The following is a 488,976-nucleotide window of genomic DNA, read 5'->3' as shown; positions in this document are numbered from 1 at the left end:
TTTTAAAAAGTAAAAAAATAAAAGTAAAATTAAGTTTAATACTGTATTTTATTTATTATATTTTAAATCTTATTGATTTTATATTTTCTATAATATTTTATATTTATATAAATGAATATCTTGTTTATACAAAATTAGCCAAAAACATCCAAAATATTATCAATGTGCAATGATTATAAAAAGTATTAGTGTGGGGCGCCTGGATGGCTCAGTGGGTTAAAGCCTCTGCTTTCAGCTCAGGTCACGATCTCAGGGTCCTGGGATTGAGCCCCACATGAGGCTCTCTGCTCAGCAGGGAGCCTGCTTCCCTTCCTGCCTCTCTGCCTCTCTGCCAACTTGTGATCTCTCTCTGTCAAATAAATAAATAAATCTTAAAAAAAAAAAAAGTAGCACTGATTTAGGCAAATGTGAAAGAGAAGCAAAAACTACCTCTTGATGGTAAAGAGTTGTTCCTGTTAAACTATTCTTTAAAAAACACAATATAAGAATAAGGGAGACTGTAACTCTCCATTTAGGTATAAGGCATAATAGTTTTATAGGGATTCAGCCAAAGATTACAGTAAAAGAACATAATATAAACATGAGGGCTATTGAGTGTTGAGTTTTATCTCCTCCAAATTCATACATTGAATCAATGAGGGATCAATAGTGAGCAAATGTCTTTTTCTCCATGCTTTTCCAAAAAGCTCACCGAAACAGTTTGCTTTCATTTGGCAAGTTCCGCAATATACTTTCACTGTTTTACATCAGGGCATAACTTAGACTATAAGCATCTTTATCACAGACCAAGGACTTTTCCCTTTTCTAAGATAATATATTGGTCTATTACACTGACAGTTAATATGCTGATTGGACCTAGTGAAGAAAGAGTAGCAACTACTCTGGACTTATTGGTAGGTCATTTGCCTTCATCTCTAAAATTTCCAGGAGTCCAGTGATGTGGGACATGTTGAGATTTCCTTCCCAGGTGAAGTGAAGATTTTGCATTCGGCCCTATCTACAACCAAAAAAGAGGCACAATGCCTACTGGGCCTCTTTGGACTTTGGAGGCAACATATTTGTCATTTTGGTGTGTTACTCTGACCCATTTACGGAATAACCTGAAAAGATGCTAGTTTTAAGTGGGCTCTAGAACGAGAAAAGGTTCTGCAACAGGTCCAGGCTGCCATGCAAACTTATGACTTATGACTTAGGCTATATGATAAAGCAGATCCAATGTTGCTTGAGGTGCCAGTAGCAAATAGGGAGCAGTTTTGAACCTCTGAAATAAAGAAATCATTTTATTGAGGTGGATGAGAAGCAGGTATTAAAGCTTTTCTCAAATTCTTCCATACCTTCATTTTTCCTGGTGCACACTTCACCTAATGTGATAGTTCATTTTAGGTGTCAAATTTCCTGGGCCACAGTGCCTAGGTATGTGCTTAAACAGTATTCTGGATTTTTCTGTAAGGGTGTTTTTGAGTGAGGTTAACATTTATATTGGCAGACTTTGAAAAAAGCAGATTGCTCTCCATAATGTGGGTGGGCCTCATCCAATCAGTTGAGGGCCCAAGTAGAATAGATGAATGACCTCCTCCAAGCAGAAGGAAATTCTGCAATAGTCAGCCTTTGGATTTTAATTGCCACATCAGATCTCTTCTGGGTCTCAAGCTTGCCAGGGCTCCTTGCAGATTTAGACCTGCTAGCCTCCATGGCATCAGCCAATTCCTTAAAATAAATGTTTCTATATAGAACTTCCTTGACGATAGAGTTCCATCCTGATAAACCCATTGTCAACTGAAAATATCATAAGTCAAAAATGCATTTAGTACATCTAACTTCCAAATATCATAGCTCAGCCTAGCCTATTTTAAATGTGTTCAGAACACTGACATTTGGGTGCCTGGGTGGCTCAGCAGGTTAAAGCCTCTGCCTTCAGCTTAGGTCATGATCCCAGGGTCCTGGGATCGAGCCCCGCATCAGGCGCTCTGCTCAGCGGGGGAGCCTGTTTCCACCTCTTTCTTTCTCTGCCTGCCTCTCTGCCTACTTGTGATCTCTGCCTGTCAAATAAATAAATAAATAATCTTTAAAAAAAAAGAAAGAAAGAAAGAAAGAACACTGACATTAGCCTAAAGTTGAGGAAAATGAAGTAACAGATTTTTTATAATAAAGTACTAAATTTCTTATGTAATTTTTTGAGTACTGTACTGGAGGTGAAAAAGAGAATGGTCGTATAGGCACAGAATGGTTGTCTAAGTGTATTGGTTGCCGACCCTCATGATCCCATGGTTGCCTGGGAGCTGCTGCTTGCTGTCCTGTTCAGCAACACAAGAGAGTACTGAACTACATATCACCAGCCCAGGAAAAGAGCCACATTCAGTACTCAAAGTACAGTTTCTACTGAATGCACATTGCCTCACACCATTGTAAAGTTGAAAATTTTAAGTCAAACCATCATAAGTTGGGGAACCATCTGTATATTAACACGTCTCACTTCTGTTTCGCTGGAAAATAATACACCAGATTTCTCCATGCTGTTGAGTAAATTCCAGTTTCCCTGCAAAGCAACCTTGAAAAGCAGTCCCAAAGCTCTGTAAAAAGTTAGTCTGTGATCTCAGCCTCTATCTCCCACCCCTAGAATCTCTAAAATACTTGTTCTGTGTTGAAAAGCACTGGCTGAATTTGGTCTCGGGCTACCACACTGGTTTAAAGAAGATCAATGCTGAGAATAAATTGAATAGGTCCAGAGAGCAGAGTGAAGGTAAATGACTAAGTTAGCTTCATCAGTGATGTCTATATATTTTCTGATTTTGGTCAATTACAGTTAGGATGAAACACTGTTGATTAGCTGTCTTCACTGGGAAGATTATCAGATAATTGCCAATTTTTGCTTTCACTGCTCCACATCGATCATCTTACCTGACTTAGTATTATTGAGATATGAATAGTGTTGTAATACATTTAAGTTTAATGCATGTATTGGATATTAGGGTTGTTATTCAATTTTTTTTTAAGAATCGAAATACTTTAAAATATTAAAATATCCCCAGCATTTATTTTTCTGTGTCAGAAGAAAAAGATCAATCCAAAAACTTTGGTCAAACTCTACTTTTCCCACTAGATGGCGCCAGCTAACCATCTCTTGCTTTGTGGTCCTCAGCCTCAATGCTTTCTATTGTCAGCTGGCAAATTGAAGAGAGGAAAAATATAAAGGCTATTTACTGAGGATGTTGAACAAGATAGAGGTTTTATTAATAGAGAACTGAACACATTTTGTAATTCAATTGCGAACAAAATTATTTTCTTTATTGTCATATATTTGCACGGTTAAAAGCAGGAAATAGGATCATCATTGAAACATGTACAAAGAATATGATTGGGCTAAATGCAATCAGCATTGACTAGGAATGTTTATCTTAACCAAATAATAAGTGGAGGGGAATGAGGATAACATAATGCATCTGCTGAGCTGCTTTGAAAAATTGTTTTTGACCACGTATAATAGACCATTTGTATTTTTATGCTTCCTGCTCCCAAGAACACGAGCAGAGCTTACAGATATCAAGAGAGATTTTTTTCTGCTAAAGACTTTTACCTCAGAGTAAAGAAAAATGGTCCATCTAAGAAAAATTTGCTTGGGGGCCCAGAATTTAAATTTTAGCACCGTTTGGTTTTTTGGATTATATTTAACACTAGCCTGTTCTAACCTGTATAAAACCTTCAGTGTGGTCCCTGAAGGTCTTTCAGGGATGCCCTGCTTCTAAGGTAGAGTTACAGTTAGGAATCATGCCAGACATGGATGATATTATGCTACTTTTTGAGACCTTTCAGGGGTAAAATTCTGAATTTAAAATGCATCAGGATCTGTGATAACACAAGTGGAGAAGACCTTGGGACTATCTATAATGAAGCAATCTAAAGAACTCTATAGGCCTTCTTCCCTAAAAGCCTAGACTAAGAAATATTAAAAACCACAAATGTTGAGCAAGGTATTCGCGGGCCTTAAAATGGTGCGTAAACAACAGGGGAAGAGAAGATTAGTGTTCAATAGAGTGCTTCTCCAAAGAGAAGAGGGAAGATACATGGGTAAATTTAGCAGCATCTGACGTATTTGTTGGTATTTTTGGAGATGAGCTAAGGAAGACCACTTCTAACAAACAGGGCTCTCATAATAGGCTTGTCGAAGCAGCCCCCTGCCCACGCCTCAGCCCCTTGGCTTTCTCCCTGCCCTTTTCAGCGGGGTGGTCAACACTCAGGATATCCAAGGAGCCAAACTTTCCAAGTATGTTGGGAAACTCTAACCACCCCCCGCCCACAACCCCATCCTATTCTTATTTATGAATAAGAATCTCTGAGGCTTCTTTTTTTTGGAATGATGAACTTATGCCCTTCTTTGGGATAACAATGAAGGAAACAAATGTATACATATTGCTTGCTATTCTCCAGATGCCAAGTCTCTCTCCAGGTGGTAATTAGGAAAGAGGTTTATGGAACATTTAGCCATGGTGCCCTGGGAGTATGAAAGAGTTAATTCCTCTCTTTAGACAATTACTACCGAAAGGTTACTTCTGGGAGGAAAGTCTGTTTTATTCTGTTCATACAAAAAGATGAAACTGGAGGCTGAAGTAAGTGGGGGCAGAAGTGTATTGTTAATATCTTTAAAAATAGAAAATAATAGGATTCAAGAGGTCTCAATAAATCAAGGAAAAGACCATTTAAAAATTGTGATAAGTACCAGATGGCACACATAGAAATCAATATTCTAAGTCCTTTAGGCACTGGGTTTAATTCTTTGGGGTCCCATGTAGCATCTGACACAAAGATTGGCACTTAGTGGGTGTCTAGCTAATATTTACGGAATGAGATTGAATTGGCCACAGATAACCCCCCACCCCCACCCCCACATCAGTAGAACATGGGCTGCAAAAAATGCCACCATCTTATCAGGTATAGTCCAGTAATATTTCAGCTCTATTGCTTAATTTCCATGATGACATTTGTGTTCCATTTTAAATTTAGCAGTTAAAAACTTGAGGTCGGCATCAAATGAAGTAATTCAGAAAAAAATGGCAATAGGATTATGTTAAAGGCATCATTTCATTCATTCATTCATTCATTCATTCACCTAACAAACATTTTGTGATAATATGAGATAGATAAGCAGGCTGCTTCTGCCTTGAAGAAGTTTATAAAATGTGGATGATTCTTCTGGAGTCTATCCATACACAGATAAAAATGACCAAGACATTCTCTGAAGCAAGCTAGGGTAGGCTCCAAAGAACTCCTATATAAAATAGTAGCCTCCCTACCCTGGTTCTGAGGCTCCATCTCTCACTTCAATCTCCCTTCCATACTCCCCTTTGCAAAGCTGGGGCTCCCCTCTGTGGGTTGGCTCCCCGTATAACGTCATCATTAGCAGGTGCTGGAGGGAGGCCACAAGGCAGCTGAGGTGGGGAGGCCACCGGCCCATTTTTTCTGACTTGCTGTTCCTGTCTGCATTGGGCTAGCATTTTGTGTGACCTCTGTGTCCTCATTCCACATCTACAACCCACGTCATCCTCCAGGACCTTGTGAATCCATCCCTCATATGCCATCCTCGCCATTAAAATGGCTGCTGAATTTTCTGTTTTCCCTGACCAGACCCTGACGATGCAGGTCACAGTTTCCTGCACAACTTCTCATCCTTGCATTTGTTAACACCAGATACATTAGCTGTCTTCTTATCCAGTGTCCTCCACACTCCCTTTGCATACAAGCTCCACGAGAGCAGAGACTCTGTTGTGGCTTCTCTACTGAACGCCCAGCCATTGGGACAGCAAGTGTGCTCTATTTCTACTTAGCACACTCTCAGTACAGATTTGTTGAATGAACGAATGAATGAGTGAGGACGGATGAATGAATGAATGAAGAAAATAGCTAGGGCTATTACCAGTGTACAGCACCTGCCCTTCTACTCTCCACTACCCCCATTGTCTTCCCTCCTTCCTGTGGTTCTATCACAATCCCTAGACTCGACTTGATTGCCAGTCCCCAGGCTAGGTGGTACAGGCCTCAAATGATCACTATGGGGTAGTTTAGGCCAGTAGTTCTCAACTGTCCTCCCTGGGGGGAAATCTGGCAATGTCTGGAGAACTTCTGGGCTGTCAGGACCAGGAGCATCTACCCAAGCATCCTGGGTAGATGCCAAGATGCTGCTAAATGCTGAACAATGCTCTGAATACCCCCCAAGCAAAGAATTCTCTGGTCTAAAATGTCCCTAGCACTGCTATTTAGAAATCTTAATTTAGGCATTAACCAGTTCAGAAGCAAGGGATTCCTCTGATAAGTTTTTAAGCACCTTTGGTCCTGTGAATTTATTTCTTTGTCTTTAGGAAGCCAGATATTCTTAATGAAAAAAGATGCAACTCACTTCATTGTGGCCAAAAACCCAGATGTTAAAAAAAAAAAAAAAAAAACCAATGTGTGGAATCCTGTCAACAGAATATCCAGATGACTGGCTAAGTATTTGGCTCCTTGGCTGGCCTCTTCCCAGTTCTGCAGGGCCAGCTTATGGTTAAAAGTAGAGCGGTGATTGATAGCTAGGGGATAGGAGTGGAGGTTGCCTATGAAGGTGCAAAAGAAATGTTTACAAGAAAAGTGTCTTCTCTTTATCAATTCAAATCCCATAATAATAATTACAAGAGCCAGCTGTTTTCTCCCCAAATAATGTAGAGAAGAAGCCAATAATGGGAGATATAGAGTTTAAAAATGACATAAATCCCTTGATATTTGTATTTTGAAGGTCATTTTGGATGAACCAGGTGGTTTCCTCCTGGACTTCAATTATCAAAATCTATTTTCCTAAAACAAAACAAAACAAAACAAAAAAAGGATTTGACCCACTTGGGTAATTGCTATTCTGATGAACTCCAACCCTATGCCGCTGTTTCTCCCCCCACACTTCCTCAAACAAGTTCACTCGATCATCTTAGCTACCAAAATATCCAAGAGGTGTATTTTTCTTCTCAGTGGATGGCAGTAATCCCGTCTAATTTATCAAACGGAATACAAAGTACTACATGCCTGTCATAAATTTTTCCACACAATTCCCAGAGTCATTACTTAGTGTCATCGTCTTTCCAAACTCTACTTAACTAACTTTTCAGTAAACACATGTGAACCTTCATCCGTATTTATTCTCCTTTAAATTATAACTCCACTAATCAGATAATTAAAGATGGTCATTAAAAGAACATTTAGTTGGGTTCACATACTTCCTGCTAAGATTACAGTTAAAAATATTAAAGAGTATGTTCTAGAGGGTACTTGAAAAGTTGACCAGATAAAAGAGAGAAGTCCGGTTAAATTTAAATAGCAGATAAAGCACACATTTTTTTTTCACCATCGGTAAGTCTCATGTAATATATGGGACACACTGCTACCCCCCCCAAAAAAAAACGTTTATCTGGAATTGAAGTTTAGCAAGGTGCTCTGCACTTCTATTTGCTATGCTAGGCAAGGTCTTCTTTAAGACAAAATACATTTTAAGTGATATTAATAAGAATGGTTCCTTTCTAGGTAATTCATGGATGCTTCTTCTTAATGAAGAGTTGCTTGTAAAATAATTAAATAAAATACATGCTTCTAAAAAAAAGTAAATCCACAGGAATGTTTGCATCACTGAAAATAAAGCAGGCATGAACTCTCCAAGACTGACACACTACCTACTGCGCTCAAAGGTATCTTATGAACTCTAGCTTCAAATTAGGACCCACAATATCCTGAAAACAAGCTCCGTGATATCGACCATTTGCAAAGTGCATAGTTGCTGATTCCTTTATGCTCTAATGCAGCTAAAACTCAGTCTCTTCTCCCTCCTTAATCACAGTTCCATGGGGAAAACCTAATAATTCCCCTTCTGGTTGATGATCAGTGGACATGGCATGTGAAGAAAATAACTCCTTAGCCATGTCACATATGGTCATTGAACCAGACTCAGGCTCAGCTGATCTGATTACCTGAGTTTTCTCCTGATTAATTCTGAATGACACAGAGAAATCAATCATGAGGACAGCCAAAATAATCATCGAGTCAGGTGATTCACTTATATAAACTTGACCTTAACCTCCTCCTCTCAACCTGTGCTTATTTCAGAGACATTTTAACAGAAATAAGAGACCTTATAGAGGTAATGTTTTTCTCAGAATCTGCTCTTACCAATAATTCTGACTCCATTAAACACAATTTCCTAGCTTTAGAAATCCTTTTGCTTTTCCTTTTACTTTCCTTTTTATTAAACCAAAGCACACAAGATAAAATCTTAATCACAGAAAACATCTAGTCTGTATTAAATACCATACTCTAAGCAAAGCAACCACAACTTTACAACTAAAAACACTTAAACAAAATTTTTTCTAACAATATACTGATGATTTGCATTAGTGAAAAAATATATACACTATTAAAAAATAAGATGAAATGTCTTTTCTTTCCATTTCAAGGCATTATAGTATAAGAGGGTTTTTTTTTTCATCCTATGTGAAAATTATGTCTGCTCTTCCTTATATAAATGTAAATATCATCTTGCTTTAAAATCCCAAAGATTAGATTCCTAAATACCATTTATTTATTAACTTATTACATGGTGATTGAAAGCCTGCTGAGTAAAAGATATTGCTACTGAACATAAGATTGTAGACATTAACATGACGGGGAAGGAAAGGAGAAAGCCAAGTTATACAGTGAGTCCCAAATCATCAAGACCACAGTAAGGAAGTTTAAAAGTAGAGCCAATAGGAAGATTTGAATACTATATCTAAGAAATCAAAGAAGTCTTCTGGATGCATTGAATGATTTGAAGGACAAATATGAGTTTGTGACCTGAACCAATGAACCAAGAGAATAAGGTTATATACATCACGAAAGCAAAACAAAACTGAATTACCTCTTCACCCTCTGATCCCCACCAAAAAACCAACATATGTGTCACAGAGGTATGAAACAAATGGCGTGTTTGGAAACCCCAGGCATCTTAGGAGTGTTGAATACCAAGTGTGAAGTGCAGAGTAACAGTGAGGCTCCAGAGGTGAGAACAGCATTGACACTTCCCTTTCAATAGGTCAGGGCTCCTGGGTGGCTCAGTCTGTGAAGCCTCCTGCTCTGGATTTCGGCTCAGGTCATGATCTCAGGGTTGTGAGATGGAGCCCCGTTGGGCATAGAGCCTGACTGGGATTCTCTCTCCTTCTCTGCCCCGCTCCTACCCAACTAAATAAAATAAAGTAAGGATGGGTCATTGAAGAAATCTGGGCAGGGACTGAGCAGTCAGAGGGAAGGGACTGGCTGATGGGGCTCAGGGCATAGTAGGCAATCCCTGGACAAGGGAAAGGAGAGCTAGAAGCACGTACAGAGAACACCTAAGAAAGAGCTCCAGGAGCAGAGTCTCTGAGAGAGAGAGGGAGAGGAAGTTTGCTCTGTGACATTTGGACACCATCCATTCATTCATTCATTCACCAAACATTCACTAAGTAGCTGCCAGGTGCCAGCACTGGGATGGGTGTTAGAAGTGGAAGACAATAAAAACATTGTCTCCTTTCATTAGTTTCCATTGCTCCCTTAAAAAGTTTAAAGCAAACAGTGACTTAAAACAATACCAATTTATTATCTCACAGTTCTGAGGGTCAGAAGTCCAAATGTGTCTCTCTGGGCTTCAATCAAGGTGTTGGCAGGGCTGTTTTCCATTCTGAGGGCTTGAGGGAAAATCCATTTTCTTGCCTTTTCCAACTTCTGGAGGTTGCCCACTTCCCTTGGCTTTTGGCTGCACTGTCCGCCCATCTTTAAAGCCAGCAATGGCCCATCAGATCTTTCTCATCTCCCATCACTCGAAACAAATCTCCCTCTTCTACTTTTAAGGACCCCTGTGATTATAATAAACTCACTTGGATATTCCAAGATACTCTTCCCATCTTAAGGTCAGCTGATTAGCAAACTTAATTGTTTCTGAAATCTTAACTATCCCTTGCCAATTACCATAACATGTTCACAGGTCCCAGGGATTAGGACATGGACATCTTTGAGACATTATTTTGCCTGCCATACTTGTCTTAAAAGTTTATGGTCTAATTTCAAAAGATTGTGATGAGATGTACCACCCACAGAAAGGATATGAATCTTACAAGATAGGCTTGAGAAGAGAAAAATGCCTGTTCCATGAGCTGCACTGTGGACAGGGTAGAAGGCAAAACCCAGTTCATTCAAGGTCAAATGAGGTCAAAGCTGAGAGTTGACAGATATCTTGTGGATTTATTGGAAGAGAGAAGTAGGCTTTTTTGCTTTATTTAAGTCATTCCGTGATAGAGATGGAATAGTCTGCTGAAACTATGGGAGAAAATTCATCATTAGATAGAGTAAGAATAAAAGACCATGCAAGCTTGATGATCTTTTCCAGGTGGGATGAACAGTAAAGTCTCAGTGGGCAATGTTTTCCTGTTGCTAGGCTGACTAGCTGTGGTGGCTGAGTTGTTTATCTTTAAGAAAACATACCTATATCTTTCTACTTGACAACTACAATATAATCTGTCTGGGAGTTGTTCATCATTTAAGAAAGGGTGAAAAAAGTCCTCTCCCAGAAAGTGTTCGAATCCGTGAGCCGAAATGATGATAACATCATGAGAGGCATCATAATTTATCTGGAGCATGTAAATCACCAGGGGCCCCCTCTGAGGATGCTCACTAAAATGATGGATAGCTCTGTGAGCTGTAAGATCAACCCCCAGGAATTCACCAGCGAGCCTCTGACAGCAGAGCTGCCTCTCTGTCTCCGGGTTGGGAAGAGGCAATGACTTCACAGATTTGAAAACTCAGTTTTTTAACCACTTGTTAAAATATTTAGTTGAAGACTTTACCCGCAAAGGCAAAGCCTGGAAAGAGGTGAACAGTAATCCTAGGACACTGATCAAAATAGAGGCTAGTATGGGTCGCACTAGCTTGCCAAATTTTTTTTTTTTTTAACTTGGTATGTTCTGCGACGTCCAACTTGCTGTCTCTTCATCAGTGTAACTAGTCTTACAGCCAAATAATTCTATATTTTCCAAGAAAATAGGTCTCTACTGTGTGTGCATATCTCTGCTGCCTCCTGCACAAAGTTGGACTAAAAATGGGAAATGTTTTGTGTGTTCAATTTTAGAAAATTGAACATTTATAGTAAAAGATTAATAGATAATAGTGTATCAAGTTTTTCATTGTATTTTTTTGCATAGGTATGAATTTTATAAATATATACAATTTTATATATTTTATAAATATACATATTTATAAAATCATAAATTTTAATTATTTAATTATTTATTTTAATAAAAATAATTATAAATTTTATAAAATTATAAATATATAATATGTATATATATGTGTGTGTGTGTATATATATATAGATATATATATATTTATATTTTAGTTTTATTGACTGTTGTAGGCTGAATGTTTGTGTCTCCCCAAATCCCTGTGTTGAAGCGCTACCCCTCAATGTGATGGTATTTGAGATGGGGCCTTTGGGAGGTGTTAGGATCAGATGAGGTCATGAAGATGCGGCTGGTATGATGGGATTAGTGCCCTTAGAAGCAGAGGAAAACAGAGACCTCTCTCTCCTCAGTCTCTCTCTCCACATGCATGCACAGAAAAAAGCCCATATGAGCACACAGTGAGGAAGCAAGCCAAGAACAAAGTCCTCACCAGGGACCAGATCTGCTGGCACCTTGGCCTTGGACTTTCCAGGCACTAGAACTCTGAGAAATAAATGTCTGGGTGGCTTAGATAGTTAAGTGTCTGCCTTCGGCTCAGGTCATGATCCCAGGTTGTGGGATCAAGTTCCACATCGGGGCTCCCTGCTCAGCAAGGAGCCTGCTACTCCCTCTCCCTTTCCCACTCCCTCTGCTTATATTCTCTTTCTCACTGCCTCTATCTCTGTCAAATAAATAAATAAAAATCTTTTTAAATAAAGACTTTATTTTATAAGTCAATAAATAAAAGTCTTCTGTTTAATCTACTCAGTTTATGGTATTTTGTTGTAGCTTCCTGAGCAGACAGGAATTCAAGAGTAAGAAATATATTAAAAGTACTAATTTTTACATTCATCCATCATAGTACTTTGAATATTGGAGTCACTCAGTATGATATTATTATTTGAACAATTAATGGCAATGATAAAATAATAAAAATAGTGAATGATCCTAAGACTCGTGCATTTAGTGCTCATTGTGTCAGGTGTTTTGTTCAATGTGGACATATTTTAACTTAATTCTCACAGAAACCACATGTGATAGGTGTTATTATTTATCCATATTATGTTTAGGGGATTAACATCTGAAGAATTAAAATTGATGTGTTTGAAGACTCCCAGCTAGGAAGCCCCAAAGCTATGATGTGACCCCAGGTGTCTTGACTCCAGAGTGAGAATCTTAATCTGCGCTGACCTATTGTATTAACTTCCTGGGGTCACCATAATAAATTACCACAAACTTGTGGCTTAAAAAGGGAAATTTATTCTGTCACAGTTTTGGAGGCTAGATTCAAGGTGTCAGAGGAACGGGCTCCTTCTGCAGGCTCGAAAGAAGAATTTTTTCTTTGCCTCTTCACAGATTCTGGTGGGTTCGGCTGTCCTTGGTCTTTCTTGCCTCATAGACTGTCACTTAATCACTTCCCCATCTTCACATGGCCTACTTTCCTGTGTCTATGTGTCCTTACCTCTCCATATAAAGATACTTGCTGGATTGAGGGTACATCCCAGTCCAGTATGACCTAATCTTAACTAATTTTATCCACAAAGGCTCTATTTCCAAATAAGGTCACATTCTAAGGTGCAGATAGACATGAACTGCAGGAGGACAGGGAGGATACTACTCAACTCACTGAGTGAAGAATCTTACCTTCCTCCATTCCCTGATCTGAGCATCCTCCTTTCTTGACAGGAATAGCTCTTACTGATTTTCCTTATACATGATGCACATTCCTCCTTCTACTCTTTATTCACATTATTGCTTCTGAAAAAAATACATATGTCCTTTCTGCTGATCCATACCAACATACCCTCAAGGAGCAGCTTCAAACCTACCCCAGGATGAAATGTTTGTTTCATATCTTATCTGTGTCACTTACTTGGTACAAAATCCCAAGTTCCTCTAGAGACTTACATTTCTGTTATTTTATTAGTTGAACCCTTGCATTGTCTGTTAGAATTTCAAGTATTTACCCCTGATTTGTTTGTTACTTGGGATCTGGATCTTTTGAACTGAACTCCTTGTTGTCTACCTTGTTGCTTAATGTGGTGCCCCACAGAGACAACAGAGCACACGCACAGTGGATATTTACTGGTTGGCTAGATGATGAGATGGGTGGATGGTACATGTACTCACAAGTCAATAGTATATCATCTCCAAGTTGCCTTAATAGTAATGAAAAAGAATGAGCCATGTGCATTGGGTCAGAACCAGCAGGCGAAAGGCACTGCAACCCTGTGCGGTCCCTCCATAGGAGGAACTATAAAGCAAAGAAAACACTGACTGCCATTGGGTGGGGACAGTTCTGGATTGGTTCACAGAGGGAAGGAGAGAAAGAACAGGGTGTGAGAAGTTATATCATAATCTCACCCATATATTTAGTGACCATAAATCTGCCAATAGCCCTTGGTAAGCTAACACCTCCATTCCTTCCTAAGATAGCCATTCAGAACTTATGATTCTAAACTTTAGGACTCATATAAAAAAAAAAAAAAGGGTCCACCCGAATTAAGACAAAACACATGAATCTAGTTTTCAGTACAATGGAACAGGTTAGGTTGTATTTGTTGGAAAAGCAAGCCCAGTCTTACAGTTTTAGTCATTCTCCATAAGGAGAGCTCTGCTTTTTGTAGAGAACTTTCAACTTGACATCAACACTGCTCCTGTCCTTGGCTTATCTTAGCACAAGTGAAAAAGGCTGGCTTTTCAACACTGTAGTCACTAAATTCGGAGGGAGGTAAGGAAAATGAAACTTTGAGGACAAGAGAGAAGGAGGAGGAAAGGCAGAAGGAGGGCAGGAGGAAAGAAGAAAAGGGGAAGGAAAGAGACAAGATATGGGAGACCTGTTGAAAAGTGTCTGAAGCCACAGTGCTTTGGAAGCAAAACGGCATGGTGGGCACTGTACAAAATTTGGGGTCAGGCCTGTGGGGATGTGGGGCTCTGCTCAGCCCTCTCCACCACACCCTGCCCACTCTGGACGAGCACCTTTGGCAGAACCTTGCCTGAATTTCTCCCTTTAAGCCCCCTTTCCTCCCACATATCGTGGGGGACATCTTCTCTCCTACTCTCTCAGAGTCAAATACTGAGATCAGCATTTCTTCTAGCAAGCTCAAATGGCCACGGGCTCTTTCATTTTTGAACCTGGGTCTTTGTTTCTGTCTCTGTCCCTAACCTGGAGCCTCACCTGGAGCTACCTGGCAGGATGATGGTAACTGCTAAGGTTATGATGGTGGCCGTTGGTCTCATTCAAGCATGTCTGTCTGTCTGTCTTCATTGATCCACTCTAGTATCCTGAATGAAGACTTTAGCTTGGTCCTAGGAACACAAAGGTTAATAAGATAAAATCAGGATCTCAAGGTATTTCGAGTATAGGATGCAGAGAGTTAAATGATTAATTGTAGGAACAGGCACTAATTTCTAAGAAGGAGGTGTGCACCAGATCTTCAGGTACTAAAAAAAGAGATTCATCTAAATTATTCTGGAGTTGTAGGGTTATGGAAAGTTTCTCAAAGGATGTAAAATTCTCACCCAATATGTCCCATACTATGATCTGGCCTTCCCCATACAAGAGCCAAAGTTGTTTCAGCAGGAAATATACTCAAGTACCTTAAAATAAACAACTCTTTGATAACTTCATTGTGCATGTCTTACACAAAGCAAGTAGGAGGGGTCATGTCTCTAGCACCTGTCTCTCTGGAGTTTTCCTGTGAGAAACCAGAGTCTAGGAGTACATATTAGTTGGCTGGACCCCCATTACAAAGTGCCACAGACTGGGTGCCTTAAACAGCCCATATTTGTTTTATCATATTTCTACAGGAGGCTGGAAGTCCAAGATCAGAGTGTCAGCAGGACTAGTTTCTTCTGGGTCCTCCCTTCCTGGCTGGTGGATGGCCCTCTTCTCCTTGTGCCTTCACATGGTCTTTCTTCCAAAATTCTCCTTTATATGAGGACCAGTCATATCAGGTTAGGACCCCGCCCAAACAACTCCATTTTCACTTATGTACCTTTTTAAAGAGCCTATCCTCAAATAAATCACATTCTGAAATCCTGGGGTTAGGACTTCAACATATGAATCTTTGGTGGACCTCAGCCCGCCCAGGGTGACACTGAGGAGCCGTGGGCCTTGGAGCCAGACCAACCCAGGTTTAAATCTCAGCAACCGTGTGACCTCAAGAGAGCCACCTCCACACCCAGCATCAATTCTATCTACTGTGAAGGAGGACAGACGAGTCTTTTCCAGGGCTCTGCATACCTAGAGCTGTTGCTGCACACAGGAGCCACTTGATAAATGAGGGCCGTGACTCCATGGCTTCTGCTCAGTGGCCCCAAAGACTGTGTGCAACTCTTCTGGCTGGCAGGTCCTCTCCCATGGCTTCTTCCTTCTGGGCTGCATTTCCTATAACCAGAGGACCTTTACACAAAAGTTTGCCCAGCAGATTCCCACCCTTCTTATCAGGACAGCTGGGACAATGGAAAGTTTTCTGGTCTCTCTTTTGTCTCCATGCCAGGCACTGACCGTGCACTTCGTGAACCTTTCCTTGACTCTTACTGGAAATAAGAAAAAAAGAGAGAGAAGACTGTGGTCTTTGCCTTCCAGTAACATAATGGAGTCTGTTTCCTTGGGGTTTGGCAGAAAGAGGTGCTGGTGGCAACATGACAGGGTCATGCCCTCCCGCCCATGGATGCTGTTCCAGATGAGGCCCCCTCCAAACACAGACCGGGGGCCGTGGGGAGCCCACAATGCAACCTGTCACCAGGCAGCCCTGGGAAACACAAATCGTGTTTTGGAATAAAACAAACAAACATCAGCCTTCGAATACTCTCACGCCCAAGGTCATTGGTGTCACCCACACAGCCTGTGGGACCCCAGAGAAATATAAAACCAGAGAGTGGCCCTTTGATCTTGCACCTTCTTTGGAACGTTTTATTTAATCAATTAACCATGAAGTCCCTCTACTTCACTTATGCAGGCCTATATATAAAATGACTTTGGTCTGGCTGACACTTTCCTGCATCCGAGATCAAAGATTGGAGCAAATACCAAATTCAGCCAGGATAATTCTGAGGCTTTCCCCCAGCACTCTCCCCCTCCCCCTCTCCCCCCACTCCAGCTCTCAGAAGCACTTTTCTCTCAAGGACAGAAAGGGGAGATGGTGGATGCTGATGGACACAAAAAAAAGCTTCATCAGGATTTAAGAAGCCCATTAGGACGAGAGGCGGTGGCGGTCAGTGGAAGATGCCGGGATCAACTCAGCTAACGAAGTCCATTTTAAAAGTTACAAATGTGGGGGGGGAGAATAAAATGAAATGCAGTTTCTGGAGGAATTTTGAGAGTGGCCTCCTATTTAGGAAATCAGGACAGCGCAGTGAGATTAATTAGATCTATGAGAGCCGGCACTGACTCTTCTGAACCCAGGCTTGAGGTCTAACCTAATCACCTGCTATTAATGATATATGATGCTGTCATTCTCAGGAAGAAAACTCCTTCCCAGGCATGTGTGCATTCGTGAGAGGATGCAGGGTGAGAACGCTGGTTCCCACCATTTTGCCACAAAGGGGGAACTGGAAACCGATCATTTGTGGAGAGCCTGCTGTGTCTTGGGCCGGAGCTAGGAACTTTACATATTATCTCACTGTTCTCCATCACAATAACCCTGGGGAAGGCACGATATATTAGCAACATTCTCAGATGATGAATTCAAATCTCTGAGCAGTTCAAAGGCTTGCTGGTGGTCGGACAGAGATTCTAAAACTCCAACACCCACTTGTCACTGCTCACTTGTATAATTTTTTCACTTATGGGTTTCATCATGTGAAAGATTCACTCCAGTGTGCACCCCAAACAATTTATTTTCTTGATTTCAAGAACAGACATCTATAACTGTTGATCATAGCTTTTGGTCAGCATGAGCTAACCAGTGTCAGGACACTGAGCTCATAAATTCCCAATCAAAGGGGGAGAAAGTACAGACTCATGGCAAGAAAATAAATTATACTGTCTTGAATGATTGAAAATAATCATAACTCTTTATCAAGCACATTTTCTATGCCAGCTGTGGTTCTGGGCACATTACTCATCCTCTCATTAATCCTTCCCAGTTCTTGTGACATAGACACTTCCATCCCCATTCTACAGATACAGAACTAAGGCTCAGTAAGGGGAAAACCTTTCTCAGCCTTTCTCAGATAGTACCTGGGATTTGAATCTCAAGTCTCAATCTCACATGGCTTCTTTTTTTTTTTTTTAATTTCTTCTGAAACTTATTGTTTTTCCTTTTTTATAAAAAAGTTTTTAAGATTTTATTTATTTAACTGACAGACAGAGATCATAAGTAGGCAGAGAGGCAGAGAGAGAGAGAGGAGGAAGCAGGCTCCCTGCTGAGCAGAGAACCCGATGCGGGGCTCAATCCCAGGACCCTGGGATCATGACCTGAGCCGAAGGCAGAGGATTTAACCTACTGAACCACCCAGGCACCCCTCTCACATAGCTTCTTAATCTTTATTAATGATCTAATTAGAATATTGGGGTTTGAGAATCTAAACTGGGAAGGCTTTGATAGAAACTAGTATTATGTTATTAAAGAAAATATAATAGTCTCTCTCTTTTTCTTTTTTCTTTTTTTTTTTAGAGAGAGGGAGGGAGAAAGAAAGAGATAGTGTGTGAGCAGGTACAGGGGCATAAGAAGAAAGAGAATTTAAGCAGGCTCCATGCCCAGCACAGAGCCTGACGTGGGGCTCGATCTCACAACCCTGAGATCCTGACCTGAGCTGAAATTAAGACTTGGATGCTCAACCAACTGAGCCACAGAGGCACCCAAGAAAATGTGACATTCTTAAAAGTTTCCTCCAAAATTTGCAGAGTTCTAGAAGATGAAGTGTCTTGACCAGTCACTGTGGTCCAGCCCTTGACCTGGATGTGAATGCCCAGTGGATTTCCAACATGTGGGGCTTCATGAAGGCAGTACCAAGACATATATTTGGTCATTAAAGGTAATTCTTATTTCATGTTCAAAATATGTCCCAATGCTGGTCCCAGTAGAAAAAGACAGAGGGTTACTTAGAAGCCTTTTGAAATAACTGCCTCTAAATACTGTCAAACTAAGCAAAAGAAAAATCACAAAGAGTGAAATAAATGAGGCTTTTGACGTAATTTCAAGAAGAATATAGAAGCAGGAGAAATTATACAGAGTCCAGATGGGCAGAGCTAAGCCCCCATCATTACATGAAGCAAAGTGGAAAGTTTGGGGTGAGGTTTGGGAAGGAAGAGAGCATGCCTGTGTGGTGTGGGGATTGTGGTCCAAAGGACTGGACAGAGAAAGGGGCCGCTGCTTCATGTCATTCTTAACAACACATGTGGTGGGGATGAAGATTAGAAGCAACGAATGCACTAGAGGCAACAGATGTCTTTATGGTCAGTACAGCAACTTCGCTGACCAGAAATTCTGAAAAATAGGAAAGTGGTTTAGGTTCATGATCCAGGAGGAAACCGATGAGGGGAAATGGCTCCAATGTAGCCACAAAAGCCCTGGATGAAGATGCGCTCACATGTTCGCATCGGGATTGAAATCTCCCTTCTGAGGAAAGAGCAACATTCTCAAAAAAAAAAAAAAAATTATAAAAAAATCCATTTTCAGCATAACACTCTACATATGGAAAAAGGCAGAATCACTGATCATAACAGCTAATATTTGTTGACTGTTTAGTAAGCACTTATTATAAGTATAAAAATACTTATACATCAGCAGCCCTATAGGGTGAGTGCTATTTCTGGATGAGGAAACTGAGGCACAGAGGGATAAATTGACCTAAAGTTACACAGTGGGTGTAAGCTGGAGCTGAGGGTTGAAAATCAGACCCTGGACCTCAGAGACAACCCACTAGCTGTCATATTATAATGGCAGACCCTGCCTATTAGAGCAGTTGGTATTTTCACTCAGCTTCTGTTCTCTCAGCACTGTTTACAGTGAACTAGGGAACTTCCCTCCAGGGGGAGCAAGAGAACTGAGAGGCAACCTTACCACAGTGTAGTTTTTACCTGATAGGAACTCTGCTTTCTAAAACATTGACTTCAGAGATCTTAGCCTAGTCCAGATACCATGATTAGATCATCACCTTAACGGAATCATGTTCTCCAAATTTGGCCAAATATTTCTTCAGGGAGAAGCTGCCCCATGGGTGAGTAAACTGGAGGCTCCATGGCAGAGGCAAAGCAGCTGAAGTCTTTGTGTCTTTGTGTCTCTAAAGACACTTCTAAGTGTCTTTAAGGACACTTAAGAAGATCCAAGTGACCTACCCTGAGCACCTGCCATGCATTGAGCACTTACTTTATGGCACCACCCTCATTAACATAAATGTCACTCCCCCCATCTATGCACTGAGGAACGTGCAGTGGGGGTGGTGACATCATTCCCTATAGCTCAGGGACACTCACCTATATTTGCCTGTGGTGGTATTTGAGCACGACCACTGTATTTTACTCAATTATTAGTGCCTTTTCCACTTATAGTGCCTCCCCAAAGAAGGGGAAACTCAAAAAAATGAAAACCTTATAGGCTCTGGTCAAGGTACATAGCCTTAGTGGTCTGTTCTGCAATTTCATTAAAAGATGAAATGAGACAAAAATGAAATTCAGTATATATGATGATTAACTGAAACAGAGGCACACAATGCATTTTGATCATAAAAGTTAAAAAGAAACACTTTTGAGCATATTTGACCAATGCTTGTACATTCATTTATTAATAGATTATATAGCTGGAGTACTGGGAAAGTGCTTATGTTGTGAAACAAAGAGAAACAGAGTAGGATTGGATAAAAATAAATGCAGCTGAAAGTTCCAGTATTTTCTCTTCTTGCCCTCTGGATTGTTTCTGCACATGTTCTGGGGCATTTGTACCCCCTTTGAGGGGAGCAAAGGCATAAAGGATGTGTTCATTCATTTTTGTGGATGTTCGAATGTTGTCTTTGGGTCAAGTGAAATAATCAGAATGCTACTTGGAGTTCATGTTGTTCATCCTTATAGAATTGGCGGTTGGGGTTTTTTTCTTCCCAAATTTGGTTTTGGTAGTACACCCATGAGAGAAATTATGACAATAAGAGATGGTTCTAGAACATTTGTTACTCATTTGAGGGTTTTGGTTGAGAAAGTGACCCACTTCCCAAACCATTGTCTGTATCCTAAAATTTCTCTCAAGTTTTAGTGTCAGGAATTCTGGGTTTTTCAGACAACTGATATGTTTTCATGTCCTGTACATGGGCTCTGATGATGTTTCCCACTGCTTTGGCTTCAAGGTTTCTCAGGATTTAAGTTCAACCTCTTTACCATTTTTCAAAGTTTTAAGGCAGTCATGTGTTTAATACTTCCACTCTCTGCTGTTAATTAAACCTCATTTCACCTTATTCTTAGTTAATCTAATTAGGACAATCACATTAGAAGAGCAACTATTTACTGAGCTTGTACTATGTACCAGATATATTTTGAGGGACGTTATGTATATTATGAGTTGTAACAATTACCCAGTAAAGCAAATACTTCTCTCTACAGTTTGTCAATGAAGAAAACCAGACTTATTGGCTCCAACACTAATGTTGTCTTTCTACTTTTTGTTATAAATATGATTTGGTAAACTACCTGAAGTCCAGTTTAGAAACAGAGGCTTATAAGTCAACAAATCAATGAGGATAAACCAAACAGCCCCAAACTTTAAGCTTATGTGTACAAGGAGCATCATGTGGACTCTAGAGAAATAAAAGATCTCATTTTAAATTCTTCCTCTGAAATTTCTAAATCAACTACAAAAAAAAAAAATTGCCTGATATGGGAGACAATAGATATCCATGTCCCCTACTTATTTCCTATTTTTCTGAGGAAACAGCTAGTGTTCCTTTCCTAGCCCCATGAAGTTAGGTCTAGCCATGAGACTGTCTTCTGGCCAATTGTTGTCATCAGAAACTACAGGCAATGCTTCCAGAACAGGTCCATAAAACCCTGTCTGGACAATGTGCACCTCCCTTCCTCCAGGGACATGTGGTATATCAATGCAATCTCACTGATAATGGCAGAGCCACAAGGTGGAAGGAGTCTGGGTCCTTGCCAGCCATAGGAAGAGGACTCCATGCTCATGAAGAATACACTTTTCATTTTGCTTGGGTGAGAAATTGACTTTTATTTCAGAAAGCTTCTGGGGTTTGGGCTTATTTCTTATCATGGTTAATTTCCTTTTCTATGAATTGGAGTATCCACTCTATGGGATTATTGTGGAGACTAATGAGACAATGCACATAAATATGGCATCTGGGGTACAGGAGCTGTTCCATTTATTATGGTGATTACTTTAATGATTACTATGTAACTCAAGTGGAGATTAAATGAGACAGCGCACGTAAATATGGCTTCTGGGATATAGGAGGTATTCTACTCATTATGGTAATTACTGTAATGATCACTGTGTAACTCAAGTATCATTGAGTTGTAGAGACTCTGAGTAATCCTCCATCTTGCAGAAATTCTAGCCTCCTGTCAAGACTACTGAGTACCCCTAGGAGAATTACCTTTTCCTGATGACTGTCTGTCCTAGATTTCTTCCTGATTATCCCCGGTCACATCCTTACTTCATCCCCTGGTGTTTTAGCCTTCCTTAGGTTGTCCTAACCACACTTTATTCAAAAGTCAGTGTTAGCAAAGACTTGCTTCTAGGTATCGCTAAAGACTTTAAAATAGAGTAAGTAAGGGAATTACAACACAGGAAGAAAACATTTAAGTTGCATGTTGGACTTCATATCTCTGAAACTTTGTCAAGTAGTTTCCATCTTGCAGATTTCTTTTGGGCCATTCCTATGTCTAGAGCCCTATCAGCGGCCCTTTTCAAATTAGAGTCCCCTCTCCCTCCAGTTCCTTCCCAGGACAATGCCCTCAAATCCCTGTGCCAGACCTCCAGAGAAAAATCTAGAAAACCTGAATAATCCTAATGTCTCAGAATAGAAAAAAACCCATGCTAACCAGAACCGCTCCTGCCCTGGGCTGCCCACCCTCTCTTTCATATGATTTTGACATTCTTATGGGCAGTGTTGGCATTAAGAATTTATCATCAAAATGCAAGGCTACAATAAAATGAAAGAATAGATCCCTGACGTAAGAGCATGACAGCAAGGTTTACCAAAGTGAACCCTTATAGAAAGAAGGAAAGAAAAACTTGGCTCCTGCTTTAGAGTCACAAGCAAATTCCATGCACTTATAGAATCTTCCTTTTGTCCCTCTGTCCAGCCTTCCTTCTATTTCTCCTGCTCTCTTGTTCTTGACTCAAAGCTTTGACACAGACTCTCACGCTAAACAGCCCTTCATTATGTTTGAACAGAGCTCTCTGGCAGTCAACCCAAATGTCACTTCCTCCCATAAGAAACCACACACACCTCCTTCAATCTGCCCAGGTATGAGGCATCCTTCAGCAGCTAGTTATCCATAGAACTTACCATGATCCAGAGCAATGATTGCCAGTAGAATTTTCTGTGGTGAGGGAAATATTCTTTATCTGCACTGTCTGGTAGGATTGTTAGAAGCCACACATAGCTATGGGGCACATGAAATGTGCTGGTTTTACTACGTTGTACACCTGAGACTAATATAACATTGTGTGTCCACTATACTTCAGTTAAATAAGTAAACAAACAAACATTTAAATAAATTAACTAAAAGAAATGTGCTGATCTTGATATCTTATAGTTTCCTTCATTTCTAACATGTTAAATAAAACCTGTGTTCATTTTATACAAGAGACTTGCATTTACCTTTTTGAAAATCACCCTGCAACAGTAATGAAAAGTCTACAGTTAATTCATCAGAAACGTTTCTCCTTGGAAACACACGTCGCCCTTAATTCCAGACCATTATAATAAATGCTTACTACATTCTCAAGTCAACACAGGCAGCAATGGGGACTTGAGGCGAATCCCAAGGATTATATTATCTAATGGAGCCAGCACTCAACTAGGTATGAAGTGATAATGATCATTCTTCTATGTTTGTAAAGTGGAAGACTCCTATGCACATATGAAGCCCTATAAAGGGAGATAGAAGAAAATAAAAGTGATATTATCTTCACTAAGGTGGGAAGGCTGGGAGCGGTGTGCTGGAAGTCAGTCTCTTCCTCATTCCACCTCCACCCCCTGGGTTGCCTTAAGGATTCTACCCTCCAATTCCAGTGTGTGGGTTGGGGGCAGGGTATAGGGGGAAGGGCCCTACACCACCCAGCAATTCTCTGGATACCATCTGGGTATCCTACAATTCAACTCAACTCTGGCACTGTCTACCTGGAGCTAGTTTCAGATCACACAGGTTAAGGGCTCAGTCCCACAAGGCTGCCCCCCAGGCTCATCAGGTGCCAGTCACAAGTCCATGTTGCCACCCGTGCTTCTGACTGAGGGAGATCCCACAACGCTCCTCACCTTGGAGTCGGTTTCTTTGAAGGAGCAGCTCATAGAACTCAGCAAACCAATTTACTTACTAGATGACTAGTTTATTACAAAGAATATTAATGGATATGAATTGGTTATATAAAGATAGGCATAGAACAAAGGATGGGGAAGGGACAGGGAACTTCTGTGCCCTCTCAGAGTATGCCTCCCCCTTACTCACAGAATCCAGTCCTTTTGGCTTTTTAAGGAGGCTTTATTATATAGTTGTGATTGATTAAATCATTAGCCATTGGTGATTAATTCAACCTCCAGCCTCTTTCGTCTCCCAGGAGGTCAGGGGGTGGGACTGAAAGTTCCAACGTTTGAATCAGCACATGGGTTCCCCTGGCAACCAGTCTCCCCTCCTCAGGTGGGGTCCTGCTGTCACCTCATTAACATAACAAAAGATACTGTGCCATTCTCATCACCTAGGTGTTCTAAGGGTTTTAGAATGTCTGTGCTAGGAACAAAGGAGGAAGGCTAAATGTCTGCTATTATAAATCACAGTATCATAGCTCCCCATGTCCTCAGTGTAAAAACTATTAACCTGCATCACTTTATGGGTGCCCACCCATATCTCAGTATCTCTTACCCACATTCCTAAACTACTTCTACTTTTTCTTTGGTTCTCAAATCATCCTCATTATTACTACTTCCCACATTTATTTTTATTTGTTTTCTCAAATATTTAATTTATTTATTTTTGCAAGGAAGAATGAGAGAGTATGTACAAGTGAAGGGGAGGGGGCGGAGAGCCCTATGTAGGACTGGGCCAGGAGCCCTATGTAGAACTTGATTCCAGAACCCTGGGATGACCTGAGCCAAAAGCAGATGCTTCACAGACAGCCACACAGGCTCCCACTATTTCCCCCATTTATCACATAGTCTTGAAATTCTACAATGTGTGAAGGACTGAGCTAAATGTTTCTGGCAATACGAACAGAAATCAAATGTAAAACCTGCCTCCACCACATTGATCCTTTGGTATGGGGGACAATGTCATACATTAGCAAGAGCAATGGAAAGTAGAAAGTGGTTGAAGCTGCTGGGGAGTAGCATATTAGTACTGATTTTCGTTTCCAGGAAGACTTCTATGCTAGAAACAGAAAGGAAATGGCAGGGTATGTTGGAACCTCTGTGTCACTGATCTGAGAAAGTACTACAATCTTCTATATAACCGTAAAATAAAAACTACCATATAATGAAGACTTATTTGGGTTCCAGGAACTGTTTTAAGCATTTGGGGTATTTTAATAATGTCACAGTGACCTGGATGGTAGCTGATGTCCTTATCTTCAGTTTACCAATGAGAAAATGGGTGTGGGGAGCTTGAATGACTTGCCCAAGGCCACAATTACATTATGGGTGGGGCTGGGATTTGAACCCTGGGCAGTTAGTTTCTGGCCTGCTCCACAATCCCATTTCTTACCAAGGAAATGATTCTCAGTTTAAATTCCCATTTTTCATCAAATATGTTAATTCTTTGATTTGACAAATATTTTGAACAGCTACCCCATGCCAGGTCTTAAGGATATCACAAAGAAGACAATACACTTGGTGCTCATGGAACTTGTAGTGTGTAACAGAAGAAAGACGAGTAAACTTTCCGTTCTAATTCAACCAATACAGCATAATAAGGATTTTAATGAAAGTAACCAAGAATGTTGAGAAATGGCTAATTTTTACTTCCATAATGTTTTGCAGTTTATAAAGTGCTTTCACATGCTATAGCCCTTTTCATATTCACACCTGAAAAAAAAAATAGCGATGAGGTAGGGAGGGCATGGATTAATATTCTGGTATAATGGGATGGACAGAAGTGTATTCAACAGGATTCATGTCTGGAAGGGCACTGTATGTTGGGAAAGAAGCAGTCTGGTTTAGAAGACGAGCCAGAGGAAGGGCCTGGGTGTAAGGGAAAGAGTTTTGCTTCAGACAAAGGAACAATTGCCTTCTCTTTGGAGACCAGCAAGAGGGAGCTGGAGGGGTGGGGGAGGCGAGGAGAGGGTGGAGGGCTGGGAGGTGTGGGAGATGAGGAAGGCCAGTTCTGAAGGGCAACCTCTTCTTTTAAGCCCTAGTATCCGTAGCCCCTCAAACAGGGTTTCCAACCACAGCCTCCAATTCACATACTTTTAGTCCTTATTTTTCCTCCTGAGAGTATAAATCTTCAATGAACAGAATATAGAAAATGTGTGCTAGTACAAAATAGGCTCATTAGCCACAGAATCACTTTTTAAATTTGAATATTTTTCTTTCCTACCTTGATCTTCTCATTGTCTAGTTCAAAATTAGGATAATACTATTTATGCCATTTCTTTGCCTACTTTATTCACTTAAAGGTTGTGAGCATTTCCCCAAATGTCTCCATAGCATCTGAATATATGCTTTTCTCCATAGGAAATACCACAGCTTCCCTTTAAATACATTTACCTTTCCCAAAGCATCCTCACTTGGTTTCTTCACTGAGCCTCAGGACCAGCTCTCTGACTTGGGAAGGGCAATTCCTCTTACCTACCCTAACCAAAGAGGAAATCCAGGCCAGTGGTTGAGAGTTTAGTAAGCTACTCCATGGTACTGCTGCCTTGGCATCCATTCTGCGTGTCCAAGCTTCTTGCAGGGGCCTTTAGCTGACACAAGCCCCTCATGCGGACTCCTGCCCTAGAGAGCAGCCCACAGAGTCACAAGCAAATGTAGGTTCTTTTTTTTTTTTTTAAGATTTTATTTATTTATTTGACAGAGAGAGATCACAAGTAGGCAGAGAGGCAGGCAGAGAGAGAGAGAGGAGGAAGCAGGCTCCCTGCTGAGCAGAGAGCCCAATGTGGGACTCGATCCCAGGACCCTGAGATCATGACCTGAGCCGAAGGCAGCGGCTTAACCCACTGAGCCACCCAGGCGCCCGCAAATGTAGGTTCTTGTCATGACTTTCCCAACAGCCCTGTGAGCAAATCTTCCCTCTCCCCACAGGGCCTTCTCCTGTGCTTCCCCTGTGACCCTGTAATCATGCTGTGTACTTCCTGTGAGTAATAAACTTCTCCATGGCAACATCTCTTGTGGTTTCTTGTGGAATGCCACTCAACATCCGCCACCCTGTGCTCCACTTAATAGCTGTTAAATGAAAAAGTCGTAACACTTGCCCAGGCTGAACAACTTGCCTGAGGGTAACAGAAGGTCAATACGAGAGAAGAAAACTCAGGTAATTTCTTCAAAGTGTTTAAAAATCTGGCTCTGACCCCGTCCATCCAGGATACATATCTAGATAGTTTACGCAAAATCCATAGGCCATTATAGTCCCACAGAATAGAGATATTTCCAATTCTATTTTCCAAGGGTGTAAAAGAAAAGATTTTCCTGGACACTTATTGAATAGGTCAAGAGAGCTTTCATTCAAGACTCTTGCCTCTGGGGAAAGAGATTGAACTCAACTCTGAATACAACAGGAGTCAATGGGCAGGATGAGGGGTTGGCTGGGAAATTTCTAGGAGGGGTTTTTTTAGATACTACAGGTGGTGGGGTGGTAGGAGAGCAAGGGTTTGAGATGAGCCACTGAACTGAGTATCAAGGATAGGGGACATTTTTGATAAACGGGTTTAGTGGGATTCTTTGCTAAAACTGGGATTTGTAGGCACAGAACAAGGCTGAGCTGAGAAGAGGACTCAACGGAGCCTGACTGAAGTTTTCTCAAGGAAGGAATCCTTGTCATGGCCACTGCCAGGAGGTCCTAGGGGCCCCTGGACTCCCCCGGTTTCTTTCCAGCCAAGACTGCGAATTTTCCCTTTTCTCTCCCGTTTTGAGACTGCGAAATCTGCAACCTGGAGAGATCACTTCCTTTGGCAGCTGCTCCATTTGTCCTGGGCTGGTCCAAGGCCAGGGAGAAGAGGATTAGAGGAAAGAGAGTGGGGGTGGGAATGCTTGATGGCTGCCCTGGAGAGGGGAGTCTTAGCTGGGGATTTATCCTTGTGGTGGGAAAAAAAAAAAAAAAAAAAAAAAAATCTGGGAAAATACTTCCTGAATTCTAAATATCAGAGAATTTACTCCACAGAGTTGAGAGCTGCCTTCGTTCTCCCAGGGTATCTCTTAATGAAAATACAGAGTCCGTGCAGTGATTCTGCAAGACTTTCTCCCTGTAAAGTCCTATTATGTTTGCATGCATATTTATACATAGTCATAACCTGGGAGAGAAAAATGCTACTGTCCTGTAGGACTCGATTTGTTGATTGTGTGGATAATGGTAAAAATCAGTACTCTGGCCTCATTTGGGGACCATTACTATGACTTTAAAATTCAAGATATATCACTTTCCCAGAGAAGGCAACCTGAGCGTAGACATGAAGTCTTTGGGTGATTAATGATTAGACTCCCTGAAGAGTGAGCTGTGGAGGAGCCAGACAAAATGGAATTAAAATGTTGCATGTTACCTAACATTCCCTCAGATGCCTCAGAAACTCCCCGCACATTTGTCATTTCTTGTATCCTCTTAAAAGTCAGCTACGTTTCCAAAATTCTAAAAGTTTAGTGAGAATCTTGATTGGGGTAGGGTTTCTTTTCTTTCTTTTTCCCAGATGATAATAGACTTCCAGACTAATGCTCCCTGATTTCCATGTGTTTGTTTCTCACCAGTAAATGAATTCTTATCCCTGTAAGAGAGCTACAAGAATGAATAAAATAACATAGATGAGCCTCCTGGTGCTGAACCTGGCACATAGTGGGTCCTCAATAATGATAGGCATTGTCAGAATTATTACATGTGACAGACATTGGGATTTGTTCTCTACAGAATCTAATTCCTATAGTTCTTATGGCAACACCTCTAACTTTCTTTGTGGTCCCATTCCTCCCCCACTGAGTTTAAGTGGTTCTTTTTGTGATAGAAGATCATATCTTAGATATGCAAACAGAAATAATAATAACAGGCAATTATTTACCAGAACTTTACCAGGTACCAGGCACAGTTCTAAGCACCCTACGTTCATGGATTATCCCATTTATCATCCAAAACCCCCTCATGAAGGAATCCACTGGTGAAGATAAGGAAAGGTACTGTCATGCAGGACCCCAGAATATCATAGCTTCAAAACACAGAAGCTGGAGTGCCTGGGTGGCTCAGTTGTTAAGCTTCTGCCTTCAACTGAAGTTGTGATCTCAGAGTCCTGGGATCCTGCCCTGTATCAGGCTCCCTGCTCAACTGGAAGCCTGCTTGTCCCTCTCCCTCTGCACACCTTCCTCATTCCCTCTCTCTCAAAGTAAATAATTAAAATATTAAAACACCACACACACACACACACACACACACACACACACACACACACACACAAATTTATTTCTCTCTCCTGTAATAACTCTGACTGAAGGGATCTAGATAGACTGGCTCAGCTGTGCTCTACTTGACCTTTCAGAAGTTCAGGTCCTTCCATCTGGGTCTCTCAGGGCATCATCCTCATCTGCATAGGTAGAGCTGGATCTCTGTCATGTTTGCATTTCAGCTGCCTAGACGGGGAATAAAGAGCTTGTGGGGACAAAATACACCTGATCCCTGAATTCCCAGATCTGAAAGAGGCATCTATCCCTCACACTGTATTCCATTGGTCAGAACGTCATCACAAGGACACACTCAACCCCAAGGGAGTCTGGGAAATGTAGTCTCACTGGGCACAAGTCCTTTCTGGGGGTGAAGAAGAGAATAGAGTTCAGGGGGCACTTGGTATTACAAGTATTATGGGAAATATAAGTAACACAAGTAAAACATTATTCACTCAGTTTTATGAAGTGGGGAAACAGGCTTAGTGAGATTAAGTCATCATAGGGGATTCTGTCTATAACCCATCCACATACCACACCCTAGCAGACAGTTCCTGTACCACTTTCCTGGAATCTTTGTCTGAGTGTTAGTTCCAGCCATGGGAGCAGGGTTGGCCAGCTTGATTAATGGTCCCAGAGTAAGCCTCAGTCAATAAGGGGACAGGAGTCAATGGATAAATTACCCAATATTCTCTGTCCCCATGCCACAGTTCTGAGATGTGGCCCACAAGGTCAGAGTGACCACAGCATGACTCTCAGTTGTCCAGCAGTAACATACTCATAAAGCATTATTTATTAACTTTCTTTAATTTTCCCCTCACTCTCTCACTTCCCTCTTCCCTCATATGCTTCATGGGATTACCTCCAAAATAAACTATTTGCCTCTAAATATCTGTATCAACTTCCGTATTTGGGCATTAAAACTAATAAGTGCACACAGTTAGCAAATTCTGGGGGAAAGAGAACTTGAATTTGGCTCACTTTATCCAGACCTGCCTTCTTAACCACGTGGCACAGCTTTCCCAAGTCCCGAGCAGGAGAACCATTTCTCATATATCACTTCATCTATGATGATGGGTATAATGCCCGGCACACAGGACAAGGGAAAGGAAGGAATGATGGCTCAGCCTGGAACGTGAGCCTTCTGTGTGCTAGGCATGGTGCTAGTTACCCTATGTCCTTATTCCATTGCTTCCTACCCTCAGCCCCAAGGCTGTCAACTCACCTAATCATCTTTGGATCTCCAGAACCCAGCACAGGGCTTGGCACAAAAGAAGTCCATGCTTAACAAATGAGTGTTGAATAGTTAAAGTGAACATTAATGATTCTTACAAAGTAGGTGCTATTGTTAATTTTTGTCAGACGAAGACACTTAAATTCAGAGAAATTAATACCACTTCAGGATGACAGCTAAAGAGGAGGGAGTGGAGGTAGGAAATGTGATGGTGACTGAGTTCTGTTGTAAGCCTGACACTGTACTGAGAGCTTTATTTAACTACCTTAGTTAGTCATGACACCAATACTATGATGTAGGATGCAAGTATCATTTTTTGAATGAGAAACTGGGGATCAGGGACCCTAAATAACAAATATGAAATCATTCAGTTAATGGGAGACAGGGATTCTCTTTGGAGCCAAATCTCTTCATCTCTGATTTCTAAGTTTTTTTTACTATAATACATAATCATAATTAATAATGATAAACACTTAAGTATTTATAATAATTATAAAATTAAATTACTTCTCTAGGCTAAGTGCTTTTTCATATGTAACTTATTAAGTGCTTGTAGCAATCCTATGAGGTTGGTACTATAATTACCCCCAATTTTCACTGGGCCAACGCTCTAACTTTAGTTTATTCACGTTGAATTGAACTATCTCACTTCATGGAACATTCATTGCCACTGTCTTCTAAATTCCATTATTGTCATTAAGAAAAATGCCTTCAGTGAGACTGAATAATTGTGTACCTTGCAAGTAGTCTTTTTTTCTGTCTGGCTGGGTTTAGGATCTTCTTATTGCCTTTGATATTTAACAATTTGATTATAATTCCAAAGTTTATTTCCCTTTTTTTTTTTTTTTAATCTTGGTTGGGAATCATTGTGTTTCCTGAGTCGAAGGAATCATATTTTGGACCCATTCTGGGAAATTCTTAACCATTATCTCTTTTAATATTTGCTTTTTTTCAATTCCCTCTTTCTGTTTCTCCCCAAAACTTAAGTAGATATGCTAGATGTGAATAGACATGTTAGAATTTCTCATACTATCAACCATTTATCATGACACATCCCTCATATTTCTTTCTTTCTTTGTCTCTTTATATTGGTTATTTCTTCAAATGTATTTTCTGATTCATTAATTTTCTATGAAGTTGTATCTTTTATGTTGTTTAACTCATACCGTTGCTTTATTGCAACAGTTTTTTTTAATTTCACTTAAATGTATAATCTAAAAAACAAAAAACAGAAACATAAAATATAGAAAACAAACTGGTGATTCCCAGAGCACTGGGGTGGGGAGATGGGTGACACAGGTAAAGGGGATTAAGAAGTACAAACTTCCAGTTATAAAATAAATAAGTAACAAGGAAAGAAAAGTACAGCATGGAGAAGGTAGTTAATAATACTGTAATAATGTTGTATAGTGACAGATGGTAACTTTCCTTATCATGGTGAGCATAGAATAATGTATGGAATTGTAATGTATGAATCACTATGTTGTATACTTGAAACTAATATAACATTGTATGTCAATTATACTTTGGTAAAAAAAAAAGAAGGCAAATTCTTTTACATAATAATTTGTTTCTGTGATGCTTTTAAACACTCTTGCAGTGGGTTGAATGAGTGGTCCCTCAAAAGATATGTCTACCTAGAAGCTGTAATTGTACCCTTATTTGGAAAAAGAGTCTTTGTAGACATAATTAAGTTCAACATTTCAAGAGGAGATCATCCTGGATTAGGGTGGACTCTGAATCCAATGACGAATATCTTTGTTAAGAAAAGGGTAAGGCAGAAGACACACGAAGGAGGAAGCCGTGTGAAGACAGAGTCAGAGCCTGGGGTGATGTGGCCTCAAGCCAAAGAACATGGAGTCACCAGAAACTGGAAAAAGCAAGGAAGGATTTGCCCCTTGAACATCCAAGAGGAACCAAACTTGCACACAACTAGGTTCTGAATGGGATCCAACTATGTTGCTCCAAAATAATACCACTTTGGCATACAAACTATTTTGAACTGGAGGTAATTGAGAAACCACAGATGCAGAAAAAGCTCTCCGCTCTCCCCCATTTTCTGCATAGAAGAACGGTGTAACTTTCCCTTCTCTGGAGGTGTGCTCCTTCCTTTCCCCTGTACCAAGAATAGGAGAGAACTCTTATCACTGAAGATGGCACCAACTTGAATCTTCACACAGACACTGTGAGTCCTTATTTTCCATTACTATCCTTCCATATATTTACTTTTCTTGAAAATCTGAAACACTTGGCCTTTGTCCTGTCATTTCTCCACAAACTTATCATTCTTTGTCAAAACAGCATACAAGCTTTCTGATCCCACCCACTTCTTTTTTTTTTAATTTTTATTTTTTATAAACATATAATATATTTTTATCCCCAGGGGTACAGGTTGGTGAATCACCAGGTTTACACACTTCACAGCACTCACCATAGCACATACCGTCCCCAGTGTCCATAACCCAACCCCTTCTCTCAACCTCTCTCCCCCCAGCAACCCTCAGTTTGTTTTGTGAGATTAAGAGTCACTTATGATTTGTCTCCCTCCCAATCCTATCTTGTTTCATTTATTCTTCTCCTACCCCTTAAACCCCATGTTGCATCTCCACTTCCTCATATCAGGGAGATCATATGATAGTTGTCTTTCTCCGATTGACTTATTTCACTAAGCATGATACCCTCTAGTTCCATCCACGTCATTGCAAATGGCAAGATTTCATTTCTTTTGATGGCTGCATAGTATTCCATTGTGTATATATACCACATCTTCTTGATCCATTCATCTGTTGATGGACATCTAGGTTCTTTCCATAGTTTGGCTATTGTAGACATTGCTGCTATAAACATTCGGGTGCATGTGCCCCTTCAGATCACTACGTTTGTATCTTTAGGGTAAATACCCAGTAGTGCAATTGTTGGGTCATACAGTAGTTCTATTTTCAACATTTTGAGGAACCTCGATGCTGTTTTCCAGAGTGGTTGCACCAGCTTGCATTCCCACCAACAGTGTAGGAGGGTTCCCCTTTCTCCACATCCTCACGAGCATCTGTCATTTCCTGACTTGTTAATTTTAGCCATTCTTACAGCTGTGAGGTAATATTTCACTGTGGTTTTGATTTGTATTTCCCTGATGCCGAGTGATATGGAGCACTTTTTCATGTGTCTGTTGGCCATCAGGATGTCTTGTTTGCAGAAATGTCTGTTCATGTCTTCTGCCCATTTCTTGATTGGATTATTTGTTCTTTGGGTGTTGAGTTTGCTAAGTTCTTTATAGATTTTGGACACTAGCCCTTTATCTGATATGTCGTTTGCAAATATCTTCTCCCATTCTGTCAGTTGTCTTTTGGTTTTGTTAACTGTTTCCTTTGCTGTGCAAAAGCTTTTGATCTTGATGAAATCCCAATAGTTCATTTTTGCCCTTGCTTCCCTTGCCTTTGGTGATGTTCCTAGGAAGATGTTGCTGCAACTGAGGTCGAAGAGCTTGCTGCCTGTGTTCTCCTCAAGGATTTTGATGGATTCCTTTCTCACATTGAGGTCCTTCATCCATTTTGAGTCTATTTTCATGTGTGGTGTAAGGAAATGGTCCAATTTCATTTTTCTGCATGTGACTGTCCAGTTTTTCCCACACCATTTATTGAAGAAACTGTCTTTTTCCATTGGACATTCTTTCCTGCTTTGTCGAAGATTATTTGACCATAGAGTTGAGGGTCTATTTCTGGGCTCTGTATTCTGTTCCATTGATCTATGTGTCTGCTTTTGTGCCAGTACCATGCTGTCCTGATGATGACAGGTTTGTAATAGAGCTTGAAGTCTGGAATTGTGATGCCACCAACTTTGGCTTTTTTTTTCAATATTTCTTTGGCTATTCGAAGTCTTTTCTGGTTCCATATAAATTTCAGGATTATCTGTTCCATTTCTTTGAAAAAAATGGATGGTATTTTGATAGGAATTGCATTAAATGGGTAGATTGCTTTAGGTAGCATAGACATTTTCACAATTTTCGTTCTTCCAATCCAGGAGCATGGAACATTTTTCCATTTCTTTGTGTCTTCCTCAATTTCTTTCATGAGTACTTTATAGTTTTCTGAGTATAGATTCTTAGCCTCTTTGGTTAGGTTTATTCCTAGGTATCTTATAGTTTGGGGTGCAATTGTAAATGGGATTGACTCCTTAATTTCTCTTTCTTCTGTCTTGTTGTTGGTGTAGAGAAATGCAACTGATTTCTGTGCATTGATTTTATATCCTGACACTTGACTGAATTCCTGTACAAGTTCTAGCAGTTTTGGAGTGGAGTCTTTTGGGTTTTCCACATATAGTATCATATCATCTGCGAAGAGTGATAGTTTGACTTCTTCTTTGCCAATTCGGATAGTTTTCATTTCCTTTTGTTGTCTGATTGCTGAGGCTAGCACTTCTAGTACTATGTTGAATAGCAGTGGTGATAATGAACATCCCTGCCATGTTCCTGACTTTAGCAGAAAAGCTTTCAGTTTTTCTCCATTGAGAATGATATTTGCAGTGGGTTTCTTCATAGATGGCTTTGATAATATTGAGGTATGGGCCCTCTATCCCTACACTTTGAAGAGTTTTGATCAGGAAGGGATGCTGTATTTTGTCAAATGCTTTTTCAGCATCTATTGAGAGTATCATATGGTTCTTGTTCTTTCTTTTATTAATGTATTGTATCACATTGATTGATTTGCGGATGTTGAACCAAACTTGCAGCCCTGGAATAAATCCCACTTGGTCGTGGTGAATGATCCTTTTAATGTACTGTTGAATCCTATTGGCTAGTATTTTGGTGAGAATTTTCACATCTGTGTTCATCAAAGATATTGGTCTGTAGTTCTTTTTTTTTGATGGGATCCTTGTCTGGTTTTGGGATCAAGGTGATGCTGGCCTCATAAAATGAGTTTGGAAGTTTTCCTTCCATTTCTATTTTTTGGAACAGTTTCAGGAGAATAGGAGTTAGTTCTTCTTTAAATGTTGGTAGAATTCCCCTGGGAAGCCATCTGGCCCTGGGCTTTTGTTTGTTTGGATATTTTTGATGACTGTTTCAATCTCCTTACTGGTTATGGGTCTGTTCAGGTTTTCTATTTCTTCCTGGTTCAGTTGTGGTAATTTATATGTCTCTATGAATGCATCCATTTCTTCCAGATTGTCAAATTTGTTGGCATAGAGTTGCTCATAGAATGTTCTTATAATTGTCTGTATTTCTTTGGTGTTAGTTGTGATCTCTCCTCTTTCCTTCATGATTTTATTTATATGGGTCCTTTCTCTTTTCTTTTTGATAAGTCTGGCCAGGGGTTTATCAGTCTTATTAATTCTTTCAAAGAACCAGCTCCTAGTTTCATTGATTTGTTCTATTCATTTTTTGGTTTCTATTTCATTGATTTCTGCTCTGATCTTTATGATTTCTCTTCTCCTGCTGGGTTTAGGCTTTCTTTCTTGTTCTTTCTCCAGCTCCTTTAGGTGTAGAGTTAGGTTGTGTACTTGAGACCTTTCTTGTTTCTTTTCTTTTTTTTTTTTTTATATATTTTTTTAAAGATTTTTATTTATTTATTTGACAGAGAGAGATCACAAGTAGGCAGAGAGGCAGGCAGAGAGAGAGGAGGAAGCAGGCTCCCTGCTGAGCAGAGAGCCAGATGCGGGACTCGATCCCAGGACCCTGAGATCATGACTTGAGCCGAAGGCAGCGGCTTAACCCACTGAGCCACCCAGGCGCCCCCTTTCTTGTTTCTTGAGAAAGGCTTGTACTGCTATATATTTCCTCTTAAGACTGCCTTTGTTGTGTCCCACAGATTTTGAACCATTGTGTTTTCATTATCATTTGTTTCCATGATTTTTTTCAATTCTTCTCTAATTTCCTGGTTGACCCATTCATTCTTTCGAAGGATGCTGTTTAGTCTCCATGTATTTGGGTTCTTTCCAAATTTCCTCTTGTGATTGAGTTCTAGCTTCAGAGTATTGGGGTCTGAAAATATGCAGGGAATGATCCCAATCTTTTGATAACAGTTGAGACCTGATTTAGAACCGAGGATGTGATCTATTCTGGAGAATGTTCCATGTGCACTAGAGAAGAATGTGTATTCTGTTGCTTTGGGATGAAATGTTCTGAATATATCTGTGATGTCGATCTGGTCCAGTGTGTCATTTAAGGCCTTTATTTCCTTGTTAATCTTTTGCTTGGAATATCTGTCCATTTCAGTGAGGGGAGTGTTAACGTCCCCTACTATTATTGTATTATTGTTGATGTGTTTCTTTGATTTTGTTATTAATTGGTTTATATAGTTGGCTGCTCCCATGTTAGGGGCATAGATATTTAAAATTGTTAGATCTTCTTGTTGGACAGATCCTTTGAGTATGATATAGTGTCCTTCCTCAGCTCTTATTATAGTCTTTGGCTTAAAATCTAATTGATCTGCTATAAGGATTGCCACTCCTGCTTTCTTCTGATGTCCATTAGCATGGTAAATTGTTTTCTACCCCCTCACTTTAAATCTGGAGGTGTCTTCGGTTCTAAAATGAGTTTTTGTAGGCAACATATAGATGGGTTTTGTTTTTTTATTCATTCTGATACCCTGTGTCTTTTGATTGGGGCATTTAGCCCATTAACATTCAGGGTAACTATTGAGAGATATGAATTTAGTGCCATTGCATTGCCTGTAAGGTGACTGTTACTGTATATTGTCTCTGTTCCTTTCTGATCTACTACTTTTAGGCTCTCTCTTTGCTTAGAGGACCGCTTTCAATATTTCCAGTAGAGCTGGTTTGGTGTTTTCCATTCTTTTAGTTTTTGTTTGTCCTGGAAGCTTTTTATCTCTCCTATTTTCAATGATAGCCTAGATGGATATAGTATTCTTGGCTGCATGTTTTTCTCATTTAGTGCTCTGATTATTTCATGCCAGCTCTTTCTGGCCTGCCAGGTCTCTGTGGATAAGTCTGATGACAATCTAATATTTTCACCACTGTATGTTACAGACTTCTTTTCCCGGGCTGCTTTCAGGATTTTCTCTTTGTCACTAAGATTTGTAAATTTTACTATTAGGTGATGGGGTGTGGACCTATTCTTATTGATTTTGAGGAGGGTTCTCTGCACCTCCTGGATCTTGATGCTTGTTCCCTTTGCCATATTGGGGAAATTCTCTCCAATAATTCTCTCCAATATTCCTTCTGCTCCCTTCTCTCTTTTTTCTTCTTCTGGAATCCCAATTATTCTAATGTTGTTTCATCTTACGGTGTCACTTATCTCTCAAATTCTCCCCTTGTGGTCCAGTAGCTGTTTGTCCCTCTTTTGCTCAGCTTCTTTATTCTCTGTTATTTGGTCTTCTATATCACTAATTCTTTCTTCTGCCTCACTTATCCTAGCAGTGAGAGCCTCCATTTTTTATTGCACCTCATTAATAGCTTTTTTGATTTCAACTTGGTTAGATTTTGGTTTTTTTATTTCTCCAGAAAGGGCTTTTATATCTCCCGAGAGGGTTTCTCTAATATCTTCCATGCCTTTTTCGAGCCCAGCTAGAACATTGAGAATCGTCATTCTGAACTCTAGATCTGACATATTACCAATATCTGTATTGATTAGGTCCCTAGCCTTTGGTACTGCCTCTTGTTCTTTTTTATGTTGTGAATTTTTCTGCTTTGTCATTTTGTCCAGATAAGAGTATATGAAGGAACAAGTAAAATACTAAAAGGGTGGCAAAGACCCCAGGAAAATATGCTTTAACTAAATCAGAAGAGATCCCAAATCGTGGGGGGATAAAGGGGATAAAAAGAGGTTCAGAAAAAAAAAAAAGGAACAATTTAAGAAAAAATGAATAAGAAAAAAATATATAAAAGAAAAAAATATATATTAGATAAACTAGTTTAAAAAACGTTAAAAAAGAAAAGGGTAAAAGTTAATAAAATTAGCAGAAGAAAAAAAATTGAAATACAAAAAAAAAAAATTAAATTAACCGCAAGACTAAAGAATCATGGGGAGAAAGCCATGAGTTCTGTGCTTTGCTTTCTTTTCCTCTGAAATTTCGCTGCTCTCCTTGGTATTGAAACTGTACTCCTTGGTAGGTGAACTTGGTCATAGCTGGATTTCTTGTTGATCTTCTGGGGGAGGGGGGAGGTGTTGTAGTGATTCTCAAGTGTTTTTGCCCCAGGCGGAATTGTCTGGAGGACGGGAATGAAAATGGCGGCCTCCCGGTCTCCGGCCCAGAGATGCCGAGAGCTGGGGCCCCACTCCTCATTGCGCCCTCAGAGAACAGCGTCCAATTACTCCCGTCTCCCTGGCCTCTGGCCACGCTCCGAGCTCACCTAGTCTGCGACCGGTTCAAGGTAACCCCGAGCTGTGAGCTTACTGTCGGCTCTGTCTCTGTAGCCGGCTTCCCCGTTCCAATAATCGCAAGCTCTGCGACACTCAGACACCCCCAATCCTTCTGTGACCCTGCGGGACCTGGGGCCACGCAGACCCCACGTGGGCTTCACCCCGGTTTAGCCTCTCGAGTGATGTCCCTCAGCGGAACAGACTTTTAAAAGTCCTGATTTTGTGCTCCATTGTTCCACCACTTGCCAGGAGCCAAACCCTCCCCCCCAGGGTCTATCTTCCCGTCACTTTGGATTCACTTCTCCACCAGTCCTGCCGCTCAGAAAGTGATTGATTTTCTGTTTCTAGAATTGCTGTTCTTCTTCTCTTTGATCTCCTGTTGGATTTGTAGATGTTTGCAATCTTTAGATAAGCTACCTAGCTGATCTCCTGCTACCTGAAGTAGTCTCAGCCTGCTACTTCTCCGCCATCTTGACTCTTCTGCAAAAGTTATTTTTTTAACATTCCTTCAGTTCTTTCTAAAACAAGACCTACCTGGTCTTGTTCCTCGTGCATATTTTAATTTCTTCAATATTTTAGATACACTTTTCCCACACTTATATCTGATAGTTCAAATATATGAATGCTAAAATGGATTTAATTTGGTTGATTCTTATTCCTTTTAACTCTACTGGTTGGCCTACTTTGTCTAGTGTTTTATGCTGTATAATTTTGATTTTCAGCTAATGTTTAAATTTCTGGGATTCCTCCTATAGAGGGTATTTGTGTTTGTTTCTGCCAAGTTTCCTGAAAGCTAGCAATTTAAGACCACTCTGATGTAATTTATTGAGAAGTAATACAAATTTAAAACTCAGCCGTCATGAAGGCAGGCCTGTGGTTACAGCTTTTCTCAGCTGCCTCTTTGGTTTGGCTCTTGGTGCTTTCTCTACTTTCTTACATACTTAGCTATATATTTAAAAGGATAATTGTGTATTTTTCTGTTACACTGGGTATTTTGTTACAAAGGGCATTTAAAAGATATTTTTTCTGACATATTGCTGGAAATATACCTTAATTAACATCCATCTTCCAAGTATCAATTTCCTACCCTTTTATAAAGGCACGGAATATATTTACTAACTCTTTCAGGCTGCATTTCTAGGCCCCAACTTGGCAACAGTGACCAGGCATAATGTTAAGAGCTTGGGGTAGGATGAGGTCATTATAAAGACAAACACCCTCTTACTTATTGGTTAGTTTTTCTTGGTAAATGTGACTCCCAATTAGCCCTAGAAGCACAATCTGGGTCTTGCCCAGCTATTGTTGCATTTGGCATCCCCAGGTGAACAACCTTTGCAGTTGCCCCACAGTGGACCTCCATCTTCACTGTTAATCCCAATCCCAAGGACTTCCCTTCATCTCAGTGCCAATATGGAAGGAAAAATGATGTCTATCCTCCTTTCCCCTTTATTTCTACCAGATTGAATATCACTTCTTCCAGGAAGCCTCTCTCTCTCTCATTCTCTCTCTCTCTCTCTTTTTTTAAGTTGTTTGTTTTATGATTAATTTATTTATTGGGGTGCCTGGGTGGGTCAGTAGGTTAAGTGTCTGCCTTCAGCTCAGCTCCTGATCCCCGGGTTACAGTAGGCTCCATGTTCAGCTCAGCAGGGAGTCTGCTTCCCCTCTCCCTTGCCACTCCCCCTGCTTGTGCTCTCGTGATCCTGTTCCCTCTCTCAAATGTAGAAAGCCTCTTTTAACTCTCTTTGACCCAGTTGACTATCACTCACTCCCTTGTCTCTGCTACTGTTAATTATTTTACTTATACCCATGAAGGAATTCAGAATATAGCAGTTTAAAATAGGTCTCTTTGATATAAACATTATTTTTAGCTGAAGGCAATTAAGATGCAGCAAATGTGGGAAAAGCTCTCTCTACCCTCTCCCTTTCTGCCCACAGGCAGGGTATACATTCTTCTTTTATTGGAGACACCCTAGAGATAGCCTTAGAAGAAGCCACAAACACACCTTACTCTATCAGGCTCCTCCCATTTATTTACCTTCCCACAGTCTGCTGCCCTTGGGAGCACAACACTGCTTTGCATGGTCCTGTCATTTCTCTACAAATATACTCTTCTCTGTGAAGATGTCATAGAAGCTGAAATTCTAGGCATGGCTTTGAGTTACATTTCCTTGAGATTTCTCTTGCATGATGTATGTTCTACCTACTAATAAACTGTTCATTTTTCTCTTGTTAATTTGTCTTCTTATTAAATAGCCCCAGTGAAAAACCCAAGATGGGTATAGGTGAAATTTTGCCTCCCCTACACCTATTACACAGGGCTGTTCTTTATTTCCTAAATACCCATCTTCCTTACCAAAGAAGAAATTGCTTAATGACTCTTGTCCTGGAGTATTCACTTCTGCTTCCTTGACCTCAGGAAGCTCCCCTGAGACATTTTCTCATTAGCTCATCTCCTTATTCAGTTAATATTTATTGAGCATTATCACTGTACCAGACACCACGCTCTTCCAGGGTGACAACAGAGAAGAGGAACCAGGGCAGGAATAGACTACTGAATTGAAGAGAATTCTCTCTCGAGTCTTCTACGCCTCTTTGGCCAAATTGCAGTTATGGTACTTACATACCCCTTTATGGGGCAGTGATTTCATCATGTGTCGTGTTTCCAATGTGACTATTAGTTCTTCCAAGACAGAGAACAACCGCTTATTTATTTTATATTCCAATTATCCAGTATAGGGGTGAGCAAACTCTGGTCTATGGGCCAAATATCACCTCCCGCCTATTTTTCATCTGGCTTGTGAGCTACAAGCAGTGTTAATAGTATTTCATATTTGAAAAAAATCAAAAGAATATTTCACAACACATGAAAATGAAAATTATATGAAATATAAATTTCAGTGCCCATAAAGAAGGTCTTATTGGAATGTAGCCTCTTGTTATTTACATATTGCCTGTGACTACTGCTTACATATTAAAAATGGCAGAGCTGACTGGTTGTAAAAGAGACCTTTTGGCTACAGGCTAAAAATATTTTCTGTCTTGTTATTTACTGAAAAATAAAACTACAGGCTCTCATCTAGCATGTTAACCTTTTGTGAGGAAAAAGGGCTGATGTTAACTCCAGGAGCAGGTAAGGTCTGGGCTAGGATAAGAGAGGAGGAGGAAATCCCTCCAGTGTAGTGGGGCACCTTTGGATGCCTTGAAGCTGGTGGTGCTCACGGGAATTTATACAAAATCTCTCTCTCAAGGAACAAGCAACACTGTGCTAAGACCTGAGTCTGGCTCCTTTTTGTCACCAGAAAGAAAGGTAAGCTTTATTCTGCTACTGACTCCATTTCATTCCAGAAAAGCAGTAAGAACATATGACATCATCACAGAATACTTATGCCAAGGGGAGGAGATTTGGCTTGACTGGGTACAAGGAAAGGAAGGGCAGTGTTCCTGAAGGGAAGGAAGTAGATGTTCCTGAAGGGAAGGAAGTAGATGTCCTCCGTAGCTTCTCTTAAAATGGGAATATTTGGGGGAGTGATTATACTTTCACTTAATATCCAATCTCTCTTTTTAAAAGTATTCAATGACTTTATGTTTGGTTTTGAATAAAATTTCAAATTCTGCTCCTTACAAAGCCCATCACCATCAAGCAGGCCAGCCCTAGCTTCCCTCTGCTATCCTGGTTGGCGCCGCTTGTCCCCTCTCTGTACCTTAGCTTCATGCGTCCTTTCTGTTCCTCAAATATACTTTTCTCACCACAGGGCTCCGCAGGCTGATTCTCCTTCTTCCTGGAATGCGCTTCCTTCTTGGTCAAGCTCATCATCTTCTATCAGGTGTCAGCTCAAACATCGCCTCCACACTGAAACCTTTTCTAACCCAGTTACCTAAAAGAGGCTTCTTCCGATTACTTTTTTCCATTCCACTATCCCTCACAGAACTGATGACAGTTTTGAATTATGCAAATATTTGGTGGTTGACTTGATTTGTTGGCTTCCCCACTAGAATGTATGTTCTATAAAGGTAGAGGCTACTTAACACATTTGGGGTTAGGGCTTCACCATAGGTGTGGGGGACACAAAAATTCCATCCAAACATCTCTCATTGAGGCTGAGACTGGAATCAAGTTCTCTTTGGCCTGGTGAGGCCTAGGATCATTTGTGGTTTGTGTTGGCAGCAAGAAATGAGGCCAATGCTATATGCTCACTGCTCTGATACTCACATGATGGAGACGTTTTAGTCAACAATTGTCTATCAAATCACCCCAGAACTTAGTAGCTAAAAAAGTGAATAATGGGGGGCACCTGGGTGGCTCAGTTGGTTAAAATCTCTGCCTCTGGCTCAGGTTGTGATCCCGGGGTCCTGGGATTGAGGCTGCTTCCCTTCTTCTCTCTCTGCCTGCCTCTCTGCCTACTTGTGATCTCTATCTGTCAAATAAATAAATAAAATCTTAAAAAAAAAGTGAATAATCATTTTCATCTTTCACAGCTTCTACTGTACAGAATTTGGGAAGGGCTAGACTGTTGGTCCTGTGGGCTGCCATCATCCGAAGGCTGGAAGGGAACTAGCCGAGGGTCCGAGGAATAAGCTTTCCATATGTTGAATCCCTAACCCCCAGTGTGATAATATTTGGAGGTTTGAGGAGAATTAGTGTTAGCTTGGGTCATAAGGGTGGGGCCATCAACGAAGGTTAGAGGTCTTATAGGGAGATGAAGGCAGAGAGAGAGAAAAAAAAATGGTCATCTGCAATTTCAGTTCCTCTTTAAGCTACCCAGTCTATCATCTTCCTCTATTGCAGTCCTGAGCTAAGAGACCAGATGACTTCTTTCTTGCTCTTGGAAGAATGAGACAGCCTGAGTCATAGGAGACTTTGGGTTGCCAAGCTCGGGACCTTTGGGGGATGAAGCTCTGTTCTCCAGTGAGGGGGTGGTAATTATTTCTCTTTATGTTTGGGAGGCTGAATGAGGACGCTGCCGGATCTCGCAAGAAGACCAGGAAAGGGAAAATACTGGGATTCTGACTCCCTTATTGAGGGGTATGCAAGCCCTGTGGCCAAGGTAAAGGACAGCTGTGAAGGGATCTTCTTCCAGCTTCTAGACCACTAGCGACATAGGGACTTAAGCAGTAATGACTGACTCCTTCAAGCAACCTGCCACTCTTATCAGATCTCAGTATAGAAATGCCACCCACTACCTCCCTGATTTGCCTGAGGTGGAAGTTTGTCACTTTCTTGTCCTCCAAGGGCCAACTCATTGCTCCACTGCAGTCTCCTGCTCACTCCCTAGTGCAGACAGGAGCATCCCAGGCTGTGTTCTCCAGGAAGCCGACACTGCATGCATAATGTTTATGAAGAGTGCTCTTACAGTTGCCACCCACGGAAAGGAAGGGAAGGAAGCAGGCTTGGGAAAAGGGGAGATGTTGCACTGTGATGCAACCTTCAAGAAAGTTTCAGCTGATCCTTGGGGGGCTGTGCAACTGGAGTGGTCCTTCACACATGTTCCAAACTGGAGAGAAGGGATCAGGCATTTAACTGCCTGTGACCTCTAGTCATTGCATGGAGACCACCCTGGAGAGAGTGTGTGACCTTTGAAAATATGTTTCTCTTAGGCAAGGCAAATCTAACAGGATCTGAGAGCTGAGGGCTGTCCATGGACAGAGGGTCCAGTTGCTGATAGGGTCAGTCCTTTGGGTCTAAAGTATTTCCAGCAGGTATATCAAGGCATGTCCACAAGAGATTGGCTGGGATGTGCTAGTATACCCTGAGGACTGGGGTTGGATTCATACTTCCCTTAAATTATAATGTGAAAGAATGAGATCCAAGTGAGGTGAGGAAAGGGAGCCTAGAAAAGGAAACCCTTGATTTTCATAAATGAAGGATATGTCTCCAGATGTGGCATTTTTTCTATCACAGACCAACTGGTCGGATTTCACACTGTGTCATGACAGCCATTCCTGAAATTGCTCTCTTGTGTATGAAGATTCTACTTTTAAAAAGAAAACTATTCAAATAAAGAAAATGGGAGCATGCAAAGCTACAACCATTATTCCTTTAGATTTGGACCTCACAGCCAATTCCTAGAGGAATTTAATTTTTCCTTTATTCCTGCGTGAGAGAGGATGAGATTTCTTGGGGTCCTGGTTGTCTCCCTCAGCTCAGGAGCTGACGTGTCTTCCAGTCTGTGAGTTGGACCCTTCAAGTGATCTGCAAATGTAGGTTCTTTAGCTGGGTGGGGCAAAAAGCTCAGGTGACAAGATATCATAGGGCTTTCCTTAATTGATTTCTGACTTTGGAATTAGTGAGTGTGTAAGTGAAGTTTTGTTCTAGGAGATTGCATGCTGTGTGTGTGTGTCTCTGTGTGTCTGTGTATGCATCAATGCTCAGAGGAACAGCTTCAGGTCTGACTGAATTAACTGACTGGTCCTCTTGCCTCATGCGTGTGCTGGGCTTGTGAGTGTCCTACATTTTGATCGCAGCTATGATGTGAATCGCTACACTCCCAACTCTATTCTCAGACTCACTTTCCTCTTGGGACAATCCCGTGTTAATATTCTAAAATACAAAAGCATTTAGAAGAAAGGGCAGAAAAGGAAAAGAAGGTTAAATGAGAAGACAGAGATACAGGGATTTTCACTTCCTTTCCTGAGCTATGAGACCACCATTCTTTTGTTTGCCAAATGATAAAAGATCTATTTCCTAATCAAAGTATTGTGTGCACCATTCAGAAATGTGTTACTGCTCCCTTCACAGCTCCAAAAGGGAGCTGACAGGCATCAGAAGAGAAGAATTGTAGTGATCGTAGGAATAATAGGAATGAAAAAAATCAATGTGGAGATGTAATTGAAAGTAAGAACTGATGGTCAGGGTAATTGAATGGTAATATTGCGAGCAGAAACCAAGTAGGATCAGGTAACTGTGAGATTAGGCAATTCAGAGATGTGCATCTCTCTCCTTTCTGGAATAATGCGGGCCTCTGAGATGGTGGACAGAGATGTTATCAGACGCGCTCATTCAAAGAGGAGTTCTCTAGTTTTTTTCCAAGTCTTTTTTTTTTTTTTTTTTTTTTTTTAATTTCCTTACAAAGAATGCCTGGAGACCTGGAATGAGTCCAAGGCTGTGACTTTGCAACTGGACTCGGGCATGTTCGATCCTGTCCTTGTGACTATCTTCACAACAGAATTCAATTGTTCCCTGTCAGCCCACTCCATCAAGGCACACCTGACCAAAACGATGACCAGAAATACTTAAGCAGCCACACAAAACTCGTTCTGTCTGACCAGTCTCAGCTCCTGGAAGAAAACTGCAGTTAAAAGTATTATTTATTTTCCTTTACCCAAGGAGAGATATAATGAAGAAGATTTTATAGTGTTTTTATTGGGAAAGTGAGTGCTATTCATGGGCATTAAAAAAAAATAACTCCTCTTGATACATACACATTCATCTAACATTACCTCATGAGGTTGTCCCATGACTTTGCCTATCAATTTCCGTGAAATCAATATTGCATTATGGTTGGAGTCAGATCTGGATTGTGTGACCTTGGGCAAGTCACTTAATCTCTCTGCCACGATCTATGTGAACACACTGAAAATAATTCTGGCCACTTGGAGGAGGGAAGGAAGATTAATGATGGCACGCTTTTTTAGATGACTGTCTCTGTGGCCGTTTCTCCCACTCCTTCATTTTGTGTGTGTGCTTTTTTATGTCTGATTTTCTTTGGAATCCAAATTCAGCCACCCACACGCTGACACAAAGACAAAGCTAGCTCCAAGCGCAGGATGGCAATGCCTCCACTCTGCTGAATTTTGTACCTGCAGACACAGTTATCATTTGTAAGTGTCCTTTGTTTCTCCTTTGTGAGAGGAAGAGGAGGGAGGCAGAGACATTCTTTTGGAAAATAATTGTTGCATATACTATATTGTTCTCTTCCTTCTGGATGAATTTGCGGTTTCTTGCTCTTGGGCATCCTGCTTCCTCAACCCCAGTGTAGCTGGGCCCCACTTTTACCTCCCATCGTTCCACCAGCTCGTGTAACTGACGACCCCCGTTTGCTCTTCCAGCTCCAGCTCAGTATCCCTCCAGGATACATCGGAGTGTTTGTCCCACACTGTCACAAGCTGTGACTGCAGGGGATAAACTGATATTTACTGACCCATTGAATGCAAACCTTGGGGCCTCACCAACTCTTCCAGTTGCTGTCTTTTTCCTTTTTTAAGATTTTATTTACTTATTTGACAGAGAGAGAGACATAGCGAGAGAGGGAACAGAAGCAGGGGGAGGAGGAGAGGGAGAAGCGAGCAGGGACCCGGATGCAGGACTCAATCCCAGGACCCTGAGATCATGACCTCAGCCGAAGGCGGAGGCTTGACGGTTGAGCCACCCAGGCGCCCTCCCAATTGCTACCTTGACTCTCCTATTCTTCTGCTATCAGATTTAGTGAAAGGGCATTGTATTAGCTCATAAATTCCATTCCTAACCCCTGACTATCCAGTTACTACCTCATCACTCTGTTATTAAAATTGCTCTTTCTTCATCTCCATTCTGGGACCAATGTGTCATAGAGACGTCAGCATTGTCAAAAGATGTGTCTTACTCCTGTGAACAACTTCATTTCTATTGGGTCTAAATACACTCATTTGTTGTCTTGGCTTCAGCTACCACTTCCATGTGGATAAATCCTACATCTATGGTTTTACACATCTCAGTCCACAATTTGTTTTAAAATATCCTTTCCTACCATTTGTCCGTCTCACAGCATATATTGCAGGCTTGCAAAGATCCTTTTGTGGGACAGTTGGAACACCATAGTGAAAATATTGGATTTTATCCTATAGACAGAGTTGATTGAACGTACCTAAGATATTTAGAGATATTAAAGACACCGTCTGGAGACATGTATTGTTTTCATTCAACAGACAGGAAGTTGGGTTGAGGGTGGAAACCTGGGCCTTCCCAAGCAGCCACTTTCTAGCCTTATGCAGGCACTCAAACTCTGCTGCAAATACACCCAGATTTCAATTATTCTGCTTTAGAAATAGCAGAAATAAACACACAAGCTCAAAACAAGGAGGTATACTCAACTTCCCCTTTTTCCTTGCCAAACCTGCCCGATGTCATCGTGAATTATTAATTCTTCCACTGTAACAATAAGTCTGTTCTGTCTTTCCTGATTCATTTCCATTTTTTTTTTCCCCTTTCTTATTCCTAGCTCTTACCTTCTTTTTGGACTTAAGAAATAGCCACCTGAACAATTTACTTTATAACATGCTATCAGCTAAAATTCCTATAATATATGTATAAACAATTCTCCTACTGAGATCATCTTCATAGACTTCCATTGCCCACTGTAGGTTTCTGAACTTCCTAGATTTCATCCCCAAATATGGCCTGTATATTTTCACCATTTTATTAGCTTATTAGTGACTCAAGATAATATGACTTTTCTATGGTCTTCTGAATCAGTAAGGTATTTTCCCTCTTTCCATACATTCTTTTTCTTTCTTTTTTTTTTTTTCTTTTTTAAGATTTATTTATTTTAGAGAGAGAGAGAGAAAGCAAGCATGAACAGGAAGGAGAGAGCATCTTGAGCAGACTCTGTCTTACATAGGTCTCAATCTCATGACCCTGAGATCACGACCTGAGCCAAAACAAAGAGCTGGACACTTAACTGACTGATGACTTAACAAGTGTCCCTCCATACCGTTCTAAGCAAGCATTACTACAGTGGCATTTCCAGGTTCAGTCCATATCTACAATAATCTATTTACAGAAACTATATCTTTCAATATTTGGTACAGCACAATTGGTCTTCTCTAGTATTTCTTGCACTGTTTTTTTTTTTGATGAGAACTGGAGCATTCTAGTAGTCAAATGAAGATTCTACCTCCTTGGTTGGAGGCACAGCCCTCTAACATACTCACCAAGTGACACGTAAATGCACAGATATTTTTTGATGATTTTCCAGTTGACTCATTTCCCGAGTCTCTGATCTTGGTGTGCAAAGAAAGGAACTCATGTGAGTCTCCAAGTATAGGTTGGCCAGCAGTTGTTTCTTTCAATCTAGACTCATCCACTTTTGAATTCATGAAAATTCCTTGGAGATTCCAGAAATATTATTCTTAATTTTCAATAGGATTTTAAGTATTTATATTTCCTGTATCTTCAAAGGATTTCATTTGGAAGTTGAGGACACGGATTATACAAAACTACCTACTTGCTGTTTTAAAATGGGAATCCATTTTTGTTGTGATTTTGAAAGATCACTGCAAACAGATGATCAAAAGAAAAATATAGACAATTTAAGGTGAGTTAATGAAGACAGAAAATGGCCTGTGTTGTTACACAGAAGAGAAACTTATGCCTCGCTCTTGCCACACAAACTTTTTTGATTTCCTTGACCACACAGGAGTTCCTTCCCTCTTCAGGCTTAGGCACAGACTGAGATCTTTGTGTTGACCCCTAGCTTTGATGCCCTCACATATTTCCAACAGTCTCTGTCCTGGATCTTACTTTATCCTTCATGACTTGGCTTAAATGTCACTTCCTCACAGAGTCATTCACTGACCTCCCAATATGTAATTGATTGGATTTCTCTGCTCTGCTTTTTTTCTAGTACCTCATAATTTCCATCAGAGAACTAAACTACAATCTAATATTATATGTCCTTTGGTCCTTTGTATAATAATATTTGTTTTTCACTTTAACCTGAACTCTAAGTGCACAGAGCCATGAGCTCTAAGATGGCAGAAATAATGCCAGGTTTACCAAACTATATATTGAAAGTTTAGCATAATTTCTTGCACATGATAGGAGATAAAAAATAAAAATTTGCTGTTAAATGACTTTTAAGTATATAGAGAGGATTAAGAATGAAAATGCTTATGTATTTTATGTAGTTTTATTTGCTTTATAAAAAGCTTTATATGAAGCTATACATACTTTTTATAGCTTATATCCTTTTACAAATGTTAGTTTTGATGTAATGGTCAGTCTCTGGGGTAGAGGACTTAATGCTCAAGGTCTGTAAGTCCTGAATCAATTTCAACAATTTTTCCCTCAATCACTTCTCTAGAAGGAGCTGTTGCTAACAAAGCAAGACATCAAAAAAATAAAACAAAACAAAAAACAAAAAACAACCCAGAATGCTCAGAGCAATTCTAAAACTGAGGCTAGTGTAACATTGTTTAGAAATAATTTCAGAGGGTCGCCTGGGTGGCTCAGTGCGTTAAAGCCTCTGCCTTCAGCTCGGGTCGTGTTCCCAGGGTCCTGGGATCAAGCCCCACGTTGGACTCTCTGCTCAGTGGGGAGCCTGTTTCCCCCTCTCTCTCTCTGCCTGCCTCTCTGCCTACTTGTGATCTCTGTCAAATAAATGAATAAGATCTTAAAACAAAACAAAACAAAACAAAGAAATAATTTCAGGAAAGGTATGGTGAGCACAAATTCCAAAGATTGAGATAGTTATTATTCAAGGAACACATCTGAAAATGAAGACCTGTCAAATCCCCTGATGATGCCTCAACTCCTGTGAGAATTTAAAGTAAACACATGAGGGATGTTTAATCACTTTATCTTTTTAGATTACAAACTTCCATTGTTGTGTGTAATAGCTTTGATTTCAAAATGGGCAAAATGTTTTTCATTATAACCTATTGAATTCTGTTGGAAATGTTCTAGATTAGTTTCTTATTTAAAGGAATCCTATGGTCAAGGCCTTATAAGTGAGGAGCTTTTTATAACATGAGTAAGTGCCTTTAATTCATCTCATTTGCTGGTAATTATTTGGCTATTGGATTTTCTCAAAGAAGGGCTCCTATACAGAATGCAGTCTCATCACAAGGCAAACGATCCCCTAAGAAACTTGCTAACTCAGCCCAAATCCCAGGCCACTGTAGTTCTATTTTATGCCTTTAGAAGCAGGAAGGAGAAAGGATATAGTCAAGAACCTACTAAGACTTTACTATTTTTTCCTTAAAAAAACAAAAACAAAAAAAATGAAACATCTCTAATCTCGACCACTTTAATCGACATGATTGGTAGAATAATTGTGCTGTGGAAATATGAATCCAGAGTCTAAAAGTCCCCTTGGTAGAGGACATTCCTTTGGTAGAGGACACCCCCTTTATCCCCTGAAGCTGGACCCTGTGGTCTCAGAGGCCTGGGTGGAATTCACCTCTTCTGTCTTCAAGCTCTTTGTCTGCGTCAGAGAGAAGCCCAATAATCCCATACGTTTATAGTGAGAGAAGAGTGAGATATTACATATAAAGCCGTTGTCCTAGTGCCTGGCATATAAAAAGCCCTGGAAAATAGTGGTCACTGAGATAACACATACCTATAAACACAGATCTAACTCCTGTTATCTTTGCAGATGTTTCTTTGTTTAATGAGTGATTCCCAGTCCTTGAAAAAAATGAAACAGTGGGAATCAATAAATGTTTTACAAAGACCATATAATATTTATACAATAAAAATATAGACATCTTAAGCAGAAATGAATAAATGATTGGACATCTGTGCCTATGTCTATGTGCACACGTATGTGTGCACATGTGCAAGATTTTCTTATAAGCAAATGAAGACATTCCAGCATGGTGCTTAACTAATAATATTCCATGTAGCCCATGCTGTTTCCCTGTTCCAAGCCTTGCCTACGATGCCTGTGGAGAAAGGCACTTTTTGTCTTTCACTGTTTTCCATCTGGTTCTAATTGAGGGGAAAGAAGAACAAAAACAAAAATACCATTTGTAGTTAGTTAGACTTCACCTTGTAATTTTTGTGGAAGAAATTAGTTGACTATGTACTTTTTCCATAGCAAAGGATGTGTTCTTCTATCCATCCCTTTCCTGTGGCCATTCCAAAGTCCCTGATCTGATAATATGCTAATCATAAAACAGTTTATGTCCACAACAGAATACAGGTTTTCTTCCCTATCCATTCTGTATCACTTTAAGAGAGTCTTAAGGAGTAGGCTATAAATATATTGTAATTTCTAAGAAAATCACCAAGCTGTTAGTGAAGTAAATATCTGTTTAATTTACAAACATCAGTAGTATAACTGATATTAGTCTGGAGAAAGACAAAGCACACTGAATTATACATGTACATCTAATTTTCTGTGTAAAAAAAAAAGTTTTTGGAAAGGAACATCTGCATCTTCACAGGGTACCCTGGGATTTTAATAAGGGACGAGCACAGTCCACTATAAGTCATTATCAATTCTACATTGTAATTTAGCAGCAAACATGTTAACATAGGAACATTAAGGTAATAAAGGAGCTTTATTGTTTGGGAAAAAAAAATCACAGTTCTTGACATTACAGTCTTTTCTCTCCCCACCCCGCCCCCAATAAAAGGGCAAAAAATGTCAAGGAAATATTAATTTGTAAAATACCTACTTTTCTAGTGTCGATTGCTACACACCATTTCTGTTCTGGGAGGACATGTTGCAGAGGGGCTGGACCCTTCTTTCTATACAATAAATGTCTCACACACAAACTTTACATACTCTCTGCAGGTGTCCTGAATGAGGCCAGTAGGTCAGTGACACCAGTGGTCAGATGTCAAGGTAAACAAACCGATCAACACATATTTATCCCAAGATAACACCCTATGTTAGTACTATTGCCAAAAACAAAACAAAACAAAACAAAAAAAACAAAAAAACAAACAAACAAAAAACCCAAACCCCCTCCCCCAAATCCTGATTTTTAAGTTTGAAAAATATACAAAAATATCAGGACAATTATAAATTAATATATATTAAAGCATTGAGAAACAGTAAAAGAATGGCCTAAAATGTTAAGTACAATGTCCTTTGATACAATAAATATTTCTCATTGGAACTGAATACTGTATAGGGCTGTTTAGAACTCATAGAAACAAAAATTCATATTATTACTAATTTATTTATCAATAATCTATTGGTTCTTTATCATCTCCTTTATCATTTATATTACAAAAAATTAATACTGGAAAACGGTAGATAAACACTTTTGTGTGCTTCTTCTGTTAACATGCTGAAGTTTAAAAAGAAGATACACGTTACGTTATCTTTCCCATCACTCTCATGACTAGAATCCAGGTCTTCAAGACACTGTTTTGCACCAAATATGCCTCAACTGTGTTTTCTGTGAATTCTCGCGTTCCACTCCTCCGCCTCACATCCTCAACCACACACAGGTGCCTGGTGTGTCCTCGGGAACCGGGAACCGAAGAGATGGGAATGAGGGCACAGGGGTGGAGAGGTGGGGGGAGTGTGGGGATGGGGGTCAGGGGCTGGGTGATGATGTCACGGCAGCACACAGTAGCTTGGCTCTCCCTCGTCTCTGTGCTTCTGCTTGTCTTCAGCATGTTGCAAAGATGAATTTGAGTCGCAGCACTTCCCCTCTGTGTGCCGAGGCCTCCGGGTATCTCTTCCTACTTCTCTCGCATCTGGGAAGCGTTAGTATGAAGCATTTTTTTTTTTTTCCCGAATGCAGAAAAAAAAGTCTTTATTCTCATAATAAAAATAAGTCTGTTTTGTATTTTACAATATATTTCAAATATTTCCACTATGAAGCATTAATGAGTCCACCGTGGTCGAGAAGTAGACAACACTCCCGAAGACACAAGCCGCCAGGGACGCATTTAGGAGGCGCACCTGGAACAGCCACACTTCACCACCTTCTCGACCTCGTCCACAAACGAAGACCCATCAGTGCATTCGAAAGAGTATTTCCGTCGCTTGCTCCTCAGAGGTCCGCAGCACTGCCCTCCCACACACCCGCCTCTGCATTCCAACCTGGACACCTTCTTGGTCGTCTGGCAAGCGGCATAGCCCTGCTGCTTTTGGTAATAATCTCGTATCCGCTCCCCTCGGCAAGAGATTTCTAGAAAAGAACAGAAGCACAAGCATTTTCAGGGCATTCCCTGTGAGTCCTGCAAAGGGACCATGGATCCACAACTCAGTCCAAGAGGTGCTGCCTTTGTCTGCCATGGGTAACCACGGTTGTCATGGCCCCACTCAAATTCCATATAATGGGCTGGTGGTACAGCTTGCTGTTCCTTGAAAGATACTTTTTTTTTTTTTTTGGCCTTTATTTTCTGCAAAGTGGATGCTATATATGTGGACTATAAATACTATGCTATTGGACTGACAAGAAAATTGGATTCCTAAATCTTTTCCTTTATTGCAAAAATACACATCTTCTGTTTTTACACTACTAACAGCTGGTTTTGTTTACCACAGGGAGCCGTTTCAGAGAGTATGCAATTTAATTTATTAGACCTGGGGTTTAATATCATTCAATCTGTGACTTAATACAAGTAACATTCCACTAACTTCATAAATTACCCTAGTATGAACTGGTTCAAAAAGAGACATCTGCTGAACGCTTCCATGGGCACGTTCCTCTTGTCTCGTCCCTCCGATACACACAACAAAATGCCTGCCAGCTGGAGGCGAGGCGCAGTCTGGTCACGCAGAGAAGGAGAAAGGTGGGCCAGCAGGTCGGCACGTTTCCATCCCTCTCACCTGCAAGCTGTGCTGTGATAAATCAGTTGATTCTAAGGTCAAAGGTGACATTATCCTAAACCTAGAGCAGAGTTACGAGCTGCCTCTTCTGTGTCAGATATGAAATAATACAAATGGATGAGGACGGCAGGTAAAAGTAAGAAGGGAAGAAAGTTAATGTGCTGCACCAGCAAGTAAAAAGGAGTATTTTTCACAGCGTGCCAAGCAGCGAGAAGACGGCTGAAGGCCACGTTGGGTTCCTGCCATGGAGGCTGAGGACACTTCACATCTGGTGCCTTCCTATCGCTGGGGAATCAATCAACAGCAGCAGCTACAGGCAATGCAGAGGTTGGTATTCCTCATATCACTCCTCTGTGTGTGTGTGTGTGTGTGTGTGTGTGTGTGTATGTGTGCCCGTGTGTGTGTGTGTCTCCCTTTTTCTCTCTTTTCAAAGATGGCAGGGAGTTCTTGCTTCAAGGGGTGGTGCCCAGGGGTCGGCTTACCTCGATCGCAGCTGTCTCCAGTGTATCCACTGCTGCATTCACAGTAGGGCTGCCCCAGTCCCGAGAGCCTGCATTTCCCATGCTTGCACTTGATCGCCTGGCAGGGGTTAAACAGATCCTCCTCTTCATCACAGAGGACGCCCCCATGGCCCTCCAGACACTTACAGCTGTAGGAGAACGCATTGATGGGCAAGCAGGTGCCGTGCACACATCTGCAGCGCAGGAGGAAGGCAGGAACGGACATGAGTTAGCTGGAGGGGATAAGAATGCTGGAAGGGTGATGGAAAGAATAGGAAGGAGATGGGCCAATGGGCTGACTTCCGTCTCTCTTCCCCCCACGCCCTCGTCTCCTTCCCTTCTTCCTTTCTTCCTCCTTCCCTCCCTTCCCGGGTTTTGCTTTGAGGGCTGGGGTATTTGTGTGCAACCCCCAAGCAGCTCGAACTTACTTATTTCCAAGACAGGGGTCATTGGTCCTCTGGTCACACAGGGGCCCAGTCCAGCCTTCCTCACATTCACAGGTGAAGCCTGACTGGCTGCTGGGCTGGCATGTACCGTGGGCGCACACCTTCTTGTGGCATGGCTCACAGCCGGGCAGAATGCCAGTCTGCATGGGCACCTTGCGGAAGTCCTGCAGCTCGCTGTTGATGTAAAGGTTGCGGAGGCAGCCATGGAAGCTGGTGCCGTTCTGCCCGGGGGCCTGGCGCAGGGCCGCAGCCACGTTGTTCTTGCCGGGCATGCCTGCGGAGGGATACGGGGTCAGTGGGTGGGCTTTTTGTGGGGGATCCTCAGCAATTTGCCCCCACCCTCACCCTCAACCCTTTGAGCTCTTCCAGCAAGGTGGCAGTCAGGGTGAGGGTCGTTGAGGACAACCACAGATCATCAGCATCCAGGCCTGGTTCTCCACCTGGCTGCACGTTAGAATCACCTGAAATCTTTGGAGAACAACTGATGCTTGGAACCTCCGCCCAGACCTACCTCATCAGGTTATCTGGGCAGCATGGGGCTAGGGAGAAGGGAGAAGAGTTGGGTGGTTCTTTGTTTTGACTTAATTTTTGGGAGATGCTCCAGGCAATTCTAATGCAAAGCTAACATAAAGAACTAAGTTCATTGGCAGCCTGTCTCTTAATTTTTAACATCTGTTTCAAATAAAACCTTACACGGAGGCATCCATATAAAACCTCAAAGCAGACCTATTGTAGCCAAAGGCAAGATCAGCAATTGGGGAGAAATCTGGACTCCCCTCTCTCTCCACCCACCTCTTCAACCCAGACACACGCCCAGGAAGCCCAGAGCTCCAGGAAGCACAGTGACAGGTGGGGTCACATGCTCAGTGTCACCCCGTAAGACCATGCTGTAGATCAGCTGATGAGTGAACCTCGCAATCTCTGGATCACATTTCCATCCATCCAGCCTTAGGGGTGAGAGCTGGGCTCACAGTGACCTTTCACCCCAGCCTTGCCAACTTCTAAGTTGGCAACCAACCCGGCTCATCTCCGCCAACATCCTGAGCCCAGTGGTGCTGGTCCGCATCTGGGAAACTCACTCCTGCTTCCTATCACATCAGCACTTCATCCGCATTGTTTTTATTTTCTTGCTAATTGAGAGTGAAGGCTTCATATGCCAAGAAATCAGAAATACAAAAGAAATTCCTCCAAAACCAGAATTTGCAGGCTTTGCATATATATGTTCCACTGGTGACAGTCATCTGGTAACCTTCATTTGGCAAAACTAAGGAATCTTTCCACAGCCTAAGCCAGACCTTGAAATAGTTCCTGGATGGGATCCTACCTGAGGCAGCCGTCCAGATTGCAGTGGGGTAAGGGGAGGGAGCCAGAGGCCTTCAGGGTGGCTGATGATCCCCCTGGCACTCACACTCTCACTCTGCCTGGGCTCTGAGCTACTGGCTGGAGGGTACAGGCTGGGGAAGACTTCCTTCTCACTCTCCAGAGGGCTGGTTGGTTTCTAAAGACCTGGATCCTCAGCACTGGCTGGGACCTGCCTTGTAGCAGCATCATCTTCTCTATGCAAAGAAGTTCTGTTTGGGTTCTAGCCAATGTCACCAACATCACCAATGTCAGACAGATAAATGTACAAAACCAGCAGGCAGGCTCAAGGTCAAAGTCTTTATTGTTGGTCTGTGTACACATGAGCCAGTTATTTCCAACCATTGTGGGGCCGAGTCTTCTCATCTGCGACATGAGGGGATGGACAGGAACTGCAGTTTCCAAGTCAGTCACACATAAGGTCCACCAAAGGTCCATGTTTAGAAGGTGGCTCTCCAGGCCCCATTCTATTCCCACCTCGACATTCTAACTGGTAAGAAGTGGGGTGCAGGACTCTAAATGTTAACACACAGCTAGGTTGATTTTGATTCAAGTGCTCCCGTGTAACACGTCGGCAAGTACTGAATTGTGGGTCTTGGCTTTGAACTTCCATGACCTTAGACTTTTAGTCTATGTCCGTTTGGCATTGGGAATGGAGTTGCTCTCTAGAGTGGGTTAAAAAAACCTGAAATGTACCATTTCCAGGAAAGCCCAAGTGAAAGAAAATTCCTTGTTCTGGGATTAGTTTTAATTTAATCATCTCCATTCATCATAAATGTGTGAACTTGAAGTCCACACAGGGATGGTCTTTTTTTTTCCAGACATGCCTGATTTCAGACTTGGAGAAAAAGATGAGCTTAGTTACCTCCCTCTCCTTTGCTAAGTCAGGTTCTCCTGCCTTTGCCACATCCATATCAGGGTTGGGGTCTTTTGACTACATTGTATTTTTTTTTTTTTTTTAATTTGAATTACCCTTGAGACTGCACTCTGATTTGGAGATTTGGATGGAAATGGGCCCACTATTGTTCTCTGGCAGTGAGGTTTCCTTCAGGAAGTGGCTTCCTTCAGGCCTGGATGGACAGAGGTACTATCTGGATTCTTCCAGACCCTATATGCTTAGAAAGACTGGCATTTTTCAATTTTAACCTTTTGTGAGAAATGTTCTGACCTAAGCACTCCCATTTCATAGGGTCCCCTCACTCCCCTCACCCCCCTCACTGCATCAGAAAGGGGTTTTAAAAGGTTCAGTGAAATGGTTTCTGATGAAAGCACAATAAATCAAGTGAAGGACAAGTCCAGAAATAAACAAAAAGCCACAAAACCTAGATCGCTTCCCTTTCTGCTCTATGTTAAAAAGTGAATGGTGGTGCAGATCAATGGTTCTGGGGTCAGAGGGCCAAGACCCGGACTCAAATGAGGTCTCCATTATTTCATGGCTCTGTGAACTTGCACACGTTTTGTAAAGTCCTTGCGTTTTGTAAAGTTCCTATGGATCATGAATCAAAAAATCATACCTACTACCTAGGTCTCTAAGGATTAAGACTACAAAGAAGCATTGTGTTGGACACATTGCATTTGCTCAGTGAGTATAATTTCTTTTTTCTCAAACCACAGTTATATCTATCTGTGACTTGCTTTACCCAACCTGATGTAATGGTTGATAACAGTAGTGCAGGCAAGAAATGGAGGCTTCTGTTTTTTAGTGCATCTCATAGTTGTGATTCCATGAAGCAATAAGATCATTTAACTTGCGGGGCAGACTTGGTATGCAATATTTTTATTCCAATGCACTATGTATGGTTCCTTGAAGACATGCCAGGTTTTCCTACTCCCCTGGGCAAAGAAGGGATATTTCATTTTCAATGTTGTAACCTTTGTACCTATGTTAACCTTGTTCCCAGCACATGGTGGGTATTAAGTAAGTTTTTATGGAACTGAACCAAGATTTTTAATGGTTTCTAAAAAATCCAAAATTCTTTCAAAATGTTAAGATCTTCTAATGCTGAAAATTATAAAAAAAAAGAAGTGCTCTGGACTTTCAGGAAATTCCAAAAATGCTTTCAAGGAAGTTTTTAAAAGGATAATAAATATGGAGAATCCCAACGTTACTATTTTGCAGGAAATTAATGCAAACACTGTGAAAATGCTTGTCCTGCTAAGCGAATCAGTTACACTGATCTGCATAGGAACTTTAGTTCACTTCTCTATAAAATGAGTTAATTTTATCAGTCAATCACCTCCATCCAATGTGATTTAATTCAATGTAACTCAATTCAACATCACATACTTTCTTGCTCCTTGGCCTGAAAACTGAAATTCTGTATCTCCAGTTTCTATTTCCCCTCCCCACCCCCAACAGAGGAAAGCTCTCTCCTTTGTGGGTCCTCTCCTCTGGGCTCCTTCAGAACTTGGCCCACACCTCTGTTCTTTACCTGTTCCTCATCTGCCTTCTGGCTAGTTACAAATGAAGTCCAGAATCTTCACTCTATCATCCCAAACCCTAGTCCACCTTCCCAGCCCTCTGTCTTGTTCATTCACCTTAAGGTCTTAGCAAACCAGAAGTACTTCCTGTTACCCCAGCACAAGTTGTACAGTTAATTCATTTGTTTGTTCATTCATCATTTGATTTTGTTGATAATTATCCAACCATCTACAGTTGGCAACTGGTAGCACAGACAATCTGGAATGGTAAGATTTGACAGAACCTTTTTTCTTTTTCTTTCTAGCATGACACAATAAAAGCAGCAAGCTGGGCCCATGTGTTCTTGCTCTCACACATGCACTCTTCTGACTCTCTCTCTTTTTCCCTAAGATCTTGCTATGTGACCATAGGTGTGCTGTGTAATTTTCAGGTCTTCTAAGTAAGAAACTTCTAATTTTTCTTCAAAATTTCCTGATGCCTGTTGCTGATGAGCACTTTGCAATCATCAATAAGAACCACAAGAACCTGTCCAACCATGACATTGGTTATTGACAGGCTGAGACAGACATAAAAGGTCACTTAACACACATCCAGGGCTGTTTTTTGTGTATCCTTGTTGTCCATCTTTCAATGACTGATCACTACATGGGTTGATGGCCATGACACCAGGGATCAACAATTTCAGCATTGGTCTATGATGAGAATCAGGGTTTTGGGAACTTACTGGATTTGGAACAAAGCTTACCTCCTACATAGAGGGGAGAGTCAAAATTCAGAGTGGACTGCTTTGATAAGTTGGTGATGATTTTGGGACTCCCTCCATCCACGGAGAGGGACAGACTCTGATCCAGGGCAAGTAGCTCCACAATGTGAAAGTTTCCATCATTGATCGTCTCCACACTGTAAAGAAAAAGTAGCTTAGCTGATGCATCAATTTTTTTTATTAACCCAAAGAAGTGAAAATATAAATTCCAATAAGCACTTCTAAGGAAAAGATATGCCTACCTAACTTTAATAAAAATCAAGGCCAATAACTGATTTAAAAATAGAAGATATATCAAGGAATACAATCAGTTTCCACTTCTTAGGAATGTATACAAATTAAGTATGTTTTCAGTGGAGATGCAACATGGGGGGTCAAGGGGGTAGGAGAAGAATAAATGAAACAAGATGGGATTGAGAGGGAGACAAACCATAAGTGACTCTTAATCTCAGAAAACAAACTGAGAGTTGCTGGGGGGAGGGGGGTTGGGAGAAGGCGGGTGGGGTTATAGACACTGGGGAGGGTATGTGCTTTGGTGAGTGCTGTGAAGTGTGTAAACCTGGCGATTCACAGACCTGTACCCCTGGGGATAAAAATATATGTTTATAAAAAAAATTTTTTTTAAATAAAAAAATTAAGTATGTTTTTTCACAGAGAGAAATGGAAATGGGTACATTTAATCCCTACCCAATCATATTCTTCCAACACCAGGTCTAACAGTCATTCTAAAACTTGAGAGAGCATATAGAGATTCATAAAATGGATAAAAACAAAAAGATTAAGAAACTGAGGTAAATGAAAAATGGGGATTAAAAATAAGATGAAGTTGGGTGCAATTAGCAGGAAGGTGCTATATAGTTTTGAAGTGTGGTTGAAAACCTAACAGGAGTGTTAACAGCAGGCAAAGATGAGCATCGAGCCAACGCAAGAAAAAGGATCCATATACCACAATGTCAGGGATATACTTACTTCTCACGATGGAGGCAAAAATACGGTAAAATGGAAGTTGGGGTCAAGAGCTAATATACTGGGATGTTGACTAGGAAGAATGAAACAAAGGCTCAAACTTGGAAATATGGAAGCACGTGATAGAGAAACTGTGAATACCTAGTGTTCCCTACATAAAATGATGACTTAAATTTCTGGGTGCTGATACTTAAATTTGCAAATAGGAGAAGCCTGAAAATAATAGAAAAGTGTATTAACATTTCTGTATGGTTCTCAGTACAGGTGTCTAACAATATTCCTTTGTTTGCCAACATAGATTAAAAAGGTTTTTGTGATTTGACCACAGTATAAAGCATTCTTCAGAACTGTGAAAATATCTGAAGTTCTTCCAGTCTTAAGTGGTTGTAAGAGTCCACATGTCCAAAGATCTTTGATAACCTACCTCAGATATCATCTTTTTTAAATGATAAATATGAGATATGCCAATCAATATTTTCACCTTGTACAAATTTAATTATCCCAACATTTGATACCAGTAAAACCAACAGAAGAAACAATATACATGAAAATCATTTACTAAATAAAGTTGTGTACCTACTATTCGTGGTCTTATATAGGGTTGTCTTCTAAGGGAAGATACTGGATGGGGTTATCAATGAATGGCCAAGCATACAGATTTTGGAGTCAGATAAACCTGGATTTGAACCCTGGTCTTGTATTTATGAAATGTTTGACCTTAGACCATTTAGGAAATGTTTGACCAAACTGAGTTGCTTACAGACTTCAGTCTTCTCTTCAGTTAATGCTAATAAATATTTCTTCCTCTGATGATTAATTTGAGGTCCGCATGATATGATTTTTTAAAAAGTGCAGGGTGAAACATCCAGATATAGAAAGTCCAAAGTTAAGTGTGAGATGTCAACATCACCCTTACTACCACTCACTGTCATCATATAAATAATCTAATACTATTTCAGTATCTTCAGGAAGATATTAGTTAGCTTTATTTTTGGTACAAATTATAAAATAATGCTAAAGACTGGCAGAAATAAAATAACTTCTTTGGGAGCATATCTTGTTGAAGTTACTTAAGTTTTAAGTAAAATATTAAAATGAAGATATGTCTAGAGTGGTGACCAATTACTTTCTCCTTTGTGAATATAAACAGCATGTCAGTGGTTTTACAGGACTGCTCCGTGAACACGGACCTTGACTAAATTGTAAATATTAATAATGGGACTTCTTTTTTTCTTTTACATTGGCAAGAAAAGGCCATTTGTGCTGGAAAGTGGGTTCTTGGTCACACATCGGTCTTAGGCAATCGATCCTGGTATATCATCACTAATGACAGTGGTTTGATGCAGTAAAACTGAGCAAGCTATATTAAAACAGGAAGGATGTATTCTTTCTGTATTCCTTAATGTATCCTTAATGTATCATTATCCAATGATAAGTAGAAGATGCTCAGTATATATACTAAGTAAGTGAAATATAAGGGTGATTTGTTAAGAATAACATATAGGTTTTTTTTAAAGATTTTTATGAATTTATTAGAAAGAGAGAGGGAGAGGAGAGGGGAGAGAGAGAGAGAGCACCAGCATGGGTTGGGGGAGGGAAGGTCAGAGAGAGAGGGAGAAGCAGACTACCCACTGAGCAGGGAAGCCAGAGGCAGGGCTCCATCTCAGGACCCCAAGATCATGACCTGAGCCCAAGGCAGATGCTTCACCGACTGAGCCACCCAGGTACCCCAAGAATAACATGTAGCTTTTTTTTTTGTAATACTTGGGGTGCCTGGGTGGCTCAGTGGGTTAAAGCCTCTGCCTTTGGCTCGGGTCATGATCCCAGCATCCTGGGATCGAGCCCCCCATCAGGCTCTCTGCTCGGTGAGGACCCTGCTTCCCTTCCTCACTCTCTGTCTGCCTCTCTGCTTATACTTGTGATCTCTGTCAAATAAATAAATAAAATATATATTTTTTAAAAAAGTAATTATAACTGGTTTACAGTTATAGAGTCAAGAGGCTTCAAGCATACTTAGGGATGGACATCTAAAATATGTATTTTTATTTAAAAATTTGGATTTTTTCAGTAGCCATATCCTGAAGGAACTGCTAGGAGGTAAATCTTGTTCAGCCTGTCCTAGGTCTCATTAGATCTGTGACATTGGATTAATGTGACATTGGATTAATATGACCTCAGGTCATTTTTCTCCATTTTATTTTCCTTATCAGGGAAATGAAAAAACTAAGACCAAAGAATTACAAAGCACACACTATAGACCAGGTAGTGTTCTAAGAACTTCATGTGTCTTAACTCATTAAGAATCACAACAGCCCTAACAGTTGGGCACTTATGGTACTCAACATGTAACAGCCAGTGGCTAATGAGATTTGAATCTTCTTCTAGATTACATATTTTTAACTATTATGCATCACTTTTGCAAAAAAAAACCTGAAAAGTAGTAAGGTGTGTTCTCACCACTAACAAGTCTTTAATAAGTGATTTTTCTCCCAAATAACCCAAGAATAAAGTTCTACAAAAAATAACCTTATATAATCGTTGCACAAATTGGTATTTTTACCAGAAATCAGAGAACTGTAAAAAAAAGTAATAATTTTATAATAAGAGTTTGAAGGTTATGAGAATGCATATAAGGTATACAGACTTCAAAGGTGGATTTAGATCCTATTTTCCCAATTATAAATTTAGACTGATTAAATGTTTTTCCTTCCCAAAGTTTTATTTTTCTTATTTCTTAAGAATTTATTTGACAGAGAGAGAGAGATCACTAGTAGGCAGAGCAGTAGGCAGAGAGAGGGGGAAGCAGGCTCTCTGCTGAGCAGAAAACCCGATGCCAGCCAGACTTAATCCCAGGAGCCTGAGATCAGAGGCAGAGGCAGGGGCTTAACCCACTGAGTCACCCAGGTGCCTCCCTTCCCAAAGTTTTAAATGTCTAAGCCTGAACTTGACCAGAGTTATCACTAAGTTTGATTCCATTTATATTTCCCTGCAATTAAATGAGAACTCACCATGCTCTTCCGACAGATAAGTATTGCAACTATTAATTTAGATTCCTTGCTTTTTAAGATGACAGTGTGTGTACTGTCCTGAGGACAGTATTTCAGAACTAAGAATATCTGAAATCGGTGTTTCATGCTGCTTTCTAAAACATGAGATTAACCGGGGATGTCCAGAAATCCTTTGGCTACATAGCTTTTAAAATAAAAGCAGCGGCTGACATACCAGTTGTTACTTGATACAACCGAGCCATGATCAATTTTCCAGTCTATCATGGTCATTCCTACCTATCCACTCACTATGCATAACATCCTTTCGGTTTCTGAGAAATATTGGTAAACTTTCTTTCACTACTCCCCCAGCGAACTATGTATTGGATGACTCATGAGAGTTGCGAGTGAACCATCTAACAATGAGCCTTTCCCCTGGGAATGTACATTGAATTTATTACCACTATTATGTATTTAGTTTTACTACACTTATCTATTAGCAGAGATTTGGGTTTCTTGCATTTCTAAGTAGATGTATGAAAACAAAGCAGTTACTCAACTAGGTCTTGTGGTTGGCTACAGAGAAAGGTTAAAAACTCAGGGCTTAGAAGAAGAGGGGCTCTAACTTGCCCCTGATTTTCTTTCTTTCTGCAGGACATATCAACAGTGGCATTTTCATCATTCTGTCTCAGGCATAAATCTTAAGGTAATTCAGTGATTCAGTATAGATCAACAGTTCACTTGGCTTATGTGAGCTCTAGCTTTTCGCCTTAAAAATTCAAAGTATCTGTTGGCATATTCTGTGCAATGGAATAGGAGTCAGACACCAGACAAATTCAACTGGTGTTCTCATTTTGATTACCTCTTGGATAGGGATACTTCACCATGAAGTGGGGATGGTAATACGGTATTTCCCTGCCTACCTATTCAAATCAAAAGGAATGGAGGCCAAAGGGGATTAAAGGTATTAATTGCACATGCATAAAGTTTTCAAAAGGATGTTTTACAACATGATTGATGGGTCAAGTCAAGTTGCCTTTTAATAAATGCTTTTGAGGCAAATTACCTCATTTAAATAAAAATGCACTACATAAAAAGGGACTTGTAGGCTTGAACATACAGTAAGAGTCCCATGGAAGGCAATAACATCTGCATTTATTCTTCATTATCTGGATTTCTAGCATCAAGAATAGCCATAAAGCAGCAGTATCACCAATTACTGGGAGCCAACTCTATGCCTAGCATGAACACAGGGGCTCTATGTTTGTTACTTCCAATTCTCCCAGCCACCTGTGAAAAACAGGTATGATTCCAATGGCTTAGGGGAAGAAATGGAAGTGGTAAAGAGATAAAGTAACTTGTTCAAAGTTCCAAAGCTGTAAACAGTGCTGTCTTCCCATAGAGTACCAAGAATGGCTGAGCGTGTGTGTTGGATATGAGACCAAGGAGATTCTATTGTCCGTCTCTCCAATGAGACTCAATTCTCTTTCCCATCCCTCTTCTTCTTTTTAATGTAAACCTGTAAATCACGTAACCCAGAGGCTATATAGCCAACCAAACTTAACAACTGTCTGGGAAAAGTTCCCTGATGTTGTACTATTCCCCAGATAATGAATCTGTTCAACGCATGGTATAGTCCTCCTGTCCCTTTGTAAGATGGTTCACCTCACCTCCACATTTAAAAGCATTAATTAATTTCTAAAAATCAAAGCCTAGTTGACATAATGTTACCTTAGTGTCAGGTGTACAAAATAGCATAAATTCCAAGACGGGGGATTTCATAGGTCAAGGAGTAAATGTATTTATAGCCTGGATAGTTATTTTCAACAACCCTCTACAGACGTTGTAAACAATCTCTACTTCTAGTGTTATGGTATAAGGATAGAAGATAGGGAGGGACTGTGGACCCCAGGAAACAAACTGAGAGTTTTAGAGTGGAAGGGAGTGGGGGGATGGGTGAGCCTGGTGGTGGGTATTAAGGGGGGCACATACTGCACGGAGCACTGGGTGTCAAACGTAAACAATGAATCTTGGAACACTACATCAAAAATTAATGATGTACTGTATGGTGACTAACATAACACAATTTAAAAAGGGGGGGGGAATAGAAGATACACTTTCAAGTCCTCTGCTATACTCCATAAGGAGATATCAGGAAAATTTCCCTGTCTTGCTACAAGGTAGATGAGAATGAAGACAATGTGAGCAGAGGAGTGAGGACAGAGCTGAGTTTGGAATTTCATCCTCAGAGGAATCTCACTGGGTTTGTGTTGTATCATTATTTATAGATAGGATTTCTGAGACACAGAAATATTGTGTCTGTTCCAAGTTTACCCACTAGTAACTGGCCAAGCCTAGATCAGAACAGACTTCTCAGTCACTATATTTTTTTATGTGTCAAATATTAAATCTCCTAGTGTGCTGAAATAATTTGTCCACTGTAGTTTCTACTTTACAGAAGCATTTTTTCTATTCCATAATGGTGTATGAATATATTCATATATATCTAATGTGTTCATATTATATACATAATCCATTATCAATCATCTCTCTACCTGAATCCTGTGTAATTACTGCTTTTATTTTACTTAAAAATAATGCGATGACTTTTCTTGGTTTTCATGCCATAAACCAAAAAGCAAGAGTTAAATGAAAACTGTTTTTCTTGGACCTCACAATAAGTGTCTCCATTACATGATCTACAAGCAGAGAAGTGGACTTCTGGTTCACAATGAAAAGTGTACCATGTGAAATTATTCTTTTTTTGGTAAATGTCCCAGGGTATGCTCTACTGTTTGTTAGGCAAAAATAGTAAGAACATAAACTCAAAGTTCTTTATGGTAAAATTCTCATTATGATATAATCACATGGGTTTCTACAACATATCTAGAAACATTTTAAATATATTTTAAGTGAACACTAACTTTAATAAGCCAATCTCAAGAAACTTCACTATTGCTTCTGAGAGTTCTATGCTATTTCGTAGCATACGCTAGAACAAAAGAGAAAATTAAAAAAAAAAAAATGAAGCACAGAAACAATATTCTGAAACTTTCTGATGGGCTGAAACAAACTGAGGCTACATAATTTAAGGCCTAACAATATCTAAAATGTTGGCATTAATTTATTGCCATTTGGAGATGAAATTCGTATTCCCTTTAAAAACCAGTAATTATGCATTTGTTTGCATACTCTAAATATTCCCAAGTGGGTTAGCTCACCACCAGAAAGATTCACTGAATTCCATTCCTGGCTACAATTGGCATCTACTTTCCAGGAATTGTTATGAAGGTTCAAATAGGATATGAAGGCTTTTGAAGCTCATCAAAACATATGTCAAAAATATAGAGGCCAGTTTCTCCAACTTAATGTCCCAATCAATGCCCCCAAATTTGTTGCCAATCATGGTTGGCTTACAGATGCATTTGTTCACCACATATGGTATTTAAAAAAAAAAAAGAAAGAAAGAAAGAAAGAAAAAAAGTGAATCAATACTTTAAGGATGGGATACTTTATATTAAAAAAAAAATCCCTGGGGCGCCTGGGTGGCTCAGTGGGTTAAAGCCTCTGCCTTCGGCTCAGGTCATGATCCCAGGGTCCTGGGATCGAGCCCCGCGTCGGACTCTCTGCTCAGCGGAGAGCCTGCTTCTTCCTCTCTTTCTCTCTGCCTGCCTCTCTGCCTACTTGTGATCTCTGTCTGTCAAATAAATAAAATAAAATCTTTAAAAAAAAAAAAAAAAGAAATGCTTTAAAAAAAAAATCCAGATTTATGCCTTTCCTTGAAAAACAAGAGTTCTAGTAAAACTGAGGCCCACATTTTCCCATGGCAACACTCAGGGAGAACTGGGTGGATGAAGTCTGGCCCTGTTTTGACAAAAGTTTGCTTTTAGTTCACTCCAGACACAAACACTATTATGTTACCAACCTCAAGGCTGTTTATAATAGAAGTTATAATGTAACTTTAAAAAGTTAGACCTTTTCCAGAGTCAAATGATGAGAACATGTTTTTCTCTGGTAACTGCCCTGATTAGTTCATTTAAGCTACCTGCCTGAGAAGAAACTGTGTATGACTTTGTGACCTTGTTTTAACTGGTGGCATTTAATTTCTACATGTGGATAAGAAGACTAGGTAACTTGTCTGTAAGACTATAGTGAATCGGTGTTGAGATCCAACAGAGGCCTTGGAAGATAAATCTTATGCAAAAAGCACATTTCCAGCAAGACTTATGCCCCATGAATACCAATTCTTTCATAACTACAAAATATCATCAATCTCATTACATTATTAGAACACATACGAATTAAATAACATTACCAATCTCTTATTGTATGTGTACATTGGTATCTTCTGTGTAATCTCCCTAAGAGAAAGGGCTTTGTTCTTTAAAGCTTGGATCCGAGCCTGGCACATAGTTAGTGCTCAGTAAATATTAAATATGCCTTGCATGAAAGGTAATGTTAAATGGCCTATTGTGTTGAGTATCTTGCCTTTTCTTCTCTAGAGCTACTCTTCACCTGTCTTCACCCTGCTCTCAGCCCTGGGAGGCTCACGAACAAACTATATTATTGTCATCAGTAGATTTCTTCTTTCCTGGAATCCGATTTGGTCAAAGGGGGAGCCAGGGGTGGGGATTGTCGGGCAGAAGAAGAGCAAGGTTGGATATTTAAAACCCTGGTGCTTTCTCTGAGGACTGACTTCATCCTTTCATTGAAGGTCACAGCTGCTGCCAGGCAGTCTGAGCTACCAGTCCAATTCTGAGCATGGATTTCCATAACTGCTGTCCCCACTCACCCCTTCAAGCATAGGGGGGAGTAGCTATATCCCTCTTTACTGGCCCCCAGTTACTGTGTGCTCTCTAACAATCTTTATAAAGAAGTCCCCTTGAGAATCTCTCCTCCATCATCCAATTTGAGCATGACATCTGTTCCTGCCAGGCTCCTAAGTAATGCACTTATCATAACGGCTGCTGTGGCCCAATTATTCCCTCCGCTCACCATTACAGAATAATAGAGAAGTAACAGCTTTTCACCGAACCACTGTTTTCACCTTTACCAGTAACTGAGAGACCTTCACCTGTAAATGGCAGAAGCCGGGTGTGAGCCGGTGTCGTAGCTGGCACGGACCCGTCCCCGGTACAGTTCAACGGCAATATGGTCCTTGTCACCCTTATACAGGAGGATCCCGCTGTCTTCATCTGTGGCAATCTGGTAGGAAGTAACCCTGACATTAGTAGGAGGCATAGTCATCCGCACGTACGTCACCAAAAAGAAGCAACACTGCTCAGTGTAATTTTTACTCCAGCTTATTTTTTCCTTATGGCTGTGAGAAAGTAATAGTGCAAGGCACATGGAAGTGATGACTTGGAAGGTCACCTGTTCCTAAATTACTATGATGCAAATAAATTTGTAAAAAAATAATTAAAACCAGTAACACTTAAGTCAACACCATGGGACATACTTAAAACTTTCTCTGCTGGAGGTTTTCATTCACTTGGTCTTTTTGCTCCTATTCTTCACAGGGCACAAATGGGAAAAAAATCTGTTTTTTTTTTCTCCTGCTTTTTGGCCTTTTTGTGCTTTTAAAGAACCAATTTGGTAAAAATTAGGTCTTACGCCTGAACCCCACTAGGTACTTCTTGTAACAGTCCAGTAAGGAAAACGCTGGAACAGAGGGAGGAGGGCTTTTTAAAGAAGGCGTGCTTGACTTCCTCAGGGCTGGAAGGGCTCCTGCCCTCACTGGAGTGTCAGGATAAGCCAAACAAGGAGCGGCATCTTTTGGAAATCAGCTAAAGTCATTTGCATTCAAAATACGTTAAAATATTTTCCTTATCAGATAAACACACAGCCCCAGTGTGCCCCATGTGTCCTCAATTCATAAACCCTCATCTAGTCTCACCTGTTCCGCGAGGGTCTGACTGACTTGCTCAAAGGGACAAGGTGATGTTGTTAAAAGTCTTACGATAACATTTGAATTTGTTCATTTCATGTCACTTTTTTTTTAATTTATTTTTTATTGATTTGAGAAAGAGAATGAACCAGAGAAAGAACAAAAGCTGGACAGAGGGAGAAGCAGGGTCCCTGCTGAGGAGGAAGCCCGATGTAGGGCTCCATCCCAGAACCCTAGGATCATGACCTGAGCCAAAGGCAGACACTTAACCAACTTAGCCACTAGGCACTCTGATGTTGCCTCTTAAAGGTTTTGAGGTAAGAAATTAAAAGGCACTCGCTGAATATTTTATCAAAATGTGTGATGTTACCCATGCTCTCCTCACCTGCAGCTTTCCTAAGAAAAGACCCTGAACTTGGAGTCCTAAAAATAAATATAATGCTTTCACTAGAGCACAAAACATGTTTTGTTGTTCTCTCTCTCCTTTTTCTGTTTCATAATCAAGTAGTGAATAAAAATACCTGGTTCCCATTTAGTTTAAAAAATACAAATGTTGGAGAGAATGACTAAAGATTTTCACAAAGAGAGCATTTTCTGTCTTTGTGTTATGAGGACGGTAACCATCTCTTTAAGAAAGAGAATCACTCATGAACTACCATGGATGTTGAAGATTTGAAGTTGAAGGTGGCTTAGGATGAAATCAGCTCTCACTCCCTGGACACGGGATATGGCTTACCTGTAGGGTGATGTTCGTTTGAGGCCGGACCTTGGCTGAAGGAATTTGAAGATAAGACTCTTTGTTGACAAAATTCACGCTGACCAGCTTTTCACACTTCTCTCCCTGGTAACCCGGCAAACACTGGCAGATGGGCTCGTTTATCCTGATGATGCACTGAGCTCCATTCTGACAATCAAAGTTATCACAGGGGCTGGTTCGTGGGAGGACCATGGGTGGAGAAAATTCACAGAACAAGCCGCTAAAGAAAATAGCAACAATACATTGTTTTCACTTAGTTGCCGAGATGAGTTGAAGCCTTTCTGCACGACAGAACTCCAAACATGAAACTCTGTTTCTACGTTTACCTGTAACCTTCAGGGCAAATGCATGTGTAGCCGTTCACTGCATCTGTGCAGTGGGCCCCGTTTTTACACTTGTGATCTTGGCAGTCGTCAAAGTCAATGTCGCAGTGTTCGCCCACGTACCCTGGTGTGCAGTCGCACCTGTTCAGTGAAGTACATACGAAGTACATATGAAGCACATAAACAGTTTCACACCCAACTGAGCCTAAGTAAGGACAATGGTTGCATTTCACCTAGAAAAAAGGCACTGTCTTTGCAAACGTATTGAGTACACCTAAAACCACTGTAGCATTGTGTGTCAACTACACTTCAAGAGAAGGAAGTGACAACGGAAGCAAAAAGCACAAAACTCATATGGAACAGGCTCATGGAGCTCCCAAATTAATGGAGGCGTAGAAAACAGTTATTCCATGATTTCTCAACATGATCTGTCCGAGGGATGGTAAGGACTCTGATGATCGTGAGCCTCCACAATCCCAGTGAGCACGGAACTATACCCTCATTCCTCCTTCTCACCCATCCTTCCTTCTTTTCTTCTCCTTACCATGTTTGACTTCCTACTTCCTTCCTCCCTCTTCCCTTCTTCCTTCCCCCCTTCTCCATCTTCCTTTGCTTCCTCTCCTTTCCCTCCTCTATCGTCTCTCCCCTCCCTCCCTCGGTCCCCACTATTTTTGCCTAGAGTGTCCTCTCTTTTCGTTGTTCTGATTCCTTTCAACAGACCAAAAAAATTGCTATGTTGTAAAATTTACCAAGAATATGAAACACATTTTAAAAATAATTTACATTTTTGTTTTCTCATAGGAAAGGGATATATTGGAATAAAATAGAATTTTATGAAAAAAAAATTGATGTCAACATTGGAAACTCTAATTCATAATGAATCCAGAGAATCATGATGGCAGAGCGGGGCGGACCTAATGGAGTAGGACAGGGAAACTGATTAAAAAAGAAAAAAGAAGGGCGCCTGGGTGGCTCCGTTGTTGAGCATCTGCCTTCAGCTCAGGTCATGATCCTGGGGTCCTAGGATCGAGCCCCGCATCGGGCTCCTTGCTCAGCAGGAAGCCTGCTTCCCCTTCTCTCTCCCCCTCTCTCCCTGCTTATGCCCACTCTCTCACTGTCTCCTTCTGTGAAATAAATTAAAAAATCTAAAAAAAAAAAAAAAGTTTGTTCACTGTGGTGGCACAAGGTAAGATAGGGTCTCTGCCGCACTGACGGTGAAGAACCAGATGTCATATACACATGGCATTCTTGGAGCATGTCCTCCTTGCCATGCCCTCTCTGACTACTGGGCATATATAGATTCACTGACTCCTTCTCCAGAGTCTACTACTTCACTGAACAGGTCAGGGAGCTGAAGGACAAACTGGTTAAGGACCTTATCCAAGGGCATTCAAATAGTAAGTGCCACAGCCAGGCAGGAAACCTAAGCAATCTGAAAAGAGGGTCCAGATTTCTGACCACTGAAGGATGAAGGACTCAAAAGCTGCCAGAGGAAAAAGCAGTGTGGCAGGTGCAGTGGTTTTCAAAGCATGCTCTGAAGAGCGATCAGGGACCAGAGAAGCAAAGGAGGCTTTTGGCAGCTTCCTGCTTCCCTCCTTTCTCCTGCAACACTCTCTGGTTGTGATCATTAATTTTACACACTGGGCTTCCATGAGCATTTCTGTTTGGGGTTTAAGAGAGGGCTCACTGAGTTAGAAAGACAAACAAACCAGGAACCTACAGTTTATTTAGCTTTATAGAATTTGGACTTTGCAGTTACACAGAACTGCGTTTGCATCCCAGCTTCATCTCTACATGTATGCAATCTTGACTAATTTACTTAAACTTCCTAGGTGTTTGTGTCTTAATCACAGTACAAAATAATTTCCATCTCATGGGTTTGTTAAAAGACTAAATAAAAACACTAGCTGTAAAAGACTCAGTATAGTGGCTTGATATATAATGCATGATCCATAAATGGTAAGGATTTAAACAATAATTCTATTAAGCCTTCATAACTCTATAAAAGTCTTTGTGGTTTAGTCTTGACTAATTTTCCAGTTTTCTATTTCAAAGCCATGAGAATTTAAATGAATGAGGGTAATTAAAAATGCCCAAGTGAATGTGGACATTACTGAATACCAAGGGTTTTCTCTGAAAAATGTAAAATCAGGATTTAAGAGTTACTGAAGGGTTGATGAATTAAAATAAATGGGGGTACAGAACCTCTACAGGGAACAGACTTTCAGCTCTGTGTGTATGTATTAGGAAATAAAATGAGATCACTGCAGAAGCATGCTTGCTCTAGAGCCAGTGGTTTTAATATGAAATCATAACAAAGCAAAGTAAACAACACATCTGAAGTTAAATGGATCTTAAGTGGCCATATACATCCTCAAATAGATGGACAAAGTCTGGGGAGAGAGCTTGCATCAATGTTCATGTGAGCAGAACCGCTGAAATGCGAGGCATTAAAAGAAAGAAGAAATGCTTTGAAACACTCTGAATTATTTATCTGAGAAAAGAAATCAAAGTAAAGGGTAAGAGAACCACACACTCACCACCAGTGGCTAGGAGCTATTTTATATTCTTTTCTCTACAAATTCTATTTTTCAAGCCCATTAGTACTTGTTATGACAAACCTTTTTTTTTTTTGTTCTTTCCTTGCTCCTCAGATCAAATTACAAAACTGAAGAAAAAATTTAATTAAGGATTTCTTAAGGTTTGTATTATCAATAAAACCTATTCCACTCCCTCAACTCTATTATCTCCCAAGGAGTGAGGAAGAAAGCAAAGACTATAAAATATTTGGCGGAGAATCCCAACAGCTGACTAAGGAAGACACATGCTTGAAAATACTGCCTATGGCATATCATGGTCTAAAAATATCTCAAAGCAATTTAGGAGATTTATGAGGTATATAATAAAGCAAGAAAAGTAAAACCAGCTCTATTAGCTTAGTAATAAGAAAATGAAGTCGAAGAAACAATAGGGTCTGTCCAAACAACATCTGTCAGAAGAGGTTTTCTTTAGTAGTTTTATATAGTTTGGGTTTTTAAGTCCATTTTCTTTTTGCAACTCCCTCCAACTCCCTTATATCTCACAATGTGCAATTGTTTATAATATTAGAGGAACGGCATACACCATGACTTCCCCGGCTTTCTGCTAAACTACATACAGCCATAAAACAAGTTCATGAATTACGGCAGAAAACAATGGGTGCCCAAATCAGCGAGCCCATGAGCCAGGAAGATGCACTTCTCTGTGTGTAATTTAATTGACGGTAAGAGAAGATACTGAATGTAGGAGTAGTCTTTTTGAAGACCAACCCCCTCATTTTTTAATGGTTTCCATTAAGTCTTACAAATTCTTTATCTTAGAATCACAATATGCAAAGTCCTGTGAAACATGCCAGGCAGATAAGCAGTTCTGGAAAACCATCACTTTCCTGATAAATTTCTTTGAGAAATGATATTTGTTACATATGTCAATGGTGGCTTTTCTTTCTTTCTTTTTTTTTAAATGGTGGATTTTTATTTTGCTAAATTCAATGTGGGCAGATCAAAGTTATTAGGAGTTAAAATAATTCATGTACAGTGCTTGCATGAACAGGATGCAATGCAGAATCTTGTGTAAATGAAGATTTCAATAAGACCTCTGGTTTTTGCATTGGATTGTAAACAAAAATATAACAAATTCTACAAAAGTAGAATCAAGGAATATTCTTTTCTTTTTCAATAAGGTATCAAATGGAATCAGTGGGTACTGAACTGTATTTGTATATTCTTCTTTTTAAAGATTTTATTTATTTATTTAAGAGAGAGATAGCAGGAGGGGTAGGGGGAGGGAGAGAGAATCTGAAGCAGACTCTGTGCTGAGTGCAGAGCCTGATGCGGGGCTCGATCCTACCACTGGGAGACCATGACCTGAGCTGAAACCAAGGAGTACTTAACTGACCGAGCTCCCCAGATGCCCCTGTATTTTTATATCCTAAAACTGTGTTTGCATATTCTAAAATTTTAAGCCACAGTGAATACAAATATTATGTAAATAAGACTGATTTTTTGGAAGGCAGTTCTGGAGATACTGACCCTACCTCCCTTTCAAATTAGAGTATCTGTTATCTGTGGACAGCTAACAAAATGTTAGAGTTCCAGCTCAATTCCCATATTATAAAACTGTTCCCCACTTCAGCAATTTTTAATTCTTTGAATCCTATGGCAATTATGCCTAAGTCATTTCTGAGATGATAATGTATGTGAATGTGAGTAGTTATAAAACACTACAAAATAGTGTGTTCTGACCTATGGCAGGTGCTCAGTCAATAACTGGGTAAAAGAACAAATCATTCTATTTGCTACTTGCCTGATACAAGCACAGCCCTGCTCTTGAACCCAACGGTGTCATTCCTGAGAATCCAACTTACCTTCTGTAACAAACCAACTGTAATGTTAATAAACTACAAGACGTCTTAGAAGTAACCTGTATTTGAAAAATCACTCAACTGGGAAATAGGAAACCCAGCTCCCACCTCTGCCAATGAATAACCTTGAGATCTTTGGACAGCCACCAACCTGTCTGGGTCCTGTTTTCCTCATGTTTAAAATGAAGAATTTGGACTAGATGATCTCTAAACTACTGGCCATTCTAAGAAGAGAAGTTGCTGTTTATGGACCCTCAAACTATTTCAAGACTGTGGCAATGGAATAATTTAATTTGATACCAAACATATTTCAGGAAGATTACTGAGGAAGAAAAGAAGTAATTTTAAAGTTCTGGGTTCACATGAGGGAACCCTCTATCTAGAATGACTGCTTTGTCATCCCACAAAAGACAAACATACGGTGAAAGGAGCACTATTAATAACAATGCTGAGACAACGGGCAGAAACTGGGACTGTCCCCAGGCCTTCTGGGACATACGGTCACTCCATCTTCCTCACCTTGGATAGTTAATAATTGGTGCAGACCAAAATAAGAAAAAAAAAAAAAAGAAAAGAAAAAGAAAAAGAAAAAAAAATCTCAGTTACATTCAATTAACTCCCTAGTTACCACAAACTTATATTCAGATAATAAAGCACCTAGCAGATATTAGAAAATTATTTGGCCTGCAAATACATTTAAGTAAATTTAGTCAAAGTCTACTTTATTTCATGCATGACTTCCCAGGAAGAGCCAGGAAACAAACGGAAATGTCATCTTTTATTTTCTTTCCTGAACTAAAAAAGTCCATGCTGCATAGAAATATTTATAAAAATGCCACTGACAATGGAGGGCATCCCTTTCATCCTGAGCAAAAGTGTGAAGTGAGGGCTTGAAAGGAAGGTGAGGAAGACAGGCGCCCACCCCCATCCCCTACCCCCTCATTGCAAGCCCCAGGACAACTCTGACTTACTTGAATCCCTTTGGCATCAGGATGCACTTGGAGTCGTGCTGGCAGGGGTTTAGGTCCTGGGCACAGAAGTCCAGCTTCTCCTCACACAACTCGCCTGTTAACATGGCAAACAATGTTAGTACACAGAGAAAGGTTAACAGGCTTCCTACCATCGAGCTGTCAGGGGCCTCAGAGGTTAGCACAGCTTGTGACTGGGGAAAAAATAAATCACAAGATACGGAAGCAGACGATCCAAAATGCTGGTTATGCTGCTAAACAGGCTTATGATTTGGGACAACACAACTATTGTGGTTTGTATCTAATATGAGCCCCTTTAGAATATACTTAGAATATACTATTGGAACGAGGAAAAGGAAATCTGAATGCTTTTTGTTCCTGTTGTTTTATTTATGCTAAGTTGGGCTTTTTATTAAGTTATAGCATATACCCTAAGGATAAATAAATAGCTAGTGAATATTTACAAACAGAACCCATTCATGTAACCAGCATCCACATCCAGAAACACACCATTTACCAGTATCCCAGAAGCCTGACCCCAAGGGTAAGTAACCACTATCTTTTTGTTTTTTTTTTTAAGATTTTATTTATTTGACGGACAGAGATCAGAAGTAAGCAGAGAGGCAGGCAGAGAGAGGAGGAAGCAGGTACCCTGCTGAGCAGAGAGCCCAATGCTGGGCTAGATCCCAGGGTCCTGGGATCATGACCTGAGCCTAAGGCAGAGGTTTTAACCCACTGAGCCACCCAGGCGCCCCAAGTAACCACTATCTTAACAGGACCAAACATTAGTTGTGTCTGCTTCTGAATGTGACATAAATAAAATCATTTGTTATGTACCCCTTTATGTCTGGCCTATCCTGTTGTTTTATATTTGGAAAAATAATCCTCATCTCTTCATAGTCTCCAAGGTCTTATAAAGTCTGGAAGAGAAAGACTTTGTTTCTCTCTTATGACTTAATTGCAACAGCTCAACAGAATAGTCCTCAGTTATATCCACGGAGATAGAAAAAAGCTAAAGGAGAATCAACCAGAATCAATCAGGACATACACTTCTCCCCCGCCACCCCTCGAGTATTAGCTACCACATAGAGAATAAATTTTATCAATACATGAGAGCTAAAAGCATAACCATGCAGATTCCAGACACTCTATGTTGAATTACATATCTGAAAATCCCTTAAGAAATGCCTTCAGTTGTAGGTAATATGTTTTATTTTGTCTTCAGCCAAATGTGATTTTCAGTGAGACTTTCCCAATCATTGTGTGAGATAATAAGTAACTAGAAAGATATAAAATTTGAAAGTTCTCACCTTTGCTACCTTACCTCTAAACCACTTTTTAATTGTGTTATATACAGTAAGTGAATGAATAAAATGACACAGCTACATGGACCTGTTCATTTACCAGAAACTATTAGAACTTTCATTCGTTCAAAGTGTGTGGATTTAAATAGCATTGGTTAAAAATCAGGAGTTTGCAGCGCATTCCTTTATTGTAAGACTGTCCTTTTAAGGTAAAACTTTGCTGCCTGATAGAAAGAGTTGTTTAATAACTCAATGTGGCATATTATTTACATTTCGAGATCTGTATCCTTGATGTAAATATGTAAATGTACCCAGTTATTCTATCATTTTGATGTATGGAAGTTAGGGTTTTTCCTGTCTCTTAAAGTGAACTAATTACATGGAAAGTCTCATTTATTTCTTCTACAAGAAGGCTATCTGTGTCATTAGATTTGTGATACAACAAGATTTAAACAACATTTACATGATGAGCTATCTTTAAACAGGGTTTATTTAAAGCTTTTCACTTTCAATTAGTTTTACTTTAAGTAATACCTCTTGATGGGATTCATTCATTATAATTTATCAGCCTACCATGATGAATTCATTTTTAGTTTTCTAATCAAATCTATTCGGTTGGATGCAGGCTGTTTACAGTAGTCTACAGAAAAAGAAGTTTGTAATAACCGATGATAGAGAGGAACCATTTAAGATATATAATAAATAAAAACATGTATTTTCACTCTATATCCAAATAATAAATTGTTTTAAAAATTATAAGAAAAAGATAAATGTTTAACTTCTTATTCACTTGGATCCAATCCAATCAAGCCAACCCAAACCACAGTTCATTAAGGATTTACTGTATGATGCTGGGCTAGATTCTGCAGCCACAAGGACAGATGTTAATGGACTCTGCCCTCAGTCAGTTCCCAATCAACTAGTAGAGAAAGTCAGAGCTGGAGATAGGACATAGGGAAATTCATCTCTAAGAGAAGAAATTAGAGTTGACCCTTTATTCTCCATCACATGTTTCTTCATAAACTTGATGTGGAAAGGAGTGAGAGAGGAGATGGTTCTAAGACACTGTTGGCTAAACAGATTTGCCATTCTGTAGTCCACAGCTTTAAGACTAAACATGCTAATTTAAATGCAAAAAAAGAAAAAAAAAGATTGATAGCTGTTTCTTATAAAATAAGCATATAATATTTCTTATAAAATAAATATTCCTTATTTTATAAGGACTCTATCTTATAAGAATAGCACGGCAGCAATATTAACCATTGCTAAAGTCATGTATAAAAGTTCTCTGTGACCAATACACAGCTACACATTTGACTCTGGTTAAGACTGGCTGATTACTTCCAAAAGGATTTATCTCCCTTTAAGTGTCACCAAATATTACAACACTAACAAATATTACAAAAGTTTCCTCTACATCCTATTACTGCCTAACTCACTTCTAAAGCCAAATTTTGCAAGCTATATTCGTCTCCTGTGTCTATGTATGATTTTACAAATTTATCTCAAGTTCATGTCTGGGTTCATGGTGTTTCCTTTTGTTTTAGTAACTTTACTAAGTTCTGCTGTCAGTTTTCCATCCCTTATATATCTCTTCTTTATGAAATCTTCCTGGATCTTTTCATCCACTTGGTATTAATCTACAATTTGTGTATGTCATGTTTGCCTGTTCCTATCTTACGGCACACATACTATATGTCTTTATTTACTGACTTAAATTAATAAGTATTTGTATAGTGTTTACCACTCTGTATCCGACAGTTATTTATTTTTTTTATTTAACAGACAGAGGTCACAAGTAGGCAGAGTAACAGAGAGAGAGGGGGAAGCATGTTCCCTGCTGAGCAGAGAGCCTAATGTGGGGCTCGATCCCAGGACCCCGGGACCATGACCTGAGCTGAAGGCAGAGGCTTTATTTAACCCACTGAGCCACCCAGATGCCCCTATCAGGCAGTTTTAAACATTGTACCAATTTAGAGTCACCTAAGCTCATGACAGCCATTTAGTAAGGAAAGGTAAGAGTGCTGCACTCTTTTAGATGTCATGGATATTATGCTGTTTACCTTGTTTCCTGTCTTTGACTGAAAGATCACTGAGAGCAGTATCCTTGGCATATTTGCCTTCATAACTTTATAAAGTATGATAAGACAGACTAAAATAATAGTTACTGAAAAAAGATACAAGAGCTCTATCTTACTGACCTATATTCAACTTGGATCTCATTTTATCCTTTACATATTTTTCTGTTTAATTTTTGCCTAATAATGAACCACCCATCTTTGATAATAAATAGTTTACGACTTTCCTTTAAATATTACTTTAAATTTTCTCTGGTCAATTATCAAAACAAATGTTTGCTTTGGACTATTTCTCTTTCATGTTTTTGAATTATATTGGATTCTGCTCTATTTGGGGGAAGGGAGCTTGTAAAGTTCCAGTACTGTCCCACAGTGGGGAAACTTGAAGGGCTCAATATAAGATGGGAATTGTAAAAAAAAAAAAAAAAGGAATTGTGGAGAGCTGCACAGACAAATGCAGAACTTTATATATGTCTACTTCTCAACCAGTAAAGAAAGCTTGGGTATTTGAAAGTTGCATTGCTTTTCCATGAAGAACAGAAATAACATTCACTAATAGTTGGTCATTGACTCATATTCTTTTCATTACTATTGAAAAATTTTCTCCTAAAAGTCACAATATTAAGTGAACGTTATGCCATCTTTCTTCCTTCCTCTCTCTCTCCCTCCCTTCCTTTTCTTTCCTTTTCTTCTTTTTTTCTTTCTGATATCCGCGTGGTTATAGCTAGTACCAAATTAGTGGAAAAAAAAAAATCAGGGAGAATAATAGAAAATAAAGCAACTGTATTTGCTCTTTTGATGGTCCAAGGCCAGCTAAGACAGTATCACGTATGTCTAGCTTCCTTCCTGAGATGGTAAAGTATGAACTGATAGAAAGGACAGGTAGAAATGTTCTTTATTCTATTACACATTGTTAGGGTTGTAATCCATTATCAGGTCTTTATATTTGAAGAGGGCAGCAGGAAAGATAAGTCAGCTCACTGGAGTGGTTGAAGGCAACCCAGGAACTCCATAACTTATTCCAACCCACCAGGGTAAATCCCAGGAAATCAAATTATTATTATTATTTTTTTAATTTGCTTTAAGCTCTATACCCTTAGAAGTCCCCAGTGGGATTTCACTTTTAATTCGTCTTATGCTTGGAGTTTTCAGCTTTTTCTTTTCTTTCTTTCTTTCTTCTTCTTTTTTTTTTTTTTGTGAGAATTAAAAAAAAAGGGGGGGTGTGTGAAAGAAAGAGAGAGAGAGAGAGAGAGAGAGAAATACCACTGTTTTGGAGAAGAAATGTAAAGTGGTCCAAAAGGAAGTATACAATTATTTCTTCAGATTAACAGAGGTTAGTGATTGATCTGTTATAACTTGTGAAGAAAAGGTATCACATCTTCTAAACAGGTGTCTTTTTTTTTTTTTTTATAAGAAAGTGACATCTAGTTCTTGGATCACTTCTTCCTGTTTGTATCTCTCATGTAAGTATGGCAGAGAGTGGGACTAGAAATGGTCAAGTTCCACAGTAATACTAGCATGAGCAGGGAGGGAGCAAGGCAAGAGTGATGCCCACTCCCTGAAAAGGGACTGACTTCTCCAAGCCTTCTCTTGAGCAGGAAATATGATTGCTACTTACTGAACACCTGTAAATGTAGTTTTTCTGAAGAATTTGATATGGTGGAAACGTGACCACATATCCTGGCTTGCTCAGAACTGCCCTGGTTTACACCTGTTGTCTCAAGGTAATTATCAGTAGTGTCCCCGTGCACGCATACAGATCCCTGACTTGAATATCAATGTCCCACGGTCATTTTATAATGGAATAGTAGAAGCAAGACCATCAGAATTAATGTTCTGTTTGGAGTGAGGAGTGTGTCAGCATAGAGAGATCCTAGGGAGTAAGTATTCTTAATGGGTGAGAGGATATTTGGGTTGTTGAGTTATTGCTTAAAATGGCCTTTCTGACTTATTCAGTATAAAAGAGTGGCTTGGTTGCAGGAAAGTGAACTCTTTTGTTTTGTTGTTGTTTTTTGGGGCCCCGATTCTTTATTGGTAAAATGATCTTCAGGAATAAAGTTGTGCAAGGTCAAATGTGACTCTAAAAAATCTTAACAAAAAAAAAAAATAAGGAAGAAGCTTCTACAAAGATGGATAATGTAGGCTTCAAGTTAGCAGAGTGAGCGTCACCCTGAGCTGTACAAGACATTATTGCACTCATCAGGAGTATGAACAAAGAGTTCGCATGTGCTCAGAACCTTCTGAAGTTATGACACTGTGATATTATTAAGATGAAGCAGACTTATTTCGCTAAGCATGAGCGAAATAAGTCAAGCAGAGAAAGACAACTATCATATGATCTCCCTGATATGAGGAAGTGGTGATGCAACATGGGGGCTTAAGTGGGTAGGAGAAGAATAAATGAAACAAGATGGGATTGGGAGGGAGACAAACCATAAGTGACTCTTAATCTCAAAAAACAAACTGAGGGTTGCTGGGGGGAGGGGGGTTGGGAGAAGGGGGTGGGATTATGGACATTGGGGAGGGTATGTGCTTTGGTGAGTGCTGTGAAGTGTGTAAACCTGGTGATTCACAGACCTGTACCCCTGGGGATAAAAATATATGTTTATAAAAAATAAAAAATTAAAAAAAAAAAAAGATGAAGCAGAAATCCCAATGCATTTCGATGGTTGCTGTGGGAAAGGCTACCTGCAGTTGGCCTTGCCTCCTGCTTCATTTCACATCTATGAATCTAGCTGATTAGAATGTTCCTTCCTTCTTGGACATAGAGGGACCCTTCCTTTTATCTGTATTTATATTTCTGGCATCTTAACTTATCCTTTTCTTTACATTTCTTATTTACCAAACATACTGAAATAGTTTCAGAACTGTTCTACAAACTTCTTCCATGATACCATAGGGAGTGATCTCCCTATAGCCTTTTCTAATGATGATAACTCAGACTTTTAACATCACCATGCGCTGTGAGTTTCAACTCTATATGAGGACCTGTGCCAATGTTAGGAGTAAAATGGTGAACTGTAACTACAACAATGACAAAATGATAGTCCTATTCTCAGGGAGCTCACACATAAAAGGGAGAGGAGAGAGATAGTATTCAATAATTTCAAAAGTAACCATAAAATCGTTTGTGGGATAAAGGCTAAGCAGATGTTCTTGTGCTCTAGAAGGGAGACAGACCATGCTAGGGGTGTTTAGGAAGATGTGAGACTGGGATGTGAAGGTTCTGAAGCAGGGGGTGGGAGGTGGGCAGTGCAGAGCAGTAGCAGCTGTTCTATGCAGGAGGCTGTATGCATGGAAAATCTTAGCTCTGACAGACTGGACATGAGCCTGGGAAAACAAAGTAGCTGAGAAGGCCACAGAGGTTGGCAGGGGCCTTGTGGTAGAATGTCTTCACTCCATGAGCAACAGGTACCACAGAAGGGTTTTAGGTTAGGAGTGATCAGATGATATTGGCACTTTGAAAAGAACATTCTGGCTCCGTTGAAGGATGGACTGCAGAAGGGCAGATAAAAATGGACACAACACATGATTCAGCTTGTACTTACGTAGTGGTAGATAAGATGGATGGCCTGGAGAGATGATTAGGAAATAAAATTCGTGAATTTGTGATGGGGTGGATGAGAGCAGGGGAGAGAGAAGGAGCTGTCTCAGACTTCTAGGTTTCTGGTATGTATATTTGGATATACCTTTTAGTGACATTGAAAACACTGAAATAACCAGATTTTCTGAGGCAAAATCAAGAGTTTAAAATGTAGTGTTGTAGTGTTATGGGTTGAATTGTTTTCCTCTCTCTGTCCCCTAAAAAGGATATGCTGGAGTCTTCCAGTAGCTCAGAATGTGGCCTTATTTGGAGATGGCCTCTTTGCAGAAATAAAAGTCATCAGGGTGGGCCCTCATCCATTATGCCTGATTTTCTTATAAGAAGGGGAAATATGGCACAGAGAAAAGACTGACGGGACACAGGGAGAAGATGACCACCCACAGTCCAAGGAGAGAAACCTACAAGAGCTTCCCTCAAGACTCTCAAAAGGAATCAATCCTGCTGACACCTTGATTTCAGACTTCCAACCTCCAGAACTGTGAGAGGTGAAATTTATGTTGTTTTACCCACAAAGTACCTATTGTGGTACTTTGTTATAGTAACACTAGAAAACTAATATAGGTGGTAAATGCTAAATTATTGGAGAATTATAGTTGGGAACAAAACTTTCAATTTATACCATAATTTCTTTGCTTTCTTTTTGGCCCTTACATATTATTTCTTATTTCATTTCATGTGGTTGTCCTCTCCTTGGCCTAAAATTTTCCCTTCAGTCTCTGAGATTCTCTAACAGAGTTTGCAATAAGTGATGCACAAGAACAGGAAGTACCCCATGACCATGACCTCTGCAGTGCAGCAGAGCCAAGGTCCAACAGAGCACAGTTGAGTAGGTGGGCTTTACATTTGTTGTGGGGGCTAAAAGTCTCTCTGCAAAGCACTAAATCTGTGTAGACATGGACCAAACCCTTCCGCTCCTCTCCAACGGGAACTGGTGTTAACCATTAGGGTTTGCAGGGTAGATGGCCCTGGACTGTAATGAAGATTCTCTTCCCCTTAGGGAATTAAAACGTAAGAAAGGCCAAAAGAACCACAAGCATCTATGTCTTGTAAAGAGGGAGAAGAGTGAGTCCAGTGTCTTGTTTCATCAACTTTACAATGAATACGGAGATTGGCTTAAATTTGCACAGAGCTACATTTAACAACCACAAGATATCTACATTATTAATTTAAAAATAATAATATGTTTTACTAGTTTATATTACTTCTAAGACATCAAAAGCTCATGATACCTGTAGGATATCTGAGCTGAATCTTGTCACTAATAATAATTAACATTTCCTTCACATATTCAAATTTCTTAACCATGTTTTTTCTTAAAAAATATTGGTTCAACTCCTGACATCATTGAAAAGTTTTAGCTATAGTGATTCTTTGGCAAATCAATGAATAATGAATATATGCAGTACAGGGAAGTTGACATTAAATGTTTTCTGAAACTAGTAAGTATAGTGTAAAAGGAAATCAACCATTAATACTAGGATTAATTCACAGGTACTCTGGGTGATAATTTCTTATTTGATCAAAAATACAAAGCTGCTTTAGTTTAATAATTTTCATAATAAAATATTGGGAAGAAATATTTTGAGATAGACCCAGCCAATGGTTAAAAAACATGCATGACGATGCATGATGAAGTCCTTACTCTGGAGAAGAAGAAAAAAGGATGCCAAATTTTCCAGTGTTCCTTGGGTTTCATTTAGTGACTGAAATATGTACAGAATCCTGGCTTAGAGACTGGTTGAATGGTTATTATATTTTTATTTGTTATCAAAAACTATATGACCAAATTCATTATTACCCCTAAAGGGATTCCTCTTGCTAAGGTAAATTATGCTTTCAGGAAGAAGGTATTTACAAAGAGCTAGCAGATGGACAACTAGTTGATATCTATCTGCCAAGAAATCTGAGCAACAGCAAGTCTCACCTGGCCTATGCAGTCCTCAAAGCCTGCTGAGCAGGAAAGAGGTTGGTTATTGGGTCTCTGGATTAGGATTTCTGAAACTAGTCCACTTCAAATTACTCCATTTAAAATATTCACTTCTTTTATACTGATAAAGCAACAGGAAAAAGTACATTTGACTTAATTAATATCTCATTTTAATTTTTCCAAAAGTTAAGTTATAAGTTATGAATTCAGGTTGAGGATGTCTACAACAACATGATGTTAGATATGGGCACACAGCATTGCTGGAACACTCAACCATTGCTATTTCTTGCTAATGTAACCAGATTTAATTTTTTTTTTCTCTCAGAAACAAAACAAAACAAAACAAAAGTCTCAGAGTGCATTTTGGGAATCGTGGATGTATGAAGGGTGAGAGGAAGGTTCTAGGGCTGACACTGCAGGCTGTTCTTGTTCTTATTTATAAGTTCTTATTGAATTTTTTTTTAATACTAAAGGATCATTAATATTGATAATAATAGAAAGGGAACTTATGACAGTAATCCGAATAAGTGAACCAGAATTCTAATGTTAAGCTTAATCTGTTTTAACATTTTCAAATATATTTGTAACAGGGGAGGAAATCTGTTCACTCCCCATAGAATTTTGGAGGGTCAAATGTGTCATTCTTCAAATACCTGCATTTTGAGTTCTTGCTTGGCTCAGGAAAATCCTGAATAAATGGTACTAATTTTACCTTACTTGAAGTGGTACCGCAAGGGAAGTTGTCAAAAACAGTAACATAAAAAAAATAAATAAAATAAAACAAAAACAGTAACCTATTGGACAAAATAAATGAGATTTAATTTCTTACCAGTACACTACTTCAGGTCAAAGGATACTTTGATCTATATTTTTACATCTCTTTATTCCCATTCCATTGACTAGCAAATTGCCTGGCACAAACTAGATACTCGATGGCTGCTGAATAATGTGAAAGACAGCACTTACTTGATTGTTTCACAAAGGAGAAAAAAAAACCACAACTTTTTAGAAACATTAATGACGGAGACCCAGGCGGTATAAAGAACACAAGGAAGAAGAGAGAATAAGGAACAGCAGTAGCAGAACTGTGTTCTGAGACCCCAGCCCGAGGTGCGCCCTTGCAGGCGGGACTAGATGCCCAGACTGCAGACTCTCTGATATCCCCATAATCTCGTCTGACAATGAATGACTGTTCCAACTGGAAATGGAGAGTGTGAATTCAGAAATGACTGAAGTCCACATGTTGGCACTCAAGTGCCACGGTTGAAAAGGTAAGATAAATGTACCTAAATGTTTCTCATGACCAACATTTTAAAATTCCATCCAATTCCTGTAAACAAAACAAAACAAAATGCAACTGTGCATTTCCCATTTGTTCTTCATTTGTATATAAAAAAAAGCACTTCTCTTTCCTCCCAACGATCTTTCAGTGTAATAAGGAGGTAGACGAACTGAGCAGAGGGAGGGATGGGTTGCCGGGAGTCATCCCAGAACTGTTCATTGAACTACACTGGGAAGAAGAGAATTTCTATTTTCTCCTTTTTTGATGAACCAGTCCAGCCCTGTTTGTTACATTTTCTGCTCAAGATGATAATCCAGGAACCAGAGCACATTAACACGAACAGATGTCTTGTCTCCAATCTGAATATTCAGTATCCTTACCAATGATGATGGTAATAATTGACTTTATTCATCACTAAGAGTGTATTGTTTTCTTTCTTTCTCTTCCTTCCTTCCTTCTTCTCTCTCTCCTTCCCTCCGTCCCTTCCTCCCTCCCTTCCTTCCTTCCTTCCTTCCTTTCTCTCTCTTTCTTTCCCTCCCCCCTCTCTTTCTCTCTTTTTCTCTTTCTTGTCTTTTCTCTTCCTTCCTTCCTTCCTTCCTTTTTTCCTTCCTTCCTTTTTAAAGAGCCAACTCTTCCTGAGGATCCTTTTTAAAAATATTATGCTTTTTTTAAAAAAAAGATTTTATTTATTTATGACAGAGAGAGATAGCGAGAGAGGGAACACAAGCAGAGGGAGAAGCAGGCTCCCTGTTGAGCAGGAAATCCACTAAGGGGCTTGATCCCAGGACGCTGGGATCATGACCCGAGCCAGAGGCAGATGCTTAATGACTGAGCCACCCAGATGCCCCAATATGATGTTTTCTTATTTGCATTTACTATACTGATATTCATCAATTAAACAGAAAGTTCAGTGACTTCCAAAATATCCTCAATAAACTACCCAGGTATTTCCCACTTTTCTACACTTAATTCCACTGTTTGTATTTCTATATAAGGAAATGATCTTGAGAGCCCATGAGTTCTTGAAGATCCAACTGCCAACTGATAAATGTCCTCTGGATGTAAAAGGTGTGCACAATGGGCCACGTGCAGAAGGGTACATGGCCACAAAGTAACCTCATGATAAATAGTTAATCATAATTTGAAATAAGAAGGCTCAAGAAAATATCCAATACATGTAAATAATAACATGTTCTGAACAAGGAAAATAATTTTATGTTCTCAGTTTTGTTCTAAGTAAGATGAAATGGGTTGCTCCATAATGCTTTGTTAGACAGAAAGTTTGATTAGCTTTCATTCAGAAAAGTCTTTTTTCACTTATCACATAATGAAGTAAGTATATTATGCTGCTAACTTTCTTGGGATATGAGAGAAAATGGCATTGTATGGGTAAAATAACTGACCCAAATTGAACTCGAAGTGAAGAAGCAAAGCCAAACAGTTTGCCTGGTAGGCAAGTTAATGTTTTATGCATTTGACAAAATCATGTTTGATGTTTGATGTCCTGCATAAGGTATTTTCTCAATAAATATCTTTTGAATTTTTAAAAGGAAAAACTTACCTCTCCCTAAACTAAACAAAAAAGGAGGTGTTTTTCAGCGCTTCCTCATTGGAACACCAGCCTAAATAATGTGGCCAATTCCAACCACTACTGAAACTGTAGAAATATTTAACTCTGTTTTCAAAATAAATAAATCCAAATGAGTTTGAATGAAGCCTGGTTCAGCTAAACTGTCATTCTGGCCTCAGTGGGCGCTGCCTAAGAACTAAAGAGCAAATAGGACCTTTAAGATGTTTTCAGAGATTCAAATTTAAGAAGGCTTTGAAAGGTAGGAAGTTGAAGGCAAACCACATTATCTTGTTAGGCTCCCATAATATTCTCTCTAGTTAAAATAGATTGCAAGCATGATGGTAGCTATATTGAATTTGACATAAAGTGTTATACATTTTGAGGCAGATTTAATAGCAGAAAGTGTCACTGTTATTAAGAGATCATAACACTTTGAAAATATGAACAAAGCCTAAAAAGAAAAAAACAGTGAGATCCAAGAGGTCTTCAGCATTTAATATTTCCTTATACCTCAAAGTCAAATTAGGGGGTAAAGAGAACAAAAGACATTTCTAAAGTCTTTCTATTTGACATGTGCATAGAAAACAGAATTACAAAATAATAATTTAGAGAAAGATGTACTGAAAAATATGGGAAGAGAAATTTCCTTCACACATACAATTTACTTTAGGTAGGAGTTTTTTCTATCAAAGTTCTCTTAAGAATTCTTATGCTGTTAGAATGGCAGTCCCTGGTATTTCTGAAGTATAGAAATTTAATATTGTAAGGTGTTTTCCCATACATGTTCCCATATTGTTCTCAAACACCTATGTGAAGGGGGACAGATGTCACTCACCCTGTTTTTCAAACCAAAAAAAAAAAAAAAAAAAAAAAGATGCAAGGAGTTCCAGAGTTGATAATATTAGTGCCAGGATGAGGAATCTGAGCTTTTCCCATTAGCTATACCAATTCATCAGTACCCCACTGCCCCACATGATGGAAGGTAGCTTAATCAACAGGGAAATAATTAATTAATCATGCTGGCACTGATTGGGCACTTTCTTTTTCCTTTTTTTTTTTTTCCCACTTGTAGATAAAATAGGTTGTGTGCACCTGAATTTCATGGCTACACCTTTAACTTTTCTCAAATGTACATAAAAGACAATTATATACAGCAAGTTGAAGAGAGAGCCGAAGAGCTTGTTTACCATAAACGATCAGGCAAAGCCACTAGAGAATGTGAAAAGATCCCAAATGGAAGACAGCAGCCCATAAGAAGGGACTGATTCCAGTGGAAGGCCCCCCGAAATCACAGGGCATGCCTTGGGGTCAGTTAGACATTAGTTTGCATTTGGACCCCTACTTAAAAGGTATATATCCTTGGGTTAATGTTTTCACATTTTATATGAGTTATTGCTTAAATCCTTATTGTTCACATCTACAGTGTTCTTTTAAGTTGACAATATGTCACTTAATTATGGAGTTTCTTTTATCTAAGAAAGCTACTCTCTGCTACAAAGAAGTGGACATTTAATTTCTAGTTAAGGTTCAGATTAAAAAATAGAGAATAATTTGACTGCTTTTCAAACAAAGTCAGTCAGCAGCAGGTTCTTGGAAATAGAAGGCGCCTTTTATAAACATAAGCATCAAATTTAGTCAACATATGAAACCACATGGTGATTTAAAACACTATTACACTGCCAAGCTTGTTCCTGAGAGTACATATAACTATTTAAGGGCATAGTCCTATAAGAGAACAATTGCTACTGTGTTTCTGAGATACAATCAAACCTTAAACATCCCTGTCCCAGACCACCAATTGCTTTACTTGTAAAAAGAAAAGAGGACATTTCCCCAAGAATAGTATTGGATTCATTAATCCTCTGAGGACCGCACAGGCTATATTTTAACATTCTAAAGTACAAAGCCATTTTTTTTTTCATGTTTTTCAACTTAGCTCTGTACATAGTAAATGACCAAACACAGCATATCACCTGAATAATGCAACAGGAAAAAAAATGAAGTCCTTAGTAAGCAGAGACAAAGAGAACTGCTGTATAATGGACTCTATGTTAGCCCTAGCATCCTACACAAATGCTTCGCATACAACGGGAAATGTCAAGACAAGCACATATAGTGCTCCTGCAAGAATGCTGTGCCTGCCTGTAACACATGAAGACATCGGTCAGCTAGATAAGTAAAAACCAATGCTATTAGTAATAATTCTGAATCTTTAAGATGGAATTTTCAAAGAATTCATGATAATTCCCGAGAAATGCCTATTGCTGTAATTATTCTAGGACTTCCTTTCCTGGGCCCTGATGCTTTTGGGGAGCTATATGGACCATGCTGATGTCAATGATTAGATATGGCTCTTTTTATAATTTGAAAATACTGCCTAATATGACATTCTGACAGTGTGATTCTAAAAATCAACCTCTTGGGGTTTGTAATATTTATTTTATAAAATATTTTAATAAATATACACATCTTCTAATATTTTCCATATATCAAATTACTAAAGATGTTAGTTTAAAGTTATGGGAAAATTCTCACTATTTAAACATTTTTCTATCAATACCCTATACTATACTGAATGACCTGTTTTTCATTGTAAAAACAATTCCTGTTTGTGATATCTTTAAAAAGTAAAAGCATACCAACAAGTCAAAAGTAGAAAATATTAGTCTTTCTTTTCAGTCACCCCTTCTTCCCACTCAGAGAATTTCTTTCATAGCTTCCTAGAAATTGATAAAGTGCACTTCAGATGCCCTTTTTATGGACTTTGGCATTGCTATCCATATGTCAAGGATCCAAATGACTGATTTGACATATTAATTTCAGATTTTGCCAACATTCCTTTTACCACGTACACACAATGAAATCTATGTAGCTTTAAAAGAAAGAGGGAAACTCACATGAAAATCATAATAGACTTAAAAGGCAACTAACCTTTTTCCACCTCATTCAGATTAGCAGCTGGCAGCGACAAAGACAGAAGAGACAAAAGACTTTTTACATTGCAGTACAACAGCAGAGCACACGAAGCCAATGCGTAGCAGTAACAACAGAGAAGCCAAGGGTGAGAGCAAACTGAAGCAAGGCTTAGATTTCTTACCTACAGCCGGGCCAGACGCACAAACATGGAGTAAATGAAGCAAAAGGCAAACGCCATCACAGGGAGCGAGAGGTTCTGTGTCTAAACCGGTTCCTTTAACAACAAGCAGCTCTACTTTTTAAGATGTGAACTTTATGATTTGTGTGTGGGCATTGGTGATTTGGAAAACAAAGGAATAGTGGTACAAAATGGAAAAACTAAAACGGTCTGGATATTTTTGACAAAATACATTCTAAGTCTTTACATGCCCAATTTGTACGGAAGCTTTCGTTCACTAAATTTATATAACCTCATTAATGCTATTGTGGTTTACACTGTGATCAAGGTTGTGTCTTCTCTGTATACAGTCCCATGAGAACAGTGTTAAGAAACATCACCTTAACAGAGTTGATCCAGGGTTCTGACTCTCAGAAAACTTGCAAAAACATATTTTTCGATTCAACACCTGAAGTTCATACCAGAGCATCAGAACAGGTGTCAAGTTTGTCAATATTTCAGGGATGCCATATCTACAATTTTCACTTTCATAGGTTTTGAGCTTATATAATTTGAGGGATTCCTTGAAAATTAGCTGCAAGTTATGTGCTGTTTTTAAGAAGGATATAGTAATGATTAAAAACAAAAAATCTTGCAAGCTAAAATTAAAACCTGAGAGTGAATTTTTAAATTATTTGTTTACTAATTCCAGAGTTTTACTTTCTGAATCCTTAGCATAGTAATGTTCATTTAAAATTAAAATTACAGTGAATAACTTTCCAAAAATTAATCTTATCTGAAAAATACTAGCAAGTAACCGTCATGTTATACAACCAGAAGGACAGATAATGTGTTGGGTTACGTAGAAAAGAATAGTTTTGATAGTTCGGGTGGGAAAGGCATAGCAAGGATTAGATAATAAAAAACAATATTGACCCTTAAAAATTTATGTTGTCAATCCCTGCAGCAGGAAAGAGCAGTGAGTTTTTTCCTTTAATAAATCAATAACTATTACTGTGATGTTTTGGTCACAAGGGTTTAGATAAATTTAATTTCCCAATGGTGGTTCATTTTGTTTTGGATATTTTTAGCTCTGTTTTATAGCCTGCCCATCACATCATGAGTTCTCTGTCGGTCTGCTTTCAAATCTCTGAATTTTCTCTGTTAACAATATTATGTCCATTTCTGACTCTTGACACAGGTGCCAAAAATAAAACCTTTCACCCTAATAATTTACAACCTTTTCCCATGAAGTTTTATTTGTTCCTGCTAAACAGTTCTCTTTCTCATTGTTTGCCTTTGGCGGTATAGAGTAAAACATCTCCAAACAGAAAAGCAACTTATGACTTGAGTGATTTTTAAGCAATGACAACATGATTATATTCCCCGAGCACAGCAGGGGTTTCTTTTCCCAGGTCTCCTACTCATTAATCAGATTCCAATCTTAAATCTAAAACAATACAGCCACATTATTAAAAAAAAATTCCTTCCTCATTACATACTTGGATGAAGCATGATATGAAACTCTAGAGTCCAATTTATGCTTTCCTATAATTAAAGGCCACTTATGTGCCACTGATTTCAAAATTTGCAGATGGTTACTTGATATTTTGTAAATGAGCTAATTTCACATATGAACAAAAATACTATAGCTAATGGATGGGTTACAAATGTTCCTCATATAGATATCTGCTCCAATGCCAAACTGTCAAACTCTTTGTTGCCCCCAAGACCCAGCCCAGCTACAGCGGTAATACCTTTATGTATAGTAGGCTGTGAGCTTTCTACTGAGTTCAGTGTTTTTGTTTATCCTTTACCTAAATTAAGGAAAACCAGTATTTGCAATTGCTATGACTAAAAATGTGTCAGTCTTAGTTCTTGTTGAGAGGCAGATGACTCTGGAGAGATAGTTATGGCAGATTCCCACATAATGGCTTTTAGAGATGTCACATTTTGGTTAAAAAGTGGTTTTGTTAAGCCTTAGGAATTTTTTGATATGTTTTAAGGATCTGACAGGGGGAAATGCAGCTTCATGATACTTCTCAGAGGAAGCGGCACTGAACTGAATCACTTAGGATGGAGAAAATGCATTTGAGAGGAGCAGGTGTAGGAAGGAAGCTTGGAAAATGAAGGGAGAGAAGGTAAGATAAGACTCAAAAGAAATGGATTAGGAATAAGATACAGCAAATCTAAAGCCAAAGCAGGTGGACCCCTCTAAACCAACCAAGAAGAGTCTGCCATCTGATGTAAATTATCATAAAAAAAGGTGGGTGGGAACTGAGTACACAATGCTTTCAAGCCTAGGGTATCATGGTGGGGGTACAGAGAAATTCTTGGTTTCTGTGCTCAGGAGCACATTGGCTAACCCAAGCATGTTTGAAATGCTTGGGTCCAATTTGTCCAGATCAAACTAAGCCCTTTTGATAATGATTAGGGCAATGCTAGGAAAACAGGATTTTTCTGTCCTAGGAAGGTACAAGGTAACAGATGTTAGTGCAAACACTGGGGTTCTATACAAGTCTAACTTAGCTCAACCAATAAAACTCAGATTCTCAGTGGCTCCAGGGGCTCCAGAATCTGTGCATGGAGGTCAATGGCATGTCTCTGAGGCATGACACAAGTAGTATTACTGTGAATGTGAAAGCTGTGTAGCACCTACACTTCCCAACCATCTCAGGATGGGTATTTGCTATCCTTTATTAATGTACAATATCAAGGAATTCAAACTAAGCACTAAGGGCCCCAAGGGCTGCATTTATGTGATAGAACAAATACAATCCAAACATGTTCACATTTCTACTGGAAACTTTATATATTACATTGCATGCTTCACTGGCGTTAAAGAAAAAAAAAAAACACATATCATGGAAGAGAGAGGTTGGAAGGCACTCAGACAGATCTGGGATGTCAAAACAGAACACTTCTCTTTTACCTAACATTTTCCCACCAAGAAAAGTACTTATTAAAATGCAAAGTTTGAGTATTCCATAAAAGCTTAAATTTCAATGCTATTCTGACAAATCCCTGGGAAAGTGGATCATGCAGATGTGCTCTCATCTTTTCGTGTTTAGAGATGTTAACCCCAGTCATCTACATAGTTATTTTACCCTCTGATATTCTTAACTATGCATTAAAATTGTAAGGAAATAAATGATTAAGGAAAAATACCCATCAAAATGAAAATGGTAATTTTGAATAGAGTGACAGAATCTACTTTCCCACCTTTTCTTACAAATAAAGGGCGTAATATTCTCCTTTTCTCTATCAACTGTAAAATGCAGTGGTTTATTACAGAAACAAGAATCTAACTATTCTGCTTCTTATTCACAGTCCCCCAAAATCGATCAAAACAGATATTCTGACATAACCGGTGGGTCTAAACTTGACGTTGGCTTTATAATAAATTGGTTTGTGCAGGGAAGTTTACCAGTTCACAAAGACAGGAAATTTGTCACCCCTGGATACAAAATATCGGGAAAAAAGTTGATAATTATGAGATTAACCAGAGTGCTCAATATCTTCTTGGTTATATTTTATTTTGAAGGACATGATGGACACAAGTAATTTCAAATGCTTTGTTATGTTTTGCCTATGTGAAAAAAATGTCCCCCCTTTTCACCTATGTATTATTGGTGGGTTGGTTTGTACAAGAGAAATGCTTTGCATGAAAAATGTTATCCAACCGTGGGACTAAAAGCTTCAGAATGAGAACTTTTTCTGCTCGATAGAATGACTTTATGTAGATGCCTGTGTTCCGAGCCTGACGGGTCTTTCATTTGGTTGGCCGAAACCCTCTTAACTGTCCGTTATTCACATTATATCTAATTTTCAAAACACCTACCAGTTACTGAAAAATACAATGTCTTACTACACATATACAGCACATTGGCAGTGATGCTTTCAAACAGACACACTATTGATGGCACATAATTTCCTACTCTTCCTACCTGTGTATTCAGGTGGACAAAGGCACGTGTAGTTATTAATTCCATCGACACACGTAGAGTTATTTTCACAGTCATTATCTTCACAGTCGTCAACATTGACTTCGCAATTTTCTCCTTCAAATCCATCAGCACAAATACACCTGAACACCAGGGGGAGAAAAGGCAAAAAAAGAAAAAAAAAAAAAAAAAGAAAAGAAAAAAAGAAAAGAAAAGAAAACCATGTTCGTGCTGCCTTTTAAAACCATATGGTCCAAAAATTGAAAAAAAAAAAACTAAACACACTCATCAATTACAGACATTTTAACTGTAAGAAACTGAGTTTTAAGATACTTTTAAATGACATGTAGTAAGCATGAATTTAAGGTAGTATCTGCCAAATCAGAAACAATTTGAAAAAGAAAATTTATGCTGGCTGCAAGATGGCAAATAATCCATACGTCAATACATCCAGTATTTTCACAGGTCTAAAACACAAGCAAAGTTTATAGCCCTAAATATCTTAATCTCAACTTTTGCCCTAATAAAATGATTCACGCTTCTCTGCTCATAAATGAGGAGGAACTGGTTCTGACTTTAAAAATTACACCACCTCCTATCCTAGCTATTTTGTTCCTCATGTCTCAAAACAAAAAAGAAATATGATATTAAAATTACATCTTCCTTGCCATTATAAAATGTAAATGTTCTCGTTAAGTCTCAATGAATACAGTATTTCAATGACAATAAAACATTGTACACTTGTTCTTGATAGGAATCAGAATAATCTTTTAAGGGACCATTTCATAACAGAATGTAGAAATGAAGAATACTTATTATAAAAAGTGATATTTCTAACAAGCTTTGTAGTAGATTAACATTCTATATGAAATTATTACTGCCATTATAAGAACTCTATTTCATAATTCATGAAGTACATCTGAAGTAATTGTAATATATGATTAAATAATTCCAGATTAAAAATGTTCACAGCATGTTTGTCTACTCATTTTGTGGTCTGGAAATGAATCATTAATTTTCTGTTTCAGTGGGACCCACATCTTATCTTTACACACTGTCTGTTAAAGCAATACACAAAGCAACAGATGAATATACGACTTGAAGTAGGAGACTATTGCCTATTAATTAGCATAACAGAGTCACTGCTTTGTCTTGACCTAATCTGAGTGTATGAATCATACCACATGCACATGCATGTTTTAAAAAATGTCTTAATTTTATAGCATCATGAGCTGAGAATACTGTAATGTCTCCACTTGTTTTTCATATTACAGTATCTCTGTGAAGGACTAATACATATTGTCCTGATGAATACATATTTGGTATTCTTTTAAAAATAACACTCTTTAATTTGAAAAGGAACATGAATATTTGCTTAATTATTCCTGCCCCAATGCTTCAGACAGAATAGTATAGACTAATGACATACCAGAATCCATCTTTTTCCCCTTCCTTTAAGTGGCAAGTTCCTCCGTGTTGACATGGGTTACTGATGCATGCATGAATTGGGACATCACAGTCCTGCCCCTAGAGAAAGAATGACCAAGCAAAGTCAAGTGTGAATAAAGGAAATCTCTCTCTCTCTTTCTTTCATTCTGTATATATACATATATATATATAACAATAGAATAATGAGGACCCACCAAAGAAAGCTATGTTTTCAGATCAGAGTTCCCTCAAAACCTTCTACTGACCTTGAAGCCATAGGGACAAGTACAGCGATAAAAGTCAACTGGATCATTGTTACAGGTGCCATCGTTTTTACATGGGTTTGATAAGCAGGGATTACATTTAGCTAGAATACTGACATCCACAGGACCTGAAAATTAATTAAAAAATATAAGAAACCCATGCTTTGTATTTTTAGTTCTCTTAAATTATTTAAATGCCTTAATGTAACAGTAGATTTCATATAAAAATATTGGTCACATATCTGTATGTATTTCTCTTCCATGAATAGAACAGAAGTCAACATCATTGTACAATGTTCAAGAATTCAACAGGAGACCATCTCATTGACAGGCATGGTGAGAGTGCCCAATGTCAGAGCGGGACTATGGGCTGTGAGCTTAAGTGGTTAGGGTCTGCTGTTAGTGATGCCAGTGTCATGGGATCAGTCCCCTCGCAGACCAAATAGCCTGTGTGGATGCATTCCAAGGCCACTGCCTGCACTTTAACTTCAGCCAGCTGTCATGGAAATGCATACCTTTGATCCCAAAGAGGACTCTGTGTGTGTGTGGGTGGGGGTGGGGGGTATTGGGGGATGTGTGGGTGAGTTTAATGCATAAATAGAAATACATCAGTGCAATAAAAAATACAAGAGTATGCACCTGCCCAGATATCATTAGTCCAGTACTTTACTTTCACACACAGGAGATAGAAAACAGTGTCACTTTCATGCATCTGGAAATAAACCAAAAATGTAATTTCCACTATATTCTCCCTCATAGCCTTTTGGTTCAGTATGTTAACACATTAGCACAGGCATGTGGAGGGTGAGATTTCTGCTTTTTTCCCTCCAAGAAGAAAATACTGTCAGAAAAAATCTTCATTTGCAATCTCACCTTTGGGAGACACACTTTAAAAATCTCCTGATCCATGAAAGGTTTCGAATAAAGGCAGATTCATTTGCAGCCATTTTCCTTTGCTTGCACATATTCATTCCATAAATGGCTAACAATGTGGAAACTGTACTGTCTTTGATAAAATTATGTTCCACTGAGGCTACTTTTGGCCATATTTCTGAGAGCTCATTAGACCGCCTCTTGGCAACCGATGAGGACAGTATCAGGGTGACATATTCATCTATATAAAATGCACATATTTTATAACATAAACATTAATTATGTTTCTGCCATCAGCAATATCTCTGTAGTTCTTTATCCTCACTGGAACAAGCGGGATAATTCCAGCTGTAAGCTCATCCCACGTAACTTCCAGCAAAGCTATCTGAGTCGACGGTTCAGCATACCCCTTTTCCCACTATTGCTGACCTAACCTTCTAAGATCGCTGCACCCGACAATTGTAGGATTTCTGCTCATATAAACTACCATTCATCAAACTTTTCTAAAGATTGGAGTTTATGTTTGTGAATTATTGGTTTGCTCACAGAAACAGAAATACCGTGTGAATTATCATGGTAGGCATAAGAACTCTGCATAACTGTATTCCTTTACCCAAGAAAATACAAGTCCAAGTTCATGTAATGGTTATGGAGTGAAATCCAAAAGAGGATACTGTTCTGTATTTGTCGGTTTTTCTATTAGCAAAAACCCTGAAATCTTTCTATGAAGAGATTCCTGTTTCTTTTTTAACCATCTGGAAATGGATGGCAATTCTGGGAATGACTGCATTAATGGAAAGGGGTGGTGTTTACTTCCAAGGACACCTCAGTCACCAGAGAGGCCCTGCCAGTGTCTCCTTCACTTTGTCTTGGTGACCAGAGTAACTAATGCAGTTTTATATCAAATCACAGCTGGAAAATTGCTGGAATGAAGAACAAAGTGATGCTCAGGGACATTTAACTTCTCACCCCCTCCCCGACGTGTTTATTAAGGAAATTAAGCTATTCAGCACACTGAAGAAATAAATGCTGGCATTTGTGTTAAATTAAGATAATACCCCAGTATAAATAGCCTTGTGTCTGCTAACCTCTTAATGCTTGGGAATCTGCAGTAGAAAAGCAAGTAGTGTGTACCTTAGCTAGGGCAGAAGAGAGAATCTAACTTGGAAAAAAGGTGCAGGGGGAAACAGCTATGAAGGTATGCAAGCAAAACAGAACATCAGCAAATGTGTGGACTGTTAACACTCATCTGGCCACTCCGCAAGAAGACCTTGAGGACAATTGTCTCTTGGTCTATTTCTGTGCTTTCGACCTTGTAAAACTGCAGTTTGAATAGAGGAGTTCAGGGTTGGCAGTTTCTATGTTTATGCTGTGGAATGTGATATTTTTCAAAAATTATGTTTAATTGGTTAGATGAGAAGCCAGAGATTGTTTCAAGAAAACCAATTAAATACATCCTGAAGACTGTAATAGAGTACGTGGATATCAAAATTGCCAGCCTGGAGTATTCCAGCTTAGCACAGAGCCAAGATTTATTTAATAAATATTCACAAAACTATATCTACTATATTAATCAATAAGCACTAATTTCTCCACTTTTTTTTCCAGGACCAAATTTGGTTTCCTATATAATTATTCCTGCTCAACTATTTTCATTACCTGGAATTTCTTATGGGTAAACCACATGAGATCATTGCCCCCTCATCTATATTCAGTTTAGCTGAAGGAATCAAAATATCACCTTTTCCCACTTGCACAGGTGTTTCCTAATCTCTTTCTTACACCTGTAAACTGCCTCGGTGGCATCAAAATTAGGATTATAGTTCTAAAATACTGAGTTCTAACTTCTTCATGATCCTAGAGTTGACTACTACAGATACCCTTCTACTCGCTTTTTCTTTTACAAACCCTTCTTTTAAAGTCAATACTTCATAGATAATTTCTTATTTCTAGTTCCTGAGGTTGAATGCAGGGTAATTCAAAAAGTGTTTGTGAGTTATCAATTCCAAACAGTCTTTAATATCCTCAAGTACCATAAAAAGATGTAATTCATATTTGTTTTATTTTTATTACTTACTTTATTTTCTCATTTAGATTATGATTCTTCCTAACTAAGCATCCTTCCTATAATGTGATACCACCCGTTTATCTAAATCTGCTCATTTCTATAATCTAAACCCTCAGAATTTATATCCCTTGTATCTGGCTCTCTCCTTTAATTCCTCTTCCCACCAATATATTGTTCCTCTTCTAAGTCTACCTTCTATTTTCTCTTTGTCTTCAATTTGTGATTTATTTTCTAGCCAGGATGCTTTCTCTGAGACCCTTTCCTGCAAAGTTCTTATGCAAGGGGAAATGACATCTTTAATCCATTTCAATAACAAGGAGATGATATCACAGCAGAAGAGTGATCCTAAAGTCATAGCAAAATTGTAAAAGAATTAGCACAGCTCATTAGAAAAAAAAAAAAAAACCACAGGTACAGTTTTGAACACTTGATTATTCCCAGATGAAGGATGTGCAGAGATAAGAGTTAGCCATGTCTCTTTTCATAATGCAAGTAATCTTGGAACAGAGAATCTGAGGTCCATCACACTAAGTTAGCAACCCAGATTTGTTGGTAAGTGCGTGGAGCTAGAGTAATGGTAGCCAACTCAACAGGTTGCTTTAAGCATTAAATGAAATGGTAGTGAGTTTTGAGTACAAAATACAACGAGAGCAAACACAGAAGCCACAGAAAGTTCTGACAGTCTTCCTTAGACTTCCAAAGAAGGTGGGTAGCTGAGAGGAACATGAGTGGCTCACCCAGGAAGAGAGAGGAAGTCGTCCTCTGCTTGTTAGCTTCCATTTTAGCACAAAGGCAAACTAGAGGTTTTTATTTATTCATTCATTATAGGTTTCACTGGGTACCTTCTGTCTATGCCAGGAGATGCTGAAATGTGGAAAAACTGTGGGGACTATTATCATCAGAATCATGGGGGAATGGTAGGGAGCACTGCGAAATAATTATTCACCGGGTAACAACACCTAGAGTTAATGATTTTATGTGTTTAAGGACTAACTGCGATTTGTACATTTAGCGTGGACAACAACCAGAAACATTACAACATTGGAAGGGAACTTTAGTTCTTAAACTGCTGCCTGGCAAAGAAATATAGCTTCCTTGCTGATACAACCTCACCAATCTTCAATCTTTCCACCTGCCCAAAGTTAACTAGTCTCAAGAAATTTTAAATGATTGTTAACACATTAGCCCTTGTAAGATGTGTGCCACAGAGAAGAAAAAAAAAATCCTGCTTCAGAAATACAGATGTTTACTAATGTCACTGAAATGAAGGAGGGCATTCTAGGATAACTAGGTTGATTTAAGATTCGGTCTTGACTTCAGAGAGCCCTCTAGCATCAGTGGTATGGATTGGAAGTGTGTTTAGCTTAATAATTCAAAGGGAAAATGAGCCAAAAGTTTGGTTAACAATTTGTCTTTGCCAGCTACTTTAATCTTTAACAGACAAACTGCTGGACCTCAAATCCATTAAAGCTTGTAGGCAGACTTGCTTACTTGACTGAAATCACTAGCTATGCACCTGACACCAATATCACCACCCACTGAGAATTGCATTCTCACTTTGATTTATTACTAAAAGCTCCAGACACAAATTTCTAACTATATCTCAGAGTCCGCCTTCATTCTGGCATCCCTTGGAAACCTAACTCAAATAAGAGAATGCTCTAGCAATGCCCTTGTATAAAGTCAAAGGTACATCAAAGACAACCCAGGGAAAATGTAGGGGGTATTTGATGTTGGGCATAATTAACTAAAACGAGGTTTTTATTTAAAACCCCAAAACTCTAAGCTCTGCTTGCTATTACATTGCTGCATTTCTTAAGCGTTAATATCAAATGCGTATTTCTTAACAACATTCCATCATTAAGTCATTCATTTATCAAATATTTATTGAGGATCTACTTTATTGAGGAGCCAGTCAGTAAGCTAAGTTTTGGGAGTTCAAAGGTAAGTGAAATGTTGAAATTTCCGAAAAACTTACAGTTCAGCAGTAGAGACATGTATATACGTCAATTATAGAATGCACTTGCAAGAGGATGTGGGAAATGAAAATGCGTGTTTTGGAAAACGTGTTATAAGTTTCTGCAAGCCTGCGCAGGGGAGGAATTCACTAGGTGCACGGAAATATTAAATCCATAGTTTGTTAGAAAAATCATGGCTGACATTTGAAGCTATGGGATTGAAATCAGTTAATTAATAGGGGTAGAGAGAGCATCTTCTATATGTCAGTATTAAAGAATGTAAGAAAAAGGTGTCAGCAAAGGAATGAAGAAAGAGCAAAGAGAATGTACAAGAAGGACCAGTTAGCTACCAATGTCTAAGACGACAAACAAAGAGGACTAAAAAGAAGCCGGTGAAATTGGCAAGATGGAAACCGCTGGACTCCCTGTAGTTCTACTGTAGGATTGGGGATGGTCGACAGATAATAGGGGGTTAAAAATCTTACAAATCTGAATTACATAAATGATTTAACAAAAACATGAAGGCTGCATATTACACCTCTGGGATCACTAGGCTTGGCTATTTCCTATATATACATGTGACCTCAGGCCAATAAAAGAACTTCTTGAGTCACAGCTGAATGGAAAAGGACAATAATTATTTCATGAAATTTTATCACAAGATTGAATATCGATGTACAATAGTTAAGAGCAGAATATGAATTGCTGGTTCTCATCACTTATTAATATTAATGTCTGTTAAAATTTTCCCAGTGTTTTAAGTTTCCAAAAGTATAATGAAAAATAGTCCTTGTTAAAAAAAAAAAAAAAAGAAAGAAAGAAAAAGAAAAATAATCCTTGTTTGTTTTTTAAAGATGGTGCTTTTGGCAACTAACTATGTACAAACCTGAATCAAACCTGAATATTTTCTTTGGCCAGTGAACAATTCATAATCCCAGAAAAGCTAAGTTTACTTCAAAATTATAGTTATGTACTGGTGCTAATAAATTTGAAAATGTAAAAAGAGAATCCCAAGCAGACCCCCACTGAGGGTTGAGTCCAACACAGGGCTCAATCCAATGACCCTGAGATCATGATCTGAGCCAAAATCAAGTCAGAAGCTTAACTGAGTGAGCCACCCAGGCACCCCGGGCTATATTATTTAATTGCCTAAGTGACTAAGGACAATATTAACTAGTAATTCTGAGACACAAAACAAAGACCTCAAGATTTTCAAGAACTTCTCTAAAAGGAAGATGCCGATCTTGCTAAAGAAAAAAAAAATGCCAGTATTACTATATTACTGCTGAGAAATGTGGAATTTTCCCCAGGAATCCCAGAATTTAGAGGAATCTTAATATATAAAATTAGTGGGAGAGATTCTTGTGGTGGTGAAATGTTGATAATCTTGAGATATATAAAGGTCCCGGGTTTTCTGACCCTTTATCTGACATTTGTAAATGAAATAATGAAGTATGTTGAGAACCATATTCCTGCTTCTTTATCTGAGCTCATGGCTACCAGACACCTATCCATTTGGGGCTTCTCATCTCTACTTGACTCACTGTGAGAATCTCCTGAAGCCCAATGGACCTGGTGGTATCAGTTACAATTCCATGATTGTTTGATTTGGATATATGGTATTAATATATTTTTTAAAATGTTAAATAAACAAATTTATTTATTTTTGAGAGAGAGAAAGAGAGAGCATGAGCGCACGCAAGTGAGGGGAGGCGCAGAGGGAGAGGCAGACTCCCTGTTGAGCACTGGGCTGGATTTCAGGACCCTGAGATCATGACCTGGGCGAAGGCAGGCACTGAACCGACTGAGCCACCCAGGTGCCTGTGTTATTAGTATCTTACATATATTTCCATTGCCAAACCTTTATTTTGTTTTGAAATTATCTGTTTAAATGTATTTATCAGTATACTATAAACTCCATGAAGACAAGCATCTTTCTATGTCTTGTTTACAACATACACTAGATTCTTAATACCTTGGAACTCTGCCTGGTGTGTAACAGGAACTCACATAATATTTGGTGAAGGAAAGAAGGAATATATCATTCATTTCCACCAGACTTTTCGCTCTTTGGCACATTTAAGTGTTTAATAAATGTCTATCAAATTAAAGGTGAACAACTTTAGTTGTCTATAGAGCTAAATCTTTTTGAACCAAGAGCAATAAAAAGAATATCAGAAATTAACAATATTTTGCATTCCATGGGGAGGGCAAAAATCTCTGTTTCCCTACAGACTGCTTGATTATTCTAACATCACGTGATAGTTAAAAGATGGACTGGAAATTTGGGTTGTCGAGAGAAGTCGTGACCATTTACTACCCACTCAAGAGTGTTCTAATCTGGGTATTAATTAAATATTCTCTGATAATCTACTTCATCCAGTTAATTTATTTCTGTTGTGCCCTGAATCTATGATATTTAACACAAAGAAAATACTCTGAAAAATGTAGGATAAAAATCGTTAACTGAATATATTACTCAAAATAATGGCCTAGCCTTTCCTAGCAGAGAAAACATTTAAATTATATTTATACATAGCTATATAAACATGGGTTCAATTAAAGGATATTTATCTTCCTGTGGTAATTTGAAATTACATATTTACAAATATTAATATTAGGAACATGTACTTACATGCTTTTCATGATTAAAATAAAACATATTAAACTGGCATAACTATGGGAAAAGTTAAAATATTAAAAACTCAAATTATAAAATATTTAAAGAAGTGTCATTTTACTGCTTTCAAGCTCATAAGGCCTGTTAGCTCAAAAACTCAGTACTCAGTAGATTTCTTAGAGTGAATTATTTTAATTAGCAGATTAGAGTATTTTGACTTTTACTAACCCACCTATTATGAATAAATACTTTTAGCAAAGCATATGAAAGTGATTCAAATTTTTCATTTTCTAAGTATGTTCTAATAGAAAAATGGCACTCTTCTTTATTTTGATTTGTATTGAGAATATTCTTACTGAAAACTATAAAGTAAAGTTCAGTGGTAAACACCGGAGTCAGTGAGTCTAAAACTCTGGCTCCTTGTCTTAGCAGCTGAGTGATGCTGAACAAATGACTTAATCTCTCCGAATTATATTTTCATCTCCAAAATTTTTTGGAGTATTTGCTTTAGGAATGATACAAAGATTACAAAAGATAAGTAAAATCTTCAGCATAATGCAAACCCTCGATATAAGCTGTTGTTAGTAATTATTTACTATTATCAGCAGTAGTAGTGGCAAAGATGCGATCTGAACTGTCAAAAATCGTCAACTAACAGAGTCTTAAGACAATGAAGCTTCACAATAGTTTGACAAATACCAAGAAATGCTGGCAAAGGGCATTATGAGTTTCAATATTTGCTATCACTCTAAAAGTATATTAAAGTATATATTAAGTATAGAAAAACTGAGCAAAGTTAGTCTACCAAATGCAATTAGACTCTATTTGGTGAGTTCTGCATGTCTGCGTGTCTTGTCACCTGCCCTACGTCCAAGTGGTCTGCTACCCAGTTTATGGTATGGCTTGAAATAGAGACAACCTGTTGACATGAGAACTTCATGGATACTAAACTGAATCACAGTTCCAGCATTCTCCTGCAACACAGCTCTGCTTCTGTGGCATACTCCTCATGCTTGACAGCCTGCCCCAATGATTGGCTTAGATACACCTGCACTCAGCTTTTCACCACCACTCTCCTCTGACACCATTTCTTCCTCTGAGCTTTTGTAGAACCACACTATCCAACATGGGAGCCAGGAGCTGTGCCTGACACTTCCAGGTTAAATCTAAATTAAATACAATTAAAAATCTGCTTCCTCTGTTGCATTAGCTACCTTTCAGCAACTGTACATGGCCAGTGACTATCGTGTCTGATTGTGCAGATACAGAACATTTTTATCACTGCAGGAAGTTTTATCATGCATCCCTGATCCAGATTAATATTCCCTCAAGCATATTTCCATTCACGCCACACTAAGAACTAAACAAGATGCTATTAAAGGAAAAAAAAAATGTCAGAGCACCGAGATGGCTTAGTCAGTTAAGCATCTGTCTTCAGCTCAGGTCATGATCTCAAGGTCATGGGATCTAGCCCTGCATCGGGCTCCCTGCTAAGCGGGGACTCTGCTTCTCCCTCTCCCTCTGTTCCTCCCCTCAACTCATGCTCAATCACTCTTTCTGAAATAAATAAATTAATTTAAAGGAAAAGGTCAGATCATTTAACTATATCTTGAGTTAAAGTCATTTATGTATGTGTGTATATATTGGACTTGTGAGAATGTGTAATAAAAGACTGTGAACAATGTCTGTCAGAGAATCGAATGCAAGTATGTAGCTTTTCTCAAATTTGTATTATCATGAAATATTGTTTAAAGAAATATCTCCAGGGAACTCTAAACTTTGAGAAAAATACATAAGCACCAGCATTTTTTTCAGAAAGGAGAAAACAAGTTTCCCTGGGTACAGAGAAATATAACAAAATCAGTTTACAGTTTGTCAATACAGATTGTATTTGCCCATACAATCTTTCTAAAACACACCTGCCTGATGAAGATGCCCAAGAGAAAGTTTTAATGTCAGATTCTCTTTCCCTGCCTCTCATCTGACAATCTCCTGCACTTTCCAAAACAATGATATGCCTTAACAACACACTAGAAACTTCGGGGCACTGCCCCAAAGAAACAACTGCAGTTACAAAAGAATATCACAAAATGTCAGTTATCTGCAAAACCTCTTGCAATCAATGCACATAATCCCAGAGAGGCATTTCCAGTGAAGTTTTACTTTCAGTTTTTTTAAAAGGTCTTATCTATCTATTTATTTATTTATTTATTTGTCAGAGAGAGAAAGAGAGAATGAGCACAAGCAGGAGAAGTGGCAGGCAGAGGGAGATGCAGGATCCCTGTTGAGCGACAAGCTGGATTTGAAGCTCGCAACCAGGACCCTGGGATCATAACCCGAGCCCAATGTAAGTGCTTACTCACTGAGCCACCCAGGCATCCCTCAATTTTTAAAAAAACATTAACATGCTGATAAATAATCATGATGTCCCAAGCAGTGGTGCATGGGTATTAACAGCAATTCAATTTTAAGAAAAATTTCAAAACTCAAAGATTTTTGGACATTTTAAAAATTCAAATTTTATATATATATACATATATACATACACACACACACCCCTTTGGAGCAAAAAAATGAGATGATTCTCCAAGGTACTGGAAACAGAAACTCAAGAAAAAAAACAGAAGTTCAAGTAAAAGAACAGTGTGAAATCTACAGAGAATCTTGTTTTTGTCTCTGTTAAATTAGCTGTGATATTTAGATTCCATCTAATACATTTAGAAGAATAACAAGAGTTTTTTGTTTTTTGTTGTATTTGTTTTTGTTTTTGTTTTTTTTAGGGGTAGGGCGGTGAGGGGTAGAGGCAGAGTTGGAAAGAGAATCCTAAAGAGGCTCCTTACCCAGTAGGGCGCCTGACCTGGGGCTTGACCTCACAACCCTGAGTTCATGACCCTGAGATCATGACCTGAGCCAAAATCAACAGCTGGGTGCATAACTGACTGTGCCACACAGATGCCCCTGGAAAAGTGTTGTTTCAAAATGTCAGTACTTAAAACGCGCTGCAAACTACATCTTCTGCAGCCATTTACGGCTATGAAAAAGCCTCAGATGCTATTAAAAAAAAAAAATGCTTGGAGGGAATATGGTTTTTGGAAATTCTTTCTTTGGTCAGTAAAACATTGCTTGTCCTACATCACAGTGTTGCTGGTGTTCTGAAGTGCTATGATAATAAAATTGTCACTAAGTGCTTACTGTGTGCAAGGCAAGGTGTTTTACACATATTAATTCCATTGATCTTTTCCCCCAGCTGTACTGAGGAGTAATTGACAGTAACTGTATACACTTAAAGGGTACGCGATGTGGTGATTTGATACACACATACTCTAAGGAATGATTAATAAGATCAAGGTATTTGGCATATCTAGCTCCTCATATAGTTAACCTCTGTGTGCTTGTGGTGAGAACCCTTCACATCTATCCTCAGCAACTTGCCAGCATAATACCATGTAATTAACTCCACTCACGATGTTGAACATTAGATCCTTGGAACTTATCCTTATCACAAAGACTGTGCCCTTTAACCTATATCTCTCTCCCCATTTCCCCCTTCCCTCCACCCCTGCAATCTACCATTGTCTTGTTTCTGTGACATCAGCATCTTCTTTACCATTTTTTTTAAAATTTCACGTGTAGTAACTTATCTAATCTTAAAAATAACATTTTCACATAAGTACTACCATTATCTCTGCATACACATGAGGAAACAGAGGTACAGGCTGACTAAGCTATTAAACTCAGGTTATATAACTATTGTAATGGGAAGCTGGAAACTCACACCATGACCCAGCGCACATTATGACCTACTTAGACGGTTTCCTACCTCAAATGTTTAAGTGTGGGAAGTTTTTCTTCAGCTAGGTTTGCAAGCCTTAGGAAGCAAGAACGTACTGTATACTTCTCAACCTCCACAATACTGGGATTTAGTTTTATACATAAAACATTTAATAAAATCAAGTTCAATAGGGGTTATCTCTAGGTATTGTAACTGATACATAATTTTAGTTCTTGAAGGCATATACTGTTATTGTTAACATCTTCCTATTTTGATTTTCTATGTAAAGCATAGATGACTCTTGTAATAAGAGAAGAGAAAGTATTTGTTACTAAGGCACTATTTAGAATCCACAGATACATAAAACAAAGGGAAAAGAAAGGGATACAAACAAGCAATAGACACTCACACATCAACATAGGAGGCGAGTCAGAGGGTTTGGCCTGAACACTCGGGAGGGCTTGCTTCTCCTTACCTGGCATCAGGAAGCCACAGGACCCTGGCAGCCCTGGGAGCAGGGCACACGTTCAGACAAGCCAAAAGCAAAATATTGTACTTGTTAGAGGCTATGAGAGAAATTTCCAGAAATTGTGTACTCTTCATTTCGCCATATATTTTAATGAAATCTTAGACATTTCAACTAATTACTTCTGCAGTTTATTTGAAAAGCCTGGTTCTTTACTTGGGCTCCTCTGGTAACTGCTCAGTCCTGTGCAAGCAGTCATTAGTCATTATTTATTAAAGGCTTTTCAGTTGTGCCTTTGAGGTCTAGCAGCCATGTCTTTCCTTTAAAATTAATACAGGGAATTTTTCTTTAAATGGTTAAAAGTCATACCTTGACATGTAAATTTTTTGGAAGGAGTCGTGAGTAGCAATTTATCTGCCATTTCTCCAGGACCGGCACAGCGAGCAATTCCGGGTTCTTTGTATTCTGACTTTACCCAGTCCGATAACCACTGCATGTTACAATCACAGTAAAGAGGATTGGCTCCAATTGCTCTGGAAAACAACACCACAGAAGCACACACACACACACAGCATGGATGTATTGTTATTTCCTAAAGGAGCATAACTCAAAGTGACGCTCAGGAGAAAATCCCTATAGATTTATGGATAACAATTTAGAAGAAAATAGGGACATCAGGGATTCCCCATTTTCCTGAATTATGTGCAGCTGGGACTTAGGGGTTAGTCACTAGCCTTAGAATTGACCTGGGCTCTATAAGCTGTTCCTGTATTTGCAGAGACAGGTTTATTTTTGGTACAAGCATACCCAACACACAGATTAATACTGCCTTCATTCACTAATGATTTACTGAGGACCCGATCACTATGCCAGGTTTGGGGGCCGCAAATATAAATAATACATTATTTTTAACACCAAAGAACTGCTTCTGGGAAGGTGATTAACACATTCTCAAACATGCAAATAATTTGCATTAGAGGTGCTACAGTAAAAATTTATGTGAGGTGACTGTGAAGAGAGGGTAACTTTTCTGGGAGACTGGTGGTTAAAAAGTCTGAGCTTTTTCATCCTCAGGTTCAAGGAGGTGGAAAAGGTTGGGAAGGATGTTTCGTGGTAAAGGACCAGTTACGTGTGAAGGCACCGAGATAAGAAAGGGCATGAAATAATAAAGACGCACAGAGCTAGTTCACCATTGTGGATCTGGACCTTCACCAGATGTCTGTCCCTTTATAAAGTCCTTTATTTTCGAACTTGGCTTCCCACTCCCATAAGCAGTAGCCATGATAGAAAAAGTCATCAAGATGATAGCTGGTATTTATTGCACCAAAATGCAGGTACTGTGCTGAGCCACTTGATATGAATTACCTCACTTTACCCTAAACAACAACTCTACGAGGTCAACAGTATTAATAATCCATTACAGAGACTGAAAAACTGAGGCCAGAGAAGTCAACCTGTGGCTTTTGTAAACTTACCAAGCTTGGCGCAAGTAGCGATGCATAACGTGGCATTTCAAATGGATTAATTCTACTATGCTTAGCGAAATAAGTCAATCGGAGAAAGACAGCTATCATATGATCTCCCTGATATGAGGAAGTGGAGATGCAACGTGAGGGGTTTGGCAGGTAGGAGAAGAATAAATGAAACAAGATGGGATCAGGAGGGAGACAAACCATAAGAGACTCTTACTCTCAGAAAACAAACTGAAGGTTGCCAGGGGGAGAGGGGTAGGGAGAGGGTGGTGGGGTTATGGACATTGGGGAGGGTATGTGCTATGGTGAGTGCTATGAAGTGTGTAAACCTGGCGATTCACAGACCTATATCCCGGGGCTAATAATACATTATATGTTTATAAAAAATTAAAAAATAAAATAAAATAAAATACATATAAATGCTAAAAAATAAAATGGATTAATTCTGATTTATAATTAACTTGAGATTAGCAATGCTTCTAGGTCTATAGTCCAAGCAAAATTCATCCTGTTCTGTCATGAGGAAAGTCCCAAAATATACTTGTAAAACATTAATACCTTATATTATTAACAGTTTTCACCTCCAACTCTAATCAAGAATTGGAGTGTAGTAAATGTTATGCTCAGACTCAAACTTTTCTTCTAAATTGAAAATGAGCAAAAGGATATTTTGGAGTCATTTAATGTCATCTCTACTGACATTTGCTAAGTCCTTCCTATATGAAGGGACACAGTGGAAAAGTGAATGGAGCAGAGCTCTTTATGATCTAGAGAATCAAAGACAAATGCACAAAAGAAATACAGGACAGAAAGACACATGGCAGGGATGGTTCAAACTGCTCCTATTGTTGGGGGGATGCTCACTGGAGGAAATGTTCAGCTTGGCTCAGGGAACACCTTCCTTCAGCTGCATTTTCTGATAAATCACCTGAACACGAGCAGAATGACTACTTTCTTCTTAATATTGCAAATCACTCTCCCAGTGAGAGATATATTAACAGTAGGCATTAAGAAGTCTGATAGACAGATGTACACAAAACCTACAGTGATTGACAGAGCCCCATAAAGCATGTTCAGATATAGCATAATTGACCACTGGCTCCTATCCTCTGCCCATACCCAATTCTCAATTGTCTAAATGTATCTTCTTGGGATTTGGTAGGTTTTGGAGGAGAGGACAAAGCCAAGGGAGAATCTGGCAGGAGATTTCTGGGGAGCTGGTAGGCAACTGATAGCATCTGCTCTTTAATCTGAAGCACACTTGCCACCAGGGGGCACCAAACCGGCCCTGAGCTAAGGCTGTCTTAGGGAGGGGTGTTACAGGCAAACAATGAATCAGGGAACACTGCATCACAAGCTCATGAAGTCCTGTATGGGGACTAACATAACATAATAAGAAAAAATTTTTTTAAAAAAGAAAGTTTTATATCCTAAATCTGTTCCTGGATCTTCCTTCCAGGTTTGCCATGGTCTCAACTTTAGCCCTATAAATAATGGAATAACAATATTTGACCCAAAAGAGTGTATGATACATTTTTATGTTTTTTTTTATGTTGTTTTATTGTACTTTCCAAAAATAAGGAGATATAAACAGGCTACTATAACACAGAGCACAAAGTAAAGAAAAAAATATTTCACCCAGTATGACTATATGGCCGTTTCCCCACTATCATACTATAAAGTTCTTAAGCCATCTCTAATTTATTTTTCCATGGTGCCATAGCCAGTGATGAATAATATTTGCTAAATAAATAAATCCAGTTTGAGAAACTCAAGATAAGCTTCATAAAGGGCATAAGAATGTCACCTGGAAAATACAAGGTTTGGACAGACAGACAGCATTGAAAGGGAGCTGGTATTCTAGAATCTGAGAACATTAAGAGAAAAGGCATAGCTAGGAAGTTGGAGAGCCGTGTTTGTAAGAAGTCACTTTTAGCTAAGCAAAGAGAATTCAACTCCATTATAGCTAACGGAGAGTAAGGGCCAAAAGGATAAACGAAGGCTATCTTGCAGAAGGTCCTGTATCAGGATTGAAAATCTTCACATTTTCTATCAAAATGGAGTCAACCACATCTCATGTTGTGACAATAGGAGAGGTGGCAGAGGAGTGTGTGAGTTTGATCTTAAACCACATTCATGAACTAGGTACTCACAGGTGTGATAATGCAGAAAGATCATTGAAAGCACCTTCAGGCACAACAGAAATGTCATTTCCATGCAATGAACTAAAAGCAAAAAAAAAAAAAGGCAGTATTAAATTTCTTATATGTTAGAGAGTCCAGGAAATTCTCACATGTGTAAGACTTTAGTTTACAATAAGCATTTTAAATCAGTACAGAAAATATCTATTTAATACACAGTCTTGGTGTAACTGGGTACTATTTGGGAAAACCAAAGATTTGTTCCTACTTCACATCATTAGCATAAAGTCAATTCTAGATTGAAAAGTTAAATGTAAAAACAAAACAAAAACATATGAAAAGAAAATAGAGAAGAGGTCCATTTTGTAAATATAGGATAGGAAAGGCTTTCTTTTCTTTTCTTTTTTTTTTTTTTAAGATTTTATTTGTTTATTTGAGGGAGAGAGAGGGAGATCAGAAGTAGAGGGTAGGGGCAGAGGGAGAAGCAGACTTTCCACTGAGCAGAGCCCCCTCCCGCCCCATGTGCAACTTGATCCCAAGACCTTGGGATCATGACCTGAGCTTAAGGCAGATGCTTAACAAACTGAGTCACCCAGGCACCCTGGGAAAGGCTTTCAAAGTACCATATAAAACTCAGAACCCATAAAGGAAAAGAGTGGTACATTTTTGACAACACCAAATATATCCATAAAATGAAAGATAACATATAAGGAACAGATTGGAAAATATTTATAAGACATATGAGATACAAGGATTAACTCCTTTGTAAAAAGACCTGAAAGAGTCAAGTTGTAGACGCATAAAGATATGTATAAGGAAAAGACAAGATACTCATTAGAAAACTGGAAATGATATGATGAGGCCATGGAATAAAAAACACAAGTGATCAATAAAAAAATAAAATAAACACAAATGCTCCAGTTATTAGAATTTCAAATTAAAACAGGAATGGAAAATAATGTTCAATCTGTCACAGAACTGTTAATATTCCATATTTGCCAGAGTGGTTTGAAACAGGTACTCCACTAAAATAGGTACTCTGTCATACAACAAAAATGAAAGAATTAATACCATTCAACATTTGCCAGAGTGATTTGTAATCATGCTCTATTAAAACAAAGTTCATGGAAAATAAGTTTGTAAGCTGACAAATTCTTGTTTTGGGGGGACAACTTGACAGTTACTTTTGGTATCCTCACAACACACTGGGCAGTAAGAAGAATGTGTAGGATGTTCATTCCAGCACTGTATGGAATAGGGAAAATCTGTGGACTCAAACCACATGACCTTTGGGATGCACGGGTGGCTCAGTCAAGTGTCTCACTCTTGATTGCAACTCAGGTGGTTGTGAGAGCCAGCCTGTTCAGGCTCGGCGATGGGCGCAGAACCTGCGTAAGAGTCAATCTCTGCCTCTGCCTTTCCCCCTCTCTAAAATACACAACAATAAAACCAAACAACTAAAAAAAAAAAAACCCAAATACCAAAAAACAAAACCCATCACATGATAGTTAAAGGTAGGGATGATTATATAAGCTATGGTTCCTTCACCCTATAGAATAGTCTAGTACGAGTTGAACAGCTAAGGACTATTCTTATATGATGGAATGGAAATACTGTAAAGCATATTGTTAAATAAAAATTAGCTGATGAGAGAACAAGCACAAATCCTATTTATGCTTATTAGAAGGTATATAGCTGTGGGCATACATATATCAGCATCTAAAAACAAATGCATATAAAAAAAGACCAGAAGACAACATAAAACTGTTTATTAATTCTGGGGTAGGGGACTGTGATTGGGGATCATGTTTCACTGCATATATTTAAAATATATTTTAACAGTAAAAGCATATTCATTGATTACGTAACTTTTAAAGAAATTAAATTTCCTGTATTTTGTTCAAAATTAACTGAATCTCTATAAGACATATATCTTACTATTATCTATTACCAAATAAATAACCACTACAAAAACCTAGTGTTGCCCAGATAAAGGCTGTTGAGCCTTTATCAGAAAAAGATGCAATTTGTACAAATTTACTACAAATTTGTAGTAAATCATAAAATGTCTGAAATTACCTAAATCAGTAAAAAAGCCAAACCAAAACTCAGATGCCTGAGATAAGAGATACTTTGTTGACCATAAGATGCTTACAGTAATCGGAGAGACTTCAATCCATCGAAGGTTCGAGGAGGAATACACCTCAAACGGTTGTAACTGAGAATTCTGAAAGCATACACAGCAGATTTGTTTTACTCAGATATCCCCAAATGGCCAAATGTCATTTTAAAAATAAAGCAGTTAAGAAAACGGTTGCTTTAGCATTTTATAAACTGGGAATATTGATGTACAGTATTTTGTTACTGTTTGTGTTTTCAGTAATACAACATATTTCTTTCTAAATGTAGTCTAGAATGCTTCCTGCCCTGCGGATGCCAGTGCCTCAGCTATTCCCTCCCTCAGCTGATGGACTTCTTAAAGATCTCTCCCAAGCCCACCACAAACATAAATTATTCTTTGTTTCTTTTCTGGAACCTATAGTTGTTTGTTTAAGGTTTGTTTCTGTTTTTTTTTTTTTGTCCATATCTCCCAATAGTATTTATATTTTTGAGGGCAGGTTCTATTTGCTTTGTTAACGGAGAAAGTCCAAGTGCCTAGAAAATGCATTTTGTCCAGTGAATTAATAAATACTCAGGACCACATTTTCATACTCACAAGGTAAGGAGCTGGGTCATGTTGCTGAAGCTCTGATTAGAAAGGGTGCTTATTCGGTTGTTACTTAAGTCTCTACGAGAGAAAAAAAGAAACAAATGGAGTGTTCTGTTACCAGAGAAAGTGAAATATTAGTGATTCTTAGAGAAGGCTCTTCTCACTCAGCCATAGTGGCACTGTTATATAGCACACAGCTTTTACCTGAGAATAACCAAACCCTGGATGATGCCCTAAGATAGATTAGAGGAGTCGTCATTATTCATGCCCCCGCCTGTTGAACTTAGAAGTGATGGTGTTTTGCTCTGGCCAGTGAAGGAAGTGTGGGCACCATTGCAGGCTTCACTTAACAGAAGGTTAGAGTGAGTTCCCTCTTCCTTCATCTCCCTCTGCTCGCTCCTCTGCAGGACTTGTGACGGTCCACAGTCAGCGTTGGTGTCCTGGTCCCAGGACAAAGACATGGGAGGCAGTCACGACCGACACGTTTTATATGTGAGAAATGAACCTTTGTTCTCGAACCTTCCATTGGTTGCATATCCTTTAGCTTCCCAGATACACATGCTCCCTGGTACACATAGCCAAACGTGGTAACTAAGGGCATCCATTTGATTACATTTGCAAAGACATAATGAAAAATGTTGCCCTTGGCAAAGTCACTGACACACAGTAGGCGGGTCCTCAATAAATATCTGTTTAATTAATAAATAAGTAAGAGAGATGTGGGTTTTTTAACCAATGCTATGTGGCTGTTTATAGCTAAGTGTAACTGGTACTATTAGCTGTAATTTATATTCAGTGAACTTGATCTTCTTTATATTATATATAATATACCTGTAACTATATATAATGTAATACATAATACATAATGTAACTGTAATAAAATGGAATATTGTAATATATACTAATATATATGCTATTAGTATATATATATATGATATATGATATATATTTATCTGGCAACAACGCAAAAATGAGTATATAAATACACAGTCATAGAGTGATATGTATATATTCACTGATTTTTCTCTGCTGCTAAATGCTAAATACATAAATAAAAGGAAGATTTATGAATAAGTGAAAAATTATAGGTCATAGTTGATGATCACTGTATATATGTATATTCACTACTTTTTTTCTAAAGCAAAATGTATAAATGCATAAATAAATAAATAAACGTAAGATGCAGAAACGCCAAAGATTATATATTCCTTTATGAAAATGACCAAAATATCAGTAAAATGAACCTATACAACATAGGAGCCTCATGATCCATCTTCTCAGCTGCTGAAGTACTATCTCTGGATTTAAAAAATAAATAAGTGTATCTATATTAGCAGCAGTTACTTGTCTAGAGTAGCATAAAGAGTCATTGGTAAAGCCATTTCTGGATCTACAAATGCTCATTTTTCATTTCCAAACTGGTCTTAAATAATCGCATACTGTCCCACAAATGACCCAATTCTGCTGAAGTGACCCTCTGGAAATTGCAGCAATTTAATGGTTTATTTAACAGAACAAAATGTATGTAATCAGTTCCTGCTGCTAGTAAGTATGTAATGAGAGGCAGAACAAGACATCTTAGGGGATATTCTTTCTTAATTTAATCATTTTTCATTTAAACAGTCCTACATACTTTGTACAAAGTGATTTTCTTATATGTTTAAGAGAAACTGAAAATGATTAACAGTGTTTTAACTAACCACAACCTTCCTAGGGCCAAGTTTACATTGAGAAATGTAACATTTTCTGTGACTTACATTTCTAGAACTCACTAATTAGGGATCAGCCTCCTTATTCTATGAACTCTAGAAATTGGTCTCCTCAGCCAGCCATATTTACTCTAAAATCAGATAAGACTTAAACTAAAAATAAAGTATTTCCCTTTACATTTACTCCTGTTGCTTATTTTTGTTTGTGTGGCTTTTGAGAAGCTTTACCAATTATTAGCAAGGCTACTCTAAGTGTGACATTATATACAGTAAGATTGTATCTGTATAAATATTGTGTATATAACTAGATCAAAATGTTGGCATATTTAAAGATAATCTTGTATTACCACGTAAAAAATCATTTACAAAGATGAAAAAGAGAGATGTTATTTTAAAAGGGCATCAAAGCAAAGCAAAAAAAAGTCAATGTCTGAAATTTATGTTCAGAATGTCAGCATCTTTGTCAAGTTTACTTAAATACTGTGTAACTAAAAATGAATTTTATAAGATTAAATTTGAATACTGGAAGTCCATATCTTAGAGAATATCATATAGGAAAATCAGACCTAATAAAGTACATTTTCAGTAAATTTATTACCATCCACAACCTTTTTCTTAAAGTCAAGAAAAATAAAGGTATTTTTTTCTGTCTTTCTTTTCCTGGCTTGTCATCAAATAGCCCATGTTCATTATAAGTAGAAGTATCTGGATTCACCACATTTCTGTAGTTCTCTGATACTTAGACTTTACCATATTTGTACATTGAATTGAGGAGGTCCTTTCTCTAAGATGTGCCACTGCCTGACTGATATTCACTGAAGGTGAAGCTAGTGATCCAGAACCACAATAAGGAAGGAGGGAAGCATCTAACTGTAAATGATTTATATTATCTGAAAGGTGCACTCAATCTTCTGCCCCTTGCTACCCCGACTTTGGTGAACCAGAGTAAGTCAAAGATGAAATAAATGCAATACGTTACTTACATAAGTGTTAAATGTTTGTAGTTATAGAGCTCCTTAGGCACTAATGTAAATTGGTTCCCATCCAGATACCTAAAAACGAGGAAAAAAAATGTTATCTTTTTTAAAAGGAACAATGGTGTGGCACAAAACAGTTGACACAATGTCACCCTTAACTGAGGCAAGGGAAGCACTCTGAATTCTGGCTCTAAGACATCATCAGGCTTTCTCTGCCTGGGATTGGTATTTAAAAGAAGTAAAGGAGAAAAAGCTCAGTGGTCCAATCCAGGAGAATTATCTGAGAGTGGAATCTCTTAGTGTAAATTATAAAACCAAAGAGAGATTGGGGAGTCCAGTTCTTTGTGGTTTATGTAATGAGGCGAGTCATGTATCCAACCAGTTGTGAGTCAAGAAGTTTCATTCAACCGACCATATTTTCAGTCAGTCTTCAGTCTGCTTGAATTTACGGGGGGACAATACCATGAAATGCATTTACTACTGACAGAATCTTACTACTGAGGGCAAGACCACTCTTCGCCACATTAATGTGTATTCATACACTTAGTAAGGACCAATCGATGCCTTAAAAGAGATGTTTAGGAATGAGAATTAGATTTCAGTTAAAAATGACCTAAACATAGTTCTTAACCATTGTGTTTCTGGTTTGTGATAATAATTTTGCATGATTTTATAGAAAATCACAACCTTTATCAAGGGCACAAATACAACATATACATGTAAAAGTACTAATCACATAACCACATATATGTGAAGTTTTCTTTTGTGATTAAAGTCAGCACGATAATCTGAGAATAGATAGACACTGGGCTAATTGGCAAGACATAAAAATAAATGAATAGTTTAGTTTCTGTCCATAATGTCACAAAAAGAAAAATAAACTCCATCTCAAACAAGGCTGTATTTTCCCAGAATATAGATAATGAAGGGTAAGATGTCTTTCAACAATGTGGGCTATCTGGCTACAGATGTGCCCACAAACAATTCTGGTCCAGTGGGCAGAGGGCGCCTGCTCCCCAGTGTCATGGCCCATCTTGAGATCTAAGGTTGAGGTGATTAGTATTTTTGCTGGATATAGAAGTAGCTGAGAAATTGCCTCAGGTAAAATCTATCTCAAATAGTTCAAAATAAAAAAAGTTATATAAAAGGTACAATTCATCAAAATATGTAGTAAATATGGGACTAAGAAGCGGATATATGTTATGACTTCTAATTTATGCCTGCTCAGATTTTCTGCCTTTGTATTTCTTCTTTGACTCCTTTCTTACCTCCCCCTACGTATTTCTTGGTACCACTAGAGGGAAGCATAATCCCATAGACTTCAGTATTCTTCCTTTATTCTGGAAAATGTAACAGAAAGCTAAAAGGATTCAGAATGTGCACTATGGATGTTTACGTAAAACAATCTAAGAGGGAAATTATATGGAACTGATTAAAAATAATAGATACCACTTGTTCAAAATTGTCCACTAATATGTCCTCATTTTTGCCAAATTCTTTAATAATTTAATATAATACGCAATGAAATTTTTCTAGTACACACATATACGTGATTGTAGAGAAGGATCTTGCTGACTTGGTATGATTCTAAGAATAAGCTCTGGGGGAGGTAAAACTAGAATTCACAAGAGATGAGTTAATCTTTTCCTCATCTCTGTAACATGTTTCTTTAGAAAAGTATTACTTTGTAAATACTTTGTAAAGAAATAGATTGAAGATTCAACTGTCTGACAGAAGAGACATATGGATGGCATAAACAGGATATGAATCAAGCAGGTTCTCAGATATAGTTTAATAAGGAAATTAAAGAAGGTTTAAAATTATTGGATAGGCATCGGGGAGAAGCACTAAGGTATGGGCCAGTTAGAAAGAAGGGGTTCTGCATGAAAGATGATCTGGTTACGCTGAGTGCTATGTTCTTGGATGGGGTGTTCCCAGAATCAATGCTTTGCCTATGGAATACTCTGAAGGCATCTAGCAGGGTGGAGAGTAATCTTTCAAAATAAATACTTATTAAAATAAGAATTAAGTATTTAATTACACACACACAAAGCAGTGCTTTGTCAGTTAACAGCTGTGACTGGCAGCAGAAGCTGAACACTTCAGAGCAGTCCAATCCAAGAGGGACCTTCTGTGTACGAGTGCTAAGATCACACGATCACACCTTCTTTTCCCCTCAATGTTCAATGCAGGACTAAATTAGGATTCCCAGAACTGCACATGTTAGGCATATAAGCTCTCTGACAACGGAAGTGACGTCTTCTTGCAACTCATTACCTACGCTCCATGTTGCCAAAAGTTTATCAGAGCTGCTTATTTAGAATGCTTGCACACATGGGCATGAATTATAGGGACACATCTGCACAAATTACATTGGAACTTAAATCATTTCTGATACATAGTTCCACACAGAAAAAAATAAACAGAGGCAAAATGACTCAACTGCACTCATACCAAGCATTTGTTCCTGGTACATTAGTATGCAGATTATGTAATGGAAGGGAGCATGCATGTATCATATTATGCAAGCAGCTTGTTCTTGGATTTATTCCAGTCCACATATATAACATGAGGCAGCTAAGAAAGTGTGCATGGTGCTTGGTATCTAGAGGAGTACATACTGACCATGTAATCTGTGGTCATATATCAGATAAGAACATATTAGGGACAATTGGCTCCACACCCTTCATGGTCGGAGGGATTCTAATTCAAGTCCAAAGGGCAGTGCCTCTTTTTTAAGGATAAAGATCAGGCCAGTTTCTTCTACATCCTAGATATTTATGTATCCCATGTGGGAAGTTATTCTCCCAGGGGACACAGCGGTAAAGAATAATTAACCATATGGAATATCCTAGATACTGTGGATGGACTAAATATACATCTTTTTCCAAGGTGTATCTGATGGAACATGAGTCTTGCAAGATGGTCCATGAGAAAAGGGCTATAGGGACAAACAAGCATGGGAGCTATCTTATATTTTACTACCCTCTCTTGGAGCTTCAGAGTGTACCTTAGCATAATACAGATGCTGAGAAATCCTACAGTGAGTAAGAGAGAAACAGACACAACCAGCATTTCCCAGATGTATCTAAAGGCTTTTATATGATCTATTTAGGGTTTTACATGATGCTATTTATTGGCTTATAGAATTTGGAAATGGGACTCTGGAGATTTTTATTGGGTTTCCACTATTAATATTAATTGTTAAATTATATTTAATATTAATTAATTAAATATTAATTGTTAAGGAAACAGAAAGGCAAGCTCTACTTACAGTTCAGTGACGTCTCTGGGAATTCCTTTGGGCAAGACCTTCAAGGCCTTGTTACTACATCGGACGACTGTATCCAAGCACGAGCATTCCGTGGGGCAGCGGGAGAGTGGGGAACAGCTGCTGTCATCATTGCCTAATTTGCCAAAAGAAATAGAGGAAAACCCAGAGGCATGGCTTTGAGAATGCAAGGAGGGATGTTATGCTTTTTTAGCTTAACCAACACAAGAGTCTTGAGCCACGAGATCACTTTGGTACATACAGTACATGGGGTGTTTATAAATGGATGCTATCCATTTGATAGAGCACCAATTTCAGATTGCCTAGGGCTGAATTCCAGAAAATAACTCACAATTTATATCATCCCTCCAATCATAACAGTAATTTTCTTTGTTCAGTTATTTATACAAATTACACTTGTAGTGAGAATATGTAAATCTACACTGAATTATGGAGAAATTATAAGGACACAGACATGTAGAGGCCTAAAGGGGTAGATTAATTTAAAATGTTTAGCAGAAAATGTTCAGGCCACTCATTTTAAAACATAAGGCTTAAAGGGGGTCTCCATTCCCTGGCAGCTACCTTACGAGGCTATTACGAGAAATCAAATATGGTGATCTATGCAGAGCATTAAAAAGCGAAAGCTGTTATTTTTGTTAGGTTTCCTAGAATTCCTATATTTTTTAGGTCAATTGCTTTTCTCCTTTGAAAATGGCAGTTCCTGAAAGAGATGCTTAGAATAATAAAGTTAAAATGAAGCCATATAAACAGCAGCCACCACAATCTGGAAACTGGAAAATTTAAATAAAACATTCAGAAACACAAATCAAGCGGACGCGGATGGGAAAGCAAGACTGAAGAAGTATGTGTCCTGTTTCTAAAACAAAACAAAACAAAGGCAAAAAAATACACGAAACTCTCTGTCGCCTGAAGTAGGACACACTGTTCTAGCTGGTCCCACAGCAGGGGACTGGTCACGTGAACCCCTGGTGCCCGAAGATTTAGCAAGACTTTCTTACCATCGTCACACGTGAAGTCTTGGATGGCGACATCCTGGATGGGGATCTCTTTGAGGAAGTACGGCTTCTGACAGCGAGGATTTCCGGTTACGATTCTTTTCTTCCTGAGCCATTCACCCAGCCAAGCCAGGTAGCAGTTGCAGTTAAAAGGATTTGCCAACAGGTTTCTAAGAGTCCCATGCAAGCAAGACAGGGTTGAGTTTGGAGTTTTACTTTCTTACCTCTCAAAACCCCAGGCTACCTTCCCCCCCAACCCCAACACTATTACTGCTGGAATGATTTCTTCTTAATCTTTGTATTCCCTGCCACCTCCATGCCTTTCCCCCATTCATACTCACTCACACCCAACCCATGGGATACATTTTGGGGGGGGGGGCTCAACTATGTATGTTTGGAACTTAAAAAAAATATCAATATTTTTATGTGAGAATTCGTCAAAAAAATTCATGAGGAAAAGAAAGCAAAGGCAGCAATTTGGGGGTTTATGCAGTGGATCCTGATAGAGATCTCATTTGGAAATAATTTAAACTCGTCAGCGATCTGACTTGCTGTCAAACTTCCCTCCACTGATAATGCAGTAATTTAATAAAAAGATGAAGGCTGATTACCTTATATTATTGAGTTTAACCTGACAACAGATATTTCATTAATTTGTCATTTCAGGATTTCCATCTCTTATTTGCTCCAGAGAATAGGCTTCCCATCTAAACTGACAGCTGAGCTGATTAAATGCCAGTTATAAAAATGAATTTACTTCTACAAATCTCAATACTTTTGGCATCTCACCACTTCAGCACAAACCTATTGACAACCTTATTATTTATAAACATGCCATCTTTAATATGCACAAATTAGTCACTCGATGTAAAGTGTCACACTTTATGTGGAAAGAGGATTAAGTACTTTACTGATGGATGCATGCTTCCCTCAAATTATTTCTGCAGTGACTTGAGCTACATTGGAGATTTCTTTTCCTTTCTAACTACCTTCTGATTTAGATTAGTATATTTAGATGCCATTGTTACTAGGAAATCAAATACATTGTAAGATTTATCATTTCAAACCTTGCTTTTTTAGATACTGACAGATAAAAGAACTGAAACACATTGTTCAGGGGGGTTAAAAAAAAAACCCACAACACCTTCTGAGTGTCTACAGACCTACAAATATTCTTTATTTTCTAACTTTCTACATAAAATGTCCTCTTGGACAGGCTCAACCTTTTTCTTCAATATTTTCCTAATAGCATAGTAAATGCCCTCTAGTGCACAGTTTTTGTTGTTGGTCTGGTCATCCTAATGTAGGTCCTGTCACTGTGAATGAGCCTTTTGAGCACAGTTTGTTGGCCATAACCCTATCAGCTCTGTTTTTATGATACTTATGCTGAAAATACTCCAATGTGAGAACACTGGGGAAAATATACAACATTTCTGTGATGTACAGTGCAGTCAAGTTATAATAAAGTGAAAATTTATAAATGAAGTCATATCACCTTATTCCAAAAAAAGAGTCGATGGAAAAAATATTTAAATTTTTGTTATATTTTAATATAAGAGTATAGGTAGCATTTTTAGAAAGAATTAAAGTAAGTTTAATATGAACACATTTGGTTGATCTGTAAACACTTGATCACATTTTTGTGAAATGCCTAATCATGCATTAAAATGCTATCAATAAAAGTAAGAAATATAAATACACGGGGTCAGTCGTACATAAACGAACATCAGCCTTCATACTTACAGAGTAGATAAAGAATGGAGAGTGTCAAATGCCCCTGGCGCGATGGTAGTAATTTGATTATCATACAAAGAAAGCAAACGCACAGAACTCAGTCCTATGAAACTGTCATTGCCAACACAGCTTATGCGATTACTTCTCAACATCCTGAGGGAAAAGAGACCATGGTTGGAGAGAAAGCACCAAACAATCAGTTTTGCCTATCTGAGGACCCAAATAACCCCTCTTTGCAAATGTGCAACATTCATTTACTGTTTTCTGAATGATCTCTTGTCCTTAGGAATAGCTAGCTGCCCATATACACCAACAGCTGTGTGAGAATAAAATAAACGCTTAGCTTACAATGACCACACTCAGTTACAGAAAAGCCCGGTGAGCCTCGCCTGGACTCCCGGCCCCATCTGAGAAGGGTAGAATGTTTTTTCCTCTGATGCTAATTATGTTTGCCTGATTACATAATGTCCCAATTCACCTACAGCTCTCTGAGCCCTTGAAGCCCCGTGATTTGTGTGTTCACTGTGGCATTACATCGGGAGCAGACAAGAATGAATAGTCACGGCAGATGGAGAACTGAGGGCACCTCAAGGATATCCATGCCAAGTTATTGTCAGCATGGGCTGGGGAGCCCAAACTAGACAGAGCACCCAGAAATCTTGCACAAATTATTGTACTTATGAAAATTATTTTATTATTTTAAAGTTTGGAACTTAAAAAGAAGTAATCGTTAACAGATTCCAGTTGTTCACAATGAAGTTTATGTAAGCTTCTCTTGAAAGAATTCTGATTCTTTTTTTTTTTTTTAAGTCAGTGCCATTAATAGGATTAACATAGTTGTCATTTCCTCATCACTGCTAAAGTTTTGGGTCCCTTTGCAATTCTTCGTTGAACTGTTTATTTGTGGGGCTTAGAAAAATTCCTTAAAACCCCCATGCAATGGGCTCAGTGGGTTAAAAACCCCATGTAAAAATGAAGAGCTGCCATGAGTCTTATCCAGAAATAAGGCTGAAAAGTTATTTCCCTGAATTTTTCTAGACATGTGTGGACCACCCTACCCTACTAGAAGATTGCAGTATATAAAATAGAGAGGCAAAAATAAATTAACAGCAGAGTGTTACTTTAAAATTCTAGATGGCTCTACAGAAATAAATAGAAATATCAATTTTTGCATTCTGCTATGTCACAGATAGGAAGAAAAAATGATGCTGTCCCTATCAAGGCATCACTTTATGTTCAGAGGGAAATGCACAACAGAAGGTCATTTCTATCAGCACTATCATTTGCTGTAAGTAACAAAGAACACTTGGTTTTAATCTTGGTGAAGTCATGGACACCTGGGAGAAGCTGAAAAAAGCTTTACTTTCTGTTGCTAGAAAAATCCATAAGCACACATAGGTATGACATTTTGTCTGCAGTCTCAAATATTCAGACTCACTGAAATCTGTGCACATAATACTAAGAGCATTACTAGTCCTACGGAGTTAAGAAGTCTAGGGATAGTGGGGTGCTGTGTCAAAATCTTCACAGTTCCAAACTGAAAGATACCACTTGGAGAAATACATATGTCCAGATAAACCTACTTTCATCCTCTGAAAACTCTGAGCTTGTTCTAAAATGCTCTATTATTCTTGTGTAGCAGAGTGGCTGAAGGAGACAGCCAGTGGCATCTGTCTTAGGTGCCAAATACAAGAGGCACAAAAACATCGCTAAAACTGTAATGAAGGAGGACATGAATTTAGAGGACTTGTCTCAGGGAGAGTCCTGTGAGTGGAACCAGTCAGGAAAAAACAAAAACAAAAACAAAAAAACAAAACAAAAAAACCCCCCACAAAAACACTTTAATAAGCTGCTTGAGTTGGTGTTATGAACTCGACTATATGCCCTTAAATTCATATGTTGAAACCCCAACCCACAATGTGACTATATTTGGAGAGAGGGCCTTGGGGAGGTGATTAAGGTTAAACGTGGGACCCTAATGTGTTAGGACAGTCTTTATAAGAAGAGGAAGGGACACCAAGAGCTCTCTCTCTCTCTCTCTCTGCACACAGAGGAAAGGCCATTAAGAACAGAGTGAGAAGTTGCCATCTACAAGCCAAGAAGAAATCTTGCCAGAAACCAACCCTCTCAGCCCTTTGATCTTGGACTGGTAGCCTCAAGAGCTGTGAGAAAACAAATTTCTGTTGTTGAAGTCATCAGTCTGTGGCATCGTGTTATGGCAGCCCAAGGCAGACTAATGTAGGTGGGATATGGACTCCTTCCTCACCTCCTTACCCTCCACTCCCCATCCCTCATGCTGCCCCTTCCAAAGAGAAGGTTCCCCTAACAAGTAGTCCTTCGACTAGTATGCAACAAACAGGCTTCTGCTTGCAGGATTCATGTTTTGTTGTTGCCTGAGGCACCCTCAGGGAGGGGACCAGGGGTAGGAGTAGATGGAGCCACCTGGGGTATATTTTCTCTGCTCTCCCCTCCCCTTTCCTCAGTATCTCCTCCATAAAAAAGGCTAAAGGAATATTTGCACAACATTTTGAAAGCACTCAAGTTAGTCTGTGGGAGGGCTACAGACTGGTTCTACCGGAAGTGACGTGCCATATTCTCCCCGTGAAGCTCAAGGAGCACACATCTACGTTCACGAGCAGAGATTTTTCAGTACGATTTGAATTTAGGATGCTATGAAGGCATCCACATGGGCAAGGGAAATGGTCTTCTCCTTCTGCATCTGACAGAGCGCAGGCAGGGGACTTCTCGGCTATCAGATCCCCTGGCTGTGGCTCTGATGGTTAGGAGACACGAGGGAGATTGGACCTTTCTCCACTGCAATCATTATCAGTGGCTTCTTGGTTACAAGTAGTTTCCTTCGCGTCTTCCAAAGCTTCCAAGTTTTGGGTTGTGTCTCTTCCAATTTTCAGGTTGCCACTTTTGTCAAACATAATGCATACCTTAGAGATCATAAAAACTAAACATAAGTATTGTAGAAAATTCAAGTAACATAAAGTGTTGTTTTTGTTATTCAATGCAATCCCTGTCCTCTTTGGCCAAGAAATTTTTTAAGAAACATATATAATTTATTTTTCCTAACCTCCCTACTCCTGAGCAAGTAGACATACCTCTTAGCATGTTTCTTTGAAATAGATAGTACAAGATCTATCATGAATCAGTCTCTCTTTTTCACTAAGACCTTATGGAAGCGAAAGAAAGTGGTTTCCAGAAAAACTTGGTTATTCTGCCACAGGGTTTGGATTGGATTCTGAAGTTTGAGCCTGGGGGCCAAAAGCAAACATTAGATGGAGGTTGAGGAACGGGCAAGAGGATGAACATTTTGAAGCAGAATGGGGACAGGGAACATACCCCTACAAACATTGGAAAAAGGGCAATCTGTTTGTTGAGGAATCAGCAGCCAGGAGACAGTCTTGATCTTTGGCAAGCAACATACTGAAGTCAAGGGTGTTTGAGTAAGGCACTGTCTGGATGCACAAAATGTGTGTGTGTGTGCATGTGTTTTGTGCTTGCGTGTTTGTGAGAGACAGAGAAAGAGATGGGAGGGTCAAAGGAAGTCTGCACAATTCCCCAGCCTGGAATTATAACGACCAGTGAACTACAACGCTATGGTAAAAGAGTCACTATGCAGATTAGAATACTTACAAAGTTTTCAGGCTTTCTAATCCCTTGAACATCTTATGCTGAACATTTTCCAAACGATTACTTGTGAGGAGTATTTCATTGACACCAGATGCTCCTTCAAATGCTCCTTCTTCAATGTCTGTAATCTTATTGTTGCTAAAGTTTCTAAATAAGAAAAAAATTGTTGAAACAAGACTTTAAGCTATTTCTTTTTTCTTTTAAGATTTTATTTATTTATTTGACAGACAGAGATCACAAGTAGGCAGAGAGGCAGGCAGAGAGAGAGGGGGAAGCAGGCTCCCTGCTGAGCAGAGAGCCTGATGTGGGGCTCAATCCCAGGACCCCAGGATCATGACCTAAGCTAAAGGCAGAGGCTTTAACCCACTGAGCCACCCAGGCACCCCAAAGCTATTTCTTTCTAACAAAGAGGGCAATGAGGCAACATGCTTGATTATTTTCTTCTAGTGAACAAGGTTTTTCATGATTTCCAAGCTGTTGGCTGCTCACCACACCTACAGCTCTGAAAAGACACCCCTTCCTATTCCATCAAGTCAAACTGATGATAGTTCTGAGGGACAATGTCAGCGGTAAAAAATACCAGCCCAGTCAATGTCAGATTGTCTGCAAGGGTCCCCAGGAGTATAAAATTCTTGAGGTCAGATATTGAGTTGTTGAAACTTTAATGTTCAACATGAAGTTTAATAAGGAACTTTTAAAGTAAGTGTCCCTGATAAAAACTATTAAATTAATTAATGACTAAAAGAAGGCTGTTGTGTAGAGAGAAGATGGATGGGTTAAATGTGTGAGGATTTAGCTTGCATCAGAAATGTATCTGAATATGGGTTTGTTCCCAGTCACTGTGTCCAAACAACCCGTATTTTGGATGATACAAAACACAACATTGCTTGCCCAGAGGGCAAAAATATCCAGGTGCAGTAACACCTTCCTATAGGTTCTATCTTTCTCTTTCTCACTGTTCACTCCAAGATAAGGAATGACCCCAGAACCAGGGTCATTTTTATTTATCCTTTTATTCCTCCATAAACATGTGCTCAGAGTAGTTCCTCCATAAATATGTGCTGAATTGAAAGGTATGAATAAAACGAAAGAGCAATCAATGTCAGTGAAAAAGAGAACAATCAAACAGCAAGAAACTCTTTGGGAGGCAGTATGATATGGGGGTCAAGTGCACAGGATGTAGTTTGCTCTGCTGTGTGCAATCAATGTGACCGAGGGTCATTTACACATAGACAAGAACAGATATTACAGAGCAACCCTCCTTTTCTTCTTTTGGTATTTCCTCTTGTATGAAGGTTGTTCCGTTGGCCTGATACTCCTGACCTCTGTTCTGACCCTCCCTCCTCTTCAGGGAACAGGAATACTGCGTGACTGCTGTTGGAACTGCTGAGTTTATAAACTTATTTTAAAATATGAGTTGTGGATATGTAGTAATACAGATGAGCTATCAAGTCAGTTTACCAATCATTAATTTTGACTATCTTCTAATGAAAGTTTAATGAAGCAAAAAGTCAAATAGTTGACATGAATGTGCTGAAAGAGATATAACAGTGTGGTTTAGGGAACAGTAAAGGAAGTTACAAAACACTACCAAGCCCATTTCTAATGAGCTTAGATTGCCGAATCCCTGCTGTGGCCACGTAACAAACCAGCTGTCTGAATTAAAGTAAGACACCCGGGCTCTGCTACAAAAAAATGTGGTTGGCCTCCTAGAATACATATAAAAGAGGTGGTTACTCAGGCTCCTCTCAGAAATAACCCTAAATTCACGTCACAGGTATTCACTATAGGGAAATTTCTCCAGATCTTTTATAGTTTCCAATTTCCAAAGAAATCTGAATAAGACTGCACAGGGCTTTGAAAAACACAGCAAACACCAAAGAGATTTAAAAAAGTGGCTAATGCACGGCTTACATTTTACGTAACTGTGGAAGTTTCTTGAAGATTCCTGTAGCTTCCAACACCGTGAATTCATTATTATTGAGACGCCTCAGAAAAAAAAGAAAAACAAAAGTTTCAATCACCAACAGCCAGGAAGGATTAAGTTTAATTTCTTTTACAGAAATATAAGGTCATTTCATGATTATTCTAAAGTAAAACCTAGAATACATGTCACAGAAAGTCTGTGGAAGTATTGATTTTTCCCCATTTCACTAAAAAAAAAATTTTTAAGATATTATTTATTTTATTTGACAGACAGAGATCACAAGTAGGCAGAGAGGCAGACAGAGAGAGTGAGGAGGAAGCAGGCTCCCTGCTGAGCAGAGAGCCCGATTTGAGGCTCCATCCCAGGACCCTGGGATCATGACCTGAGCTGAAGGCAGAGGCTTTAACCCACTGAGCCACCCAGGCACCCCATTTCACTCAAATTTTAATGAGCAAAATATTAAGAAGCTCACAGTAAAGAAAACCAGCAACCAAAATTCAAGGCCAGCTCTCTCATTCAGAAATCTGTAGAACGAAGTTTCTCAAACCTTGCCCAAAACTATTTTTACCCCAGAAAGCATTTTGGACCATTTTTTCCTAATCACTTGCTCCATACATTTTTTACTAACAGCTTTTATGATATGCAATTTATATGCCATAAAATTCACCCTTTTACAGAGTGCAATCTAGTGGTTTTAGCTTATTCACAAAATTGTGCAACTATCTTTGCTACCCAATTTTAGGACATATTCATCACCCAAAAGAAAGATCTCATATCCATCAGAAATCATTGTCAATTTGTTTCCCTCCCTGCTTCAGTCCTTGGCAACCACTAATTTACTTTCTGTCTCTATGGATTTTTCTATTCTGGACATTTCATATAAGTGAAGTAATAAAAAATGTGTCTTTGTGTGCCTAGATTTTTTCACTTTACTTAATGTTTACAGGACCTATCCATGTTTAGCATACATCAGTACCTCATTCCTTTTTATGGCCAAGGAATATTCCATAGTATGGATATAACAATTTGGTTCATTTATCTATCAGGGGATAGGTATTTGAGTTTGATTATCATGAACAATGCTGCTGCCAACACTGGTGTACATACAAGTTTTTGTGTGGATATATGTTTTCAATTCCTTTAGATATTTATACTGGTATAAAATTGCTGGGTTACAGGGTAAAATTATACTTAACAATTTGAAGAATAAGCAAACTGTTTTCCAAAGGTGTGTCATTGTTATATTCCCCCAGCAATGTATGAAGGGTCCAATTATTGTTTTGTTTTTATGGCCCTTCTAGGGAATGTGTTACCTCACTGTAGTTTTGATTTAGGGTTCCCTAATGCTTGATGATACTAACCATTTTTTAGCTTGATGATAATGAGTGCATTTGCTTATTGGTCATTTGTATATCTTCTTTGGAGAAATGTACATGCAAATAATTTGCACACTTTTTGACTAGGTAACGAACACCTTTATTGCTGAGTTGTAATAACTCTTTATATATTCTGGATATAAGTACCCTATTAGATATTGATACATAAATATTTTCTTCCCAGTATTAATTTTTAAATGTATAATTTACAAAATTCTTAATTTCTTAAAAAGCACAGAAACTTTCCTAATTACTAAATTAGATGCTAGTGCTGTAATTCTTAAATGTCAGATAAGCCTACTTAAGCTGTTATCTGCTAGAAGATATAAATTGCAATATTATTTGTGATAGTATTAGAAATATATACAACTCCTTACATGACCATTGCAATAGAGTTCAGGCCTTTTACTGTCTGAATGGTCTCCACACATTTCAAAAAATCCTAAAGCTTTGAAATAGATTCAAAAACTAACAGAAATAATAATAATAAGTATCACTATAGCCACAGGGTAGTTTCTGTCATCTCTTTGAAAGCATTACATTATTTTTTTTATTTTTTTATTTTATTATTATTTTTTAAAAGATTTTATTTGTTTATTTGACAGAGAAAGATCACAAGAAGGCAGAGAAGCAGGCAGAGAGAAAGAGGGAAGCAGGCTCCCTGCTGAGTAGAGAACCCGATGTGGGGCTCGATTCCAGGACCCTGAGATCATTACCTGAGCTGAAGGCAGAGGCCTAACCCACTGAGCCACCCACGTGCCCTAGTATTACATTATTTTAAATTATTTAAATTGTTTAAGATGCATTAAGTGACAGGCATGAGTTTAGGCACAGTGGGAGCTAAACTATAGAACACAATCCCTGACATCAAGGAGTTACAAGCTAGTTGAAGACAAAAGGATTATACAAGCATAAAAGGACAACCAACTTTGCAAAGCAGTTAATAGCAAATACCAGATGGTGCTATATATAAACGTTGCTAAGATGTTCACAAAACAATGAGATTTCACCAAATTTCTTTTGAATTTTTAGAACACTAGCATGACTTTTATAAATAAAGTCACTAAAGGCAAACCATACTTGGCATAGAATCTACAGATGATTCAACAAACATATTTTAGCACCTAGTATGTCCTAGGCTTGAGGTAGGGTTATAAATAGAAACCTGATCTTGTTGTTCCAGCTCTTCCTATGCTATCCATTGTTCAGGGAAAAACTATCCTCTGCACTTTAATACTCCATAATCACAGAATCCTTCCACCTTCGAGTCAGTGAGAAAATAAAGCCAATAAAGTCTCTCTGACTGAATTCATAATTAAGAGAGATTCAAAATGGTGACTCTCCAACTACTTTTTTGTAGTTGCTGCAAAAGACTGTATATCTTAGAAATCCATTACATGTTTAGAAATGGGTGCAGGCATAAATAACACCCAAGAAACAAATATCAAAGGAATGCTCTTATTATTAGCATTATTAAGAACTAACTGACTTTTTGAGAGGTAAATTAATTTCTGTAGTCATGTCTTGGACCAGAAAGATGAAGTAAGATAGCCTCTAATATATCTTTGTACAAAGAAGAGTTATGGCCATGTGCGTTAATTAAAATCAATGTAATTCTTGAAAATAAAAGGGAAAGAAAAAAATTGCAATGCTATGCTGTTTTCATTCCCTCCCTCCCAACCCAGATTTTGTTGGGAGATGAACTCACAGCTCTGCAGTATACTGGGGAATGTGGTCGGGGATTTTGATGAGTTTTTGATTGGAGCAATCTACTGTGGTTCCTTCACAGCGGCACTTTTCAGGGCAAGCCAAATCTGCAAAGCAGTCCCCACTTAATTTTGATCGATAATCTTCTGTGCCTATTGAGGATTCAAGGGGAAAAAAAAAAAAAAAAAGATACTGAGTCTAAAGGTTAGAACAGTTGTTAATTTGTAGGAAGAAAAATAGTAAGATAACTATAGATTATGCAGCAGGGAGACAACTTGGGGAATTTTTGGTCAATGGATGTCAGGAGAGGGTTAAAACAAGGGCTTGGAATTTGCTGGAAAAAAGAGTAACCAGATTCACAGGACAGGAAAACATTAATAGAGATGAGCTTTTCACAGCTGTACTTTCTGCTGATCCAGTTATGAGCCATTCTAGCCTAGTTGACAGCTAATCATACAATGGCTATTAATTGTTACAAAGTTTATTTTTTTCTCTGAGTCAGGAATTTAAAATGTATCCAGTAAGAAACATATTCCTATATATCATTTTAAATTAGGGCTTTCAAGGCAAATAGATGTACTCAGGTTTTTAATTTTTCTATGGTCTTATATTATTCTCTCCCTCTCACATAATCTTCGGAAATGCCTAAAAAAGCCCTCTTTTTTCATTTTGATTTTATAAAAGGAGACAAGTAAATCCTGATTTAAGCCTCAGCAGCTTGTCATGCTGTAGAAAGCTGCGTGACGTTCCATGGTGCTTGACGGAACCATGTTTTACTCATACCTGGCAACCACATGGTTAGATCAAGCACAACAGAAAATCTCGCGACATAATCACTACACCATCCACTAGGCCAAGGGTGAGACCGAGAGGAAAGATGAAGGGAAGCAGGAGAAAAAGCTACAGACGTTCTGGAAACGTAATACTGTTTACATGACATGCATTCTTCCCGCAGAATGTTTATGACCATAGTAAGAGTATTACTACCGAAGATTTCCTGGAAACACAAAGAAGGGGCTACACTGAAAGGTGCTTCCACTGTTCCTCAGAACTGCAGAATGGAAACAACAGCTTTCGGGAACAACATCCAGGAAGAAGTTGAAGGTGAGCTACAAGGACAACAGAGAAGCTCAAAAGATCTGTAGTTTCTTCTTGGAAAAAAAAAAAAAAAAAAGGCGCAAAAGACCGAGACTAGAAGAAGGTACATCAGGATTGAAAAGGGAGGACATTATGTTTCAGATCAGACACTTTTACTTACAGCCAAAATGGTGAATTCCTGCAAAAGTAAAAATCACCAAGGAGGAAAGAAAGAGTAATCCCAATTAAGATTATTCAACATATATAAAACTACCGAAGGTCTCTTCCTTCTTTCCTTACTATGGCAATTACAGGGGAATGGCATGGTATGATAGCCATCATCATGCTTTGCAAACGTTTGTGGTACTTTTTTGAAGCACAGTGCTCTTACAGGAAAAGCAATGGCATATGAGATGCACAGCACAAATTAAGTTCTTGTCGATTCCTTTAAAGTGATGAGCTCTCTGCAAGATAGATTTTCTGTTGAGTTATTACTATAATATCTAGAATGCCATATAGAATGGTAGTAGGCAAGTAAACATGCAAACGTAAGTGAAAAACAAATCACGGAGATCTTCAAAAACAAATACATCTGGATTAAGCCTTATGTGGTGGCTTACATGCTTTTTAATGACCTTTCCAACTTATACATAGTGTCACTTAGTGGAAATGAAATCAGAACCTCATACAATTGCAAAGCTGAGTATGATCGTTTCATTAGATTCGGCAATTAATGCCAGGGCATTTACTAAGGAACTGTTTTCCTGTACTTTTCATTTTAAAAGTGAAATGACAAAATACTGGGAACAGAGGGCTAAATGACAAGTACATTAGGTATCTTATATTTAAAATAGTCTGCATTCAATGAAATGACAAATGAATCTTCTCTTATGGAGACTCAATAGATAAGCTAGAGAATTTAATATAATCTAGGGGAAAAAAGGAGAGAAGACCAAAGAATTCTTCCAAGTCCTGACTTCTGTTGCTATTGCTTTAATGTAAACTGAATGATCATAAATTATTGACAATTAAGCCATGATATCACATATACAATGTATTTCCAAAAAAACCTATTTTGACTGCTGTCAATAAATAGGCAAAACTGTATCAGAATTTATGAAAACATTTGGACATTGGATTTTTAATTTATGAATCAGAAATATTAATTTATAAATTACTAATAAAGTATATTTAAGTGTAATAGATTGAATAATTTGGTAACAGTTCTATTAACTGCCACAATTTGAAAATTTTACTAATATTCAAGTTTTATCCTACAGGTGTTGTGGTGTTTAGAATATGGCTTTTTTCTGGGTTAAGTAATGGCTATCAGATGACTTTCTGCTTAATAGTGAGGTAAAGATAATGAATTTTAAAGATTCCCTATGAAGGCCAATCAACTGTTCTATTCAACATGTTACTTCCTATGCATCCTGTGTAATATATAAATATTATTGATCATTCAAGCTCAAAATAAGAAGTAAAACAAAATCTGTTTTACACATAAAATTATTCAAATTATAATTCAATAATGGCGAATAACACATATCTCCTTAAAATAAAGACCGAACCCAGAACTCTTCTTTAAAAAACCAGTAAGGTTTTTGCAAACTAACACCGTATAGAATATCTTCTTATTGGTAGCTGTTAAAATATATGATAGTCTAGGATATCCCCAGGAGATGGTAAATGTAGCCAATCAATTACTAACATATACTTTTATATAATGGTTTACAACAAACAAGTCAAGAGGCATTTTACACAATTGGCAGGCAAGGAAAAAATAAATAAACATATTTCAAAGAGCTAGTTCCAGAATCATCAGCCTTGACAGTGTTAAGATTGTAGTGGTAAAACATTTCAATTACTTTTCTAAAAAACATTTTATTCATCTGCTTAAATTATTCAAGACATTTAGTGCCCTGGAACATCTGAGGCTTTCAGGATGTCTGTCAGTATTGTTTCGGTGGAGTTACTCTGTCACTCCAGGTCTGTAACAACATTGACTCACAATGTATAATTGCAAGTCAACAAGCAGGAAGTTGCTTTTTTATGTGAAAAGTGAAACAACAGTAAAGCAAAATAAAGTGAAAAGAGGGCACTTTTTTAGTACAAAGAATTATGTTAAAAAAGTAAATTTCATGGTCGACAAAAGAATTCTATGTGTTTTTAACTGATTTCATATAGAACTAGCTCTTTGACAACAAGAAAGGTCTCTGTCTTTAAAACCAGCTCAATAAGCTATATTTTAAAAACAGGTTGAAAGATCAGATATACAACATAAGGAGAGAAAATGATTTAAGTAGAAGGCTATAGGTTCAGATATTTTAGCTACTGTGAGAAATTTTAGATAATGTGCCAAAGTGAGAGAGGAAAAAAAAGATGGGGGTTTAATAATACATATGTCTAACATCAGAAGCTGCATGCAAAGGTCAGGTTTTCAGGAAACAGCTACAAGTGATCTATGCAGAAGTCAATCTATCTACAGAGTATCCACTGTACTTTCAAACACATGCATATCAAAGTTTCAGAAGCTATATTTTATAAGGTGAGGAAAGGGTGTCTGCCATTAGTCCTACTACCGAGCAAAACCTACCTGGAATGAAATACTGTTCTTTAGCTAAATAAAAAAAAAAGAGAAAAAAAAATAGAAGATGCACCTGAATGTCAGCAAGCAGAGATATGAGTTATATTAGATTAAGAAGGGACTAGAGGTACTATAGATAATTAAGTGAATTATATTCACAGCAGTGGCTGAAGTATAATAATGTACAGTGAGTAGTAAATGTCTCTAGGACCATGGACAATAAACAGCTTTGTTTTGATATTAGCTTTTTAGTATGAATTAACTGCCGAATGTGAAATACCCTGGAAATGGTTAGACGGCATACTACTCAAAACATACAGAATATATTTTAGCATAAGAACATAGAAGAGATGAGACCAAAGCAAATAGTAAACTTCAATAAGGTAAGCCTTTTATATAATAGTAACTCAATGGATCTATATTTGGCTTTTTATATACACTACTCCCAAAATGCTAAAAGATGGCCTTTTGGTAGAAAAAAAAAATTATCCTCACATCCCTATTTAAAATAAGAGGGTGAAAAGTAAGTAAACACATTTAGTGTGCGAAGCAAGGGAGCAAGGGATCGGGAAAAAATCCCCCCCGCTACTTCCGAGCCAGAGCAAATCACAGTACCAAGTCTCAGTTCACTTTCTGAAGAAATGAGAACAGGATTTATTACCTTAAGTTTCTCAATGGAGAATAATACAACAGACATGAGACTTAACAGACATAAAAAGGATTCTGAGCTTGCTAAAAGGCCCCTGTTTAGGTTGAACCCTAAAAATACAGTATGAAGTATCCAGGCATCTTGTTCTGGTGGCTGGTAGCCTATTTGTTATGTTGGATATAGTGTTAAAAATATTACATATACGAGTGGTATATGAATGGTATCTACGGCTCTCTTTATTTTGTAACTAGACAGAAGAAAAAGAAGTATATTCTACAATGTTTGGTAATTCATCTGAAGACCAGCTGTCTCTAGGTTTCCATAACCACTGTTTTGGTAACACAGGCGAAGTATCTCACATGAAGTAAGAAATTACCTGAACAACGGAATTTCTTGCTTTTGATTTGTCCGATTCTTTTGTTTGCCAGACGCCGGGGGCTGGTGCAGCGGGCACCACTGGTCTCAATGGGGTTGGTATGGAGATAATCCGCCAGCCACTTGAGATGGCAATCACAAATAAAGGGGTTCTGGGCCAAATGCCTTTCAGAAACACAGACAGAATACTTTTATACATGACTTGCTATGAACTCAACTCTCAAATTCACAGTGAAGACAGCAGTCATCGTATTGGATCCAAGCCATATATACATACATGGTTTGAATGGCCCGGAGAGGTGAAAAAGTCCCCTTGGCAATGGTCTGAAGCTTGTTGTCGTACAAGGAGAGAAGGTTCAAGTTGTGCAGATCCTGAAAAGCATCTACCCGAAGGCAGTTTATCTTGTTGGCATTCAATAATCTGTTTGATCAAATAGTTGTAGAATTAAAGTGTAGCATCTCGTTAACCTTACACCTTCAAGATTCTGTCCTTCTTGAGAAATACAAGAAACCAAGAAAACATTTCTCTGAACCTCAGTACTAACATTTTAACTGGAATAATTTAGGTATCACAGGTGGAAGATATGCCAGATAAAGCAAGGGCCATGTGGTTTAATGAATGTCTACATCTAGTGGTACTTACACATTTATTCAATAAAAATTATTCAACATATTCTCTGGAAGATGAAGAGGTAAGGCAGTGGACAAAGGTGGGTGAGACCTGACATCTGTCAAGGACACCATAAAAAAATGTCATAGAGCATTAGTCTCTCTAGCTGCTCTGAGAAGCAGTTCAGGTAATTTTCAAAACTGAAGCCAGAGTGAGCCTTTTAAAACACAGATCACTTTCTCTCAAAGCCAGGCAGTAACTCTCAAATCGTTCTGAGTGAAGTCAACATCCTGACAAATTGCCTCAACACACAGTAGGACCATTAGCACCCCTTTCTGAACTCCATGACCTCCAAGTTCTCTCCCCTGGATGCTTCAGCTTCAGTCTCCTTTTTGGGGATCTCTTCGTAGAATGTTTTCTTCCCTGCTGTCTGACTCTTCTTCTTTGAGTCTGTTGCCATCTTATCTTCTCAGTTCAGCCTACCCTGACCTCTCTCTTCAATACAGTTGCCTGTGGTTGCCTCACCTCACCCTCTAGCACACTCAATTTCTTTGTTATGATCTGTTTATTTCTTCTATTTTCTTAAATACATATTTCTCTCTGTTGCCTATGGCTTATTTATTACGTTATTGCTGTCATTTCTGTTTCCTCAAGACAGGCATTCTCGCTTGTGCCTAGCACATACAAGGAGCTCCATAAATATGTTGTTGAATGAATGCTTTAGGATCCTCTTGGAGAGTGACACAGTGCATAACCCTATTAAAGGCCCTGGTCCTGCATTATAGATACTCATTTAACTTTGCTTAACAAAATATGCCAGAAACCCATTTTTTTTTCCCCCAACATGCTATCAATAATCCATTTCAATATTCTATGGAACTGTGGTTTACAGATCATACTTTGGCAAATGCCATTCTCGTAGGTTATATGGGACCATGTCTGAGCTTTTATGCATGTTGGACTCCCTTTGGGAATACACTTGCCCTGCCCTCCACCTTCTTTAATGCTCTGTCCCATCATGGCTGCACGGGAAGCTCACCTTTTCCAGAAGCTTCCACCCAAGTCAAGTATTTCTTCCTCTAGGTCCCCAAGGAAGTTATTCAGGGCTACTTAATCTTCACACCTCCTTTCTATAAGCCTACATGTTTGCCCAAAGGTGGATTAGTGCTCTCCGTGGGCAGAGAACATTTTCTGATACTTTCTTCTCTATTAGCATTTGCTTTACTGCTTTGATACTTAAGGCTTGAACAAATAGTACCTCAAAAAATACGTGCTCTGTTTAGGTTTGTATGCCTTCTTATTCAACATACTGAAAAATGATTTCCTTTTTGGCCACCAAGAATCTCTACTTTTAATTAATGTAGGATATTTCTTCTGCCTTGCTGTTTTTTTTTTTTTTAAGGTATCCACACACATGCAAAGCTGTGACTTCCTCGAGGTAATTCTTTTCTCTTTTTCTTTAACCTCCCTTTAGGACTTGATTTTTTGGCCTTCTCTGTGGTCCTCAAAATAGTTTCTTAAAAGCTTAGGAATGGGTTTCAAGTATAGACTGGTAATCCCATTTCTCCATTCTGTGCCACAACACAGATCACACTGACGATGTTCCCTAATCTGTCAGCTAACTGACGGAGGCAGAGAGCAGAAATAAGGAGAAGGAAAAAGCGGGGAGCACTGAAGACAATTGAAGAAGGTGCTGTTTTGAGGATTTTGTACTTACTTTAAATGATGTGGTCTGCAAAGTAGGAGAAAAAGTGTTGCACGCTCTACTTTCCTTTGCTTCTTGCATGAACCTACTTCTCTTCCCCAGTACCTCATCTGTTCAAGTAAATCTAAGATGCTTAGCCAAGTTCTCAGCTAGCCAGAAAGAGAAAATTGTGTTGCTTTAGCCCTGACAGGTTTAGGAATAGGCCTTAATCTAGAGATAAAATATTAGGCTGAGGGACAAAGATAGCTTTTTAAGGAAGATTCACCTGCATACAGATCCCATGGTTTATTAACCTGGTTGTTACACCAGTCACCAGTAAGTATGTGTGGAAGGAAAAAAGAAGGTGCTACTTAAATGTTAGTACTAGACAGGCCAGTGATAGCAAGAGATTGCAAGTAAATGGCAAGGATAATAGTGCTAGGAGAATGTAGAAGAATGACAGAGAAGCAAATAAAACACAGGCCTTCCTGGCCTACAGCATCTGGCTATACCTATAATGTGTATAATGTATAGTCATTCTATTAAAGATCAGAAACAATATTTGCTGAGCTCACCTCAAGAGTTAAAAAATAATTTGAAACCCAAATAAAGACATTAGGTCCTAAAGATCAGTATTTTTCATAACTTCTGGGTCTGTTGTAAAATCAATTTATTGGGTTGTACAATACTGAAGATATAGAAAGAGAGAGATCAGAGAGAGACAGAGAATGCAATAAAATGAAGAGTATTATACATAGTAAGGGTAAATATCGTCTTGTTAGCAATTTGCTTCATTTGTGTGCATCTGTGTGTGTTGTGTATGAAAACTGGGTTGGGATTTAAATACATTTCTGGATAATGATGAAAATTTAAAACATGAATACTAGGATATAATTATAACATACATTTATCCAGTAAGGAAAAAGATATACATTTGGGAAATCTGTGGGATTAGGAGTAAGTTTTTGCCAAATCGATGATAGAAACCCCAACACCAAGAAATGTATACACCAAAAGAGAAAATAACATTTTAAACTTGAGGATTTTAAGGTAAACTGACTATGAACTAGTTGAGAGAAGACAGTGTATCACACTCATCTTTGTATCCACAGCAACCCCAAATGAAGAACTCTGTGTATGTTTGGTGATGTGAAGAGAATTTGATGATCTAAGACTAGCATTTTTTTTTTTCAATTCCCTTTTCATATGAGCATTCACTAAAATACTTGTGGTCAGGTTCTGTTTTTATACATATGTGTATAGTACATTCTTCTTTTGAGACAAAGGAGTGGTAGCTACTGTCTAAGCAGAATGGTTTTTAGAAGACACAGGCCAGGCATTGACAGATTAGTTTCTGAGTGGATACCAGTTGAAGTGCTCCTGCTGTGTTCTGGCCCTCGGCAACCACCTCTGGATTCGGGGCACAGCATCCCAGCCTTGTCCCTCCTGTGGCTGCTTTCGACAAACACGGATAAACCTATCAGTACGTCACTCTCCTTCCCAACTATTGTTAAATCAAAACAGAGGGTTTCACAAAGGGCAGGGACAGCACGAGCTTTTAATGACAGAGTAGCCAGGAAGCCTACATTTGTGACAGGGTGGACAGAAAGGTTTTGAAACAACTTCAAAGTGCTGTGTCTTCAAATAAATAACAGTCGTCAGTATTAGCTGCAACAGACTAATCTTTTCCATCTCATTAAACTATGTCATTTGGGGTTGAGTCTTTTTGAAGTCTCCATGAAACCATGAGAGGTACACTGACTAAAATACAATGCTTGGTTCAACGGATCAGAAACCACCAAATACTTACAGTAACTGTAAGGAAAACAGTCCTTCGAATAAACTTTTTGGGAGTTCTGTGATTTTATTTCCATAGAGAACACTGAAAAAACATGATTTAAATGAAAAAAATTAGACATCAAGTCAGCATAACAAATTGATCTATCACATACGTATCCAGGCATACAGGAGGTTAGTAAGCACTCCATACATCATAAAAGTTACAGCTGAGTAAACAAACTTCAATTTGCAAATGCATTTTTTCCTGATTATAGATCATATATACATTCATAGCAGAAAGTTTAAAAATCACTAAAAACCAGGGGCGCTTGGGTCACTCAGTCAGTTAAGCATCCAACTCTTGATTTCAGCTCAGGTCATGACCTCAGGGGCATAAGATCAAGCCCTGGGTTGGGCTCTGCCCTCAGTGGGGAGTCTGCTTAAGATTTCCTGTCTCCCCCTCCCTCCGCTCCTCCGCCCGTCCACGTTCTCTCTCTAAAATAAATAAATCTTTTAAGAAAGAAAGCACTAAAAAATTTAAAAAAATAACAAAAATGAACACAATTCATAATTTTATTGTCCTTTCTTAGAAGTGTCCACTGTTCAATTGCCATGTTTTGCCACACACACACACACACACACACACACACACACACACACACACGGTTCATACATAATGAGGGCATATTACAGTAACAAAAGAGAACACTAGGTGTGGAATTCATTGCTCACTAAAGTAATGAGTTTTAGGCTTATCATACTGGTAAAAGGTGAAAGGACTCTAGATAAAGGTAAGGTTTCTGCTACATAATGTGTACGCCTGGGAAATGTAAGATCTGTAATGTAAGAAGATGATCACTAATATTATAGAAATATTTTTGAAATGTACTTTTATCCAAAAATATGAACAGGAATGCATCCTTATGGTACCCACCTCTGATCAGCCACTAAGGGTAGCCACCAAGGGTAAGGACATGGCTTAGTGCCTTCAGTACCACTGGCACCTAGCACTGATTTGAGAATGTAGTGACACTGTAACATTGGATTGATGAGTGATCACTGTTGGATGAGTGAGATGAAGAAATAAATTATCAAGGGGACAAATTATGGAATAATTAACAAACTGGGTGAAATGAATAGCAGTGTCTTGGCTCATCATATTGGCTATTAACAATAAGCTTGAAATGATGCCTATCTACTTTTAACCCCCCAAAGGAGGGAACTACAATTATGAATAGGAAAAGATAGAAATTATAGTCCTTAGGGGGATAATATGGCAATATATATCAAATTTATAAATATATAAATTATATTTATATAAATATAAATATATATCAAATTTATTAAATGTTATACTTAGTTTCACTCTTAGGTGCTTAAGAAAATAATCAGAGACAGACAATATTTTATGCACAAATGTTAGTACTGATATAATGTATAACAATGAAAAGATAGACACAAATAAAATGTCTCCAAATTCCAAAAAAGATATTAGTTAAAGGCATATTTCACACTTAAAAAAATCATATTTTGAAGAGTATTTAACATCATGAAAGTGTTGATATTATAACATTAAATTTGAAAAAAATAATAAAGTAGTATATTATAGTATGTATATTATAGTATGATCTTAACTTTGTTTAGAAAAATATATACATGCATACATAGGAAAAAGTAGAAAATTTCTGGATGGCAGGCAATATGATATTCAGAGTTGATTTTAATTTGCATCTATATATTTTTCTTTATTTTTTATATTGTCTGTAATGATCTTATTTCTTCTAAATATGAGAAAAATAATTTTTTGGTAAGGACATGAAAGATGTCATAATATATAAAAGAAAAAGTTGAAATAAGAATCTGAATAATATGTTTGGCAGCAGTACATGATTTTTGTTTGGAAAGGGAGAAAATAACAATACAAGAGAAATGAATATGAGTGAGGGAAAAGCTGTTGTTTCCTTTTAAGATGTCAGTGAGAGGTGGGATGTATTACAATATAGGAAAGAAATCCTCACGTGAATAAACAAATGAAGCTGGACACTATATTGTATAAGGAGACATTCCATTTGTATAGATCCCAGAGGTATAGTTACATAGTATAACAAAAAATTCACTTGTGCAGAATACAGATGTTTTGAAAAAGGAAAATCAATTAGAGAAGAAACCATTTTAAGAAATCAAAGAATAAAAGCAAATTCCATATTGTCAGGGTCAAAGAGGTAAGGGAATTAAAAAAAAGATAAGCAACAATAATTGTATTATTTAAGGTCAGGAATAAGAGAAAAGAGGCCTTTTGGAAACACACATGAGCAGATCAAGGCAGCCATTTTTCAGGATATTCAATGCAATACCATTCAACCGATTAATTTAACAATAGATATCATATACTTATTATGTGCCAGCAGCTTTACTAGGTTCTAAGCTTGGTGTCCAATTAAGCTGAATCCAACTGTTACTTGTTGAATGATCATCATTTGCCCTGTGCCACCAGACTAATAAAAGTGAGGTGAATGAAGTATTATTTCAAAGAGCAACCCAAAATAGCAATTTTGAATACCTAAGGAGTTTTATATTTTGAGCCCACTAAAATGCAAAAAGGAAGTAGGATGCGTAGAAATTGTGGAGGGCCCATAAAAGAATTAAGGAGCAAGTTTGAAACTAGAAATAAACTATAAGAAAAAATGTGGAAAGAACACAAATACATAGTAACATGCTACTAAATGATGAATGAATCAACCAAGAAATCAAAGAGGAAATAAAAAAATACATGGAGACAAATGAAAATGAAAACTTGAGGTCCAAAATCTTCAGGTCAGAGCAAAAGCTATCCTAAGAGGGAAGTTTATAGCAATGCAGGTCTTCCTCAAAAAGCAAGGGAAAATCTCAAATGAATAATCTAACCTAACACCAAAAAGAGCTAGAAAAAGAAAAAAAAAACAAATAAAACTCCAAACCAAAGAAAGAAGGAATAAAGGAATAAAGATTAGAGGAGAAAAAAATGAAATAGAAACTAAACAATGATAGAACAGATCAATGAAATAAGGAGTTCCTTCTTGGAAAATCTATAAAATTGATAAACCTTTAGTGAAACTTATCAGAGGAAAAAAGAGAGAGACAGAGGACCCAAACAAAATCAGAAACAGAAAAGAAATAACAACTGATATCACAGAAATAAAAAGGATTATAAGAAAATATGATGTAAAACTATATACCAATAAATTGGAAAACTTGGAAGAAATGAATAAATTCCTAGAAATATACAACCTCCCAAATGGAATCAGGAAGAAATAGAAAATTTGAACAGACCGATTGCGAGCAATTAAATTGAATCAGAAATTAAAAAACAAAAAACAAAAAAAAACAAAAAATAACAATAACAAAAACTCCCAACAAACAAGTCCACAACCAGTTGGGTTCACAGGTATATTCTACCAAACATTTAAGGAAGCGTTAATACCTATCCTTCTCAAACTATTTTAGAAAATAGAAGAGGGAGGGAAATTTCCAGATTTGTTCTGAGGTCAGCATTACCCTGATACCAAAACAAGATTAAGACAGTAAAAAAAACAGAGCTACAAGACAATACCTCTGATAAACATGGATGCAAAAACCCTCAACAAAATGTTAGCAAACTGAATCCACTAAAAAAGTCATTCACCAAGATCAAGTGGGATTTATCCTTGGGATGCAAAGATGCTCAATATTTGCATAGCAATCAGCATGATACATCACATCAACAAAAGAAAGGGTAAAAACCATATGACCATTTCAATAGATGCAGAAAAAAGCTACTGACAAATTACAACATCCATTCATGATGAAAACCCTCAACAAAGTTGGTTTAGAGGGAGCACACCTCAACATAAAAAAGGGTAACCAAGAAAAACCCACAGCTAACTTCATTTTCAATGGTGAAAAACTGAGATCCTTTCCCGTAAGGTCAGGAGCAAGATAAGGATGTCCATTCTCACCACTTTCATTCAGCGTAGTACTGAAAGCCCTAAACCATAGTAATCAGAAAAGAGAAAGAAATAAAAGGTATTCAAATTGGTAAGGAAAAAGTAAAATTTTCACTATTTTCAGATGACATGATATCATATATAAAAAAACCCTAAAGATACCACCAAAAAACCATTAAAACTGATAAATGAATTCCATAAGGTTGCAGGATACAAAATCAATATACAGATATCTGTTGGTTCCTACACGCTAAATAATGAAGTAGAAGAAAGAGAAATTAAGAAAACAATCCTATGTGCAACTGCAGCAAAGAGAATAAAATATCTAGGAAAAACTTAACTGAAGAGGTGAAAACCTGTACTCTGAAAACTACAAAACACTGATGAAAGAAACTGAAGACAACATAAATGAAAAGATAGTCTAGGCTCATGAATTAAAGAGTAAATATTGTGAAAATGGCCATGTTACCCCAAGCAATCTACAGATTTAATGTAATCCTTACTATCAAAAAACCAGCAGCATTTTTCACAGAACTAGAACAGATAATCTTAAAATGTGTTTGGAACCACAAAAGACCCCAAATAGTGAAGAAATCTTGAAAAGGAAGAAGAAAACTGGAGGTATCAAAATTCCAGATTTCAAGCTAGACTACAAAGCTACAGTAATCAAAACAGTATGGTACCAGCACAAAGACAGACACACAGATCGACGGAACAGAATAAAGAGCGCAGAAACAAACCCACGATTATATGATCCATTCATCTTTTACAAAGGAGAAAATAATATGCAAAGAGAAAAAGAGAGTCTCTTTGGCAAATGATACTGGAAAATCTGGACAGCTACATGCCAAAGAATCAAATTGGACCACTCTCTTACACCATACACAAAAATACACTCAAAATGGATAAAGGACCTAAATGTGAGACCCGAAACCATAAAATTACAATTACTCTGACAACAGTTACAGCAACATTTTTCTAGGTATGTCTCCTGAGGCAAGGGAAACAAGAGCAAATATAAGCTATTGGGACTATATAAAAATAAAATGTTTCCTTTATCAACAAAACTAAAGGCAACTTACTGTATGGGAGAAGATATTTGCAAATGACATATCAGATAAAGGGCTAGTATCCAAAATACAAAACAAAACAAAAAACAAACAACAAACCAAACGAAACAACCAAAAATCAAAACAAAACAAACAAAAAAACCTATACAACTCAACACCAAAAACCCCCAAATAATCCAGTTAAAAAATGGACTGAAGACAGGAACAGACATTTCTCCAAGAAGATGTACAGGTGGCCAACAGACACATGAAAAGATGCTCAACATCACTCATCATCAGGGAAATGCAAATTAAAACCACAATAAAATATCACCTCATACCTATTAGAATGGCTAGGATTAAAAAGACAAGAAACAACAAATACTGACAAGGATGTGGAGAAAAAGGAACTCTTATGAACTGTTCCTGGGAATGCAAAATGATGTAGCCACTGTGAAAAACAATATGGAATTTCCTCAAGAAGTTAAAAATAGAACTACCATATGATCCAATATTCTACTACTGGTTATTTACCCAAAGAACACGAAGACACTAATTCAAAATGATATATGTGCCCCAATGGTTATTAGCATTATTTACAATAGCCTTGCTATGGATGAAAGCAGCACAGGTGTTCATCGGTAAAGGAATGGATAAAGAAGAGACGGTTATATGTGCAATGGAATACTTCTCAGCTATTACAAAGAACGAAATCTTGCCATTTGCAATAACGCGGATGGATCTAGAGAGTATAATGCTAAGTGAGATAAACCAGTCAGAGAAACACAGATATCATGTGATTTCACTGATACATGGAATTTATGAAACAAAGCAAATGAACAAATAGAGGCAAACCGAAGAACAGACTCTTAACTACAGACAGCAAACTGATAGTTGCCAGAGAGGAGGTGGGTGGAGGAATGGGGGGATACGTAAAGGCATCAAAAGCATACTTACGATGAGCACCAAGTAGTGGACAGAACTGTGGAATCACTGTATTATTAACAACTGTATTGTTAGCTATACTGGAATTAAAATTTAAAAAATAAAAAGGAAAAAAAAGGATTAAGAGGCAAATAATTTAATAGGTTGTTCATTTGGGACTTTTGCTTTAAAGCTTGGCTTGAATAGCTTGAAGGGACGTCAAGTTAGGAGGTGTATCTTATTTACAATGTGAAACTATTATTTTCCCAACAAATCATTGTTTTCTTTAGGATCATATTAAAAAAAATAGATGTTTGTTGTTCATGAGACAATTGGAGTACTGTCAATCATAAAAATATTATAGTAAATATTAAATGTGATGGGAATGAGATTTCTGTACAAAAAGGTATAGAAATACTAGAGCTGGTATAGTTTTCTTACACACAGTGAGATCAAAATGGTAACAAGGAAAAAGGAGTGAGAAATATAAAAAACCCAAAGACCAGAACAGAGAAGCTGGATGAGAGTCTAAAACATTGGGCCCAAATCCATAAAAACGGGGAAAAGACATGTCATCACATAAAGATATAAAGTGCAAGAAGGCCAGTGAGTATTTGGGCTACATTCCTATGAGGCAAAGAAAATTTTAAAAGAAATTGAAAGATGAAAATGAATTTAGCTGAAAAGAAAATAAATACCTAAGGGATATGGATAATATCATCCAGCTACCAACAGTGACAAATTGGGTAGCTTTTCTTAGACATAAGTTATATTCAGCATACTGTATACAGTGTACAAGTGTGCTGATCAAGAATTATTTTATAGCCCATTGGGCCAACAGGGAAATCTTAAGGAAATCTTAAGCAGCTCTTGTACCTGATACCAGAAGGAAGGCTAAGAATTCCTTTTTTTTCCTTTAAAGTTTTTTTTCCTGCCTTCTAAGTTTATTTTATTTATTTCTTTTTTAAAAGATTTTATTTATTTAGCAAAGAGAGACACACTGAGAGAGGGAACACAAAAAGGGAGAGTGGGAGAGGGAGAAGCAGGCTTCCTGCCTGGCAGAGAGCCCAATGCAGGGTTTGATCTCAGGACCCTGGGATCATGGTCTGAGCCAAAGGCAGACGTTTAACAGACTGAGCCACCCAGACACCCCAAGGCTAAGAATTTTAAGTCAAGTTTCATCCCTGTAAGTTTCAATGTTAAAACAGTGGAGATACCAACAGCTGGTGGCCAATCTTTGAATTCTCCTTTGCTGTTGAAAACTGGCAAAAGACAAATCTACTACTAAGAGAAAAAAAAAATTCAAAACAGAAACCTATAAGAAGGTTATCATGAAAAGGTGTTACGGGCAGACTTCATTATTCAAATAAATGTCAGAAAGCTATACTTACAACATTCAAAACAATGTATATCTGAGAAATAAAACACTAAGCAATTTTAAAGAGAATATGATAAAGAGAAAAAAGAGGTTGTTACATTTTCATTGAAAACTAGTAGTTAAAATGTAAGGTACTTAGCAGTTAACACCACTTAAGGAAAAGACTGCATGGATTGTTAATACAGCAATCAAATTAAAATACAGCCATCTTTCCTTGTAGACCTCAGCAGAATTTGGGAGCTAGTGAAAAGAGAAATTATAATAAACACTACAACGGTTTCCAAGGGGTTAATGAAAGAAAAGTAAGAAAAGACCAAAACTATGTGTTGAAGATCTTGGACATAAACATTTTCTGGGATAATCAAAATTGAGAAATGCACAAATTTACTTAGGAGAAGAGTTTGCCAAAGCCCTTTCTTTTGTTTCTGGAATGTTTCCTCAGTGCTTTAACAAGGCCAGTAGGGGAGTCATCTTATCCCTATTTTAGAAATGAGATAACTGAGGCACAAGGAAATTAGTAACAACTTCATCCATGTGCCTAGTGAAGTGAGTTGGCATTTGAACACAACCCACTTAGTGTCCTAAAGGCTATCTTGCTTAGCCTTATTATAAAATTATGTTTCTAATCAGTCAGTGGAAAACAATAAAAGATGTTTGATGTTTACAGACAATGCCTAATATACTAATATATTGAATCCCTAATAAATTGTTATTAAATATTATAGAAATACTGTTGATGTCACAGTAAGGGCAATAAAAAGCACCGAGGATAAAAGCATCCAATTGGTCCACGTATTCTGAATGACATTTTCTCATTAATATGTAATAAATTAAGTGAATAATAAAATATATTAACATTTCAATAATATAACAATATACAGTAATAATATGTAATAAAATGAATTTTAATGTTACTAAAAATAAATAAATGTTAATGCAATTATTTAATAGGAGAGACCTTTATTTATGTAAGTAATCTCTACACCCAAAGTTGGGCTTGAACTCAGGATCCTGAGATCAAGAGTCACATGCTCTACCGACGGAGCCAGCCAGGCACACTTAATAGGAGAGACCATTAAAACCTTCAATAAATCAATCACTTACTATTCTAAGGTAATTAAGTAACAATTTAAAATAGTCCTTTTTATTTAATAAAATGCATTAGAAGTATTTGGCATCATATCACCTTTAATTATTGTTTCTTTAGCAAATGCAGTGACTAAATTAAACTGGGTATGTATGATAGTGCAGTTCCAGAAAGACACTGAGAGAAACCTGTACATGCAAACACCTGATTTTAAAAAGGAGAGTGTTGCCAATTTGCATGGCTATCGCAGTTAGCCAGACCCCCCACCCCAAGTCACTCCACTTCTTTCGAAAGATGAAGATGGCTCACTATTACATTATGCTCTCCAACCCTACTCTTTTCCTGCAAACCTATAATCTATCTGTTAACATCTTTGTCCTTTTGTCCTTGCGGTCATGTCTTAGATCTTGCCTCTAGCAACAACTGCAACCTCTGCATAATTTCAGTTTCAACCTTCTGCCTCCCTGCAGTCACATTTTTCTTGCACTTTCTTAAAACATGCAGGACACTCTTGTCTTGGGGCCTTAGTAGCTAGCTGTTCTCTCTGTCTTGAATGTTCTTTCTCCATGGATCTGCAGAGCTCACTCCTACAACTGGAGTCCTCAGGTCTTTTCCCAGTATCACCTTCTTAGAAGGCCTTTGCTGACAATCTTGTTTGAAATTTCAGCTCTCTTCCCACTGGCATTCCTCTTCCTTCTGCTTGCTTTATTTTCCTTCACAGATTTTTTTTTTTTTTTTAAGGTTCCACCCCCAGCGTGCATCCCAGTGTAGAACTTGAACTCAGGATGCTGAGATAATGACCTGAGCTCAGATCAAGATTTGGACGCTTAACCAAGTAGCTGCTCCACAGCATTTTAAAATAATCAGATATAATATATCTTCTGACTGATGTATAGTTTATCATTGGTAATCTCCATGGGGGGGGGATTTCTGTATTTTGTTCACTCATGCATCCCCAGAGCCCTGAGTAGGGCTAGGACAAACAGGGTCCCAACTCAACTCTGTGGGATGTACAATTTTGGTGAAATGAAGAGAAAGGCTATTGCAAGGCTGGAGAGTTGTACACTTTATGAAGGGGTAAATAAATTAATCTTTGGAAGGTCAATTCAAAAGGTGAACACAATCAGGAAAATGATACCAGTTGTAGCACATGGACTCTCCCTCATATAGCTGTTTGATGTTCTTCATGTAACATCTGTTTTCTGATGTTACACGGCTGTATGTGGGTATCTCACTTCTGAAAAACAGTTCCTACTCTTCGGCATACTACTAGGTTTCAAACTAGAAATTCCCCAGTGACTTAATGCTCTGACTAAAAGTCAGTTCTATAAGGAAAGATAATGCTTTGTTACAGCTTTCTGAAAAAAAACTGTGAACGTGAAGCTCTGGTCATGAAAATTAAGATTTCATTTCAGCAGGCATGTTCTTCTACATGTGTTATTTCTCTTCCTATTTGTTCTGAGTCTATTATATTTATATGGGTAGGCATGTAATAATTTATAATAGAATCATTAGTTGTAACCATGTGTTTATTTATAAATATAATATTAAATAACACATTACATTAATAGAGTGTAATATGTAATAGAATAAAACACATAACATAGTAGTTAATAAATATGTGTTATTATAGATATTAAATATAATCTATAATATAATATAGAAATAAGAAATTATATGTTTTATTTATTACTTATTTTATCTTATCATATCTTTTTATCATACAACCAGAAAGAGTCTATTAAGATTAAGGCAATAGCTTAATAGTAAACTATAAACAAACAGATCTATGTAAGAATTCTCCAACCATTTCTCTCTCTTTTAACATTTACTGGCTTTCTTTGAGGCAAAGATACTTGAAGGACCAGGCATTGGAACAGTGACTAGACTTGTGTCCTGTTCTTTTGTGTGGCTGGAATGTGGTCTGTATTTACTTTGGACAATATTACTGTCCAGACAATTTGAGTAATTTAATGGAGTTTTACATTAAACTTTGTTATTGTAGAATCTGCCAGCCCATCCTAAGAGCGGTTTGCACTCTACATTTTCTGCCAACAATTCTTCCATTGATCTTGGACTTCCTCTAGTTAAATCAGCATCAACAAGAGGGGTGCCTGGGTAGCTCAATTAAGCTTTCACCTCTTGATTTTCGGGGTTGTGAGATCAAGCCCCCCGTGGGGCTCCATGCTCAGCGAGGAGTCTACTTGAGATCTTCCCTCTTTTCCTCCCTTCCCCCATTCTCTCTCTCTCTTAACAAACAAACAAACAAACAAACAAACATCAACAGCAAACAGAAACGGACCTAAGCAGATACTTCAGGTGAAAGGTGAAGTGATAGATTTTCTTTCTTTCTTCAGAGGAAACTAGTTTTCTGAGCAGACCAGCATAGCAACCTCAAGAGCCCCACGCCCAGATGACTGCTACTAAGCCCCAGGTGTTTATCTGAGCCTCACGCATGCGTCTGGCAGAACTCGGAATTCTGCCATCCTTTCCCATGAGGAGAACCCTTCTCCGAACCCACACTCTTAGACAAATACACGCCATCCTCCGTGTTCAAACTCTAAAGTTAAAATCTGAAAGAAAGTTTATCTTACTTGGTGGCCTTCTGAAGATTTTTTACTAATTTGAAAAAATAACAGCCTTTATCCATTTATTTGACACTTTCATTTATGTAGTTATCTGCCTGAAAATCCTTTTGAGATTAAAAAGCTGTCATACTTTGTTATCTTTGTTCTTTGAGAGAGTAAAGCTGGTCCTTTCAGGGAAGTCTTAAGGAGAGGAAGCAGGGAGTCGAAGAAGCCCCTCACTGGGCATCTTCAACTGTTCTCTGTAAGACTTCACTGGACATCATTCCAAAGGGGACTTTGTCCCTAGAGAGTGGCTACTGGCTTAAGGAATATAAATACAACAATGACCAGAGTGCTCCAAAATAAACATTTCCCCTTTATTTCAGAACCAGAAAAACTACCAATAATATCAATGTACAATAATAAAGAGGCTCTTACTCTAGCTCTCTAAATAGCAAAACTATGAAATCCTAACATATACACCTTCAAAAATGGGCTGGTTTTAGTGACGGGTGGCCGTCTTCCACAAAAATGATGAAATTCATTAAAATCGATAGTAATATTATTAATAGTTCATAAGAAAAAGTAAAGATAATTTTTCTTAAATTTGGATTTTTAAAGAAATGGAGCCATTATTAGTTGTGTATTCTGCTTTCCTTCTGTGATGTGGTCAATACTTACAGGGAATTCAGAGAGCGTAGTCCTTGGAAAGCATCTGGTGCTAGTTCAGAGATCTGATTATTGCTCAGGTCACTAAGATTAGAAATAGGGTTAGATTAAATGAAATAGAATGTCAGGGAGGATTTATAGCAGGAGAAAGCTATTTACTGCCTTTACATGTCGATTTTGCACCTATCAATACATGTATAAAATTTGCAACATAAAACATCTGAAGCATTTTAAATTAAAAAAAAAAAGTCAGACTTTTAAATCAATTATTGGCTCTTTGCTGAAATCATTATAAGAGATGCCATGTCCTATTTTTGAAAATAGAATATCTAAGATTTGACTGCATACTATACTGATCACGTACATTCACATGGGTGTGAATCATTATGTTAAATTTCAGATAACTTAAAAATATCACATGGTTTAGATTTTAACATTATAGTATTATACAACGAGCAATCAGATAGTCACATCACTTAATATTTAAGCTGTCAAACACTCAAATATTCATACGCAAGTAAATGCCTGCATGGTCATGACCTGTATAATTTTTAAAATTACATATATTCCATAATATTATTCACTCACATTCTTCTAAGCTTTTTATATGGTGAGAAAGCTCCAGGAGGGATGACCTTGATTGAGTTCTGTTCCAAACGTCTGCAATGAAAAAATTCAATTTTTAAAAGGAAACGTGAGCTCTCAGGGATGTTTAATTCAAGCCCAGGATTCATGTCAAGAAGCAAAGTTGATAAGTTGATACTCTTCATGAGCAATTCCTTTTTTTCCCCCCCTCAAAAATGACTACTAAAATTAATAATGCCATGCCCTAAATGTGGAGCAAGATTGGGAATAAAAACAAGGCAATTATATAATGAATAAAAACCTTCTGATTTTTAGACATTACAGGAACATTAATATTTAAGTTTGGACTTTCTATAAAAAAGAAAGCCCCTATAAGAAACCATGAGAGACTATGGACTCTGAAAAACAATCTGAGGGTTTTGAAGGGACGGGGGGTGGGAGGTTGGGGTACCAGGTGGTGGGTATTATAGAGGGCACGGATTGCATGGAGCACGGGGTGTGGTGCAAAAATAATGAATACTGTTATGCTGGAAATAAAAAAATAAAATAAAATAAAAAACAAAAAACAAAAATAAAAATAAAATAAATAAATAAATAAATAAAACCTTAAAAAAAAAAAAAAAGAAACTAACTTCGGAGTACATTTTAATAACCTTTATATCAGAAAGAGAAATATGTAGTAACACTGAATAGATGTACAAAATGTTTAAGAGATAATTATAACTCTTTCACAAAAGAAATTACTGTTGGAATATTAAATTTTATAAACCTTTTATTTCCTCCACAGAAAACAAATTATAGGTTCAAAAAAGCTGTTATAGTCAGAAAATTAATTTTGCAGCTTCTTATGAGGCAAATCTTAAATTCCCAAACTATTAAGTATCGTAGGTATTTTCAGTAAGACTGGCTGGACTCTAAATACTTCGTATGAAAACCACTGTAGCAAAGTGTATTTAAATACAAGTGTTTTTATCATGCACTGAAATCAGAGTTGCCAATAATTCTACCCTCTGGTTCTGTTATCGAGAAATATACAATTTTTCCCACTTAGTTATGAAAGACACAAAGAAACACCTTTCATTAAGTGTTTTGGTAAGTTTTTTATCCATCAAACAATGTTGCCTCTCAGCTTCATTTCTATCCATGTGAACATGGTAATAAATGTTTCCATCCCCTTCTCCTCTTCTCTTTGTATCCCAGAGGCTGACTCTCGGGAACCATCTATCCCAGGCTCACTTTGGCATTGGTGGGATTTGGCCAATGAGAGGCACTAGAGACGGAAGGGAGGTTGAGACAAGAAGCCAGGATATCCTCCCCTGCTCTGCATCAGGGGATGTTCCCAGCAGGGGTCCCCAGATCTCCTTCTTAAGTTTAGCTCCTCCTGGGGCCACCTCCTAACTTTGTACATCATCCTTTTCTTCTTAGGTTTTTATAGTCCCAGAGGGAGAGGCACCTTTCTGTTCTGTGTATCATTTTCACAACTGCTGAGTTTATTCCTTATATTAAATCCCTCTGTTAAAATACATGGTAAGAGCTTCACTTTCCTGCATGGATTAAAATACACACACACACACACACACACACACACACACAAAATATAGACAGGTATAAATATTTATATTGGCATTTTTATATATTTATGCATAAATACAATAACTACATATATGTATATTGACGATACTGTGTCATATACATTGGTTCATTTTTACTGAATATTAGTAATACTGGAACATGTAACTATTACCAAACTTAATGAGCTGCAAATCAAAACAAAGAAAATACCCCACCCCTGGGGATAAAAATATATGTTTATAAAAAATAAAAAATTAAAAAAAAATTCCTGGATTAAAAATTCCTATATGAGTGGATAAATTAAAGGTAAAATTCTATAATGTTAATTCTTTTATGATCAGAAATTGCAAAACATCTTTTCATTTTATGTTATATTCTTTCCTGTTCATTAGGAAGGAAATGGTGGCTATTATAGGCAAGAATGCTTTAAAATGATACTATCCTCTTATCAATTCTTAAAAATCAGAAATTTTTAAAATATCCAGGGAACCAAGAGAATTGTGATGAGTGTTGGAAAATTTGGGGTAATTACATGTGCAAAGTATTCCTCGCCAACCTACTGTGATTGGAGTTACAGGCTACATAAGGGTTTTGTTTGTTTGTTCTTTTGTGTTTTGTTTTCTTTTTCTGAAGCTATTTTTTAAATTCTATTTACCTAAAGCTTCTCTTTTTTGGCACTGTAAATAATTAGAATTAGACCAATCCAATATGCAGAAAAAATGTTAATTATATTGTTGACACAAATAAGCATATAAAATAAACTGTCACTATTTAAAAAAAAAAAAAAAGAAAAAAGAAAATACCCCAGATGGTTAAATAGAAATGCATACATTTTGGTCTTATCCAATTCCAAAGTCCTCCTCACAGTGCCAGGCTTTCTTCAACAGGTTCGGGTTTCACCCTGACCGCCTTATCTCTATATGCAATGGGTTTCCTCGACAATATTGCTCCTGAACTCATTGTAGCACTTAACATTGCAAACAATACTTCTTCCACGGATCACTGTATGCCTCTGGTTCTCTACTTTTCTTTTTTTCTTGATTTCTGGATTTGTTTTCTAATCCTCTAAATCCTGTTGTTCCCCAGGTTACTATCCCTTCCTCTCTGATACAAAAGGTAAACTCTTTTCTCTATTATCAGCATCACTAGTTATGATTCTCCTCCTTCAAAAAGCAGAAATTATTTTGTTCACACTCAAGATAAATTCAAGTTTATTTACAAAATATGTGAGGAAGAAAATACAAACTGCTCATAGTGTACCAGTCAGATCAGTGTTTTAGGGGCCTTTTTGGTATGCACATTTATTTTATCTCATTAAAGTATTCCTGCATAAAGAATTCAGATTGTACACTTTATGTCAAATATGGTATCCTACATATTTTCCTAATATCATTAAATATTTTGGAAGATGCTATTTTTAATGTCTTTATAATATCTCATTATCAAAATGGACCACATTCCTTAACCATTCCTTATTATTAGCCCATTTATGTTAGTAGTAATTTTACATTATTATGAATTATATTGTTTAGTTATTTTAAGATGACTGAAGCATGGCCTCCTCTTAAAGCCCGCCTTGATTTTCTCGGGTGTGGTTACTTGTATCTTTCTCTATATACTCAAGGGCATCCTCTTCTGTGTCTCTGCTCTGTCTCACTGTATTCTAGTCATTTTTCACATATCCTTTCTCCTCCAGGTTCATTGGCTCCTAGGGGGCAGATCTGCCCCAGAAGAAAAGAAATAAATTGTATGAAGAAAATATGGATTTGGCATCTTGATTATTTATCTAGGTCTCGAGAAAGGGTACTTTCTTCAAAAGCTCTAAATATAACAAAGGGCATTTAAATCATTTCACTGTTACATTATTGATTAGTATGTTATAAATTGATGGTTTAGAGACACTTTTTTTTTTTTTTTTTTGCTGAGATCCATTCTTAGAGTTAGATCTTAAGAAGTTTAAAATGTAATCAATGAAAATACTGTGAAGGCAAGCTATAGACACAACACTATTAACGAGGGCTTTCTTCAAATCCAGAGCAATGAAACATCATTTCATTCTATTAAAGATTTGCTCAAAATAATATAAAGCTATGATGAGAAAAAATCAAAATTCTTAGTGCCTAGTAGATTTCTTTCAATGAAACACTAATGCAAAATTAGTTTATATGATCGCTTTTCATAAATATCATTTCAAGTTCCTGAGAACAGAAAACTGGTATTCATTCATTTATTCACTCTCTGTATTCTACCTATGCAAAATACACTATATGAATGGAATTCATCGGTGATCAGAAGCAAACATGTTTATACCCTCATGGACGTTTTACTGATAAAGTGTCTAATTTTGCAGTTACAGTTCTGATTAATTTGTTCAATAAAAAGTTCTTAAAAATAATATATTCAGCATTGAAATATCAATAACATTAATTCACAAATGTGGCCAAACTAATTGTCATCTAAATGAAGAATTTTGTTAGAAATTTTTAAACTCAGTTATTACTTTAAACTCTCTGAATCCAGAACACTTAAAATAATCACTAATTGTTCTAATGGCACTCAAATACATTTAAGTAAAACAACTAAATTTATGTGTCTAATCTACAGTTCGTGTTATTGATAAATATTCCTAGTCAAGTAGACAAATGATATGTAAGTGAAGGTATATACTTTTTAGAAAATGCATGCAAAGAAAGTTATAAAACAAGGACAACTCATGACCAAATAGTGTCAAATTTTTACATAAAAATAATAATTCCAACATAATATAGTGATGTTGTACATATCAGTCATTCTTGCAATATACCATGACTTAACCTTCACATTAAAACTATTTCATTTACAACATATGCAACAGAAAGCTGAACAATCACATGTAAAATGGATTTGCTTGCTTTTCTTTATCTATTTGCTTATAACCTTTGTTCAAAAAAAAAAAAGTATTTGAAACAGAGCTTATATGGTTATTTACACTGACTCAGCAGCTAATTGGTTTTTATGGCATTCTACCAGCAGTCCATTGAGGCAAAACATAATTGCTTCCTTCATTCAAACATATTCTCAAGCAAGAAAATATTCTACCACTGACAGATGTCAACCAATAAATTTTAAAATGTTTCAAAATGTCCATTTCCTCCTCTTTACTGGGCAAACAATAAACTAATGTCTACTTCCTTTAAATTCAGATGTCTAGGACCATACTTTTCATTATAAGAACTTTAGGATATATATATATATTTTCTTTTTAATTTTTTATTTTTTGAAAACTACAAGCAACACACATCTTAAATGGTCTTCATACTCCTATAGAAAAGATGGGAAGATATTTCAACAAGATTATAAAATATAAGGAAGAAATATATTAGAGCATTTGGGTGAAGGTTAAAAAAAGAAAATGAGATGTACATTTTCTATCTTTCCTATCCTCTAATCTTCTATTTTAATAGCATAAAATCTGCTGAATTTTATAGAGTGCAAATTTGAATCCATTGTTCCATGAAGAATCTAATTAGAACATTCTAGGGTTACAAAAACAGATAGTGTCATCACTAAGATATATTGGCATGCTGTGGGTAAAATCCACCATAATTAAGAGCCTTCCAAATGTTAGTCCTTCATAAAAATAAGATTCAATATTTTGAGTTTCAAAGTAAAAATATATTTAAAAAACTGAATAAGGGAGGGAGAATGCTCCATTAACCACATACTATATGGAAATCTTTTTCATGTAAAAGTAGCCAGAACCTTTTCCTCCACAGAATGTAATGTGAACAATTCCAAAACATTTTATCATTCTAGATGTGTGTGTGTGTCTGTGTGTGTGTGTGTGTCTGTGTGTGCGTGTCTGTGTCTGTGTGTGTGTAGTTTATACAAAAGCAAACTACTGTTACCATTGCATCAAAATCACAAGGAACTTTTAGTTAGAAGTCCAATTAGATAAGAAATGGAAGCCATTTTCTAACTACCCCATCAAAAATTTCAGAGGTACAATATGTTTAGCCAATAAAAACCTTTCTCCTCACTCACATGCATCTTTTTCTCTTATTCTTTAATTACTGCTTTAAAAAAAATAATAAATCATGCATGTCTTCACACTTACAGGGTTCCTAGGGAATGAACTGCAGCCAATATATACCACTTTCTGGTGCCTATTTTAAAGATTGTAGAAAATGGAAAATTATCAAGAAATCTCTCTGCTCTCATACTATATAGACTCTTAGAACATGGAAATGATGTACCAGTACATCTGAGCTCTGTGACATAAAATACTCTACAATGGTTATCAGCGAGCAGATATTACATCAGTAGAGTATACAACACAGTCCAACCTGGGAATTAAAAACTCCAACTAGTTCTGAAGCCATTTACAAGACAGTAAACAATATTAGTTTATTTTAAAAGACACTTCCAGCTCACTAGTTTTCAATTCTCAGGAATTATTTTCAATATTTTTCAAACTAAATTATGTTGACAAACCATACAAAATAGCATCCACATGCCAAAGCTAAAATAGCTCTCTCCAAGAGGTATTATGTTTTGTATATGTGTATGCATAAAGACAAAAAGGTATGGTTTAGTGATTAAAAATAAAAAGGTATGGTTAAGTGATTAAAAGTATGAGATTTACAACCACTGATAAACTCTGTATCCTTTGCAAAAATTAATTTGCTTCTTTGTCTCAGTTTCTCTTTCCAAAAAATGAGGAAAATAAAACCTACTATAAAACATGTTTTTGTAAAAATTATGAGATGGAGAAAAAAATGGGTTTTTTTCTTGCTTAAAAAGGGGGAAAGAATAAACATATGGGGATATACATGTGTATATATGTAATCACACATAATAAGCAGCATCATATAATAAAACATCTACAACATGCTAGTTTCACACACACAGATTATATAGAGAAATAAATCTGATACATTATTTAAAATAAATATATGTGATTCCAAAACACAGTTTTAAGCAAATTAGCAGTACAGATTTGCAGATAACCCAGCAATTATATATTAAACACGTACACACATACATCATTCACATGAAGGCTGAAAAAATACATAAAATGTTGTAATTTCCATGATTGACATGATTAAAATATATAACATTGTCTCAAATTTGGAAACTGTCTTAGGAACTCAAAAAGGTTTTACTACATCAGTGAAGTATGAGTTTGGATTGATTGTATCTGTAACATACAGCCCAGATGTTGATTATACATGGCAATAAAACTGACAGTTCTTTGCATTTTCCCCATCTGCTTTTAACATAAATGGCAAAAACAGCTGCCAGAGAATAGACCATAGATTTAATGGGGTGTGTTTGTGTGTGGGGAGGGGGTTGTGGAATGACCCTAGCTTCTGAATCTTAGACTGCTCAGTGTAGCCAAAGAGTCTCATCGTAGGTAACATTAATCCAACATTTGAAAAGGAGGAAGCAGCTATATTCCATTGACATTAGGGATTCTCTTGCCTAGTACATAATAATTCTAAAGTAAATACTTTATATTTCTGAATTATTACTACTAGTTTTAGCAGTAAATGTATGCCCTGAAATCTTTCATATGTCTATATAAAATGACGGAAGATATTTTAGACTGAAATACTTTCCAAGTTTAATAAGTAGCTTCAGCAGCTGAGTGAATATTTGCCTCTGGAGGGACATATTATGCATACAGAAATATGCAAATGTGCATACTTCTGCCTTAGGATTGTGTCCATACTGAGTATCAGCCATCCCTGTCTTAGGTGACTTGTTCCTGAATATTGTCCATTTCTGTAATCTTATTTTATTTTATTTTTTTGTAATGTCATTCTAGGGTACATGCCCCTTAGGGTAAATCCAGCTGATGTTTTCATGGTAGAAATAACTCTTCTTCCATTTGGCCTTTCAGTGTTTAAAGCAAGACACAAATGTGTGTGTGTGCAAGGGTGATTGTTCTTCCTGAATTCATATTCAGGTGGTGAACTAAATGAATGTTAACATTTTAATTTGTGTACTCATATGGATATATATTCAAATGCAAAGATACAGTCAAAATGCACAATCACATGCTTTAGATTTACAGGGGGAAATGGGCTTACGTATAAGGCTCACTGATTTCAGGGGAAGAGAGTATAGATTCATAATGTCAATAATAGCAAGATTTCATATATAATTTTTCTTTAGCAATTCAAGAAAGAAAAATAGATAATTGTTCTGCTGCTTTGTTTTTCATTATTGATGAAAATCTTTTGGACACTAACTTTGAGTCAGGCACTGAGCTAAGTTGCCCATTTGGTAATAATTTTAGTTTTATAAACATTATGCAAATTGTCTTTTCACATTACTTTTTAACAGTATTACTCAATGAGTAGATAGCTATTGACCTTCTTCCTCTGCACCGATTTATTGTCCAAATTATCCATCATCTTTTTCCTCAAGTTTAGGTAACATTGTGGCCACTAGTAGTATTTGAACTGCATGAATTCTCAATTTAATCTTTCCAGGTGATTATAGAACCATAAATCTATGACTTAATCCCTAAAAAACACATGCTGGTGATTTGTCTGTTAATAAGGAACGTTTTAACCATGCACCAGCTGTCTTCATTTTTATGTTAAAGTCTACACACGTCTTATTTGACCTCTGATGGATCTCCATTTACTTTTCTGTAGAAGCTTTAAGTGGATCGACCAATTCTTGGGATCTCCTTCCATTCCTATCTGCTGCTATGCCCACCTTTACCACACCCTAAGGACTGTTGCTATCACCTCCTTAGTGTACTCCGTTTCCTTTCATACTACTGTTACTAGGAGAGGTGATTCTTCAACATCAGGCTCCCACTTTATGTCCTAGCAACCAAAAACTGCTTTAATTTCTCAAACATATACCACATCTAACATTTCTGGGACTTTGCCCATGCTTTTTCCTCTGTCTTTAGTGACCCCAGTTTCTCCGCCTGCCAGACACATTCTCATACCTGGAGATGCCTTTATTTTCCCACACAAATCAAGGTATGCATTTCTCTGTATTCTCTGTGTGTGTATTTTATTACTTATCACATAGTTTTCAGATTTTCTCTTTGTGTGGTTTCAATTCTCTATACTGTAAACATATTGAAGGCTGGGAATGTGTCCTTTCACCCATAATGTCTGAGGCAGAATAGGCACTCAAAAATATTTGTTGAGTATGTAGTGCATGAAAATACATGCTATTTTCCCACATGTTCTTCTTCTGTTGCATAATACTCATCAGACTCCTTGGATTTTTTAAAAGAGAAACCAGTTGGAGTTTCTTTCTTGCCTTACCACCTTAATCTCCACTCTGGTCATTTCAGTATTTCTTTCTTGCCCATCTGTTTTTAATTTTGCCATACTTCTTTTCACTTCTTAACTAATATTATAGAATTTTGATTGAGTCTTCTATGTCTTTCTCCTAGGCAAGCCATTATAGCTTTTTGCTTTAATGATCATACATCTCAACAAAAAATCACATAAAGTATGTGCGTATATATACACCTAACATATGTTACATATACAGCTCTTTGGGGAAAGTTAGGCACAAATAAAAAAGAAGTAAGAAAATAAATTCAAAAGACAACCAACAGAATGGGAGAAGCTATTTGCAATACATATATTTGATATATTTGGTAAGTCGTTAATATCCAAACGAAATAAAGAATTAATAAAACTCAGTAGCAAAAAAGAAAAATCCAATTTAAAATGGAAAAAGGTCTTTAAATAGACATTTTTCCAAAGAAGACATGCAAATGGCCAATACATACATGAAAAGGTACTCAAAATTGCTAGTCTTCAAGGAAATGCAAATCAAAACCACAATAAGATATCACCCCAGAACTTTAGGCTGGCTATTACCAAAAGACAAGAGATATCAAATGTTGGCAAAGATGTAGAGAAAAGAAAATCTTTGTGCATTGTTGGTGGGAATGTATATTGGCACAGCCCCTTTGGAAAACAGTATGGAAGTTCTTAAAAAAATTAAAAACAGAACTACCACTTGACCTAGTAATTTCACTCTTGGGTGTATATTTGAAGAAAATGAAATGAGTATCTTGAAGAGATGTGTGTACCCTCATGTTCATTGTAGCTTTATGCACAGTGGCCAACACAGAGGAACAACTTAAATGTCCTCTAACTGATGAATGGATAAGGAAAATGTGATATAAGTATACGTGTGGGTGATATTTATATATACACACATATATACATATATATAATTCACATGCATACGCACATTATACAGCCATAAAAAGAAAATCCCGTCATTTGCAACAACACGGCAAACCTAGAGGGTATTATGCTAAATGAAATAAGTTAGTGAAAGACAAATATTGCATGCTATCAATTGTATGTGGAAGTTTGGAAAAAAATGCTGATTTCATTGAAACAGAGAATAGAATGGGTTGTCAGGGGCTGTGGAGATGGGGAAAGGGGAAGATGTAGTCAAAGGCTATACATGTTCAGTTATAAAGGGAGTAAGTTCTGAGGACCTAATATGCAGCATAGTGATTATAACTAATAACACAACACTGAGAGTAGATCTTAAGTATTCTCACCATATACACACAAAAGAGTTAACTGTGTTAACTATTTGAGGTGACGGACATGTTAATTATCTTGTTCTTGACAATCGCTCCACAATATACACATTTATCAAGTCATCACATTGTACACTTTTGATATATACAATTGTATTTGTCAGTAATTCCTCAATAAAATTGGGGAGGGGAGGAAAGAAGTTGGGAGAAATAGTAATAATTTTCTTATCATGAACATATATTCTTAAAAACTGACTGTGTATATAATGGATAGATGTAGCTTTTTAAAGATAATTTAGTGTTTCATTAATAGCAATTAAAGATTTTCAAGATACACATATGAAATTGAAAATTCTGCCAAAATAAGTATGAGAACACTCTAATATTAGTGAACTCAATAATGGCTTACAGAACTACAAGTAGAGCTGAATCTATAAATCTATTTTACATAATTTATCTTCACTATTTTGCTGTGGAACCATTTGAGCTGCTGTAGGCATCACACTAAGCATGGCTACTGATAACTAAGAAAATGAGATGTTTGTTCTGACAGAACATGATAGAGATCTTTGTTTGGTACACTGAACAATGAATTAACTCTCTACATTCTGTAGGAAGGTGAATTAGGATGTCTTCTTCTGGGTGCTTACTTCATGATGGGATGGTAATATGAAAACTGAAGAAAATACCATCCAAAAACCCGAGGAAATAAAAATAAGGATGACCAACATTTGAAGGAACAATTTCTTTTATATCAAATGACTACGCATCTTATAAAATATATTGTCAGAAATCCTACCATTTTGTTTTTCTAATCGTTAACTATGTTAGTACATAATCAGAACTGAATTACTGATTTATGTATATATTTTAATGATAGCTTTATTTTGATGATGAGATTATTTAATGACATTTCTAGATGAAAATTCTATTACTTGGTAGAAGAAAAGCTAGTTTTTTAAAATGAGATTTGGCGAATACATACCAAATTTCTGCTATTGGAAGAATCTCAGAACCAAAGAGATAAATGTACTTCGAATTATCTTCATCAAAGTAGTATGTAGAGTAATAGATCCATATTTGAAATTAGGTTTGTGTAAAAACTTACAAAATTATTTTCTACATTACAAAAGTATAAAAGTTTTCTGCTAAACTTTAGAGACTATATAGCTCCCTACATTCTGTGTCAGTAGGTCTGAAGCAAGCTTCTTTATAATAAAAAAGGTCTTAACCACAATGCAAGATGATTTTTTTTAAAGGTACTAGGTCATAAATGTTTCTACTAGACATACACTAGAAGAGTGCTGTCACATCAGTTAGCCTGCAAAGCACAAAACTGTAAATATATACAATTTAAAGCCAACAGTCATCCTATATGCTAGCTAATTCTGTTAGTGGGTCTGAAGTAAGAAAAACACCGGGATGTGTAAAACAGCAAAATGCTAATGAGTGCTTCAGTCATTAATAACTGCCCTAGTAAAACTATCAGTTAAAGTAGAACTGCTTGAATTTTCACTCTTATAATACTTTCTTAACTCTATTTTCTCTTGCACTTAAGAACCCTTAAGTTGGATGTATCTCTAAATTTTTAAGTATTTTCATAATAAATGCATGCATAGTGAAAACAATGTTACTTTAAAATTAATCTACTTTTAATTTAGCATGGCAAACTCAGACTAGGGACTATTTCTTTCTTCCACACCACATTACATTAAAAATGGTATCATTTGCTTTATTTAGATAGTTTATGTTGCCTAGATAGTATAGTCAAGGTAATTTATAAAATTACTATAATAATTACTATTACTATAAAATTACTATAATTTTATAATTACTATAAAATTAGTTGAGTTGTATGCTGCATTTATTTTTAAAATTTATTTTCAAAATTTTGACATATGAGAAGAAAATCAACCAGTTACACAACATGATAGCTGTCCTACTAGCTGAGACATTACTAAGTGCATGATAAATAATTAAAAGGTCACACTTAAGTTCACAACTCTCATAATAATTTAGTATAGAATGCGTGACTTAAAAACATATTAATCAAATTTCACTTTAGTTTCCCTACCTATAGAAAGTCAGATGACTTTGACCTACAGTACGTGGATTCAGTTTGGCAAGAATTATTCATTAGAATTAAGTATTCAAAAATTTGGAAGGGGCAAATATAGGAATAGTCTGCAAAATGGTTAAATGTATTTGGGAAGAGTGTCCAAACAGAAATGGAGGAAAAACAAGCACTTTAGAAGTTATATTCAACATCATAAATGTAGGTTGTAATAAGATAATAACATCCAAGAGCCCCTCTTTTCTTCCACTTCTTTATGCATGCAAGTGATCCAGAGGAAACAAAAGAAGCAAAAATATTCCCAAACCTCACATCTAGCCTCCATTATTTGAACCTCTTTGAAAGAAACTTCTTATTGCTGGCAGAGAAAAAGCAGACCAGTAGTTTACACAACGATGAGCTTCCTTTCCGTTTTACCTATTTGAATAGGATGCCTAAGAAAATGTATTACAGCTCCCAAGAATTTCCAATCCATCTCAGAAAACATTGAAACAACCCTCAGAAGACCTGGGCTAAGAACTTTGCTACCATCTTTTCCCTTCCCATAATCTGAACTTCTCCCTGACCACCTTCTCTAAATAAATAAAAGAATTGCATGGTTTCCAACTTCTGAGCCCTAAACAAGGCAACCAAGAGTGAAGGCAGGAAGACATTAAGAATAAACAAGATAGGGGCGCCTAGGTGGCTCAGTGGTTTAAGCCTCTGCCTTCAGCTCAGATCATGGTCTGGGGTCCTGGGATCGAGCCCCACATCACGCTCTCTGCTCAGCAGGGAGCCTGCTTCCCCCTCTCACTCTGCCTGCCTCTCTGCTTACTTGTGATCTCTCTCTCTCTGTCAAGTAAATTAAAAAAAAAAAAAGAAAAAGAATAAACAAGGTATACTAAATGGTTACAACCCACATTCTTACTATTTTCCATGATTTATGGAACGTCTGCATAATGGCTGGAACAGGTGATCTGCCACGGAAAATCTATAACTAGATTGAAGAGAACTAAATGTCTATTTTACAACAATCCATCATCTCATATTCAAAATTTTATATCCAGAAGTGATTTAAGAAATTAATTCTGAGGATGTGATATACAGAGAATCAATTTGCTATTAATAATTCTGTTGCCATGGGCCAGATCCTGAAGACTTGCCTCAAGCATTCCATCTGTAGGAAAAGAAGGTTTTAACCAGCAGAGTTCAAAACAGCAAAGTGCTGGAAAGATCTCAGGTGGGCAATAGCCTCCTTCTTCTATACTTTTTCTACCTTATACTATGCATGTTCTATTTTTCCCTCTTTATTGCCATTAGTTTGTGTTCCTTTGTCACATGTTCTGTTTACCATGAAGAATGGAGGCTTGGAGGCTCTCCAGAATGTGCGCACTGGACCCCTGTACTTGTCCCCAACACTGTCCTTTTTTGCATCCCCACTGTGCAGTTTCGGTGCAAAAATGTCAAGGAAAACAGACCTTCCCTGAGTTTGCAGTCTATTCAGGGTAGTCTGACGTTAATCAGAATTTCAAATTACGCCGTGACAAGTTCTATGCGGATGAAGTCCAGGGAGGATGAGAATATGTGACAGAGGACAGGAGAGATGACACTATGGTAGTTGTAGGCAGAAGGTAATATGAAACAGGTCTCAGTTTTGTACACATCCTTATCCTTCAATGCCTGTCTTTTTGATACTCCTTCTGTGTTTTCTTCATATATAAGCTTCCCAAAGCTTCTCTTGTCCTGTTTTCCTGAGTATCAGCTCTTCTGGTTTTTTTCAATTCTATCTTCTACAATATCCCAAGAAGCCCATACCCTGTTAACCTTTTTTTTTTTTCTTCTTTAGTTAGATCAATGAAAAAACATGAACTCTAGAATCAAATAAATCTCAGACTGAGGTCAGTTGAGCCACTTCATGATTGAAACACTTTAAACAAGATTTCTTAACATTTTTTGACCTCATTAAGAAAATAAAAACACAAAAAAATCAGCGGACTGAAATTGTCAGTCTTTGAGGGATTTGAGCAATGCCTATAGGCTTCATTACTAAAGAAATAATGGCCTTAGAGAAAGAAGTCATCTAAGACCTATCTGTAGGATGACTGAATCAATTAATGTATCTAAAGAAGGAGGCTACCCATTAGATACTGGCTGGATTAGCCCAGAACAGAGAAAAAAGGGGCTCTCAGACACCTGTCGAGAGTAGAATCCAAGGCAGTATGGGGAATAGGCAAACTTAACGACTGAATTTTAAGTATTTATAGTCCATTTTAGCTCTTTCCATGAACTATCCTACTAACGAACTTTTCTCTTACTTACTGTGTGCTTAAAAAGCACCATTATTTTTTTTCCTCCTGGGAGAGAAAGGGTTGTTCCTTCAATTTTTATTTTTAATTTTGTTTACTATAGATCCTTTTATTATTTTTATAAAATTTTTTATTTGTATTTTAATTAGGCTCTATGTCCAACGTGGGCCTTGAACTCACAGCCCTACTCAATAAAAACTTATTTTATATTTATCATCTGCTTATTATGTGCCGCATAATAGATTTGTTGCTGGGTATTCAGTGGTGATCAGAACAGAACTAGTTCCTGCCTCTGTCTTCAGTAGAAGCTTCATGGCACATACATGGCACATATATGTCAAGCTTATATATATAAACATATATAAACAAAATGTAATAGGTGCAATCATAATAAGATTCCTAGCCTGCAAATGAGATGACAGATCCTGGAGCATTGTACAATCCCCTCAGGGTGATGAGACCTCTTAGAGAAATCCACCAACATTTATCTAGCTTATGTTCCTGCATTAGTTTTCTTGTTGTATTTTACTTCCATAAATACCTACATCAAAAATCAATGAGAAGGTCACATGATATGAGTACAGCATCCAACACTCTTAGATAAATGTCAGTCTCTTCCTATCCATTTTTTCAATTCTAACTTAAAAAAAACATTTCCCGTCTATCTTAACAATACTGTTTCAGCAAGTACCAGAAGTGTGAAATTATGGTTGTAAGCACAACGTAGAAGGAAAGGAAAGGATCAGTCAAATTTCTCTACCTAGAATAACAGGCAGTAGATCACTCCTACTTGTAGTACTTTCTTTTTGTTAGATTATATTATGAGACGGTGGCAGGAATAAAGGCATGCCACGTACAGAAGGAAATCAACTCAATAGCACTGAATGAAATGTCTGCTAAATTGCAGTAAAGAAATTCTACTTATAATTTATGGTAAAATTCTGATTCAAACTTATTTGAAAAATATGGAGGGAGCTTGTAATTTTCAGTTCATTATGTATTAAAAATACTGGAATCTATAAATATGAAAAAAGAAGATGTTGTATAGCTTTACTTCCACATTTTATGAATCTGATGTTCTTTATACTAATAAAAATAAAAGAGTAATAAAAGAAATGAGTTACTAAGCTAGTCTGTTATGCCACTATAATGAATGGTAATGGGGTATTTTGTTGGAGCTGAAGATCAATATGATTTATTACCAGATGCTCTACTGATAAAGCTGATAATGTAATAATCAGAGAAGTGAAATTCACCTAGAGCTTCACATATGTTGTCATCTCTACTTATAAATTTAATTTATTGTAGCTTTATCTGATACACCACCTCCTCAATACAGGCAAACCCAATGGGACATTATTATTTAGTATAACTTTTATGTTACTAAATTTCAAGATAATACAAAATCTATAGAGCATACAAAATAGAAGAAACATTTTGTAAAAAATGAAATAGACTACATGAGATAAACTACTTTAAATGTCACACATTGCCTTCAGTCTGTTATATCTACAACTCACTGTTCTTTTGTCAGCCGACAGCAGTGTTTTGTTCTTTCTTATAATCAGGATTTAATCTACCCACTCCTGGGTCCAGGACGATGGTACTCCCACGGAGATCTTACTAACTCTCTCTATTCTCATCTCTCTCTAAACCCACTGTCTCTGACTTCCTAATGATGGCAGTTTTCTGTATCTTCAAATCAATCCAGGTCTGTCCTTTAGAGTGACAACTGTCTTTTTTCAAAACACTCTTTCTCAGCCAAACTAAGCCTCCCCTCTCACACTAGCCCTTTGCTCCTCTTATTTCTGTCGTCTTTCTCTTCTATCACCTCCTTTCTATTCACTATTTCATGGATTTAACCACCAACTTTTATTTTACAATATTAATTTCTCCAAAATCTTTGCCTCAAGTCTTTGTCTTGCTTCAAGTTACTATAGTCTGTATTATCTGATCACCTCTAAAAATCCCACTGGCACCTCAGGATTTCACACATTTTGTTCACTACCATCTCCTTTCCCAGGTTTTGTCCTGTCCTTCAGCTTCTTACATGAAATGATACAACCACCACCAGTTCCCCATCCCTCATACTTGAAATTCTGGCATTATCTTGGGTTCATTTTTTTCTCCATTAGTCCCTCGTTTCACCAAATGCCCAAACCCATGAATTCTGCTCCTGTATTAACTACCATTCTTGCTTCCACACCATCATCCCCACTGCTACTTAGCTCCTGCTTTTATGACCTCTTTCCTCTATCAACATGATAGCCACCTAAGGAGGCCTCATGCCTGGCAGTCTGTCCTTTTGCCAATCACTGGCACACAGCTATCAGATGAATTCTTTGAAGATTCAGATGAAAACTCCAGATGAAACTTATATTCAAATGCATTCCAAATAAAGACTTAGGTCTTTATTAGGCCCTCCATGAACTGGTTCCAAACTAACTTTCCACTCTCTTGGCTTCCAAAAGATATACCGAGCTCCTGTTTGGTTGTGTCTTATATTTCCATTCTTATTGCCAATGTTTCTGATGTTCTATTCATTTTGAAAGCCCCTTCTTCATTTTGGCATTTCCATTCCCTACCCATCCTTCAAGGCCTACCTCAAATGTTACGTCTTATACAAAGGCTTCAATGATGGAGGTATCTCCACTTACTGAATGACTATTTATTAAGCATGTAAAGCTCTCCGTGTGTTATTTCATCACAGATTAACAACAACCCTTAGTTTCTGAAGAGAAGAGAAGCTCACAGCGGATACACAACTTGCCTACAATCTCACAGATAGTGAGTGTATAGCTACCTTGAACTTCATTTGTTTCTCTCTTACACATGCATTAATTTGTACCTCATTTCATAATTTTTAAATTGCATTAAAATTTGCCAGTCACTTGATGGGAAAATCTCTGAAAAATTCATGCTGCCTTTCTTATATTAAGTGTTTACTTAATAAATGCTCTTTGGAGAGAAGAATATACTATTACCCTATTTGAAATCTTTCTATATCTTCCTACTACTTAATTTATCATATATTACATATATTACATCTTCTGACTAAGACAAAAGTCTTTCATTAATCTGTGGCTCTAAAATTATACAGAGATGTCTTTTCTGAAGCATTATTTTCCATGATGCCCCAACATGCACCTGTTACTCTAATTAGGTTCAACTATGCAATCTCTAAAACATCATGCTCCCTACCACCTTTGTATCTCATTCCTGATGTTTCTCTTCTGTGGACTGCCACCTACCTCTTCCAAAACCATATATTATTCTTTTTCCAAAGGTCAGCTTAAAGATACTTATAAATGCCTTTGATGAACAAAACTAAATTTTGCTAATAATATTATTATGTGCATACATTATTTCATGTCTGTGTCAAACCTCCATAGATTCTAGACTCTTTACAGATGATCATGTTTTATACTACAAAGTTCTAAGCATATTTTTAAACACCTATTAAATACTTTAAATGATGTTAGTGGTCTTGTGGATTAAAGTTAGTCTCATATAAATAAAATTAAAGCAGCCAATGGGCAAAAAATTAATAGTTTTTGATAATAACTTAATTTTTGTGCCTACTACATAGACTTATAAAAAGTTAGGCTTATTTTATCATTTCAACCTAAAATGTCCAAAACTATGTATTTAAACTTTAAGAATTGGCCTCTAAAACAATAACATGATAGGCTGAGCAGTTAAGGATTGCTGTCTTAGCTAACGGATATTTGAAGTAAAGATTTTTCCCTAATGCTTACTTCTCAAGGTGGGAAAAGCAGTTTATTTTACATCTTACATGACCTTGTTTTACCTACATGACTTACATTTGGCAAGAACAAATGCACACAGCCGTTCCATACAAAATGAAGTACTTCGTCAAGACAACAACTTTTGATAGAGATAGCCACTGCTTACATAGGTTAACATGCTCACTAATTTAAAACTCTTGTATTTTCTGACTTTATAATTTTACTCTTTTTATACTTTCTGGCAGACTATACAATAGTTCAAACGAAATAATGAAACTGCATTTTAAAACCCGAGGTCTTGAGGAGGCAGAACATCATCTCATTATCTTGATTCTATAATTTGTTTCCCCAGTTTGGTCCTCCTAATATCTCCTCCCTTCAAGGTAAACTTGGACAGGAGGGGCAGATCTACAGACCCCAATGGTCAGACTATGTACAACCACACTCTTATTTTTCCTAAATACCCTAATAACACCTTCCCAAGAAAAGGACAAGTAGGATTTATCCTTTCAAATACATTCCTCTTCATTCTACTTATGTTAAGAAAAAGAAAAACGCTAGCACCTTCGGCACAGTATTTCATTAAGCAGAGTCAGGCTCAATGTAATTCTGGAAAGAATATTCGTCTAAACTAATTGATCCCATTGGCCTTCAAGAAACCCAGAATCTCTAAAGAAATTCACGGTTTGGGTCACCGTGGAGGTGGAGAGATGAGAGGAAATTTCAGGGCACATACATTTCTGTGATGGTCTCTGGCAGATTCGTGGGAATCTCCGTGAGACCTTTCCCACGACAGTCTACGATATTGTTGCTACACGTACAAGCAGCTGGACAGTGCAGAACACTGCAAGAAGGAGCCATGAAGGACTGCTGACCTGCAAGAGAAACAAACAGCAAGGTTTTCCCTCCTGAAACTGTGAATAGTGAAACACATGAGCTTATCTCAAACAACAGAGCACGTTCTTTAACAGAAATACATGTCTCTAAATATCTCAGCATAAAATTGGTCCTCGAGTTCTAAGACATATTTTAGGCAGCATGCATTTATAGTTCTAGGTCAACACTCAGATGAAGCAAATGAGATTCTTAAAACTAATTATGAAAATGATCATTTTTCAGACTTGAAATAATTGTTAAGAAAGGCTAACCTCAGACCTGAAACTGGAATTTGATTCAAAACTATTCTGAGTTCCAAAAAAAGCAGCAGTTTCAGACTAACCTAGATTTCATTTCTGATAAACTTAAATAGAGTTTGGTCTTTATTAAACTTAGATAGCGTAACTTACTCTACCTTCAAAAAAAAAAAAAAGGAAAACAGTAACATTTTCCTCTTGTAAGGTGTAACTGTTGATTCTAAAAAAGTAATCGTGCACCAATAAATGTGGGGAAAATCAGATCTTTCTAACTTAGATGTCTTGAGAGGTTCAACATTTGTGCTTTCTTTGAAGTTATTATGATAATTTGTAACATGCCATTCTGTAATTATTAATCTAGACAGTTCTTTTATTTGGCTTGGCCTGGTCTACAATGTTAGCATTAACTGGTTACCTGCAGGCATATATTTTTACTACTCAGTATTTAAAAACAAAACTGTTTGGAAATGAGCTTTGGCTGTTGGAAAGACGAACAACAGAATGTCGGTCGTATTGTAGTAATGGGCATCTGCATACACTTGGCTACTGGAACAAGGGGACAGCCCTCTCTGATCTGCAGCGAGAGGGCCTGAGCGGTCCTGGATGCCAGGAAGATGCTGCAAACTCTTTACTAACCCAAGCCCTCTGAACAAGCTCTCAAACTTTACAAAAAATAGTCTCAGTCTAAAAAAGAAACGTGAACTTGCCTTCTTCCTCATCTAGAAAACAGGAAGGGAAAAGTGAAGAGAGAAAAAAAGTGGTTAGTAATGAACTGTTAGTCATTGCATTATTTAATTTTTTAAAAAGCAATCAGACCTGAAGAGAACATTCCCATTCCATGACATTATAAGAAAATTTTGTCTGGGTTGTAAAAAGTCTGGAAAAGTACATAAAAAGTTCTAAAAGACAACACTAAATCAGAATCTTCTGCTAGTACTTCTTGTGCCTCCTTTTAAGAACTATTTGTGACGCATTATATATATTTCAAAATTTTGTGTTATTGTATTTTGAACAGGTACTTCTGAAGAAGAACCAGCCCTGTATTTATAAAATAAGATATATGTCAATATGTATCAGATACTATTAACATATTGTTTTATAAATAAATATAAATATAAACATAAATATCTATATATATATGCATTGGTAATCTGCCTAGGTTGAGATGCCTGGACTCAGCTGTGTGATCTTGGATAAGGCTACTTAACATCTTTTTCTCAGCGTTTTCATCTCTTGTAGAAAGATAATATTACATTTCACTAGAGTCGTGATGAGGGAGGTGAAATGAGATACATATATGAGAAATACCTAGACTGGAGCTCGAACGTATAGAAAGAACTAAGTGAATGTGACTTCCTGAAATTTTCATATAGGCTGTGCCTTATTTTCGTTTCCAGATTTTCATCCACTAAATCTAGTCGTTTATCTCTTAGAGTACACGTGAACCACTAGTATTCATGAAAAGTATGTTGTCAATCTGCAACTACAGTCGAGCTACTTTTTAAAATTTCCCAGCAGGTATCCAGGATTAACCATATTTCCAATCATTCGCAGAAAAGCAGACATACATTATTACTTAACAGAAAAATAAGCAGCACACAGAATTAAAGTCTAGGAATTTCCTAGAGGTCCCCAGGAGTGAAAATTGAGAAATCCTCCATCCTCACTTCAGAGGAAACTGTCCTTGCCAATCACACACATCCTAGAACCTATTCTCAACAGCGCTAAAACAGAGGACGTCCATGGAGTGATTAGTGCACGACGGCACGCGTTAGTGAGCAACACGGAAACTCTGAGAGCATGCATTCTCCACAGTTCTCCGACACGGCAGCGTAAAATCAGACGACAATGTAAAGGTTCTTTCTCCCTTACCACTGCAGACAAATTCGCGTTTTTGCACCTCAGCTACGTTATGGCCCCGCAGGTGGGAGGGTCCCATACACTGAGTGTAGAGACCCACCCGGGGCCTCTGGCGCAGCCAGTCAGACAGCCAGGCCAGGTGGCAGTCGCAGTAGAGATTGTTTGAGTGCAGTCGACTAAAGAAAGAGACAAGTTTAAAGCAAGAAAAACAGAAAACGGTTACTTTGAAAATTGAAAAAAAGAGTCTTCATAATAACCTACAGCTTTATTTCTTAAAATATCAGTAGACAAAGCTAAGGAAGTCCCAACCTAATTCGTTTTCTCAACATTAAACTGGTGTACAACTGCAGAATGGAGTTTCTCTTCATTTACCTCTAAGCCAACATCCAGAAGCTTGAACATGACCATAAAGATGATTTCACTATGTTCACTCAAAAGAGTAAAAAGAAACAGAGATGTCCAAGGCAAATTGCTTTGCAGTCCCAACATACTGACAGCAAGTTGGGGTGGGGGGGGTGGGGAAGGGGAGATCAAGGGTGGGGCAGGGGTGGGGGTATGTTCATAAAAGTCACGGCTTCCAGTATGAAAGATGCCTTAGTCCTGCTGTTGTTAGTTTCTGGAGGAACTGCTGGCAAAATCTTTTTAGCAGGTCACTTTCGTTTTTTGCTGAACAAGATAGAATAATAATTCAATATAAAACACTTCTTTCATGTCCCTATTCTGATTTCCTTCTTTTTGTTTAATAGCAGAAAAAGGGATTAGCTGCTTTTGGCTCTTGGGACCCTATCCTCAAAGAGCAGGAACTGAAATGAAAAGACATACATGGCTGGGAGTGAAGGAATTAAGTGAGCCCCCCTCTCTGTGTTGGCAGGAATCCACACCAGACCATGGATCCATTCCAAGTGGCAAATAGCACTTTTCCATTAATAAAATATCAGACAAATGTATCCACTAAATTAGGTAAATGACTTCAAATTGGCTTTTATGTTTTCTCAAACTAAAGAAAAGGACATCCAAAGCTATAAATCAAAGCATCATTTCCAGAATCATCTATGACACAGTAATACCATTTTAGTCCTTTTTAGCTGATGTGCTCAATTCTAACCCAATAACAGTAATGGATATTAAAACATGGAACTCGGTCCAGAAAGATAATTGGACCATAAAAATGGAATTTTTAAGTAGCAGTGATAATATAGAATAATGAAACAACCAAAGCAAGGGAATTTTCAAGTTAGATGACTGTTTTACATTCTCCTTGAGCCTGTAAGATATGGAACAGACTGTCTCGCATCAAAACTTAGACGGCCTGCCCAGAACAAAAAGCTACATTTTGCGAAAGCTGGGTGACCTCCAGCTCAGTTTGCTTGGAAGTCAGAGTGGCATCCTTTGGAAACCACGAAGCACACTCTACCTCATTGTTCTAGAAACATTTTCATCTGAATCAAGCACGTTACAACGATTCAATTCCGTGTGCACAAATTTGAAGTGAGAAAAGAACATAAAACTTTAAAACCCTGATTAGCAAAACAAACTATGATGGATTTCTATAGGAAAATAAAGCACACTATCAAAAAGGCAGATGACAGATGTTTCCACATTCTCAGTGGCCTCATTTTTGCCATTTAGGAGCCTGTTCACTTCGCATTTTAAAAAATTAGCTAAAGTCAATGGTTAAGCAACGAATTTCATCAAATATAGTCTTGGGTGAACTGGTCTATTCACTTGGTCAGGTTAGGCACATCAAGAAAACGGAATTTATGTTATATCTGCATACTTTCAGAATTGCTTTATTTTGTTAAATCATATTCCAAAGAAATGATAATGATGTCTTGTATCATACACAGAGCACCATATTTTAGTGACCAAAAAAAGGACATTCAGATTGGTACTATCCAAATCATTAAAAAGCTGGCAATTCAAATGATTTTTCATTAAAGAGAAAAAAATAAATACAATATATTTCCAGTTATCAACTATTGTAAACTGCAAATTATTTTGAAAACCCAATCAACATACATATATCCCCCACTCAAAAACACATTTGTTTTTTTCAAGAAGTTCAATGCTTTACTTATATTTCCCACTATTTCTCACATGTTGTATAAATAGTATTTTTGAGGCCAGGGTGATCCCTAATCTGAGTTCCAATGAGATTTATCTCTGAAAATGCTTTAACTAACTATCCCACTTTAAGGATTAATTTTCCTCCAAGAGGAAAAAAAAAATAGCTGCAGCAAATACATTATGAGAGAACAAGTTTTTATCCACCTAAAATATTTTAATGTTCATCTTCTGAAAAGATATTTTTAAATACAAATGCTGCCACAACCTTAGTTACAAAAAGACTGGAGAGCTATGCTGTAATTTTACATTACAAAGAATGTAGGAGATCCAGTTCAGCTTTATTAGGTCTGCTTGTTGTACAGTAATAAAATCATAAAGATTTACCATTTATCATTTCTGACAGCCAATCAAGGAGTCTTACATTTCTTAATGAAATGTGACCTCCACAAGAGCTCTAAGTAAACGTCTCCCTCTCCCCCAACTTCCCACGATGCATATCATTGAAAAGAAAGCTTTCATGTTTTTAGAGTGATAGTTCATGTTTTTAGAGTGATAGTTCGTTTATTCAAATATCACATCTAGCACTTTTTAAAAATGTGGTGTTTTCCTTCTCTACCTCGCAATGAACTCATGATTCTGTTCTTTGTTTACAAAAAAACAGTACTTTAGGGGAACCCTTAATTGATTAAATTGACCTTTAGATATATATTGTGGCTACTTACAAAGTCCTAAGTTTAGGCATGTGGTTGAAACTTGCGACAGAAAGTCTAGTAATGTTGTTATTGTTGAGAGTGCTGTAGAATAATTAAAAAAAAAAAAGTTAGACATTTCAGGTAATGCAAATTCATTGGTCATTCTATATATTAGTTGAGAGACCATGCAATTATGTTTATGCAGGACAACTACATGGTAGAAAGGTAATAATATAAGGAATGCCCTATATGTTAAACAAGACAATAAATAAATGTTATACATCAACATATTTCTATGCTTTCAGCTTTATCAAATATTTGTGAGAGATTTGTCTTATATTTTTGGCTAGTCACATGTTGCCCTTTGCACCATGTGCATGAATAAGTATGTATTTATGACACTGCTTAAGGAACTAACATGAGATATTCAACAGTCAGTAAAATCGGGCAGCTGGATTTCCTTAGAGGGGCACTGTGTGTAATTAGTATCCGTAAATAAAGATATTTGAAATCTCCCAAAGAGTCCTGCTAAGTATTCTTTACTGTGGACATTGGCCATGCCGCTGTTTAAATTTGAGTAGCAAGAATGATATCTGCACTTGGGATTTGCATTGGATAGGGATAAAATGTCAGGCTGTAGCAGTTTATTGATACATTCTAACAGTTCTACCTGGCAGGCACGTATCTTGTCCTTTGCTTACTGTGGTGTGATAGTGATCACGGTTTCTTGATGCTAGAGTCAGGAAGATGGGTGGTCAAGGCAGAGATGGTGAAATAGCCTACTTCTTGCTTGGTTTAAGTTGTTCCTACTTTTCCCCTAACACAGGCATTGTTTGTTATTATTTTGACTATTTCTACAATCACCAGTAACAGTTCATTCATCTAGTATTTCCTAAAGGGTTTTTAACGTTAGGGCAACATGGAATGGTATAAAAATAAATCAGGCATAAAACCTGTCTTAAAGTAGCATATAGCTCAACTGGGGAAATGAAATACACAAATTATAAAAACTTAGAGTTAATAAGGTTAAGAAGAGTCCCCCCCCCCGCCCCCCGCCCTTCAGAGAAGTCTGTCTATGACAAGAAATGGACAAGACAACTACCCCAGGGCTGTGATTGTGCAATGCAAAGATGGAAAACAATTCTCGTATAGAGAAAACAGCATGTGGGGTAAGGAAAGCATGCAAGCCGCTGACGGAGGCAAGAGGAAGGGCTCAATGGTCAGTGGATACCATTTGATAATGGAGACAGGTCTGAAGTAGACTTGGTGAATTCTCTTGCCAGTGTAAGCCAGGCAAGGAACATAAATGGAGAGAAACAGGTTGTATATACAGTAACAGGACATAGAATGAGGACAAGAGATGGAGAGGAGCAGGCAGAGAGCGGGGGATGAGGAAGACTTTGGTAAGACAGCAATGATACTCTGTGCTATAGCAGCTAAAACTCAGCTCTGATGCGTTGCTGCTCTGATGTAATGGAAGGCTGCCAAACAATTGGATTTTCTCAGGAGAAGCCAGAAATGGGAAATTTAGTCTTTATCCCCGCAATTTTTAAATACTGGCAACAAATTCAGATATTTCAAAGAGTCCGTGGACTGAGTCTGTTTGGACTGAGCGAGATAGGTTTGTGAGGCTACTTCTGGCCAGCTGGAGGATGCAGTTGTTAATGGTATGATTTGGGGTATTCAGGGGGCACTTAGACTTCTAGGCAAAGTAGGGCACAGTAGCTACAGATCTACAACAGGCAGACTTTCTTTCCTACCCAGCTTTGCAATGTATTGAATGATAGAAGAATTAATCCAAGTGATTTGAATTAAGTTGCATAAGAAAAAGAAAAAATAAAACACTTTATGAAGGACCTACAAAGCATTGAATTGGTTGGTTCATGTTATCTAAAAGCCTGTAGCATTTTTCTGTGCTCAAGTGAAATGAGATTTTTTTTCAAACGCCATTAAAATATATCCTGATGTTTGAACTAAAAGGTTTCACTTCTCAAAGGGATTTGCTTTCAAATAACCCCTTTTCCCACCCTCAAAATTTATGCTGACTTTATATGGCTAAAATCTTTAGAGTACATAACATACCAAAATGTGACTTCAGGGATAAAATTTTTTTTTTTAAAGTAATTCACTTGCAGCAGACATGCATTAATTTTGAACTATAATTTCTTACGATTCCATACAAAAGAGAGTTTTCATTGAATGCTGAAACTGCTGCCAAGTTTGGAGTCTTTTATCAAAATGTTACTTTGCATAACACAACTGAAGAAATGTTACCTTTCTTAGCATTTTTTATTCAGTATTGATGTTGGCAAAACAATATTGATATTGATGCCTGGTAATGGAGCAGTATGTGGAACCAATGAAATTATTTTAAACTTAGTAATTAGTATGTGTTAATTATGTATGGTGTAATGTATTTTTTATGGTCATGATCAATTCCTACAGTGAAACAACGCAAATTTGTCTATTATACTTCTTTATTTGTGAACACTTTCTCCTATATGAGAGTGTATTTCTATCTTCAACTTCAAGATTTTCTCTTTGCAATGAGAATATATTCTTGTACAAAGGATAGCTTTATGTGTAAGCACATAAATGTGCTTTATGTGTAAGCGCATAAATGTGAGTCTTGGTAGTCACATAGGTCTTCTCAGACTTAGCTCTTGATTTATTCTTTTCTTATTCCCTTCATGCTCAGGGTAGTATTTGGCAGAGAGTCTGGTATTTTATGGATATGAACCTCTACATCTCAATTAAATAAAAATTTGCCTATTTTATGGAAAAAGAACAAAAAAATATAAAACTAGCAACCTAAGGATTATATTTCATTTCTGAATCTGCTGTCCAAAGAAAGAGAAAACACCAAAATAGAAAACAAAATAGTTCCAATGTTAAATTTTTTTAAAAATAAATATTTCTGAATTGTGTCAATCAGAATTCCATAATTTGCTAAGGTTTTATGAACATACATGTGATAAACTGCCTACCCTTGCTTTCATTTACCTGGACTTTCCCTTCTTAAACTTTATTTACTCTCCAATACCTAATAAATATCTTAACAAATTTTCATCAGTGGCCCAGGATGATTACTTCCGTCTTTTCCTGTTTTGCCTCAATGTAATCCATATACTCACAAATGGCTCATGGAACCAAAATTTAAAAACATAACAAAACAAAACAAAAAACCCCTGAAGCATTGGGACTCTAAATTTAAGGTGATTTGCAAATTAATTAATGCTTCTTTAGTTCCACTCAAGAAGATATATTGTAAAGAGTCCTACATGGTAAAAATAGGCAAAACAGAAAACATTCTTTCTGGAACCTTCTACTAAAAAAGCCCCCAACCAAATTTTTACAACAGAAGAACTTTTTTGATTTACTCGACAAGAGACTTGGGCTTGATAAATCCCAGTCTTTTGAGTGCTTTCTCCAGTTAGCCTTAAATTTTTCATCAATTAATTTCTTTAAAGGTTGTATGAACTATGAGGATTTTAAAAATTAATACATATTAAAAGAATGTCTGCTTGACTATCAAATTTTAATATAAAATATTTAAGGCATTTCAAAAGGCACATTTTCTTGTATCACGTACTAATTTTAATTATTAATTTTTAGAAAACTCTGACCATTATGTATCTCTTTGAAACCTATATACTAGGGTCCTCAAAAGTGTTTCCAAACTTGTGGATTTTGATTTTAACTCCATGAATCATAAGACATTTTTCACTCTTTGGTGTGTTTCAAGATAGTAGTTTAAAGTCACCTTTTTAACATGACAAACACAATATATGCGGTGATTTTGTTTTCATGAGCTTACTAAATCTAAAAACAGTGATATTACTTTATAACAAATAAGCAGATGAACCAAATGAATAGTTATTGTATTTGTGGGTAAAGAGTTTTCAGTATCCAGCATGGTGTTTGGCACAGAGCAGGTGCTCTGTGTGTATGTATCTCTCTCTCTCTCTTCCTCTCTCTCTCTCTCTCTCTCTATATATATATATATATATATATACACACACACACACATATATACTCGATATATTAGGTATATGCATTATTTCATATCTAATAAGCTCATTTAATTAATAACAAAGTACTTTATGGGATTTTAGTCCATGCAAAGTATTCAGCAAACTTTCTATAAAATTTTTGGTGTTGCTCCTATTCCTAGTTAGAAGTATTGACATGGTAATACATTTTTGGCTTGATAAGATCCGTTCAATTAAATAACACCCATGGTAGTCTCTTCATATACCAAGTTTACAACATTGACTATGGTTTTGACATCAGACTACTATCATGAAACCGTAGTTGTATCCTCATTATTCTGACTCTGAAATAGCAAAGTGAGCTTTGTATATGAATAAAAATAAAAAGTGGCCTTGTAACTACAATGTTTAGGACAAGCACTCTGAATGTTTTCCCTAGAGAAAAAGTTAGACTGTTACCAACAGAAATAAAGGTGACTTGTCACGTGGATAGATAGTGATATATGTTCTTATAACAGTTTATCCCAATCAACTAGTTCTTATGTTAAGTCCTTAAAAATAATCAGAAATGTTTTGTCAAAACATCAAACTTTTTCTAGCATTACATTCTGTTCCTCAAACTCAATTTTTAAAGTACTGGAATCTTTTTTTTTTTTTTTTCAGGAGGATTTCATGATTCCTGGATAATTTTTACCACATGGACTAAAAATTCAAAACCTCTTCATATTTAATTCAATTTCGGATTCTGAATAAATTTAGTCAGGGATGAATTATAGCAGAGAGAAATAATTTTATTTGGGACAGAAATCTGCAAATTTATTTTAAAAGCTAGACTGGTGAATCTCTGGCAGGAAGAAAAAAAAAAATCCCACAAATGTATAGGCGATTTCAAACACTTTAGTAACTCCAGTTTACATTAAAATTATTTTTCATTAGAATAACTTCATTAAAATTATTTTACCAAGTCAGAGATCTGTAGAGATTACTCAGTTGCCTCTAACCCATTTTTGTCAGCCATACCTACCCAGCAAGGAAAGAGAGGATGCCAGTTACAATTCAGAGCTGAGGGCTGTGCTTTACTGAGTCAGTAGTGAAGACTTTAAAATGGACCCAGTGGGCAGCTTATTAAAATTAGAAAACAGATCTCAAAATCATCTTTCAAAAATGATGTTATCCAGTTACAAGTGACATCTCAAAACGAGAAAACGTTTTCCCATTGCATGGCAACTACACAATATTCCAACTTGTCAGCAACTAAAGAGGTTTTATTTTTTTGTTGTCTTTTTATTGACACAATCTTAATATTTAGCAATTCTGGGCATTCTCACAAATCCTATGACTGAAAATATTTTGTTATAAGGAGAAACACGTACCGGACAGTAGTGTGAATATCTGAATATTCTCCCTCAAGAGACATTTTTACCTAAACATGCAGAAATGATGCCCACGGTTATGTGCACACACATTTCAAGTTCTCTGTATATTCCCCAGGAGTGACTTAAGGTATCTTCCTAAGAGACTGTCCTGACACAAGGTTTTGAGCTAGCGGATAAGCTCCCCCATCAGCACTCCCCAGACACAAAGCTCCCGTTTTCAAAAGAGTCAGAGAGAAGCAACACTTACAGCACTTCCAGGTCCCGCAGAGCCCTAAATGCCCCATCTTCAATACAGCTGATCTGGTTGTAATCCAGTTGCCTGTAAACAGATTAGAAGAATATATGTAAAAGGCTGAAGACTATCTGGGTTGGGTGAAAGGAAGTCCCCTGATGGGTCTAGGAAGCCCTGGCTGCAGGAACTGAAATGCTGTCACAAATACACTCATCTGCTTAAGAATGTCACAAGCCATTCTGGCCTCCGTACTGCGACTGAGATCTCTTTTTGTTCTGAACTGTCTGTGCAAATAGCAGCCCTTGGAAAGCTCCAGTAAATAATAACTGTGCCTTATATTAAATGCCATAGGAATGCAATTTCATTACATCAAGAAAAGCTATCCATTAAGAGCTTTCAGCGTCATCTTGCTGAAACAATTTCATTAAGGTAAAGGACTGTAAATCACTTAATGTCACATGCACCCCCTCAGTGACCTAACAGAATCCATTTATCAGAGACGCCCAGCTGCATGTTAATTTCACCATCCTTGGCAAGAAAGAGCAAGACTACTTTTAGGTTTTCTTCTTTTAAAAGCAGTTTTCCTTAGAGAACTCCCAATCGCAAGAGAGAAATGAAGTCCCACGTACCTCCCTGCTATTCCCAACCAGGAAAACACTTTAGAAAGCGAGCCCTTGTTCTGCATTACGCTTTGCTTAATATCCATGATTTGCACTGTGTGTCCTTACATGTGATTTCCCTGCACTGTAAATATGCATACTTCCAGCTAAGAAACTCCCCAAATTTCCAGAAAATAAGTTATAAAGTATTAAGAAATTAATCTTTTTGCTTTCCTCAAAGATGTTAATTTTAGCTGCAAACGCAAGAACGCATACTGCAGCAACATCATTAAAACACTACACCAATCTACGCTAAAGAGTGTAAAAGCTTTATCAGTTCCTTCTAAATAGTACAAAATGCCAACAAATGAATCTTCTCTTGTAGTTGAGCACTCATTTGTTATAATTCAAAGATGAAAAGACAAAGTTACTCCAAACTTGGTTAAATCAGTTTGTTCCTGCCGCTTGTTTTTGGAATTACAATTTTCTTTATCCAGGCTGACCTATTTATTTGGTTGAAATAAACAGCTAAGTACTAAATCCTACCTGTTCTATCTTTATATTATTTTAAATTCTTTTTTTAAACACATAAGCAGTTGTTGTTTAAGTCTAGTAGCTTGATGCTTAGCGATATTATTATTCCAGTAAAGAAAAGTATTTTAAGGCTTCACTTGAGACAGAAACAAAATGTTTGATGAAATAGTCAGGTGAATTGTCAGTTCTCCATGCATTGGGAGGGAATCAGATGTACAGGGCTCAGACTATGGTCATAATACAAATGAATCCTGTCCTCGTTTCAAGTGTGAAATTCACCAAAAAGGCTAATTCACGTTTGAGGTGTATTCTTAAAGTACTGTTTCAACATTCCCGTAAAACAGCTGTTTCTCTCACAAGGCTACGGAATAAAGGTGCAATGATTTAATCCAGTGACTTTCAGAGGGGCTTCTTCAAAATCCTTACTTTAGAAATTATGTACATAGGGAATGTCTCATGAAATATACATCTCATTTTAAAGAAGGTCTCTAGGGGACACAGACTACCTTGATGTCATGCAAATGGTACAATCTAGGACCTGCAACATTAAAAAAAAAAAAAAAGGCCAACTCTGGAGAAGATATGGTTTTATTGCTTTTATAAACTAAGGCTTTCCCCAAATAATAGGTACCATCCATGCTACTGTAATAGCTTAAGCATTTCTACTTATTAAGAAGTAATGCAGAAGGATAATTTTATTTTCTAAGAAGACTTTTAAAGCTTCATGATGTAATATGGCTGCTGTGGTTCCAAGAAAACACTTACATTCTTGAGCACCTTTGATTTTTACAGATTAAATTCTTTTAACAATTAAGTTAACAGCCTTTTTATTTTAAAGTGCTAAATATATATCTACACTACTATTCTCTAACCTCTTGAACAATTTATCAAAGCCATTTAAATTAGTACAATGGCATGAAGTGTTACCCTTGACACACCACAAAAGAGAAATTGTTTCCAGACAAATTGGCAAAATCTTTTAATGCTATCAAATTTGCCTAATGCAGTCTCCAGGTTAATCTGTAAAAGGGTGAGCTGTATGTTTGCCCATATCTTATTATCCTTAGCTGTCAATGTATAAGTCAGTGCTGACACTGCTTCTTTTAAATCATGCATACTATACACAAAGGGGAAGACCTAGCATGCCAGAAAGCACTCAAGCAAATCTTGTTCTACAGGGACTGAAAAGCAGATTACTTTCACTATACCACCAGAAGTTGAGACACTGCTGGAAACTTTGGTAATTTCATCCCTCTTCAACATCGCTCATGGTTGCATGCTTCCGATTCTTAACAGAAACCCAAGTCCTTGGTATTAAAGCACAAGGATATTTGGCTTTCATAGGACCAAAGTTTTCCTTAGTTTTCTGAATGCCATCATGGCTCAGGCCGTCAACCTTCTGAAAACGAAGGTATTGTATGAAAAAGTTACTTGTATGAGAGAACAATCAAAATGAATAATTTTTCATCAACTGGTGGATTTCCTTATATCGAAAGGAATGTTTAAGCAGAGTGCTGTGCCTGCTCTGATTGCCCATGAGAAAAATCCCTCTGCAAAAAAAAAAGTTCATTTGTCTGTATATGGTTTAAGATAAAGAGTGTCAACACCATGCAAAAGCATACTTTACTTCAGGGATTTGGGACTATTTTTTGCACCTTGTTTCTCTCACCCAGTTCACTTCCTTCTCTACCATCTTTTCAAGACCAACACCGGGGCCTTTCTGCTTTCTGTAAACAGGAAAGGACCTGTTCTCAGATTTAGTGACAGGCTGATTCTGTTTAGAAGTGATTTCCAATTGTGCAATGAAATTACTCTGAATTAAGGCATTAGTAAGAGGAGAAGTTTTTGTTTTGTTTTGTTTTTTTACTTCTCCAAAAAGTAGTATTCCAATTATTCAGCCAAACACACGGTAAATTTGTTGATCTTTGGATAATAAGAGCACTAAGATACATTAAGAACAGCTTCAGGATGCTTTCCTGGTATAGGGGTCACGTCCCACGGGGAGCAAGCGAGCACTTCTTTTTTATTTTCTGGAGAGAAAGAACAGCGCAGATATAGTATTATCAGCGATTTCTTTCAGACCTTCAGCTGACGTATCCTAGCACAGATTTTGTGGCCTCTCTCCTATATTTCCTACCTCCAGTCTCCTCTGTTTCTGTTTGAATTCCATCTCTATCTTAACCTTCATTGTTCTAGTTTGTAAGGGTGCATTCTAAAGCAAGTGCTTTATCTTTAATTTCATGCAATTGACGATGTTACAAGAATAGAAAACTTCAAGCTCTCTTTCAGCATTAACATTCTATGATTCTTTTTTCATTGGTCGTTATTTCTCTCAGGTTGTTCCAAAATAACACTAGATTGCTTGTTTTAATTCTTCCTTGTCCTGGTAAATTTAGTCTTTGATAATGTAGTGTATCTTTATCAAGCAGGTGTTACTCTGAGCCACGCACACATGAAGCTTCTAAAGCAGATCTGATTTTCTTCAACACAAAAAATGATTTAGCCTCGTTTCAGATTTTGATTAATTCTAGGTATGAGCAACAATATATAATGCTGATGAATATAAATTTTAGAAATATGCATATTAAATAACAGAAAGGTTGAAAATTTGCTTACTTGGCATCCTGAAATATATCTAGAGATACTTACTGCATTCTGTAACTTTTTACATTTTTTTTCAGGGTCTTCCTGTTTTCAGTTATTAAAATCTGGATACATACTATGTTTGAATTACATATACAAACTCACCTTCCTGCATTAACTTTATTTGTTTTTGTCCTTACTCATAGAAAATTTATGTTGCACTGCAGTGCAACATAAGATCGTATTACCAACTGATTTTCTTTTTGTGAGAATTCAAACACCATAAAATTTACTTAACTCTGAAACAATACAGAACATAAAAAGTCTTCAAAAACTTTAAAGCCAGGGTGCCTGAGTGGCTCAGTCAGTTAAGCACCTGACTCTTGGTTTCAGCTCAGGTCATGATCTCAGGGTTGTGAGGTTGATCCAGTGTTGGGTTCCAAACTCAGCATAGAGTCTGCTTGAGATTCTCTCTCTCTGCTTCTCCCTCCCTCTCTGCACCTCTCCCCACTTTGTGCTCTCTCTCTAAAATAAATACATAAAATCTTTAAAAATATAACTTTAAAGCCAGATAGAGTCTCCCAGTATTTCAACAAAACATATTATAACTAGGCTCTGATTCTCCAGGGTTTTTTGAGCACTAAAATAGAAGTTTAGTTCATATTCATATTGCTATAAATGGCAAACTCCAAAAGCTTAGTTGACTTAAAATAATATATCAAAGTGATTAGAATCAATAGGAAGGAGAAACAGCATTTTGCCATTTGGAAAGAAACCTGATAAAACAGATAAATCAAATGGCAGAAATAAAATGTTGTTAAGGATATGGGTATGATCTGTATTTGTATTATTATTATCTGTATCTGTATTTCTTCCCTTGTGTGTATAAAATTCAAGTCAATATGAGTGCCTAAATATACAAATCTTACACCAATAATGACTCTTAAAGAAGTAATTCAAGATTTAAGTTAAAATGGATAGAGGACATGAGAATAATGTAAATTGACCCATATGAATGAACACCCACCCTAGGCTGAAGTTTTGGCAACCATGTCATTTAACCTCAGCATAAAAGCACATCAGTGCTAACCCAGGTATTAGTGAATAAATCTACCAAAGGAAGGACTGTCCCTTGAGGAATGCTAACTAATATATTTGAGAATTTGGTCCTTTTGAAATCTTTCAAGAAAAATGTTGTGGGGTTTTTTGCTTAGGAATAAAGAATCTCAGTTTTTATTGAAATTGTCTATGGTATAAAGTTATATCCGCTTGCTAATTTATTAGGGAAAAGTGAAAGGTAAGTTCTAAGAGACATGGTACCAGAAAATGGATGAAAAACAACCAAGTAGTCCTTCACTTTCTAGTAGCTCTTGTACTCTAATCAAAGGTGGTAGAAACTGAAACTGACAATAACAATTAACAATTGCTTATATTTACTGAATGCATAGCAAATAGCAGGGTCTGTAGATATTATCTCATTTTTCCTTACATTAACTTGAAAAGCTAAATGTTCTCATCATTCTGATTTTATAGAAGAGGATGTGAAGCTCAGAGAAGTTTAATAGCTTACTCAAAGTAAATAAGCAGTGAAATCTTGATTCAAATTTAAATTTGTGTATTGCTAAAGTCCCCACTCAATAGTAAGTATTCAGGGAAAGAGATTCAGGAACTGTTCATTCTGCAAACGAAAGGTTCAGCTCAATCTCTGGTGGCCAAACTTCAAAGACAAAGTCAGCATGTAAAGAGTGCTATAGAATGTCAGGGAAGGAACAGATCACCCTATGCTGAAGTAGTTTGTGTGAGGAAAGAAAAATCCTGAACCTAAAACAAAATAAAACAGGTAGAATCCAAAAAGACAGAAAATAAAACTGGGTATTCCCTGTGGAGGGAAAAGACCCACTCAAGAACAGCTGTGAACAAGGTTTTACAATGTTCACAATGAATGTTTGTAAGAGAGAGGTCATTATGGCTTGAGCAAAGAGCTTGTGTGCAGATTCACTGGGAGAGGGGGCTGGAAGCTTGGGTGGATGTCAGAATGTTAGGACAAGTCAAAATATCTAAAGAAAGCATGCTATTCAATAAAAGCCTCTGTTCTCTCAGGAAAGATTTTACATTCCTCAGAACCTGTAAAACTATGACAATATTCTGTTATACCCCCAAGGCTTTGCCATAGGGCCAAAACAAAGAATTGTTGTTTTTAATAAGCTGAATGATTTTTGAGCCAGGGAATGATGGGATTAAAACAGAAGCAAAACAAAACAAAACAAAACAAAAAACAAAAACAGTGCTTTATAAAAACAAATTTGCCTGCAATGATAAACATAACAAATGAGAATACAGATTGAAGATCAAAATTCAATCCGTACACTACTGTAATAGTTCAGAAGTAGCAAAGTGTGCCGGTTCAGGGTTGGGGAAGCAAGAAAACTAAGGATATGTTCTATCTCAAGGAAAACATAGCAGCCATGGGAAGATCACACCAAGTCTTATTTTATACATATGTGAACTGGATTCCCAATCACTCAGATAGTCTTGTGTTTGTTTGTTTTATTTTGTTTATGATTATATGTTGTATAATTCACTTTCACATAACAGAATAATGTCATTGAAGAAAAATGCTAAGACACCCTGCAGACAGAGCAAAACGAAAAGTTGGAGACGTTGTTAGCAAACTTGACTGTAGTTGTGGGGATTATCACAATTCAGGCTGCCTTCTGAGTGACTGCAAACCAGGCAGGTTACAGGACCATGGACAGTTCCCATGGTACAGCTAGCTTCTCCAGAGCACCCACACAATTGTGGCTTATCCCTATGTCTGCAGACAAGATTCTGGATGTTTAAGAGGAGCTGTATTCATTGAAATGAAACTTAAGTTTTGTACTAACTATCCAAATGACGAGTCATCTCTACAGGTTTGTTCAGAAGATACTATATCTCACTTAAGACCTGTGGCATTTAATCTAACACGAAAGATAGCAGGCCCCTTCAGTGAGAAACCAGCCTCCTCTTCAAAGTCTCCTCAGCCTCAGGTTTACTGAAAACACTCTAAGAAAGAGCTGGAAGGACTAAAAGATATAATTTAAATTTGGTATCAGTAAATTTTATTTTTATGATAATATACTAAGTATATAAGTCTGGTAAGAAATATAAGGAACTAAACAGGAAAGCTAGCTGATTATAGCAGATAATTTGCAATTACAACAATTCATAAGACAAAGCTAAAAGGAGTCTTTCATTTGCATGGTAAAATACAAAATACACTCTTCTAATTGTTACATATTGATTTTATAATATGTAAGCAACACTTGTTCCCTTATTGGTACGCAGTATCTTGTGGGATACTAATTTCCCTAGTATTTAAAACCAGGGAAATGTAAAAAATAAAGTAAAATACAGAAGTCTTTCTGTGTCTCTAGTCTAGGATGGCGTATTTTCCTTCTATGGGTTTTAATGGCTTCATCAATAGAATAAATTGAAGACAGAGTTCCAGAAAAAAACGAAATTTCTAAATAATATAAATAGCTATATGATAACATATAGATTAACTCTGTCTTTCCTGTTTGCCAAATCTTACTACCAATAATCATTGCAACCCAAATTGAATGATTTGTTTCCTAAAAGTCATGGCTATACATATTTATTTCCAAATAATATGATGACTTGCTCAAAGAAAACAAAATTAAATCACCTTACAACCTGACCCTTGTCTATAAATTAATGCATGTTAAAAAAAGGAAAAATAAAATAAGATGAAAACAGATGGGGGTGCAAACCATAGGAGACTCTTAACTCTAGGAAACAAACAGTGTTGCTGGAGGGCAGGTGAGTGGGGGGTAGGGTAATTGGGTAATGGGCATTAAGGAGGGCACTTGATGTAATGAGCACTGCATGTAATATGCAACTGATCAATCACTAAATTCTACCCTGAAACTGACAACACACTATATGTTAACTAAATTGAATTTAAATATTTTTTAAAAGATAAATACAAGTATTTTCCCTAACCTGTTTTTTACTGAGAGGTGGTTTTCCTGCAAAAGGTGGGTACAACTCATATAGGGTTAAGGGAATTCAGATAATGCAAGCAAATGGAAAAGACATGTCTTTATTTATAAAGACAATAAACATTACAATTTGACTGGAACACAGAGTACACTTTGAGGGTGTACTGCAAAATGAAAGAAGAAAAAAGCAGGTTTGATTTACCTTACAAGTATATCCAAAATGATGCATGTTGTAATTTAACTATTTTAAGTGTTTATGTTGTGCTCACTAAAGAAACTAAAAATATGTTAACGTTTACTCTTGTGATATGAAGAGCAACTAGCAATCTATTGCAATTTTAAGCTCATATATCTGTACAGTTTTCTTGCTTAAATCTGGGAATAATTATAACTAGGAATGTTTTGTCAAAAAAACAAGAGACTTGGAAAATCTTTAATCTGCTAAGAGGCATGCTTAGAGAATAAGTTCATGAGTCCCAGCAATAAAGCAAGGCTTAATTTAAATATTCTTCTAAATTATTCAATTAAATGGAAATACCTCATAGATACTTGCAAACAAAGTAGTTTAAATAATATAACATGTTTTAATTCAAAATCTGATCAGGAGGCAGCAAGGCTTTACCTCATCAGTGTTTCAATAAATTAAACACATATAGAAGGCTTATTTTTGTGAGGCTTCACTTGGTAATAATATGGTTTTGCTACTTTAATTCATACTTGAGTGGGGAATTTAAAAACATGTAAATACTATGGAAAAGTGCTGCCAGTGACTATTATAAACACTATAATTTAGTTGGTATTTTAACATGATCTTGTTATTCTCAGATATTACAATCTAAAATGTCAGGAAAAAGAAAGTGGTTTAAGTTGTGGCTGGAGAAATTTAGGTAACAAAATAAAATATACAGAGTTTTCTTCCAGTTAAGAAATTAATAGCAATAAGCAAAAAGTTATGGGAATTCCTCCCCGGAGATATTTAAGAGCAAGATAAAATGTTCATCTGCCTAGAATAGTTTTAGTGTGTCTTGCCTGGAGGAAGAGGAATAAAATCTGCTAATTTGCAAAATATTCACAGCATCAGTTTCTTATTGTTAAGATACTGCCTTGGGCATACTTAGTGAATCCACAAGATTAGAGTAAGTGCTTCCAGTGAAAATCTTCTGATAACTGGAATTTGCTATGAATAAGGCCTGAATGTGGTAAATCCAATAAACCTGTTACAGTGCATCAGACTGAACATTTAGACAGCTCTATACAAAATATCGTCATATCGTCGTAATGCAGCTAAAGAACATATTTCTTCTGTCTAGACTTTTTTCTCTTTTATTCTCTGAATGAGTTGGAACAGTAGCCATCCACCGTGCAGGATTATCCAAACTGTAATTGCAACAGTGGAATGGTAAGTAGAACAGAGTATACTATACCTCTCCTTCCCACACTGAATTTATGGACTTTTATTGAGTTGTTACTTGATGACTGATGGTCACTTTTAATAATAATATGAATTAAAATTTACCCTCAATTCTAACATATTTTAGCAGGCATCTTCTTAACTTTTAATGATAAAACTTATCTTCATACAAAGCCCCATGAAACTATTTTTTTCTTGGAACAATGTAGTTTGAACAATATTTCAGTTATAGAAACATGCATTTTAACTGTAAAATTCTATAGAATTGTAGCTATGATCCTAATTAATTAAATAAACCTAGAAATGCATTGTGGTATTTCAATGCTGCTCTAAAGGTATTTGACATTGTTATGTGAGGCAGCGAGAACAGTGGAGATTGATTCTAACTTTGCATTGATTCTTTAATAGATTCTAACTTCTTCAATCTACCCTTCTCTGCTGTAACTCACCAACACATAACATGAATCAAGATCCTGGAAGACTCCTTTATATTTTCTTTCAGGAACTCTTTCCTATGTTTCCCTGATGACCTCAAGCCATACTTTTTATTTTTCTTTCCTCAGAACTTATAGCACATAATATCTTGTTTATAAATCAGGGTCTGATGAAAATTTAGTACTTTCCGCTATATTTTCTTTTTCCACTTATTAGCCCCATGTCCAACTGACTTATACTAGACACGGATAAGTATCACATTCTTCATAGTAAACTGGCTAGGATCTTACTTTTCTTTTTATCTCTAAACTTCTAAAATCATAGTCTTTAAGGATAAATGAAGAGGATATATGAAGGAATCCCATCATGACTGGTATCTCATTCCCAAATGTATCCTTAAATATGGAAGATGGGTTACTTATAAACTTGGATTCCCTGAATATCTTTACTAAGAAGATTAAAAGCCACCTGTTTTAAGGATTTGGAGATAATACTATTGCAAGATTGCAAGTGGCATTCCCAGAGAATGGTCAACTATAGCCATGACTATCCTTTTATGTGACGTACAGGCAACTTGAGTAGGTGTTGTGCTGGGATCTTCATATAGTTCTGATGAGACATAGTATACAAAGGTAGTTTTAACACCTTCCATCTCAGAATCTACCAGAAGACCTCCTCAAACCCTAGCAAGAGAAGATAAAATAAGAAAGCAAATAAAATCCCCTTACATGCAAACATTCATGAAAACCTAGGGCCAGAACTTTATTGGCTCTACACATTTAAATCTAGAAGTCTATATTTTTCTGCCTTCACCTGTACATTTAGAAAGTATGGATTTAATGCAAAAATCATTTACATTGAGGAGAAGATGCAGAGGCTGAACCTTGTAGCTTTATAAGCAGTCATCCTCTTTGACGACAGAAAACATCTGTCTCACTCTTCCTACTGGAAAAATAATGTTGTATCCCACCATGGAGAATGCCGAATATAAGTTAATTCTTGAAAAGTGCCTGCGCTGTTTATCACTAGCTAAGAAATATTGAATTCCTGGTAGTTAATCTCAGCTGGGAGAGGCTTTTTCCCCCTACATTCCAAACTAATGTGAAAGCTAAGGACAACACTTTATGTCCTAGCATTTGCAGTCAATCAAAACCAATAATTTTCAAAGGCGCATGCAGTATTTTAGAATTTATAAAGATACATATTGACAAAATTAGGATTGTCACTGAAATCTTAAATCCAATATGCATCTTCAAAGAAATAGGCACTTGCAGAAACAAACAAACAAACAAACAATAAACCACTCTACACAAGACACTAGATGTATAAAGGGAAAATTCAGAAACACGGTTCCCTTTACTTCATGGGTTTTTTTTTTTTTTTCTTTTGAAAGAGGGCTATACACATATTCTTCCATAAAGATACACGGAGAAAATATGTAAGAAAAATAGTCACACAAAGGGAAAGACATAATTTTCTCTCACTCTCACACTTTTGGCATATAATGAAAACAGTGATTTTGAAGTGGTAAAAAAAAAAAAAAAGAAAGAAAGAAAGAAAGAAAGAAAGAAAGAGCTAGCCACAGCTCCAGGCTCCAGGCATCTGTAACAAGAAAATATTATCTACTCTTTCTAGAAAAAAATAGTTTATATTCTGCATTTCCAGTAAACACAGATAACAACAGAAAAGGGAGTTATTGATGTATGCTGACAGTAAAAGTGAAGAAAATGCATTGTAAATACCTTTTAATCAAGTCATTTCTTGAGATTTCATAAGATTAACCACAAAGTTTGAAGAATGAATTTGATAACAGCTTCAGATGCAAGACATCTTTTACATGGGAATTTCCCCAAATAGCTTGTAAAAACAATTTAAGACTTATTGTTACAAGCTCTCCTAACCAAGCATAAAGACAAATAGGCCTTTGACTTTTCTTTTGACACATTATTTAATATAAATTTAACATTAAAAATAGGTAACTATAAGACGACAGTATATATTAGAAAAGAATACTTACAGATTTTTAATGTCAACTGCCCCACGGAAAGCCTTCCTTGGAATTGCCTGAATTTGGTTTTCACTGAGATCACTAAAAACGACAAAAAAAGAAAAAGGTCAAGTTATAAAATATCATTTAAAAATTATTTTATCATGGTATTTGACAACACTAAAACACCTCTATAGAAAGCTGAAAAAAAAATATTCTACCAGGATCATAATTAAATCCATATTATTAGATGCAATTTCTAATACAAAAAAGTTATATTTATAATGTAGCTTAAAAGGCTGAACTAAATGGCTTCTTGAAGTACTTTTCCAAATCTTTAATTTCATAATAAATTATAAAATATGATTCTCTTAAATTTGAGTTGATTCAATTCTGTTATAAACTATTTCTTTAAAAACCAAAAAAAACCCAAAAAATCCCCAAAATATAAAGAAAAAAAAAACAAAAAAGAAAAAACAAAACCAAAACCCAAACCAACCAAAAAAAAAAAAAGAAAAAAAAAGAGAGAGAGAGAGAGAGAGAGAGAGAGAAAGTAAATTGTCCCTAACTCAGTTTCAAGGGGTTCTTAAGTTTTAGTACTTGATATTTCTCCAACATCACTGGCATAACTTACACAGTATATAGGAAAGAAGTCCATTTAAACATCCTAGAGAGGAGCGGCCAAAAACTGATAAAACCTGGGCAGCGTGATTGAGTTTTCACAGCGCTTTAAGTCATTTTGAAAATGGAACATGGCTGTACCAGGCCAACAATAAAACTAACCGTTCTTGCATGAAATATTAACAGCAGGTTGATTTAAAACCTTCTTTAAATAATTCTATTAAAACCATAAACACAGACTGTCTATATTTGCATTTTAATTTAATTGAGAAATACATTTTAATCAAGGGGGAAAAAGAGCACTCTTTCAGTTGGAATGAGAAGTTTGTAAAAATCACTCATCTCATAAAATGGATCGTTATTTTTCCCTCAGAGTTCAGATGCAATTCAATGAGCTCAAATAGTATTAGCCTTAACAAGTAGGATATAACTATACATGCAGGAAATGTAACTGAAAACAGAAAAATGCTCATCTAATTTTAAGTCACACTACCACACCACAGAAAGTTGAAATACCAGATAAATTACTACAGTCACAATGATGGTGCTAAAATTATTTTTAAAATTCTAAGATAGCTGATGCTAATTAGGAAAGATGAAACTACTAACCACAGTACATAGATGATGAAAACAGAGCCACTTTCCAATTATGCAGAGGCGTAGGGGATGGATTCATCCACATCCTCTCTCCTAACACTTCTTATGACCAGAGCTTGCCGTTCACATAGCTGTGGCCACGCAGTAGAGATAATTGGCAGATACGGAGATTTAGAGTGTGGTCCTGACCTCATTAGCACCAAGTTTTAAACAACTGAGATTTGCATTCGTATTTCAATATCTGCACTGTCTAAATAAAAAATGTTCGCCAAGCAATTTGTAAAGAAATATATGTTCTTATATTTAAGGAGTAAAGGTCTTTAGGGGGGAAAAAAAAGCAAACACACATACTTTATTTCAAACAGTAAAATTACAGTATGTGCTTATGTAGGAGTTAAAACAATCGTCCATTTCCTAAGTGCTGTAGCTCTGTTCCTGCTTTCAGTAGTTTCAGTATATCCCTAAGAGTAATAAAACTCCATTTCCTTAAAAATTGCTTATTTCTCCAGCTTGTCATTGATTCAGACTGACTTCCTTCCCTTCATTACATCAGGTTAAGAATGTTTAACAGTGTATATTTAACAGCCTTGATGCTGGAAAAGTGTTGAAAGGAGGCTACCGAGCAGGAAGAAAGTAGAGAAAAACACTGGAAAAAAGAAAAATCAGAATGTAATAAGAAACAAAGAGGGAAAAAAAAAACACTGAACCCAGGCAAATCTGAATCTTCAATGCTCCATGAAAACCAACAGTGGTGGTGTTACTGCTGTGTCTCTGTCAGTTCAATGTTTTCTCATCACTTGTGTTTCTCTGTTTCTCCTAAGATGAAGACTGCCTTGGAGGGTCTAGGTGAATAAGAATGGCAGTTGTTTTCTTTAGATCCTGCCAGCTTTCCAGGCTCTGCAGTCTTCCCATCCAGCCGGCTGGGGCCATCTCATTTGCTACCTACAGTCTCAGCTCTCCTCAGTCTCCAGGCACAGTTTTTCCTAGGATCCTGTTTTCAATGTGGAGATGGTGAGTGGGAGGAAAGTCAGAGGGATATGAGGTGGTTCACAGTGATATCACTGAGGAAAGTGAAACGTACAGTCAGATGACCATTCCTTCTAAAACAGATTTTAGTAGAAGCTTCTGAATCCCAAAGGCAGAATTCTGGGATGTGGAAGGGTTTTATACTGCTAACACTTACCTATCTTTTATTTTTATGAAAGAATGAGAAACTGTTAACTGTCAATCTTAGGGCCTTTTTGCTCCCCTAGGTCAAGGTTTATGTGTGGCTGCCCCACAACTAGACTGCTTCCCAGACTAGTTTATAGGGTCTCTGCCTTTGTGTCCTGTCCACTAGGGCAGGCAGTTTCAGTTCGGGATCGTACGACCCTCCAGTTAAGAGGACCATGTTCATCAAGAAAGGAGAAAACAACAACACACTTTTAGCACCTATGGTATGCAATAATTTTTTAGAAGTAATAAATAAAATTATCAAATATGATCTGTATTTCCTTTAATCCCCATAACCACTCTTCCAAGTGGATAACATTATTCTGGTTTTATAGGAAAGGAAATTAAGCTTCAGGAAGGTAAGGTATTATTGCTAAACAATGAGACAAATTATTTAAGTAAATATATAAAAAAGGAAATACAAATAAATACTGAGTCAGGATTTGAGGAATTCTAAAGATGATACAGGGGTGACTTAATCAATCTCAATATGTCCTTCCTGTGCCCCAGAACTTAAAAGGTTTTTCCATAAGTTATCTTAGCCTCTGGTTTATGTCCTTTGCCATATGATGGATTGGACTGTTAGAACAATGACTCATATTTCCTATATATAATCAGGGGGAGGTTACCAGTTATTTCAATCCAACATATATTAATTTAAGATCTACTACATGCAAGGTATTGACTGATGTTGCACGATTACTGGGCTGGGGTAAGGCCCATTTCCTGGCTTCAGGAATTTTCAAATCCAGTAAAGAAGATAAGCAAGTAGCCAAATAGAAGGCTGGTTGAGAGACTTAAATGATCGTGAATCTACAAAAGCAAGACAGTACACTAAGAAAAAAGGTATCGTGAATGTGTCCAGATGTAAGGTGCATGAGCAGAGGACAGCACTTCTATTGAAATAAATGGCACAAGTGAAATATGGAGTGGGAAAAACAGAACTTTTCATGAGAGTAGCCTTTAGTCTCATTTGCTTAGAAGGTAAAACACCCAATAAATAATTAAAATTTAAAAAAAAAAGAAAGAAAAAAAAAGAAGGTACAACACCCACAGTGGAGTAATAGGGGAGGAGGTCAGAGGATAAATCAAAGGTGTGATGGGTAGATTTTTTGGTACTACTTGAGAAGTGCATTCTTATTTCAGCACACGATGGCAGGGAGGGAAGGGTGGTAGGTAGGAGCAGGGCAAAGGCTGTACCTTAGGTAAGTTAAACTGGCAATGGGATTTAGGATGAATATGTGACGTCAAAAACTTGAGTCTGGAAGATCCGACACAAGGCATTTATGATAGCTGGGGAAAGGGTGGTGAGAACCATAAGCATTGTAACAACTAATAATGTATCACTTGCTTACCATAGGCTGGTTAACAGTTGCACCATCTCCCACTCTATAGATAGAAAAGGCGGAGAAGATTAAGAGTGGTATCAAGGATTCATGAAAAACCAAAACTCAGAAGTGGATTGTATGTGGATATGGATTCATCAAGGGAGAGAAAGGAGACAGAAATCCTTTGAACTTAGATTAAAGGTCATGTTAATTAAACCAGGGAATCAGAAGAGCCATTTGCAGTGTCCATAATGAGTTTAGTTTTGGAAGTTTTTTGATTCAGTTAGAAAGATGTGATATATATATCACAAATTTGGTGACAACAAAGATAGTATATGGTTAGTAAGAGATGTGCAGTAACTGAGAAAGGTGGTTTAGAAGATCAAAAAAGTAAGTCACTGGACGTTAGATGGATTCAGGCCACTCTCAAGACAGAATAGGATTTTTTTTTTTTTTTTTTTTTTTTGAACCTTGGTGAAAATGACAGAGCTCAGTAATTCTCAGCCTTCAGTATTGGAGAAGGCATGGCAGACAGCGGTTGGCTGGAATCCAGGGAGAAAGCCAGCATGTCAAAGGATTTAAGAGCACAGATTGCAGACCTAGACTATCTGAGATAGACTATCTGCCATTGATTAACCACATGCCCTTGGAAGAAATGCTTACCCTTCTGAGCCTCAGTTTCTTCACTGGCATATGGAATAATGATAATGTTACTGCATAGGACTATAAGGTGAATTCAATGACTTCATACTTTTAAAAATAATTTTAAAAAGATTTTATTTCTTTATCAGAGAGAGGTCATGAGTGGGGGGGAGTGGCAGATGGAGAAGCAGGTTGCTCAACACAGGGCTCCATCCCAGGACCCTGGAATCATGACCTGAGCTGAAGGCAGAGACTTAACCGACTGAGCCATGTAGGCAACCCAAGTTCATACTTTTAAAATGCTCAAAAAAAAAAAAATCCTCAAAAAGTACCTGCATATAGTAAGAACCACAGAGCTGTTGGGTTATATACGTGTTACAACTATTTTACTCAGAGCCTGTTATGTGCCCCTGAGTGTACTACTTCGTTCCTTGAAGAGCACTGCAGGTGATGTGAGACATTAGTGATGGGAGTGTACTGTTCTGCGAACTGTGTGGAATGAGAAAAATGAGTCAGAATTACTGAGTTAGCAGGATGGAGCTGCCAAGGGAAGAGTTTGTAATTATATCACTAGGCAGTAGAGTGTAAAAATGTGTTTCAGAGTAGGAAAATGGCTTGATTGGAGTTGATTTTTAGGAAGATTAATCTGGAAATTGAATGTTGGAGTAGGCAGGGACAATGGGCAGAGAATTGGTATTGGACAGTGTTGGTGGAGAGAGACAGTGGGTCTCCAGTTAACTAGAAAATTCTTTTTGGTGAATATTAAGTAACAAACTTTTGAGTTTGACTCAGGTTCAGATATCAGGTCCTCAGTGAAGTTTAAGGCTATTTTCATCTCAGGGAAAGCTTGCAACCACTCAAATTTTCTGAATAAGGAAATAACAAGATACAAAAGTGCAAAAGGTGAGGAAGACAAGGGCAGAAACTGGAGAAATGGGACTGAAGACAAGGAGACTAGTTTAGTTTTGTGGTATTCTGAACGCAGGTAAATGGAAATATATTCTGTGCTCATAAATTAGAAGAATTCATATTGTTAAAATGGCTTTAAAAATAATGTTAAAATGTCTTTAAACCCAAAGGAATCTACAGAGTCAATGTAATCCTTATCAAAATTCTAATGCCATTTTTCAAGAAACAGAACAAACCATCCTAAAATTTGTAGTGAACCACAAAAGACTCTGAATAGCTAAAGCAATCTTGAAAATAAGGACAAAACTGGAGGTATCACACTCCCTGAATTCAAATGATATTCCAAACCTACAGTAATCAGAACAATATGGCTGTGGCATAGAAACAGACACATATACTGATAGAACAGAAGAATCCAGAAATAAACCTATACACACATGTCCAATTAATCTATAACAAGGGAGCCAAGATTAGGCAAAAGGGAAGATGGTCTCTTTAATGAATGGTTTTGTAAAGTAGACAGCCACATATAAAAGAACGAACTCAAACCCCTATATTAGACCATACACAAAAATTAATTCAAAAGGGATTAAAGATGAATATAAGATCTGAAGCCATAAAACCCCAAGTAGAAAATATAGAAGGTAAGCTTTTGACATCTGTTCTAGCAGTGATATTTTTTCAATTCGACACCAAAAGAAAAGGCAAAGAAAGGCAAAGATGAGTAAGTGGGACTATTTTAAACTGAAGAACTTCTGCACAGCAAAGGAAACCATCAAAAAAAAAAATTCAAGGCAATATATAGAATGGAAGTAAATATTTGTAAATCATAACCCCTGATAAGGGGTTTATATCCAAAATATATGAATGGTACATTCAATACAACAGCAAAAAGAAAAAGGAAAAAAATCTCTTAGTGATGTAACATATCACACTGACTGTTTTGTGAATATTAAACTACCCTCACATCCCAGGAATAAATCCCACTTGATCATGGTGTACGATATTTTAAGTATACTGTTGGATTCGGTTTGCTAACATTCTTTTTGCATCTATATTGAATAGATTTTTTTTTTTCGAAAGAAAACATACAAATGGCCAACAAGTACATGAAAAAAATCCTCAACATAAGTGTATACATCAAATGCAAATATAAAACCCACAATGAGATATCCCCTCACACCTCTAAGAATGGCTGCCATCCAAAAGATGAGAGATAACGTTTTGGTGAGGATGTAGAGAAAAGAGAATCCTTGTGCACTGTTGGTGGCAGTATAAATTGGTGTGGCCACCGTGGTAAACAATGTGGAGGATCTTTCCCAAATTAAAAATACAATCACTGTATGATCCAGCAATTCCACTTGTGGGTATTATCTAAAGGAAAGGAAATCACTATCTCAAAGCAGCATCTCCACTCCCAAGATTATTGCAGGATTACTTACAATAGCCAAAACATGAAAACAATCTAAATTTCTTTGATGATTAAATGGATAAAGAAAATGAGGATAGAGAAATGAACACAATTGAAAAGCTACAATGGAATATTACTCAGCCATGAAAAGAAGGGAATTCTGCCATATGACAATGTGGTTAAGTCTGAGGGCACTATGCTAAGCAAAATAGGTTAGAGAAAAACAAATACTGTATTGTTGTATGGTCTCACTTATATGTGGAGTCTAAAACCCCCCAGAACTCATACGTACAGAGAGCAGACTGGTTGTAGACAGATGAGACATGGGAATGGGGAAAGTGGGTGAATATGGTCAAAAGGTCCAAACTTCCAGGTTTTGATTAATAAATTCTGGGTATATAATGACTATAGTTAATGATATTATATTGTATGTTTGAAAGTTGCTAGGAAAGTAGATCTTAAAATTTCTCATCCCAAGAAAAGTTCTTTTAGCTGTGTGATGTGATGGGTATTAAGTAAACTTATTGTGGCAGTCATTTTGCAATAAATACATATATCAAATCACCATCTTGTAAATCTTAATATAAGGCTGTATGTCAGCTATACCTCAATAAAACTGGTGAAAGCGCAACCCTCCAAATAGGTTATTACAAGTGCTAAGTTGAATACTGAAAATATTGAACATCTTGAATTTGAAAGCTGGTTTATTCAACTTTCCAAGATCACAAGGAAGTGAAAAGAGCAGGAAAGTCTGTCTGATTCTGAAGTTAATCTTGATAACAAAGATAGGAATGAAGGTGAACATAAGTGGTTCCAATGGAAAAGGTTCTACATTCTTGGTATTTGCACAATTGGAAAGGTTCAGGACCCCCAGATCCAGGCCTGAGAAGTGGCTCTCCTGGTCATCAGCCAGGAAACCTTGGAGTTTTCCATTTTAGATCCTCTCCCTTCTGTTATATCCAACCCATTCCCCAAATGACTTCAATAGTGTCTTCAATCAAGTCCCCATCTGCTGTTCTCCACTGCCACCGCCACTGCTAGGACATTCATCAATGTTCCGGACATGAATGAGATTCCCCCTGAATTTATCATTTTTCCAAACCTCTCAGCTTTTGCATAATCTTTTTTTTTTCTTTTTTTTGTCTTAAGCACACAGTTCTTATCACCAACAGATGGAGAGTTAAGAATCGTTCGAGACCCAAAGCAAATGGCACCTCTTTCAACATAGATTTTCTCCAATTTCCCAGCTGAGCTTAGTGCCAAGATCTCTGAAACCTATTAGCTATACGATGCTGTGTGCAAGGCACTTAGCTTCTTTCTCCATTTTCTCCTCTGTAAAATGAGTATAAATATCTCTTAAGGCCAATCTGCCTGGTCCAAATGGCAATACTGTTATTAATACAAATTACCATTTAAATAATTAAAATGTCATTTAATTATTGCATAACTATAAACTATAACTATTTATTATCGGTGAGTCAGTCATTCCCTCTTCTGTGCTCTTTAGGTGACTTGCACACAGCTTTGTTATAAATCAAAAGTTTCAGTTGAATTTTTTTTCTTAGATAACTGTCATCTGCTAGACAATCTGATAAATGAAGGCAGGGATTTTCATTCATTTTTTCTCTACAGAATTCCTGGCATAGGACAGGCATTCAGTAAGCAAAGGTTTGTGTAAAGGAGGTAGGGACGGAAAAAGAAGTTCTGAAGAAAAAAAAAAAAACTTAACAAAACACGGCAACTTGCTGGATGGATACTGATAAGAAAGAGAACTACCTATGTACAAGCCTGCGGGGGCAGCTCTGATGAGCAGCAAAATCTAATACTATAGACTCAATGAGAGGAAATGAGGAAATAAAACTGGACTTCTGAGAGGACTTTTAGATATACTGGTATTACAGCAGCGCAAGAGGGGTGAATTCACTTCAGCGTTCCACAAAACAATGGGCATATGAGATGAGAGCCCAATGAAGGGATCAGAGAAGGATATACACACTAATGAGTGCTTGTGCCATGGTGAGTGAACCATGCAATGCATATTTGAATCTCTTCTCTGATGCTATGCATCGACAAATTTGAGATTTGCACATTATTGTCCCCAAGAAGCAATGTTTAGTGTACTGAAGATTTCACTATTTGCAAGTGGGAAAGTCAGCCCAGTTCTTCCACCCTGCCTTCTGTCCTCTCATTCATGCCTTCAAAAGTATTCACTGACAGCATAAAATCTGATATAATCACTGCTTTGTGGCTCTCTGTTTTTCTTTTACGGTATTTTTTATAAGATTTATTTATTTCAGAGAGAGAGAGAGAGAGAGAGAGAGAGCACACACAGGAGCATGGGCGGGAGGGGCAGAGGGAGAGGGAGAGAGAATATCAAGCTGACTCTGCGCTGAGCACAGAGCTGAATGCTGGGCTCAATCTCATGACCTTGAGATCATGACCTGAACAGAAACCAAGAGTCGGAACTTAACAGACTTTAACCACCAACCTGACTGCTGCTTTTTAATAAGCAGGGATGTCTCTTCTACATATTCTCCTTCCTCTCCAGGTCTTAATATGACCCCATAAAATAGATTTGCTTATCATTGTTTGCCAAGATGCAGAAAACAGTCTTTTTTAGTTGTTCCTCCACTAAAAATTGTTCTGTTACCGAGAAGCTGCAATAACTTCCAGTACTCAGTAACCAAGGTTTTATTGGACATAATGCTAATAACAGAGATCTACTTTTCTTCTGATCTCTAATATATTTGATAACAGTGCTTTCTTGTTCTTAATAAAAAGTGTCAATAGAAGGTTATTTATACAACTTATTGGCAATTTTAAATCTCCATAGAAATTTAAGTGTGAAGACTGTGCACTTCAGAATTGATGAAATAGGTTAATACTCAAAGCTTACAGTTATTGAGCAGTTACTAACTGCCAGACAATACACTTTGGTTTATTTAATTTTTTTTTTTCTGTAATCACATCAGGATATACTCTTCACTTCTCATTTGGAGACAGGGAACAAAGGTTTCCATGGGTTAGGCAATTCGCCTGTGGTCATACAGCTGGTATGCTACTGGAGTTATTTGAACTTGGCTCTGTTGTTCTCCAAATCTCATATTGCTTTACCTCTACTCTCTTGCCTCATACAGAGGAGGCTTCTGCAGATGTCTGCCTCTCTGGCATTATGGGTCCATTACCCTGGAGCTGTGGCTTCAGTGTGGTTTGAGGATCACCCACAAGAACCCTCTGAAGAGGTTGTTAAAGACCAGACCTCTGAGCTCCACTCTAGAAATACTAGACAGACTCTCTAGGGAAGATGCCCAATAATCTCTGTTTTTAACAAGTCTCCTAGGTATCTGTTATGCCCGTTGTCTTTGAACCCCATGTTAGTAGCCCACTGGACCAACCCTAATAAATAGTATCTTCCAGCTTTTGCTTGGTTTTGAAACACGTTCATTTATGTGCAACCAGTGGGAATACCAACGGAAAAATTAAGAAAAAGGAAAAGCACCATTAAAACAAAGAATATATATATAGTTCTTTAACAAAGAAGAAAGTTGGATAAGAGAGGCCATTTTTTCAGTTGTTGTAAAATATATGTTGTAAAATCTCACAACTAGGATACTAATCCTTTTTTAAAAATATAAATTTAAGGATTTTTATTTATTTGACAGCAATCACAAGCAGGCAGAGAGAGAGACGGAAGCAGGCTCCCCACTGAGCAAAAAGCCCGATGCGGGGTTTGATTCCAGGACCCTGGGATCATGACCTGAGCTGAAGGCAGAGGCTTTAATCCACTGAACCTCCCAGGTGCCCCCCAGGATACTAATCTTGAAAAAAATAACGAATTCAATACATAAGTAACTTTTACCTTTTTTATTTCTTCTCTTCAAAATAGTATCCATAATAGTGTTCCATATTAACATTAATCTTTCCAAGTGGTATTTAAGCCACCGTTTGGGTTACCCCTGAACACTCCTACTAAGTGCATTCAAAGAGGATATACCTAATGGGGTAGATCCATCAGCTAATTGCAGGTTCTAAAAGTATATAGCAGCAAGAACAACAACAAAAACCTCCCTTGTATCTTTTATGAGAAGGATCATTTAGCTAGTAACCCATGTTTTAAGAAAACCTATGTTTTTTTGCCACATTGAAGCACACAGGTAAAACCACAATGGTCTGAAAACACTTCCAGATGCCTAGCATGGCCTCCTGGAGGGTGGCTTACTGGGGCTGACCTGGAATCAGGTTTGGATAAAAATCCTTAGTGCCACTCCCTAAAACAATGTGACCTGACCATGTGGTCTTATTCAAGTTACTGAGAGCTCTTAAATCATACTTTATTTTTCCTAACTCTGGAAAAACCACCAAGCATTACTGTGTCGGGGGTTATTGTGAGGATTGAACAATCTGTTGTAGTCTGTGTGAAGGTATGAAGTCCTTTGCCCGCAAAGGTGCTTGCGGGTTTTTTTCCTGTAGTCCCATTAGCTCAATTAAGTTCACTTCAGAAATTGTTAAAAGCAGAGTGTGCTGAGCACATGGCCAGTCCTCAGAAATAAAAGATAAGAAGACACAACTTCTCTCAAGAAGCAGGCAAGTAAGGTAATCATCACACCACTGAACTGACAAAACAGCAGTAGGAAAATATACAAAGCCCCAAAATAGCAGAGGAGGAAATACTCCATTTTGTCAGTACTTGGACTGCTGTGATGGTAGATTACAGTAAAAAGCAAATAAATAAACAAACAAACAACAACAAAAGACTTTTGTTACGGCATTTATGTTTAGATATGGATTCATGGAATATATATGCAGACACAATCTAATATACATTTTTTTTTCTATCAAGCCTTTGTACATGTATTTCCCTCTCTCTGGAATATTTACATGTGTTTGTTCACTGTGTTAATATACTCATCCCTCTGAGGCAGAATTTAAATATTTTCTCTTCTAAAAATGTTCTCTGAAATATCCTAATACTGAAGTAGACTCTTTTTTTTTTCCTGCTTGTGTAACATGTTATACTTAACTGATATTCTGGATTATAATTATGACCTTACTTGTTGACACATCCCAGGAGAGCTGGAAGTTCTTGGAGAACAGATACTGAATAATTCATCTTTGTATACCCAATGCCTAATACAGTGTCAGGCTGTGGTCAGTAGCATAAATAAAAACATATAAAACAAAGTAAAACTAGTATTTTACTTGTTGACATTTAAGTTCTCAAGCAAATTACTTATTTAACAGGCACCTGATGTCTTAGAATATATTTTATGAAAATATCATCTTCTACTGTGGTTAAATTAAGACCACAATGTACTACTTATGCTTTGGCTCCCAAAGATATGGTAAAATATTGTATGGTAAAATATATTGTTTTTGGTGATCCAAGTATCTTTACTGAGTTCAAGAAGATAAAGATACTAGTGAAGTTAGAATGACTGTGTTAATATAAATAGCACATATTTTAAATGGAAAACGGTCATTGAAAGGCTTCATTCAGTCTAAACTATAGTCTTAGTCTCAACTGATGAGCCTAAAAACCCTTTAATTCTCTCAATACTGGGTGCTGGTATATGTGTGAGTTTCATACTTTAATCAATAAAACAGGGGTGCCAACTAAGACATAATCATTTCCTGAACATAACTCCATGCTTTTGCTTTACAACTTACACTCTTCCTTTGCTGAGATGCGTCAAAAATGTTCTTCCATTTTTTCATAAAAATGACTGCAAATATAGTAAGAAAGACTAGGCATGCATACACAAATAATAATGACATACATGTGAAAATTAAATGATGAGGTATAACAAAAGTGACTTGGTGTATTTGAAATGCTTTTCAAAGAGGAAGACCTTGAGCTGGGTCTCAGGAAATGTGATGGAGACTATTTGGCAAGAAGAAATGGCAAGTTATATCTAATGAAAAGGCCACTATGCAAAGACAGTATACACAGATATATTGAGGGTGACATCAGTGGGAAGAATTTTACTGCATTTAATCAATAATTAAAAGGAAAGAAAGAGAGGGTGTTGGGATTCCAGGACCTTCAAATAAGATGACTGTGAAGCTTTCAGCTCATCTTTTTTTTTTTTTTTTTTTTAAAGATCTTATTTATTTATTTGACAGACAGAGATCACAAGCAGGCAGAGAAGCAGGCACAGAGGAGGAAGCAGGCTCCCTGCTGAGCAGAGAGCCCGAAGCAGGGCTCGCTCCCAGGACCCTGGGACCATGACCTGAGCCAAAGGCCAACCCACTGAGCCACCCAGGTGCCCTGCTTTCAGCTAATCTTATTCGCAGTTAAGAAACAAGATGAGCAAGGAATGAAACAAAATGAAAGAAAGGCTTCAGAAATCTGTGCAAGAACAACTAGAGCATAGTATCTAACTACTCCAGAACAGCAAGTTTAGGGGCACCTGGGTGGCACAGTCACTTGAGTGTCTGATGCTTAGTTTCAGGTCAGGTCATGATCTCATGGGTTATGAGATCAAGCCCTGGGCTGAGCCCCAAACTGAGCCCTGTGTAAGTCTCAAGCTCAGCTAGGAGTTGGTCTGAGATTCTCTCACTCTGCCCCTCCCTCCACTCTTTCTCATAAATAAATAAATTAAAAAAAAATTAAAAGACCAGCAAATTTTGTTGCTTTCTCTTCTTCTTGGTGTTCTTAAATATACGTTTGTCAACAAAAAGTCAGTGTGGATGTTTTTCTCGATTCTGACTTTATAAAATCTTGGGATCTATAAAGATAGTCAAATATCAGGACTTCCTTTTAAAATTTACAATTATCAACTGAAAAGTGATTCTTGATAATAAAAAAAGTCAATGGAAGACAAGCGACAGTTGAAAAAACACCTACAAATCAAGAATTTATAAGTAAAATTGGCAATGTCAAATCTCAACAAATTATGATCCTCCCCAAAAGGAAAAATTTTTCAACATACTGTAGCACATTCAATTGAAGAATAAATTTCCTATCAAAAGGTCTACTCATTCAGTGGTTTTTAGATTATTTATGGATTTGTGTAATAATCATCACAATCTAAAATTTAGAACATTTTTATTACTCTAAAAGAGACATTTGTTTGAAAGATTTTATTTTTAAGTAATCTCTACACCCAACATGAGATTTGAACTTACACCCAAGATCAAGATTTGCTCGATCTCTTGAGCCATCTTGGTCCTTTCTTCATGACACTTTCTTACTTGGATTAGTATTTCTTAATAAAACAGGGGCCCAACTATTGGGTTACGGCCATCAGGGAGTAGCTATTGCTTTAGATCATCTTGAACCCTTTCAGATACCAGACTTCAAAACTTGTTTGTTTTGGTTCAACTCTCTACATTGGATATAGTGTTCTTCCCTTAATTTTATCTCTATATACCCACAACTGCTTTACAATACATGATATTCTTTGGATATTTCTCACAGAATTTGTAAACACTATGGAAGCAACTCTTGATTTGTTTTGAACTTGGGATAAAACTGTTTTCAAAAATGAGAGAAGATGTATTTTCCCATCACTACTTTCTTTCTACATGTGTATATCTATGTTGACTGATCTAAATGAATATTAAATAATATACAGTATATATAACAAATATATATTTTTTTCTAAATGTATGTGCATGTATGATAATGACAGAAAGACAGACAGAGGAAAAAAAAAACAGATGGAGAGACAGAGACAGAGAGAGAAAAGTCCCCCATATGCAAACTTGGGAATACAGAGAGATATATATTAGTTATGTAGATACCTTACTTTATCTCACTAGCTGTAATTTAGGTAGGAAAATTGTTAAATATTATGATCTAAGAAAGTTTTTTCAGACTTAAATAAACCCCAGTGATCTTCATTTTAAAACAATCCTACATTATAACCCCTAATGATAATTTTAGACTCTCTGGAGTAGTCTCTAGAAAAAAAAAATTAAAAGGAGGTAAAATGAAAATCATTGTCAAACATGCTTATCCTAACAACTCCTTATAAATCTTCATTTAATCCTTCTAGTAAAAAATAAAGACAACTTTCAAGAGTGTGCTTTTTAAAATCAGCATGCCCTTGCTTCTTACTCTGTTCTAAAGATTTTGAAAAGCTAGAATGTAATCTAATGGTGCTGAAATACTGCATCAGCTTTTAACAAAAGAGCCAATACTGCCATACTGCTATTTTATTACTCACGACGTATGGTTTCCAGTTGAGTATCCCATTAACCTCAGAGTGCAATGATATCATTTTAATTATATAAATTGAAACAGCAATGTATAATACCTATATCATGTAAAAATGGATTCGCTTTATGTGAAAGTGTCTAAACTATCTTTCGCTATGAAGCAATAAATTTGCTTTTGATGGCAAACCTGACTGTAAATTTAATTACTGGTAATTTTATTTTCCTCCACGGTTTAACCTCTCTTAGAGTCTGACCAGGAGTATCATAAATCTATACTTCCATGGACTACTTTGGAAACTACTGAGTAATGATAAATGAGTATTTGCCGAGATTTTAACTTAGAGAAGCAAATAAATATAAACGTGGGTGGGAAATGACTGTGCCAACCTGTAGAAGTCATCACAGCTTAAATCCCTAATTTGTTAAAAAGTATAGTTCACTTAATGAAACTCTCTTTGTTATAATATATAATCAAATAATACATTTAATGGAAGAGAATTATTTTCATGTGTCTGAAGATCCAAATAGCTGTGTGAGGGTAAGAAAAAAAAAAAAGTCTCACAGGGGAGAGAGATGTTTGCATTAGCTCAAGAGAAAGGCTAGTTTATATGTAGTACAGTCTCGTGCTATATAGTCAAAGAACCATCTGGTATTGTTAGACTATCTCAAGGTCACCCCTCAAGAACTCATACAAAATTGGGGAGAGGGTGGGGGGTGTTCCCTATCCATGTTTTCTTTCCTTCCTGAGAATTCCCTTCAAGGTAGCTAGTTCTACAGGAAGTAGAAAGGAAGCATGGCTGTGAAGGATGGAAGTTGGCAGGACATTTCAACATTAATTAAATGTGTCACGTAGTGGGTGAGAACAATGTCACATCTCCCTGTGAACAGACAGAAGAGCACAGTGCGTGTTTGAGAGCCATACTACTCGAATCAGGCCATCTAGACCTGCATCTAACTGGCTTTGTTACTTGGGCAAGCTGTTCTACCTCTCTAACACTTCATCCACTTTATCGAAAGATGGGGACAATAAAACCACCTACCGACCTAAGGTTGTTGCTTGGAAAAGCTGAAATGAAGCTTATGCGAGGCTGAGTGGAGTGCTGAGCACAAAGCAAGTGCCTGATAAATGCTAGACCTGATGTAGCCCTGTGCAACTCTCCAGGCTTCTTTCTGTTCCCGCCACTTCATTGTGAACTTTGAGGGCTTGATCTCGGCCATAACAATCTGAGAGTTTTATCCTGGATGAGCCATTTATTAGCTCTATGACCTTGTGTCAGGCTTTTAAAAAATGTTTTTAACTCTTCTAAACTTCAATTTCCTAATCTTCAAATTAAAACTAAATATTTAGAACACATTTCATAGCACTGTTGAGAAGATTATATGAAATATTTAACATAGGACCTCACACATACTAATAATATTCAGTAAGTTTCCATATTACCATTTCAATCTGGACATGCATACCACCAAAGCGTTTCACAAGATGTACTACAATTTAAGTAAACTCTGAACATGCCGACTATATCTATACCAAAGTTCAATTTTGGATAAAACAGAAAAGTCTTTTTTATAGTTAAACACAGGATCTGGGAATTATATTGCTGTCACTATCAAAAAATACTTAAAACAATCCCAGTAAGCACTGAGCTATTTTAAGATACATTTTAAATTCAGGAAATTTAAATTCATCATACACTGTTTCTGAATTACAAAGAAGGATAAGAGGTTCATAACCCATATCCGAGTATGTCATAATGCTCTGAATGCAAAAAGCCATTTTATAACTTTTGAAGGGCAATCTTAAGCTAATGTCTCCACTTAATGTACAAACCACCCTTGATTATGCAGCCAGCAGACATTTTAAGAAGATCCAAAGCCCCATTTCCATCATGATTTCCAAAGTCCATCTAAAAGAGAATTAGCCACAGATATAAGATGTGAAAAGCAACTTCCGGTTCTAAATTCAGTGAGCTACCCTGGGTGGGGTTTCACAGCTGGAGGGAGTGGGGGTCGCACTACTATCCGAAAGTCCTTGACCACCAGCAGCAGACTAGGTGCTTCTCACTGCCACCATCTTGAAGGGACCAAAAGGAAACTGCCATCGTGCAGACAGAATTGGATAAGATACGGAAAAGCAAAGAAATGACTGAGAACTGTGTGGAAATATGAGGAAATATGAAGGAGAGAGAAAAGAAGATGGGCAGGAGAAAAGAGGTGACAGAGAGGGGACAGAATTCAGAGTTGAGAAGAGGAAACCGTGACAGAAGGTACAGGACCAAAAACCAAACCAAACCAAACCAAACCAAACAAAAAACCCAAACAAACAAACAAACAAACAAACAAAAAACACCAGCAAGACAACACCAACTGTACTGCAAAAAGAATCAGAGCTCAACAATTTCAACTGTCCAACCTGGGTCCTTTAGATACTTAGTGGGAATGTGTTTCTACTCTGAGACTCTGTCCCATGACTTTATACACATCACATATTTAGTGTTCACAACAAAGCAGATATGGTTATATCCAACCTACACGAGGAAGAGGATCTTTAGAAATTAAAGAAACTGATGGGATATTTAGCAGGTCCTGGGGACACAGAAGGGAACAGAATAAAGTCCCCGCCCTCAGGAAGCTAAACCCAAAGTGCTCCAAGCTGGCACTGTCCTGGGTTTGAAAAGACGTTACGAGTTTGCAATGAAAGAAAGTACAAATATATCTAATATGCATCCTTACCCCATCATCCCCATCTGTCTACTCTGGAAAGAGAGTTTTCTTTATCTTGTGACAGGGATTTTGCAATTAGAACATCTCATCAATTCTATTTTGACCATGTCAGACTATACACTTTCAGTGAGACATAATTTCCTTGAAAATTTCTAATGCAACTCAAATACATTTTTGGGGTTGTTGCTGCCAGCTGTCGGTGGGTAGTTTCGCCCACCATACTTCACTGAATCTCTTTTAATAACGTCTGTCACAGAATTTCAGTTTAACTTGATGAAGAACTGCTCTCCAGCACCACTGACCCTTTCATTTGCTTAAAGCTCTATTTAGATGCCAGAATATACCCAAACACGATTTTGCTGTGTAAGTCAGTCTGTTGGCCACCAAATCAATTCTGCCCAACAACTGTTCCAAAAAGGCACTTAAATCAATTTGCTATGAAAGTACTGCATAAAATGATATATGCATAAACTATGCTTAGTTATCATACATAAAAAATTAACCCCAGCAGATTCAGGGTTCACTATGGAGTACAGTTCTTAGCCTCTGTATGGGTTTGTGAGAAATACTCATTGGTCAAGTAATTGCAACACACACCTGCCTATTACATGTGTATTAGTAGGAAATTAACCAACAAAGTATGAACAGTTTTCTTTTTCCGAGATCTTGGAAAATTTTATCCATCTTAACAAGAGTCAATAACCAGTTATGAGTCCCAACTCATGTTTATTTTTTGAGCAGTAGGATTTTTTAGCTACATTAGCAGAGAGCACAGGGACCATCTGCAGAGGCAGCAGTGACCTAGATTTTTTTTTTTTTTTAAAGTCGATGGATAGGGGTGCCTGGGTGACTTCAGTTGATTGGGCTTCTGACTTCAGCTCAGATCACGATCTCAGGGTCCTGGGATCAAGCTTTAAATCCAGCTCCCTGCTCAGCAGGGAGTCTGCTTCTCTCTTTCTCTCTCTTTCTCCCTCTCTCTCTGCCTCTCCGCAGCTTATGCTCTCTCTTTCCCTCAAATAAATAAATAAAATATTTTTTTAAAAAGTCAGTGGATTAATTTCAAAGAAATCATAATCTTAACAAGGAGGAGGTTATATGGGGTTTTTATTGATCTACCTAGTCCCATAGAAAGCAGGACTGATTGACAGCTACTGACAGTGGATGGAACTTCAGGAATGCTGGACACTTGACCAGTGAGAGAGGAGCAAGGCCAAGTCTGTGAGGACACCAGTGACCTACATGCTCAGGAAGACCTGCAAAATCACCTAACATTGAAGAAACTAAAATCCTTTTCTAGAGGTTTAAAAAACATGTACATTTATAGACAAACCCACAAACCTGAATATTTTGAAGTTCTTATTCTTTTGCCTTGGCTGAATTTGACTTTTTTATTGCTGTTGTTAAAAGAGACTATTCTGAGACAAATATTGGGGTCTCTCTTTTTATTTTCATTTTATTGTTCAAGTTAACTATCCCACAAATATGAATTTAGATGCTGTAATTGACAACATTGTGTTGCCAAATGCACAGCATGACATTCATTGTGTTATAAGAAGTAGTTATACTTCCAAATCAAATGTCAGATTTATACTATGGCTTTTCCAGATACACGTAATTAGCACATACCTTGCTGTAATTCTGCATAATGCCTTGACTCAGCAGAAAGATTTGCTGAAATTGGAAGAGAATTTTAAAAATCCTATTTGTATTATTTGTAAAATTAATAAAAATTAGCAAACCTAGCTGGATCAAAGCTTTCCTTCCTTAGAAATATGGGCAGAAGTTTTTTGGTAAAGCAGATCTTTGAAAATAGGACATGATCTCCTATCCATTGGAGTGATTTACATGGTCTCTGACAGTAGGTAAGGAGATTACGATAACACAAAATTAGTGTCTGTCCAGGTCCCTTTTGATCCAGTGAGTATCGTTTGTTCTTTCTGATATTAGAGTGGTGTATTCTGAGAAATTCTGGTAGAATTAAATGAAAATAGAACTATAAGTATCTAAAATGAGGCTTAAAATCTAAAAATTCAATAGAGAATTTACTTGTGATTACTGTTTTTAATATCCCATTCAATGAAATGTAGTCCGACACCATAGGGCAAAAACATGGGCATAGGCATAATGGGATTTCATATTCGTTCTTGTAGCATCACTAGAGAGGGGAAGCAATATCACTTTCATTTTATGTATGGAGAGACTGAAGAGGCATGATTCTCTAATGGTCTCCTAGAGATAAAAGAAATGTCATCAACGTATGTTGACGATTCAGTTGCCCAACTGTATTTTGATCAAGTTCAGACATTATCAAAGGTTATTTTGCCTCTATCCAGGAAACTGATGTTGATGACTGAAAAAAAAAAAAAAAAAAAAGGCCACAGGTTCTCAATTATTGACTATATTCTTGGGCCACAGGTTCTCAATTATTGACTATATTCTTGGCAGGCCTGACATTTCAACTCATGTTTTCAGGAATTAAAAAAAAAAAAAAAAAAAAAGGCACTGAGCCGTCAATCCTAAAATAAATCATAGTAGTGGGTTCCAGACTGTATTTTAATTTGTTTAGTAACAGTTATAAATAAAATCGCTTCCATAGCTTTATTTTAAAACTTAAATGCTCTAGCTCTCATACCTCTTGCATTTCCTTATAATCTTCCTAGTTTCTAATTATCAGTTATTTTTAATTCCTTAATAATCTAGTTAAGAAGGGCATTATTGTTATTCCATATTCTTCTTTTTAACCAAATCAAAACAAAAAAATGCTTACTTTCTGTAAGCTGGAAATAATGCAACAAAATGAAATTTATACATTGTCTATCCTTTTCAAATAATCTCATTGACTGAAAATATTCAGTAATTCCCCAGAGACAAAGTTTCCCAGTAACTGTTTCCAAAAGCCCTTGCTTGCAGTTCTTTCTGTTCCTGGGTGTACAGACTATCCCCATTTTCACAGTTACCATAATAACAGTTGAAAGCAAATGAAGTAATTTTCAAGAAAAGCACTGAAACTTCACAACTCAATACACAAGTCAAAAGTGAAAGCCCTTCTAACAATGGTAGAAATACGTTTTCTACCAGTTACTCTCAAAGGTAAAGTAATTCTTAAAAATCATAGTCTGGGATGTTTAAACAACTATGGCCATTGGGTCATATAAAAATACAAACTTTTAAATACATAAACAGGATATATAGTACTGTTAGACTAATGCAGTATTAGCACATTGATAAAATGAATATTTCTGAAAGATTAGGAAATAGGTAGATTTCTTAAGTCTTTCAGAAAGACAGTGGATAGCAGGTTAAATCTACTGACACAGATTGTTCCATGTGCTTCCTGGGCTCCAAATGTTATTGTGTGGGTTCAGGCTTGGTAAAATCCCAGCTTATGAGATTTCCATTTCTTTTTGACCAGTGATTTCTCATTCTTCAGACTTGTTCTTCTTATCTTCTCACTGGGGAAGAGCTGTAAATCCCTCTAATACTACTTCTCATTCCCTTCTTTCTCCTCAAATATCTAGTGAGTAAAGCGACTGAGAACTCCAGTGATTTTCACCGTAGTACTATTGCAAAGTAATTGTTCTCATTTTTTTTTCTTTTTTGCTTTATTTAGCAAGTGTTAAATAAAGAGAGAGACAGAGAGAGAGAGAGAGGAGGAAGACAGACTCTTCAAGGTTTTGCTATTTTCCTAAAAAGTTGTTTCTTTCAGTCTAGCCATACTGTGGCAAATAAAGATGCTCATCCCTCCTTTTCAGTCCTCTCTCCTGCAGAAAGGAAAGAGGACTTGCCTTTGGGCTTCCACAAGCAATTTGTAACCCATTTCTTTCCATGAAACACAGGCTACGGCACCCTCCTATGAGAATTTCTTAGTGATAAACTCCATTTTCTTCTCCCCAAATCAAAAAAGGATGCTGGGATTCAAATGAGAGCAATGTTAAAATAAGAACAACCTTCAACAGATTTTAAAAATGTAATCTTTTGAAATACGACCACTTTGACTCTTGTAACTCTCAATTTACTGGCGACACATTTCATAAGGGATCACCGCAGTGTCCAGTGAGACCCTCTGGATTTTCCTCTGGTAAGACCGTTACATCTGCCTGACCCCTTCTCCCTTGCCCACTGGATGCACAGATCCCTCACTCTCCACCCTGGTTCCTCGGAGAGGGCACTGCTTTCCCATCTGACAGGAAAACTGCTGGGCTTGGAAGTTGATGCCAAGACCCCAGGGCTTTTATTAACAGCTGTAGGAGGTCAGAATCTTATGGACAATGTGTGAATCAAGCGGAAGGAAGTTGGCCTTCAGAAAGAATATCTTTACCTGGTCTAAGCCACCTCCTTTCAGCAAGCATTCATCAGGGCCAACTCTGCTTCTATCCTGCTCACAATCCCCATATATCATGGATGTCTAGGTTTTGTCTCTAAATTTTCTCCTGCCTTTGTTCTGAAAAAATATTAGCAATAAATCAGACAAAAAAAGAATACAGATAAGATATTTTCATCTAATTTATCTCATTTGATATAATAAAGAGGAGATGGGTATAGGCTGGATTTTTGGACAGCATTTATTTTGATAGAGTTACTTACTCATACTCCCTGTACATACAGTTGATAATATGAATAGCTGGAATTTAGGATTGTAATTTTTTTTTTTTTTTTTTTTTTTTGAGAGAGAGAGAGAGAAAGAAAGAGACAGAAAGAGAACATGTGTGCATGTGGGGGTTGGGCAGAAGGTGGGAGAAAATCTCAAGTAGGCTTCAAGCCCAGCACAGAGTCCAAGGCTGGGCTCAATCTCACAACCCTGAGATCATGACCTGAGTTGAAATCAAGAGTCAGATGCTTATAACCAACTGAGCCACCCAGACACTCCCCCGCCCCTCCACCACCCAGGATTGTAATATTTTCCATCTAAAATTTAGCTAACTATTTGAATAGATAACCATGCAGAGGGGTCTTTTTGCTATAGCCATTCAATTAAAATACTTCATGTTTTCTTTTATCTATTCTTAATTTACAATTCTGGAATTGCAAAGTCCTTGCTTTTAAAGCTGGCTAATTCGCTTCTAACAGTAAAGGAAAGAGGTATTTGGATGGCCAGTCTCGCATACTGATTTTTGACTTTTCTTGGCTCCAGACTGGCTAGAAATGCTGGATGCAATTCAAAGCCTTTCTCCAAACTCCCCCTCCCCCATTTCTGCTTCACTCTTTCTTCTTTATTATACATCCCTTAAAAAATAACATTTCCTCACACTTACTCCCCATTTCTAGGTGCCAGTGGTGTCCGGGGCTGATGGGAATCTTGTGACATCACTCTGAGTTGATGGCTCCCTCACGGAAGAGCAGAGACCATCTGGGAGATGGGGCACAGCCCAGGAAAGTGAGACACCAAGCTCATGGCTCAGCTTTGTTGTTCATAATTCTAGCTTTGCCCTCAACTGCCTGCCTCCAGAGATATATCGCCTTCCGTGGGCAAACCTCTGAGAAAATTCCCTTCTGACAACTGGCTAGGAAGAAGGGTCAAAGGAATTAACCTGTTGTTAAGGAGGCAAGGGTTTGCTTAAGTACTTTAAGCACACAGACAGTTGTTGTGCAGAGAGACTGGAGCAGCTGGTTTCTATCTCTGATGGCGAATGAGCAAGAGGAATGCTGGGGTGGCTAGGATGATTTTTAGACCAGAAGAAAGACATCTTCATAGCGTTTATGAAGCACCCACCATGAGCCAAGGCTTTACATACCTTGCACCAATTAGCCTACTGACGACATCCTTAGGGAACCCTATAGGAAACTAAGATTAGACAGACACTTCAGGTGCCCAAGGTTGCCAAACTAGTAAGTGATAGAATGTGTTTGAACTTAATTTTATGGGACTGAAAAGTCTTTTCCACAAGAGCAAGTATTCTTATATCTTATGAGAGAAAAGGGAACTCAGAACCCTTGGAAAATCTTACAAATTCTGGGGACCTGATCCTGGAATAATACCCAAGGACACACCCACAAGGTCATACACATGTTTTTGGCTGATGCATGAAGTACCAACCCCAATAAGTCATCTGTAAGTAAAATGTGCTTCTCCTAACAGAGGTAACAGTAAACATTGGGCCTGTTTACAGGATGAAAACAGCACCGCTGAGAAGAAATGGGGATGTTTAAAGCAGGGGACATCTTCTGATTCTGTGTAAATCCTTTTTACTTGTTCTGCAGTGGGCATCCCTCCAGCTCTTAGCTGGAGAAAATGCATTTAATTTTAAAATATTTCTTAAAAACATCTTTTTTTTTTTTAAAAAAAAGGTCTAAATGCATATTAAAAATAAAAAGTGAATTCTTGAGAATTTGAAATTCAGGTAAGAAATATCTCCTTTTAAAGTAACACGTTAATATAAAAACAAGATTCTGGAAAGAGTAGGCTTCAAGCACATTGAATTACTGAAGCAGAAACCAATTTATCATTTTAATAGCGGATAATTTAATAACAGGGTTGGGTGCAGCGCTCTCTGCATTAATGGACAGCAAAGGGGCTAGAAAGATGGAGGGAATGGACATGACTGCTAGCAGCCTGGGGCTGATCAGTGTTGCCAGCGCCCTACTGAGTCTCCCTTGGGCAGCTGCTCTGCATGCGTTAGATAAGGAGAAGACACTCATTTCTGTGTCCTAATAATAGGGCTGATGCTATTGCAAACACAGAGTATGAGTTAGGATGCCTACAGAGACTGCAATTAAGCCTCAAGGTATGTTGCAGAGACACAGGTATTGAGAGCACTGGAGTATCAGAGAAGGCCTCATGGAGGAGGTAAAGCTAATAGTTGAATGATATTTACATGCCACAGAAGGCAGAGACACAGAATTGACTGATTAGTCAGCAGAGAGACTTGAAAGAATTTTTCTCTTAAAAATGAAATAGGAAAGCGACACTAAGTTACTAAAAGACAGTGGTAAAAATGACAGCAACAAAGGCAATGGGAAATATTTATTGCACTGGTACTGTCCTGGGGTATCGACTGTTACATTATTACTAATTCTGGGGGGGGGGGGAGGAGGAGAAGGAGGAGGAGGAGGAGAAAAGAAAAAAAGAAAATTCTGTGATGTGATGAAAATATCCTCGGTTTACAGACAATAAAGTCTCTCAAGCTAGAGTTTCCACCAGGATTCTAACCCAGGTAGGTCTGATCCTGGGCCTGGGGACCAGGAATTCCACCCATCTGAAAAGCCACTGCAACTACCCTAAAACCAACAAGACAAATTTAAATATCAATTAAGGTTTTGTTTTGTTTTGAATACAAATCACTTCTGGGGAAAACAGGAGAATGAAGATCAAATCAGATAACAACATTATGACACATTTATGGCTTTCAATTTCAGGAAAGCCCCTGGCAGTCCTCCTCTCCTGAACCCCTCTTGTCCTTGCCCTTTGCCATCTGCCACAGTGGTGGCTAGAGGCAGTGATTTGCTTGACCATTCTTTTCAAGCTTTTCACCCTCTATTTAGTTTCTTAGATCCAGAAAAACAAGTCTGTCTTTGAATTTACTAAAAAAATGGAAGCCTTCTGGGAGTACTTCCCTTCCCTTCCCACATTAATAAATGTCATCTACACCTTGCCCTGCTCCTCCTAGGCTGCGAGGATCACACGCCTGATGTCACATCAACTTACACCTCCATCAGCAGGTGCTGAACTAGTATTTCCTTAGTCCTTTATAGTCAAATGGTACCCTCACTGCCAAAACAACTCAACTCTTCAGTCATGCACCTGATGTCTTCCTTGGATGTCTGTCTTTGTGTCCTGGTGCTCTTCTTATGCACTGACCCTTCCTCCTCAATCTCGGGTTTTGTTTCTCTGCTCCACGGAAACCACTGCATCATGATGGTCTCCAGGGCGTTCTGGGTTACCTCATCTACTTTCAAGGCGATAGTCATCCTCAAATGTTCCAGGCTGACTTCTACAATATGGACTACCAGCTCCCAGGACTGCTTAGTACATAGTAAGTGTTCAATAAATACTTGGTAACCATGATTACAAAGCCATTTGTGGGTCTAGTTCTAAAACACATTTTTAGTTTCTTTTTTAGTTTCTCCTGTTCTCCCCTGATAACTGATGCCTTGATATTTTAGCCATGGTTCAATAAACCTGTGATGAATGAATGAATGATCCATTCAAGCGCCTTGAGCAAAAAGTTATCAGCTTGGGCCAAAATGCATTTAAACTTTATGAGAAAATGTATCATTTCCATGCCTTGTCCCCTAAAGCACCAGTCTCTTGAACCTCTAAGTCTTCAAGGTTTTACCCTGGAAGAAATTATTTTAGGCCTTTTCTAAGAAGGCAGCTATCTCTCATGGGCAAAGAAATTAAATCCAATCTGTTTGTGCCTGCACTCAGTAAAATGTAAGTCAAAATTTCAGTAGCCCTTTTAAAGAGACCAGAGTGAATCCTCTTGTGCCCTACTCAATACTTCATCTTTTAATAAAAGACTCTCTAATCACCAAAGCAGCGTGTGTGCACACAAATAATGTGAATGGTATACACTGAAAATGTCACTGCATTTCCTGATATATTGTTATAAAAAACTTGGAGATTTCCCAGGCATGATATGACCTATGAGAAACAAAATTCCATTCGAATCTAAGATTCGGATTCGTGTGACTTATTCTAGTCACTTTTAAACTACTGAAGCAAGAAATGTTGCCTTTTTCCATTTCAATGTGTTATTAGCAAAATTTTCACTTCCATTTATTTTCCTCAGCCAACTCCCTCATCTGAGAAAGTCTCAATCCATAACATATCTAAATATTCCTTAAAAAAAAATATGAAGTAGACTTAAAAATTCGGCCATCTTGGGTGCTTGGGTGGCTCAGTGGGTTAAAGCCTCTGTCTTCAGCTCAGGTCATGATCCCAGGGTCCTGGGATCTAGACCCGCATAGGGCTCTCTGCTCAGCGGAGGAGCCTGCTTCCTCCTTTCCCTCTGCCTGCCTCTCTGCCTACTTGCGATCTCTGTCTGTGAAATAAGTAAATAAAATCTTTAAAAAAAAAAAAAAACTCAGCCAACTTTTCAGTTGCAGGGAAAATTCCACAGAGTTGGCAATACAGCGAACACTGCTATTCTTTTCTCCTGACTCTCCAGATGAATCTTACGAACCTGGTATCTGTGCCTCCTGTCTATGCCCTCTCTTGTTCCTCGTCTGTATCTCTAAGCAAGGAACTTTAAAAACACAAACAGAGTCACCTTGTTCCTATGCTGCAGAACTTTTGAAGTTGGTCAGGTGTGACTCTATAACCCTGTTTCACACTATAACCCCACTCACCCTCCAAACTCCTCTTAAAAGTGGCTTCCACTCTAAAAATGCTCTGCCTGCCCCCCACTTTGCACAAACTGCCCTGTCCACCTCTCTTCTCTGTTGAAGAGAAACCATGAACTCAGTAAGACCCCATCTGAACCCCTCTTGCCTTTCCTCAACCATTTTCTATCCCACCTACAACCATAACATTTTTTTTTCTTTTTGTCCTGAACAGCAATTTATGCAACTCTTGATGGAATCATTTATGTGGTTATTAATGTTATTATGTTCTTGTTTTATTAAAACTATTATATTTTAAAGATTTTATTTATTTATTTGCTAGAGAAAAAGCACAAGCAGGGGGAGCAGCAGGCTGAGCAGGCAGAGGGAGAAGCAGGCGCCCTGCCAAGCAAAGAGCCCAATGTGAGACTCAATCCCAGGACCCTGGGATCATGACCTGAGCCGAAGGCAGACGTCCAACCGACCGAGCCACCCAGGCGTCCCTTAAAATGATTTTTAATATGAGTTGGGTTCTCTGATGAGTCACAATTATGCCTGGAACATAATAATTACACAGAACTTTTTTCCCCCAACAAAGTCCTTTATGGTCCTTATAGAATGGAAAAATCTAAGGTTGAAAGACAGTTCTAGACTAGTGTATGGAATGTCTGATAATCTGGAAGGGATTTAATCACAGTGAGTGACCTGTGAGCAGGGGGGACACACTTTTAAAAAGCTTTTCTTCAGCTTGGAAGTTATACTTTTCCAAGCAACCCTCAAGGGCTATACTGTCCTGAACTCAGAGAGACAGAAAGGAGATTATGGGTGTGTGTGTGTGTGTGTGCGTGTGCGCACGCGTGTGTATAAAGGAACAGAACGGGGAGAGAAGGAGAAATAGAGAAACAGAGAAAGAGAAAAAGAAAGAGAAGGAGAAAGAGAAAGAGGAGAGAGAGCGTGTGTTTGGATGAGAGAAGCATGACCCTCTGTTACCAGTACAGATGTTATTTTGAAGCAAATACATATTGGAAGGAAGTAAACCGACCTAGACATACTGTTGACTGCATCTGAGGCAAATTTAAACAAAAGATTGAGAATTCTTCACAAGAAGCATGGAAACCTGATTTAAGAAAACGGTTTTCTGTGCACGGAGCACAAAACATAAGTAAAAAAAAAGGCATCAGTGAACGACATAAAATTTACATCATAAAAGAACAGGTTCTGTCTTCCGCCAGGACACAGCTGCCTGCCCCCCACCCCCTGCCACACTGGCCACCACAGGTTTTTATCCGTTTGTGGTTGAGGGGGTAAATCCATATTAAGATTACATTGCCTGTTAATCAAAAGTTTGCTGTTTATGAAGAGGATATTTTTTTAATATGTGCCAGCTTCAACCACTTTCAAATAACCCTATTGTGGCCCTAAGTAAGAAGTCCTGTCGATGCAAAGTTAGATATTTTTGTCCAGTGTGGGGTACAATTTTAATTGAAGGGAACATCTGTGTTCAGATGTTTGCAGAAGTTAAAATTCCTTGTAAGGGCCTGACCTGGGGCATTCTGACTTTTTCACTAGTAAATCTGCTAAAAGTATGCCCAACCCACTCCCAAATATTAGAACACAATTAAATATATTTAACTTGGACATTTGAAAAATGAAAGTTATCTAATTACCAGCGTATATCACACTTTGCAAATAATTCCGATCCATCTTAAGTAATAAGGTCCACAAAAGAAATTCTAGAATTTAAAAACCATAAAGATTCTGCACTGATCAGAGACAATGGCAACTCTACCTTTGGAGGTAATACCGTGTAAAGGACATCATTAAACAGAGGAGACCATTCAGCAAATTTCGTGCCGGCCCTGTTTTTATTCTTGTGTTGTTTTCTATTGCCCCATATTTCAGGGTTTTCTGAGGCTGTGTGCATCAGCTGCATTTCACAATACACTTTGCTATTTACAGACCTGCAGCAGTCAACATCTGTAGAAAGGTTTCAGAAATTGATTTAAAGTCTGCAACATAAGCATATCCAATCTTAAGAGTACACAAGACTATATATCTTCTTTGGGAGACTGACACATGGTTTCCACTCTGACTGGTGATAATGCATCCTTGCCAAGCTCAGATGTAGTTTCAACTCCAGGGAGATGCAACCTAATGATGGATCGGTATAACCCAATCATGCTAACATTTGTATTTGGAAACCCTACAGTGTAGTACTGACAATATTTTTTTTATTTCCACTACCATGTTTCTTCAAGTATATCAAGATGTTCTGCCAAGATGACAAGCATATGATTGAATTTAATGGTATATAAAGATATGGCAGATTGCTTTCCAAAGCAAAATTTCATAGTTGGAACTTTTATCAATTAATTGCACTTCTGGCAACCCCACTGAAAATTAAATTAAATGGTGGAACTATTTCATTAGAAGGCTTTGGCAAAATAAACCTAATAGACGGAAAGTTCTATATAATTAAAAATGGCAGGTGAGCCGTTTTCTGGGTGCTTTTAAGTCATAGGACTTAACTTTATGTTTTTCTCTCCTGCTACAGAAGGGGCTAAGCTCTCTATCTATAGTTCCTAGCAGAGTCCACAGCACAAAGCAGGCACTGAATAACTCTTACTAAAAACACATATGGGTTCAGACATTGGTATATTAGGAGCTTTGGAATCCCAGTTTGAACTGCAGCTCCTCTACAAATGACATGAGAGACTGCCATGGGTTGAACTGTGTTTCTCTCACATTCACACAGTGAAATCTGCACTACGTCGGCATCCCAGTACCTCAGAATGTGACCTTATTTGGAGAAAGGGTCTTCATGGCAGTAATGAGGTTAACATGAGCTCTAATCCAAAATAACTGATATCCTCATAAAAGGGGGAAACTGGACACAAAGACAGATGCAGAGCAGAGAGAATGCCACATGAAGATGAGGACAGAGGTCGGTGATTCTCCTCCAAGTCAAGGGATGCCAAAGACTGCCAGCAGTAGAAGCAAGGCCAGAGGCATGGAAATGATTGTCCCTCACAACCCTCAGAAGGAAACAACTCTGCCCAGACTTCGAAGTCCAGAAATGTGAGACAGTGAATCTCTGTTGTTTAAGCCGCCCAGTTTGCCATACTTTGTTACAGCAGCTCCAGCAAACTAAGGCACTGGTTTAGAAAAAGCCAATTCACCTTTATGAGCCTTATCTATAAGACAAAATCGTACCTCGGCACTGAGCCCGAGTTAATACTGTGTTAGCACTGGTGTGGTTGGTATTCAATAAATGGTAGCCTTGAAAATGACAAAGGAAATAACAATCCATCTACCCCCCCCCCCCCAATTTTTTTGTGCAGAGCTCTGCTTTATCTTTGGGGAAATAGCTATTAATAAGATATAACCCTCAGACAAGCTACTATTCTAGTGACAGAACACAGACAATAGCAGATAAGTAAACAATGTAGCATATCGTGATAAACTATGGAGAGAAATAAAGTAGGGAAGGGAAATCTGAAGCAAGAAGATGAAGATGCAAAATTTTAATGAGTTTTGTCTGTATGGATGGACAGAGTGAGAAAAAAAGATGTATAAACCCTATGAAGGAGGTAGCAGGCCATGTAGCTAACTGAGGGGAAAACATTCTAGACAGAGGGAACAGCAAGTACAAAGGCCCTGAGGTGGAAATATTACTGACATACTGTGGTACCCCCAAGGAGGCAAGTGTTGCTGAGCAGAATGAGCAAGGTGAGAGCTGTAGCAGATGAAGTCAGATGTGAAGTCAGAGAGACTGGGGAGGTCAAGATAAGGCAGGAACTAGAAGCCTCATAATAACAGAACCATAGGCTGCTTAGAGGCCACTGCAAGGTTATGAACAGAGGGAGTTACATACTCAAACTTATGCTTTAGTAGGATTAACAGTTACTGTTTGGAAAATCATAGAACAAGAGGTAAAATGGAATCAGAAGGACCATTTAAGAAGTTATTCTGATACCCTGGTGTGCGCCGGAAGCAGCTTGGACTAAGCAGTAGAGAAGGAAGAGTGGTGAGATTATGGATGTGTTTTGGATGCAGAGCTAACAGGATTTGCCTCAGGACTGGATATGGGGTATGTGCTACGGAGGAAAGTCAAGGGTGACCCCTGGTTTTCTGACTTCAGCAACCTGAGTAGACCATTACTGAGGAGAGATGATTCACAGATGAAGCCAGTTTGGAAGGCAGGACCAGGAGGTCAGTTTTGAACATGTTAAGAGGGAGACCTTGCCCCTCACATGTGCAAATGCAGATGGACAGTAAGCAGTGGGACAAGACTCTGGAATTTAGAGATCAGAGCCTGGCTAGAGATATGCATTTGGGAGTGTCATTAGAGCATTTAAGTTTTTTTGTTTGTTTGTTTGTTTTGTTTTGTTTTCAAATTTATTTATTTATTTATTTATTTATTTATTCATGGGGGAGGGGTAGAGGGAGAGAGAGAATCTTGAAGCAGACTCCCCGCTGAGTTCAGAGCCTGACCCTGGGACCCTGAGACCATGACCTGAGCCAAAATCAAGAACCAGCTGCCCAGCTCACTACGTCACCCAGGCGCCTGGAGAATTTAAGTTTTAAAAACTGTGTGAAATAACTAAGAGAATATGGCAAAAATGCTAATAATTTTTACAGTTTTTGACCTCCTGGTCCTGCATTCCAGGCAACTTTCTCAATATTTTACATACCTTATTGATTCCTGCTGCTAACCCTGTGGTGATTCTACAGCTTGCATTTTACATTCTGTTTAATTTTTAGACTTTGCCTACTTTTACAAAGAAAGTTGTTTTTCATGAATACAACTATTACCAATCATGCAATTGTTTTGCATCGAAAGCAGGGGTCTGCAAACTTTTTCACGAAGAGCCAGACTGGAAATACTCCAGGCATTGCATGCCACATGGTCCCTGCTAGAACTACCGCACTTTCAAGTCCACGGTCGTAGTGAGGATAGAGCCACAGACTAGACACAAAATGGTGTGGCTGTATTCCAATTAAGTTTTTTATAAAACCAGGCGAAGCTGTTTTTGCTTCTGAGCTGTAGTTTGCAGACCCCCGACCTAAATGAAGGACTTGATCTGTTGTTCCATGTTGATAAAATCAGGATATTCAGCAAAGGAATGAAATACTTTCCAGCAAGCAAGCCACACTCAGTATCAAAGTAGATGCTTTTAGAGATTTCATATTACAGCAGTTTTGAGATTCAGGGAATCCCAGAATCCGGGAAATTCCATTCAACAACAACAACAACAAAACACACAAAAAAACCCATCACCTGCTGGGCTTTACTTGAGAGGACTCCAGATTTTCCACTGAGAAGCATTCCAGGGATGGAAATATGACGGAAGGAGAAGAGTAAACGTATCGGAGACCGGCCTGCCCAGCCACCATGGAATCTTTACTTCAATTGTGTAAAAGGTGTTATGTCTTTGGAGATGCTTATGGACACTTTGTGCAGGGTGATCACTTTGTTGATGTGAGCACTTAATCCTGTACTCTGGAAAATGTTTGTTCCTAATATGAAGTCTCACAATGTCCAGAGGACTTGTATGATTTGAGTGTTTCATATGAGTTGAAAGGTTCTAAGTAAACCAAGAAGACTAAGTTCAACTTAGTTAAACTTTGTAAGAAGCAGGGCAAACAGCCTGGTACAAAGCAGGCCCTTGAAATTTGTTCCTTTACTCATTCAAGACAGACTACTTATATTCAGCTTTTCAATTCACTCTTAAATCCACACTTTTATTAACTTTCAGTAATTCAGCAATTCCATGGTATCTTACTTTTCTTCCTCCTCTTCTCTTAGCTATGCTACAAAGTGGCCAGCAAACTGAATTTCTGATCTCTGTACAAAACTGACACTGGTCGATTTTAATAATAGACCAAATGTTATATCGAGCCTGACCTTCCGGGCATGCCACAACTCATTTTTACCTATTTGTTTATACCTATGACTCCATGTCCTGGTCAGCTTAGGCTGCTACAGCAAAAGACCATCTGTCGGGTGGCTTAAAAAAAAAACAGACATTTGTTCCCCACACTTCTGGAGGCTGAGATGTCCAAAATCAAGGTTTCCGCAGACTGACTTCACAGTAAGGGGCTGCTTCTTGGCCTGGAGATGGCTGCCTTCTTGCTGCGTCCTTCCTTAGGTGACAGAGAGAAGCAGCTTTGGTGTGTCTTCCTCTTCTTTTAACGCACCAATCTCGTCTTGGGAGGGGCTGCTCTCAAGACCTCATCTAAACACGATTACCTCCCAAAGGCTCCACCTCTGAATACAATTGCACTGGGGGGTTAGGGCTTCAACAGATGAATTTTTGAAGGAGACACTTACATTCAGTACATACCACATCATCTGTCATTTTCTGATTCGGTTAGGGTCGACCCCTTCTTATTCTTCCAATCAAAAATTCCCCAACTCATTTCTAGAATTTTACTCGTATTCTTCCCTATGAAATTTCCTCCATCCTGTTGTACTGAAGTGAAAGCATGTCTATTTTTTTCAGACCTAGTTCACTGTGGCCTTTTCAACCACTCTAGTCTGTGATGTTTCGCCAGTCCCTGAAAATCTTATAGCATTTGCTCTTGGAACGGCATTCACTTAATTACAATATTTTAGCACTATTATCTAAAGCCCTAAACATTTATTCTCTGAGCCATGCTCATTTTGGTACAGAATTATCCAGTTCACAATAAACTGCAAACTCCTGCAAGTCCAGAACCATATGTTTTTCATCTTTTCTCCAGGTGGAATCCAGGATAGCTCCTTGAATGCAGGGATCAGTCAATGTCTGCAGTGTGCATGGACTCTTGGTTGTCATACCAACTACGAACTGTAATGTCCTGGACTCCAGAGAGCACTTATAATCCATTCTCTAGCACAGGGCTACACACAGCACTACTCACAACCAATGAGGACAATAATGAATAAATGATCTCAGGAACCTCGCCCCAAAAATAATGAGCAATGTTATCAACAATTTTATGGGTAAATGTGTTCTTCGAAGCACTTTTTGTAAAGAAAAATTACAAACCAAACTAAATGTCTGCTAATAGATGACAGGATACATAAGTTATAGTTCAATGCTATCATATAATAATGAACAATTCCAAGAATAATTAATAATAGGAGAAAGGGCTCATTTTACAATGGTAACTGAGTATGTAGGAGACACAATTCCATATGTGACATGTTCTCAAGAATTTAGATAACTTCAAGATGTTCCTTGCATCTGTAAACTTGTTTCTATTTTTCTGGTCATTACTATCCATTGGGTTTTACCACTTTTCACCTGGAATAGAATATTAGCTTCCTACATAGACTTTCTAGCTCCAATTAGTTCTTTCAAATCTCTACCCCTCAGCCCTGAAATGAAAACATCTAAGAGACAGTGACATCACCTGTTGTTAACATGAACCTCAGAGACATGCCTTTCTCCAAAGCTGGTGACCAGTTCTCCAACGCAAACACAGAAGCATCCTGACAATTAAATTCCTGTTCAATTTAGTACATCCTACTTTTCCACTTCTATTCCACTGGATTCCTTACAACCATGATCCACTGCAAAGATTTACTGAACCTGCCTTCCCCCTACCCCCCATCACCAACCCTCAATATTTTCCCAAGACTCCTACCTATCCAACATTAGCTGCAAGTCTTTTTCCTCATTTTAAGGGTGAAGTCCAAGGATCTAAAATCCTGCCTCCTAAAAAGCACTTCCTTCCCCCAATTTTCCATTCTACCTCCTGTTGATATAAGTGCGTTCCATTCTGCACCTTGCCATTCTTTCCAAGGTCAGTATCGGCCCTCTTCACATTGCCTTCTCTGGAGTTCAGGAGCCCTGTTATTCTTCACATTGGTTATTGCTCCATGTCTAAAACAGAGGACTGGGGCACAGTCCCAGTCCATTAAGCTCAGTCAGTTAAGCATCTGCCTTCTGCTCAGGTCATGATCCCAGAGTCCTGGGATCAAGTCCTGCATTAGGCTCCCCGCTGAGCAGAAAGCCAGCTTCTCCCTCTCCCTCTGCTACTCCCCCTGCCTGTACTCCCTCCTCTCTCTCTCCCTCTGTGTCAAATACGTCAATAAAATCTTCTAAAAAATAATTTAAAAAAAAGAATAAAATGCAGAGCTATATACCCAAGACAGTCTACAACTCTTTTAATTCAATTTAAATTTTAGTTAGTTATCTGGTGTCCTAAGTCCTAAGTGAAGTTTAAGAAAACCTGTGTCTGAAACCATCTCTTAATATGATCATTTTTGAGAGTTGGTTATTTGAGGAAATCTACTCTCCAAACATATGTATCATTCACGATAATTAAAGATGAGTGCTAACCACTGAAAATCCATCATGGTGTTCAAAAGCATCTTTAATTTTTAATTTTTTTTTTAATTTTTTTTTTAAGATTTTATTTATTTATTTGACAGAGAGAAATCACAAGTAGATGGAGAGGCAGGCAGAGAGAGAGGAAGGGAAGCAGGCTCCCTGCTGAGCAGAGAGCCCGATGCGGGACTCAATCCCAGGACCCTGAGATCATGACCTGAGCCGAAGGCAGCGGCTTAACCCACTGAGCCACCCAGGCGCCCCAAAAGCATCTTTGAGTAAATGAAAAAGAGGCAGATAAATTGCAGAAAAATTAACAAAGGCATCCATCTGCCCAGAAAGTTGGAGTTAAAAACCTGCTAGCCAACCGGGCATCCCCCTGCAGAAAGTAATTGGCCCAGCCGTACGAAAGGGCTCACACTACTCTTTTTTCCCTAAGAGATTAATTCAAATGGCATCCTAAAACTAAACCAGGGACTGAAGATAGGATGGCAAAAAATAGCCTCATATATTTGGAGAGGGGAAAATAACACGATGTGTTACTAAGGCATGAAAAGAACATACACTGCATTCTGTCTAAACAGGAAAAAGGAATATAAACACACCAAACTCTGGGAATATGAAAACAGACATTTGGGCTTCTTTATTTAAGTCAATTATGATGTCATATGTTAACAATTTGTCATTACAGTGGTTTGATTGCTTCCCTTATCCAACGTGTTCTTTTGTCAACTAGGCTTCTTTGGCCTCTAGGTAGATAATGCAAGTCAGTCCCACTCTCTAGTGGGTTCATTTCGCAAAGATCCCCTGTCGTTTCCTCTAACAGCCTTTAAGTCAAGGCTATGCCAAAGCCAGGCAAAAAAGCCTTCTTACAACCCGCTGATGGCTTTGATCTGGCCAGTAGTTGATGGAAGATTCTGACACTAACTAAATAAAGTGTATGGTGTCCACAAACACAGATACTCTGAAGGTTTTTTTTTTTTTCCTACTGTTCTTTTGGGAGTGTTCTTTAATTCACATACAGTAATTGTACAGTTGCTAATGCCAGTTCTTAAGAAGATGGAAAGGAGATGGGAGAATGTGATGTGACTACAAAAGAAAAAAAATGACTTTTAGTAATTTTTAAGAAATTCAAGTGCTTCTTAAGAATATCCTACCAGAGTGAAAACTGCCCAAATGAGAGCAAAAATACTTAAGTAAGCACTTTAATTAAGCACAGAACACACCCCTCACATTTCTGTTTGCTAGATTTTTTTTTGGTGGGGGGAACAATTAAAGTAATAAATCTATTCAAGAAAATCAGGAATTAAACAAAAAAAGAAAAAGAGTTCTCCTAATTGTATATTTTTTTTCCAGTTTGTGAAATGCCTGATAAGAGCTCTCCACAGTTTCCAAAACATCCCCTTCATGTCACCTTGTGAAAAATACTTTAAAGGCAGCGTTTATGACTTTGGAACAGAATACTCAGGGTCCAAGAACAACACCCGTTAACTCTAAAATTAAGTAAGTCACTTTTCTTCACACCTCTGGTGGCCAAGTCGGAAAAAAAAAAAAAAAAAAAAAAAGGCAAACGGTCTGCAGCAATGAATGAAGGCTCTGGAGTCCTTTCATAATATTCAAGTTGATCAGGGTCCTCGTTGAGAGGTCTTACCTCATTTCCCACACATTTTCTGACCTATTTTGTCTGCCTTTTCTCAGAAGGATTTTGCTTGCTCCACTGTCGACTAAGCAGTAAACTAATTATCTTGTTCAAATCCCTTTGTAACGCCCCTAATCCTATTAGTTATAAGAACGTCTGAATACTGATTGCAAACCTTTTTTTTTTTCTTTCCCTCTTTCTTTTTTTTAAAGGAAGGGAAAGGTCCAGTGGTTTGGTTCAGGAGTTGGGGAGGGAGGTACGGAGGGGGGACTCTAACTAGTTCATAGGACGGAGTAGAGACAATTCTGGCCATTCCGAATCCCAGGCCACCTAACATACAGAACAAATACTCTCCTGTACTCATTCATTCCTTCAGGTTCTATCTCTGGCTCCTTCTTAGACTTATACACACACACACACACACACACACACACACACACACGCACACACAGCAGATTTAGTAATCATTAGTACCTATCTGCCTGCCTTATAAAAGTCAAGTTCTGAGCACTCTTACAGCAGAGCATGCTGAACCCTGGCTCAGCTAGGAGCTCAACTTCACTTTCCTTCTTTTATCGTGGACATTTTAATGAAGAGGGTGACGCTATTGCAGGAAGTCAAAGAAGCTGTACGAAGTAGAGGAAATGAACAAATGTTACGGCAGACCTCTACCAGCCCTGCGAGTCTTAACTGCTTTTCTTCAAAGAACTCTCACAAGTCTTGTTAAAGGACTCTCTCTCCCTCTGTAGAAGACGCCAAGACCACTGCCTCCTGCTGTCTATTACTGAGGGAACTTTAATCACTTTTCCTTCTTTGTTCCCACTGGGGAGAAAGGCAGACACGGTGAAAGGCCTCCAGTCAGAGGCAATGCTAAAAAGCATGAAATTTATCTGACTTCCATAAAAGACGTGTTCTGCCCTTCCATTTCTGCTTTTGCCAGGCAGTCTGCTCTGGGCTGGCCACTCTGTCTCAGAAACAAAACAAAACAAAACAAAACAAAACAAAAACAAATATTTGCTTTAAACCTAGAGAAGCATGAAGCTACCCACTACCTCTAAGAGTCTGGTCTTCTTAGCCGCCACCCCTCCCTACCCCTCCTTCTTGATGCACAAAAAATGTCTTAATGTTCTTGGCATATAAAGTCAACTTTTTACATTAATAATATAGTGTCTCAACCTTACATTGTTTTATTTTTGTTCCTGAAAGCACAAGAAAGATCGTTTCAGTAACGCTCTTGAAAAAAATATGGTCTGCATTAAGGAAGAGTCCCGTCTTGAACATCTTTGTGAGGTCTGAGAGTAAATGTTACAAACAAGAGGAAAGGCAGGTGCCTCAGGTAAGGATAGCTGACTGCCAACCTCACATGTTTCAAGTAGGAAGAGCTTGTATTTTGATTTATTGTCCCCTTTCTCATGACAGAGTCTGTTGAAGACACAGAAGGTTGGGTTGCTCCCGGACAGTCTCTGGTCTGAGAGGTTGGTGTGTGGACCCTGTCTTTGTGGACGTCAGTGTCTAGAGAAGGATTTGGAGGCTGTGGAGAAAGGGGAAAATACGCCACTCTTGGCCACACCTGTTGAAGTAGGGAAATTATGGGGCTACAGAAAGTGCTGAGGACCCATTAGCAGCAATTTGAAAATAATGAGAATACAGCCCCGGGGTGGTGAACACATTATACGATCTCTAGATTCTGTGTTCTGATGAAAAAGGATTCTAGGTAGTTCACAAAAATGTGTTTGACACAATGAGATGAATAAAGAGGTAAGTCACTAGTAAAACAGGTTAAGGGTTGTTCATTCACAGACATCCTTGTCCCAAGTAATGGGTAGACTTGGTTCTGCGTCCCTGGCAAGGAGGAAACACATCTTGTCTTTGAAATTCTAAGCATTCCAGCTACCGAGGAAAAACCTCTTTTCCCTCTTGATGTTGCAGCAAAGAAAATATCTGCCTAAAAGGTCACGTGACAAGATGGCACGTAATCCTCAAGAACATTTCCACATAAATGTGAGAGCAAGGAGAGCAGCCGCTCCTTAGGACATCCCCCTAGAGAGCTAAGGGCACCCTAGCAAGTACTTAAGCTGGAATAAGACCACAGAGTTGAACGTGAGCATGTAACTCTTCGGCAGTCTAGCGTGTGAGATACTATCTAAGTCTCAAAAACTGGGCCCATGTCAGTAAGGAAAATGTGAAGGAAACACCAAAAAAAGAAGAAACGTGTGCTAACCTAAAAATAGTAATTCTTCTATTGTACTTACTGGCTTGCTTGGCTTGTGTCTGCTTCATTGTGATCTAAGCAGCATCCTATGTCCTGCACTATTTAAAGAACTCACAAACCTTCTTAGTAATTGGGGTTTTTCTTTTAAGGATCTACATGGAATTGTAATTTGTTATCACCATTTATTTAAACCTGGGAATATTACAGGTGCCTCTGGGATTAGTACCTCGTAAGGACCACCATCTCCAGAATAACCACCATGCGCAGCTCTGAAGGGTCTGAACCTGGTCCCTGTTCACTCCCCGACTTTACTCTTACACTCTCTTCTTCACTCACTAGTCGTCTTCTGATTCTCAGATGCATCCAAATACGATTATGCTGTTGTGAGTTTGCATTTTCTGGTCTCTCTGTCTCAAATGCTGCTCAATTCTTGGTTCCCACTCAGCACTGGCAACAAAACTCAGATATACTATTTTCAGAGCAGATTTCCCTGACTTTTCATCAAAAATAGCTCTTCTCTCTTCCCACTCATTCTCTGACTGAAGAATCTTTTTTATTTCTTCATTTTTTATTGTTATCTGGAATTATCTCACTTAGTTGATTTATTCATTTATTTAATCATCACTTCTAGCAGCTACAGAGCTTAAGTGTCATGAAAACAGGAAGCTTGTCGTCTTGTTTATGCCAATGACTTTGACATATGATAGATCCCTCCATAAACATTTGCTTAATATGTGACTAAACCAAGTTTCCCATTAAGAAAGGTTATGCTTTTCAAAATATAGGATAATAACTTAAACTAGCATAAACTTTTTCAGCCTCTAGAAAGATAAGAGTTGCATATGAGTCTCCATGGAGACATATGAAAAAGGAATTTCTGCCTTGATTATGAGACAAAGGAACCAATAAATTCCCACCAAGAATAAGTCTTAAAAGTGCTATTAAATTACTTTCTTTCCATTACTAAAACTACCTCCCCATACCAAGGAAATGCCCACAAACTGCATGTGTTCAGAGGCAGTCTGATCCCCATGAAGGAGCTTCAAAAAAAACTAAAAATCAAAACATCCATCTGTGGCATTAGGCGACCTGACAGCTCATAACAAAACCACAGCAAATGGACTTGTTCCTAAGGCACAACGCTCTGTGAATGCGAAGGAAAAGCCAGGCATATTTGCTGACCAGCAGTTGAGGGCTACTGCTCCTGCCTAATCCCCAAATGATATAACAACTGTACTGACATGGAGTCCTAACTGGGGAGCAGGACAGAGAGCCACTTCAGCATCCCAGCAATTTCCCGTTTAAAATTTGTGCTGCACAAATGCCCTTCTGTAAGAAAAGTCAAATTAAAGTCCTAGGATCCCCTTCTTAAGAGGGAGGGATCAAGGGGGATGCAGAACATTGTAGAAATGAGATCAGGATCTCAGAAGAAAGTAGCTGGACAGGAAAGTCCAAGAGATGTAAAATGCTGTATTTTCTGCTCTGGCCACTTAGGGGCACTAAAGGCTGAGAAATGGTCATCTGAGTCCCAAGTTATAAGACTTCCTGATCTTCAGTGTGACAACAGAGAACAATGTATCATAAACATAAAGATATTCCTGTATAACTTCCTAGTGAGTGTCATTTCTCAGCTGGACACAGCTAAATTCTCTTAGTTAGGTAACAACAAAAACCTCAAAGCACGTTTTAAGGAAACAAAAAACAAATAAGCTATTCCCATGAATTAGGAGAAATTATTTTTCTCCAGGGAGGCTAGCTAGAGTGTCATAGGAAAAAAGACACCAGGGGACATGTGTAATGTGATGACAGGGTTCCATCTCTTCTTGGGAAGGTGGGCATTTGGGTATCTGCTTTAAATCAGTCCATACCTTTACGTATAGTGTGTGTGTATGTGTGTGTGTGTGTGTGTGTGTGTGTGTGTGTGTGTGTGTGTTTCATGAGGCATTACTTTCAACCATGATTACATTTCACAATAGGAACTTTAAAAGTACGTGCCAAGAGTGAATTTAACACAAGGGTCTTTAAGCATAGAGATAAAAGCATCGCATGGCAGGTCAAACATGAGCTTAAATCGACAAACCTCCCATATTCCCTAGGAGACTTTGCACAATTTATTTCACTGTTTTGCTTTTTGTGTTTGTGTGTGTGTGTGTGTGTGTGTGTGTGTGTGTGTTAGTGGCCATAAAAATACTGACTTTGCAGGCGACGGTGTGGATTAGATGAATGTGATGACAATTAGTACAATGGGGATCATGGATTGGTCTCAGAATGGGTTTTCTTCATTTCTCCTGACCCACTGCCCTCTCTTCTTTTGCTACTTCAAGTAAGTAATTTAAGTCAAAAACAGACACGAATGGAAACATGGTTACAAGTGGTAGAGAAGACACACTTGAAGGAAATGATTTTAGAGCATATTCCGTATGCAGTTGGCGGGGGGGATGACCTGGAGAGAAAAAGCAATAATCTGCTGCTCATATCTCATCACTAGTGGTAAATTTTAAGACACTATTGCTACCATCTGACGTTGTAAGGCTTCACTTAAAAAGCAGAATGCACTCCAGTGTTCATAGCGGCAATGTGCACAATAGCCAAACTGTGGAAGGAACTGAGAGGCCCTTCCACCGATGAATGGATAAAAAAGATGTGGTCCATATATACAATGGAATATTATTCAGGCATCAGAAAGGATGAATATCCACCACTTGCGTGGACATGGATGGAACTTGAGGGGACTGCGTTAAATGGAATAAGCAGGAAAAGACAGTTATCATATGGTTTCACGTGGAACATAAGCAATAGCATGGAGGACCACAGAGGACGGAAGGGAAACCTGAAGGGGGAGAAGTCAGAGAGGGAGTTCAGCTGTGAGAGACTATGGCCCCGGGGAAACGATCTGAGAGTTTCAGAGAGGAGCGGGTGGAGGAATGGGATAGGAGGGCACATGCTGTCATGAGCACTAGGTGTCATACACAACTGATGAACACTGAACCCTGTGTCAAAAACTAATGATGGGACTATACAGTGGCTAAGTGAACATAAAAAAAAAAAAAGAAACAGAGAGAGAGAGTTTCTATCTAATAAAAAAAAAAGAAGAAGAAGAAGAAGAAGAAGAATGCAAACTCATACCTTTCCTTATGTAGCGATGCTTCTCTTGTTTGAACACACTGGTGATTCGGGACCACAGTAAAGGTTCCTACAAGAATGTGGCCGGCAGCTTAGGACACAAAGGACCATACTCGTGATACTCACTGGGTCCTCAGCACCGCATATAGAGAGGTTTTAAAAACAGCCATGTGCTTTCAACTTTGACAATCCACAATGATAAAAACTCTTCATAAAACACCTTTTTCATCTCTGGATGTGCAGACCCACTATGTAAGAAGAGCGTTTTTCTTCTCTTACAATTAATAAAGGGAAATGTCACTGAAGTGGACTTTGGAGACAGGAAGGGAAAGCTGGGAAGGGGGGAGCCGTACCACTCAGCATCAGTGACAGACCCAACAGAATCATCCACAAGAAAGAATCCTCAATTACAGGCCACGGGGAAAGGTGCACATTGCACTTCCTACAAGAAATCCAATACCTCGGCAACTCAGTCAAGGAGAAACCTCATCACCCTGAACTCTTGCTTTTCTCTAATGGATTTTCATTCAAAGCAACTCCTCCCAACTTCCTTCCAGTTCTCTATAAGATAACATTCCTCTTCTTTGTTTGCTGGATGTGCCTAGGCTTTTCCCATAGCTTACATATCTTGAAATGCCATTTTCCGTTATTCCCCAATAAAACTGGTTTGTTGGTAAAATAACGGACAGCTTTATTTTTAAGGTTAACACATCTGAAGATGGGGAAATGGTATCTAACAGCACATACGCTTACTGTTTTGTAACAAAAATATCAACGTGACTACTACTTTCCTACAGAAGCACCTTCTGCGGAGGTGGATTGTGTGATTTAGAGCAAAGCGCGATGTTATGCAAACTCAAAGCTGTTGGCTGGTTCAGGCCGGACTGCTAGCATTTCCAGGTTGTGGATATCTGGCCACCTCTCAGCTTCCTGTAAGTCTGTTTCTTTGTCTTTCACTGGAGGACGATCACACCTTTCTGCTGATCTCTGGATTTCCTGAAGATCCAGTGAAATAAAGGAAACTTACTTCTTAAACTCAGGACAGCTATAGCACAAATGTTGCATGGAATGTGGTTTAAGCTTAGAAAAGCGTGGAGGATATGACTCTCTAACTGAACGCCATTCCTGACACTCCCCAAATTTCCTAGTTCGGGGAGCCCTCCTTGCCTCTCAGTCACTACTGGCGTCTTTGGGAATAGCAAGGAGATCCTCGCCAGATGGCGATCCTGAAGTGAGAATGAAATGACATAAGCCTGGCTCTTGCTAAACACTATTTATCATCATATATTCTTTAGTCATCATCATTATCACCGCCAAACACCAGGTAATCTTTATTTTGCACCAGAGGCTAGGCAGCCAAGTCCTTGTCCTGCCCTCTTGGTCTCAGCTCCTTTCCCTTCAGTTACGGTTTAAGCTTCTCCATCTTTTCCTTCTTCTCTTCAATAAATTTGCAACATCTAAAGCAACCCTATTTATCTGTTCCTTACAATTTTAGTTATCACCAGCATACAAATGACCCTAATCTGGCAGACTCCGGAGTTTTTTCCGTTAACACAATCTTGTATAGTGAATTTTGTCCAAGTTACCGCTGATCAGATAGCCCACTGCCAAATCAAGTGAAACAGGATGATTTTGGAAAACTATTTCTCTTCTACCACCTTCCTTTGATGCTAAACTCCTTTTTCTCTGAAGAATCTGATTCCCTGGTCTGGTCACTATGTTCATTCTTTTCCTAGATTCAGCTCTGAGTTCATATCGAGCATTCTACAATTCTTCCTCTTCTGCTTCCTACACAGAGAAGGTTTTATCAGCACTGCTCACCTAACAGTCCTTTCCCTCCCTACTGCCACCACATTCCAGACTCACAGCTGCTTCATCCAGTAGCTGTGTGTGTTGGGTACCACACTGGAGATGCAATGACCCCAAAGGCAGCATTTCTGCCCTCTAGGAGTTCACAGTCTAGAAAGAAGCACCAACCGAAGCACTCATTCACACTTAAGCATGACAGGGGACAAGGCAGGTTTCCAGAGAAGCACCATACGTGACATCAAAGCCCAAACTGAGGGGTCAGGGATATTTCAGAAGAGTCCTGAAAAACACATGGATGTACAAAGCATTGTGTGTATGGTTGGGGGGCAGCTGGCAGGCAAAGGAAGTCATTAAAATGTGGGAGTCACCTCGGAAATGCAAATAGTTCAGTGTCATCTGGAAGTCGACTCAAACATGAGTTTTCTCCATAGAATACTTCAAGCTTTCAGCCAAAGAGCCGCTTTCCATCATAAAGTATCCACATAAAATTTTATTATCTTTTCTGATTTTTAAAAATTCTAAGCTCCTCCTAGAAACTTAAAGTTGAAGGTGCCCCCCGCCTTTTTTTTCTCTCAGACTGATTTATAAACAGGAATATTTAGGACACGTATCTTTAGAAATAATTTCTGATGAGTTTTAATTTTATCTAATCAATATAATGTATTTTTTAAATGGATACTCTGTTCTCAACAATAGATATATCCTATACACACATCTATAGACTTTTAATTTTCCCCTGACACTATTTCATTTATATAAATAAAAGCCACAAGAAGCTTGGGCAATATTTAGGAAATAAATATCTTTAAAAAATATTTTAAAAAATTGTTAAAAACTCAAAAAATGGGCTACAGGTTAAAAAAAAAAGGGACATTAAAGTGACCTCAAAACAATGTCAAAGAATCTTAAAAATTACAATAAGTAGAACAAAGCATAAGACTTGGTGGCAAAATTAAAAATCATTTTCTATAAAAAGAAAAGCCATTTATTAAAAACTTGAAGTTTGCTCAAGTCCATAAATTCGAGAAATCATTAACAATGCAGAAGTAACTGGAGCTAAAACAAAGCTTCATGGAATACTTATAATAAACTTCAGTGTTTGAAATACACAGAATATTCAGAGAAAATAAGCAAACACAATTCCTTGGAAAACAGACAAATGTTTTCATAAGGCAAATCATATTTTATCCAATCAACTGAAGTACTTAATAAGAATATGTGAACAAGGGGAAATACACAGGCATAATTTATTTGGACTTACAAACTGATGTTTGTAAAGTCTCATTTGCTGCTATTTTAAAATTTGAGCGACTAAGGAATTGGGGCAAATGAGGACTCATGGATATGAAAATAACCACCAAGCCACACCTGGAGGTGGAAAATGGGGTAAAACTTCTGAAAGCAGGATGGTGCATCACAGCATCTTAACCAACACTTCTGTGATTATTTACATACGTATATAAAGGTCCAGAAAGGGTATGAATACATTTACTTGAAATGCTTCTTAGTGATGGGTCACCTGGGTGGCTCAATCGGCTAAGCATCCAATTCTTAATTTCTGCTCGGGTCATGATCTCAGGGTCGTGAGAGCGAACCCTGTGCAGGGCTCCAGAATCAGCGGACAGTCTGCTTGAGATTCTCTCTCTCCTCCCTCTGTCCTTCCCCTCCATTCACTTGCACACTGTCTATAAAACAAGTAAGCTAATTAAAAGAAATGTTTTTTAATGCAATATTTGTTATTAAGAAACATTTCTTTTAATTAGTTTGTTTTAGAGAGAGTGTTTTTTTAAAATCCAAATTAAAAAGAAAAAAACTGAGTTCTACAGACCACTGTATTTTGGTTCATACTAAATAGTTTAATTAACTTAGCCAATAATATAAAATGAAATTTGAAATATGAAACTGCTAGAAAATGCTAAAGGTTGTTATTTAAGTTTTTTGGGTGTTTTAAATACTGAAATCCACTGGATGAATCTACAGTAATAAAACATACAGATCTTAAAACAACAATAAAAGAATACATACAGATCTTCAAGTACAACAAAGCACACCATTGATCATTAAGAAATATCTATAACAATATAGATTTGCATAATAGTTCCACTTTTCAAGCTGTATTTGAATAAATGATCACTATAATATGTGAACAAATATATGTATGAAGTTTTATAATATAAGACACTATAATGTGTTAAAAATAATATTTTTAAAGCTATGACACATTTCATGGGCCTCTTAAACCCTTTTCACTTCATGACCTGTCCTCTCAAAATGTTTTTCAAAATTCCTCTCTTCTAGAATTTTATTCTGGAATTCCACGGACATTACGATGCATAAGTAATCTAATTCAGAACCAAGAACTGTCAGAGAACAATGAGACTTTGTCATTTTCATGAATTAAGATACTCTGAAACTGATAAGCAGATAAAAGTGTTTTATCACTAGTTTGTACTCACTTGATTCAATTTAACATTCCTGCAATGTGGCACTGGTCAATGAAAAGAGGGCTAAAAAAACATCAGTCCTATGCACCTACCTTACTTCTATGCCAACTGTGGGTAACTTGACAATGAACAAACTGTTTCATTTATACACTTAATTCACTAATCCTAATGAGGCAACACAAAATATTACCTTTGCCTGAAAAATCCAAATCCATCTAAAAACGTTAACCAATAAAGAGAGATTGCCAAGAGGTCCTTCGACCATACAAATAGTGTAGGAAATCAACCACCAGCCAAGTTTACATTCCTTTACGAAAAGACATGTAATGGAAGGCTATATTTAAAGCTCAAAACATTTCAATGAACCCATAACCATTACTTGTTAGTGGTGTAAATAAATGTGTTAAAGTTATAACTTTCTTTACTCACACAAAAAATTTTCAAATATGGCATGATGACTAAAATCTGTATTTGCATTGTAAGCTGTATCTCCCCTGTTTCATTCCTTCATTCAGTAAGGGCATATTTACTGTAGTAAATAATTTAGTGCCAACTATGGCACTAGGAATCAAAGAGGAAAGTCTCCTGTGAAATCATGAGCAGTGAAAATCAAATGCAGACCTCCTTTTGCAAGTGACAATTCTACCACTTAACTGTTTATAATCAGAACAGTGCTCTTCACCCCTACCTGGGAAGATGATTTAAATTCTAAATGACAAAACAGAATCAACATTTTAAACACTGCATTTCTCAAATTCTGTTTTATTTACAGTAAACTAATAAACTACAGAATATCTGCTTGAGAGGGTCTTCACTTTGGTAAATATTCAGGAATGTTCCAAAAAGATTATAGAGTGAGTACTATGATATGCTCACTAGGGATATCTATTTATAATCTTTCCATTGCCCCAAATCACTATTTTTTAGTAGTTTTTAAATATCCCCCTCCAACCCAAGGGGGATATAAAACAATAAATATCCTATCCAATCTTCATGGTTCCTTTTATGCCTATATATGAATTTACTTTGAGTGCACTCTAAAAAATTGGTTGTACTGCATGCAAACTGGGAGTCACTTCTGAGTAGGAGAGACACAAAAGAAACATGGGGTAAACCAGATGGCTGAGCTGTAGCAGAGCTGGGATAATAATGTCTTAGAAAGTACTGAGGGACTTAAAGAAAAGGAAGCAAAAGCAAGGTGAGTAAGTTAGATGCACATTATCTAAAGTGTCTCCCCTCCAAGTCTTTTAAAATAGAATTGCTGGACTTAAAAGCTCCAGATTGGGGGGGGGGGGGGATCAGAAAGATAGTGAATATTCCGCACACCCACTTTGCTCCCACCTCCTATCTCCATTGTCATTTCACACCTTTGTCCCGCTTCATAGACATTGGCTCTCTCTCTCTTTCCTAAAAACCCTGTCTCCTTGTCTCAGATCCCTTGAGAGGTGAAGTCCCATCTGTGGCAGGTTTGTTCCATCTGATTCAGGCCCCTGTGCAAATGTCTCCTCAGAGAGGCCTGGCCTGACCTGTTCATCGGAAAGAGTTTCTTCCACCCCCTGCTGGTCACTGTCCTTCATGACATGGAAGACATCTTAATTCTTTATGTATTTAGCTGTTCATATTGACGTGTAAGGCCTCTTGGGAGCAGGATCCCTAATTAATAAATCCACATCAATGACATTAGTGCTTAGAATAGTACCTACTACACAATGTGAATGAAGGAAAAAAGGAGGTAAATACCAAGTATGGCTTTTATGCATATTATTTATAATTAAACAAAATAATTGCTTTTACATCTATATAGAGGAAGAGGAATACAAGTGGGAAAATCTTCAAATTTTCTTTACCAACAAGAACAATATACAGAAATAGGTAACTAAGACTCATTATTTGTAATTTAAAAGGCAAAAAATCTCATCAACATTTAGAGGGTTCTGTGTATTAGCTACTGAATACTTCACTGGCTCTCTCCTAACAGCAGCCTTCATTACCAAATTTCTTAACTATGGCTTAGCGTCTTCAGTTATGGGTTCTCCTAATACTGGACTTCTAAGAAGCTGAAATCTTGAAGCTAGGGTTCTATAAAAATTATGTTGTATATCAAAATGCAAATAGTCCAAAGACGGCACAAACAGCAATTACATTTTAAAAGGTACCATCCTACTAGATCAAAGCATTTGAAACTGACAGGGTTTTTTTTTTAGGTTGAAATGGCCAAATATTGGCAATTTTCTATAGTTAAAACTAATATTCTCATGTATAAAAGAGTAAAAATGCATCATTGGTAAGAAGTTCATCCATTTATTTTTGCTTGAACATGTATTATTTTTCCCAAAATAAGCAGACAGATTGAAGTATTATGCCCACGTTAAATATCTAAACCATGCTAATCTATCCGTGGGTTAATTTCTGATTTCATATGGACATCTTAACACAGATGGTCAAATTAGAAAATACTTTAATGCTTTATTTATTTATTTGCGAGAGAGAAAGCGTACCCACTGGGGAGGGGCAAAGGGCGAGGGTAAGGGAGTCTTGGGCGCCTGGGTGGCTCAGTGGGTTAAGCCGCTGCCTTCGGCTCAGGTCATGATCTCGGGGTCCTGGGATCCAGTCCCGCATCGGGTTCTCTGCTCCGCGGGGAGCCTGCTTCCTCCTCTCTCTCTCTCTGCCTGCCTCTCTGCCTACTTGTGATCTCTCTGTGTCAAATGAATAAATAAAATCTTAAAAAAAAAAAAAGAGTAAGGGAGTCTTAAGCAATTTAAGTCTTAAGTCTTAAATTGCTCTTGGATTCTCATGGATCCCCATGCAGCGCTCAATCTCAAGACCCAGAGATTAGGACTTGAGCGGCAACCAAGAGTCGGACGCTTAACCAATTGCACCACTGAGGAATAAACCACCCTTTTAAAAAAGATTTACTTATTTGAGAGAGAGAGAGAGAGGGGGAAGAGGTGCACAGTGGGGAGGGGCAGAGGGAGAGAGAAAGTACTTTAAAGTTTCTTAGCAGATTATTGATAATTTATACTCAAAAGCATCCAACAAGCGACACTTTTTGTGATACAGATATACCGATATATAAATTTGGGTCATCTCATTAAGAGCACTATTTGAAACGTATTAGGGCTTATGAACGATCAAGGAAGATCAAAAATGAGCAAGAAATGACCTTTGAAATATGGCTTGACAAGGCACAGGGGCACGAGCAACCTATCCTGATGGCATTCCATGCATGTATCCATTATTTCATCCAGAATGGTCTGAAATTGTTTCAAAGTATGAATACTCTAACAAAAATGAATGTGAAAACAAACACATAGATGCGCTAAATAATGTTGCATGGCCATGCATAAGTGCTGTCAGAAGGGGAACAGGAAGAAGGTGGAAGGCAAAAGAAACATTCCACTGGGAATTATAAAATGCTGAGCACCTCCCACATCAGAGCTGGGTTTGATAGTCTGTGTGCTATTGAATCATAAGACTCTTATCAGCTTCTCACAGGATCCCCTTCCTCTCATTATGCTGTAGAAATAAATCTGTTCATGATATTTTTCTTAGCCTTTTGAGGTAAAGGGAATATTGATGTTTCCAACACAATAAGCATGGTTCGACACTATGAACTAAATGAGTCACAATGCATTTTAAATGGATTTATAAGAAAATTTGATACACGTTTTCCAAAAAGTTAATCATCAAATTTAAAGCTTCCATCCTAAATTCTTAAAATGTGTTGCTGCTTTTAATGTCAACAGGAAATCAACACTGAGGAGGAGACAGATGGTGAAGAGAGGGACAGAGGAATTCATCATGAATCAGCTCTCTTCATTGCAAAAGAAAAATAAAATGTTGGTATTTTTAAATGTTACTACAAAATGTCCACCAGCAAGCCCGGGCACTCTGAGTGGTATGTAATGATCAGACATAAGTCCCTTTCAGACATACTCTAGATTTCAAAGCCGTGCCTGACATTCACCAGAAGTCTGGTGAATATTTCAATCTAATGGCATTCATCAGATTCTCCATTAAACTTAGGGAACTGAAGGGAATCTCCACTTTAATACCTGGGCTAAGGGCTGACAATGCTGATGAAGTTTTCTTTTTCATTCCTTCTGTTCCAAGTTAGTTCCAGAAGACCGAGAAAAGTGTCTTAATCTGCTTGGGCTACCAGATGAAATGCCACAGGCTGGGTGGCCTAAACAACAGAAGAATTTTCCCTCACACTTCTAGATGCTGAGAAGTCCAAGATACAGGGCGTCAGGGTGGTGAGTTTCTGGGGACAACTCTCTCCTGACTTGCAGATGGTGAGGAGAGAGAGGACGGTGTCTCTTCTAATCCCTTCATGGGGGACCCCACCCTCATGACTGCATCTAAACCTGAACACTCCCCACAAGGCCCCATCTGCATGCACACGGTCACACTGAAGGGGTTAGGGCTTCAGTATTTGAATAGGGGAGCGGGGGGAAGGGACACAATTCAGTCCATAGTAAATGGAAAGAGACTGGCTGAAACTATGAAAAATCCTAAAATTTAGGAAAGGTAGAAGTGAGACAAGAATGATACAAAATTAAGATAGAACAAGGAGTGTACAAAATACACCTATAATTTAATTTGTTCTTTGTTGATTGAAAAAACATTATTGAATGTAAGCATTGATACTGTTCTGAGTGATTAGTTTCTAGCTGAAACTAGAATGTTCAGTTAGCCAACATACAATACATTATTAGTTTCTGATGTAGTGTTCGACACCCAGTGCTCATCACCACCTGTGCCCTCCTTAATACCCATCCCCCCGCTACCCTGTCTTCCTAGCCCCCTCCCTTCTGCAACCCTCAGTGGCTTCTGACAATTGTGTGATGGTAGTGGACCCTCCAAGGTCTTAGCTAAAAACTGTTAACATCCTCGCTGTCTTCAACAATCAAAATATACAGGTTTCTCTAGCAAAGGCAAACTTCCTAGGAAAACAAAACGGATCTGGTACTGTGGGGTTACATAAATGAGATCCAGTGTTTTAGGAGACAGAACGCTGGTAGAGACTTGGCCTCCATACCACCCTTTCCGTCTTTAAACGTGATAAACACAGTATCCATTCTGTACTCATTGATGTATAATGCAGCTGATAATCCAAAGTCTTGTGACTAAGCATGTCCTTCAGTTCTCAGTCTGCAAAGGTGCCGGACAAGGAAGGACATTTCTCTGGTTTCATTTGTGACTCAGATGTTACCTAACTATATTAGCATTCTGTCTGAGGAAATGAGAGTAGGGTGTCACGTTTTTCTTCGTTCACAGAGTTGTTACAGGTTCAAGAAGGAAATACGTATGTGGGTACTTTAGATAACACACACATACATCTAAGGGATCTCTCTGATTCTTATTTTTAGTAACCAAGGCAAAACCATGGAACAACATACCTTAAAACCTGGAAGAACACATAATGAGTGCTCCCTAGGGATGAAAACGGGATCACAAAAGTCACTACAGTCGGTTTTTAAAAAGGCATATGGAGGGGCGCCTGGGTGGCTCAGTGGTTTAAGCTTCTGCCTTCGGCTCGGGTCATGATCTCAGGGTCCTGGGATCGAGCCCCGCATTGGGCTTTCTGCTCAGCGGGGAGCCTGCTTCCCCCTCTCTCTCTGCCTGCCTCTCTGCCTACTTGTGATCTCTCTATCAAATAAATAAATAAAAATCTTAAAAAAAAAAAAAAAGGCATATGGAATAGCAGTGACTCCTTGGTACCTCAAGGGTTTTTCACCCACATTAAGACATAAAGTCCCACACCCTCAGCCACAGAAGCTATTAGTGCTCTTGTAACCTGGGTGACCTGGGGTGGGTCCCCTTTATCATTTGTGTTCATGCCAGCTCCCAACATGCTTTCACTCCCCTCAACCGACAGAATCGTTTCCACCAAAAAACTGCTTTCAGAATGCCAGAACGTGCTTCACCTGTGTGCACAAGGAACAGGAAGTGCCTGGGTTGGGCCTTATACCTGGTCGTTCACCAACAACCAGCTCCAAACTGCAGCTCGTGAGTCCCTGGGTGGACCAGTCTTGGTTAGACCTATGATGTCTCCGGCGCCCACCTGTGGGTTGAGCTAGTGCTATCCTCTGCCCAACTTTGCTTGGTATTTCACCCATCCTGTTCTCAGTTCCTTCTCCCCTTTCAGAAACACTTCCTACAAATTATTGCATGTGAATTTTTGTGTCAGAGTGTGCTTCTGAGGAACCAATCTAAGACATCCCCTAGACTTTCAGATCTCAACATGTATCCCCTAAGCCGGTCCTGGCCTCTTGCCATTCTTCATAACAGAAAACGGTGATTCTTTTGGACATCTGACCCAAGACCAAACTGTCACCTGTTGAGCAGCTCTCTGCTTTGATTGACTTTATTCTCAGCCTCAGACAATGCTATGTCATTTCCTTTTTGTCTTTGTCTATGAAGTAGTCATCTTTGCTTCTCCCTAGGGCTAAATAAAATCTTTATGTTAATGCTTATTCTATCCTAGAACCTCATTAATCTTGGAATCTACCAGTCAAGTATATTTTAAAAAAATCTTGTTTGTACCTACTTACAGGGGCTTTTATAATAGTTACAATGTATTATAAACAATATTTTGAAATACCTAAGTACATTTAGGAATAACTGCATTTTTTTTTCTATATTCTGGAGAGAATTTTAAAGACAAGCAATGGAATAAGCAACCTTAAAATTTAAAGGAAGAAAATAATAACCCTCTTATAATACTAATCATGTTTCCACGAAGGAATTCACGGACATTATTTTTGCTCACCACAACCCTCAGAGATGTCCTATGATATTCTCTATTTTCCAGATTGGAAAACTAAAGAATAATGCTGTTCACGAACTTGCCCAAGGTCATACATCTAGTAAATGCAGACTGGGGCTTTGACCCAGGCAGTCTGGACTTAGAATCTGTGCCTTAAACCACTCTGCTATGTTGGCTATCTACAAAAGAAGCAGAGCAAAAAACAAAACAAAACAACAACATCAACAAATCTCAGCCAAAAAATTCAACTCAAAATGGAGAAGAAGCATCTTCATAAATTTATGACTTTCTAGGTTTATTCAAGATATAAGTACCATTTGCATTGATTGCCCTTGCAAATTTATCTAAGATTTACCCAATTAGACAGACCTATTAACATAGTTAGGCAACAGAAATTAAAAATTGCCAACCACAGGAACTCAGAATTTACCAAGTAGTCCAAAGCATTGAAATAAGGTAGAAAGGGCCTTCACCTTAGAAATAGTACCTACAAAAACACCAACAAGACCAATAATACTTCTACTGGTTGAGCATTTACCATGACCTAGGAACTCTGATACACCGTACCAGCATTATTTCACTTAAGCTTCACAAACATTCTGTGAACTAAAACTTCCGTTCCTCCCATTCTTCAGATAAGAAAACTGAGGCCCTGGGAGTTTAAGATTTGTCTATAGTCAAATAAATAAAGTGAAATATGTCATCTGGTATAATAGCCAGTCAGGAGAGGGACAGTAATGCTGGTAAATTTAGGGACTCCATGTTTTCATACGGTCATATTTTGTCAATTTTGGGCATTTAACTTCATTTATTTTATGAGCTATGATTGCCTGCTATGTCTCACGGGGAAGCAGCTAGGGAGAAGCCTGTGGTAGAGATCTATGGTTAGTGGTGTCAGTGATCTGAGTGCACAGAGGAAAGGTGTGGCACAAGGCCAGCACTGAAGCCCAGGTTTACAACATGTTGGTGTGGGCTCCTGAGCGAACAATGGACTCCCAGAACAATGAGCCAGTTAGTTTCCCAGTGTTTCTTGTCACAGTTTTCTTCATCATCATTTCATAACTTCCCAATAAAGCTCTATTGGGATTTTTAAATACAAACATTAAAAATAAAAATTTATCTCCCGATACAAAGGTTTCCTCCCCCTCTGGAAAAAAAAAAAAAAAAAAAAAAAAAAACAGAGTGGGTGAGGGCTTGGACTTTGGTGTCAGAGGACGCTCCAGTGGAATGACAGTTTCACTACTCACTCTTTTGTAACTTACTTTCCTCTCCCCCCCCCTCTTTCCCTCTTTCTTTCCTTTCCCTTCTACCTCCCTCCACCCTTCTTAAGTTTCTTATCTTCTGCTCTTAGCTCTCACATCTGTAATCCATAATCCCTAGTTCACAGAGTTCTACAAGGATGAAATTAGGGAACATTTGTAAAACACTTGACACTCAGTGTGTGCTCAACAAATGATGGATCATATTTTTAGACAAAGCGGAAGGACCCTGAGGGCACAACATGGTGTCTGATTTAGTAATTGGCATATGAAGTTCTCCATCAAGATTTGTTGAACACATTAATGAATGAAAGACGAAGCATTTCAAAAGAGAAACATACACACGAGGACTCCCACAGGTATAGTATGGTTCCCAAAGGCTCCTCAGAACTACAATTTGCCTTAACCTATAGGGCCAAGTGAGAACTTTGGCCAGTCGTGTACTCACAGTTGTAGTACACAGACAGAGAAACCCTAGCCAAACCCTATGTGATTGGGCATGGTGGAAGCAGGGTTTTGTCTTTGGAAATTATTTAGGAAGAGAGTGCAATGAGCCATGAGCTCGGTGAAGGAGGAGCAGGAAATGTTTTGGATAGAGAGAAAGGGGTATTACTTACTGTTAGAATTTTCTGTTCTAAGTGTCTGGCCTGGCCCTATTTTATTCAAAGGACCCATACAGACAGCTGCACTGAACCCCAATGAGCCATGTTTGCGTGTTGCACTGAGTTCTGTTAAGCACTAGAGTTTCCCAGGACTCAGATGAAGGAGAGACAAAGGCCAGAGGAAATCTCTGAAAGCGGGGACTTATTCTAAGATGGACAAAACTGTGTGAGATCATAAAACATCCCAAAATTAATCTCCTGTTTTTAATACCTCATTTCAGAAAAGTAGAATAGTAACGCAGCATCAGTTTTGAACATCAACTCTCGAATAGTATACATTTGTACACTACATACACCCACACATAAGTCTTGTGTACTTCTTATCCCTTACGACACTGCCAGGAAGGTACCATCTCCTCCAATTTGGAGACCAAAAAACTCCATCTCAGAGCCCAGAGTTTTAGGTTACACAGGTAGCAAGGAGAAGAGCTGGGGCTGGTGCCCAGTGCTGGTGTCACTATCCCATTTCTGCACCCCCAGAACAACTGGGGCCACAGGTACCCTGAAACCCCTGGTAAGTTTCAGTGTCTCTGAGTGACTTGCCAAAATTCAGTTAGTTAAAATAATTAATAGCAGAGTGAATAAATAATGTAAGTAAATAATTACAAATAAGTTAAGAGCTAATTGGGAAGATACTAACATCCCCTGATATTTATCAGACACCAATCATTTCACTTCCAATCACTAATGTCCTATTGTCTCAAAATCCTGGAGGCGTTCTCAGATCACAGCTTAAAATATCATTATGAATACCCAAACAACCTCCCGATCATTAAAATGCTGTTCCTAGAGAAAAAAATAAATGTGTACCAAATTTTAAATAGGAAAGTTGCCCATAAATCTTTAAGACATAACATGTGGGAGTTGCTTGTGCTATGGTGAGTGCTGTGAATTGTGTTAGACTGATGATTCACAGACCTGTACCCCTGAAGCAAATAATACATTATATGTTAATAGAAAAAAGTTACTAGCAAACTTTGATTGGATATTACTATGGATATTAAAAGCACAGATAATCAAATATACATCTCATAACTTCCAAAGATTTATGGATTTGTAGATCTAAAAGCCTTCTTTACTCTAAGTAATTCATGTGCCTACAGGTAGGACAAAGCTAAATCAACCAGAATGGAGAGAAGTTGGACGTCTAGATAGAAAAATGATAGCCGTTAATGGTCCTCATAACATTTATCCTATGTATGGTTATAGATACCTGGAAAATATGTAAGAATGTGGGAGTTAACAGAAATCTTTGTGAAGGGTTTCAGAATTGTAAGAAGAGAGAAAAAACAAATGTGTGTGCATTCATATTCTTTCTAAAAATAATTAAAATAATTAAAACTTAAGATGACAAAATTACTAGATATGAAATCACTAGATACACAAATTGTGGGGGAGATTCTTGTGAGATTTACAGGCTTCTACACTGACGTATTTTCTGGATATTGTAGGAGTACTTGTTTTCCAAGGTAACACTGCAAGTGTTACCATATTGCACTATGCACAAATGTTTTGAAATTGAAAGTGTTTCATAACATTTCCTTATCAATATGGAACATTATGAGTCACAATGGTGCCATCTACTGGGAAACCACTGAACTATGAAAATAGAATAGCATGGTATGCATTTAATGAAAAAGTAATATAGCCCTGATATCCTTTTTATGAAGAAATTCCATTAACTAGTGTTTTTTATTTAGGTGCTTTAATGGGTCCAGCTAATGTCCTGGTAGGCAACAACTTCCCAACATATAGTTCTCTCACACTTGTTTTCTCCCTTTTATTTTGACATTATTCGTGTGTGTGTGTGTGGGTGTACGTGTGTGACTTATTTTTCCTACAATTTACTTGAGTCAAATATGAGAAGAGACTTTAAAAATGAATAATTATTAAAGTTTTGTAATTTTAGTAAGTAATTACAAAGCTCAACAAGTGACAACTTAGAAGGGTTTTTCTTCAAGCTAACATGCTATTAGCTCTCCCAGGAAAGTCACTGGTATTTAAAAAGCCTTTGATGTCTTAGTCAGTGCGACACATAACAGCAGGTTTGAGTTAGTGAAATCATGCTCAAGCTTTCACTAGTGTTTGTCAAAGCATCATCTGACATATCAAAAGGAAACTAAATATTCAATATATCCCATGGTAGATCTAATTGTTACCTTCAACCTGTAGCAAGACTTCTGGAATGAGAGTGAATGTAATGTGTTGCATTACTGAATTTTCAGCCAAATATAACAGAGGAAAACATTTTCTTACATAGATATAACTGTAAGATGACAGACAGCTGGTTCTTAGTTAACCCTGGGTGTTTTACCTGTTTTGCAAACTTACTACATTTTGATTCCTGGTCTCAGTTTCCATCATTACTCAGAACTTCTCCAGATAACTTTATCTACTAGGGTAACTTCCGAGAATGAAAACAAGTAATGGCCCAAGGAACAAAACATGCTCCTAAATCAGATAAAAGATGTGTGCATTGTTATTCAGCTTTATATGTATAGATTCATTCATTCATCTACTACTTCAATAGACAGTTATTTTCAAACCCTACTACATGCAAAATATCAAATTTAGAGAGAAAATGTCTCTGTCCCTCCCAGTGGTACATTGTAGTGTAGGAAATACCACAACAAACACTAAAGATCATTTCCAGTATGGCTAATCTGAGTGGATTTTTTAAAATAATCTTACATATAGTACTACGGATATATTTTCTCTTCCTATTTTAACAAATGTTTACACTAAAGTATAATGAGTTAGCATAAATAAATCACAAAACGTAACTGCTGAATTTTATTGTTATAGAACAAATCTAATGTATAAGAAAAATGGGACTAAAAGAGCAGGTAAATTTGTTACACATAGTTTTTAAAGAAACAATAAGATGTGCATTTATGAATTTTTTATTAACCAAGGAATCTAAACTCATACACATATGTGTGTGTACATCCATATATTTTACCATGGGAAAAAATAATTGAGTCTGAGTCAAAATAACTCCTACTCTAGAAGTGGATAGCATTTTTTTTTCCTCCACTATGTATTGTGCAGGACAAAAGTCCTATAAGACACCAGTCACACTTAGAGCGATGACACGAGATACAATGATACAAATTATTTCTTCCTGCATTTTCTTTGGCTGTACCAGGTTGACTGAGTCATGCTGTCCCTTCAGCTTCCTAGACTAAACTCACTCATTATTTATGCAACAAGTATAAACTGAATTCCAGAGTCTGAAGCTGGTTTTCCTCAATGAAGTAAGAATGGCCTTGCCCCCCAAAGAGTGTATAACCTCGTAGGAATAGAAAAGAGTAAGAGTCGAGGGCGAATATCATGATAAAAACAAAAGGGGGTGGGGAGAAGGTTAAGTGAGCACCGGGGAGGGTCAGTAATCTGAAATTTTAGCCTATGAGACAAAGAGGGTCAGGGTCAGCCTTGAGGCCAAGCGCTCCTTAGGCTGAGATCTGGGCACAAACAGTAGAGAAGGGAGCTGAGGTCTCACTCCTTGGAATAAAAATCAGAATGTGCAAAAAAAGCCCTGAAGTTCAGAGATAAAAATGGAGGTCCGAAAAGAGTTGTTGGGTATGAGCCTGGATTCACTCTCCTGGTGGATTTACTCTATTTTTAAAAATATTTCTTTTCATTACACTGAGGTAAGAACCTGTTTCTATATAACTTCTTTCTCCTTCATATGGTTATGAGCCCTTTGAACTAGGTGCCTTGTCATATATACTGTGTACCCCCAGCTAATCAGCTAATCACTCATATTGAAAAATGTTTAATGAGTCTCTGTTGAAGGAACGAGTAAAAAAAAATTAATAACATCAAGCTTGAAACTAACTACACTTCATTTCAGACTTTATAATTTGCTTGCAGTGATCATATACTATTTGGATGCAGGTGGAGCTCAGGAACCATTGCTGATCACAACTGTGCTCTAGTTTCCCTCTGGTTTTTTTGTTTTGTTTTGTTTTGTTTTTGTTTTTGCTTTTGTTTTTAAATCTGTAGCCCCATCTCAGCATCTGCCTGAAAAGACTAGTCCATCATAAGCATTCCCAATCCAAGGTCTTTGTTTTGCTTTTTGCTTTTAATCACAGGGCCAGCCTTTCCTAGTGGAGTAGATCTAATCTCTGGTGTTTGGCTCTCTTCTATTATACCAACTTCTTCACTGGATACATAGGAGCTTGAACTTTGCAAAGAAATCACAAGTTCTCCCCAGCTACTTCTGAGTTCAGAACTCAATCAAAAGCCAAGGAATAGGGAGCATCTCCTATTCTGCTGAAATCATTGCCCACGGACTCTACTCAAATACAAAAAGCAAATAGAGATTTCGCATTACGTCACTTGCCCTTCAGAAGATATATGTTCATGCTCCCGCCAACCGAGCGTCCTGATGTTTTGCTGGCTTATTTAAGCCTACACTGTTGAGATTTCAACTTCTCTGCTACTGTCTGCCAAGTGGCAGTGTTGCATTCAGATAGTGGAGAACATGGTGGAACTAGTGAAAGGGAAAATACTCTTTGGTTAAAAGTGATAGAAACTTTTAGGACATTTTTAGTCCAGTTTTGTTTTTCACAACTTGGAAAAATAAGTATTTTGACCCAGATTATACAGACTGGTGATTCTCTGTTGCCATATCTAAGTGTGCATATTTTCTCCCACACCGATCCCTTTATTTGTTTTCCCTAAAGGCTAAACTTGAACCTAAAACAGAAATTAAAGGGGAAGAGCAGCGTTTGGGGAATTAAATTCTAGTATCTGGAAGACAGTTTGACAGGCTGTCCTTTTGAAAGCCTTTCTCATCCCCAAACAAGCTACTAGTGTTCGTGTAATATACTGCATCCCTTTGAAATCTTGGGAAAGTAATCTTGTGTGTTTAGACAGCGGCATCTTGGGAACATGAGCAGGGAACATGGGAACCAAATTTAGGGCACACAAAATTCTGACTTTAAAAGTAGTAAGTCTTGGCTGATTTGAGAAGAGAAGAGCTGCTTCTAGTGTAATCGTGAAAGTAGCCTTTTAAAATAAATTGCTTAGAGATTCAGTGTTGAGTTTTATAGCAATATAACATACATACATCAAAATGCACAAGTTACAAGAATACACTTCCATGGCTTTTTACAAAATGAACACACCGAGTAACAGTAAGAAAACAAAACACTACCAGTTACTCCCTCCCCACCATGACTCATTTATCTCCTTAAAGGAAAACACAATTTTGATTTTTATTATAATGGACTGGCTTTGTCTATTTTTGGACTTTCCATAAATAAAATTTATAGAAAATAAAATTTATAGAAAATAAATAATCTGGGTGGCTTAGTCATTAGGTGTCTGCCTTTGGCTTGGGGCATGATTCTGGGGTCCTGGGATCAAGTCCCACATTGGGCTCCCTGCTCTGTAGGAAGCCTGCTTCTCTCTCTCTCACTTCCCCTGCTTGTGTTCCCTTTCATGCTGTGTCTCTCTCTGTCAAGTAAATAAATAAAATTTTTAATAAATCAATCAATGAATCACACTATGTAGTTTCTACCTTATGCTTTATGCTTAACGTTTTTGTTCAGCATTATTTTGGTAAGAGTCTATGTTGTATGTACCTAGAGCCTGTTTATTTTAGCTGCTGAAGAGTCATCCATTGTATAAATATTCTATTTGTTTTTTGTGTTCCATTGTTGATTGATAGGTTGTGTCCACCGAAGGTTTTAAAAATACTGCTGTCATGAACATCCTGGTTCACATTTTCTGAAATACAAATCTACCTACTTCTGTTGCACCTATACCTGGAAGTAGAACTGCTGGACCATAGGGAAGGAGTACATTGAGTTTCACTGGATGTTACAAAGCAATTTTCCAAATTGGTTATACCAATGTATGCCCCCAAAGGCAATTTTTTCAGGAGTTTCAGGAATTCTATGGTCCTTGCCAATACTTGGTTTTATCTTTTTTGTTTTTGTTTTTGTTGTTTTATTTAACAGCCAGATAAGTGATGGTATCTTTCTACAGTTTTAACTTAATTTAATCATTTCTTGATGAATAATGACGTCGAGCACTTTTTAAAAATGTTTATTGGCTATTTGTCTATTTTTATTTTGATGTCTCTCGCAGTACCTTTGTCCCTTTCTCCTTTGTCTTATTGGGATATCTGGGGTTTTTTTCTTATTTATTTTAGGAGTTTTATTTTTTTATTTATTTTTGAAGCTTTTATTTTTTTTGACAGACAGAGCACAAGTAGGCACAGCATCAGGCAGAGGGAGAGGGAGAAGCAGACTCCCCACTGAGCAGGGAGCCCATTGAGAGGCTTGATCCCAGGACCCTGGGATCATGACCTGAGCCAAAGGTAGCCACTTAACCGACTGAGCCACGCAGGCACCTCTATTTTGAGTTTTGTAAATATATTTAATTGATATATAAATCTTTTAGTTATTATGTGTATAACAAATATACTTCTCTCATTCCCCTTCATGAGATGGTATCTCTGATAAAGGTAAGTTTTTTAGTTTTAATTGAGTCTAATCAATTGTCAATATTCTAATTGTCAATATCTTTCTCTAAATGTTTGTTCTTTATGTGTCTTATTTTTTAAACATGTACCAAATCAAATACTTTTAAAATATTCTATGACATTTTCAAGAAATATTATTGCTTGGGGCACCTCAGTGGCACTGTTCATTAAGCATCTAACTCTTGGTTTCAGCTCAGGTAGTGATCTCGTGGTTGTAGGATCAAACCCTGCGTCAGGCTCCATGCTCAGCACCGAGTGTCCTTAAGACTCTCTTGTGCTCTCCCTCTGCCCCCCACCCGCCTCTCTCTCTTTCTCTCTCTATCTCTGAGTCTCTATGTAAATAAATAAATCTTAAAAAAAAAAAAGAAAAAAAAAGAAATATTCCTTAGCTTCACATTTCAATCCTGAATCTACCTGAAATTAATTTGTGTGTGTATCTCAAATAAGGAGTAAGTACAGATATTTTCATTGCAATTCCAATTGATCTGGAACTATTTACTAAAAAGAGTATTACTTCCTTACAGCAAAAGAACAGAAACCATAATGTCACATATGCACCTAGTCCACCCAGAAGGGACATCCGTGACATGCTATTGTATAGATCTAGTCACATGACCCAACTAATTGTAAGAACACAAGATCAACAAATGAAGTATTTGTGAATATTATTTTTGCAGCCATATTTGCCAAGATAATAATTTCCTTTTTTCAATTAACATCTTTATTCATCGAGCTAGAAGTATTTTTTTATCTTATTTTTTAATTCAATTAATTCATATGGTATATCATTAGTTTCAGATGCAGAGTTCAGTAATTCATCCATTGCATAAATACCCAGTGTCCATCATATCACAGGTCCTCCTTAATGCTCATCACGCAGTTACCCATCCACCCACCTGCCAAGGTAATGATTTCTGTCATATATGGAAAAGATGCTGAATCATTTTACTATTTATGCACTGGGGAGATTAAACAATAACATTTTCTTTTTTAAGAAAAATCCAAACAGAGACTGATATTTTAAAATTAGCTGAGAAATTAACTAGCCAAATTCGTTGGTTTTTAAATATCATATCTCATGGAAGTTTCATTGTGGCCAGCATGTCCTACCTCAAACATTAATACCAACTTCCAACAATGCAATAATAATAACAATGCAATAATAATAAAATCCCAATTTTTTTCACAGATAACCATGAATTAATAAAGTAGTGGGGACCTGAATGGCAGAGTTGGTTAAGCATGTGACTCTTGGTTATGGCTCAAGATGTGATCACAGGGTCATGAGATCAAGCCCCTCGTTGGGTTCTGTGCTCAGTGCTGAGTCTGCTTGAGATTCTCTCTCCATATCCCTCTGTCCCTCCTGCTCATCATGCTCTCTCTAGCATATAAATACATAAATCTTAAAAAAAATAATAATAAATAATAAATAAAATAAAATAATATAATATATATATAATATTTTTACAAAATATATATTTATATATAAAATAATAAATAAATAAATAAAGTGAAATTAATTAATTAATTAATTAAAGTAGTGAGGGCAGGCCGAACAGGCAAGCACAAAGCATATTATGTGTATAACTGCCTGTTGATTATACCTTTCTTGGGAGAAAGGATCACCCCTTAGCCTTTTGTTGTTGTTCCTGCTTTGTTTTGTTTTGTTTTGTGGTGATTGTCATTGTTGTTGTTTTAATACTCATTGTATGTGGCACAGAATTTGACAAGGAACTCAGTCAATACAGTGTCTTTCCCCACCCTCCTCACTTCAGACATTAGGGAATTGTGTACAAGTAAGCTCTTTTCATAGGGGTTATAAGATATAGTTTTGAAATGTTCTTGCAAGATTTTCACAATATTTTAATAATGGTGTATTTTTTGAATTATATTTCTAGTCCTCCAGGTTCACAGAACATGCAAGTCAGCTTCTAAATTCTTTAAAATTTATATTAATGATTTGGGGATAATAATCTAGTATCCAAATATAGATTTTAAGGTCTTTACCACCTTTCCTACATTTGTCTATAATTTTAAAACTACATAGAAATGTGCTGTTTTGTTTCAATATGTAGGACAGATGTGTACTTTTAATGATTCTAGGTTTCTAGACAGCACTTCCTTTCGCCCATTCATTAATTCATTCGTTTATGAGTTCTTTATTGAGCACGTAATTTGCACCAGGTTTTGTGCTAAATTATGTATAAATATACATAATAACTGCTAAAACCCACTGAGCGGTTCTTGTTTGCTAGGCACTCTTCCAAGTACTTTATTTGTATTAACTCTCATTATCCTTATTAACTTATAACCTACAGGATTCAGGGAATTAAAGGTTTTCACCCAAGGTACAAAGCTAGTGAGGGACAGAGTAGAGATCTGAGTCAAGGTTGTCTTTTCCTAGAGCCAGAGTTTATAATCACTACATGGTTTTGCCTCTACTCAGGATAAACAGCTCATGACACTGGTGTTTTAGAAAATATTCAAGGTTTTAATTTAGAGTATATTTAAATCCCAGAAAATTTCCTGACTACACTTAAAAATTTAATAAGATACAGGAGAAACTAGCACTAAATTCTAAAGAAGATGTAAAATAAGGATATAATCCCACTTTGTTCATCATCATGTTTAAGGTCTTGGGATCTCTGTTTCTGCCTAAGAGTGCACAGTTTAATGAAAAATGCGAAGGCTTTAAAACTTAAGGACAAGCTGTTCAAGGCCACAGCTGGACACTGCGAAGGACAAGCAATTCATCTTTATTGGAAAAAAATTAAAATTTAAAGTCTGTATGGTCCAAATAATAAATCTCTCAAACTTCACAAGTATGTTTTAAAAAAAAAAATTTTTTTTTTTTAAACCAGTCAATCTGCCACTGACTTCTCTTTAACTTCTGCATGGAGTCACTAACAATTACTACAACCACAAACAGCTCTAGCGTAGCAAATTAAAATGATGTATAATCCTTGTATCGGCAAAGGATCCTGATTTTTACAAGATTATTATGAGTCACATGTTTGGCTGACGGCACTTATTCATGTGTATCAAAACACAGCACATTCTTACCCAATAAAATCCTTCCTTCTTTACTAATTAAGATAGTACCAAGTAAATAAATAAATAAAGTTACGTACTCAGCCATGAGCACTGAATGTTCCCAGTAGGTAGCCTTTTCACAATTCAATTTCCCCAATGGGATGAGAAGAGGAAATGAAACAACAAATTGTACTCCTGATGAACTAAGCAGAAGCTGCTATTCTATAGGGAGTCCTGCTAGGTCAATTAGTTCATCATGTGAACAGAATAGCAATCCGGAAACCAATGATCCAACAACAAAGGTTCAAAAAAGTGAAGTTCAGTGGCCTCTTATCACACTGTCCCAATTGGAAACTCCTGGAAACTGGCATTTTCGTATATGTGACAAAGCAAAGATTCATGGTAACTCAAAATGGGAACATTACTGCATCGTTATGTACCTGGGTTAATATACTTACCATCTATGTGTATTTTTCATTAAACGGTACTTACTTGCATTTCCTGAAGCAACTTAAGCAAAAATGATTATGAAGTAGCAGTACTTTAAATTACTATGCTTTTCCCCCAGTTTTTCAATTGTATATTGTTCAATCTCAAAAGATAAAATACAGCCAGCCATCATTTTTAACAATTACAACTACTTTTAAAATGCATATGTCTATGACACAATGTTATTTTAGGTCCAAATGGAATCTAGACATCTACACAAATGAATATTTTTGCAATAGCAATATCATCTTATGTTTATTACTGTTTAGAGCTTACCAAATACTTCTAACTTGCATTATTTTTTAATATCTTACTATTTTGTTGTTTAAAAAACTAAAAAAAAAGTAGCCTCTAAATCAAGTCCTTTACTGTGTTTTGCTTTAACAAGTATGATCTCTTATAATTTTCCACATTTAGAATCTTTTTACTTAAAAATTAAAACACACACACACACACTAGCATCTTTTCATGTAGGCATTCGATTATTTTTATCATGACTCTGTGAAAATGGGCTGTTATTTCCTTCATTTTACTTAAAAAAGTTGAGGGCCTAAGGTGAGAGGTGGTCTTTACTGATGACTAATGAGGCTGAAGTAAACCTCTGGTCTCTTAGTTCTAGACTACTACTTGCACTTCTGAGGTATATAACCCAGCGATGAACACGCCAGTGTGTATAGCATTATCCTGGAGGCTCAAGGTGAATTATGTAGGGTAGGAAGGAAGGAAATATGTGATGAAGGAGATAAAAGCTCTATCAGTTGGGCAATATGCATGCTAAAACTAGCATCCCACTTTACTCACTGTACACAGGTGAATGGCTTATTGTTGATATAACAATAATGTTAAAATCCTCATATATTTTTAATTAGATAGATAATATATATTCATTTTTAAAAACAATATAGGTAACTAAAAATGTCCTATGGCAATAACAACAATGAAAACCAATAAATAAATATGAAATGTGTAAGCACTAGTTTTTTTCTTAATAAGAAACAGTTAAATTCTTTTCATGTATTTTCTCGTATTCCAACTAAATAAACATAGCTGGTTAGAGTCAAGCTTTACACAGATAATTTAAATCTGGTTTTCACTTTTGACTGAAGCAGTTAACTATAACTCGAAGTTCTTAGGTGCAATGAAACAACACTGGGGAAATAAAGACTCGAGAACCTTTTGAGTCTCTGGCTCAGATTCTGGGTTTTACGTCTTCCAGCTCTGTGACACAAAGCACCCTATTCACTGCACCCATCATTCAGCAACACCATCCTGTCTCTTCCTTTTACCTGCTCAGTTACCCCCAGGATGTTCACTGTTCCACTGCTCTTAGGGGTTCAGAGTGACCCCATATTCCAACTTATGCCTCTTTTCCTCCAGAGTAAAAGAAGAGGTATAAATCCAAAGATCACCAATCACATGAGAAAAGAGTAAAACAAACATGTTTAAATAAGAATTTAAAAATTAAAACAAAACCAAAACCCCTCTAAACCACCATTAAGGACCTACTGATAAATTATTCATTAATTTTTAAAGAAATATTTATTTTTTTTAAATATTGTATTTATTTACTTGACAGAGACACATCAGGAGAGGATACACAAGCAGAGGGAGTGGGAGAGGAAGAAGCAGGCTTCCCGCTGAGCAGGGAGCCCCATGCAGGGCTCCATTTCAGGACCCTGGGATCATGACCTAAGCTGAAAGCAGACGCCTAATGACGAAGCTACCCAGGCACCCCTGGAAAATATTTATTAAATATGATGTTCTAGGCAGTGGGTAAAGGCTTTATGTTGTTAACTTGTTCAATCTTCCCTACCAACTTGTGAGAGAGGTATTAATTATTTTACTTTTTTAAATGAAGTAATTTGTTCAAGGTCCCATATTTAAGGATCGAATGCAGACAGAGTCCGTTCATAACCTATGCAATTACATTAGCTAGGAGAACAAAGTTTAGACTTAAGGCTGAGAGGGATCTTTTACCTCCCGCTCTAAATCTGGATCTTGGACCTGCTCCCCCAGGAATGTCTGCAGAGACATCACAGAGCTAAGTGTAAGCAAACCCACCCACCCAGCTTCAGGGATGAGGAAGTGGGTCTGCTGAAGGGAGAGGGTCAGGGTCCACACGTAGAGGGAAGGCTTTCCCAGCTGAGGAGAAATCCCCGCCAGCTCTGCCTCCTTCCTAGTAAAGCAAGCATGGGAGCATTCAACCAAAAGGATGGTGAGCAGATGAAGGAGAATAGCAGAAGGTAGGTAGCAACAAACGAATCAGCCAAACCAGCTCTTGCTTTGGAGGTACAATATTCTGGCTTGCTTGCAACATTTGCTTTAACACATGTCTAGCTCTGCCCAACATGATTAACTACAAGTCTTCCCAAGAACCGAATGTTCAACAGTGTCCTAGTGCTGACAGAGGCATGACGAGATGGAAGAATCACTCACCCTTTACCAACCATGTCTTCTCCCTTCTTCCTTTCTGCAGGCCTTTCTGACTTTAATTCCATCTTTATTCAGAAGATGAAGATAAACGAAGATAATAAGGACAAAGATGAAACCTGTCCAGCTTGGATTCAGTGGTTCATCCTTGCTACCATATCTTTGCCAATAACCTAAAGTCACCTGCCTCTTTGGGTTTTTGTTGCTCATGCCCTGAAATCCTCACCCTCAATCAATTCAGCTCCCCATATTCTCTGTACACGTATCTTGGCTGTTGAGTGCCCATGAAACAATCTCAGAATCAGTTAGCATCTGTATTAAATTTATGGTCACCACCTCTGGGCAGGATTTATCAGTTTCTGCATGGCTACTTTTCTCTTTCCCTTCTGTGCTCTGCATTCCTCTTACTTTCCCAGAATCCTGGAGATGTCAACGGTGGAATTTTCTCCTTTGCCTTTACGGCTGTCTACTGGATCTCTCCATACATGAGCAAATCTTATTTTCCATCTTTAAAAGAAAAGACACTTCTCAATTCCATTTCTTTCTTTTTTTTTTTCTTGCTACATTTTTTAAAATTAGCATACAATGTATTACTTGTTTCAGGGATACAGGTCTGGAATTATCAATCTCAATCTTACACAATTCACAGCACTCACCATAGCACATAACCCTCCCCAGTGTCCATCATCCAGCTACACTATGCCTCCCACTGCCCCGCAGCAGCCTTCAATTCCTTTTCCTCCACCAGAAAGTCACATTTGCTCATTTTCTTTCAAGTCAAATATCCCATTCCTCTATTCCAATATTTCCTCTGTTCTACTTTATCTCATGTGCTCTCAGTTGGCCTCAATACCCATTTCAGTAAATCTGGTGGAAAATACTTAGCCCTCCTTCTACTTGACCTATCAGCAGTATTTCACCCAATCCCAGTGGGCCCACTCTTTCCTTGACAGAATCTAAGAGACGTCATTCCCATGCACTTCTCTTTAGCTGCCTGTACTAGTTTCTCCTCCTTTAATAGATCATCAATGCTGGCTTTTTTTCAGGCACCAGGTGTTCCTAGGAACTCTTCCATAGCCTTTTCTTCCTCATAGCCTCCACTTTCATATCTTTAAATTTTGCATTGTTATGTTTATGACATAGATTTAGATCAACAGTTCAGAGCTTTCTTTACTCTAGAACCATGCAACCATCTCTCTATTTTACTCATTCCATAAGTAGTCCAGACCTCATTTGAAGAGGAAATAAAGTTTAATACTAAACTGATAAACGTTCCCACTTCCACACCTGCACCTGATCAGGTTTTCATATCCAGTATATTTTATATTTCATTAGTTCAAGCCAGAAACCTAATAACCATGGTATACTCATTTCTTTTTCAACCCATCAATCACTAAGTCTTACAAATTCTTTCCTAAATATTCTGTAATCTGTTTACATTTTTTTTTTTCATTCTTCCAGCCATTCTTCTTTCTAGGCCAATGCCATAATCTCTTGCCTGTGTTTCAAAACTGCCTCCTATCTGCTTTCTCCACATCCACATCTCCCATTCAATTAATTCTTCCCATAGTAGTCAGAGTAATCATTAAAATACAGTTTATAGGATTTATAGGTATGCTCATTAAATCACATTCACACAATTCAAAAGCACAGAATGTTAAATTGAAATCACCCCCCCTTAAAAATATAAGCCTAATATAGGTAAATTTTCATTCTTTGATCTCAGCTTAGCACAGTATAGCACTTCCATTTGGAGGGATTTTATGACCCAGCACTAGGAGAGATACCCTTGTTTATAATCAAATACCACTGGAACTTTTTCTTTGTAGCAGTTGTTTAATAAAACTCCTGCCCTTCAGGATACAACTGCCTCAAGGTAACAACTGCATGTATCTTAACCACTAAGATCATAGTATATTGACTGGTATGTATTACGTATTCAAAAGAACACTGGTTGATTGAGTCCCTAAAAGGAAAATTGGGGGAGAGATTAGACTCAACTAATGCATGTTATTGCTAACATACTATGTGAGACATACTTCATGTAGGTTCTAAATAGAATATAACTGAGTTTTAGAACTCTATCATCAGTTTAACTTTATTTGACAAAATGGTTCAGTCATCTAAGCCTAAGTTTGAGCTCCCCATCATAAGAATGGCATTGGGTAAGGACAAAATGCTATTCTGATTGATATTCATATAATGGCAAGCACACTGAAAAGTGCTGGGTATAGATGCAATTGGATTATGATGCTAGAAACACAGAACACTTAATATATAATTCAATTATGTTTTGATCATTTTACATATATTAATATAATCAAATTTTGTAAATACCTATGAGATGGGTACCACTGTTAGCCCCATTTTATAGATGCAGAAACTGATGGCCGTAATACTTAGTGATTTGCTCAGCTTGTAAATGCCAATGCCAGGATTGAGACCCAGATAGTCTAGTTCCAGACTTAAGACTGTACTGTGCATACCCTCTTTATAATATTAGTCTAATTATTATTCTCCACAATGTGAACAGAGTATTTTCTTAAACCAAAGAGTTAAATATTGAAAACTTATGCTACTTCTGTCCTTTTATAATCCAGCCAGAGTAGGAAAAGAATAAAGTTTAACAATTCCCATTAGTGTAACATTTGATACATTTCCATTTCTTATAATTTTTTCTACTATGTTGAATATTTTTCATTAGCTTAACATTAAGCTACTTACCATTTTTATAAGATCATTCATATGCCACAAAACACATTTATATTATCCTAAAATTAATCCTTTATTTAATGTTATATGTTTTGATTAGTGATAACCTTATATATTTACTATGGGTGAAACTGTCAATTAATTAAAAATACAATTAAACCAGTCTATAATACCGTCAGGATTTTGTATTATCCAAAGGATGGATATTATTGATTGAGCTAAACATAAAAAGAATTGAAATATATCCCAGATGTTATGCAGTTAAATATACCTGGTTCCAGGATTTCTGTAAATTATAATTGATGTCTGACACAGGAAACCCCAGACTAGCAGAATGGAATCTGTGTATAAACAGAACTAAAACCTAGAATCAATATACAAATGAATAATGTGTTCTATTGGAAATGGGGATTTCAAAAACAGTACACACTTGGGTGAGAAAATCAGAGAACACTGTATGGTAGTTAGAGCATCAAGTCCCATAAGAAAGTCTAGCTATAAATAAGATGGTCCAACATAAATTATACAAAGCATTCCTCCAAATTCTGGCCATGCTGTTAGTTCTACCTCCTTGAAAATCAGTGTCAATATCGAAGACCCAATTCTCTGTTCTCCTTTCAATCTGGACTCATTTGTACCATCTGTCCTGACTTCTTCACATCCCATAACTCTTGAACCCACTTGAGACTATACTGTCAATGTTGGGCTGGAACCAACAAACTCACTGCAAAGATTCTTTCTCTCATTTTCTTCCCCACGGGGAACAAAACAAAACCAACAAAAATCTGATTTTCCTTGCAATCTTCACCTCCTCCATTGTCTTCCCAGTCTCTCCTTAGGTCCCCTGCTAGCTCCCCTTTGTTTCCATGCTCCATCCCACTTCTCTGGGAACCTCAGTTACTTTCATGCTAATAACTCTGGCAGTCAAGAGCTTTTCCCCTAGGTTCCTAGATTCCCTGCCCAGTGTTTCATTGACACATCTCTGTAAGTACCTCACAGATGTCTCCAACATCGTATATCAGAAACCAAAACGTCCTCTAACATTTTAAGTTCTGCTCTCCTTCTTGGAGATTGTATATGAATAAATGATAGTACCACCTGAATAGTTTAACAAGCCAGAAGCTTGGATGCCATCTTTGACTCCTCCCTCTCTTTAGTCTCCACGTAAAGTGAGTTCTTGATCGTATCTAGAATAATGTTTCCAATTGTGATAACCACAAGTGATATAAATAAATGTGGAACTCTGTACAGCAGGTAAATGGGTATATACGTGTCTCTATACTTTTGCTTCAGGTGTTCTGTATACCTAAAACCAATCTAAAGTGTGGTCTATTAATTAAAGACAAAAAAACAGGAATATAGAAAGAAGAATGCTAATGGCAAAGAGATTTAAAACTATGTCATGCAAAAAAGAAACAGACACTTCAAATATTCATCTTCATAAAAAAGATGAAGATAAGTCATGATAACTGCCTTATAAAATTACAGAGGTAAAAGGAAGAGGCATTCAGTTGACCCCATGAAAGCAAAGCAGGATTCACTACAAGAAACCACAGAGAAGCAGCTTTCAGTTTCTTGTAAGAGAAAAAATTATTAAAACAAAAGAAAGCAAAAACTGAAAGACAATGAACTAAGAAGTCATTTATTCAACACAATACTTTTGGTTTTAGCAAGTACTTTTTAAATATCTATCATCCTATTTAATTAGCACCACAATTATGTTCCTATGTAGGAAGACAAACATTATTATCCTCATTTTATCAATGAGAAATAAAGACAATGAGCCTTAGATTATTTGAGTGATCTGGCCAAAACTATCACAGTAAGTCTCTGTTCATGACATTTAAGTAATTCTTAGTACACAGTGGTATCTTACCCAACAATTTCTTTATTCCTAGGGTCACCCACTAGCATAAAATAAGAGTTCAGAAAGTATGAGTTGAAGAAATAAAATAATTAATCACATGATGTGTAAATAAAGCTAGGGTTTAAACTCAGGCCTTTTAATTTTAATTTTTATAAAGAGAAGGAATAATTAAGTGACTAATAATACACTGTGTAGAATACAGAGAGGAGAAAAAGAGAAATTCTATTCTGGAAGCAGTCTGTTAAGAAGCACCCAAAGAGAGCCAGAACTGGCATTTCTTTGTCCTTGTTTCTCCCCAGGGTGTAATAAAGGTAAAAGGAATTAATGGAGACACAAACAAATGGGTAAACATCTTGTGTTCATGGATTGGAAGACTTAATATTAAGATGTTTCCATTACCCAAAGCAACTACAAATTCAATGCAATGTTTATCAAAATTCCAATGACATTTTTTCAGAAATTAAAAAAAAAATCTATAATTCATAGGGAACCCCAGAAGACCACAAATAGCCAAGAAATATTAAGAAAAAAGAACAAAACTGGAAGCATCACACTTCCTGATTTCAAAATATATTACAAAACTACAGAAACCAAAAGAATATGGTACCAGCATAAATTCAGACATAAAGACATACAGACCAATGCAACAAAATGGAGAGCTCAGAAATAAATCCATACATATAGGGTCAACCATTCTTTAAGGGGGGGTACCAAAAATACACAATCAGAGAAGGACAGTCTATTCAACAAATAGAGTTAGAAAAACTGCATATCCACATGCAAAAGAATGAAATTTGTCCCTTATCCTACACCTTTCACAAAATCAACTCAAAATAGATTTGAAAACTTCAACAGAAGACCTGAAATTAGGGGAACGTGCCTGGCTCAGTTGGTTAAGCTTCAGGGTCCTGGGACTGAGCCCTGCATCAGGCTCCCTGTTCAGCGGGGAGTCCACTTTTCCTTCTGCCCCTCCCCTCGCTTATGCTTGCTCTCTCTCTCTCTGAAATAATAAATAAAATCTTAAAAAAAAAAAACAAAAAAAGACCTGAACTCAGAAAAATTCATAGAAGAAAGCATAGTGGAATAGCTTCATGACTTTGGTTTTGCAATGCTTTCCTGGATATGACATCGAAAGCACAGACAACACAAATAAAAATAGACAAGTGGGATATCAAACTAAAAAGCATATGCACAGCAAAGGAAACACCAAATAGAGTGAAAAAGATACCCCACAGAATGGGAGAAAACATTTGCAAACCACATATATAAGGGGTTAATCTCCAAAATAAGGAATGTCTATAACTCAATAGCAAAAACAACCCTAATAACCCAATTATAATAATAACCAATGGGCTAACAAAGATAAGGACTAGAATAGACATTTCTCCAAAAAAGATACACAAATGGCCAACACGCATTTTAAAAAAATCATCATCATCACTAATCGTCAGGTAAATGCAAAACAAAACCACAATGAGATATCACCTCACAACTTGTCAGGACAGTTATTACTAAAAACACAAAGACAGCAAGTACTGACAAGGATATGATGAAATTGGAACCCCTATACACAGTTAGTGAGATGTAAAATGGTGCAGCTTCTCTGGAATCCAGTATGGAAGCTCCTCAAAAATTAAAACTAGACCTTATGATCAGCAGTCTCACTGTAGGCATTTTTTCAAAAGAACTAAAATCAGCATCTCAAAGAGGTAACCAGCAGTCCCATGTTTTACTTCAGCACTACTCACAATAGCCAAGACAAGGAAATAACCTGAATATTAATCAACAGATGGATATGAGAATGCATAAAGAGAATGTCCTATACACAAACAATGGAATATTATTCAGCCTTTATAAAAAATGGAAATCCTGACATTTGCAACATGCATGAACCTCAAGGACATTACAGAGTGAGTAGGTTGGACACAGAAAGACAAATACTGCATGACTCCAATTACATGAGTTATCTAAAATAGTCAAATTCGTAAGATCAAAGAATAGAATCATGGTTGCCAGATGCTAGGAGGAGGGGAAAATGGGGAGGTATTAATCAATCATAAAGTTTCAATTCAGCAAGAAGTAACTTCTAGAGATCAACACTGTATCTATAATTAGCAATACTATACTGGTTACTTGAACATTTATTAAAAGTAGATCTCTTGTGTTCTTACAATAAAATAAAATTTGAAAACAAGAAAGATAAAGATTGGTTTCAGAAGAAAACGTTCCTTCTCTGTATCTCCATCTCTTCTGCAAACTATTAACCTCTTTGGTAATAACACCCAGGCACAGGATTGTTATGCACATGATATGACATGTATGTGAAGAGAACCAAATGAAACACTTCTCCCACGATTATAACTAGCTGATAGGCCATAGAAAGTATGGTATATTAGGCAACACAGTCATCAATCTCTCAAGAATGAGGAAAAATATTTGAGCATTAATGATCTATTTGATCAGCATGTCTTGTTCATTTTTATTCATTTATTCTTTTAATTAAATGAGTTAACTTTAAAAAGTGCTGCGAACAGTATCTGGTACACAGTGGGAGCCTACATGCTATTTGCTAAATATATACATTCATACATAAAACATTTATTAAATGCCTACTGAATTCAAGGTCAGCGATCTAAAGGTAAAACAAAGATGTGATCTACTTTTGTTTTTGTTATTATATGCTCTATGCCAAATTATTTCAAAGGTATGTAGATGGATGGATGCAAGGGTAATAAAATGTAGTTTGGAAGTACTTCTAAATATTTATTGTAGTTAGTCGGTCCTTACGATTCATTTTTCAAAAATATAATTTTACTTATACTAATTAATAATATTGTTTGACATTAAAACAGCAAAACCATCTTGTCTAAGCTGTTTCAAAAATTCCTGCATCATATAACCATATAATAAATTGCTTGGAAGAGTGTGGGGTTTCTACTGTTGTTACTTTTCTTCTAAGAACTTCTATAATTGGGCTTTAATGAAGGTAAAAGGTCAGGGTTTGACTTAATATGAGATTCATATTTTCAACAGTTAAAGTTTGGTCTGCATGACAACAGTTAACCAGTTAAAATTTTTAAAATTTAATGATTAATGATAAGAGCTAACATGCAGCTATTATAAAGGTAATATAAATGTTTTTATTTGCAATCTGACTAGTGATGCGATGCTTATTTAACTGATCAAGGAAGAGAATAAAATAATGGCTCACCTCTATACTGTTGCCGGAATGCTCTACCTAACGATTAAATTTAACCACATCACTTATCGTCTGGGGGAAAAAAATGTCCCTCCAATGTCTCTAATGCTTACAGGATAAAATCCAAAATATCTTGATTCTGGACCTTAATCATCTTTATCTTCGGAAACACTGCCCCCTACAGGCAGTTGACCAAACAGCTATCCAAAGTATGCCACATTTCCCAGACACATAATTCTCCGCATCCTCCAAACCTCTCTGTATGCTGGAATGGGCCAACAAAGGTCTATTTATCAGCTCAGAAATAACCTTCTAATTATGTTATCTAGCAACACCCACTCATAAATGTTTAGTGTTTATGCACATAGAGAAATTATAATTTTGTAATTAAAATGGGAACATGGTCAAAAACTTAAGGTAAACATGCTTCCATTTGCTTGTTGTAGAGTAAAAGGGGTTCAGGATGGTGGACAGGTGGGTATGCAAAGAAAAAGCAACACTTTCCTCAGAGATTCTCTGAGCCATCATGGTTTCCTATCCAAAAAGCCCAGCCACCACCACCAACAACAAAGCCTTGAAATTATTTCATGACCGGCTAGGAACTATCAAGCTATACAAGAAAAAGAAATGACTCTGTCCAGGATTACTGCCATCAGCTACTACAGTATGAGACCTTAGTGCTTTGTTTATAGAACTCCTACTGACAAATGATAGAACTGCATAATAATAACTGCAAAACATCTCTTCTTTTTAAGAATAGATCCTGAAAGATTTTTTTTTTAAAGATTTTATTTATTTATTTGACAGAGAGAAATCACAAGTAGGCAGAGAGGCAGGCAGAGAGAGAGGAAGGGAAGCAGGCCCCCTGCTGAGCAGAGAGCCTGATGTGGGACGTGATCCCAGGACCCTGAGATCATGACCTGAGCTGAAGGCAGCGGCTCAACCCACTGAGCCACCCAGGTGCCCCTGAAAGATGTTTTTATAAACATGCCCTCTGGCTCGTTACTGAAATGCAGTACGCAGATCGCCAAGAAGGAAGGGAACACACACCTTCTAATGAAGACTTCTGATGCATTTCATCTTGGGCAGCATGAAAAAATTGGAAAGTACAGTACTTTAGGAAAGTTTGGATCTTTCTCTCCAAGTGGTCCTACAGTTTGAAGAATGAAGGAAATGTGTACAGCAGTCTTCAATTTATAAAAAAAAAAAAGTGCTAATTGAATAGATGAGAGTAGTAGATTTTTTGGAGCAGTGTAATGCTGTGAACACACCCATGGGGGTAAAACCTTGTTATTTTCAAACAGTAATCCAACATACCCTCTAAGCAGGGATTTTAAAGAATTTCAAATATTTTAAGGAAATCTTCAGTAAAGTTACATACACATGTCTAAGAAAACACTGATTATATATATATGTGTATATATATATATATATATATTTTTTTTAAACACAGCATGCTCGGGTTTATGCTGTAAAAAATTTTTGAAACTATTTTCCTCAGTTGCAATATATTTTCAAATTTCTTTCTCATGTGTTTTTTCATCAAAACCCCTTTACACTTGCCTGACTTTAATCCAAGGACTGCTAATACACCATCTGAAGTAGGCAAATGATGGCAGTTCTCACACTTTCTCCTCTTGTCACCACGAATTCTTTTATTGTGCAGCTGAGGCTGATGTTAATACAGCGGAGAAAAGTCATCATAATTATAATAAAACAATACCACCCCAACCATCTTTTATTAAGTCATGCTGTGCAAAGGCAATCTGCATACAGATCCATGCACAACAGGATGTGATTGATTCGGCCCTGCGGGGCTGTCTCAATAAAGAGCGCTGCCCCCTGTCCTTGTGATCACCAATGTAGTAAATGTTGATGCACGTGGCTTTCCAGGCCAAACAGCTAATCCTGGTTCAGCCTGACAAGCCATGAATTGTCAGTAATGAGCAGAAGCTTTCAATGTCTGAAATGATGACGGCTTCATCCTCTTATGTAGGAAGCTCTTGGAGAAAGAAAAGTGGGAGCAGAGAAGGAGCATGATGAAAGCAGGCGAGCCTGCACTGTGGCTTCTGGAAGCCTCATAACTCAATGGCTCACTCATTTAGTTTACATTCCTAGACACACACGCACATGTCACCAGCTATATGAAATAGAGCCAGGGGAACCCCAACAGGGCAGAGTTGCTTCTCTAACTCAATTGAGAGGGTGAAAATATAATTAGAAAATCAAAGAGTCAGGGTCTTTAAAGATTTTCAAGACCCAAGAGCAAAAATAACCTGTGTACGGGAAAACATGTGCTAACCGCGGCTAATAATGGTAACATTTTCCTTACCAAGAGACAACCATACCCATTCCTCTGGTCAATGCTCCTTGCTGCCTCCCAACTCACTCCCACATATCAGAATACGGAGGGGACCACAAACAAAGAAATCTAATCAGGTTTCTCTTTGCTCCACAGATTCTCAGAATGGAAGAAGTCAGAAGAAACTAAAGTAGTATAAGCAAGAAAGCACTTATATGTTCCTCTTAATTATTAGGTATAAAAATGTGTCATGCTGGGGCACCTGTGTGGTTCAGGCCTTCAGCTCAGGTCATGATCCCAGGGTCCTGGGATGGAGCCCCACATCGGGCTCTCTGCTCAGCGGCGAACCTGCTTCTCCCCTCTCACTCTGCCTGCCTCTCTGCCTACTTGTGATCTCTCTCTGTCAAATAAATAAATAAAATCTTGAAAAAAAAAAGTGTCATGCTGACAATGGGCATATTATCTATTTCACCTGAAGAACACAGCTTACTACTGTCTCCCGGAACTGATGCGTGATGGCTGGCATCCCCGACAGTCCTGCGTTCCTACCTCTGAGTCAGTACCCTGTTCCTTCCTCTAGGGGTCAGCACACTAGTGCTGTTTAGGATACCTGCTTTGGACATGTTTTCCTGAAACTAAGTATCTTCAAAACAAGTAAGGAAAGAAGTACAGAGAGGCTAAGAAATCTTTACTGAATCTATCTTTTTAAATAACCACACCGAGAAACCTCTCTTGACAACATGACTCAGTTTAGGAGTTCTCAGAACCCACAATTCAGAAAGATAACCAAGTCATTAATCATTTATTCAAATATTCTACCGTCAGGACTATACAGCTGGATAAATCAGAAATCATGCCAAAACATATTTTAATCATGTACTTTAAAGTATTCATATTTTAAACAATAGGATTTCAACAACTGAATTGCATCCTTAAAATTCCAGCTTCAATCTAACGTGTTAGCCATAAAAGCAATTTATCTGCTGAACAACGCTGTCAACTTCTGTAAAGAAAGTACTTTCTATGCCAAATATGATCTCTTCCACAGTTAAACAAACATTTGTGCAGTGAAATTACTAGCAGTTCTCTTGGTGGTCTCTATTCCTGTGTATTTCACTGTCTGTTACATTCCATCTCCCACACTTTGCCTATTGTTCAAAAAGAGTCATTTCATGCCTCAGGGACACCTGATGCTCCTGAGATGGGTTAAATACGTTGTGGCTGATGTACTTCAAAACCTACCAGACTATCTCCAACAAGAGAAGCCTGGAGAACCAATGCATGGTTTTATAGCAACTTCTGTGGTTTAATTTATAAAGAAAAGATTGCTCCAATAACTCGAACAGTTTTTACAAAAAGGCTTTTTGGTTTTTAGAACCAAACAGATATTTATGATAAGAACAACTTGCCTGGATACTCCCTGAGGTAGAGTGTATTTTCCATCCTTAAATGGATTATTTATGGGTACTATAAAAGTGCAATGCTGGAAACAAAATTATGTAAGATTATGAAATCTGGGAATGTGGGCTTTTTTGTTTCAGTTCACTTGAAAATTAACTTGAACGCAAAGGTACTGTTTTAAGAATTTTGTAGCATATGATTAAGTAACGAGCTTCAGTACATTTCAATGAAATAACAAAAACAACAGCATCCTCTGAGAGTATTTTAGGAATAGTGTAATTAACTTAGGATATTATAAAAACAAATCTTTTTCAAAATTTTCAACAGTTACAAGTTTGAAAAATAATATGCTAATAGTTTCAGTTAAGATTTAATTTTACCTCCTTTTAATAAATTTTTAGTTTAAAATGTTAAAGAAGCACTACTTCTAGTTGAAAAATAGGACAAAAACCTAAAGTAGTTCATTCTTCAATTTGCCTGCAGTGCCATAGTAACTTTGTGATGTATTTTTCAAAAGACTTTTCAAATCACTGCTAGATGGTTTTAGGAACTCAGCCCATGCCCTGGAACCCCTCTGTTAGAAGATATCAAAGCCAATACAGCTTGCATCCTAATACCATCTCTGTGTCATTTTTCCTGTAGTCCCCAGCAATGGTTTAGCTGGAAAATTCCGTGTTAGTATTAGTCACAACCGTGTTAGTACTATCTTATATTTAAAGGTGCTTATTGGTGAAGTTTAGATCCATAGTGCCAATTATTCAATGCACTGCAGCTTTCCTCCACAGACATTACTTACTTAGAAAATTCTGCATTTCTCTCAAACAGCTGACTTTGTATTTCATTACAATAGTGAGGTTACATTTTAGAATAATGAATACTGATCAAGCAAGATATGTCTGGTCTACACAACTGATCTAAATTTCTGGCAGGGAGATATACTGGGGTTATACGTTCACATTTTTTTTTTTTTTTTATGATAGGAAATATGATCAAAGAAGTTTGGAGATCCCTGGAGAGTTTTGAATTCTAACTTCTTACAGAGTAAAATCTCATTTATCTGATTGTACAAAGCTGGTTGATGTTCTTAGATGCAAAGAATAGAACTCTGGGTAACTTAATCAGGTAGGAAATTTAGCAGAAGACTGGAGAACCAAACTCATAAGCAGGTAAGAACAAAGATATTCAAGTTTAGTTAAAAAAAAAAAATAGCCATCCACTAAATGTCTGCTGAGGTGGTATCCATTGTTAATCATTGAGAAGTGAACAAGGCTGTAGATGACACTGGTTCTGCGGTCACTGGTCCGTGGGTGATTTGATAGCCACCACCCTCATAGAATAAACTTCTACGTGTACTCCCTCCCTCACATCTGTTCTAAACTCAAAATGCCAGATTTAATTATCTATTTTTTTTAGATTTTATTTAATTATTTGACAGAGAGAGATCACAAGTAGGCAAAGAGCCAGGCAGAGAGAGAGAGAGAGAGAAGAGGAAGCAGGCTCCCTGCTGAGCAGAGAGCCCGAAGCAGGAGTCTGTCCCAGGGCCCTGAGATCACGACCTGAGCCAAAGGCAGAGGCTTAATGCACTGAGCCACCCAGGCGCCCCAGATGTAAATATCTAAAAGGCTGCAAACGAGGCTTGTGCTCACCCCTGCCTGCTAAATTTCAAAAAAAAAATGGGTGTTTGGAACTTTCCACTCCTATTTTCTAAAGTGCAGCAGTTAGGACGAGCTAGATTATGCTAGAATAACAAATGTTCTCAAGATCTGAGTGGTTAAAAAGCAATTATTTCATTTCTCACTCTTCCTATGCACCCCATCGTTCACTAGCTGAGGACCGTACTGCACGTTCTGTTCACCTAAATGAAGACAGCAGGGTGAACTAGTTGCCATGTCTGAGAGAAGGAGTTCTAGAATACAGATCATCTTGTGGAATCCAGGGATTCCTGGGGATCTGCAAGTTCCAAACTATCCTCATAACATTACGACATTATTTATTTGTATTTTATTTCATTTTGATGATATAGCAACTCACCTTTAACAGTAATAATTACAATTATATATCGATGATAATAATATCCCATAATAGTAATTAAAATAACAATACCTTTTTAAGGCAATTTAGAGTTATAAACTAGACTCACAGAAATGATCTCATTTGATTATTGTATTTTTTGAAAGATAAATATTAATAGCTACCCACCACACATACCCCAACACCCACACCCAAACCTTAAAGATAAGGGGACCAAGAACAGATAATTTAAGTTCAAGCAATACCAAATAACTAAGTGTCTTTTAATTTTCATTATGTTCATATCTTCACAATATTTTTTTAAAGATATTATTTATTTATTTAACAGACAGATTACAAGTAGTCAGAGAAGCAGGCAGAGAAAGGAGGAAGCAGGCTCCCCGCTGCGCAGAGAGCCCGACGGGGCTCGATCCCAGCACCCTGGGACCATGGACGGGGCTCGATCCCAGCACCCTGGGACCATGGACGGGGCTCGATCCCAGCACCCTGGGACCATGACCAGAGCCGAAGGCAGAGGCTTTAACCCACTGAGCCACCCAGGCGCCCCCAAAATATTTTTAACGCTATTCCTCTTTTGGGAATTCTCATCTTTCTTTTCTGCCTGTTTTTTTTTTTGTTGTTGTTGTTTTGGTTTGGTTTCGTCAATGACCTAAGTGTAGTTTAAATTTTAGCTCACAATTCATTACATTTCTTTGGGTTATTTGTGAGTCTATGAATTTTTTATACCTTCTGGATATAAGTTCATTATTAGATGTAAGATTTCCAAATATTTTCTCCTACTCTGTGGCTGTGTTTTCATTCTCTTAACTGTGTCACTCAAATACCAGAAGTTTTAAAATATTAATAAAGGCCAATGTTTCCATTTGGTCTTTTAGGATTTTGCTTTTGGCGTCATATCTAAGAAATCTTTGTATTCAGTCTTTTCCCAGTAAACATGATGATGTTCTACTTGTTTATTTGTTCATTTGTTTGTTTTTTATAAATTCCATTTATCAGAATGAGAAATGTCCTTGGTTAAGTTTTATGAAGGTTATCAGGAAAGGACATCAAATTTTGTCAAATGCTTTTTCTATGAGTACAGAGAGGAGCATATGGTTTTCCTTTTTAGTTTGTTTCTATGAATTACATTCCTTGATAGGGGCATGGTGCTGGCAGCTTAAAACAACACAAAGTTACTACATTACAACCTGCAAGTCTGAAGTCCAGTGAACTTCAAGTTTCTTGGGATCAAAATCAAGGTGTCAGCAGGGCTGAATTCCATTCTGGAGGCACCAGGGGAAAATGTACTTCCAGGCTGATTCAGGCTGTTGGCAGAGTTCAGTTCCACGTGGTTCTAGGACTGAGGTCTTCAAGCTTCCTGGCTGTGTCAGCTGGGCGCCACTCCTGTTCCTCCAGCACTCTTTAGACACCTTGCACCTGGGTCCCTATACCTGAGATCCAGCGAGGGCACACGTATTCCTTCTCGTGCTCCCACGTCTCTCTGCTTCCTCTTCTGCTGGGCCTTGTTTTTCCTTTGGCACTCTCCTTTTCTTACGAATTAATGTACAGTGGAGTTTTCCAGAATCATGTATATATAATGTACCGTACAATATATAATTATATGATAACTAGATAACATAATGTAATATATTGTATATATTTACTCTAGAGTAACACACACGCATACAAGCACACCCACTATAACATAAATAATGTCATGGGTTTGTTTTGCTATTTTAAATGATTTAATACACATTCAACATTTTCTGTTTTAAGTTCTAAGAGCAGAAATACAGATAAACATATAGATAACGTATACGTATAACCAACATAAGCCAAATATTTTTACAACCTCAAAAACTTCTGAATAGTATAAAGGGTCCTGAGACAAAAATGTGATTGAAAAGGTTAAAGTAAGTCTCACACCTGCAATGAGATGGTCTGGCTCAGAAGACCCCATCACTGCTGCTCAAATCTGACCAGCCAGTCAGAGGTAAGACCCATTCTACCTAAAGGCAGCTAGGAAATTCTATCTTGTAAGGCAGAGAGCTGGAAATACTAAAAGAACCACCACATGACCACATGCAAGGCACACCCTGAGTCCACCAACACTTACTTTCCCCCCACAAAGTTAAAGTATACGGGGGCTGGGAAGCTAAAACTGTAACAAACACCCACCTCATACTTTCTGAGTTCACTGAACGTGCTTCACTGAAAATGTTACCTTTCAGTTCCTCCAATTAGAACAAAATACTTAAAACTGCATACAAGAGAACTCAGTCACGCAAACTGTTATCTATTATTTGGGTCCCTATAGGTGGTAAATACCAGATTATTGTCTTAAACATTTATATTTTCTCATTTCCAAATTATGACTGGTATCAATCTATCCCAGTATTTGGTCAAGCGAGATTGGACTGCATGATGCTTATAAATAATTCTCAATAAATCATTGTCTGAGAACTCAAGAAGAGATTTTTGATATTATCTTTAAAAATGGAAAAATGAGGTCTGCACATCATGCTTCTAGATAGTTCCATTGCCAGCTCCTCATTATCCATATTTCAACACATTTAATTCAATTTGTAGAATGTGGAATGTTGTTTAATGAAGTATTCCCTGAGTTATTTATGTTTGGGAGGGATATAAAGATGCAGGATGCTTAACACAAACACAACCCTTTATCAAAGAAACAGTTTTAATATAAATAATAGTTAACAGTTTTAATATAAACAATACTTATCAAAGAAACAGTTTAAATATAAATAACATTTAATATAAATAATATTTATTCCAATGAAGTCATCAACTTTATAGTACTGATGAAAAACATAGCCTGTGAAAAATTATCAATTCCTACGGTTGTCAGTTTTCTTGCCTCTTTTTAATTGGTTAGTTTCAATTGGCTGTGTGTGGAAAAATCAGCAAATTCATCTTATTATAATTTTGTTTATTTATTTTTAAATATTTTATTTATTTATTTGAAAGAGAGAGAAACAGCAGAGGGAGTGAGAGAGGGAGAAGCAGGTTTCCAGCTGAGCAGGGAGCCCAACGCTGGGCTCAATCCATGGACCCTGGGATTATGACCTGAGCCAAAGACAGATGCTTAACAACTGAGCCACGCAGGCACCCCTAGAATTTTATTTAAAAAGAGTCAACAAGCTTTGAATAAAGCTCAACTTATTCTCCTATGTGTCAAATGTGTACGTTTTCATTCATTTACACATATATCGTACATATTATGGCATTTATGCAGAGAGAGGTGAAAATAATTTTTTGGTTAATTATTTTCTTTACATCCTGGATTTTGGCTCTGCTTAAAAAGCTAAAATTAAGTGATGAGTAGTTCCTAGATAAAATAGGTTTTACTAAACTTGAGAAGATCTACTAACTCATTGTGACCAAAAGTTTACACAAAAGGACACACAAATAGATACACAGTACTGAGCAAAACTTGCAGAAGGAACATAAAGAAATTATGGCTTTATTTCTGCTAAGATGAAAACTGTTCATTTTGAACTTGTAATAAAAATGCTTATTTCACAAGCATGATGTAATAATAAGAATCATAAAAATTATAATCAGGGATCCAAAATTTTAATGTAGTAGCTCCTAAGTGCCTGGCATGTGGTAATAGTTTTGCAAATATTTTCTCATTTAGTGCTTTTTAAAATCCAAAAGGAAGTACAATCATTGTCTTTATGTCAATATGAAAAAGTTGAGGTTTAGCAAGTTATGGTCTGACTGCAAAGCCTATGTGATTAACTGCTCAGTGTATTCTAATTGGCTTTCCTTTAATGTGTGCCAGACCCTGTGCCCTCGGCCAAGATGCAGAACATCGTGGACCTCACTGATTCATTCAGTCTTCCATCAATCCATTCATTAATTTCTTCATAAATTCATTCAACAAATACTTACTGAGTGCCTACAAAGAGCCAATCACTGGACAAGGAGCTAGAAAAACTCATCTGTTTAAAAACAAACAAAGAAAGAAAAGCTTAAATATCTGCTTTAAGGATCAGATGAAATTCTATACTAAAGAGGAATTATATTCTTGAATGCCAGTCAAGCTACAATTCCTTCCGATAAAGATGGCATGGATAGAATGTCATGACTGTGCTTGTACCATATGACTTGTCACATCTGTATAGAGCAGAAACTACTGTCCTCAAAACAATTCCTTGTCCTGGGCAATGAACAGATCTGACACAAAAACTCTTCTCGGTGGGCATTCTCTATCTTGGAGAATGACTCAGTCAATTAAATCCTGACTCAGGAATAAGAGAGTCAGAATGTGTAATATCCAAAAAAAAAAAAAAAAAAAAGAAGCAGATAGGCTAACAGAATGACAGGAAAGATGTGAGATCTTTCACAATCTAAACAGCATTCCCAGGTTGGATGATGCCTATCTTATACCCGTGAACATATTTTCTTGCTCCCATGGCCAGAACACATCTCAGGCCTTAAGATCTTCCACATAATATGGTAACATATTCTAACTTGCTTTCAGAAATATAAAGTATATGCCTATGAAACATTGCCACCATTGTAATTACTAATAAGCATCATTGTTTGGCCCAAGTTCATTAAATAACAGAAGATTAAAACTTTTGGCTAGGATTTACTGGTCTCCTTAATGCTATACTCCAGAACCATCTTTCAATAGTTGCTTTCTAAAATCATATTAAGCTCCCTTTTTGGTTTTCTTTAATCCACTTATCAGCCAACAACTCTGAACCAATTCCTGAAAAATACCCTTCCTGACATTCTGTCAATATAATTGTTGAGATACCTCTGAAGGTAGATTTTAAGTATTATTTTCAGTCAGCTCCACAGAAGTATCATTCAGGAGAACTAAACTCATCTTAGGTATATAATTTAGATTATATACCTAACAAATGTATACAGGTGTGTAACCACTGACCCTATTGTGGTGCCAAATTATTCCATCTCCATGAAGGGTCCCCCATGACCACTGGACATCAATCCTTCCTATGACCCTCAACCTCTGATCTATTTCCATCATTATAATTTTGCCTCCCCGACAATATCATATAAGGAAACTGCAGTGTGGGATCTTTTATATCTGTCTTCTTTCACGTAGCACCATACTTGTGAGAGTTGTGATAGGTAGTAATAGTTCAGTCCTGCTTATCACTGTATAGTAATGTTCCATTGCACATTTGCCACACCTTTGTTTAATCACGGTGATAGCTGATGCACAATGAGTTCTTTTCTCGTTTGGCTAATATTTGAAAAGCTTCTCTGTACACCTACACATCAACTTTTGCATGGACAAAAAATTCACCTCTCTCAGAAACATATCCAAGAGTAGTAAGCAATAAGCATATTGCAACCTTGATAAGCCCACTGAGTTTGAATAGTTTTCTCGAGGACTTCTCTAGATCTTCTACAAAACCAACCATGTTAGTCCTGCTGCTTCTTTACCAAGCTGCATGATTATTTCTTAAGACTTAGTGTCCGTCCTGGCTAGGATATTTTAAACAATGTTAAATAGGAATGATGGGAGTGTGCATACTGGCTTTACTCGTGAACTCAGAGGTAAAGCATTTGACAATATTGGAGGCTGTTAAACATGGGTTTTCCAATGAAGCCCACTATCAGTACGCATAAGTTCCCTTCTTTTCTAGTCTCCTGAGAGGTTTGGTCATTAATGAGTCCTAAATATTGTCAGATTAAAAAAAAATCTTCTAGTATGTTGAACTGCAGCAATTGATTTTTCAAATGTTAAAGCAACCTTGCATTCTTGGGAAAAAACCCACTTAGTCGTGATTTACTGGCCTTTTTTTTTGTTGTTGTTGCTATACTAATTCACTAATTTTTCAAAACTATGTTATTATTTATTTATTTATTTATTTGAAAGAGACACAGAGAGAGAGAGCTTGAGCAGAGAGAGGGAGAAGCAGACTCCCGGCTGAGCTGCGAGCCCAATGTGGGGCTAGATCCCAGGACCCTGAAGTTATGACTTGAGTTCAAGGCAGACGCTTAATCAACTGAGTCACCCAGGGGTCCCTAATTCACTAATTTTTTATAAAAGGAATTTTACACCTACATACACGAGAGATACTGGTTTGTAGTTTTCTTTCTTTTCTTCTTCTTCTTCTTCTTCTTCTTTTTTTTTTTTTTTTGTAATGAAAAATTTTTCCCCTAACTTTTAACAGGCCTTGTTTTCTTTCTTCAATTAGATTTATTTATTTATTTGAGAGAGAGTGCATGCATTGGCAGAGGGAGTGCAGAGAAAGAAGGAGAACAAGTGCTAAGCAGACACCAAGGCATGCTGAGCAGGAAGCCTGATGCAGGGTACGGGGCTGGATCCCATGACCCTGACATCACAACTAAACCAAAACCAAGAGTTGCACACTTACTGGACTGTGCCACCCAGGTGCCCCCAAAGGCTTAGGCCGTTTTTAGGTTTACAGTAAAATTGACCATAAGGTACAGAGATTCTCCAGGGACCTCTTGCCATCACCCATGTACACCTTCAGTGTTTCCTCATTCTACATAGCCTGTAAAAGACATTTAAAATTACACACTGATTTCACTGGCCTGACACGTTGTTTCCTTTGCTCTCGAAGTAAGGTTCACCTCAACGGCCCGTACTGGTAATGGATAGGTTTTTGCTCCCAATTCCGCTATTCTCTGATATAAAATGTTGGCTATTATCCTTAATGGGCAGAAATGGTGTTGACCTTGAGCAACCAAATGACTTTAAGTAACCGAACTTGCATGGATCCCCATATGCTGTCCACAACATCTTGGAAGTCTGATCTACCTACTTGGACTTGAACCCCTCTCCAGTAAGGAACTCACTCCCTCATAAGCAGTTGTTACATCTTAAAGGGCTGCCATGGTTGGAAAGTTCTCCTGTGGAAAAGCATAAATCCAGAGGGGCTGAATAAAGGAGTTTCTGGTCAGATCACTACATGCCATCAACACCAAAATCCAGGAAATCTGATATCAAGTGAAATAAGTGCTCTTTATTTACCTTTGATGGATCTCTTAATACAAGTCTGCCTAGCAGGGGAGGACAGGGCTCATGCCATGTATAATTAGATTATAATACTAATAACTCCTCTTGCTTAATATATATAGAAGTAAATATTTCCATCATTTCAGGCAGATACATATACTTCTACATCCTTAGAGAATTTTTAACTCCATTTGAAATTTCTTGATAGATATATTCACTCTCCATGGCTTTCTTCAAATGGCACCTGAGAGACTATAAATTATTCATGTACTGGGAGGAGTCAAGATGGCAGAGAAGTAGCAGGCTGAGACTATATCAGCTAGCAGGAGATCAGCTAGATAGCTTATCTAAAGATTGCAAACACCTACAAATCCAATGGGAGATCGAAGAGAAGAAGAACAGCAATTCTAGAAACAGAAAATCCACCACTTTCTGAAAGGTGAGACTGGCGGAGAAATGAATCCAAAGCGACAGGAAGATAGAGCGCGGGGGGAGGGGCCTGCTCCCGGCAAGCTGCGGAGCACCTGAGCACTAAATCACACAAAGTCTTTTCCAGTGAGGGACATCACTCCAGAGGCTAAGCTGGGGTGAAACCCACGCTGGGTCAGCGTGGCCTCAGGTCCCGCAGGGTCACAGAAGGATTGGGGGTGTCTGAGTGTCACAGAGCTTACAGGTATTAGAACGGGGAAGCCGGCTACAGAGACAGAGCCGAGGAATGAGCTCTCAGCTCGGGGTTACTTTGAACCAGTCGCAGGCTGGGTGAGCTAGGAGCATGGCCAGAGGCCAGGGAGATGGGAGGGATTGGGTGCTATTTTCTGAGGGCGCACTGAGGAGTGGGGCCCAGAGCTCTCAGTTCCTCCCAGCCGGAGACCAGGAGGCCGCCATTTTCATTCCTGTCCTCCGGAACTCTACGGAAAGGATTCAGGGAACAAAAGCTCCCGAAAGCAAACCCAAAGCAGATTACTCAGCCTGGCCCCTCATAAGGGCAGTGAAATTCTGCCTGGGGCAAAGACACTTGAGAATCACTACAGCAGGCCCCACCCCAGAATATCAACAAGAAATCCAGCCAAGACCAAGTTCACTTACCAAGGAGTGCAGGTTCAATACCAAGAAGAGTAGAGGAATTCCAGAGGAGGAGAAAGCAAAGCAAGGCACTCATGGCTTTCTCCCCATGATTCTTCAGTCTTGCAGTTAATTTAATTTTTTTTTCAAATTTTTTTTCTTATTCTGCTAAATTTTATTAACTTTTACCCTTTTCTTTTTTAACATTTTTAACTAGTTTATCTAATATACATGTATATATATTTTTCTTTTTATATTTTTTCATTATTTGTTTTCTTTTTTTCTCTTTTTTTTCTGAACCTCTTTTTATCCCCTTCCCCCCCCACAATTTGGGGGACCCTTCTGATTTAGTTAAAGCGTATTTTCCTGGGGTCTTTGCCACCCTTTTAGTGTTGTACTTGCACCTTCATATACTCTTATCTGGACAAAATGACAAAGTGGAAAAATTCACCACAAAAAAAAGAACAAGATGCAGTACCAAAGGCTAGGGACCTAATCAACACAGACATTGGTAATATGTCAGATCTAGAGTTCAGAATGATGATTCTCAAGGTTCTAGCCAGGCTCGAAAAAGGCATGGAAGATATTAGAGAAACCCTCTTGGGAGATATAAAAGCCCTCTCTGGAGAAATAAAAGAACTAAAATCTAACCAAGTTGAAATCAAAAAAGCTATTAATGAGGTGAAATAAAAAATGGAGGCTCTCACTGCTAGGATGAATGAGGCAGAAGAAAGAATTAGTGATACAGAAGACCAAATGACAGAGAATTAAGAAGCTGAGCAAAAGAGGGACAAACAGCTACTGGACCACGAGGGGAGAATTCGAGAGATAAGTGACACCATAAGATGAAACAACATTAGAATAATTGGGATTCCAGAAGAAGAAAGAGAGAGGGGAGCAGAAGGTATACTGGAGAGAATTATTGGAAAGAATTTCCCTAATACGGCAAAGGGAACAAGCATCAAAATCCAGGAGGTGCAGAGAACCCCCCTAAAATCATCAAGAATAGGTCCACACCCCGTCACCTAATAGTAAAATTTACAAGTCTTAGTGACAAAGAGAAAATCCTGAAAGCAGCCCAGGAAAAGAAGTCTGTAACATACAATGGCAAAAATATTAGACTGGCAGCAAACTTATACACTGAGACCTGGCAGGCCAGAAAGAGCTGGCATGATATATTCAGAGCACTAAACGAGAAAAACATGCAGCCAAGAATACTATATCCAGCTAGGCTATCATTGAAAATAGAAGGAGAGATAAAAAGCTTCCAGGACAAACAAAAACTGAAAGAATTTGCAAACACCAAACCAGCTCTACAGGAAATATTGAAAGGGGTCCTCTAAGCAAAGAGAGAGCCTAAAAGTAGTAGATCAGAAAGGAACAGAGACAATATACAGTAACAGTCACTTTACAGGCAATACAATGGCACTAAATTCATGTCTCTGTATAATTACCCTGAATGTTAATGGGCTAAATGCCCCAATCAAAAGACACAGGGTATCAGAATGGATAAAAAAACAAAACCCATCTCTATGTTGCCTACAAGGAACTCATTTAGACTCGAAGACACCTCCAGATTTAAAGTGAGGAGGTGGAAAACAATTTACCATGCTAATGGACAGCAGAAGAAAGCAGGGGTGGCAATCCTTATATCAGATCAATTAGATTTTAAGCCAAAGACTATAATAAGAGATGAGGAAGGACACAATATCATACTCAAAGGGTCTGTCCAACAAGAAGATATAACAATTTTAAATATCTATGCCCCTAACGTGGGAGCAGCCAACTATATAAACCAATTAATAACAAAATCAAAGAAACACATCAACAATAATACAATAATAGTAGGGGACTTTAACACTCCCCTCACTGAAATGGACAGATATTCCAAGCAAAAGATCAACAAGGAAATAAAGGCCTTAAATGACACTGGACCAGATGAACATCACAGATATATTCAGAACATTTCATCCCAAAGCAACAGAATACACATTCTTCTCTAGTGCACATGGAACATTCTCCAGAATAGATCACATCCTGGGTCCAAAATCAGGTCTCAACTGGTATCAAAAGATTGGGATCATTCCCTGCATATTTTCAGACCACAATGCTCTGAAGCTAGAAATCAATCACAATAGGAAATTTGGAAAGAATCCAAATACATGGAGACTAAACAGCATCCTTCGAAAGAATGAATGGGTCAACCAGGAAATTAGAGAAGAATTGAAAAAATTCATGGAAACAAATGATAATGAAAACACAACAGTTCAAAATCTGTGGGACACAACAAAGGCAGTCTTGAGAGGAAAATATATAGCAGTACAAGCCTTTCTCAAGAAACAAGAAAGGTCTCCAATACACGAGCTAACTCTACACCTAAAGGAGCTGGAGAAAGAACAAGAAAGAAAGCCTAAACCCAGCAGAAGAGAAATAATAAAGATCAGAGCAGAAATCAATGAAATAGAAACAAAAAAACCCAAGAGAACAAGTCAACGAAACTAGGAGCTGGTTCATTGAAAGAATTAATAAGAATGATAAACCCCTTGCCAGACATATCAATAAGAAAAGAAAAAGGACCCAAATAAATAAAATCATGAATGAAAGAGGAGAGATCACAACTAACACCAAAGAAATACAGACAATTATAAGAACATTCTATGAGCAACTTTACGCAAACAAATTTGACAATCTGGAAGAAATGGATGCATTCCTAGAGACATATAAACTACCACAACTGAACCAGGGAGAAATAGAAAACTTGAACAGACCCATAACCAGTAAGGAGATTGAAACAGTCATCAAAAATCTCCAAACAAACAAAAGCCCAGGGCCAGATGACTTCCCAGGGGAAGTCTACCAAACATTTAAGGAAGAACTAATTCCTATTCTCCTGAAACTGTTCCAAAAAATAGAAATGGAAGGAAAACTTCCAATCTCATTTTATAAGGCCAGCATCACCTTGATCCCAAAACCAGACAAGGATCCCATCAAAAAAGAGAACTACAGACCAATATCCTTGATGAACACAGATGTGAAAATTCTCACCAAAATACTAGCCAATAGGATTCAACAGTACATTAAAAGGATTATTGGTTCAACATCTGCAAATCAATCAATGTGATACAACACATTAATAAAAGAAAGAACAAGAGCCATGTGATACTCTCAATAGATGCTGAAAAAGCATTTGACAAAGTACAGTATCCCTTTCTGATCAAAACTCTTCAAAGTGTAGGGATAGAGGGCACATACCTCAATATTATCAAAGCCATCTAAGAAAAACCCACCACAAATATAATTCTCAATAGAGAAAAACTGAAAGCTTTTCCTCTAAGGTCAGGAACACGGCAGGGATGTCCATTATCACCACTGCTATTCAACATAGTACTAGAAGTCCTAGCCTTAGCAGTCAGACAACAAAAGGAAATGAAACGCATCCAAATTGGCAAAGAAGTCAAACTATCACTCTTCGCAGATGATATGATACTATATGTGGAAAACCCAAAAGACTCCACTCCAAAACTGCTAGAACTTGTACCGGAATTCAGTAAGTGTCAGGATATAAAATCAATGCACAGAAATCAGTGCATTTCTCTACATCAACAAGACAGAAGAAAGAGAAATTAAGGAGTAAATCCCATTTACAATTTCCCCCAAAACTATTAGATACCTAGGAATAAACCTAACCAAAGAGGCTAAGAAGCTATACTCAGAAAACTATAAAGTACTCAAGAAAGAAACTGAGGAAGACACAAATAAATGGAAAAATGTTCCATGCTCCTGTATTGGAAGAACGAATATTGTGAAAATGTCTATGCTACCTAAAACAATCTATGCATTTAATGCAATTCCTATCAAAATACCATCCATTTTTTTTCAAAGAAATGGAACAAATAATCCTAAAATTTATATGGAACCAGCGACTAGCCAAAGGAATATTGAAAAAGAAAGCCAAAGTTGGTGGCATCACAATTCCAGACTTCAAGCTCTATTACAAACCTGTCATCATCAAGACAGCATGGTACTGGCACAAAACAGACACATAGATCAATGGAACAGAATAGAGAGCCCAGAAATAGACCCTCAACTCTATGGTCAACTAATCTTTAACAAAGCAGGAAAGAATGTCCAATGGAAAAAAGACAGTCTCTTCAATAAATGGTGTTGGGAAAACTGGACAGCCACATGCAGAAAAATGAAATTGGACCATTTCCTTACACCACACACGAGAATAGACTCAAAATGGATGAAGGACATCAATGTGAGAAAGGAATCCATCAAAATCCTTGAGGAGAACACAGGCAGCAACCTCTTCGACCTCAGTCGCAGCAATATTTTCCTAGGAACATCGTCAAAGGCAAGGGAAGCAAGGGCAAAAATGAACTATTGGGATTTCATCAAGATCAAAAGCTTTTGCACAGCAAAGGAAACAGTCAACAAAACCAAAAGACAACTGAAAGAATGGGAGAAGATAATTGCAAATGACATGTCAGATAAAGGGCTAGTGTCCAAAATCTATAAAGAACTTAGCAAACTCAACACCCAAAGAACAAATAATCCAATCAAGAAATGGGCAGAGGACATGAACAGACATTTCTGCAAAGAAGACATCCAGATGGCCAACAGACACATGAAAAAGTGCTCCACATTACTCAGCATCAGGGAAATACAAATCAAAACCACAATGAGATATCACCTCACAGCTGTCAGAATGGCTAAAATTAACAAGTCAGGAAATGACAGATGCTGGCAAGGATGCGGAGAAAGGGGAACCCTCCTACACTGTTGGTGGGAATGCAAGCTGGTGCAACCACTCTGGAAAACAGCACAGAGGTTCCTCAAAATATTGAAAATAGAACTACCCAATGACCCAGCAATTGCACTACTGGGTATTTACCCTAAAGATACAAACGTAGTGATCTGAAGGGGTATGTGCACCCGAATGTTTATAGCAGCAATGTCTACAATAGCCAAACTATGGAAAGAACCTAGATGTCCATCAACAGATGAATGGATAAAGCTGAAGTGGTATATATACACAATGGAATACTATGCAGCCATCAAAAGAAATGAAATCTTGCCATTTGCGACGACGTGGATGGAACTAGAGGATATCACGCTTAGCGAAATAAGTCAATTGGAGAAAGACAACTGTCATATGATCTCCCAGATATGAGGAAGTGGAGATGCACCATGGGGGGTTAAGGGGGTAGGAGAAGAATAAATGAAACAAGATGGGATTGGGAGGGAGACAAACCATAAGTGACTCTTAATCTCACAAAACAAACTGAGGGTTGCTAGCGGAAAGGGCATTGGGAGAGGGGGGTGGGGTTATGGACATTGGGGAGGGTATGTGCTATGGTGAGTGCTGTGAAGTGTCTAAACCTGGTGATTCACAGACCTGTACCCCTAGGGATAAAAATAAATAATATGTTTATTTTTAAAAATAAATAAATAAATTTAAATTTTAAAAAAAGGAAAAAATATTCATGTACTTACTGTAAATTAAAATTTGATCACTTTTTTCCATTTGAGGATGATTTAGACATTGTAAGAATTGCTTCAAGCTAAGACTTTGCATTTTGTTCAAGGTATGTGAATATGTTTATTTCTTCCTTCCTATGCTTTTCCCTTCATTCAGTCATTTAATGTACATTTTTTGGCAGTTAAATACATAGGATACTAAGTGTCAAATGCTCCTTCCCCTTATGGTGCTTATGGTCAAGTGAAGAACACCAATATGTAAATGGATAAGATTTCTTAAATTGGTGAAAATGGAAAAGTATTTGCCAAGTTTGTCACTCATCGTATATTTAGTAGAAAAACTGATATAAAGGCAGGAGGTATTGTCTATCATTTCAGTATTAAAAGTCAAACTGACATTCTGAATAACTGGAATCATACACCAGAATTCCAGATTTTGAAGTCACACGTTCCACAACAGACTTATTTCATGTTAAAAAATTATAGAGCGGTAGCTCTCAAAGAGTATTTCCAGAAGCTCTGGGGGTTACTGAGATACTTCCCAGTGAGTCCCTGGGTTCAAAATTATTTTCACAAAAGTTTTAAGATGCAATGGCTTTTTTTTTTTTTTTTTTAAGATTCTGTTTATTCATTTGAGAGAGAGAACAAGAAGAAGGGGAGAGGGAGAGAAAGGCTCCCCAATGAGCAAGGAGCCCTACATGGTATTCAATCCTAGGACCTGGGACCATGACCTGAGCCAAAGGAAGACTTAACCGTCTGAGCCACCCAGGCCCCCCAGTGCCATGGCTTTTTCATTCTCAGTCTCTCACAAGCACACAGGTGAGTTCCCAGAAGGCTACACGTTGTGTGACATCACAACAATCTGGATATAGAAGTAGACAGAAGAATCCAGGTGTCTTCTAAAAAGTTGGGCACTTAAAGAGACTGGCAATGATATTCTTCTCACTGTTTTGTTTTAGTTTTGAAAAGTATATTTTTTTATGAATACATGGTATTTATGTTAATATGTAATGGGCTTATTGCTTTAAGATAACTTACAAAATAAGTAACTTAACAGATTTTATTTTAATTTAGAATATGACATATGTATTTGTGTATATTATATATAATATCCAAATAATCACAAGATCTTTGTGGTCCTCAGTAATTTTCAAGAGTTTAAAGGGATCCTGAGACCTAAAAGTTGGAGGAAGTGCTGTTGAATATGAAAAGTAACATATGTGACCTTGTAAACCTCACCTCTGTCACATGTCTTCCTTGGAGATCTACGAAGTATAAAATACACCTCTAAAAGTAGACCCTTGTCTAAGTTAATATGCACATGTTGTTGTAATGACTGGGGTCATTAAAAATAAGAAAATATAAATTTGTGAAATTTTAAGAGCCCTAGAGAGTCTCAGAAGTCAACATTTTCATTTTATTGATAAGGAAGCCAAGGCCAAGACTGATTATGTGGTTTGTCATAAATGAAACAGCTGGTCAGTACAAGAATAAATCTAGAACCGGGTTCTACAAGCCCTTGCTCTGTAGTGTTCTTACTTATATAAAATATTTTTTGATTCAAAAGAAACTAAATCTCCATATTAAAATATAGGTAAAGAATAATAGATATTTTTCAGGTCTCTATATTCCAGGAAAAAGAAAATCATTAAAAAAAATAAAAGCAGGCAAAGCTGTACATGTTCATTGCTACAGAACCTGCAAATTTTAGTTATTCAACAGTCTTCTTTATACATTTTCTACCATCACATACAATGAGGGACAACAGAACTTGAGGAATAGACCTCCTCAGAAGGACTGATGTCAGTCTTCCTTCAACAATTCTACAACAGATGGATGTGTAAGTTATCTTAAAGCAATAAGCCCATTACATATTAACATAAATACCATGTATTCATAAAAAGAATATACTTTTCAAAACTAAAACAAAACAGTGAGAAGAATATCATTGCCTTTAAGCCACTTAAAATATGAATGGGAAAAAGCATGATCAGCCAAATAAAAATGGTCTACTTCCTCAAGCTACAAATTATGGAAATCACACTAATTGTGACTAATTGTTTAATATCCACTTATACACACACACACTAGCCCTGTCACAATTAATGTTTCTCCATTCTTTTTAACTAGGACATTAATGATGTCGTTAAAAAAAAAAAAAAAAAGCAATAGAAACAAAAGGCTAAAGCTCAAATGTGACAACAGCCTATTGATGTTGGAGATGTTAATGGATTTCAACTCTATGGCTTATTGACATTTGTGGTTTTTAGATCTGGCAGAAAAGTGATCAGCGTATTGAGTGAACATCAAATCTGAATCTACATATTGTCACAGCTAAGAAACCATACAACAATTTCTTCAAGGTCTTAATACACAAGAATTCAGAAATAAGTCAAGCTGTGTTTCCTACTTACTAGCTGTGTAAGGGAAAGGAAGAGGAGGGATGACAGGAAGGACAAAGGAAAAGGGAGATTGATAGAAAGGAAGGTGGAGAAGCAGAGGGAGAAGTAAAAATGGAAAAAGTGGAAGGCAGGGCAAGATGGGAGCAGCAGGAATGGGTCAGAAGATCTCAACTAGCCAAACATTTGATTTATCAGAGAGGTGGTCAGCAGGGCACTATTGTCTCTTAGGTGATGAAAAGGACTGAGCTGCTTAGTGACAGGCTAATTCAATGCCAAAGAACAGAGAAATGGCAATCAAGATCAAAAGTCCACAAACACAGAGAGTTAAGGTAAAGCGGAAAGTGACAAATTAAAGTTCAATTTCAGTTCATTTATTTGGTAAGCAATCTTTGTCTTCATACAAATAATGAGAAGGTTAAGCAAAGTAAAAGTTGCTAAGGCACCTGAGTGCCTACAGTGCATGCTAGGATATGCTGTGCGCCCCCTGAAGTCCCCTCACCTTCCAGGGGCTTAGAGGTGAGAGGGCAGATAGGGCAACGCCAGCCATGCTCCTCTGCTGCTCTAAGTGACCTGGTTGCAATTGCAGATCTCCATGTTCTGCCATAGCTTAAAAATATATAAACCTGACTTAGGGTCAAGTTTATATATTTAGTGCTTATAAAAAATAAGCACTTTTTATTGGGCTTGGTTATGACTGAATGGTGCCCCTCGCTCCCCTCCCCCCAAATTCATCTGCAAAAATCTAACCCTCAGGACTTCAGAATGTGACCTTACACAGAAACAGGGTTGTCGCTGATGTCATGAGGGTGGATCCCAATCCAGTATGACTGGTGTTCTTACGAAAAGGGGAAATTCAGACACAGAGACATGCACAGAGGGAAGACGATGTGAGGAGGCATGGAGAGAGGACAAGCCATCGACAAGCCAAAGAGAGAGGCGGGAACAGATCCTCCCCTCACAGGCCTCAGAAAGAAACAACCCTGTGGGCAGTCAGATCTTGGACTTCAAGCCTCCATCTCTGTTGTTGAAGACCCCCTGGTCTGTGGTACTTTGATACTCAGCCCTGGAAGACAGTATAAGTGCTTTCTATGTACCTGCTGTCCGTTCTTCTCAGCACATACCCTGCATATCCCCTGCTACATACTCCTCGTCATGTAGGTGTGATTCCAAAACCCACTTTCCACAAATGGGGAAGCTGAGACACAGAGCAGTAACGCAAAGGACGCACATTCGGTTAAGCGGCAGGACTAGGATTCAAACCGACCTCCTTCTCTTACTTCAGAGTACCCGAGTTTAATTGCTATGTACGACTGCCTCTCACTGAGGTGCAACAATTTCTAGAAAACAAAATGCAGGGTTTGCTAATACTTCTTTCTTCTAGACCTTGTTCATGGTTTCCCCCATCCAAGCCGTCTTGCCTCATATGGTCCCAGCTACCTGTTATTTCTCTGAGTCTTTCCTGGAATGGGGCTGTGCTTCTTCTGTGTGTTACTCCAGAGAAGCACGTACTATGTGGTATTGTAATTGCTATTCAATTATTTGTTTCTCCCAGTCGATTCTGAGCTCCTGGAAGAAGGAAAGGGGTCACACTTGATCCTTGTCATATCTGTGGCGTCTAGAAGCAAGCCTAACACATCAAAACAATTCAATACATATTTGTCAGATGAGTCAATTAATGCCAAGGGAAGCCCTAAGGAATTTTGTGGGAGCTAACTTTATTAAACCCAAATACATATGCCCAAGTGTATTAAACACACGTACATATTGGCTATATGACAAGACAGACATAATTTTAGAATGACAGATAGCATGACTTTAAAACTGTTTATCATTAGACATATATGAAAGGAGAACACTTCAGTTTCTTGAAAACTTCCCTTCAAAGGAAATGGAATAGACTGTTTATGAAACATGGTACACACTAATGAGTTAAGCATTTCGAAGCGTGGGGTTCATGTTACACATCACTGTAAACTGAAATCCAGAGAAGCTGACCTAATGCAAGGCACCAGCAGAGTAAACTCTGGCAAAAAGTGGTTGACTTGAGTGTGATAACGGAGGCAGTGTCAGTTGATGATTTTCTTCCAGCGAATACTCGGTTCTATCTTTCTGAAAAGCTGCCAAATTAATTTTGATTATAAAGTCCCTGGCAACTCTAAAATGCCATGGGGAGAGAGACCAGAGACAGATGTGTTAGTTGAAAGAAGTGACTTAAGAGTAGAAATTCTGCTTCACATATAAAGATAACGATATTTAGCATCTAACACCTATTATTTACAAGGAACTGAGCAGGTGATGGGAAAATAAGATTTGTGCATGTAAACATGTTCCCATAATATATCCATCCACCTATGGTTCCTTTAAAGGCAACTTCTCCTCTCCATTAAGTTTATAAGTTGTTTATCCCATTGTAGACATGTTTTTTTTTTGTTATTGTTTTTTTAAAAGAGTGGTGCCTGGGTGGCTCAGTTGTTAAGCGTCTGCCTTCAGCTTAGGTCATGATCCCAGGATTCTGAGATCAAGCCCTGTATCCAGCTCCCTGCTCAGCAGGGAGTCTGCTTCTCTCTCTCACGCTCCTGTTCCCTGTCTATCTCTCTCTCTCTGTCAAATAAACAAGTAAAATATTTTAAAAATATTTTTAAAGATTTTACTTATTTATTCGAGAGAGAGAGAGAGAGAGGACAAGTGAGAAGCAGAGGGACAAGCAAGGGGGGAAACAGACTCCCAGCTGAGCAGGGAACTCAATGTGGGACTCAATTCCAGAACCCAGGGACCATAACCTGAGCTGAAGGCAAACGCTTAACAGACTGAGCCACCCTGAAGCCCCCACAGACACGTTTAAAACAAACTCGTATTTCATAATTAAAGAGATATGTTCCAAGAGATCTTTGGGACTCTAGAGATAAATACTACTCAACATCAAACTACCTGCCTTTAATTTTGGTATTATGAGACTTGAAGTTCATAATAGTGAGTGGCTTAAACATCTCCTTGTCTATGCTTTGCTTTCTACTATCCAGGATTTGCAGAAGTAATGGATTAACTGAGACAATAAATGTACCAACAGGAGCACATAAGCAGAAAATAAGGACGTCTCCCAGTGTAAAAGTCAAAATTTAGCAGGATCCATGCTACAGAACACAGTACACTGAAAAACCATCTATATTTACAAATAAAACAATGCTAACTTTGGAAGTAGGAGTACCAATATATATGTATATATTTTTAACTTTTAGAGGTAAAATAAAATGATGCTTTCCTTAAAAGTGTGAAGAATGGTTATAGCAAACTGTGTTTCACCTTTTCTCTTTTGGTTCCTTTTCCACTTTAAGTTTTAAAAATTTAATAAGGGCAAAAAAGAATGTCCAGCAATCATGGTTATAAAAAAGCACAAACTCCGAAAGAAGATGCACTTGGGTTTGAAGTGAAGTTCTGCCCTTTATGCTCCATTTGACATCAAGCAAATTCCTCTCAAAATATTTTGTCCCCATGTGTAGAATGGGAATAAAAATCACCCAACCCCTGGCCTGGTTTGAAGACTAAATAAAATTAGTCTTCAAAATTATCTGATGTCGTGGGTGGTACATATAAATAGGACCCTGTAAATGTTAGATATTATGACTCTAAAAGTGGCTGAAAGGAAAGACAGCCAGATCCCTCTAATCCACTCAAGGGAACACAATGATGCGAACAGTAAAGGGGAACTGGAATTTCTATTTTTGCTAAAAATGTATGTCCCAGGATAGTCATTAATGAAACCTAAGAAGTAGTTAGGCATGCTTTATCAAGTTTTCCTTTATAATTAAAGTAAGTAAATATGTAATCAAGTAAATTAAGAAATTCTGACAGGAACATGGTATTTTTAGCTGAATCCACACAAAATGAAAACAGCTCCTACACCAATATTTATTGTCCATTCAATGGATGAGAGTAATTTGTTACACATTCCCTTTTGGTGAGGTAAAATGGGGGGTAAGAGAGATAATCTCAAGGGATCATTCAGTCTGGAGTGAGTGGCAGGACAGTAAGAATGACGAACTGTACAAGAGACTATGACTGCAGCATGCATGGTCCCCTCTGAGAACGTGGGTACAGAGGACCTGGAGGGGTGGTGGCATCTCAGAGAACCACTGTGGAGGCTGAAGAAAAAGTAAGAGAGGACAGCAGAGCTGCCCCTGTGACACCTCCGTGTGGATTGAAGAAACGCATTCCTTCCTCACTGCAGTTACAGAAATGTGTGTTCTGGGGCACCTGGGTGGCTCAGTGGGTTAAAGCCTCTGCCTTCTGCTCCGGTCATGATCCCAGGGTCCTGGGATCAAGCCCTGCATTGGGCTCTCTGTTCGGCAGGGAGTCTGCTTCCTCCTCTCTCTGCCTGCCTCTCTGCCTGCTTGTGATCTCTGTCTGTCAAATAAATAAATAAAATCTTTAAAAAAAATGTGTGTTCTGTTGAAGAATTTGTATATAATGCATATACAAATGTGTGTGTAAATGAGTGTGAGTGGGTCCGTGTGTTAGGGTGACCTCAGAGTTTGTGAGTGTGTACATGTGTGTGAATCTGTCAACGTCAGTGTGCATGCTGTATGCATGGTTGTGTGTGCATGTGAGAGAGAGAGTGTATGGACAACATTTACAAAGTCTCACTGACATCTGAACACGCTCCTTATATGCAGTGCTCTTGAGCATTCTAGAGCCACACCATTATACCTGACAGGTCTAAGAGGTGAGCTCACCTGGAGGGAGGAAGAACCACACCATCCCCAAAATAATGGAGATAGTCTTTGTTACTAGCAGCAATTGTAGAAAGGATGGGTATTTCTGAAAGGGAACACAGCGTACTGCCTTCTGTGACTTGGTCACTAAGAGGACGTGGACAAGGGGGCAAGTTTAAGATACTAGATATCACTTAGCAGGCATATGTTTTCTCCAAATCTCCAGAATTATCCCTGGGAGCTGGAACTTCCTTCGACTGTAAAATATAGACTTAGAAAGTGTGGTCGTCCAAGATCACAACACTAACACAAGATGAAATTGGTTAATTTAGATCAGTCCACTCCAAAACTGATGCTTGTAGTCACTGTCCCACAGCTAGCCACCAGAAGGTCAGCAATTCAAGAAACAGAGAGTGGTTTGAGGGGAAAAGCAAGGAATTACCTTTCACAACTGCTAAATTTGGGATGCCCACAGCAGGTCTAAATCAAATTGAGTAAGCTGAAGATTCCGATCTGGGAGCTACTGTTAGACTTAGAGGCTAGAGCTGAAACTTCTGACTCGGCAGATAGTTCCAGCTGGTTCCAGGCATGGACTCCATCTAGATAAATCTGTGTCATGAGTGCACATAGGAGTTGTACTCGGAAACACTGTAGCCTCTCAAGAAATTTATTCTTCTTCCCTGTGTGTATATTACTATTTAACTAGATACACTGAGTGCCTCAGGGAGAATGAGAAATAGAGCAGAAATGCAAGGAGAAAAACTTAATTAAAAAAAAAATTAAGTCTACTCCAACCTAACTTTGTAGCAAGAGAATACATTTTTCTACATTTTGAAAGCTCTCTTTGACTTATCAGGAGTGAAACCTGGACTATACAAATAATCTAGCTTTAGCTGCAGATACAATACAAGGCAGTGGTTCTCAAACTTGGGCAGACACGACAATCACCTGGAAGGCTTGCCGAAACACAGCTCACTGGGCCCCTCCCCCCAGAGGCTCTGATTCAGTGGTTTCATTTCTAGCCATTTCTCACATGATGTGCTATTGCTGGCCCTGAGAAAACATTGAGAGTTATTTATGTAAGGGAAGTTCTTACCACCAGCCAAATACAAAGTAGAAGCCTTTCATGGAAAGAAGAAAGTTTGGAATGGACACAGCTGGGTTGAAAGTGATGTATGAATCTCTAAGAAGATTCCAAAGACCTTCAGCCGAGAGGTTAGGAACTTAACATACAGCCACTTTCAATACCCCCATGTAAGATAAGTGAGAGAAGCAGGCTGCGACCGGGCTGGGGCTCTCCTTCCTTTTTATATATGGTGTGACGCAAAAACAGTGAGGCAGGAGAGGAACAGGGACATCTCTGGATAGATGTACCTGGCGCAGCTCCTTGATCCTGTCTGGCCCAGAATGCTGGGCATGAGACCCAATCTTCCTGTGTTCCCTGGAAAAGATGAAATATGTCAAAAAGAAGGACAGCCAAAAAATGGCCAATCCAAGGATTCTGCATATCAAGGATGGGTAAAGAGCCAGTTAATCAATATGTTAGGTTTTTGTGCCATGTAGTCTTTGTAGAATATACTTACCTCTCTTGCAGAACTGACACAGCCAGAGATAGCATGTAAATGAGTTGGTGTGGCTGGATTTGGCCCCATGGGGGTGGGGGGTAGTGGAATTTCTTTGCATGCAGCAGTTTGCCCATCTCTACTATAAACCACGAGGCTCCTCTCATTTGAGGATCTCAAAAAAGAGAAGCAAAAGAACCATCATCTTTCACAAGCCATGTAAGAATTATCACCCCAAAATGGACAAAAATATAAGATATTTGTGGGAAGTACAAGGCACTATCTCCAATAGTATCAAACAGTATCTCTGATCCCAGAGGAAAACAAGGACACATGCAGTGCACAGACCAGAAGCATCTCCCTCTCCTGTTATGGGATATGGGAATGTAGCTCTGCTCTCAGGGCCGTCTTGAGGAAGAAAGAGGAGGAGTGTGGACACATTGAAGATGACACGTTCTTGACCTAGCATAGAATCTTCACACTGACTGAGGATTGAGTTAACTATAATTGCAGGCAATTGAAAGAGAACAACAGAAACTGAATATGGCTGAAATAGCTTTATTTAGCAACGTGATTTTCTCTCTCCATCAGTTTGTGCAGGCCTCACTCACTGACAAGTAGAACAGAATATTGTTTTTGTATGTCTGAGTGTGATGTGTAAATACCTATCCTGTTACAAGAGAAAAAAAAATACCATTTCTGTCATCTTGCAAGTTCTCAAGGACCTTCCTAAAACTGGAGTCAGGATAGAAAACATTTCCTCAGTGCATATGAAGTCATAAGTAGAGGTTCCATTAATTCCTCATAAGTATCACACGCAGAGCACCTGTGAGATTTTATCATGAGCAAGGTTTACTTTTCTAAACTTCTACTGCTAGACTGAAACTTTGTTCATAGATATGACTTAAAGGAATTTTCCAGATCCCAGCAATGGCTCAGAACACAGAGTAGGTGTTCAAATTGTCTGGATTTATTTGAATTGATTTTTACTTGACAAAAATTAAAGTTATTGCCATGATACCTCCTCACTAACTTGTTCTTGTGGCATCTATGTTGAGTACTATAATAGAGGGAGATTGTGGTGGTTGACCGCAAACACATAATTATTTTCAATTACCTTAAAAAAAAAAAAAAAGGCCAAGAATTTTGTTTAGAAATTTCATTTCGCAGAGGGCTACTGAGAACTTTCAATCTGTTAAATGACTAGTCTTAGAAATTCTCTTGCATCTCTCCCTCCTCCCGCCCCCCTGCCCACTCCATCTTCTATCCCATCACACCGTATCAAAAATAGAAAAGCGAACAATACAGAGCTGGACTATGTAAGTGATTTCTGCTTAGCTGAAGAGACCCATTAAAAGTTGCCTGGCTTCAAGAATCATGTTTAGAGAACTACATAAAGCAGGGACACAAAATGTGCCAAGGAAGACTTCTTAGTGTATACAGCTATCGAGTTTTCAGAAGTGGGAAAAAAAGAGAATGTGAGAAAGAGAGTCGTGTTATCGGTCTCCCTCAGCAAACCCATCAATCTTCAAAGGACGACTAAGAGGAAAGCTGTTGTAGGGCATGCCCACTGAAATAAGCTCCCAGCCTTATTATCCTTGCCAGAATGGGCTGAATGGGTCCAGCCTCAGGGAGTGCGGCTGACAGAGTCCACCTGATTTCTGGAGAGATAATGACTAGGTGCGGGAGTGACAAGGAGGCTACCGTGTTTCAAGCCCTTCCTTTCCTCGTCCCAAACACTGACAGCAGAGACAGGGGGCATCCTTCAGAGGTCTTGAACAAACTGAGTTATTCAAACCAAGTAGAAAAAAGTCAGGAGATAGAAATGCTCAAATCTTCCATGTCAGAACCCTTCTAAATCAGTCAACAGGGTAGCAGAGAAATAGTGTGTGTAACTATAAAGTTCTTTTATTTGGAGTTATAGTCTTATGCTTAGGACACTTTCTGAGAAACCAAAAAATGTATCAGATGCCTTTTTTAATTGGGTTAGCATAAATGGAGTTAAATACCTGCATCCTTTTTTTTTTTTTCTAAGCTTCTTATTTTTAAACACTGGGGTTGAATATAACACTGCACAATTTTATAACAAGCTTTAAAGAGACCAATGGTTCCCCAAGTATACTTTCCAATACATACTAATTATGTATTGCCAGTTATTTTCTCTATCAATTAAGATTTTCATTAAGTGCAGAGAAAAATATCTCAATTGCCTTCCCCAAAAGAATAAAACACCTTCCACTTTGTGCCTTAGCATAGGGTAGGCATTCAATAAATATTTGCTGAAAGAACAAAAGCAGAAGTAACACTTTTTGGATGTGATTTTGGGCTTCATTTTCTCATTTTTTAAAAAAATTGAATAACTTATCTACTTGGAATTCATATGAATTCAAAATATAAAATGGCATTGCATAATCTAAATATAGCTCCCCAAACACTGAAACGTTACCCAGTTTTCTCTCTTGCTCACAGTTCAGTTCCTCTTCTATTTAACCATTCCCTTCTTCAACTACCTGCTGAGCTCCTACTTAACTTCATTAGAGGCATTCACATGCAGTGAAAAAAGATAGGAAAAACAATAGCTATGATTTTGCTTGCAGAACATTTTCTCCAACATCATGTATGGTTGTGGTGGGGCAATCCATTTCAGTCCCTGCCTACCCCTGGGCCACCAGAATGGTCATATGGCTTAGGCCTGGTCAGTCTTAACATTCTATTCTCCTCCTAGTGACTGGTCAAAGGGTGATAATGTCCTTCCACCAAAAGGCTGGTCATAGTCTTCCAGAAATATCTGACAAATATTTGGGACTTGGGAATAAGAGGGGTTCCCAGACTCTGGCGTAATGAAAAACCAGTTAAATTAACAGCCACACAGAGCTGTATTTTACCCAGTGTGTTGAAAACCCATTTTAGAATGGAGAAAAACAGAAAAAAAAGAAGTATAAAGAATGAGAGAAACAAGAGGTAAAGGAGCTGAAGAGGGAAAGTGTAGGAGAGAGGGAAGGCAGACGGAAGACAATGAGAAGGAGAATAAACAGTTACTCATAATGGCACATCATTTCAGCTTCTGGTTCCAGACATGCCCAAAGCCAGGCAATTCCTGGACTCCCATGTTAAATGAACCAATGAATTATAGGATAATCTAGTTAAAATTATTTTTTGACACTTGCAACTGAGAACATCCTGATTCATATACTCTTTGACCTTAAGATTAAGACAGAGCTGCAAGTAGCTAGATATAGTAATTTGTCTCTTATTATGAGGATACAAAGTGATATTCCATAGGAAAATACAAAAAGAGGCAATGGGAGAATACCGGCAGCCTGTACATACAATGTGGATGAAAGGCACATGAGAGATAATATAAAGAACATTCCAAGTGGAGGGATGAGTGTGAGTAAAAGGCAGTGTGTCAGGCACTGTTCAACTGATGACCCAAACCCCACCAGCATTTCCTTCTCCCCAGCCATCTTACAGGCAGGCAGCTATGATAGAGTGCTGGCCAATGAGAGTGAGCCCAAGACTGCTGGGGAGGGGTTCTGAGAGAGTGTCTATTTTATTGAAAGGAAAAAAGAAAAAGAAAAAAGTATGCAACAAGCTAACACAACCCTTTACTTTTACTCCTTCCCACTTCACCATTTTCCTTGCCTGGAAATATGGAAGAAAACTCAGGGATGCAGCAGCCATAATGTGAATATGAGGTAACAATCACGAGGACAAAAGTAAACATACTCAAGATGGTACAACAGAAAAGCAGAAAGAACTTACTGCCTACCTTTAAACTTTTCTAACATAAACGCCATCAGTTTGTTTAAGATTCAGCAAATTTTAGGTTCTATTACATGAATCATTCTTAACTGATATAGAGATGCTGGAAATGACAGAATATATATGAGAAAAGTCAGAGCTGAGGTCTGGCCATTAAACACATAGCAACCACATGTCTGTTCTGTTGGTGCTTACCTCTGCTGAACAGGTTGTTAAATGATTTGGGAATGACGACGCAGAATAACACAACGTTTAGTAAACTGAATGGTTTGAAGCTGGAATGAGACTGGCACTAAATTGTGCAGGACCTAAGATTCAAATGAGGAGCAGAACTTTATTCAGCAGAGAAGCTATAACATTTCTACATATGTGTGGATAAAACACGACATATTCATGGATGAACTGAGTGCAGGAGTGAGAAGAGCTCTCGGAAATTCGCTTACCTTAGCAGGGAAACCAGGAAGAACTTCACAGTATAGTGTGCTAACAGTTTGATTCCGTGACCTCTTAGTCCCTCAAATCACCCCTGGAAGCATACTTTAAATAAATGAAGAGTATTTGGGTTATAAAATTCATAGTCTGGAGTAAGTCATTAGGTGGCTGAAAACACCTGGCTTCTCACCGAACCTATTCGCTTGCACTGGCTAATTTACATGCATGAGTAAGAAAAAAATGAAGTTTAAGCTGTTCTCAAAATAACCTCTGGAATGGGAAAGCGTCTTACATGAAGCAGTTTCAAATATAATTACACAAAATGGAAGTTAAAATATTAAGCATACAAATTCCAATTAAAGGAAATGGAAATGAGAAAGAAAACTATGGATAAAATGGTTGCTTTCTTATTTTTAGGTTATACAACTTAATTTCACTTAAGATTTTTTTTTTTTAAACTTTCTCATTCTTAACTAACTACTAAAATGATAAACTGGGCAGCTAAGCTTTCTTTTCCTTTTTGCAGTTCTTTGTGGCACAGAACTAGTGGATGAATAGTCCAACTATCCTGAAATGCAGACCATTTAAAAAAAATTTTTTAAGACCCTTTGTATATTTTTTTCAATTATTTGAACCATTATTGAAAATGCATGCTTACACTCGCCTAAGTGCAGACAGACAGGAAGCAAGAAGCTAGCTTCACAGACGTATTATTCCATTCGCAAACACTCCATGGGGCATGAATGGTCCAACTTGGTATTTCTCTAAGTGTAAAGTCTACTTTTTCAGAATAAAGCATTTGCACACAAGCTGACAGGCCTAATACCCTGATGGACGAGAGCAAAGAACAACTTTCCCTTCCTTGTCCCTTTCAAGTTGAAAAATCAATTGGAGATGGCCTTTCTGATCTGATTTTTTTTGACACATATACCAGCAAATAACTTCCCCTATTGCTAAGTTAAAATAGAAACTGGGAAACACTACTCCAAAATACTGCTGCAATTTGTCAAGCAAAAACAGTTTTTCCTCTACCTTCCGCAACTCACAGCAATATTTTTGAAGACAGAAATACTTCCAGCTCGTTAAAAACACTACTCTAGGATGATCTGTTCTCCTATAATTTGTTGCAGGAAAATACATGCTGCCTAGACGATATCTATCAATATTTACATTTCAATACTCTCTTTCTGGATCCTTATGGAAGTGAACTGATATCTTTATTCATAAATTTGATTCAGAAAGTTTTTAAGTCTGGAAAGCATGTTCGTGTGTCTGTTCATACATTTCTTTCTTTTTTTGAGGGGAGCAGTCTTGCTGGAAGGCCTTTTATTTTATTGACTGCGGCTTATTATTACTGTAGTTACCATTAACTTACCTCAGATTCCAGAAGAACTCTGATTAAGAATAGATTGCTGTGTCATAAGAATTCACCCAAACTAAAAGCCCAGTGGAAAACAGGTGGCCCTACTTTTACATATTACCATGGGACAGAAGTGAAACCCAAGGACAGAAACAAAATTAGGCAAATACAGATATGAAATCCTCCAAGCTATTCTCTTGTCTGCAGAAATAATTATAGTAAGAAAAACTAGCACAGTTTAAACTATCACTGCAGATTAATGGAATATATCTTCATTTTGTTTTGTTTTGATAATGGCATTCTGGCTTAATCATATTTTTATTTTTTGCTGTATAAAGGTCATACACATGTTTCACATTAAGAAAGTAACATAAATCATGAATTTGTATTCTATGATTTTAAAATCATTGTTGTTTACTCTATATTAACTTTTTCATGAGATTCTCTGTAAATTACCCACTAAATAACACATATTTTTAACAAGACATCCGAAGCAGAATCTAGTTCCCAGGTTTGTTTTTACTTCATTGCTTTTATTCATGTATCATAGTTTAATAGACCTTAAATGCTGTTATTTTTCAATATTTAAAGACAGAGTCCCAAAGTGATTTCTAAACATTAAAATCTCTCTTTTAAATATTTTCATTCCTCTTGGAAAATAAATGTTTAAAGAAAACATTTTAATATTAAGATAAAAAAAACCACTGTCAATATTTAAGTTGTATAACAGAAGTTTGGTTGAAATTAATTAATTTATTAAAAATAGGAAATTAATTGAAATTAATTAATTCATTAAAAATGGGAAAGCAAAATCTTCAGGATAAAATTCAGGAAAAAGCTTATAGTTCATGCATAAGTATTTAAAATACAGCCTTAGATACAAAAATGTGTATTTTTAATGAAAATATACACACTTCTGGGGACTGAAAACATACAACGTTGAGAAAGCAAAATACAAAAAATTAAAACATAGCACTTTCAGAATATACAAATCAACTGATACGCACATAGCTCACATTAAAATTATGACAATTTGAAAACTGGCTTGGAAAATTAAACTATGAAAAACAAGCTGATTCATTCCCCCCCCCCCCCCAATCCTCAGAATCCAATGAAAGTATTCAATCAGAGCCCGACATCTCTCAAGCACCCTGTACCCTTACTGTGTTCCCCAAGATTTTGTAACATGTTCCTGTTAGGGTGGTCCCCCACTGCCCTCAGCCACTCTCCACTCCTGGACTCCAAACTCATCAAAAGTTTTAAGTTAGGTGAATAGAACCAGCAGTGTTACTCTTCATTGGAAATCAGTATGTCCTTTGTTCTGGTCTAACAATCTCAAGGGTAGTCTGATGCTCTCTCAACCTACCTCACGGAGGTCGCCATCTAGTGTGAGAGAGGAGGCAGGGAGGGAGAGGAAAGGCATATGCTAATTAGGCTGTTCCTCAGAAAGCACTTTTAGCTCAGGAAAACCAGCCATTTACTCAGTATTTCTTTCTTCAAGTAGTGTGGCAGAACTGAACAGGAAAAGAGACAAAAAAGAAAGCAAGAAATGTGTCATGGGTGGTGAATTTTGAGTCAAGGTTGAAAATCACTTTAAAGTTCCTGAATAAGCTCATTAAGGAAAAAAAAAAAAAAAACACTGAGAGACATTTAAGATTTCCCACTCAAAAAATGTCTCCTATTGTAGAATCTTTAAAGGTCTTACCTACTTTAAAATTTGCTAGTGCATTTATTTTGTCTTTTTTCACTATTACATTTCAATGTGATATATTCAATCAGAAGAGGCCAGTGTTTTTGATGTACCGGTACATTTTAAATGTTCTGTTCTTTAATTTGAGGTTTAGTTTTTAAAAATAGTGCATACTTTAGATATTTAAGAATGCACTATTTAAGGGTAAAAATACAGTTCACTGAATATTTTCCCACTTCAGAAACGATTGTTTTTATTTTAAAAAAATGACCTTCCTACCACACGTCAATTCAGATTAATAAATTGTGAGCCCAGATCAGGTTAATAAAACCATCAAGGCCTGATATATTTTTTTTAAACTTCACCTTTTTTGGCCTGAAGATTATACAAAATTAAAAGGGGAAGTAATAATTTGTACTGTATAGGAAAGTGCATCATCTGCTTTCCCATAGCCCAGGGCTATGTAACTCCTCAAAGCAGGACACAAGCTCTCCTTCATAGGAGATGTTTCTTTCACTCTAAAGAAAAGGATGATATATATAATATAAAAATATATATTTTTCCAAAATATTTAATCTGGACTTAGTTTTATTAAAGAAAATTGTACTTTAAATTCACTCCCCGTGATTTTTCAAAACTTGAAGAAATCTAGTAGTTTTTTTATAAGAACACGACTACTATCCACACACAGTGCTTAGTATAAATGGAGAGTCTAAATACATATTTGTATAATTATATTAGTTGGTTGGCTGGCTGGTCAGCTGGTTGATTTGCTGGCTGGCTAGATGTGCATACAGATAGATGAACAGAGGAATATATGATGGATGGAAGCAGAGAACAGAAGGAGGGAAGAAGGAAAAAAGGGAAAGAAGGAATGTGCTCTAATAATGAAACCTAATATATAAAATATATAATATATAGAAGAGATATACCTGGAACCTCTTTTATATATTATATATATAATATATGTAATATACCTCTTTTATATATTTTAATATATAATATATAAAAGAGATATACCTGGAACCTCTTTTATATATTATATATATAATATATGTAATATACCTCTTTTATATATCTTAATACATAATATATAAAAGAGATATACCTGGAAAGAATCTGGATGGAGATACTATATTCTGTAAGAAATTCCTGGGGATTCTTTTGACATTGTTTGAAAACCACTCACCTGAGGAGTTTTTATACTAATACATCTGTTGAAGATTAAAATAAATAATAATCTGTAAAAATTAAGAGAACTTTCTTAAGGCAAATGAAATATCAAATATTACCCATGATCAGCATTATTGAGATCATTGATGAACAAAATGAGAATACAGATACAGTCTGACATCATAAGTAATAGCTGCTTAATGTCAGGTCAATTCCTTAAACTTTCTAACCTTCATTTTCTTTGTTTATAAAATAGGGTTGTAGCTCCAGGCTAACTATAAAAATTAGAGTTCATGCATGCAGTGTATTTAAAATGGTAACTAGCACATAGCAAGCATTCCATAAATGGTCCTCACTCACTTTTTTTTTTTTTTAAAGGTATCATCCCTTGCAACTGTGATTGTTTCTAAGGAAACAGTATGTCTCAGATACAGGTTTTAGTAAATTATATTAACAAATCTAACATCTATTCCACAAATTCTGGCTGTAATTTATCACATAAATTTTTACATAATTTACATAATTTGTATAACAATTTTCCTGAATTCTCTGAGGCACTATGTTCCCTCCAAAGTAGATGGCAAAGAAGTAAAATGATTGTCTTTAAGGATTCACTGCAAGAAGAAAATCCATTTGCTAAGCACATTAAAATTTACAAAGTATTTTCACACTAAGAACTTTACAGTGAGTAAGAGAAAGCTTATTTCACAAAACAGGAATACAATCATTATCTTTATTTTATTAAAGAGGGCCCTGAGGTCCTGAGAGTTTAAACAGCCTACCCAAGGTCACAGAACTTTCAGGATTCTGGGACCTACTTTCAAAGATGGTGCACTAATTTAAAATTCATATTATGCTATTCAAAGACTCTCCCCCCTTCCTCCTTCATTCTTTCTTCCCTTCTTTCCCCTCTTTTTTTCTTAATAGCTTGTCAAAAGGAAGGCTTATATCCATAATTTGGACTCATGAGGTTCTCATATTAAAGCACTCCCGCACTGGTCTGGGATGAAATCAGCAGATGAAACCCTGTGGAAGTTCCAAGGGGAAGATCAAGCACAAAAGTGAACCGCCATCCCTCCCACTTTCAAACACATCTAAACTTCTCACCTCAAAGAATTAAAAGCAAAGACTCAAAGATGTTTTTAAAATATATAAATGACTTTGATTCAAGATTTCTGCATACCCCTTTTCTGGTTTCGTTCCTGTGCTTGGCTCAAACCCCAGACTGCTTGCCTCGAGCCCAAGATCCTTAGAAAAGGTTGAAACTCTCTCCCTTAACCATATCCGCTTCACTACCACAAATTCAATCTTCCCACCAGATGCATCTGAAATTCTCAGTGTATAATTATTAAGTGCTTTGTAGATCACCTCTTTATCCAGCAAGATGGTATGTGAATACCTCAATACTTGAAATTCAGCACACCATACAAGGCCCTTTGTGATCCTGAATCTACAGACCTAATCAGGAAGCTCTCTGGACCTAACAAAACACACTCTCTGTTGGCAAGTGGGACTGCTCACCCACCTTTCTGTGCCTCTGCTCCAGACTGAATTGTCCCTCCTTTCACTACTTTTGAACTATGTTCATGAACACATCCTTAAGGAGCCTACTCAAAGGCCACCTTCTCAATGAAGCCTTCATTACTGCGACAGGACATTAAACCCTGCCTTCATGATTATCATAGTGGGTTATAATGACTTTTTACAATTGTAATTTTCATGGATAGAAGTTCCATGGAGTCAGAGACCATGTATTAACTTATCTCTGCATCTCTTGCTGTGGGCTTGGCATGTAATGATCCTCAAAGATCCAGTGTGTTTTTCCTGGTTTCCATGGAAATATCAGATGATTTAAGGGGATCATTTTCTATGCCATGGGAGAGCTCATCTCTTCCTATATTAATGAGGAAGTTAGAGATGTAGTGAAAACTAATATCCTCTGGAATAAGAAATGACTGGGAGAAAGCTGAGTTTAATTAACCTCAATAAGCATGAGTTTCTCAATTTTCAAAATGGTAGCAATACTAAATCACAGGGCCATTCTTCAGATTGAGAGAAATAAAACAGATAAAACATTTTGGAGACAGATCGTCTTACAAAGAGTAAGCATTTGAACTCTTTCTCTCATCTTCTCCTTGATAATTATCTCAAAATCATCACAGTAAGCTTATTTTGATATTCCATCGACTTTACCAATTCAAATTCACATGCAAATCAAACTCTCACCCTAATAACGACCAGAACACCACATTTCAATTTACTAAAGTAACCTGTAACCCACAATTAATTGTTCTGCCTTAAAAATAGAGTAGATGCCCACTGAAACAGGTAGCATATGTCTCTGCTTTATTCCTCCAGTTTGCTCCCAATATGCTGTTGTAATCTGATCACTTTATGATATCTAAAATATAACTTACATTAACTGAAGAAATTTCATCAGCAATTGACAAACAGATCCAATGATCTATCCTGAGGGACACTTAGGCTTAAGAAAATAGAGAATGAAAAAGAATATGAAGAACTATATCTGATTTTCTTGACCAATGATTTAAATTCTTATCCTCAGAAACAACATATGAATAAATCCAAGTCAGTAAACCACTGGCCACATGGGCATTTAAAACTGAAAATTAGCATTATGAATACCCTTAAGATGCATTTATGCAGCAACTAAAATCCATGCATCAGAAGTAACTGTTTAATTAAATCAAATGAAAAATTTGAAAAAAATTAAAATTTAAAAAATTTTAAAAATTTTAAAAATTTAAAATTTAAAATCTAAAAAAATTTGAAAAAATTAAAAATTAAAAATAAAAAAAGTTAAATCAGTTAGGGGAACATCTTCAAATAAATTTGAATGCACATGATATTATAGAGAAATTGCAATATCTAATAACTAATTTAATTGATGTAATTTACTAATAGCTATCAAAGGGTGTGTTGTTGGCAATATTAATGTTGCACAATTAAAATTACTGACAGAATTTGATGGTGAGCTGGAAAAAGAAAAAACCATTAGGAAACCAAAGTCTAACTAATTTTAAATTTAGGTTATACATATCTGATCATATCTGATGATAGTATATCTTTCAAACATTGCAGAGCACATCTTTCCTTTCTTGTCCTGTATCAGAAACCAATAATTTCTCACTACGTTTAACAAAAGAGAAAGACTGAAAATTGCCTAGTGTCTTTGAAAAAAGATGTTTCTTTTTAAAGCTAATAATGGCATACAGGTATTATGTAGTAACATATTTAACTCATACATGATGCTATAATATTCCCAATATAGTTTAGAATTAGGAATTTGGACAAAGAGTGGAAAATTCAAATCAAAAGTATTTTCAATTTGTGTCAAAGTGGCAGAGCTCTACTTTAAAGGAGAAAATGACTTAATATAAAGCCAACTAAGGACAATTATATCAATACTGTTTATTCATCACACCGATTTCCCAAAATCTTCAAGATTAACTCAAACAAATTTAACCAAGGAAGAAAGTGAAAAATCATCATCTTCTGTTACCTAATAATCGTACTTCTTTTTGGTACTTATTTTAAAACATAATAAAAGCATTAAATTTCTAAATCAAGATCTCTGATTTTCAACCTTTCGCAGTTTAAACAGGTAATAGGGATATGACACAATCTTGATAGGGACAGAGTCCAATTTCCAGACAGAGAGTTTACAGTAGGTGTTAATTTTAAGTATTTTGAAACAATATTATACACTACAAAATACTAGCATCACAAAAATTTCTATCAAGTGTACTTGAAAAGGAAACGTTTGATTTGTCTCAACTTGTAACAACAATGTTAAAAATTTTGGAAGTTTTTGCTTTGTTTCAAACATGCACACCCCATAAACCGGGAAGCTATTTTCTACATGTACAAGATCATTAGTTTACTAAAGAGATTTCAAACAGAAACACCAGTGGCTAGATTTCCTGAATCCTTAAGCCCTGGACTGGGAGGTATGGAAAGTGGCTGAAGAGCTTTGCGCTGAAGAAGGAGCGTTTCCAGGCAACCTTGCACAGTTGAGCAGCCACAAGCAACCGAAACAATGGCTAACACTGGCACAGATCCATTAAAGGGGAGTCTGCAGAAATACTGTGTGTGTGTGTGTGTGTGTGTGCGCGCGCGCGCGCACGCTTGTGCGCGTGCGCGTTTATCCGTAAAAAAAAAAAAAACCAACAGTTTAAATATGAGCTAAAATAAATAGTAGAGAAATACTAGACAAGAGAAAATCAGTATAGCCTCCCTGTTTTTTCCATGGCTTTCAATGCAATGGACACTACTTGAGCAATGGTGAACCTGTTGGCGTGAATAAAACATTCACCTCTTCCTTAGTTATCAATCCATGTTATGACTACAGTGTGGTAGAAGCTATTTCTTATGCAGCATCAATATGGAGCTAGGTGATCTGATCTTGGACCACTGGTAATCTGGACTTTGGTACACATCTTAGCGTGAAAATGGAAACACAGTAAAATGAAAATTAATAATACTTAAATGGTATTCTATCCTGGGATATTTTGCTGAAATAGAAAGGGAGCAGCAGAGTAGAAAAAGGTCACATATAGCCTATAGCCTTTCTCTACTCTTTTGTAGAAACATCTCTCTTAGAAACCCAAGGGTCTAAACCCCAAGTTTTAAATATATCTACTTATGCTAACTTGTGTTCTAACATTGATTCCTATGTTTCTTTTAATGATCTCAAGTTACTGAAAGGCATTCCAGAATAAAATGGCCATTAAAAACAGAGACTGAATAATAAAGCAATCCAGATAGTTTTGTAATCATTTAGCTGGCTTCCTATTTAACAGTATTATTTACAGCTACTGCAATTTACAGTATTGTTTATTTGAGCTATGTAGTTTAAACATAAGCAGATTTCTGGCAATGTTAGCTCTTTAAAAGTCTCACTTTTAAAGTCAAATGTATACAATGGGCTTATGAATTAAATTACATTAGATGACCAAAAAATAATAGTAATAATAATCAAAGTAAACTGTTGTCTATTTTATTAGCGACTTAAGAAGAAAACTGAGCTTGATAATAATCAGAGGTATATAAAAACCAGTATCTGATAGATAATCATTCACCCTCTGACCTGTTTACAGATGGAAATCAGTCTGAAGAGACCACCTGAAATATTAGATACAAAGTGAAATCTAACCTTCACTAAAAAGTCATGGATTATACTATCTTCTTACACTTGATATGCATTAGATGACTATATTTATGTTTCAATTGTAACATACAGAACATGTTATACATAATGAAAACATAGTTTCTTATGTTTTAATTCAAAGGTTTCACTTCCTATGTGTTTCATACAAAGACCACCAGCATTTGTTACAAACAACAGCCCCTACAAGTTGCTCTTAAGAAAATGCCTTTAAGATGTCATCAGTCATGAACACACACCTTGCAACCAAAACGACAGCAGAATATTCTCTCAGAGAAAATTCTACCAAAGAAATATGAGTAGTAATTAAACACATCACCTTTTTTTTTTTTTTCACCAAATGAAATAAAACCAGCTTTCTGTCAGGCTCTTATAAATTCAGAAAACCCTCGAAGGCACAAATTACCCCCATTCAATGGCTTTTTTAGTAAGAGGGATCTATAGAAGCAGGATCAATTTACAGACCATGGCTAAAGCTTTATCTCTTTACTAGGAGAGGAGGTGTTAAGCAGTATGATTTAATATTCATTCAACCAGAAGAAATGCATTATACATTGAAGCTATGTGCAATGTTGATAATTACACACCTGTTGCCATGGTAATTTTGGAAGCTGCAGTGGATATAATTAAAATTCCAAACCAATAAAATCACATTACCAAAACTTGGTAACTTTAATCATCTCAAAAATTAGGAAAAGACTTTCCAATTATTCTAAACAACAATTGATAAAAAGAAAGTAAAAAAAGAAGGAACATATAAGATGCTGTTCTTTCTTGCTCCTGCTATTCTGTGTGTGTGTGTCTCTCTCACGTCACACACTTGCAGTTTCTTTGAAAAGTTTTTTTCTTTGAAATTCTGACAGTAATTGTATTAATTCTGTTATCATATTTCAGCAGATGGTGACAATATATAATTAGATTTGGTGGGCTTTGCTCACTGAGATCAATGTCTATAGTTTCCTCTACTGTTTAACCATTTAGATTGTTTGCAAACCTTATTTAATAAAGAGTAAAGACATTTACAGACATTTACAGACACATGCTGTGCTCATTCACGCAAAAATATCATCAGGTTGATTTTTTTTTTTTTTTAAAACAATGCAAGGTACCTCCGTGAGCTTTTCCAAGCACAGGCCATGAATAAAAGGTTCATTTTTTAAAACAGTCACCAAAACTCTGGGACGTTTTTAGTGCCCTTAAAAATGTGCATGGTGATTGCACAGTTGGATGAGAATTTTGTGCCCTTGGTCATCCAATCAGTTCAGGACCTAGATTAGGACTGTCAAGTTGTGTCAGGACTTTGCAGTGAGTGCTCACTAGAGTGCCTTTAATCCTCCAAGGTTTTCTCAAATGTCACAGCCATCTGGAGGAAAGGGAGCTTCCCCACTGGGCTCCACTGACCACAAATTACTTTCTAAAGAGAAGGACAACAATAGAAAGCAGTTAATAAATATTTGATTTTTTTTTCCAGAAAGGGAAGGTAAAACACTACCTTTCCATCTTAATTTAGCATTACGTGCTTTTATACAATATACAAAAATGAGAAAATAATGCCTGCCTGGGATTTAATTTGAAGGCAAAAGCAAACATTCATTACAAAATTAAAGAAACATCTGAGAGGATATATGAGTAACTGCTCAAGTAGTGCTCAATTTCTCTGCTGTTTCTTCTGATTTTAGAATAAATAACCATTTTATCCCAGGCAGCGAGCATGATTATTCGTAAGTTATGAAAAATTCGTATGATTCCGTGGTCCCATCACTTTCCAAAGTTGAATGCACAGTGTTACCAAAAGCTTAGTAACTTGAGTTTAGAATAAGCTAAAGTTTAGAACGTTTCTTCAGAATCCCCACTGCAAGTTCACAAAAGAAATCTGGTTCTAGTTTCCTCGTTTAAGGATATAACTGTAATCCTCTTCTCTAAGGAAAGTCACTTCCTTGTCTGGCACAAAAGAGACTGGGAAAGCAGCTGCACTGTCTCTTTTAAGAGACGCTATCTGCAGCTGCATTCAGGACCCATAAGGTTCTGAGGTCTTTACCTGAGCTCTCCAAGTGCAAAAAACTAAAGAAAAGAAAAAGTCGGTAACAGGGTCGTAAAATATTTTGTGTAGAGCATAGTAAATGATGCATGTGTCTGCTCCAAGTAAATACATGCTCTTTTTCTTTTATTCTTAAATGTCTGCATTATTTGCATTAGTCTCTGTCTTTATGATTGTGCAATTTGGAAAGATTTTTTTTTTTAATATAACATGTCTGGATACAGTAAAAAACTTATTATATCACCATGAAGCTTCATACCACTGTCATTATACTCGGTTTTTTGTTGTTGTTGTTTTCCCCAAGAATTCCTTTTTGGAAGTATCTTCTGCAAGTTCAGAATGAAATAATTGAGTATGTGCTGATTCTGCAGTTTCATCAGGTTATAAAATAAAGTCGTTTTTCTGTAAAGTTTAAACTTTCATTTTCCTGAAGGCCTAAAGTTTTCCCTTGCCAAGTGTTAACTCGCTGTTAGAAAGCACATAAATTCTACACCTGTCACAGATGCATCTCAAATCTGAATCGTACAAACTTATTTTTCCTACTGTAATACCGTTAAGTTAGAAAGCAGACTTTAAACAAAGGCAGAAGGTGCCATGGTCTGAGGACTCATGGAAGGCTTCTTCTCCCTGTTATGTCACACTACATTCTTGTGGCATCTCCTGATCACACTGTAGGTTTTATAAAGGTATTTGGTCTATAATATTTTGTCTGTATTGTAAATGCGTTTACTCAATCAAATATTTCTGATGAGGGAAGAGTTTCAACATCGGCTATGAAATAAATGTGCTTTGAAAGCTAGTAAATATGAAGGTCTAAGTTAATAGTCTCTTTACAACAGCCAAAATACGAAGCACCGTTTACCCAATTCGACATATTTATATACCCCAAATCTCTAGCTTGGTGATCAATATTTAATATGCATTTACAAACTGCTCTGCCTTTTAGCTTGTGTTAACTTGGGTGAGAAAATATCTTAAACCCTAATAAACAACATCACAGAAAGGATCAAATATCAGTTAAGAAAGGGGCATAAAACATAGGAGCTGTATCTGTTACGGTAAGAAAAAAGAAAAGGTGAGAAATGGCTTCTATTCTGCACAATCAGCAGGAGTGACAGGGTCAGAAGAGGATAGGTCGCATCACGTGATGAACTACCGTGACAATCTGAAGTTCAGTAACTGACACCTTAAGTGCCTGGTACAACACATTGAACCAATCACTAGAACACAGAGAGCAATGGCTGTCCCTAAGAAAAATCACATACATAGAGGCAAACAGCTTTGACATTTTGCCAGCATAAACTGAGAGTCTATTCAATAAGCAACAGATGCCATGTCATTCTCTTCCTATAAAAGAAATGCAAATATCTCCATGATTAAAAACAAAAAACAAAAAAACAAATGGAACCCAGGATTGTGATTGTCACATGTCAATCACGCATAAATGCTGAGACAAGAACTGAGAACATCTAGGAGGAGTCCCCATCAGGAAGACAATCATCGAAACACAAGCTGCTTTATCATGCACGGAACTCTGTTGACATTCATGATTACAAACAAACTCTGCTCCCCAAGCAGGAGTATTTTTCAACACCTCATTAAAGCACCATTGTTTATGTGACATGATAAGTACTCACAGACACTCATTACTAACACATGTCCTAAAAAAATCATAACATCAAGACTGCATGTCATAGTCAAGCAACATTTATGCCACTTAAGAAACAAACTACACCAAACCCCCAAAATAATCACGTACAATAATGTTGTGTTTCAAAGTCTACTGTAATTGCCAATGTTGGGCTAATAGCTTTTCAAATATTTTATTTGCAGGATTAAAAGACACTGAAAGGAGAACTTAAAAAAAATAGCAGTCTACATTATTTTGCTTTTATAAGTAAAAGTTGCCATAACTTGGATATTCAAAGAGAAAAATTTAACAGTATTTCTGACAACTGAATAACTGTTAGTAGTTTTTGATTTTTAATTAAAAAATTACATAGTCACATAACAGTGATGTACCTAATATTCTCAGTAAATTTTATTTTCTGGACTATGGGAAGAGATGATAACGGAGGTCATTCTGCGCAATCAGTAGGAGTGACAGCTTTGGGAGACGATAATGAATGTTGAGATGTGCTGCACTGATGTAATGATGCTATAATCATGAGCCATTATATCTCTCACAGAAGAACGAGGGAGATTATTGACTCTAGTAAACCAAAATATGCATATGCTTTGGGAAATCTACTGGTTACAGAAGACACTTCAGTTATTTTAAAAATCGGGTTGGAAGATATTGACACAACACCATTAAAACAATAAACAAGCAAGGAAGAAAGCATAATCAATGAGAAAATGTTCTACCAACTACTTTAAGGGGGTAAAAATCATTCAAGATCAAAAGCATGTTCCACTCAGTCCTTATTAATTAAACTATGTTACAGATGGTTAAGTTTAAAGGAGCAGAGTCTAAAACTTCAGAGCCTTTACCGTTTGAATGAAAAATACATGATGTATGCCCACCTCTGTTATTTATGCCAATATCTGAAGAATTCATAGCTTAGAGGACAACAAAATCATGACTGGGCTCAGGTCATGATCCTGGAGTCCCGGGATGGAGTCCCACATCGGGCTCCCAGCTCCACGGGGAGTCTGCTTCTCCCTCTGACCTCCTCGCTCATGTTCTCTCTCACTGTCTCTCTCTCAAATAAATAAATAAAATCTTTAAAAAAAAAAAACTGATGCAAAGGTTGAAATGCAAACACTGAGATGAGCTACTCATGGAGGACATCAATTCGACAGATTCAGGATTCAGAACATCAGAGAGGAAAATAGGGCACTATAAAGTTGTGTGGTAGCTGAGCAGACATATGCCATTTTTCTCTTGAAGAAAAGGGAAAGGTGTGTGATACCATCCTAGAGGTCTTTGGGCTGAGATGGGTCACCAGCCCAGAGCTTTTACCCCAATTCAACCCATACAGCCAACATTTGACTCTCCATCTCTCCAAAGATATAAAACGAGAAATTCAAATGTAAATTCTAGACTTTGGCTCCGAAATGGTGTACTGAGGCACTTATGAAATTCACAGGGGGATCCTATGATATATATTTTTTTAAATTCTAGAGAAACAGTGATACTCAACATCTATTGGAGATAACACCAAAACTTCGCTTAAGGTAGATCACAGTTTCGAGAACACGGCTCTCACACTACACTCCTTATCGTATCTTTGTAAAGCTGGGATTTAGGGAATGCTATTTAGAATAAAGGGAAATTATTACACAAAAACCAATGGAGAACAGGAAATGAGGTTAGCAGCATCTAATCTTAACCTGAGGTCAAGAAGTTGTGTGGAACCCAGCAGGTACACACATCCCCTTAGGAAGTGATTGCGGTTTTTAAGGAATGAAACAAAAATATTTTTCTCTCAACTTACATGTATTATTTTATCAAACAGCTACTTAATGGTTAGGATATAAATCTGATTAAGTTGTTTGGACTTAACTACTTAATAAACAGAACTTCAGTAAGTTGTCACAACATAAATCCTTGTTAAGTTGTTAGGATCTATCTACCAAATAAATTAACTGTTAGGTATTTCTTTTGGACTAGGGGCACTATGAAAAAATTCCTAAGAAATCAAGAACATTTGGAAACTTCTGACATAGCTCCGATCACTGTATATTGTGGGAATCTAATCGCCTTTTCAATTCAGTGCTCTGATGTTTCCCTTGGGACTGGTATACTTCCCCCCCATTTTCACACAAGCAGGTCGGATGGAGGAGACGTTGTTACGATCCCAGGCCTGGGCAAACTGGGGCTACGCTAACTGGAGGATCACACTCCTCTTACCACAGTGACTTGTTCAGAAGCAGACATATGATTTCATTGGAGCCAAAGCAATGCAAGAAGACTCTTCAGTACAGCTGTGGGGAAAGAGGCAAGTAATCTATTTTTACCAAACCTGAACCCAGGAGGAGGGGATTCCCAGAGCCGTAAAAGGCTACTGAGTGGAGCCAGAAAGTACAGTTGACAAAGGAAGGTTGAATGAAGCTGGAGAGGGAGACAAAGGAACTCCTAATGACAGAGTCAGTACACCCATATTCCAGGCAAAGGGGGCAAGAGAGCCACCACCATCTGTCTTTACCTTATTTTTCCAGGACCCAGCACAATGGTTCTCATTTAGAACCTGGATGTCCACAATACTGTCCATGAACTGGTATCCCTTGCAACATCTGTGCTTGTAAGAAATGCAGACTCTTGGGCTTCATTCCAACCCTAGAGTATCAGAATTTGCATTTTCACAGGTGATCTGAATGCACACTGAAGTCTGAGATGTTGGGAATTGGAAAAGAGAGTATCAATAAATAAATAAGTGTAGAGTTACCACTGGCACTCACTTGGTGTGGAGACTTGTGTCTGCTTATATCCAATGCTTGAATTATAATAGTAATCATTTGGGGCGATTTTCCCCTAAAACACAGATCTGTTCATGAAACACGATTGCTTAAAATACTTCGGCGGCTCCCTTTTACTGAATGAAGTCAGAGCTCATTAGTGTCACATGAAAAGACCTCGCCGCCACACCACGCAGACTGATGTCCCTCATTTTATTTTGTTGCGTGTGCCATTTTGCACAGTTCGTGTTTATCATCTGCTCCATCTCCATACACTATTCTTTCCCTTTACAAGTCCTCAACGATCCGATGTTGGCTTGCTGAAGTCCCTAACTTCCTATTCCAGTTTCCTTATTTGTCCTAAAAGAACCAGAATCTAGGAAAACAGTAAATAGCATGGACTCTGAGCTAGGCTGATGTTTCTTAGGCAAATACTCTATAAAAAAGTCTTAGTCTTAATATTCCCTGACAGATCCGGTACTCATATTTGAAGGAACTGATGGGTCTTTCATATTCTGACTTATCTTTAGTGAAGTATTTTTTTTTAAGATTCTATTTATTTATTTGACAGTCAGAGATCACAAGTAGGCAGAGAGGCAGACAGAGAGAGACGGGGGAGGCAGGCTCCCTGCTGAGCAGAGAGCCTGATGCGGGGCTCAATCCAAGGACCCTGGGATCATGACCTGAGCCTAAGGCAGAGGCTTTAACCCACTGAGCCACCCGCCCCTAGTGAAGTATTTCTATGCCAGTAACCCTGTGCCCACTAATAAAGATGACAGTACAAAATAAAGCAAAGAATGCAGCCCTCTTAAGTAGGGTCCTAAAATATTTGGCAAAGTGAATGGCAGAGCTAGAAAATACATGTTATCATGCAAAGTACTTGAATTCTGAGGTTGGATGGATGTAGGTTTGAAGCCCACCTTCTCTGCAGAATAAATAAGCAGCTCTGGGATGCAGTCTCTGGGTGTTCTGTAAATTGTGAATACAATCTTGCTAACACATAAATACTATTCCCCTTCCTTTTCATGACTTCAGTTTGACTACTAATCCAACTAATTTTCTGATATTTTTCTAAAGGAGAATGTCTCCTGACTGTATACTTGTCACAACAGAGTTTACTGGAAGTCTTTCCCACTTCAGCAAGCTTGAATTATAACAGCGATTCATAACCAGGGCAATCCCCCACACCGGGGACACTGGCAATATCTGGAGACATTTCTGATTGTCACAATTAGGGGATGCTACTGATATCTATTTGGTAGAGGCCAGGGATGCTGCTAAACGTCCTACAGTTTCTAGGACAGCCCCTCACAACAAAGAATGATCTGATCCAAAACGTCAATAGGGCCGAGGTTGAGAAACCTTGGGTTGCAGGAACAAAGGCAGAGTTTGTCTGCAGACTTCTTGTTCCCAGGCATCTCCTTCCAGAAAGCTGGCTCCATCGAGCTAGAAGAAACAGGAGCGAGAGCACTCACATAGGAAGGGAGTGCTTATTTCAGGAGAGGAAAGGGCCAAAGGGCCTTAAAGCATCCACAGGGAATGGTAGGACCTCCGCAGGGAGAAGGTCCACATGTGCAGTAGGGTGTTGACCCTGAACATTCAAGCCCTCAATGTCGGCAAAAATTTGTGTACTCTAATTAAGACACAGAGCTAAAGAGCCAAAGATTTTCAAGGACCCATGGGATCTGGGAGGGAAATACATCACTGACCTAGATGAACTAAAAAGAGAGGCCCTGTCATTATTTTTTCTGGCAATGCCTAATACCCTCCATTGTTAGAGGATCCTGGGGGATACCTTGACTGAGACGAATCTCCCATCTGCCTTGTGGGATACGGCTTTCAAATCTAACTTGATCTTAAAGGTAGACAGTAATATTTCTTACAAAAATGAGGGAAATACTATCCACATCTCTTACACATTCTACAAGTAATAACTAAGGGTGAGTGCCACTAATTTAATCCCTCTCAAAATGAAGCTGTGTGTATTTATGGAGCATCTATAATATTCTTGGCAAGGTAGGCATTACAGGAAATAAAATTAAGTGTGGTTCCTTTCCTTCCAAAAAAAAGTATTGTATTAGAGAAGAAAAATAGCTTTCATGTTTAAACGAAAGAAAAGCCAAGAACAAATATGTGAAAGATACTCTCCTAAGAAGGGAAAGGATTTTAGGAAGCCACAGATTACCACAGTGCCTCCTCACCCACAGAGGTTAAACAGAATTACTATGATTAAACATTCTTAAATTTAGCTAGCTGGATGTCAGCGGCGGCCATTCAGAAAACAGTTCACTACAGTGGATGGAGTGAAAGTCCCCGGGGTGTAAAAGGAGGGAAACAAGCAAAGGATGCAAACCATGTGTGTGGAGTTTGGCAGTAAAAGGAAAGGAAAGAGGAAATGTTGACTATATATCCACTCTCCCTGCTTCAATCAGTGGCAACAGATGGCTCTTCTACACATTTAAACCTTCATCTTCCCAGGCCATGTCCACACGTTTTGCTAGCAGTGTTTCAATGCAGGAGGCGGGGAGCGAGAAGATGATCAAAATATTGAAGATCATGGAAAGGTGAATAATACTTAAGAAAATCTCTCCAAGAATCTTCCCAGGTTGCCCTAGCAGAATGAAGTCTCTCTTCTCCCAAATCCATGGCGAGTTTTTCCTCTCTTTATAACACTTAACATCACTATCACCTTAATGAGAGGAGGGCTGTCTCCCTGTCCATCTACCATTCCTGCTAGACTGTAAGCCATGAGGGCAAAAAGACTCTATGTTTCTTTCTTTGAGGTTTCAACTGTGTTTGAAAAGATACTTCGCGCAGACTAGATCCTAAACAAACAAACAAGAGTACTGAATGAATGTCAATTCAAAACTGTAGAAAAAGTTTTGTGGTTCTGATGATGAAATCCATGATCGGATATAGAGAATTGACTGATGTCCTAACACATACTTAAGACTATCTTCCCTTTAAAAAAAAAAAAAAAAAAATTGAGATAAAGGGTGGGGGAAGAGACCGAGGAAGTGGGAGAGACAGACACTTGAACAGACTCTGCCACGGAGCAAGGAGCCCAACATAGAGCTGAATCCATGACCCCAAGATCATGACCTGACCTGGAATCAAGAGTCGGACGCTCAACTGGCTGAGCCACCCAGGCACCCCAAACATTTAAGCCTTTAATCATTAGCTGGTCTATCTGCAGCAGTGCTATTGGTCTTGTCTGTTTTTTTTTTTTTTTTAAGATTTTATTTATTTATTTGACAGAGAGAGATCACAAGTAGATGGAGAGGCAGGCAGAGAGAGAGAGAGGGAAGCAGCCTCCCTGCTGAGCAGAGAACCCGATGCAGGACTCGATCCCAAGACCCTGAGATCATGACCTGAGCCGAAGGCAGCGGCTTAACCCACTGAGCCACCCAGGCGCCCCTTGGTCTTGTCTGTTTATCCAGAACCTGGACTCACGACTAGAACAGGCAGGCAGTCAGTACAGATTTGCTGAATGAGTCACTGAATGGCAGGACAAAGTCCAATAACCATAAGATACTTATTTTAAAGCTTAGAAAAATAAAAAAAGTAAAATACATCAATATTTTTATTTTAAAGCAGCACATTCAAATTTGGATTCTGGTCCTAGATCCTAAATCAGTTAGGACTTTGGCTAAACATTCTAGCCTTGATGAAATTTTGTTACGATGTATGTATCTCCAATTTAGATATTGTATGGTTCAAATTCTACACCCTTCCCTCCTCACATTGAAAGCTATGCAGAAAATCTATGAAGGGAGGATAATGCAGTTCAACCTTGTTAACATATGTGATAGGTCTTGTTTACTCTTTATAATCAAGATTGAAATAAATAACACTACATTTCTTCATTTTGTCATTCTGGCATTGAATTATTGATTATACATCAAAAATACTGGGAATTTTGCCTTTATTTCCATTATTTTTAATGTTTCTCCTAACCAGAAAAAAAGGTTCCTACACAATCTACATTATTAACCATAGATTTTAGCACATACTATTAAACAGCTGTTTAACTTAAGACACAGTAGGTGAAATTTAAGGGAAAACACCAATTTTCTAAAAATGTGATTAATCATTAGTAACTATAAATTGTACATGTTTCTAAAAGTCATGTTCCAATCTACCTTTTTATATTAAGAATCTAGCAACTGAATTCAACCCACTGAACACAAAACATGTTATATGGCCTTTCTACCATAACATCATTGCTAATAAATTTATCTTTGATTTCGACTCTGAAATAAGAAAAAATTGAAGAAAACCATTGTGATAAAGTGCAGTTTTATACAAAAAATTACAACATCCTATTTGACATATTAGCTAAGACAGAACCCAAAACCAGTAAATTTATAAATGATTTTAAAATCTGGCGTGGAAGACACAAATGAGAGAATCTACCTTCTATCAAAAAAAGCCACAGCTATATTTAGTATGGGCAAGTGGCAGAATGAATTCCCACTAATCTCTAAAAAATAGTTCATCTGTCAATAAAGAGCTAATTATCCACTGCAGTGAAATTTTTGTTGATGTTGCTGTTATTTTTCAAATTCATATAATTTTAGAGAGCAGGACGATTACCATGAAGTGAAGGGCCCAACACTGCCCCGGGCCGTAATTGCTTCTGTCAAACGATCGCGCTCACTAGCGTTCCACTACATTAACTCTCAGATGGATTTATCCACTCGCGCCTGCCCTGCGCCAGGTTTGTGTCGAATAAGGAATGACAAATGCCCTAAGGACATTTTCTTTCACTCTTTGAAAACAAGGTGATTAAAATATACAGGAAAATGTGTTTATGAGGCACCAAAAGTTACAGTAAACACAACTATGGTGGAGCTGCGTAGGCAGTTTTAACATCTCGTTTACTATCTGCTCGAGGGAAAAGAAGTTAAGATCCAAATATGGACTCAGTATAGTATCTTTTTTTTCCCCATAGAACTTAACATGTTCTACTATATTATACAATTTACATATTGTTGCTGTTTATTATCTATCTCCTCTGGCCAGAAAGTAAGGTCCCTGAGGCCAGGTATCTTTGGTTATCTGATTCATTATTATATCCTAAGTGTCCAAAGGGAAGCAGTACTAGAAGATTTTCAATAAATATTTAGTAAGCAAGATACAGAAGCTCTTTTGGTTTAAAAGAGATAATAATTGATGAATGAATAATTGTAACACACAACTGACTATGTCAAGGGAATTCTGGGGGTTTGGTTTGTCATATCTCCCCTCTCTTCCCCACATTGCAAGAATATGAAAGAAGGCAAGGCTTAAGAAAAGGCAAGAGTGGTGGGCAAGCTATTCAGAATATGGAGTACGGATAAATTACTAAAACCTGAGGATGATTAGAAAGATGTTTAATTTGTTAGGCACACTCCTAGGGACAATGATGTATAATGACAATATGCAATGTGGGAAGAACCAAAATGATACTTCTGAACCTCAGCTAAAGATTTTTTTATACTGATTTCCAAGTTTTTCAATTATTTGGGGCCTTCAGGATCAAAATCCAAGACACTGGCAGGGAATACAACCAAGCAATTGCAGGATAAATTCTTGGCCTCTCTTGAGCCTGGAGGTTCAGACTTTGTCCCTCCTTCAAAACAATCTATGCTTCAGCCATACCCAATCCACTGTGGTGCCTAGAATAGGCTAATGCTCTTTCATGTCTTTAATTTTGCATTTATCCCTCCTTCTTAGAATGCCCTTTGCCCCAGAGACCATATGCAAATCACCTACAAATGCATTGGCTAAGAACAAATTTGCTTTTAAACATTTCCTCTAAAAATCCCTCCAGACAGCCCAAGTAGAGTAAGGAATATCCCTCCCTTTTCCTGAATTCCCGGTTTGTGTGCATGTCTTCCTATTGCATCTGAGGGGCTGGAGAGTAGGAGGTGTGTTCAGTTACTGCTCACATCCCCCGTCCTAAGATTCTTTCTGGCATGCAATGACTTTTAACAAATATTTTAACAAATATTTCTTGAGCAAGTGACCAAGTGGACTCTTGAGAAACTAAAATTCTGAACTCCCTTTTCAGAAACCTCACTAACGCCCACCAAAGTAAAACTTAAGTCAGGTTCAGCTGCATTGCCATGTGAAGGAGCTGGTGATTGTCTTTTCAGTATTACAAACATTTGCAATCCACATGGAATGTATAATGTAGGTCATTTTGTCAAAATATTCAATTAGCCACAACAGTCCATTTACTGATCAAGGGAACAATAGATTGTCGGTATTTGTTCTTATACAAAGGGAGTGTATAAATAATACAGGCACCTTCTCCCTGATGTCTTCAAATAATATATTCATTTTTTTTTCCTGGAAAATGTTCAGACAGTGGGCTCCTGAGCCCAATTTTCCTGAACATATGTAGCCATTATCCCAAAATAAGCTTCACTGTGTGTATCAGGAAATAATGTGAATTTGCCTTGATACAGGACTCCTTGCCCATTTCTATTATTTATCACAAGACTCCACAAGAGTGAGATATGCAAATCATGTTAACACATACCCTCCATATTTCTGACTAAATGTGATGCTGGGAATATCCTGCCCCACAAAGCTGTCATCAAAGGATCATGTTCTGAATCTTTTAGGGACAGACTACAGCATCCGCTTCATCCACTTTAACATTATCTAAGTAATTTTTGCCATAAGAAAGGGAGTCACTGTGACCAACAAGGTATTGATGGGCTAAAATTGACCATCATACACTAGACAGCACCTGCCCCCTTTCGCAACAGATATTTAAAAGTACTTTCTTCCTTTGTAATCTTAACACAAGGGAAGAAAAACCCTGACGAGCAGCCCTGTCAGGCTGTGACAATGTGAATGAGCACAATTTAAACATTTATGAGAGACTGAAAATGAATCATTTAAACACACTAGAAAAAATCCTTACTTGTGAGTGATCCTTGAAAAATTACCTAATAATTCATCCAAAACGAGCATCTTTTTTTCACATGAGTGACATCTGGCAGGTTTTCGTGCCTTTCGCTTGGATTTACAACTAACTGATTAAGCGGCTTTCAAGCAATTGTTCTGAACTTAGGGTTTCTGATCCACTAAAAATCTGGCATATGTCGTGGTATCATTTTTTTTCTTTGAAAATATAAATTGACTGGTACCTCTACAGTTTTTGTTTCTTTTTAACCCAGAAGAAACAAAGAGGAAAAGGTCAATGTTTGACCAGTTGAGAAAAGGACACAGAAACCATGGGCCCCCTATTGAGATCACCTCTTTGCTTCTTGGCCACGCAGGTTATATTCACCTAATGATATCTCGTTACCCAGTTCTGGCTCAGTTGTGTGGTGTTGTCATTATGTGTTAGCCCTGAGCTCCAGAAAGACAACTAAATTAAATGCCAAATTATCTCACTTTCAGTCCTGATTCTAAAACTAACTACCCAGCTGACCTAGTGGCTATTACTTAAACTTTTTGCTAGTTAACCTACCCTTTGTTAAAAAAGTGAAATAATAGCCACCTTTCCTATTACTGTTGTTTAGTGAAATAATTCTAATAAAACACCTTGAAAATTCTTGTGAGAGAAACAGAGAAGCAACTAGACCCCTGAAAAAAATTGTGCACAATTCTGAATTCCTTTATCAGGAGTCAACCCCAAACAAAAATGTATGAGGCACTAAAAGTGTTCAGAGAATAATGTCAAAGTCCTAAATGGTACAAACACTTTTAAATTAAAGATACCATGGATGGTGACCAAATGAGCAGAGTAATAAGGAAGAAGTAGCTGAAAGGTGAACCAGGAGCAGGCAGCCCTTTTCACGCATTGAAAACTACTCCTCAGTTGTGTTTTTGGCTTCTATGTATAAGTCCACATCTAAATATTTTAAAGGGGAAACTGAGTTCTGTTCATTAGGAGAGAGAAGTGTGGGTTCGAGAAGTAACACAAAAACTCGGTATGCTGAACCACGTGAGCTCTTGATGTTTCTAGAAGTCTCCATGGGACGAGAAGTTAGACACTATCACCGCCTATGTTAGAACATAACTTGATGGATTTCTGACATCATCATTCTGTCCCAGATATATCAAGGACGTATTGGTTAGCTAAACTCAGCTTTCCATCTCTTTCTACAGCTGTCACGTATTAGAAGTATCCCGTTTATATAGCACAACAGTACTGTCCCCACCTTAAAGTTGTGAGCAGAGAACTTAAGCAAGTCATATACTAAGTAAGGCTTTTTCATGTTCTGTTCACTCAACATTAAACGCTCCCTCCCTTGATATTCACATACGTTGTTTCTCAAATATCACTTCTCCAGAAGGTCCTTGCCTGTCTATTCTAGCTAAAACAGCATCTCCAATGAATGATTCCTTGTCTTCATCTCTGTTTTCTCCACAGCACTTAACACTCCTTGAGAGTGTACTCTATTTGTTTACTTTTTACTGTCTGGCCACTGTACAGGGTAACAGGAGACTGTTTAGTCCATTTTGTGTCTAATGCAACCTGCATGCTCGTCCTTAACACGTAATGGGAGATGAATCAATACCGGCACTGAAGGCATTGAGTACTGGCATGCATTGAATGAGGGCGTGCCTAAATTATAATCACTGGCAACACAGTTTCTCAAGGTTATAAATACAATGTACTGTATAAGCTACAGCACGGCACAATCCCAGATGACTTCAGGGCTGCGAAAGTGCTAGTAAGATCTGGCACTAAAACTGAGATGAGTGAACTGGGAGAGGAAGGACACTAATAGGTTGTTGTACTGTACGGGGTGGAAGGAGGTACTGCAAATCAGGGAGAACACAGCATCCAAATGATGGGTGAGCACTTCCCTCCAAAAACTTAGTAACTGTATGATTGAGCAGAAGTTACTTAACTATTTTGAGCCTCAGATTCTTAATCTCCAAACTCGGGAAAATGATATAAGTCCTTTTCCCGGTCACAAGGGCAAACAGATCTAAAATCATAGATCTAAATTATACAGTACCTAGCATCATGTCCGCTTGTGGTGAGTCCTCCATAAATAGTAGGTATCTTTAATTGTATTATTATAATTCATATTCATGAATTCAGGACTTCTGATTCATACTAGAAGTCCTGTGACAGTAGTATTTGTTTGACTTTCCCATCTGCTGATCTAGCTCAGTCTAAAGGGCCAAATCAGTTTTGTCTTGAAACAAAAATCCTTGAGTGTTTTTATCATCCCTCTCTGATATACTTATATCCAAATAGCTTGTACTATTATTCTGACCTGAAATTTGCTCATCCTTTGACTCCTGAATTGTGTTCTAACTAGCAATTTCTCTTCCTTGTTCTCCACCTTGAGAACATCTAGGGGGGAGGAGGGAGAGTACAGCAAATACTCATATTTATTTCTTTACTCAGTCTGTTTTGTAAGAAAAGCTGAGAACCGCTACAATATCCTTTCCCATATATCATCAAAAACGTAACCCAATTGTACAGTATCAACTCGTTTCACATATCATTCAATAAATGATGTCATTTTATTTTTATCTTATATTGATTTGACTTCTGTTAAGAAAAGCAAAGAGTACTGTCCACTGACTACACACTTGTGATTCTGTTTGCCTCCTCCTCCTAAATCTATTCTCCATACCCTGTCCTGGTTTGTGCACTTTGGTTCCAACTCTAGAGATGAATCACCCAAGCTTCTAAATCATCTCTTTTCTACTTGGGTCCATCCAGTGGGAGGTACTGGTGGGAAATCCTTGGCTGTTTCTTTGCCTTGGGACCATTCAGGCATCGGCGCCCCTTCTTCCATAGGACAACTCACACTGGTCTTTGGGAACACTGCTCCCTTTCTTCAGCCCCCTGGGTCTACGGACTGGCTTTTTCCTATGCTAGTCCCTTAGTGCATCACCATCCCTTGCTGGTTCTTATCCCTGCCCAATTAAACATTTAAATGTTCCATCTAATGACTGCTGGGACCTATATTAATTCATATTCTATATATATAATACAGAACATGCATTTCAAACATAATTAAGGTAGGATCACCATTTAAATCTCGTACATAATAGATACTCAAGAAATGCTCCAATTAACCTGCAATTCCTCAAAATAATTATTTCAACTCCTATCTCCTAAAAATGTTATTAAAGACATTTAATCACCCCAATTGCTAAAAGTAGAACACTTCACATTTATGTAATTTGATTAGATATTATTGTCTAATTATTGTTAAATTCTATAGTATTTTTCCAGTGTTCTCCCACCTCAACTCTATTTTGAACACACTGCTTCTAGGTCTGCTCTTTTTAAATATTCTTTTTTTAAAAAAAAAAAAGATTTTATTTATTTATTTCACAGAGAGAGAGAGAGAGAGAGAGAGCGCACAAGCAGACAGAGCAGCAGGCAGAGAGGGAGGGGGAAGCAGGCTCCCCGCTGAGCAGAGAACCCGATGCGGCGCTCCATCCCAGAACCCTGAGATCATGACCTGAGCCGAAGGCAGAGGCTTAACCCACTGAGCCACCCAGGCGCCCCTAGGTCTGCTCTTTTTATTCTCCCTTGCGGTAATTTCTGTTTTTTCTTTCTCTGAAAGAAAATGAAAACGAAGCCTTAATTTTGTTACTCATTCCAATGGAACTCCCATGCAAATTAATGGCTTGAAAGGAACATTTTCTCTGTCTTAGCAAGACCTACTGAGTACCTTCATCTTGGCCATGTCTGCATTTTCAGAACCACCCCTGCATATCCAGAAATGAATGTCTCCCATCCAATAGGATTCTCTTCTCTCTATTACTGAAAACTGCATCCTTTCAGACGCTCAGAGGAAAAAGCAAATGGTCATCATCAATGACTGAATTCTCTCTTCTTTTCCCCCCTCACACTGCCATGGAGCCTTTCCCCAGTTCACTTTCTGCATCCATTTCTTCTTCTCTATTTTCACTGTCACTGCCCTAAGCTAAGCACTTTTTTTTTTTTTTTTGCTTCCTTTATCATCAAACAAGAATGTTTTTAAAAAACTAATACATATACAGGTACCAATATTTTGATAGCACTATAAAACCAAGATGAATGAATCACAAGTTGGAGGAGGTAAAATCCGAAACACGGGTTTGGTAGTTTCTTAAACTTATTTCAATAACCTTATGAAACTTTTGCACAAAATGTATCTTTAATGGAATTCAGCAACTTGGTACAGTAGAGTTTCCCAATTTATGTGTGTATGTTCACCTGCACATGTGCACACACACACACACACACGAATGATATTACTTCTACTTTAACTCAAGAGTATTTGTGAATTCAAAAAAACTTTAGCAGAAGTGACATCTTAAAAATTCAAGAAAAGTCTGAGTTAAAAGTATTCGTAACTTTCCAAGAAAATTTTATAGAGAGAGAATAGAGGGCATTCATATAAATGAGACAATGTAATCCACCAGGGAACAATAACTAGGTTTGGGGGATGGGAAGATTCAAAAGTCTTTGATACTACAAAGGTATGTGGCCCTCCAAAGCTCAACCCAATGCAACAAAATCTTTTACTTAGAGTTAATTTCTCTAGTGAGGGAGAATTATATATGACAATTTTTTTTCTCATTAGGAAGAAGTGATAATGAAAAAGAAAAAAGTTGAAAGTACAGTCCACTGGAAATAATGTTACACATAAAACTCTTGAGTTCTATGATTTTTTCATCAAGCCGATCACAAAGACTTGGAAAAAAAAAAAAGCTGAGTAATATTTTAAAAATTACAACTAGTTAGGTCAAGTAGGCACCAATCTTTGGAGCTGATTATTATCTATTAAGCAACATTCTGAATAAATGCAAACGACAAATTTTTAACTAGTTCCTCATCAAGTTGTCTTCTAAATCTATTCTTCATGTTTTCTCCTAAGTGAACATTATCTATACACATGAAATGAAACCAAACTGGGTATTGGATCTATATTAATTCTCAAAAGAAATTAACAAAGAACTCTCTGTGTCTCCCAGCTTGAAACGAATATTGAAAAATCAATTTCTTGGCAATTCCAATTGGCCAAAGCATCTTTTCTCTTTGTCTTATGTAGCAACAGAGGACTACAGGGAAACATCTGTTGGTGAACACATTTTGAGAACAGACTACACTCTTGGTTCAAATTCAGTCAGAACAAAGTAAGTTATAATAGCTGCTGGAATGTGACTGGCAAAGCAAACTGCACAGTGTTCCAAAGTCAATCTGTTCTCAGTGGAGGGAAGGGAAGAGAAAGAAAGGTGAAAAGCATGTAATCATACAATGATTTAAGAATGGGTGCTTAAATTCTTTAAATCTGGAGGTGAGATGCGATTGGGAGGGAGACAAACCATAAGTGACTCTTAATCTCACAAAACAAACTGAGGGTTGCTGGGGGGAGGGGGTTTGGGAGAAGGGGGTGGGATTATGGACATTGGGGAGGGTATGTGCTTTGGTGAGTGCTGTGAAGTGTGTAAACCTGGTGATTCACAGACCTGTAGCCCTGGGGATAAAAATATATGTTTATAAAAAATTAAAAATTAAAAAAAAAAAAAAGAATGGGTGCTTAAAGAATGCTTCAAGGGCATCTTGTGGATTAGCCGTAAGAAACTTAATTTTATCTTCAGATTTACTCCACCCAAAGAAATCCTGATTGTTTTAAAACAGACTATGTTGACAGCCAGAAAGTTCTAAGCTTCTGAAAGCTAAGTTCTCAGCTTACCAAATAAAACACAGAAAGTATCTTGGTCAACTATCAGTATATTGAAAATTTCCTTTCTTCTCAGAAGAATTTGACAATATACTATAAAGCTTAACAGATTTCACATTAAGTTAACACAAATGAGAATATTCTCCTCTAATTTTTTTTGTTTTGAATAAAATAATAATTTCTAAAGAGTCACAGAATCACTTTTAGATACTGATCGATATTCTTACATAAATTGACATTTTCAAAAAATTAGAAGGCATTAAATATGTTCAGAAATATATTTGGGGGAAATATTGTTTCCTACCTTTTAAAAATATTGAAGAATACTTATGTAACACCTTGCTTTACAATACATTTTCCCTTTCCCTAAATATGTCCCCCAAGAAAATCTGAGGGCCACTTCTATATTGGTGGAGTCAGAACCTCTGAAAATCTCCTACTCGATTAAAGCAAGAAAGATAAAGGCAAAAATAATAAAAAACAAATTTTTGAGAACTCTGAAAATTCACCAAAGGCTTTCAAGAAAATGACAAGAATTTACTCAAGAGAAACAATTATATTTTAATAAAAGTAGCAAGACTAGTAGTGTTTTAACTTCTACTACTATCTCCCTCTTCCCAGCTCAGTGATAGACTTGGATAGCAGTTGGCCACAGGGCCAGTCCTTGTGAAAAACAGCAGCCTCTAACAAAACAATGATGTCTGTACTCTTGAACATTATACTGGAGTTAGGGGAGTTAGGCAAGGAAAAAGATATCAACGACATCCTGATTGGAAAGGAAATAAGTAAAGCTACTTCTGTGTAGAGATGAAATTATCTTATATACAGAAAACCTTATAAAATACACATACACACAATTAGAACAAACAGCCTACTTCAGCAAAAATGGCTCTATTTCTATACATCAGAACGATGAACAATCTGAAACGAAATTAAGAAAACAATTCCATTTTTCAGTAGCATTATAAAGAACAAGATGCTAAAGGATAAACTTAACAAGAGAAGTGCAAGGTGTGTGCACTAACAAGAGCAAAACATCCCCTGAAAGAAACTAAAGAACACTGGAACAAACTGAGATATCCTGTGCCCAGATCAGACTTAGTATTGTAGTCCCCAAATTAATTTATAGGTTCAACACAATTCTGATTAAAATTCCAGGTGCCTTTATTGTAGAAACTGACAAGCTGATCCTAAAATTCATGTGGATATGCAAGGGACCTAGCATATCTAAAATAATTTTGAACAAGAACAAAGTTGGAGGACTTACCCTTCCTGATTTCAAGCTGACTACAAAGCTATAGAAATCAGAGGAGGGTGGTACTGGCATATGGTATATACACATACACATAATTCAATAGAATTAAAAATCCAGAAATAAACCTTTACCTTTATAATCAATTGATTTCAGCAAGAGTGCCAAGACCATGAAGTTGTGAAGTGTAACCTTTGCAACAAATGGTGCTGGAATAACTTGCTATCCATATGCAGATAAATGCAGTTTAAACCCAATTCCCCACCATAAACAAAAATTAACTCAAAGTGGATAACAGACTTAGATATCAGGGCCAAAACTATAAATTTTACCAGATGCATAGTAGTAAATCTTTAAACTTTAGGTAACAGTTTCTCAGATATGACAATTAAAAACAACCACCAAAATAAGATAAGCAGACTTCATCTAAATTAAAAACACATGTCCTAAAAAGTATACCATCAATAAAATGAGAGGACAACACCCAGAATGGGAGAAAATGTTTATGAATTATGTCTCTGATAAGGGACTTGTATCCATAATACATAAATAACCCGTAACTCTAACAACCCAATAATAAAAAGGCAAATAACCCAATTAAAAATGGGGGGAAAATATTTGAACTGACATTTCTCCAAAGGAAATACACCAATGACCAAAAATTACAGAAAGATGTTCAATATCATTAGTCAGTAGGGAAATACCCCTTCACACAGTGACATACCACTTCACACAGAGTAGGATGGCTAAAATCAAAAGGAAAGAGGATAATAAGTGTTGACAAGGATATCAATAAACAGGAACCTTCCTTATACATTGCTGATTGGGTTGAAACCTGGTGTGGCCACTTTACAAGACAGCTGGCAGTCCTTCAAAATGTTAAACATTGAGTTATCATATAAACCAGCAATTATACTTTCAGGTACATATACAAGACAATTAAAAACAATGATGCAGGGGCACTTGGGTGGCTCCTGGGCATCTGTCTTCGGCTCAGGTCATGATCCCAGGGCTCTGGGATCGAACCCCTCATCGGGCTCCCTGCTCAGCAGGAAGGCTGCTTCTCCCTCTCCCACTCCCCCTGCTTGTGTTCCCCCTCTCTCTGGGTCTCTGTCAAATAATAAATAAAAGTCTTTTTAAAAATGATGCACACAAAACCTGTACATAAATGTTCACTGAGGCATTGCTCAAAAAAACCAAAGAGCGGAAACCACCCACATGGCCATTAACTGATTAGAGGATAAATAAGATGTGGTGAACCCATACTGTGGAATACATCTTTTCAAGAAAAAGTAGTAACATATGGACACAGGCTATGCCATGGAAGAACTCTGAAAACAGACCAAATTAAAGAAACCAGTCACAAAAGGTCATATATGTGACCCCACTGATATAAAATATACAGAATCGATAAATACACAGAGGCAGGAAGTGATTGCCGAGAGCATCGGAGTAGGGGAATGGCAGGGTGACTGTTAATGGGTTACCAGGTTTCTTTTTCCTGGTGATGACAATGTTCTAAGATTATGTGGTGGTAATGATTGCCCAACCCTAAAAGTATATTAAAAAACACGAATTAAACCTATAAAAATTGAATTATATGGCATGTGAATTACACTTCCTCCAAGCTCTTACCAAAAAAAAAAAAAAAAAAAAAAATCTAATGCCAAAGATAGTTATCAGAGAAAAATGTATAAGCAAGTGTATGAAAAACTCTTAATACAGTAAAACAGTGGTAGGCATCAAAGTATTCAAGAAACGTTAGCTATAATTACTATTAGAAAACATAAATGTAGGGCTCAGTAGATTACGTGTCTGCCTGGAGCTCAGGTCATGTTCCCAGGGTGCTGGGATCAAGTCCCACATTGGGCTTCCTGGTCAGCGGAGAGCCTGCTTCTCCCTCTGCCTGCCTTTCCCCATGCTTGTGCTCCCTTTCTCTTTCTCTTTCTCTCTCAAATAAATAAATAAAATCTTTAAAAAAAAACCATAAATGTATTTGTCAAAATTAATTTTTTATGGGGGAAGAGAGAGACATATTTGTTCAAATTAATTTTCTTGGCGGGGAGAGAAAGAGAGAGAGGGGATAGGAAAAGAGAGAAGACGGGAGAGAGGGAGGGAGGGAGTGAATCTTACGCAGGCTTCATACCCAGCGTGCAGCCACATGCAGGGCTAGATCTCAAGACCCTGAGATCATTATCTGAGCTGAAATCAAGAGTCAGATGCATAACCAACTGTGCCACCAGGCGCCCCTTTCAAAATTAATTTTTAAACTATAATAATTTAACACAGGACATTTCATTTCTCTTTTTCAATAGGAATTCAATATTCTTACCCATTGCTTGACTAACTCTTGGAAATCAGTAATACTTTGCAAATAAATACCATTTCATAGTACTTGTTGTAAAATACATTTGCAAAATACATTTCATTAGCTTTACATCCAGAAAGTACTATCTTCTGACACATTTTTTTTTTGTCTATGTAAGTAGGACACAGTTTTGTTTTGTTTTGTTTCTGTGTCATCACAATTTCCTTTCTCTGTAATGTTTTTCCTTACATGAATGTACGAAATCCATACGGAATTTTACTGAAAATCATACATTATAAAACACGCCTGGTGTCATAAAAGACACAGAATAATAACTAAACAACCACTGGCTCTAATGAAGCTTTTGTTCGGTTTTACTGACTTTCTTATAAGCTTACTTTAAAGACAGCTGCCACTGGAGACTAAATTTTAATATAAGCATGGGGACAGACCAGTCTTGGCTCTGCAACTTTATAAATTTACCTATACTTGATGACTTCTGTTTCCTTGTCAAAAATTAGACTAGACAATCTGCGAGAGTCTTTTAAACTCGATAGGGTCATGATTTGACATCTTAACTTCTGAATGATTATCTTTTAGAATGAATTAATCCTCAAGACTATGCATGCTTTATCCCACATCATAGTTTTATTGGAAGAGGGAAGAAAATACCCTTCCCAGAATAAAGCCCCAGAACCGAGTGTGAGAAATTAAAGCTAATGAGTAATGCTAACAAACATAAATAACTATCATGGGGGATTATATAATTACTATGTATGTAATGCTTCATGCTTTCTAAGTGCTTTGAAGCTATTAATTAATTTTTCCTTTCAAACATACCATGAATCAGCAAGTTATTTCCCTCTTCATCTTCTAGGATAGTACCCAAATGAAAATAACTGGTTTCTCCAAATCCAAAACTAATTCCACATTATAAATGAGGAGTAATTCATAATGATGCTAAGCTAATGCCAACCACATTATTATCACCAAATATATTATTTTCATTATTTTTTGCACAATTTTGCACAATTACATTTAAGATTTGGCATTCGGAGACCTTAAACCTATAATAGCAAGTGCTATGAGGGGAGTTTGGTAGACCCATTTGATGAGCTGTGCTGTCTCCTGAAATACTGATTTATTAAACTAGTTGAAAAGAAAAATCTATATACCAGTCAATGAGGAAAAGAGAACTACTAAATAAACCAACCATCTAGCTAGATTTGGGGAGCCAATACTGCAAAAGTTGTGATCACAGAAGTGAAAAATAAGAATATGTATGGAGCAGGGCTAATGGTGTAAGGTTTAAATGAGAAACAAAACAAAACAAAATCCTAAGTTGGAAAAGGAAAATAAAGATGCAAAGAAGAAAAGAAAAATAAAATGATAGAGTGGTCACAGATCTTGCAAAACCATAATGAAGATGGACCAGCCACAAAAAGTTCGTCCCTCTGAAAGGTAGCTCACGTCATTTCTTAAGATGAGTAGGATACAATGAAAAGTGTCATTGTCATCTAGGAATTATTTATGACCACAAGCTGATTATGTAGGCAAATAATTAGTATCTATCTGATTATCCTCACTGTCCATGAAAAAAAAAAAAAAACAAGCATTGTTCTGTGCATATACATATATCAAGTTGGCTCAGACCACTGTAGGAACCACAGAGACATTTTCTGTAATGGAGTTAAAGTCTGAGAGGTATGAACAAAATCTGTTTTTCAATCCAAATTTGTGTTTGATTGGTATTTTAGATAGCATCTCCTCCCAAGGTTTTATTAGTTTTTATTAGAAGTGTAAGTGACTTCTGATACCATCCATCAATCCTCAGTAAAAATGCTACCTCTATTGTGAAGCCTTCCAGGCAGTATAAGCTCTTCTACCTCCCATGCAATAAACACAGTTAGCAACTATTCCATTAGCGCAATTTTCATCGTTGAATTATAATGCAATATAATTTTGTTATATACAATTATAAGTCACATAATTATCTTATGATGATCATACAAAATAGATTTTAATTCTATCTTTTATTTCAATGATTGTGTATTATAAATCTTTTTTAAAGATCTCATTTATTTGAGAGATGGAGAGAGCAAATGAGTATGAGTGGGGAAAGGGGCAGAGGGAAAAGCACACTCCCCGCTGAGCAGGGAGTTGGATGTGGGGCTTGATCCCAGGACCCTGCAATCATGACTTGAGCTGAAGGCTGATGCTTAACTGACTGAGCCATCCAGGCACCCCTTTGATAAATCTTACTTAGAGCATACTACTTGTCTACCTGTCAGCCCCCCATGGACTACTTGAAAAAAAAAAACCAAAAACCAAAAGCAAAAACATGTCTTTTCATCTTATTCCCTTCCCTAACATACTGCCTGTTTCAATGCCTGAAGCAGACTTAACAGCCAATAATATTTATGAAATGAATGAATGAAGAAATGAATGAACAAACGAGTATCTCCAGCCTTGATCTCTGTCTACTGGATATGTCCAGGTACAGATATCTGGAACCGGACGTGTCCTAATCCCCATTTCTGCTCTATTTTCAACTTCTATAATTTGGTTTAGAAACATCATCACAAATCAGCTAATCAATTTTTCTATGTGTCTCTGTCTGTCTTCCTTCTGTTTTTCTCTTCTTTCCCTCCCCTGCCCACATACACTCTTCCTGAAACACTTCTTTTCAGTTCAATGACCAGCTCCAAGTCAGTATCCGTTAAGGCATTCACATCATCATCACTCAGTCTGTTTTTAGGCTGTCTTTCTTGTACAGTTGCGAATTCCTTCATCCCAGCTCCCCCATGCTACCATTCTTTGATCTAGATGTCATGTCTCATGCCATCATTGAGGTTGTTCATAAAATTAACATGTGACCGTAAGACTAAAGTCTAATTTGTAAACATCTTTCAGGATAATATCATTCATTTAAAAATTTCAACATAGGTGAAATGGGCAACATAGGATTTGCCTTGACAGAAGTCAGAAAGCCACAATAAAAATAAGACAGATGATGCTAATGGGTGCAGTGAATAGTCAGTGACAAGGGTTGTATGATTTTGTGCAGCTTTGAACATTTGGTACATAATAAATATAAATTATATTTGAAGCATATTTAATCTGAATTTGACTTATAAAAAGTTTTCTTAATTTTATCATTTAAGCATAATGAGTTTTGCCTATTTTCCAGTGAAATGAAATAACTATTTTTAATTTTAAAGCACTTTAGCAACAGTCTTCTTCTACGTACAATTAACCCACTAGTTACAAATAATGCTTATCAATTCATTAGGAGAAGGAAGAACAATGAGTATTCCGTGTTATGAGTTGTATAGGTAGTAAACAAAACCAATAAGGCTGCATTTGTTTATTTTTAAAGACATTTTTTTCAGCATCTTTGTTTATTTATAGGATTTCACATAGCCTGGCTATCGATATTGCATGACCAAACTCATTTATACTGAATTATGAGGTTTCATTTTATAACCAAACTAAATTAGTTTCCTGGAAAATAAATAAGCAGTTCGAGGGGAAAAGGTATCATTCCCAATTAGCCAGACCTCTGCTGGTCCATGTTTAATGTCATAATATAATAAAATAATCTGGCCAATGTTGCTGTTAGGAACTAGCTTCATTAGAAAAGTCAGGAAAAAGCTGTAGCTCTGCATGTCTTCAGCATATACTTGATAATTAAAGCCATATGCCTCCATCAATCTGGAAAGAATATGAATAATAGAGTAGAAACAAAGAAACCAGCTTAGAAAACTGTTGTTTGAAATGGTTGAATGTATGACCATGTCCAACACTGTACTGCACCTCTCTGAGCTACATTTAAACGTTCTGGAAACAATTCCCATCTTAATTCCTAATAAAATATTTGTTAAGACAAACATAATCAATATTCCATGTTTTCATCTGAGAGTGTAGGAGCCAACATAATTCAGTGGCATTCCTTCATCCCATGAACATTGAATTATGTGGTTTGAGGATAATATAAAAAGGAAAAGAAGACACAGTCTAAGAAACAATTAGTAAATTTTCTAACTGAAGAGCCAGAACTCATTCTTGTAAATAAGAAAAAAAAAAAAAGGCTTCAGAAGGCTTTCAATGTGTCATATAAATAAGGGCAAATTAATATAGTAAAAACCGAGTAAATAATTCCAAGGAGACGTGCAGTAGGAGTCACTTGGAGTTCATTAAGTGAATTTAACCAAAAGAGGTTAGACCTAAGCCAGGTTTTGAGAGACAAGGCAGAAGTGCAATGGCTGAGAAGCTAAGAAAAAACTCCAAGCAAATGCAAAGAGATCCAGAAAGAACAAAACCTCAAAGATCGAAATGAGCAAGATGGGCAGTTATGCTTTCTGGGGTATAGCAATCCACACTGGGGCTAGTACAATCAAGAAAATTTAAGACCCATGACAGGATTCCAGAGAACAAAATGCCCTTTAAAACATTGGTTTGATAAAATTAGCGAATCTGAGTCATCATGCATTTTTGGATAGAGAGAAAAATGTTTTGATGGGGAAAACAACAACAGAACAAGAAACACTAGTGCCTTAGGAGAGCGGTGGGATGGTCAAAATTATTCCAAAACACATTTAGATAGACATCCAATGACTTGACTAGCTGACTGAATCATCCTTAACACGGAGTCATCCTTACAACTGTAAATGTCAGAATATGCAGTTTATTTTTATGCTATTTATACACCAGCTACTTCCAAAACAGATTTTTGAAGGGCACAGAGTAAAATCATAAAAGAACACTGAAATAGTAAATGAGGGTAAGCAAGAATATAGCAGGAACACTTAACTAAGAAAAGCCACTGCCATTTAACACAAAACTGAGCACTGGATTTCTGGTAGCCAGAGTACAAGCTAAGAAAGACAAATTCTTTCCTTTCTTAACTTATCAGAAAACAAATACTGATTCCATAGCATATACAAAATTATGGTCCAATATGAAGAAAAGGATTAGCTCATCAGTAGCTAATTTCTTCCTAGTTTTGAATTCAAAGAGAAATATGTTTTGATATTTAAATGAGAGATCTCAATCAGTGTGAGGTAGAAATGATATCCTTTATGCCAAAATCACAAAAACTAAAAATGCTCTGAGGATTATTTCTTAATACAAACTTTGATAAAGCTTAAGGTGAAATATGTATATATATATATAATTATTACATACAGGCAACATTTTGAAATAAATAATGCAAGTATGCTTCATTTTAGTAATCTGGTACCAGAATTTAAAGAATAAATGGTATCCTTCTAGCAAAATTACAAAAACTGTACATGTTCTACTTAGGGCTTATAACCAACTTTAATAAAGCTGAGTACAAAATATTTGATTTTACTTCTGTAAAGGCAAATGATGTAGGCAAGCTTCATTCTGGCAATCTGATATAGTAATTTGGGAGAATGGGTGGTGTATCAGTTACTTTTCAGGATATTTGCTAAGCCCGAACTGATACTTTCTTTCTCACCTTTTCTTCTTCTTTTCCAAAAAAATCTGTCCCACCTTATCGTTACCTTCTCTAACATAAAAGGGCGGAGGCTGTACTTCATGACTCTGGGCCACTGGCCACGATCATGGGATCGGAGTTAGATGTCAGACTACAGCTGTCCTGTAAGGTTTTTGTTTGTTTGTTTGTTTATTTTCCCATCTTGTTTCTATTTGTTTGTTTTAAACCAGAAAACATTCTGAAATACTTTCCATGACTTGGTGCTGTTTCTTCAAGCAGAAGTGAGATGAACTTGAGAGGAGATAGAAAGCCATCTTCGAACACCAACGTCTCTATGCACCTGGTGGAAGATAAAGCTGGAGAAAAGGGAAGAAAGGGGCAGATACGTGAGGTAAGGAGGAGGGAAAAGAGCTCAGGAAAGGGAGAAGGAAAGAGAGGGAAGAGGAGAGGCAGAGAAAGAGAGGAGGAAGAACAGAGAAAGAGAAAAGACTGGCTGGTTTTCACTGGCTTTTCAATCCATGAGTCTATTTTCAGTGCTTCCTGAGGCCTTGCCATTTTTTGCCCTCAAGTTCCATCTTTCTACTATTTTAAGGAGCTTCTAAAAAAATTGCTACCCCCATAATCACTGCCTGTGCTTTAATACCAATGGGAAACAAGCAGGAAAGGCCTGGTGAGGGTTCCAGTGGCTAACTAATGGAACATTCTAGTCTATCCAAATTGCATCCATGTACTGGGAACATGAAAGCAGTACAACCTAAGCTGTCATGCCTATGCAGGGACTCCATGGTTTCTACTCCAGAGAGCTCAAATGCCACATGATCCAGGCCTCAGATTGGTTTGTTTGTCCCATAATGACTGGCCAAGCAGATAATTTTAGCAAACTACACTCTTGCACTTTGACTTGTTTTCCAGTTTTCCCCCATAATTGCTCGCCATCTGATTTTTTCTGAAATTTATTTTCCTGTATTTATTTCCCAATCCTTTAAATATTAATGTCTTTATCCAAAAACCGAGTCCATTCTCTTCTCCATGTCTGACTCTCTTCAACAACATTTACCTTGCCTGGAAAGCAAGACACCAGAATCCTGAAATGGATAAAATACTCTGGAAATCCAAGGTCACATTATGTTTTTCACCTGAAATCTTCTACAGAAAAACAAAACAAAACAAAACAAACAAAAAACCAAAAACCTGCATTGTTAGTATCTTGGCCTATGTGGGAGATTCCTGGTCTAAACTCCACTGTCCTTTCATTCTCACCTAGAGACTAACACTTTCAAACCCAGTGATATTTAGTGCTTTCATCTACAAAATGGAGATAATGAAAGCACTCATATCCTAGAATTTTTTTGAGGATCTAATGAGATATTTCTATGAAAGAACTTTGCAAACTCTGAAGCGTCTCTAAAAGAGTACTTATCCACCTAATCCACTATCACAAAAGATCCCTATTACAAACATAGTACCCCTAAGAGCCGGTGGTTAGTCGGTGACATCATATTGACAAGGGGCAATAAAGAGCCCAGAGTGTTCAATACCATTAGTCTACATAGTCCTGAAAATTCACCATCAAAGACTATAAAGAAGCCTTACACTAGACACTATAGGGAATTGCAATGGGGCTTGGACATCGACTATCTTTTCTTGGAGCTTTTTGGGGGCTAAGACATAAAATTACAATGATTAAGGGGAATAATGCATGATCACTCTTAAAGAAATAGTATCACTATTGAATAAACAGGACAGGATTTCATTTCAAAGGAATTTTGTGGAAGTGAGACATAGGCAAGGTTATGAAGAAGTGATTAGATTTAAAATGCAGAAAGAGGATATAGCATGATAGGCACAAAGGTACCTGCATTCACAAAGGGCTAAATTGTGAAGGAGAGTTTTTGGGGAAAGAGGAGAGTAGGCAACAAGCTAGAATCTGGTTAGTGTGTACTGAGGAGGATACTCCTTGTGCTCCTTACACTTTGCGAGCCTTTCCTCATGATTCCAATCCAGTGGGGAGCTATATACAGTATTTCTCTTGAATTCTCACAGAAAGGTATCTCCTCTATGCAGCTTAATTGGGCCCTAGACTTAGGGAATATTCTCTGTGTGTTTAGGTCCCTTGGCCGCTGGGGCAGAAGTTAGTCATTGCAGAACAGCACCTTGAATGGCTGGTAAAAATAATTTGGACTTTGTGGCTTCTCATTTCCCAGAAAGACTAGAAATGGAGTGGCCAGGGAGGAATTTCAGGCTGACCAGCAGAGGCAAGAAGTAGTATGGGTCGGTTACAGAGAAAGCAGGGGAAGCAGCAGATATGAAGGCCAATATAGAGGGAAAATCAGCAGAATTGCTGATTGGCAATTAAGGCCTACATGTTGGTGAAGGTTGAAGAAGATTGAAATCAAGGTCAAAAGCTCAGAGGAAAATCCTTCCATTAACTTACAAAAGCAGGGGTGAAGAGCAGAGAGCAAGAATGGTGACGAAAGGCAAGTTGAGAACAGGGACCCTTAGGCTTGGCAATGAGAACATGACAGTGAATTTGGGGAAATCAATCTCAGCCAAGAGACATAAAGAAGAGCAAATGTGTGATGAGTGAATGGAAAACAGGTAGATCAAAGGACTCTTGGGGGCAAAGGAGAGAGACCAGGTGGAAAAGGGGAAAAGAAAGCATGCAAAGACTGGAGGGGCAATGGACAGAAGACATAAGACATGATCTTGTCTTTGGTTGTCACGGAAATGCTCTGTGTTCTGAAACAGGAGTGGGCACAAAGGGATAGAGGAACACAGAAGAAAGCGTGAAGCAAATGGAAGAAATACTTCAGGAAATGAAGTCAGATGCTCATCAAAGTAGAAAGTGAGGTTCATCCTAGGAGTAAGAGGTCAAGACTTTCAAGGGAAAGTATTGTGTCTCACCGAGTCAGAAGGCATCTCAGGGCAGAGAACAGGAAGGCCAAGCGGAAGGGACGGAGTCATAATGAACATAAGGAACAGGCATTGTAGGCATGAAGATGTGAGCAGCATGGATGTTGTGGTCAAAAGGGGGCCTGTCTCCCCATTTCTATGCTTTCCACTTACGCTGCTGGTAGATCAGAATTATAGTTGCTTATAAAAGTGCTTTCAAGTATCAACTTTTTGTAGTTTACATTAAAATTGTAAGATACATGCAAAAAACAAGATACATCCAATAGAAATTTTTTATATTTATAGTTGACCATGACAATATAAGACAGATAGATTGCCTATAATAATGATAGTTATGTTCAAAGCACTTTTCACAGCTAGATTAATTTTCACAGAAATTCTAAGACCTCGGTACTATCATTACGCCGTTGCACATGCTAGGAGCCCAGGGCTGAAGAAAGTTAACTGAATTGATTTCTGTTACAAAGGTAGTAAATGGCAACCCAGAGATGTGAACTCAGGACTCGATGATCCCACTGTGGTTATCAGGGATCCTCCTTCCTGCTTCCTGAGGGAACCACTACAGTCTTGCTGCTGAGAACTGATACACAACATGTGAGATGAAGAAGAGACCAAGTGCACGTGCTGGGGCTGGGGACTCAGCGGCCAGTGTAAAATGGGCCCAGTACACAGGACAAATACATAAACAGACCAAGTTATACATGCTTCTCTATGTTCATCTGCACATTTTCCCAGTTTGACTTGAAATATAGGTGCTAGCGGTACAGATGTGACTGCATCACACACCAGTAAGCTGACGCCTGTGTGAAGTGGCTCGCTCCCTGGAAACCAGGCATCTGGGGTGAAAAGGCCCTTTGATCACTGGCAGGGATCTGGGTAATTCCGAGGCCTCGCCTGGTTCTCAGAGATCTAGGCCTTGCTGAGAGACGAGAAACATCTCTATCAGAAAGAAGACGCTTCAAACCATGGCTCTTAGAAAGTATTCCCAGGAAGGTTTTGGAGGGGTTTTTAGTCTGTTTTTTATTTATTTTTATTTATTTATTCATTTATTTTATTTATTTTGTGCTGTCCCAAAGCCAGTATAGCACTGCCTCCTCAGGCTCCACAATCAGAAAAGAGACTCCAGAGCAAAGTATGGCTGACATGGAAATCCACTGGCAAACCCATTTCATTCAACCCTTCCACAATTTTTAGTGAGTGCCTAACACGTGCAACGCGCTGGGCCAGACGATGGAGTACTGGCCATCGTGGAATTTCAGACTGAAATTCACTAAGATCCACACAAATACGTGTAATTCCAAACTTATTGAAACATGGAAGTGGCATTTTAATCGTTACACTGCAATTTTTTCCAAGGCAAAAATCAAAAGGAGGCATCCATCATTTCCTGAACTTTATACCTCTCCCATTCCCCATTTCAAGTCAGATCTATAATAATAGTTAAAGGAAAAGACCTGAAAAACATGAGCAATTTTATAGTCTAATAATCACGTCTCATTCTACCACCTGTCTTTGAAAGCCTTTATAGCTTCAAATAACATTTGCAAGTACAATAATATTTCTCTACTTGTACAATGCTCTGTGTAACGAATTTGAAAACACAGGAACTACTTAAGAGAAATATTTAGATTGTGTCTAATTTAAATAGATAGTCCACTGGGCAAGGACTGTGTCTAATTCTATGTTAGGTACAGCACATTGCAAAATGTTGGCACTCAATAAATGTAAAATAATAACAACAGTCTTTTCCCCTTTAAAGTATATAATTACATCTACCCCCTACTGTGCACCAAACTCAGTGACAGATCTTTTGTTTATTAAATCCACAGCCCTGAAAGCATACAGTACTGCAGTTTCAATACAGCTCCGATGCGAATTGCAGCAAAGTCCTCTCTGCTTTAGGTAAAACTTTAAATATCTACAAATCCCCAAAGAACATCTTAATTTAGCCATCCACCATCCATATTACTTAGCCAAATGCAGGAAACCTTTTCTAAGTCCCCAAAGTGGAATCCAAACACTAAGTGGGAAATGTGTTCTCAAAGTTAGTTTGGAAATATGTCATGGAATAAAATTACTCTTAGCTAATTTACCATTTCTCTTTCCTAAAGAAACATGTCAAGCTGCTGAGCAAAGCTCTGAAGGCTTTATGCAGGAAACATTCAATAGGTTCCCATGCTTGTGTTCAAAGTACGCTATTATCCAAGTAGCCTGAACTGAGGAGGAAAAAAAAATGACTCATGTACAGCTTTATTTGAGACATTTGCACTACAATGAACGACGCAAAGCAACAGGTCATGTTAAAAAATATTCCAAGAAGCCACAGCAGCCGAAGCCCCTTCAAGGGGAATTTTGGGCTGGAAAACACTTTTACTTCGTTTCTTCATTATTTTCTGCTTGTTTCCCGTGTTTGTATTTGAATGCTTGCACTTGAACATTAGTTTCACAATCACCTATTCTACATTTGGTATTGATGAAGTTCAGCATATGCTCAGCAATTCACTGCTACTAAAATAAGAAATGCAAATTCAGCTAAGTGTGCTCCAAGTCTAACGTTAAGCTGGGCCCGCGTTCCTTTGTAGTTTTTGTAGAGTATTATCATTAGTAGAGAAGGGTTAATGGCAAAGGCCGGTGATTGTTTAAAAATTCACATTACCAAAGTGGATTACATTGCATCTACTGAGGGGATCAACAATGTAAGCCTACACTAAGCCATTATTGCAGAAACAAAGCTTTCATTTTAAGCCTTTGGAAACAAGCATAAAATGGACAAAAGAAAAAATTCTTCTGATGTAAGAACAAGGCAGGCACTACATGCTTTTCATCCTTACTCAGTTTTAGAGCCGTGATGAATACGCAAAAAAAAAAAAAAAAAGGACCATCTCCCCAAAGAACAAATCATTAAATTATAACATACCCCCACATTTAAAAAAAAAAAAAAAGGGCTTCTTGTCTACAGCTAAAAATCCAACAGAAATCCTTTATTTAAATGTCTTTCCTCTTTTGTTGGGAATCAGTCACAACATGGGGATATGCATTCTTTAGCATTGTCTCACCATTTGTGCTTTTATCTTCTAATGAGAGGAAAAAGAATGATTTGAAACATACATTCCAGCTGCCAGCGTCAGACTTCACCCTTTGCAGTAGTTAAGTCCTTACAAACAGTATCGGTATGTGGTAACTAAATGCTAAACCGCCAGTTACTGACAGCAACAGGGACTCGGCCTTGGCCAGGGCTAAATGAACGTGGCAAGTATCATTTTCCACAACACACCTGTAAGTACTGATATCCTATCTAACAGATGGAGAAACTGAGGCTCCGAGAGGTTAAGAAGAAAGTCACTCTCCATCACCTACTGAAGAAAGGATGATTCCCACTCAGGTCAGGACGGAACCTACAACGAAGGCACCTCCACTTCCCACACTGCCTTCCAATGATAAGAGAAGTTCCTGTAAGTTGAACATTATTTTAATAAATTACCAGCAAAATTCTACAGGAAATTGAAGCCCCTCAGACATTTTTTCTTTACAAAAGCGAGCTCAACAACTAAGCACCTTTTCCATGTACCTAAATTAGCTCTAAACACAGAGTCATCACTGATATCGTGTGATACGTGGAAAGAGCCTCACGGATTGTAACACCTTAAACCCAAGGAAATAGTAAACTCTCCTGTATATGTCATGTATCTATGGCAACTCACCTGATGCCTTTAATTCCTCAGGAAATAGCTTAGAATGGGTAGTTAAACAAATAGGAAGCAACAAATTAAATAAGAAGGCCCCCAGAAGTCAAAATACTACACACATTCTGTCCGTGAAGGCCATGCGTTTCACACAGAGGAGAAAACTACAGGCCCTCCTTCTGGAGTTTACTAACAGCTCTTTTAAACATCATTCAGCAAATGCATTATCTGCTTTCCTTGCTCATGACGCACTACGAACAATGAATTAGAAAACAGGAAGAATTCCTAGCAATAAGGAAAAAGTGCAAGTCTGGCCAGAAAGAAAAGAGAACAATGCTATCCAAAAATATTCAAACAAATTAAAAATGCAAAATATACCAATGGTCACAAATGCATAGGAAAATTAAAAAATCATAGCACTTGTTCTAGTGTTAGTAGATTTATTATAAAAGTATATATAATAAGATATAAATAGAAACATAAAAATCACACTGCTTTTTTATTTTTGGTGCAAAAAGGTGGTTTTATTAGAAATCTTATTGTTATTTTAAATAGCAGTATTAAATATTATATCATTAAATTATATTAAATACTTCTATAAAACATACAACTTCTATAAAATAAAATTTATAGAAAATATCTAAACTATCTGATGCAATATTTATATAATGTTACATATATTTGAGTTACTACATATTTAAAGATAAACATATAAAAATAAAAATAAAGTAAAAGCCAAAACTTTCACACTAGAATCCTAGGAATAATTGTCTATTAGAATGCTTTTTTTCTACTTAGAATTCTGGACTTAAAAACTGAAACTTTTATTAGATGGAAGATTTTTAGCAGATGAAACTAAGTGAGGCTTATTAAACTAGAATATGATCCTGAGTATATTAGGATCCAATGAGGATAGTGCCCATGATAGCCATTTTGATAGCATGCCTCAACAGTCTTCTGTATCTTTATTTATTTATTTTACATCTCTTCTGCTGGTCCCTCAGTGAGATCACACCTTGCTTCAGTTTCTTCACTAACTTTGTGTTTAGTGGTTAGCAATGAAGGGGTTTTGATTTTTCTGTGAAAGTTGATAATAAGTATGTAATAAAATCTTAATCTATGCTAAAGAGAAAAAATTAAGTGAGAAGGAACCGATGACGTGTTTATAACCCGCAGAACTGTAAACTCCTTTTAGGTAAAAGATCTATGAATAAATCTTTGTTTCCCCCACAAGACTTAGCAAGCAATAAACTTTGGAAGATGTGAGTGAATGAATGCATAAAGTTCATTATGCCTTGCCCAGCTCACATTTTTGAAGAGTAGGAGGAAACCAAAGGAGGTGACTTTATAAAGGCTCTGTTGCTGTCCTTGTTTGGCTCATTCCTACTACCAAGAAAATAAAACTCCAAGCTAAGCAGGAAAATCTTATTTCCAGACAAAGGTATCTTGCAAACAAAAGCCCTCAAAGTATTTATATATATATATATATATATAATATATATCATAAGCAATATATAATATACAATTATATATAACGTATAATATGCAATTATATAACATATAATTATATAATATATGATATAAAGTAATTATATAATGTATAATTATATATAACCATAAGTAATAAATATTATATATAGAATGAGATACATTTACATACATGTGTGTGTTAAAAGCTCTTAGAAAGAGTTCTCAATATATCGCAGTTAATAAATGTTTGAAATATTTAGTAAATACCTGCTATGAAACAAAGCATTATAGTAGATTCCATATTAATCTCCACACTGATAAGGGATATACACCAATGAAACCCTAAATAGGTCATTTTTAATACCTTGAAATTCCAGTTTTTCTATTTTTTATTTCTTTATTACAACATTCTACATGATAACAGTAACAACTCATAGAATTCAGAAAGAAGGAGGGCACCTGGGTGGCTCAGTCAGTTAAGCAGCTGCCTTCAGTTTAGGTCATTATCCCAGGGTCCTGGGATCAAGCTGCATGGGCACCCTGCTCAGTGGGGAATCTGCTTCTCTCTCTCCCTCTGCCCCTCCACCCCCTCATGCTCTTAAGTGCCCTCTCTCTCAAATAAATGAATAAAATCTTAAAAAAAAAATCAGAAAGAAGCTCAAGTGCCATGATTTTTTATCTTCCATCAACAATAACCGACAATAACCCCAGGGGTTATTGTCGGTTATTGTTGATAAACTTCCCTATCTTTCTCTATGTTCATAAAGTATCATCAAATTTGAAATAATCATATATAAAGAAACATAAATACAAAAATATGGTCATACTAATAAGTCTGTCACAATCCCACTTGCTTTTCTCATTTCACAATACATCATAGGTATCCATCTTGGTCAATGCTGATAGCTCTAATTCATCATTTTTAATATCGACATAATGCTGCATACTTTGGGTTCACCCTAATTTGCTGAACTACTCCATTATTGATGAAAACTTGTGATTTTCATCCATTTTTTTGCCTTCACAAACACTGATGAAATATAGCCTTGGAGACATATTTCCTACACTAACGCACTGGTGTTGAAATGACCCTTTACCGAGTACACTATGTTCACTGCTTATCTTTTTGAATTGATTTATAGAACCTCTTTTTTATATGAGAAATAAATAACTCCCATCCTGTGCCACATCTTCTCCTTTCCATTAGCTTATGGGAACATGCATATAGTGTGAACCAACGAAACAGATACCTAATACTGCTGAGATGGTTTCAAATAAACATTAGTGACATTGAAGAGAAGTTTGTAATATTCACTTTCTAAGATATTAGGCTCTACAAGAACAGGAATCTTTTTTTCATTAAACCATGTGTCTCGAGAATCTAGAACAGAGCTGGTGAACAGTAGGAACTCAGTTAAGTATCTACTTGTACATTTATTCAATAAAATTTGTTGAATAAATGTATGTGTGTGTGCATGTGTGTATACACAACTGACTGGAGAGTTAGGGGTGCCAAACTCTCACACATTTGGAGATCCACATATAACTCTTGACTCCCCAATAACTTAACTCTCAATAGCCAACTGTTGGCCAGGAGCCTTACCAATAACACAGACAGTTGGTTAACACATATTTTGTAAGTTACTTATGTTATATGCTGGAGTCTCACAACAAAACAAAGTGAAGAAGAGAAAAAGTCACTAAAAAAATCTTAAGGGATAGAAAATGCATTTCCAGTATTGTATTCATCAAAACAGCCCTCACATTCAAAGTGGAGCCCATAGAGTTCAAATCCATATTGTTCAAGGGTCAAGCGTGTACTAACCTCTAGAACTATAAAATATTTGTTTTCCAAGTGGGAAGGAAAGGGTTTTGTTGTTGTTGTTGTTTAAGTTTTTAAAAAGTTTAAGAAGGAAGGTTGTTTGTACTTGGCCATCATTTACTGTGTCTAATTTCTACCATATCTTAACATCTCACTCAATCCTGAGAGGCAGATATTGTTATTTCTGTTTTACAGATGAGAAAATCAAGACTCAGAAAGTTGTCCAAGATAACACAGCCAATAAATAAGAAAGCTGTGACATAAACCCAGGTTACTCTGACAAGAGAGACGGACACTTTCCACAATGTCATCCTGCCTATCGGCAGGAATACCTGACCTAGGGCTGGGGAAATATGCTTATCATCTAATTTTCAACTTCAATTGCCCTGGGACTGAGAAATAATCTAAGATCTATGAACCAGGAATAGCATTCTATTTGTAGTCATAATACATAAAATATTTTTTTTGTGTGGCCCTAAAAATAGCTATAAAAACATGCACTCTAAAATACTTAAGCAATGAAGTGGACAAATTTAAAAAGAAAGAAAGAAAAAAAAGAAAGAAATAGGAGGCAGAAAGCAATCAGAAGGCTGCTTTCTACAAACAGCCAAATTTCATCCCAAGAGACTACAGGAGAATGTGATTAACTAAATCAACGTGTTTTAGGAACAAAATCCTGCAAACTAGTCCGGAAATACTATCCCAATCATACAACTGAAAAATCTCTTAATCATGTCAAATTGTAACACAATCATATAGAGGTGGTCAAAATACATTTTTAACAGTGAAAGCATAAAAACATTTCAAGCTATGAATAAATTTTAAAATAACCTGAGATAGATACAAAAGTTTATTAACCAAGTTTGGGCATGTGCATGTAAATTAAATCTGAATTCTTTACAAGGATGTTGCAAAATATATGTATAGATATTATGTATGTATATATATATAAAATCTTCAAGCTTATATTAAGTGGCATAATTTAATAATTTCTACTGAATAAAACCTGATTATCATTGATTGGACTATTTTCTGTAACTCAAGAATGTTATTATTCATGCAATGGAATCATTAAGGTTTTCTTTTTATTTTTTTAAATGCTATTTGCCATAACAATTGCCAGGAATGATTGTGTTGGCTATCACAAGTTAACCTACGTGTTTATAGTTAGCAGATATGGTAAAAAAATTTCCACAGGCAAAAATGTTGGTTTTTTGTTTTGTTTTGTTTGTTTTACATTCCAGAGTCAGCACCCTCTGTTTAGACCAAAATACAATTCTCTCAGTTAACAGCAAACAAAGGCACAAATAATGAGCTATTAGCAAAAACACCAATGATTGTCCTGTCTGGGGGTCGGCGGATACAATTACTACTAAAATGCAATATTGCCATGGAATCATTTGACTAACACTATTGAATGAAAACCCCTCCTACCCAAAAGCCACAGTTTGCTGTGGCAATCCAAAACCTTTGGCATTATTCTTGGGTTAAGGTTAGAGTTCTTTACTTTTTTGTCAATCTTCTGTGTGAAAGAACATTGTTAGAAAAAAAGAAAGCTTGGATTAAAGGTTAATGTTAGCCACAAACATTTAAAATAGTTGAATAGTAATAATCCCTATATTGAAAATTCAACATCAAAAATCATAATCAATTTCTTATAGACAGAACCCCATTAAGATTACCACCAGAATGACAGCTATCAAAAACCAAGAATACTTTTTATAAATCTGGCATTTGAAGGGAGATGAAAATATTAATTATAAGTTCTACTTTAAATAATACTTTTCCCCATTAATATATCTTTTAATTTAGTCTAAAACTGCAACACATAATTCTATAAGATTCCATGAATGGAAATTACTCAAGAAAATGTGGGCAAATGTTAATGAAAATGATAATCTGAAGTAATTTATATTTCTCTGACAAAGAAGCATTTCTATTTTCAAAGGATAAAGGATATAACATACATCCAAAAAATGCTTATAACTTCTCAATGTAAAGCTATGAAGTATATATGAGACAATAAAACGCAACTTACCATTTGTTAAATGAGGAACTCATAATTTGATTTAATCATGAAAAGAAATGCCTATCTAATAATATAAACTATAGCTCATATTTATTCTAATACTTTATCACAGGGCATTCATTTATTTTTTAGGAAATGGTGTCAATTTTTTTTTTTTTTTTAAATGGTGTCAATTTAATGAACCACTGATATGACTAAAACTGGAAGATTCTTTCCCAGGAGATGTTTCTAAGAGCTTTATGAATGTTTTTATAAAAGTACTTTGGTTCTTTCTTTGAGCTTTTAAGAAATGTTCACAAGAGCAGAGACATTTATTTTACAGAGTACCAGAAATTAAAGAGAGTCAAATTTGCCATTTCTAAAATTCAGTCATGGTAGGACATATCAAACTGCTTCTCTGAGCCTTATCTTCTTTTTGATGGAAAGGAACTGCTGAGATCCTGTTGCCTGCTCGGGGAAGAGAATGTCCCAGAGTCTCACCTCTGGCCTAGTCATCCCAGAACTGATTCCCTCCCCTGCCATCCTTCCTTCAACCTTCTGGCCCAGACTTTCCATACAGCCAACTGAAGTGGGGAGAGAAGAGAGGATGGCAAGAAACAAAGTCCGCAAGACATTCTAAGAAAGATGAAATTAAATCCTTAGTATTTCACTAAAGAGTAATTTGCAGTCACACTATCATATATGCATGACAGTTTTAGATTATAATTATTAAACTCTTCTTGGTTCACATTAAAATGCCTAAATAACTGAGTAACCTAAATTTTCCATACTGTAACTTAAAACCAGACATTTAACACAGTTAGTGGAAACCTAATATCTGATCCTATAAGAAAGAGTTTCATTTTCTTTAAAATAACACTCTGAGAAACTGTTCTGAAAATACAAACTTCTCATGTTGCACACCTAAACTGTCATGGTCATAAAATGAGACTAAATTCTTTAGCTAATCTTATTCGTGAAATATCTCATGTGCTTTTAGAAAATACCACATTGTGGCTAAACACCATTATTCCATTATGCCTGAAAATAACCAGTGGCTTACAGCAGTAAACAATTCAAATTACATTCCTTGTATTAGAAAGCTAGTCATACAGAAATAGAACCGATACTGAAAGCCCTGAGAAACTCAATATGTTTTCATCTGAGCACCAATTCAAATAAATTATTGGATACACACTTATAGTGACTTAATAGAGTATATTTCAAACAAAAGCACACTAATTTTGTAAGCAATCAAGCCTCAATATTCTGTATAATTTACCAAATATTCTATAAAGAATAGTCCATTCTGAGTTATAACAGTAAAACACAACAAACAAAAGCTTTCAATGAAACTAATACTATTCACTGCCAGTAATAGTTTGTAACATATGTTTGAAAAAAAATCTATAAAAATTTTGAAAGCTTAATACGTTTCCATACCAACTTGCACTTAAAATACAATCAGAATGTCCATCTACAATGCACCAAATCCTATACTATTACCTCATTTTTAATTTATAACAATACCGTCTAAATACAATGGAAAGATACTTCATATTATTTCATCACACATTCAATAAGTTGTTTTAAATATTTACTTGTAAACATAATATCTCAGGGGTAATCTTATTATATAAGAGCATGATTTGAAAAGGAGATGTAGAATTTCAAGTTCAAAGCTGTTTTCTAATGTCCAAACTTTTCCTAGACATTCACTTTTTTGTCAAAATTATCTTAGTATTTTGATGAAGTCCCAAATAGTTTATTTTTGCTTTTGCTTCTCCAGTCTCGGGAGACATATCTAGTAAGAGGTTGCTACGGCCAATGTCAAAGAGGTTCCTGCGTGTGTTCTCCTCTAGGATTTTAATGGTTTTCTGTTTCACATTTGTCTTTCATCCATTTTAAGTTTATTTGGGGGATAGTGTAAGAAAGTGGTCCAGTTTCATTCTTTAGTATGTTGCTGTCCAGTTTTCCCAATATCAGTTGCTGAAGAGACTGTCTTTTTCCCACTAGGTATTCTTTCCTGCTTTGCCGAAGATGAATTGACCATATAGTTGTGGGTTCATTTCTGGGTCTTCTCTTCTGTTCCATTGATCGATTTGTCTATTTTTGTGCCAGTACCATACTGCCTTGATGATTACCACTTTGTAATATAACTTGAAGTCCAGAATCCTGATATTTCCAGCTTTGTTTTGCTTTCTTAAGGTTGCTTTGCCTTTGTGTGTATGTGCGTGTGTGTGTGTGTGTGTGTGTGTGTGTGTGTGTAATATTACTCAGCCATAAAAAAGAAGGAAATCTTGCCATTTACAATGATGTGGATGGAGCTAGGGGGTATTATGCTAAGTGAAATAAGTCAGAGGAAGACAAATACCATATGATTTCACACATATGTGGAGTTTAAGAAACAAAACAAATAAGCATAGAAAAAAAAAAAAAAAGAAAGAGAGAGGAAAACCAAGAAACAGATTCTTAACTGTTGGTTAACATAGAGAACAAACTGATGGTTACTAGAGGGGAGGTGGGTGGGGGAGATGGGTTAAACAGGTAATGGGAATTAAGGAGTACAGTTATGTTTAACACTGGGTGTTGTATCTAAGTGTTGAATCAATAAATTGTACACCTGAAACTAATATTACACTGAATGTTAACTAACTGGAATTTAAATCAAAACTAAAAAACTATCTTAGTATAAAATATTGAGCTCTGTTCACAAGGATTTATGGACTATATAGTCATTAAATATCATGGAGTACCTATATTGTGATAGTTTCTGAAAATACAGATAATAAACATATTCCCTTCTTTTGAAGATTTGTAAGTGGAAACTGACTTGAAGACTCAGTTACAGAATGAGGCCAAGCAGCATGAAAGAGCTTTCAGGATAATTACATGGGTTTAGGCCACAGTACTCTGAAGCCACTTGGGCAAATTCACTGATGGAAAATATCTCTCTAGCAAGCAAGACCAGTTGGGACCAGTGCAACAATCCAGGGCAACAATAAACAGGATCGGAGAGGAAGAGAAAGATTCAAGAAATAATTAGGAGTCAAATGGCAGCGATGGTTTTTAATGGTTGAAGGGAAGGGAGTAAGTCTAAGTCTGACATTTGGGTTTGGGTCCTAGGTGACTTCGAGAATGAAGGTGCTAGGAACTACAAGAGAAAACAAAGGGAACTGAGCCCATCCTTGATGGGGATGAAGAAGAAGAAGATCAGCACAGACCGAGAAAGGGAGAGCTTTTTTATGCTGGATAGGTTGGAGTTGCTCATGTTTCATCCAAATTTGTGTGCTATTTGCATGTGTGAATCTGATGTTCTGAAACGGAGATTTACATTTTAAGGTTCTCAGTTGATGGTAGCAGGCCAAAACTTGAAAATTGGTGAGCTTGTCTGGAAGGTAGGTATCAAAAGGGGAACGAAGAGAGAAAAAAGAAAAATCTGTGAAAACACTGAAGCGTGCATGAGAAAATGATGGTAAAACACGTCCAATGTAGCAGCAGATGAAGACTAGGTCACTGCATTTGGTAAGTGGGGCCTGGGGAGATTACCAACAATTTTGGTATAAAAAGAGCAGAAGCAGTGTGGCAAAGGGCAGAGGTTTCTCGCAGCAGATTGAAAAATTAATGAGAATTTAGGTAGTCAATACAGTAAATAAGTAATTATACACTGATGTCTATCTGTAGAATGGAGAGTTATAAGGTTTTAACAAACAGAAAAACACTGGGGAAGAAAAGGAGATTTTTTTTTTTTTTACTTGCTGTTTCCTTTTTCTTTTCCTAAGGACTGAAGAATCTTGACCATATTCACAGGCAGAAGAGAAAAGGTCATAAAATAGTAGGTTAAAAGTAAAAGAGAACTAGAAATAATTGGTAAGAAAGAAACCAGAGAGCATCAAGAAAAACAGAGATTAATTATAAGCAAAAGGGGGTACGCTGCTCTATTCGAGACACAAAGTGGGGATGTTAAGTATGTGGAGAAGTTTCTAGCCCAGGGAATTCTTACTTGAACACATTCATAATTTCACTGATATCTTATTTAAATACGTGAAATATGTAAGGATAACTTCACTGTATAAGAATATTTACTCTTTCGGGGCACCTGGGTGGCTCAGTCAAACGTCTCTGACTTTTTTCTAGATGTGTTTATTTATTTGTGGGAAAGGGCAGATGTGAAGGAAGAGGAGAATCTCAAGCAGACTTCCCACTAAGCATGGAGCCCCAAAGCATGGGACTCTTGATTTTTGGCTCAGGTCATGTTCTCAAGGTTGCAAGATCCAGTCCTGTGTCATGCTCCCTGCTGAACCAGGAGCCTGCTGAAGATTCTCTCTCTCTACCTCTCCACTGCTCCCCATTTCTTTCCTTCTTGAAGGAAGGAAGGAAGGAAGAAAAGAAAGAAAGAGAGAGAGAGAGAGACTATTCGCTCTTTTAACTTAAAAACAAAACAAAACAAAACAAACAAAAACAACAAAACACCCACAAACAGGACCTCGAGCAAACATTATTTCTGTTACAGGGATGCCTGGGTGGCTCAGTCCTTAAGTGTCTGTCTTTGGCTCCGGGTGCGATCCGGTCCTGGGATCGACCTCTGCATCAGGCTCCCTATTCAGGGGGAAGCCTGCTTCTCCCTCTCTCACTCCCCCTGCTTGTGTTCCTTCTCTCACTGTGTCTCTCTCTGTCAGATAAATAAATAACATCTTTAAACAAACAAACAAACAAAACAAAACATTATTTCAGTTACAGGCACCATACTACTGCTAATTATCCATACTTGAAAACCAAGGAAACTGATTTATAAACCAGTACAAAAACTTTTTTACATGAAAAATCATATAATTTATAATCTTGAGTTAATAATGATAATAATGTTGAAGCTGTTATTAAAAGCTTCAATGTCTTAGGAACGGCACAAAATTAGGCTTATTCTCAAAACTCCCCAAAATAAGACTCAATGAAGAATGGCACATTTTTATTCCATGCTAGTAAATGCAAGAAAATGAAAAGTGTGTGAACTTTCTTGTTCTTACAGCATCAGAATTTCACTAAAGTACATAAAAATAAATATATTTATTTATATTTATGCACATATGTATGTATGCATATAATCAGCACCTTGAAACTACTTAATGTGTCAAAATAAAGAATATATAGACTCAGAAACTTACAACTGCTTTCCCAATATTTCTACAAATAGACTCACATGCAGAAAAATGAAGCCTATACAGAGGCCCATGTTTACTAACTCCACTGTCTATGGGCTCTGCATCTGTCTGTCTTCTAATCCCCATGAGTCTTGAGAGAGTTAACATCCCCATTTTACAAAGGCAGTGACTAAAACTCAAAAAAGTTGGTCTCTCAGTCAAGATCATATATGTAGCTAAAAAAATGTCAGAGCTGGGATTTGGATCTTCTATTTGGCTTCAGAGCCTGTGCTTTCTTCACCATGTTGCTTCTTCTCATGTATTTCATGGCTGACCCTGCAGATTCAGTAGAAACCACCACTTTGATACCCAAACCACAGACTATAACCCTCTACACTGTGAGGTGACACAGTCGGTTATGGGCTGGCCCTTAGGAGTGCAGGGTGAGGGCACCTTCCACTCTTTTCTCCCTACTCCCAATCGGTCAAGTCCACTCCTAGTCTGTGAATGGATATATTCATACTGTGCCCTCCGGTTTCCTGGCCTTAGACTTGTGCCTCTGCCCGGGGAAGCCTTCCTATCTTCTCCACCTAGTGAACTGCCAATCATCCAATGGCCCATCACCTCCCACATCAGACCTTCAGCTCTGCATGGAGCGCATCTCTCACCAGGCAGAGCTAATGGTCCCCTCGCCTTGTACCCATAGGGCACGTTTCAAGCACTTGTCACTCAGAATCATAATAATTACTTTAATCTCTCCCCTGCTGGAATGTGAGCCTTTCTAAGACAGAGACAGTATTTTATTCAATGTAGAATCAATAGTGCATAAAGCAGTGTGTGGCACATAGTAGATAATAAATAACCGTCTGCTGGGGAGAGAAAACACCATGGGCTCTCCAAGTGGTGAGGGGAGGGGTGGGTGGGTCTGAAATGCCACTTCGTCGCACACCATCTGTGTGAGCTTGGACGAGCTACTGCCTGTGAGCTTCATGTCCTCATCTGCATGGACATAAGCTTACACGTCTTAAAGAGTTGCTACGATGACTTAAACAGAACCGACTCAGAAAATTGGAGTCCCTAATATGCAATTGAGTACTCAATAAATGTAAGTTTCCTGTCCTTTCCTTTCCACCTTTCTGAATTCCTAAATGCAGGATAGGTAAGAGTGCATTTACTGATTGAACAAATGAGGCTATGTGCAATTGCTGATTGAAGAAATCTTACTCAAATGTGTAAGAAGAATGTGAAATGCTAGTAGATACCATGTGCATGTGTCAGAAGGGTGAATTTCTGCAAAGAACTGACAATCCTGTGAGGAAAATAATTTTATTCAAATGAAAATTGAGTACTATAAGCTAAGAGCATGGATACTATGGGAATCCAGTGGAGGGGGGCAGCTGCTTTGGTAGGGGAGAAACCAGAAGAGGTCACCTGGCATCTGGAATCTGAAATAAGTTCTGAAGAAGTGACTATAAGTTGGAGTCATGCATATGCAAGAGAGAGAATCCTAGGGAAAAGGTTCAGTCTGAAGAAAAGCACAGAAGTAGGAGAGCAAAGGATTTCCTGGGAATGGAGACGGGATGGTATGACGTGCCAAACACAGGAAGTATGAGAACGTTTACGGGGATAAAGACAAGCTGCAGAAAAAAGAGAAGTGCACATTGAAAAATTGAACATTTGCTTCATTATCTGGCTACTAATTCTCATGCTGCCTGATTTGAGCCCCTCTACTCCACTTACCAGGATTTCCAAACAAAGTTATACACAAGAAGAAAAAGGAATTAAAACTCAAATTGGTATCATATACTGTGCTTGGAAGCAAGTTCTATTTACTGATTTAGTTGAGACAGGAGCAAAGGCTGTTTTTCTAAATGGATGAGCCTCCTTTACTATTAATGTTGACAGTATGCGACCATTCACCCCAGTTTGCAGGACTGCGAGAACAAGGAAAAAAATGAGTATGATCAAAGAGAGTCTTTTGCATAAGAAATAAAGCAAAAATAAAACAAAGTGCTTCTTGAGAGACACCAATGTCTTTCTCCACTGACCAGTCCTTTCCCTGTTTCATACTCAAAATGTTCTACTGCCCTCTGCTGCTTTAAGTTCCTGAAGTTTATAACAAAAATGAAATCTTCCTGTCATCATCATTTTTCACCGATTTAACTGATTTTACCATTTTACTTTCTTCCTCTCCCCTCACCCTTTTTTTTCTATGATGACCAAGATTTTAAGGGACTAGGCTCCTGGCCAAATGAAATTTTCATAGCAATGAAAGTAAAAGAATGATGCAAAACATGGTAGGAAGCAATTACAGCTTTGAAAGTCTAGCACATATAAGTAATCCTACGTGGACATCGTAAGTTATTTAGGACTGGTCAATTTATCAGGAAGTAGTAACCAATCCCTAAACACACCATTTGCCTCTCATTTAAATGGAGCCCCAAATTGGGTTTTCCATACATGTTATTCTGCATATGTTAGATTAAATGAAACACAAAGGATAAGCCAGTCTTATCTTATTTTACTGAAGTTTGTTCATTAATTTCAGCTTCTTCTTAAGTCTTTTTTTCCTTGTATTGTGATCTAGCTAATTTCAACTTAACAAATATTTTGTCTTCCTTTTTAGGCTCTGTGTGTTTGCATGTGGTTTGTTTATACTTCCTGTTACTATACAGCACGTAAGGTCACAAAGATCTGTGATAACCAAAAACAGAAATAAAAAAGAAAGCTATCTGAGATAAAGAAGATGTGGTGTACACTCACACACACACACAATGGGATTTTATGCAGCCATAAAACAACAACAAAAAATCGAAATCTTGCCATTTGCAATGACGTGGACTCTGAGATCATCACCTGAGCAGAAGGCAGACGCTTGACCTACTGAGCCACCTAGGGGTCAATCCCTCTTTTTTTGGGGGGGGGGCTGAAATCTAGCTGGGCTTTTAATAAGGGTGGGGGGAAGAATAGCATCAATTATTCAATGAGTAAACACGTGTGGAGTAGTAGTGAGGAATACACTGTGCTAGAAACCACGTGTGACATGAGACTGAACACAATTCTTCCTCTACCATCACAGCTAACGCCCTACTAAAAGATGTTCTCAGTCCCTCAAACCTGCCCTCCTAACTTTCCAGATTCCCACATACCATAATCATGCTGAACATTTTCCCTGTTTTCTCCTGCCTACTACATGAGACCGAAACTCTGTAGGACGTCATGGAAGGTCCCTCAAACTACCCTTTCCATGTTTAACTCCTCAGCATGTCTCTTTCTCCCTTTTGTAGGTCTGTGTCTTTTTTCCTGCCATTGCATCTAGCTGGAATGCTCTTTCCCAGTCCTCAGCTCTAGGAGCGTGTGATTTTTGACTTCAGATCCACACTTAAGTACTTTTCTCTAAGATCTCCACGAAGACAGAAAGAACAAATCACACATATATGCCTACACAGGCTACAAACATCTCTCTAACTTAGTACCGGTGCTGCTCCACGTGGTTTGCACGTTTGTCCTTTCCAGGGACTATAGACTCTTTGAGGACACTATCTTCATATTTACACCACTTGGTATTTTCTACTAATACAGCTTGGCATGTAGGAGGAAAGGAAAGGATCTCTTAATTTCTTTCATTTCTATGAAATGTACTCTCTTTTCTTCACTATCTTCAAAATAAAAATATCACAGTTGTAATTATAAATCAATTTAGGACCTCAGAGTTTTTCTAGGATGAAATGTGCTCTAATGAGAAATGGAGGGTAATAAATTCCTGTTCAGTGAAAGTCAATCAGTCAATCAAACGGAAATATAAAAAGCCACTACACCTGTTTCAATGTCTTATAATAAGCAAGATGGCTGACTTCCAAGGGTGCTGATAAGGTTATGCTCTCTAAATCTGCCACTGAAAACTTTTGAATTAAACTCAACATCTTTATTAGGAGAACCTAAACAGTGAACCTATATTAAAAGCAGGCCTTACATAGTATAAAACTAAATATCCCATACAATGCTAGTTTTATTTTAAATTCATCATGAGGACATATTCCATTGAGGTCTTCAAGTGTATATTCGAATTAATGATAAAATATGTCTCCTGTTCTGCTTTAATTACAAGTAGTTATAAGATTTCATTAAGTGAATGGATTTTTAACATAGTCATATAGATGATGAGAGAGTATGAATTTATATCACCCAGGCTCCGTATCACATGTAATCAGATATGAACAATTGGGTAATTCAATCAGCCAGTGAATTGAGGGTTAGGTAATAGACCTTACTGGATGATAAACGTTGGCTTTAAAAGCACAAGACCTTCTGGGGTCAGGCCCCATTTCACATTCCATCTTATCCCCAATGTCATCGCCTCTAGTGGGTGTTATACCCCCACCTTAACCTCCTTCTACCAATACAACTCCTTTTTCATGACCCATCTCAAGTACCATCTCCTCCATATAGCCCTCATGACCACCACCTCTTCATGGAAGCTCTAGCAACATCAGGCAGCAATATCAATTTCAGTACTCTGAAGGTTGGCCGCTGTTTTGAATAGATGTCCTTCCATCCCTCTCAAAGGGTCTGTATTTTATTTAACTTGAGCAGTCCACACTGTTTGGCATGTCTCAGGCACTGGATAAATGTTTGTTGACTGACCTAACAAGTGATTGCATAAAATGGAGTTTGAATCTTGTCTTTTGGCTTGAATAGTCATTTACTTAAATCATGAACACTTAATAAAAGGACTGACATTTGTGTTGGATATTTTCATTTTAGCTAAGTCTTCATTCATATACTTTAGAATAAAATATTACAAATGGGGAAGATATAAATTATAGGATATGAAAAAATAGATTATGATATGAGTGAAAGCACAATTCTAAAATGTGTCATATGCTTCTGCACCCTTTGGCAAAATGATGAAAAGAAAGAACTAATCTGCATTTCTCTAGTTCTATTTTTGCCACTTATTAGATATGAAATCTTTCTGTAAAATGAGGTCAATAATATCTCCTTTTCTTACCTCACAGATTCCTCCTATGAAAATGCATACGAAAATCCTTTCCTTAAGCTAAACTGTAAAGGCTTTTTTTTTTATTGAGTCAAAACTCAAGTTGATATACAGTGCATTTTTGCATTAGAAATGATTGAGCGTGATGAGCATTTAGCCCAATCACTGTCTAGCATACTTAGGGAGAATTTTCCTTTGAGAAATAAAATATTCATCATTTCTAATTATAAATGGTACTGTTGTCAAGACAACTTTTCTCATGAGGGATAGGATTATTCTAAAATGGTCTTTTTAAACAATTTTTTAAACTCAATTCTTATTTACAAATGAAAACACATCATCCTTATTAATATCTCATTACTCAAAATATTCTCAACAATCTCAAATAAATGTTATTTGAGGAAGGTTTCAATAGAGTCCTCTACCTTAGCTCTCCTAAAGAATTAGAATTCATGGCATGAGTATTTAGCTATGTAGCATTTCAATTAAAAGCAGGGAGTCTGGAACTAATGTTACATAAGTAGCGAGCACAATAGAGTTAGCATGCCCCATTAATGCCTGGCCATTGGGGCAAAATGACAACCTGAGGCATGAAGAACAAAAGGGTAATTGGATATAACAGGGATCTCATTTTAGCAAACATGAATCTACATGGCCATTCCTATAAGCATGATGCTTGCAAAATGCAGCATTCTTGTATCAAAACTACAAATAGGGAAAAATATGCTTACCTCTTTCTTAAGACTGTAATAAAGATATATCCAAAATAGTCAATATTCTGAGTTATAAAAATGTAGTGTTATCATTATTCATAGGATCACAATTATAAAATATTTATAATTTTTTAAAAGTATATACTTGAGAAAGAGAGTGAAAGAGTATGTGTGATAGGAGTGTGTGTGCAGAGGCCGAAGGAGAGAATCTTTAAACAGACTCCCTGCTGAGCACAGACCCTGAGATCATGACTTGAGACAAGACCAAGAGTCGGAAGCTTAACTGACTGAGCCACCCAGGTGTCCATTAAATATTTATAATTTTTAAAGCTCTTCCATACAACTTTGTGAGCAAACATGGCAGTGAGCATCTAATTTAAAACAGGCAAAATATACCCTTCGAGATCCACAGCCAGTAAGAATTCACCCACTTACTCATTTATGCATTTATCCACCTTTTACAAAGTATCACTGTGTGGCCAACACTGTACTATATATTGAAACAATACAAAGACTAAGAGGACTTATCTTTTAATTAGAAAATCATGTAGCAGATCCAATTTTTTTAAGCTGCAAATTCACCAAGCATTATTGTATTTTAGTCCCCTAATAGCATAACAATATTCCAAAGAAGCTCTAGGGATGACAAAGGATAAATTTAAAGGAAAAAAAAAAAAAAAGAGCAAGAGTTTTAAAGGGGAAAATACATGGACATTTCCTTTTTTGCTAAAATCAAACAATAAGCTGGAGATTCTCTTCTCTTGAAATTTAAAAGAGCAATTAATTAGGTATATAGCACTAATACACATCTATTACTATGTTCACCACCAAATATACAGAAAATAAAGACCAAAGTATTTTGTGGCTTAGAACCACAAGGTTGTGTATTTGTGTGTATGCATGTCTAAATTTGAGATAATCTAAATACAATTATCATACATTATCACCTACAATATAAAGATACATAGATAACTAGTGAAATAAGATTAAAAAATTATACTTGCACAGAAAATTATAAAACGTGTATTTTAAACTGTAAAAAAATGTCCTTACACAATTCCATGTCTTCTGTCAAGATAAATGTAAATATCAGACTGAAAACTTTTACAATCTCTGAGAATGTTTAATGACAAAATATACCCTAACCTAATTCAAATAAGCAAACCTTCTCCATTTTCTTCCCTGAGAATAGAACTCAGAACCAAACAATTATGGAAATTCAAAACCACCTTAAATGATTCGCTGCAGATGCTGAACTCAGTTGAAAATCTTTATTAAAAAAAAAAAAAAAAAAGCTACGTAGGCTTTTAAAAAGACTCCATATAATAGCATGATATAATTTTCATTATTTTATAAATTTGATGAGTTTGATCATCAAACTCACTTGATGAGCTCATAAAGCAGAAAAGCTATTTTCCATCCTTATTAACCTAATCATAATATACTGTATCTAAAAGACTTTTGTGAACACTAAAATGTTCTGTATTTTCTACACTGATTTTTGTGAAAAGATTATAAGATCATCTTGAATAAAAACATCATACATTTGAAAAAATATCATACATTTGAAAATAATGACTTTGTTTTAGACTTTTTTAGGCATGACCATAATAGATTAATAATTTTAGTATTACACGTTAAAAGATAAAAAAAAAATACACAGTATAAAATACTGCATCCCTTTTTTAATACTGCATGATTTTTAATGAAGAGTATCTGTTATGGGATTTTGTAGAAAGTATTTTTGCTTTGACAAATGGGCAACAGCAATCATGCCAAACAACCTCAATAGAACATGGAATTGGCTCCCCCTGTTGGGCCTGAAAAGTTCACATTTTTGGCCATCACATCCTAGTTCATAAAAAAATAATAATAATAAAAAGCAAAATGAACAATGTAAACAAAATTAAAGACCTAAAAGTACATTGGAAATATATGTTTTTAAAATGTATTTTATTTTATTTGTTTCTAGATAAAATGTCACGAAAATCAACATATAGTGACTGAAGAAAGTGGGAATTAATTTTCAATTTTGTGAAATAGATAAAATGTCCACATGAGGTATATAATCTCATGAATGCTATTGTGTTCTTTTATCTAAAAAAATAACAAAACAAAACATAAAAACCACATGTCATCCTTTCAACTATACACAAGAAAACAGAACAGTTATTCCTAGACTAAAAATACGGTTTGAGATAATGTTATTGTAATGAAATCTGTTTTTACCTTTGTTCATATGTAAAGAACTTTTTTAACATTACATCAAAAACTAACAAGGTGCTGTATGTGGGCTAACAACGTAATAATAAAAAATAAATGCATAATAAAATAAAAATAAATGTGTACATTCCTATTGCTCAGAGCAATGCAGAGGTTTATCTCCCTTAAGAAACAGTTACATCTCTTAGGAATGGCTGTGATGATTCACCCAGTGGGAGGGCTGGCTAGCCTGCCTGCACAAGCAGGTCTGTTAGGGCAAGAGTGGGAATTCCTACAGAGCAAAGAAAGCAATACAATCCCTAGTTGCTTATGAACGTGCAGGAGGGGAAGAATACTAGATAAAAACAGTACGGCCACTGAAATCAATGTAAAATTACAACTATGACTAACAATTTAATTCTAATGAAAAAAAGTAAACATTTTCAATCCCAATTGGTAAACAAAATATTTATCAACCTCCTCGACACCGCACCCCCTCCTCAGTAAAGGCTCTACCAGCACGCTTATGAGGGCTACTGTAAAATATGACAAAATTTTTATACAAATTAGGCATTTTGAAGGGGGACAAAAATGGAAAAAAAATTAAAATCACAAGTAAGCCTTAAAGATCTTCAATCTCCAACAATATATTAAACTATTTGTCATACTGTACTTTTTTCATACTTCATAAATCATTTTAACTTTATTTTGTTACTTTTCTTAAAAGTTGGTCATTTAAAAAGTTAAGGTTATTAAGTCTTATCAAAATGTCCTGAGCAGTAAAGAGGTCCGAATGTCACGACATAGGAACAAATCTGTGAAAGCTGATTGCTTTCCTTTTAAAGAGCAGGTGAGCTAGACTGTGGTCCCTGCCTTCACTGCAGGGTCCCTAGAAGGCTCTGGGACTGCTAATTAAGAAGCACGGAAGGCAGGCATAAATAGCAAATAGTTTCTTCTGAAAATTCCTACGGGACCATTTTCCTTCCAGAAAACAGAGAGAAAATACCCATCCCTGCTCTCCTTCCTGCACATACACCTTTAGGACTCAGCACTCCAGCAAACACTGGTACTGTATCTTACATACATATGGATTAAATAGGCTGTATGTACTGGTCTGGGAACTGAACCAATGTTTACAACATTGTTTCTATGGGAAAATATGTTCCAAATTCTAAATAACTTACAAAGGTTTGGAATATACTGATAAATTTTTTTTTGGTTGTCGAGAGATACATTCTGAAGACAGGATATAGATCACAGTTGACTTGGAGTCAATTCATGACGACCTCTTTTTTTACCTCCTACTTTTCCTTCTTGGGATGGCAGAAGAATGCAAATGCCATGATTTACACAGTATATAATTTTTTTGCAATAAAAATCTCTAGCAACTTTTATCTAATTGCACCATAACCATTGAACCCTATTTCAGCTAGCCCTATTGACATGTATTGGTTTGACGATTTTGCTTGGGGAATCTCAAAAATGCGAGCTTCCAGATTTTGCTGGTTAGCAAACACAGATTTTACTGTACTTGTTTTCTCTTTTATCTGGAATGAATCATCATCTGCTGGCAAATAGCTCATTTAAAACATCCAAGTTCTTAGCATTCAAGTTAAAGAGGAAAAAAAAAAAAAAAAAGAACATTTTGCCTCCAGACTCGAGGCAGTTATTAGAACATTTAGAAATACAGAATGGCTACAAACTGAAGAGTTTCTTCCAAACTTTAAAATTCAGGAAAACAAAGTTTCGCTTCAGATAAATCTTTTAATTTTGAATTTATTACCAAAAAATGTGAACCACATTTACAGTATCATGATTTATAGTAGCACTAATGCATTTTTATTAACTATTTCAAAATAGCTTACCGAAGCAGGTTGTAATAAAATTGTTTTAAAATAAATGAGGATGGGGTGCCTGGGTGGCACAGTTGATTAAGCACCAGACTGCTAGTTTCAGCTCAGGTCATGATCTCAGGATCTTGATCTCAGGGTCCAGGGATCGAGCCCCATTCAGGTTCCAGGAACTCAGCATGAAGTCTACTTAAGATTCTCTCTCTCTCCCTCTGCCTTTGCCCCTCCCCTCCACTCTCACGATCTCTCTCTCTCTAAATAAATAAATCTTTTTAAAAAATTAAGAAATGAGAACTAAGAAGTACAGTAAGGAAATGTATGTGAATTAAACATAAAGGAATGGCATAAGAAAGCCTTGATCCAAGACAGGAAAAAAATTGGCACTCTGAAAATCAAGATATATGGAGAGTAAACCACTCCAAGGACAATTACAAGAGTTTCTGACTGCTCCTAACATAATGCTGTGTGCACCTGCTGAGCTGTAACCTTTACATTAGCAGACGAGAAAGGGCAATTTCACACTGACCCCAGCAAGTCATACACAGAAAATCTCAAGCAGAAATGCTATGCCTTTCATTCACTTTTAGGGCTTTCAATCTACTTGATGAAATCTGCACTTGCTTTCCTTTTCAGAATTTAAATTCAGTTAAACATATTGAAGGGAAATTCCCATTTGTTGACTTCACAGATAATTCTACCATTCTGAGGGAGGGCGGTGTGGCCAAGGAAAAGAAAGTGGTGCATTCAGGCAGCTAGAGCACAATGCTGTTTACATCCAGGAAGACACGCAGCTAATAAAAATTGGATGGTGGTAACTTCCTGAGGCTTACTCAGTATCCATAGCCCAGCATCAAGGAATGGAATATAAGGGCAGAGTGGGGTTGTTTACACGTCAATCACTTGTCAGTTTCACCAGTGCTCTACAAATACCCTTTGTATTTGGAAACTTCTTTACCAATCGCTGTAATTAGAAATTTTAAACATAGCCATAGACACTTTCTCTCAAACTACTAAATTAAATCACCAGCAGACACAAAAGGAAAGGTAATGTCATGGAAACTATTGTGCAACAGAAAAATTACATTTTTTCCACTTATTTCCAGTTCAGGTCACTTGTTTATTTTTGGTCCTATCCTCTTTGTTATGCAACCTTCCACTCTCCACAATATCCCCCCCCCTTTTTTTTTTAACATTTGACATTGTAAGTAGGTGGAGTAATAAAATAAACAGTAAGTTAACTAAGATCTCTGTGAGCAAAGCGAAAGAATATGAACCATATTGCCAGTTTATTCTCATAAGCATCACAAGAGGAATTGATGGACATTTGTTTGATTTACTGTTATTTTACAATACCTACAGTATGTAAAAGGTCAAGTAGACAACAAGAAAATATGTTTGAATGCGCTATACTATTTTTCCAGACATTTTCTTGGATTGAGGAAATTTCATGTATGACAAGAAACATCATACAAACAAAGTGAAAATGAATTTTCTAAATATCCTGCATCAAAGAACATGATAATCTGAGTATGTGACTGTTAACACTATATTTAATAATATCTGTCCTTCCTCCTCTATTACTTAATTCTCAAAAGTGGTTAAGAAAAGTCAAGCCTATAAATGTTAAGTAGATTTACTTACAACTATGCCTTCTCAACTGAAAACAGATTTATGATTTTTAGAAGAAAAAGAAGATCATTGTGCACAGTAAGGATGTCTGTAGACACTTCTTAAAATCCTGAAAGTAATATAAGATTTTCTTTTGTTCTTTTCACTTTATTGAGTTAAAGAGCTTCTCGGGCAGCTCAAATAATTTTCAAGCGGTTTCAGGAAGGACTTATACTGAACGGGCAAGAAACAGAGTTGGACTGACTAGCTATTAAGACAGCTGATGTGTCTTCTGCTCAAGTACAATCCCGAGGTAAGGATTTTCCCTAAAGCCACGTACAAAATAAGAGCCTCCAGAGGAGAGGCAGGTGAGGGGATAGGCAAAAGGGATAAAGGGGATTAAGAGGTACAAAACATCCAATTATAAAATAAGTAAGTTACGGAGATGAAAAATACAGCAAAGGGAATTCAAATAATATTTTAATAACGTTGATGTTATATGGTGCCTACACTCACCATGGTGAACCCTGAGTAATGTGTAGGATTGTCAAGTGAATACATTGTACACCTGAAACTAACATAATATTGTATATTAATTATACTTCAATTTAAAAGAAAGCCACTTGCACGAATTGACCTTGTTCTAAATTAAAGTTAAGTTAATATTTTTCCTTCAAAATGGAAATTGGAAGTTATTTACCCCAGAGGTTTTCAAATTAAGACTGTTGCATACACAGTGGTTCAGAGAAGAGCCTCAGGGAGCTTTCCAGGGTAGAGGTGTTCTTAACGTCATTTTCCTCAGAGAAATCTTATTTCTCTGATAAGATTTCTCTTATCAGATCTCTTATTCTCTTAATCTCTTATTCTCTGATAAGATTTCTCTATAATCTTATTAATCTATGTTATATATGGTCATTTTGTATCAGATTTAGTTTTAAAGGGCATTCAGGACAGAAAGATTAAAAATGGAAACACTGAAGACACAACACACACAAAAAGAAACATTTAAGACACAGTTCTGATGCAACTTTCCAATAGTGGAGTAGTGAGGGATATGTGGCCACCAATCTCTCTGTAACAGTCCCTTGAAGCAGTCACTTCCAACACCGGATTACTTTGATTGAGCTGTCTACATCTAGCATTTGATTCTTCTCTTAGAGGATAACACCTCTGAGGTTTTGCAAATTTTCTGATGAAGTAGTAACTAGATAACTCTTTTTCTGTACGACTGAAGTTTCTTCAGTTGATTCTCATATACCATTTAGGCCTTTTGATACCTTCTGTTTTTCTCTGAATGTCTTTCACTTTACACTATAATGTCACGTCTCAATATGAAATGGCTTATTTTCTGGAATATATGAATACCAAACATGGTTTTACCTTTTAGAGTTAGGCTAGTCAATTTTAAGCTTTTGCATCTACAAACTAAGGTATGTAACAATTCCTTCTTTTAAAATATGTATCATTTTATTTTACATAGTTTTAGATTTGTAGTTATTCATTTATATAGTTTATTTTTATTAATTTTATTTATATTATATATTTATAGTTTTATTTATAGTTTATTTTATTATATATAGTTTATTATATATGCAGTTTATTATACACACACACACACACACACACACATAATGGAGAACTGGCTATGGACCCTAATGAGGGGCTTGAACTCATGACCCTTAGATCAAGACCTGAGCTGTGATCAAGAGTCAGGAGCTTAACTCACTGAGCCACCCCAGGCTCCCCATAACAGCTTGCTCTTGAAAGAATGTTATGTGTACAAATTGAAAATCCACATATTACAGCTTCTTGGAAAAAACAAACAACATGTGAATTTCCTTTCCCTTTTCCTTAGAGCCAAAATTATTAGCCAGAGTTAAAACAAAATGAAAACCTTCTAAGTAATAATGGAGAACTTATGAGAGAGAACTTAAACACCCAGTGGCCTCAGGATAAAAGCCTCAATGTATGAAACCTGAGACACAGTGGAGCTAAGGACTTTTTGTACATTTACCTGGCTTTATACAGAACCCAGGATAGCATCATTAACACCTAAGTATTTTCTAAAGACAATAAATAAATAAATTAATAACTATAAGCATCATGTACAATTCCATGAATTTCAGGGATATGCCTTTAAATAGTAATGAAAACAATATGAAATAGTAAGAAAAAGGATCTTGGGCCCTGGCACAGGTTTGGACCAGGTAGCATAACGTCTTAGGAGGACCTTTACATAGGGATTCTGGACCCACGAGCCATGGGGAAGGTTCCTCCTCCACAGGCTGGGCAACCCTGGGCAGGTCACATAATATTTCTGGTACCTGTTTCTTTTGGCACAGTTTCTTAGGTCCTTTTCAGCAAGGGAATTTTATCATCTTTTTATTCTCATTTGAAAAATGAAGGCCCCATTAAAACATCTAAACCCCTACTTCTTTAGACAGCAGAATAAACAGGGAAACAGGTCTATGTATCAGGAATAAAAGTAAGAAGTGATTCCAAACCCTGAAACAGCAGTAATGCTTTTCCATTCATGATTCTATTTCATGCTACTGTGAAAACTAATAAAGGGAAGACTCACTAAAGTAGACACAGGGGGAGCAGTAGCATCTAACATCAATTACAGGAAGAATTGTCAATTACAAACCCCAACAGAAGAATAAGCAACAGGAAAGAAACATCAATTACAAGCAGCAACAAGGAAGGATTTATATTACATCTTCTACAAGAAATCGACTACCCCTGCAACTCAGCCTATGAGAATCCTCCTCTTTCCTCCAATGGACTTTCATTCAAAATAACCCCTCCCAACCCCATCCTTCTTCTCTCTAAAATAAGGTTCTGCCCCTTGATTTCTTGTACTTGCCTATGGCTTTGCCATAGCTTGCCTGCTCTGAACTGCAATTCTGTTATTCCTGAATAAATGCTTTTTGCTGATAAAATAACGAGCCATTTAAAAAAATAACTGGTCATTTTATTTTTAAGATTAATACAAGTATGGGTTAAGAACTTCATTTGAGAATCATTAGTACTTCAATTAATCAAAATGCTTAGGGAATTGGCTTTCTTCATTGTTTATATAGGCTTTCTTTAAAATTTTAACCATCAATTTCTTGATGGTTCTCTACCTAAAACCATCAAGACTCTACACACAATTTCATTATAAATACTTCTATGAAGGGCAACCAAAATACCCTTCAAAGGACGAGTGGTATGGTCCATATATACTATGGAGTATTATGCCTCTATCAAAAAGGATAAATATCCAACTTTTGTATCAACATGGATGGAACTGGAAGAAATTATGCTGAGTGAAATAAGTCAAGCAGAGAGAGTCAATTATCTTATGGTTTTGCTTATTTGTGGAGCATAAGGAATAATACAGAGGATATGGGGAGATGAGGATCAGAGGAGTGAGTTGGGAGAAATTGGAGGGGGAGACAAACCATGAAAGACTACGGATTTTGAGAAACCAATGGAGGGTTTTGGAGGGAAGGGGGGTGAGAGGTTGGGTGAGTGTGGTGGTGGGTATTATGGAGGACCTGTATTACATGGAGCACTGGGTGTGGTGCATAAACAATGAATTCTGGAGCACTGAAATTAAAAATAAATAAATAATTTTTTTTTAAAAAAGAAAGCAATAAATAAATAAATAAATACTTCTATGTGTGTATATAAGTACACATACATATACATATACATATACATATACATACACATATGTATATCTTTTCCTTAAATAGCACCACTCTGAATTGGGACTTTGGACTATGTCATTATTTTTGCGACTGATCTCCAGGCTTCAAGTCTCTCTTGACTTCAGTGCACAATCCTAATCTTCCCCCAAAACATTACCTTGGTCAGTTGACCCCTGTTTACCAAATAAAGTCTGAATGAAGTCCTTAGCCTACTATTTCAGAACCTGTAAAGTGGTCCCAATTTGTATGTCTTAGATTACCTTTCCTTAGCTCAATACCACAAATGTATGAAATTTTTTCTTAGTTGATAAACATATCTTTTAACTATTTCAACTGATGTCATTGTCTTCATAAGCACACTTTTTTCTCTTATGCTTTTGGAAAGTACAGAAATCCATTTAAAATGGAATCCCTGTGTCGCGTTCTTAGATATTATAGTCAGAAATGATTTTTACTCTTCTAGAGACTTGTAGCAACAAAATGACTCAACATCACTGAGGACTCTAATGGAAGATCCATCACTGTTTCATTTCTCAATCATATAATAGTAGTCAAAAAAAATAAAAAAGATTAGGAGGTTGTTGTTTCCTCAGAAAACAGATTAGTTCATTAGCCAACTGTCTAACCAAATAGTCACATTTTAAGTAGCATAATATAGAGAAGAAACAAACTTTTATTTTAATCAGTAATCATCACATTAGACTTCATATGGACAGTTGTGATTTTATTACTGCTAATTAACAGGAAAAAGGATTCTGCAGTTAATATGGTTTGAAACTCAAACAATTCTATAAACGCGGTCTAATTGGAACTATGCAAGCCACTTCCACATATCCTTATTTCTTTCTTATAGCAAATCTTTGAATTAATTATTATTTTCAACCTACAGAGAAACACTGAAGAGAAAGAGAGAGAGACACTGAAGCTGAGTGCTTAATAATTTAGCCCAAATAACACATTTTAAAAAGAGGCTGGGCCGTGATTCCAATTCAGATATTCTGACTCCAAGCACATCTCTTTTAGGATAGAATCTTACCTCGCTTTCCTTAGTGTCGTGTCCCAGAGGCAGAGAAGAAAAGAAGAATTTATACCTGAAGTTTTAGAGTACGTCAAGGAATGAGGAAGAGAAGGTTCCTCATAAAATACACAACTGAAAGGGGAATTGGCTAATGACTCTTAAAATTATTGTATCTGCTTTCACAGAGAGGAAGACATGAAGAAGGACGTGAGAGCGCCCTAAAGACAAACCTTAGCCACAGTCCACCCATTCTTGTCCACAGACGTGCATAGGAAAAGTTGGTAAACACGTGACTCACACATGCACGCGCGTGCACCTGGACACACACACACACACACACACACACACACACAAAACACACACACAGTGGCACAGGACATCAGGACGTCCCGGATGTCATTGCCCTATGCCCACTCATCCCTTTCTTAAGCCATCTAAAAATGACATCAAGAAAAAGCCACCAATCAGCTTAGAAAACTATCACGCCTTTGAAATTACTCATGAAATCCATGTTCTCCAGTTACTTTGCTCATGAACACCCCCATTTATATCTTATTCATGTATTTTTAAATTAGTATTACTGTACCAATATGCTATGTATATATACAATATACTATGAATATTTAAAATACAGACAAAGGTAGACAGTTTTCAGAATTAAGATTAAATTTTAAAGAGAGATTTAAAGAGAAAAATTCTAACATTTTCTTCCTTTGTCTAAGGCCATATTATTATATTTAGTGTCTGGGTAAAAAAAATTCTAAAGGACACCTCTCAGGGGCAGACAGAGCACAATGAGCAGAGGGCGGGCTGGATTTCATCCCCCATTCTCATCAGCCAGACACTTGCAAGTGGTGTCCAACATGAAGCACAATTATAAGATCACTGAAACACAGATTATTTTAAGCAATCCTTGAAGGATGTGTGTGCCAGACCAAAGACACTGAATTAAATTACTATTGTTTATGGAATGCTTTTTCAGGAATGATTTAGATATCTGGAAAATATCTTGAAAGTGCAAGAAATGCATTTAATCATTTGGAAAAAATCTCTCCGGGCCTTACCCAAGTCAAGTACTATGCTAAGCACTGGGCAAATATCTCAGAACTATATCCGGTCTATTTTCAGGTTAACAGAGACACAAATAAGAAAAACAGGTGAGTGATGAGAGCACTAACAGGGTACTGGGGCCACCCAGATGAGGGACCCCTGTTCTACCTTCAGAGAAGTGAAACCCAGTGAAGGTAAACACCAATCGGAGCCCGAAAATAAGAGAAGGAAATGGGATATGGATTTCAGGCAGGGGAAACAGTAGCCGTTTCCAAAGACTTTATTGTTTTTCAGTATTTAAGTTCTAAATAAGACATCTGAAAATATAAAGAAATAAGGAACTAATACAGAACACTAACCTATCTTCTATGAACCATAAGTGTAATCTTGTGAGAAACACATGAAATTGGCTGACAAGGCAACGTTTGGTGGCATTCATTCAACACATTTACTGAGTACTTATGATAATGCCAGACACTGCGGAAGCTTTAGGGAGTAAATGAGTAAAAATCCATCCCATGCTTTCAAGAAGCTCTAGTGAAGGAAAAAGCATTCACAAAATAATCATACTATTCACATACATTTAAAATCAGGTATCCTTATACTGTGGGGATGTACAAAGAGGAGAAGATTTATGCTAGAGGATCATAGAAGTCTTCCCAGAGGAAGTGGTATTTGAACTGGAATACGAAGATCTCAACAGAATCAAACAGAAATACTATGGGACAATGACCAGGAATAAGAAGGCAGCAGGTGGCTGAGTAGGTAGAGTGATAAGCCAGGGAATGTTCATATGCAAAGGCCCTGTGGACGTAAAAGCAACACATACAGAAATGCACATGCCTGTGCAACACATACAGAACTGCACATGCCTCTCATGTACAGAGAGGAAAGGAAAGTGAGGAAGGCAGGAAGGAAGTGATGAAGCTATGCAGGGTCTCACTGGCCCACCAAAAATGGGGCTTTCTATCTTCAGAGCAAGGTCATGAACAAAGAGAGTCACATCTAACTCCCCTCTTCCCTCCCATCTCTCTTTTCCTTCAATAAACTCTGATCAATCACCTACCGGTCTACCACATGTGATGTACTATCTAGAATGCTGAGGATACAAACAGGAAGAAAACAGGATCTCCGTCCTCTTGAAACTCAGATTTAGAAGAGGAGGCAGATTTTAAAAATCTGGTAAGTGGCATAAATTATTTCTACACTGCAGGGTTTCTGTGAGGATCCTTTAAGATTACAGGATGATTACATACCTGTAAACTGCTATGTTAAAAAAAAAAAAAAAGACTTTCATGAGTTTTCTTTTGAGTATATTAACTTACAGGTGGCAATGAGGCACCTGTGTAGATTCATAATATAAAACTTTGGAAATGGAAATTGGAGTGCAGATGAGGCAAAGGTGAAATAAAGAAATTCTAACCAAGAAAATGCAACAGCAGCTATTTAAAGCAATCCTGTGTTATGGGTTTGGCATTGTACCTTCCACAGATTTTATTTTAATCACCTCAAAAACATAAAAGGTAGGTTTTATTATCCTGACATGTGAAAACAAAACACAAAGAAAATCAAGAATTCTAAAATGTTCAGTTGTATACATCTAAACTAAAAGCTGCTATAAAAGCAATTTTTCTTAATTCCTGTGGTAAAATCAAATAAAAAACCTAAATTTAAGTTCTTTTTTTTTTAAAGACTTTATTTATTTATTTGATAGACATAGATCACAAGTAGGCAGAGGGACAGGCAGAGAGAGGGGAGGAAGCAGGCTCCCCACTGAGCAGAGAGCCTGATGCAGGGTTTGATCCCAGGATCCTGGAATCATGACCAGAGCCGAAGGCAGAGGCATTAACCCACTGAGCCACCCAGGCGCCCCTAAAATTTAAGTCCTTAACTGTGGTGCATACTCTTGGCTTAACCCCTACATCAATCAGAACCCACTCCTACTTCTTAATAGAATCCTGATCTGATTCAGTCACCCATCCAACCAAAAGTCCAGAAAAATATCTTAATACATTTAAAATAATCACTATACATAATACATTTAAAACAATCAGTCTTTGGCAACTCTTGGTCTAAAGTTATGTACTTCATCTAAGTCGGTTCACCTGATTCAAGAAAGGGATTTAGAATCCATTTGATAGTGGGAGAGATCTTCCCTTCCTTTTTTCCCACTTTCTCTACACATTTTTCCCCCTCTCTCTCCCACTGAGTATGAACCAGGAAAAGGAAGCCTTAATTAGCACTGATGGTCATTTTGAGACCAGGGACAAAGCCATAGGATAAGCTGACACTGAGGATGGAGAAATGGAAAGAAACTAAAAGCTATGGCTTGACCTACCTCTGTAATTCCTGCTCTGACAGAGAATATAATTTTCCCTATTTCTTGAAGCCAGATTCAGACAGGTGTCAGTTATTTGCAACCAAAAGCACATAACTAATCCATTAATCATGACTACCTATTTTCTATGCTTAAATGATTTATGCCTCATTGATACATTAGGCATTCACACTAAGCCAGCTGACATGAAATGTTATTCTGGGTATAGATCATCATCCTAGCATTTCAAAAATTAAAATGAAATCTTCTAATTTTCAAACACACTTCACAGGTAAGGAAACCAGGCCAGAAGGGTATTTCCCACCCAGCACACTGCTAATAGCAAAGCAGAGTTTGAACACCATCTTGTCTGTCACTGAAACTTGGCTCTTTTTACTACACAGCATGTTGACTCACATGCCATTTTTTAAAATTCTAAAATAAATTAACACAACATGTTCCTATGATAAATACGATGAAGCACTAGAACGGCAAGACATATTTACCTGGACATCTACACATGCTGTGTTTCCTTTTTTTTTTTTTTTTTTTTTTCAGATATGAACTATTTAAAAATCACATACAGTGTTACTGCGCTTTGCTTTTTTTTTTTCCTTTTCTTTTTCCAGACTGAATTTTTCTGTTTCAATGATAGCAATGTGGCCTGGAGGAAAAGAATGAAAAGTCCTCATGAAGCCTATGTAACAATTATTTATGGAGCCCCTCCTCTGTGCCTAAAACTACGGTAGGTGCTTTGGGAAGCACAGAAATGAAAAAGACTTAGAGACCTGCCACCAGAAACTTGAATTCTAGAAAAGAGAGGAACACACTCACTGTTCTATAAAACAGCTGTTCTGTAAAATTAACAGTGGCATAAGAAAAGCTGTGAGGCGGGGCGCCTGGGTGGCTCAGTGGGTTAAGCCTCTGCCTTCGGCTCAGGTCATGATCCCAGGGTCCTGGGATCGAGTCCCGCATCAGGCTCTGTGCTCAGCAGGGAGCCTGCTTCCTCCTCGCTCTCTGATCTATGTCTGTCAAATAAATAAATTAAAAAAAAAAAAAAAAAAAGAAGAGCTGTGAGGCATGGCTGAAAAGGAACAGGATCAGATGAAGCTCTCCCCAAAAAAAGGCTCAGAGAAGAAGGACATATTGGGGTTCATTATGTTCAGTCCTCAAGTAAGCTCATTTAGTCAACAAAGCAGTTCAAGCCATGTGCTAGGACCTCAGATGGTAGTGAGATAAATAAAATATGACCTCTGCTATTATATCCTCTTGGGATACGAAGCATACTACCAGCAAAAAAGCAGATGGGAGATATTTTGTCAGGTAGCACAGGATAAGGAACAGACACTCCACAGAAGACGGCTCATCTGTGCTAGCCTAGTGTGTGAGACCTCTAAAGGAAGAGTGCTGTTTGCCTCAGGCAATCAGCACACCAGTCACATTTTCCTCTGTGAAATCAGGTAGGTCTTCCTGGTGAAGGAGGCATGGTCTGGATCTTGGGTAGTATACAGAAGACTGCCAGGGGGAGAAGGCAGAGGAAATATCAGAAGCAAAATTCCAGAGGCTCAAGAACAGCTAACTTACCTGTGTAACTCTTCAAGTACATGGTACAATAAGAAAATATTAGGAAACAAAAATGATCACAGCAGGAGTTTAGATTCCAGACACAGGGTGTTAGTACAACTTTAGAGGAAAAAAAAAAAAAAAGTCCTAGTATGTACTAGCCCCTTCTACCTGCCACTTGGACAAATTCTACCATCTTTTGGGTCTCGGCTGTCTCATCTGTAATCGGGTTCATATTGTTGAAGATCAAATAAGTAACTATGTATATGAATAAAGCACTTGGAAGAGCCCCCTGGTCATGTACACAATCTATGAAAAACCTAGTTGGGAGGTGCTCGGCTGACTTCAGCCCTTCCCTCCCCATCACCGCCTCTCCCTCCAATCAGAAATTATTTATCCACGTAGAATGAAGGCTGTATTAGAATAAGGCACCAAAGTCTCCACATATTTGCTCTATAGTCTGCCTCTGGCAATACACACAAATGTCTCTGTTTAACCTATTTAAAAAAAAAAAAGTGCTTTGATTTGGGGCCAGACAATCAAACTACTCTCCTGAGTAGTTTCTATAAGCTTCAGCTAATCAAGAGTATAGGCAGAGCACACTCCCTGGATGCAAACTTCCAAAGTCTGTCTGCTAAGTGGTCTGCAGGGCCAGGATCAGCAAGAGGCTGCTTCCCAGAGACTCCCCTGCGCCCTACACTGCAAGCCTCAGGGCTGACTCCCCTGCACTGCCTTACCCGCCCTCATGCACTTCCCTGTTGCCCAGTTGCCCAGCGGACTTGTCATGATTCACCGTCTCCGTGGGGCTGGATTTGCTAAGATAAGATAATGGCCTTTTATGTGCAGGCACTGTGAATTCCTCTCCACCCCTTGGACGGGAAAGACAATTTAAGTGGAAAGGAATAAATTGCTGGATTTAATACAGTGACCAAACACAAAAGCCTAATAAAAATGTCAGAAGTACATGCTCTAGGATGGCAAGAATTGTGGAAGCACACTGAATGATGTGTGCTGGGCTTTAACAACTACAGTAGGGATACAAAGTGATGACAGTAAACTAGCTGCCTGCATTGCTTCCTATTAATTCAGCTCTTTCAACCTTGTAGCCATTTTGCAACACTCTTGTTTTATTTGCAAGTTAAACAAAATCACACAGGCACGCAAATGTGTCAAAATATTAGGAAACAATGATAAAGATTATAAAAGATACAGAGAAATCTTTTTTTTCCCCCTCGCCTTCCATAAATAGAACAGACACTTGATATCGCAGTGAGTAAACTCTTACTAAAAGCCACCTACGTATCAGTGCATATCTTATATTGATGCAAGACATAAGAGATATTGATTGAACAAGTTTGCTGTTATTGTCTTTAAACATAAACACTATCAAGGGACAACAAATACAAACATATTAAGAGGTTAAATCTTCAAATGCTTTCTGAGGCTCAAGTGTCATGAAAGATGGCTCCGTGGATCCTTTGTATTCCCTGTCCTTTCCCTTCAGCAGATGAGGATGAGTATTTGAGTCTCCAGATCTGTGAATAGGGCTCTACGGTGAAGAGATGGATATGCCCAAGCCCTTAGGGAGTGTACCGCCTAGGGAGGGGATTTTGTGAACAAACTAATATTTACAACATAAATATCAAACAATTTCTATAATCTACTAGACATAGTCAAATACTTTGTTTCCTAGGCTAGAGGTGTGTGAATCAATCATGTCCAAAAGTAACTGAAAAATTCTGCACACTAGAAGACGACTAGTGTTTGGTCTTTCACAGCCCCACAAGGGGAGGGAACCCCCTCACCAGGCAGGATGACAGCACCCTCTGAATGGCAGCTGTCCCAGCTTGTGAGGAAATAAAGCAGTGCCTGGGTAGTGGCAAAGCCAGGTGCGCTTTCAACATTCCAGAAGCAGGACTGGGAAGACAGAGAACTCTGATAAAGGAGAACTCATGCAGCATGTGAAAAAAAAAAAAAAAAAAAGAAGGAAAGAACAAGCAGCTTCTAATGTGTCTCTCTGCATAGTCTGGTTTCCCATTCTGACACTGGGGTGGCGGGGTGGGAGGTGGGGTTTCAGCTAAAAACCAGAAAGCAGTAACACATGATTTTAATAGATGATGGCAAATGTTTGATAATTTTTCCCCTACCAATTCAAGAAGTGTTTGATTTATGAAAAAATATTTAACATCCACTGAACTCTGTGACAGGTGCATTATATCTTCTAATCCTGTCAAGGACTCTCTGACATTGATGTTCTAATTATCTCCATCTTAAAGAAGAGGGTACTGAGTTAGAGAGGTTAAGTAATGTGCTCCCAGTCACACAGCCAGCAAGCTTGAAGCTAGGATTCAAATTCAGGCAGACTGTTGCAAAGCTTACATACACTCATTCAATCAATATTTCTTACGTATCTACTGCTCGCTTCTGCCTTCATGGAACTTTTATTTTAATTGGGAGAGAAAGACAACAAATAAATAAGTAAAAAAAAAAAAAAAAACATGCAATATGATAGTGATGATGCGGCCTAAGGAGAAAAAGAGCAAGAAGTGGGAAGAGAGGGTAAGAGCACTGAGCTCACTTGTGCAGAGGGAAATAAACTGTTACAAAACGTGTTCTATTTTATGCTTTTAATAAAATCCAGAAAATAAGTGTGTTTATAAATACTGGTTAAGATGTAAAGTAAATTATTTTATTAAACCCATTTAATATCTGGCTTTGAAGTAGTTCTGTTTTAGCCATACCCTGGTATTTTCTTTGAAATCCCTCATTACTTAAAAATTGGCAGTCAAACAACATGCTATGGAACTAAGAGAAGGGGCCATAATTTTCAGTAGGGATCAGAGTAAGATCCTATCAGATATATGGAAAAAGATGTCTTAGGAGATCTATGATACTATTAATTCTTTCTTCCTTTTATTCCTGTCTCTAACCCATCATATCTAAGTTGTTTTGTCATTTAGTGCCTGGAGAGAGAGGTTATGGAAAGAAACACTGAACAGATGAAACTTTACTTTGATTCAAAGTCCATCAGCCATCCTCAAGTTGTACCTAAACCACTTTTAAAAACTACTTTTGAAAAGCAGCCATTTCTCAGAAAAGCTACAGATCACTGTTGTTACTTGGATTAACTGGTATAAATGGGGGAAGGATGGGAAGAAGGAGATCTATAGTCAAATAACTTTGAGAAGCGAATTTTTAAATGTTAAACAAATTTATTTATTCCACGATGCCTCAGAGACAAATACACAAGTGTACTTGCAGTCACCACAGGGGATATGACTTTCATTATTTTCTGACACATTGGACCACAGAATACTCTTCTCTTGGATCACTGGGAAGCACACATTAGGAATCACTGTTTTGAAATACACATAAAATAATCAGAATGGAAGTAAATATAAGGCACTAACGTAACATAGGCTTGAGAATTGAAGAAAAGAGCTATATTTATGAAACACCTAAACCTGAATCATCTTATAAGAACATAATGAAAGTAAGGACCTTGCAATAGAAATCACACTCATGATACAGATAGAACATTTATTTGGAAATAACATATTTATCTACAGTTTAAAAGTCTCAGGGTACTCCATTTATAAAAATATACCAGTATCTGGATTTTCTTGTTGTTCTGAACCACTCTCTTCTCTTTAAGTCAACGTACAGTTTCTGAACAAGAGGGAGAATAAGACTGTCCATTTTAAAAACATTGTTACATTTCTAGTTCGTTTTTGCCCCTCTGTCATACATAGTTCAAGTTTTTATCTGAGTACCATCTAGTATCCCATCATAAGACAATAGAAAGATGTCTGATATTTCAGAAAAGAATCAAAAATAATGTTGCTAATAGTTGAGCTTCTCTGTAAGACTGAAAAGAATGAAGAAAAATTACTTCCATACACCCTTAGGTGAAAACTCTTGCCCTGAAATATGATAATTGATATATGTCATGATTTTTCAAGTAATTATTATAACTACAAGTGTTATTCTTGTTCATACAACTTCACTTTTTTAATCACACTATTTGCTGTTGTAATTTCCCGCCTCAACTAAATTCCAGGGGATTACATGGTGGGTGGGGAAAGGAAAAAAGGTATTTCCTTTTATCAAATGTAACTATGTTGCTTTCTCATTCCATCACGTTCCTGTGTAATAACAGAAGAATCCAGGGTGGTCACTTAGAGTACCTGATTAACAACTTTCCTTGAAACTATTAATTAGGTGTGGAATTCCTTCCACTTAAAAACAGGGGAAGAAAACCATACCAACTCAGAAAGTGAGCTCGCCTTTTGGAAAAAGACTCTGGGTTTCAGTTGCCTTCAGGGTATTCAGGTTCTATACCTTCTATTCTCCTCAAAAGTTCCGGGAAATGTCCAGGGTACAACATCTAAGGTGCATTTACTAGGCAGAGTTATAGAAAATGATGGTTCTTACTCTCACACCTGTTACAATCAAAGCTGATAACACAAATATGAACATAACCTGCATCAGCCAACACCTTTGATTTGCCTTATTTGATATTTCACCCATTTCTTTGTGCTACCATTAGTGATGTTTGAGAGGTGGGTGATTATTGAAACTACTTCAACTGCACACCACTTCCCCCATATTGAGGGATTACCAAATATCAGGATAACAACTTAATAATGCATAACCATAAAATCTCCCTTAATCGTTTTTTTTTTTTAACCTAAGCCTTCAAACAATTCAGATTTAATACCAAAGCCGTGCAAAATATAAGCAGGCTGTATTTATCTGGAAAAGAAACTGCCTTTATTTTTTAAATTGCTAATAGGGGAAAGAACAATCTCAAAATCATTCACCCATAATATAATTACCTAATTCCTCGTTTATTACCATGAATAATTTCACCATTATAATTCTTTCAATTCCTGTGAAGAGCTCCCTATACATTATTTGAAATAGAGCTAGAACTGTGTTATATATTTCAATCTCCTTCACATCTCTCCATTATGTTTGAGCATCCCCTAGAGACCAGAAAGCCTGTGCTAAGTTCTGGTGATAAGATGGTGAACACACCAGATATGGTTACTCTCTTAAATGACTTACTGCACACTTTTATAAGCAAAGAAACTCATCTTCAAAAAAGAAATCAAGCACTTCTCAGTATCTGCAGCTCAAGGAGACCAGAAGAGCTACAATGTAACTAGGGTATTTGCTGATCAAGTGTTCTCTTCACAACACACCATATTGCATTCCAAGTTGAAGCTATTGTTAATATTTTTCAGGCTTAATTTCCATCAAGCATTCAGTTGGAAAGTATTGATTAAGCAACCTATACTAGACTAGATCCTATATGTAAAACAAAGACAAACACGAGACAAGGTTCTCTGTTAACACACACATTATGTTTAAAGAATAATACGTAACCACACATTATAGGACACAAAAAATAACCATTGTTTTAAAAATAAAAACAAAAAGAAAAATAACATAAAATACATAGCATTTACCCTATGTCAAACATCATACTAAGCCTTGTTTATTTAGTGAATAATTTACTGCATACAGCACTTTCATAAGAAAAATTCTATTATCTTCCCTTTATTTACACAGGGGGAAACTGAGGCACGGGGAAGGTAATTGAATGACATTCTCAAGGCTACACATTAAGTGATTCACTCACTCCTACACAGTGAACAGTCTAAACTCATAACCACAACCTTATAATCAATGATCACTGGGATGTAACTTACTGAAGCAGTTGAGAAGGGTTTCATAAAGGAAGTAAGGCTTATTATATGAACAGGCAAATTATGCTACTATAAACTGGAGGCAAGAATGGAGGCCAGAATTGTGCTGAGAACTTCCAGAAAGTAACCACAAAATCTGCTTGCCCGGGATACAGTGTGCATGCTATGATAGGAAGGATGAAGTTAAAGCAGTAATATAAAACTAAATTACAATTGGTCTTGAGAAGCAGACAAGATAGTTTTATGCAAAAGGGAAGTTAATTTTAACTCACCTAATCCCTGTGGAGTAGGATACAGAGTATTTCTAGGCATCCCATCTCCCAATCTCATTATTTGCAATGGTTCCAACAAAATAACTATCAAATATATTTGTTACAGCATAATCATTTGTATTTAAAGCAGTCATTCCTATTTTTTAGGAAGCAAACTTGGAGACTTTACCTGCAATAAATCCCAAGATCTTTCTTTTTATTTACTCGGCAGGGATTCCAAATAACTGATGTATAAACCTTAACACTGACTTTCTCAATATAAAAGCTTATCAATTGTTTTTAGCATAAAAGCAATATAATTATCTATATTAAGTAAAATGTCCTAAAACTTCCTTAAATTCATACTCTTCAAGCATTTTGAACATTCATAAAATTGTTGTTTCTCTAACTCTCACTTATAGCTATCGCCACTTCACACACACACACACAAGCACACAGCTCCTGATTGGCTTGGAATAGCTATCAGTCTAATGAACTATATCATTTAGAATATACTAGCTACCCAGTATGTTAAATAACCAAAATGTGTTACTCTCCCTTTCTCTCTCATAATTTTTAACTTCTGAACATTTTGTGTCTTGCAACTACCTAAAGGTGAAGGAAATAAAGTTTAAGCAATATTCCTACTTATTGTTTTAGTTACTTGACTCTGGGTGGAGAAGGAGCTTTGAAAAGAAAATGATCAATGTGAAATAGAAAAAAGGAAAAGGAAAATTTAGGAGAAAAGCTGAAATTTGATAGAAGGAGAACATATAACATTGTAGAAAGTGCTCATACAATGTTCAGCTGTACTTTGTGAATGAGAATGTAATTCTTGGTTCAAACAGAGCTTTCTATTAAGAGATTTTTAATAACATTCAGTCCTCCTTGCACTCTTCTACCATGAATAATACAGAAAGCAGGTTCTATCCTGAGGTATCTGAATTTAAACTTTTAAAAGAGGAATAAACATGTTTAGTTTCAGTAAGAATAAAAATAGCATCCCTAGAAGAACTACACTCTAACAGGACATTCATTTCTGAAAAATAAAAGTAAGGTTTTACTTCAACAGCAAATAACTGTAAATATTTTTTCAAGTTTCATATATTTGCATATGTAGTTGCATATCCAGATAAAATGAAAAGAATTAAGATATAAATTCTAATAATATTTTTAGAAAAAATACAGTGAGTGAGCGAGCAGCTGCCCTTGGCAGTACATATTTTCCAAATGTTATCAATTTGCCTCAAACCATTCCTTTTAGGTAACTGTTTTTTTTAAATAAAAGATCAGAAATAAATTAAGACACTTGATAACATCTAATCTTTTAATAACTAATGAAGTGCATCTAAATTTTCTTATTATTGGTGTCAATCGTCCTGTCTACACACAAACTTTTTTATTATGAATATAATAAAAAGGGACCTTTCCCCACATAATTTGCTTGCCTGTGATTACATATTTTGACCCCAATTCTTAGAACAATGTAACTACAGCAGTGGTTTAAAAGATGTAAAAATATGTATTAGTATGCTAAACGTATTTAAACTTCTTACAAAAAACAAATGAGCAGTTTCAAATGTTTTGCAGTAGAATGTACAGACTGTCAATTAAATAATATTTAAATGTTAAAAGTTGACACAAAAATAAAATGTTTAATGAAGATGTATTTTTAATATATTAGTCTAGAAACCTTTTAAATAAGCACACCAGATTTAAGATGTAATTTAAATTAATATTTTAGAAAAAAGGGGTCAAGGTTAAACTGTTTGTCTTCCTTAAAAAGTTCATAATGTCTTTTGTGTCCCTACTTACAAAAAGAAATCTCAATGAAACTTGGATATTAAAACCTCCCAGGAAACCAACAATAAAAGCTGCTAAGAATTTCACAAGTTTTTTTTTTCCTTAGGTGTTAATTAAATGATCATTTAACACTGCAATGTAAACACAACATTTTCATCTCCTGACAGCACAGCCTATTATAAATCCGGGGTAATAAAAGTCTTGGTGTTAACGCTCTGAACCAAGTTCCCACCACACTCTAAGATGCCTTGTCGTGTCTAAGGTTAAGCATCTAGACACAAAACAAAGCTTGCGCCTACTCGACTTCCAGTCCAATTTTCCCATCGCCCAGTGACCTAGGTAACACTTTGAGCAATAAAGAATAAATTTAATTTCTCCAGCATTTTGTGAGGATTAGGAACAATTGTTGGCTTGCAATGACTTTTTATCCTTGGATTCTTTTTCCTCCAGAGCATTCCTCCGGTCCTAAAAGAGAATTCTGATGGTTTAAGACATAGAACAAACAGAACTTTAAATTAGGCTTTTTTCAATCAATTGGAACTGTTGGAGGGGAAGCAATCAACCTTTCTCTGTGCTGTTCTCGGCTATTCACATACTTCAAGCTTTAATCTTTGACTAGTAGAAGAAACCTATCATGACGAGGCAAAGCTATCTTTTCCCATTCTGTTTCCAGACGTATTTATTTCTCTTTTCTTTAAGATTTTTTTTTTAAACACTTAAATCAAGTTGCCATACTTAGCTGTACACATTCATTTGAGGGAGATTTCGAGAGGCGCAGATGTTCTCTTAATAACATTTCACACAGCCATGTCGTACCCTACACCACGGGTGTTGTTACCAACAGGCCTTTTTACTTTTCATTGCTTCCTTCCCTAGAATTCAGTTTTTAAGGAAAAACAAAAAAACAAAAACGAAAACCACTTCTACCCCAAAGTTTCTTACATAGATCACAATTTATCAAATATTTATCATGATATTTCAACTTTCTACAGAGAATTCAGTGATAGCAATTAACTTGGTTAGGGGTAACAGGTAATAAAGAGGATCTATACCACATTGCCTCTGCTTGCAAAGCCTATGTACATGTGAAAAGTATTAGAGTTACAATAAAAACAAAACAAAAATAGCTTCTGGCTCAGATCTATTTCATTATCAAATATTGTTTAAATCCAAAGTGCTAAACGATTTGCAATTTGCACTGCATTTTGACATATGTTTAATCTAAAAATGCTCTTAAAATCACATATGCAGTTTATGTAAAGATGACAGAATGTTCATATTTGCATATTACAAGATCAATGGGTTAATTATCTTAGATAGTTTTAAAGACTGAAGTTTTAATTAGCAATAAAAATGTTCTTCAGCAAAATATGCAAATGTTCTTGATAACTTTTAGAATAGTTAACCTGTGGTTTAAGGAATTTACGCAGTTTTTCGAGCTAATCCATATATTTCCTTCATTTATTTAGGAAAAAACATCATTAAAACAGCCACCCAAATACGTACACTAACATAGTTTCTGAGTCACAGTCTCTGTCTCTATAGCTAATTCATTTTAGATAGGAATTTTAAAACTACATGAATCATCAACTGGGAGAGGGTAAGTGATCTCAGTAAGAACATTCTGGCCTTAATGTACCTTATGTGGCCAAGTAAGGAGAAACAAAATGATGCAACTGCACATTTTATGTTAATTTGTAGTGGTAAAAAAATTAATGTGGCTATGCTTACGTGCACGTTATTACACCGAGAATAATTGCAAGGCAGAGGTGAAACAGAACAAGGAAATTTGCTGACTATGGGCAAGTTGCAAAGACATCTGTGTGACTATGCTTTTCATACCACTTTGTAAGGATAAGATAATAACCACACAATACAGTTTCCATCATACTGGAAAGATGGCAATGTTCTTCTGAATATAGAATCTATAGTATGACTTGAAATATCCCCAGGAGGAAAATATGGGAAAATATGATCACTCCCATTTTAAAGATAAGGAAACTTGATTCAAGAGGTGTCACCTGATTTCCAAAAGTGGCAGAGCTGCTAATTAATATCAGAGAAGGTATTTAAACACTAGTGCTTTATGTCCCCTCTCTTATGCTATAAAGTAATTGATCTCAGTGTCTTAAAACATAACGTAAATACATTAAAATTAGCTAAAGAGAACTAAAATCCTATGGGCACTTATTCTTAGAATTATTTATGTAAACTTCAGTCACCAAATTATAACCTTGAGACTGCAGTGGCGATTTTATGATTTATCACCAAATTCAACATGGTCCTCTGGTGATGTGTATTGGAAAATGTCTTTTTGTCATGAAAACCATAAGCTTAAATTCAGGGGTCAGCAAACACAATCACTCTCTAGGAGCTAAGTTTCAATTTACATATTACAGGTCAGATGTTAGCAAGGGCGGGGACCCACAAATACCACATACCAGCATTTATCACAGTCTTCTCCAAATTCAAACAGGCCTACTATGAATACTTGTTGGTGGAGATAAAAACATTAACATTTGCAAAAGCAACCATTCAAACACATACACTTGCAGGGGAAAGTATACTTGATGAATTAATGATGCTATAGATTTCACACTCAGAGAGTATATTTTGTGGGTGGGCAGCAGCAGAAACCTACCAACTTCTGACTTTCTTCAGCAACAAACCTTCTACTTGTGATCTCTTTCAAATAAAACTATCAACATGGGGACCGGCAAAAATCTCAAGTAAGATGTTAATCTTCCTTGCATTTAGAACTTCTAAATCATAGGAACACATGTGGATTTTGAAACAAAACCAAAAGTGAGTCCCACTTAATGTCTCACTTCTTCATGCCAAGTGGTAATGGCTAATCTCTGTATATCAAGTCCTTTGTCTACCTACCTAAAAACAAACCTTTGGTCATGAAACCGTAATCTTTTTAAATTAAATGGTCCTCCTTATCTCTATTCTTTAAGTGGCAAGAACAGAACCCCTTGGAACCAATAATAATAAGTCATTAATAAGTTACTGAACAAAGAACGGGGCTTGGCGTTCTAATCACCGACAGTGAAGGAGTCTCTAAGTTTTCGCTCACTTATGGGTTCCTGGTTTTCAAAGTCAATCTTTCCCCTTAGCAAAGTATCAGTATCAACAGCACAGAGAGTGTAGCCTTGCACTGAATGGTAACACAGTCACAGCACATCTGAAGAACTTTCTCCTCTGCACACCCACCCCTTCAGCAGCCTCAGCAATGGAGAGCAGCGGTAGCTATCATGGCAGCTCCCTAGATGAGTAATGATGTGGATCCGGCAGGACAACGGTAACCGTGGCAACTGTAACCTGCAATTCCCGCACAACCACTGTTGGATTTATTGTGGCAGGGGCCAAACAGGCCAAGACTAAAACGAAGCAGGAAACTATGCACCTGATACCTCTAGGAGCCCACACTTGAATCAGAGCAGGCAGAAATTAATTCAAGAGGAATTTTGACATGAGCTCCACCATTGTACTCTGCATTCATCCCTGATACACAAATCCTATGAGACTAACTTACATAGTTTTATGGAAATGTAATATTATATTAAGTTAACGAATATTCTGCTTAAGTTGAAAAATAGATTATTTTTATTTTGTGGTGTCTACCAAAACCCTCTAAGGTTTAGGGGACTAAACATTTAATTAGCCAAGTTACCCTTTAAGTTTCATTTGGCTCTCTATTATTCATAATGACTTCCCAGCGTTAACTGTTTGCTCTCTGTCCTGAACCCGGCAGAGATTTAATTCAATACATCAAACACTTACTGAGAGGTTTCTAAAGGTCAAGCCTAATACTAGACCATGGGGACATAAAAACACAAAACAAAACAAACATGTTTTCATAATAAATGTATGTCAGCATTTATACACATAAGCATAGAAAAAGAAAACTAGGTTAATAATAAGTGACAAGTTTACTAGTGATTGTGTCTGGATAGTGGGATAATGAATAACTTCCACTTCCTCTTTTCAATTTTTCTGGATCCAAACCTTTTTAATATGAGGTTATGTTACTTTTGTAATTATTAAAAACCAAAACAAAACACTAAAGCTCCTTCTATGGGACAAGAAAGAAGGAGAATAAAGACACGCTCACTGTATATTTGTTAAACTTCACAAATGAATTTTTACAATAAAACAAAAATTTTTCTTCTAAAAAAAAAGGAGGGGGGCCGATTATTATTATCAGAAATAATTTTGAGCATCTGAGATCCTATCTGATAAGGAACTGTGACCAGACCAATCAGATTAAGCGGTCAAAACCTATTTATCTCAGGTAAGTAGTCAGTAGGCCATAAAAAGAGTCCTTGAGTTTAAAAATACTATTTATAATGTTAGATAATTTAAAGCCTCCAAAGCTCACTGGGGAATAATAAACGCCACTTGTGAACCAGAAATAAAAAAGGTTTTATTCAAAGAAGTAGAGAAAATGGATCATTGGGGCTCATGCATTTAATTTCATTTGTTAGTTTTGTTTTATTTCAGTAGATACAAGTGAAAAATGAGTTTCTGCTACATGCCTTGGATACTTAAGCTTATGTTAGAAGTCTGGGTAAATATAATGATACTCAAAGAAATAAACTGAAAACCACAAAACAAATATTTATAACCAAATGCTCGACCACAGTAGTACCAATGAAATTCCTCTCTAATGAGGCCGGATTAGTAGCTGCAAACTCAAGTTGAAACCTGTGAATCACTCACTGGTAAATCACCTTTAAGGTTACATTTATCAGGAAGATTTGTTTATGCTACTCATATATATAATTGCCACTCATGAATTTCAATCAATCACAATCGCCCATTTCAAAAGTAACTAAAATCTCAGTTAATCAGCTCCAGATTGTCCCCCCAAATTATTTTCTCCACTCTTAAATTGATGATAAAAGTGCAATGTCGGTTTTGGAGGAGGAGCATAACAGAGAAGGGCACATCTACGTAAGTTAAAGAAACTGTGTGCTGTCTCTTCTAACCGCCAACCTATGGCCCTTCACTTTCCCTCTACTTACACTTTCCATCTGTCAACAAGTGCTTGTAATTTTATTACACTGTCCTGTAGTTTATGCAGAGTTGGTATTATTTTACAGAGTTCTGTTAATGGACTGGATAAATGGTAATGCTATTTAAACTAGTCTCCTGCTCCAACAAACACAGCTGCAACTGTACTACTATTTCTGAGCAAACATCTTGACCTGAACATGTAGTGCTCTCTCAACCCGTCCAAAGAGAAATTGGAGCAGACAGCAAAGGAAAAGCATATTTGGCCGCTAGCAGCAACCAACCGTGTCGAATCATAATTCATATACAGTGTACCCTCTTTTTCCTTTATATTGCATTTAGAGTCCAAAAAAAGCATGTGTGCTTCTTCACCTGGCATCTCATTTTCAGCCAAGACTCAAACGGTGATTATTCGTTAAAAAGTGTGAAGAAAACCTGTATAATGGCCTGTATATCAGACTAGCTTTAATCTAAGTAAATAATGATAAAAATCAGACATCAGTAGTATGAGTTCCCCATTAACTAATAATAAAAGAATTAAATAGGGGTAAAAGTATTAATTCAATAAGTTAGAAAAAAAAATAGAGATACTAATGAGAATTAGGCAACTACTGATAAAGAGAAAAGAAATTAAAAATTTGTTTCTTTCATGCATTCTAGATGTGTCTGTTCTTTAGTACATTCTCTAGCAGGCCAATTATGGATTGCTTAATTTGTATATGCAAAAACCAGCCAAAACCTTCCCCATCCCAACATATTTTCTCTATTTTTTATCAGAAGTCCTGTATCCTTTGTTCTGTCACTTATCCTTCTTGTGAAAGAAAGAGTCATTTTTCAATGCACATTTTATACGGCATTTTTGTTTGTAGATTTGTGCACATTTTTCCATCTGTTAGAACACTTGTTTCGGATGAACTACTAGGCACCTGTACCTCATGAAGAAAATCTGAACTTGAATCCTCCCTCTTGGAAATTACACTGCCCAGGCAGTCAGGCTCACACGCTTTTGTTCTCTTATTTATTAAAGACATTTAATGGTGGTCATTTAACCCAATTAATGATCATGGTCATTAAAAAGTGGTCACTTGTGCTTATAACTTATCCTCTCAAGAGAAGTATCACTGGTAACAATTCACTAAATCTAATTCAGTTCAACAACTCAAAAGAAGATTCTGGACATGAGGATGCAGAAAAAAATTACATCACTATATTTCCACATGTATTTAGTGCTTATGTCAGGTGTTAAATACTAAACATTAAGCCATCAATCTGTAACTTCGGGAATATCAACACTAGCCCTAAGAAATAAAACTTTATCTTCCAAAACTATCCAGAGAAAATCATCTGAACCAAACAGGTACATCATAACTCTAAATGCATGATCTGCCTGCCTATTTTCCCACTTTCAACGTGCTTTTAATTAACTAGAAAATATTGCCTGAGAGTTTTATGGGTTCTGTTCCTTTAACTTACTTCTTGAAGATACCAGTTCTCTTTTCACACAATGGTTTCCTAAAGTTATAAAATCACAACAAAATATAAGAGAAAATCCCTCGGTTCACTATGTGATATTGTCAAAGAGGAAAAAATGTTCAACAGAATATAATTTGCTTATAGAGAATTCTGCATTGGATCACACTACCTGAAGTCTCCTAAGAAAATTAATCCAAGTACTTCTAGACTAAAAATCACAAATTCCTGTTGCTCAGAGAGAGTGTAGAAGCTAATTTTCCCCTCTTAAGCTTAATGCTTTAATTGTAGATAACAGCCATTCATTTAAACTGTATTTTCAATAGCTACACAGAAAAAGGAAAATTTCCATTTGGACACTATTAAGAAGGTAGTAGTTTTATATGCCTCACTGTACACCAGCCTTGAAATCAATTCTTTAATCCCCTCAATCACAAAAACTGAAAGCAGAAAGTAGAATGACTCTTAAAACCATCTTTGTGGCCCTTCTTGGAAACTAAACAGAAATATTTAAATATAAGTATCTATATCTATATCTATCTATCTATATATATATATGTAATTTTTATAATAGCCTAGATCCTATTTCCTTGGTCAAAACAGTCCCCACAGAATTCTTATTTAAAAGTCAATCTTCAGGTTTCTTTCTTTCTTTCTTTCTTTCTTTCTTTCTTTCTTCTTCTTCTTCTCCCCCCCCCCTTTTTTTTTTAATTTTAATTTACTTAAATTGAGCCAGTTAAGCAGTAGGGAACACAAGGAGAAATCCTGCCAGGTGACATTGGCTGTCCTTACAGGAACAGTACCAGGAAGGTCAAACTCTAGATGGGGTACATTAGCTGGCTGCACATTTGCCTACTGGGACAGTTCTCTCTACAGTGAGCTAAAGCATCAGCAGGACTCTACAGAGATCCTGGCTACAATGCAGGGAGGTCTCTGAGAGGACAATCCTCCTACTTCTGGAATTGATAACAGCAATATTGAATTAACAGGCTATGACGAAGCCAAATTCAGAAAAAAGCAATATGCTCACCTTCCCTACAAACACAAACCTATGGGACATCCGCACCATCCTGGTGGAAGACTTGCTGAGCAGTTTATTCTGTATATCCCAAGAGTTTTGTCACAATGTCACAACGGATGTCAATAATCACTGTTACTTATTTTTCCAACACTTTGTAGCTTATCTCCCATCTGCTCAAAATCACTTATATGGCTGAAAATCTCATTTTAAAAGCTTTCAAAAATGTGTTTTCACTATTACATATTAGGTCAGGGAACAAGCATTCCAGGGAGGAAAAACTGATTCTGCCTAAAACTCACATTATGTGCCTTCCAGGGAAGTACTTCCGTTGTTAACAGTCTATGACATATTTGTTATGAAACCTTTACAGTCATTCCTATTTCAGAGTTTGGAATTCTGGCTTTAAAGGGAATATTTAAGAGTAAATTTACAACCCTCTTTAAATACCTTATAATAATATTTCCAGACTAATAAACACTACTCCAGTATAGAAACAATGTCAAGAAAGCTGACATGAAGAACCCTAACTTTACAAGAAAACACTGCCAACTTCCTCTGAAGAGGAAGTACAGGGGCAGTTTTCCTCTTCAGAACTTAATCAAAAGTTTCCGTAAAGAAGTAAGGTAAATCTCATCATCACATAACTGAGAAAGAAGAATACAATTATAATGACTCATACATAAACCACTAAATGCTAATCAAATAAAACAACTGGAACCACTGGAAAACAAATCATAAATTTCCACAAGAAAAAGAAGAAAAAAAAAAAAGGCAAACTTTTAACCCATTAATCTATCGGTGAATAGATTCCAGGAAAGCACAAGGAAACAGATCCAAAATACATTTAATAAAATACAAGGTACTACCCAAAGCAACAATAACTATTTCTGTCTACTTACAGTCTGTACAGCTTCGAAGTCCCAAGAAACAGCAACTCAGGAAACAGCTGAAGGTGATTTCTGTTTAAACGCCTTTGGAGAAAAACAAAAACAAGGCGTACGTTACACAGAAAATACCCAACAATGAGTCTGGGATTTGGTTGTGTCGTGCCTCATCCTGTATTTCGGAAAAGAAAGAAATGACATTCAAAAGAATTCGAGCATTGCAAATCGAAAGTTGGTTACACCTTTTGTTACCTGACTCTTTAAAGCCAATTTCCATGACGCTTACTCAGATGATTCCCCGGGCCTAAACCCTAACCTCACGTCCTGTGCAACGTCAGTCATCCAGAACATACACAATGAAAAAGGATGTCTTAGACTCTGATGTATAGGTTGGGTGAGTGCTGCATACAGCTCAAATGCCACAGTAAACAGTGTCCTAAAATAATTCACGTGCTGTCCCAGATGACCTAAATTTTCAGCCAAGGCATTGTGAGGAAATGGAAATTCCAATTTCGTGAGCATCTTGCTTAGTTGTGGGGGAAAAAAAAAATGTGAGAAAGTGTCAGCACGATTTGTCCCTATGGGCAAAAGCAGAGGAAAACTGCAAACTTCCAACTTAAACCTACAGTTCTTGACCCCTCACTTGAAAATAAGTCTGGGTTATAACCAATCATGGGGGCTAAGAATGTTTAGATAATGCTATTTTAAATGTTTACATGTTATGAAGCTAAATTTAGAATTTAGGGGAAAAATGTGTTTGCAAGCCCAACTCAATTAAACTGTGATTCCAGGTAACTGAGTTCTTCTGGAGTGGGCATGCTTGTTTAACAGTAGGTAGGTTTTGGCACTGATGTACTCATCTCCCAATCCCATTCACTATAAGTGGACAATTTAACATTTCAGTAAAAATAAATCTACCTCTTTGCTTTTCCCAAATTTGAATAAAATAATGACAAGCTGATGCAAAAAATGTTCACTTAAATGATTTACAAGTTGCTATAGCTGCAAATGAGAGTAATAACGTCCAAAAAACGAAAGTCACATTGAAGAAACTGGAGTCCTAAGTAGCAATGTTAGGAGAACAGGAAAAGAAGGCATATCAATCTTGACATACAAAAATGGTCATGAGGTAGAAGCAAAATTATACTTATTTAACCTGCAGACAGCAGAAATGGCACTAGTGATCATAACTCTTAAGAAAGCAGGTGAGAAGGGAGACTCTTTCTAAGAATTAGAGAATTTCCAAGGATTAGAAAAAATGGAATGCCTTGTCTTAGGAAACTCTCAACTCTTTATTCCAAGCAGAGGCCATGCGTTTTGTTTGTTTCGGTTTGTTTTGTTTTGTTTTTCCTGCAAAGGATATTAAAAAAAAAAAAAAAAATCCTGCAATAGATGAGAAATTGCACCAGGTGAACTCCAGAACTTACTCCAACTCCAAAATGCCATGAGGCAACGATGAAAACCATAACTTTTGTTACATTAACTCCTATTATAAAGAAGCTGATCATCTACAGAAACATTCTCAACACTTAATAAAATGCACACTCATAAAAAAGTATGCCAAGACAATTAGGGGGAAAATAGTAAAATCAGTGGTGAAAGGGCAGAATTTCTTCCCACTTACACTAATTTTTTATAAATAAAGCATATAATAAGGTTAAATTTAAATTGAAACCAAAAACTATTACTCATTTATTTTTCTCTGCTGGGCATGGAGAAAGGAAGAAGTACTTTTGACAAAATGGTACTTCCAGAACCTAATTATGTAATTTTGATTAAGTGCAACTTAATTATGACCTTGTTATATTTTTTCTCTCAAAAAATAAACCACAAATATTCACAATAGCAGCAACTAGAATTTTTCCAGGGAAGCAACTACTCTTGTAAAGCCTTCCATTATTCAAAGAGCCAATCTCAATTTTTTAAATGGCCTACACGGGCTATCATAGTCTCATTCAAACCACTGGACTAACAAATATTCTCCAAGATTCTCCAGCCACAACCAGTGTGCTCCTTCAAGCTCCTAGTTTCTGCTGTTTGGGGAGCTTTCCTTTCTCAATGGTACTATCTTATATCTTACGTGAAGCTTCCCTAATTCCCCTACACTGAGGTAGTTCCTCCCTTGGCTTCATCTTTATACCCCCATAGAATTCGATAAATAAGAGTCCTAAACGTTGTATTGTATTTATTCACATACTCAACTGTTTCCCCATACACTGTAAGCTCTTCAAGTATAAAGACCACATTCTTGTCTCCCCTTCCTTCTTCTCTGGCACTCAGTGAGTTCTTAGGAAATGCTAAATGAGAACATACTTCTCTTTTTGCATTTTGATATATTTCGGCAAAACGCTACCATATGCATTTGATATTCAGCCAGCTTTCCTCTGGGTTGCTTTCTGAGGTTCCTGCCTTAGTTTTTATGCCACTCTCTAGCTAACCAAAGCCCTGCCACCAAACTTGCTTTCACATTCCCTATACAACAATTACTCCCTCTCCCTCCCATCAACCTCCCTCTGTCTGCTATCCTCAACATTATCTAGAAGTTGGAAGGAATGCAGTATGTTTCAACAAATTCAGAGATCCTGGGAAAGTAGACAGTTCAGACTGGGTACAAGCAGTGTCTTCTTAATTATTCCTTTCATATTCCCAGCCATTCTTAATTCACTCTAAGACAAATAGCCAACGTACACTAAGCTTACTACGTGATGATCACTGTTCTGAGAGGTTTGCATGAATTATCTCTTTCATCTCTTTCATTCTTCAGAACCAACCCCAACAGTAGGTACTGTTGTTACTGCCAACCAGAGAGTGGTACACAGCTCATAGAAAGTAGAGCTAAACCCTGAACTCAGGGAGGGTGATTCGAGAACATACCATCTGAACCACTTCTATAAAAGAGACACAAGGCTAAACATTTCTAAACATTAACTCAAAATAACATAATATTGAAATTCTACCTCTCATCAATCTCTCCTTGGGAAAAACATAGCTTTATGGAGTCTATTTCTTTAATATTTAATTCTAATTCTAATTCTTTAATATTTAATAAAACACTTGAAAATAAAACATTTTTAAATGAACGTGATATTTAGCTCACAGTTTTAAAGATCCATTTAAAAAATGCCTGAAGTTTGAGAGAAAAATGAAAATATGTATAAAATTGTTTTCTCTGAATTCAAGTAGTTTATCATTGTTTCATAAAAATTATTGTGAATGATCTTAACATTTTCTAAACCAAACAAGAGCATAAGACAGGGCAGCATACTAGAAGGGCAGGTAGTAAGTGATGTGATAATATACATGGAAAAAAAGTACGAAGATTTTTCCCTATAAGAAAATATCAGTACACTTGGGATTCCTGTTCTTCTTTCTTCCATCAGTGCTAAGAATAAATGGAAATACAAATATTAAAAGTCAAAACTCTCCCAAAATATTCAATGAAGGAAAAATTTCAAAGCAGGGATTTCTTGTAAAATGACCAGAAATTAAATTCTTCAAGAGAATTTTTTTTTTAATCCAGAGTTACTTTCAAGAACACTAAGGTGCATAATAATTTCTAAACAAGGCTGAAGAATAAGCAACCTTGCTAGCACCTTCGAATGACAGAGAATACTTCCGAGTAGTTTGAAGAGGATAGTGCTGTAATAATCCTCATGTAAATGAGTTAAAGAAGCGAAATCTGATGGTCCCCAAACAGAAAACTGCACGTAGTGAACTAAACGTATCTCTGGGGAGGATTTCTAGGAGCCAGACTAAACTGGTTCCAGTAAGGTGACCAGGTGGGTCAGTTACCTACTGTTCAGAGCAAGGACACTCAACTGTGTCGAAGGAAAGACAGAGTCACACGCAGCCCTCAAGCCATCACCAGCTAGAAGGAATCTGCCCACAAGATAATCAGAGCTAACCGAGATCCTCTGGGTGGTAATTCAAGACTTCAGAAAGGGGTGTAAAGTGTGTCTCAAAAGCATGTTTTCTTAAGGCAAAGATGACAGAGATCCTGATAACTGTTTCCTCTGTGCTACAGCTCTTTGAGTGTGACCTTCAGTGGGGTGAAGAAGCTTTCTGGGTCACACAAAACACCACTGTCCTCTGAAACACTGGTTCTTAACAACCTCAATTTGAAAGGCAGCCTGAGCATTATGGACAAGCATTGCTTCAAATGATCTGTCAGCAGCTCCTATGGCTTGTCCATTGGTAGAAGAGACAGTCTCTTATTTTTTCAACTTTTACCTTAATTCACAGAATATGTGCAGCCTTTATCCCAATTCCAAATATAAAATGGAAACAATTGTTCCTGTTGTTGTGAATGTAAAGGATTTTAGCCATGCGCTCAGTCTGTAATAAGTGTTCACTTAAGTGCTGCCTTCATGAGCTTATCATGTACAATCTCCTATATGTCAGACAAAAATGTCTTCTTTTCAGGCAAAACTTCTACTTGTTTTTTAAAATGTTTTTATTCTAACATTTTTAAGGCAGAGATTCTAACAGGTATGTATTATTTAGATGGATAAATCAAACATTATTAAAATCAAACGTATTAGTAATTAGTTTCCTCTTCACTCCCCTTACTTCTTGGCCTTTCTCTACATCTTCAGAGCAATTATGAGAAATACTCTGAAACAAAACTTTGAAGAATTTTTGTACATTCTTCACATCTTTTCTATTGCCATATGCCACAATAAGAAAATCCGAATGAAAACAATATAGTATGGATGTACGAAAGTAAAATTTATTATGTACACATTTTATTAGCTCAAGAAGATATAATAATGCCTAAACTGAGCTTTTGAAAAATAGGAGAGATGTTGAAATGCATAGTAATAGTTCTTTAAATGCCAACCATGTGACAAGTATTTTGTGAAACTGTATGTACATTATCTCACAGAAACCATGGATTGCTAAGATGACAGATAATTTTTTTTATAAATATTTTCATAAAGTAATATTCTAATTGCATTTATGCCAAATCGTCCCCGTTTTTACCAAACTGTCATACTCTGTTCCAAAGATGAGGAAACAGGTTTGGAAAGATCAAGCAGTCTGATCAATAGCTCATAGTGGAATTGAAACTAAAGGTTTTGTAGTTTTGTACAATAGCAGTATAATAGACAATGGGGTTTATTGGAGGCCCGATTATTATTAATTCAAAGCAAGAGTTTTCTGATGTCACTCTTACTTAATGTTTCTGATTTTTAAAAGGGGGTATAGGAGTTTGTGTCTGTTTAGAAAACATAAACAACAGTTCAACCAATGAGTGTTTGCTACATTCTACAGAACGGGAGGCAATGGCATATAAAACTTAAAGTGCCTAATCAGAGGAGAGTCGAGGTTCTCTGTATCCCCTGCTCACTGCCAGAAGCTAGAATGACTGCACATAGTGGGAGGCTCCAGAACTACCCACCTGCATCCAAAGGAGACAGACACTGCAAAGACGACAGATAATTTTTTTATAAATATTTCTCGTAAAGTAATATTCCAATTGCACTTATACCAAATCGTCTCCATCGTTACCAAACTGTCATTCTGAAAGCATTCTCACCAATGTTGCTAGCAGTCCAGCATACATAAATTGCTTTGAAAAAAGATAAGAGCAATACATATGAAAGTCCATGCAGAAAAGTCTCTCCTTCCACATAAAGTTGTGAGATTCCGTCTAGCAGGCATAATTCAAGCAGAAAGGTATCCAACAGGAATGAAAGACAGAATTCAATGTAAAATATTTGACATTCACTGCTTCCACAAATACATTGTAACAGTGCAAACTAAAGTACTCATTTCAGAGGAGGTATAAAGGACACAGCATCCAGCAAACACTGTCACAAAGGATGAGCCCAAAACAGATGTGGGAAAAATAAACAGCCTTGCTGCTTCAGAATTTATAAAATGGTCCACAAAGAGCAAACAGGCCTTCTCTCCACTGTGCAACTTCAAGACCCATAAAAAACGATGCCTGAGAAACCCTCTCAAGATGGACTCAATGTCCTGCTAAACTTTCCATAGCGCATGTGCATTAAAGGCTTCAATGATCAGTCAGTCAATGTAACTTAAAATAGCCCAGGATCTCTTATAACCAAGTGAGAATAATTCACTTTTAACAAATATCACAGATTAAGTGATACACACTTGATCATCTATGGCATTTTTATCTCATGCAGGATATATACACAGTCTCTGTAAGTTTGATTGTTCTTGAAAGACAAATTGTATTTCCTAAGAAAATAACTGCTATGATTTTATACTTGATAGTATAAAGAAGCCAGAGAACAATTCTTCTGGGATGAGCTTGAATTATTTTTCAAGGAGATTAACACTGTTAGGTTTCCCTTACTTTAAGAAAAGGAATGTGTTATGTGTTGCCTGTAAACTTGTAGGATTAGTCAGGAGAGGAATTCTCTATATCCTTTTTTTTTTTTTTTAAGATTTATTTATTTGACACAGAGAGAGAGAGAGAGAGAGATCACAAGTAGGCAGAGAGGCCTGCTGAGAGAGAGGGGGAAGCAGGCTCCCTGCTGAGAAGAGATTCAGATATGGGGCTGGAACCCAGGACCCTGAGATCATGACCTGAGCCAAAGGCAGAGGCTTACCCCACTGAGCCACCCAGGTGCCCTGATTCTCTACATCCTTTATGAACAGGGGATAAGCGGTGCTTTCCTTCAGACCTGCTCCACAAAATATTCTCTACTTGGACTCATGTGTAGCAACCTACAACAAAACTCCTAGAGCACAGTAATTCCTCCTCCTCAAAACTGGCTGTCACATGCTAATGAATGGTGAGTGCACACAGAACTAATTGAGCACCACCTTAAAATAATAATAATAATAATAATAATAATAATAATAATAATAATAATGTGTCCTTTAGATATCCTTTCCTGGGAGTGTAGTGTTTGGTCAAATTTAAAAGGATTTAGACTTTTCTACACTAAAATAAGTATTCTCTTTATATAGACTCAATAGAAACCTGTTAATTCCTAAGTGGACAGCATTCTTTTCCAGAAATCCCTACACGGCTCCATCATAGTACTTTAGGACTCCTTTTTTAAGCAAAAAAAAAGCATATCAAATGACATAGTAGACAAAATGTAATTTCAAATCTGAAGATCCTAAAACTTGGAGAGCTGAACACTATGCTTGTTGTAAAAGAACACCCTTCCTTGTTACTGTTAATGAAAAGAAAAAAGCTCAATCTCTGCCCTTATCGCTACTGCAATTCCCTTATCATAAGAGTGCAAGATGATTGGGGCTCCTGGGTAGCTCAGTGGGTTAAAGCCTCTGCCTTCGGCTCAGGTCATGATCCCAGGGTCCTGGGATCCAGCCCTGCATCTGGCTCTCTGCTCAGCAGGAAGCCTGCTTCCTCCTCTCTCTCTCTGGCTGCCTTTCTGACTACTTGTGATCTCTGTCTGTCAAATAAATAAATTAAATTTAAAAAAAAAAGTACTAGATGATTATAAATTTAAAGTAAAATCTAATACCCAAGATTTCCTGTGGTATACTGTTGGTTTTCACTAACATAATTCAGGAATATCAGCATTTCATTTTGCATGTAAGTGTTTCACCACATTTAGGACTTAATGTCTTAATATTTTTTTGACAACCTTAAACAATTTCAAAACTTTCTCATACTCAGTGCTTTTGTGTTCAGAACCCGTAAACGCTGATGATATTCACTACTGGGAAACTGAAGTGGCATGGGTCTCCTTAAAAGGCCGTAAAATAGAACTTTAATGACTGCAGCATAATCCCATAAAGTATAAGTGAGTAACAGAATTTTACACCAGCACAAATGTTCTGGGCCCCAGTGTGACTTTTTTTTTTTAGCCCTCAAAGACATTATGCACCAGCCAAGAATTACTTTGAATTAACAATTTTGCATGGAGTCTTTACTGCAGATATATCCAGGTATCTTCTCTGAAGGATAAAGGAGTATACATCATAAATGTTCCAATTGTTTATTGTAGTTTATTTGTAGATTGTTTTCCTATTTAATTTCCACTGCATTAACTAGTTACTTAACTAAATTAGATCCCAGTTGAACATTTCGATTAAACAAATGGGAGATCTCCTATACATCTACACGAGGTACATTTCTCAAGGCTTCATTTTATTCCCAGAGAAGCAGGTACTACTGGGAACACAGAGCATGGAAATCTGCCACTGCACATACTAGGTCCGGGAGTATAGTAGGAAACCGTCAAAACAGGAAGTAATGTGTGGTCACAGCGTGTAAGTGTGATTAAGACATACTCCTTTTACAGTAATTCATAACCACATTCTGATGGTGATCACATTATCTGATACTGTTTTCCATACAATAGAAAGTAGGGGGGAAGGAGAAGGGAAGGGAGTGTGGAAGGAGGAAGATTTTTTGTTTTTTTCTTTTAGGACGAAGGTTTTTAATATCCATCCATTTCTTGACATGTGACTAATAACCCTTATTTCACTGATTCTTTGAAGTGCAAAAATTAATCTTTTTGTAGCTATAATGCTTTGATTTACAAATAATGATTTTCTAATTCTATGCTAAAATTAAATTCAACCTAACAACAGCCTAATCTGTTTTTTACATATTAAATTTGGATTTCTAAAAGGGCACAGTTCTTATCTTCTGTTTTCAGACTTGTCTTCTTTCTCTAGACCAAGCTAAAAATCTATCAACATAAAACGAAAAGAAAAAACTTACAATTTTGAAATCTCCAGAAAATATCACTTTGGAATTGTTTTACTCTTATATTAAAATGAAAAAATACTTAGAACCACAAATTACATTCAAATGTAACTAATATTTTTATTTTGTGTTCTTCACACGAAGAACTAAAATTAAGTTACTCTAAATATTATATGAACAGCATCTGTAACATAAGCCTACATTTATACACCTTTTTATTAGAGTATGAATTTAAAAATTCACATCTAAATTGCTAAAAAATCATATAAGCTCGCACAACATCTAATTATTTTAAAAGTTAATTCATTGATCACTTCCTTTTCCTTGCATTATCTCTTGCAATTTTGGGGGGGAAAAGGCAAATTTTTGTGGTGTTGATGACCACCTACTAAAATAAGAACATATCCCCATAGGCCAACCTTCTGGTTAGCTTTTTTTTAATTTTTATTTTTTTAAATGATATACTGAACAAAATTTTTAATAGTTTATTTCATGACAACTCGAGGGCATTCCTTAACAAAACTGCCCTATTTAATGTATTTAAAAAAAAATAAATATTTGAAAAGTGTATCCACAGTGTTCCTAAGAAATAGTTTTGAATTCCAGAGTCCCAAGGAGATGAATTGGCTGTCAGATAACAATGTGCTTCCATCAGACGGACTTGGCAGTTGTAAACAAAAGGAATTTTCTCAGCTTTTCCTCACAAATATGAAATATTTGCTTTCGGCCAACAGCTGGGGTGATTTAAAGAAGTCCTGCATATATATTAGTTTTCATTCAAAATTACAAATCCTTCTCCCATTCTGAAACCTCTGACTGCATCTTAGGAAAACTGAAAATTGTTCTGAGATGAAGTGACATTCTCAGGGAAGTAAAAGTCAAAAAATAGTGCCTACTTACAACTCTCATCAAATTTCAGATAACAGGCCATCTGGTTAATAATCTTTAGGAAATTCATTTGTTCAAACGTACTTGAAGTGGCTTGAAAAATCATGAGAAAGTTTGGTCTGTTCTAGCATTTCTAAAAATATTTAAAACTATAATAAAACCAAAATAGAGACTACATGAAAAGCCACTGAAATTCCTTCAACTGGATGTTGCTTAAGAATATATATACACACACATACGTGTATATATATATATATATACATATATATATATGTTTCCATATGATAACTAAAAATTATTCATGCAAAAATGTTATATTTGAATTATAATTTTTAAATTATCTTTTCATTTTACCAAATACTTAAATCATACTGATACTTTGTAAATAGATGAATTAAAAGCACCTTTACAAGATACTTATTAGGAATTAACTATTCATAAGAGCTTATGAAAGAGATCAAAGTATATTTTCAGAGTATTTTTATATACTAAGAGATAGGTTATGAACTTATGAACTTAGTAGTGAACTTAACCAAGTATTTACCGTGTTTTTACTTCTCTCTGAAAACTAGCTTGCAGTAGTGACTTTCAGTTATTTTGAATTCCACAGATATATTCCCTATATGGAAATATTTATTACGGACAAAATTTTACAATAAAATAGACACCTCTGGGTTTAATTTTACTTGTGGTGATAAAAATGGAGCCTATATATTTACAAATATCTTAGAAGTTGACAAGCCATTTTTTTCTAGTTACATTTATACAGAATTAACTTTTGCCCTTGGGCCCAGTGAATCTGAGTATGTTCTATACCTAAAATGAACTTCATATTTCATTATTTTAAATAAAATTTTATTTTTACCTAAAGTGCCTATTAAAACAGGCATGGAAATTGTTGCTACTTTTAATAGACCTGTTATTTGCCCTTAAAATGCAAACTTATTAAACTTGAGTTATCAAGACATATGAGACATATAATTCATACTTCAAACTACAAAGTGTACAATTTATTTTAATTACTACAGACAGAAGATTCTGTGCTTTGTAGATGTAAACTGTAGATATAAATTAATAACGGACCTCAAGTAGTATATATCAACCTATAAGATTCTGTTATCTGAAGAAATAAAATATATTTTAAAATCTGGAGTCCATATGATCATCTTGGGGAAAAAAAAAATCAACACTAAAATGACAATACTTTGATAATACAATTCTTGCTTCTACTTCTACTGATCTTTGAATTCTTTTTCCAGGAGAAATATTTAGAAAGCTATCATAAAATAATGAAATACAGTTGTGAATAGCTGTTATTAGCAATGTTCACCATAAGTGATAAATATCAAAAACCAAATTTAAATCATTAAGAACTTAAAATATGTTCTCAAACATCACGAATGACACACAAAGCAACAGCATGAAAATTAAAATAACTACTGGCAAACTTTTCTTTTCCATAATATACTATAAATGCAAATTAAATCACTACCTTTCTTCCTATAAATGCAAATAAAACAAACTAGATGGACCATTAGGAAAACATGTACTCTCTAAGTACCAAAGCAATGGTAACTCACAAGGAAATCAATGTCTCAGGAAAGGAAGTCTGTATTTTTTTTTAATCTTTATTAAAAGTTAGTACCATTTGTGCAAAATTCCACAATTTTTAATTGTAAATTAGTCTGCAAGCCACTTGTTAGACCTCTTGTTTCTGTAAAACGTTCAAAGACTAAGACATGAAATTGGAAGACATGGCCCTTGAAATTCAAGTATTTTTTAAAAAATACAGTTAATGTCGTCATAACTTTGGAATTAAAAATACTTACAGTCTCTCCAGCTCTTTAAGATCCTGGAATGCTCCTCTTTCAATGGTGCTAATCTTATTCTCCATAAGCTGACTGAAATGCAAAGTATAATAGGGTCTTAATGTTACCACTCCCCATCTGAGCGAGTTTCAGTTCAGCAACTGAAAACTTGTAACCTCTTTCCTTTTATAAAATTAAGCAGTGCTCTGGTTTGAGCTTTAATATCAAATTTTACTGATGACAGATTTGAGAGAAATAACAGAGGGCAAACAGCATCCACATCACAAGACTTTAATAGAAAATACTAATGTAGTTTTGCATAAAACTTACTGGTCAAAACTCTGAACCTCCAACTACAGCTTATCCTGAGAAGTAACCCATGACATGGCAGTTTTGATAACTGTTTTTGGTAAACTGATTTTGGAGTGAGTTCTTAACTGAAAGAATCAATATACAGCATGTCACCATGCACATAATTTAATTCACTTGTGGATATATATCAGAAATTGGAAGATTTCATAATGGCCAAAATGTGTCCTTTAAAAGATTAACACCCAACACACAGTGGTCAAAAGTATATGTTCACTGCAATGTAAATATTTACAAATCTGTGGGTAGAAACAGTTTCACATTACATTGAATCTCCAATGATGGTTCCCCCACCACAAATTTTACCCACTAATTAAAGAAGTAATCATATTGCAACAATATTATAAAAACCACAAAGATATAAAATACAAGAAACAATTCAAAATATGACCAGTGTATTTTTATAGAGAAACATTTCCCATCAAAAACTGCAGGAAAGTTGGATTGCTTGATTTAAACGTTAGAAAATACATCTAAGTATTTTTGCTAAAAAACTCTTTTATATTAGTAATAATAAAATGCAGACCTACTTAAATTTTTTCTAGTTAATCTCAAATCCTTAAAGTGTATCAAATGTCTCACATTACTTATTCATATTGTGAAAGCAATTATTCTACACGTTTATATGCATAAGGCACTTAGGGTATGGTATAGCAAACATTTGAGGTCATTTCTATTTTATTTCAATGGCAAGAATCCAACCTTAAAATAAAAACATACATTTTCATCAAAAGCTGTAATAAAATGATAAACCAAAAAAAGAGAAAGGAAACCTAGACCTTTTAAAATTTTATATTTCTGTCATTGGGACAGTTTTTCAATCTGAGACCAGTAACAATACGAAACATGCAATCTTAAGAACAAAAGAAAATTCTTCAAAGTACCAAAGAACATACTTACAGAACTCTTAGGTGTCGAAGACCAGCAAAGTCTGTCTTGGTAATCCGTGTGATGTTATTTCCATTCAAATCCCTAAGAGAAAACAAGAAAATGAAAGTTCTATTTTATTTCTAGTTAAACAAAGAAAAGTAAAAACTTTAAGGTGAAAGACAATTCCAATAACTAATGTAGTTTACAAAGTAAAAGAGAGAAGAAAGTAGCAATCTTCGAAATTTTTTTAAATGATTCTTAACAAGTTTACAGAATCCCTGCTTATTGGTATCTACAAGAACACGAAGTGATTATGTTATCAGAAGTCCTCTTTTGTGTCTGTAGGGGAGTGCTTTCAATTTTTGTTTTTATGAGGATGTGTATGTTCATTTCACAGGTATTCTGCTAATTTAACTATTATGGTTAGGCACACCCTGAAAAAGTTCCTTTCAGGAAGCTAAAAAGAACAATTTTCTAATACTACCCAGGAATACATTTTGTAAAATTCAGAACTCTATCCTTAGGTGGCATGGTGGCTAAACTTCCTAAGGCAAATAAAAAAGTTAGACTGCTATCAAAAGAACTGCACTTCAAAGACTTGCATTTATAGGCATTTACCTTCCAACAATTCTATGTTTGTATGAAAACTAAACTCTTCATTTGCAGCTCAGGGAACCCCGCTGTGAGGGTAAAGTCAAAACTACTAGCTGGGGCAATAATGGAAATAGATTCAGGCCCTGACATTTTTGTTCGGATTTCAAAACCACGTTTCCTTCAAGTCACCACCCCCTTTTCTGGCATCTTAGGTCAAGATCTAAACTTGCCCTGGTTCCAATCATTTTCAAGTAAAACCAGGCTTTGCTGCGGTTTGAATATTCGCCTTCACGGAAGTTAAGTTTTCTCTTACCTCTGAGTTGAAAACATCATGTTGGAAATCTGTGTGTAAAGTACGTATTTTCTCAAAGATAGAATTCTATAAGCTAACACTGAGTAAACTATTTTCTGAAAACTGTATTGATCCCTCATAGGGATATATATATATTTTTCAAGGACCCGAAACTCAATTACTATTTTTTTTTTCTGAGTGCATTCCCTTTTTGTTGAGTAAGACATGTTAGTGTCCCAAACTTTAAACTGTTTTTGAATGGCACGCAATGACAAGGGCTAATACAAAATTCTGCATTGCTTTCTCCCCAACCCACTACCCATGCCGAGCAAAGTACCACCAAGTTGTCCCTACAATTGTTGGGGTCTTCTATGGGCTATTTGACACAACGTGAACCACCACCACCACCACCCCCCCCCGCCCCAGACAACTGTGGTGGATCCCGTTTTGACAAGACACCCTTGGTAGGGCCCCAACTATCCCAGCTCTGTGGGCCCTGGAAGGAAAGAGGAGAAGTTGGGGAGCAGGCCAGAGAGGCTGGGGGTGGGGGAGCCATTAGCAAAGGCGGAAAGGGCTCAACTATGGCCTTTAAGCTGAGAGCCAGGGACTTGGGTGAGGTAAGAAGAGCGACTTGAGGCGCTGCGGGCCCTGCGGGTGGAGAGGTTTGGGTCCCAGCAGGTCCCCTCCGCAGCGCGCAACCCTCACACCCGGGGGTGCGTAGAGGCCGCCGGAGTAGAGTCGGGGCGCGCTTGGCCCCGCCACCCTCGCCCCGCGCACGCCGGGCCCACGCGCAAGGGCGAGTGCAGCGCGCCCAGGGCGCTCAGGCAGCGCGGGGCGGCGGCCTCGGCGTTCACAAAGGGACTGGCTTCCATGCTCCACTTCCCTGAACTCGGGAAGTGCCCCACAAGGAGTGCGTGGGCCGTCAACACCCGGTCTGCGATTACTTCTTCATTAGAGATTCGCAGAGACAGGGAGGCGGGGATGTCTGCAGGCAGCAGAGCGCGAAGAAGGGAAGGAAGGAGAACTGCGGCCACGTGAATGGGCTCAGAAACTGCCAGAAAGGTGTACGGGGGCCCAAAGGCTCAGCAGGAAGGGCGGGGGGGAGTGGGGAGGGGGACAGCGGAGGGCCGCGGGGTCGCGGTCGCAGTTGGACTCCGCTCGGCTGGTTAGGCTTAGAGAGCTACCCCTAACTTCCCCTACACGGTGGGAAAAGGTCCTCCTCTTCAGTCACCAGTCCGGACAGGTCTCTAGGGGCGGGCCGCCACCGCCTCCTCCCTGGAGACGTGGGGGGCGGGGGAAAGAGTCGCGGGGGTGGCGTGTGGCGACCGAGCGAGCCGCTTAGGTCCTGGGGCATCCTTCCCTCTGAGGCCTGCAGAAGCGCCCCCGGGCGGAACCAGACGTCCCACGACCCCTTCTCTCCACCCCTCCGTCCCCAGGAGGGTGATACTAACCCGGGGAGCGGAGGTTTCTCCCTTCTGAGTACCCCGAGCCAATCTCCCTCCGCGCCACCCCACGGCGACAAAAGCTGGGATTTGGCCCTGAAACCGACCCGCTAGTGTTGGCAACCGCAAGGTGACTCCGTTTGCAGAGTGTGGGAAACAAAGTCGCGACTCCCTTGCCCTAGGCATCGCCGAGTATTTGTCCCCACGTCCCCGGTTGCCCAAGCCCCAGAAAAGTCGCCTGCCCTGGGATGCAAGTGGCTGGACTAGAGTGGAAAGAAGGGACCAAGCGCAGCGGCCGGCGGGCCCGCCCCTCCTGGGGCAGCGGCCCCTCCCTGTGCAGCGCCCTCCTGTCCTTCGCCCTCCCAAGGGAGTTCTAGCCCAGGATGCGCGTGGAGGAGAGCTACCCGGGCACAGGTCCCTGTGCCGCTTGATTCCTCCAGTCTCGACGAAAGGGATGCGTGACCCAGTGTGTGTAAGGGTTTGGGGGTGTAAGATCCCATACTCACAGTCTCTCAGTGTTGCGGGGGATATTCCTGGGCACGCTGCGCAGCGCCAGCCCGTGACAGTCCACTGTGCTGCCCGAGCAGGAGCACTGTGCTGGGCACGCCTGCGTCGCCACCTCGTTCAGGATCACCAGCACTAACCCCATCGACAGGGACAGCGTCTGCCAGCCGACGCCGCGCATCTTCCCCCGCCGCCTCCTCGCTCGCCGGCGCGGGGGGTTCCTCTTTAGCTCGTTGCTCCGCGCGAATCGCGCTGTGTCTGAGGCCCAGTATCTGGCACGGGGCTAGGAACCCAGAGTGTCCGGATAAATGTACACAAAATAATATGGTAGTAACAATAATAATATTCACGGCAATAGAGCTGACACAGGTATGCGCCTCCCACCTCCCCTCCACCCTCCTCCACCAGGGCAGGCGCTCCTCGGGCAACTTTAGGTCCTGAAGATCAATCGGCCAGGCCAAGGCTACAAGGAGACCCCAAAGCTCCGAGGAGGAGATCACGCGTCGTCTGTCTCAGAAAGATCAACTTGTCGGTAAAAGAGCTGGGGCTCCTAAAGGCGTAAAGATGCAGCAGGAGCTGGTTGGGCGGAAAAGGGAGTGCTCCGATTCTACTGACCCCCTCTGCAAATCCGATTCCAGGGGGAGGCTAGGAGACAGAAGAGAGGTGCTCAGTAGAAATGGTGGCCTGGATCAAAGTGGGCTCTCCAAAGCTAGAAGGCGCAAGAGCCCAGCGGGCGGGGAGCGGAGCGCGCGGGACTACTGGGCATGGCGCGCGGGGGCGCACGGGGCGGGGGCACAGCCTGGAGGGCGCGGGGCGGCGCTGCGGGGCTCCGGCGCGGCTCACTCGCGCGGCCTCCCGACAGCCTGCGGCTCTTCTGCAGCCCGGACAGGTCCTCGCCGTCTCCCGACAGGCGAGGGCTGCTTGCAAACACACATGCACTTCGCGGAAGGATGTCTCGGGTAATTCCGCCTCCCGCCCGGCGTCCTTGGCGACGATCCGCACCAGGGCCTTCCCCGAGGTCACGGGGAAAAGACAAAAGGGCAATGGGGCCGCGGCAGCCGGCAGCAATATCCACTAGTCACTCCCCGACAGAGGAAATCCAAGAGGCCAAGTTGAGGACCAGAGCTCCTCCGAGGATTGAATCGGGGCTGGCTGGCAGGCAGGGCAGGAGTGCAAAGGCCAAGGTGGAGGTGTCTGCGTCTTGGGTCCTGCTGGGGCGTCCTGGGGAATGACGAGGTGGCAGTAAGCCGGTGGGAACAGCTACTCTCAGAGCCCAGGAGGCGGCTGAATGGCAGTCCTGTGTGCGCGCGTGTCAGCCCCTCGCGTCTCCCGGATACGCCGCAGCTCCGCAGCAGACACCTGATGGCAAAGGTGGACGAAACCAGAGCAGGCACCTAGGCGGACGCAGCCCCTCGGCCGCCCCACCGACAGCCGCCCGCAAGTGGGCTCTCCTCAAAGTGCAGGAACTTTTCCCAGGCTTTGAATCCCGTCCCCCACGGCCACGGTGGCAGTCTTCCCGCCGACGTCGCGACGCCGCCCGGCTCCTGGTGCTGCACCTGACTCGGCGGCCGCAGTCCCGAACAGCCAGTCTCCTCGCAGCCCCTTCCCCTCTCTTGGCTGCTTTCCGCTCCTCTTTCTCCAGGGAGGGAAGTGGCAGGGAGGGAAAGCGGCGACAGGCAGCAAGGACTCGGTGGCCCTGCTGGCTCCCGAGCTCCAGGCAAGTGTCTAAACAATAGGACGGACGCAGCAGCCCTAGTCTCGCTCGGCTGCGGGAAGGTGCGTTGTTGTTGTAACTGGAGTTGTTCGCTCGGGCTGCCTGGCGCTGAGCGCAGCCAAACAAAAACCCGACCCGCGCCTCTGGAGCCGGCTGCGGGCCCCCAGACGCTCCCCTTTCTCTTCAGCACTCCGGCCGTGCCCGGAAAGCTCGGCAGCTCCCGCCTGTGCCCGAGAGCCCCGTCGCTCCCATCACTCGCCGCTGCCGCCGCCGCCGCCGCCGCCGCCGCCTTTTTAAAGCACCGTCTGCGGCAGCCACTGCCGCCACCACCGCTGCTGCCAGCCTCCGCCGTCCGCGCGCTCCCCAAATAAATAACCCCAAGTCAGAAGTTAAGCCGGCGTCGGCTTTATATACCAAGCGGAGCCCCCACCCCCTAGGCCCCGCCCCGCGCCGCCCGGCACCGCCTACTGGCTGCGCGCGGGGCGCCCGCACCTCGCCGGGGAGAGGTGAGGCCCGGGCTGCCAGCGCCAGGCGGAGGCGGCAGCGGGCGGCGCGTTCTCGCGCGCCCTGGCTCGCGCCTTAGCTCCCACGCCCCGACAAAGTTTGCCGGAGGAAGGAGGTTCCCGGGCCCCCGCCCCCAGCTCCAGGGCCCGGGAGGTGCCCCAGGCTCTGAGCTGGTTGGTCGCGGCGGAGGAATAGGGAGAGGGCGCCTTTGAACGCGACTCATAAATAAATAGAACTGCCAGTGCCTTTGCGGCAGCGTTTGCCACGATCCTGAAGGGGCTGTTCAGTGTGTTTGCAGCGCAGCAAAAGAGAGACCGATAGATTGTGATTTAAAAAAAAAAAAAAAGAAAGAAAGAAAGAAAAAAAAAAAAAAACCCCAAAATAGATCTGCCTGCGCTCACAGACACACACATGTGTTTTTTTGGGAGCTTAAAAGTTCAGAGTTTTTGCAAGTTTTCCAGCCTTCTCGCCAGCCTTCCCATCTCTGAGCCACCCCCTTCCGTTTAACCCTTTCTCTATAGTCACACACTTAACACCAGGCTCAGCTAACTTCTTGGATATAAAATATGCTCGCAAAACCCTAAGGGCTTGAATATGTCTGTGTGGTTTTACTCTCTTAGGAGAGAAAACTAAATCCCTAGCAACGCACGTTGTAACCAGAAGGTTTCCTTTATTTAGGGGAAGATCTGGATTTTTTCCCCCCACTATGTTTTGAAGGAGAATTTCCTTGTTTCCTCTTGTCTTTTTAGTGTGATGTGTGTCTGGCAAGTGCTATAACTCGCCTGCTCCCCACTGCTCTCCCAGCAAAAACCAGTATCACTATGGAGTTGAAATGTAACTAGAGGAGTCAGCTCCTTTTCTTGAATTTAAAGCACCTTATGTGGTTCTTTCTTGTCCCATTCCACCTTAGTAGGCTGTCACAGGAAGTAGTGCAAACCCGCAGCTTAATGCCAGCTCATAGTGTGACAATTATTTGTGTCATTATCTATCCTCCCCTTGAAAGCAAGAGGATATGTCCAATTATTTACTTTTGTATTTCCAACATCTAACAGTATGCCTACCACATAGTCGGCGCCCTGAAAATTAACCCCTTTTCCCCCTTAACATAAGAATGTACTCAATCTGAAACTTCACCAATATCTCTATTAACTGTTTTCCTATTTAAATTCCCAAAATGGCTTTTAAGGAGACTCTCTCTACCTATTCAATTTCCCAGGTCTAGAAATCCTAAGCTATTCTGAGGACATTTCCAAAGACAGGAGACCTATTAGATAACCAAACTGGAACTCATTTTAGTGCCATAGATTTACCTTGGTCTGTTCTTTTAAAGACTTGAAAACATCTAACATTTATTAACTTATTTGTCCTTCTCAGTTTTAGCTTAAAGTTCTGTTATGTAACTTCTTTTTAAAATTAATTATTTTTGTTAACATATAATGTATTATTTGGCCCAGGGGTACAGGTCTGTGAATTGTCAGGCTTACATATTTCACAGCACTCACCATATCACATATCCTCCCCAGTGTGCATAACCCAACTGTCCTCTCCCTACCCCCCCAACCCTGAGTTTGTTTTGTGAGGTTAAGAGTCTCTTATGGTTTGTCTCCCTCCCATTCCCATCTTGTTTCATTTTTTTCCTTTCCTAACCTTCTCCCCCCAATTCCTCACATCAGACTATGTAACTTCTTTAAGAAGGAGAAAGTGGAAGCCATACTCACATTTTTTGTAAGGATAAAGAGTTAAAGAATAAGTGCTTATGAATGACCAAGGATTCTTCCACCACCTTACCCCAAACCCAGTGAATTTTCTTTATTCTGTACCAATAATTATGTGGTTGATATATGTTTACTACCACACTAATTAATTTCATAACTCTGATACCTTGTCAACAACAAGATGTATTTATGTTCAGTTTTATCCACCACCAAGAATCATTGTTCTGTATTTTAATTGCAAAAATGTATCTTGCATTCCAATATTTGCAAATAATGTTATTTATATTGTTGCACCAATGAAAGTCATAAACATGAGTTCAAGTTTGATTCTTTGTCTGGCTCACTTTCCATTTTGTGTAAAGCCAAAAAAGAACTGAAAATAATATTTGTAGCCACATGCCTATTGGAACACGTTTTTAAATTTGATGAAAATTTAAAAAAGAAGATGTGTCCAAGGATTTCATGAAGAAGAAAAAGAAGACTGCAACTAATTCTTGAGCAACATGGCACATTAATTTGTCCTATCAATTTTTCAGTTAATAAAGAGAAATTTATACATGAGTGACCAGGTTTCTCATTTCTAAAGCTATTATTTTAGTATCCTCCAGTATTATTGTAGGGTGATTTTTGGAGGCCTTGAAAGCTTCAGTACCATTAACTTCTAGGTCTTCATTTTCCTGGATTATGCTGCTCTCAAGTGAGATCTGAATTTCTCTTTGACTGTGTTATACCCAACCTGAAGAAAGCCTTCTGTGGTGCCTCTTGTCACCACATGAGGTCTCCATAAATCCTGACCTGAATTAAACAGAAGTGGAAACCACTGGAGTCAACATTCAAGTCTCCTATTATGTTGAAGGAAAAAAAAAAGAAAGAAAAAAATAATCCAGTTGCTACAATATTATAGAAAACAATTTAAACAATTATAACTGCATACAGTTAAAAAAATAAAAAGCAATCATTCTCTCAATTCACATTTTCTTTGGAAAAAGAAAAAAAAAGCTTATGACATTGGGACATGTGGAGGAAGGGAATAAGATAAAGAATCAATGAAAAAGAGGTAAATATGAATGAAAAAAGATAATAGTAACAACATTGATCAAATTCATGAAGCTAACAGAATAATTACATGTCTTTAACTGTCTTCATGCCACTATTTTCCATTGTTGCAAAATGTGCTCACATTAATTTTCTAATTTTTCTTACAAGATCTTTGCATTTGAAGTACAGATATGGAACCCCAGAGTCATGGAGATTGAGATTTAACTAAATTTTTTTCCATGCATCCCAAGTACCAAGCTGTTTAATAGAGTTAAAACCATAGTGAAACTGTATAAGGTGGCTATTTGACTAGCATTCAGGTCTTTAGTCAGGTGTGACTAAATGCCAGAGCTGAAATCAGGACCTGAGTTCTCTGACTCAAATTTCAATTGGTTCTCCTACACACAACTCTATGTAGAGACCCCCCTGAAACTCTCAGGGATCAAGGAATCTATGATTCATTGGGAACTGTCACCACGATACAGGAGATGTTCACATCTCTGCACATGCTCTGTTTATGGTCATCTAAGAAGAGGAGGGGAGAGCTAGGGCCTGCAGCAGCAGCACCCCAATAATAATAATACTCAAATAGCTTCTGGAGTTGGCTTAAACTTTGAGATGATTCACTAGGGCAGTGTTCTCAGAGTATGGTTCCTGGACCAAAAGCATCAGGAACACCAGAGACTGTAGCTGGAAATGCAAATGTTCAGACCCCACATCAGACCCACAGAATCAGAAACTCTGGGGAGTGGAGGTCAGCAATCTGGTTCTAACAAGCCCTCCAAGTGGTTTTGATGCTCACTGAAATTTGAGAACCATTCTTTCTAGAGCTACTTTGTGGTTACATCTGAGCCACTTAAGTATAGAGAATTAAGCAGCACTGAGTGATGGACGGTGCCTGCTGAGCAGGCTTAGGCTTCTCCTTGCTGGGCATTTGACAATTGCACGTTCCTGATAACCTCTAGGGGGCACCAAAATATTTTTATGTACAGCCCCACCGAGGCACTGAAAGCTTAGGCTCCTTTTGCAAGGAAACAGCGGGAGAAGTGCAAAGAACTTCAATCTCAACAAACTGCCCTAATTATCATGTCTCGGCCAGTTAAAAAAATTCACCATATTTTTTTTTCAGTTTAATATTATGTATTATGGGAATAATGATATCTACTGTTTGTGATTATGGTGAAAATTAAGACAGTATCCGTCAAACTGACCCAGCACAGTGCCCAGCATAGATTGAAGTGTTCATTAAATAAAAAGGAGTATCACTTCTTTCATCCTTACTACTGCTATTGCTAGGTAAATGTTTCTAAAACATTGTATTGCTATTGTGAGAATAGATTAAGTATTTCCATTATTTATTATAATGATCAGGTAACTTCTTATCCTGAGCCCGGGAAACCCTGGGGCTATACTTTAAGAGTTAAAAACAAACAAAACAAAACAAAACAAAAAAACATGCCCTGCCCAGGCCTACAGTTTTCCATGAGCAAAAGAGTTGAGGTGGATACAAGACACTTCTATCCCATGATATACTTTGAAGGTGTGAAGGTGGTTTTTCCATTGCCATAATAAAATAGCTTGTTGGTAGTTTGGTAAATTAAAATGAAAAGTCTAAAACCTGGATCCTCTTCTAAGTGGGAAGGCCTGGGAAGCTTTGGATCTGTCCCTTAGATTTTTCTGGCCATAGTTTTTCTCATTTATATATAATGTTGGGATTAGACCAGTTGAGCCATAAATACTTCCCAGAGCTTAGTAATAATATACTTATTAAGTAATGCCTGGGTTCCAAGTATTTAGTTTCTTTCATGCTCACAACAATCTGAGTTAGAGACTATTTCGATCCCCTATTTATACTTAAGTAAATGTGAGTTCACAGGAACTCATTCAATTGGTCATGTTCTTAATAAATGGCAATAAATTAGAGTTCTGATCTGACACCCCAAATCTCATTGTACAAACATCACAATACACTGTTTCTCAAATTCTATCATTTAAGTATATAGTGTAATGACTTGTTCCGTATGTAATTAAGACCAAAACGCTTTAGGGGAGGTAAAGTTGGAGTAGAGGCAGTTGAACAATAAATATACAATATACTTGAACAAAACAACAGTGACAAAAGGAGTAAAAGGAATAGTTTATACCCAATAATGCAGGTTAAAAAAAAAAAACAAAACACAACACATTAACATTAAAGAGCCCAAAGGAAAATATACATAAACATTTTAATGGTTTTATGAAGTTAAAATAAATTTGCAAGAATTTAGCCATCAAGGGAAAAGGAAATACTGTTGTATATGATTTTAAGTTGCCTGAGCTTTTGACTCTACTAAGTCTAAAAATGTGTCTCCTGGATTTTCACAAAAGAAAATAAAAATCTTTCTGTGTTACTTGGAAACGAAGGGAGAGAAACCCCTCACACCTTCTGCAGGCTTTTGCTAGTTTGAAAAAGTTGACCTTCCTGCAGCAGGGTCATAATATCAGGCTAAAATTACAAAGAATTTGTTCTAGTCTAACATAAACTCAAAATAAAATATTTCAAATCTCAAGGCTAAATACTATAATTTAGATAATAATCAACTCTGATTAGCAGAGGCTAGTCATAACCACCATTAGAACATTGTAGTTCAAGGTACATGGCTGCCTGATGGCCAAAAAAGCCATTTTCTCAGAGAAAGAGTCATATTAATGTCTTACTTGGAGAGTTAACTTTTCTGTAAAGAAATGGACAGTAAGTGTTTTAAGCTTTGCAGGCCAATGGGCAAAATTAAGGATATTATACAGACTCCAATATAATAAAGAAAAAACAAATTTCCACAAATGTTTTACTGTTGTAATTAATTATATAACAGTTGGTTACAATTATTTTTTGTAATATAGATCTACTTAATAGTAATTATGGAATTGTTTTTAGAGAGAATAACATTTCATTTAATTGGAGGTCCAAAGTAAGTATTTCCTATCATCAAATCCATTGCTAAGTTTAATATACAAAAATCATTTTTAGCTCACTGACCATACAAAACGTGTGACAGGTCCAACTCGGCCTTAGTCCAAAAAGGTGGTTATTTGATGGGTGAAGTCATAGTTTCCTAAAGGTGATGTTAAAATTCAAGGGATGTTGTAAAGATAAAGGCTCTGAGTTCCAAAGTGGCTGCTCTGTGACAAGCAGTAAATGTCTTCCTCAGTATTATCTACTGCTCTCTCTAGTTCTTCAGCTCTGAAATGCAATTCTGCAAAAACTTTTAAGAAAATTTAAACTTGTTTCATTTTAATATAAAATGAATTAGAACACAATATGCTGCATATCCATTTCTTCTATGTGCTTATCTGTTGAACCAGATGGTCCTCATATATAGAATGGAGATAAGAAGAAGTAACATTTATTAAGTATTTACTATGTGCAGGCATTATTCCAAGTGTTCTACTTTATATTCTCATTTAATCCTCCTTGAAAACTGTATTACCTAAGAGATGAGGAAGTTGAAGGACAGAAATGTTGAAGTAACTTCCCACATTTCAGTGGGTATGAGGGAAATGAAGTCAGGAAAAGTTAAATAACTTGTGCAAGGTTGCTCAGTTAGGAAAGGGTAGGGAGAGCTAAGATCTCAACCCAAGCAACCAGGGGTCAAAGCACTAAGCCTCTTAATAATTAATACATTCTAGGAATTTTACGATAATAAAATGAAAACTATGCATATGAAAGAAATACATAAACTATAAAATACCATATTAATGTTCTTACTTGCACTGTGGCTATTTTAAATTGAAGATGGTGAATGCCAAAAACAACATACAAACATTTAGTAAAGAATACCTGGTGTGGGGACGCCTGGGTGGCTCAGTTGGTTGAGCAGCTGCCTTCGGCTCAGGTCATGATCCCAGCGTCCTGGGATCGAGTCCCGCATCAGGCTCCTTGCTCTGCAGGGAGCCTGCTTCTCCCTCTGACTATGCCTGCCACTCTGTCTGCCTGTGCTTGCTCTCTCTCTCTGACAAATAAATAAATAAAATCTTTAAAAAAAAAGAATACCTGGTGTGAATGTAATCTTACTTGGGCCAACCCTTTTATCTCCTTCTTTCCTTAGTAATGGGATTCTTTCATTCCTCTTTCATGACTTGGAATACACTGTCCTTATATAAAAAGGAATGAAACAAAAGGGATATTTTTACACTAAAATGACATGGAAATTCTACATTTTCTATGTAGATTTAAGAAAAATACTATGTAAAGAAGAATATCTAAGTATAAAGAGTTTAACTTTTCAAGAAGTATAGTGTCTGAAGAAATAGAAATACTACTTTAGGTGTCGTTAACTAGTCATATCTTGTGTAAGAAGAATCGGCTCAAAGTTATGTGTTCTTCTTTATGATGGTAAGATAACAAAGCTGAAAAATAGTCTTATGTATGATTGCCCCAGCAATATAGTGAAAAGTTATGAAAATTAAATGTGAATTCTCATGCTGCTTTTACCCACTGGGCCACCCAGGCGCCCCTCTAATGCTGTTTTAAGGAGCATATCAAAATAAAGTAACTTTTAAAAGTGTGTCCATTCATTCCAAATTGATTTATTTGGGGATAAATCTATTCAGAATTACAGATATAACTCTTTCGTGAGTGCATTCCTAAGTCTCACCTATATATTCCTTACCCTTAATATCTTTGCCAGGGTCTTAATTTTTATTTTTATTTTTCTTAAACTATTATATGTGGAAAATAAGAGATTATATATTATCCTACCCCAAAGAAGTTGTGGAGATTAAGTAAGTTAATACATAAAGCACTTGGAGAATTCCGGTTCTAAAACAAGAAGGCATCAGCTCACGTATTTCCACTCCTCCTTTTTAAGTACAACTAAATGTCCTTGACGTAATTCCACAGGCAATGATAAAAGGGGTCCAGAGAGCTAGGAAGAAAAGGAGTTGGATTGGCTGAGAAGCTCAGGAATTGAGGAATGACAGCACTTGAGTTTCCTGGTTTTTCCTTCTTTCTCACAAGAAAGGACAAGTCTGTGAGAGACCTAGTGGGGAACCTGAACTCCTGCTCCCTACCTAGGGCATCAGATGGCTGAGATCCTCCTCCCAACTGCTGCTGCTCAATCATTGGGACACCAGCAAGCAAGATGATCCACTTCCAGGGAAGCACTTGTGGAACCCAGTATTTCCCTGCCTTCCACTCAGTGGCATGAGAGACCCAGGCCCAGCATCTTCTGGCTATCCACTGTCCCATCATGCCCCCCCATCCCCAAGTTGCTCCCCCTTGTCCTCCACCCCCCCAAGCAGAAGATGACCCAGGATATTACTTCAGCTCCAGCAGGCAGCAGAATAGGGAATAGCAGAAGCCCCAGCAGCACCAAGATAGCAAACCAGACCAGAATTGCATCGCAAAGACTCTGAAAACTAAAGTCCACATAAGTAGGCCAGGACCTACATGCTAAATCTAAACACAGTGACAACAAGCTAAAATAGAAGATTTAAATAGGATCAAGATTCTTCTAACATAATGGAAATGTCCAGGCTGAAATAGGAAAAAATCACTCATCATACCAAGAACAGAGAAAATCACAATTCGAATGATAAAAGACAATTAACTGATGCCAATCAGATGGTGAAAGGGGCTATCAAGACATTCTTAGGTGAAAAAATACTAAAATATTTTGTCTTGCCAGCAGACCAACCCTAAGGAAATGGCTAAAGGAAGTTCTTTAAGGAAAAAGGAAACAATAAAGAAAGGAATCTTGAAACATGGGGGGAACGAAGAAAAAACAACGAAGAGAGTAAAAATAGGGGTACAAACAGTATATTTTCCTTCTCCTCTTGTGCTTTCTAAATCATGTTGGAGGATTAAAATAAAATCATCACACTGTGTTATGTGATTCTCAGTGTTTGTAGAAGAAATAGCGAAGACAATAGTATCATATACAGGTGAAAGTAAAGAGAAAGGGAGGTAAAGCTTCTGCACTTCAGTCAAACTGGTAAAATGTCAACATTACCAGACTGTGATAAGTTATGTCTATACAATGTAATACCTAGAACCATAAGAAAAGTGTGCAAAGAGATATACTCAAAAACACTATAGAGATATCAAAATGGAGTTCTAAAACATGTTCAAATAACCCATAAAAAGCTAAAATTAAAAAAAATAACAGAAAGGAAAACCACCAAAACCAAATAGAAAACAAAAAGAGAATGACAGACATAGGCTCTATCATATTTCAATGATTACATCAAATCTAAGTGATCTAAATGTACCAATGAAAAGAACAGATTGGCAGAAAGGATTGAAAATCATGACCCAACTATGTGCTGTCTGTCAGAGACTCGCTTGAAATAATCACAAATAGGTAGGTAGAAAGTAAAAGGATGGAAAAATGTATACCATGCAAACCTTAATCAAAAGAAGATAGAAGTGACAATACACATATCAGATAAAGCAGGTATCAGAGCACAGAAAATTACTAGAGACATTGTGTAGTGATAGAAGTGTCAGCCCACCAAGAAGACAACATTCCAACATTCAGTAAAGTATGTTGATTGTCTTGGTGGTTACATACACAAACCTACACATGTGTTAAAATTGCCTAAAGCTACACACACACACACACACACACACACACACACACTCGCATACACACAAATGCAGTATTTCTGGTGAAATCTAATAAATTATATGTGTTGTACCAATGTCAATATTCTGGTTTTGATATTGTACTCTAGCTATGTAAGACCTTAATACTGGGGAGGCAGGGTGATGGGTTCATGGGACCTCCCTCTACATTTCTTTGCAACTTCTTATGAATTGGAAAAAAAAAAGTTAAGAACCAAAGTTACATACTGAATTATTGCATCTTGTATTACATTTTTGAAATCACAAGAAGAAAAATTGTAAGTCTTTATTCCTAAAGAGTATGTTGGGCTAAGGATGTCTGCAGACAGACATACTGAAGGATGGAGAAGGGAAAGCTTGTAAAGGAGTCAAAAGTATGGGGTTTGGGCTATGGGTTGTGAGAGAAAGAGAGAGAGGTGTGGATGATCCTGAGTGGGAAACTACTTATGGAGAAGGAGGAAGACTAGGGTATGCAGGTGACTAAAGACAGTAATTGGAGGAAGGGAAGTAAGACTAACTGGGAAGAATGTGAGGAGTATGTGTGTGTGTGTGTGTGTGTGTGTGTGTGTGTGTGTGCACGCGCGCGCCTGTACATGTGTGCGTGCCTGTACATGTGTGTGTGAGAAAAAGATATGACAAGGTGCGGGAAGGATTTCCAGAAGGGAGAAATGGTATTGGCCATTTTGAGTGGATGGTATGGGAACCAAAATTGTGCAGGGGAGATATAAAGGAAATGTGTGCACAAAGAGACAAACAGTAATCAGAGATAGATGTAATATAATAATGGAGGAAGATGGGGACTGTCATTGTTGGCCCAAAAGCTTTTAGTGAGAAAGCTACTGTATCTAGAGGGCTATATGTTTAGAGGTTATTCCTGTAACTGTTCTCAATGAACTATGGGAACTTGTGAGGGTCATTGAAGCCTGCTGAGCCTTTGGCTCTTATCTGTGAAATGATGAGTTGATTTTTCTCATATCATTCAAGCTGCAGCAGTCTATGATTTTATTGTCACTACATGGAACAAATAGGGAAAATGTGTTTAGAAGCTTTCTTTCTTCATTTTAACATCAATGATTAACAACAAAGACTAAAATGTCTTCAGTGGTCTGTGGTTTTCACTTTAGAAAAGCAAAAACTGGGCAAGTATTGGATTGTGGTAAGTTAGCAGAAACAACTAAAAAGAAGGAAAAACCTGAGTTGCTGAATATTTTAAGAGAAAACTTCCTTGCATTAAAAACAATGGGTTTATGTTGCCAGAGAGAGTAATATTTAATTCCACTTTCACAAATATTTCATCCCTTCACCTTCACAGTGACAAGGATGCCATTGTTCCCATTTTCAGTAAAGTAAATAGAAATTCACATAATTTCATGTTCTGTTTTAGATTGTAGAACTAAGAATAGGCAAAGCTGGGATGGCTATTCAGATGTCCTAATTTCTAGAGTGGTTTGAACCACCTCTAAGCAGACTTCATCTTCAGCAAATCATCTTCAGCAAAAGGATTAAACAGTCATACAGCCATACCATGGAAGATTACTTCACAATAACAAGGATCATACCATTGATACAGCATGGGTGGGTCTCAAAGACACCAGGCTGAGTAAAAAAGCTTGTGTCAAAAGCCATATACCAATGGTTGAATTTAAGGAATGTTCTCAAAATGACAAAATTAAAGAGGTAGAGAAAAAATCATTGCTTGCCCATTGCTAGGGATATTTAGGAGAAGGAGAGGAGTGTGACATTGAAGACAGCTCACAGGAGCTTTTCGTGGCAATGAAATAGTTCTGTCTTGATTGCAGTGGCAATTATACAAATCCACATCACAGAGCTTCACACACACGCTGTACCAAGTGTGTGCATGGATTTTGTTACTGTACCATATTGGTTTTGATACTTTTTTGCAATTAAGACATAACCATTGAGGGAAACTGGGTGAACAGTATGTAGGAGCTCTTTGCACTGTCCTTGAAAATTCCTGTGAATTTATAATTATTTTAAAATTAAAAAAAAGTTAAAAGCAGTGTCAATGTCTAGAAGGTGATATGATATCATTGTTAACAACCCTTGCTATATCAACCTAGGTTATACAACTTCATAGTTTTATGAACTTGGCTTAAATATTCTCTTTTTTTGTTATTAATCTCTAAACTGGGATCATCATAGTACCTAATTCGAGACATTATTGTGATGATTAAGAGAATTAATGTAAGTAAATTGCTAAGAGTATGGCAGTGTACATACAAAGTCCTCACTGAATGTTATCCATTTTTTTTTAAGATTTTATTTATTTATTTGACACAAAGAGAGAGAGAGAGAGAGAGAGAGAGAAATCACAAGTAGGCAGAGAGAGAGAAAGGGAAGCAGGCTCTCTGCTGAGCAAAGAACCTGATATGGGACTCAATCCCAGGACTCTGAGACCATGACCTGAGCCGAAGGCAGAGGCTCAACCCACTGAGCCACCCAGGCGCCCTGTTATCCATGATTAAAGATAAATTTTATATTATAAATATAATGATTCTTGTGCACGTTATTGTTTTTCTTTTCTTTTCTTTTCTTTTGAAAGAGAACTTTTTATTGCTTTTATAAACAGAAAATTCAACAGTGTCCACTGAGCCCTGTTTGGTGGCCAGTTCCTTAGCCTTTTTCAACTTGGCAATGCAAGCCACCCATTTTGCACCCAGAATGCTGCTTCCCCAATGACAGCATATCTCATCATATCCATCATTATAATTGGGTCCTTATGGCTTCCACCAGCTTAGCCAGAGCTCCTTTGTCTTCTGAGTTAATCTGTGTGAAGGAAACAGTGGTACAGGTCTTCCTGTGGACCAGATGCCCCAGCCTGGCCTTCCCCTTGATAGTTCAGTAGAGAAGAGCCATCTTCTGACACAGAGCAGGCAGGAAGACAATCAGCTGCGTGGGCTCCACACCATGTGCAATCACTACCAGCTGAGCCTTCTTGTTTTCCACCAAGGTGGTGACAGTATTAACCCCAGCACGAAGGACAGGCGGCCTTGGAGTGGGGACCTCCTCTTAGCTGGCAGCTGTCTTCTCATCCTGGGGCCAATAGTCTCTGCTTCTTCTCTTGCTATGTCTCTGGTCTATGTTTATGAGCCAGCTTGAGCAGTTAGGTAACTGTTTGGCCGTCCAAGGCCTGGGCGAACTGGTGAATTGTGGGAGGCCCTTTTAGCTGTTTATAGGAAATAGACCTTTGCTACTGCAGCCATTTGACAAAGTGGGTGAGGTCCGTTTTGGCCTGGATATCTTGTCAGACCTAAAAAATTCTTGGGCCTTTTTTCCAACAGGGGAGTGACCAACTTCTTGGCCTCTGACTTCTTCATGACAGAGGCTTCAGAGCCACTTTCTTCCCCTTCACCTTCTTTACTTTGGCCTCTTGGATGGCTGGAGGAAAGAGCTGTTCGTTTTTGTAACAGCTAGAAAGCTCACAGTTGAATATTGGGCATACCATTAGGTATTGTGTGTTTGTTTAGGCATGCTGAATGTGTGACAGTCTTCATGTAATTTTCCTGACATTTTTACTTATCAAACAGATATTCTTTTGCATTATATTGCTTTGCAATATGCTCTTATTCCATTGCATTTCAGAACTCCAGGTTATGTACCTATTCATTCCTTTCTTATCTAGTTTTACTTTATAAATTTTGACACTCTTTTCTACTTTTTAAGGGGGGGAGAGGGAGAGAGAGGATCTTAAGCAGATTCAGCCCCCAACCCAGAGCCCAATTTGGGGCTCAACTGAACGACCTAAGCCCTGAGCTGAAATCGAGAGTTGGTGGTTCAACCGGCTAAACCACCCAGGTGCCCCTTGACACTAAATAATTTTTTGAACTAATGTTAAGATCTTTATAACAAAGGATAAAAATCATAGGTGTGTGAAAGAAGAAACTTCTTCAGTAAAAGCATAGCTGCTTATACAACCATAGCTATAACATTCAACTTTTGTAGAAAGTATATTACTATTGCAGCATTAAGGGATTATGTGACTTAGTTCAGAAAAATGCATATTGAGCCCTGTTTGGTACTTGCTACTGGTGTACATGCTAGAGAGACAGAGATAGAAAAGATATAAATCTTCCCCTTGGGGAGCCCATAGGCCAGCAGATAGACAATAGAAAAATAAGACATTAGAAATCACCAGATGTGTGTGGTGAGAAAAACATGTATAGCAGAATGACAGAAACAAAAAGCATAGTTCTGCCCTGTGTTGTCAGGAAAGACAGGACAATGAGTAAGGTTTGAAGGATTGAGAGGAATATTTCTGGTGCACAATTTGAATGATTATAAATATAAACAACATAAAACCATGACCAAATCTTTTATCCCATAAGAAAATATATTACCTCACATAACAATAATCTCTGAGGCAGAATGGCCCCAGAGCTGATAAAGCCGGTAGATAAGATATATACGTATGTGTGTGTGTATAGATATACATATGTAAGATATATGTGTATATATATTGATATATACATGTATATAAGATATGTATACATATATATGTGTGTGTATATAGTCCTGTGACTTTATATGGCCAAAGAAATATGAGAAGTCAGGGCGCCTGGGTAGCTCAGTGGGTTAAAGCCTCTGCCTTTGGCTCAGGTCATGATCCTAGGGTCTTGGGATCGAGCTCTGCATCGGGATCTCTGCTCAGCAGGAGCCTGCTTCCTTCTCTTTCTCTGCCTACTTGTGATCTCTGTCTGTCAAATAAATAAATAAAATCTTAAAAAAAGAAAGAAACGTGAGAAGTCATGGAAGTCACAATGTATGTCATGTTCAAAAGCCAGGAGGTAAATCTCTATGTGCTCTTCTCCCTCTATTGTGATGATCACAAACGTTCTTTGGTCAGCATGCTCAAACAGCCTGATTCCTGAATTTGAAGGTGACATGAGGAAGACTACATACCAGAGCCCAGCTGATCCACAGTGGACATGAAGCATGAGTCAGAGAAGTAAATACTATTACGAGTGTTCTGTAAGAGTTTTATGAAATCGTGTTAAGATATATATGCATGTATACATCGTATATATCTATATATGTATATAAGATATATATGTATATATGTGTGTATATATATGTATGTGTATATATATAGAGAGAGAGATTGATTTATTATAAGGAATTGATTCACACAGTTATGAAGGCTGACAAGTCCAAGTCCCAAGATCTGCAGTCAGCAAGCTGGAGACCTGGGATTGCTGAGGGTGTGAGCTCCTGTCTGAAAGCCAACGGGCTCAAGACCCAGTAAGCACAGATGTTTCAGTTCAAGTCTGAAGGCAGGAAAACAAACAAACAAACAAACAAACACAGTGTTCCAGCTCAAAGCAGTCACGAAAGAGGAATTCTCACTTATTAGAGGGAAGGCCAGGCTTTCTTGTTGGATTCAGGCCTTCAGCTAATTGGATGAGGCCCTCCCACGTTAGGGAGAACAATCTGCTTTAGTAGGTCTACTGATTTAAATGTTAAATGCATCCAAAAACATTCTGACAGAAAAATCTAGAATAGTGGGTGACCAAATATCTGGGAACCTCATGTCCCTGTCAAGTTGACACACTCCCCAAAGTATTCATACTTAATTGATTCAGGGTGTGCTTGGGCAGCAGAATTTTTTAAAGCTCCCTCATGATCTAATCTGCAGCCAAGATTGAGAAGCTCTATACAGGAGGGTGGTGTCCCATACAGGAAACTTGGGGAATGTGGAGTCTGATACTAGGATTTTCTACTTTTGCAAACAGGATCCCCCCCTCCCCCACCAACTTCCTAACCAACTTAGTATCAAGATTTGTTAGACTTGATACTGAATATAGGGAGGAAAAAATCCTATTTCTTCCTCCAATTTGGAATCCCCATGGAGACATAGAGAAATAGGTCACGGGGGGTGAAACCTACAAATCAATATGCCATTAATAACAGAAAGAGCCATGTTCAATAATAATTTACTCAGACATTATTTTCTCTTAATATAATACATGCTTTAACTTTGGAAGTACAGCAGGAACCAAATGAGAAATCTTTACTCCAGAACCAATTAAATGAATAAACACCACTCCTCCACCCACCCAGGAAAATAGAGACTGAAATAATTTAATTTACTTAAGACTGGCAATGAAATCCAAATACAAATCAATGAGCCAAGGGTCCTTTATAAAAATACTTCTTAAGACATTATTTTGAACATAAACATATGTATGCCATTGTTTATTCTCTAAGAAAATTTCCATTTGAGAATTACATATGTGTGTTTATATCTGACAAATATATCTGATATGCATATATATGACTATATATTATATAGGTACATGATACTTTAATATTTATGCATTTTGCCTCATCAGTATCTTTTAATTAATTTACAATGATGATTTTTCATGAAACTATCTGCTTGACATTGCTATAAACATAATGTAATATTATTAACATTTGCACAGATAGGAGATATTACAGTACAGATAGTTTCCTTTTCTTCAACTGTTAAATAAGGGTAATTTATTTTTATTTATGGCTATAGATTAAAACTTATGAATTACTCAGGTAAGGAATGGGAAGAAGTATTCATGGCGTTTAAAAACCTTTTTTAAAAAGATGCCATTTTAATCACAGATGAGACAGATTCATAAATTGAAACCTCTTTAATTGGCAATTAAAAGCTGTAGGACAATGTTGTCTCTCTGCTTTTTCAGAATTAAGTCCCAGCTGTTTTGAGAAACCAACCAGAAGATTGAGAGAAACTGCCAAGTATCCTGGGGAGCAATTGTGAGTAAAGAGTCACATTAGCTTCCATTATTCTAAAATCATTGTGTTACCAGCAGTAACTATAAATACTGTAAATGAAGTAAAGGACCTCAAGTTTTAAAGTTATTAACCTGCTTTTCACCATGAAAAGTATTACACTTTTCTGAGTCTGAACTTCAATAAGACCAAGAAATTCCCAAAATAAATTTGAGATAGTATTCACGATCAATCATCCTTCCTCACCAGTTTAAGCAGAAGTGTTTGATCATTTAGTTTGGGGAATGACTTATTTTTATTTTAAAAAAAGTGACTAAAGCCACTATATGTCACTATAGCCATGGAAGTCTACATTATAATGTAACAAACAACTCCTGTCTCTTTATGGCTCATATCAACAATTTTTTTTTTTTTCTCTCTCATACACCTATCCATTGGGATTTGGCCATGAGCTCTGCTTCATCCTTGGTCACTCTCTCTGGTCTCAGGCTGATGGAGCAGCTACTGTCTCAAACATTGCTGGTCCTTATAGAGTCTTAAACAGCAACAAAAAGCTCCATCCTGAAAGCGACATCTCACTTTCATCATAACCCACCAGCCAGATCTGGTCATATGATCCACTCAAGAACAGGTAGGAGAGGATGTATACTCCTCCCCGTGGTAAGAGGTCAAAAACTGGAAATACTTGGAGAACAGCATTATAGATTAACGCTTTCAGGTCAGGAAATACTCAACGAACTCTACTTCCCATGTGCAAAATATATTCGACTCTTTCCTAAAGAAGTCAGTCCAAAGGTCCCATTTTGCAAGTGCATCAAGCTCAAAGCCTAAGTTTTCTAGTCCATTATAGTAGACTCCACGTCTAGCTCCAGTGTGAATCCTCTTGTTCTTGTCACTGATGAACTCAAAAAGGAAGTGTCTTTTCCATGCTCTCTCGATACACAAAGATAGAACAGAAACAGAGTATTGTACTAAACTCTTCCATTTGTGAAGAGGACAAACAACAGGTATAGGGAGCAGCTAATCTGATCCACAATAATTCTGAATTCCTGCTTTGTGGAGATGGGGAGGACATGCCACCTTGGAAAGGGAGAAAGGAATGGGGATGTTCCTTGATGAGAAACTGACTTTGCTTCCTGGCAGAGTTTCAAATTGATTACTCTTCTCTATGGTCTTTGGCTCTACACTGCATGCCACATCTGTAGTGGGCATTAGATAAGAATAGTTTTCTTTATGGGCTGAATGACTTTCTCACTCTGCTGCATGCCTTCTGAAAGAGTGGACTGATAGTCATTTTAAGTCTCTAACAGTCTCAGGTATGTATAATTTGAGATTATATTTTCTCTGTGCAATATTCTTAATAATGTTCTAGGGCTTTTAATCTATTTGGTGCCATTGCCAACATGTGGTGATGGCTGCTCACATTTCTCTTCTGGATAGATTTTTAGATTGGTTGTGGGTTTTTTTGCTTCCTCATACTCACACCTCCTCTTGTCAACATAATTATGGGTAGCAAACTAGGGCCTTTCAGGATTAGGAAGGAGAGAATCATATTTAGCCTCTATTCACTGATTCATTTCATATAATTGTAAAATATACACCATAATAATCCACTCACACTTAACAAAGTGTTAAATTAATCCATTAAAAATAAACATGACCAGACTAGTCTAGGGCAAGAGAACAAATGGACATGTATAAATATTTTTAAATTGTAAATAAAACTAACTGTTAAATAAATATACCATTTCCTCATATCTTGACCTTGACATTAATACAGCAAAATTGAAAAACTTGTATAAAACTGCGGTTTTCATTGATTGAAATAAGGAAAAATGGCAAGGACAACTGTATTAATTATTATAGATGGTGGTTGAGAGCTTTGCTGGTGGGTTGGATATGTTTACATTAATAATAAAAATATATAATTCATGAAATATTACATATTTTGAGAGAAAATGATTTTTCCCTTAACTAATATTGTTACATTCAAAATTTTCCACATAATTTTTGTATCACTGACAGTAATGTCAAATTAAATTACCATACAGTGTTTAGGTATTTTCTTTCCCTATATAAGTTTCAAAGAAAAATTTTGCTCTGCAGAAGAAGTAGTAACTGAAATCATCATCAAATTTTGTACAGTAATACTTAAATTCAGAATTGGGCTATGGATTTTACATGTCATATTCAAACAATGTAAAGAGCTCCCATAGATGAATGATTGGATCACAGAAAATGTTTAAAATATTTTGATTTTATGTATTTAATTGCTGTCATTTCTATTTTAATTTCACCATCTTTTGTATTTATATCTAACTGCATTACTAGAGTTGTTCTTTCAAAATCTTGAAAATTGAATGTTACAAAGCAAACCAAAAAGAGCAGTATTTTCAATTTTATCAAATTTCTATTCTATTCTATTTGATCAAGACTATATTTTCATTGTTGTTTGAGTATAAAATTGAAATGGGAATTAAATAAACCTTAGAAATACAATGTACACACACACACACACACACACGTACACACACACACACACAAGAAATACAATGCATAATTTAATGAATATAGACAACAAATTGCACTAGAATTATTAACATGATAAGTATTGTTACAGTGGTAATCATATTGCAATATATAAATATATCAGAATAACACATGTGTACCTTAAATTTACACAACCTTTTATGTCAAATTTATTACATAAAAATAAAAGACTGTATTTTAATCCTAACATGGCAGAAATACAAGTCAACAATAAAAAAAATAATAATCCAATTATAAAGGGGAATAGGACTTGAGTAAATATTTCTCCTAAGAAGATATACTAATTGCCAATAAGCATTTGACAAGATTCTCAACATCATTAGTCATTAGGGAAATGCAAATCCAAACCACAGTGACATTCTACTTCATATACACTAAGACGGGTATAATCAAAAAGACAAACAATAAGAAGGGTTAGCAAGGATATGGGGAAATTGAAACTGTCACGCATTGCTTGTGGGAATGTAGAATGATGCCACTATTTTAAAAAATAGTTTGGCAGTTCCCCAAAAAGCTGGAATAGAGTTATCATATGATCCAGGAATCCACTCCTACATATGAATCCAAGATAACTGAAAATATGTGTTCACACTAAAACTTGTGCACAAATGTTCATATAACATTTTTCATAATAGCCAAAAAGTGGAAACAACCAAAATGTCTATCAACTGGTGAATGGGTAAATAACATGTGGTATATCCATACAACTAAATATGTTTAGTTCATCAAAAGAATTTCTGATATATGTTACAAAATGGATGCGACTTGAAAACATTACATGTAGTGCAGACATAAAAGGCCAAAATTCTATTTATATGAAGTGTCCAGAAAAGACAAATCCATAAAGGCAGAAAGTAAACTAGTGGTTTACGGAGGTGGAGGGAGAAATAAGTAATGGTTTCTTTTTGGAGTGAAGAAATGTTCTGAAATTAAATAGTGGACATGATTGCACATACTGAACTGTACACTTTAAAAAGGTGAATTTCGTAGTATGTGAATTATATCTTAAAGATGTTATTTAAAAATATGACAAAAATTAGATTATGGGGATGGTCGCACAACTCTGAATGCACTAAAAACCATTGAACTGATCACTTTGAATGGTGAATTTTATGATGTGTGAAATTATCTCAGTAAGTCAGTGAAAAGGGGGTGCCTGGGTGGCTCAGTGGGTTAAGCCTTTGCCTTCAGCACAGGTCATGATACCAGGGTCCTGGGATGAAGCCCCGCATCTGGCTCTGTGCTCAGCAGGGAGCCTGCTTCCTCCTCTCTCTCTGCCTACTTGTGATCTCTCTCTCTGTCAAATAAACAAAACAAACAAGCAAACAAAACTTAAAAAAAAAATAAGTCAGTGAAAACAAATGGCCAGAAAATATTCCCTAGAGAAACTGATGGTTATTGGTAATATTTATTCTCATTTATAGGTCTAAAAATATTTTTTCTTCCTTGTTCTAAAATCTTATATTTTGTTGCAATGTCATTATTGCTGCATATTTCATGTGTAGTTTTTTTAAATTTAAAAATACATATTAATTATTTTAATATGTACTCTTGTTTAACTTTTAAAAAGTAAAACAACCAAATTTAGCTATCTCAGGTCTTTTTTGGTAAGCTTCTGCTAACCTTATTACCAATAAGCAACAGCTCATGACAAATAACTTATAGTACACTTCAGTATTACTTTAAATTTTCACTAAATACTGAGATCGTGTCTCACTTTTTATTTGAGAGCTAGTCTTCTGTTAATTTCTTCTCATCTTCTAAACATTTCATATCTCATGTAATGAAATCTAATTGCTTTCACCGTATTTAGTCGGCATTATCATCAGGTGTCCAAGTGTGTTCATAAGGTCAATGTTTTCAGTTCGTTTATCAAGTTATTTGTTCCATCGTTGGGTGAATTAAAACAAAAATAAAAACCAAAACCTGCACGTGGTCTCTGGGTTTTTCTAAAGAAAATTAGAATCATTGCTATTGGTAATCTCTGGCTCTGTCTCCTAGCAACAAAATCTAACTATATACTGTACATGTTCCTGGGATTTTGGCCCAGATTCTAACTTGTATACACTTTTAATTATCAACTATGTTAGCGCCAGTATCATAGGCATAGAAAATCTTTTATATTAATGCTGAAAATTGAAAATTGTTTTGTAGTGCTTAGGTCAAAATGTATATGTTTTACAACAGGTGTAAAATGAAAGAAATCAACCTCATTATTTTCTTCTGGGAGCTCAACAATAATTTTAATGAATGCTTGTTGTTCAATATAACTTTTGACCCTGGTACAAAGTAAATTAGATAATATTTACTTTTTATAATTTACTTTTCATAATTATCTATATATTTTTTTGTTTTACCTTATTATACATTAAACTAGAAATCTCATTTTCATTTCCTCATCCCAAAAACTCAGTTTATAAAATCTACTTTACACAATCAATTATGCTTGCAACACATTTGGAAATAATTTCTAATAAACTTAACTTTCTGCTTTCTTTTCTGTAAATATCATTCCCTTTATGCCACCAAAATTTGTTACGCTCAACTAATATCGAACATATGACATTATTCTGTTCTGTATTGAGAATATATTGGTACTTACTTATCTTTGCTGAATGTTACTTATTGAATGGTGTTCACTCAGACTTTCTCGAGTACTAGTAATTGCATTTGTGAGTTATTTTTATTTTTTTTTTGGAAAGTGGTATTTTGTGCAAAAACGTGTTTCTGGTTATGGATACCTTCATCGAACAAGGCTAGAACTTAAAGATTAGTCGGGAATCATGAAAATACAGTATCAATATTCTTTGCCATTAATTTAGAATACAAGTTGCAATGTCTACAATTTTTCTCCATTTAAAATGATTTTATTATAAAATTAAATACTAAAATTTCTAACGTATATCCAAGTAAAAAATTATACTCATTAATTTGAGTCAGATCATGTTTTGCTAAAAATCCTCTCATGCTGTCAGAAGGATGTGATGGCCATTTTAGGGCATCATAATCCAAGAAACAGTAACACTCCAGAGATTTTTGTCTTTTTCCTTCAATTTGCTTATTTTATAAACGTAGTTTCCATCACCTTTTAATGTGGAGACCGGAGTGGTATTTGTTTCTTCTAAGATGTAAATATGATGTTAACAATTCTTTTTTTTTTTTTTAATTTTCATTGTTTTGGGCTGATATTCACATTTTTGGTTGTTAAAGAACACGAGGTAGTTGGGATTTCATCTGACCTGTTTAAATTGTTGATTTGACAGGAAAAAAATTCTTGCTCATTTTTAATGCTTTGTTGAGTAAGTCTTAGTGAAGTAAAAACTATGTAATGTCTCATCACAAACTGTATGCAAAGCATGCCCAAGAAGAGTCAGTTCACTTCCATTCTTTCTAGTTTTTTTAAAGCAGATAATTTCTGTGAAGATTTTTCATTTTCATTTTCTTTTTCTGATCTGTGCTTTTATGTTCTCTCTTCCTATCACAATAATGGCTTGTTGCATCCTAAAGAATTAAAAATAAAGCATAGCTTATTATTCGAAATTCACAAAATGTTACACTTCACCCAAAAGCATAAATGAAAGAAAAATGAAAAACATTGAAAGTTAAAATTATGATTTCAAGGAGTTATTTTTCTAAAACATTCAAAATTACATATTAAATTTATAAGAAAGATACACCTTTTCTCCGCATAGGTGGTGTATTTTAAAATAAAAAATTTAGGGGCACCTGGGTGGCTCAGTCAGGTAAACGTCTGACTCTTGATTTTGGCTCAGGTCATGATCTCAGGGTCTTGAGATCAAGTCCTGCATCTGGTTCAGAGCTGAGTATGGTACCTGCTAAAGATTTTCTCTCTCCCTCTCTCTCTGCCCCTCCCCCCCTTAAAAATAAAAAAAATTTAGAATTTAAGTCACAATTATTTAAAGCACAATTAAAAGCAATTCTAGCAACTATCCAGTTGCCAGCATAAAGAATCAATGTCATGTTTTATATGTTATGTATGTTTGCAAGTATGGTACACAGACATACATAAGATATAGAACATATAGATATGTACTTTTAAGGTAATATGAGTATTTTAATATTAAGAAGCATTGTTCAGCTGTGAGAACTCAGCCATGTGAACCCATGTATGGTTTACTCAATGCTATCATCTATGCTCCTCTACCAATATTTTGGATTGTGTATTGATGTATTTCTTGCAGTATCTTTTGTAGTACACTTATTTCATAAATCTCTCAATGACAAGGGAAGATTTTAGTAAACACAAAATTTACAGTGGTGTTTGCTGTATGCCATTGGCATTATTAATTTATTGCTTACTTGTATCAGTTCCCTTCCTAAACATACTCAGATGTTCATTTGAGCATTTTCCTCCCTGATGAAGCATCTAGGAATGGAGAAAAGAAGACCATCATCACCAACTCTGGGGACAGTTTCTTATTATCTTGCATAAATCATCATTTTCCAATTCCATGGTCTCACAGTGATTCAGAGTTAATTCCAGTTTGCCTAACACGGTAGGACAGAAGTTTTCTGTCTCCCACAGGATATAAACAGTTGACATCTAATTACCTAGGTAACTTCTAACAAAGCTGACAGCCAGTCCTACAAACTCCAGGGGCACTCTCCTTAAAATTAAGCAGACACTTCATCTTGTATGGCCCATAACAAAGACAAAATAAAAATTCACTGGTGTTGAGCACCAAGTCCTCATCAGCTAACCCAAGAACAGACACATGAATCAACCAAGGCCAAGCTGATATGTTCTCCTTGGGATTTCAGACTTGGTTAGAGTGAAGCATAGTGGAAATGGCCCAGGCTCATCCAAGTAGGGACGAGTTCCTACAGAGACTATCTTTGTATTCCTCCTATATAGACTCCTGGATCCATTCTGTTTCCTTTTCAATCCTGATTATTCAGTTTTTCCTTTGAGTTATGTTGTTATCTTTGCAATAAATTGATTTTCGGTTTAAGTTAATCAGAGTCTTTAACATTTTAGATTATCATTTAGCAAATATTCTCTTTCCTTTCTCCTCCACTATGGATACAATGTTATTTCCTCATTCTATTGATACCGAGCTTGGCTGTGTGGCTTGCTTTGGCTAAGGGAACCAAACCTAAGCCAAGGCCAGCATAGGTCAGCCAATACTCAGCTGATCTATAGATGGGTGAACATGGGAAATAATTGTTGTTTTGAGTAACATGTTTGGGGTTGATTTGATAAAATACGTAATTGTGGTAATATGTGACTATTACTGTTTGTGTGACTTGCAAATACCTGACTTTACTTTCTTTTGCAAAAATATTGCAGAGGGGTAAAGCACAGCCTAAGCTAGAATGCTTACTGCCAAATTCAGCGCCAGCTCCTGCTTTGAGGAGGCCTGTGTCCAAGTCATACTTGCCATGAAACCAAGACACCAGCTCAAATCTAGAAGGTCAGTTTTCCCATACTTTTTATTGAGGAGTAACTGCATATAACACATCTGTCAAGAAGTCTTGTAGTGGCCTGAGAAAAGGTAATAAGAATGTGAGTAATGCCACTCTTAAAGAGTTGTTCACTAAAAGCACATTTAGATCCATCTTCTTAAGTAAAACATGTTACTCTAGTATACCTCTAAAATATTCAACTTGGGAAAAGCAGCTAGGAGAGATTTTAAAAAAATGTTTTAAAAATGTGTTTATAGAAGCATTCAGAGCCAGTAATCAGATGCTGTTTTCATTACTGCTTGCTTAGTGGACTGATGGTTAAGCTATTTGCAATATTTAGATATTTATCAGCCTCTAAACTATTAAAATTTCAAACCAAAGCAGTAATTCCTTACTTAAAGAATGAATTGGATGACTTATTAAAGTTATCTATAGATCTGTATAGATGAGAACACTGCTAGAGAGCCCATGATTGCCCTAGAAAAAATTTGCAGTTATACCTCACAATATTTGCTCACCAGAGTTGCCAAGGCTATCCCTTATGACTTTTGACAGAGTAGCATTTTTATGGCCTTCCACCAGAATCACCTACTTAACAGTATTCCACTAACACTTCATGCTTATAAACCAAAGGTAAGTGCAGTAACTCTGCATTATTCACTTTTAGGAGCAACTGAAAGCCATGGATAATGCAATTCATTTAATAATTACTTGTGTTTGGATTTAAAGTTCATGTAGTTGAACAAACATATTCAGGAATGGATGTGGATAGAGGCTCTCCAGCCTGCTCTTTCAGTTCATGTGTATCAAAAGTGGAAATGGGAGAACTAAGGTGGTTTTGAGTAACCAGAGATGATTCCATAAATATTTACTAACTTATGATTCCATATTTCTGGACTTCTATGTTTACTAGATCTGAAGACTCAAATTGCATAATTCGATGTGATATTCTCAAAGAAAGCTGATCATCACTGAGCCTCAGAGATGGGTTCAGAGTGGGCTTCAAATGGTTCTTTCTGTCCAGTGCGTCCACTGCTGGCTCACTGCTGGCTACTTTAAAAAATGTATGCTGTAGCGGCACGTGGATAGCTCAGTTGGTTAGACAACTATCTTCGGCTCAGGTCCTGATCCCAAAGTCCTGGGATTGAGCCTCACATCAGGGTCCTTGCTCAGCCGGGTGTCTGCTTCTCCCTCTCCCTCAGCCTGCCGCCCCCCCCTGCTTATGCTCTCTCTGTCAAATAAATAAAAAATCTCAAAAAAAATTTTTGTCATGACTGTTCTCATTTTTAATTAATTAACTAACTAAGTAACTAATTTTTGAGAGAGAGAGAGAAAACATGCATGCTTGCATGAGAGTGGGGGGTTCACAGAGGGAGAGGGAGAGGGAGAATCTTAAGCATGCTCCATGCCTTACACACAGCTCTAGGCAGGACTTGATCCCACTACCCTCAGATCATGACCCGAGCAGAAACCAAGAGTTGGAACCTGGGATGCCCAACTGACTGAGCCACCCAAGTGCCCCTCTCAGTGTTTTAATGATTACAACACTCTTAAGTTGGACTGAATGAATTTCCTACTGCTCTAACAATTTTAAGCAGTTGCTTTAAAAAGCACAACTTGGGGTGTCTGGGTGACTCAGTGGGTTAAAGTCTCTGTCTTCAGCTCAGGTCATGAGCCCAAGTTCCTGGGATCAAGCCCCACATCTAGCTCTTGGTCAGGTAGGAGACTGTTTCCAACCCCTCCACCCCCCACCCGTGCCTGCCTCTCTACCTACTCGTGATCTCTGTCAAAAAATAAATTAAATCTTTAAAAAACAAATAAACATAAAAACAAACAAAAAAACCCATAACTTATGGTATAGTTCTATAGGTCAGAAGTCCTAAACCAACTTGCAGGCAGAAAAACATTCCTTCTGGAGGCTCTAGGAGAATATTTTATTGACTTTCCCAACTTCCAGAGGCCAGTGCAGCATGCATTGGCTTACAGTTTCTTCCTCCATCTTCAAAGCTAATGATGTAACATCTTCAAATCTCCTTCTCCCACTGTCGTATCTCTTTCTCTAACTTAAAATACACTACAAATTTGAAAATTATCCAGTGTTTTTATTATGATTTATCTTGAAATAAGTTACAAGTTTTTGAATAGTATTCAGTGTGAGCTAGCATATTACCAAGAAAAAGGAATTTATAGATTAAGTATATAGCTTCACTAATGAGAGAAACATAAATGAATTACATTTAAATATCAGTGCATATGGATCTAATGGTTTAGTTAATGCAAAAGTTTCTCAAACATACACATATGTGTTGCCACAGACTGTAGAATTGGCTAAATATTTGCAACAGAACTAAAACTTATACAGCCAAACAAATACAAACCTTTGCAAGAGTAGCAGCGGAGGAAACCACCACCTATCAGTCAACACGGATGCCCTGCTAATAACGTGTCTTTTCTGATCAGAAATATTCTGATCATCTGGAGTGCCTGGGTGTCTTATTCGGTTAAGCATCCAACTCTTGATTTCAACTCAGGTCATGATCTCAGGGTCCTGGGGATCCAGCCCTGAGATGGGCTCCCCGCTCAGTGCGGAGTCTGCCTTAGGTTCTTTCCCTCTGCCTCTACCCCAACCCCAGCTTGTGCTTTCTCTCTCTCCCAAATAAATAAACAAATAAATAAATAAATAAATAAATAAATCCTTAAAAAATACTTTTTGTATTTATATGCAGTGGAAGCTCAGAAACTTTCTCAAGTATTTCCTAAAAGCCAGATTTCTTAGTATAATACTATATTAGAGTATTTCAGAAAACTCTTTAAAATGAGCTAATTCTAATATAAAAAATATTGACATTTAATAACTCAGTAGGTTACTAATAAGTAGGCCTTAGTTGTATACTCATTAGGACAGTTCTGAAATGTGAGCCATTCACATACTGGAATCTCAGAAATTAAATTTGCCTTTCTGAGAACAGGCTCAACCCACCATGGGGATTCCTGTGCTTTCTAACATTGCCATTTTTGGAATCATTACTTTCAATGCCACCCTTGTGTCCTCTTGGAATTCCCTTCCTGTCCTCATCAAACACTTCATTTGGCTAATTCCTTCTCATCCATAAGAAATCACCTGGAGCATTGTTAAGTGCTTACTTCTGCAGGATCCCTGAGCTCTCTATTCACTCACCTTTGTTAGTATGGACAACATTGTGAGTTCCTAGAGGAAGGGAACCTGTGCTATTCATCTTTGTAACCTCTCACAGTGGCTCTCAGAGTACCTTAAAAAAGGTAGAAGGATTTTTTTGTTTGTTTGTTTGTTTTTTGAAGATTTTATTTATTTGACAGAGAGAGAGAGAGACGGAGGTCACAAGTAGGCAGAGAGGCAGGCGGGGGGAGGGGGGATGCAGGCTCCCCGCCAAGCAGAGAGCCTGATGCTGGGCTTGATCCCAGGACCCTGAGATCATGACCTGAGCCAAAGGCAGAGGCTTAAACCACTGAGCCACCCAGGTGCCCCAACAAGGTAGAAGTTTAACAACCATTTAAAGAAAGGAAAGCATTAAGGAAGAATTAAATAACATTGATAGCTAACATTGATAGACCTATTACTGAAGGCCAAGCACTCTTCCAATTGTTTTACGTACATTTTGCAGTGAAAATAGAAGCTTAGTTTATCTTTACAGCAATATAATGAGGTGAATTGTATTTTAAGGATGAGGACACTGAGGCACAGAGAGGTTAGGTAGTTTGTTCAAGGCCATTTAGAGGTGGGAATAAAAGAAGGCAAAAACAAGAGAGGAAGGGAGGGAGGTTTCAGCAATCCTTTCACCCCACTGGAACCTACACAATGTACTTTACAATGATGCTAAGAGCTCTTCATTGTTCCTCCGTTTCCTCATTCCCTACATTGAGTTCAGGGCCATCATTTTGATCATTCTCTCACAACTTTTTCATGTGACCTACTTCTTAGCCAGGTCCAATATTGATTAAATCCAGTTCTTGGCCTGCTCTTCATCTGTATCTATCTGTAGCTAGAGAGGAAAGGGAACATAGCTGGGGAGAAAGACAATTATGTTCACTGGAGCATCACTTCAGAACCAGGACCACTAACCTTAAGTGACTCTACTGTATGTCCTTATTCCAGACTCTTCCTCTTCTAGTTGATTGTTTTATAGCTTTGCTCTCCCTTCAGCCCCCTGTTCTATGTTCTCCCCACCTTTAATTCTAATGTGATGATCTTGTTCCAGTTATACTGAACAAGAGAACAGCAATCAGAAAGAACTACAACAAAACCTCAAATCACATCTACCCAACTTCCTGCTGTAGCTGCATAGTCTGTCTTTTTTTTTTTTTTTTTAATAGGAAGACCGAGAGAGAGAGAGAGAGAGAGAGAGAGAATCCCAAGCAGGCTCCATGTCCACTGAGGAAACTGACATGGAGCTTGATCTCATAGACCCTGAGAACATGACCTGTGCTGAAATCAAGATTCAGATATTTAACTGACTGAGCCACCTAGGTTCCTCTTGCTTTTTATCACAGAACAGCTAATTGTAAGTAAGGCCAATCTTTCCATGTATACTCCACATGCCTTCTCTTCTCACCCACTCAGGAATTTAGCTCCAGTAATCACTCTCTTTTTGCAGCATTACCAATGTTTTCCCTTTTATCTGAATTATTGCCACCAGCATATAAACATGTTTAATTTCCTTCATCTAAATAAATAAAAACAAACTAAAAAACCTGTTTGACCTCTCATCGTCTTCCAGCTGTTCCCCTTTAAAGCAAAGCTCCTTGAAAGATTGTTCTACACTGGTCGTCTTTAATTCCTCTGCTATTTTCTCTTGGACATATTTCAGTAAGATTTTTCTCCCCACAACTCTGTGGAAAAAACTAATGTCAAGGCCACCTATGATTACTAGGTGCTAAGTCCGGTGATGAATTTGCAGTCCTCATCTTAGCTAAATTCTCAGCAGTATTGTGTTGGCCAGAGATGATCATGCCTTCCTCATAGAAATATTTTCTATGCATTTCTCCCAGCTTCTTTCTATTCCATTGTCAGCTCAGCCTCATGATCCTTTGCTTATACTTGCTTGTACCCTTGGTCTCTAAATCTGTGGTCTTTAGACTCTTTCTTCTTGTACCTCTCTACCTGCTTTTTAAAGTTGACATCAAAATATTTTATCTTCAGATTAAATAGTTGAAAAAAGAGATAAGTGCCAACATATCGTAAACATGGTCATTTCACAGAAAACTATGACATCACACTTATAAATATATCCAGTGAAATCTTAATACTCTGGCAGTCTGGGATATATCTCTATTTCTTTTAAAGCACATGAACATGTAGTATATCTTGAAATCTGAGATTGTGATGCCTCCAGCTTTGTTTTTCTTTTTCAAAATTGCTTTGGTTATTCAGGGTCTTTTGTGGTGCCATACACACTTTAGGAATTTTTGTTCTAGTTCTGTGAAAATGTTCATATTTTGATGGGGATTGCCTTAAATCTGTAGATTGCTTTGTGTTATGTGGACATTTTAACAATATTCATTCTTCCAATATATCAGTATAGGCTATCTTTCCATGTGTTTGTGCTATCTTCAATTTCTTTCCTCAGTGTTTTAAAGTTTTCAGAGTACAGATCTTTTATCTCCTTGGTTAAGTTTATTCCTAGGTATTTTATTACGTTTGGTTGCAATTGTAAATGGGATTGTTTCCTTCCTTCCTTCCTTCCTTTCTCTCTTTCTCTCCTATTTCTTTCTTTCTTTCTCTTCCTTCCTTCCTTCCTTTCTCTATTTTTTTTTAGTTTCCAACTAGCATTTTGTTATTTTCTCAATTTCTCTTTCTGATACTTCATTATAAGTGTATAGAAATGCAACACATTTCTGTACATTAACTTTATATCTTGCCACTTTACTGAGTTCATTTTTCTAGCAGTTTTTTAGTGGAGTCTTCAGGATTTTCTGTGTATACTATCATGTCATTGGCAAATACTGAAGATTTTACTTGTTCCTTACCAATTTGGATACTTTTTATTTTTTCCAAGTATCCCAAGATATACTGCAAAGCTGCAGTAATCAAAACAGTATGATACTGGGGCGCCTGGGTGGCTCAGTGGGTTAAAGCCTCTGCATTTGGCTCAGGTCACGATCCCAGGGTCTTGGGATCAAGCCCCGCATAAGGCTATCTGCTCAGCAGGAAGCCTGCTTCCTCCTCTCTCTCTGCCTGCCTCTCTGCCTACTTGTGATCTCTGTCTGTCAAATAAAAATAAAATCTTAAAAAAAAAACCAGTATAATACTGACACAAAAACAGACACATCGATCAATAAAACAGAATAGAGAGTCTAGGTATAGACTCACATTTTTGTGGTCAATTAATCCACAATGAAGAAGGCAAGAATATATAATAGGAAAAAGATTGTATCTTCAACAAATGATTTTTGGAAACCTGGACAGCTACCTGTGAAAGAAGGAAGCTGGACCACTTTCTTGTACCATACATGAACATAAATTCAATATGGATTAAAGACCTAAATGTGTGAAACCTAAAATTCCTAAAAGAAAAAATAGGCAGCAGGTTCTTTGACATCAACTGTAGAAACACTTTTTTGGACATGGTTCATCTGACAAATGAAGCAAAAACAAAATTAAACTATTGAGATGACCCCCCCCCCAAAAAAAAAGCTCCTGCACAGTAAAAGAAACCATCTACAAAGCAAAAAGAAAACATACTGGATGGGAGAAGATATTTGCAAATTATATATCCAATAAGGAATTTATAATCAAAATATATAAAGAACTTATACAACTCAACACTAAAAAAAACAAATAATCCAATTAAAAGTGGACAAAGGACCTAAGTAGACATTTTCCCAAAGAAGACATAGAGATGGCCAACAAACATGTGAAAAGATGCTCAACATCACTAGTCATTAGGAAATGCAAATGAAAATCATAATGAGGTATCATTTTACACCTGTCAGAATGGCTAAACTAAAAAAGATAAATAACAAGTGTGGGCAAAGATATGGAGGAAAACGAACTCTTGTACACTGTTGTTGGGAATGCTATCAGTGCAATCACTGTGGAAAATAGTATGGGGTTTCCTCAAAACACTAAAAATAGAGTTATCATATGATCCAGTAATTCCACCACTGGGTATTTAACCAAAGAAAGCAGAAACACTGATTCAAAAGGATATATTCATCCCGTGTTTATTGCAGTGTTATTTACAATAACCAAGTTATGGAAGCAACCCAAGTATCTTTCAATAGATGAATGGATAAAGAAGATATGATGTATATTTCCAGCCCAGATGAACATAAGCAACTTGATATTTGCTTGATATGTAATTATATATACATTTAATTGCTCAGGTATAAAAAGAAAGGAAAGTTAGTCCTTTGCAAAAACCTGGACCGGCCTATAACGTATAATGTTAAATGAAATAAGGCAGTCAAAGAAAAACAAATACCCTGTGATTTCACTCATACAGGGAATTTACAAAACAAAACAAATGAACAACAACAACAAAAAAGACAAAAAGACAGACTCTTAAATACAGAGGAAAAAACTAGGTGGATGGGGGGAAGGGATAGAAAATAAAGGGAATCAAGAGTATATTTATCTTGATGAGTACTGAGAAATGTATAGAATTCTTAAATCATTATATTGTACACCAGAAACTAATATAACACTGCATGTTAATTATACTTCAAAAATTTTATTTTTTTTTAAAGTACATGAACACAATTTTCTTTAGCGGTAGGAAATTGTAAACCATCCTTTTTTTCTTAGACTATTATTTCCATTGCATTCCATCATGGAATTTTATTCTAGTATAATTTTAAACCATTAAAGTGAAATACACCTGGAGAAATTTCACAAAAATAAAACATGTACAGCTGCATAATTTTTCACAATGCAGACTCAGGAAACCCCTATTCAGGAGACAAAATAGAACATTTGCAGCAACATATGAACCTCCACTTTCCCAGTTATCACTTTTTCTTCCCACTCCAATATCATTACTCGAATTTCTTTATGATTTGTACAGAGCTTCCTTTTTTTTTTCAGAGCTTCCTTTTTAATGAGTTTGTGTATCTATCAGTGAATATTATGTATTATTACTCAGCTACTTTATGTCCTTTCCTTTTCTTCATTGCTGTATGTGTACTCCCTGAGTAACCTCATTCACAAAGATGGAGATAGAGAGGTTTCCTTATAAAAATGTCACTTGATTCTTTGATCACCTTTCAAACTATGTGCTCCCAAATTAAATAATCAATCATCACAAATTAACCTTTACTTTAGGTGATAACTATGTAAGAGTCTCCTTCAACTTTGTAGCAATAGAAGAATTAGAAACCACCTGATATGCATAAAAACTTGTTTTTGGTCATTAGAGTCCAGTTAGACACTAATTTCAAATTTTCCCTTGTTTGAAGTTCAAAGGTATCAACACTTGGGGCAACGGAACCTAGAATTTCATGACGTATGAGAAGGATATCGTTTGTTTGTAAAGTGCACAGGAGTGAAGTTATTTTGAAAGAAGAGATGGAAAATGAGAACACATAGCATGGTCAACTGAAAAGTGTTAAGTTAAGCAATTCTAGTCACAATTATATATATCAAGTGGAGGACATAGACTTTGAAAACTATCTCCAGCCTGAATACTCCTTAGAAAATCTTATGTATATTCCCAGGATACATGTAATCCAGTTAGAAATCCTTTTTACACAGTTGAGTCTCCAGGGCTTTGCCCTTGGATCATTTCCCTATCTTATTATACTCATTTATCCAATCTCATGACACTATTTTATATCACACACACACACACACACACACACACACACACACACACACACACTGAGGTCTCCCAAATCTACATCTGCAGACCAGACATCTCCTTTAATTCCAGATGGATATATGCAACTTGACATTTGATATCTCTATCTGGATGTTTAATGGATATCTCAATATAGATACTCCCATAACTGAAACACTGATGCCCACCCCCACCCTAAACCCTTCTTTCCTTTAGTCTTCCCTCTCTCAGTAAGCAGAAAATCTTCCATTCAAATTACTGAGGCTATTTTTTTTTTCTGTCACTTGAACATACCAGGTATACCCCTGCTTCTGAGTCTTGTATTTGATTCCTGTGTATAGACCCTTCTTCCCCCAGAGACCTGAATGTCCTATTCCTTCACTTCTTTTTAGTCTTGGCTCAAATACCACATTTCTGATGCTTTCTCTATTTTCCATATAGAAAACATCTTTTTACCTACATACTGCACACTCTTTCATTCTTGGCTTTATTTTTCTCTAGGGCACTTTTCATCTGACATTCTATAAATTTACTTACTTGTTTTTAGTATATTTCTTCCCACTGGAATGTAAGCTTCATGAAAGTTGGCTTCTGATTTGTTCATTTTATTCTATATTCTCAGTACCTAGAAAAGTGACTTGGATATGGTAACCACTTAGTAAATACTTACTAAATTGAAGAAAAAACAAGTTAATCCTTGGGTACAAGTCAACAAAATAATGCAAAATCTCCACAACAAGCTTATGAGATGCTTGATGGTTCAGCTAATCACGATGCTGATGAAAAGGATATCAGTAGTAAAACAGAAAGGAGATGTACATTATAAGAACTACCTGTCAAAAAGAAAGACTGATATATAGCAGCTTAGAAAGAAATGAACATCAAATCCATCTGAGTTACTACTGACTGAGAAAAATGTAAATATTCATGGAACAGTGACAGGAGGGTTCATAGTACTTCCTGGAGAATTCTGAATCTGCAAGAGTAAAGGTGTAAGATCTTACACAGAGACTTTAAGGACACTCATCATTTCCTAGTGACATCTCATATTTGAGCAATCAAGTCAGGAAAGGGTTTTAACTGGTTATGATGTTGAAAAGTAAATGCCTCTCTATTTTTTTTCAAATTTCATAATCAATTCTGGTTTGCTGAATATGAGCAATGATACTAAGAATTGTAGGAAAAAACAGAGTGTCAAAGATGGAATATCTATCCTTCAATGTGAAAAAGAGCTGGCATCATTAATTTCTTCAGAATGTGGAAATTAGACTGTCTGAACTTTTAGAGTAAAAGCTCTTCAGAGAAATTACCTTACTGCATTGCAAACTTTCACTTCATTCTTCATGTCAACTAAGTTGGCATTTGAATATTTGATCAGTAAGAGAAATTGGCATATTTTGGAATCAAACACTTTCTTCTATTTGTGTAGAATCTTGTGCCGAGTTTGAAGCACTGGAATTTTTCTTTGTACATGTTTGGATCATTTTGACAACTTTCTTTTATGTAATTTCAGTGGTGCATGACGGGCTTTGACTTAATAAAGGCTGAACTCTTCTCCCATCAGGATACAGCCATAGAATCAATGTATAAATGATGATTCACTCCATAAGTGGGGTTGGATTGCATAATTTTACAAAGATTTCCCTAGAAAATCACGCATGCTTTACTGCGTAATCAATTGCTATGAAATTTGTTGAGAAAATCCCTTCCTCTAGGCTGCCTGGTACTGTATATCTGAGTTTTGATGGTGCTCCATGCCCCTAATCATGCAAGTGGTTCGTAACACATTCATCATGCTACCATGTACATGAGAGGTCAACAAGCAGCTTCACCTCCTTAAAACTGATTGGCACAGTGCTTGGTATATAATGGATCCTCAAAATATATTGGGTCACTTTCTGTAAATGCGGGAGCTAGAAATTTTATAATATTTTCAGAAAATAAAATTTCCCAATTCTTTAAGGTCAGAATTTCATACTTAGTGCAGACACGTGGAGGAGATAATTTTACATGGACCAAGCCAATCCTATGTATTAGGAGAGAATTTTTGTAGTACCAAAAAAACCATTGAAGACATTATTGTGTAACCTTTCTCAAAGTTTACTGCTAAAATTTTACTTTCCAAAATGTGTTCCCATCTCTATTTAAAGTTAGGTATTATAAGGGTTTAGCTTAGAAAAATGTATACTTTTCTCCTTCACATGAAGATTCTCTTTAGAAAATAGCATTATAAATAAAGTTAGATGTAAATAATATTTTCTTAAAATGTGCTTACAAATTTGGTAAATTATGTTTAATTTTAACTTAGAGAAAACTTACATAGCATTCATTAAATTGGATTGGCTCTTTTGTAAAGGATTGCTTATCTTGATTATGAGAATATTTAGTAAACAGTTATTCCACCTGTCATTAAACAAATAAATCACTACTGGCTGGCCAAACAAGAGAAATAGTGCATTTGTTTGTTGCCTTTTGCAGTTAGGGTCCTTGTTACTTTTCAGGGCTTCCCTAAAAATCTTTGTTTTCTCTTTCCACACAGTCCAACTTGCAATCAACATGGCCTATTTCAACAAATATGATGAAAATCCATCTAGCCTTTGTGTATATATGTGTGTGCAGCATCAATACCAAATAGAAAACAAGACAAAGGCCTTTTTCATTTGTGTAACTATCTATCTTTACTTTAAAATATTTTTTGATTGTGTGGTGAAAAAAACCAATATGCTGAGATATTCATTGGGTTGAATTCTCCAGGAAAAAAGATGCTTTTTGACATTAAACATCAAATTCTCATCCTGGCAATATAACAAATGAAACAGTCAGTCTAAATCTCCTTCAACTACAAAACACAGAACAATACAATGTTTCAATATGAAACACTGAAAGATGCATGGATGATCTGTCAAGAAAGGAATGGGAAGTCTGAGGAGGGAGGAGCACGGGGTGTGGTGCAAAAATAATGAATACTGTTATGCTGGAAATAAAAATAAATAAAATAAAAATAAAAAAAAAAAAAAAAAAAAAAAAAAAAAAACAAACCAAAATCTGAGCATTAATCCAGAGCCGTGAGCTCTGAAGCAGGCAGGAGTTCTAAAAGCTCAGTAAAGGAGCTATTTTGTGAGTGTGGAGGATTGGAGGGTGGAGGAAAGGGGTGACTGGAGAATACTCTTCAAAGATGAAGACTCTGATATGGCTCTGGGTTAGAAGATAGTATGACTTTGGCCCTGAGGTTTTCCTGCATGACATTCTTCGAACTAGTTTAGGGACCATATTTTCACTACCTGAAATGAGACTTAAATGTAAAGAGCTTTGGGTTTCATTCATGGTGCCATACACCTCCAATTCTATAGTCAAGTCATTATGGAATAAAATATTCCCAAAACATGAATTTATGACACAACACGAACACATATCACATACGAAACAAGGCACCATGAATAAGAATCAGCAGAGACAACAAAAGGCACGATCGGATTTAGGGAAATCTAAGTTGTTAGAATTGTTATGTACAGAATAATTCATCAGATGTGTTAAAAAATCTTCTGGCCAAGCTGAAGTTAAGATAAATATGAAAACATTACTCAGAGAGGGACAGGAGGGCAAAAAGAACTACTAAAAAGATCTCAAGAGATTTGAAATACAGAGCTACAGCTTCTAACAAAAGTCTCATCAGATTTTCAGAAGATGAAAATAAACAGAATAGTAACAAAAATAAAAATTATTATTACTATAAATAAGATGTGTACATTTATAATGGCTCAGGGAGTATTCCAACTCTATCAAGTAGGTATTATTATTATTATATATTTTACAGATATGGAAACAGAGGCAGGAATTGATTGAGCAACTTCCCCAAGATTCCATAGCTGGTGTGTGGCAGAGTGAAGATTCGAATCTAGACAGTCTGATAGCAGTGCTTTAAATAATTAACGTTTAAATGTTAATAACTACAAATTTTCTAAAAAGCTGACAAAAGCAAAGGACATGAACCTTCACATTTGGGAAATACACCGAACTCAAGAAAGAGAAACAAAAATATATCCCTACCTAAACAATATCAGTGAAACTACTAGACACCAAAGAAAGAAATACAGAAAGCTGACAGAAGAGTATGAAGAAAAATACATCTAAATATTGAGGAAAACAACTGTTTACTTAGACTTATATAGCCTACAAAATAATGTTTCAAAAGCAAGAGCAAAAAGCAGACATTTTTCAAGCAAATAAAACTGAATTACTAAAAGAAATAGAGATGTTTCAGGAGGAAATAAAATATTTTTAAAGAAGAGTTATGATTAAAGAAAAAGTTGGAGAGGGACAGCTGGGTGGCTCAGTTGACTGGGCATCCAACTCTTGATTTTCAGCTCAGGTCATGATCTCAGGGTCATGGGATCCAAGACTGGGCTCCACACTGAGTGGGGAGTTTGCTTGAGATTCTCTCCTTCTCTTTCCACCTCTCCCTCTGCTCAAGTGTTCTCTCTCTCTCAAATAATAAATAAATAAAATCTTTTAAAAAATATTTTATTTATGGGGCACCTGGGTGGCTCAGTGGGTTGGGGCCTCTGCCTTCGGCTCAGGTCGTGGTCCCGGGGTCCTGAGATCGAGCCCCTGGCTCTCTCTGCTCAGTGGGGAGCCTGCTTTCCCCTCTCTCTCTGCCTGCCTCTCTACCTACTTGTGATCTCTGTCTGTCAAATAAATAAAATCTTTAAGAAAATGTATTTCATTTATTTATTTGTCGGAGAGAGCACAGTAGAGGGAGCAGCAGAGACAGGGAGAAGCAGGCTACCTCCTGAGCAAGGGCTCTGATGTGGGACTTAGTACGAGGACCTAGGATCATAACCCAAGCTAAAGGTAGACACTTAACCAATTGAGCCACATAGGCACCCAATAATTAAATAAGTCTTTAAAATATTTGGTAAACAAAAGAAATTATAAGCATGTTATAATAATGTCTATGTTTAGGGGATTAGAGGAAAATCAGGATGGGAAGTTTGTATGCATGGAAGTGTGTGTATGTGTGTGTGTGTGTGTGTGTGTGAGAGAGAGAGAGAGAGAGAGAGAGAGAGAGAGATTGGAGTGTGGATGTTCTAATTCCTTTGAACTGTTCAGGAAAAAAAGATAAATATATTGATTTACTTTAGTCTTTATTAAGTGAAATATAAAATTTAAAAAAAATTAAGAACCATTTAAAGAAGAGAAATGGTGTATATAATTTCTAAACCACAACAGGAGAAAAGATGGGAAGAGGAAAAACAATCATAAATGCAAAAGAAAAGAAAGGAAAAGAGCAAAAAGGAACACAGTGAACAAAGAGCAAAGCAGAAACTAAGATGATAAAAATAAATCCACGTTTATCAGTAATGGTAAATAGTAAATAGTAAAATAGTAAGAGACAAAGGTGGAGCAATTCAATGAAACTTTCAACAAAGTTACAATTTAACTTCATTGGCCTTCTTCAATGTATCTTCAACAATATGCTGTTTACAATATACACCTTTAACCATAGGTGTAGGAATACCTATAAGAGAAACAGTACATTAGACAAATTTTTTAAAAAGATTTTATTTATTTATTATCATTTTCAGTGTTCCAAAATTCATTGTTTATGCACAACACCCAGTGCTCCATGCAATATGTACCGTGCGTAATACCCACCACCAGGCTCACTGCCTCCCCCCAAAAACCCTCAGTTTGTTTCTCTTGGTCCACAGTCTCTCATGGTTTGTCTCCCCCTCTGATTTCCCCCAACTCACTTCTCATCTCCGTCTCCCAGTGTCTTCTATGTTATTTGAGAGGGAGAGAATGAGAGAGAGAGAGAGAGCGCACAAGAAGGGGAAGTTCAGAGGGAGAAGCAGACTCCCTGCCAATCAGGGACTCGATTCCAGGACTCCAGGATCATGACCTAAGCCAAAGGTTGTGGCTTAACATACTGAGCCACCTAGGCGCCCACATTAGACAAATATTAGTCAGATAAAGCTGGGTGTGGCTAGATGATGATTAAAGTATCAAGCAGAAAGATAAAATAGTTCTAAACTGATATTTTCCATTACGTTTCCAAATTGGTTTTCAAGAATTCTGTTAAAATTTCCATTTGTATTTTCTCAACCTATCATCTTTTCAAACATTATTCCTAGTATTTTTTTCTTTGGCTCTCTTGATATCTTAAGATAATTGCATCATGAGTAAATTATTATCTGCATGCCCTATCTATTCCAATCCTTCACCTGAAACAAAATATAACAGAACAAAACAAAACAATAACTAAGCTACCAAAATGATGACTAAAGAAGCTCCTTCTTTTATAGAAGTGTTCTTTTGGAGAGAATAGGCATTCTGATCTTTTCTTCCTTCACGGAAATAATCATAGTATTTATCATTAAGTGTGCCACTGCCTATAATTTTAAGATAGCCTATTATGTTTAGTAAGCATTTGTTTTACTAAGAAATTATATTGATTGTTGTCACGTATTGAAATGACTAATTTTTTTTTGACTTGCTAATTTGGTATCTATCTATCTACCTACCATCTATGCTTCTATATATAACTCCTAATACTGATTATCTTTGCAATCCTAACATAAAGCATGTCATTCATGGCACATTATTCTCTTTGTATACTGATTTATACAATTTGATAGGTTTTTGTTTAGGGGTTTTGCATTTATACTAAGAAATAAAAATTATATATATATATGTATATATATATATATATATGGTATAGTTCTATACTTTGTTTTGTTGTATTATTTTTGTTTGCATTTGAAAATTTTGTTCTACATTTTTCAAGTTAGGTTTTGGTGTTTGAATAGCTTTGTAGACAGACGTGGGGAACTTCCTTATCTAAGCTCTGAAACTTTAAATATTGAAGGAAAAATGTTTTGAAAAAGTCATTGAGAAACCAACTGGCCCTAGACATATAATTAAAATTTTTGTTTTGTTTTTACATTTACAGCTTTTTAAATCTCCTTAACGTGCAATAGGCCCATTAATTGTAAACCCAATATCCCTTTCTTCTCTCACAACCACCCTTTCACTTTTATAGAGGATTCTATTTGTTCAAGGTTCTTAGATGTCCAGTTTAAAAACAAAAATTTGGGGCTCCCATTTCAGCTACATGTAGCTGTATGTTGATGATATGTAAGTGAAGGGGTAGCGCTTTCTGGAAGTATATTATTTTCATAATAAAAAAAAAAATTGAGGCACCTGGGTGGCTCAGTGGGTTAAACCTCTGCCTTTAGCTCAGGTCATGATCTCAGGGTCCTGGGATCGAGCCCCGTATAGGGCTCTCTGCTTAGCAGGAAGCCTGCTCCCTCCTCTCTCTCTCTGCCTGCTTGTGATCCCTGTCAAATAAAAAAATAAAATCTTAAAAAAAATTACGGATGCCTGGGTGGCTCACTCAGTTAGGTGTCTGCCTTTGGCTGCCTTCAGGTCATGATCCCAGAGTTCTGGGATTGGGTCCCAGGTCAGGCTTCCTGCTCAGCGGAAGCAGGTGCTTCCCCTGGCTGGTGCTCTCTCTCTCTCTCTTGCTGTTTCTCTCTCTCTCTCAAATGAATAAGTAAAATATTTTTAAAACAACTACTTGACAACTGTTTTTTGTCCTTCTCTATCTCCCTGACCTAGAATACAGGCAAAGCGCTGGCAGCAAAACAGCCATTTTGTTAAAATGTGGATAAAAGCCACCCACAAAAATGAGGAAAGAAACATACATCTGAATTTTATTGACCATCCCAAGATCTTTTATAGTGTGAGAAATATTAAACCCTGTTAGTTGAAGCAGATGGTACTTGGATTTCTGATACATACAACTGAATGCAATCCCAGATGATATAAGTCATTAATTTACACAGGGTTTCTATCCCTCTTGGAGCCAGTTTTAGCAACATATTTTTCAGGAAGTTGTACCTTTCAGATACATTTTAGAAATTTAAATATAGGGTTATTTTTCCAAATACTTTTATTCCTTCACTTTCCTTGAAACCTGTGGTTAATCCTATATTTTAATGTCCAATTTCTTTCTATTTGTGCTCTTATTTTTCTTTCTGTGCTTCTATCTAGTTGTGTGACTCTTTTATTTTCAAGGAGATTTTCCATTTATTTACATTTTTAGTCTCTTCATGCTTTCTAATTTAAAATTGTTTTTTCCCATACCTTTGTCATAATTTCGAGTTGAGTTCTTAGTTCACTTTATTTAACCTTAGAAATAGAGTGTAAAAATTTAGGCTAACAGAGTTTCCCATAGATGCGGTTTTTTTCTAATTCTCAATCCTATTTCTTATCCTCATTAATCTTCTGAAGATTTCATAAATATAATTTTGAACACTTTTTTTATTATGTTCTAGTTTTATAGGATGTTTTTGCCATTGCTGTTGTTGTCTACAATTTTGTGATTATTTTCACATTTTATTGTCTAAAGCCCAGAGACTAGAAATAATTCAATTTCTTGTTGGGACTTAGGATTTTTTGGGGGGGCGGAATTTTTTTTCTTTTCAAAATACAGTACAGTTGATGCACAATATTACTATAGTTTCAGGTATAAAACATATTTATTTGACTGGACTCATATGTTTTATTTATTCTATGTGCTTGAAAAAATATGTCTTTATTTTGAAGGTTATGTAATTAACTTACATGGTATGAATCAATCTTGTTAATATATTAATTAGATGCTTTTTACCTCTTCCCTCCCACTTATCTACGAGTTAAGATCTACTACTAGGTTACTATCAATTTCTCCTGGAATTTCTAATTTTGTTTTATATGTGTATCAAAATAATCCCAGTGTTCCAGAAGCCAAACTTATTTTTCTACAACTGGGTGAAGCATCTACTTCTGTCATGCTGGTGAGAATTAAATTTTGATCAATCTAGGGTACTTTATCTCCTCTTTCTATCATGCTGAAGCTAAATCCAGGTTACACACCTTATAGGACAAAATCACGTCCCTTCCTTCGGTGAAAGGAAGAGGGGTTGGCTTCCTAGCATCTCTCTCCCATCCATGCAGACATTTATCAACAGGTCACTTGCTTCTTGGACCACGATGGCTGCTACTGAGAAGACTGGTGTGTCTGTCTGGGTGGTCTTTCACATCTGGACCCTTCTCCATTTCTTCAGCCATATCTGGAGACAAAGATTCGCTAGGTTCCTCTTGCTACTTTGCACCAGGCAATTCTTAAAGAGAAGGGTGAAAGCCTGTCTAGACATCGATAGCTCGGGGAGGGCTGGGGGGTTACCTCTCCAGGTTCTAGCCAGGGAGCATGGCAAGTCTCCCTTCCCCTGATGCATAGAGCTCTTCTCTGACTGCAGCTGGAAGATCTTTTCTCCAGAACTGTCCAAAGGCAGTATTATCACAGTGAATGTCACAGCACCTCTACTCCAGCCCAGGCAAAAGGAATTTTTTCTACTTTCAGGAGCAAGGAGAAATCTCTTTCACATAAGTCCTCTCTGGTTTCCTAAAGACATCAGCTTTTGGACAGCAAGCAAAAAAGAAGCCCTGTTTCCTGTGTTTTAACCTGTTATACCCCATTGTTTTGTTGTTAAAATGCACCTCTAAAAACAGAGTGTGGAGACCAGGGATTATCGGTTCCAGAGGGGAACTTGCCTCTGTGTGTGTTTGTATGTGTGTGTTGGGGGAGGGGGTGTGGTGCAAGCACCTGCATGCTTTCTTGCCATAAATTTGTTGACACTTTCATACGAGTGCCCCAATTTGGGCACTGATTTTCAGTTTTCATTGTGTCTTTGTTATAGGAAAGCATGAAATGAAGCTTGTATTTGTTTTTGTGGTTCTTGCCTTCTGCGTTTGAATGATCCTTGTTGAGAGTCTACAGTATATTGTGCTGGAAGTGAAAAAAACAGGTTAGGAGAAAGAAAACAAAACAAAACACCTCTCCTGCCCATAGATCTCCTCTTTGGCACTATCGTATCTCCCTTGGAATTGTAGTCAGAAGTGGCACAAGTGTTCCAAGCGTCTTTTGTGGTGGCTGCTGTGGGGCCTAGCCCAGACTCCTGTTAGGACTCAGACACCTGCACCCCCATTGGTGGGAGGATTGGTTGTGACAGGCTTCCCGAGGAATCGCCCAAGGCCAAAAGTGGCTGCATTCCCCATGGTTAAACCCCTCCCTGAACACAGCCCCTACCCAATGTCTGGGCTGTGATTTCTGAAGGACCACTCTACTGTCAAATCCCTGCATGCCACAGGCTGACACCTTGCTGATGCTGCCTTGGCTTTCAGTTTCTCTTTCTGCCCAGTCCGAAGGTCCTCACCTCCCCACAGGGCTCTCCTGAGTGCAGGGAATTCTCCTTATCAGAATCTGTTTCCTGGAGCGCCTGACCTAAGACACCATCTCCAATAGACGGCTACACCTTTAAAATTCACACTGGCAGTGGTTTAGTTATAATCCTAATGATCTTCAAGACCTAATGAAATATCCCTATATGTGTGAGTTTGCTTAGCAGTATCTTATTCTGTCCTTACCATACTGTGATGTTGCCACTATTATTATTCCCATTAAAAAAAAAAAGATTTATCTATCTGTCTATCTATCTATCTATCTATCATCTGTTTAAGAGAGAGAGAGAGAATGAGTAGAGGGAGGGACAGAGGGAGAGGGAGGAGGTTCCCCACTGAGTGGGAGGCTGGATGTGGGACTCAGTGTGGGGCTCCATCCCAGGACCCTGAGTTCATGACCTGAGCCAAAGTCAGCTATTTACTGGGCTGAGCCATCCAGTTGCCCTTATTAAGGATAGGGGATAAGGATAAGGAAATGAAGATGTACAGAAGACAAACAGCTTGTGCATTTTCATGTACTCTATCCAGGCTAGTCTTCTGCTGAGAGATGAGTCAGGAGGCAAGTGAAGCCCACAGGATTCTTTCCCAGAATATCTCACAAAGGCCACAGATGCTGCATCCGATTATATTTAATCTACTGCAAATAAAAGAACCTCAAGTAGAGGTCCTCATTATTCATGCAGGAAACTCCTGACTGTAAACTTTGTCTCTGAAATAGGGATGGTTATGATGTTATGCCAGAATTTTTTAATACTTCCTGGCATTCTGCATCCTTTTCTTGGACAGAGAAGTATGAGTTTGTCTTTCAATCTGTCTCCATCTGTAATATACTAGTCAGGATTCCTTGACACGTGTGTCTGATGCTGTTTCTTTGTTTCACTGCTGATTAAAATGTCCTACACCTTTACTGTCTCTGGTTCTTTCGTCTGGCTTCTTGAGAAAGCACCTTAGGGTTTGAAGCTGGCATTTAAGCTGTCATATTTCATAAGTAAAATAGGTTTTGTCATGCAATGCTATTTTGCAAGCATGTTCTCCTATCTTGAGTTATTACTTGAAAATAAAATCCCTATACTAATTAACTAATCTTACCCTATTGACAGACCAAGGCTTGTGACTTTCTTTTTTACTGCTTAAATAACAATACAATGCACATACTTACAGATATACTTAACTTGCATTTTTAATTTTTACTTATATTAGCATCCTAGAAATGAGATTACTGCATTAAAAGCTATAAATCCTTTGATTTAAATAATGTTAAATTTTTTTCAGAATTTCTTTTTTCTTAATCTGAATTTATTTTTACTGTCAATATGTGAAAAATTTGATGAAAATTTACTATGATAAATATCTCAATTTGATATATTCTAATGTTATATTTTAAAATTTCTATTTAGTGTTTGATTTTTCTTATTGGTCTTTTAAGGTTTTTTTTTTAATACATAAGAGTATTCACCTTTTATGTGTCATTCTTTCTTTTTCTTTTCTTTCTTTTATATTTTTTAAAAAGAGAGAGAGCACATTGGAGGTACAAAGACAGAGAGAGGAAAGAGAGTCTCAAGCAGATTCCCTGCTGACCAGGGAGACTGATGTGGGTCTTGCTCTCACCACACTGAGATCATGACTTGAGCTGAAATCAAGAGTTAGATGCTTGACCAATTGAACCACCCCGGTGCCTCTTATGTGTCCTTCTTGTGTTCAACATTTCCTGCTCTGCAGTTTGTCATTGGTGTGGTTTTTGGTGAGAATGTCTATATCTATTTTGTTTCAAAATCCAATTTGATCCAAATTCAGTTCTTACACAGTACTGTACTTTTTGGAACATTATAACTTCACTAGGCATTTTAATATCCAGGAGGTAAATTGACACTCTTTTTTTTAAAGATTCCATTTATCTACCTGACAGAGATCACAGGTAGGCAGAGAGGCAGGCAGAGAGAGAGAGAGAGAGAGAGAGGAGAAAGCAGGCTTCCCGCCGAGCAGAGAGCCCAATGCAGGACTCGATCACAGGACCCTGGGACCATGACCTGAGCCGAAGGCAGAGGCCCCAACCCACTGAGCCACCCAGGTGCCCCACCTTTTTTTTTTTTTTTTAAGATTTTATTTACTTATTTTAGAGACTGAGCATGTATGTGGAGTGGGAGAGGGGCAAAGAGTGAGGGACAGAGAGTCTTAAGCAGATTCTGTACTGAGCCCACTCAGGATGAGGATAACATTGCCAGGTAGAGTATTCCTGGTTTTAGGTTGTTTTTCTTTTCTTTTCTTTATTTTATTTTATTACCCATAGTATTATATGCTTCAGGGGTCCAGGTCTGTGAATCATCAGTCTTACACACTTCACAGCACTCACCATAGCACACCTCCTCCCCAGTGTCCATAACCCAACCACCTTATTCTTCCCCCACCACCCCCAGCAACCCTGTGTTTGTTTCCTGAGATTAAGAGTCACTTATGGTTTGTCTCCCTCCCCGGTCCCATCTTGTTTCATTTTTTCCCCCTTCTTTCCCATTAAAAAAGAAAAAAAAAAAAAAAGAAAAGAAAAGAAAAAGAAATCTTGCCATTTACCAGGACGTAGATGGAACTAGAGGGTATTATGCTAAGTGAAGTAAGTCAATCAGAGAAAGACAATTATCATATGATTTCTCTGATATGAGGAATTTGAGAGGCAGGGCAGGGGGGAGTCATTGGTGGAGGTGAGACCTTCTTTTCCTTAATCAAGTAATTCAGAATAGTTCTCTACATTTTAAACTCCCAGATAAACTTCAAATTATTATTTGGAAAACTATAATATAACCAAATTGGGATTTAGATGTTAATATACTTATAAGTAGGTGTACCATATCATTAGTAAAATAAAAAAGAAGTGGGCACAATCTTTGTGTCCATTAGTAGGGGTATTAATTAATGCATGAATTAATGAATAAATAGATTCAATAATGAATTCAATAGGGGAAAAGGAATAGGGGAATATTAATTAACGCATAAGGAAAATTTTTAAAGAGATACACTAAAAGTAATGAGTTTGAGGTTTTTATAGATCAGTGAAGAAAGGTCTTATTACAGCAAATTGGTTATATTGGTAGAGTGTAATGGGAAGAATAGGAACTAACTGTAGATTTCCTTGAAAGTTTTGTTTTGATTTGAAGAATATGGAAAGCCATTAAGGACTTTGAACAAGTGAATGGTGTGTTAAAATTAACATTTAATATTGATGAGTTAACTTTGATTGTGTCCTTGTTATACACCAACAACTCCTCCAACTACTGTAACTGTCCATTTAACCTCCACAACAACTCTCTGTGGCCACTATTCCTCTTACCCATTCTCTGTGTAGGGAGATGGAGATACAGTGGGATGAAGTAAGTTTTTCAAAGTTGCATAGCTACAAACTGGCAACAGGGCTGCAGAGTTCATATCCTTGCCTGCTAATTTATACCTGCAACAATGCATACTCATTATTTTCTTTTCCATCACATCCTACCAAAACCAAACAATAACAACAAAAACCAAATAAATGAATTATTACAAGAAGGTTTTGTCAAAAAGTGTTTTTCGAGATCATTTCGCTTTCCCCCAAAATAAATAATAAAAAAAATCCCTATAATCTAGAGAGCAGAGAAAGCCTGGGTGTTAAAGCTCATTTGAGAAACCATCAATACCATGGAAATTTTCATTTTCATAGCTCTAAAAAAAAAAAAAAAAAGAAGGGAGAGCAAATCCATACTGTCTGATTCTGCAAGATGCAGAGGGCTTTCCAACACTGTCCTCAGTGCTCAACTGAAACCATTTCATGCTTGCCTTTATGCAGTTGCTCTTATTTCTTAGAGAACAAGTATAAACCTATAAATGAAGTTCTAAGAACAAGTCTTATAGAATCTTGTAAGTGGTCCTTCTGAAAGTTTTGCCTTGTCATGACCACTTCTGAGAGAGGCTTTACTTTTTTATATTCTATATAATTCATATCATTGTTATTATTTAAATATGCTGGCTCTTTTGTTAGCAAAATCTCTCAAAAGGCAAATAATGTTCTGAAAATGTGTTGACTTAAAGAAATTTCCAGGGTGCCTGGGTGGCTCAGTGGGTTAAGCCTCTGCCTTCGGCTCAGGTCATGATCCTGGGGTCCTGGGATCGAGCCCCGCATCAGGCTCTCTGCTCAGCGGGGAGCCTGCTCCACCCCACTCCCCCTGCCTCTCTGCCTACTTGTGATCTCTGTCTGTCAAATTAATTAAAAAACAAAAACAAAAAACTTAAAAAAAAATTCCAGGGGCAGGGGAGAAAAGCTACTGTCGAAATCATTGCAAAACTCCTAATAATTGAAAAGGGGAAGCATGTTTTACTTTGTAGGAATTGGCTTCTAAATCTGTGTTTCTGTGTAACCTATAACCCCGGTCTTCATTTCAAGTAATCAGAAATGAAATAAAATTGCTAAACGCTCAATGATTAACAAATAGCTAGTTGTCATAAACTAACACAAATGAAATCCACTCAAGAGAGCCATATTATATTGGCCCAATAATAAGATATGAAAATGGTATGTTCTAGAGGAATTTACAAATTCCAATAGGCATTTCTAGTCATGAAGGGGGGGCGATGTGAGAAAGTTTGTGAAACTCATGTGGAGACTATAACAGACAAAAAGTCTTTAACACTGAGGGGTCCCACAGCATTTACAAAAGGGTGTCAGCATTATGTTCTTAATTCCATAGGTGACACTCTTAGAATTGCTGTCAACTTCTTTTTCGGTGCTGACCCTAACACCTCAGCATTCACCCATTGTTTTCTCACTACCTTCTAGATGGGCTCTTCAGGTATTTTTCCATTACCAATCTCAGCCATGATCAAAATGCCAATTGCTACCTCAACTCTGTAGATAGACTTTCCTCCTCCTCTTTCATCTTTCAAAAATCCTCAAAGCCTCTGTTGACATGAACTTGTTTGCCTAGTCAGCGATCTGTCCACCCATCCATTTGACAAATATACAGAGGCAACTATAGTGTGGAGATCACAGCCTTGGAAATCATATTGCTTAGTTCTGTATCCTGGATCTATACTATTATCTCTATAAGGTTGAACTTTTTATTTAGCTTCTTTGTCCTTTATTATCCTCACAAATAGAGTATAAAAATAATGAAAGTTCCTTCATGGAGTGGCTTTAAGAATTAAAGAGGGTAGCTTATAGCAATGGTGGTAAGTGGTTCAAGGAAGAGGTCAGAAGGGCCACAAGAACCTAAAACAGGGATCTGACCTAGTCGGGGGAAGATGCCATGGGATGTGCTGTTTAAGAGGAAAGCTAAAAATGAGTTCATATTAACCGTTTCCAAATGGAGAGAACATGACAAACACAGGCCATGTGTTGAGAGGAATCAGGACGAGTACAAGTAGAGATGGAAGGTCAGCGAGTCTAGGGCAAAGAGAGGAAGGTAAGTCTAAAGAGATAGATGGAGGAGGACAGCTGATAAACGGCTTCATAGGACATTTATGGCAGTTGTGAGCTGCTGGTCACTACTAGTTAATGGGATGAAATATTGGCTTGAAGAGGGGCCTTCCTGGCTGATAATACATACATGAGGCTATTTTAATAAAATAATTCAGGAGAAGATAATGGGAGCCTGTGTTAGGTTAGAATTGTGGGGATGTAGACGGAGAGAAGTGGATAGATTGAAGAAATATATACGAAGTAAAATGACCAGAACTTGGACTGAGTTGCATCAGAGAGGGAGGGGGAGAGAGAGGGAGCAGCTGTGGAGCACTCAGGTGCCTGGCTTACAGCCTCAAAGGATAGAAGGTTATGGGCCTGTTTTGTGACTTGCATTTGGGGCACCCAAAAGGACAAAATCTTAAGGCATCTTTTCATTAATTCATTGTTTTTGAAGACTACATGACCACATTTAAACTTTTAAGTCCAGAATCCAAGGACTTTTACCAATGCCAAATGTTTCCACTCTTGACTTTTCTGTGGTTTTCCCCAAGTTGATCACACCACGCCTTTGGACATTTGAATTACCCCTCTTCTTCCTCTCACCTATTCCTATTTCTTTTCTTCTTGAAATTTGTTAATAATTCATCTCAAAAAAAGAAAAAAAGAAAAAGAAAAAAAATAATTAATCTCCTCCAAGTAGCTTTTCACAAGTAGTACATCTGATTATAATAAAAGTCTACTTTCATTTCCATCCCTATGCCTAGCACTGTGGTGCTTATTTGCAAGATTATTTCTTCTTACAAATACATGCATGACTTTACAAACTCATTCTTTCCTTATTTTATATGCATATTTTCCTCCTATCTATGTTGTATATTGTTTCAGATCAGAGATCAAGTCTCTAATTTATTTTCTATTTGTCCTTTTTTAATTTTCCCTTTCTTAGAACAATTTGCAGGATTACTGGAACAACAAAAAGAAATACTTTGTTGTCTGACCAGATTTTCCAAGCTGGGTGGGAGGAGATAGAAAATGGCTGACTCATGCATACTTTGTTCATTGTTTCAAAGCCACAGAAATCTTTCATCACTGTTTCATGTCCAATTTTTCCCCTCATATCCCTCTCAATGGATAGAATTCACTCAGAAATGCCAAAACATAACAAGTCAGTGTGATACAGTATGGAATGAGCATGCATGTTGGGCTCAAACAGTAGTCTTTATTTAGCCTCAACTGTATGACCTTGGACATTTCACTTAGTCTCTCTGAGTCTGAAACATCTCATTTTAAAAATGGATATATCCATATCTAATCTACATATTATTCACAGTCTTCTTTGCCCCTTCATATCCTAGCTTCATGATATTTCCAGATCTAAGCTAGCAACCTGCATAAATACATTCACACTCTTAACATGTATTTCCAGTTGAACTTGATGCTGTTTCTTTATGTTAGTATTTGCAGAAAGCAGAATTCTAAACAAGGTTTAACTTCAAGATGTTGAGAAACAGCACTAAAACACAATACTATTTCAAAAACTTCTATAAAGGTCAAACAGATACTTTCAATGCCAAAATATTTTAGAACTGGAAAGTGACAAATATATTAGAACACCCACAGAGAAACCTGTTTTCACTTTAGAGTAAATATTTTTTTTCTCACGAAAAGATTGGTGCATTGTATGGTAGAAAACTGCCAAAATTTAGAGGAAGTTAAGCAATATCAGAATGCAATTAAAAATAAATTAGTCATAGCTGTGATCAAGGGGCTTTCCGAACTGCATTTGAGATCAGAAAAATTAACATTAAGCTGCCATTGAAAAGGAAAAATTACTTACATCATTTTAAGTAAGAAATTTTATATTATATCATTTTATCATTTTAAGTAAGAAATTAAAAATTCAATGAGGAAATGAAGTAAAGTTTGGTCTTCTGCAATATGTAATTTCAGCCTATATTAGATTAACCAATCTATGAATCAGAATATTTCATACTCAGTTTACAAAATCCTCAACATTGGAAATACTGGAAAGTCTAGAATATTTTAAAGTAAGTAACACCATCAAACTTTTAATGCTTTAGTGACAAGACAATGAAATGATCCAAACAAAATTCTTTAACCCTGCAAATAGTGATTTTGCCCCATGTTAATACTATACTGATATTGTTTTCCAAGTGTACCCCTAGAGCCCTAAGAACTACGACAAAGAACGAGAGCTGGATTTCAACTGGGAAAAACAGTGAAATTTGCTAGTTGGCAAATTTCTTTGAAATACAAGAGATTTTAAAAGAGTTTCTCTTGTGGTCTTTTCTCTACATCCAGTGAAGCAGTTTTGTGCTTTTACCTGGAGGTGGAAGTTGAGAGAAAGTTGGCAGGTCTTGATCACATAGGTATGGAGAATTGTGGCTGAAAGGCCTTTGTCCATTGCCAGACTCCTCTGAAGCTACATCACCAAGAGCTGGGTCTTAGAAGGTAAATCAGTGAGCTTCCAGAGCTCCCTCAGCCCCTCCAGGCAATGCCGGGGAATTTGACTGTGGAATTCAGCTCATTCTCTCTTCATCAGGCTCTGCTCCTTGCTACAGTGAGGTGCTGTCTGCACTTTTTTCAATCTTTGGGAACCCCTTATGGGAAGTCACCCTCTATTGCCTGCTGCTGGAGACACTGTGGGGTTGCTGTAGGACCTCAGGGTTGATTTCCAATTGTCTCAATTTGTCTTATTCTATTGGAAACTTGTGAAATTTACTTATCCAAATTGAACCTCAGTTGACTCATCTGTTAAAATGCAAGTGATAGTGAAAGTACATAAATTAGAGGGCTGTTGAGGAAAGAAGGTAGTTTAATGCATACGGTATGAGCTGAATGTAGTCATGCGAATGACCGACACCTACTGAGAGGTATTCTGGGAGCAGTCCCTGTTCTCTTGACCTTGTTACACAACTCCTGCCCTGCATGTACCTATATTGTGTATCATTGCACCTGGGTCTCTCAACCTAACAAAATGATCGAATCTAAGAAATTGTTATGATTCCTTTAACTCCTTCTTGAAAACTCCTTCTCTGCTCAAATGTAACTTACCCTGCAGGGCCTCCTCAAGTCAATTGGAGAACATTTCTGCCCAGATGTCATTCCTTCAACGACCACTGCCTGCATTGTTTCTCATCAAACACTAATAAATATTTGTCTTTGTTCCACATAACTAGTAACTCAAATGCAAACAGCCTGTCTTCAGCTCTATCTTCAGGGCCAAAATATAGCAGTCAATAACATATGTTAAGTAAATAAATGACTATGATAATAGATTCATAGCTAGAAACATTGATGTGATTTCACGCTTTCGTGAAACCACATCCAAGTGTTAACTCAAACAGGTAAGAATGATTGTGCAGTTGTTACAGCTGGCTGGCTCTGTATAGGATAGTTGGAGCCTTAAAAAATTATTTCCTACAACTTGGTGATAATGGGTAGATTTCAGGCATTTGAGATTCTTTGAGAGAACCAAAGCTTAGCAATCCTCTTCACCTTTGAGAAACAGGACAAAGGAGTAAGGTAGCTGGAACCTATAGTATTTATTACAGAAGAATCTGATATTGGAGGCTATGTTTTAATATCTGCAGGCTACTGGACTTTCTAGAACCAAACTACAAAAGTGGCCCACCCACACAACTTATCACAGATGCAATCTTGCATTTTAAGATTGTAAAAGAGTCTTAATCACTTGTTCTTTTAAAGCCTATCTGAAAACGTAACAGCAGCTTCTCAAAAAGTAAATATTTTATGACTGGTTCAAGAATGAGTGAATTTCATTGTTATTCTAGGTATGGAGAGATTGCATCATAACTATAAGGACTGTTATTAGATGAAGAGGGAGATACTAGAGAAGAGGTGGTGGCTGGAGAAAGAACTGAAACAGGAGACAGGAGACTGCCTCCTCCCCCTCCTTCTCTTCCATCCTTCATGGAAATCACCAAGTGTTGTTCTCCTGTTGGTAGATAACCCAGTGAAGAGGGAGAAGTGAAATGTACAAGAAGTAGAAGGATAACCAAAAAGATAGGATCTTAGATAAGACAACAGAAAAGTTGATGGGAACCTGATCATTTGACGGCTTTCATTTGGAATGATGAAGAAACATTTCCTTCATGAAAATCGGAAGGAAGAAGAAAGAGGGGGCATGAGGAAAGCTAAGGAGAGTTTAGATGATCATAGGAAGAGCTTTCTTTCCAATTGCTTTTTGTTTCTAAAAGTATAAAATGTCGTTTTTGATGGGGAGTTGGGTTGGAGATGAGGTTGCTGAGGAGAGGAGTGTGAGATTTTAAGGGAAAAAGAAGATATAAAATATTGTGGGTTAGGGGAAAAAGTAAGGGTACTGGAAAAATATGATAGGTTGCAGGGCAAATGTGAAGACTCTATTAAGAACTGGTGACTTACGGGTGCCTGGGTGGCTCAGCGGGTTAAAGCCTCTGCCTTCAGCTCAGGTCATGATCCCAGGGTCCTGGGATTGAGCCCCGCGTTGGGCTCTCTGCTCAGTGGGGAGCCTGCTTCCTCCTCTCTCTCTCTGCCTGCCTCTCTGCCCACTTGTGATCTCTGTCTCTGTCAAATAAATAAATAAAATCTTTAAAAAAAATTAATAAAAAAAAAGAACTGGTGACTTAGCATAAGGTCCCACATACCTAGAAAATTAAAAGTTGGCTGTTCTCTAATTTCATTGGTAATTATACCTATTTAAGCACTGATAACCAGCTTTGATTTTTACAGAAACTTGCAACCATGCTCTGAGCAGACCAAGTCAAGAGGAAAAGGGAGAGAAACTCAGGAGTATACTAGCACCAGTTTTAACTTACACTGATTTCAGGATACAACTAGATAAAGATCCCAGGGTTTCTGTAAGATGTCTGAAAACGTTTAAGGAAAATATTAAACTTTTTGATGCCTAAAAAATGAAATAAAATACAATAAAAAAGAATTGGAAACATGAATTTAAAATGTAGCTTACTTCTGTGGCTTATAAGAATTTGTCATCATCTACAAAACCTTTCCCATTGCTGCAGATGCAGGCTGGGCAGAAGGGTTTTTTTTGCCCCAGAATTGAGGAATTCACTAGCAACTGCTGTGGGCATTTTGCAGTATCCTGGGATTGCTGCACCTACAGGATAAACAAAAGGGAACAGCTGAGGCTATGTTCACTGACTCCTCTCCCTCTACCCTAATTCAGGATTACATACTCTCTATCCATATTATTAGGTAGGTCTTCAGATTTCAGAGTAAAATGTCTCCACTCTAGCTGAAATAAAATCATTAAATGGCTTTCCACTGCACTCACAACAAAGATACACACGATCTGCCTTATGGTCCCGGCTCCTGCTTCCCTCTCCACACTCAGCTCATACCACCCGCTTCTCATTACCATGGTGGCCTTTTCTCAGAGCCCTGAAAAAGCAACCATTCTCTGGTAGCCTCAGGACCTTTGTCCTGTTGTATCGCCCAGAGGTTTCCAGAGAAATAGAACTAAAATATGTGTGTGTGTATGTACATATGAAGAGAGAGAGAGAGAGAGAGAGGGCTTTGTTTGAAAGAATTGGCTTGCAAGATTGTGGGGTTTGGTAAGTGCAATCTGCAAGGCATGCCAGCAGGCTGGAGACGCATGCAAGAGTTCATGTTGCAACCTCTGCTGTGAAGGCCTTGTGGAGGCAATATTCCTCCTCAAGAGACTTTAGTCTATTCTCTGAAGCCTTCAGCCAAGTGGATGAGGCCCAACCACGTTGTAAGATAATTTACTTGACTCACAGTTCACTCATTTAAATGTGAATCTCATCTAGAAATGCATTTACAGTCACATCTAGACTTGTGTTTGACCAAAAACTGGGTTCCATGGCCTAGCCATGTCAACACATGCTGTTAATCCATCACTCCCATGACATCACTTCTGCTCACAATGCATTTTCACTCCTCTTCTTCTGACTAAACTGTCATTTCTCTGGCCTTCTACTTCTTTTTTTTTTTTTTTAAGATTTTATTTATTTATTTGACAGAGAGAGAGAGAGAGAGAGAGTGCACAAGTGGGGGAGCAGCAGGCAGAGGGAGAAGCAGGCTTCCTGCTGAGCAAGGAACCTGATGCGGGGCTCAATCCCAGGACCCTGGGATCAAGACCTGAGCCAAAGGCAAACACTTAACTAAATGCGCCAACCAGGCATCATTTCTCTGACCTTCTTGACTACCCCTTCTCAAGACTGGGCCATATCTTTCTTTTATATGCTAGTAGAGAGCCATATATTTCTTCAGCACAGGCATGATTTAATTCATAATCATTTATTTGATTCATTTTTGGCTCTATTGTCTCATGAAGATAGAAGCCACATCTAATTGTTCACCACTACATTCACTGGTCTCAGGTACCTTCTTGCACAAACTCTATGCTTAATCAAATCCAATAAGTACAGGACATCTCCATATGTCTACTGAGTAGGATTTATAATGTATTCATAACCAACTTATTTTAAATGTTTCATCCATAATAATTATAAAGAACAGACTAGGAACATTCATCAGGTGCTTGCACATTCTGGACACCCATTATTGACTTAGTCTATGATGCCTGGGACTGGCCAGAAGTCAGGGATATACTCCCTCCATTTCTGTGTTCTCTTTTCTTCCTTCACTACCCTTGTCCTTCATCCTGGCTTCCCTGGCATTGAACACCTCAGTATAACTTTAACTCGTAAGTTTTTGCCCTAGGTTCTCTTTCTTAAACCACTGGAACTTAGATATCCTTTTCATCTTCACAACAGGAGGATGAAATCAAGTTTGTGTTTTAAATGCTCATCCTCAGGGTGCCAGGGTGGCTCAGTTGGTTAATTCTGCCTTTGGCTTGGGTCATGATCCCAGGGTCCTAGTATTGATCCCCACATCGGACTCCCTGCTCAGTGAGGAACCTGCTTCTCCCTCTGCCTCTGCCTGCTGATCCCCCTACTTGTTCTCTCTCTCTCTGTGTGCCAAATAAATAAATAAATAAATCTTTTCAAAAATAAATAAATGCCCATCTTGGAGCAGTGTGCTAACAGATAAGGGGGGGGGGAAGAGAGGAAGTGGGAGAACTTACTTAGGAAGTTATGGCAATGTCCCAGTAAAAGACGACGGAGGTACAGAAGAGAATGCCAGCTGTAGAAATGGAAAAAAGTCAACAAGTGTGAGATCTAGCTTCCTCTCCCTTCATAGTCCTTTTCATGTGCATTGCCATTATTTATTTACACACTTGCCTATTTGACTATGAATGCTCTATCTGGCATTGCTTCAGAAACAGTGTATTTCTGTTGTATGATTGAAATAGAATGACAATTCCAGATATTCAGGAACTCATACCAATAGGTGGTTCAGAAGGTTAGAGTGGACTAATCCTAGGGGGAAATACATATCTAATATCTAATACATTTTATATATATATATATATATATATATATAAAACATATTAGGTAATAATACCTAGATACATATATATTTGTAAATAGGATGCTTTGAGAGGAAAAGGGGCTGCCATTCATTGTTTCCTAGAACAATAAGAAGAATAAATCGGGACTGTCACAGTCAAAATTTGGATCTATGTTCCTACTAAGTATGCATATAACTTCCTGTGAATTTTCAAAGTATAGCAGTCCCGTAACTCTATTTACTAAAGTATAGTTCTAACAGAAGCTGTGCGTGGCAAGAGTTTGTTAGCTATTAGTTTTCATCGCTGAATATAAAACATGAGATTTTTATTAAAGTATTATCCATTAGAAGAAGAAAACATAGACATAATCAGGAGAGAAACACTTTTTAAGCCCTCCTGGCCTAACTTAGCAATTTTGAAAGCAGTGGAGACTAGCTTTTAATAGCGCTGGAGTCAGGGCAACTATGACTTTTAAATCCCTTGCTCCATTTACTTTTCACTTAACCATTTAAGGCTTAATTTCTGTATCATGAAAACTTGTGTAATAATATTCTAATTGTTATAATACTTTGGCTGTGACAGGAAATTTACTCTTGAATGAAGCCAAAATAACAACAGCAACAGGATTTATTGATTCATTTATTCCTTCATTCAACAAGCAGTTGCTGAGTGTGTACTATGCAGTAGGCATGTTCTTGACGCCAGGACACAACAGTGAAGAAACAGGCAAATCTACTGCTTGTGTGACACTCAGACACTTGCAGAAAAGCTGGAGAAGTGACACAAGAGAACCAGCTATCTGGGGTGCCTGACTGGTTCTGTCCATAGAACAAGTGGTTTTAATCTTCGAGTTGTGAGTTCAAGTCCCATGTTTGGTGTAGAGATTGCTTAATAAATAAACTTAAAAAAAAAAAAACCCAAAAAACAACAAGCCAGCTATCATATATAGTGGCAGATTGGTTGAATTCTGTGAGGAAAAAGGCAGATAAAAGGTGAAGAGAATGGCAGGTAGGACTTCTCTGAGGAGTTGATATTTGAGTAGAGGCCAGAAGAAAGTGAAGGGGAGAGTGATGAGAATAGCCTGAGGTCTTGGGGGGTTGCATTTTATACAGAGGGAAGAGCAAATGCAGTGGACTTAATGAGAGTCAGTTTGGCATCTTCAAAGCAAGTCAGGAGCTGCAGAGGTGAGCAATGTTGGTGGGGGGATGGGGAGGTGGACAGATGACCATGAAAACCAATTGAGAAGTCCTGGAGCAGTAAGGGCCCAAGAAAGACTCGGTTCAAGCTCAAGTTTAAGTTTGATGTTGCTCAAACTTGTTTTTTTCTCCAGCTCTCGGCTTTACTTCCTCGTGTCTGGTTCCATTGTTGTGCAAGCTTCCTCCTCAACACGTCCAGATATGTCTGCAGTTCCAGGCATCCTGGAATTCATTGGGAGCAGGATCACCTTCTTCCTAGGAGCTCCTGAAGAACCCCTAGATTCTCTGCAATTTGGCCAACTTATATCGACAGCCATCCCTACAAAAATCACAGCACAAGCATTTGGTTCTATGGTTTTTAATTTGGCCATGCAACCTGTGCTTCTGGGTCTAAGAAGGAGAAAAAGAGTAGGGCAGGGAGGCACAAGCATAAGAGAGCAGAATGCTCAAATAAATACCCAGAGCTATTCTTGGCATAAGGTTGAACGGATGCTGAATGAAAAAAATAAAAAAAAAAACACAGGAGAAACCATATTAACGTCTATCACCACCACCACCACCATCCTAATTATTATCATCCTCATCATCACCATCATCATTGTTACTATTACCAATAATGGGAGAATGGTATCATAATTAAGTTGTATACCACATCCTTCTGTATTTATTTTTAATTTAGGTTAACAATTTAGCAAATTTCATGTAGTTCTTTTTAAAATATGAGTTAAGGGGGGTACCTGGGTGGCTCAGTGGGTTAAGCCTCTGCCTTTGGCTCAGGTCATGATCCCGGGGTCCTGGGATAGAGCCCCGCATCGAGCTTTCTGCTCAGCAGGGAGCCTGCTTCCAACCACCTCTCTGCCTGCCTCTCTGCCTACTTGTGATCTCTTTCTCTCTCAATCTGTCAAATAAATAAATAAATAATCTTAAAATAAATAAATAAATAAAATATGAGTTAAGTTTTCACAGTGAATTTTTTTTTAAAGATTTTATTTATTTATTTGACAGAGAGATAGAGAGCACAAGTAAGCAGAGCAGCAGGCAGAGGGAGAGAGAGAGAAGCAGGTTCTCCGCTAAGCAGGGAGTCCGATGTGGGGCTTGATCCCAGGACACTGGAATCGTGACCTGAGCCGAAGGCAGCCACTTAACCAACTGAGCCACCCAGGTGCCCCCACAATGAATTTTTTTTTTTAAATAGCTTTTAATCTTTTTAAAGTTCCAGAGTAAAGAATCCTATCACTTTTTGTTAACTAGGACAAGGTGATTCCACCCAATGACTGCAGATAGAATTCTGGGGGCCATATTTGGCAAATTTCAACAGATTCACTGATTACAGAGGAAACAGCCAGGCTGATCTTACCTTTGTAAAGTGTGTGATATATTATAGGGGCACATGTGTGGTTTAGTTGGTTAAGCTTCTGCCTTCAGCTTAGGTCATGATCCCTGGTCCTGAGATCAAGCCCCACCATCAGGCTCTACTTGGTAGAGAGGCTGCTTTGCCCTCTCCCTCTGCCTGCCACTTGCCCTGCTTTTGCTCTCTCTCTCTGTCAAATAAGTAAATAAACAAGCAAACAAACAAACAAACAAGTAAATAAATATCTTAGGATATAAAAGCCTGTGACATATTATAGTTGTCTACGATAGAAGATTGGGAGCACAGATTCGATGATTTTTCTCTTAAAAAGAAAAAATATATATTATGAAATTATTAATAAAGTTAACCAGATAAAAATAATTATTTAATCTGTCAAATAAGTATTACTAACATTTAATTGAAGATGATAATTTGCCCCGCAGTCCTTGCATCTGGCACAGTGTCGATACTTTTAGTGTGTCATTTAATTGAGAGTTTAGATAAACTATGGGGAAAATATCAAACACGTGATTCTGTTATGTAAAGCCCCAAATACTGGAATAGTATTGTTTGTCAATGTAACACTCCTTAAATTATACTTTTAGATAAAGTTAGCATATTTTCAGCTTTACAATACACATGTATATATTAAGGTTTACCAACATTAAAAAATAAAACAAGTTTATTTCTCTCAAAATAGTTTTTTTTTAATCCTACATAAGCACATATTCTAAGCAGTGGAAATATTTAAACCATATTTGTAGTTGGAAAATTGGCTTTTACACAATGGTTTGGCTCAAAAACCTCATTTTTGGATTTTTGGTTTCAAAGTGGTTATTTATGCTCATACATTTACTTCTCTCTCCCTAAATATTGAAATTATATAAGGTGTCTAAAAATAAGAATCATATAAGGTGTCTAAAAATAAGAATCTATCCATCAATGCATTGGAAACACAAGATTTCCATGAAAGATTGGGAACCTTTGAGAAATTATTGGAAAATACCAAGCAGAGGGAGGCCCAAATAGAGGTCTAGTAGGTAGGTGAGTGAGTAGGTTTTCTCACTGAAAAACAGGAAACAAAAATCTAACCTTGGAATGATAATGACTGGAAGCAAGACTTAGCTAGTTAGATCATCTGGAGATGAGAACTTTATGTCAAAGTTCTCACTGAAGTGACTTACCACAGCAGATTTTTCCAAACCTTTTTTGATATACAACAAACATGGAGAAAAAACAACTGCCACTTATGGTAGTAAGGAATTGACCTACAGGCTTAGCTTCATAGTATTTTTTTCCCTTTCCATTTGAAAATGCAATTCAAAGCTAATGCTTGGCCACCTTACAGGCGAGAGTGGGCCAGAAATCAGTCACCTGTTTTATTGACTGGACAGGACCTGCTAGAAAAACAGAAACACATCCCTCCCTATGCCTGTGGCCATCTGGATCCCCAGTCTAGCACAATCAAACCCCAGAAAGTATAAACATTCTCTTCCTCTTTTGCAGGGGATGAAAACTTAAACACAATCTCTGAAAATAAACACAAGTCAAATTACTAGGCAAACATAGACCTTCTGTTTAAGAATATGCGGACAAAGAAAAATCACCAGGTATGTGAAAAGACTCAGTAGTCCAAAAGAAAATAGTGCTGAAAAATCCACACAAATGCAAACCAGTGAAATGGACTTACTTCATGAAACAGGAAAAAACAAAACAAAACAAAATGAAACCCAAAAAGTCTTCTTTTGTTCACAAAAATATTTGAGAAACACTGTATGTCTCAACATGGAACAATCGAGATTAAGAATGCTTGTTTCTGAGGAAAATCATCATTACTAAAATTTTTAAAACAGGCAAATGAAGAAATATACTATAAGTGACAATCTCAATTAATGGTTTGGAAAATAAATAAATTCTCACAGAAGTGAATAAGGTTGAAAAGGGAGGAAAGATAAATTTCTGAGGGTGGAGCTCTAATAAAGCCAATATATTTATAATATAAATGTCAGAGAGTAAGTGGAAAAGAAAGAAAAATCAAAGATATAATAGAAGAAACTTCTTCAAGGAAAGAAGATTATAATCTTAACATTTGAAGGAACTGCTTGATTCTAAATAAATTAATTAAAAAAAGAAAAACATATATGCACCTATGTTTTATTTATTTTTTTAATGTAATTTCAAAGATAAATGACAATTTCAACAAATATCCATTGTGGAAAAGAGGAGGTCACGTTAATACTTTCACAGAGAAAAATCTAGGTAATTCTTTCTAAGAAAAGGAAGGTGACAGTGAAGTAATGTTGACAGAGATTTTAGAAAAAAAATGTTTTTAATCCCAACATTTCATATATTCATAAAAGACAATGCTCAGTTATGTGACCAGAATTTGTATGTATCTTCAAATTTCCATTTGCTCTTCAATTTTAGTCAGGCACAATTCTCAGTTTTCCTTGCTCTTGGTTGACTATTTTCTTCCTATTGGCCCAATCAGATATAAGAGGAACTGTGTAAACTTCCATTTTCTCCTCTCTCTTCCTCCATTGTTCTGCTTAGAAAATGGATCTGATGGTTGACACTTCGGCAGCCATCTTGGATCATGGGTATGATGAATGCTTCCAGGATGGCAGAGCATGAAATCAGCAACACCAGCAAAATTCATGGAGGTTCCAGGTCAGGTCTTGATTCTGAGACACCTTTTATGTGAGAGGAAAAAGAACTTTAATGTGTTTAAAGCCATTGTTACTTTTTCTCTTAGAAAAACCTTAGTCAAACCTGATCTTACGCACAAACAGGAAAACAAACACCACACACTTGTAAGGATTCATAAAATAAGAATCTGAATATCTTTCCTGAGGGGGGAAAAATATTTAGAAAATTATTCTTGGCCTTCTGAGAAATGAGTATAAATAATGAGCTCAAATAAGGGTGAAATCAGTAGTAAGAGAAGTGGCCAGAGGCACATTAAAACTTGAGAGTTGATTGCCAAACAACTATTAAAGTGGATATAATGCAGATGTTACGTGTGTAATATGACAAATAAATTAATACTAGTAATCTGGTTGTTAAAGTCAAGATTGTTCTGCAAAATGTGGAAATTATGGATTGTGGAGTAGAGGAATACAGCACACACACACTGTTCCTTTGATGAGCCAGGATCAGTGATTCATTCTAAAACAAATCATTACATTGGAAGAGAGACAGAAGTTCACATTTTACGATACATAGGCATCTACTACCAGAATAAGAAAAAGTCAAGCTTTTATGCCATTGCAGACAACAGAAACCAACAGAGACATTGGAGTTAAGCGAAGACTGTGAAAAGAAAAGATGGAACAGCCAGGCAGCAGAAAGAGCCAGAAGTTTATTACAAGGGGTAGAAGTAAGACTTCATTAGACAGAACAATCTGGAGTGCAAGTGAGACAAATGCGACTCTAAGTTCACAAACACAGTTAAGATTTGTTTAAGCCAAAGTGTAGAATTTACTGCCTCATGTTTTTGAAAAGCCCAGCAGTCCAGAAATCCCCGGTGCCGATTTTCAAATGAGGAGTCCCTTATCCTTCATCTGTTCTGGCCTCTCTGTGGAATTTATAAACTCCTTTAACAAAAGCTGAAGTGTCTGGGCCTGGGTAAAAACAAAACAAAACAAAAACACACAAAAATACCACAAAAAAACAAAAAACATTCAAGTATTTGTTAGATATCTGACAAGCAAACTATAATAATGAAATGGTATTTTAGAAGGAGCAGGCAAATACATATTGGATACATTTAAATTAAATTTTAAAAAGACTAGCATTACATATTAAAGAAAACTGAATTTAGATAAAATATAAAATGGCTAAATATTAGTTTTAAATATTTATATAACAAATAACATAGTTTGTGATTATAAAACAAGTTAAAACCAATGACAAATTTTGACAAAACTTCAATTTTAGTAAGAAACTTTGAAGTTTCTCTCTAGGTCTTTGACAGATAGAATAGGCAAAGTATAAATTGAAAAACTGAATCTAAGAATTCATAAATTTGACTTGGTATATCACCACTATCTAGAAGGCACAGATTACTAATTATATGCACATGTGTGTGTGTTTTAAACATTTGCACAGAAAATTAGATTTTAGATTATTATAATAAAACTACCAAATAACAAATCACATGCCCCATGTTGTTTGTCCTGAAGTACAATAAAATTAGAGACTAATAAAGCATAAACACATTTACACTCTCACAAATAGATCCATCTGAAAACAAAATAAGATTTTCCTAAAGAGATTTTTTAAATCAAAGGAAAAATAAACATTTCCTATGTCTGTATATACATAAAAATATATACATGTTTGTATACATATGTTAAAATATTAAGTTACATTGCAATGGTTATCATACTGCTATATATCTAGACTTGACAGACATCGTCAAAGTTGTACTTAGAAGAAAATAAATGACATCAAGTGCTTTTACAAGAAACAACGAAGAACAAGAATGAAGTATATAATATAAGAAGCTAGGAAAACATCTTGAAGTAAAGGGATTGGTAAAGTTAAAAAGTAGATACCTGATATAGTAAAGCAATAACAAAACACTTCTTTGAGAGCAATAAAATACACATAGACGTAGAAATAGAAACCACTGCAATAAGAAAGAGGTTACAAACACAGAGAAATAATACATATAACAAGAATAGAATACTGTGAGACAACTGCAGGGAGTTTGAAACTTGATTTTGTAAATAACTACTATGTGCGGTAAAAGTTTTTGTTTTGTTTTAAGTGGTAAACCCTAACAGATATATATACTTGGAAAAAATGAGAAAGTTTATAAATGCTAATGCCTCAAAAGGAACTTGCCTTCACTTATTTTTTTTTTAAAGATTTTATTTATTTATCAGAGAGAGAGAGGGAGAGCGAGCGAGCACAGGCAGACAGAATGGCAGGCAGAAGCAGAGGGAGAAGCAGGCTCCCCGCCGAGCAAGGAGTCTGATGTGGGACTCAATCCCAGGATGCTGGGATCATGACCTGAGCCGAAGGCAGCTGCTTAACCAACTGAGCCACCCAGGCGTCCCTTGCCTTCACTTATTTTATGGGTGAACTTTTTCAAGATTTCAAAAAACCAGTATTTGTCATACATTTAAAGATGTTCCAAAACAAAAGAAAATAGATTTCTAATTCATTATTAAAACTATGATAATAATGAAACTAGTATTTGACCAATAAAGTTTTAAAAAAAAAAGCATGACAACCCACTAAACCTACACAGATTAAAAAATCCTAGAAAAAATACATACATAAATAATAAACAATTAATAAATATGTAATGATAAAATAATAGAACTATCTTATTATAATAATACATCTGATAAACTTAATTTTATGTCAGCTTGATTGGGCAATGGGGCCCGATATTTGGTTAAATGTTATTTGTAGGTGTGTCTGTAAGGGTGTTTCTGGATGAGAGAAGCATTTGGAATTGGTATGCTGAATAAAGCCCACTGCCCTTCTCAGTTTGGGTGGGTCTCATCCAATCAGTTGAAGGCCTTTATGTAGTAGTAAAAGGCTGAGTAAGAAAAGTTCTTTCTGCCTAACTATCTTCAAGCTAAGACACTGGTCTTCTCTTGCCTTTGGACTCTGATTTGGACTGGAACTACACCATCAGCCTTCCTGGATCTGTATTTAGTATCTATAATCCTAGGAGCCATTTCCGTATAAGTTGTATATTTTATATATATATATATATAGATAGATAGATAGATACACACATATATATATATATATATATATATATATATATATATATATTTGACCTATAAAATGTATAGGTTTTATTCTTCCGTGACTACAACATGAAATAACACATTTATTTCAAGAATGCAAAGATGGTGGGCGCAGTCATTAAATTCTTTCTGGATTGTCCTTCTCTGATCCTTTTAAATCTGAGCATTAACAAGTGACCCAATAAAATCTGAGTGGAAGTAACATGTGTTATTTAGGGGAAGAAATTTTAAAACCAGTCTCATCTTCCAGGTTCCCTTCCTGCTGCTCTGGTCATTGGAGTTAAGGGGGTTAATCTCTATCAGACTGGTTTACATGAACAGCCCTCTAACACCCCAAACCAAGCCTCTCATACGAGCAAGAAAGGATTTTATTGCATTAATATAGTAAGATTTGTGGTTATTTTCTTACTTAAAATATATAGACCCTAGACTATCCTGGATGGTACTATTAATAATAATTCAACATTGTATCTGGACATATAAAAATCATATGACGATTTTAACAAATACTGAAAAAGATATTAGAAAAATTCAACACCAACACGAGATAAGAACATACACTAAAATATGAATAGAAGGATAGGATACTTCTGTAATATGATAAAGAAATTGAAGAAAGCTCACAGCCATATTTATAAATAACATGAAATACTTGTTGAAAATCATTGTTTTCTCCAATATTATTTAATATTTTTCTGAAAGTCCTCATTAGGGCAATCTGAATAGATAAAATAAGTGAAGGTATTAATAAGAAGATGATACTATTATTTTCAAGTGATACATTATCTACTAGGAAAGCATTAGAAAATCCACTTAAAAAGTAGTAAAATATGTTAGATAATTCAGGAAATGATTAAATTAAAAAATAAATGCAAACTTTAATAACTTTCTTATATTACAGTTTTTCTAAACTAATGGTTAATCGATAAATGAAAAGTCTATGGCTAAACTTCAAAAGACCTCTGAGTCTCTGAAATTGCCTGAAAAATTGTATGTAGGCATTTTACTGAGACAAGTTTTGAGAGATTTCATCAGGTCTTCAAAGAGTCTGTAAGTCAAAACAATTAAAGACACACCAACATACCAAGGGCAATCCATAAGAGACAAAATCAGGGGGAAATAGCAACAAATACCCAATATTGACTTGTTTTCAGAGTTTCAATACAAACAAAAACTTCTGGAATCCTGTATAAAGCTAGAAAAAACAAGTATAAATAAATGCATGGGTACATTACATCACTGTATGAGAGAGTAAATATTTTAATGATGTAAATTCTCCTTCAAATGAGCAGTAGTCCACACATATATGTAATAATATATATAATAAATAAATACACATACACATACACATATATATGTGTATATATATATATATATAAAATATGATAAAGTTAAAAGACCCATGATGAATGACACATCGTATATTGGAGTGAAATATGTATTATATTCACAATACAGTCAGTGTATATAAATTAGAAAGTATTGATATTAATACTAACTCTATTAGAAAATTATGTAATTAATAAATATATAACATGCCTATATATATATGTGTGTATATATATATATATATACACACTATACTTAGGAAAAGATCCTATAATTCGGTACTAAAAATATAAAAATACACAAAAAATAGGTGTGACTATAATAAGATAATTAAAAGAATAAAGACTAAATAAACATATGGACGTAATAATCAATAAAAGGGATATACATAAAGTATGTGGAATACCATTTTTAGTGGAAAAGTCCCACAACTAACACTATACTCTCTGTTGTCTATTCTCTGTTTCATTTCACTTCATAGAAAAATCAGCTTCTACCATACTATATATATTATCTAACATACTATAACTTATCTATTTGTTGTTTATTATCTGTTTCTTTCTATGAGAATGTAAGCTCCTTGAAGGGAGAAATTGTTTATATGATGATTGCTGATTCTCAGAACTTAGAAAAGAGACTGCACTATAGTAAGTCTCAGTAAATATTTTTAAAATGAATATCAGATCATCAAATCTTAAAAAAATGATAATGTCAGGCACCTGGATGGCTCAGTTGGTTAAGCATTTGCCTTTGGCTCAGGTCATGATCTCGGGGTCCTGAGATCAAGCCCTATGTCAGGCTCTCTGTTTCCCAGAGAGCCTGCTTCTTTTTCTCCCTCTGCTTGCAGCTCCCCCTGCTTGTGCTCTCTTTCCCTTGGTCAAATAAATAAATAAAATCTTAAAAAAAAAATGATAATGCCTAGTGTAGGTAAGGTTTTGGAGAAAAGGACATTCTCATAAACTATTTTGTAGATAAACAGATAAATTTTCTGCTGAACAGATTGTTATGTGTATATCATTTTATATTACATTATATAATATATAATCATGTGCATATACATACGTTCATTACATATCTCCATTATATATGGAATATTTATGCAGTACTATATAAATGAATATAGGAATTACCATCTAGAAGTTTATGAGGAAGTAATCATAGGACAAGAACAATATATTTCTTGTTAATTTAAATATAGTCATCACAGGATTTTTCTAATGAACCTTGGGAAACTAGATATTTAGTAATTGGAGATTGTTTAAATCAATAGTATCTAAAGTCATGCTTTGAATTACTATTCAGCTACTAAATAAATGGTATAGTTTTCCAGAGGTGTGTATATGTGTGTGGGGGGGTGGGTATATGTGGTAGGTACCTAGGTAGGAAATGTTTTTTGAGTAATTATCCAACAATATTAACAATAGCTATATCTAGATAATACTGGATTCATTTTATGAGTTATAAAGTAATGTTTTTAAATTTTTTTAAAAGATTTTATTTATTTGACAGGTAGAGATCACAAGTAGGCAGAGAGGCAGGCAGAGAGGAAAAGAAGCAGGCTCCCTGCTGAGCAGAGAGCCCGATGTGGGGCTCGATCCCAGGACCCTGGGATCATGACCTGAGCCAAAGGCAGAGGCTTTAACCCAGACACCCCAAAGTAATATTTTTTAAAATAAAAAAAAATAAACTTAAAATGTTTTTCCAAGTGAGTTTATATGACCTTTAAGAAATCTTAAACACTTTGGTGTGTAGGTATGGAAGTGAGTTCGTGATCTGTTTAAACATTTTTAGGTATTTATCTTTTGTAGGAATAGAAGAAATATAGGAGTAATTTCTTTCATTTTTATGCTACTTATATTACTTGGATTTACTCACTATGAAAGATAGAATTATTGCTTATGCCTATCACAGTACATACAGTATATTTCACAGTCTGGGTAATACATGGGGTCTTTGTCCCAAAGAGTCAAGTATCCTATATTTCCAGTTAAATAAGTCTTTTCAGACAATAATTCATTCTCTTTATTAAAAAATTCCCATATAAGTGGTGTACTTGTGTATACACACACACACACACACACACACACAATTGACTATTACTCAGCCATATAAAAGAGTGAGATCTTGTCATCCACAACAACATAGATGGACCTGGAGAGAATTATGCTAAGTGAAATAAGTCAGAGAAAGATAAATACCACCATATATTTCCCTCATATGTGGAATTTAAGAAACAAACCAAATGAACAAATGAGGAAAGTAAGAGATAAGGAAAAATACAGGGTCTCACCTACAGAGAACAAACCGCTTTTGACAGAGGGGAGCTGGTAGGACAATGTGTGAAGTAGACAAAAGGTGATCAAGAGCACACTTATCATGAGCACCGAGTAATGCACGGGACTGTTGAATCATTATATTGTACACCTGAAACTAATATGACAGTGTATGTTAGTTATACTTCAATTAAAGAAACCCTCTGTAAAAAAAATAAAGTACCTGTTAGCAGGAGTTGCCTTGCATTACAAGGAAATTATTTGGATTCTCAGGGTAATATGTTTTTAATTAACATATAATGTATTATTTGTCTCAGGAATATAGGTCTGTGATTCAACAGACTTACACAATCCACAGCACTCACCATAGCACATACCCTCTCCAATGTCCATCACCCGGCCACCCCATCCATCTCACCGGCCCCCTCCAGCAACCTTCAGTTTGTTTCCTGAAATTAAGAGTTTCTTATGGGTTTTCTCCCTCTCTGGTTTCATCTTGATTCATTTTTCCATTTCCCTACGATCCTCTGTCTTGTTTCTCGAATTCCTCAAACCAGTGAGATCATATGATAATTGTCTTTCTCTGATTGACTTATTTCACTTAGCATAATACCCTCTAGTTCCATTCAAGTCTTTGCAAATGGTAAAATTTCATTTCTTTTGATGGCTGCATAGTATTCCACTATATATATATATCTCACATCTTCTTTATCTTCATCTGTTGGTGGACATCTAGGTTGTTTCCATAGTTTGGCTATTGCAGACATTGTTGTTATAAACATTCCAGTGCACATGCCCCTTTGGATCACTGCATTTGTATCTTCGGGGTAAATATCCGGTAGTGTGATTCCTGGGTTGTAGGGTAGCTTTATTTTTAACTTTTTGAGGAACTTCCATACTGTTTTCCAGAGTGGCTGCACCAGCTTGTATTCCCACCAACAGTGTAGGAGGGTTCTGAGGGGAAATGATTTTTTTAATTGAAAATAAATAAGTAAATAGTTGCCATGCAAATTAAATCTAGGGCTGTATCACCAACTGTGCAGCACTCTGCGCTGTTCATCACTGTACTGTGTAGTCCCCACAGCAACCCACTCTCTGAGAGTCTACAAATTTCTGCAGCCGCCCCATAGTCCTGCATGAAGACCTGCATCAGAGACCTCATTCATGCCTGCTTTCCCTTCAGGCCCCAAAACCCAGCAACAGCATGAATAAGGAAAGGGAGAGGAATGCCAGCTTTCAGTTTGTATTCATGAAATATTTATTGCATGGTCCTTAACTAAAATAAGTTTTCCTCACTTACATTCTTTCTCAAACATTTTATTCTGTTGTGAAGCAGCATAAAGACCCATCTATATAATTATGTTACCTGAATACTTTATTAATTTGTGTGTTTGTGTGTTTGTTTGTTTTTGTTTTTGTTTTGGTCAGCATCCAGGCAAAAACAAATGATACTCATGCTGAATAATGTGAAGAGAATTTAAGAGACTAATTACCAAATACTAATTACAAAGGTGTAGGCAGGTGTAGAGAAGCAAGCATTAGAATGTGGCTCTCCAGGCCACCACCCTTGGGAGCCACTGCTACCCCTAGGCTTGCAGTATCGAGATGAGGAAGTGAACATCTCTGTGTAAAGTAAAAGTAGAAGTCTTCTGGACACCCAGTTCTATTCTCCAGGGATATGTTTTCTTATGGACCCATTCAAACAAACAAAAATCATATTTTAATTTGAGCACATGATGAAATATCCCACCTTAAAAAAAAAAAAAGATTTTATTTATTTATTTGAAAGAGAGAGAGTGAGAGAGAGAGAAAGCAAAGGGAGGGGCAAAGAGAGAAAGAGAAGCAGACTTCTTGCTGAGCAGGAAGCCCAAAGCAGTCTCCAAACCCAGGACCCCGAGATCATGAAGCCTGAACTAAAGGTAGATGCTTAACCTACAGAGCCACCCAGGTACCCCTAAAATATCCCTTCTTAACACCAAATCATTATGATTTTTAAAGTTATATTTTAAAAGTTATATTTGAAAAGAAATAATAAGTACATTGCAATTCGTGAAAAGCAGAGTAAGGAATTTCGTGGACCAGAAATTATGCAAAAAAAAAAAAAATCCCCATACTCTTAGATACTGTCTCTAATTTATCATAGATGGACACTTTGCCTACCTAGCCTTTAGGTATGTTACATCCTTATTCAGTGGTGTCATTGCAATGTCACCCCATCCATAAAGCCATTCTATATTGTTTTATCTAGGGACACTCCTAGGATTTGGCCCTTATCTACGTCATGTTACCTACTACTCTCTAGCTTGTTTTAAGATTGTATGTGTAAATGTCATCTACAGTACTAGATTTAACTTTTTGACAGGGGAATTGAAATTGGATTTAAAATTTTCTCTCTCAAAGTCCAAGAGGAAAGCTTTGTCAGACTGTGGGGGGAAGAGCAGGGTATGAGAGTCATGGGCTCTGAGTTTACATACTGGCTTGGTGTCCTCAAAGTCGTGGCCTTGGGCCAGATCCTGCCATCTTCAAAGCAGAGTTGCCAATAGGATTCAATAAATAGGTAGAACAATTCAAGTGAAATTAAAAAAAAGAAAAGAATCAATCACAAAGGTCACAGGAGACTTAGACTTACAGAGAGATCAAACATAGCTACCACTTGGAAAACACACAGTGAATGAATAAGTTAATATATTTAGGTTTACTTATCTAAGAGTTACAGAAGAAAGTCATCTAAACTCTATGCCACAGCAGAAAGATGAAAAGTCTTTTAATTTAATTCACAATCATGTCATAATAAAAGGGCATTTCTCCAACCAGATTCAATTTCTCTACTATTATAATTTTGTTTCAAACATTTATGTACTCAGTTATCTCAACCAAAACCCCATTCTCACCTGTACCATCATTTTCTTTTAGTTTTTTATATCAAATTGTCCACTTCAAATTCTGATAGTATCCCATTTCTATTCCTTTGGATCATATGAGAAAACTTGTAGGAGAGAAGTCATACCTTACCACACCATCACCAAATTCTCCTATATGCATTTTACAACTATTTTTACATAACAAGTTATCAATAATTGTCTTAAATAAGCACACAAGCAGTTGTTATGGTGCATTTCAAAAAGGTCAGGTTTACAATTGCCCTGTAGTTACTTTAGTGCCTACGGAAATGTCACATGTTTTGTAAGGAGACACCAAGCTTGTCCTGCATTGTTTAGCCTGCTCTGTATCGTTCATTCCCTACCACACAAACCAAACTGTGAACTTTACAGGCACCTACAGATCAACCGCACTCCTGATGTTAGGACACACAGGGGATTTGCTCTGACAAGGCCATGGCCTTACTCTGTTCTAGTGCACTGACAATGCTAGGTAGGCCTTGGGATTGCTAAATGAAGATTTCAGAGAGAAACCTTAAAGTAGGCTGAAAACCAAATACGTAATGCAATTAAAAATGCTAATTAGCCCAATTTTTTCATCTTCCACCTCACTCTTCTCTTCTTTTTCTTGTTCCTCTTTTGTTGCAAGCCAGGGAAACTTCTCAGATTTTAGTTTCCATTACACTCCATATGTTAGTGAAGATCACATGGTAAAAATCATAGGGGTCTCTTTTGGGTTTCTGACAGCTAAACTTACTATTAACAGCAAGCAGAAGAGAATGAGAAAGAACAGGACTTTCACTTACAGTCATAAGAAAGTTTAAGATTCTTCTTCCTTTTATTTTTTTTAAAGATTTATTTATTTTAGAGAGAGAGAATGAGCAAGAATGGTTGGGGGTGGGCAGAGGGAAAGAATTTCAAGGATACTCCCTGCTGAGCATGGAGCCTGGCATGGGGGTCGATCTTATGACTCTGAGATCATGACCCTGAGATCATGACCCCAAGATCATGACCAGAGCTGAAATCAAGAGTCAGATGTTTAACCAACAGAAAAGTTTTTTTGTTTTTTTTTTTAAATTTTATTATTTATTTATTTATTTGACAGATAGAGATCACAAGTAGGCAGATAGGCAGGCAGAGAAAGAGAAAGGGAAGCAGGCTCCCCACTGAGCAGAGAGACTATGTGGGGCTTGATCCCATGACCCTGGGGTCATGACCCGAGCCAAGGGCAGAGGCTTTAACCAACTGAGCCACCCAGGTGCCCCAGGTGCCCTGAAAGTTTAAGATCATTCTTGAATTAAGACCATTGTTTTGAAGGCACCAAAATATTCATAGTAAAAGGCAAATTATTTAATAGGAGGAAATCACTGACTGGACACTAGTAACAACCCAATTGGTTGGTTGTAATCTGCCTTCTCAAGAAGTGGAATGATTGAATTAAGAATGAAAATTGTAAGGAAGTCAAAAAGTACACACTTCCTGTTATAAAAGAGATAAGTCATGGGGATGTAATGTACAGTAACTCTAGTTAATAATACTATGTTGTATATTTAAAAGTAGCTAGAAGAGTAGATCTTGAAATAAGCTGTCATCACAAGAAAAAAATTATAACTATGTATGGTGATGGATATTAAGTAGACTCATGGTGATCATTTCACAATATATGAAAATATCAAATCATTATACTGTACATCGAAAATCAATATAATCTTGTATGTTAATTATACCTCAATAAAAAAAAGAAAAATGAGACTTGTAATATTTTTTGAAAACCTATAAATCTTTTGTTTAATTTTTTTACTGTCTTGATAGAGTGGATGTTGAAAATTCTTAAAATACCAGACAAATAAAGCTAAATGCAAAACAGGTCAAGCATCAGCTGTTCAACACAGGGTTCTCCATGCTGTAGCACCTATCAACTGCTCATCTTGAATCACTCCATCACCTTCATTTTGCCTCCAAACACTACAAAAGAGTTTAAAGTTCTGCAGAGATGCTGTGCTACTTCATGCCTTACTTTTCCTATAGGCAATGCAATGGCAAAGTCATAAGGGTTTTTCTTGAGAACACCATCGCCCCATCAGGACATGAGGACATTATCCTGAGGATACTGGGAAGCAGCTGAAGAAGTCAAACTGAGACCATTATTGAAATTCAACTTTAGAATGACCATTCTGTGCCTAGTTTACAGAAGGTAAAACAAGATCATTGTCAGAGACATCAGTTAGGACACAATTGTCCTAACCCATGGTGACAGCTCATGGAAGCCTGAACTGGGGGAGTTTATTAGGACTGAAGAAAAATGAATAATTTCACGGCACATTAGGGAACAATTTTAGGACTCAATGTTAAATTATGAATGGGGTTAGGTAAGAGGAACCACACTGTAATGCCAAGATTTCTGGCTTCGACAACCTGGATAGAGGTTCCTTGCTGTTCTAGGGAATATAGAAGTAGAAAAATATATGTGGGGCACCTGGGTGGCTCAGCTGGTTGAGCAACTGACTTTTGGTTTTAGCTCGGGTCTTGATCTTGGGGACGTGGGATGGAGTCCACATTCGACTGTGTGCTCAGCTTAGAGTCCGCTTGGTGATTTCTCTCCTTCTCTCTCTGTTCCTCCCCCGACTCATATTCTGTCTTTCTTTCTCCACTCTCTCTCTAAAATAAATAAATCTTAAAAAAATAAAAGAAAAACGTTTGATGGCTTACAATTAGATTACTTTTGGTAAATATTTATAGGTGGGGGGACGCCTGGGTGGCTCAGTTGGTTAAGCAGCTGCCTTTGGCTCAGGTCATGATCCCAGCATCCTGGGATCGAGTCCCGCATCGGGCTCCTTGCTCGGCAGGGAGCCTGCTTCTCCCTCTGCCTCTGCCTGCCATTCTGTCTGCCTGTGCTCGCTCGCTCTCCCTCTCTCTCTCTGATAAATAAATAATAAAATCTTTAAAAAAAATATTTATAGGTGGGGACTACAGGTGTCCTTCACTCAATCTTGGTCCTAGGTTAAAAAGAAAACATTCTCAGACAAATGCTGCCATAGAAATAGGCATTTATAATAATGCCTCCTTATCCTTAGGGAAGTGTTTTGAGATCCCCAGTAGTTGCCTGCAGCCACAGATAGTACTAAAACCTATGTATACTATGTTTTTTCTTTGCATACACACATACATACATAATTTACAAATTAGGAAAAATTAGAGAGTAACAACAACAATAATAAAGAATAATAAAATAGAGCAATTACAATATACAGTCATAAAAGTTATGACTGTAAATTCATAAAAATTATGTGAATTTATCCTTTTTCTTTCTCTTTCACAATATTTAATTGTACAGTCTTCACCCTTCTTGTGATGATGGGAGGTGATAAAATGGCTACAGGGATGAAATGATGTGAAATGAATGATGTAGGCATTGTGATGTAGCTTAGGTTACTGCTGCTCTTCTGACATATGAAAGAAGGAGAATCATCTGCCTCCAGATGGCAGTTGATTGAGGGTAACTGAAATCCTAGAAAGCAAAACCTTAGGTAAGGGAACACTACTATATTAGCAATAAGGCTCAAAAACAGACTACTGAAGGGCGCCTGGGTGGCTCAGTGGGTTAAGCCTCTGCCTTCGGCTCAGGTCATGATCTCAGGGTCCTGGGATTGGGTCTGGCATCGGGCTCTCTGCTTGGCAGGAAGCCTGCTTCCCCCTACTCCTCTCTCTCTTCCTGCCTCTCTGACTACTTGTGAATGTCTGTCTGTCAGATAAATAAATAAAATCTTAAAAAAAAAAATAGACTACTGAATCTGTTCTGTAAGTGTAAACAACTCTGGCTGGCTGTCCTTTTGGGGACCCCTACAGCCTCTTGTGTGAAAGGTTCACTTGAGGCAAACGTGCTACTATTCCAGTGGCAAGATTTAGCCAACTATCTATTTGGAGGGAGTTGTCCTAGAATCTTCCACTGAATTTTGGATTTAAGCCAAGAACACTCTTCCTAAAGGTACAGACCGCTGGTCTCTTTTGCTTTTTAAAATATACTTCCGAGCTCATTTGCATATCTTGAATACTACTAATTTCATAAATAAAACCTCCTCCTTAACATCCATTATGCTAATTAATAAAACCTCTGATCTTGTTTGGAAACAAAGAGTTGAATCACTTGAAGCAACCCTATCTTTTAATTAAATGCCAAGACTCACCCTGGGAGTATTTTCTAGATTAGTGCAATTGACTATCTCTAGGGTGTGGATGAAAACTAACACACATGTATCACACTGACAATGCTAAAGTGGCTTAAGCAAATTGCAGACAACCTAACAGAGGAAAAATAATGTGTTCAGTTTGCAACATGCTTACTGACAAGTGGAGATAGCTCAGTAAAACATGTTAATTATACAGATCTGATATCTGGGAAAAAAGATATGGCTGCATAGTCAATTTGGAAACCACTAGAGTATGCTTTAATTTGTTATTTTTGTTCATAAAAAAGTGTAGCACAATGATATCACTTGCTTATCCTATTTTTGTGTGTGTGTGTGTGTGTGTGTGTGTGTGTGTGTGTTTCTTTCTTTCTTTCTTTCTTTCTTTCTTTCTTTCTTTCTTTCTTTCTTTCTTTCTTTTTTTCTCTCAACATTGTTAAGTGTCTATTATGTGCCAGATTCTGTGTTTGGTCTAAGAATAGGAAGTAAAAAATCACAGACCCTTCTTTTGAAAAGCTCATGTTCTTAGGAGAACATGAGTAAGTAATATACATTTAGGTGGATTAATATAAGGTAGTCCCTCTCCCATCATAATAAACAACTATAATTGAGAACAGACACGTTTCCTAGAATTTAACTCTTTAAAATTGTGAATGATATCATTAAAATGTAAAAGACAATTCTGTAAACTGCATTTAAAATATGTCTTAGAGTTGTAAGCAAATTTCTTCAGGAATGGGTTTGCCAGGAGACAACAAATGCTGGTGAGGATGTGGAGACAAGAGAACCCTGGTACACTGTTGGTGGCAATTTAAATTGCTACAGCTACTATGGACAACAGTATGTGAGTACCCTAAAAAGTTAAAAATAGAACTATCATATATTTCAGTGATCCCACTTCTGGTTATCTAACCAAGGGAAATGAAATCACTCTCAGGAAGAGTTACCTGCATTTCCATGGTCACTGCAGCATTATTTACGACAGCCAAGAGTGTCCACTGGTAGATGAATTGATAAAGAAAATATAAGACACCCATAGGAAATTCTGCCATTTGCAACAACATGGATAGACCTTGAGGGTATGATAAATGGAGACTAGAGTTAACAATACTGTATGGTATACTGAAAAGTTGCTGTAAGAACAGTTTTAAAGTTTTTACAATAACTATTGAAATGGCAATAATGTGAAGTGAAGGATGTATTAACTAACCATATTGTGGTAAATATTTTGTAATATATATGTGTATCAAATCATCATATTGTATACCTTAAGCTTACATAATATTAAGATGTCAATTATATTTCAATAAAGCTGAAAAAAATGAATGAATTAGGACTATTTATAAAAGGGGGAGTTTGAAGAATGATAGAAACAATCTATAGCATAGGCCATGGGACATATCCTGCAGTAATCTCCCATGAAGATAATTTTGTGACAGAAGGGCTTCATTTCCTCAGGAAGTGAACACTTGAAGATGAGCCTCCAGGTGTTATGAGAGAGCAATAGTTGGGTAAATAATGAAATTTTTTCCATATTTAAAAATTTTAACAACAAATCCATTGATCTGTGGTTTAAATTAGTGAGGTTACATAATGTTTATTGAGTTCTCACTGGAGGGGAAAAACCGAGGTGAAAATTTTATACTTGAGGGACACCTGGGTGGCTCAGGCAGTTAAGGGTCCCACTCTTCATTTTGGCTAAGGTCAATGATCTCATGGGTTGTGGGCTAGAGCCATGCATTGGGCTCTGCACTCTGCAGGGAGTCTACTCAAAGATTCTCTCCCTCTGTCCCTCCCACAGTTCACGTGCATGTGTGTGCGCGCTCTCTCTCTCTCTCTCTTTGTAAAATAAATAAATAAATCTTTTAAAAAGGTGTTTTGCACTTGAAATTGTAAAATAAGGAAAATAAATGAATACACACACTTATACACTTCATTTCACATGTGTGTATATTTATTAGCTTTTTTAAAAATTGAAAATGGAAGAACCTGCCTGTTTCAAGTTCTGAAAAACATCTTGAATGCCTTTACAAACGTTACCAAATATTCAAACTGTTTTGCTAATCACTGTTCCTTAATATTACAACTTAGGTTGCTGTCAAGGGAAATTTAATCCTTATGTTTCTGATTCTTTTGTATTTGTCACATCCAAGTGTTTCCTAGGAACACTTGATATCCAAAGGGTCTAAGAGGGCCTTTTGTTTTAAGCACATTTTAAGATGGTTTATTCAGAGTTAAGAGGCATTTTATCAGGATCATATGGAAATGAAACTCATAAGCCTTAAATTATTTTGAAAACTTAAAGACAGATAAACATCATCGATTTTTATTTAACACTTGATGATCTACTCTAGCCAAAATGTAAACATACCAAAGGTATCTTAGAACATTTAACTATTGTTTTAAAAAATTTATACTTTTGTCTTTATGAGAAAGCAACAGAGATTAGGATAAACAACTGTTTGAACAAAAACCAAATTGGATCTTACATGATATGAGCTGAATGGTCCTGATAATTGTCTAAACATGATAAATGAAGATATTTACCCTAATATCCAAGATCACCTGATCCTTAACCATTTTTTCCTTCCCCAAATGATCCTTAGGGAAAACATATGTAGGAGAACTGCAGCTAGCACCTGTCTCTTTGGCTATTAAAAATTTTGATTCCCACATGGAACACAGAAGTCTGTGATCCAAGTTGAATCCTGTAAATAATTGCTTTTAGCCTAAGGAAGCAGTTTTGGATTGTATGGGCTCTGCATTTGTGTTTTTTGTTGTACCATTTATTAACTATAGGATCTTAAGTGAGTTATGTAATATCTTGAAGCCTTTGGATTCTTTAGCTGTAACATTAGGATAATCACAGTTCCTGCTTATTATGATATCTGTAATTTATCTTCAAATACTTTAGTAGAGGTGCAGTTAGTGGTATGTTCAGGAATGACAGACCAGGAAACCATACTGAAAAGTAGCTAATTGGATTCTTCTGTTGTTGATAGTTCAATCAGCATAATATACCTTAATTAGCATGGTGAATGTCAGAAATAAGTTGTTATCCATAAAATTGGTGGCTTGGTAATTAGTATGATGAATGTTTGAAATGTGCTTTATGTAGAAAAATTAAAATTTTAAAATACATGGATTGACTTAAATATTTTAAAAAACATTACCCATGCTTCCCCTCTTCAGGCAAACAAGACAGGAAAATTTAGGGAGTCTGGTAGTTTTTACCGTTAGTATCTATATTGTGACTAACTGGTTTTTGTGGGGAGGGGTCTTTAATTGATGCCAACTTAGTGTGAATGAACCTCTCTGCTTTTATA

General features: G+C 37.4%; 1 protein-coding gene across 4 annotated transcripts; it reads right to left on the bottom strand.

Annotated features, from left to right (window-relative positions):
* Positions 1-51,513: 51,513 nt before the first annotated feature.
* Positions 51,514-408,641, bottom strand: SLIT2 (slit guidance ligand 2). Of its 4 annotated transcripts, XM_032333963.1 has the most exons (38): positions 408,435-408,641; positions 405,631-405,702; positions 404,383-404,454; positions 393,016-393,087; positions 193,832-193,903; positions 182,264-182,335; positions 176,679-176,750; positions 173,902-174,065; positions 172,737-172,748; positions 171,633-171,771; positions 152,690-152,761; positions 152,114-152,185; positions 140,497-140,568; positions 136,670-136,813; positions 136,394-136,557; positions 135,378-135,401; positions 131,706-131,856; positions 128,609-128,683; positions 126,698-126,841; positions 123,065-123,208; positions 121,325-121,491; positions 120,306-120,438; positions 117,038-117,106; positions 114,352-114,423; positions 113,791-113,862; positions 111,648-111,719; positions 108,392-108,555; positions 96,269-96,393; positions 96,004-96,101; positions 94,578-94,717; positions 75,796-75,889; positions 70,426-70,563; positions 70,079-70,319; positions 68,530-68,660; positions 59,485-59,639; positions 54,941-55,232; positions 54,495-54,706; positions 51,514-53,368 (listed from the first exon to the last, which is right to left on the bottom strand). In XM_032333963.1, exons 1-38 carry the CDS (start codon positions 408,611-408,613, stop codon positions 53,127-53,129), a joined length of 4,605 nt encoding a protein of 1,534 aa, XP_032189854.1. In that variant the 5' UTR covers positions 408,614-408,641; the 3' UTR covers positions 51,514-53,126. The 4 variants fall into 4 exon arrangements, with proteins under 4 accessions (XP_032189854.1, XP_032189857.1, XP_032189855.1 ...); XM_032333966.1 differs by lacking the exon at positions 135,378-135,401; XM_032333964.1 differs by lacking the exon at positions 172,737-172,748.
* Positions 408,642-488,976: the final 80,335 nt, after the last annotated feature.

This window comes from Mustela erminea, chromosome 2 (genome assembly GCF_009829155.1).
Source record: "Mustela erminea isolate mMusErm1 chromosome 2, mMusErm1.Pri, whole genome shotgun sequence".
NCBI classification, from domain to species: Eukaryota; Metazoa; Chordata; class Mammalia; order Carnivora; family Mustelidae; genus Mustela; species Mustela erminea.
This window is presented reverse-complemented; position numbering and strand designations above follow the sequence as displayed.

Bases quoted from the DNA above. Each gene is read 5' to 3' on its own strand.
- SLIT2 (XM_032333963.1), bottom strand. From the start codon at position 408,613: ATGCGCGGCGTCGGCTGGCAGACGCTGTCCCTGTCGATGGGGTTAGTG. The intron at 126,842-128,608 runs GTAAGCCGTGCA...TTTCTTATTTAG, and splicing joins CTTCCACAGTTACGTAAAAT to AAACTTTAGCAACAATAAGA. The intron at 117,107-120,305 runs GTAAGTAGAGCT...CCTCGTTTTTAG, and splicing joins CCCAGAGACGTCACTGAACT to GTATCTGGATGGGAACCAAT.